The 568,799-nt window shown below is 37.8% G+C and overlaps 10 protein-coding genes and 1 non-coding gene across 16 annotated transcripts; 4 read left to right on the plus strand and 7 right to left on the minus strand.

Annotated features, from left to right (window-relative positions):
* Window positions 1-59,306: 59,306 nt before the first annotated feature.
* Window positions 59,307-137,579, minus strand: LOC127454122 (inactive phospholipase C-like protein 2). Its single transcript, XM_051721097.1, has 6 exons — window positions 136,994-137,579; window positions 106,734-109,220; window positions 96,438-96,641; window positions 78,156-78,231; window positions 64,305-64,414; window positions 59,307-60,969 (listed from the first exon to the last, which is right to left on the minus strand). The coding sequence occupies exons 1-6, from the start codon at window positions 137,213-137,215 to the stop codon at window positions 60,766-60,768; spliced, it is 3,303 nt and encodes a 1,100-aa protein (XP_051577057.1). The 5' UTR covers window positions 137,216-137,579; the 3' UTR covers window positions 59,307-60,765.
* A 1,003-nt stretch (window positions 137,580-138,582) lies between these two features.
* Window positions 138,583-146,905, minus strand: LOC127454142 (cysteine-rich venom protein ENH1-like). The gene is made up of 7 exons (XM_051721129.1): window positions 146,818-146,905; window positions 146,035-146,135; window positions 145,061-145,151; window positions 141,556-141,698; window positions 141,143-141,228; window positions 140,926-141,008; window positions 138,583-140,764 (listed from the first exon to the last, which is right to left on the minus strand). The coding sequence occupies exons 1-7, from the start codon at window positions 146,879-146,881 to the stop codon at window positions 140,622-140,624; spliced, it is 711 nt and encodes a 236-aa protein (XP_051577089.1). The 5' UTR covers window positions 146,882-146,905; the 3' UTR covers window positions 138,583-140,621.
* A 6,043-nt stretch (window positions 146,906-152,948) lies between these two features.
* Window positions 152,949-336,104, plus strand: LOC127454132 (raftlin-like). 3 transcript variants are annotated; one of them, XM_051721113.1, is made up of 10 exons: window positions 152,949-153,280; window positions 177,213-177,384; window positions 225,742-225,919; window positions 248,469-248,577; window positions 252,845-253,268; window positions 265,361-265,564; window positions 298,689-298,804; window positions 315,517-315,620; window positions 322,644-322,719; window positions 325,126-336,104. In XM_051721113.1, the coding sequence occupies exons 2-10, from the start codon at window positions 177,240-177,242 to the stop codon at window positions 325,663-325,665; spliced, it is 1,896 nt and encodes a 631-aa protein (XP_051577073.1). In that variant the 5' UTR covers window positions 152,949-153,280; window positions 177,213-177,239; the 3' UTR covers window positions 325,666-336,104. The 3 variants fall into 3 exon arrangements, with proteins under 3 accessions (XP_051577073.1, XP_051577072.1, XP_051577074.1); XM_051721112.1 differs by having other exon boundaries at window positions 152,950-153,280; window positions 252,842-253,268; XM_051721114.1 differs by lacking the exons at window positions 152,949-153,280; window positions 225,742-225,919 and having other exon boundaries at window positions 177,258-177,384; window positions 252,842-253,268.
* Window positions 336,105-341,335: 5,231 nt separating this feature from the next.
* On the minus strand, window positions 341,336-354,334 carry LOC127454140 (RLA class II histocompatibility antigen, DP alpha-1 chain-like). Its single transcript, XM_051721127.1, has 4 exons — window positions 353,972-354,334; window positions 351,378-351,635; window positions 349,020-349,307; window positions 341,336-341,608 (listed from the first exon to the last, which is right to left on the minus strand). Exons 2-4 carry the CDS (start codon window positions 351,619-351,621, stop codon window positions 341,478-341,480), a joined length of 663 nt encoding a protein of 220 aa, XP_051577087.1. The 5' UTR covers window positions 351,622-351,635; window positions 353,972-354,334; the 3' UTR covers window positions 341,336-341,477.
* On the plus strand, window positions 345,021-345,207 carry LOC127454670 (U2 spliceosomal RNA). Its single transcript, XR_007899587.1, has one exon. It is a non-coding gene; the product is annotated as a U2 spliceosomal RNA (small nuclear RNA).
* Window positions 354,335-356,372: 2,038 nt separating the features above from the next.
* LOC127454123 (bromodomain-containing protein 2-like) lies at window positions 356,373-382,302 on the minus strand. 2 transcript variants are annotated; one of them, XM_051721098.1, is made up of 12 exons: window positions 382,170-382,302; window positions 378,702-378,990; window positions 378,313-378,519; window positions 377,306-377,453; window positions 375,646-375,821; window positions 369,939-370,397; window positions 368,344-368,472; window positions 365,104-365,361; window positions 364,617-364,861; window positions 364,178-364,494; window positions 362,861-362,989; window positions 356,373-357,660 (listed from the first exon to the last, which is right to left on the minus strand). In XM_051721098.1, exons 1-12 carry the CDS (start codon window positions 382,199-382,201, stop codon window positions 357,530-357,532), a joined length of 2,520 nt encoding a protein of 839 aa, XP_051577058.1. In that variant the 5' UTR covers window positions 382,202-382,302; the 3' UTR covers window positions 356,373-357,529. The 2 variants fall into 2 exon arrangements, with proteins under 2 accessions (XP_051577058.1, XP_051577059.1); XM_051721099.1 differs by having other exon boundaries at window positions 356,375-357,660; window positions 378,382-378,519.
* A 3,376-nt stretch (window positions 382,303-385,678) lies between these two features.
* Window positions 385,679-402,482, minus strand: tap1 (transporter 1, ATP-binding cassette, sub-family B (MDR/TAP)). Its single transcript, XM_051721108.1, has 13 exons — window positions 402,323-402,482; window positions 401,190-401,524; window positions 400,513-400,708; window positions 398,241-398,355; window positions 397,965-398,095; window positions 394,997-395,202; window positions 394,551-394,748; window positions 393,278-393,406; window positions 392,998-393,186; window positions 392,068-392,241; window positions 386,370-386,532; window positions 386,042-386,178; window positions 385,679-385,922 (listed from the first exon to the last, which is right to left on the minus strand). The coding sequence occupies exons 2-13, from the start codon at window positions 401,514-401,516 to the stop codon at window positions 385,689-385,691; spliced, it is 2,199 nt and encodes a 732-aa protein (XP_051577068.1). The 5' UTR covers window positions 401,517-401,524; window positions 402,323-402,482; the 3' UTR covers window positions 385,679-385,688.
* Window positions 402,483-403,823: 1,341 nt separating this feature from the next.
* On the plus strand, window positions 403,824-431,928 carry LOC127454127 (neurogenic locus notch homolog protein 1-like). Its single transcript, XM_051721106.1, has 11 exons — window positions 403,824-404,060; window positions 407,784-407,928; window positions 413,447-413,779; window positions 414,072-414,298; window positions 415,139-415,448; window positions 418,066-418,208; window positions 418,691-418,749; window positions 418,919-419,048; window positions 420,872-420,969; window positions 423,233-423,567; window positions 428,244-431,928. The coding sequence occupies exons 1-11, from the start codon at window positions 404,003-404,005 to the stop codon at window positions 428,752-428,754; spliced, it is 2,349 nt and encodes a 782-aa protein (XP_051577066.1). The 5' UTR covers window positions 403,824-404,002; the 3' UTR covers window positions 428,755-431,928.
* Window positions 431,929-432,342: 414 nt separating this feature from the next.
* LOC127454134 (pre-B-cell leukemia transcription factor 1-like) lies at window positions 432,343-442,251 on the minus strand. Its single transcript, XM_051721115.1, has 8 exons — window positions 441,757-442,251; window positions 441,086-441,159; window positions 436,541-436,785; window positions 436,020-436,210; window positions 435,599-435,734; window positions 435,310-435,451; window positions 434,033-434,127; window positions 432,343-433,138 (listed from the first exon to the last, which is right to left on the minus strand). The coding sequence occupies exons 1-8, from the start codon at window positions 442,020-442,022 to the stop codon at window positions 433,058-433,060; spliced, it is 1,230 nt and encodes a 409-aa protein (XP_051577075.1). The 5' UTR covers window positions 442,023-442,251; the 3' UTR covers window positions 432,343-433,057.
* A 1,003-nt stretch (window positions 442,252-443,254) lies between these two features.
* On the plus strand, window positions 443,255-455,461 carry LOC127454136 (G-protein-signaling modulator 1-like). Of its 3 annotated transcripts, none has more exons than XM_051721118.1 (5): window positions 443,255-443,592; window positions 444,470-445,027; window positions 450,171-450,327; window positions 450,800-451,038; window positions 454,181-455,461. In XM_051721118.1, exons 1-5 carry the CDS (start codon window positions 443,533-443,535, stop codon window positions 454,316-454,318), a joined length of 1,152 nt encoding a protein of 383 aa, XP_051577078.1. In that variant the 5' UTR covers window positions 443,255-443,532; the 3' UTR covers window positions 454,319-455,461. The 3 variants fall into 3 exon arrangements, with proteins under 3 accessions (XP_051577078.1, XP_051577080.1, XP_051577081.1); XM_051721120.1 differs by having other exon boundaries at window positions 443,257-443,592; window positions 444,500-445,027; XM_051721121.1 differs by having other exon boundaries at window positions 443,258-443,592; window positions 444,507-445,027.
* Window positions 455,462-470,073: 14,612 nt separating this feature from the next.
* Window positions 470,074-554,729, minus strand: ext1a (exostosin glycosyltransferase 1a). The gene is made up of 11 exons (XM_051721109.1): window positions 553,132-554,729; window positions 501,725-501,818; window positions 491,602-491,709; window positions 488,101-488,220; window positions 482,783-482,915; window positions 482,169-482,287; window positions 479,490-479,585; window positions 479,148-479,237; window positions 478,846-479,006; window positions 477,903-478,074; window positions 470,074-477,224 (listed from the first exon to the last, which is right to left on the minus strand). Exons 1-11 carry the CDS (start codon window positions 554,043-554,045, stop codon window positions 477,039-477,041), a joined length of 2,193 nt encoding a protein of 730 aa, XP_051577069.1. The 5' UTR covers window positions 554,046-554,729; the 3' UTR covers window positions 470,074-477,038.
* Between the last annotated feature and the right edge of the window lie 14,070 nt (window positions 554,730-568,799).

Raw genomic sequence — 568,799 nt, forward strand, 5'->3', positions numbered from 1 at the left:
TCTTGGACAAAAGCATCTGCCACAATTTCAATGTCAGAACACGGAAAACCAAGCCAAAATATATTATATCTTTCAAAAGATATCTTATGGTATGTTTTTGTATAAATGTTAGCATCAAATAAAGTTTATATTACATTTTAGTATCTTTAATCAATTTACTTTAGTAGCTGGAAAATATGATTCATTTAACATAAATAAGATGAGTTTTAGTCATAGCAGATGTATTGTATAATCAGTTTTAACACAGGTGCGCAGCTAACCTTGAGTACTAGACCTTGTTAAAATAAAATTAATATAAGGGTAAAATATATCATAGAAATATAATATAATGTAATACATAACAAAAAATTGTAAATTGTATTTCAAGTCAAAGGGGAATTAAACCGAGCTAAGACTTTAAATATAGCACAAGCAAGTTTTAATATACATTAAATTAGCAAACTTTTATTAATTTTACATTTTTGTATTATTTAATGTTTATTTATTATTACTTTACCCTAACTTTAATTAAAAAATATTGTAAGCTAGTTAACATTGCTGCTGTTGGAGTTTCAAGTACAGCTGATGAGGGAGTGACAGTAAATTTGGCATCTTTCTCTTTTTCTGATTGTCGTAATTCATCTCTCTCTCTCTCTCTCTTTTTCCTCCTTTGGAAAGTCATGGAAACCCAATAGCGGTTTTTCAAAGTGGTTTAAAAGTGGTGTTCCATTCACCACTATTGAATGGAAGCCCCCATAGGTTACTTTAAATTTGGAAAGCATGATACTCTAAATGTGCTTTTTGTCATTTATGGAGCTTGACAGTACAAATCACCATCCACTTCCTTTGTATGGAAAAGAGCAACTCAGATATTCTGCCTAACATTTTCTTTTGTGTCTTACAATACAGGAAATAATACAGGTTTGGAACGAAATGGCAGTGAGTAAATGATGGCAGAATTTTTATTTTGTATCATGTAGTGTGGCGTGTCATGGCTGCTGATGTGGACCGACTCAACTTTTTTGTCTGGCTACTGATTTTGATTTCACTCATCCTTCTTTCTGGATCCTCCATCATTAGACGTTGAAGACGAGTATAAGTGGATTGTCATCTCACGTATTCACATATTTGACAGCATCTCTGATTCCAAGGCTGAGGGTTTTATTGTTGTGTCGGATTCTCATTGAAATAATTTATGTGGATTGCACAGATGTTGTTCAGATCCTTGTTTTTTCCCCTCAATTACGGAATCCATCTTGCTTTTTTAATTATCCTATAAAAGCCCATCTTTCTCTCCCACTCCTCTTTTTAAGCTCATATTAAGACCCACTGTATGGTCTGGAATTATTTCAATGTGCCATCTCCGTCTTTGCACCTTGTATTCAGTAGCATTGTTCATTTTCTGTGTTGGCACATCAGGTTTGTCGAGGGGTTTGATGAAAAAGCTTTGTCGGCGCTTGTTACATGATGCACAACTTAACCGAAAGCAAATCCATCATGTTTTTTTGTTGTTGTTTTTTACATTAAAGTCAACATGAATTCAAATTGACCATATTTACTTTCTTATTGTGAGCAATTAATTGTTACATGCTTTACAAAAGAAAAAAAAAGTCTTTCTTTAGCTATGTTTTCATCCAAGTTGCGAATTTAATATATATAAAAAAAACTATAATATCTCAAAAACATTTCAGATGCCATGATTGGTCCTCTGGTTAGACGAGTTATGAACGAATTATTCAGTCACGTGACTTTTTCTATGCGCATCTTGTATTCCTAATAAATTCAATAGGAGTCTATTCGGTAAATGTGTTTCCATTATAGTTTATTTGCATTTCTTCATATCAAATAAAAAAATGTATCCACCTCAAGTGAGAGTATACGTTTTTTTTTATTCACATTTTGGAGATTTTATTTGCATCTTGGTGTTTCCATCCAGCGGAATATGCAATATCCCAAAATGTAAATAAAATACTTTGATGGAAACCCAGCTATTTTAACATCATCTTAATCTGTCACATAGAAACCACTTTTCAAGATCCAATCCTGTTATTTGTTTTTCTCATTAAATATCCTGTTTCACATACGTTACGTTACTGAATGCATTGTGAATGGCGTTTCACTTTGAATTTAAACATGTTTTGTGGCTTTTAATCCATTTGTGTTAGCTTTGCAGTCATCTGTATGCTAATGTACTCTTAAGTGATAAAAAATGACTTTTAGCACATATATACAATTAAATTTAAAGTCTCTTTCTCTTTCTCTCAAAATATTGATGACTCATCCTGCACTGATTTTGTCCAATCAAATGCTCTCTAGAATGAGGTATCCCTCCCCCTAATGCTGCATGCTTCTGACTAGCAATAGAAAGTAGCAAATCATGGTTAATGGACCTTATTCACAGCAGAGCCATCTTTGATTTTTTTATGAGAATGCCAATGAGGCTGTGAGGAATAGACGTACAGTCTCTTCAATGGGTTGTACTGCAGTTTTAAGTGTTTTTGAATCATTCCGCGGACAAAACATTGAAAAAACATATTTTCAAAAGCATTCAGTATACAAAGAACTCCAGACTACATGAGTTGTGGAAAATCAGATGTGATCTAGGAGCTTTTTACAGCTTTATACTGTGCATGCCACTGAAGAGATGGTAAGTCTTTCCCTCACAGCCTCTTTGTCATTCCCATTAAAAATCAAAGATGGTGCTACCATGAATAAGGTTTATGGCTGTGATGTAAACTAAAGCATATTGTTTTTTGTTTGTTTTGTTTTTTTAAACGGACAAACCCTTTGATATGTCCCGCCCCAACTTCCTGTTTCAATAGGAAATAGGTCAACACAGGAAAAAACATTGCGCTTGTCAGCCATTTCTTGGTGTCTTTAATATATGACTTTAGATTTGTTAACACATTTTTAACAACTGCTTCTGCTAACTTTTCTTTTTAAACCTTATTTATCCCTTGAAAAGGAAATGTGGCCTTCATGCATTGCTTCAGTCTCATTCCTACATTCCCAACATTCCTGTTTTCATCTGGATGTTAGCTTGAGAAAACGTAATGTTCTCTTTCTTCTGTTTTTGTTTTTGTTTTCCACAGTCATTTCTCTCAATTAGAGGAGAGCTGGTGTATTTCCATAACTGTCTTGAAGACTCCATCGGGTCAAAACATGAAGATGTCTCTGCAGGAGATGTTCCCTTCAAACCAGACGCTAATGCTCTTGTCGCTGGCCAAGTTGCATCGTGGATAAAACACTCTGTGGCGTACATTCAAGCCCACAGCTAAACATTGCGGTTTGATGGGTCGTTGCAGACAGTACCTGACATTTGTCCCCAGTCCAACCGGATGCTGCATAGTGCATGAAAAATACACTTCGACTTGGAGCTCGAAGAAATCAACATTTCTCCCGCGACTTTCACTTAGGGGAGCGCAAGGTGAGCAGAACTCACGCTTGTCATGGATGTGTGCTCCTGACAAACATAAGTAGATGCTAATGGCGAATTCGTGACAGAGCAGTCCCACCACCATATGGCTAATTGCCACAACAATATCTTCAGTGTTATTCATCACATTTTCATAACGTACCATGATAATTGGAATAATTAGAGCGAGAGCAGGCGCAGGCCTTGCTCTCTCTTTTAACATCTCAGTGAGATCAGCAGAAGCTAATATTTCACCTCCACCCCCTCCTTTGTTTATACGTTCTTTATGTATTTTCTCCTACATCCATATGTTATCCTTTTTTCTGAACCTACTGTATATACTCTCTGTATTTTTCTTCTTGTGTTGTGTACAGTTGTCCTCTGGAAAAAAATAATACATTTTCTACCTTGTCTGGCAGCTCAGGGTGGGGTCGGGCTCAAAGGTTGCTAAATAAGGACATTGCTCGGCCCACTGCTGATTATCAGTGGCAAAGAAGCTCTTTACCAAACCTGTTCACTAAATTAATGCTTATCTTGAATGTATGACTTTATGTGCATTATGGGCAAAGTTTGGCTGTTTTTTTTTTGTGTGTGTGTGTGTGTGTGTGTGTGTGTGTGTGTGTGTGTCTTTATGTTTTTAGTTGCAGGTTGAGGAAATATGAATTATGCTTTTTCTATTTTTTCAAATTTGTCATGGTATTTTATTTTCCAACAATAATAATAATAATAATAATAATAGTACATTCTCTGCAAATTAAGTGGCGCTCGCCATGGCAAAACTCATCAACACAAAGTCAAAAGAGCACACCCCTTGTCTCTTTGATGGTATTGTTGCTATACAGTTGCTAAGGTGTTCTGGATGGTTGCTAGGGCATGGCTAAGCAAATGCCAGGCTGATTAAAGGCTACTTGCTATCCTAAGTCAAAGGAGCCCACCTCCATGTCTCTACAATGTTCTTGTGCCGAGATATAGCTGGGTCATGTTGCTAGATGGTTGCTAGGGTGTGGCAAGACAGTTGCCAGGTTGATACATAAAGGCTGCTTGCTATCCCGAATCAAAGGGGCCCACCTCCATGTCTCTACATTGTGCTGGTGCAGAGATATGACTGGGTCATGTTGCTATATGGCTGCTAGGATGCTCTGTATTGTTTCTAGGGTGTAGCTAGTTAGTTTCCAAGGTGATACTTAAAGGCTACTTGTTATCCCGAGTCAAAGGAGCCCACCTTCATGTCTCAACAGTGTTCTGGTGACGAGATATGGCTGGGTCAATTTGCTATATGGTTGGTAGTGTGCTCTGAATGGTTGATAAGGTGTGGCTAGGTAGTTTGCATGTTGATGCTTAAAAAGGCTGCTTGCTATCCTGGGTCAAAGGAGCCCACCTCATGTCTATACGATGTTCTGGTGATGAGATATGACCGGATCATGTTGCTATATGGCTGCTAGGATGCTCTGGATGGTTGCTTGGGTGTGGCTAGGCATTTTCCCAGGGTGATACTTAAAGGCTGCTTGCTAGCTCAAGTCAAAAGAGCCCATCACTATGTCTCTATGACATTCAGATCCAGAGATGTGATCCCACTGATCCCTTGTCAATGTTAAGTCTATGGGATTTTTGTCCTGATGTTTCACCCACCAGCCGCACATCGTTCGCCCAATCACTTATAAAAGTCATAGCACACTTTTCTTCACTAAGTTGGTCAATTTGACATCTCATTCATGAAGGTAACCTCAAGTTAGATGCAGAAATTTGTATGTTAGGAGAATAGTTTTGTAAAATCTTGAAACAAAGGTCAATGTAAAAGCAGCCTACTAGGGGTGCCTTGCTAAAGCAAGTACCACTAATAATGTAAACTCAGCATTGCGCTACACCACTTAAAAGCTAGTTCTTCCTCATCTTGACTTGTCTCGAACATCCTGCTCTGTATATTCATGTTACTCCATGTTTCTTTGTTGTTCTGACGTGTAAAAAGTGTTAAGTAGTCTTGGTAGCAAAACCTCTTTTGACACATTTCTACCATTGCTCGGTATATCCCATCATACTGTACCACCCGGTCCTAGTAGGCATTGTTAAATTCCAAATTTTTTAACTTGATTTATCTCAATAGTACTGAAAGCATAAGACTCATCAGTTTTTAAATGCTATTGTATGCAATAATTTAGACTGTTATCATCATTCCATAGTCCTTATGTACCACATCACACACAATCCAGCCAGGTCTTTTGGTTTCATAGATGGATGTTTGACATGACAGTTTATGTCTGGAGTTGAGTAAGTGGGCACTTGTGTGGCATAAGCAGAAATCGGCACAGCGTAAACAGCTGGTGGCATGCGCTCGGCCTCTCCACTCCTTGACACTTCCTCCGACAGTAATGTACCCGGAAACAGAGAAAAGCAGCTGCTTGTCTGACCATAAAGGAGAGAGCAGGGGCGTTAATTGTTTCTCCACTGAGAAGGAATTAGTTCAGACCAACCAACACTCGATCAAACTCTAGGGAGGCACAAGAAGGGTGGTGGGCTGCTTTGGCAGAGCTAAAGTGGATAGTGGGGGCAGGCCCAGCCGTAACTCAATTACACCGTGTAGGGAAGGGATGGAGGTTCCGTTCCAGGATGTCCGCACGCTTGCCCAATGAAATCTCAGGTTACTCTGAAAACAACAAAGACAGAAAGCTAGAAAGATAAATAACCAACCAAGACAAAGATTAAGAGACAGAAAATAAATAATACATATGGAATCCATCACAGATTACAGACATATTCAGTACAACAGCATGATTTTGAATCAGTTCTAAAAACAAGAAGTACATATTGGGTAACTTTCATTTTAGACACAATATGGCCAGTTATTTTGCCTATTTTTGCTCCACTAATGAAAATAGTTTCAAATGAAGCTTAAGCATGATCAACCTGCAACTGCAATTATACACCAATCAGCCACAACATTAAAACCACATGCCTAATATTGTGTAAGTCCCCCTTGATCTGCCAAAACAGCACCAACCCACATCTAATAGCATTCTGAGATGATATTCTTCTCACCACAATTGTACAGAATGGTTATCTGAGTTACTTTGTCAGTTCGAACCAGTCTGGCCATTCTCTGTTGACCTTTCTCATCAACAAGGCATTTCCGTCCACAGAACTGCCACTCACTGGATATATTTTTGTTTTTGGCACCATTCTGAGTAAATTCTAGAGACTGTTGTGTGTGAAAATCCCAGGAGATCAGCAGTTTACAGAAATACTCAAACCAGTCCATCTGGCACCAACAACACACTAGTACGTTTCCGTTTGAAAACACATCGATTTTGCTGCGTTTACACCTCTTTTATGCCCCATTACTTCATTATGTTATAAAAGTGAAAACAGTGGTTTCAGGCCCAAGTCTGTGGACGTGGCCCAAGTCACCATGTTGCTTGGCAAACATAAGAAGTCTACAGTAAGTAAATATCTATTTATAATTAATCATTACATATTGCATTATTGTTATTTGAGGGCCTTTCTCAGCAAATATTCACATATGCAATAATAATAAATTTGTTTAATTAATTGGCATATCATGCCTGGATGCACATTTTACAAATTCTTTTAACCGACTAACCACCAATATTAACCAGGTATTAACTGGTTAACTGATAACCCATGAGTCTTGTCGGAAGTATGTCATGTGGAGAGTTGTGACATGCAACAGGAGCGTAGACCGTCTTGATGGTTGATGTACACTACCGTCGCCATGTTGTCTGTCTGGACCAACATGTGCTTGCCCTGGATCAATGGCCAAACCTCCGCAGGTCGAGCAGTACTGCCAACAACTCGAGGCAGTTGATGTGCTAACGCAGCGGGCCAGTCCAGGAGCCGGCAGCTGTGTGCCCGTTGCATACGGCGCCCCAGCCCATCTTGGAGGCATCTGTCATAACCACAACGCGCCTGGAGACCTGCTCTAGGGGAACCCCTGCCCATAGAAATGCAAGGTCTGTCCAAGGGCTGAAGAGGTGGTGACAGATTGGCGTGATGACCACGCGATGTGTCCCACAGTGCCATGCCCATCTCGGGACTCGAGTCTGAAGCCAGTGCTGAAGCAGTCTCATATGCATCAACCCGAGTGGTGTGGCCACCGCTGAGGATGCCATATGACCCAGGAGCCTCTGAAAAAGTTTCTGTGGAACCGCTGTCTTCTGTCTGAACACCTTCAGACAGTTCAGCACCAACTGTGCGCACTCGTTCGTGAGGCGCGCCGTCATCGAGACTGAGTCCAACTCCAAGCCGAGAAAAGAGATGCTCTGAACTTGGGAGAGCTTGCTCTTTTCCCAGTTGACCCGAAGCCCCAGTCAGCTGAGGTGCGTGAGCACCAGGTCCCTGTGCGCACACAACAAATCTCAAGAGTGAGCTAGGATTTGCCAGTTGTTGAGATAATTGAGGATGTGGAGGCCCACTTCCCTAAGCGGGGCAAGGGCTGCCGCTGCGAACTTCGTGAAGACGCGATGGGACAAGGACAGGCCGAAGGGGAGGACCTTGTACTGGTACACCCGGCCCTCGAAAGCAAACCGAAGGAAGGGTCTGTGTCGAGGTAAAACTGAGACGTGGAAGTACGCTTCCTTCAGGTCTACCGGCGTGAACCAATCTTGATGCCGGATGCTCGCTAAAATGCGTTTTTGCATCAGCATCTTGAACAGGAGTCTGTGCAAGGCCCGGTTCAGTACTCGCAGGTCCAAGATTGGCCGCAATCCACCGCCTTTCTTCGGTATGATGAAGTAGGGGCTGTAAAACCCCTTCTTCATCTCAGCCATAGGGACAGGCTCTATCGCATCCTTCCGTAGAAGGGTAGTGATCTCCGCACGCAAGGTAGCACCATTCTCGCCCTTCACCGAGGTGAAGCAGATGCCGCTGAACCTGGGCGGGCACCTGGCGAACTGAATCACGTAGCCGAGTTGGACGGTCCGGGTCAGCCATCGTGACGGGTTGGAAAGCACGAACCACGTGTCCAAACTCCGGGTGAGGGGAACCAAGGGGACAATCATGTCGGACTTACCGGCAGGTGGGGCCTCGCGGCAGGGCGGAGCCTGAGGCACCACATCAAGGAGGCTCGAACCCCATGGCCATGCTGAGTCCAGAGACATCGAAGCACTTACCTGGCTCCTGACGCCCACCATAAGATTGTTCGAGGAGGAGGTAGGAGGAATATCGTCCCCGCAGTCCGTTGGAACCAACCCGGTGTGGGCATGTTTGGGCCACTGGAGCGCCAAACCTGCCAAAATGGGACGGTGGACAGTGGTTGTGACGACGGCCGTGCGCACCTGACATGTGACCCAGGGAACAAGAAAACCACTCTTTTGTTTAAGTTTTGGGTACCACAGCCTCTTGGGCATGCAGCGAAAAATGAAACAAAAGATTCTCCTCCCGGCCCTCCACTGGGGGATGGAGTGGTGTGTCCACCAGCTCCATAGAAGCGGGTCTCCTCGTCCCTGGGTCGCCCATCTCAGGGGTGCTTCGAAGCCTTCCTTGGGTTCTTGGCGGCTGACCGTGAGACGGGTGGTGTCTGCTTCCTGCGGTGGGCTCCACGCCATGGCCGGGCCGCAGGGGCGGGCTATGGCGGAGCTGGTGCTGTTGCTGCAGGAGGACGCCCTTGGCAACGAGCAGATGGGGTGCGGGGTCTTGAGCCGTGCCGGGGCAGGATGTGCTGTATGGCCTCTGTCTGCTTCTTCACCGCCGAGAACTGCTGGGCAAAGTCATTGACAGTGTCGCCGAACAGGTTGACCTGGGAAATGGGGGCGTCAAGGAACCGTGCCTTGTCAGCCTCTCATCTTGACCAGGTTGAGCCATAGATGGCACTCCTGGACCACCAGGGTGGACATCGCCTGCCCGAGAGACCGCGCCGTGACCTTCGTCACCCAGAGAGCGAGGTCGGTCGCCGAACACAGCTCCTGCATCAATCCTGGGTCAGAACTACCCTCTTGCAGTTCTCTTAACGCCTTGGCTTGGTGCACTTGCAGGAGAGCCATGGCGTGCAGGGCGGAGGTGGCCTGTCCAGCGGCACCACAGGCCTTAGTCGCCAGAGAGGACATAACCCTACAGGCGCTGGACAGGAGTCTCAGGCGGCCCCGCCAGGTAGCAGCGTTTTGCAGGCACAGGTGCACCGCAACCGCCTTATCCACCTGGGGAATCGCCGAGTACCACCTGTCAGCCCCACCATCGAGGGTAGTGAGAGCGGAGGAGCTCAGAGACCGGGTCCAGGCAGTGAAAGGTGCCCGCCATGACCTCGTGAGCTCCTCATGCACCTCCGGGAAGAAAGGGACCGGGACGGGGCACGGCCGTGAGTGGCGCTCCGGGCCCAGGAACCACTCTTCAGGCTGTGAGGGTCCAGGGGGGGTGGAGGGTTCCACTCCAGGCTGCCAGCTGTGTCAGGCTGCGACTGGGCGACCACACCCGAAGGTGGGAGCCCAGTCGAGTCCTCAGCATCAGACTGGACAGCCCACTCTCTGATGCTGCAATCAAGAGCTCATCCACTTCGTGAGCGCCGAAACAAGATCGCGAACTCATCCTGAGACAAGCCAGCGGTCTCATCCCAGTGGGGCAAACGAGCGTACTGGGGAATGGGAGGTCCGTGGGGAGTTACCCGGTGGAGTGGCTCCCATTAGTGTCCCCAAATTGCCCCCAGTGCTAACCAACATGGCCTCAAACCCGTAGGTAGAAGGACCGAGGCTGGGAGACGCTGGGGTGGTCTTTCCCTCTAATGAAGTAAAAACCGCAATCGCAACGTTACAATGGTCAGGCTCTCGCAGTGAGAACATGACCCATCCACGAACGCTGTCTCCGCGTGGGCAGCACCCCAGCACGTAAGTCCGCGATCGTGGCCATCGGAAGCGGAGAGGTAATGACTGCAACCAGGAAATACACACAAACTGAGAGGCTTCTTTAAAAATACACTCTCCGTTAATGCCACTCTTTTAAGAAGGGAAAATATAATTTAGTTGGAAGAATATACTCTTTTAGCTGCTGAAGCGGCCAGGGGCGTTCTCTGCACTTCACCAGTGCAAGAGGGGGAGAACCACTGAATGAGTGGTTGCATACCAGCTCCTTTTATACCCATATGTCAGGGGGAGTGGCATGCAAATTCCACTCGCCAATTTCCATTGGCCTTTTTTCAAAAAGCAGAGGTGTTTGGGGCTCTCAAGAGTGACCCCTAGTGTCACTACATCGACACAACTTCGAGTGAGTGACAGATGGGGAATATTAAATACCATAGATCAATATTTACTGAGAAATCCATAATGGTGTAGAGGGGGTCAAAACGAACATTTTCGCCTATGATTTTGGAGCAAAACTACCTTAGAAAGGTTGTCAGTATCATATTTTGTTTTAACACAGAGATAGGTAGGTCTATTACTAAAATCAGTTGACATCACCTCTTGTTGAATTATATGCCAGTGGTGTCCAAAAATGGGTTGTTTTTCCAAAGTTGGAGTGCCTACAACTCATAATATCTTAAGAATATTAAGAAGAATCCTTAATATCCTTTTATATTCTGGTTCAGAAGAAACTCTTCTTTTTATATACATTTTGAAGGCCCTATGTGGTTTAATCCCAGAGATATAAGCGCTCTCAATGTGGCCCCAACCGAAAATGGATAAATTTTTACCAATTTTCAATTACTTAAGACAAAATGTTAGTGACATGGTAGGAAACTATGACAAATCAAGCCTGAATTACTCATTAGCGGATTGGTCTAAATCAAAATTATTTAAAAAAAAAAACCTGTATCTAGTAATCACAAACACCTGGAAATGTCATGTAAAAGTCATGGAAGTTCATGGTCAAAAAGGGTGGGAACCCTGTATATTGCTGTTGTTGTCATTTGTCCAGCGGATAGAGCGAAATACCTCTCAAGTAAAAGCAGAGGTGGTGGTGTATGTTTTATGATCAACGAATCCTGGTGTGATCAGAGGAACGTACATTCTATCAAGTCTGCTCTCCTGATCTGGAATTTCTCATGCTTCTGTGTCGACCATTCTGGCTACCAACGGAATTCACAGCAGTCGTTATCACTGCTGTGTACATCCCGCCACAAGCCGCCACAGACCGGGCACTCAAGGAACTGTACCCTGAGGCCTGAGGCTGCGTTCATTGTGACCGGGGACTTTAATAAAGCCAACTTCAAGTCAATAGCACCGAAATACTACCAACACATCAGTTTCAACATACGAGGGGACCGGGTTTTGGACCATTGCTACTCTCCCTTCCGGGATGGCTACAAATCCTTCCCCCACTCACCATTTGGCAAATCGGACCACTCTTCCATTCTGCTTCAGCCCGCTTACAGGCAGAAACTGAAACAGGAAGCACCCGCCCTCAAAACGATCCAGTGCTGGTCGGACCAATCAGATTCTATGCTACAAGACTGCTTTGATCACGCAGACTGGGAGATGTTCCAGTCCACCTCTGATGACGACATCGAGGTCTATGCTGATAGCGTAACGTGTTTCATCAGAAAGTGCATAGAGGATGTTGTACTGCCCAAAACAATACGGATCTATCCTTACCAGAAACCATGGGTTAATAGCGATGTTCGCGTGGCACTTAATGCACGGACCTCCACTTTTAATTCTGGGAATGTAGAGGAGCATAAACAAGCCAGTTATGCCCTCCGCAAAACTATCAGAGCAGCCAAACGCCAGTACAGGGACAAGATTGAAGGACAGTTCAACACTACTGACTCTAGAAGCATGTGGCAGGGAATTAATATCATCATGGACTTCAAAGGGAATAAAAACTCCGCCGTGAACACCGCTGCCTCTCTCCCGGATGAGCTAAATACTTTTATGCTCGTTTTGAGGGAAATAACACCACCCTTGTGGAGAGAGCTCTCGCGGCCGAAGCTACAGAGGTTAGTTCACTCTCCGTCTCTGTAGCGGATGCAACCCGATCCTTCCGACAGGTCAATCTCCTTAAAGCCGCGGGCCTAGACGGCATTCAGACGGTCATCAGAGCATGCACGAACCAACTGGCTGGTGATTTTACGGACATTTTCAACATTTCCCTCTCTTTATCTGTAGTCCCCACATGCTTTAAAATGTCCACCACAGTGCCTGTACCAAAGCAATCCAAAATCACTTGCTTAAATGACTGGCGTCCTGTTGCTCTGACCCCCATCATCAGCAAATGCTTTGAGAGATTAATCAGAGATTACATCTGCTCTGTGCTGCCCACCTCACTGGACTCACTGTAGTTTGCATACCGCAACAATCGCTCCACTGATGATGCCATTGCATCTACACTACACACTGCTCTCTCCCACATGGAAAAAAGGAACACATATGTGAGAATGCTGTTTGTAGACTACAGCTCAGCATTCAACACCATAGTGCCCTCCAAGCTTGATGAGAAACTCTGGGCTCTGGGCTTAAACAGCTCGCTGTGCAGCTGGATCCTGGACTTCCTGTCAAGCAGACGCCAGGTGGTTAGAATGGGCAGCAACATCTCATCATCACAGACCCTCAACACTGGAGCCCCATAGGACTGTGTTCTCAGCCCACTCCTGTATTCACTGTACACACATGACTGTGTGGCAACACATAGCTCCAATGCCATCATTAAGTTTGCTGATGATACGACGGTGGTAGGTCTGATCACTGACAATGATGAAACAGCCTGCAGAGAGGAGGTGCACACTCTGACACGCTGGTGTCAGGAGCACAATCTCTCCCTCAACATCAGCAAGGTGTCCACATCACTGAGGAACTTGAAGCTGCTGACTCTCTCCTCCGGTGCTCCATTGATGGTGATGGGGCTGTGTTCTCTGTCTTTTCTCCTGAAGTCTACCACAAGTTCCTTGGTCTTGCTTCAAGTTCCTCGGTGTCCACATCACTGAGGAACTCACATGGTCCGTCCACACTGAGGCCATTGTGAAGAAGGCTCACCAGCGCCTCCTCTTCCTGAGACAGCTGAGGAAGTTTGGAATGAACCACCACATCCTCACACGGTTCTACACCAGCACTGTAGAGAGCATCCTGACTGACTGCATCTCCGCCTGGTATGGCAACAGTACCGCCCTCAACCACAAACCCTGCAAACGGTGGTGCGAACTGCCAGACACATCATTGGAGGTGAGCTTCCCTCCCTCCAGGGCATATATACCAGGTGGTGTGTGAAAAAACCTCAGAGGATCATCAGAGACTCCAGCCACCTGAGCCATGGGCTGCTCTCACTGCTACCATCAGGCAGGTAATGTCGCAGCATCAGGACCCGCACTGGACTGTCATAATTATATTCTCTCTTAACAACACACTGGCAACTGACTATCAACCGACAGCCTGAATGTCAATACAGTACAATACAACCTACTGTATATTTTTATATATACTATTTTTATTGTATACTGTGTATTCTATATTGTGTGTATTGTATACTGTACATTGTATATTATTATTTGTATATTGTGTTGTGTGTAATTATGTGTATATTAGATATGTAAATTGTGTTGTGTAAAACAGATGTTTATTGTAAACTGGTATGTGTCTCATCACTGTCATGACTGCTGTGTTGCTCGGAACTGCACCCAAGACATTCACCCACTGTTGCACTTGTGTATTTGGTTGAGTGACAATAAAGGGATTTGATTTTGATTTGATTTTATAAAAGTGCCATGCTTAACAGTTATTTTACTGCGGTTAAGGGTGTTTCTGCACTCGGCTCCCTGTGTGTCCTCTTGTTGCTTTATTAAAAACCATCTTACCAGTACATTATCACATGCATATTTTGTGTATGTATATAAATCATTTCCTTCACTTTTCAAAGCACAGCCAGTATTCTGTAAAAACACACTCTCCCTGACTGGGGTCTCGGTGGGTGGCCAGTGAAAATGAGTGATGATAAAAATGTGTGTGCTCTTCAGAGACGCGTGAATGGCTCGCTCTCAGGAGGTGATGGTGAGGTGGCTCTTCAGATGAGTTTGCTTTGCACTTAATGAGGCAGCGGGCCATAAAGGTCCAAGCACTCATAAATGATGTATTCATTAAATCAATGGTGCTTAATGATGACTGTAAAGACACAAGTGACCTGAGCACTCCTGTTGGGCGGCCATTACCGTGGAGACAGCCATCTGGGTGACATGGACGTTTCCACCATTTAGACTGTCATTGAGATGCTTAAGTTTAATAAATGAGTCCACTTCAGCACTGTGGAGTTTTTACGGGGTGTGGTGAAGGGCTTTAACCGTCGGCAGGTGGAATACATGCATATTTTTACTGGAAATGTATGGGTTTAAAGAGTTTTGATCTATCTACTGTGTCTATCTGTCTGTCTGCATATCTGTCTGTCTGTCTTTCTGTCTGTAAGTAATCCTAGCTGATTGTCTTTCTATTTGTCTAGTCTTAGTTTTTTACGGTGGAATACATGCATATTTTACTGGAAATGTATAGGTTTAAACAGTTTTGATCTATCAACTGTATCTATCTATCTGTCTGTCTGCCTATCTGTCTGTCTGTAATTAATCTTAGTTGTCTGTTTATAGTCTTAGTTATCTATCTGTCTGTCATCTTATCTATCCGTCTGTCTGTCTGTCATCTTAGTTCTCTGTCTTTCTATTTGTCTATAGTCTTGTCTATCTATCTATCTATCTATCTATCTATCTATCTATCTATCTATCTATCTATCTATCTGTCTGTCTGTCTGTCTGTCTGTCTGTCTGTCTGTCTGTCATCCTATCTACAGAGCTGTGGAAAAGTATTTGCCCCCATCCTGATTTGCTCTGATTTGTGTATATCTCAAACTAAATTGTTTCAAATATTCAAACAAAATCTAACATAAAACAAAGGCAATCTGAGTAAACACAAAATATAGTTTTTAAATGATAATGTTTTTTATTTAAGCGAAAAAGTTGTCCAATACCAACTGGGCCTGTGTCTGTCTGTCTGTCTGTCTGTCCTTCCAGCCGTCTGTCTTTCTATCTGTCTGTCTATAGACTTAGTTATCTGTCTGCCTGCCTGTCTGTTGTCCTATCTATCTATCTATCTATCTATCTATCTATCTATCTATCTATCTATCTATCTATCTATCTATCAATTCAATTCAATTCAATTCAATTCAATTCAATTCAAAATGGCTTTATTGGCATGATTGTGAATAATACAATATTGCCAAAGCAGAGGTTGTATGTAAAAAAAATAAAACATTAATCAATAATTTAATGAAAGTTAAACAACATAAAAAATTACAATATTCCTGAACGGCAGAAGATCACAGTGTTGACATAAAACTGAAGATCACAAACATGTTTACATACTATATACACATACAGTATATTCACACACATACATGTACTGAGGATCACTGTGGTGAACAATTGGGTGACATACTGGGGTAATATACATAAAACATATTCACTTACTGTCTCTCAGGTTGTGGCACGTTAAAACGTATCTTGCAGCCAGTGCTGCTGTGTGTCCCTCTCCAAGTATTGTTTTGATTTTTTTCTTGTTCTGTCCTGGTTGTAAAGTTGTTTATGCTGTTTGTAAATGTATCCATATAAATGTCCTTTGTTTCTTTACATTTTGGGCAGTGAAGGAGAAAGTGCACCTCTGTCTCGACCTCACCTGTCGTACAGTGAGCACACACTCTTTCTTCTCTGGGTAACCATGTTTTTCTGTGTCTGCCTCTCTCAATGGCTAGACTGTGCTCACTGAGCCTGTACTTGGTCAGGATCTGTCTCTGCTTTGTATCTCTGATAGTCAGGAGATACTCTTCCAATTCATAGTTTGAGTCCTATAGAATTGTAATTTGCTTTGTGTTTTAGTTTCTTGATCCCAATGTTCCAGATAGTTGATTTTAGATTGTATGATGATCTGATTTATTCTGATGTTTGGTTGAAAAGCAGTGCTGGTCTGAGTCTGGTTAATGTCTGTCTGTCTGTCTGTCTGTCTGTCTATAGTCTTAGTTATTCATCAGTCTGCCTCTCTGTCTGTCTGTCTATCTATCTATCTGTGGGTCTGTCTGTCTGTCTGTAACCTTAGTTGTCTGTCTGTCTGTCTATCTATCTGTCTGTCTGTCTTTCTTTCTATATGTCTAGAGTCTTAGTTATATATCTGTCTGTCTGTCTGTCTGTCTGTCTCTAATCTTTGTTGCTGTCTTTCTATAGTCTTAGTTATATATCTGCCTGTCATCTTATCTATCTATCTATCTATCTGTCTGTCTGTCTGTCTGTCTATCATCTGTCTGTCTGTCTGTCTATCTATCTATCTGTCTCTGTCTTTCTGTCTGTCTGTCTGTCTGTCTGTGTGTCTGTCTCTCTATTTTTCCAATGTGACACAGCTCCTTCAGACACCCTTAAATCTTCCTTTTATTGTATCAGTTTTAGTGCATTCTGATATTTTGCATATTTCAAACAGATATTGGAGGTCAAGGAAACAGACTGGATCTTTATGTCATACAAATGTATTCAGTTGGCCTGTTTCCAGATCTGGGACTGTTGAGAAAATGATGCCTGCTCTTAACTGAAAGTCTTTAATATAGACATTTTGAGACTCCATAATTCATACGGTTTAAATAATTTACGCTTAGTTATTTTAAGGCATTTTCTTGTTCTTCTCCCCATCTTGAAGAGGAATTTTGCTAGGTGTTACCTTTCCTTTATCTCCAGAGTCTTCGCTCCCTGTGGATCTCAGCACATTAGTGGTAAAATAATGCCTCTTCCACTCTCTCGGCTCATAAGCATTATAGAGCAGGTTTGCAGGCATAATATCTTAGTTGTCATGAGCGGTAAATAACCAGACTGATGTGTGTTATCTCAGTAATGGCTCCAGGACTGCATTTCAGTGGTCTGATGCTGTCGTTAATCGTCAAGCATTTCGATTTGGTTCAAATCCCAAAGGTGACACTAATGTATCCAAATATATTTGCAACAGATGTTAGTTTTTATTTTTAATGATGGAACAAGAGTTTAAGATTTTCATTATCGTCAAATAAGAAGTTTTTAAATGAAGCCTTTGCCTGCTCTACAGTGTGAGAAGTGTACCACCTACTGGTCATAAATTGCTTTTCATCACAGTCATTAGGCTTCACTAGTATGTAAACATTAGTACAGTACACAAACAAGAGGAATTCATAACTGAAAGGAGAAAACTATTGAAATCATGTAATTTGTGTATAACCTGAAGTGTTTTCATTGTGGAAAGAAACTCACTTAAAACATGAAGTATTATTACACTAATTGTAACTTAATGTTTTTCTTATGATGATCTTTCCGTGATGCAGACCAATATACAAAATGTAAGAATCCAAACCAACCCTAAATAAAGGCAAAGTGTATTTTTAAGCAGATTTAAGCATGTGTGCTTTAATGTACAATATACATTACATCGAGAGGCTGCTCAGATGTTTGAAGTCATGTGAGAGTTATATCCTCTCTCTCTCTCTCTCTCTCTCTCTCTCTCTCTCTCTCTCTCTCTCTCTCTCTCTCTCTCTATATATATATATATATATATAATGTAATTGATATCAGCCCTCCTACAGTAAAGATGTAAACTGCATTTCATTTTGCATACTTCTAAAGCATGGGGAAAATATATGTATTTTTATTGAATATTTGAGAAACACAATTTGTGTGAAAAGAAATGATTAAAGACTAAAAATAGTACAGATTTACTACAGATAGTGGGCAAATTGGGTTGCACTCTTTTAGTTGTGTTTGAATGTAAAAAAAAAAAAAAAAAAAGCAGAGGGTGCAACTACCAATTTTAACCAATGTTACCAATGTGTAATACAATTGGCACCCTTTTGAGATCTAGACAGAGCCTAAAAAGACAGGCCCCTTCCTACAATGAACTTTTTTGGGCACAAAGAAGGCTTGTTCACTTTATTCGTTGCCCAATGCATTGAAGTGTTAGCTGTAAGTGTTGTAATGTGTCACTCAAAGTTCAAGCTATTTTTACTTGAATTTGGACAATTAGCATGACTTTATACTGAGAGGTTCAACCTAGCACCTCAGTTTGTGATTTTTGCACATGATTTGCCTGATTTACAATGTCTTTTAGAACTTTCTGGTGCCAAGGACCCCCAAATATGATGATCCACTTGCAGGGACCCCTAAAATACAAAGGCAGCTATATACAGTATATTCAGGTATAAAGACTCATTTTTACTGAGTGAGAAAAATAGTAACCGATATTGCAAAACATTAAATGAAATTGTTTCCTTTGTATTAAATTGACAGTGTATCTTTTGTAGAACGAAGTAATCACAATTAATCTCATGATTTTCATCTTTACAAAGAAGAATAAAATGCTAATAATGTCAAATTTGGTAAAACCGTGTTTAAAAAGTAACATTATAACCATAATTAATTCATATCTTAAATGGATAGTTCACCCAAAAATGAAAATTCTCTCATCGTTTACTCATTCTCATGACATCCCAGATGTGTTTGACTTTCTTTCTTCTACTGAACACAAAAAAAGCTCTGAAGGTCCATACAATGAAAGTGAATGGTGGCCAGAACTTTGAAGCTCCAAAGAGCACATTAAGGCAGCATAAAAGTTTTTGATATTTATATTTAAGTGGATCGCTTCAGGAGACATGGATTAAACCACTGGAGTCATATGGATTACTTTTATGCTGCCTTTATTTGCTTTTTAGAGCTTAAAATCTTCAGAAGTGATATGACTTTCATTTTTAAGTCCTTTTTTACCATAAATTCTCCCTGCTTAGTAGTTGGTGATTTGCACAAAGATTGTGAATCGCCAAAACAAAAGAAGAAAGTGAAAGTGGAGATTTATAGTAAAAAAGGACTTAAAAATGAAAGTCATATCACTTCTGAAGATTTCAAGCTGTAAAAAGCACATAAAGGCAGCATAAAAGTAATCCATATGACTTCAGTGGTTTAATCCATGTCCCCTGAAGCAATCCAGTCGATTTTGGGTGAGAACAGACCAAAATGTAACAAATGTTTCACTGTACATCTTGCCATTGCAATCTCTAGGCACGATCATGATTTCAAGCTCAATGACACTTCCTAGTGCTTGACACATCCGCAAAGCTCTAGATGATGCTAGGAAGTTTAATCGAGCTTGAAATCATCACCGGCAAGTAGACTGCACATGTCAAGATTTATAGTGAAAATTGAGTTACATTTTGGTCTGTTCTCACCCAAAACTGATTGGATCGCTACAGAAAACATGGATTAAACCACTGAAGTCGTATGGATTACTTTTGTGCTGCCTTTATGTGCTTTTTGGACCTTCAAAATCTTGGTCACTATTCACTTGTATTGTGCTACAGAGCTGAGATATTTTTTTTAAAATCTCAGTTTGTGTTCTGCAGAAGAAAGAAAATCATACACATCTGGGATAGTTTTTTGGGTGAACTATCCCTTTAAGTTAACAAGTCAACTTTGACTTAAAATTTTTCGCAGACCCCCAAGCACCCCCAAGACCCCCAACAGGGTTCACACATCTGTTTAAATGATTCATTAGCAAATCAATGTGAATCAAAATTGTTTTTTAAAAATGTGTATTCAGGATTCATGAAAAACCTTGAGAGGTCATGGAAAAGTCATGGAAATATGTCAGAAAGAATGGGAACCCAGTTTCAAAACGCCTGTTTTAGAGTAACTAATAAAAAAAGACCATCTCAAGACCTTAAAATTTTGTGAACCCACATTCTATTTTTCTTTGTTTCTATCTGTGATGTATCAAAGCAATTGCCAATTGTTTTCACTGTTTACTTTATTATTTTTCTTGCTTGCTAGAAACCTGATGACCTGGTACACAATGCTTGCGCTGAGTGCTGTGTTAAAGTAAGTGACACAAAAGGGCCTTAAATGTCTAGTATTTCAGAGTTGGGCAGCATTAAAGGTATAGTTAAACCAAAACTGTCTTGGTGTTCGATTCCCATTTGACGTACTATTTCAGTCACCAGTCTCCACAATGAATGTGAATGGAGGCAAACATTCTGCCTAACATCTCCTTTCATGTTCCACAGAAGAAAGAAAGTTGTGCAGGTTTAGAACAACGAGGGTGAAAAAATGATAACAGAATTTTCATATTTAGGTGAACTATCTCTTTAACTTTGACTCTCATCCAGTGAACCTCTGGTAGATACAGAGGGGAGTGCAGAGAGACATGTAAGAATAAGTGATCACTTAATAAATGAAAGCAGATGCCTAGAATTATGAACTGTCGTTTTGCAGATGGAGGACGTCGGTGATGAAGCGTTTCCCAACCCCGCTCATGATCACTCACTTCTGATGCTTGCATGTGTGTTCCCGTCATGCGTGGATCGCAAATCCAACTTGCAGGGTAAACCTCCTCCCAGACACATGATTAAGGGCTTCTGACTGCTTTCTTCTCCCTTCCTTCAGCGTTTTGTGATATTTCTTATTTTTTGCCCAAGCATCACATTTGACTGATCTGATTGTAATGTTGTAGCATCTGTGATTGATAGCGGTTGTGGCAGAGCGCAAGCCCGCCAGCGTTTCTCAGAGAGCGCGAGAAGAGAAGGCCCTGTCAGCGCAATTGATCTTCATATAAATGAAATCTTCCGTTTCCCACTGCATTTTATTGTTAAATGCAGTTCATTAGCGACAGAGAGATTTATCACCAGTGCTCTCTGTCGAGCGAAGAACTGCACGACAACAGCAGGTGCCACGCTGACTGGTAGGCCGAGCCAACCTGAGGGCAGCATCATCCATCTCATTTGTGATCCGTCACGGAGAGTAAGATGCTGACCAAAAATATGCCGTAGATATGTAGACATTCTTAAAAGCAGATAATAAATGAGTTGTGACTTTTCCTTAGGATCTTCCTCTGAAATCTATGTCCGTTTTATGTGTATTAACTCTAACTCCATAGACATCGACCATCTTTATCATTAAAGGTATCGTTCACCCAAAAATGTTAATTATGACATCATTCGCTCACCCTCATGTTGTTCCAAACCAATATGACTTATGCTGCCTTCAAGTGGAGTTGGAAATGTCGTAATTCCGAGTTACGAGCACATGGATGACCAAGCGAAGGCTTTTGCAAGTGGGAAACTCAGAGTTCTAGATGATGTCCCAGTTGCCAAGTGGGGCTTGTCGACATGGAAGATGTTTAAAGCAATGATTTTGCAAAGTCATTTCAGTTTCAGTGCTTTATTTCAATAATAGTAATTCCCTCACGGGTTGTTTTATGCAAATTAATACATTTTGCTAGTTACCATGCATTAATAAATCATAAGGTCTTGTAAAAGTGATGCAGGTGCATTAATATACTGTATCTGGTACAACAGAGAAAAGAGCTTTTGCCGTTGTTTATTATGTAGTTGTTTATTGTTTTATACTGTTTCCAACTTGAATGCATGACAAGTCGTAAAAACTAATTCTGGCAGTGTGAACGCCCCTTTAGGAGGCAGCTGCCTGTGTAGGCGGTAGACAGCAAGGCAACTCACTAGATTTTGGAACAGAGCCATAGTGTGCAAGATTGTTTCTCGTATCTGAAAGTTTTTAGCCATACGCACCAGACTTGTCTACGGAGCCCCTCAGTGGACAGGGCAGGATGTTTTTACTATAGTAACCATATTTTAATCTTGATATTCATAGTAAAATCATAATAATAATACAGTAAAACTATGGTAATAAAAATCATAATTTTGTGGTTATTATGGTTTTACTACAAATACCATGGTAAAGCCATAGTAACCACAAGATTAACCATGGTTAATCCATAGTAAAACCATGGTTACTATATGGATACAGTATACTGTTTTAAAACATGGTTTCCTCCCCAAAAACATGGTTACTTTTCATAGTTACTACAATATTATTACAGTAAAACCATGATTTTTGCCAAAAAAAAAAAAAAAACAACAACAACAAAAAACATGGATAGCCTACAACAGTTATGGTTAATATAATATTACTAAAGTAAAACCATGATTTCTGCAAAAAACGATTGTTTCTACATTCTACAATATTACTATAGTAAAACCATGGTTTCCGCAAATAAAACAACAACACAAAAACTGTTTCTACAATCATGGTTACATATAGTAAAGGTTTTACTACAGTAACCATAATTAAACTATGGTATTTGTATAGTAAAACCATAATAACCTCCAAATTATGATTTTTATTACCATAGTTTTTGTTTCCCTGTATTATCACTATGGTTTTACTACGAATACAGTATCATGATTAAAATACTTACAGTACTTACTGTAGTTAAACCATGGTAAGTTTATTGTGAGGGCATGCAAAACTATTTCAGAAAAAAAAAAAAAAATACCACCCTGTCCTCTAAGGGGTTCTTGTTTGTTGCAAACGTAACATACTACCATGGTATATATAATAGTAATAGCAGTGCCAATGCACATGCCCTAGAACTTTTTAGTAAGGGTAACCTACTCAGTTTCCTGTCTTGTGCGATGTTGTACTGCACCTGCAGGCTACTATGTTCATCTTTTCTGAAATAAAAGGCTTCCTGTTATGCGATTACATTTTCATATGTGATTTTTCCACTAATGCAATAATGCAATATTTCCACTCTCCCTCAGACAAACCAGCTGATGCACAAACAATGCAGCCCATCGAGGACAAAAGCTGCACCTTTGTTTGCTGGAGTCAAACATCTATTGTGTCTGAGCGATTAGAGGGCAAACTTTATTGCGTGAGATGTCACGGCTCACGCGAATGCATAACAAAGGCAAGATGAATGAATCGCTGACCACAGCACAGGACTGCTCTGCTGTTTACTTGAAATGAACTGCAGACTTATGACTACATATATGGGTTGGTGACACCTACACAAGTGATATTTCAGTTCATACAGTTGCAGTATTTTTTCACAGCATCTAATTGGTCAGAACTGCTGTGTGCAATGAACAGGCCTACATGGAATCTTCAGAATTTGTTTGCATTTTCTGCATTATTTTGGGGGTATAATCTGCAGAATTCTTCAAAGTAAATTGCTTAAGAAGTACAGCTGAGAGTACTGTACTTTTATTGGAAGTTTCACTGCTAAACAAAAATTATCTTAATTAGTTTATTTGTGTTGTTTTTCAGTAAAAAAAAAAAAAAAAAAATATTGAAACATCTTTTAAACAAGAGAAATTTACTAGATTTGGGAACAAATCTTAAATTAATAGTAAATTTTGAATTACATTTTTCTTACTCGTTTGCAATTTGTTTTTAAGAATAAATCTAAAAATAAAGGATTTATTTATTAATAGATATTTTTACTGTAAAACAAGACAAAAAAAAAAGACCAGCCTAAGCTTAAGGAAATTACATGACTGTGGCGATATTTTTTGCAAAAATTGAACAGGTGGTTCATTACACGTATCGGGCATTTCTTTGGTGAAATGTCCACTGAGTGGCACTAAAAGCGAGTTAAATGTTCTCCCATACAGATGTTCTCACTAAACCTTCAACCAAAACCTAACCAATAAAAAGCAAATGAGAGATTAAAAACACAACTGCTGAAGCAACCATGTCATTTTGTGGTGCTTCTATGACACTTTCGGCTCACATGTCGACTTGTGTGCTCTTCAGGACTTGTACCCCGGTGGCTTTGCATCACAAGTGCAGCGCTCTATTAGTTGAGCTACCATGCAATTTGATCACATTTGAACAAGCTTGTAAATGTAGTTGTTTATGTAATGCAAATGTTAAAATGTATCGCTTTACAAGTCATGTACTAAAGTAAAAGTTTTTAGATGTCGTAAGATAGCATTGTGTGAGGAACAGGGCGAAAAGTAAGTATTTAATCAAACACAAGTCAAATATTTGTTGAACCATGACAATCCTGAAGTTAAGTGTTCCAATTCTTCGTGCACAGATTCTGTGTGGGCCTGGAAATAAGCCATCCTTGGACAAGTGATTGGATTTACAGTATTTTGCCATGTGCAGCCCATCATGAGCCAGTTAAACATTCTTCTGAACAGTTCTGTAGCTTTAACAATGGCATTCTGTTGAGAATGTCTGTTAAGAACAACTCTAATCTGCCTGTCAGCCAGTTTCATTTAATAAGTCTCTTACTACAGTGCAAGATACCCTTAATTGACATGGAGTGAGCTATTGTACACAGTGGATTTAAAATCTGTATTCCCGAACACTTCACTGTGAACTGTAAAAAAAGGGCTAAGGGTTATTCCCAGTCCTACAGGTAGATTTGGCTTCCGTTTTGAGATGTGAGAGCAGCTCTGCTCTCATCCATATTCATCGCGTGAAATCGGGCACTGTGGCATATGGTTGGTACTCCTGTACGCCCCGCAGAACGAGAGAGACAAGTTCAAAATTGGATTTAACACTCCAATTCCCCACTGACCTCATGGGCTGACACAATTACTATCCTGGAGTTGTATCAGGCAGGTCTAATCTTATTACAATAGTTGCAATCTACACGTGATTCTGCAGCAGATCTGTCCCAGTCTGCACTTTTTTTAGCCTAAAGATATAGCAGCTCTGTTTGGAATCGAGCGCAATGGTTCCCCCTAATGCTGAAATGTTTAACAAGAACAGGTGATTTTTGTTGGTGTCTCTTGAGTAAAGCCTTATTTAAACATAACCTTTTATGAAAACTTGATCTTGTTGGGTGACAGTGGTGACACTACGTCTCCGTGACAACGTGCTCAACAAGCCACATGATAAGATGCGCGGGTTGACAGTCTCAGACGCGGAGGCAACTGAGATTCATCCTCCGCCACCCGGATCGAGGTGAGTCACTACACCACCAAGAGGACTTACAGTGCATTGGGAATTGGGCATTCCAAATTGGGGAGAAAAAGGGGAGAAAATAAAAAAAAGAGCTATTTTTCTAAATGTATGCAAATGGGCATTTGTGGGTGCTTGGAACAACATTTCGTACTGTTTTTTTTTTTTTTTTTAGTTCTCTGCCACAAGTGTTGCTCTTTTAAGATATGTGTCAACTTAAAAATAGTTAAACTTTTAAAAACCTGTCTCAAGATCCCTGGATTCTCTTCAATTCCCGTTTTTTTAATTAGTCAACTAGTCAACCCTCTGACTAGTCAATATGTTGAAAAAATTTTATATCACTAGTTGGTCAGTGTTTTAAAATACTACATGTTCTTATTGTTTTCTCAAAGTTGTTGCAAGGGGTGTTTTTGTGGACATTAGTGTAAACAAGGGCTGTTTTGATAATCGATTAATCTTTGATTGTTTCATCGATTAATCAAATTTCCTATATTAAAATGTATTAAAATAGATATATATAAATAATTGTATGCATGTTTTCAAAAAAAATGAAAAAAGTTTGTCCACAGTTTGAAAGTATCAGGACAATTGAAATAACTCAGTTATAATGATAGTAAAGGAAAACAAAACCAAAAAAGTGTTTAGGCAGAGTGTTCTGCAGCAATACAAATTTCCTCTAAACATAGTAACCCATTTCTGTGATGTCTTTCAATAAATACTTTATAAATATAAGGGAGTTACTGTTCTTAGGAAATATTACTTCTTGCATTACATCAGTAGGATTTCAATTTTGGTTACATTCAAACCTAAATTTGTTATCCAAAAACAAATGTTTATAGTTAAATCAAAATGATTGCGTTCAGTAATATGCGTGTGCATGCTCATTTGCTCAGTGAAGTTTTTGAAGTGTAGTGAAGATGCGGTTTTGCAAATTGGAAATACGCTCATAACTTTAAATTCAAAACATTTATACCACATAAAATCTAGAAAATATCTGTAATCAATGGGCAGTAAGTGATGCGCTGGAGAGAGAAAAAACTCTCAAGTGCATCATACAGCAAAACACAAAAAATATATATATATTTATATCTAAAGTGTTTAATATAAAATGTTCCCATACTTTGGACAACTTGGGTCATGCTTTTTTCAGTTCAACTCATGTTTATGCTAAGTTTATGCATGCAAATGCATTTATGCTTGAGGTCACTGATGAAGCTTCTCTGTGCATGGTGCACATATCCAACTAATCGATAATCGATATTATCTATTAGTTGTTGCTGCACTAGTGTAAACTAGTCAGTTGTCTCTATCAGGTCAACTACTGTCATGGCGGAGAGAATCTTGCTGAGCAAGTTGTTAAACGGTCGCCTAGCTACCTGAACAATAACATCCAGTTTAAGGGCCCCATCTTTTTCTCTTTTAGTATCAGGGGGAAAGTTACAAAAAGTTTCACTGTTTGAAATCATTTTAATATTAAATGTTGCTCAAACTATAGTAAATCATCAGTCTGTACCTCTTAGGGGTGTGCAGCAAAGCCATTATCTGTATTTGTATCTGTATCTGTTCATATGACAAAATTATCTGTATCTGTCTCTATATTCGGATAGAACCAGGTGTGGGCGGGGCTTAAACCGGAAGTGTGACAAAACTAAATGAAACACCCATTTTTAAGTGTTACTCTTACATTTGTAGTTTCTATTAATAAAACATGCCTTGTATATGCCTTTTCATAAAAAATAGCCTAATAATAATAATAATAATAAATATAGCTGCAAGCAGCAATACCAGGGTCAAGCCAATTATCGGCAGCATGAGCAGCGAAAAAAGCATCGTGACACATTTTAAGTTAGAATTCTGATGAATGCTGTAGGAGTTATAGATAAAAAATAAAAATAAAAACATCTATGGCTATGTTTCTCAAGATACACTACTGTTCTATTTGCTTGTACTAGTTGCACATTCAAATCTCTATCATCATCAGAACAAAAGTGCTTGCTATTTTGGCTATTAGTACATTGATAAAGAGTGTTTACTCAAGGTTGTGCAGAGGGTGTTAAGTGCAACATTGCACACTATACATTGTTTTGTGTATTCTCAAGCACTTTGTAGGATTTTTTTGGAAAAAATTGGAAAAGTCAGTTTTTACATGCATAGTTATATGTTATATGCTGTACATTTATAGACATCTATGCAATATTTTGTTTAATCCAATCTAAACTAAAAAAAAAAGTTTAAAGTTTAATCCAATATTTAAAAGTTGTAGGAGCCTAGATGTTATGATAGTAATGAGACCTAATGGAAGAACAAGTGCAATCACTAAAATATGATATTACAATATATTATAATCATTTAAATATATTATGCAATATTTTATTGATAATTTGTTTAGTTATTCCAAACAAAGTGTAATTTAAAAACATTTTCTGCTTTGGTTTTTAGTTGAGTGCATCCAGAATTTTTGGTTTAGGCCAAGAATTTTCATTTCGGTTCATCACTAGGTGCCTTGGCACCTTCATTGCTCAGCCCCTAATTAAAACACTGCAGTTATTGTAAAAAGGCAATAAAGGAATTAGTGAATTTAGCTGCACCATGTTTATTGAAATAAAACAGGAGACAGTTGGTACAGTTAGTACCTTGTCATATTCTTTAAGGAAAACGATGTCCTTTCTGTTTAACAATTTGTTTTACTACAGCTAATTTTTTTTTTTTGCCTTTGAACACAATTGTTTTTGTCTCTTCTCATTATTTTTTGTATTTTGTGACAGTGATGCTGATTTCAATACATAATTTAAACAAAAATATATGTTTTGATTATTTCCATGACACTAACTTAATTGAAAAAAAATGGATTGAAATATTTCAAGCAAGCACATTTAGCCACTGTTTACTACAGGGCATCCAGAATTCACAATGACCCCCCAGGGCAAGGTCCTAAAATATTTTCAATTTACTAAGCAAATGCAACAGCCTTAATTCCTCTTTGGTATTTTTTTTTTTATTTTTTATTTATTTTATTTTTTTTTTATAAATTTGGTACTTTCAAATTTGTTTGAGAAACAATTCTAAACAACAAAAATCTATTTGCTAATATTATCAGGCATGGTCTGCAAATAGTCAGCAGATTTCAATTTCACGTTGATTGGACAAATAATATAGGAGTAATAGCAACAACAAAATGTTTACATAACATCAAATCATGGCCAACCATAGTATCATTGTTCTCTGCATGACCCACACAATCTAGCAAGACCAGTCTCACAAAAATGCAAACATACAGCCTCAAGTCCATTTTGGTGTGCTCAATGTCAAGTTTGTTGATGATTGGCCAATGGCTGGCATGTTTCTAAATATATGCAACTGTTCTCATGATCAATGTTGGCAACTCCCACAAAGACACTGAATGCAAAGACACTGCATGCAAATTTTGAAATTAATTGGACCAATGTTTCTATATTTAGAGCCACTTTCATATTGTTCCCTGTTATAGTGCCACCAAATGGCCAAACCCCGCAACTTTTCTGTGTGTTTTCAGGTTGAGCCCTTATATAAATGTGTCAAGTTTGGTGAAAATATCTAATTTCACTTAAGAGTTATATCAATTTACGTAAAAGCAGAGACCACTTTTAAAATTCATCTGCCTGTTTTTTGGCATTTACGAGCAAAATTTTGCCATGTTCTCTTTTATCTTAAGAAATTTACTAATGACACTTCTTATTTTGGTGGTTTCGTTCCGATTGGACAAACGTCTTTGAAGCAATTCGCTAAAGTAGTTTCGGAACTATTTTCGAAGTGGCAACAAGCCATAAGTTGAACTATAGCAAATATGATATTGTTGCGCTCAGCAAGTCCTCCTGAACTTAATGAGACCAGTCCTGTGAAAATAGACCAACACCACTAAAAGTTATAAGCTCACAAAGTAAAAAAAAAATAATAATTTTTCCACCACTAGGTGGCGCCATACCCAAACTTCTCAGGCACCTTCAGGGCATGGTCCTGATGACACATACAAAGTTTCATAACGATACACCAATGCGTTAATAAAATACAGCATTTTGTGACAAAATTCAAAATGGCCGACACCCAAAATGGCCGAAATGGGAACATTGGGTATCGTTTGACTCAGAATGTTTCACTGAATCTAAAGAGACCAGTTTTATAATTTTTGGCCAAAGCGTTTAAGAGTTATAAGCCAAAATAGCCGTTTTTGCTATCTCCTGACCAGTAGGGGGTTTTGTCACAATCTGTCACAAGTGTTGCGGAGATACTGTATGAAGTCCATTTTGGCGTGCTCGCCTTCAATTCATGAAGCCATTTCTGAGGAACGATTTCAAAAAGTGATACATTTTGTGTAGCTCTATCTCTCCATCGCTTTAAAACAATTTGGTGGAAATCGGACAAAAAATTGTAGGAGGATTAGCGAAAAAACATGTTTCCTTAAATTTAAAATGCTGGAAAATCTAGTTGGCGGAAATCGAAACCAAGGTATGCATTCAACTCGGTGTGAATTTTGTCTCTAGGACTTACAGTTCAAAAGTTATTTGCGTAAACACGAGTGAAATTCTGACCTGTTGGTGGTGCTAAAGTGTTTGAGTTACAGACTCCGAATTTGCTGTGGTATCAGTTCAGACTGTCCTCTAGTTGTGTGCAAAATTACTTACTCTTAACTTTCCTGCAAAAGGTTCTATGGGCTTCCATAATTTCCCATGGCAGAAAAAAAAAGAAAAAGAATAATAAGAATACTAACGAGGGTTTGACCCCTAATTGTTATTATACAATTATTATTTTAAAATCATTATTTTGTTCTTTTTTTTTTTCTTACCAGATGAAGCTGAATTTGTAGGCTACATTAACTGTGGAATATGTTGTGGTTTCTCCTGGTATTTCAGATATTAATATCTACATGAAACAGAATTTTAATTTTTCTGTGCATGTATAACAACATTATTCTGTAGACAATCCGTTATTCATTTTGAAGTCATTATTTGTGCCTTTCCGAATAAGGTATTCGGCTTCGGGCACATCCCTAACCCCCAATGTAATTTTATTCTGAACCGACAAGTATTTTGTTTTGGCTGCAGGCTAAAATGTTTCTTATATTATAGAATAATTGTTTTAATAATTTGCAGTTTTTTAATTTACTCTCATACATTAGCACTGTAATCAAATTTTAAAGCACCACAAGCTCACAATTAGTAAATTAGGCCAGTTGCCAGAGATATGTAACTCCCTTTAGTTTTTGATAAGGAGTGAGCAGTGAGAATAATTCTTTGGGTGTGTTCCTGTGCTGATTAAGAGCTCTCGATTTTTCCCCGTCTGTCCCAGCTGGGCCGGGGTGAGCACAGGGAGGCAGGTATCCGTGCTGACAGATCGCACTGTTAATTGCTAATTGTGTCTCTCATTAGGCGCTGGGGTGACAGGTGTTGTTAGTGTGTTGTGAGTTTTTGTGCACTCTCTCATGGCTTGTGTGGGTTCCCCTGTGCTTTACCACAGATCGACGCTCTAATGGCTCCCCAGAGATATCCCATCAGCCCCTTGGCACATTGCACCAAGAGTTCAGCGTTTGATACTGTGTTTTGCACTCAGTTGGGAATTCCCAACGGAACAGGATTTGCTGTCTATCTTGGCCTACCAGTCTCTCAGGTATATGGAAAAGTAAATCTGAAATACAGTTTATTTAGTTAGTTAGAGTGAGTTTAATATTTAATATTAGGTCTTTGTGGATGAAATGTAGTTCTCAAAAGGTCTGAGAAGTAGAGAGGGATGAATTGCATGCTTTTGTTCTGATAGTAACGCTGGCTAAGGTTTACTCTTTTCTAGTATTTTAGTGGTCTGGTCTGACAAACTGAGTGAGGTCTTTTGGATACAACAAATTAAACAAAAATTCACTTCACTTCAGCCATCTCCATGTCATCAGTTTGATGCCGACTCTATGCACTCTCTGAGGGGTCTGGATACCATATGAAAGATCAGGTTGAGGATGGATGTGCTGATTCCTGAAAGTATGTTAAACATTTAATAGACCTGCTGTCATTATGCAGAGTAATTAAAAACAAAGAAATTGTATCTCTCTGAATTACATCTTAAAACTTGCATGAATAGGAGTTTTGTGTTTTATCTGTATGAAGATGGTCAAACTTGTAATGCTGCACTCCAGAGCCATTGCAAACAGAAATTAACCATTATTTAGCATCATACACCTTACAGAAATAACAGAACATTTTTTACCTTTTATGACATTGTGTATGTCATCATTTTGAAGTCAAATGTCCCCTTTGACTTTCACTTCTCATGACTCTGATGATGTTGGTTGTCAGAATTTCAGAAGTGCTCTGAGTAGGTGAAGGCCTTTGCTAAAACCCATGTTAAATTATTATGGCATCTTCAATAAAATAAATACAAATAAGCATATTTTTGTTGGCTACATGACAATAACATGACAAACACCAAATACTCACAAGCTGAGAAATTAAAACATTTCTATCATTTTCTCTCTTTGACTTATTCACACTCTTGAACAGAGCTTGATTCATCACTTTATATCAGTGCAGTTGGATTAATGCAATACTGTGATGTGCTCCTGGAAGCTTGTTTCATTTTTCCCCATGTTTTCTAGATGCAAAGACAATTATAACATAACCTGGTATCAGGATTACTAGTCAATCCACAACAGAGATTTTAGTGATTCAAGTTTGAAATTATAACCTCCTGCCGGAGAATATCGCAGGCCTGGACGAAACAGTTTTGTAGACATTTATTCTTTGTGCTTGCTAAAATAAATGTGTAGGTCATAAATAACAGAGTTAGGTCAAAATAAATAAAAATAACATATAATTAATCAACAAATGAATTGATATCTCTTACCAGGGTAACGTCGCCCTGAAGCTTTCAGCTCCACCGACTTTCCATGACCACTAAAATTTGAAATAGGATTGATCCTACACACTCTCACTTTGAAATTGTAAGGATTCATACGACTTTTCTTAATTTGGCTAATTCGTATGAATTCCTACGACTTTCACTACAGCCAATGACGTCGCTGGACATCGTTTCCATCTAATACGCAACAATTACTTGCTTCTGTCACACACAACAGCTTCCTATCATGTTTACACACTCTACTGATCGGTTAGGTTTAGGTAAGGGGTTTGGGTAAGGGCATAATATTAATAAGCATGTCCTTAACACCTCATGTACAAAGAACGTGCTTACTTCCGCATTAGACATCCTGACATTTGCACGTGATGAAATTGTACAAATTTATACGAAGGAACTTGAACGAAATCATACGAAATAGCCAACTTGTACAATATAACGAATTTTCATGAGACTGGGTTGGATGGATTGGTCATTTATTCTAATCAAACCCAAAGCTGTAGTTGAATTACATTGTAAAAGTTTTATTTTTCTGGAGTATGAAATACAAAAATATAAATGTAAATATTTATACCATAATCAATGGAAACATGTAAATTCCCCATTGCACTCATTGGCCCTCACTCATTGGTCACCCTGTAATAGAAAGTAAATATTCGTAAATATGAGGTATGATATCAAATTTTGTTATTCTTTGTAAAAAAAACAAAAAACAAAAAAAAAAACATTCTTATACCTGATTTGAGATGCAAAGTCTCGTCATGTATGTTTTTGTCCTTCAAATTTGAACTTAGTGTGACCAGGCCTTAAAATCAGTGACACTTGTGGGCCCTCTGGTCACTCAGTTTCCTCTGTAATAGAAAAGTAAATGCTCTGATGATTGTTTTTGTGATTGATAATTATTGTTGTGTCTCAAGTCCCTGTTTACCTTGCTGAAAATCTCTCTCTAGTGAGCCGTGTTTTCACTGGCTACTAATTACAGCCTGAAGCGCTTCGGTTCAGCATCTCTCCAGACCGTCTCGACCCCGTGGCCCTGTTCTCTGATATTACTCCCCTCTCATTCCCTGTTTCCAGTCTCTCATGCTCACTCTCTGTGGACATTAGCTCATCTCGCTGCTGAATATTAACAGCGGTATTAACAGGCTAGCCCACCTGGCGTCTAATGCGATATTAGCGGCGACTGTGAGACTTTGGGCCTCAGTGGTGCTGTCGAGGGGCGACCGCTGATAATCGCTCCCCTGTCGCCGGCTCACTAATGAAGCTGTCCCGTTCGGGGACCCATGCGCTGGCGGGGATCCACACCTTCTTGCCGGAGTTGTTTGAGTGAGAGCTCGAAATTTCCCTCAGGGACAAACTCTCTCTCCGTCTTTGAGGTTTTGTTTCAAGAAAGGAGAAAAGAAACAGAAATTTATTTTTATTAGCAATCTTTATTTTTAGAACTTATTTCTTTTCATTTTACTTAATTAGTGAGGTTTATATTTAAAGCAAGAAGAAAAAAAAATTGCCAATGGGTTAGAAAAAGGAAACTTAAAGGGAAAGTCCATTAAAAAATGGAAATTCTGTCTTCATTGACTCCCTTCTTAAGTCATTCCAAACCTGACTTTTTTCTTTCGTTTAACACTAAAGGAGATGTTTTGCAAAATGTTAACTTCAGTCACCATTTATTTTCATTGTATGTGAATGGTGACTGAGGTTAAATTCCTTTTGTGTTCCAAGGAAGACAGAAACTCATATTTGAAACAACACAATGGAGGGTGAGTACAAAGAAAATTCAGATATATTTTTTGGAAACTCTAAATAATTAAAAATCATAAAGCTAAATCATATGATCTAACTAACACAAGTTAAAAAAAAAAAAAACATGTTTTTTTGTGTTAAAGCATGTTTACATATTTTTTTCTGCTGAACAAGACAAAAATAATGATCAAGATTTTTTACATTTTATTTTTGTGGTGTAATAGTTTTACTATATTAACATTAAAGGAATATTCTGGGTTCAATAAAAGTTAAGCTTTATCGACAGCTTTTGTGGCAAAATGTTGATTATGAAAAAACATTTATAATAATAATTTCAACTTGTCCCTCCTTTTCTTAAAAAATAAATAAATGCATACATTTCTGGACTGATGACAAATTGTGTTTTGGTACATGTTTATTGTTTGTAATTTTTCAATATCGGTTTTTCTACTGTATGAGGCTTCAAGCATGTTCCTTCTATAGAAATGGAGATCTCGTTGCTCATGGATTTAAAGTTGTCATAACTTCCAGTTATTCAACTCTACATTCCCAAATTATTCTGCTCTTTAGTACTTTGTTTTTCATACAATTAACTGACCACAAGATGAATGTGAATGTGAAATATCTGAAAAACCACAACAATGCTTCATGAGAGATAGTGCAATTAGTTTATTAAAGTAGTGGTTTTGGGAATCTTTGCCCAGATTTCTTAAACAAACACCGGAAGTGTGTTTAACATGTTAAGTGCTGAAATCAAGTATGGCGGCTAAATCGATAACTTCAAACCTTATTTGTTTTCATTGCATCTTGATACCAATGATGTCATGTCACAAGAACCAATTAAGTTTAACGTTATCGACGTATCCACCATATTTGATTTCAGCACTTTGTTAGTGATTTGATTTGATAAATAATGACTTAAATTTAATTTTGTTTATGACACAAAGTGATGTGATTGTATCACTTCAGAAGACTTTGAATGCAGTGCATGAGTTGCAAAGATTACTTTTACTGTGGTTTTATGTTTTGGTTTTTTTGGTGCTTGACAGACTGGAGTCACTATTACATTTTATTATATGGCAAATAAACAATTTAAAGACTTTTTTCAAATTTGTTCTTTTGTGTTCTATGGAATAAAAGAACTGATCTTTTTGGAGGAGCATTAGGGAGAGTAAATAATGAAAATAATGAAACTATCCCTTTAAGCTTTATCAGCACCATCTGTTCATTTACAAGAGAAGATCATTTCAATTTGTTGCTCAGTTTGTAAAAAAGTGCACAAAACATGTGTACGGTAATGCACTTACAATGGCAGTCTATGGTGCAAGATAGATAGATGGATAGATGGATGGATGGGTATTTGGAATGATAGATAGATAGACAGACAGACAGACAGACAGATATATAGATTTTGTGGATATATTGAAGCAACGTCTCAAGACATCAGCCAGGAAGTTAAAGCTTGGTCGCAAATGGGTCTTCAAATGGACAATGACCCCAGCATTCCTCCAAAGTTGTGGCAAAAAGACTTAAGGACAACAAAGTCAAGGTATTGGTGTGGCCATCACAAAGCCCTGACCTCAATCAGATAGAAAATTTGTGGGCAGAACTGAAAAAGCATGTGCGAGCAAGGAGGCCTACAAACCTGACTCAATTACACCAGTTCTGTCTGGAGGAATGGGCCACAATTCCTGCAACTTATTGTGAGAAGCTTGTGGAAGGCTACCCAAAACATTTGACCCAAGTTAAACAATTTAATGGCAATGCTACCAAATACTAACAAAGTGTATGTAAACTTCTGACCCACTGGGAATGTAATGACAGAAATAAAAGCTGAAAGAAATAATTCTCTCTACTATTATTCTGACATTTCACATTCTTAAAATAAAGTAGTGATCCTAACTGACCTGAGACAGGGAATGTTTTCTACAATTAAATGTCAGAAATTGTGAAAAACGAGTTGAAATGTATTTGGCTAAGGTGTATTTAATCTTCTGACTTAGATACTCGATACCGCGCCTGCCTCCCATGCTGGAGATGCCGGTTCGAGTCCCTTTCGGAGTGGGTCGAGCAGGACCAGTTACAGATAGATAGATGGATGGATGGATGGGTATTTGGATAGATAGATGGATGGATGAATGGATGGATGGATGGATGGATGGGTATTTTTGATACTCAGTTTTTCACAGTTCCTGACATTTAATCGTAGTAAAACATTCCCTGTCTCAGGTCAGTTAGGATCACTACTTTCTTTTACAAATGTGAAATGTCAGAATAATAGTAGAGAGAATGATTTATTTCAGCTTTTATTTCTTTCATCACATTCCCAGTGCGTCAGAAGTTTACATACACTTTGTTAGTATTTTGTAGCGTTGCCTTTAAATTGTTTAACTTGGGTCGATCATTTTGGGTAGCCTTCCACAAGCTTCTCACAATAAGCTGCAGGAATTTTTGGCTCATTCCTCCAGACAGAACTGGTGTAACTGAGTCAGGTTTGTGGGCCTCCTTGCTCGTACATGCTTTTTCAGTTCTGTCCACAAATTTTCTATCTGATTGAGGTCAAGGCTTCGTGATGGCCACTCCAATACCTTGACTTTGTTGTCCTTAAGCCATTTTTCAACAAATTTGGAGGTATGCTTGTGGTCATTGTCCATTTCGAAGATCCATTTGCGACTGAGCTTTAACTTCCTGGCTGATGTCTTGAGATTCTGCTTCAATATATCCACATAATTTTCCTTCCTAATGATGCCATCTATTTTGTGAAGTGCACCAGTCCCTCCTGCAGCAAAGCACTCCCAAAACATGATGCTGCCACCCCCATGCTTCACGGTTGGGATGGTGTTCTTCGGCTTGCAAGCCTCACCCTTTTTCCTCCAAACATAACAATGATCATTATAGCCAAACAGTTACATTTTTGTTTCATCAGACCAGATGACATTTCTCCAAAAAGTAAGATCTTTGTCCCCATGTGCACTTGCAAACTGTAGTCTGGCTTTTTAATGGCGGTTTTGGAGCAGTGGCATCTTCCTTGCTGAGCAGCCATTCAGGTTATGTGGATATAGGACCCATTTTACTGTGGATATAGATACTTGTCTACCTGTTTCCTCCAGCATCTTCACAAGATCCTTTTCTGTTGTTCTGGGATTGATTTGCACTTTTCACACAAAACTACGTTTATCTCTAGGAGACAGAATGCGTCTCGTTCCTGAGCGGTATGATGGTTGCGTGGTCCCATGGTGTTTATTCTTGCGTACTATTGTTTGTACAGATGAACTTGGTACCTTCAGGCATTTGGAAATTGCTTCCAATGATGAACCAGACTTGTGGAGGTCCACAATTCTTTTTCAGGTCTTGGCTGATTTCTTTTGACTTTCCCATGATGACAAGCAAAGAGTCACTGAGTTTGAAGGTAGGCATTAAAATACACCCACAGGTACACCTCCAATTCAGTACACCTCCTATCAGAAGCTAATTGGCTAATTGGCTAAAGGCTTGACATAATTTTCTGGAATTTTCCAAGCTGCTTAAAGGCACAGTTAACTTAGTGTACGTAAACTTCTGACCCACTGGAATTGTGATATATTCAATTAAAAGTTAAACAATCTATAAACAATTTTTGGAAAAATTACCCGTGTCATGCACAAAGTAGATGTCCTAAATGACTTGCCAAAACTATAGTTTGCTAATATGAAATCTGTGGAGTGGTTAAAAAATGAGTTTTAATGACTTCAACCTAAGTGTATGTAAACTTCTGGCTTCAACTAATATAGATAGATAGATGGATGGATGGATGGATTAATTGACTGATAAACAGATTGACAGATAAACCCCTCCTCCATTGAAACATCAGTCCAGCCTATTGAAACGCACTATTATGACATCATAAAGCATCTATATATTTGATTGTTTTCCACAAGGCCTCAGATATTGATGCGGCGTGACTAGATTTTTGATGTAAACATTGCATGGCAGAAATATTTCTGTAGCTGACAGCTCCATGTCTATTAATGGTCACTGTGGGTAAAATAAGAGGTAGGCGTTCGACTGTGTTTAACAGCCATATGATTTATTTAAACCTGTCCTCTCTGTTTTCACCACCATGCTTGGTTTTGCTCGCGTCAGTCATAATAAGCATCAGCTCGTGTCTCCGCTGAGGCAAACACTCCCATCGCCAGCAGGTTTTTGTTCTGGCAAACTCTATTTAAACAACCTGGTAAACATGCCTGTCTTCATTCATTATTTCATCCCTCATCATGATCAAGCCTCTCAATTTAATGAGGCAAATAGATATTTCTGCAGTGATTGTCTCTCTCCCTCCAAGTATTAAGAATATTAAATGGACACATCTGTTTTTAATTAGCCGTTAAAGTCACCTCGACGCTGCCTTCCATTTTAATGTACTTCGTGAACTTTTTTTAAAAATCATGCCCGCTCTGAGTAAACAGACCAGCTTCAGCAGCTAAACAATGGAAAATCAAGAAATCGAATGTCCCTGTCCCTCCATGTCATCGCTCTGGTTTGTCCTGAAGTGGCCCCAAGGAGTGTTTGGACACTATTAGGGACAGTTCACCAAAAAATAAAAATTGTGTCATAATTTACTCACTTTCAGCTTGTTCCAAAAACCCGTTATGATGTGTTTTCTTCCATGGAACACATTAGAAGAGATTTTGAAGGATGTTGACACTACTCTTTTCCTTACAGCAAAAGTGAATTATTTGTCAAAATGTATATATATATATAATTTTAAACCTAACTATTGTTGTGAAATATTTGACTCAAAGAGTGTGCTTGTGCTACAGTATATTTCTTTAAAACTTTTCTGTTTTCTGAAAAATTAGTGAAAAATCCCTTAGACTTCCAATGAAATGGTCCTCACCCTGACAGGATGTCATAGAGACTTGAGGGTGGTCTCTTTTGAGTTGGGCCAGTAAGCAACCATTTACAATAGCAACCATTTAGTAATGCTCAGGCCCAGATGGAATCTGCACACAAAGAACTCGGCAGAAAACTTCTCCAATTTTTGCAGAACTGTGACATCCGTTGTTTATAAAAGTTCTGTGCATTCCCCATCACTTTCATTTTTGTTTTATTAAATATTTTTACTAATTCCATGATGCTTTCAGCTACTAAAAATAGTATAGTACTTTCCATTTAATACATTTTACTGGTTTAAATCCCTTCCACAGAATTCCACAGATTTACCCTTAAAAATAAATACAGAATATGCAAAACACACACACACACACACACACACACACACACACACATATATATATATATATACAGCAGATGTTTTCTGGGCCTGGTAATGCCCTGGCAACCACCTAGCAATGCCCTAGTAACCACTCAAGACACCGTGACATTGCATACTGTAAATATAAACAACTATCATTAAAATGTACAGCAATAAAACATTTTACTTATTAATTTATTCATAGTTGTGGAGAATCCAAAAGCATTTTGACCAAATACCAGATTAAGATTTTTTAACTCTTAAACAGGTCAAAAATGACCACAAAATAAGAGGAGGGTTTTGAAATGAATCCCACTTGATTTGATATTTTGTTACAAAGGCTTTTGATTTAACACATTAATTCAGTGCGATTCATTCTTTTTTTTAAATGTATGCAATTAACCATGTCCCTGGACCGTAATCTAAAATATCCAACTGTTTTCAGCAGGGGGCAGTAAGTGAAACTCCAGCAGTATAGGCAATGTGCAGCTATACAGAGAACAAACTAAACTCAGGCTTGCTTGACACTCGTGACAGCACAAGATGTTTTTCTAAGTTTCAAACTACATTTAACTTGTCACAGCTACCTAAAAACGCTGTGTTTATGACACGATGCAACCATAGTGAGACGCTCTAAAAGTATGGAGTTAGAATTGTTTCTAATTCAGAGACAAATGGAAAGAGATTCATAAATAGAAAGTTGGTTCACAAATAAATTGAATGAGATCTACAAATAAATGTATCACAAAAATGAAATGAATTCACAAATAAAAAGATTGAGATTTACAAATATATATTAGGAGTTTCACAGAAATAAAGTGAATTCACAAATAAATAAAACGAGATTTGCAAATAAAAAAATTAAAAAATTTAAAATATATATTTTTAACTCACAAACACAACTCTATCCAGCATTCATTTGTGAATCACACACATTTATTTGTGGATCGCTTGCTGTGCATTTGTGGATGGCAGCTCACATTTGTGAAGTCTGAAACATTTCTGGACTCCACCAATTGTCTAATCAAGCCAATTAGATAATGGCCACATTATCTGGACCAATGACGCTTTGTTTTACTATTAGGGCGGGACCAGAGTCACACAGCTCTCATGAGCATGGAATCAAGCACTTGCAGATAAACTCCAATGCCGCAAACTTTTAATGAAACGAACGTCATCAGAGGAATACTGTGACTTAAGGTTCGTATAATTTTCTCTGTTATAAACATGTGTATTGTCTTGTTAAATGTCGACAGCTGAAAATTGCCCATTTGTAGAGTGTCCTGATCATTAGTTTTATAGCTAAACTGGCTGACTGTATGAGTCTGCTAGTTTAATTTTAACCAAGTTTTTTGACTGAAACTCCTAGCTACATAATGGAAAATGTATGTATGTGTCGTCAAAACCTTTACTCTTAATGTTACATGGCAGGTCCAGACAGACACACTACTAGACACTACAAAAGATCAGTAGTACTGATAGTGCCTTTATTAAACATGAATCATTAGATGATCTTAGGAGCACAAATCATAAATTAATACCCTATATTACACAGTGTACAAGATCTGCTATGCCAATAATTTGGTTTCACATTATGTTAATGTATTTAATAATAGCAGTTGTAAGGAAATATTTATTAGAATTTAGATTTTTAGCAATTTTGTGTGAATGTTTTAGGAGGTACTATTACGGGGTCCCTTTCTAAAATACAGCATCATGTTCTGACAGTGATAATTGACTCATTAGTTATTGCCATCTTTTTCAGATGTTCCCCCTGTGTACTGCCCATCAACTTTGAGCTCTTGACTCACCTGCTCCAAAACTCAGTGGTTCCAGCTCCAATACAGGACACCTTTTAAAATGTGTAATATGAGATTCTTTATTTTTCTGTTATGTCAGATTTCTTTTAAGTTACAATGTCATGTCCTGAAATGAAAGTGCAATACAACATTTAAATAAACCGTAACATTGTCTTTGGGTTGACTTACTTAAAAATGAAAATTCTGTCATTTATTCACCCACATGTTTTTTTAAAACCTGTACTATTTAGTTTCTTCTGTGGAATATGAGAATACATTGTAAAATGTAGATGCTGCTAATGAGGCTGAAATGAAAGCATCATTATTCCTGACATCTCCTTTTGAGTTCCTCCCACAGAAGTCAGTCGTTTGGGTTTGGAACAACATGAATGTGAGTATAAATGATGACTCATCTCATTTGACAAAATATTTGAGTTCTATCAAGGCATTTTGAGGTTAGTAGGTTTTAAAGAGTATCTGTTTTTTGTTTTTTTAAGCAAGCCTGTTGGCTAAAAGGTATGATTTTTGGATACAAATTACAGGTTGTCATGCATGTAACTTTGAGTACATTGTATTTACACACACAAACACTGGAATTGAACATTACAACTGGAGTGCATGCATTTTGCTCAAGTTTGTTGACATGAACATCCTCATTGCCACGTCATGGTTTGTATCAGTTGTCTGGGACGGATACTCCTGGTCAGGGTAAGAGCATTCTGCACAAATGATGGAAAAAATAATAGTAACATGTTAAAAACAAGTCCATTACTGTATACAAAAGAACATGTTACACAAACAAGATTGGGCCATGGAGCTTTGTGATGTCTTACCACCAGTAGCACAAAATTCCCACAACTGTTTCCATCTTTTTGTGATGTGGAGCAGAGAGCACCAGTTCTCCAGTATCCTCACAACTCTTTTATTATTATTATTATTATTATTATTATTATTATTATTGTCCTCCTGTATCTCACAGCCCATATATTTCCTGAGTAAATAAGTAAAACACGCATTGTTTTACAGGGTTAACATAATTATTTCTTGTGAGTAACATCGGACTGGTCTGCCATAACACTAAGTGCTAAAAATATAAAAATCCATTTAAATATTACTTCAATAATTTTTTTAAATTTTTTTTATATACATTAACATAATGTGAAACCAAATTCTATTTATTTAAAAGTTTGTGGCCTTGGAGCATATCTGTAAGTGCTTGATTCCATGCTCATGAGAGCTGTGGCTCTGGTCCTGCCCTGATAGTAAAACGAAGCATGATTATTTGAAGATAGAACATGCTACGATTGGTCCGTGTAATGTGGCCATTATCTGATTGGCTTGAGTAGACGATGGGTGGAGTCCACCTATTTGTGGATTGCCTGCAGCTCTCGCGCAAGAAATGTTTCAGAATTCACAAATATGAGCTGCCATCCACAAATGCACAGCAAGTGATCAACAAATAAATGCTGGCCAGAGTTGTGTTTGTGAGTTAAAAATATATTTGTAATTTTTTTATTTGCAAATCTCATTAAATTTTTTTGTGAATTCAGTTTATTTTTGTGAAACTCGTAACATATATTTGTAAATCTCATTATTTTTATTTGTGAATTCATTTCATTTTTTGCAAAAATCCTCACATTTATTTGTGGATCTCATTCAATTTATTTGTGGACCAATTTTCTATTTGTGAATCTCTTTCCATTTGTCTCTGAATTAGAAACAATCCTAACTCCATACAAAAGCATCCTTCTGATGCATGTGTGCATTAGCGTCCTTAGAAAAGCCCTTATAATAAATCTCGAACAGATTGACGAATTGATTGCAAAATGGATTGCTGTGAACTGTAGGCCAATTATAGGCTTATGTACAATAATAATTTTGAAATAAACTATATATTGCCTTTTAAAGACACTTTAAAAATATTGTCTTATCAATGCTTTATTAATTTATTTAATCATTAGATATTAAATTATTGTTATTTGGGGGCCTTTCTCAGGAAGCATTTATATGTGGTTAATTGTGATTATTTAAATTAATTAATTGGCATTTTATGTAATTAATTTGATTTAAAAAAATTGATTTAATCGTTTGACAGCCCTATTTGCTATATAATGCATAGACATTTGTTGATTTTTATTCAGTATAAAACTTAAAGTCTCATATCTATTTTCTGTGGCAGCCTGGCCCTAGAGCAGTCATGACAGTATTGGGGGCTATAAACCAAGACTTATAACACCCTAAGCAAGAATCAACATTTAAAGGTGAAAGGTCACCATGTGTGACTGATTACACCTTTAAAGAGAGTTGTTTGTCCTCGGAAGATGCCAAAGGCTGTTAAACGCTCAGTTGAGCACTACACACACCCTCTGCCTATGCCATGCAATATTCTGAGGGAATTATGAGAAAGGTTACTCCATGAGGGATGCTCTTAATTTTGTAGACGTTGCATGTTTAGGGTGCAGGTGAGCGGCAGTCCACGCAGAGCACAGTAGTACAGACAGGTGTCAGGCCTCTCTCTCAGGATCCCTCTGATGGCCCTCAGGGGACCCAAGCCATAATTAGATACACATAAACATGCACACACAAAAAACACACAGTCTGAGCTCCACCTGCCCTCTAGTGGAGCTCTGTGTCCTCTTCTAGTTCATTATCAAGTGTTCAATCGAGAAAAAAGCCAATTTTAAGTGTAATTATACAGATTTTATTCTAAAATTGATAAAGTAGAATAACTGATAGAAGAAAATGTAATTGCTCAGGCTGATTTTCATAGCTTAGCCCAGCATTGTTTCTACTAAAACTAAAGGTAAGTGAGGTAACCGGGATCTTTTTTTAGGAGGAAACACTTAAGCTAATTTTCTTTCTTTTCAATGTCATTTCTGTCAAGGAGAAACAATTGTGTTATTAAAGAGCTCTTATCTGTGATACATTTAAAATTTAAATGTATGCATATTTAGTAAATGTAATATACACCGATAAGCCAAAGCATTATGACCACCTGCCTAATATGCTGTTAGTCCTCTGTGTGCCACCAAAACAGCACCGACCCACCGAGGCATGGACTCTACAAGACCTCTGAAGATGTCCTGTGGTATCTGGTACCAAGACATTAGCAGCAGATCCTTCAAGTCCTGTAAATTGCGATGTGGAGCCGCCATGGATCAGACTTGTTGGTACAGTACATCCCACAGATGCTCATTCGGATTGAGATCTGGGGAATTTGAAGGCCAGGGCAACACCTTGAACTCTTCATCATGTTCCCCAAACCATTCCCGAACAATGTGTGCAGCGTGGCAGGGCGCATTATCCTGCTGAAAGAGGCCATTGCCATCAGGGAATACCATTGCCATGAAGGGGTGTACCTGGTCTGCAACAATGTTTAGGTAGGTGGCACATGTCAAATTGATGTCCACATGAATGGCAAGACCCAGGGTTTCCCAGCAGAACATTGCCCAGAGCATCACAGTCCGTCCACCAGCTTGTAGTCTCAGTGCATCCTGGTGCCATCACTTCCCCAGGTAAATGGTGCACACATACACAGCCGTCCACGTGATGTAAAAGAAAACAGGTTATCGGACCAGACGACCTACTTCCACTGATCAAAAGTCCAGCTCCGATGCTCACGTGCCCATTGTAGGTGCTTTTGAGGGTGGACATGGGTCATCATGGGCACTCTGACCGGTCTGCGGCTATGCAGCCCCATACGCAGCAGGGTCCAATGCACTGTGTGTTGTGACACATTCCTCCCGTAACCATCATTAAAAATTTCTGTGACTTGTGTCACAGTAGACGTTCTGTTGGTTCGGACCAGACAGGATAGCCTTTGTTGCCCTCGTGCATTGATGAGCCTTGGGTGTCCAACACCCTGTTGCCGGTTTGTGGTTTGTCCCTCCTCGGACCACTGTCGGTAGGTACTCACCACTGCTGACCGGGAGCACCACACAAGCCTTGCCCTTTCAGAGATGCTCTGACCCAGTCGTCTGGCCATAATAATTCTGCCCTCGTCAAAGTCGCTCAGGACTTTACTCCTTTACAGCTTACCATCTAATCTACACAGACCTTGACATGTGGCCTTGTTAAGAGATGATCAACATTATTCGCTTCACCTGTGAGTGGTCATAATGTTTTGTCTCATCAGTGTATGCAGAACCATTTTAATCATATTTATAATATATGTCATATTGGAAATGTAAATATCAAGTGAACATACTGTATCTTAATGGCCCATTTATTGTCAATATTCATATATACTGAGCATCTGAATATAGATAGGGCCTATATTATTCAGATGTATTCAGATGAGGTGTAAAATTACCTGTCCAATCTATCAGAACTGCTTCATAACCATCTTAAAGCCATTTTGATTTTATGCTCTTTAATAGGGGTGCTCAATATCGCTGCTTTTTCAGTGTTGCAGTGCCCTCAATCACCACCAGAGTGCAGTGTTAGCTCAGGTGAGCAGTGAGAACTGGAACAGTATGTGGCTGATCACCACTCACAGTGCACCTATGGCTATATTTGAAATAGCATACAAGCATATTATTACTATTTCTGCAATATATAGTATGTATACTGAGGACATAATGCACATATACTGTATCCCACAATATAATGCAAAAGCCATTTTTACACCAACTTGGATTAAATATGCTAAATAACATTTTTTTTATTATTATTATTTCAGATACATAAAGGGATGCCACTCTTTAAATTAAACATGCATGCAAAGAGGTTATGTGATAACATTATAATATGGTTTGGCATGTTTATAATTGCATGCTGTTTCTCATATTATTGTTTAAACATAGTAAGCAGTGATATAGGCCTACAGTATTGCACAGTATTCATTAAGTAGTAAGCTAGTAGTCCATTCCAAACATGCCCTAAGTGCCTGTTTTTGTCTTTTTTTAAAAGCTTGGCAGACTTTTTCACTATAAAGTTTTCACACAGGAAGGTGTTCTGTCACCACTGACCAGTCCAGTTGACAAAAGCAGTTAAATGGATGGAACTGCCTGTGCACTTCCTGTCTTCAAACATTGAGTTAAATCTCATTTGAGCAGGAGAAATGAGTCAGGCGGTATTTCTCTTCATCATAAAAGGGGTGAACAGGCAACTGATCAAGTGAAATGAAAGAAGCTTACTTAAGGAGAATTATGGTTTCTGGATAAAAAGGATTAATATTGGGGTTTTTATGTTTAGTCATTAATAGACGATCCGAAACTAATTGGCTAATCTAACTAATGGCAGGTTTTTTAAAGGCGTCTGCAATTATCATGAAGAGAACCACTGAGGTCCGTGATTGAAAAACCTTGAAATGTGAAGATGTGGAATTAATTGGGGTGACCATGAACACTGTGGTGTTTATTAGACTAGTTTAGGTTGACTAATGTATTGATTAGAACTCCTAATTTTTTACTTTTTCTAAGACAATGTGTATTTTCTTTGCTTCGTAATAACATACTTTCATACTACTCTTACTGTTTCAGTAGCATATAATATGCATACTATGCACAGTATGCAAATTTTCAGTATGCATAGAATTTACAAATGAAATACTGTGTCTCATGCACAATGCAACAATCTCGACTTGACCTTCTATTTCTAGTGTGATGAATCAACCCTATGCGATATCAACTGTTTGTGTAAAGGTTTTTTACAGACAGAATTTGCTAGAAAAAATAGCAAAGTAAGCATTATCAAGATAATTATATGCCACTGAATTGAACTTGCAGTAGTGAGGCCATGTGACAAAAATTTTGAAATATTTAGTTAGTTAATGCCATTGTATTTTTTTAAATAGTAGACAGTTGGCCTATATAGTGTATACTGCACATGATTCATTAAGAAGTAAACGTATAGGGTTGGGAACTGAAAACCTGTTCTTATTTGGAAAAACAGTGCATTTCGATTCCAGAACAAATGACTTGTATGAGCCGCTTCTTTTTAATCTACAGTGCGACCAGTGTAGTCCAATACCCCCCCACAAAAAAGACTCTTAAAAACCCGTTCATTTGAATCTACAGCACTAAACGTACCATGCGATAAGTGTAGTCCAAATCGCAAACAAATGATTCTTACGTGTCGGTTCTTTTGAATCTACAGAACTAAACGTACCAGGCGATAAGTGTAGTCCGAATCGCAAACAAATGGTTCTTATGTGTTGGTTCTTTTGAATCTACAGCACTAAACGTACCACGTGATGAGTGTAGTCAGAATCGCAAACAAGTGATTCTTATGTGTCGGTTCTTTTGAATCTACAGCACTAAACGTACCACGCGATGAGTGTAGTCAGAATCGCAAACAAGTGATTCTTATGTGTCGGTTCTTTTGAATCTACAGCACTAAACGTACCACGCGATGAGTGTAGTCAGAATCGCAAACAAGTGATTCTTATGTGTCGGTTCTTTTGAATCTACAGCACTAAACGTACCACGCGATGAGTGTAGTCAGAATCGCAAACAAATGATTCTTATGTGTCGGTTCTTTTGAATCTACAGCAATAAACGTACCACGACGATAAGTGTAGACCGAATCGCAAACAAATGGTTCTTATAAATCTACAACATGAAACATAAAGCTTGCAACCAGTTTAGTCTGTTTCGCAAAGGAATGATTCTTATGTTTTTTTTTTTATTTATTTATTTTTTTATCTACAGCACTAAATGTACCATGCAACAAGTGTAGTCCGAAACGCAAACAAATGATTCTAATGAGTCGGTTCTTTTAAATCTACAGCACAAAACCTGCAGCATGACTAGATTAGTCTGATTCCTGAACAAATGACTCTTATTAGCCTTTTTTTTTTTTTTTTAACTAAAGCATGAAACAGATTTCATGCTTTGTTTGCCAATGGCAAACAAATTATTCTTATGAGTCGGTTCTTTTGAATTTACAGCGCGAAACATAGAGCGCAACCAGTGTAGTCCAAATCGCAAACAAATGATTCGAATGAGTCAGTTCTTTTGAATCTAAAGCATAAAACCTGAAGCGTGACCAGTGTAATCTGATTTCTGAACAAATTACTCTTGAGTCAGTTCTTTTGAAACATCTGGACAGTGTTGGCCAAATCACAAACAAATTATTCTAATGAGTTGGTTCTTTTATATCTATAGCACAAAGCCAGCAGCGTGACCAGTGTAGTCCGAATCTCAAACAAATGACTCTAATGAGCCAGTTCTTTTTAATGTACATCATGATCAATGTAGTCCGATTCGCAAACAAATTATTCAAATGAGTCGGTTCTTTTAAATCAAAAGCGCAAAACATACAACGCGATCAGTGTAATGTGATTCAAAAACAAATGAATCTTATGAGCAGGTTCTTTTTAGTGAATCAAAAACACTTCAGTTAAAGATAGTCCTTCAAACTGTACCCACTGTAATCGGTGGAATTGCATTTAAAAACAAATAAATGGAATACATTAGCAGATGTTTTTGTTTAATATGTAATTACAGTAGGACTGCATATTGGATTGTATTTATGCCACATACAAAAATATTTTGCAAGAGTTGTATTAGATTTATCTCAAGTTTTGTTCTATCTTCTTTGTTGAAATCTGAAATTATATCATCATTTAGCAACAGACTGCTTAATGCAATAAAAATTGCATTTAATTTAAAATATTTCTTCCTCAAAAATAAGAATTGTTAAATGACTTACGATTCCCATCCCTATGAATTAGGATTCTATTTCGAACATGGTCAGAGTGATGGTTAGACTAGCAGCTTGCGCGGTTACTGTAAAATCCCTTCATATTGCAAACACTCAAGGGTTATTATAATAGATTAAGAGGATAATGCACAATTCATCACATGACCTGCATTATAAACACTTTCTCTCCATCAAGTGAGTTCTAGTAAAGCCATTCAGACACAAGCCCTTTGAGCTCCCGTTTAGCATTCCGCATGCACAATAGCCGAGCATCTTGAGAGGCAAATTAAATGACTAATTATGTAGTCTTGCTCTGTAAATGTTCAAAACACTGGGTGCTGTGGGGTCAAACGTTTCTATTGTTGTCTCGGTTTTGGAGATTGAAGAACACATCATTACCAACACAAACTCGTGCACACACACTCAGACTAAAGCTCATTCGAGAAGAAAGAGCCTCACTGTTGGTTGACCAAAACAAGCAGTCATTGTGTTGGTGAATGAGAAATGCTGTTAGTTTTGTTAAGGTCTTGTGACTTTGTTAATGGGTGACCTTAAGAGGCCTCAACCCTCTCTGGACCTTTGGGAAAACATGCTTATCGTGGAATCGGCTGGGCAAGACCGCTCAATGAATGAGTAGAAAAGCGTCTTTCATAGCTCAGAAGAAATAAAGGAGTTTTCATTGATGTAACTTTTTTTTTTTTTTTTGTGCATTTGGAGAGTAGTTTAAAGTTCCTCCTTCACTTCACTTTAACTCCAAGTTCCTTAATAAAGTTAATTGTATACACCAAAGAGTTTAAACTAAAAGCACTCTCAGTGACCGTGTATTTATTTTGGCCCATCTCACTGCCGAGCAGTTAACGTAGTGCCAGGTGATGTTTTAATCTGGGAGGTATGCTTTTAAATAAACATTTCTTCATGATTAAGCAGAGAATAAATCACAACAGCCGGGGTTACAGTATGTTTAATTCTGGAACTAAAAACATTAATCTGTATGCCATCAGGTTATGGTCCACATCTTGTGAAATCCTTCGAACAAAACCAAAATTAAGGGACAGGATGTTCTGTACTTCCATTTTTCCTTTTTTGCTAGAATACACACCATCTATGTTACACTGAAGGAAGGCAGAGTGTTTCTAATAAATTGTCACTTAAAAAGTCTTCAGGCTGTATCTCAGGGGAGAGCATATTTATTCTCGATTGGATTTATGTGAGGAAACTGAAGAGAAATAGGCCACCATTAGCACTGTAAGCAGCTCCTATGTGTGTTTATGGAAGCTATTTACAGGCTTGTTTTGGTCTCGCCTCAGGCTCCATGTGCCGGTCATGATCTCAGTGCTAGTTCTGCAAGGACACAATCGGCCTCCAAAGTGCACAGGGTGCCATGCTTGACCACAACAAAGCAGCCCATCACAGGACAGAGTGACTCGGAGGGGTTCTTTTAGTGGTAAGCCAAGCATTAAATACAGACTGCTCAAATCAACTTATAAAAAGAGAAGGAAAACATGTCTAACCCCTCTGGCTATCATTTATTCTGAAAAGAAAAGGGATGAAAAACAGGCCACTAAAACATAATGTTTGAAGCACTTTACAACCAGTCCTGTTAGTGTAAATCGTTTTATTTTTCAGAGGACGATGCAACAGTTTTAAAATGACAGGACCCATAGGACCAAAAAAATAACTTTTTAAAAGAATATTTGCGCTGTGTGTTTCACGCTGTAGATTCAAAAGAAGCGTCTCGAGAGTCATTGTTTTGGGAATCGGATTACACTGGTCAAGCTGTGTGTTTCACGCTGTAGATTCAAAAGATCCGGCTCTTGAGAGTCATTTGTTCAGGAATCGGAGTACACAAGTTGCACCATATGTTTTGCGCTATAGATTCAAAAGAAGCCTCTCATGAGAGTCATTTGTTCAGGAATCAGACTACAGTTTTCACGCTGTGTTTCACGCTGTAGATTCAAAGAGCCGCCTCATAAGAGTCATTTGTTCAGGAATCAGACTACAGTTTTCACGCTGTGTTTCACGCTGTAGATTCAAAAGAACCGCCTCATAAGAGTCATTTGTTCAGGAATCAGACTACAGTTTTCACGCTGTGTTTCACGCTGTAGATTCAAAAGAGCCGCCTCATAAGAGTCATTTGTTCAGGAATCAGACTACAGTTTTCACGTTGTGTTTCACGCTGTAGATTCAAAAGAACCGCCTCATAAGAGTCATTTGTTCAGGAATCAGACTACAGTTTTCATACTGTGTTTCACGCTGTAGATTCAAAAGAACCGCCTCATAAGAGTCATTTGTTCAGGAATCAGACTACAGTTTTCACGCTGTGTTTCACGCTGTAGATTCAAAAGAACCGCCTCATAAGAGTCATTTGTTCAGGAATCAGACTACAGTTTTCACGTTGTGTTTCACGCTGTAGATTCAAAAGAACCGCCTCATAAGAGTCATTTGTTCAGGAATCAGACTACAGTTTTCACGCTGTGTTTCACGCTGTAGATTCAAAAGAACCGCCTCATAAGAGTCATTTGTTCAGGAATCAGACTACAGTTTTCACGTTGTGTTTCACGCTGTAGATTCAAAAGAACCGCCTCATAAGAGTCATTTGTTCAGGAATCAGACTACAGTTTTCACGTTGTGTTTCAAGCTGTAGATTCAAAAGAACCGCCTCATAAGAGTCATTTGTTTGGGAATCGGATCACACAAGTTGCGCCTTATGTTTCACGCTGTAGATTCAAAAGAACCGTCTCATAAAGTAATTTGTTCGGGGATCGTATTACACTGGTCAAGCTGTATATTTTACACTCTAGTTTCAAAAGAACCGGCTCATAAGAGTCATTTGTTCAGGAATAAGATTACAGAAATTGCGCCGTATGTTTCATTCTGTAGATTCAAAAGAACCAGCTGATAAAGAGTCATTTGTTCAGGAATAGGATTACACTGTTCAAGCTCTATGTTTTGCACTGTAGATTAAAAAGAACCCGCTCATAAGAGACATGAACTCATGAATCGGACTACACTGGTCTCGCTGTATGTTTCATGCTGCTGATTTGATTTAATATCAGTGTTGCAATGGCGCTGAATGGTAACACAGAAAGCACTGTCAGAGTATTTTAGTACAGTGTTGCATCCGCATCGGTGGAAGAATGCACATTCGAGAACCGTTAAAGGAACCTAAAGTCATGAACATCATTTGGTTCCAGTATTTTTTTAAAAAAATGGAACCAGTTCTGAATAAGAAGCAGTTCTCAGATCCCAAACCTATTCTTACTGTATGTCAACAACTGTCTTTCATTTTTATTACCCCTAAGGAGTTTTAGAAGACATCAAATGAAAAATAACTGTTAACTCCATTATTTCTAGAGCTATGAAAGAGCTACCCCTGAGCATCATAATTTTCATCTGGGTTCATCGAAACAGCTTCAGCTTCAGGGCACTCTGTGGTCAGATCCTGAGTATAGATCAAAGCCAGCGGCTGTGGAATTAGAAGTCAGCCAATACAGCCTTCAACTTCACTATAAATGGAACTTGCCATGAAAATGTTATTGTATCAGTCGTGAACACGGACCCACTGAACTCTACTGTTGGTTTGTGAAGAACAGATTGATTAGTTTGCAGAAAACACTCTATTGTGTGCATTTGAGAGGATGCATCTAGCATGGCCTTCATTTCACGGCCTCATTTGTGCTTTATTGTTTTGTTTTGCTTCACTGTAACAGCCCATAGAGAGCAATATAACAATATAGAAACAAAAACTGCTCTGTTTATTGTGTTTTGAAGAGGATATGGAACAACCAAATGCTTTGCGCCAACTCCTTGACTCTTTGGCTTTGTTTACACGGCACACAATTCTTTTTTCAAATGTGATCTTTAGGACTTACTATGCATTGTCATTTTGCAGATGAGGAAATCTGAGCCTTGGCATGTTCAAGAGAGAACAGCATTGTCCGATTTGTGAATGAATCGTTCTTTTGAGTACATTTTGGTTTTTTTCCAATGAATTGGTTGATCCAGTTTACAAAACATGATTCATACACAATTTGAACTAATTTGACTCAATGATTCTGTCTTTTCACTGACAAATCTTAAATTTCATTTGTTTTCTCATAGAAAGCTCATGTATGACTTCAGAAGACTTGGAATATAGAACATATTTCATATGGACTACTTTTATAATACTTTTATTGTGCTTTTGTGTCCTTTTTGTGTATAACGTTATTCGTGTTCCAATCAATGAACATTTTTTTCAATCCCATATATAGTACTATCAAGACAATCATGAAACCTCAGTTAAATAGATTTTTTTTAATGCAATTTCTTAGGATAAAATGTGTAATTTTAGCCAATTAACATAATACACAGCCATCAGTTTTAAATGTATAGGTCTAAACTGCATATTCAGACATCGATTTAAAAAAATAAATAAAATTTTATCATTTATTAACATTAATCAGTTCACATTTATTAATTATTAAGTTTAATTTTGTCACTTTGAATCTTATGAAATGTAAGCATTTGAATTGAAAATAAATTATTTAATTACTAGCTTAGTAAAAACCTTTAGTGTTGATATTTTTATGTGATTGTTGATCCTCTCAATACAACATCAGTATTGGTAGAATCAATAATTTAGGATAGACTGAAAATGTCCCAAAAAACTGATTTTAATTGGATTTTAAACATATAGATGTGGTTTAGATTAGGTTTGTTAAAAAAATAAAATAAATAAATAAATTATTTTTTCTTTTGGCTGTTTAACGTATTTCAGTATAAAAAAATCTAAATGTTCCTGCCTCTCTGAACAAAGCCTTTGTAAGCACACACTTAGACTGGTATTTGGCATGGTCATGGGTTAATGACCATGCCAAACCCCCCTATGCTGTGAACAGGGTGATTCCCCCACACCCCCCCAATCATGCATCTGTCTTTGTTTATATATTTTTATAAACACTGAAAATAATTTAGTATGAGATACCTTGAAATTGTGTGACTGTGTTTGTCATAATCAGACAAAAAAACTGAAGTCCCCCCTCCGTTGTATGAGTTGATATCTGCCAGCTAGTGTCATGCAACCCCCCTCTAGCATAGACGGCAGTGTCATGTGGTACCTGTTACTTTTCTCAGCGCTGGCCAGGATGAGCCAATCACAGTCGTTAATTATTACTGGATGAGGATTTTTAAAATGCTTTTATAGATAAGGCTGAGGCGGATTTACATTCACAGGTATTATCCTTGCAATTATCAGTTTTTATTAAAAATAACTATCCAAAGTCAAATGTCATCAAAGGGGTATAAAATGTTCTGAGATTTAAATGCTTATTTATGGAGGATTCGGTTTTCAGAGCGTCAAGCGCCCCCTGCAGGTATAAAACTTTGTGTCTCACAAGACACAGTCAGTGGCTGACAACATGTGCAATTTCAGTATGTAGGCCTGTTACCCACACTAAACCTTCGTATGGATTTAGAAAACATTAAATATATCACATAAGTCATACATGGAGTCAGTGAAGATGTTAAAGGTGTCCATAGAAATGATCAGTTGTTTTTTTTTTAGGGTGAGGAAAACAGACAGACATTTCAGATGAGCAGGTAAGAATTTTAATTTTCTAATGTTTTTTTCTGATTGTTTGATATGATACACAGTGTATACATATTTAAGAGTATTCAGTGAATACAATTTTCTATTTATCTGTGCATTAATATGAACTGTTATTATGCACTGTGTAATATGTTGTAATGAAACATTTCGTTTTGTAAGAATGATATTGATGCTCGCTGATGATGTAAGAGACATGAGCAAATCAAATGACAAACTATCAACTAAGAACATCTTTTGCAACTCATGTCTTACAAATTTCACCTCAGTGGAAAACTTAGCTGCACAAGTTTATCTAGGACACTTAAAGATTTTCCAGAACACATGTGGCATATGTAGAAAATCCTAAAATATGTGGAACAAAATCACGATATGTCCATTATTACACCATGAGTTCAACGTGATAACGGGTCGATGTGTCTTGATGTGTTTGTGACAGCTGCAGTTTCACATAGAGACTGAGACTGGCTCAGGTGATGCTAGTTTATCACAAATATAGGCTAAAAAGAGTTAAGTAAGCCCAACGTCACAAGGACAAACATGTATTTTTAATAAAATAATGCAAAATACGGTTTCATTTAATTAATAGAAAGCTGGTATCTGGTAAGAAAGCTAATTAAGTTATTATATTAAAACATGTTTGAGTCAAAAGTGTAGAGTCTCTAGTTTCATCCAATATGCAATTTTAAAAATTTCATCGATTTATCGGGAAATGGCATGCTGTTAAACACAATGACCCCGTACGTGGACTATAGGCTCATTTCCCTTAAAATATCCTATATTCACTGTGCATTTTCACATTGAGAATCAGTGGATGCATCCAAAAGCTGGAAAATGTTGCTTTCAGAGGCTTTATATGGAGTTACGATAAAAATAAGGTGCATTTCAAACTGTTCTGAGACCAGTGCAGACAGACAGCACACTGGAGCTTAAGTCATTTACTAATTAGGGAGTATCCTATAGCATTCCCATGCAGGCAACTGCATTCACTTCTAACATCTGGTCAAAAGTTCAATTTCAGACTGCAGATGATGTTTGGATCACTCAACATGTTTGGCAGACATGGGAAAATGGTAACCAGGACTTAGATGCAGAATTTTTCATGCTAAATTTTATTTGAACATGGTTGGCAGTGATTGGATGTTGCTGGCCATTACTTTGAATCAGAATTAATTATGCTAATTTCTGATGTAATGTCTGTAACATCTCAAAAGCAAGAATAACCAACACTCCTGGAAACATAATAAACAATCTGATTAAAAAATCTGACTTTCTATAGCTTGGTATTTTTTTAAATTTCACAACTTAGTCATGCTGTCCACATATGTGGACATCAATATTTAGGAAATCTATTGGGTCTTAAAAAAAAAGAAGTTATTTTAATTTTTTGCATGTTTCTTAGGTGCTACTAGTTACAAATCAAAAAGGGGAATGGAAAATGCGCACAGCAGTCACGCTCGGGTCTCAGGAGGTTAATTAGTCACTCTTTTCATATTCATTAATTTTAATCAGTTTTACTCTGAGTAAAATGGCATATGATTTTAGTCAACAAAATAACATTTTTTAGTTGACGATAATGTGCAAAATTGCAAAAATGCATCAAACTGTAAAAGACAAAACTTTAACCAAATTTTAAATAATTTAAAAAATGTATAAACTACTTATGCTAATTAAACAGATTAAAAATTAATAGTTCTCAACAACATAAGAAAACCTGAGCTCCTGATTTAATAGCATATAGTGAATATACTGAAATAATAGCTGCTTTTAGAAGTTACTCTGTTGTAAATTCCTCACATTTAGACAATTAAGGAAATTGCATTATGTGTTGTGCATTTTAAGGAAACAACGCAAGTTCACGTGTTCATTGGCTTGATTGTCTGTGCACATGTAAGTTGAAATATTACGTTTATGTTGTGTAAATAGCTGATTAATGTCACAGATGCGTTTGAGTCTGTAATTAACCTGTTAATAAAGTTCATTGTAAGGGTGTGCAGCTCTTTCAGCTCAAGTGGTGAAATCCCAAACATACTATAACTGGATTATTTCAATCAATTATTTCTAGATTTTTCTTTCTTCAAATAAATAAACAGTGATTGTGCATTGATAATGTACTGCAGTGTTCTTTTTCCTCATCATATTTTCGTCAACAGTATGTTTTAACCTCGTGCGATCCCGCATCCACATGCGTGGACATTGTATTTTGGCTTCGCTATATGCAACGTATAATTTAAATTAATAAAAACCAACTGAATACTGTTCACAAGACTCTAAACTGTCATTTAAGGGTTAAACTTCTGGCGCACCGAGTCACGTGACACAACAGCATTCTGAGGCCTCTGTTCTGAGAGCAGTGCAGACAGACTGCACACTGGAGGTTAAGTCATTCATTAAATAGGGAGTAAGGGAGCATCCTATAGCTTTCTATGCAGCTAAGTGCATTCAATCCTAAAATCCAACCAAAAGTTCAGTTTCAGGCTGCAGATGAAGTTTGGATCACTCAACATGTTTGACAGACATGAGACAATGATAATCAGTACATAGATTCAGAATTTATAATGTATCATTTTATTTTAACATGGTTGGCAGTGATTGGATGATGCTTGACATAATTTGAATAAGAATTATTTATTCAGCTTTACATAAAATCAGCAGTAATGTCTGTAACGTCTCAAAACATGAATAACCAACACTCCTGGAAACAAACAATTTGATGAAAAAAATTAAAAAACAATTTCTATAGCTTGGTGTTGTTTAAAATGTCACAATGTAGTCTCACTGTCCACATATGTGGATATCAATTTTTAGGAAAACTATTTGCTCTAGAAATGTATTTTATTTTATTTTGCTTGTTTATTAGGTGCTACCTACTAGTTACAAATCAAAAAGGGAAATCTCAGGAGGTTAAGTAAAAGGATTTGATTATTGCCATGATGCATCTGCTGTCATTTTTCAGGTAAGACCAACAAAAACTGTTCGTCTGTTGCATACGTGAAAAGTGTGTGGCTTTCACAACACGTTCAGCTCTTTAAAGTACACAGTAATGACACCCAAAACAGATGATATATACACTGTACCTCTGTTTACTTTTCTGTCATTAGATGAATCACGCTTGGCTCTCGCTCATGAGCTTGCGTAACAGAAATCATAATAATGCATGCGATGAGACTCTATGCTGTTATTACCCAATAGATCTCTCTCCGACGGGTGAGTTTAATACACAACCTATTCAGAGAGATCTATAGCCGCCCCAGAGAGCCAGTAGAGATTTTTCACTCAATGGCATGATGCTCACAGACTGAAGGCATTACTATTGATTACACTACAGTTCATGGAAAGTAATGGAAAAGCCCCGGGGACAGATCTAGGTTTGTTGCTGGGGACACCTGGGAAGGTTTGACACGAAATGGGACACTGATACACGTGCCTTGAGTTTGTGTAATTAATCAGTCTGTTGTCTCTCAGCTGTGATGAGCCTTAATGCTGAAGTTGTTAGTTTAAAGCCGTTTAAAGCTATTTCCTAGCTTTAGTAGTGTAGTAGTAATACGAGTGATCATGTAGTGGTGATGAATGTAAACACTGACTGACGCTGACTCACCTGGCTAATATTACACTCAAAAATTTTCTTTTGCCGCCACCTGCTGGCTAAAATATGTAATGTCACAAAATTAAATGTAAAGAGACACATAGAGCTCTTAACACATCTGCACTGCTCTTACACTTTAGTTTAGAATGGCACGAATACAAGTGGAGTGATACAAACAGTGAAGCGTCGGAGTGCTGATGGTGTGAGACCATCAGTACTCATGGAACGTCTCTTGTCCAATCAGATTCGAAAACCGGAACTAACTGTTGTGTATATTGCATAAAGGAAATTAAGGATATTGTAAAGATTAAGACAACTAAGCACATTTCTCCAACAAATTATGAAAAATATATAATTACATTTATAATTATATATAGAGTATATATATATATATATTACATTATAAACTGCTTTTTATTGATTTTAATAAAAATAATTGTATTTTATTAAATATAACAATTTCATAATATACATTTTAAGATTATTATCATTAAACAGTATATTATAGTGTATTGCAGAAATGAAAATTACCATTGAGAATAATGGAAATGTCAACAAAAAATATATACTATTTTAATATATTTATTTTATATATTTCAATTGGAATATCAACTGAATTTCAATTGTAAATAAATGTATGCTGCTTTTAATAAAAATCATTGTATTTTATAAAACAATTTTATATTATACAATTATTATTAATATATATAATATATATTATTCTGTATTACAGAAATGAGAATTACTACTAAGAATAATGGGACAACAAAACTATTACAAATGTATACATATATTTTATATTATATATCGATTGCACAAGAAAATTATTACCCTTAATTAGGGATCATTTATATATATATATATATATATATATATATATATATATATATATATATATATATATATATATATATATATATACACACAATACTGGTTTTAAGTTTTAAAACACTTAAAATGTTTCTCATGATCTTAAAAATCTTTTGATCTGAAGGCATATGCTTAAATGTTTGAAATTAGTTTTGTAGACAAAAATATAATTGTGCCACCATATTAATTTATTTCATTATAAAACTAAAATGATAAAAAAAATTTTTTTTTTGAAATTGATGACTTGGACCAAATAATAAAGAAAAGCAGCCAATAAGTGCCCAACATAGATGGGAACTCCTTCAATACTGTTTAAAAAGCATCTCAGGGTGATACCTCAAGAAGTTGGTTGAGAAAATGTCAAGAGTTCATGTCTGCAAATTCTAGGCAAAGGGTGACTACTTTGAAGATGCTAAAATATAACACAGTTTTGATTTATTTTGGATTTTGTTTAGTCACAACATAATTCCCATAGTTCCATTTATGTTATTCCATAGTTTTGATGACTTTACTATTATTCTAAAATGTGAAGAAAAAAAATATATATATATATAATAAAGAATGAGTAATGTTTCAAAACTTTTGACCGGTAGTGTATATATATAAAGATCCCTTATTAAGGGTACTAATTTGCTTGTGCAGTCTAACAACTTAAGTGCACGTATAGGCATAATGTGTTTGATTTAGTAAGAATAATTGTGCAAATAGCCACCAATACTGTATTTTTTAAGGAGACTTTTGAGTGTATTAACACCAAATGCTAGCCACGCAGCATTTGCAGTTCACACTAAATATCACAGGTTTTGAGTATACCGTTTTAAATGATTTATAATACAGCACATGATTATTTTTGTGTGCAATATTCATCAGACATCCCAAGACTTGAAAGAAACTCGACAAGAAACAGTTCAAGAATTTAATTAATGGTTTATTTCAGAGCATGGGGTCTAAACAGAGTCTTGGAAACCATCATCCACTCCTCACTGGTATAAATGGTTAACTATAGTTATAAATACACAATAACAGCACTGAAATGTATAAACAAACTGTTTCTTTTTTCATGTCCAGTTAATTCTCTGGTCACAACTTGTAAAATCCTATGAAAGTAGTTCACAAGATCCAACAGTAGCTTGGCACAATGAGAAGACCAACGGAATGAGCCAAAAAAAACAAATACTGACAAACTATAAGCGACTTGTCGGATTAAAGGCAATGTAAGACAGATCTTTAGCAACATGGTAGAATCATATTTTAACAGTATTCATAAACTACTTTGTTTCCAGGAATGGTTGATAAGCTTAACCGCAACACTCAACATATAGTATTCGGTCTGCTCTCAAGGGCCACGTTCACAATGCAGCAAAATTCAACTGCATGCCACTTGAGTGTTCAGTCCTGTTCTGTACTGAAAAATGTAGGTAGTGACAACAGCATTTACATTAAATTGTAACTTGTAAATCGTGACATTTTAAATGCAGCTTTAAATGCAATTGTCACTCCTGAAACGTTGCAGTGTGTGCATGTCCGAAGACACTTAACAATCGGCCTTTAGACACTTACCTATTCACATGTACAGTAGCTGCTGGTAATATCTAAAACTAGACTCTCTCTTGAATCACAAAGTGGCATACGCCCTCAAATTCCTCCTAAATCTATACAAATAATAATAATAAAAATAAAAAACGGAAAGGGTCTGATCTTGTAAGATCCTTTCTGGACATATTTGTACAAGCAAATAATATATGAAATCTTTTAAAACATCCATTTCTTTAACAAAATAATCTCCATTAAAAGTTCACATAGCGAAAAAAGGTAACATCTCCATATATATATATATATATATATATATATATATATATATATATATATATATATATATATATATATATATTACTGTATATATACACACAACACACATACTATTTTGCAGACAGAACATGAATTAGTTCTTATTGTAAACAGCTTTCCTCTTTCCATTCACACTCGACATCCAGAATCTGGATTCAAATCTGAATTCTATTACATTCATGGCTCCAGTTCGAATTCCTCTTAATACTCTTAAAGTTTGTGCTTGTAGAAATGCCCTTAAGCGAGGTTTGGAACGGCCACCTGACCCTAGAGACCTGTGGCGTTAAGAAGAGACATGGGCGGGGGGCAGGACACAGGAAGTAGATTGGGCGGAGACGGAAACAGACCTTTGCTCCTCTCCTAAAGCACCCCTTTTCTGCGGATTTCTTTCGGAGGCATCCAGTGGGTGATGTGCTGAGCTTGTTCAGAATGTTCACAGATGCCTCTGCTTCTGGCCCTGGGATCGAGAAGCAGAATTTGTGTGATTTTTTTTTTTTGGGCGGAAGGGATCAGCACCCTCAGTTCTCCTCATCCGTGATGTCCTCCTCGCCGACAGCTTTTTCGGGAATGGCCTCTAGACTGTGCCGGCCCTTGGAGTCAGACCCTGATGATGGCCCAGGCCCTCCTCCCTTCACCAGATTACAGGTGAGCGCAGCATAGTGGATCTGTTTCAGGTTTTCGAGCACTTCAGCTCGGGCATGTTTCAACAGATCAGCCTGGCCCTGAGAAGACAGTAAGGCAGACATCAAAACAAGACAGCCACAAATGTCACCATATTCAAAAAGACCCTGTGAAATCTAAATGAACGTTTTGCTGCTTTTAGTCCATCTATATTAGCTTTAAGGTCATCTATATGCTAGTGAACACTCCTGGGGGGAAAAAAATGGGCCAAGCCCAAAATGGCAAAACATGAAGCTTTTAATGGTCTTAACCACAAATCACTGGTAAGGAAATTAGCAAGAACTGAACAAATAGATAAAGTAACTTAGCATGGGATAGTTTTTCCCTTTGATTTATTTAAATGTTTCAGCCTTGTTGGTAAACTTGTGGACAGCTTTTTACAGAAAGAAGAGTCAATGTTGTTCCACTCAATGTTGATGGCTTCAAACAGTTGATGAGTAGAAAAACATCTCCCATTCAAATCTGGATTCTGACCAGGACTTGTTCTCAAGCCACTTCTTGGTGGTCTTTACAGTGTGGACAGGAGCATTGTCTTGTTGAAAAATAGCATGTGATCTTTCCTCTTTAGAAAACAACTTTTCAGTTGTGGGAAGCAAGCCTTTCTGCAATATTCTCCTGTACTCCAAAGCATTAATTGACTTTTCACAGTGAAGCAGCTCACCAGTACTAGCAGCTGAAAAGGCTCCCCACATCATGACACCTCTTCCTCCATGCTTCACTGTGGTAGAGATGCATTCACCAGATCTTCGAAGACACTTCTCTGGAGCATCATCATGCAACTCAAAATCGTGATTCATCACTCCACACAACTCTGATGAACCACTCTGAATCAAACTTTCCATATTCTGCCAAAAACTTTATTCTGTCTTTGATGTTTTTTCTGAGACAGAAATGGCTTTTTAACACATCTTCTATACACAAAACCTGCATTAGATAACCTTCTGGTTATTGTTCTTCTCGAAAGTGTCTTGTTTTCTGAGGTCATGAATCCTTCTGACAGTTTTTGTAGGCTTTTTGTCCTGTCTTGAGAACTGTACATTTCATCAGGTGGTCATCCCTGCATGAAGAGGCTTTCGGCCTGTTGTTTCAAAGCGTTGACCTATTCTTTTAATAGCTGTTAGAGAAATAGGGATTTTCTCTGCCTTTAGGCTCTTGTAAAATTTAGAATAGCTACAGTTGGCCTGACGCAGACCAGCTATGTGGTTTCTAACAGCAACCCCTGCATGATATCTTTTTTTAAGCAGATTTTCTCACTCTACTTTGGGACTCACAACACTGCATATTGTAGCTCTCTACCTGCTGTATCACTCCTGGTTCCATTTATGAGCTTGTTATCAGGCCTTTGATGGGCTGCATCACATATGGCAGATCACCAACTAATGACTAATCTTTAAGAAAAAAAAAAAACATCCCAAATGATATTTTTAGAAAATTATGTAAACCCAGACATGTGTTAGTTTGAATTTCATATCAAACATTTGAATCATTATCTAAATAAATGAATTCCCCTGTTTACAGCTTTTTCCCAAACAGTTCACTGCAGTAAAAGTTAATGAGCAAATGGTGGCACAGAAGTGCACCAGGAGTGCATTTGATTAATTCTTGCTAATTTCCTGACCAATGATTTGTTGTGGAGACCATAAAAAGCTTAATGTTTTGCCATTTTGGGCTTGGCCCATTTTGATTTTTTTGATTTTTATATCTGCAGTTTCTCTTTTCTTGGCTAAAAAGACTCAGGAACATCTATGACGTCACATAGAAGTTGAGAAACCTTGTCCAATCACGTGCTTTCTAGAACAAGAATGCACATTCTTCCTACAACTGTTCAGCACGTCTGGCTGTGTTCTAACTGGCGCTGATTATGCCTTCGCAGGGCACTTAAAAGGGAGCACAATCCATAGGGTCATTCCAAACAGAATTTCCAATAAGAATTGCTTAAAAGGTGAGTTCTTACTGACTCACCTTTGGTCGATCTGAAGCTCTTACAGTGGAGGGTAACTGTCTTTGAAGAGAGTAGGGTATAGGGTTGATCACTTCTGAATGGGGCGCGCCAACAAAGTTGCTGGAGTTTACTTATATTTTTGTGCAGCCGGAGGTTTCTTGTGATATACAGCTCGAGTAAGTTCTTTATTCTTATTATTCTTTATTCTTAGTGTATTGTGATTCAAAACATGGATATAGTATCTTTTACTCACTTGTTTCTCAATCATCTGCATTGCACTTGCACATCGGCTCCAGCCTCATCGAAAGCAAAGACCGTGATGTGTTGTGTGTGTTTGTGGGCTGGTTATGTATTAATGTTGTCAGTTAGATCATTGTTCGGTTCTCAAGTCTTTGGAAAAGTAGGCAAGTATTGAGACCGCTTCTCAAGTTTCTCCGGTAAGCAGCTCTGACATAAGCAGCATGGTGGAAAGGGTATATGTGTGTGTGGCTGTAAACTAAAGCCTATTGCTATTAGTAAAAATGAGACTCAGTCACTATTCACTGTCATTGTATGGAAAAACGATGTGGTGGAAGTGAATGGTGACTGAGTCTAACAATCTGCCTAACAACTCCTTTTATGTTCCATAGAAGAATGTCATACAATTTTCGATAAACATGATGTTGAGTCAATGATGACAGAATTTTCATATTTTGGCTGAACTGTCCTTTTAATTCTTAGGATTAAGGATTTTTTTTTTTTTTTTTAAACCCTAATCTAAGTACGAGCAATAATAATATTGTTGCTTGCCTTAGCAAACACCAGTAATGAAACAAAACAAAAACATTGCTGAACTACAGCGAATCCAATGTCATTTGTGTTCTATAATATATGTGAGAGAATTTAGAATAATTGCTCTATGATGTACCCCATTTCCACTAGTAATTTTCAACACAATGGCTGTTTTCAATAACAGTGATGTGTAATCACACATTCACCATTTAATTATCACTGATGCTCTTAAACTAAAGCAAATCGCCACCCTAGTGCTATCTAATGGTGTGATGTCACTCAAATCGATTCTGTCCAGCTGACTGGGTTTCCCTGACAACGTCCATTCACAACATGGGGCAGTGCGTTCAATTTTAAATGACCTCTGTTTCTACATCTCTGTTTCTAAATTCCATTACAGGCTTTTTGTCCTTGTTTTGTTTTTTTTTTATTCTCAAAGAGGCTGCACATCCATGTATTTAATAGTCAGTGTCCCCTACCAAAACTGGCAAATAGGCTGGGAGACCATTAATGTTCAGTCATCAAAGCACCATAAATTGAAGAATAAAATAAAAATACATCTGAATTCTTTCTGAAATGGTTCTTTTGTCAAGATATATGCAAGTCGCCATTTCAAATGTTAACATCATTTTTCACCAGTGATAACTGGCTGTCTGAAATCACCTTCAGAATTGTGATGTTCCAGGTGAAGCTCTCCACAGATTTATGGAGTTTTCTTCCTTTGAGTCCCTCCTTCACCGCCATGACATGTAGATTCTCATGAAACTCCATCGCTGAAATGAAACATTCAGAGGTACAAATCAGGACTGGGCAATATATATTATATAACAAATAATAATAATAATAATATATATATATATATATATATATATATATATATATATATATATATATATATATATATATATATATATACACTGTATATAAAATATTTTGCTGTCTTATTTATAATTATATTTAGCGATTTATATCTTTGCATATATATATATATATGATATAAAGTGAAATATTTAGTTAGTTGTTGCTCAGTTATTTAAAATATTAAAAAAAGTTTTTCATTAGTATTTAGTATTTATTTATATTCAATTTAGTATAATTTGTATTTTATATGCATTTTTCTTACATTGTATTTATGTTCACTTTAATGTTGCTAGCCTTATTTATTTATACGCCATATAAATTCTGTTCTGATTGATTTATTTGGATAAAATGCTTTGGATAAAAAAAGCATCTGCCAAATGCATAAATTTCATTTTGTTCTGTTATATTATCAAAAATATTGTTTTACTTTAATATTTTGTTTACACTTTACAATAAGGTTATATTAATTAACATTAGTTAACTACATTAGTTAAGATGAACTAACAATAAACAATACTTTTAATATTAAAAAATTATATTTTACAAATAATGTACTTTTTCAAATTAAAAGTTGTATATGTTATGTAATGCATTATCAACTAACATGAACTAACAATGAACAGTTGTATTTTTTATAAATGAACAATAACCAAGACTAATAAATGCTATTAAAAATATTGATTGTTGTTAGTTCATGATATCTTTTTTTTAATCCCCTTTTCTCCCAATTTGGAATGCCCAATTCCCACTACTTAGTAGGTCCTCGTGGTGGCGCGGTTACTCACCTCAATCCGGGTGACAGAGGACAAGTCTCAATTGCCTCCACTTCTGAGACTGTCAATCCGCGCATTTTATCATGTGGCTCATTGTGCATGACACCGCGGAGACTCACAGCATGTGAAGGCTCGTGCTACTCTCCGCGATCCACTCACAACTTACCACACGCCCCACTGTGACTCTACCCTCCCTAGCAACCGGGCCAATTTGGTTGCTTAGGAGACCTGGCTGGAGTCACTGAGCACACCCTGGATTATCGTGACTCCAGGGGTGGTAGTCAGCGTCTTTACTCGCTGAGCTACCCAGGCCCCCCAGTTCATGATATCTAATACATTTACTAATGTTTAATCAATATTTTTAATGCAGCTAGCTACTTTTTAAAATGAGATATCTATACACTGTGTATATATATATATATATATACACACACATACACAGTATACCTGTATATATAAAAATAATATAATGATGCAGTATTTAAGAAACATAACGGATTAATTAAAAAGCATTAAAAATATTGCTAATTTAAAGTGAATATTTCATAGATCACTCAGCCCTGGTTTAAATTCAATGGTTAGATTTGCAGAAACTAGTTGTGCCTTTAATGTATTTATAAAGTGCTTTGTTTTTTTTGGTGACTTAAATTACTAGGATCAAAGAAACGATGGGATGTGGGTGCATGGTTCAAACAAACGCATTAACTTCCTGTTATCTCAGTACGCATTAACACGATTTGTTTTACACTGCTGACTGGGATTAAAGCCTTGCAGAGATCAGGGCATGGTTTATTGTGCCATACACCGCTGATCTTCCTTATTGTGTTTGTTGTTGAATGTCCACACCAGCGGCTCTTACGGAAGTTGTGGTAAATCGAGGGTCAACTTTCTCCTCGAGCATTGCTGCGAAAACGAGGACGGTAAACCCTAATGACATGATGAATACTGAACAAAGGTGGCTAATATACATTTAAAACAATGAGGAAGAGAGAGAGAAAATAGAGAAGATGCAAGATGTGTGGGCGCAGCAGACAAACATTCAGTCCTTTCTGAATGCATTAGCATCAAGGCAAAGAACAAGAGAAGAGATCTGTCAAGAACCTCACTGTTGCATTTTTTTTTTTTTTTTTCCATTGATCTGAAAAATGCATGCAGAGTAGGGATGGGTCATGATGATTGATTAGTCGTCCAACAACCTACTAGTCAGTTAGGGAGGTCGACAATTTTCTTTTTTAGCGATGCTTTGCATGGAAAACCCTCTCAGAGAATTTATTAAATTCGTTACAGCCATACACATGCAGACAGACTCGCGTTGTTTATTTGAGCATCTTACACTTATGACTGTATCTGACCAGTGTCAGGTGGTTTCCTAAATAATAATTAGTTAACTGATCATTTAGGCATTAGATGTGCATATACTATTTTTTGTTCAATCATTTAGACAACCCACCGACCAGTCGATTCTGAAAATATTTAGTTTTGCACATCCCTAATAATAAGTGTCATTAACATCCTGTTAAATCTTTCTGAAAAGTTTCTGAAAATACTTTGTTTTTTTGATTGTCTTGCACCATGAGTGTCATATTTTTAAGATGAAGTGACAAGTTAAAAAGGTTCAACTTTTAAAAACGCACTTCGAGACCCCTACATTCAGTCCCATTCTGTCGTGCTCCATTCAGCTTTATTTAACCTAAATATGCCATGTGAACACCCACTAGCTAACATATCTGATCAGGGTCAGGTGAACCTGAAACCAGTATAATTATTCAGTTTTTTTTTTTTTTTAATACCAATTAGTTGATTTTGAAAATATGTATTTTTGCACATTACTAATACAAAGCAAAAAAAAAACGTCGAGTTGTGTGTTGACAACAGTGTTGGGTGTAATTCAATTACTAAGTAATTAGTTACTGTAATCTAATTACTTTTATTCAAAAGGTAGTGTAATGCATTGCATTTTAAATTACTGTAATCAAATTACAGTTACTGACTTTCAATTAACTGTATTACTTTTAAGTATATTATAGGGTTATGCTTCTTTCTAACATATTCGTTATACATGAATTATTGCCCCGTAACAAGTCAGTATTTGGGAGAAATGTGAGGTTATGGCTTGTGTGTAACAATGAACAAGGAAGAAATATAGACATTATTTTGAATTTGTTGAGCAGAAAGGTGTTTTATAAAGTACTTATTCCAATTAATTAGTATTGTGATTACTTTTCCAATTAGTAAAGTAATCTGATTGCAATTTTAGAGAAATAATTAGTCATTTGTAGTAAATTACTATGTTTAAATAACTTACTCAATACTGGTTGACAAGTTGTTATTATCATGAACAAACTATTATGAAAACAAAAACAAGCAGTGAAAAATATATTTTCGATATGTAAAATAAAATGTGAATTTGCAAAAGAACGAAAACAAAACTGTAACTATAAATGTGCACTACAACACAACCTAAAACGAAACAGAACTACAGAGAAACTGACATATTGTTTTCGTAAATTTCAGGGCCTCTTGACTCAGTAATTCTGTCAAATACAGCCAATTAGAAAAAAAGGGAAAATCTGATTATCATGTAAAACAACCAACTGTAGTTTGCTTTTTGATGTGGCGTTTAGGGGCATGTAAATCTGAAAAGAAAAAAGTTCCCATGAAGCAAAAATTGCAAAATCCATGTCACATACTTCCTTGGCTGCATGTGCCAGCCGAACAACTGTCATTGAGATGAATATTAATGCTAACAGACCTCTCTCTCCAGGTGTATTACAACTTCTTGACTGAGTGTGTATATTAGCAACAGTGTATTGGAATAAATGCGCCTATAAATGCGCCTTCTGTTTAATTCCGTTGCGCTCTGTTCAGCTGTTTTTATGCAAGAATTCATCCTGTTGAGGGAAATAAGTTCTTAGTGGTGACATCCTTCCAGAGATGTGCAAACTCAGGAGACAGAGTGATCTCGCCACTGCCTAGCAACCCTGTAAACCTTCGCCGGTATTCCGTAGCGATATCTCACAAAAAGGACATCACCGATGTAAACACTGGTCTCTAGATGTAGATCGCTGGCCAATGAGGCGGCACAGAAGCTTGGGGAGACCGTGTTTGACTTCATACAAATAGAGCAATATTACTCAAGAGAGGAAAGCCAGTACCGGAAATAGCGCAAGCATATTTCAAGATGATTTGTATTCATTCTTGATGTTACTTTCACACTCTGTTAACCTCAGTGGTGGTGGGCTCTCGTGTTAGTAAGCTCCTCGGATTTGACAGGCGGTAAGCAAGGAGAGGTGCTGTCGGTTTAATGATGCGTTATTGTGCCGAGGAAGGCGGCCAACAGCAGGGGTTGCCTAGCAACATACTGTAGGCAGAGTGGGAAAACCCAGGCTGTCATTCTATATACACAGTTCCCAAGAGGCTTGTCTGTGAATGCGCTGTGACACAGTGCAGGCACCATGAAAAGAGGCCGCGGCCCTTGACTGCACATAAGGCGGCAGTGTGCTTCCGAGGCACCTGAGCATCACTTTGTAGCCATTTATGTACTATAAATGACTTTTTTTCAGGAGGAAAAAAAGTGATACTTGGAGTTTGATGCACTGCATAGCCATGCATTGCGGGCTGACGCTTGTGTTATCTGTCAACTGCAAAGACAAGAGTGACTGCAATGACAATAATGCAGTTAGCTATTTCCCGGTGCATCCCTGCAGAAAAGACTCCACCAGTTTTCTTAACAACTAACCCATTAGCCCTGAGCTTTAACTACTACCCCAAATCACCCAACCAGCTAGACCAGCATCAAACCAGTACAAACCAGCACAGATATACCCTGTGGGCTGACGCTTACATCATCTGTCATCTGCAACGTAGGGGTGGGGAAAAATAGATTCTGTTACAAATCGCGATTCTTGAGAAAAACTATTTTAAAATCATGTCTCTGATGTAAAATCTATTTTTAATTTAATTAAAAAAAAGAACACGTTTTGCTAAATATGCTATTCTAATGACAGACAGATATAGGAAGCTGTATTTGTGCAGAGTTCCACATGAAAAGGAGAAGTTTCACCTCTCTAATTATTTACGTTTAGTCCTTTAATGCGCCGCTGCAACCGCCAAAGCGCCATTTGTTCACTGTCAGACGTCAAATCCTCTGCTGTGATCAATGTTCCTGTTTTTATGCATAATCCATAGGTTTATTTGTGAGGTGTTGTGTATCTTATTTTTCACAAGTCATTCTGCAGATTCTGTCTGACAATGCCTTAATAAATAGTTTAGCAGAACAAAAAGCAAACTCATTAAACTGTCGGATGCCATGAACTACATGTTGCGCCCCCCACAATATTTAGAATCTAACAGTGGTTTTGTGCTGCTATGTATAGAAGCTTTTCTTGTTTTTTTCCTTTACTTTGATAGTTTTGTGCGATAAGACTTTAAAGATATTTAGCCTATTTATTTGTTAAATATCTATTAGTTATCCTCTTAAAAGCCTGTGCTTAGCATCCATATATCCCCATGAAAGGCATCTCATTGAGTCACATGGACATAATACAGCCAATGGAACAACAACAAAACTTCTTAGTAAGTATTTGAATTGTTTTCCAATAAAAATATCAAGACTACATGACTTAAAACAAGATATATTTACTTGACAAGCACAATGTCATAAGATATTAAGTATTGATTTGAGAGAAATCTAACTAAATTAGGAAGGTGTATGCTTAAAACAAGAAAAACTACAATGGGTTAAGAAAAATACACTTAATTCAAAGGGAAAACATACTTATTTTTTTTTATCCCATTAGCACATTTCTTTCAAGTATAAAGTTCACTTAATTGACCCTTTGCTAAGCTCGCTAAGGTCGCTCGCACTGACAAGCTCTGCAGAATTTTCAATTGGAATGAATGGGAGATTGACGCCAACGGAGCTGTTTTTGGCAAAATATTCTCATAAATGGAAAGCATAATATTCTCAAGTGGGCTGGAATGAAGGGTGACATTGTAAGGCATATTTATCTGATGTTTTTTGTAAAAGAAATTGTTAAATTACACAGTAATGTGATTGAAAACTGTCGAGACTGTGAATCAGAATAAAGGCAAATGAACGAAGCGTCATTTAATAGCGATTACAAACCTCATAACATTAGTGTAAGTGAACAGAACTGCTTATAACGCCTCATAACACACTCATTTTGATCTGTGAACTCTCTTTACTAATCGCCTTTACTAAGACCTTAAACAATACATAAATGAATTAATATTAAGTTATTAGCTTTGATTTACCTCGGAGCAAATGTAGGTGTCCTCGCTGATGTTATTCATGTCCATTTGGGAATGAGGGATATTACAGTTCAGTCCATAGCATGCTCTTCTCGACATTTTTTTAAAAGAAAGAATAAACACTGTGTGCATCCTCTCTGGATACCTTGTGTGACTACTGGCCCGGCAACAAAGTGTTTTACATTTCTTTGGATCATTTGATAAAATCCCACTTGAAACTGCTCAAACACACATTACTCCTGTAGACACTCAGTGGAAAATAGCAAACGCCTGTCAGAGTAATGGTGGCCCGGCAACAGCTGCTAAGACAGAATTGGTCAATTTTGTCACATTTCTCTCAAAACAAGACTTAATATCTTATGCCATTTTCCTTTTCAAGTCAAGTCAATTCAATTTTGTTTTAAGAATGTTTTGATGTTTTTACTGGAAAGCAAGACAAAAATATCAAATAAGAAAAATATTCTTTTGCAGTGCAATTATACATGGGTTCCTTTAGTCGACGCATTGACTAATCAATTATGAAAACTGGTAGTTTTGCACATCCTTACCTTTGCAAAATGCTACATCAGAATAGCAATTTATATTGAATCGGCAACTAAATAATCGGGAGGTCTGTGGCAATTCCTACCCCTACTATTATGAATAGTGACTGCAAGGGCAACATGCAATTAGCTATTTACCAGTACACCAAAACTTTTCGTGCAAACTAATTTTCCGCAAGCACATACATAAATTGCAGAACTGCCATAATAAAGTAGATGTAGATGGGTGTTAGTGTGTTTGATACCAACGTCCTTTGAACTTATTAATACATTTACAAATATTTACCTAATGTATTTCCAATATAGGTCTTTAAGATGCTTGCATACATACAAAATGGGCATTGAAATGTGTGTATGCAATTTCCAACTAACACATCGGAATATAGGAAAAATAAACTTGGTGTAAATATGTGCAAACTCTACACAGTGCCTTTGCAGAATATAATATAGGCTGAGTCGAATATAAAACAAAATGTAAGATTGCATGTTTTAGTTTAAAAAGTAATTTGATGATGTCAGACAAAAGTGTTTTACACTGCAAAAATAACTGAATTAATCTTTTTGTTCCTAGTAAAAAATCTAACTTGGCCCAAAACACACTACATGAGATGCAAAATTACATTACAAGTTAGGATAGATTTATGCTAACAACAATCAAATAAGTTTGTCAATGGGGTGCAAAAATGCTCTTTCATAGAATATTACGAATTTTCAAGAAAAAAAAAAACGTCTTAATATCTTAATAAAATAATGTTTCTCAGGTATATTGATCTTGTTTAAAGGATGTCTAAGACATAATCTAAGAAATGACTTAGAACAGCATCATCTAACTTATAGGCGCGTGCATTTACAGTCTGTAACGTGCTACTATAACATGTCTGGATGGCAATATGCATATGGAAATTATATGCAGATGAGGTTATGTGAAGTTATAAAGGGGTCGTAAGCTCTATTTCGGCGAGGAGACGGGGTGGGGAATAAAGCTTTTTTTTTTTTTTTTAACGATTGTTGCTTATCAGATTGTACTGGTAAAAGCCAAGACAGACTACGTGACAACAGCTATCTTTTATGTCAGACTGTACAATATGCGTCTTAAGATTTTGGTCACGACTGACAGTGTTGTGTCACTTTCTGGCATCTTCATTGACATGCAAAATTGAAATGGAACCGTATAAACCCAAGCAAGCCCTTGTGCAATATAGTCGGAGTGTCTTAAGTCTGTTGTGGCTGGTTTAAAGAGTTTGTGGATTGCTCATTCTTCAGAGCGAAATCAAGGTAATTTTATCACAGTATGATCGTAACGAGAAGGGAACGCTAAATAAAATATTGATGTTGCATATTACTGCCAAACTATTAAAATTTTTACTAAACATGTCTCTCTCTGTCTCTTTCTGTCATATAAACACACCATCAATTGCTGTGCTTTTATTTGTTCTTTATCAAATGGTTGTCATAGGAGCAGCCGAACTGTCCGAATTTTGTCCAAGGCTTCCAGATTCAAGATTCATCAGCCGTCTGTAAGTATACCACACTAATGCGATAAAAGACTAAGACAAAATAAATATTTTATGCGTTTTGTCAGATGACAAAATCAAGGCCAAACTCATAGTGTGCCCACTTGCAGTGGCCAGTTTTGACAGATTATTTAGGATTGTCAATGCCAGAGTTTTCCACTGGATTCTATGGGGGGATGGCAAAGTATTGACCCACTTTTCCAATTATGTTAGCTTGATCTCATACAACTCCCATTGGAATAGCGTTAGACTACAGACCAGCAGTACATTTTCTACCTCCGATCTACTGCACATAGCACAAGTAATGTCCGTGGGCTGTTCGTTTGAAATTAACTCTTTATTTTGCGGATGTGTAACACTTCTAACCCAGTTTAATGTGCAGAAACAGCTACAATTAAGCCATTTGTGGGTTCATTTCACCTAAAGTGACTTTAGTGCTTTCAAAACATTCCTGTTTGTTTGAAACATTGGCTCAACCACTGGCATGAATTTGGGGCTGGACCTTTTGTTTGGCTGAACTATAGCAGGTTAAAGCTAATGGCTCAGAAATTACACACTTCACCTCTTAGGGAGGCAAGAAACCTCAGAGACTGATTTATAGTGTTTGCTTCAAATTAGACAAAGCCACTCTCTGTTAGCTTGTGCTTGGACACAAGATGATGAATATTTTATGTGGCCACAGAGTCTGGAAATCAATAAAAGGCATTGTGGTTTTGTCTCACTTCTAATGAAAGATATTAAGCAGTATTAAAAGTGGTGAAAACAACAAAGTGTTGCACAAGCATCATAAAAGTGAAATGTGAAATGTTTGAGTGATAAGTTGAACGGATGATGTGAGTGGTGCTTGCCCTTGTAAAAGTCACAGCCACAATAGTAGGAGGCCAGGGTAATGCTATGCAGAATGTGTTCTCATCTTGTGTTCAGGATGGTACTCCAAACTTAAATTGCTCCATTGGTAGGAATATTCCTTATTACAGTCCGGGGACATGATTAATTGCAAAAGTATAGACCCAAGACATAATATGCATGTTAACATGATTTTAATATGATAAAATCACTTACTAACCGCATCTGTGTAAAGTTATAGCCAATTTAAACAACTTTACAGCTCAAATAAAACACGTGTTTTAAAGAAGAATTAATGGAAGTATAAGCTTCACATTTCAGCCTTTAAACCCTCCAAAATTTGGCCTCGTTCACTTCCATTGTAACAATATAAAGTTGTTTTGGCTTCATGAGTGTGGCCATAAAACATCTTTAATTTCGCAGGTCAGGGGACATGAACTGATCTGAATCTCTGAGTTGCCATCTCGTTATTACAATATTCCAACATGACGTGAACGCATCAAAAGGTCACATCCATCCACGTTTTCAGTTTCTTCCTCACTGTTTGCCAAAGTATGCAGTAATGGAGAGCATTTTGAAACTGCGGTTCAAATGTGTATTAGAGATGTAAACGTAACAAAATAAATGCTTTTCAAATGTGTTTTTTTTGTTGTTGTTTTTTTGTTTTTGTTTTGAGTGGATGCTTAGACCATACCCTACCAGAACACGTATTTACCATAGTATAATCATTGTAATCCACAGCCTTGAGTGGTTTACTGAGAGACAGTGATTGGCAGGTGATCGATGCTGTGGGCTGGCGGTGTTTTTTTATTGATCTCGGCTGATGGAATCTTGGCACAGGAAGCTGTTAGAGTTCATTATGTGTTCTCTCGATTAACAATTATCACTGGCGTGCACAAATGCAAACACTACCGCTTGTTTTGTGTGCCAATCACTTCAATATCACACGTGTCATTTCCGGTCATTGATTTCCTAAATTAGCAAATAAAACTTGATGCACTGGAGTCAGAAGTGTTTAGTTTGTTAATTTATTGTTGTTAACAGCAAAATATTTATCACAACATTCATTAATATTCATATTCCCCTTTATATGTACTTGTACATAAATGTGTTATTACCTTCAACTAGGCTGCTGGCATTTTGGTTCTTTTTAGATGATGCCACGACTGTCAAGTTTAAGAATGAATACAATTACGAGTTCTACGAAGATGTGAATGCTTTTACAAGTCAGAATCTCATAATTACAGTAATTCCAACATTACTGTAGGTTGACCATGAACGCACCAACAAATCCACACTAATATGTTTTTTTGTTTTTTTTTTAAAGCACGATTTAGCTACATTTATGGAGGTTTTTAAAACACTCTCCATTACCACATACTTTGGAAAATGATGTTACGATACACACACACACACACAAAAAAAGGAGTTTTAAAAAAAGTTTTAAAGGAAAATGGATTACCGTGGATGTGCCTTAAAGGAATATTCCGGGTACAATACATGTAAAGCTCAACTGACAGCATTTATTGCATCATGTTGATTACCACAAAAAGTTATTTCAACCTGTCCCTTCTTTACTTTAAAAAAAGCAATAATCTGGGTTACAGTGAAGGACTTATAATGGAAGTAAATGGGGCCAATTTTCACAAGGTTTAAAGATAAATGTGAAACTTATAACTTTATAAAAGCACTTACATTAATTCTTCTGTTAAAACTCATGTATTAATTGAGCTGTAAAGTTGTTTATATTGTCGTTTTTTTTTTTTTGGTTGAATTAGGGTTTTAGGATTTACAGTGTTATGTCGTCATGACAGCGAAGTTCTAAAACTGGATATACAGTGGCAAGAAATAGTATGTGAACCCTTTGTAATTACCTGCATTTATGTATAAATTTGTCTTAAAATCTGGTCTGATCTTCATCTGTTACAATAATGAACAAACACAATCTGTTTTAACCAATAACACACAAATGGTTGCATTGTTCTTATACTGAATACATCATTCAAACATTCACAGTGTAGGTTGGAAAAAGTATGTGAACCCCTTGGCTAATGACGTCAACAAAAGCTAATTAGAGTAAAGAGTTGGCAAACTTGGCATTAGGGCTGAAACAATTAGTCGACATTATCGAATTTTCGTTGTCGAATAGTCATTTGATATCATTTAACGTAACATGAGATCAGATTAAACTCTAATGATGGTGCGCGAGAGGAGCACCGCAGCTCACGCCTGACTGATAAGGGGAAGAAAACACATGTCCAGATGCACTCTAAACTTTCCAAACAGCTTCAGGTGATGTAGATGCAGTATGAGGGAATTATAATGCAAAAATACAAAATAAGTAAATACAGAAGCACTGTCATCGTGAAATAAAGCAGAGCTGGATCTGGCATTCCACTTATGCAAAACTTGCATGTCAGAGTGTCTAAAAAGCAAACAACATGGCATTATATCTTTAATGCATCATTTATTAAAGATCAAATATTAAGAAAGTGGGTCATAAACAAACTCCAAATATGGCATTTCTCTGTGTGGTCAGCGCCGCTTCTATGAGTCATGTGAAGAGGGAGAGATTGAAACTGCACCCAGCTGATGTACACTCTGGCGTGGGGAAGAAGCCTTTATTTTTGTCACACATTATACATTTGCACATATATGTACAGGGAAATTCTTTTTTTTTTGGCATATCCCAGCTAAGCTTGAGTCAGAGTGCTGGAGCAGATAGGGTCAAGGGCCTTGCTCAAGGCATCCTGGCAGTGCTGGGGCTTGAACCCCTGTCCTTCTGGTCAGTAACCCAGAGCCTTAACCGCAATGTTGCTCCTCGAGTAAATGTATCATGTTTTAAGGATTTTTAGATCATTTAAATGGAAAACAAGACAGAAACTCTTGATTACAATAGGATTTTTTTGCAGTGATTTTTTTTACTGAATTAAACATAAAAAATTTAGTTTTTTTCCTTATAATTCAGTGAATGTCATTTAGAGGTATTTTTAAAAGATGATTTTGTCCTCTTTATTGTTAGTAATTTAATACAACCTATTAAGTTGAGGAAAAGCTGAATAGTCAGTTAAGAGCTAATGATTAATCGTTGCAATAATCGACCGAATAGAAGAATAATCATTCTAATAATCGTTAGATTATTAGATTATCAAAATAATCATTAGTTACAGCTCTACCTGACATCCAATTAATGAAACGAGATTGAAGGTGTGGGTTAGAGCTACTTTGACTTATAAAAAGCACTCAAATATTTTGAGTTTGCTATTCACAAGAAGCATCTGCTGACGTGGACCATGCCTCGCAAAATAAGAGATCTCAGAAGACCTACAATCAAGAATTGTTGCTTTACATAAAGCTTAAAAAGGTTATAAAGTTATCTTGAAGAGCTTAGATACTCATCTGTCCACAGTTAGACAAATTGTCTATAAAATGGAAATGATTTATTACTGTGGCTACTCTCCCTAGAAGTGGCCATCCAGCCAAGATGACTCAAAGGGCACCCCGCAGAATGCTCAATGATGTAAAAGAGAACCCTAGAGAGACAGCTAAAGACTTGAAGGAATCATTGGAACTGATTAACATCTCTGTTCATGGGTCTACTATACGGAAAACATTAAAAAGGCATGGTGTCCATGGCAGGACACCACGAAGGAAGCCAATGCTTGCCTGTTACTTTTTATTGCCGGTCTAACTTTCCACAAAAGGTTAGTAAGCGAATTTATCACATGAAAATCATGTTCACATGTATATTGTCTTGATGCTATGCTTTGTATTTTAACGTTTACGGATTGGCCCAATTCACTTCCATTGTAAGTGTCTCACTGGAACCCGATTTTTGCTGGGACGAGTCAAAATTACTTTTTGTGGTAATCAACATTGTGCCACAAATTCTATTGATTGATCTCAATTTAACTTTTATAGAACCCAGAATATTCCTTTAATTAGCCTAACTGTAGGCTGGCTGTTTGTGCTTGCTAAGCAACATAGCAACTTACCACATCAATATAGAATGTGTGCCCACATGCTTTATAATTTTGCAAGGGTATATTTAAATCTGTCTATTTTCTAGATAAAATATTTAGTCAGATCAGAAGCGAAGCTATATATGAGGCCTCTTTACTTCAAAAAACCAAATCAATGCAATTTCAAAAGGGCACAGATGCACCTTAAATTTACACAAACGCTTGATAAAACAGACCGCCACCTTTCTTCTGCATTTAGCGCTTCTCTTTCATTTCAAATCGAATGCAATCAAGGCTGATCTTCAGCAATTGCATCGTGCAGCTGCTGGAGTCACCATTGATTGTGGGGCTTTGAGAGGCCGTAGATGTTTACCATTTTACTGCCCTGTTAATTAAGACAACAGAGAACCACTGACACTATTGAGAGTCAAAAAAACACTTGAATGGCGTTTGAAAAGCAGGACATCACACAGGTTAAGAGAAAAGCTTGTACAATTAGCTTTACATAATAAAACACGGCATTATTCATTTATTCTCTTTGAGCTGTTTTAGTATGAACACACTCATGTTTTTGATGCTCTACTTTAGAGGGAACTGTGATCGAAGGGACGTGTCGATCGGATGTGTTCCAGGAAACATCTCTCCCTGGTGGAACACAGTCTCTTTTCTCTCTCTCTCTCTCTCTCGCTTTTAATCACCATCCTGATCCATACATACTCCCTTACAGTGTTTTGTCTCTTACCTGCTTTCTGGACTTGCAGTATTCTGTCGTACACACTATCAGAGTTCTCAAGCAGTGTTTGACTTGTCTGGATCATCTGGGAAACACAAGATAAAGAGACACATAATGAACATCCATGCAGTTACTGTAGTAACTTGAAGACTGTTGGAACAGATGCTGTCTGGCCTCATTTAAAATGTGCTACAATGTTCATACACCTGTATGTAACCTGTACGTCAAAGATACTTGTGTAAACTCAGTGGCCATATACTGTACAGTGGGTACAAAAGTATTTGGACACTTAAGCCACACTAAAAAATGTATGAATGTCATTGTATTAAAGAAAATCAACAGATGTCATGGCCCCCACAAAGCCCCCAACTGAGATTACATGAAGAGACAGAAGCAACCGAGACAGCCTAAATAGATAGAAGAACTGTGGCGAACTCTCCAAGAAGCTTGGAACATCCTATCTGTCAACAACCAAGAAAAACTGTGTCCAGGTGTACCTAGGAGAATTGGTGCTGTTTTAAAGGCAAGGGTGGTCACACCGAATACTGATTTAGCTTTTTTTATGTTTACTGGACTTTGTATGACATTAAGTGATAAATGAAAACTATTTATGTCATTATTTTTGAAGACATCTTCACTATGCAACATTTTTCACAACTGCCTAAAACATTTGCACAGTACTGTATATATTTAAGTAATTAAATTAATATCATAAACGTGCGACTAGTCGACTAATCGCTTAAATTAACGTTGACTAGGAAAATCTTTGGTCGGGGGCAGCCCTACTGATTTCTTTTGATTTTCCCATGATGTCAAGCAAATAGGTACTGAGTTTGAAGGTAGGCCTTAAAATACATTTACAGGTACACCTCCGATTGACTCTAATTAGCCAATTAGCCTATCAGAAGCTAACTGGCTAATTGCCTAAAGGATTGACATCATTTTCTGGAATTTTCCAAGCCGCTTAAAGGCACAGTTAACTTAGTGTATGTAAACTTCTGACCCACTGGAATTGTAATATAGTCAATTAAAAGTGAAACAATCTGTCTGTAAACAATTGTTGGAAAAATTACTCATGTCATGCACAAAGTAGATGTCCTAAACGACTTGCCAAATCTATAGTTTGCTAATATGAAATTTGTGGAGTGGTTAAAAAATGAGTTTTAATGACTTCAACCTAAGTGTATGTAAACTTCTGACTTCAACTGTATTTAGGAGCGAAAACACGTCACACAGTTCTAGGAGGTAGTAGTAGCCAATCACTTTGATGACAGGCTTTGTTTCCGTCATTTCCGAATAAACAGATTAACATTTCAGATACTATGTAATGATACTGATGATATTCTCTGAGTGAATTATGTATTCACATGCCATGTTGAGACAAAGTCACATTACTTTTTTACATCCTCATCTACAGTATATACCTATATAAATTCTAACATAATACATTCGGCAAACATATTTCCATCGTAGTTTATGCACATGTACTCTTTTCGAATAAAAAATGCATCCACCTCAAGCGAGTGTATATGTTTTTTATGCACATTCTGGAGATTTTTCACATCTTGGTATTTCTATGCAGCATTTCTATGCAATATCCCAAAATTTGCATACAACTATGTGGATGGAAACCTAGCTATTTTCATTCACAGCTGCTTTCTATTTAAATTATGCTTATTGTAGATTGTTTTATTCACAAAACTCTGTGGTATTTGCTTGCCACAATTAACGTTGCGCTATCATCGTCAAAGGAAAGCAAGTGATAAACGGAATTTTGTTAAAAAAAGATGTTTGTGTACATTTTCTTTTAATCACAGCAGCAGTAATTCATCAAATATGATCAAATGACAGACGAGAGTGATATAACTAGGAATATATCCACATGTGCTCTGCAGTCGTGCACACTTTGGGCTTTTTAAAGACTCAAAAATGGCTCAGAATAGACAAGTTAGTTCTGAGAAAAAGCATCAATTGTGTGCAGATGTCACTTGCTTTGATATTTTGTTATCAAATGTAATGACATTTACACATGTTTTAAAAGGATAGTTCACCAAAAAAATGAAAATGTACTTGCATTGTATGACTTACATTTTCCGTGGAACACAAAAGTAGATGTTAGGTAATATGTTAGTCTCAGTCACCATTCACTAACATTGCATCTTTTTTCCCGTACAATGAAAGTGAACGGTGACTGACGCTTTCATTTTGTCAAACATCTTATGTCTTCCAAAGAAAAAAAGGGTTTGTAATGACATGAGTGTGAGTATTTGACAAAATTTCATTTTTGGTTACAAAAGTGTGTGACAGAACGTGTCCAAATACTTTTGGGGGCCACTGTATAACATAATGTTCACCACGTGGTTAGAAGCAGAAGACAATACAAAAGAGGAACTACAAAAAAGGAAGTATTGGGCTACTGCATGTACATTCACCGCTCGATTAATGAGTAAAGTCACACCAGGACAGAAAGTGGGTCAGATTGGGTAATATATTTGCCCTATTGTTGAGCGTGGACCCACACCCTTCTAATGAGGTGAGCTGAATCCTAATTTCATTATGGGAGACCATTAAAAAACACTAAAACTAATTCAGACCGACATCTCAGCACATGGCCAATGGCTATATATTCTCCACTGCCACTCTGCACCCATAATGACATCAAAACCACAAAATAAATACAAAGTCTAGAATAGATCAACAAACTTTTCTTTAGCTTAGAGTTCCCAAACCTTTTGACCAATGAATTTCCTTCACTTTATCACTTGTAAGTGATTGGATAAAGAATAAATATCACATGATCGTTAAAAATAATTTTATAGAGACTGCACTCACAAACAGAAATTAATACAAGCTAGGTCTCTCTTGTGCATTTGGCATATTTATGATATTATTTATTATTAAATATGTAATATTATATGTATTATATTTATATTTTACATAATTAAATTGCACTGCAGTGGATTTAAATGTGACATGCTATATGTATTGTGATGTGCATCATACCCCGATGTCCACTTTTAATGTTAGTCAATGTTTCACACTGTAATTTAACTATTTTCCACCCTCTCTATGACCCTTAGAATTAAACAAGCTGTTCGTTATTGTATCATTAAAACTTCTATATCTATTTTCTATATGCGAAGGAAATTAGACGATTGGAAATGACATGGAGGTGATGAACCTTTGTTTACCGGCTTAGTTCACACTGTCATTCATCACAATGAGCAAAGTTGCTGTATCATTAGTACGTGTTGAAATGGGTGGTCATACTGTATGCTTATGTCCTTTATGGTTGAGACATCATAACCATGATGCTTTTTAGAAGAACTGTTTCTGCAGCTAATTTTCAATAAATGCTGTGGGTGGGCCCAGGAGGGAGCTTTGCATTGGCAATGTTACCTACATAGTACATCAAACTCTTATTATAAAAGAGGAAATACTCTTCATCCCCTTTACAACATTGATAATAACCTCACAGATTTATGAGGCAGACCTGAGATCTTTGGTTGTTGTTGTGTTTAGTGGCAAACTCATCTCACAGGATCTTGTTCTGCTTTATTCAACTGCACACTCTTGAAATGCTGGCCCTTATCATAAAAACAAAGACCTCCGCGAAGACTTTAACCACTTTAAAAGGTGAAGCGTGAAAATTCAGTCCCGCTAGCATCACCAGAAATGCAAATATAATGAGGGGGGAATTCACTAAGAATTAATTACATCCATTACAAGTGTTGTTTATTTGCATGTGCTGTCTATGCTGGTTTAGCACCGATTCACTAAAGGAATCATGCAGATCAGACAACGGCACTCGCAGTAATGCAATTTGCACAGTGCAATTCCGATCTTGTGGGCCGGTTCTGTGTGCTTTACAGTGGAGAATGTGGACTGTACTACCAGAGCCCGTCTGAAGAGGGAGTCTACAAGGTTAGCATAGAATAGCATTATGTTGTGGTCCAATAGACATTCTATGGGTGGTACACTGGTGAGGAAACAAGAGGTCGTTCTTTTGAATGGATGTCTATGAAGGAGATGCTTTCCGACGCTGAATAAATGTTTTTTGTACAGCACAACGGACCAGGAAATTATGTCATGCGGGAGGACTTCTAATGTAAGTAAATAATATATCACAAATAACAAATAATATTATATTAAAAATGTGTAAATATGGGGACCTGCGTAGCTCAGTGAGTATTGACACTGACTACCACCCCTGGAATCGCAAGTTCGAATCCAGGGTGTGCTGAGTGACTCCAGCCAGATCTCCTTATAATGCTTATAATGTATTCCTGATTTGCTTTTAATATATTCCTCTTTTGTAAGTCGTTTTGGATAAAAGCGTCTGCCAAATTAATAAATGTATATGTAAATGTCTCCTAAGCAACCAAATTGGCCTGGCTGCTAGGGAGGGTAGAGTCACATGAGGTAACCACCTCGTGGTCGCAATGAGTTGTTCTCGCTCTCAATGGGGCGCGTGGTAAGTTGTGCGTGGATCGTGGAGAGTAGCATGGGCCTCCACGTGTTGTGAGTCTCCGCGGTGTCATGCACAACGAGCCACGTGATAAGATGCACCGATTGACTGTCTCAGAAGTGGAGGCAACTGAGACTTGTCCTCTGCCACCCAGATTGAGGTGAGTAACCATGCCACCACGAGGACCTACTAAGTAGCAGGAATTGGGCATTCCAAATTGGGAGAAAAGGGGATTTAAAAAAAATAAAAAAATAAAAAAAGTGTAAATATATTGTCTACTCACTTTCCTGCTATAATAAAACTGGCAGCTTTGATATATGTATCCTTTGAATTGAGCCAAGAGGTCTTCTATTGGTCACAGATCCTCCTGTGGTACGAATTCACGGTTCAGAGTTCTCCAAGCTTGAACTTTGGTACGCAGCATAGAACTAAATTTCTTCAAATGAGCTTGCGTTTCCGGTCTGCTGCATTCGGATGTGTTTGAATGGGAGTGAATGGAGTGTGACCACCCCTTATTAACGAAAGTATTGATGAAAACTTTTATATAGTAGTATAACAGCACTATTGCTTGTAACATATTGCTTAAATATAATGTAATTATTATTGATATACTGTATATTATTACTATATTGAATATTACATTTTACTTTAAAGCAGTAGTATATTTCTGTTGCAATTTCTTCAATTTAACATGTTTAGTAAAATTGAGCTTTTATTTTGGTGGAAAAACTAATGAAGAACTTTGAGTTTGTATGTCTTTGATGACAGCTTCACACCTCTGGAAATGCAGTTCATTATATGGCTTAAATGTGCATATTAAACCGCAAAAGGCTGCAATTTATTTAGTTTATATAAATATAAAGTCTGCATGTGCTGTACGGTTCAAGCTTAATTCATGCTCTGCTGTTTGTAATCTTATAACAAACACAGGGTGCACGTGATGCTTATGATAAGGTGTTATCAGTGTATGACAGTTTATTAATTCCATTTTCATTATTTCAGCATTAATACGTTTATTTTATAGAAAATATGTCAAATTCCGTGACATTCCACATTTTACAGTTAATTGTTTTTATGATTGGACTCTGGACTGTGTCTGTGTTTTCCGCATTGCGGAAATCACGGGGCCCTATAAAGAAAGTCAAGTCATTTTTATTTGTATAGCGCCTTTGACAACACACATCGTTTGAAAACAGCTTTACAGAAAATCATCATGTGAAGGTCTCCACAGGGCATTTTTCATGTATTAATAAGTTTCATTTAATATAAACAGAGAGAAAAAGTGCTGCCTATTACACAGTGGCAGGCCGTGCATTTAAAATCTAGACCTTCAGTGTGATTCATGCCATTACGAAAACACAGTTTCACAATAAATAAGTCACCCTATGCCTTTGGGCACCATACATTATGTCGCAGCTAACTAATAATACCAATTTACATTTTAAAAACACATCCACGCACGAAAGCCAGAACTTGAAACTACACTTAATGCTCAAGCAAGCCTAAATTGAACTGCAGCATGACTGTTCTGTGACATGAACGTCTCCCGAACAGACATTCAAAAAATCATAATTATTCATATTAATCTACCAAGGAGGTCTATAATACCTGGAAAAATCTATCTAATAATATTTGTGATTTAAATGTTGCTTGCAATAAGTTTCGTTTCGTCAGGGTACACGGTTCTGCTGCGTTCCATTCAAGTTGGATGAGGGATATTCCTATCTGATATCTCTGACCATTAATGCATTCCATTCCCCGATATTCGGAAGATGACATTTAAGGAAACAAAACTGCAATGCTCCCGTTAGCTTAGCAGGGGTTTGACTCTCATTAGAGATGTCTCCTAGCAATCCAACTGATAAACATGTCTGCAGCGCTAGCATTTGAGCTGCAGGTGTACGATTATCAAAAGAGGTTATAATGTTTTTGTAAGGCGGAGGAGGGTGAGGCCGGGCCGGAATGACGCTCGCTCAGACCCCAATCAGTCTGATGAGGCGAGTGAGGGATAAAGGCGAGCGGAGATGGCAGTTCGAGAGAGAGAGAGAGAGAGAACTATGGGCAGCTGCCCTGTATGTGTTTATGTTTGTGTGTTTTTGTTTAAGTTTATCATTAAACTTTATTTATATTGTTCTCGCCTCCTCCTTTCCCTTATAACACCTTTATATTAGTACTGCAACCTGGGAGGGAGGAGGGATGCCCGTCATAGAGTCCTCGACACTGCCGTCCACTCAGAGGAGTGCTGCTCCCATCCACCGGGGGACGGAGTAGCCCGACCGCCCGGACGCAGGGAACGGCCGCCGTCCCTGAGGCGAGGAGGGACTGGACTCCCCAACCGCCTGGAGCCGCTGCCAGGTGCGGAGGAGTGCCCTGTCGGCCGCCAGAAAACACGGAGGGGTCGAGGGAAGACCGCCGTCCGCGAGGAGAGGAGGGAATCGACTCCCCGACTGCCTGGAGCGGTAGGGCCGCTGCCAGGGGCGGAGGAGTGTCCCCACGGGCCGTCAGAATCGCGGAGGACGTTCTGTCCATTGGGGGTCGGAGGTTTGACTCCGGTCTGCCCGGGGAGGAGCGGCTGTTGTCCACCTGAGAGGGTGGAGGAGTGATCGAGGACCACGCGACGGCGCATCAGAGAACCGGTGAGTGAGTTTCTTTTTTCTCTCTCTCCTCGCAGGGAGGAGTGTAGCGCGGAGGATGGCGGGGCCGGAATGACTCACGCCCGGACGGCAATCAGCATGATGAGGCGAGCAAGGGATAAAGGTGACCGGAGACGGCAGTTCGAGAGAGAGAGAGAACTATGAGCAGCTGCCCTGTATGTGTTTATGTTTGTGTGTTTTTGTTTAAGTTTACCATTAAACTTTATTTATATTGTCAAGCCGATTCTCGCCTCCTTTCCCTTATAACCCCTTTACAGTTTTATACACCTGTTTCTGCAGGCATTTGTTAAACAAGCTTTAATTTCATGTAATGTGGAAACGAACTTATTTATCTATATTATTTAATAAAGTGAATGTTTATCACTTACTTTGTAGATCTCCCTGAGTGTCGACATGTTGTAATTCTGACTTCAAGATGCATTCCGAGTTGAATGGAACGCAGCACTACTTTTCAAAACTTGATCCGACACTGAATGCTCAAGCAGCCTAATTTACACTTAGAAAACTCCTGATGTTGCTGTAACAATGCAAAAAGCACTTACCAATTTACTTGAAGTGAAAATCAGTCCTCCTTTCCTGTTTAATAAACTAAGCAATTACACGGTCATGCAGAACATCTCGTGTTTGTAAATCCATAAGGATCTCGCACTCTTCGCTTTGATTTTTTTTTTCCGCTTTCAAATTATGTACATCACTTAAAGCGTAATTGCGTCACTCAAGGCCAGCTAGAAGGCCTCAACCGGGACATATCCTAAAGATCACACCCATAAAGAACAAATAAATCAATCTGATTGGCTGATGAATCTGACAATCTGACATTAGATGCATATTCACTTGCACTGTTGAGGGATTCTGTGGAAATTATGAAGGCATGAGGGGGTGGAGCTCAGACTCACGCGCTGCTTCAGGCATGCGATTTGTGAAACACTTTGCACCAAGGAATAAATTCTGACTGGAAAAACTTTTCATTTTTCTCTATTTGTTTGTAGATTATTTAAGAGTGGAAAGCGATTAAAAATACATAGGCGATGATTGAGAATTAAAGGATGAAATATATTTATTTATTTGGCATGTTAGGCCAGCAGAGAAGGCTTTGCTGGCCCTGAGAATTCGCCACTGCTATTACGATGTATTGTTATGTTTATTCATATGAATGAAAATTATTAAATATCATCTTTCCTTGTGTTCAACAGGGTGGAAATCATGTCATGATAATTTTTAAATTAGATTTTCGCTATATTTCATTTCTTTCAATGACTGAAATGGTTCCTGATCAGGTAGAAAAAAAATCACCAATTTTAAACCATTTTAGAGATACACATTATATCTAATACTGACAACAGGCAAAAGAAATATTGATTTTTTTTTTTAGCTATATTGTCAAGCCCTATGTGGCGGTAGTGCATGTATGCCTGTAAAGTTAGTTATAAAAAGGTAATTTTCACAACCTCATTTCATGACTGTCTTGAGCAATTTCTTGCTCTTGTGATGAAGAAACAATGCATTAGCATTAGCTAAAACTGGTGCAGGCTTATAATTGAATGAAGTCAGGGAGTTTCTTCAAATAATGCAAAGGGCATCGGTCTTTATGTACCTCAGGTTTGCCCAATTAAATTGTACATCCCTATAGTAGTGTAGCACATGGCAAGGTCAAATATCAGTGGCAGATTATCTTTCCATGCCAACAAAAAGAAAAAACAGCTGCCTTAATTTTGCGTCAGGACTTGATAGACGCAAGCAGGAAAAGCTGACAGAACACCAGCTTCTAAACTATTTCCTCACAAAATTCTATTTGGAAACCCATGTAGAGTCTGCAGTCATTAGCAAATAAAAGTGTAACCAAGATATTAGTTGGAAATCTCACCTTCATGATGTTCCAAACATGAATGACTTTCTTGGAACATCATAGAGGTGAGTAAATGATGACAGAATTACTAAAAGTACTCCTTTATGAGCCCCACCACCCCATTTGATTGTAAATGTAACACAAAGAGAGACGTGGTCCGTTCAGTACAGGGGTCTGTATCCTCATGCACGCACAGCGGTAGCAGCTGTCTCAATTCTGACTTGCCTACTGTCATTACATTACTAATTGCTGAAGAAATTGCAGCCTTGGTTGCAGATCCACCACTATAAGTGGGTATTTATAGAGCAGAAGACCAGAGGGAGGACAGCAGCACCTCTTTTCCAACTGAACTGATACACAAACAGTGCTGCTTCTACTCAAAGATACATGAGCATATCGTTCAGCTCATTCATATCTGCAAGACAGCTATTAGGACTGGGTGGTATGAAAATATAAACCACCGTGCAGCAGTAGAAATGTGTCAACTAGTACAGATTTAGCTATATTGTTTATACCATGGTAGATATATTTGCATGATTATCAGTGGGCATGACTGCATTACGTTATTGACACATGAAAGCGACAAAGAAACATGGAGTTATGTGAAAATACAGAGGAAGAACTTGTTATTATGGGGTATTTGTTAGGAACAAAGTGGAGTTTTGTTTATTTAAGTTTGCCAAGCATTGTCACAAATTGCTGCATTAACCTCCTGAGACCGGAGCATGACTGCTGCGTGCATTTTCCATTTCCCTTTTTGATTGTAACTAGTAGCACCTAATAAAAAAACAATAAAAAATAAATAAAATAAAAAACTATATATATATATATATATATATACATATATATATATACATACACCCACACACACCCACACAGTTGCAATCGAAATTATTCAACCCCCCCCCCCCAAGCTTTTCTGATGACCCAGAATTTTTAAACTTTACATCTATATCAGTTGAGTGACACATTCAAAGTCATAGTGTGAATATATAACCTAATATTTGTATATAGCAGGATTTATTTTTAAATACAGCCATGTCATAATTATTCAACCCCTATTGCATGTAGCTGTTTCTTAAATATGTAAGGCTACACAAGTAATTGTTTTAAAACAAAATTAAGTCATCAATTTGCAATGGCACTTATTTAAGTTTTAAAATTTACGTTTTAAAATGTATTTCTATGCCAAAAATGCAATTAAATATAAGCTGTCTCAAACGCTAATAGAGGAGATTATTTCATTACACAAGAAAGGTCATGGCTAAAAGTACATTTCCAAGGCACTTCAATTTCCAATAGACAATGTTGGCAGCACCATTCATGAATATTTTAAATATGGTACAACAGCAACCTTCTTGGGGTGTGGAAGAAAGCAAAACCCAAAAGGGAAATGTTGACTCATGATGACTGAATATTCAAGAAATAATTAGGAAAGACCTTTGGAGTCCTGGAAGAAGGTTTTATAGACATATGACACTAAACTGAAAATGAGTTTTAGACCCATGACAAGAACGACACCATCCCCACAGTCAAGCATGGAGGTGGGTCAGTCCTGTTATGGGGGTGTTTTGCGGCTGCAGGAAACGGCTATCCTCACTATGTGACTGATACCATGGATTCTTTCAGGTATCAGGCCATTTTGGCATGAAAAATGTGATGCCTTCAGTGTGTAAATTGAAGCTCGGTGATCACTGGATTTTCCAGCAAGACAATAACACCAAGGATACAACCAAGTTGTCCAAAATCTGGTTCAGGGATAGGTCATGGAACGTCCTTAAATGGCCCTTTCAGTCCATCATTAAAATCCCATTGGAAACCTTTGTTGGGATTTCAAAGAAGCAGTGGCAGCACAGAAACCAAAGAATGTCAATGAGCTGGAAGTTTTGCTCATGAAAAATGTGTAAAAATTCTAATAGAGAGGTGTCCGAAGCCTGAGAACCCTGAAACATTTATTTGCTGTTATTAAGGATAAAGGATGCTCCACAAATGATTGACTTTGGGGGTTGAATATTTTTGACATGACATACAGTATGTGGAGAGAACTCTTTGTTCTCAAAATCACTCAAATGTGTATTAAAAACGTTGACTGTTTATTGAGGTTTTAGTTGATGTGTTTAATTCACATCACCAGAATGTATTGCTGGTCGGGGGGTTGAATAATTTTCAGTACTTATTGACCCCTCTCCAAACATATCGTTTATGGTTGTGACCATAAAGCTCTATTTTTGGTCTCATCACTCCAAATTACAGTGTGCCAGAAGCTGTGAGGTGTGTCAAGGTGTTGTCTGGCATATTGTAACCGGGCTTTTTTTGTGGCATTGGTGCAGTAAAGGCTTCTTTCTGGCAACTTGACCATGCAGCTCATTTTTGTTCAACCACACTGTCTTTTTCCAGAGCAGCCTGTATTTCTCCTGAGGTTACCTGTGGGTTTTTCTTTGTATCCAGAACAATTCTTCTGGCAGTTGTGGCTGAAATCTTTCTTGGTCTACCTGACCTTGGCTTGGTATCAAGAGATCACCGAATTTTCCACTTCTTAATAAGTGATTGAACAGTACCGACTTTTCCATCTTTATAAAGTTCCATTACCTTGTTACGCAGGTCTTTTGACAGTTCTTTTCTGCTCCCCATGGCTCAGTATCTAGCCTGCTCTGTGCATCCACGTGACAGCTAACAAACTCATTGACTATTTATACACAGACACTAATTGCAATTTAAAAAGCCACAGGTGTGGGAAATTAACCTTTAATTGCCATTTAAACCTGTGTGTGACACCTTGTGTGTCTGTAACAAGGCCAAACATTCAAGGGTATGTAAACTTTTGATCAAGGCCATTTGGGTGATTTCTGTTATCATTATGATTTAAAAAGAAGCCAAACAACTATGTGATAATAAATGGCTTCATATGATCACTATCCTTAAATAAAAGACAGTTTTTTTGCATGATCAGTCATATTTTCAAAATCAATGTCAAAATTTCACAATTTCTGCCAGGGTCTGCAAACTTTTGAGCACAAATGTATATATATATATATATATATATATATATATATATATATATATATATATATATATATATATATTCTAGACCAAATAGTTTTCCTAAAATTTTATGTCAACTTAGCAGGACTAAGTTGTGAAATTTTAAATAATACCAAGCTATAGAAAGATACCAAGCTATAAAAACAATTTTATCAAATTGTTTATGTTTCCAGGAGTGTTGGTTATTAATATTTTTGAGCCGTTACAGACATTAAATCGGAAATTAGCATAATTAATTTAGATTTAAAATAATGGCCAGCGTCATTCAATCACTGCCATCCATGTTAAAATGATACATTATAAATTCTGAATCTATGCACTGATTATCATTGTCCCATGTCTGCCAAACATGTTGAGTGATCCAAACATCATCTGCAGCATGAAACTGAACTTTTGGTCAGATTTAAGGAATGAATACACTTAGCTGCATAGAGAGCTATAGGATGCTCCCTTGCTCCCTATTTAGTGAATGACTTAACCTCCAGTGCGCTGTCTGTCTGCACTGGTCTCAGAACAGTTCAAAATGCACCTTATTTTCATCCTAACATGTAAAGCCTCTGAAAGCAAAATTTTTCAGCTTTAGGATGAACCCATTGATTCTCAATGTGATACTGCACAGTAAAAACAGGATTTTCTAAGGAAAAAATGTGCTAAAGTACACATTAGTGTACAATGTGTTTATCAGTGTGGCGTTTCACGATAAATTGCTCAAATTTTAAGAATGGCACATCGGATGAAACTAGAGACTCAAATAGATATTATATAGTCATATTTTGACTCAAATAGATTTCAATGTAAAAACGTAATTAGGTTTCTAACTAGTTTTGTTGGCGTTTCTCCCAAAGACAAACTCTGCTGTGGTCGGTGCCATGTTGTTTTGTCACGAAAGTTGAACCCTTCACTGACAGCACAGATTCTTCTGAACTGAGATCAGACAGTTTAAATAAATGTAAATCATGCGCCGCGTATAGCGAAGACAAAATACAACGTCCACGCGTGTGTACGCCGGGTCGCAAAAGTCACAGGTGTGTGTATATCGACTATTTTACAATGGTTTTTATGTGGCTCATCCAATCAGAATTTAGAGTCATAAATATCTACTTTATCATATTAGCTTTACTGATTTTTAGTCTTTTGTTACATAATGTGAAGCTGTTTTTGCAATGAGGCCAGACATATCATTAATTTGTTATGAATAATCTTATCTTTTCAGAAGTTTCAAATAAAAAGAGAAAATAATCAAAAGAGATTAAGTACCTTTCAATTGTAAAGTATTTTTATTTATTTTTTTACATAATTATCCAAAAATAGACATTACCAAGTGGTATATATATATATATATATATATATATATTCCAGTTGAAATTCCAGAAAACTAACTATAATGTGATATTTGGGTGTATCTTTAACTTCGAAAAATCTTTATCAGTGGCAAAAATTTTGGGTGTGGTGGAAATGATGCCACAACTCTGAGATGGTTGTAATTTTGGAAAAAAGTTATAGAATATTATTTTCACACAATACATATTCAAATGTTTATGTGTATTTCACTCCTTGTTTACAACTCCATAGTATTAAAAATGTAATTATTTGTATTCTTTTAATGGTTTTCCATAGCTTAATTGAAAGTCTGGGACAAGGCTAACAATCAAATCTGTACATAATAGGCATTTGAAAGGTACAAAAAAATCAATGATACAGGCATGGTGCAAACTTTCTAAGTTAGTTTTAATGTGACCTTCATATAACAAAAGGTGAAAACTGATAGTTGTAATAAAAATCAATCCCTGAGATTGCCAGAAATTGAAGAAACATCCATAAACTTTTACTCTGATATAAAATTACTTATGCCGTTATATTTAGATTTAGTTAGATTTTTGTCATATAGTTTGGCTACTAAGGCTGTGAATCCATTTAAAAAATTTAAGTAATTAATCACTCAGTTTTCTGTTAATTTAATGCCTTAAAAAGTCAACTATTAATCACAGAAATGCATTAAATTTCCCAGCCTTATTGGCTAACGTAAACAGCCTTTAATTAGGCTAATATACTATATAAATTGGCGGAAGAATGGGTTATTGTAATTATTTTTAAAAAATGTTGCTACTGTAAGCTACGTGAAGATCCAGTTACAATGAGGCATTCTGCTTCATGCTGTGCCTTACCCTTTCCAACAAACAATTTCACATTGTTGGAATAACTGTTTTTGTTTTGTCTCGTATGGATCTGCTGCAGTCCTCTGCTCAAATTTTGGAATAAATAATTCAGTTCCTGCTAATCAAACTGCTTAACATGGCTATTCTCTATGCCATTTTCCCAGAAGTTTGAGTTTACAGTTTGCGATGGTGAATTATTCTAACACAAAAAAAGACATATCATCATGACCTTTGCTGCATCCTTATAACACATCAAATTTGAGTCAACATCCAGTAAAGCTTTTTACATGAGTTCCTGTGGTTCAACTGGTAGAAAACATGACACTAGTAATGCCAAGGTCATGGCTTTGATTCCCTGGGACTACACAAACATAAAATGCACTATGAGTCACTTTGGATAAAACTGGCAAAAGCATAAATATAAATGTAAAAGCATGCATACTTTCAAACACACTCAGACATTTTTAGAGCCATAACTTTCTAGGACTGTAAATGATGTTATGTAAAACAGGTTCATGCAGGTGATAATTGGTTGCTAATTTAGTCATTTATGTTAATTTACACTCACCCTCATGTTGTTCCAAACCCATATGGTTTTTTTTTCTTCCGTGGAATACAAAAGGAGATGTTAGGCAGTGTTAGTCCCCATTCAGTTTCATTGCCTCTTTTATCCATACAATGAAAGTCAATAGTGACTAAGGCTGTCATTCCCCAACATTCTCTAAATGATAGAGTGAACTATATCTTTAAGCCTCATTTTATTCAGGTCAATTGTAAATGTATAAATATTACAAGAAACTGTTTTTTGTATTTTTTATATAAACTATAGCCTATTAGTGCCATGTAAGAGAATTTGAGATCTAATCTATACTTTTGTACTTACAGTTAATGTATGGAAGAGAGCTGTGTGACTATTCTTCAAAAATTCTCCTTTTGTGTTCCACAAAAAAACAAATAATAGCACACAGATTTGTGGGTAAGGAGCCCCTTAGAGGACAGGGAGGGAATTTATTTTCTAAAATTGGTTTGAGCTCCCTAACAAAAATTTTGCGTTATCTCACAAAATGTTTGGGTTTCCTCGCAATAGTTTGCATTCATTCACAATAAGTTTTGCTTTCCCTCGCATTTTTGGGGGGTTTTCTCGCAGTAGTTTTATCCACCCCTTATGAAAATTAACCAGTTGAACTATGGTATTTGTAGTTAAACTATAGAAACCACAAAATGTACCATAGTTTTACTACACTAACTATAGTTCAACTATGGTATCTGTTGTAAAACCATAACTACAACATTTACTATAGTTGTACTACAATAACCATATTTGAACAGTGATATTCATAGTAAAACCATATTAATAATACAGGAAAACCAAAACTATGGTAATAAAAATTGGTGGTCGACCGATATATTGCAGAGGCCGATAAATCAGCCGATATTCAGAATTTTTAAATGATCGGCATTGATCCATTTTCCCGTTTGGCCGATTCGTTCCTCAAGCTGCAAGGATGCCGAGAATCGCCTGCTTGCATGTGAAGAAGCCACATGAGACATATACATACGACCAATCAGAGTTCGTTTTGTCGCTGCGTGCCGTCGTGTTACAACAATAATAGACCGGCATATAACAACGTCTCATTTAAACTATCCTGTCATATCAGACAGACACGTATGTGCTCATGATGTTTAAAGTGCTCGTGCGTTTCATTTTCTTTCTCTCTCTTCTCAACAGTTTCCTGTAACTTTGTGTATTGATACAAAAGCAAATATCAATAAAGTGTGATTTCTAATGTGCACATGCCATCCGTGGTTGCTGGACTACTGTGTATGCTGTTGTTATTTCCTTCTTCCTAATATATTAACAATTTCTTTATGTGCAATTAAATTACTAAAATTGGGATGACTAAACAGTAACCAGATAAAATGGCTATCTGCCATTTAAAACACAAAAAAAAATATTTTTCTTATTGTTTTTACAAAGCTGAAGTTTTGTGTGAAATTATGAGTAAATATAATGCTAAATAAAAGTTTTGCAATTTTATGTATATGTTATTTACTATATTAAATTGTGTGATTATATTGGCATTGCATAGGCCTATCGGCAACCCTTCTCTCTGAATATTGGCATCAGTCATTAAAAAAACCCACTAATAAAAATCATTATCATTCTGCCAAAAAACATATGGTTACTACAGTTTTTCCCACCCAAAAAAAAAAAAAAAAAATGCTAATGAAAATTAACCCTTTAATTATTTACATGGCGCCATCTCCTGGAGGCCATATGTAACATTGTGCTTCGTGTGGATTATCTAATGATTTATGCATCTGGGTAGGGTTGCACCAGCTTTCCATAAGCTCTCACTTAAGTTGGGAAGTAAAGTTCAAACTAAGGGCTTAGTAACTACTAGTTAGTTTGTAACTAAGTCAGTGCCTAATTTGGTTGACCCACCTGTCCTTAAGGCAAGACTTAGCTAGTAGGTCGTAAGCTCTCCATAAAGTAATGCGTAGTCACAAAATGACATTTCCCTTTATTGATCCAATAAGCAGCCTTCACTTTTTACACAGAAGTGTTAAAAAGCCATGCATTTTAGTTTTATCTTGTTACGGTTAATGTTCAAACCTTGTTTTCTCACATAGTCAGCTGTAATAAATTATATTCCCAATGAAATACGACAAGTAATAAAAGTATATTTAATAAATAGTATATTTAGCATATGTAAATTAAAAATTTTCAGGAACTATGTCTAAAATTAATAAGTGCAATAAATAAATAATACATTTACAATTTTTTTTTTACATTTATTCATTTTAATATCATATACATTTTGTATGTGATAAAACTTAACCCCAGGCGATGCACCCCGTGCATCGTTATTAATTTTATGCTGAAGAGCTGCTAAGAAGCAAGATTTTTTTATTATTTTTTTTACATAAATAAATGTAAACGAGCGTAAATATCAACATCATCATATGTCTAAAGGATTATAGTCTGTCACACAAAACATGAGTTCATTGATGTCATAAAATATCAGTCTGCTTTTTTATTCCGACCATTATTCCTGGTCACAGTCTTCCATAAATATTTAGTTCATATGTAGGGTTACGTCCTACCTAAGTTTAATGGTGCAATGCTAAAATATTTTATAGTGCGCAAATTGGGACTTAGTGCCCATTTACGCCACAACTAGGCTAAGTTGTAACTTACATATGGCTGGTGAAACCGGCCCCTGATTACCTTGAGTGTGGGCTCATTTAAAGCATATTAACATCCTCTATGTAATGGTATGTGATATTTTACGTTCCATTTATTTTTTGTGAATTAACAAGCAAAAACGCAGCACATAAAATGCCAACATAATTGTCAAAGACATATACTTAGCTATTACTCGCTATATTTTTGTCTTCGAGTAAAACAGTTAGGCTGGTTGTATTCTACTCATTGAGAGCTTTCCAGCAACATTTGACACATGGCTATTTGATCAGTTTGATGTTTTTACTGTTTGAAATAATATGTACAGTGCAAAATTATTGATAAATTATCAAAATGGAACATTTCTGATTTGTCTGCAAATTTGAAGTACTTGTTCAGTTTTGGTCATAACGCCTACATGCATTGGAAAGTAGATGCACCGGCGAGCCCATCTAAGCTTACCATGGTTGCACTATAGTAAAACTAACCATGTTATTTTTGGCAGAATGATTATGATTTTAATTACTATAGTTTTGTTTTTCCTGTATTATTGCTATACTTTTATCATGAATATCACGGTTGAAATATGGTTACTGTAGTAAAACCAAGGAAAGTTTTTGGTTACTATGGTTTTAATACTACGAATACCACAGTTCAACTATTGTTACCATAGTAAAACCATGGTAATTTTTATAAGGGATGGATAAAGCTATTGCAAGGGAACGCAAAACAATTTGCGAGGGTACTCAAAGCTGTTTTGAGGGAATGCAAAACTTTCTGTAAGAGAACACAAACTATTCCGAATCAATGCAAAACTTTGCATGAGAAAATATATTACCTTCCTGTCCTCTATGTGGCTCCGCAGCAGGTGAGTAAATAATTACATAATTTGCATTCTTGGGTGAACCAAGAATATAATTTTATTCTGAAATGCTCACCATCTCATAAGTTGTGACCACTTTCTTCAGGACTTCAGGCAGCAGACCCTGGGCCTCCATGGTGGGATACTGATCCTTAAGGTTAAACAGCAGAACTGGGCTGTTGTCTGGCCCGATGAGGCGCGGAGAAAGTGCGAGAATACATTGCTTCAGGTTGGCCACCGCAGACAGACCGCACAGCTCTTTAAAGGGCACAATAGCATTCTGTGGAAGACAAACAGGTCAATGTTTGAGTTTGCGCATATAAATTTGTCAAAAAGTTTCTATGATTTGCAACAGAGTTCTTGTTTACATATGTAAACTGCAGATTGGTTTTATGATATCTGTCACTAACCAAATGTATTTCAAAAATGCTGTAAGAAAGTAGACCTGAGAAAATGGCAGCAATGTTTGAAATGGAATACTAGCGAACAGAACTGCATACTGCACAGTATACACTGTTGAATGCCTAATATCTTTAAAAAAAAAAAATGGTGTAAAACAGTATGCATTATGCAAGAGAAGTGTTTCAAACATCAGTTTGCTAAATTGTTGTCACATGACCTCATGCATCACCTTGCATGTTTATTTCAGCTAGTGTCCTATAGATATCATACTCCAAAACTATTACAACTGTCATAGTATTATGCTATTCGGAACATACTGTAGCCAGTGACCTAGTTGAGGGAGGAGACATGAAAACAGAAAACAAAGCAACGGCAGAAAGGTACCAGCTTTCTCATAGAGAGCATCTATGAACAAGAAATGCAACAGGAAGTGGTTTTATTGAGTGTCTTTTACAGAAGCACTGCTCTGAGTGTGGGCAGATGACATCATTCTTGTCATTAATACGCCACCACGAGGACTTAGAGTGCATTGGGAATTGGGCATTCCAAATTGGGCCAAAAAAAAAAAAAAAACCTACATTCAGTTACATTTAAGGGGAAAAAACCATATGTGTAAGTTTTGTCAATATGAGTGGATGACACTTATGGCAGAACATGTTAAAGTGGCCCCAAAAAGTAAAGGTCGACCGATTAATCGGCACCGATAGCTGCTTTTGGAACTATCGTTACCATCAAAAATTAAAGTCGATAGTTCACAGATTAATTAACCCAGCTCTCTGTTCCCACGTCTATCTGTCAGTGGATCACCAGCTTTCTGACAGACAGGCAGCAGATAGTGAGACTGGGGAAATTCACTTCCAGCACATGTAGAATCAGCACTGGTGCCCCCCAGCGATGTGTGCTCTCCCCACTACTCTTCTCCCTGTATACCAACGACTGCACTGCCAAGGACACCTCTGTCAAACTCCTGAAGTTTGCAGATGACACTACAGGTGCATCTCAATAAATTAGAATGTCGTGGAAAAGTTCATTTATTTCAGTAATTCAACTCAAATTGTGAAACTCGTGTATTAAATAAATTCATTGCACACAGACTGAAGTAGTTTAAGTCTTTGGTTCTTTTAATTGTGACGATTTTGGCTCACATTTAACAAAAACCCACCAATTCACTATCTCAAAAAATTAGAATACATCATAAGACCAATAAAAAAAACATTTTTAGTGAATTGTTGGCCTTCTGGAAAGTATGTTCATTTACTGTATATGTACTCAATACTTGGTAGGGGCTCCTTTTGCTTTAATTACTGCCTCAATTCGGCGTGGCATGGGGGTGATCAGTTTGTGGCACTGCTGAGGTGGTATGGAAGCCCAGGTTTCTTTGACAGTGGCCTTCAGCTCATCTGCATTTTTTGGTCTCTTGTTTCTCATTTTCCATAGATTCTCTATGGGGTTCAGGTCTGGTGAGTTTGCTGGCCAGTCAAGCACACCAACACCATGGTCATTTAACCAACTTTTGGTGCTTTTGGCAGTGTGGGCAGGTGCCAAATCCTGCTGGAAAATGAAATCAGCATCTTTAAAAAGCTGGTCAGCAGAAGGAAGCATGAAGTGCTCCAAAATTTCTTGGTAAACGGGTGCAGTGACTTTGGTTTTCAAAAAACACAATGGACCAACACCAGCAGATGACATTGCACCCCAAATCATCACAGACTGTGGAAACTTAACACTGGACTTCAAGCAACTTGGGCTATGAGCTTCTCCACCCTTCCTCCAGACTCTAGGACCTTGCTTTCCAAATGAAATACATAACTTGCTCTCATCTGAAAAGAGGACTTTGGAACACTGGGCAACAGTCCAGTTCTTCTCCTTTGCCCAGGTAAGACGCCTCTGACATTGTCTGTGGTTCAGGAGTGGCTTAACAAGAGGAATACGACAACTGTAGCCAAATTCCTTGACATTTAAAAGATTTAATCACAATTAAAAGAACCAAAGACTTAAACTACTTCAGTCTGTGTGCATTGAATTTATTTAATACACGAGTTTCACAATTTTGAATTACTGAAATAAATTAACTTTTCCACGACATTCTAATTTATTGAGATGCACCTGTACTGTCATCGGCCTCATCCAAGATGACGATGAGTCTGTATACAGAAGGGAGGTTGAATGGCTGGCTCACTGGTGCAGTCAAAACAACCAGGAGCTGAACACGCTCAAAACAGTGGAGATGATTGTGGACTTTAGGACACCCCAACACTGACCCCCCTCACCATTCTAAACAGCACTGTGGCAGCAGTGGAGTCATTCAGGTTCCTGGGCACTACCATCTCACAGGACCTGAAATGGGAGACCCATATTGACTCCATTGTGAAAAAGGCCCAGCAGAGGTTGTACTTCCTTCGCCGTTCAACCTGCCACAGGCGCTGTTGCTACAGTTCTACTCAGCAGTCATTGAGTCTGTCCTCCGCACTTCAGTAACTGTCTGGTTTGGTTCAGCTACAAAATAATCGGACATCAGAAGACTACAAAGGACAGTTCGGACAGCTGAGAGGATTAATGGTTGCCCCCTGTCCTCCCTTCAAGAACTGTACACTTCCAGAGTGAGGAAACGGGCTGTAAAAATCACTCTGGACCCCACTCACCCTGCCCACTACCTTTTTGAACTGTTGCCTTCTGGTCGACACTACAGAGCACTGAGCACCAGAACCGTCAGGCACAAGAACAGTTTTTTCCCTCAGGCTATCCAACTCATGAACAGTTAAAACTGCCCCATTGTGCAATAATTATGTGCAATACACAGCTTAGTCAGTTTTATTTGTTTAACATATCCTACCTCTTCTGCCGTGTGTGTATATATATATATATATTTGTTTTGTTTTTTTCCCCCATGAGTTGAAGGCTCCGGAGGAGAAATAAGCAATCACTGACACATTGAGGGAATTGCTGTGTCTATATCTGTCGTATTTGACAATATACATCCATATTTTAAACTCAAATTTAATGAATTTTTTTATTTTTACTATATAATCAAGTGTATAGTGTTTATATTGTAGGCAAATACGTTGTAGATGACTGTAAGTGCATATTTTATTATCTCTCAGTGTGAGCAAAGACATTTCAAAATACCCCGGTCTAGTTTACAGTTAAAAGTCCCTCGATATGCACCAAATGGTAACACTTTACAATAAGGTTTCATTTGTTATCATCAGTTAACTACATTAGTTAACATGAACTAACAATGAACAACACTTTACAGCAATTTTTAATCTTAGTTCATGTTAATTTTAACATATACTGACAAATAAATGTATCAGTATATGTAATTCTAAATAAATTGTAATTGTTAACATCAGTTAATGCACTATGAACTAACACGAACTAACAATGAATAATTGTTTTAACAAAGATTTATAAATGATGCAAACAATATATTGTTAATTGTTTGTTCGTGATACCTATTGCATTAACTACTGTTAACGAATAGAACCTTATTGTAAAGTGTTACCCACCAAATCTTCTGGTTATTATAAAGAATGTGCATGAGTAATCGAATAATTGAGTAATCGTTCTGCATCAACTAGTCCACTATTAAAAACACTACTCGAATATTGCATATTGATTTTCTTTCGCGCATTTGCCTGCCGTGAGCAATGCTGAATTATACTGTACTTCCACTCTGGATCTCTCACTAAATCTCGCTGTTACAAATTAGTCCATTGGGTGGAGCTGTGGATGTGTGTCGTTGAAGTGTTGGATGAGAGAAGACATGACACTGCTTTGTGTGCTTTCAAGCAAAGCCAAGTTTGGCAATACTTGTAACAGGGGTTACAATTACACTATAATTGAATTAATTAATTAATACTTGGGAGACCTCAGACATCTTAATGGTATGGGTGGAATTTGCTGACGATCCCTTACAAGCGCTAGTTAATGAAAGCCCATCGGAGCATTTTTAGGCATAATTCTCCAGCTACAACAAGCGTTAAACTTTTGAGTTCAATGTTTTATGCCTGTATGACATCTTTGTAAAATTGTCGGCTCCAGAGAATGGAAGGATATACAGGACTAGAGAGCGTGGGTAGGTGAAACCGAATGTCAAATGAATAACGAGCCAACAACTTCTGGAGATAAGGTAGAAGTTCTGCGTTAGTTTCGTGTCTTCAGACCTGCCAGCTCCAGTTTCAGTTCTACTTAATGTGGATTATACGTGCTGGTGTAAATGTAAGTGTAAGTTACTCTTATAGCACAATTTCACATGTTATTATCACGACAATCTGGATCTGATTTTCTGCCTTACTGAATGCACCTGAGCCCAACTCGTTAGAGATTGCTCTTATTTGGCAAGCATTCATTATAATTTTTTTTTTTTTTTTTTTTGTATGTGTATCTGTCAGGTTTTCATTTCTGGAACAACATACAATACACACTTATGTTATTTATAATGAGGTATTGCTTCCACTGTCTTTAATTTAATATTTTGCACTGTACAATGCAGAAGCAAGACAAATGTAGTGCAACAGCTTTGGCAAAACAAACAATGAAGCGACTCTGATGAAACAGCATGCAGGAACAGATGTAAAGAAACAGGTATGAAGAAACAGCAGCTAATGTTATACAGGGCTACACCGCACCTGCAATGGCTAATTTATTATGAATACATTTAAAACATAAAACTGGAACCCTTTATAAACCACCCCACTAAAGCCTAAATAAATGCCTTACCTTCAGTGAGAAAAGGCTCTTACCATACACTAAGCTCACCACATCAACACACATCAACCTTATAATATATATAGATTAATAATATTGGACCTGTTGGGTACACGCGTAAGAATAAATAGCAAATGTGCAACTAACCAGTAGAGAGAGAACAAAGCTGCAGAGTTGAACCTGCTGCTTCTTTTGCAAACGAAAAGCAAGAGAAGCACTAAATAGTTTACAGGGAAGATAACAAACACAACGTCCTCTTTATGAATACCATTTATCTTAAGCACATATCTTAAGTTGGTAACGGACAAGGATGTGTTTTTATGGTAGAAAGGAAATGTAAAGCGGTACGAGAAACTCGTAAGCTTATCAGAATTAAGATGTGCATTAAATATCTGAACATGGGCAGAGCGAATTTTTTAAAAGCCACTTGTTTTTTCTGAATAATAATATGTGAAATTATAAAAAGGTGATGGCCTTTATGCAGACTCAAGAGTTTAAAATATGTGAATTAGCCTAATGCCATCAGCAGTGGTTTCAATGTAAGTTCCATGTGAGTGCAATTTTTTTTACTGTTATTTTTGAATTGTTTTTATTAATACATATTGTTCATTTTATGAACCCCAAAATGGTCTAGAAACGCCCCTGACTTGTAATATTTTGATTTGTATTGAATTCCATTCTATTGGTACTGATAACGGACAAGGATATGTTTTTATGTTAGAAAGGAAATTTTGACAAAGAAAATTATTTTGTTCTTGGTGACATTTGTGAACGAAACTGACATTTTAATTTATGAGTAATCGATTACTCATTTTTTACAAATTACTCCAAAATGCCCATCCCTAGTTTTATTGGGATTTTGTTTGCACAATAAACAGTATCTGGGATTCTTGTAGCCTCTATGTCTGTGCCTGTCACATTAAGGAAGACTAAGAACATTTTAACACAATAAACACATTTAATAAACTGATTTTTAAAAAAAGGTTATCGGCTTTTCCACCAGCTTAGTTAACGGAAAAATCCAATTTCGGTTGACCTTTACCAAAAAGTTTTGGGACGCTTAAAGAATGTTCATGGTTTAATTACAAATTAAGCTTAATAGACAGCATTTGTTGCATATTGTTGATTATCACAAAAGATAATTTCGACTCATCCCTCTTTATTTCAAAGAAAGAAAGAAATCAGTGTTAGAGTAAGGCACTTACAACAGAAGTTAACAGTGCCAGTTTTTGAAGGGTTTAAAAGATAATTATTTATTTTTAATTTTTGTTAAAGCACTTTTATAGATTATTCAGTCACAATGTGTATTATTTGATCTGTTAAGTTTAAACTGTCATTTGGTTGGACTACAGTTTTAAGAGGATGAACTTCTTGATAATGGATGCAATTTGATTTGATGGTTTCTTATCAAATATAAAGATATTTCAACATTATTAAGTGCGACTAAAGTATCCAAATACTGTTTTGGGCCATTGCATATAAAGACTCCATACAGAGGTAGATTCATGCAACAGTGTTCTTTACTCGTCTCACAATATAATGCTCTTTCAAAGTTACATCCCATCAAATGTCTCAGCCAATCAAACCAATATTAAACTAAATGCAGCTATTAAATTCACATCCTGCTTCAATTTGGGAGGAAACTTCTTAGTAAGTCTGTTTTTCATCCATAGTATAAAGTAGTTTAAAAAGTGAATCATTGAAATAATGGCCATTTTAATCATATAAATGGTTTCTGGTACTGGTTGTGGTGGTACATAAGACTAAAAAGATTGGTAAACATTGTTATAAATAACTGTGAAGTAGTGCCACTGAACACACAAGAAGTGTTAGTCTCTGAGCCTGAAATTGTTTCCACGGGAAGAATGCAATGTAAACAGAACTATTAAAATAAACTGTAATATGCAGCATGTTATGAGAAACCATAACAGAATAGCTCATGTCAAAATAAGACAAAGCCCAGAGCAGGAGAACTTGTACTTTTACATTATCTAATTTAAAGACTTAAAATGTACAAATACTGGTATCTCAGGCTGGGCAATATATTATATACTCACAATATATTTGTGGAGATATTAAATCAATAAATTCAATTCACGAGTTTTGAATTCAATAATCAAAAACTGATTCTCGATTCAAAACTCATGAAAAGTAAGCTCTGAAATATCCCACGATCTATACCATGAAGTTTTAATGATACTGAATCTGCATCTTCTATATAAGTTATTATTAACAGTAATACATTAAATGTTATTTAAACAATTCACAAATTCATACTAAACACAACCTGAATGTATTAAAATACACTGAACTGAAAATATATTTAGTGGACTACATGCACGTCCTTACTTTAGTGGTTGTTTCATGTTTTCATTTTCCCTTGTACAGTAAGGAATTTTTCTCCGATACTGACGTTTTCAAGTTTGCATTAAAACAGATGGTCAGTCAAAAAAAATCAAACATTGTATAAATAATATAGATATATATGTGTCTCGTATTGTGTTTTTTTTTTTTTTTTTTTTTTTTATTTAAGCTGTATGCCACTTAAAGTTTATTATTGTCATTGTTAATGATTAATTGATTTTCATTCAAGTTAATGATTGTCAATTAAGGACATTTCTAAACATGTGCAGCCCTAATTAGCACTTCTTTTTTTTAATTTATTTTTTACAGATGTCCCTATGTGACATTTATCCTGTATTAAGTTTAAGTAGAAAATGTATGGAGGTAAAAATGGCTGCGTATGAGTATGTATCGTTATATTATGCTTATAAAGGGAAATTATTAAATGTAATACCTTCTTCATTTAGAGAAAAACAATGTGAAAAAACATCCAGAGTGAAATTTGTTATGATCCTCATTTGTAAGTCACTTTGGATAAAAACATCTGCTAAATGACACTGTAAATACTGTAAATATATATATATATAGCTCTGGAAAACAATGAAGAGACCACTGCAAAATTATCAGTTTCTCTGGATTTACTATTTATAAGTATGTGTTTGAGATTTTTGTTTTATTCTATAAAGTACTGACAACATTTCTCCCAGATTCCAAATAAGAATATTGTCATTTAGAGCATTTATTTGCAGAAAATGACAACTGGTTAAAACAACAAAAATGATGCAGTGTTTTCAGACCTCTAATAATGCAAAGCAAATATGTTCATATTCATTTTTAAACAACACAATACTAATGTTTTAACTTAGGAAGAATTCAATATTTGGTGGAATAACCATGCCACACAGCCAGGTCAATCAAGGTGTGGATGGAGGACAACCGAATCAAGACCCTGTCATGGCCAGCCCAATCTCCAGTCCTGAACCCCATTGAAAACCTCTGGAATGTGATCAAGAGGAAGATTGATGGCACAAGCCATCAAACAAGCCGAGCTGCTTGAATTTTTGCGCCAGGAGTGGCATAAATTCACCCAACAGCAATGTGAAAGACTGGTAGAGAGCATGCCAAGATGCATGAAAGTTGTGATTGAAAATCAGGGTTATTCCACCAAATATTGATTTCTGAACTCTTCCTAAGTTAAAACATTAGTATTGTGTTGTTTAAAAATGAATATGAACTTATTTTCTTTGCATTACTCGAGATCTGAAAACACTGCATATTTTTTGTTATTTTGACCAGTTGTCATTTTCTGCAAATAAATGCTTTAAATGACAATATTTTTATTTGGAATCAGTACTTTGTAGAATAAAACAAAAATGTTAATTTTACTCAAACACATACTTATAAAAATAGTAAATCCAGAGAAACTGATAATTTATCTTAATCTTTTCCAGAGCTGTATATATATATATATATATATATATATATATATATACACACACACACACACACACACACACACACACACACACACACACACACTGAGCACTTTATTAGGAACACCTGTTTGAGTATTTCTGTAACAGCTGATCTCCAGCGATTTTCACACACAACAGACTCTAGAGTTTACTCAGAATGGTGCCAAAAACAAAAAACTGAGCAGCAGTTCTGTGGACAGAAACACCTTGTTTAACACTTGGTGCTAAATAGCATAAATATAAAGAAGCTGCACTCAAATTTTGTGTTTTGATTATCACAGATCTGTAATAAGAATTAAATTATCCCTAGAGTTTGCATGTGTGTGTGCATTAAAACAATTTAAACACAACCTGCGGTATTATCTTTTAGAAAAAAACACATATTTCCTGACTTCAAAATCTTCTCAGTGCTTTCTTTTTAAAGCAACGGTGCCCCTTTAACCCATAAGACAACCTAATCTCTTCTTAAAGGGGGTATAACTGACACATGCCTTTGGGCATACTAATCCTGCGTTATGTGACACATTTTCCACATCAAATATTAAACAGGAATTTGGCTGATCTTCTACCTGTAGCCTATATATATATATGAATATATTTTCAGTTTTCATGGCTAAATAAGGGAGCTTACTAGTCTGCAGCTAATCTTTGAAGTGTACTTATGCCAGTCCAACAAGTTGTGCAACACCGAGGAATTACAGCTGAATTAAAATCAACGCTTTTGGATTTTGTTTATCTGTGCGAGAAAGTCTTCAGTTGGAATGCTGCTGGCCTTGCAAAGAGATACTTTCTGTAATTTGTGGTATCCTCTCAAGGTCATCTTTGTGATGTGTTTGACATTTAAGAAAACATTCTCACGCTATTGAAAAGAAGATACTTGCCACGAAAAATGTAGGTTTGAAGAGGCTTGGCATGCTGCAAATTATACATTTGCTGAGTCATATGCATAACTTTAATGGATTATTCTGTGTTCAGTACGAGTTAAGCCCAATAGACAACATTTGTGGCATAATGCTGATTACCACAAAAAATAATATTGGCTCGTCCCTCCTTTTCCTTAAAAAAAAAAATCTAAAATTGAGGTGCTTCCAAGGCAAGTGAATGGGGCCCATTTTGAATTTAAATGCAGAAATGCGAAGCTTATAATTTTATAAAAGCACTTATATTAATTCTTCTGTTGAAACACATGTATTACTTGAGATGTAAACTTGTTAAAATCATAGTTTTTACAATCATTTTAGGGTTTACAGTGTTACATTGTCATGGCAACAAAGTTGTAAAATTGTATATAACTTTACACAGAAAAGGTTAGCAAGCAGTTTTATCACACTAAAATAATGTTAACACTCATATTGTTTACATCTTGTGGCTATACTTTTGAAACAGAGTATTTTAACATTTATGGATTGGCCCCATTAATTTGAAAACAACTAATGTTATCTCACCTGCATGTTCTCTCTGAGGTCCGTGGCTTCCCGTAGTGGCTGTGCAGCAGTTTTGAAGACTTCATCTACAGACTTGATGAGAAGTATCCTCATGGTGGCGTATTCCCGACCCCGTTTACTCTTGCGGACCGAAAGCCCCCTTTTGTGAGGCTTACCGCCTCCACGCCGATTCGTAATAGCCACATGGACGAAGAGCCAGGCGTGTGGTAACACTTCACCTGTTAGAGACTGAAGGGGAATGTGGCGGAAACCAGGCTGAATGCACTCGAACGGAATGGTGTACTGACCAATAAACTCATCCCCAATGTAGTCATCGTCCAAAACGACAAAGCGCACCATTGCCAGTTCCGGAAGATTAATCTGAAACTCAAAACTCTCATCAAAGATGGGATTGTCGCCATTCTGATGGACCGTTTTAGTCCTTTGCTCTGCGCAATCTGCAGGGATGCCGTGAATTTCAACGTAAACATAGGGATCTACGACATCACCTTTGGCACCTGAGCCTTTGGGTTTGGGAAAGTTTTGTCCACTAATAATCTTTATGTGAAGAAGCTGTGGAGACACACCAGGAACTGAGTCCTTAGTATTGGCACTGAAATAAGACACCTGCTCCCTCATGATGGCTGGGCGTAGTACGTAACCACAGTTGCCGTTTTGTCGAAACCAACCGATATTGAGGTCCATCATGAGACCCGGTGTTTGGTAGTTCATTGCTACTAATTGACAGCCACATTTCCAAAAGTCCTGAGGGTTCATGTTGCTGGAATCAATCCGCATTGGACTGGGATAAACCCTTGCCAGAAACTTCTTGTTGTAGTTAACAAAGTCCCCAGGGAAGTCTGTGGCACACCGACAAGCAAAGACCTCGTTGAAGGAGCAAAGCTCCCAGTGCTTCTGGTTCTGGAAAGCTGTCTGAAAGTCCTTAAACCGGACGGATTTACACAAGGTTACCAAGTCAGACAAGTCCTTGGAGAGCTGAAACCGTTTGGGTTGAGCAACTGTTTGCTGTTCGCCTCCCTCATTGTTCATTCGTTGAGACATTTCCGCGCCTTCATCCTCATCTGTCACCTCACCTTCGGAGCCTGTAAAGTTGCTCGCTAGTTTCTTTCCCTTCAAAAGAATCTTGCCCTTCAATTCCGAGGGGGACGGAAGGTAGTTGTCCTCAATGTTGGGAGGATCTGAGTGAATTTTGTCCCCAAGTATCTTTTTAAGGTGTTGAAACACTACCTTTTGTTGCTGTAAAGAGCAGTGGTTCTCCAAGCACAAGATCAAAGGAAATTCTGATGCCACGAAACCATATTTATTGATGATGTCAATGACACTGCGGAAGACGATCTGTGAGGTCTGTGTATGGCCAGTGTAAATGACTGGTTCATTATCTGGCCCATCCCACACATCAAGTTCCACACTTCTGCAGCCCATCTTTAGGGCACGGATGTACCCGGTTATATCTGATGGACCCCGGAACTGGTCCTCAATCAGATAGGTATTATGGGAAGAGTTGATGTAGTAGTGAGAAAGGGGTTGGTTCATATCTTGGCATACTGTTTTTTGTTCAGGATCAAATATGTGGCAGTCCGGTGACATGAGGTAATTGGTAAATCCATCCAAGGAAAGCCATCCCTTGAGTTGCCCCTCTTTTGAGGGTTCATATTTCTGAATAACTTCTATGCTGATGTCTTCACTCACTTTGGCCATACCTTGTTCTGCCTCCAAAAAAATCATCAAGTCCTTGGTATCGAGAAATTCCTTGTTGCTTGAGAACTGAACCAACAAAAAATAAATCTCTGGTCTTGTGCAGAGGTCATGAAAGACTTCAATGAACTTCTCTTTGGTCACGTTGCAACCTGTTTTATCTTTTGCTTTGTGCAACTCCTTAAACTTGAGCTCTATCTTGACATTTTTCACTCCGGGACTTAACTTTTTGATCAGCTGTATGGCTGAACAAAGACTGATGCATTTTCCGCCAATCACATCGGCTTCGTCGAAGAGGTCGCCCAGCCAGGAGGCACGCATGCTGTCCTGGCTACTCTGAATCATGTTAAGGGTGTGCTTTCCATAAGATATAAGGTACCTGAGTCCCGTCACCCATATATTAGCTACATCCGCTGAATTTGCCACTAAATCGAGTGACTCGTAGTTCTCCCCATAAATAACGGAGAATGCACAATCCTCTGAAATTTGATCCGAAATTCCGTTGGTCCTAAAGGTGTCTGTGTTTTTACCAGTTCGCACCTCTTTAATAGATTTGACATCAATCTTGGCCTTGTCGGATTCTTTTTTGGATGGCTCCCACCGCAAAGACTGCATGTCAGCATCTAGGAGGAAGTAGCGATGGTAGACTCTTGAGTTGGAGCGTACTTTTCTCAGTTCCGAGCCGTCCACCATTGAATTAATGCAGTCGCTTGCACTGCTGATTTTCTTCTCTGTTGGCATGCTACTGAACGACACTGTCTTTTTCCTTTCCTTGCATCGCCTGGAGCCATCCTGGAAAATGAAATAATTAACCATAAGTACTGAACTACTTGACAATTATAACGTGATAAAAATATAAAAGTAAATAAGTAAAAAGTAAAAAAAAAAAAAAAAAAACTTTCTGCAATATGCAATCAAATTTTCAGAAAATTGCAAAATAAAAGGCTAAATTCATGAGCATTTCTTTAGTCAGGATTTTTTATCAACTTTGATGAGTAGAAAAGTGTTTTGGAGAAAAAAAGGTAAAAAGTATGTTTATTTACATGCACAAAGACTTTTTATTAAATATATAAAATTCTATAAAAAAAACATTTGAATTATTTGAAAATAATTATTGATCAGATTTAATAAAAAATGTGACATTTTCTGTGGAGTCTATATAACTTTTGTTACAATTAATAAGATAATGCATAGTTTGTTAATTTTAAAACTTAAAGGGTAAAATGATTAAAAACAACACTGGGCAAGAAAGGCACACGTTTCAGGAAATTGCAAGTCTGATCGCTTAGAAAAGTAATCTCTCTTATACAAATCTATATGATTTCTTGTTAATCGCCAAAAGTTTAAAAATTAGGGTTAAGAGTCAGTTCAAAAACAGACTATGAGAGAAAAAAGAATGAGAATGTACCACTAAAAATCGATATTTTAATAAAGAAAAGTTGTACTGCTCTGATAAAAGAAAAATACATTTTGAGCTATTAACCTATAGTACCACCCCTTGAAAAGCATCAGATTTTAAGAGAATTAAATAAGTTATTTTGATGAGTCTCTGGGTTTCATCATCTGTTCTGGTATGTGCTGTAATGACTAAGCATCAATGTGTCCTTTAATAACACTACAAGCCCAGAGGCAAGACGATATTGAACTAAACTGGGCTTAATTAAGAAAATAATTACAACCGTTTCACAAAGAATGAGCAGTTAAAGTCTTGACTGGAGTAACTATGGCCTAAGAAAAAATAATATAATTTGAAATGTCCCTGGAACTATGACAGATTATCAGTGTTTTTCCTGTTTATTAAATAATACAAAGAGTCTAAATTGCATTATGCACTTTGAGCTAAGAGTTGATTAGTTTAAATGTAACATTGCTGACATATATACCTCGCTGTATCTGTATTTTGTGAACATGTCACTTCTAAATCAGATTACTGCATTCTAAATAAGTGTAGGAGTATCTCGAATGAGCAAGATTTAAGTAAACAATCAAGGTGCCAATTAACTGGAAAAAGAGATTTAAAGAATCAAAGGTATATGCACCTGTAAAAGAAAACCTGCATATTCAACAGAATGAGCTGAACCGAAAGTAATGTAATGGCTCATTTTGTTCAGTGTAAACTTAACCACGACTCAATCTAATGAGATCATAATGGCTTGACAACATGTCAGGTAGTCATTGGGATTTTAACATTGTGAAATAGGGCTTGGCGTTATGATGATCTGCGAAATAGTTGAAATACGTCAATCTGTAGAAATGTTTCTACACTGTTTATACCAAGGTAGGCAAATTTAACTGCTTCCAATGTGGCTCATCCAATCAGAATTTAGAGTCGGAACTATTGATTTTACAATATTAGTTAAATCAACTGTTACATAATGTGAAGCTGTTTTTGCCAGAAAACCTTACTAACCAAATAGGCAAATTAATTGAATACTGTTTGGCCATTTTGAGTCAGTAAGGGTGCTTTTACATTTGCTTCGACTGCTTGGACCAAACGAGTTTGTTTCCTCCCCCCTCCCACTGCATCATATTATGTCTATGTGGTCTGAACCATGCACCAATTTTGTCCTTAATGTGAGTACAAGAGGCAGCTGTTTACCCCTGTAACTAGGTAACAACTAAAGAAGACATCAGCTTTGCTGTGTTATTGAAGTATTTATCTCTTTGCATTTACCTCCAAAACTTTACACGCACAGAGTGACACGTGTTTGTCTGCTACTGATGCATTGAAAGTGCAATGATGTGAAGAATGCTCACGTTTGTCTGCCGTGAGCCCACGATGCATTGCAAGAGATGTGAAGAATGTGAGCTGCTCTATGAAGAGGATTTATTTGGAGACAAGCAGGTATAAGAAATACATTATACCACAATAATTGCGACCGGGAGTCTGCAAAGGTGCAAATTATATGTCATCACAAGCGATTCACTTTCGTGATTTGTTATGATTGCGTTCACATCAGCACACAGTACTGGAGTTCACATTAACTGTACCCCAGACCACCTTTTCAAGTGGACTTGGTTGCAGTTCGCAGGTGCACACCTAACTCTGACGTCATTCGAACCCGGCACCCTAAGTTACATTTCTCTTATATCAGTTACTAAATCTACAGACAGAGTTGTCAATTACAGTTTTTGTTTTCAGATATTTTTAGGGACTTTTGTGTAAGTATGGTGTAAAATAAGTGCTCATTTCATTTGAGCAATTTTGTGTGCATCTCTTTGGCTGTTATTAAATTGTATTATTCTATAATGTCATTAAATTTGCTATCCTGCTCTGATATTACAGCTGAGTGGAATGTGTCTCCCATTCTCCCAACATTTCCTGAACATCTCTGTCATTGAAGCGCTCCACCTGCTCAGGTTATAGGAAGTCCCGCTGTCCCATGGTAACCCTGTGTCCCCTAAGAGTTCAGGCCAGAGTCTGGCCGGCACCCATGGGCCTGTCTCTCAGTATGATGTGGAGCAGGCGCTGCAGCACTTACTGAGAGTAATGGCCAATGTAAATGTCCACTGGAAATTTATTCTAGCCGGGTCAAAGGAAATTTGCCTTCCTGTATAAAAGAACTAAGCTTTAGAGGTGAACCCAATGTACTTGTAGGGAATAAGCCCTCAGTAAGCATAAAATGTCAATGTAATTTCTGAAAAATGAAACCTTTTTCAAACATTGCATTTCCCAAAGCCATCTTCAATATAGATCATTTGGTAACATTTTACATAAAGTTCTATTTGTTAACATTTGTAAATGCATAGGTATCAGGAACTAACAATGAACAATATTTGTTTTTTCTGCATATATTAAACTTTGTTAATGTTCATTTATAAAGATACAATTGTTCATTGTTAATTTGTGTTAGTTCAAAATGCATTAACTAATGTTAACATATACGTGCAACTTTTAATTGTAAAAATGTATTAGAATATGTTACAATTAACATTAACCCTGAAAGATTAATAAGTGCTGAAAATGTATTATTAATGTTTAGTTAATTTCAACTAATTTAGTTAACTAATGTTAAAGAATACAACCTTATTGTAAAGTGTTATAATAATTCTGATCATTTATCAACAGTTGTCCCACACCTTATTGCTTAAGTTATGGAAAATATCAAAATATTAAATTTAGTCTGAAAATCTGTATACAGGAAATGTTAGCCTCCGTCACTTATTGCATCTTTTTTCCATGCAGTGAAAGTGAATGGTGACTGAGGCTAACATTTTTGCCTAACTCCTATGCTCCATAGAAGAAAGAAACTTATACGGTTTATAACAACATGAGGGTGAGTAAATAATGACAGAATTTAATTCTGTGGGTGAGTGATGTCCCTTAATTTTGGACACTATATCCACTACATGCATCTAATTATGCCCAAAAAAGTTTTCTTTTGGACGCAAGGAAGTATTTATTCAAAGACAAGAAGCCTGGAGGCCTGGAAAACTGGTCAGCTGTTACATAATACACATTCCTTAAATCTTATGAAAAACCTTGAAGACCTTTGAGGAATTAGTTGAAATATTATCTTAAGCTTTAAGCTTCTCTCCTCACTGCTTATTGACTGAATAGACGAAGGGTTTTCAAACGTTTTCATGCCAAGGACCCACAAAGTATGCTGATCCACATACATTGGACCCACATTCGTATGTGAATTTTGTGATCCATCACAAAACATTTTAGACCCCATTTAGACCTGTATTTAGGGCTGACCAAATGTGATCGGATCACCTGAAACGCATCTTAATACCAGGTGGAAACGGGGTCATAGATGTGCAAACCTGAAGAGAAACTTTTTAAACTCAATTAAAATGTATTTGTAAAGCATTTTTCACAAAAAATATTGTTCCAAAGCAGCTTTACAAAGAATAGTTGCTTTCAACCCTCTAAAGGCAACAGTGGCGAGGAGAAACTATGATTGTCAACAAGATTTTTTTTCATAATAATACTGACTTCAAACTAGGGATGCATATGAAAACATATGAAAATGTTTGGCCGATACCGATTTTAACAAAAAATATAAGCCGATAACAATACCAATATTTACCTTATTTTGCCATCAGATCACTGTTTTACTTTGAAGTTAAGCTTTAAAAATGTACAAAAAGGTACAAAAGCTTTTTCACTGTTCTTACAATAAATATTTTTTTTTGATTGTTGGATCTGTTGAACACATGTCAGGCCAAAATTTTAAAGAGAGCTGCAGTGAAAGATACATAAAAAGATAAAATTAAAACATACCAAAATTTACTAAATATTTTAACATGGTGATTGATATAAAAAAAGTTTCTTTTGTACTTCTAAAAAAAATTTGCACTTCTGTTTTTGCAGTTTAAAACGCAGCCTTTAAAGGTTTAGAGTTCACACAAAGCCATATTGCAATTTCAATCTTAATTCAATCAATCATGCAGCATTAACGGATTTCAAAGTCAAAGTCCACTGGTTTCAAAGCATTTTGGATGGTTTCTCTCATCATGTAGCCTATGGGTAAGTGCCTCTTTCAGAACTTTCTCATCCATTAATGGATTTTTTCCACATTAACGTGAGAACGAGAAAAATGTAAAAAATAAATATAACATATTCTTATGAAGCCAACCCTTCTACATATTGTGGCTATTATTATTTCTGGACTGTGCATTTGAGTTTTTCCAAAGTGTGTTAGTAATTATTTATAAATCAACCATCAGTTTTTTATATCGGCGTTTTCATGCTTATTACTGATATGCCGATGGTTTTAATTTGGTCAATAATTGGCCGATAAATATCGGCAGCCGATACATCGGTGCATCCCTATTTATAACCTTTATTTTGAAAACAGAATGAAACAGTAATAATGTCAAATTCTGTAAATGTTGGCTTTCTAATTTTGTCTAACACATTTTTTGCACTTTCGCTTTTCTCTGAAATTGTTCACAGACCCCCTCGCACCTCCTTGTGTCTCTCTGGGGGGTCCCAGCACCAAAGTTTGCACCAAATGTCTGAACTTGACAAATACACATTTTTAGACAATGATAAAAAATAATGTCACAATTGACAAAGCATCCGCTCACATCTACAACCGATAGAAGCCTTTGACAAGATCAATCAGGAGATTACAAACTATTATCTGGGGCTGAAATTGCTAAAAGTCTCGTCAAACAGCACTCAAAACAGATAAAGGAAGATCTTGCCCAATTTTTATGAATAGAATAGTTCATCATTTACTTGGAGGCTATTCTGCTTAACATCTCCTTTTGTGTTTCATGGAAGGACAGTCGTACAGGTTTGTGACGAAATGAGGGTGAGTAAATGATGACAGAATTTTCCTTTCTGGGTGTACTATCCCTTTAAATTTCAGGCTGTTTCTCTCACAAAGCTATTGAATGACTTTAGAAGACTTAAAATATGCCACATGAGTGATAGACTACTTTCATGGTGCTTTGTGGTGCTTTTTTAAAGCTTGGCCATATAAATCATCATCCACTTTCATTGTATGGAAAAGAGCACCTAAGACATTCTGCCCAATATCTCCTTTTGTTTTTCACAGAAGTATTAAAATAATATGGGTTTGAAACTGCATGAAGTAAATGATGACAGAATTTTCAATTTTGGGTAAAATATCCCTTTAAATTTCATACTGTTCCTTGCACACAGCTATAAAATGACTTTGTAAGACTTGGAATATACCAATACACCATGTTATTCCCGGCATAATTTAGAAAAGACTACAGGACTTTGAACTTGAAGGAAACTCCTACACTATTTGCCTAGTCTTTCCAAAAGAAAATAAGAAAGAAAAATCCAGAAGCTCTTAGGAAAAGCCGGACCACATGATAAATATAATCCGTTTGATCTGGGGAACAATGCAGAAAGTCCCGTCTGTCTGAGAAGTGGTTTAAGAAGTGTTGACTTTTAGGTGTGGCCACACGTCGTCATGTCTTCTAGGCAATGCATCCTTCCCCAGGATATCCTTACGGCATGTCGGGGAAGCCCTTCTGTCCCCCGGCTACAAAAACAATACTGTAAAACCCCCTCAGTGTCTAAACAGCAGTTTTATTGTTTTCATAAAAGTCTATTTCAGGCAAGTTACATAATGGCCTCTTTTCAATCCCTGCTGGGGTCAGGTCAGACATTTCACTCAGTTTTAATGCACACGATTTGATTAATGCTCATATGAACAGCGACGTTAAATATTCTGAAGTAGAGCCCGACTGATATGGGATTTTTGAGACCGATACTGAGAAAATAAAGAATAAATAAAAATACAATAAATAGCTAAATAAACATCAGTACTGTATGTTTAGTATCAGTCAATGGCTGACCATTTAAATAAAAAATAAATTAAAATTATAGCTAAATAAAAATCAGTACTGTATGTTTAGTATCAGTCAATGGCTGACCATTTAAATAAAAAATAAATTAAAATGATAGCTAAATAAAAATCAGTACTGTATGTTTAGTATCAGTCAATGGCTGACCATTTAAATAAAGAATAAGTCAAGTCATTTTTATTTGTTTAGCGCCTTTCACAACACACATAGTTTCAAAGTGGCTTTACAGAAACTCATGCATTAACAGAAAATAAAACTGTAATATCTATGTCTTAAGAGTCATCATTGTGTAGTTTGATAAAATGCGATTGTGAATTCTGTTTAAAAATAAGTAATTAAATAATAATTGTATTTAGAAACCCAGTGAGCAAGCCGAACAAATAAATTCAAATAAAATAAATAGCTAAATAAACATCAGTAGTACTGTTTAATATCAGTCAAATGCTGACCATTGTAATACTGCCAGTCAGTTAGGGGCAGGTTGTAAAACAAGAAGCACTTACACCTGCCGAGTCAAGAGATAAACAGTGGCAGCGGTGTTACACCGTATTCTGCTATACAAGTTCAGGGGAAACTTTCTGTTAAAAAAAGTTAGTTCTGTTACTTTAACGAAAATATAAAAAAATGAAAGCGACTCCATGGGAATTCGCCTCAAGTGCAATTTTATTCAATAAAGTGTTTCAAATCACGTTACTAATAAAGCTGTTTGCCACTCATTTTGTGGTCGGTTCCCCGAAACACATACGGAGATAAATGCGCACACATGTTATTTGAGGGATTAGAGCAAATGAGGGACAAAGTTTGTCACGGTCCTGTCACTCTGTCAGTTTGGGTTTTTGTCTGACAGGACCGTGGCATCATCGTCCCATGTCTGTCTTGTGTTTCATTGTCTGTCTTTGTGTGAGATCTGTCTTTGTCCGGATCCCAACACAGATCAAATCCGAACCAGACAGGAAGTCAGGATCCAGACACCATGCTCCTGACATGAAACAAGACCGAAGAGCGCACAGCAGGGAATTCAACCGAAACCGTGCGCTCTTCGGTCTGTCTTGTTTCATTTCCGGAGCATGGTGTCTGGATCCTGACTTGCTGTCTGGTTCGGTTTCGGTCTGTGTCGGTATCTGGACACTCCATGTTCCATGTTCTGTCTGTTACTGATGTGAATGTATCGTGCTTATTTCATTTAGGCAGCATGCACTTACATCAATAGTTTACGTCTGTCTCTCGTTAACACAGGTGCGCCTCGCGTTGCGCTGTGCGCCCAGGTCGCGGGCTGTCTTGTGCTTTATGTCTGGAGCATGGTGTCTGGATTCTGACTTCCCTGTCTGGTTTAGTTTCGGTCTGTGTCACTATCCACACACTCATGCTCCATGTTCTGTGTCTGTCTCTCGTGACCATGGACGCGTGTTGCGCTCGCATTGTGCTTGCCGGTGTCTTCACGTTGTGCTGAGGTTTGGTCACTTCGGTCTGAGATTTCGGGTTTGTGTGTGGCCGAACTCTCGCACAGGTGTTCTGTCTTGTTTTTGTCACCTGTTGCATGCATCGCATGGCATTTGCCTCGCAATGTACGCTCAGGTTTCGTTTAGTGTAAGAATGCGTAACATCGCTTTGTTTGGCGTTGCTACGCATTCTCTTGTCTTGTTTGACAGTTGGCATGAGCGTATATTGCCTTATTGTCTTGGCGATGAGCGCTCATGACATTTGGGTGTTTTGTTGTCTTGTAAGAGCACGTGGCTTTGTTTTGTTTCTGTATCGCAGCGTGTCTCTCTGTCTTACGTCATACCCCTCCTACTTGTTTGCTTATTATTAGTTCATTTGCCTCACCTGCCCCTGTTAACCCGTCTAATTTCTCTCCCTATTTTAGCCTCCTCATGTGTGCTGTCCAGTGCCAGTTTGTCTTGTTTGTTCCCTTATGTCGTTCCTGTTTGTTGGTCCTGTTTCATCCCAGCTCGGTCTGGTCGGTCCTGTGCCCCGTTCTCCTCTGCCCCATCCTGGATTGTCTGTTTCCCCTACTGGGTAGTTTATGTTTGTTTTTCCCCCCTTGTGGCAGTTTATGTTGGATTTTGCCTTTGTTTTTGTTTAAATAAATCCCCTTATTTTCTACTCTGCGTTTGGGTCCTGTTCTTCTCTGCTGATTCGTGACAAAAGTTATTAAGATAATCCAACAGAGGGATTTGGGGATTTTTGCCCACAAAATTTGCTCTGTGTTGGTCTGATAAGGGACTGTTCTCCACTCTCACCTGATTATAAGTCCCTAATGGATTGAAATGCATTTTTTCTGGCTAACTGCACTGTTCCGAACTGTGTGTCCCTCGGAGATATCCACTGGGGAGACACTATTCATCCACTACTCTTCAATATGTCACTTTTTATGATTACACTGCAGTACAGATTGTATTGCTTTACTGAGAAAAAGAATGACATCGGCTGGCTTTTAATATACTCAACACATTACTCAGAAAAACATGACAACATCCCGGTAATAACGTTTTAAAAGCCTCTTCGCAAACTCCGCCATGATAAATATAGTGGTCCCAGATTTGGAGAAGATAAAGCCAGAAACACTTGTTAAAGGGAGAAATTTACTTCAATAAACTGGTGTGCTATGGCCCACAGGCCTTCACCAGGGTTAACAGGGTTAAAACAGAACCAATTCAGAGCAGTTATTAAAATACAAGAGTAAGATCCAGCCAATGAAATAGACAAGACAACATCATACACCAATCAGGACACACCAATCTCAATTGCACCAATCACAGAATGCATTGCGACGACCTCAATTGATGGCTGTGAAATGTCAATTATAAATCAATTTTTCATTCATTCAATACCTAAAACTGTGCAAGAAAACGGCGCAAGATACTTAAAAATTGACTGTTTTACCAGTACTTTGATGTGCTATGTATACGCTTATTATAGTATCATGTTGTTAGCTCAACAACATACTATTGATAAACTCTACTGGGATAAATTGCGAGTCGAATATCCTGTGCACTTCACGTGAGTAAAGTTACAAATTAGTCACTTATGGGGTTCAATTTCAGTTATGATGCTGCTTTAGGGACTGTATGAACATACACCTGTATTAATGTCCCCTAAGAAGGCAGTTGTCTATGTACAGGATTTGGGGAGTAACGGAATACATGTAATGGGATTACGTATTTAAAATAAAAAATATTAGTAACTGTATTCCAATACAGTAACAATTGAAATAGTTGGTAATCAGAATACAGTAACATTCCAAAAGTATTTTGATTACTGAAGAGATTACTCTGCGTTTTTTTGTTATTTGTTTCATTTAATATTAGGTCTATTCAGTTGGAAAACATTTATCCATATGCTGAAAATGATGCGATCCCAGAAGCGTTTGAACAGCGGTGAAACACTTTCTCATAATGTATTCATATGTGCAGATTATGAGGGTGCTTTCACACTGTTATGAATGCAAAGGTGGATATGACGCCATTGAGGATAGAGACAATCCACATACAATCAGAAATTTTTGTTGTTGTGTAACCTCTGTGGGGATGATTTTCTCCCCCGAGACACGGGCAGAGACCGAGGAATCCTCCTCCACAGGAATTGGGCAACAGTACAGGCGAAGGCGATTACGTGCGAAGCAGAAGGTAACCACACTTCTGAAAACAAAACAGCAGCAAGCTCCAACTTCACAAGAGAGCACAGTTAACACTTGACAGCAAACTTTCACATTGACACTCACAGTAACAATAACTATGATCCGACATCAGACATAACACACGAGGGGATTTAAATAAGCAGGGAATCAAACAAGGGTCAGGTGCCACTCGCAGCTGAAGGTTGTACCATCAGAGTTCCCATGGAAACAATCAGGGTTCCCATGGAAATGCTGATTCAGCATGCCAGCAGCACCTGAAATAGTTGAGGGCAAAATGTAAACACACTTTGACAAAAACAGACAAGGGAGGATGATGCCACGGCAACCCACACAAAAGCATGAACACAAAACACAAGACAGACAGGGGACGATGATGTCATGGACCTCGTCAGACAAAACCCATCCTGACAGGTTGACAGGACCATAACATCACCAGAGAGCGCACGGTGGTAACACGCGCACGGTGGTCCCAAACAACCAGACCCATGCACTCACACAAAAGGGGTACACAAAACACTGAGGCAGGCCGATACTCTCACGGTCCCATCAGGCAGAACCCCCAGAACCCCAGACCGTGACAATTCCATAAACAATTTGATTTTTAGCAGTCTCTGATAATTTTTTTCATCAAAATGGTGTCTAAATAAATAAATTCATTAAAACTTTGATCAAATGAAAAACACACATTTGAGTTATTTTTGTAAAATAAAGTGCTGTATAACACAGCATTTCAGATGTGATATATTGCTTAAATATAATACAAATACTATTGATTTATTATTATTAGTAGTAGTAGTAGTAGTAGTAGTAGTAGTATTACAGTGAATATTACTTAACTATACAGTAGTGATATATTTCTGTTGTACTTTTTTCCATTTAAATTGCGCTTTTATTTTGGCGGAAGATTTTATTTTGGATGTGAAGCCCTTTTTTTGTGTGTGTGCAGAGCTTCTCACCTCTGCAGGTCACTATGTGAAACAATGTGATTATTAAACAGCAAAAGGCCGCTTTTTTATCAAATAAATATGTCATTTCTGTGCCTCGCTCTACAAAGTAAATTAGCGCTCTGCTCGCTGTCATCTGCTACAAACAGAACGCTCAACACTCATGATGGTGTTTTCCATGTATGAGCCAAGGAACTCTAAAAGGTATGAGCAACCAGTTTCAGCACAACATTCACTTTGAAGTGTGCAGCACACACAAACTATATATTGATCTCATTAAATCTCAGCTTTTGAAGTTTAATAATCACACTAGGATCACTAATGTCAAGTCATTTTTATTTGAATAGCGCTTTTCACAACACACATCATTTAAAAGCAGCTTTACAGAAAATCATGCTTTAACAAAAACAAAACAAAAAATGAAACCGTAATATCTATAATGTCTTACAGTGATCTCTGTGTAGTTTGATTAAATAGGATTGTAAAATGTGTATAGAAAATAAATAATTAAATAATAATTGTATTTAGAACACCAGTGAGCAAGCTGAAGGCGACTGTGGCAAGGAACACAAAACTCCATAAGATGTTTGTTAATGGAGAAAAATAACCTTAGGAGAAACCAGACTCACTGTGGGGGCCAGTTCCCCTCTGGCTAACCAGCATGAATATAATGCCAATATTAGTTATTTATGTGCAGTGCAAGTCATGGTTTAAAATGAGTAAACTAAGTAAGTGTTAAGGGCCAGTGTTTAAACAAAGATTTATATGAACTGTAGGATTAATGACTAATGTCTTTGAAGTTCATCCTGGATAAACTGCTGAACTTCACATAGATGCATTGTCCTTTGTTAGTTGGTTGATGAAGGCTTTTGTTGGCAATTAAATGATAGTCTATGTATTCCATTATAAGAGTGTAGTCCATCAACAGACAAAGGTGATGCAGGCAGAGATAAATTATGCACTGGATGTTTACCTTGAACTCATCTCGCATTAACTATGTTTCAGGACATAAAGTTTTCAAAGTTGTGCATTCTAAAGCAAACTGAAGTTTTCTATAAAAATTCTTCAGTTGGTCACTGTGGGAAATGTCCACAGCATCATAATCCAACCTCAACCTCCCACGCACATTTGCAAAGCAGCGGGGCACTTCTCAAGACACTCATAAAGCATGTGAAGTGTTCGTCTCGCCTCCATAATGGTGGCATGGATTGCTTATTACATCCTGCATTACAGAGTAAAGAATCGACAGGGTGGCTATTGCACTTCAATCACGGCTGTCCCCTTTAACATACAAGCTTTTCCCGATGAAGAAAAAGTCCAATTAAAGTCCACCCTGATGAATATGAAAATCAAATCTGAGCGGAGCATGCTGGGTGGCTCTTCTTTAACCACAGAATTGAAAGCTTTGAAGATGCATGTGTTTTAATAGATGAATAAATACCCTTCTGTTTGATCACAGAACAGAAACGTTTAAGGCTGAATCTCACAAAAACCTAAAATACAGGAACATGTTTTCACCCTAAAATCAAAAGAAAAGAATAAATTACAATTTTCATTAAGATAAAAAAAATTACGATTTTTTTGCCATTTTCGTGACTGTTAAGCACAATTAATTTCAAATCTCTACTGTAATGCAAAATATTTTATTTAAAATGTATTGTAAACTTTTTATTCATCATGGTAGTATTTGTTGTACTGCCTTTAATATATGCTGATGTTAATAAAATAAAAATAAAAATTACAGTTATTTTACTATAATACAATAAAAATGACTATTAAAATAATAAGTAATGTGTGGGGTACTTAATTGTCATAGAAATTATGTCACAATTCAAAATCCTAAAAGTATTTTTTGAGAAAAGACAAAACTACAGTACTTAGAACTTTTTTTAGCACATATATATGTTTTATTTAAATGTTGCAGGTGCATTCACAAAAATGTGTCAAATATACTGTATAAATGGTGTAGTTCAAGCTACTGATTCATTCAAATATAGCCAGACATATTATTTCACACTACTGAATATGTGACCTCGGTTCACACCAGTAAAATTCTCTGCTACACAGAGAAATGAAAGTGTAAATGTCTAATCCAACAGTTATCTGTCTGTGTAATGCCTATTAGGCCTGTTTTCTATCTAATTCATATCAAGTGGCTTTCATAAAGATCGGAGACTGAATGACGCCACAACCAATGAATACACCATGAACAACGTGGCAGACCTAGAACCGAGTTCACAAGTGTCTAAACTGTCAAACACAAAGTGCACATTGACCTTTTTAACGGCGCACCACACCTATTAACAGACACAGCGGTATTTTGATCAACAAAACACTACTAGCTATTGATGCCAACTTGTGCTATTACAAAGAGGTGGGCACTATGACTAAAATCTTTTATCACGGTATGACTGATTGTATATCACAGTCACAAAAAATATATATATATTTAACAATATAGTTATTGTTGTGCAACAAAAAATCATTAGCCTCAGTCACCATTTGCTTTCATTGCATCTTACAGGGTTCTCACCCTTTTTGAAAATTGTGCATATAAATGTAAATGATTAAATATCATTCTTCCTTGTGTTCTACGGTGTCGAAACACATGCCTTGATTAATTTTAACTAGATTTTTACCATGTTTTAGCTCTTACATTAAACATTTCAAATCTAATTGGAAACAATGGCTGTTTGGTTGAAATTATTCTTTCCGCTGATTTAAAAAAACATCTTTTAAGCTAGTTCAGAGCAAATATGTAAATATCGAAATGTATATTCCACAATCGAAAGTGTCCCATTATATGGGGATTACCAGGATAAAGTTAGTATAGTAGCTGGTCATGTGATCTTAACATGGCGGCCAACAAGAGGGGCTCCATGTAAAATTAAATAGATTTTCGTAGGCCAATGATTTGACTGACATGTGTCAAACACATTTTTCAAAAGTACTTTTAATAAGTGTATTACACAAACATCAACACTAGGCTTATCGGTTATTACTAATGTTTGTAAAATAGTTTGTAAAAGTTTGAAATCGTAATGCTAAATATGACGGCATTAGGATGGGAAGTCCCACTTTTCCATACTGATTTTACTGTGTATCCGGCAACAGCAGGTCAAAGGTTTTGCTGCTAAAATCGTTCTTTGCTTACCGTAATTCTAATTACTGCCCCCAGTGGCCAAAGCTGAAAGTGTAAATCCCATTCCAAACATAAACGTCAATTGTGTAAAAATGTAATTTTAGAGTGGAAATGCAACCTCCGAATCGCACTCACCATTGTTTATGTGAACACGATTACTTAACGGCCCCCATGGGACCAGAACTTGAGTCTCGAAAGCGCTAGAAGTAGGAATGGGACAATATATCAAATTTCGAAATATCACAAACCAAAATAAATGACGAACCATACTGAGGCAAAATTCGATCTTTCGAAATTTGCAACACGTTTTTCTGTCTAGGTGATCATAAATGTCAAAATCAAAATCTCTCTGTCGCTTTTTTCTACACTATTTACAGGGTTCGCACAAGGAAGTACTTGAATTTAGCTGGAATACCTGAAAAATCAACTTGTTTTGTTGAAAAGTACTTAAACGTTTTTAAATTAAAATGGATCATTTCTTCCATGTAATGTGTGTCCATCAAAGATAAGATCCATGTACTCCACTTTCATTGAATAATGCACTTTTTAATATCCTTTCTGTTCTTTACAGTCAGTTGTTGATTAAAAAATAAAAAGGAGCATTCATTTTAATGTTTGGAAGTAACAAAACCTGTTCTATATTTTTTGCATTATCTCTTTTATATATGAAAAATAAAACATCCAAATTTATCAGAATATATTCTATTCTATTATTTTATAATTGTCTTGAAAATGTTGTGAAAATTTGAACAAATTTGTGATAGATGTGCGTCTTTAAAGACCCGAGTATTTAATAATGGCGAAACACCCACGCATTTAAGGATTAAAAGAGACTATTTTTTGATAGAGAACACATGCATGTACATTAGCTAGACTAACCTGACAAATACTTTTATTTATTTATTTGCATGATTTGAGGTAAGGAAGCAATATTTATGACACCATTGTTGTCTGACTTTATTGCTGATTTAAAATATGTTACTGAAGTTAAATCTTATCTTGACAAACAGTTTTACTGATTTCAGAGTTTTCCCATTCAAGTGCATATAAGTTTTGCCTTGAAAATAGCTGCCCTGAAAGTTGACTGACTTTTATTAAAGGGACTTTGGTAACAGCACACTGTGGCATATAATGCAATTTATAAACACGACTGACAGCTTAATTTTAACTCGTTCATTCATGTCATATGCCTCTTAAGGTTGCATGTAATTAATATTTTCATGTGTGTGATGCTGATGCTGTTGCATCACTGATATCAACTGCTGATTGGTCTATATTTTCATGACACGATTGTGCTGAACACATGAGAAAAAGGCTGACAGTCAGTTTTTTAAGGGCACAGAATGGTCTGTATTGTCTGTCACAGTCCAGACGTCAACAATAACAGCCTTTAAAACTGCTGTTTTAGTCTACCAAATGGAGGCAATGATGGGTTTATGAAACAAAACAGAGATATTGTGTAACTAACAAATGTCTGCAATCAGTCAGCATGAAAAGTGTGGTTTAACTAAGGCTGGAGTTAAGTGAATTGTTAAAAAACTGTAATTTTACTTGAACATGAGAATGTTTATTCCCAAATGTCCAAAATATAAAAATAGCAACTAATTATAGTAGCAGGCGATTTACTGTCAGGCGATTGTTTACATCTCAAATAAGCCATCTGCATATTAGCATGACTGGGCAATGTAGCTAAAAATATTGTTAAGCTTGTTTTTGGATGATATTTGATATACAGTATAATATACAGTTTATTGATCATAAAGTATTTGCTCTGAAATGGCTTATTTTTATTTATTATTTTTATTTATTTTTTCAATCAAAGGAACAATCAATTAATCCAAATATTTCTTTGCCAAGGAGATTCAAAATGTTTAATGTATGGCCGAAATTGTTTTTTACTAAATAAACACAGATGAATATTTTAATAATTTTGATTTATGCACATTTACGTCTTTACTAAAACATTTCAATATACTGTATGAAAAGACTTACACAAAATGTTTGGAGCTGCTGTGCGCTACGTTCAGGTGCGGGTTTGGTTATTAGCAATAATGAATAAATATCAAAGATAACTATTAATTATTAAAATCAACTGAACGTTGATTAGAGTTAACACTAGCTTATTGATCCTTCAACTCAACAATCATCAAAGATAATTATCAATTATCAAAATCAATAGAATATTAATAAGGATTAATATCGCCGGGGCACCACCCTGGAATCAGGGACTAATAACCAGACAGTATAAAAGTCTCAATATAGGATTGTTCTCTTAGGAAGAGACACGGATTGCTCGGCGGTCTCCTTCGGATCCGTTAGCGTGTTCGGTGGAACACGGAGAAATCTCGACTCATCCGGCGAGATGGAGATTGTATGGCCACAGTTTCAAGTCATACGTTACTTCCTTGTGCAATGAGGCTACACCTGAGAGCAGCAATGAGCTGCGTCTAGACACGGCACACAATGTTGCTGGAAGCAACGCCCAGAAGGATCTCAGAGGTTTTTCTAATCCCGATGACGCCATGGTTGAGGGCGCGTTCTGTCATGCGCCTCATCCAATAGGAGTTGAGAGTTCGATCCTTTGGAATTTCACACATAGGTGTAAAGTGAGCGAGGCTTCATGGGATTTGTAGTCTGTTTTGGACTCCCTTTGTTTGATTTTGGGGCGGTTGTTACCAGTAAGGTTTTATGACTGGGTGTAGGCCTCAGTCAGGCTTTACGACTGTGTAGACCTGCCTTTGTCTTACATCTGAATACATGAGGCCCAACAGAGCGATTTTGCAAAAAAAATTATTGAATCAGAAATTTTGAATTGAAATTTTGAGCTTGAACTGACTCATGGAAATCAATTAAACTTACATACTTTAAAGAAAAGTTAATCTCAATCGACAGTATTTGTGGCATTATGTTGATTACCACAAAAAAAAATTGACTTGTCCCTCCTTTTCCTTAAAAAAAAGCACAATTTGAGGTTACAGTAAGGCACTTACAATGGTTGTGAATGGGGCCCATTTTTGGATGGTTTAAAGGTGGAAATGTAAATCTAATCATTTTTTACCTTTGTATGTAAATGTAAGTTTCTAAAACAAAACAGTTTCTAAATTTAAACTCTAGTCCCAGCGAAATGTAACAGATGCCCCCTAGAGACCTTTAAAAGACTGAAGTGAACATGTCCGTTAATGTTGAAACCACATACTCTGACAGCAATGAAGAACTGTTTCATACCAAACCACAGATTAGGACATCAACAATACTTCTAGAGCTCATTGGTACTACTACCTTTATCTGCAACCTGCTACACAGCATGCCTGCAGTTGGCCATTTCGAATTGCTTTTTTGCCTTGCTGAAAATTAGGTTACACTTTAATTTTTACTCTTTGCTCAAAGTGATTCAGGCAGAAAATGGTTGTTTTATGCTTTTAAAAGCAACTGGCTTCTGTAGTGTCCCATTTGGCCAATTGTGTTCCTGAGAGTTCAAAATGCTTCTTGAAAGGTAAAACTGCAATTTATACAGAGGCAAAATTATCATAAAAACACTGTCTCGGCAGCATTTGTGTAAACTACCATTACTATCAATTAACTTGATGGATCTTCTTGGAGACATGGCTTTGTGGTTAATGCACACTTTCCAACATGTTGTGTAGCTACGTTCCCTGTAATATGTGTGTTTGTGGCACGAGCTTGTTGCTTCATGCAGACAGAAAAAATGTCTCAAATATATGGAAGAAAAAAAGAGATTTAATGAATCAGAGTTAAATGTATTCCATGAATTTATTCAGTATTTTACTGAGCCCCAATGGCAGCAGAGAGGGAATTTAATTTCTGAAATAGCTTTGCTTTCCCTCGTGAATATTTTGGGTTCCCTCGCAATAGCTTTACGACAATTAACCATAATTTATACAGTAACCATAGTTCAACTATGGTTTTTGTAATAAAACCACAGTAGCCAATACATTTTTAAAACCATGGTTTCTATTAAATGGTTATTGCAGTTTTACTATAGTGAAACCATGGTTAATTTTAGTAAGACATGGATAAAGCTATTGCGAAATAATCCAAAATAACTAGAGCTGGATTAACGCGTTAATTTTTCTTAATTGTGGTTAATGCATTTACCAATAGTACAGCATAAACTAGCATAAACGCTTGTTGGGAGGACAGAACCTTTGCAATGTGTCCTTCCAGAGTCATTACACTGACACACACACCACAACAGCGCTTCCCAGTCAGTGATAAAATGATGGAGAAAGGAGCTCTTAGCGCTATTGTTTGATGTCAAAATCAAACAAAGCCTAGATGGGACTTCATCGAGATAGAAATAAAGTATTTGCAGCGCATTTTAATTACCACTGAAGCACGGCAAGTCTTCACTATCACTCCACTTTTCCTGTGGAGTTCAAAGCGCTGTTGGACGCTGACGTTGGCGCTCTGACGCTAATCATGAACGCAGCTTCAGGATTGCTGTAGGAAAGCGGAAAGTCAGTCTACCAGCAGATTAATATTGTGAAGCAGGGTCCAAAATAAAAAATTTTGCCCACCAGTAGATGAAAAAATTAACCAGCCAGAATTCTTACCAGCCAATTTGTTATTTTTTTAAATTTTTAATTGCATTTTACAAGTGGATTTTAAGACATGAGAGACATTTCGTTTTATTGTTACGTGCCATTGTGTTACTAAAATAATAGATACTAATACTAAAATAATAGGTTTGCAACAGAGTCTCATTTAAACAGTCCGCATATCAGAGCCGCGGCAGACGCGTATATTAACATAATGTTAAAGTGCTCACTTTAACTCTCCTCAACAGTTCCCTGTTACATTTAACTGTCTTGTCTAATGATAAAAATGCAAATATCAATAAAACATATATCATATCTGTCTGCAAATATGCACATATCTTATTTAAACAGATGTAATAAACCAACCTCACACAACTTCAGCAGATCCAGCATCCTGTGGAGCGCTCATTTATTTACCTCTAAAGCACGTATTCTAACAGTCACTCCTCAACAGTTCCCTGTCACCTTAATCTTTAAAATAAAACTTTGCAAATATGCAGATATCTCATTTAAACCGATGTAATTAAAGAACCTCACGAAAATCCAGCATTTTCTTCCCGTCGAGCGCTCATCTAATATCTTCCTCTGAAGTGCGTATTGTATCAGCTAGAATCAAAAACAACAGGATCAGGATCAAAAGTTGATCTGATTCACAAATCATAACGGTCAGTCCATCAATCCAAGCAAGTGATTCAACCCGTTTAAACTGTCAGGAGGTTGGTGGATCCGCACGAGCACGAGTGCAACTTCAAGGCTGCGTCCAAAACCAGGAAAATGCTGCCTCCGGAGGCTGTATACGGAGGTAGGATGAAAATAAGGTGCTTTTCTAACTGTTCGAAGATCAGTTTCCTTAAGAGATCCATTCATTCAAAACAGATGTCAGTTCAGCCATTAACTGATAAGGCGGCAAGGTAACAAGTCAGCTGCCTATGTTTTTGGGTGCAGCCCAAGGTAAAAGCGCTTCTTCACCAGTGCAATAAGTAAATGTCTTATTCACTATACACTGTATGTACAATTGGTTTGATTCAGTATTTTTTGAGAAAATGTGATTGCTAACGTGGACATGCCATCCATGGTTGCTGGACTACTGTGTGTACTGTTATTTCCTTCTTCCTAATATATTAACCATTTCTTCATGTGCAAATAAATCTGATGACTAAACAGATACCTGAAGAAACTGCTATCTACCATTTAAAATACAACATAAGTTTTTAGTTTTGTGTGAAATTGAGTAAATATAGTGCTAATGTATATATATATATATATATATATATATATATATATATATATATATATATATATAAAAATACACAAATATTGTGAGGAAACGCAAAACATATTGATGGAATGCAAACTATTGTGAGGCAATGCACAATTTATTGTGAGAGAACAAAAAAATATTGCGATGGAACGCAAAACCTATTGCGAGGAAACACAAAACTACTGTGAAGGAATGCAAAACTTATTGCAAGGGTACGCAAACTATTGCGAGGGAGCGCAAAACATATTTTGATGCAACGCAAACTATTGTGAGGGAAGGGAACACTAAAACTATTGCAAGGAAATGTAAAACTATTGCGAGGAAATGCAAAAGTACTGCGAAGGAACGCAAAACTTATTGCAAGTGTACGCAAACTATTGTGAGGGAACACAAAACTTAATATTAGGGAAAGCAAAACTACTGCGAAGGGAATGCAAAACTTGTTAAGAGGGAACGCAAAACTTATTGTGAGAGAACGAAAAAATATTGTGATGGAACGCAAAACCTATTGCGAGGAAACGCAAACCTATTGTGAGGAAACGCAAACCTATTGTGAAGAAACAAAACTACTGCGAAGGAACACAAAACTTATTGCAAGTGTACGCAAACTATTGTGAGGGAACACAAAACTTGTTAAGAGGGAAAGCAAAACTACTGCGAAGGGAATGCAAAACTTGTTAAGAGGGAATGCAAAACCTATTGTGAGGAAATGCAAACCTATTGCGAGGAAACGCAAAACTGTTGCGAAGGAGCGCAAAACTTATTGCGAGAGAACACAGACTATTGCGAGGGAGTGCAGACTACTGCAAGGGAACGTAAAACATATTTTGACGCAACAAACTATTGTGAAGGAAGGGAACGCAAAAACTATTGCAATGAAATACAAAACATATTGATGGAACGCAAACTATTGTGAGGGAACACAAAACTTATTGTGAGAGAATGAAAACATTTTGCGATGGAACACAAAACATATTGCGAGGAAAAACTATTGCGAGGAAACACAAAACTATTGTGAAGGAACGCAAAACTTATTGCAAGTGTACACAAACTATTGTGAGGGAACACAAAACGTACTATTAGGGAAAGCAAAACTACTGCGAAGGAAACGCAAAACTTGTTAAGAGGGAACGCAAAACTATTGTGAGGGAATGTTAACTATTGCGAGGAAATGAAAACTATTGCGAGAGAACACAAACTACTGTGAGGTAGAGCAAACTATTGCGATGGAATTGAAAACATATTTTGACACAATGCAAACTATTGTGAGGAAACCGAAACGTATTGCGAGGGAGTGCAAAACGTATTGCAAGGAAGCGCAACACGTATTGCGAGGGAACAAATTTTTTTGCGTGGGAACAATTGTGAGGAAATGCAAAGCTGTTTCAGAAATTAAATTCAGTCCCTGTCCACAAAGGGGCTCTGTAGAATTCAGAAATGTAAGTTGTTATTCAATGATATTCTTCCCCTCCATCGAGTTTGGAACAACACGAGGATGAGTGAATGACATCATTTTTATTTTGAAGTGAACTGTCCCTTAAAGAAAAGCAGGAAATGTCCTTGAAGGGTTTACAGAAATAGGAACTACAGAGGAACTTGCAGAATAATTATACAGGCTATACTTTGTTCTTTTCATCACAAAAGGCTTTTGTGAGGCCAAAGATCATTCAGAGCTTTCATGAACTCGACAAAACACAAATGTCAATGCCAATTTCTGCATAGACACATACACAACTTGAAGTATTGGCTACAAAACTACAAAGTTATTGCACCTTTACAACATGCCCCACTAAAGCTGTCACAATGTAATCTGCCATTAAACAGCCTATTATAGGCTTTTCAGCCAAATCTAAACGTACATTTATATTATTTAGCACACCCTTTTATCCAAAGCGACTTACAAATGAGGAGAACAATAGAAGCAATTCATCCTAAAGGAGACAGTAGGAAGCAACGTGCTGTATTACAAGTTTCCTTAATTTGACTTAGAATTTGGAGTCAGAAGACACTGCTAAATTGTAGTGTTTTACTATATATAAAAAGCAGCATTCACTTTCATAGCATCTTTTTTTTTAATACAATGAATGTGAACGGTGGCTGAGGCTCTCATTCTGCCTAATATCTCCTTCTGTGTTCCACCGAATAAAGACAGTGTATGTTTGAAACAACATGAGGATGAGCAAATGATGACAGAATATACTTTTTGGGGTGAACTACCCATGTTATTTCAGGTAAAATCACAATATTTATCAAAATAATAAAAAAAAAAAATCTGTCTGAAAATATCTAATTAGAGAGGAATATCTTTAGGCCAACACGGGTTGTTTTTGACCCGAATTGACTGCAGGGTTTGCAGTCTGCACTGAAGCAGTTGCAGGAGTCTGATGCTGCTTATGGGCAATCAAAACGTTTTCGTGACAGTCTATGATGGTTCTTCTAACCACATGGTTTGACTGATCTGAGAAGCAAATTATAAATCTTTCCACAGGAAACACTAGTTCTACAAGAACTCGAGGCAACGCAAGTGAAACAAATTCAGCTGAGAGAAAGCATTTCCTCTTTGACGTCTAACCTCTCTCCTAAACAAGTTCTCCAACATTTGTAACATTCCCAATTTGTGTTCGCGTCAACAAAGATCTTTGACCACAGATTTCAACAAAAAAATACAAGCGATGAAACATCAAAACTGAATGGGACAGTTCGCCCAAAAATGAGATCTCTGTAATGATTTACTCACTCACATGATGTTCCAGACCTGAATTATTTCCTTTTTCCATGGAATACAAAATGAGTTGTTAACCTGCATGTTGGCCTCAGTCACTTTCACTGTATCTTTTTTTCTCCATACAATGAAAGTGAATGGTGACTGAGGCTGTTATTCTGCTAAACTTCTCTTTTTTGTGTTTGTGCAGTGTATGTGAGCAGAGCGGAGTGGAAGCCGAGCGGCATGATTTTGCCTGGAGCGAGGAGCGTGCTTTTTTGGATATCGGAGCATCGTTTTTCTTTGCATAATCATCCACTAACACTCCATCACAAGCACAACACATGTTAACGGCCCATAATGCAGCAAGAATTCACCATGTTTTAAGCAGTGTTAAACACTACTGACATGAAAGAAAGATGGAATTTCTGATATTATCAGAAAGACTGTGATAAAATAATACAAATGTATATTAAAAATTTATGACAGCGAAGAATAACACAAGTGGGGAGGTAATTGCCAAGAGGAAATGTTTGTGTAGAATCTTAAAAGGAACGTGTCCAGAAAAAAACAATAATGTTCGTTCACATGTGAAAAGGAAATGTAAAGTTCAGCAATACATATCTCTCTAATCCCTATTAAATATTTTAAATAATCATATCATTATTCTAATCTAATGCATCACCATCTGAAATGGATTATGTCCCGCATTAAACAGAATTGAACTTTTACTACCTAATACGCTAATTGAACTTATCAATTTGTTAATATTGTGTAGTTTGACTTTAATTGGTTGATTAATTTATTTTAGTGCCATAATGTATGCAATTTACATTTGCAGATGAAGAAGCTCAGCATACATCAGTCAAGGTAGAGAGGGGTAGATTTCAATTTTTTAAAATTTATGAGCTGTAGTATTTCTGAAAGTGAACTTGGTATTAGACATACAGTTTTAATAGTAGTATCTAGTCTTGATAAAAAATGTTGAACATTTCTGAGAATGTCATACAACCATACTTTTTTTTTGTTCATAGAATTATAGGGTAAGGTTAAGGGTAAATTAAATAAAGGACAATAATACATAGACAGAATTTAATATTTTATTACCAATTTTTTAAATATTTAATTACCAATATTTAGTTTTGTAATGTATTTATTTGATTTAATTATTTATTTATTTTTTGTCATTTATTTATTTAATTTAATGGGGCTTTTTTTTTTTTTTTTATTTATTTATTTTATTTATTTCATTTATTTAATCCAGAGAATGCTGCCATCATGTTTCAAAAATAAGCTAAACAGTAATTTAATACATTTGGGCTAATGTTAATGTTCCAATAATTTAAGCACATTAAAGCATTTAATACATCTTCTGCACAGAGGTTTGTAATATTTAAAAGCTTACTGAAAAGTAAATCATGACAGAATTGTATTTTTGAGTGAACTACACTCAAAAAAATAGCTCTTTGGCTGAACTTGATTCAGTCGTGGACAGTGGTTCCATGTGTTTGAAATAGGGCTGCAACTAACAAATACTTTGATAATCGATTAATCTAACGATTATTAGAACGATTATCCGACTATTCTGAGATTATTGCAACGATTAATCATTAGCTCTTAACCGACTACTCAGCTTGTTTCTCGACTTAAAAGGTTGTATTAAACATGCTTACTAACAATAAAGAGAACAAAATCGTCTTTTAAAAATACCTCTAAATTCATTGAATTAAAGGGAAAAATACTTTTTATTAAGTTTAATCCAGTAAATAAATTCACTGCAAAAAATCCTATTGTTATCAAGTGCTTTTGTCTTGTTTTCCATTTAAATGGACTTGCTTTAAGAGAATGTATCTTTAATATAAGTGTATTTTGTATATAAGTGTATTTTTTCACTTGGTTATACTTCTGCAAGAGCAGTAAAGACAAAATATACTTATATTCAAGATCTCTTCTTTAAAAGCAAGTCTAAATACCTTATATGCTGCTTCTCAGGTGAATGCATCTTTTTTAAAAGGATTTTTAGATATTTTAAAATATTTTTAATATTATATTCAACATTCTCAGATAAAAAATTTTTTTCTTCTGCAGTATAGCTGCTAAAGTAAATGTACATTGTTTTAAAGAAGTTTTATATATATATATATATATTTTGGAAAACAAGCCAAAACAAAAACAAATCAAAACATATTTTGTTGCAGTGTATAATGGGGCGAAGACCTCTCTCAAAAGCTGCGTACTGCCAATTTTCTTCACGATAGTAAATGCACAGTGACGCATATATTATGATTCAATAAGTCACAAGCCATCACATTATAATCTAGCTGCAGCAAGCGTGTGCTTGGGGGATATGCATCCCCGTGACAGAGCGTGCATCAGTCAGGTGCAGTTTCAATCTCTCCCCTTTAGATCCGGACACTTCGTGCAACTCATAGAAGAGGCGCTGGCCGCACAGATAAATGCCAGTTTCGGAGTTTGTAGTTATTTACATGATCTGCTTCCTTATTACTTGAACTGTAATAAAGCTATAACGCATTAAATATAACTGCATTTAAGATGTAACACTGGGGTGTTTCCTTTAAAAAGCTCCGGCTCCGCTTAATCCACAACGAGAGTGCTTCTGTATTTACTTATTTTGTATTTTTTTATAATTCCCTCATATTTTGTGATCTACATCACCTGAAGCTGTTTGGAAAGTTTAGAGTGCATCTGGACTGTGAGCTGTGTAATTCTTCCTCTTCTCAGTCAGGCGCGAACTGCAGTGCTGCTCTCTCGCTTCATCATTAGAGTTTAATCTGATCTCATGTTACGTTAAATTACATCAGACTAATCGTTTCAGCCCTAGTTTGAAACAAATTTTCTTTACTTAAGTTTACCATGTAATCTCAACACAAACACTTTGTGTAGAAAGAACCTAGTTGAATTGGGTAAACCCCCCCCTCCCCCCCAAAAAATTATGTGTCCATGTAACTCAATTAATGTACTAACTAGAAAAGGTTCATGTTAGCATGCTAAACACGTGCTAGTTGGAAGCACTACAGACTGTAGTTTAGTAACTATGCTACAGTTAGCACAGTTAGTATTTGCTCCAAAGAAGTGTGCAATCAATTTCATGTGCAACATCTAACTGTCCTCATTGTTAGCTCAAGCTCCACTCCTCACCATAATGGTAACCCCCAAAACTCCAACATAACAGAAACTCTAACAAGTATTCCCCTTTATATTCATCTTGCACAAAAACAAATAAAATAACACTTAATTTTAGCATTTCTCTCCCAGTCGAGTCCCATGCAAAGCATGCAGGAAAATGGAAATCCCCTGCCCAGTTTCATCAATGCTACATTAACACCACAGAAAGTAGTCATGTAGTCCCAACTCAAATGGATTAAGTAAACATCCATTTTACAAATTTAAATGGATAGAATGCAATGAAATCAAGTTTTGACCAAACGTCTAGAATTGTGTTGATTTAATTTGAATTATGTTAATTTAACAAGCAGCAAAAATCCATTTTTGAGTGTATCCCCTTAATCAGACTACAAGAAGAGGTTGTTTACAAGTTGCGAAATGTACTTTAGCACAACAGACTGCTTCTGGTTTGCAAAAACATGACCTACATCTAGGCCTAAATGTCATCTGACTGTCTGTTTGGGTAAACTTTTTCTCAGACCACTTAAAATCTGTCTTTACAGATCGGGCTGACAAAATGGCTTTAAATGTGTGCCACAACAGTCAACAAGGGGAAGTAGTGCAATACTTCCTGTCACATCTTTGTACAGCAAAACGGTAAGAATTTCCCATCAATGTAGTAAATAACCACTAAATCAAGAACATAATACATATAGTAAGAGATGTAGAATATAATGTTAAAGTCACCATCTTGTAAGCATTGAAAGATTCATTGGGATGACCAAATTCCACCATTCATATGCATGATTATTAATGCTAATATCTGTAAAACACACTTATAAGTGGCCTTGCAGAAGAAGCTGCACTATGAGAAGTGTGCATGTGCTGGAACCACAACAACCTATTTCTACCATATCTGACCCATAAAAAATGACTTCTGTTGGTGTAACCTTTTTTTAATGTATGTGGATTCAGTCATTTTAAAAAGGTATAGTTTACTCACATAAATTATGTCATCATTTACTCACCGTCATGTATTTCCAAACATTTCCAGCAATTGTATAGTTTGAGAAGAACTACTGTGTGGACTACTTTTATGATACTTTAACGGTACTTTTTCTGTTTTAGGAGCTTGATAACCTCAGTTACCATTCACTTTCATTATATGGAAAAGAGCGGCCAAGATATTCTTCAAAAATTCATATTTTGTGTTCCATGGAAAAAAGAAAAGTCATTCAGGTTTAAGATGAAATAAGGGTGAGTAGCTAAATTATAACCCTATTAGCTAACCCTATTTTTAAATATACTTGTGAACATTGCATTGAGATGTAACCACAGGAAATACATGTTTGCCTGACTTAACACTTGTACACTGTGTAACTGCTAAGAAGTAAAAATATTACACATTCAGCTGACCTCAATATGAACTTATGCTTTACAAATGCATGCAATTGCAGCCCTAAATAGCTGGGGGGTTTTTCTCATGGTATATGCACACTAAATATATGTGAAGCAACAATTAGCTCATGTTACCCATCATCACTGAATGGGTGTGTGCAATATCACTCAAGTTATCAGAACTGAACATGTTTGGAATTGCACATTGTCGTCGTTATCAACAAAAGTCTATGTATTCCACTTGATTTGACTGATGAGTGCGTCATGAAATCATATAAACTCTGACAGAAAAAAACAAAAAACAAAAACACACACAATCTGGATGGAAATGCAACGACATGTCCACGGTGGGCTTTGAATTCTATGCATTCTGAAACCCTCCAAACATGTGGATGCAGGCTACTCAATAATACTGATTATGTCAGGGCGAGGTTTGACACAGAAATGTTTGAAATGTCACATTAAGCCTTTAAATAGTCTGTTGAATTGGTCATTTACCTTTATAATACTGGTCTTCCGTGGTAGTCCAGGTTTACCGTCCGACACGACAGATGTGGCATTCTCGAGCCCTTGCTTCTCGGGTTCGCCCAGTCCACAGTCCCCGTTCGAGACCGACACCTCGCACGGAGCTCTGCCCTCCGCCTCATCGTCGGGCTGGGCAGATTTCCCGCCGCCGTTTTGCGATGATACCACGCAGTTCTCGGCGACAAACTCCGCCATGAGCCAGCGTACGCGAACACAGCAGCCTGTGCCTGGCAGTATTAGCTGTCGGTTCGAGGATTGAGCGATTGGAGCTTTCGAATGGACGTTAGAGAGAAATTATAAGCCATTCCGCAGGTTTAATTCGCATCCGTGTTGCCGCGCGGCAGCATCTGTCGGGCTCAATACATTGTATCTCCGCGCGCGCGGTGTTCGAACGTTCGAATGTTACAATGTTCCAAGTCTCATTGTTGAGCTGCTCTGATAGACACTGCCACCTGCTGAACTCACTTCACATCAAAATAATTCACTGCCATCGCTCAAAAACACAACATAGGCACACTGTCCCATCAATACACCCATACTAACAGCTTCGTGTACTGTAGTGTGCATCAGATTTTTGTTGGCTAAACGTGGAAGTGCATGCATGTCAAGGCAGATATGCTCACAACTTGCAGCTGCTGCTCAGTATGTCAGATATTTGCTGAAATATCCCTTCTTGGTGTATGCAATCTACCCCAACAACTATTAAAAGTGTATATATATTTTTTTATTTTAATACGAACTGCCATGACAACTTTCCTAAGACATTCCTAGGTGTTATAAAGGGTTTCTAAGGCATTGCTATGGTGTTCTGGGTGGTTGCCAGGGCGTTGCTATACAGTTGCTAAGGTGTTCTGAGTGGTTTTTAATGTATTGCTGCTACTGTATGTGGTTGTTATGCTGTTCTAGGTGATTTCTTACTGGTCCTATGATATTCTGGTCCCTAGTCTAGATATGGCTTGGCGTCCCTTCTTCAGTGTAAATATATTGGATTTTTTTCACCTGTTTATCATCTGCAAGGCAAAAATCTCAGTCCAGGTGGTTAGAAATGTATCATTTTTTTTTTTTTTGTCCATAGCACAAACAGTGCAGGAAGAGGAATGTGCCTATGCTTAATACTTAAAAGCAACATCAATAGCACCATTAATTAGGCAAGCTTAAGTCTAATAGTTAATATAAGGCAACCAGAATGCAAAAGAGCATTTCTCCACTACACTTCATAATGCATCAAAGCCACAGTTTTAATAATTATACAATAAATAATAACAATAACCGCAGGTCCCATTAAATAAAACAAAACTAATTTTTGGTGACAGAATTTTTTAAGGAAGATGCATGCAAGTTCAGACAGATCTGTTGCACAACATGTCAAAAATGTGCTGGAAAATCATTTCTTAATGTATTGAATCTGTGCCAACAACTATGAAAAGATTAAGCAAGCTGATGGCTTATAGAGCATTACTTTCCTACCATTAATAACTCATCAAAGTCACAGTACATTCAGTTAACACAGATTATACATAGATAATAATAATAATAATAATAATAATAATAATAGTAATAATAAAAGCTGGTGAGTAAATGCATTCATGCCCTCTCTACGATTTTACTATTGCAGACTCTTTTGGATTGTAAGCAGACTAGCTTTCCCTAGTTTGGCCTGTAACAATTAACTTTGTTGTAAAAACATATTGCAGGCTAAATATAGGCACAATAAGCCTATTTATAAGGCATCATTTATATTCTAAAACAATAGCTTTCTACTGACCTTTGTCCCTTCAGTCCAAATAAATAAGTCAATACTGACATTAAAATTAGCATTTATTGATTATATAATGTACTGAGCTATAAACACTCAAGTGTACTAATAATTAATAAACATGTATCAGGAAATCCAATTAATTCAATTAAAAAGTTGCAATATTATTTAAGATGGCCTTTTAAACATTGATTATTAATATAATCTAATGTTAAGTGTATCACGAAACATGCATTATTAAAAACTACATTTACAGCAGTAATATGAATTTCGATGAATTTCATTCCATTTTAATTGTACTTCCTTAAATTCAAACTGTACATCATGTTTGTTACCTCAATTAAAATTCAGCTAAATAAAATGGATTTTAAAAGACATTCTCAATTCAGATCTGAATGGTACACACCTCCAAATCCATTTTCCCATCAAATACAGTCGTGTGTGGCACATGAAAGCTGTATTTGTTATATGACTGCCTTAAAATATTAAGACCGCCTCATCGCTTTGTGTTTCAGTACACATGACATGTACATTTCAACAAGTAGATTACAAACTGGTGAAAGTTGCACACAAGCTCATAGGACACAGAGCAGACACTGATGTGCAATCAAATATTTGAATATTCTAAGCACATTTAAGCTGTATTATTATGTGAAAGGACAAGACAAGTATTCAAATACTCACAGACAGGAAGTGCAACACATTTGTGCTGTTTCATTTCATATTGTGTACAACATATCCACCTACTGGAAATTCAGTGTATTACAAAAATGTTCATGAATTAGGAAACATTTGTGCTATTGCACTTAAACAACCAAAAAATGTGCCTATATCTATTATTTGCTGGATATGCATGTTCTTCCTTAAATAATGGAAGAAAGTTAGTTATCTAAACATAACATAACATAAAACTATATGGGTATGATTAATGATAAGAAAAATAAAAGTGCTATATATATATATATATATATATATATATATATATATACAGTTGAAGTCAGAAGTTTACATACACCTTAGCCAAATACATTTAAACTCAGTTTAAATGGAGTATATTTATTTTTCCATTCGGTTGTTGTTTGCATGTCAGGGGGGAGTATATTTTCTAGTGTAAGGATATAATGCATTTTCTTAATAAAGGAACATTTTGATGAAAGTTTGTTTCCTTAATATTATTAATATGAAGTAACCTTTTAATAAAATTAGACTCTTTTCGCAATATAGCTGGCCTCTCATACCTTATTGCTTTATTGTGGGTACACACGGATCTCTGGTTCCTTATGATTTGGTGTAAAATCACTTTACAGGATAAAGGTTCAAATGCACTGCAGAAATGTGCATAACATGAATATTTTGGCAAGAGATCTACAGTAAAGGATCTATACTATAAATACAGTCTCTGAGTAGGAGTAGTCCATATTTTGTGTTTTAATTTGTGCTTTTTCCTGCTTTTGCATTCAGTAAAAGGCTTATAAATCACAAATGTTTTTTATTTGAATTTGATTATGTAAGTTTTACTGAAAAAGTGCCTCAGGTAATATAAATGCAAAACAGTAATGACGGTAAATGACACTGGCTTTTTTCTATAGTCTTGTCAAATCACTGTTTCCTTGTTCATTTTGCATTGTCGTGGCATGAAATGTACTTAAACATCATGAAATGTAGTCATGAAATGCTGCAGGAAATGTAGTCATATTTGAGGTTATCCACATAGAAAGGAATGCATGATTTGTGTGCTAAAGAATGTACAGATTTCACATTATTGGAAAGAGACACTACAGGTAAGCAATCAGATTGAAAACTGAAAAACATGGCAGTGTTTCATGGATTATGGCCATAAAACACTTATTTTCTCGCGACAGGGACAATTTTGTCGTCACATTGACAGCTAGCAGGACACCATTTGCTCACAAAGTAGTTGTTGCATGTGGCCTTTTCTTTTAAGGCGGCGCAATTGATGAATTTGTTGATATATGGACAAGGATTAGCTAGAAGAAAAAGAGAGAATTGAAAGTCAGTGAAGCAATACATCTTTCCTTTTTATTACAAAGTAAAAACATTTAGCAAGGCAAACTGTGATCATGAGTCACCACAAGTCACATTTCATGATAGTTGTGCAACGTTGTACTTAGAACTGAAATGCACTTACTGCAAAGGTTGTCTTCGCAATTGTTTGGACAGGCAGCGCAAGGACTGCCCAGTGAGTATGGTGGTACTTTTCTGAAATTTCCTCTGAAATGAACGAATAAACAAACCTTTGAGAAATTTGTTGTGAAGTGGCAGTGTTATGTTCAGAAACAAAACATTATGACATCACAAAGGGAAATCAACATTTCAATATTGAGAGAAAGGGGGGAGCAACTTACGCACGGTAATAATGGCATCCGTAGAAGTAGTAGCTTCCACATTGAGCCACAGCACACCCGACCTCATACGAGCTGTACCAAACCACCTTTGAAGATTCACATGAAGAGAAGCGCTACTTTAGTGTGAGACACCAGCATTCAGCACTTTTAAATCATAAACTCAATAGAAAAGTGACTGAAATCTAATGTAATTGCTGCTCCATTAGTGGCACCAAACGGATTTGCAAAAATAATCACTGTTTTCAAACAGTTTTCCCAAACATTCCATAGACACAAACTGGTTGTCCCACCCCAAACTCACGCCATCCGTTGAGAAGTTGGCTGCTCATATAAAACCATTGCACTCCTGTTTAGTGCTGCAGAAATTACACACTTCACCTTTAAAGCATTTCTGCACTCTTTTTTAACATCACCTGTGTGTAATGTCCAGTGGGTTGATCATTGATGGATCCATAGGCATATTCATAATTGTTGACTTCGCTGTGCCATGCAGTTACTACATCAGTCCACTGATAGACAGAGGAGGCCTTGAACAGATTTTCACCCAATTCGTATCCTGTTCATTATAGAGAGATATTTAAAGGGAAAGTTCACCCAAAAGAGGAAATTCTTTCATAATTTTCTCACCCTTGTGTTGTTGCAAACCCTTAGGACTGTCTTTCTACCGTGGAGCACAAAAGGAGATAATTATAGCAGAAATATAAAGCTGCTCTTTTATATACAATGATAGTGAATGGTGACACTGGCTGTCAAGCTAGATATTCAGTGAATAACTACATACATTTCTGTTCATCACACAAAGCTATTGTGTAGCTTAAGAAGACTTGGAATACATCACACAAGTCATGTGGACTACTTGGATTTATGGTGCAAAATTATCATGAGTGGTGACTTGTGTTGACTCATGATCGCAGTATGGATAGCTAATTGTTCTTTGTTTTTTTGTAGGTGTTGGAGCTTGACAGCCCCTGGTCAATATCCACTTTCATTATATTAAAAGAAAGCAGCTTGGACTTTCTTGTCACTTCTCCTTTGGCGTTCCACAGAAGAAAGTAAGTCGTACCAGTTTGGAACAACGTGAAGTTGAGCAAATTATTAAATTATTTTTATCTTAAACTACATAAACTTTGAGCATTGATGGGGTAAGACCAGCATCCAGCCACTCTTGAAGGAATGTCAAAATCTCAGCTATGAGGCAATTCAATTCACCAATTTGCAAACATGCACCATTTAAGTGCATAGAGGCATCTCGTGGATGGTGCTCTAGCCTGTAAAATGGTATTCATCAGCCAATTCTGGCTCGTCTGATCCCCATGGAGGGCCGTCTAGTATTGCTATTATCTCCGGAAACCAGGACTGATTGGGCCATTTCGGCGCAACTAACAGAACTGTTTCCATGTCCTCTCGGACTTTGCTAATGACAGAATGAAGGAGGCATACCGGGGGAAATGCATAATTGCATTTCACTGGCCATTTGTGAGCCAACGCGTCCACACCCAGCAGGGCTTGGGACATGGTGTACCAGAGGGGACAGTGGGCGTTCTCTACATTGGCAAATAGGTCGACTTCCGCTTTGCCAAATATTTCCCAAATCCTCATCAGTGTCTGAATTCCCCTGGTAATACTCCCTGGCATGACAACAGATCTGCTCCGAAATTCAGACAGCCAACATGTCGCATGCAATGAGTGGAGATAATGCCCGCTCCTTTGGAGAAGGCACTGCGTCATGCTCATTAACTGTGGCGATCGGAGTCTGCCCTGGCGATTTATGTATGCCAATACTGTTGTGTTGTATGAACGAATCAGAATGTGGTGATTCGCAATGTCGGAATGAAAAGATCTCAAAGCTTGAAAGACAGCCAGTAGTTCTAGGCGGTTGATATGCCACGCCCGTTTCGCACCTGTCCAGGTGCCGAAAGTCGGGCGTCCATCTCTCACCGCGCCCCAACATGTGTTGGATGCATCTGTGGTCACCACTTTTCTTCTGAAAATTTGACCCAGCATAACACCCTGTTGGTAGAAGGCCAGCACTGTCCATGGTGCTAGAGCAGCCAGACAGCGGCGAGTCACTGTGATGTGCATGTGCCCGAGGCTCCAGGCGTGATGTGGAACGTGTCGTTTGTGGCAGTACTGGAGAGGTCTCATGTGTAAAAGACCTAACGGTACGCACTCGTTTGTGAGGTGAACACGCATGCTCACGGAGTTGAGATGAACCCCTAATAAAGGAGATTTGCTGGTTGGGGAAAAGTGTGCTTTTCGCCCAGCTGACATTCAGACCCAGATTTGTCAGATGGCAAAGCAGCAAGTCTATGTGTTCGCTCAGTAGTGCCTCTGATTGGGCTAGTAATAACCAATCGTCGAGGTAATTCAAAACATGCACATCGTTAATTTTCAATGGAGCGAACGCTGCATCAATATATTTCATGAACATGAGGGGAGACAGAGACAGACCGAAAGGAAGGACTTTGTATTGTTACGCAGTTCCCTTGTATGCAAATCTCAAAAACTGCCTGTTACGCGGTGCAGTTGGTACATGAAAGTACACATCCTTCAGATTTATTGATGCAAACCAGTTCTGAGGATGGATGTGCGATAAGATCTCTTTCTGAGTTAACATTTTGAATGGGTGCTTCGTGAGCATGCAATTCAAGCATCTCAGACCTAGAATGGGCCGAAGCCTGGCGTCTTTCTTTGGAACGAGAAAATAACGGCTGTAAACCCCGCTGTGTGTGTCGCAACCTGGGACAGTCTCTTTCGCATTTTTTGCGAGCAGATTGTGAATCTCTGCGCGCAGCAAGGTGGCCGGCGTACAAACTGAATCGTACAAACATGCTTGAACCATATAACCATTCCCGATGAACAGTATTGGGGAAGGGGGAGAAACACTATGTGTCTTGAATCGAGACTTTTTCGGCTCTGGGCCATGAATAACAGCGAGCACTGGGCTCCTTTTCATAGGGCTGGGCATGTCAGGAACGTTTCTGCTACCCAGCAAGGGCTTTTCCGTCGATGCATTTTTTGCACTGAGACAGTGGGTGCTTACACTTGGGCCACGGTTTGCGTGGCTTCACTGATGGCTCAGTAGTAGCTTTTGGCTGCGCTGGGGCAGCGAGAGATGGATTCTTTGCTGGCCGCTGCCTGGAATAGATCAGGAGCATGCCGGAAAAGGGGAAGTGCTACTTCTCTTTCGCAGAAAGTGTTTCATCACTTGAGACTGCTTTTGCGCTGCGAAGAAGCACTCTGAAAAGCCTTCCATGGCGTTCCAAAAGAGACTGTCGGGCGACACCGGGGTGTCGCGGAGGGTGGCCTTCCCTGCATCACACATCTCCGTGAGAGTTAGCCAAATATGCCGAACCAGAACCACCAGGTATATCGACGGCGAAGCAGAAGGGTTCCAAGATGAAGACGAAGTTCATAGTCTTGAAGGAAGAAAATTCTGAAGAATGGTGAACATTGTGACTGAGCGCCGCTTATATAGGCCAACTGCGTGCCCGAAGGGGTGGGGCTCACAGGATTGGTGTGATTGAATAAGGGTTTCAACAAGGTCATCTAAGAAGGACTCCCCACAGTGCTTACAGCAATGTTGAGTGAACTGAATTGAAAGGGAACTATGAGCTTCTCAATTCTGCTTTTAAATCCTTGAGAAAGCTGGCCCCATAGGCTTAGACATAGACCACTTTTTTTCTCTCTTTTTCCCTTTTCTTTTCTTTTTTTTTTAAATTATAGACGAATCATTATCAAAGCATTTTTCTGTGATAATCGACACTGTCACAAATGCTTTTGACAAAGCTTGAACCTGGAACATTCCTACACATTCACAGTTGCGCAGTACTATGTAAATATTACGACTATGGAGAATTGTATGAAAGAAAAGTTCTGTTTTCTTATTACTGTATTGCTTGATTGCAGGTAACATACCGTTAATCATGAGGGTGCTTGCTGGACCGTGTGTCATAATGCACTGATCAATCCAACCCTGAGCAGAATCTGCCGCTGCCTGACTCCAGCTCTGAAAACACACAAATTTTCAGGTGAAACTTGCATTTTAGTGAATTATTGCATGCTGTAAACAGCAGTTATGCGACTGAGCAAATCTCACAAAACCTGTCAAGAACATGCCCAGGTCACATTTCACACCAAAATCAAAGAAAACAGTGAGACATTTTGAAAATTAAGCTTACAGTAGGGCCATTAGCATATTTTGCATTGTGATATTGTGGTCATGACACTTAAGCACACCCCACCCACCCCAATTTCTCATTACTGTAATGTGTAGCATGTTCTACTGTATAATACGTTTTTTTTTATATCTGAAAATAAACAAAACAAAAAAGCTTGCACACCGAATTGTTTACCACGCTTAGGAAAATTTCCCACACACTGCTATTGCTTGCAAAGAATACACAAAATGTATTATTACAGTAACATTTTGTACATATGACCTTCATCAGGCTTTTTTGTTTGTTAGTTTAATTTTTATTGATTTTTTGATAGTTGTTTTTTGTTTGATTGTTTTTTGTTGTTGTTTATTTAATTTAAATCTGCAAAAAAGCAGTACAACAAATATTACCATGATGTATAAACTTTACATTATAGATATACATATTTAAATGAGAATGAGGGGGTTAAAAGATAAAACTTAAATTGTTTTTAAAATGATGCCACAAAAATCATATTGGTCCTAAAATATTCTTGATTTTCTTAAAGCACAATATAATTATTATTATTATTATTATTATTTATTTATTTATTTATTTTATAAACATGACCAAGACATATTCTTGACAGGTTTCAGAGATTCAACCTGTCTCTTAACTTTACATCATATGACACAAAAGCATTAATTCACTTAAATGCATTAAAACGTAAATATCAATTATATGAGATTTCACCATTTTCAGCATGTTGCTGGACGTTGGCGTCACAGCCCTTCTGAAGGCATTGTGTACATCCACAATCTCCTGCTGAACTGAAGTCTGGTCCGTACAGACACCTGTGCAGTTATAAAGCAAAATAATCAGTTTGAGGTTGTGTCAGATGATGCATTATTATGTCTGAGCAGTATTCTAGGCAATATGGTAATATATTAATTGCTTACCTGGCTATAAACACAGCAGCAGGAATGACACAAACATGCATGCATTAGATGTTAGATGTTAGATGCATTGTTTATTGGAGAATTTCATAATTATTCCGAACATAATATTTTAAGTTCTTTATTTATTCATATACACTACCAGTCAAAAGTTTGGACACACCTACTCATTCTTTACTTTGACTATTTTCCCCATTTTAGAATATTAGCAAAGTCATCAAAACTATTAAATAATACATGAAAGTGAGGGAGTTATGTAGTGACCAAAATCAAAACAAAGATCTTTAGCTTCTGGGATGCCTTTTAAACGGTATTGAAGGAGTTCCCATGTATGCTTGGCACTTTTCCCACACTATAAATTTCATCCATATAAAATTAATACAATTAGTAATTAAAATTTGGGGTTTGTAATGGAATTCATACATTGGCAAAAATATATTTGTCAACAAAACTAATTCAAGCATTTAAGCCAAAGTCTTTAGACCACTGTTTTAAAAGCCAATGTACTATAATGTATAGAAATTATGTCGTATAAAATAACATCATGCTCATCATAATATTGCAAATATTGAAATCAAACTCACCAAACTGCAGGCAGTGCTCATATGGAGCAAGCCCAGGATACACAGCGTCACCACAAACATTTTGCGCCAGGTCCAGCTCTTAGATCTATCAATTTAAAATATGCACTGAAATTCATGTAAAATGTTGAAATATTTTATTTAAAAAGCTCTTTTCGTAGGATTGTGCATTCCCTTGCCTTTATCCCGATTATACTTTATTGCAAGAAAAGTTGCATTTGTAACTCTGATTCTCACCTTTCCAGACGATTAGAGTCATCAAAGCTGTTGTGGCCCTTACGAAGTGACTCATTATTGTTTTTATACCTTCAGCATCTTATTGGACCCAAGGAACCTGATCCTATTTCACCATTGACATTCATGTGACACCACTTGAGCAATGTGGTTGCAAAACAATACAGACCTCTGAGGTTAATAGTGGAGGCAAACATGAGATTGTAAATGCAAGGGTGTATGTTTAGGTAAAAGCATGCTATGAATTAATAGAAAAGAATTGAGAGAGCCATCTAAAGAATTAGCAAACAGTGCAACAATGATAAATGGAACGTCCAACGTGGCACTGGATTAGAGCTTTAAGTTAAATAATAATAATTAAATTTCCTATTGTTCACAGCTATGAGTCAGAGTGGGGTTTTCTCTATAAAATAAAAAGTGTAGACTTTACTTTCTCTAAATCACTCGCATATTGTTTTATTCAGACTATTATGGTGTGACGTTTGCTATTGTGTTTTGTTAATTCATCAAGCAAACAAGATTTGTAAAATATCTGACACTATAAAAAACAGTATAAGTGTGCTGTGACTAAAATGACCTACTATACAGTTAAAAGATGACTCAGCTCATTAACAAAAAGCAACACGGATTTACCCACTGGAGTCTTATGGATTACTTTTATGTGGCCTTTATGTGCTTTTTGGAGCTTCAAAAGTCTGGTCACCATTCACTTGCATTGTATGGACCTACAGAGCTGAGATATTCTTCTAAAAATCTTCCTTTGTGTTCTGCAGAAGAAAGAAAGCCAGACATATCTTGGATGATGGCGAGTAAATGATGAATTTTACATTTTGGGTGACCTATCCCTTTAAGACAAATGCTTTTGTAAAATATCAAATGTGCCTAAACGTTTTGCATAGTAATGTATGTGAGGAAAATATCTGAGATGTGTATGTTTTAGATGCAGTAATGGTTCAAATTGTAAGTTTTTCACCATTTGAATCACTTTAAAGCTTTTTTACAGTTCACTTCAATAGTTCTGCAGTGCATACTGTAAGTACACTCATATAGTATAGTTTTAAAACAGTGTTTCCAAAATGCCTTACAGATGACTTGAGTGTGACGATACAAGAGTTAAATGTTTTTATTATTTTTTATTATTTATTTTTTTTATATATATAAATGGTGTTAGATAGGGTATGGTATGCCAGGTCATATATTATTCTAAAAAGATGTCAATAAAAACAACTGTAAACTATTGTGAAATTAAACAATGTCTACATATACAGGTGCATCTCAATAAATTAGAATGTCGTGGAAAAGTTCATTTATTTCAGTAATTCAACTCAAATTGTGAAACTCGTGTATTAAATAAATTCAATGCACACAGACTGAAGTAGTTTAAGTCTTTGGTTCTTTTAATTGTGATGATTTTGGCTCACATTTAACAAAAACCCACCAATTCACTATCTCAACAAATTAGAATACATCATAAGACCAATAAAAAAAACATTTTTAGTGAATTGTTGGCCTTCTGGAAAGTATGTTCATTTACTGTATATGTACTCAATACTTGGTAGGGGCTCCTTTTGCTTTAATTACTGCCTCAATTCGGCGTGGCATGGAGGTGATCAGTTTGTGGCACTGCTGAGGTGGTATGGAAGCCCAGGTTTCTTTGACAGTGGCCTTCAGCTCATCTGCATTTTTTGGTCTCTTGTTTCTCATTTTCCTCTTGACAATACCCCATAGATTCTCTATGGGGTTCAGGTCTGGTGAGTTTGCTGGCCAGTCAAGCACACCAACACCATGGTCATTTAACCAACTTTTGGTGCTTTTGGCAGTGTGGGCAGGTGCCAAATCCTGCTGGAAAATGAAATCAGCATCTTTAAAAAGCTGGTCAGCAGAAGGAAGCATGAAGTGCTCCAAAATTTCTTGGTAAATGGGTGCAGTGACTTTGGTTTTCAAAAAACACAATGGACCAACATCAGCAGATGACATTGAACCCCAAATCATCACAGACTGTGGAAACTTAACACTGGACTTCAAGCAACTTGGGCTGTGAGCTTCTCCACCCTTCCTCCAGACTCTAGGACCTTGCTTTCCAAATGAAATACATAACTTGCTCTCATCTGAAAAGAGGACTTTGGACCACTGGGCAACAGTCTAGCTCTTCTTCTCCTTAGCCCAGGTAAGACGCCTCTGATGTTGTCTGTGGTTCAGGAGTGGCTTAACAAGAGGAATACGACAACTGTAGCCAAATTCCTTGACACGTCTGTGTGTGGTGGCTCTTGATGCCTTGACCCCAGCCTCAGTCCATTCCTTGTGAAGTTCACCCAAATTCTTGAATCGATTTTGCTTGACAGTCACAAGGCTGCGGTTCTCTTGGTTGGTTGTGCATCTTTTTCTTCCACACTTTTTCCTTCCACTCAACTTTCTGTTAACATGCTTGGATACAGCACTCTGTGAACAGCCAGCTTCTTTGGCAATGAATGTTTGTGGCTTACCCTCCTTGTGAAGGGTGTCAATGATTGTCTTCTGGACAACTGTCAGATCAGCAGTCTTCCCCATGATTGTGTAGCCTAGTGAACCAAACTGAGAGACCATTTTGAAGGCTCAGGAAACCTTTGCAGGTGTTTTGAGTTCATTAGCTGATTGGCATGTCACCATATTCTAATTTGTTGAGATAGTGAATTGGTGGGTTTTTGTTAAATGTGAGCCAAAATCATCACAATTAAAAGAACCAAAGACTTAAACTACTTCAGTCTGTGTGCATTGAATTTATTTAATACACGAGTTTCACAATTTGAGTTGAATTACTGAAATAAATGAACTTTTCCACGACATTCTAATTTATTGAGATGCACCTGTAGTTTCTTAAAAGCAACACAGAGTATGCTTGCACTTATATTAGCTCTAATGCTACATAGCACAAGGTTAGTTTGAACAGTAGATGGCAGAGTGGCATCAACATTATGATTGCATAGACAAACATTCTAAAGGTGGTCTTTAAGAGCTGTGCATGTTTTGATTCTGTTTAGATACTGTAGATAGACAGACAGATTGACAAGTATTATATAATTCTATGTCCAACAAAAGATGGCATCACTATCAGAAAAAAGGGCATACAGGGGACATAAAACTGCATTTCTTGTGTGTCTAAAGGTTGTTCTGGCCCAGTAAGAGCAGTAGTGCTTATTGTAATCGTTTGCTTTAGAGGGGAGATGTGAGTTTAACTGTCTTCTGCTGCTTTGTACACTTTATGTTTTCCTCCTACAATGTGGTAGGTGAAGTGTAGAGTGCTGCTGTACAGCTCTTTATTTTCACAGGGATTATAGTGATTAGTTCGGAATAAACACATCATGAATTACACAGCGGTAGGTCTCATTTTCCAACATCTTTTTTTTTTATTTCTCTTCAAGCTTAAGTAAAAGATACATGTTTGGTTGGCACATGGACCAATCTCGCTGCTGTTTTTAATCGTCAAGTGGGGTCCAAAAGTCTGAGACCACTCTTTTCTAAATTCTAAATGTTTTTTATTTTTAATTTTATTTATTTTTTTATGTTTAATTATTGAATTTCAGAATGTCTTGGTATATAGTATGTCACTCACACAAACACAAAACACCATCAGGGTAACACATGTGACACTAAAATAATGTGATTTGAAAACATTCACTGAACAACAAAAAATGTAACAAAACATCGCAATAACTGATATTAAAAATAAGAAGAAACATACTATATTTCAATAAAATATAAGCAAATGTGAGGGGTCATGCAGGGATGGGGAATGCCTACTGTAATTACTGTTTTTCAGCATAATTTTAACAATAGTTTACCGTAAGAGTACATGTCTTTTCTTGTTAAACATGATATAAATGTAACTGTTAACTATACACCGATCAGCCACAACATTAAAACCACCTGCCTAATATTGTGTAGGTCCCCCTCGTGCTGCCAAAACAGTGCCAACCCACATCTCAGAATAGCATTCTGAGATGACATTCTGCTCACTACAATTGTACAGAGCGGTTATCTGAGTTACCGTATACTTTGTCAGTTCGAAGCAGTCTGGCCATTCTCTGCTGACCTCTCTCATCTACACTGTCCCTCACTGGATTTTTTTTGTTTTTGGCATCATTCGGAGTAAATTCTAGAGATTGTTGTGCATGAAAATCCCAGGAGATCAGCAGTTACAGAAATACTCAAACCAGCCCATCTGGCACCAACAATCATGCCACGGTCCAAATCACTGAGATCACATTTTTCCCCATTCTGATGGTTGATGTGAACATTAACTGAAGCTACTGACCCGTATGTGCATGATTTTATGCACTGCACTGCTGCCACATGATTGGCTGATTGGATAATCACATGGATGTTTGTTGGTGCCAGATGGGCTGGTTTGAGTATTTCTGTAACTGCTGATCTCCTGGGATTTTCACACACAACAGTCTCTAGAATTTACTCCGAATGGTGTCAAAAACAAAAAGCATCCAGTGAGCGGCAGTTCTGTGGACGGAAACGGCTTGTTAATGATAGAGGTCAGAGGAGAAAAGCCAGACTGGTCCAAGCTGACAGGAAGGTGACAGTAACCCAAATAATCACATGTTACAACAGTTCTATGCAGAAAAGCATTGTCTGAACATACAACATGTTGAACATTGAGGCAGATGGGCTACAGCAGTAGAAGACCCCTCTGGGTACCACTACTGTCAGCTTAGAACAGGAAACTGAGGCTTTAGTGGGCACAGGCTCGCCAAAACTGGACAGTGGAGGATTGGAAAAACATCGCCTGGTCTGACAAATCTGGATTTCTGCTGAGCTGCACAGATGGTAGGCCCACTGCAGTCTCAGTTTTCTGTTCTTGGCTGACAGAAGTGGAACCCAACGTGGTCTTCTGCTGTTGTAGCCCATGCGCCTCAAGTTTCGATATGTTGTGCATTCTGAGATGCTATTCTGCTCACTACAATTGTACAGAGTGGTTATCCGAGTTACCGTAGCTTTCTGTCAGCTCGAACCAGTCTGGCCATTTCCCGTTGACCTCCCTCATCAACAAGGCGTTTTCGTCCACAGAACTGCCGCTCACGGGTTGTTTTTGTTTTTCGCACCATTCTCTTTACACTCCAGAGACTGTTGCATGTGAAAATCGAGGAGATCAGCAGTTAAAGAAATATTCAAACCAGCCCGTCTGGCACCAACAATCATGCCACGGTCGAAATCACTAAGATTAAAATTTTAATCGCACAAAATTCAGCCACAAGATTGGCTGATCAGATAATCACATGAACAAGTAGATGTAAAGGTGTACCTAATAAAGTGGCCAGTTAGTGTAAGTTATTTTTATGTTGTCACACAAAAACCTCCCTGCTATGTTTTGGTAACATTACTTTAGGGTTATTAATTATAATAATAATAATAATAATAATAATAATAATAATAATAATAATAACCATTAGAGAACGCTCTGAATAAGTTATTTTTAGGGTTGTCATGCAAAAACCTCCCTGCAAGGTTCTGGGAACGTTAGTTTATGGTTACAATAAAAATTGAACCTAAAGAGAACGTTCCTAAAACGTTAGGAATTGCAGTTCCCGAGACAATAACCAAAAGTGAACCATATGCTAACATTAGGAGAACATGGGTGCATCTCTAGTGTTTCCTTTTTCTTTTCTTTTTTTTTTCTAAAACAACTGCTCCTCTCCAAAATTTTCTCCCTGCCTCTCCCTTTATCTGCCTTCTCTCCTTTCCCCGCTCGCTCATTCTCAGTTTCACCACCTCCTCAGTTGGATTCTTTAGTTGGTGGGCAGGAACTGTGTCGGTTGCTGAAGGAGTCGAGAGAGAGCGAGAGAGAGAGAGAGAGAGAGAGAGAGAACTGTGTCTGGGTCAGCTTGGACTGTCATCTCAGAGAGAGAAAGAGAGAGAGAGAGAGAGAGAGAGAGAGAGGAGGAGGTATGTCAGAGGATGTGGTTTTCCTGAGCTTGCAGAACATCGCACAGGCATACTTTGAGCATGACCTAAACAGCTGCACGCGAAGTGTGTTCTCTGCGCTTCGTTAGCTGCCTGCCGCAGGAGGACTGATCTGCTTGGCATCTGGGGAGAATCGGATCTTCGCTTATTGTTATTGTTGTCCCGGCACGTCAAACGGGAATCGCAAGGGTTATTTGTGGACAGTAACTGTCACCATCTTGATTGACTTCTGATCAGTGACTGAAGTGCAGCGACTGCGTGTCAACACCTTCCCAACAGGTAACCAGACCATCTCCATTGACTTGTTCAGTCTTAAAATGTAATTGTTTAGAGGTTGCTCTTTAAAATATCAGAAGACTTCATGGATTTCTCAGTTTGGTTTTTCCTCAGCTATTTCCTTAGAAAAAAAAAAAAAAAAAAAAAGACACAACTGAGGCAATTGTTGACTTACAGAAAGCTATCAAATGGATATAACACTTTTTACAACAAGGTTCTATACAAAAAAGAACCTTGTTGTAAAGTGTTACCATAAATGTTAGCAATAGTAAATGCATTCGGTCTCATCACTATGAACAACATTTAATTCCAGTGTTTTTTAATCTTGGTTAGTGTTATTGTTTATTGTTAGTTCATAATGCATTAACTTGGCTAATGTTAAGGCATACAACTTTTCATTTTAAAAATACATTATCTTGAAATTAACATTAACCAAGATTAATAAGTGTTGTATTTATCATTGTTGACTAGCCTAATGTAGTTAAATAATGTTAATGGATACTACCGTATTGTACTGTGTTATTAAACTGATGTGAATAGCAAACATATAGATCATTTGGTTTTGGAAGAATTTGAGGAGAAACGTTTGAATTCATGTTGAAATCTCTGACTTGTGTTTGCAGACATTTGTGACATTCTTGTGATCTTCTCTGAAACTCTTGGGGTTTTTTTCTCAGGAGACAAATCTGCTAATTTGCTCTTCATTTGATCTTATTGGTGCAATGAAAAAAAATGGTTGTTTTAACTTAATTCAATTGTAGACATTGGCTCTACACAATGAAAATGAGTTTCTTTGATATGAAATTAAAACGTAGGCTCTACTTAAATTCTTTGTCTAGCGGAAACCTAAATGAACTGAGTTAACCTAACTTAAATTTAATCTGCTCAAATAACTCTGCAGTTTGTTCAACACTAATTGCACTTACTATTGAACTTAACTTGCACTTACTGTACACTATATATATATATACACACACACACGCAGTACTATGCAAAAGTTTTAGGCACTTGTGAAAAATGTTGCGTAGTCACAATTTCTTCAAAAGTAATGCAATAAATAGTTTTCATTGATCAATTAATGCCATACAAAGTCCAGTAAACATAAAAAAAGCTAAATCAATATTCGGTGTGACCACCTTAGCATTCAAAACAGCACCAATTCTCCTACGTACACCTGGACACAGTGGTGGGCACTGTGGGGGCCATACCATATGTTGCAGGGCTCCCTGTTCTTCTATTTCATTCTAATCTATTTGCAAAAGGAACGTTTGTCTAAAATGTATATTTCCCATTGACACACTAAAACTGAAGATATAAATAACCATCTTAAGACAAATGTTGTGAAAACATTGTGAAACATATTATGTGCCTAAGACTTTTGCACAGTACTATATATATATATATATATATATATATATATATATATATATATATATATATATATATATATATATATATACCTCTGTCTCTTTTTGTCTCTTTCTTCTGTGCTATCACCTATACTACTCCAGCGTCACCTTGAGAGCTTGGCAGTACAACACTGTAGATGTTGTTGAACTTTGTATGACAAATTGCTTGCTATGTTCCTCATTTGTAAGTCGCTTTGGATTAAAGCATCTGCTAAATGACTAAATGTAAATGTTGCTAGCTAGCAACAAACACATTAGCATACTATATAGGGTATATGTTTTTGTTCTGTATAACATGTATGGTGCTGCTGAGAGGTTACAGATCCCTGATAAGTCATTATACTGATAATCGCTCAGTATTTGCTTCATTAAAAATGCAATACACACTGATTTATCAGTAGTAATGTACACAACCTCAACCTAACCATTAGCTCCACTCTTCTCCACAATGGTAACCTCCAAAAAACTTAAACATGCAATAAATTCCTCTAAATCCCAACAGAACATTAAACACTAACAAGTCTCCTACTTGTCTCATTTTGCGTGGAAATACATTAAAATAATACTTAATTTTAAAATGTACTCTCTCAGTCCAGTCCCATGGGAATTGGAAATCCCCTGCCCGGTTTCAACAATACATTAATTCAACAAATATTACTCACATAGTCCCAACACAATTAGATTAAGTGACCATAGATAGATGGATTGTTCACAGTGAAATTAAGTTGAGACCAAATGCTGAAGAATTGTGTTGCATTAGCTCATTTTAAATAAGTTAACTGAGAAAGCATTAAAAATCACATTGAGTGAACATCATCCGTTAGAAGTCTGAATCCATTTGAACATTTCATAGCAATATGATCAAATCACTTTTTGATGACTGTGTTGAATATCACTTGGACTTTATGCAATATAATCATGTTCTCATCTCAAAACATAAATGTATTAAGTTGATTTCAAGTGTACTGGTTTAGCATTTTCAATAGAGCTACTTAACCTTTTTTTGGTGTGTCTTGGAGGAAAAAAAATAGATATTAAAAAGAGATATACTTTGTGATTTTTCTGTTCTATGTGAGGAGCTCGTGAACAGCCCCGTGTTATACATGTGCGCTGTCTGTCTAGGAGGAAAGTAAACACTATAACAGTATGGCGATAAAGAATCAGTTATGGGCAAGCCACAAGCCACAAGCCACATGTGTGCCACTGTTAGATGTTCTTCAGGAAAAGTCTTGATACAATCACACACACGTGCTCTCTGTAAAGTCTATCACACAGATCAATGGTTATGTTTGCCCTGAGTCACATGAGTAAAGTGTGATCCCGACAGGAAAGGAGACTGCAAAACAAATGCATACCTGCCCAACTTTTTTAAGTATGTTTTTAGAGGTTTTGGTAAATTATAAATATGAAACATGGGACGCGAGTGGCGTGTCAAAGTTAAATTGCTCAAATAATAATCAACAAAGCATTCTAGTGACTCCAGCCAGGTCTCCTAAGCAACCAAATTGGCCCGGTTGCTAGGGAGGGTAGAGTCACATAGGGTAACCTCCTCGTGGTCGTGATTAGTGGTTCTCGCTCTCAATGGGGCATGTGGTAAGTTGTGCGTGGATCACGGAGAGTATCATGAGCCTCCACATGCAGTCTCCGCGGTGTCATGCACAAAGAGCCACGTGATAAGATGCACGGATTGACTGTCTCAGAAGTGGAGGCAACTGAGACTTGTCCTCCATCACCCGGATTGAGGTGAGTAACCGCGCCACCACGAGGACCTACTAAGTAGTGGGAATTGGGCATTCCAAATTGGGAGAAAAGGGGATAAAAACAAAACAAAGCTTTTTACACAGGATGCAGACTGATCTCACAGTGAAATCGGAAAACAGTAGGTTAACTTTTCTTTAGCTAAAAATCGGTCTTGCTTGCCGAAATTCGAAACACTGCACCCAGTGGCCAAAGCTGTAAGTGTTTTTGGGGTATGGGCATGTATGAGCTCCATTTTCCTGGTGTAATGTCTGCAGAGGGGTGCCAAAAGCGAGTTATTTTCAGCTGTACAGACTGGAACCGATGCAAACATGTCTGATAAGAAATGGCACTTGTCAATTGTTTTGTATAATGTGGCCGATCCTACAGAACTGGAAGTATCGAAAACAACATGCTGACTTCCCGTGTGATCATGTGGCTGGATGCACCAAATGCAATGTGTCACGGGAAGTATCGGAAACAACATGCCGACTTCCCGTGTGATCACGTTACTGAATGCGCCTGTTCAGTTGATGAACGGCTTGTTTCTATTTTTGTTGTCTTTCACAGCTACTTCAGCACTTTATTTCCACTGTCTGGCTGAAATAAAATGATTTTACGCCGTGTTCTAACTAGAAATATCCCGATACCGATACTGGTATCAGAATACGGTCAGATACTATGCTCATGTACTTGTACTCGTGCTCGTAAAAATGCTACCAAAAAAACGATACCATCTGACGTACGAATGTCATTGTGGAAACATTCAATGCACAAATTAAAATCACGTCATGTCCTAGTGAGATTATTTAACAGCAAAAGTTACGATTTAATGAGATAAATATATAGTTTGCATGTGCAGTGCTTTAAATGTGAGTACTTATGAATGTGTGGAGCTGGTGATGTGCAAACATAAAGACATAAAATGCTCGTACCTTTTAGAGATCCTTGGCTCTTTCACGGAAAACACCATCATGAGCATTGTGTGCACTGTTTGTAGCAGATAACAGCAGGCAGAGCACTAATTCACTTTGTAGCGTGAGGCACATACAGATTACATATTTATTTAATTTAATAGCAGCATTTTGCGGTTTAATAATAACGTTGAAAAAAGTTATCTATAGAAAGCTAATGACTTCCGGCTGCTTTGTCATTGCAAATTGCTGTCACTGTGAACAGCCCCTTAAGAAAGCAATGTAAGTAGGAAAGAAGGCAAAGTGTGATTAATCAGTTACAGACACTGGTTCGGAGGCTGCGAGGACTCAGTCGTGCTGCACCGGGTGCCTCGGGAGTCGACATACAGAGCTGCAGTTGTCATTGAGGAATCTGGAGCATCACATCTCGAGCTAGTCACCTCTGACCCCAGCGCATAGTTTCTGTTAGAGAGTTCACTGTTGCTCTTACAGTCAAGAGGAATTTTGACTGCCATATGTTTATCAGCAGAAGAATTTTATTACAGCTTAGAGACCTCTTTCAGTTTTCAGTTATGTTTCATTTAAAGTGATAGTTCACCCATAAAATGAGAATTCTGTCATAAATTACTCACCCTCATGTTTTTCGAAACCCGTATTAGGTATCGGTAATGATTTCCCGGTTTGATTCAATTCTGATTCACAAGTTTTGATTCAATTTCAAATCGATTTGATTCCAGTGAATGTGTGTATATTTCAGTTATAATGTCCATTTTGCTTAAATATGAAAGCAATTGACTATTCAACGTTCATTGCCACCCTTGATTTGGCAATGAACCCCCCCCCAGTCCAATTAAGAGACAACCACTTGCCCACCCTAAATATCAAAATAATCAAGGTTGGTTAGGACCAACCTTGTCTACAACTTTTTATTCTACCTGTATCATTGTTAGCAGCTTGGCTGGTGTGTTAGTGACATGATTAATACACGTCGAGCTCCAATATTTTGGTAACCTAATTAGGACAGAGAATCCTCTCTTGTGCTCAATTAAATCTAATTTAGATAATTGGAATGCCTTAGTGCATCTGAAACTTAATTATGACGTTCTTTGGAGATGTGACGTGCTAAAGACCGCATTATTTGTCTCTGTCTCTCATACTGTACCTTACCGCCAAAAGCTTTTCTGCAGTCTTTGAAAGGCTCCTCCTCTCCTTCAATTAGGACAGGCGCGCCTCGGATCTCGCTTGTGAACAGAGCTGTGCTCTACGGGAAAATGTGCACCCTCTCTTGTGATTAGACAGCCTACAAATCAGATGTCACATTCGCTGTTTTCGGCTCAGCTGAGTCAGTTGCGAGGATGAAACGCAGCATGCCTTGATGGAAGATGAATAGTAATTTTTGTTCTGCTCCTGTGCGAGGTGCCACTTTGAATAGATTACGCTTCCTGGATGTATGCAAAGATTAGGTTCTCCCTCCTTGCCACAAATATCCAGGCTGTTGGCAATGCATCGGCATAACAGAGATTAATCAAAGCAAGAAATATGCAAACACTGCTGGAAGACATGCGCTTTCAGTATTAAACAGGCGAGCGAATAAAGCACCTTTAATATTTCTTGAAGACACATCGACTCACTGTGTAATAAGTGGCCGAGAAAATTGCAGCGATATTGATTGAGGATTGCTGAAGAAGGACATGTCGATACTTTACTTGAGCGCCAAAGAACTTGGGCTTTGTTTGGTGTAATACAGGCATGGCCAGAGGCAAATGTAGATCATGCAGTGATTATTCTATTGGAATGTGCACATGTTGTTTTAAGAAATGAGACAAAATGTTTTCTGTCTCACATTTCATTTTTACATTTCCCCCCCACTGAAAACAGTCTCTTGTTTTCAACTAACATACTATCTCACTTATCAATGAATTGGAGGATGTGTATGACCAAAATCTCATGTAATTTTATATTACGGTAATGGTAATTTCACAATATAGTTGCTGGAAATTCAGTTAAAAGTGGTTTAGATATTAAATAATGTATAATGTGATTATACACTGTAAAAAAATGTTGACTCAACTTACTGTTTTGCTTTGACTTAAGAAGTCTTTGTTGAGACAACAACATATTGTCAAAATGTTTAATTTAAGTAATATGTACTTAACAAGTTTTGTTTAGCTAACTTTGGGACAGCATTTGAGGGGATATTGTTGGTCTAACGTGTGTTTTTATGTAGATTTAAAGGAAGTTACATTTCTGAGTACAGAAGTTCAATAAACGAGGCGGAGTTACCTGACACCAAACGAAGTTGAATCAACATATTTTTTTGAGTTGAGGAGTGTAATGAGGAGGAGGGCGGGGCCAGGCCGTCAAGGCAAACGGCCGGCCCTGAATCGGCTAATCAGCCGGGAGGGGGATAAAGACGAGCCGGAGGCGCCAGTTTGAGAGAGAGAGACGCACGCAGCCACGCTGCATGTTTGTTTATGTTTGTTTTATCATTAAACCTTACGTTAACTGTTCAGCCGGTTCCCGCCTCCTCCTTGCCCATTGTTACAGTGGTGTCGAAACCCGGGAAGGAGGAGGGATGCGCTGTCGCGGAGTCCTCACCGCTTCCGTCCGCCAAAGGAGGACCGCTGCGGCCGTCTGACTGGGGACAGATGGGTCGCTGCAGGCCACCAAGAGCTAGAGGAGCCGCGGCCATCCGCCGAAGAAGGGGAGGAGCAGTTCTGTCCGCCAGGGGCCGGATTACTCACTACCATCTGCCGGGGGAGGAGCGAGCTGGCATCCACCAGAGGGCAGAGGAGCGGTTGAGGACTGAGCAGCAGTGCGTCCGGGAGCTAACGAGCAAGTTTCTCTCTCTCTCTCTCTCTCTCTCTCTCTCTCTCTCTCTCTCTCTTTCTCCGTTTATGTTGAGTTTTATCATTAAACCTTACGTTGACTGTTCAGCCAGTTCCCACCTCCTCCTTGCCCATCCTTATATTGTTACAAGGTGGCAAATGCACTTGTTAATTCAACTTGAGTACTAGTTGACACAATCACAACTTAATCTGTTAAATTGACTAGAAAATTGTTAAGTTTAGTACAAATCATTTTTTTTTTTTTTTACTGTGTACCTAATCCAGTGAATTAAATACTTTACAAATGAAAGTTACTTCAGTTCATTGGATTATAATTTTTTTTTATTTAAAACTTGATTGACACTGACATCAGTGCAAAAACAGCTTCACATTATCACACTTGAGATCAAAACAAAAGACTCAAAACTGTACATCTAATATTATAAAACTGAGCATTCTGACTCTACATTTTGATTGGATGAGCCACATTCAAAGTCATTTTAATGTCATCAATATGCACACCTGGGACCGCACACTTGTTGAATTCTATATTCAAATTTATGATATCACTTTACAATAAGGTTCCATTTGTTAACATTAGTTAATGCATTAGGTATCATGAACTAACAATGAACAATATCTTTTTTACTGCATTTATTAATCTTTGTTAATGTTAGTTAATAAAAATACAATTGTTCATTGTTTGTGTAAGTTCATAGCACATTAACTAATTTTCACATATACAACTTTTGATTTTAAAAATGTTTTAGTATATGGTGAAATTAACATTAACCAAGATTAATAAATGCTGTAAAGGATTGTTTATTGTTACTTTGTGTTAACTGATTGTGTTAACTAATGTTAACAAATAGAACCTTATTGTAAAGTGTTACCAAATATATTTTATTTTAGTTGTTCGGAAAATGTAAACAACTAAACTTCGTATTACCCCGCTTAATAATAAGTTCTTCCTCATGTTGACCTGTTTGGGACATATCCCACTCTGTATTTTCATGTTACTCCATGTTTCTTTGTTGCTCTCATGTGTAAGTAACGTAAAACAGTCCTGTCCAATGATAGCCATGCAAATATATCTTCTGCGGTATAAATGGTATAGCAAAATCTCTGTTGAGACATTTTAACCATTGCACATTACATACGGTCATACTGCTCAGGCCTATATAGATGTGTGGGTCATTTAATAAAGGAAATTAGATTTGTCTTGGGAAATGAAATGGCATGTAATCCAAATTAGAATCAGAGGGAGAGAATAAAAGAACGAGAGAAAGAATAAGAGAATATGAGAGTCTCAAAGAAGGCGGATAAAGGGAGAGAGAGAGACACAGACTGGAAAGATACTGCTCTCTTTTCTTCTCTTGACTATGAAATCGTTGTCAAGGGGTCCGTTCCCATGGCAATTCCATCCGCTGTGTCTGGGTTTCCAGCGTGGCCATGGCCAGACCTTGGACGCTGAGGCTTTTCTAGGTTCATTCTGAACAAAAGCGGAAGTACATCCCCCTCCTGTCCAAGGACTCCAGCAGAATGGGGTTTTAAAATGACAATCTGTCAAAGGAGTTCCAGTGTATGATATGCTGTGACTGCATTCATTCTATAATCATGACTTTATTGTACCTGGGTTCTTATCTTTTCTAATTATCCATAAACAAGCAGTAAAGCTGTGACAGGAAACCGAAGGGGGTTTGGAGGGAGTAAGGACATAAAGTAGGAACACTTTCCCAAGACACCAATTAACCTCGGTCTTTGCCTAAATTATACTGTGACATCTTGTTTAGACTTGTTTAGACTTTATCTTTATTCAGGAAATTCGTCCACAGAGAAAAACATTGTGTTTGTATGTCTAGCTCTTGTTCAAATATGTCAAGATAGCAGTCAGACTCATAAGAAAGACAAAATTACCAATAAAATGGAGAGCAAATTAGTTTAAATGTTAAACCAAAAATGAAAATTTTGTCATTATTTACATGTCACTGTTATTTGTCCTGTGGAACAAAAAAGGATACATTTTGAAGAATCTTCAGGCAGCTCTTTTCTTCTTAAAGGGAAAGATCACCCAAAAATGAAAATTTTTGGTGCCAGACGGGCTGGTTTGAGTGTTTCTGTAACTGCTGATCTCTTGGGATTTTCACGCACAACAGTCTCTAGAATTTACTCCTAATGGTGCCAAAAACAAAAAACATCCAGTGAGCGGCAGTTCGATGGACAAAAACGTGTTGTTGATGAGAGAGGTCAACGGAGAACGGCCAGACTGGTTCAAACTGACAAAGTCTACAGTAACTCAGATAACCACTCTGTACAATTGTAGTGAGAAGAATATAATCTCAGAATGCTATTCTGAGATGCGAGTTGGCATTGTTTTGGTGGCACGAGGGGGACCTACACAATATTAGGCAGGTGGTTCTAATGTTGTGGCTGATCGGTGTATATCATTTTAACCGGTCCTGTATCAATGGATGCACTAAATCCCAGAACAGCACACAGACATTCTGACCAATAAAGGGACAGTTTGCTTACATGTGACTTTTATTGACACAGTTTTGGTCTGTTTTGAAATGTTGCCTTGTGAAAGCGAACCGAAACAAGAGGAAATGCAACATTGTGACAATTTTAGCCCCTGTTTCGGAACAAATCAAACGAGCTACATGTCTGAAATGCCATAAATCTCCACTGATAGTGGAGATTTAGTATAAAAAAGGGACTTAAATTTTGGTCTGTTTCTCACCCACACATATCTTATTGCTTCTGAAGATATAGATTTAACCACTGGACTCATATTAATTACTTTTGTTTCCTTTATGTGATTTTTGGAGCAACAAAGGTCTGATCACCATTCACTTGCATTGTATGGACCAAAAGAACTGAGGTATTCTTCTAAAAATCATTGTTGGTGTTCTGTTGAAGAAACAAAGTCATACACATCTGGGATGGCATGAGTGTGAGTAAATAATGAGAGAACTTTCATTTTTGGGTGAACAATCCCCGTCGTCGTCTTCTTTCGCTGCTCCCGTTGGGGGTCGCCACAGCAGACCATCCATGATCCGCATATTTGACTTGGCTCATAGTAACCATGAATGTCAAGTACCAAAAAATAAAAAAAAATTTAAACAAACAAAAAAAACCCCACCAAAAATAATCTATTGGTCAAAGTTCAAAATAGTCTTTTTGAAAAGTCTATATTGACTTGTGCACAATATTTAAAGTCTACTGATGCGAAACGACATATTAGCCTTTTTTTGTTGGAAATCTTACATTCAAATTTCATACTTGCTTGTGTTCAATTTAAAACATTTAGGCGCATTGCAATTGGTTACAAGACATGAGAACCAATTGTGTTTGACGTTGTTGATGTAAAATCTTGCATGCCATATCTTAAGGTGACAAGTTTGAATGTGCAAGAGAGATTTGAGAGCTAAAGCAAGAGGAGATTTCCAACAAACAATGACTTAAATTTTGTCTTACGCATGTTGAATGGGCTACTTTTATGATACTTTAGTCTTGCTTTTCAGTACTGACAGAGACGGGTCACCATCTACTTTCACTGTATGGAAAAGAGCAGCCAGGACATCCTATAAATATCACTTTTTGTGTTCCAGAGAAGAGAGGAAGCCATTCAGGTTTGGGACAACATGAGTGTTATTAAATGGTGATGGAATTCTCTTGTTCTTTTTTAGGGTGAACTATTCCCTTAATTCTCATAATTGCAAACTCACGTTTATCTCTTTATCTTCACGGACACTATTTCTAGCCATAATGATTGTCCTTAGTTAAACATTATCACTGAAAAAGGCCTCCTCCTAACATTTCTCCACCAGTCCCTCACAATGTCTTGCTCAGGTGAGGGTCTTTGTTGGGTCCAGGATGTCCAGGAAGGAAGGAGGAAGTCCAAACAGGGGGACAGCCTCATTCCTACACCAGGAGAGCATTTTCCCTGCTGAACGGACAAAAACACAAGGCAGGAAACGGCGCCTTGTGGCGCTTCGCATTATTTGCCACATAAAAGAACACGGGACAGAGAGAGAGAGAGAGTTGTGTTTTTGAGTCACTCTTTCAGAGTCTTTGATGTGCCGCTCATCGGAATGTACTGAATCTGTAAACATGCACTGAAGAGAAGCCTTGTGTGCAGTCGCAACCGTGACATTGAAATTTTGTCCTTTCCACTTACAGAGTTATTAAATTAGCCCCTCTGTGCTGTGGCGAATGTTGAAATCAGCCACTGTCATCATACTCTGTCGGCTCATCGCTTCCACGCAATGAGTCGTTGCTTTGAAAATGGTCATCTTTACAAAAATTTCCTGTGGCACATGATATTAGAAGCTGGGAGACGGGCTTGCTAAGCACAAAGATGTAGTGGAACAAATATATGCTCAACAGCAGGTTTGACATTCTTTCTTAAAAGTCATTCTAACACAGAAAGAGATCTCATATAGATGAGTGTTTCTTCAACTATAGGCACTTTTATATCTCTGGTTGATTTACACTCACTGACCACTTTATTAGGAACACCTGTACACCAGTGGCGGCCCGTGCATTTTAAGTCTAGGCCATGCCATTAAGATTCATGCCATTAAGAAAACACAGTTTCACAATGAATACGACTTGAATGAAAGCCAAAACTTGAAACAACACTGAATGCTCAAGCAAGCCTAATTTTAACTGCAGCATGATTGCTTTGTGAAATTAACGTCTCCTGAACTAATTTACACTTAGAAATTAATACTCCTGATGTTTCTATAACAATACAAAAAGCACTTACCAATTTACTTGGAGTGAAAATAAGCCCTCCTTTTCTGTTTAATAAATTAAGCAATCACACGGTCATGTAGAACATCTTGGGTTTTTAAATTCATAAGAATATCTTTCTCAATGGCGATAGCAGCAGTGATGACAGCATGCTCTTCATTTTCGAATTACGTACATCTCTTAAAGGGTGATTGTGTCACACAAGGCCAGCTAGAAGTCCTCGACTGGAACATATCCTAAAGACCACACCAAACAAGAACAAATAATCAATCTGATTGGCTGATGAATCTGACAATCTAACTTTAATGCCTATTTACTTGCACTGTTGAGGGATGCTGGCCCTGAGAATTTGCCACTGCTGTACACCTACTTTTTCATGCGATTATCTAATCAGCCAATCATGTGGCAGCAGTGCAATGCATAAAATCATCCAGATACGGGTTAGGAGGTTCAGTTAATGTTCATATGTATATATAACTTCCAGCATGACTTATAATGTCTTATAAGTACTTAAAAATATCTTATGTATGTTTATAAGAAGACATTGCTTTTGTCACTTTTGTCACCATATATATATATATATATATATATACAACTTCTGCAGATAAAATTGGATGTTGCTTGTGTTATAATGCATTATACTCTAAGGTATAACTATGAATAAGTAATTATTGTAATGTATTATAATTGTGGATACAATTATATATATATATATATATATATATATATATATATATATATATATATATATAAAGTAATTTCAACCACAGGATGTTATCAAATAAAATATATAATTTGAGATATGGTGGAAATGACATTTGTTGGTTCAGAAAAAAATGACAGTGATGCATATATACAGTTTTAACTAGGTCATTGCTAATAGACAGATTAGAACGTGTTTTGAGGGAGTTTTGTTCTTGTCTACAGATCAAAAAGTGCCCAAAGTTGAAGAAACACCCAGCTATGTTCTGAAACGTCACAGGAGAACCCCGCTTCTCGTGCTGAAAGCCACAGAGGATTTTCTTCTGTTTTCCACTACTGAGTGTGCACAACCGTATACAGGAAGTGAACTCTTTTCTTGTCAGTTTCCACAGTGCATGGGGAGCTGTTGCCAGGTTGACTTGGGAGACAGTTGCTGCCAAATGCTCGTAGCGTGAAGCAGAACTTCAGGGAGGGAGTAGTGCTCTGAAATCATAAACATCTCCCACTTCCTCTGTCGGCCCTAAAAATACCTCATCGCTTCGTTTCATGGCTCCCCTCCCCTTCTCTATCAGCTATGCAAATATCAGCCCCTCCAAGCAACTTTGTTTTGCATGGTTTCTCTCGCCGTCAGAGTAAATGCTTAGCCTGTTGCCTCTTGAGAGATGCTGTCTGAGCTCAAAACATTAAGTGATTTCTCAGGAAAACACTTTGTGCTACTTGTTATGTCAAAGACGGCTATTTTAGGGGCAGTGTTTTGTCCTTCTGTCTGATGAATAAACGATTTTGAAGGTTCTTTTGGAAAGGGGATGTTATTTTTAAGTGAGCTGTCCTGCAGTTTAGGATAAATTACTGTTTACTGAAAGGACTTTTAATTTTTCTCACACTAAAAATCTCTTTTAGAAGCCAAAAAACAAGAGGACGGGAATATTCGCTAAGAATAAAGTGTATCCACTGATAACGTTGTTTGTTTGCATACAGTATCTGCATATAAAGAATTAGAAAATCAGTAATAATGCAATTTGCACAGCACAATTCCCTATCTTGTAGTAGTTTCAACATTATCTTGAAGAAAATGTACACAAATGTCTAAAAGAAATTCTGTGTACCGCCTGCCTTTAATTAAAAAGCATGTTTTGTAAAAGAAAGTTTTGCATTCTGTCAGGCAAAGGGGTGTGACCTAATTTGTTTAGAAGTCAAATGAAATGGAAAAATTATCTGATTATTGCAGAAAAAATTAACATTAATAACTGATATAAATGAGTAATAAGCAGTGTTCTTTTTTGTTTGTTTTAAACATTTTATTTGTTGGATATTCAGATTTTAATCCCAATTTGTGTGATTCTTATGAAACCTGTCAAGAAAATGTCCTGGTCATATTTAACTAAAATCAGTCTTTTTTACTGTAATGCAGTACAAAAATTACTGTGTTACATTAATAAGATTCATAATTGAAAACAGTAGGAATATAATAAAGGGAAAATGATCAGACATTTTATGATAATGGGAACTGGGGTGTAAAATGTGCTCAAGTGTCCTAAAAACTTAATCGTTCTAACTATAGACCTCATTTTCTTTATGTAAAATATAAATGCATTTTTTTTTGTGTTGATTGACAGGTTTCCTTTGCTCATATACATACTAAAGTTTAATGAATGAAGCCCACACTGAAAAAAATTTACTTATAAGATTTACAAAATAATAATAATAATAATAATGTTTTCACAAGTTTTTCAACAGTTTTTCAAAGTAAATTTTAATGGTAAAATTTTAAGTAAAAGCTACGTAACTTCATGACATAAAATTTATTAAAGTGAATTCAAAATTATGACCTTTTTTTTTCTTTTGATTTTCTCTCCAATTTGGAATGCCCAATTCCCAATGCGCTCTAAGTCCTCGCGGAGGCATAGTGACTCGCCTCAATCTGGGTGGCGGAGGACGAATCTCAGTTGCCTCCGCATCTGAGACCATCAACCCACGCATATTATCACGTGGCTTTTTGAGCGTGTTACCGCGGAGACATAGCACATGTGGAGGCTTCACGCGTCAAAGTATCCGTATACATATGTCAGGCATATGAGGTATCATTTGAAAGCTTAAAATCAGAACTTTTTCAGAAATAACCTTCACTTCTGCATTTATGTTTGATAAAATAACAAAATAAGGCCTCAAAACATTTGCATTGAATGAGACCCCCCCCCCCCCCCCCCCATCAATATTTATATAAAAAGTCCTTCACATAGCACATAAATAGACAGGTCATATATCAAATGAAAGCTCTTATTCTCAGGAATGTGACTGTACAGCTATTTTGTTGCCCATATATCACAGTTCGAAAGATATCCAAAAGAATCACAAAGTGAAATATGATTTGTGTAATACATCAAATACAATAATCTTGTTTATGCTCCAATAACTGCTGCTGTAAGCCCCAAATAGCCAAAATATATCTGCTTTTACCTTAGGATGTTTTCTAAAAATGAGCTATTTTTCACTTGTCTATTAGCTTGCTGGGCTGAATAATCCAATGTTATATCAGAATCAGAATCAGCTTTATTGCCAAGTATGCTTACACATACAAGGAATTTGTCTTGGTGACAGGAGCTTCCAGTGTACAACAATACAAAAACAATAAAAATAAATAAATTTAAAAAAAAAAAAACAGCAAGACATAGATAATAATAATAAAAAAATAAATAAAAACAAATGTCCTGGTTACTTGCGTAACCTCCGTTCCTTGATGGAGGGAACGAGACGTTGTATCGATGTAGTGACACTAGGGGTCACTCTTGGGAGCCCCAAACACCTCTGGTCTTTGATAAAAGGCCAATAAAAATTGGCGAGTGGTATTTGCGTACCACTCCCCCGAACATACGGGTATAAAAGGAGCTGGTATGCAACCACTCATTCAGGTTTTGTGCTGAGGAGCTGAGACAAGGTCCCGGCCATTTCAGCAGGTAGTACAGCGTTGTGGCAGGAGGGACACAATGTCTCATTCCCTCCATCAGGGAACGGAGGTTACACAAGTAACCAGGACGTTCCCTATCTGTCACTCACTCGACGTTGTGTCGATGTAGTGACACTAGGGGTCCCTATACGAAACGCCACAACTGGCTGAACTGTGTTACGTGAACTGGCGGAGTGTGACGGGCAGACCAGTGTGTGCCTCATAGCCAGCGCACCAGGCCGTCACGTAACCTCCCCCAATGCTGTTATGAGTGTCGAACGGCCCTTCGGGGACAAGTCGACTGCCCAAAAGATAGAGACAGGCTAGCCCAGTCGTGGCCTCTTATCCTCCTTTTTTCCTCTCCCCCAAAAAAAGGAATTAACTGACTGGGGCCACCAGGTCTACATCGGGGGGGGGGGGGGGGGGTATTTTGAGTGGAAATACATCACATGGTTTTGCCGAGCTTTGTCGGAAGTATGTCATGTGGAGAAGTCCCATGGTAGGTCCTACCTTATGGGGGAGGAGTTTCTACAAACATGGTAACTGGGGCAGAGGGGCCTCTGCCCAAGGAAGATGCAGTTTACCAACAGGGGAAACGAATTAGTGGAAGATATATTTTGCATGGGGTTACCTATGGGGAACCAACACATGCGGAGCACCTACCCCAGTACAGGGCTTAGTTAGCACATGTACTGAGCCGTCAGCGAGTTTCTCCGCAAACTCGTCTGCCACAGGGCTCGGAGGAAATCATCCAGGGAACACAGTTTGTGAACACTACTGGCAGTCAACAGCGCACATCTTCAGCTCAGGGGAGGTGAAAAGCGCTATGCGCGAGCGATACACCCAGCCAACTGTCCCGGACTTACCTGCTTGTGCCTGCCACTACACGGGACAAAACCAGTTCCACCTGGAGATTGTAGAACCTCGCAAAGGTGTTGGGTGTTGCCCAGCCCGCTGCTCTGCAAATATCTGTTAGAGAGGCGCCACTGGTCAAGGCCCAGGAGGCCGCTACATTCCTGGTAGAATGGGCTCATAGCCATACCGGGGGCGGCACGTCCTGGGCGTGATATGCCATTGTTATGGTGTCAATGAGCCAGTGGGCGATCCTCTGCTTGGAGACAGCGCTTCCTTTCCGCTGTCCACCAAAGCAGACAAAGAGCTGCTCAGAGACTCTAAAGCTCTGCATGCGATCCAAATAGATGCGTAAAGCAACGTCAGGGCTGGGTCTGCCTCCTCCTGGGGCAGCGCTTGCAGGTTCACCACCTGGTCCCTAAAAGGGGTCGTGGGAACTTTGGGCACATAGCCCGGTCGGGGTCTCAGGATCTTGTGAGAGTAGCCCGGACCAAACTCCAGGCACGTTTCTCTGACAGAGAACACTTGCAGGTCTCCTACCCTCTTGATGGAAGTGAGTGCAGTCAGGAGGGCAGTCTTCAAAGAGAGTGTCTTAAGCTCAGCTGACTGCAGGGGCTCAAAGGGGCTCTCCGTAGACCCTGAAGAACTACAGAGAGGTCCCATGAGGGAACAAGGCGCGGTCTGAAGGGATTCAACCTCCTTGCGCCTATCAGGAACCTGATGATCAGGTCGTGCTTCCCTAAGGACTTACCGTTCACTGTGGTGTGGTGTGCTGCTATAGCGGCTACATACACCTTCAAGGTGGAGGGGGACAGCCGCCCTTCCAACCTCTCCTGCAGGAAGGAAAGCACCGATTGACTGCGCATCTCTGGGGGTCTTCATGTCGGGAAGAACACCACTTAGCGAACAGATGCCACTTCAAGGCATACAGGCGCCTCATAGAGGGGGCTCTAGCCTGAGTGATCGTGTCTACCGCCGCGGGTGGTAGGCTGCTTAAGTCTTCCGTGTCCCGTCCAGAGGCCAGACATGGAGATTCCAGAGGTCTGGTCGTGGGTGCCAGCTGGTGCCCCGTCCCTGAGAAAGAAGGTCCTTCCTGAGGGGAATTCACCGGGGGAGGTTGTCGTGAGGAGCGTGAGGTCCAAGAACCATGTCTGGGTGGGCCAGTAGGGTGCTACCGGGACGACCTGCTCCTTGTCCTCCCTGACCTTGCACAGGGTCTGTGCAAGTAAGCTCACTGGGTGAAATGCATATTTGCAAAGTCCAGGGGGCCAGCTGTGTGCCAGCGCATCTATACCGAGAGGTGCCTCGGTCAGGGCGTACCAGAGCGGGCAGTGGGAGGATTCTTGGGAAGTGAACAGGTCTACCTGTGCCTGCCTGAATCGACTCCAAATCAGCTGGACCACCTGAGGGTGGAGTCTCCACTCTCCCCTGAGGGTAACCTGCTGTGACAGCACGTCCGCTGCTGTGTTGAGGTCGCCCAGGATGTGAGGTGCTGCTGACTCCAGAGGTGCTGCTGACTCCAGAGGAGGAGACGGCGGGTGCCTTGATGGTTGATATATGCTACCGTTGCCGTGTTGTCTGTCCGAACTAACACATGCTTGCCCTGGATCAACGGCTGAAACATCCACAGGGTCAGCAGATTTGCCAGCAACTCGAGGCAGTTGATGTGCCAACGCAGCCGTGGGCCCGTCCAGGAGCCGGCGGCTGAGTGCCCATTGCATACAGCACCCCAGCCCATTTTGGAGGCCTCTGTTGTAACCACGACGCACCTGGAGACCTGCTCTAGGGGAATGCCTGCCTGTAGAAATATGATGTCGGTCCAAGGGCTGAAGAGGCGGTGACAGACCGGCGTGATAGCCACGCGATGTATCCCGCGGCGCCATGCCCATCTTGGGAATCGAGTTTGGAGCCAGTGCTGAAGCGGTCTCATATGCATCAACCCGAGCGGAGTGGCCACTTCCCACTTCCCTTAACGGGGCAAGGGCTGCCTCTGCAACCTTTGTGAAGACGCGAGGGGACAAGGACAGGCCAAAAGGGAGGAACTTGTACTGATACGCCCGACCCTCAAATGTAAACCGCAGGAAGCGTCTGTGTCGAGGTAGAATCGAGACGTGGAAGTACGCGTCCTTCAGGTCTACCGCTGCGAACCAATCTTGATGCCAGACGCTCACTAGAATGCGTTTTTGCATCAGCATCTTGAACGGTAGTCTGTGTAAAGCCCGGTTCAGTACTCGCAGGTCCAAGATTGGCCGCAACCCACTGCCTTTCTTCGGTACAATGAAGTAGGGGCTGTAAAACCCCTTCTTCATCTCAGCCGGAGGGACAGGCTCTATTGCACCCTTCCATAGGAGGGTAGCGATCTCTGCACGCAAGGTAGCGGCATACTCGCCCTTCACTGAGGTGAAGTGGACACCGCTGAACCTGGGCGGACGCCTAGCATACTGAATCGCGTAGCCGAGTCAGACGGTCCGGACCAGCCATCTCGATGGGTTGGAAAGCACACGCCACGTGTCCAAGCTCTGGGTGAGGGGGACCAGGGGGACAATCTCGTCGGATGTACCGGTGGGTGGGGCCTCGCGGCGGGGCGGAGCCTGAGGTGTCACGCTGTGTCGTGGCCGTGCTGAGTTCAGGGACATCGAAGCACTTACCTGGCTCCTTGTGACCACCCCCGGATCAGCCTGGGATGGAAGGGGAGGAAGAGGCCTGTCCTCGTGACCCGTGGAGACTGTCACATCGGGGGCAGATTTGTGCCACAGCTGGGCGCACAGGGGCGGGGAGACCACCGCTGGAGTGCCAAACCTGCCAAAATGGAATGGTGGATGGTGGTCGTGATGACGGCCGTGCACACCGGGTATGTGACCCAGGGAACAAGGAAACCGCTCTTTTGCTGAACTGTTGGGTACCACAGCCACTTGGGCATGCGGAGAAATTAAATGAAAAGGCAACAAAAGATTCTCCTCCCGGCCCTCCACCGGGGGATGGAGTGGTCTGCTTACCAGCTCCAGAGCAGTGGGTTTCGTCGTCCCTGGGTCACCCGTCTCAGGGGCACTTCGAAGGCTTTTGCGGGTTTTTGGCGGCCGGCCATGAGACGGGTGGCATCTGTTTGGGCGTGCCCTTGGCGATGAGTAGGCGGGGTGCAGGATCTTGATTCGCGCTGGGGCAGGATGTGCCGGATAGCCTCCGTCTACTGCTTCACCACCGAGAACTGCTGGGCAAAGTCCTCGACGGTGTCGCCGAACAGGCCAACCTAGGAAATGGGAGCACCAAGGAGAGGCCTTGTTGGCCTCTCCCATCTCGACCAGGTTGAGCCAAAGGTGGCGCTCCTGGACCACCGTGGTGAGACCGCGCTGTGACCTTCGTCGCCCGGAGAGCGAGGTCGGTCGCCGAGCGCAGCTCCTGCATCAATCCCGGGGCAGAACTACCCTCGTGCAGTTCCTTTAGCACCTTGGCTTGGTGGACTTGCAGGAGAGCCATGTCGTTCAGGGCGGAGGCGGCTTGTCCAGCCGCACTGTAGGCTTTGGCCGTCAGGGACAACGTAAACCTAAAGGCCTTGGATGGGAGCTTTGGGCGCCCACGCCAGGTGGCGGCGCTCTGCGTGCATAGGTGCACCTTGAGCGCCTTATCCACCAGGGGAATCGCGGAATAGCCCCTGGCTGCCCCACCATCGAGGGTAGTGAGGGCGGGGGAGCTGAAAGATCGGGACCGGGCAGTAAAAGGTGCCTCCCATGACCTTGTCAGCTCCTCGTGCACTTCTGGGAAGAAAGGAACTGGGGCGGGGCGTGGCTGTGAGCGGCACCGCGAGCCCAGGAACCAATCATCGAGCCACGAGGGTTCAGGGGAGAGCAGAGGGTTCCACTCTAGCTTGACACTCGCGGCTGCCTGGGAAAGCATGTCTGTCATCTCCGCGTCAGCCTGTGACTGAGGCTTCCGCGTCTGACTGGACAAGCCCGCTTCGCGGGCTCCGAACAAGAGGTCGAACTCGCTGTGTGACGAGCCAGTGGACTCATCCGGAAGCCCGATCAGGGCAGACGAGCGTGCTGGGGAATGGGATATACCCGGCGGAGGTGGTCCCATTGGGGTCCCCAAATCGCCCCCAGTGCTAGCCGCGCTGGCCTCATACCCGTAGGTAGGAGGACCGAGGCGGGGAGCCGCTGGGGTGGCTTACTTTCTTACGAAGGCAAGCTGCGACCGAAACATTGCCATGGTCATGTTCTCGCAATGAGTACATGATCCATCCACGAACGCTGTCTCTGCGTGGGTAGCGCCCAGACACGAAAGACAGCGATCGTGACCATCAGAAGGTGAGAGATAACGACCGCAACCATGAATAACACACAAACAGAAAGGCATCTTTAAAAAAAACACGTCTTTAAAAAGAGCGTGTGTGCCGCTCTTTTAAAGAAATATACTCTTTTATTTCTGCTGAAGCGCCCAGGGACGTTCTCTGCAGCGCACCGGTGCAGAGGAGGGAGAAGCCGCTGAAATGCACCATCAAATCCAGCAGAGGTGAATGAACAGTCGTGGAATTCAGCTCAGTGAACATCGACCATTCGGCTCCGAAGAGAAAATCTGAATGAGTTGTTGCATACCAGCTCCTTTTATACCCGTATGTTCGGGGGAGTGGTATGCAAATACCACTTGCCAATTTTCATTGGCCTTTTATCAAAGACCAGAAGTGTTTCGGGGCTCCCAAGAGTGACCCCTAGTGTCACTACATCGACACAACGTCGAGTGAGTGACAGATAGAGAACTAATTATACACGTACGTACAGACACACATATACATAAAGGTAGTGCAAATCTAATACAATCTGTTATGTACAGTGCAAATACAAATCTGTTATGTACAGTGCAAATGTATTTATTTTTATTTATTTTTTCAGTGGAATGAAATGGCAGAAGAGATTGGATGTGTTGGATAAATATAAGAAAGACTAAACTGTGTATTGCACCTAGTTATTGCTCAGTGGGGCAATTTAACTGTTCATGAGATGGATAGCCTGAGGGAAAAAACTGTTCCTGTGACTTCACAAAATAAAAAGCCACCAAACATAACAACAAAATCAACAATAAAAATGGTGTAAATAAACTTGCAAACAGTGAAACCAAGCTCATTAATTATTCAGATCTGGTGCATGCTGTGAACACCAGCTTCGAAGAGTTAAGTAAAATTTAAAATACCTGTGAAATTTACTCAAATTATTAAATAAATATGACTTCTTTATGATTGATACTTGATGATGCATTAAGATAACAAACAGTCATAAATAATATTTACTTGTAAGCTAGAGCATTAATTAAATATATATGTATATATATATATATATATATATATATATATATATATATATATATATATGTATACAACTGTTTTCAATGAAGGTACGCACACTGCTGTCAGCAGCGCCGAGCTACGAATCTGGAGGCTGCTCAAATTTCTGCCGCGCCATGGAGTGCAGCTCACATATTTTCCATTAAATTCAACCCAAATCATTATCAAAGTACATTATTTACTTTAGTATTCTTCATTCTTGAAGAAGGGAAAAACCTTGGTAACTTTTGTATGTACTGTCTGCAACCTAAACTGCATTGACGTGCCCTGTGTTTGATACCTGTGCCATACCCTAGCTGCGACGCGGCGTGGCACTTCTTGTCCGGTGTGCGACCGCCTATAAATGAACTCATTCAATGTAGAAAGTATTTCAACTTTTACGCTGTTTAAAATTAAAAACCAGAAATAAAATTTAGTAAATGCGCATTTTAATGTTTATAAATTATTGTTTCTGAATACACTCCGAAAATACATCAACATAATTTGCGCAAAAACACATTCATTCAAAAACAAAAACATTCATTCAATCGATCAAATGGAACAAACCCGATTCTTGAGACATGATTGTTGTATCTGAGATGCAATTTTCCCGATTGGATTGAATGCAGCCATGGATATCCAAACACATTCATTCACGTCCATGTCGCAGGAAACAATGACTCTTATGACAGCGTTCATAAATCTGCTTGGTCTCTCGTCCTGGCCCTAATTAAAGTCACACTGCAGCTTGAGTTGCCGGCACGCTGTGCATTATCCCGACTCCTAATGAACAATCTGCTCGTTGATTTTCCATTATTGATTCTCACCTTTTCATTCGAGCAGTTCACCTCATTAACCGTGCATTCTCTAGAACCCTCGGCCGTCGCCGCCTCTCAGATTATTTGCCTGCCGCATGCCTGGGTGCTGTAATTAGACAGGTACATAATAGAGAGTGTTCTTCATGAATGGCCCACCCCAGGTTTAATCAGCTTGCCACAATGGGATATTACCTGCTGCCTTCTGATCGGCTTGCGACTGTCGCCGGCTGTCACTTTACATTTGGAGGAGGGGGGCATTTTGGATTCTCTCCGTAGCTGGATGCGTTAATTCCCTGCCTGCCAGTGGAGAGATTGGGCTTCCATGTTGAGATGAAGCCCATTTATGCCTTTTTATTTATTTATTTTGTAGCATTAGTAATCTAGTGTGCCCTTAATTGGGTCTTTTTCTACTTTCTTTCCAAACAACCACAGGATGAGGCAGTTCATGGGTGAAAGCGAGTGGAAAACAGCATTTGCTGTTTCTAAAAGCAGTGTACTATATGGTGTTTTTTAGCAAATGGACAGATCCCAGATATACACATTTAACTTTTGAAGTCTTTCTCTTCCAGAAAAATGGATAAAAAATATTGATGACTCACTTTTTTAGATTTCTATCCAGTTAAATGATTTCTAGGATGAGAATGTTCCTTCCCCTAATACCACCTGACACTGATGGCTACTTCTGAATGGGCATCAATGGTGAAAGATGCTTTTTCGCATCATAATGGTGTTGCAACCTGGTCTAATAGAAACACATCACTATACCTACACTTGTGCAAAATTTTTACCTGGCTTGTTGTACGTATCATGGCAGTTTCCAGGTGAAATGAACACTAGAGGTGCTACAACAACAATGACTTTTATTTCCTTTCACACAAATCACGAGTAAAATGGCAGATTATCAGTTAATAAACACTTACTTTTTGCACTCTTCCTCACACAATGCCATCTTATGACATCAATACACTTTTACTATAGCGCATGATTTGTTAGGCAATACATTTGAACATTTTCAGTACATAACCAACTACATTTATAAGCTTTTTCAAATGCAATCAAACTGTACTGTAGCTCAACTGGTAGAGCGTTGCACTTGTGATGTCAAGGACCGAGTCCTGAAGAGCACACAAGTCGACATGTGAGCCAAAAGTGTCATAGAAGCACAACCAAAATGACGTGGTTGCTTCAGCAATTGCGTTTTTTCAGCTCACATTTGCTTTTTATGACACTATCGGTTAGGTTTAGGTTTAAGGTAAGGAAGTCGGTTTTGTTGATTTAAAACTCGATAGAACATGAACCTTAAAAGGCTCATATGTTTGTGAGAAAATGTTATCTCTTTTAGCACCACAAAGTGGACATGTCACTTCAGAACTGCCACGGTACCTGTAAGGAACCAAATTATACCATTTTGCGAAACTGTCGCCACAGCCAAGTAATTTAAAATAACATCAGGCTCTGGTGTTGTTATGGCATCTGGGTCAATGATGTGGCTATTTTTTTGTCCGGTTCTGTTAAATTATTCAAAAATACACGAATAATGCATTCAAACAACTTGACTTCGACTATAGGTTATTGGCTATTTAAAAAAATAAATAAAAAAAAACAAGGACTAGCTCTTCAGTTGGTTCAACCCCAAATCTGACAATGTTTATTTTATCCTAGGTTTAAGTGTGCACTCGTTTGGCAGAAATGGGTTGTGGGTTAAGGAAGATTCGTCAGATGGAAGACAACAGTCCAGGAAAGATCTACTCCACCCTCAAGAGACCGCAGGTGGAGACCAAGATTGGGGTCGCGTACACATACCAGCACTTGGACTTCCTGGTGGGGAAAGACGGTAAGACACCTGTAGTTCCCATATCTATAGAAAATATGAATTTATTCTTAAAAGAAATGCCACTGTAAATGAATAGGGTACAAAATAGGGTGTGGAACTAGGGTGTGTGCTTTACCTTCAGAATTATGTGATTGTCAACCTCAGGAGATCAAACTAAATGAGCTGAGATATTATTTTCTATTAACTGTATACAAGGTTTGCAAATTTGGGACGTGTCTAGATACAGTATAAAAACCCTGATATATATATAAAATAACATCATATATACACATATATATACACACACACACACACACACACACATATATATATATATATATAATCCATAATATTATTATTCTTTCTAGCAATAAGCATGCAGCAACACTTTAATAGACTATATATGTAGTCTATTAAAGTTTTGATGTGTTGCATTCTTATATATATATATATATATATATATATATATATATATATATATATATATATATATATATATATATATATATATATATATATAATTACAATTATTTTGTTAATTAAATGAGGTATATTTAAATGAGTTACTAAATTAACAACTGTACAATATATATATATATATATATTATTTTATATAAACACATCAAAACTTTAATAGATATATTACATTTTCTATATAATTTCTTTTTATATTTTGCATTATTTTTAGAATTTCTATTTTTATAATTATTTTTTGAATTTTGATTATCATTTCAACAGATTATTTTTGTAGTTTGTTTTTAATATTGTTGAAGTTTGTTCATTTTTGTTGGATTCCAGAAGGTCAAGAAGTGTTTTAAATGTTGATGTGTTTGCTACTAGCTATTTTCATGCATGGCTATTTTGGTGTTAAAAACATATCTTATAGTTCTCATAACAAAAAACATGGGATTTGTAGCTATTGCTTTAACAAAGTAATGGGGCACAAAATTATACCTTATTCATGGAAAGTATAACAAATAAGCAAATAATTTGTTGAGGTAAGTATAATCTGTGTGGAACTTTTGAAACGGAAATGCAAAAACGTTCCAGATATACAGCATTCTTTCAAATCCTGAAAGTGATGACACTTGCAAATGACAAACCTAAATCCTCGCAGAATTCTCTCTGTGAGTCTCAGCTGCCTGGTAACACTGTAGCACACATTCTCAGACAGACTGTACCTGCATTTCTGGCAGCCGTGTTCCTGTGAGGCCGTTCTCAGGTGCTCGCTGAGGTGTTTGTGATCTATGAGGTGGGTGACTATGAGATACTGGGACCTGCAGGCTGTGAGGTGGCTAATGGGGGAAGCTCCAGAGGGCTTTGGCTAAATTTAGCTGTCAGTGTTGTTATTTCTCACAAACTGAGCTGGGTTGGGTCGACTTCCCGGGTGTTGAGATGGAGTGTGAGCCAGAACTCTTGCTGACACCTCAACACACAGATCAGAATAATCCTGTAAAAAGGACTGAAACGAATGCTTGAGGTCTAACTCTCTGTATAAACCCAAATCTTTATCTTCGCTATCTTTGTCTATTCTCTCTTATTATTATGCTTGCAGAACTGTATTAATATTTGCCAATCATTCTGATGGGCCCATTCAGATGGGCACGCCCCAATGGTCAAAGACATCCATCTAGCGCATGATTACATAGATATCTATTTTAGTTCAGTGTAACCTTTATCCTTTATAAGAATTTTTAAAATCTTATTTTAACATTGCTTAACAGTGTTAACATTGTTAATAGCCGTTCAAACAGAATACTTTCTTGCCCTAAAAAAGCTATTCCATTATATTCCTGCTATTCCATTTCATAAATGTTTTATAAATAATTTTAATTATCTAGATGCTGAAAAAATGGCAAGACTCTGCAACGATCAAATACAGTATGTCTGTCTAGTGCATGTTTACATAGAAAAACTATGGATTAAAAAGAGCGCAGACAGACACAAAAACGTGTTCGGTGTGAACGGCCCTTTAGAATGTTTGGCATTCAAAATCTAACGACCAGTGATAGCGCCATCATAATAGTTGCAAACTGATTTGTGATTGGTCTTCTTTCTGCATTTTGTGATTCGTGTGCATCTGTTTTACTATCTATAGCTGCCTTTACACTGCAGAGACAGTGTTGCTTTGGCAAAAAAAATCAGATTTTTTGGACGCTGTCACTCAAATCCGTTTAGGTTTTTGTAGTCACATTAAATCCGATTTTTACAAGCCTCATCCAAACCACATTCGTAGGTGGTTTGGAATCCAATTAAAATCAGATTTTTCTTAATGCATCTCAGTCTGAATGGTCAGATCGGATTTCTTGTTTTTTTTTCTCGCCATTTTCTGTGTGCGACGGTTGTTATACGTCAGGTTTTGTGACGAGAAAACATATTGCGCTCTGAATGGCATAATTAATGCCTTCACAGGGCACTTCGAATTTAGTACAATAATGATAGCCACACAGTAGGATCATTACAAACAGAATTCTTTTTATAAAAATGACTTCAAAAATGAGTTCAGCCTGTTTTATTACACATTTCAGCCCCATAAAACTCTCACAATGAAAGGTAAACAGGGCATAGAGATCATCATTTCTGAATGAAGCACACCCATATGTCATTTATATGTTACTGGGCACACAAAGCACTGCAAACCTCTTATAATAATAGAGACATTGGCTTAACTTACCCAAAGAGATGCGCTAAGGTGCTGTAACCCATATCACAACGCGATAAAGTATTGAATGTCACTTGAATACGCCTGAGCATTTTGAGCTTTTTATCACAGGACGCGGGTCCTCGTCTCACCATCTGACTTTTTATGCTTTAATACAGGACACAAAGCCTTCAGTACAGATGTTTTGCTCTCTGCTAAAATACAGGACCCCAAGATTAATGGTGTCCCGTATGAGATGTTGTAATTTCATACAGGACGTCCCCGCTAAAACGGGCAGCAACAACACTAGCAGCAACAAACACTGCATATGCCACCTCTCCCATTTTTAAGCCGTTATCTGTGAAGAATGTTCTTATTTGGATACTGCCCTCATGAAAAGCATGATCAATGGTAAAACATCCATCGCTAAAATCTCATGGATGGTGAATATATGCAAGTTTGCTGCATTACCATGACAGCTAATGTGGACGTGATAGCTAAAGCGACTGTAGTCTGAACAGAAAAAATATGATCTGGCTACATATAACTTGCAGTTTGAACAGTCAATCAAAAAAAATTGAGGATTTGAGGAAAAATCGGATTTTTCCTGCAGTGTGAATAACGCCTTTGTGTGTTTATTCTTGCACACAGCTGCCAGAATACAAGACACATACTGAATATAATAGAACACATGAGGAGATACTTTTCAGCTTTTCCCTACAGCTCTTTTCTATACAACAACTGGCCATAATGACCAGCAGTGTTAAGCTTAAAAAAAGGTTGCTTAAACAAAAACCAATAGGAAAACAATCCTCAAATTGTTCATCTTGCATTGTTCGGTAAACAGCACATTTTAACTGGTGCCTCCAGTGCCAAATGAATACTCTAAATGTACAAATACACACCTTTTAGATTATCAAAATTATCAAGGTGTTATGACCCTAATACACCAGGTTGGGTTTAGGATTTTTTTATACTGTATTCCCTTTGAATTCTACAAGAAGGGGTGTGTGAAAACTCTGTTATGATCAGCAGTATTGGTTCATATCTCAGGGTACCTCCACTATGCATCATTTATCTGCACTGCCTCGGCTCTATTATTCCAAATATATTGCTATTCATAAAGGAGGTGTTGTGAAGCACTTTAGAAGAGGGGGAGGAACGAACAGCAAATGTCTTATCTACATGGCGAAGACAATAAACTTCCACACGCAAGACTGCCTCTGCTAGCTTAATGTTCCCTGACGCCACGCGAGTAGAAACATTAGACTGCACATTTGTTAATCGCTTTAATCAAACGTCTGCATCTATAGAGAAAAAAATGTACCATTCCTTTCTTTTGTCATGAATGAAAGAGCGAAGCTTTGTGTTGAACCACTGTTGCGAGCCATTACTATAATGCTATTGCTCAGATGTTGCTCTTTCATAGTTCAGGAGACTTAATAGTGTTCTTGATTATGTTTCGTTTAAGCATCATCTTTGTCTCAGATCTTTCTCCTGAAATTGCTATCTATCTATCTATCTATCTATCTATCCATCTGTCTGTCTGTCTGTCCGACTATGTATCTATGTGACAGTCTACAGAATCCATCCATCTAGTGGTTTAACTATCGATGTAACAGTCTACAGTATCCATCCATCCATCCATCCATCCATTCATCTGACAGTTTAACTGTCTATGTGACAGTCTACAGTATCCATCCATCCATCCATCCACCTGACGATTTAACTGTCTTTGTGACATTCTACAGTATCCGTCCGTTCATCCATTCCTCCATCCATCCATCCATCCATCCATCCATCCATCTGACGGTTTAACCGTCTATGTGACATTCTACAGTATCCGTCCGTCCATCCATTCATTCATCCATCCATCCATCCATCCATCCATCCATGATTGGAATTTTAGGAGAAACATCCAAGACCAAGTTGTCAACTTAATGAAATATAACTGAGAACTAAATTATGTCTCATGAGATGTGAAAGAGCAATCTCTCACCAATTACGTTTTCCTCTGGGATGCAACACCAAGTTTTAGCTGAATTAGATCGAATTAATACTCTGTTTAAATTGTGATTTTTGCCTCAGTAGAGCCATCTTAGTTTTACTTTTTTCAATGCCAGAGAGCAAAGAAACCCTCCACCCTGGGAGGCAAGCAAATGGGCCTCATATTAAGTTATGTGGTGAAAAACCCATCACACAAAACATGCCAGTGAGGTGCTTAAGATGCCCAGCACGTTCTTTATTTCCATCAAATGTGATTTCAAATGTTTAAAATGTCAAGAGCAAGAGAAATAGAAAACACACTTAAGGCACACCGCCGTTGATATCCAAACCTTATAGGCATACATGCTCACATCCATTATATAATCAGCATGCAGGGCAGAATATTAAAATGCAACGACACCTAATACCTTTATTCAACCTGCCAGCCAATAATTCAAGAGGTTTGTGCACAGAGCCGAAGAGCGGTGGAGCAGAACTGTTCAAAGGAAAGGTGAGGACGGTTTGTATGCGTTGTTAACCCTCTCACAGTTTTAGTCTTTATGAAAATGTCCTCTACATTTAGTTGTTTCATATTCATTAATTTTAGTAATTTTAGTACGATAAATAGATTAAATGAAAGTGAAATGGTGATTGAGCCTGGTCATTGTGCCCAAACTCTCCTTTTGTGTTCCACTGAAAAAGTCACACTGGTTAAGAAGAACATGAGGGTGTGTACCGTAAACACTGATGGAGTTTTAATTTTTGGGTGAACTATCCTTTTAAGCCACACTCTCACTACATGATTTTTGGTCTGATTTTGATGTAGCAGACAGATTTCAGAGGTCTGCAACAAATTCTTCAGATCGCCACCAAATCGGTGCTTGCTACGGTCGGCAATGCTCGTTAAGTATGAGCAGGTCAGTGTCATGATCTGAGCCAGTCTTGAGCAGTCACAGACGCTGGGATATTTTCACACCATGCTTGATATTATCTCTCAGAATCTTGTAGTGTGAGCGATGCAACAACAAGGTCAAACTGCTCCAGCCAATCACATCTTATCATGCATCTTTATGTACAAGAATGGAAAGCCACAGTTTGATCATAATTAAGTAAGAATTTTTTACAAATAAATATATAGTCTGCACACTCATTGTGCTGTTTTATTTACCTCCCAATTTTTTTTTCTAAAACGTCATGGTTACTGGTGTAACCTCCGTTCCCTGATGGAGGGAACGAGACGTTGGTGTCGATGTAGTGACACTAGGGGTCACTCTTGGGAGCCCGAGACACCTCTGGTCTTTGATAAAAGGCCAATGAAAATTGGCGAGTGGTATTTGCATGCCACTCCCCCGAACATACGGGTATAAAAGGAGCTGGTATGCAACCACTCATTCAGGTTTTACGCTGAGGAGCCGATATAAGGTCCGGCCATTTCAGCGGGTAGTTCAGCGTTGTGGCAGGAGGGACCAACGTCTCGTTCCCTCCATCAGGGAACGGAGGTTACACCAGTAACCATGACGTTCCCTATCTGTCACTCACTCGACGTTGGTGTCGATGTAGTGACACTAGGGGTCCCTATACAAAACGCCACAAGGCTGAACTGTGTTACGTGAACTGGCGGTGTGTGGTGGGCAGACTTGCTGTGTGCCTCATAGCCAGCACACCAGGTCGACACGTAACCTCCCCCAACACAGTTATGAGTGTCAAACGGCCCTTTTTGGGGACAAGTCGACTACCCAGAGATAGAGACAGGCTTAACCCAGTCATGGCCTCTTTCCCCTTCTCTTTTTCCACTCCCTAAAAAAGAAGGGGGATTATCCGACTGGGCCGCCAGGTCTAGTCGGGGGGTGTCCCTCCCAAGGGGAGGACACCGCGGAGACCACACCTCGCCCCAAGAGAGGGGGGATATTTAAGTGGAAGAATACATCACATGGTCTTTCCAACCATGTGGAGAGCCTTCAAGGTAGATCCTACCCAATGGGGGAGGAGTTACTACAACATGGAGACTGAGGGGCTCTGCCCAAGGAAGACGCAGTTTGCCAGTAGGGAAACGAACTAGCGGAAGATATAGATCGCATGGGGTTAGCCTTACAGGGAACCGCCACATGCGGAGCACCTACCCCAGAACCGGGCTCTTAGTTAGCGCGTGTACTGGGCCGGCAGCGAGTCTCTCCGAAAACTCGACTGCCACAGGGCTCGGAGGAAGTCAACCAGGGAACAACCTTTGTGAACACTACTGGGAATTAACAGCGCACGTCTTCAGCTCAAAAGGAGGTGGAAGGCGCTATGTGCAAGCGATACACCCGGCCGGCTATCCCGGGCTTATCCGCTTGTGTTGCGTGCCACTACCTGGGACGAAACCGGTTCCACCCGGAGGTTGTAAAACCTTGCAAAGGTGTTGGGTGTTGCCCAGCCCGCTGCTCTGCAATGTCTGTTAGAGAGGCACCTCTGGCCAGGGCCCAAGAAGCCGCTACACCACGAGTAGAATGGGCTCGTAGCCCCACCGGGGGCGGCATGTTTTGGGCGAGACATGCCATAGTTATGGCGTCAATGAGCCAGTGGGCGATCCTCTGCTTGGAGACAGCACTTCCTTTCCGCTGTGCACCGAAGCAGACAAAGAGCTGCTCAGAGAGTCTAAAGCTCTGCGTGCGATCCAAATAGATGCGCAAAGCGCGCACCGGACACAGCAACGCCAGGGCTGGGTCTGCCTCCTCCTGGGGCAGCGCTTGCAGGTTCACCACCTGGTCTCTAAAAGGAGTGGTGGGAACCTTGGGCACATAGCCCGGTCGGGGGTCTCAGGATCACGTGAGAATAGCCCAGACCGAACTCCAGGCACATTTCGCTGACAGAGAACGCTTGCAGGTCACCTACCCTCTTGATGGAAGTGAGCGCAGTCAGGAGGGCAGTCTTCAAGGAGAGTGCCTTAAGCCCGGCTGACTGCAAAACTCAAAGGGGGCTCTCTGTAGACCCTGAAAAACTACAGAGGTCCGATGAGGGAACAAGGCGTGGCCTGGAGGGATTCAGCCTCCTGGCGCCTCTTAGGAACCTGATGATCAGATCATGCTTCCCTAAGGACTCACCGTCGACTGCGTCATGGCGTGCTGCTATGGCAGCAACGTACACCTTCAAGGTGGAAGGGGACAGCCTCCCTTCCAACCTCTCTTGCAGGAAGGAAAGCACTGATCTGACTGCGCACCTCTGGGGGTCTTCCTGATGGGAAGAACACCACTTAGCGAACAGACACCACTTAAAGGCATACAGGCGCCTCGTAGAGGGAGCCCTAGCCTGAGTGAATGTGTCTACCACCGCAGGTGGGAGACGGCTTAGGTCTTCCGCGTCCCGTCCAGGGGCCAGACATGGAGATTCCAGAGGTCTGGGCGCGGGTGCCGAATGGTGCCCCTTCCCTGAGAAAGAAGGGCCTTTCTCAGGGGAATTTGCCCGGGGGAGCTGTCACGAGGAGCGTGAGGTCCGAGCACCACGTCTGGGCGGGCCAGTAGGGTGCTTACCAGGACGACCTTCTCCTCGTCCTCCCTGACCTTGCACAGGGTCTGTGCGAGCAGGCTCACTGGGGAAAACGCATATTTGCGAATGCCAGGGGCCCAGCTGTGCCAGCGCATCTATGCCGAGGAAGGCCTCGGTGAGGGCGTACCAGAGCGGGCAGTGGGAGGATTCTTGGGAGGCGAACAGGTGCACCTGTGCCTGACTGAATTGACTCCAAATCAGCTGGACCACCTGAAGGTGGAGTCTCCACTCTCCCCTGCGGGGAACCTGCCGTGACAGCGCGTCCGCTGTAACGTTGAGGTTGCCCGGGATATGAGTGGCTCGCAGCGACTTGAGGTGCTGCTGACTCCGGAGGAGGAGACGGCGGGCGAGTTGTGACATACAGCGGGAGCGCAGACCGCCTTGGCGGTTGACATATGCTACTGCTGCCGTGCTGTCTGTCCGAACTAGCACGTGCTTGCCCTGGATCAACGGCCGGAACCTCCGCAGGGCGAGCAGAATTGCCAGTAACTCGAGGCAGTTGATGTGCCAACGCAGCCGCGGACCCGTCCAGAGGCCGGTGGCTGCGTGCCCGTTGCAAACAGCGCCCCAGCCCGTCTTGGAGGCGTCTGTCGTGACCACGATGCGCCTGGAGACCAGTTCTAGAGGAACACCTGCTCGTAGAAACGAGAGGTCGGTCCAAGGGCTGAAAAGACGGTGACAGACCAGTGTAATGGCCACGCGGTGTGTCCCGTGGCGCCATGCCCGTCTCGGGACTCGAGTCTGGAGCCAGTGCTGAAGCGGCCTCATATGCATCAACCCGAGCGGGGTGGCCACCGCCGAGGACGCCATATGCCCCAGGAGCCTCTGAAAATGTTTCAGTGGAACCGCTGTTTTCTGTTTGAACGCCTTCAAACAGGCCAGCACCGACTGGGCGCGCTCGTTCATAAGGTGCGCCGTCAAGGAGACTGAGTCCAACTCCAAACCGAGAAAAGAGATGCTCTGAACCGGGAGGAGCTTGCTCTTTTCCCAGCTGACCCGAAGCCCTAGTCGGCTGAGGTGTGAGAGCACCAGGTCCCTGTGTGCGCATAACCCGTCTCGAGAGTGAGCTAGGATTAGCCAGTCGTCGAGATAGTTGAGAATGCGAATGCCCACCTCCCTTAACGGGGCAAGGGCAGCCTCTGCGATCTTCGTAGACGCGAGGAGACAGGGACAGGCCGAAAGGGAGGACTTGTACCGATACGCCTGACCCTCAAACGCAAACCGCAGGAAGGGTCTGTGTCGAGGAAGGATCGAGACGTGAAAGTACGCATCCTTCGGGTCTACCGCCGCGAACCAATCTTGATGCCGGACGCTCGCTAGAATGCGTCTTTGCGTCAGCATCTTGAACGGGAGTCTGTGTAAGGCCCGGTTCAGTACTCGCAGGTCCAAGATTGGCCGCAACCCACCGCCTTTTTTCGGTACAATGAAGTAGGGGCTGTAAAACCCCCTCTTCATCTCGGCTGGAGGGCTTTCTTTTTTTTTCTACAGGTTCTATCGCGTCCTTCCGTAGGAGGGTAGCGATCTCCGCGCAAGGTAGCAGCGTTTCCATCTTTCACCAAGGTGAAGTGGACACCGCTGGACCTGGGCGGATGCCCAGCGAAGTGAATCGTGCAGCCGAGTCGGACGGTCCGGACCAGCCCTCGCGACGGACTGGAAAGCGCAAGCCATGCACCCGAGTTCCGCGCAAGGGGGACCAAAGGGACAACGTCATCGGATGTACCGGCGGGTGGGGCCTCGCGGCGGGGCGGAGCCTGAGGTGCCACACCCCATCGTGGCCGTGCTGAGTCAGAGGACATCGAAGCACTTACCTGGCTCCTTGTGACCACCCCCGAAACAGCCTGGGACGGGGGAGGAAGAGGCCTGTCCTCATGACCCGTGGAGACTGTCACATCGGGGGCAGATTTGTGCCACAGCTGGGCGCTCAGGGCGGGAGACCGCCGCTGGAGCGCCAACCTGCCAAATGGAGTGGTGGACGGTGGTCGTGATGCCAGCCGTACACACCGAATATGTGACCCAGGGAACAAGGAAACCACTCTTGCGGAGCTCTTGAGTACTGCAGCCACTTGGGCATGCAGCGCAATTAAATGCAAGAGGTAACAAAAAGAAGATCTGCTTACCAGCTCCAGAGCAGCGGGTTTCGTTGTCCCTGGGTCGCCCGTCTCAGGGGCGCTTCGAAGACCTCCGTGGGTTCTTCGGTGCCGGCTGTGAGACGGGTGGCGTCGGCTTCCTGCGGTGGGCTCCACGCCGGGGCCGGGCCGGAGGGGCGGGCTGCGGCGGAGCCGGTGCAGTCACCGCAGGGGGACGCCCTCGGCGATGAGTAGATGGGGGGATCTTGAGCCACGCCGGGGCAGGACAAGCCGGCTAGCACCCATCTACTGCTCTACCATTGAGAACTGCTGGGCAAAGTCCTCGACAGTGTCGCCGAATAGGCCCGCCTGGAAAATGGGGGCAGCAAGGGATCATGTCCTGTTGGCCTCACCCATCTTGACCAGGTTGAGCCAAAGGTGGCGCTCCTGGACCACTAGTGTGGCCATCGTCCGCCCGGGAGACCGTGCCGTGACCTCCGTCGCTCGGAGAGCGAGGTCGGTCGTCGAGCGCAGTTCCTGCATCAATCCCGGGGCGGAACTACCCTCGTGCAGTTCCTTTAGCGCCTTGGCAGACTTGCAGGAGAGCCATGGCGTGCAGGGCGGAGGCGGCTTGTCCAGCAGCGCCGTAGGCTTCGACCGTCAGAGACGACGTAAACCTACAGGCCTTGGACGGGGCTTTGGGCACCCACGCCAGGTGGCGGCGCTCTGCGGGCATAGGTGCACCGCGAGCGCCTTTATCCACCGGGGGATTGCCGAATAACCCTTGGCCGCCCCACCATCGAGGGTAGTGAGAGCGGGGAAGCTGAAAAGATCGGGACCGGGCAGTAAAAGGTGCCTCCCGCGATCTTGTCAGCTCTTCATGCACTTCCGGGAAGAAAGGAACGGGGCGGGGCGTGGCTTTGAGCGGCGCCGCGAGCCCAGGAACCAATCACAGAGCCGCGAGGGTTCAGGGAAGAGCGGTGAAATCCACTCTAACCGACGCTCGCGGCTGTCCGGGAAAGCATGTCGTCATCTCCGCGTCAGCCTGTGACTGGGCGATCGACCCCGAAGGGAGGAGCCCAGCCGAGGCTTCCGACTGGACGAGCCCGCTCTCCGATGCTGCGCTCGAGAGCTCATCACTTTCGCGGGCTCCGAATAAGAGGTCGAACTCGCCGTGAGACGAGCCGGCGGACTCACCCGGAAGCCCGATCGGGGCAGACGAGCGTGCTGGGGGATGGGAGTTCCGCGGGGGGATACCCGGCGGAGGCGGTCCCATTGGGGTCCCCAAATCGCTCCCAGTGCTAGCCGCGCTGGCCTCAAACCCGTGGGTAAAAGGACCGAGGCGGGAGCCTCTGGGGTGGCTCGCTTCCTTACGAAGGCGAGCCGCGACCGCAACGTTGCCATGGACACATTCTCGCAATGAGAATGTGACCATCCACGAACGCTGTCTCCGCGTGAGCAGTGCCCAGACACGAAAGACAGTGATCGTGACCGTTAGAAGGCGAGAGATAACGAGCACAACCAGGAATAACACACAATCGGAAAAGCATCTTTAAAAAGACGCGTCTTTAAAAAGACGTTCCGTGTGTGCGCTCTTTTAGAGAAATATATACTCTTTTAGAGGGGAAAAATGCTCTTTCAGAAAATATACTCTCTAGTTTTTCTGCCGAAGCGCCCAGGGGCGTTCTCTGCAGTGCACCAGTGCAGAGGAGGGAGAAGCCGCTGAAAATGCGCCGTCAGATCCAGCAGGTGAATGAACAGTAGTATTCAGCTCAATGAGCATGACCGTTCGGCTCCGAAGAGAAAATCTGAATGAGTGGTTGCATACCAGCTCCTTTTATACCCGTATGTTCGGGGGAGTGGCATGCAAATACCACTCGCCAATTTTCATTGGCCTTTTATCAAAGACCAGAGGTGTCTCGGGCTCCCAAGAGTGACCCCTAGTGTCACTACATCGACACCAACGTCGAGTGAGTGACAGATAGGGAACAGACACAGACAGCCTGCCTGCGTTTTTCCAAACATTGTTGCTGCCATATTTTATTTTTTCATCTCTTCTTTTGTTTGTTGACAAAATCAGTCAGCACAGCTTTTGGAAAGCGAGCTGATCTTAACTACAGTGGTGTGAAAAAGTGTTTGCCCCCTTCCTGATTTCTTATTTTTTTGCATGTTTGTCACTTAAAAGTTTCAGATCATCAAACAAGTTTAAATATTAGTCAAAGATAACACAAGTAAACACAAAATGCAGTTTTTAAATGAAGGTTGTTATTAGTAAGGGAAAACAAAATCCAAACCTACATGGCCCTGTGTGAAAAAGTGTTTGCCCCACCTGTTAAAACATAACTTAACTGTGGTTTATCACACCTGAGTTCAATTTCTCTAGCCACACCCAGGCCTGATTACTGCCACACCTGTTCTCAATCAAGAAATCACTTAAATAGGACCTGCCTGACAAAGTGAAGTAGACCAAAAGATCTTCAAAAGCTAGACATCATGCCGAGATCCAAAGAAATTCAGGAACAAATGAGAAAGAAAGTAATTGAGATCTATCAGTCTGGAAAAGGTTATAAAGCCATTTCTTAAGCTTTGGGACTCCAGAGAACCACAGTGAGAGCCATTATCCACAAATGGCGAAAACATGGAACAGTGGTGAACCTTCCCAGGAGTGGCCGGCCGACCAAAATTACCCCAAGAGCGCAGCGACGACTCATCCAAGAGGTCACAAAAGACCCCACAACAACATCCAAAGAACTGCAGGCCTCACTTGCCTCAGTTAAGGTCAGTGTTCATGACTCCACCATAAGAAAGAAACTGGGCAAAAATGGACGAAAATCACTGCTGAGCAAAAAGAACATTAAGGCTCGTCTCATTTTTGCCAGAAAACATCTTGATGATCCCCAAGACTTTTGGGAAAATACTCTGTGGACTGACGAGACAAAAGTTGAACTTTTTGGAAGTTGTGTGTCCCATTACATCTGGCGTAAAAGTAACACCGCATTTCAGAAAAAGAACATAATACCAACAGTCAAATATGGTGGTGGTAGTGTGATGGTCTGGCGCTGTTTTGCTGCTTCAGGACCTGGAAGACTTGCTGTGATAAATGGAACCATGAATTCTGCTGTCTACCAAAAAATCCTGAAGGAGAATGTCCGGCCATCTGTTCGTGACCTCAAGCTGAAGCGAACTTGGGTTCTGCAGCAGGACAATGATCCAAAACACACCAGCAAGTCCACCTCTGAATGGCTGAAGAAAAACAAAATGAAGACTTTGGAGTGGCCTAGTCAAAGTACTGATCTGAATCCTACTGAGATGCTGTGGCATGACCTTAAAAAGGCAGTTCATGCTCGAAAACCCTCCAATGTAGCTGAATTACAACAATTCTGCAAAGATGAGTGGGCCAAAATTCCTCCACAGCGCTGTAAAAGACTCATTGCAAGTTATCGCAAACGCTTGATTGCAGTTGTTGCTGCTAAGGGTGGCCCAACCAGTTATTAGGTTCAGGGGGCAATCACTTTTTCACACAGGGCCATGTAGGTTTGGATTTTGTTTTCCCTTAATAATAACAACCTTCGTTTAAAAACTGCATTTTGTGTTTACTTGTGTTATCTTTGACTAATATTTAAACTTGTTTGATGATCTGAAACATTTAAGTGTGACAAACATGCAAAAAAAATAAGAAATCAGGAAGGGGTAAACACTTTTTCACACCACTGTATTTATTTCTGGTAAAATCTCCTGTTCACTCTCATTTCTCACGTGATTTATTTGAGAAAAAGTTTTTTCTTCTGTTGGCCAGGGATGCCTCTTGGCCAAAGATCTTGTAGTTTGTGCACATCGTCTGAATTCTGTTGTGTAGTATGAGTGCTGCTAAGACAAGAAGATGACAGATGACAAGAAATATTGTTGTGTAATGTGAGCATAACAGCAATTCAGGTAGTCTGACAGTCCTGAAGTGGGAGTGCGGCTTTAAATGCATCAAACAAAACTCTGTCTTTTAAAGAATAATGGCACTAATGATTACTTCCTCAAAACTTCTCATTTGTAATTGCGACTTTTTAGGCAGACTAAAAAAACAACCTGTGTCTCCTTACTATTAGAAGCTGCATAAATCAAGCCAATCAGAATGAAACTGTCAATTTCTATGTTGTTTAGGATGTGCCATTCAGGGGTGCCATCACATGTGTCAAAGTAGTACTGCCAAATTTTCACGGCAAGGCATATAATGCTAAAATAAGGGGGCTACCTCCTACAAAAGCATGTTTTATTTTTTTTATCTTGTGTTGTTTAGTTTACTTTACATAAGCATATCATCACTGCATACTTATATATAATAATATTTTTATGAATTTACTGTCTGTTACTTACATCTCTTACTTTGCAGTTACATGTTATCGGGGCACTTGCAGGATTTCAATTCAGGGCACACACCTTATCAAGTAAAGAAGTGTACCCTTACTTTCCAGGGGGTCCAGCGGCATGCATCCCCGGGAGAAATATTTGCAAAAACAACACCAAAGCGTTCAATTATGGTGACTTTGAGAGAAACATTTTATATCTTCTTCAGTATGTGTATTGACATTTATGTAACTATTTGCTAAAAAGCATTTCTAAAAGACTTGTTCACATTACACAGCACTAGTTGAAGTTTCTCAAAGTTACCTCTCAACTGATTGTAGATTAATATCCACTTCATCCGGCGCTCTGTTTGATCTCTGTATTCTAAATGATCCAGAAACTGTTGAGAATCAATCTCACCTACTGTAAACCTCACAGGGGGCTACTTTTCTCAATTCTTACCTCTAGTTTTTTTCAGATGGAATTATTTTTTAAGTATGTAGTGTACATTATAGCCCTTCTTAATTCACTTGTTTCCCAGGAAGACTTAATGAAGTCATGTGCTGACTTACATTTATATTGTGGTTCTTGGCAGATACCTTTAAAAAAAAAAAAAAGGGCTGTTGATTTAACACATTAATTCAGTGCGATTAATGATATAAAAAATAACGCGTTAAAAAAATTAATGCAATTAATCACATCCACGGACTGTAATAAGGAATATTCCTTCCATCTCAGCAATTCAAGCTTGGAGTACCACCTGTTTTCTCCAGGGGCCAGTAAGCGAAACTCCCTGTATAGGCAACGTGCAGCTTATACAGAGAACAAACCACACTTACGGAGAGCAGACAAAACAAGATGAGAACACGTTATTGCATTCAAACAGCTTGATGGAGTGCAAATCCGAAGGCAGGGATGTCAAGATGTATTTTTCTAAGTTTCAAACTTTGTTTAACTTGACACAGCATGTTTATGATGCAGCGCAATTGAGACCCTCCAAAAGCGTCTGTCTGACGCGGGTGTACATTAAACAAATACTTGTAATAAATCTCGGACTGACTGACGAATTCAATTACAAAATGGATTTCTGTGAACTGTAGGCCAATGATAGGCTTATGTTCAATAATATGCTCGAAGCAACATTTACATAAATGTCTGAATTAAACACTCTGGACACTTTTGTCCATACCGCGTGCAAATGCGAGATAACGGGGTGAAACTTCTCCGGTTAGTTTGATAGAAAGGCTTTGCAATGGCGAAATAGGGGCAAGAACTTCCTGTTCAATACAAAGCCAGGGAGGGGCTCTTTCAGGTGGAAGAGACCAATGAGCCAAATGTCTGAGACTGAACGCATAATAATAAAACAAAATCTTGGGTAGGCCTAGCCCACCTTTGTCAATCGGCCTATGCAATTTACTGAAATGTAATCTGGGGCGTTTACCTTTCCAAATGAAGGACTTCGCTATGCTATCAAATTGCTTGAAATAAGAGAGGGGGACATCTATAGGGAGAAATTGTAGCAGGTAGTTGAATTTTGGAATACAATTCATTTTAATAACATTAACCTTCCCAATCATAGATAAATGTAACTAAGCCCACCTGCCCACATCGCTCGAAAACCTTTTTATTAAAAGGTCAAAATTAACTCTAACTAAATCACACAAATTTGCTGGGAATAAAATACCCAAATACTTAATGCCCTGTTTGGACCACTGGAAGGGACCCGGCTGAAAAGCTGTTACCGGGCAGTATGCTGTCAAAGGCAAAGCTTCGGATTTAGACCAATTAACTCTCTATCCTGAGAACTTAGAAAAGGAATTAATAATTCTGTGGAGGCAAGGCACAGAGCTAGTAGGGTTGGAGACAAATAATAAAATATCATCTGCGTAAAGCAGAAGCTTATGCGCCACACCTCCCGCCATCACCCCCAGAAAATCATCCTCCTTTCTTATCGCAGCTGCTAATGTTTCCAGGACAAGCTAGAACAATAATGGGTAAATATTTTACAGGGTAAAATAATCAGAAATTAATCCATTTGTTTGTACCGCTGCTACCGGGTGTCTAAAAAGTAACTTAATTCATCCAATAAAAGTATTCCCTAACCTGTACATTTCCAAAATCTTAAAAAGATAATCCAATTCTACCATATCAAACGCCTTTCCGGCATCAAGTGAGATGGCAGCGACCAGAGTCTGATCATTCGCCACTGACCACGTGATGTTGATGAAACACCTAATGTTATCAGAAGAGCTACAGCCATAACTTTGATGTCATAACTTTACTTAATCAGTTAGCCAGAATTTTTGACAATATTTTAATGTCTAGCTGGATAAGGGAAATTGGACAGTAACTCTTACACTCGCTTGGATCTTTACTTAATCATACTGATCCGGGCTTGTGTCATGGTTGGCTTTCCATTCTTTAATGATTCTGTATAAACCTCTAGCAAAAGAGGAGCCAGTTCTGTAGCATAAGATCTAAAAAATTCAGTGACAAAGCCGTCTGGCCCCGGAGCCTTGCCTGTAGGCAAGGCTTAATTACCTCACCAAGCTTATCCAAAGTTATCTCAGAATCAAGAGAATTTTTTGCTCAGTCATCAGTTTAGGAAGTTCTAATGGTTACACAAAGTTTCTAATATACTCATCTAATATCCTCATCAGTAGACAAAGATGTGGAACTATGGAGATTAACATAGAATTCTTTAGAAGCATTATTAATATCAATGGCCGAGGTAAACATTTCACCACCTGCAGATTTCACTGAGGGAATGGTAGAAGAAGACTCTCTCTGTTTTATATATCTAGCAAGATGTTTCCCTGCCTTGTCCCCTGACTCAAAGTATGATTGTTTTGCCCTGAATAGCCAAAACTCCACTTTCCGCGACAAAATAGTGTTATATCTGTATTTCAATTGGGTCAGTTCCCTGAGGCCATTAGATGACACTCGGCGCTTCAGCTCTGCCTCAGCACATTTAATATTCCCTTCCAATTCCACGAGATCTTGTGCTTTGGATTTTTGGGTGAATGAGGCATACTGTATGATACGGCCCCTAAGAACCCCCTTAATTGCCTCCCAAGCCACGCCCACAGAGGATACTGAGGACCAGTTGATCTCCATATAGACATTGATTTCAGCCTTTAGCATTTGTTAGAATTCAGGATTTTGCAAAAGGGATACATTAAAGCGCCAACTATATGATTTCCAACTGAGCAATAAACAACAGATGAAATGAGGGACATAGATATAAAAAATAAAAAAAAATCTATTCTAGATGAAATCTTATGGACTGATGAAAAAAATGTATAGTCCCTAATAGATGGGTTCAAAAGTCTCCAAATATCTATAAGACCAAGATTTTTACACATCCTTTGAAGCGTCAATGTTGCTCTAGGAGGCTTGCACACTTTTGCTTCACTATGATCAAGGACTGAGTCCATCAAAAGATTAAAGTCTCCTCCAAATATTATATGATGAGGGGTGCCAGCGGCTTGTAACATCCCTTCAAGATCTATAAAAAAATCCCTGATCATCAACGTTAGGTGCATAAACATTAGCCAAAATAAGACTTTGTCCCTGAATTTCAGCTAAAACAATAATGGCTCTTCCTAATTTATCTTCACTCTGTTTGAGACATTTGAATTGTAGATGTTTACTTATCAGCGTAATGACTCCCCTGCTCTTACTCGAGCCAGCACTATAAAAAAAATGCGTTTCAAAAAAATGACAAAGGAACAAAGGTTTCTTGAAGAAACACTATATCATATTTCTTATGCTTAAGAAAGAAATAACCTTCCTTCTTTTTATGGGGTGCCCCAACCCATTCACATTTCAGATTGAGGGAGATGTGGTCTGATTGTCCTAGATGTGCAGATGGGGTTGCTTTGAATGCTCCAGGGATAGATGTGTAGACTTGGTCTAGGACGTTGTTCTCTCTTGTGGGGAAATTCTCATTTTTCAAATTTAGACATGACCATTTTTGGATCTGTATGACTGAAGTCGGCTGCTACAATGATCACACCATCTGGGTGCGCCATCAGCTGTTTGTTGGTGCTCATGTAGCTTTTCCAATGCTAACTTAGCCTTATCTTGTGGGGGGTTGTAAACTGCCATGATTATTATTGTTGTGAATTCCCTCAGAAGAAAGAACTGTCTACACCTTACCGTTAGGAGCTCCAAATCTGGGCAGCAGTGTTTGTTCACCATGTCCGTGGCTGTGCACCATTTGTTGTTTACATAGATACACAGTCCTCCTCCCCTGCTCTTCCCGGAGTCCTTCGTTTGGTCCACTCTGTAAAAAGAGCAGCTGGCCAGCTCGATAGCTGCGTCTGGTACATTTTGGTTCAGCCAGGTGTTAGACACACAGTGAGGCATGGTTCTCGCTCTAATTTCATCCATCTTGTTGGTGAGAGACCTGGAGTTGGCAAGGAATAGGCTCGGTAGCGCTGGTCTGTAAGGGTTAGCTTTTAGCCTAGCCCGTAGCCTGGCTCACTTTCCTCACTTCTGTTTCCTCTCCCTCCACCGCCTGTGCCATTTCGCTGGTGGGATGGCAATTCCGATGAGCTTTGGGGTGTGTAGAATCTCCGGGGGGGAAAAAGGTGGGCCAACTCCGGGATCTAAATAGTGCTCTCCGATGAACATTAACTGGGATCGATCATATATGGGAAGAGCTACTGCTTTACTTAATAGACTAACTAACAGAACTAGGTAATAAAAAGAACGAGAAAGAGAAACGAGAGAGAGCCGAGCCGCTGCTGCTTCTGCACGCGCTGCTATTTGATGTCTTTTCATGCTGTGACCAGCTAAAATAAAATATAAAACTATTTTCAGAATAAATTTTTTCATCTTGTTTTCAACAACAAACATATTTAACAATAATTTAATTGACGACAACACAATTTCGAACAAGGGTTAAAGGACTCGGAACATATTCAAAGAGCTGTATTTGTGTTAGAGATTAGAGCAGGTGGATGCAGGAACGTGTGCTTTTATCCTGCAGTCAAGCGGCGTGAAAATTGAGTCAGAGGGGCACCGCGGGGGTCACATTCAGAGGAGAATTCACAGACATTTGGTTCCCCACATTACCTTTCTTCATTTCATCCTCGCTGCGTGGACAACTGCCATGGTGTTGATGAGTTCGGGCCTGGCCCCCTGCACCCTGCCAAAGAGCCACAGTTCAAAGCTCAGCCTGTGAAATAAGGCTCTCTGCTGTTGTTAGGTTAAGGGTTTTAGCACAAAGGCAGCTGAACCTCTATTACATTCTGTCTGATGGCAGACGCATCAACTCCTTCAACTGTTCAGCGAGATGGTCCTGAAATAAATATCGAATGGGCTATTTTCTTGAAGTCGATAGAGACAGACAATGCAAGGTGTATTTTTTACTTGTAAACACATGAGCAGACACATCACTTTATTGCATTTTTCGATGCACATTATTATGTTCTAACGTGAAAGATAATATAAATGAAGTATTTATTTATATATGATATTATGTATCTTATGAAATACAGTATGTTATGGTGCTAACAACAGCTAACAGATGTGATTTCTCTGGGAACGAGTGTACTTATAAAATGTAAAGCTAGATAGAAACATTTGCCAAATGTAAATGATTCAGGCATAGACTTTCTTACAAATAAAATGTTAACATCTAAGCTTTGATACAGTTTAAAATGAAATAAAAACTGACCCAATTTATTTTCTTACTAGATGTTCCTGGTCTTGTTGTTTGAATCTTTCATTTAAATGTAATAATTTGCTCCGCATCTGAAATAACTTTCCTTTTCGTCTATTAGTACGTCACAAATCCCTGTTTTTCTGGCTACTTCTCTCGATCCAATTCATTTCTGATGGATAAAATCAAGTTCCACTCTATTTTTCTCACTGAATATCCTGTTTCACTCTGAAATATGTCAGATTACGTAAGTAGTATAGTGAACATCGTTTCATGTTGACTTCAAAGATTAGTTCTGATAATTTGTTATGATATGATAGGAGAGATTTCAGATTAAAGACTCTTTTAGAATTTCTAAAGGAAATATTATATTACTTTGATAAATCTAAAGCAAAAAAAAAAAAAAAAAGACACCTTTGCCCCTTTATACTATAGTTATAAAGCTGGATTGAGGTACATGTGTTATATTAGTGTGTTCTTTGTATGGATGTCAAAAGCAGTGAGCGTGTGCTGACAACGTCCTCGTCAACAGGAAGTGCAGATCTCTGCAAAGTTCCTTCCTCTCTGTTGACAGAGTCAGGGTGAAAGCTCTGCTCGCTGCAATGTGTTTCAGATTTGTAGATTGCTTGTAGGGGAAGAAATTTATCTTACTCTGCTCAATGTCTTTCTGTGTCAGGGCACTGGCTTCTAAATGGCAATTGCTCAAGTAAAATCTCAAAGTAAAGCACATTTAACAGCATTGGAGTGACTAACTAAAAGTACCAATGATACTTAGCTACAGTAATTTGCAGGAATGTGACAATAGCTCAGCTGTTTACAAAACAGTTTACAAAAATCTGTTTCTAGCGATTAGCAGCATAGTATCACAAAACGCAATATCAATATTTTTTTATATTGTACTGCACACTCTTTACAGCCGAGTAAATCGAGGTAATTATCAAATTGATTCATAATGATTCAGATAAGTGAATCAATTTATTTGGATGGTTCATCTAGATCAGGGGTGTCCAAACTAAGGTTTGTGGGCCATCTGCGGCTAGTCTCCACTAGTGCGTTCTCTTTGCAGTCTCCACCAGCTTCATCCATTGGAAGAGTTCAACAGGAGTTTGGAATCCTCCAGATTTCCACGGATAAAGTGCCACTCAGAGAGAATGATGCATTTGTGAAAGGATTGCTATTGGGTTAGATACTTTGCACATGTACTCATTCTCGATAAAATGTCCCGATACCTCGCATAATACAACTGCATAGAGCTGCCGTTGTATATCGCCAAGTTTATTGAGCGAACACAGAGATGTGCTCAAAACGCTCGCGCATTTCTTCCTGCACTGCGCACGCTCAGCTCGCACTTGTGTATCCACCAAATAAAAGGGAGCGCAATCATTTTGATCAAAATAAAATAGTAGGGGCAAGGGGTGTATATATATATATATATATATATATATATATATATATATATATATATATATATATATATATATATACATGGTTGGGAGGGTTACTTTTGAAATGTATTCCACTACAGATTACAGAATACATGCTGTAAAATGTAATTTGTAATGTATTCCGTTAGATTACTCGAGGTCAGTAATGTATTGTAAATACTTTGGATTACTTCTTCAGCACTGGTAGATTTTTTTCACTTGTTTTGACTATAAAAACTCTGCCAGTACAGTAAGACAAAATACACGTTAAAAATACATTCTCTGAAAAACCTAAATATCTTATGCAGTGTTGTTTCTAAAACAAGATTAATCAAATTGATCATGTTTCAAGGATTTTTAGATATTTTTACGGGAAAACAATACAAAAATTATTATCAAGAATACGATTTTTGCCCTAATATCAAAAGTCTTACTAGAAAAAAAGAAATTATGATCCAACGTGAATTTTCTTGATAAAAAAATAAGATCGTGCCTGGTAACATGTGCATGAAAAATGGCTAGAAATAGCATTTTAGCTTAGCATAAAGCTGACAATTTACACAAGGTTTATTTCTATTTCTTCTGCTCCAAACTTACTTCAAACATACTTCTCTGTCTGCTCGTATGAATGTAACACGTCATAAGAAAGTGTTTCACCGCTGTTCAAATGCACTTTGGATCGCATCATTTATATGTATAAATGTTTTCCATCTGAAAGGACTAAATATTAAATGAAACAAATGACAATAAAATGCAAAGTAATCTCTTCAGTAATCAAAATACATTTTGAATGTAACTGTATTCTAATTATCAATGATTTAAATTGTAACTGTAGTGGAATACAGTTACTTATATATTGTATTTTAAATACGTAATCCCGTTACATGTATTCCGTTACTCCCCAACCCTGTATATATATATATATATACAGATAGATAGATAGATAGATAGATAGATATGAAAGACAGATACAGATCTATATGTTAGTAGCTTATAATGTAGCTAACTTGTTTTAATTTGAAATTTAAATCATGAGTAGCTTGTAGTTTAACAACAGTGTCAAAGCAGCTTCCTCAACAATAACTGGTGAATATCTCCACTGTTTCACTTTGAATTGAATTGGTCATCTCTGTATTGATCTACCTGGTGTTGTCTTGATAAAGCTGATTTACTTCATAGTGCTAGTGTGGAGATGTTTCCCCTCAGCTCTGCCTGTCATTATCAGTCTGTTTTACAAAACAGCATCTGTTCTTGCCTGCGCGTTAAAGAAGCACTTTGAACTTTCACAGGCCAGTTGTTTCGCATCAGCATCTCTGTTTTCTTGAAACCGTCTGTATTGATTTTGCTGAAATGCAATTACAACGTTTTCAGGGATGGGGTAAACAACACAGATTTAAAAAAGGATCTCTTTCTCGCTGATCTTGATTTCAAAGAGAGACCAAAAAAAAAAAAAAAAAAGGTGAATGTACAGTTTACAAAGAATAGTTCACCCAAAAATGAAAATTCTGTTATGTTCTTATTTACCCTCATGTTGTTCCAAACCACTATTGAGCACAAAAGGAGATGTTAGGCAGAATGTTAGGGACTGATAGCTTCAGTCACTATTCACTTTCATTGCATCTTTTTTTCCATACAGTGAAAATGAATGGTGACTAAGCCTGAACATTCTGCCTAACATCTCCTTTTGTGTTCGATACGGGTTTGGAATGACATTAGGCTTAGTAAATGATGACAGAATTTTCATATTCAAGTTTCACTTCTGAGTTTTTCTCTCTCGCCTTTTGTATTGTGTACCAGCAGTGGTTGAAAATACATTCTTATATTTTAAAACGAGGTGCTGATACAAGCTAAAAGTGAAGATATGATACTTCCGAAAGGCATCTGGTTCTTTGAACTGACGAGCTCAGTTTTTAAACGCTGATGCCGATTTATTGCATTTACAGGACTCATAAGACTCCCTTCATTTGCCTGATTGAACTCTAATTGGACATTTTATGTGCCAGTGTGGACAAAGTGGATATTTTTGGCTCTGATTTCAGCTCGACTACTATTCACCAATTTTATCTTGCACCTGTTTCTGTTTGATGAGTTTCTGCTTGATGAAAATCTTTCTCTGATATTTCAGCATGTTGCTATTTGATTACATTTACAGTCGAAGATTTTTCATGGCATTTCTCAGTGCCAAATATAGCAATTTCTAATTTTTCTACGCCTAACTTGTGTTAGTTTTTGGTCTTGTAAGTGTTTCCATGGAATCAGTCTCCATGCTGAAATCATGGAGCTGTTTCCATGACGATCCACCACCTGTTGTTCCGTTCCTTTCACACGTCTGTCATGATATGATTAGCAATTGGGAATAACAAATTATTCAGATTAATTTCTTTGTGACAAGGTGTTGGGTCCATTGTATCTCATTTTCAGGTCTATACTGTAGCTATACCAAAAATTTCAGATGTGTTAAAGGGATAGTTCGTCCCTCGTTGTTCCAAACCTGTATGACTTTCATTTTGGAACTTATAACTCTATATATTCAGCATAAATATTTCAAAAATGAACTTGGTGCTTGTTTTCAGGAGGACTCAAGTGAAATGGATCCAATGCGGGTCAGTTCTGACCTATTCAGTCTCACTGATGTGAAGAAAGTGTTAAAAAAATGTACATAAAATTTCACAAATGGTTTTACTGACAATTAAAACATCTCAACATTTTCGCACAGGCTAAGGCCAGTTTCATCATTTCTTTTGCAGAATTGAACAAGCTTTCATAAGAATGAGAAGTTATGGAATGAAAAATAAGAACTTCCTGTAAGTTGTTGGTTATGTCAAGGATGCGCCGTCTTTAACTCTTTCTCATAAATATTTGCAGTAATCATACAGGAGCCTTGTCATGTGGGGAGGACATGCAGATGTGTAATTGCATTTTAAATACCCTGTGTTTTGTTGTATTCAGCTCTATTGCATTCTGGTTGTAATTACATGCATGCTCATTTTTAAATGTTTAAAGTACAGATTCCGGAGGAATGTTGAGGGTCCTGAGGCTGTTTATTTGACATAAGGAGCAAGGGGGTCTTCATGTGTTTCAGTAGCAGGTGAAAGAGAGTCCGACACAAGTATCTAAAGCAATGGAAACATTTATAAGACCGGCGTAACATTAAATATTCACGATATTTTGGCAATCATTTTTCTGGGAATATAAACTTGAGTAAGAATTTTAATAAAGTTTAATTAAAAAGCATATCATTAGACTATTTTCATGATGTACGTGTGTTTATTTATTTTTTTTTAAACAAAATATAAAATAATTGTTTTTTTTTTTTTTTTTGCTTTTTATTTAAGAAGAATTCCGATTTTTTTTTTTTTACATGGGTAGAAAATGAGTTAACGGCTTGAATATGTGATTCACACATGTGGTTGGTCATGAAACGGCCCTTTCTTTTGATTGGTCAACCCACACTATCATCTGTCCTATCTTAACACCTGATGAATTCTCCTCCGATGATATTAAATTCATTTGTATTTTTGACTGCTACATGATTATTGCAACTTTGCTATCTCTCTCATCAAGGAACCAGATTTTTCTGACAGATTTAAACCCAGGGCTGTACAGTGCAACAATTTTGGTTGCATTGTGATTAAAAAATTACGATATGTGACAACCATTCACACGTGACCATTTTGCGATTCAGAGTTTCTGCAGTTCAGATAAACAACATAGTGGGATGTGTACCTCTCATGGCTATTCAGATTAATTATCGATTGATATAGGTATTTATTTATTTATATTATATATATATGTTTTCTTTTTTTATTATTACATTGCAAGAGAATAGGCAATGCACATTCTGTGGACAAATGTCCAGTCATGGAACTGCAACTTTCTGACACTCCAAAAGCATCCGTCTGATGCAGGTGTACATTGATGAGTCCTTAGACAAACCCTTATATTAAATCTCAGACTGACTGACGAATTCAATGACAAAATGGATTGCTGTGAACTGTGGCAAATGATAGGCTTATGTTCATGAATATGGAAATAAACAATATACTGCATTCTAAAGCCACTTTTTGTATTATCTTTTTAATGCTTCACTTGTGTGCCCAAAAATTTTATGCATTTTAATTATCTGTATTATTATTTTTTTAAATATATATATATATATATATATATATATATATATATATATATATATATATATATATATATATATATATTATTTATAATTATTTAAATACACAGTAACTATTTATAATTATTTAATTATGATATATTGAATTATTGTTATTTGATGGGCTTTCTCAGCAATTATTTATGTATGCGATTAATTGCGATTAATTGATTTCCCTAATTAAAACATAATCATGAAACAATTTTGACCTCTTCTATGTGCCAACACATTTTAATTTGTGGTAATGATTTTTTTAGTTCACTAGCATCAGTGCTAACACCTAAAAAAGTAAAATGTACAAACAGTCTGGTGTAATAGCATTGGGAGACCACAAGAGGGCGATATACCATTTACTGCAGCTGGTTGCGGTCACAATCACACACACAGACACACACACAGGACGAGCTGATGAGGCACAGGAGATTGCAGTCCAAAGTTACGAAGGTTTTTGTATTTCAAGAATGAACAAAGTGACGTTGATTTTGCAGGTTAGTGAAACTGGTGTAACTGTGCAAACTGAATAATTATAAATAGCAACATTTATTATGCAATTTCTCTGTATATAGCCTTAAATATGTCTTTCATTCAAGCTGTCAAACCACAAAACGATATACTTGGTATATAAAAATGCATTGTGTAGGCTATATGAAAGATACATGTTCACAATAGATCTATAGTAAATAATCTTTGTCCTTTGATTATGATTTGGGACAAATTCAATGGAAAACAATGCGAGTTGAGCTCCTTGGCACTGCAGAATGTTGATGCTGAGCATTGGCGGTGTATTCGTACCTTTGTAGAAAATAAATAATTGTTCTGAATTTTAAAACGCACCATGTCATCCGCCTGATGCGTCCGGTGTGCGACCCCCTTTAATTTACACTGCCGCTCACACTTTACCAAAGTTGTGTAGAGAAATATGTCTGAAGAGACAAAGATTATTGTGCAATGAGCAGCCCTATTTATATCTGGGGAAAAACCCCCGATATATATCGATAATCATCTGGAAAATCTTCTGATTATCGATGTGTAAAAAAGGCATCGATCCCAAGCTTATTTATTATTGTCTGTATTTTCATGAAAAAACATGAGTAGGTATGCAAACATGATGAAAAATCATCAAGGGACCTGTTTGTGGTTTAGTTAGACTGATCACACTGTGAATTCAGTGATAGTAGGTCTAAAGTTCTTCAGCTAAAATCAACCTGCTTACTGAAATTCAAACCACTGCCCCTAGTGGCTGAAACTGGAAGTATGGGGTTATGTTTGTTTCATATTAATATATAAATGGAAAGAGATTTACAAGTAAAAAGTTGGTTCACAAATAAATTGAATGAGATCCACAAATAAATGAAAGGGTTTTTGCAAAAATGAAATTAATTCACAAATAAATAGAATGAGATCCACAAATATATGTTAGGTGTTTCACAAAAATAAAGTGAATTCACAAATAAATAAAATGAGATTTGCAAATAAAATATTATTTACAATTATTTTTTAACTCACAAACACAACACTTCCCAGCATTCATTTGTGAAATGTGTGCATTTATTTGTGGATTGCTTACTGTGCATTCGTGGATCGCAGCACACATTTCTGGATTCTGAAACACTTCTAGCTGCAAGATGTTCACACAATCCACAAATAGGTGGACTCCACCCACTGTCTACTTAAGCCAGTCAGATAACGAATAACAATCAGCGAATTAAGATTTGTATCATTTCTCTCATTTCTAAACATGTTCAGTGTGGAAAGTTGCAAATAGCTCATTTTTATTGTGAACGTCCTGATAATTAGCTTTCTAGCTAGGTGTGTTGTTTGTTGTTCCAGGGATCAATTATCAGATTCTGCTATTTTAATCATAACTAAGTTTCTAGATTGAAACTCCTGGCTACATGATGGGAAATACAGGTGCATCTCAATAAATTAGAATGTCGTGGAAAAGTTCATTTATTTCAGTAATTCAACTCAAATTGTGAAACTCGTGTACCAAATAAATTCAATGCACACAGACTGAAGTAGTTTAAGTCTTTGATTCTTTTAATTGTGATGATTTTGGCTTACATTTAACAAAAACCCACCAATTCACTATCTCAAAAAATTAGAATACATCATAAGACCAATAAAAAAAACATTTTTAGTGAATTGTTGGCCTTCTAGAAAGTATGTTAATTTACTGTATATGTACTCAATACTTGGTAGGGGCTCCTTTTGCTTTAATTACTGCCTCAATTCGGCGTGGCATGGAGGTGATCAGTTTGTGGCACTGCTGAGGTGGTATGGAAGCCCAGGTTTCTTTGACAGTGGCCTTCAGCTCATCTGCATTTTTTGGTCTCATGTTTCTCATTTTCCTCTTGACAATACCCCATAGATTCTCTATGGGGTTCAGGTCTGGTGAGTTTGCTGGCCAGTCAAGCACACCAACACCATGGTCATTTAACCAACTTTTGGTGCTTTTGGCAGTGTGGGCAGGTGCCAAATCCTGCTGGAAAATGAAATCAGCATCTTTAAAAAGCTGGTCAGCAGAAGGAAGTGTGAAGTGCTCCAAAATTTCTTGGTAAACAGGTGCAGTGACTTTGGTTTTCAAAAAACACAATGGACCAACACCAGCAGATGACATTGCACCCCAAATCATCACAGACTGTGGAAACTTAACACTGGACTTCAAGCAACTTGGGCTATGAGCTTCTCCACCCTTCCTCCAGACTCTAGGACCTTGGTTTCCAAATGAAATACAAAACTTGCTCTCATCTGAAAAGAGGACTTTGGACCACTGGGCAACAGTCCAGTTCTTCTTCTCCTTAGCCCAGGTAAGACGCCTCTGACGTTGTCTGTGGTTCAGGAGTGGCTTAACAAGAGGAATACGACAACTGTAGCCAAATCCCTTGACACGTCTGTGTGTGGTGGCTCTTGATGCCTTGACCCAAGTCTCAGTCCATTCCTTGTGAAGTTCACCCAAATTCTTGAATCGATTTTGCTTGACAATCCTCATAAGGCTGCGGTTCTCTCGGTTGGTTGTGCATCTTTTTCTTCCACACTTTTTCCTTCCACTCAACTTTCTGTTAACGTGCTTGGATACAGCACTCTGTGAACAGCCAGCTTCTTTGGCAATGAATGTTTGTGGCTTACCCTCCTTGTGAAGGGTGTCAGTGATTGTCTTCTGGACAACTTTCAGATCAGCAGTCTTACCCATGATTGTGTAGCCTAGTGAACCATACTGAGAGACCATTTTGAAGGCTCAGGAAACCTTTGCAGGTGTTTTGAGTTGATTAGCTGATTGGCATGTCACCATATTCTAATTTGTTGAGATAGTGAATTGGTGGGTTTTTGTTAAATGTGAGCCAAAATCATCACAATTAAAAGAACCAAAGACTTGAACTACTTCAGTCTGTGTGCATTGAATTTATTTAACACACAAGTTTCACAATTTGAGTTGAATTACTGAAATAAATGAACTTTTCCACGACATTCTAATTTATTGAGATGCACCTGTATATGTTTGTGTCTTCAAAACCTTGATTCTTACACATTATTTATGTTAATGTATTTAATAAAGCACATTTTGTTCAATATGGTAATATTTATTTTAAAGGCATTATATTTAGTATTTTTAGCACTTTTTTGTGTTATGGCAGACCAGTCCAATGTTACTCACAATGAATACTTTGGTTAACTCTGTAAACAATGTGTATTCCACTTATTTACTCAGGAAGTATATGGGGCTGTAAGGTACAGGAGGACCAAATAATTGCGAGGATACTGGATACTTGCCATGACTAGAAGTATCTGTCCCAGACAACTGACACGACACCATACAGTGGCAAAGAGAAGGTTTATGCACAACAAACTCAAGCAAAATGACAAAGAGATCTCATTCAATTTATTTGTGAACAAACTTTTTTTTGTAAATCTCTTTCCATTTATATGTTAATATGAAACAAAAATAACCCCATATGGAAGTGTTGTACCAGGTGATATGTCCACAGAGTGGCGCCGAAAGCGAGTTGTATGTTTAGTTGTAAATGATGTACTGTAATACAGTCAACAGGAATGCATATTTTATTAACCCTACCCCCCAACCCTAAATCTAACCATCAGTGGAGTAAAAATGTAATCTTAGAGGCAAAATGCAACCTTCGTTTTGCAATATGTGTTGTTTTGTCGTGTTGGACTTGATGTAAACAGGGTTTACGTCACTTTGAATGTGTCGGATAAATGACATTTACAGTACCGCATTGCACAGAAGAGAACGCATCAACAAAGTTTCATCAATCCATAAGTCACCAGCACGATGGCAACACATTATATATCATTCTTTTTTTTCTTTTTTTTCACACCAGCTTCATGCGTTAATGCCTTTGCAGACTGTTGTCTGTTCAGTGGTTAAATAATCCGGGATTAGTGACAGCAACATATAACACAGCAGCATAAAACAGCTGTGCCGAATCATGAATTAACAGCCCAGCAGTGCCTATATCATGTCAAAAGTGCCACAATCACAGACCACATCAAATTGATTTCTTCACTTTAGCTGTGATGACTGTAGCATTTGCTGAATAGCACTTGATTGTTCGATTGACTATGGCTGCTGCACTGGGCCCATTAAAGCTTTCTGACAATGGCGGAGTAATATTCTTAGCTTTTCCAGACGCTCATCAATGGATACAGAAATAACGCTGATGAACAAGCCTCCTCTATTTAACGGAGCTTGTTTCCTGAGAGCTGTCACTTAGCAACAGGGCCGTCCGTGGACTCCTGGGCAAAACCAGCATTCGAGATGTCCTGTCAAGCAAATGTGAGATTGAATTCCACTAAAAGCCTATTAATAAAACCCTTTTACCTGGAAAACAATTCACCTTTAATGCATCCCATCATGCTACCTCTATAGTGTCTGTTTATACCTATATAGAAAAATTCAGTCCTCTTCGGCTTACTAGAATAGTTCAAAGATGAAAATCCTGTTATTATTTACTTGCCCACATGTTGCTTCAAACCGGTATGCAGTTATTTTTTGCTATCGAACACAAAAAGGAGAAGTTTTAAAGTATGTTCACACAGCTATTGTCCATACAACAACCTATAGTAGTGAGAACATCTGTCGAGCTCCAAAAAGGAAAAAACAAAACAAAAAAGCACCATAAAAGTAATCCATAGGACTCCTGCGTTATATTCCAAGTCTTAAGGGGACAAAAAACAAAACAAAATGTAAGTTGTTGTTCTTTGAAAATACGGTAGTTCTTAAATGGCATTTTCATGAAGATTCTTCAAAATTCTCATGTTCCACTTAAAAAATAACAGCATACACTTTTAGAACAAATAAATTATGACATAATGTGCATATTTGTTTGAATTATTCCTTTAACTGTTTCATTTTTAGTGTTGGATTGTTAGTGTCCATGTGCCATGACTGTTTGGTGTATTTCTTTTGCCCCCTTTTTTGGTTTTACATCAAGAGATACAATTTCAACAACCAATAACAACACATATATGGGTCTATAATCTCTTACTATGATTTTTATTATCAATAAAATGATTTATACTTTGGTTTATACATGAAATACTTTGCATCAACATTTTCTTTCATCTGCCCCGTTACAGTACCTTTGAGTTTCACAGTTTCATTTTCCAGGTAGTTTGCGTGCACAGAGAGAAAATATGTCTGTCTATCTATTGATCTGTCTATGAGGGAATAGCTAGTTGTTCCCACTAGAGTTGTGCAGTGTTTATAAAGATGTGAATGTGGTTAAACAAGGCATTACCACTCAATCTGGCCTAAGGCTGATTATATTTCTGCGGAGCTGTAAATGCCACCCCCTGTTTGTGTCATAGTTCTTCAGAACTAATAGTCCTTAGAAGATTATTTAGTCTGCCTATAGGCTGCAAAAGAACAGCCGTATTCACATGAAAAGGTGAAGAGTGGAGGAGAGGAGAATAGTTAACAGTATGTTGTGTCATGTTTGTAGTTTCAACTAGAGTAACTTCTTGGCAATGGAATCATGCTATAGACCAGAAAAGACTATCAAAAAGAAATGGATTCTGGAGTGTATTGTGGAGAGGAAACACAGAGTGAACTACTAGAAGATTCTGTGTTTGATAGAATGGAAACTTTGAGGTGAAATGAGTTTAAATTATTTGATTTGGTGCACTGAGAGGTAAAGGGAGGTAAAGGAAAGATCCAAAGAAAAGATCAGATTAGATTTTGGAGTCTGATTCATTTTGATGGTTCAGTTCATTTGGAAAGATCATGTCAATGATTCACTGAATTGTTTGAGTTACTCAAAAGTGTTGAGTGTTTGCATGTGGCATTTTTGCTCTCTGTTTTTGTAATTAAATAAGTAACACTATCATTATTCGTATTCATATCACTGCCAAATTATCACTATTGAAAATATTTGTATTTTTTATTGTACTCCCAAACAAGCTTCTCACATACATTCCAATGCTTTACAAATGGTTTGTGAACCAGTAACAAGAATGATTTGTTTGTGAATCTGTCATCATTAGATCTGATTACTAAGAAGAAAGAGGAAAGAATGAAAGGGACAAGAGAGAACAGGAGTAATTGAATAGAACAGAAAAAAAGAAAGAAAGAAAGAAAGAAAGAAATTAGAGAAGGAAAAAGGAAAAGAGAGAAGGAAAAGAAAAAGGAAAAGGAAATGAGAGAAGGAAAAGAACAGGAAATGAAAAAGGAAATGAGAACAGGAAAGGAAAGGAAAAAGTAAGTAAGAGATGGAAAGGAAAATGAAAGGAAAGGAAAGGAAAAATGAAAGGTGGGGAAAATGAAAGGAAAAGGGAAAAGAGAGAAAGAATGGGAAAGGTAAGGAAATGAGAGAATGAAGGGAAAAGGAAGGGACAAAGGTAAAGTGAGAAGAAAAGCAAGAAAGGAAAGGAAAAAGGAAATGAGAGAAGGAAAAGAAGAAGGAAATGAGCGATGGAAAGTAAAAGGAAATGACAGAAGGAAAGGAAATGAGTGAAGGAAAGGAAATGAAAGGAAAGAAAAAGGAAATGAGAAAAGGAAAGAGGGAAAGAAAGAAGAAAAGAAAGGGAAAAGAGAGAAGGAAAGGAAAGGAAAGGGGAAAGAGATAAGGCAATTGAAGAAAGGGAAAGGGAAAAGGAAATGAGGAAGATAAAGACAGAAGGAAAGGAAAGGAAATCAGAGAATAAAAGAAAAGGACACCAGGAAAGGAAAAGGGAAATGGAAAGAGAGGAGAAAAAGAAAGAGAAAGGGAAAGGAAAAATAAAACAAAACAATGAAAGGAAAAAGGTAAAGCAAAAAGGAAAGGAAAAAAGAAATGGGACAAGTAAAGGAAATGAGAGAAGGAAAGGAAAGGGAAAAGGAAATGGGTGAAGGTAAGGAAAGAAAAAGGAAATGAGAGAAGGTAAAGAAAGAAAAGGAAAAAGGAAATGAGAGAAGGAAAGGAAAGGAAAGAAAAGGAAAAAGGAAATGAGAAAAGAAGAGTAAAGAGAGAAAGAAAGAAAGAAGAAAGGGAAAAGGAAAAGAGAGAAAGAAAGGGGAAAGAGAGTAGGAAATAAGAAAAGGAAAGGAAAAGGAAATGAAAAGGTAAAGAGAGAAGGAAAGGAAATAAGAGAATAAAGGAAAAGGACACCAGGAAAGGAAAGGGGAAATGAAAAGAGAGGAGAAAAAGAAAGGGAAAGGAAAAAGGAAAAGAGATAAGGAAAGGAAAGGAAAAAAGTAAGAGAAGGAAAGAGAAAGGGCATGAGAGAAGGAAAGGAAAGGGAAGAGGAAAAGAAAGAGGTAAAAAGTGAAGAAAAGCAGAGGAAAAGGTAAATCAGAGAAGGAACGGAAAGGAAAGGAAAAAGGAATGGAGTGGAGAGGAGGAGATGGGAGCGTCAGCGTGAGGGGAGGAGTGAGATTTGGGAACAGCTCCACATCCACAGCTTGATTCTCTCACAAAGGGTCATTACTGAAGTAATTAACGCGTGCCGCTGTGCCCTCGGGCCCATGTGCCGACTGTGAGCAATGACTACTAATGACAGGAAGCAGTCTTCCACGTGGTCTAGCCTGAAGAGAATCTTCCACACACTTTTCCAAATAATCCTCCTTCATTAAGGACACAGACAAACGTCTCGGTTACTGTTGTAACCTCCGTTCCCTGATGGAGGGAACGAGACGTTGTGTTGATGTAGTGACAATAGGGGTCGCTCTTGAGAGCCCCGAACACCTCTGATCTTTGAGAAAAGGCCAATGAGAATTGGCGAGTGGAATTTGCATGCCACTCCCCGGACATATGGGTACAAAAGGAGCTGGCTCGCAACCACTCATTCAGGTTTTTGGCTGAGGAGCCGAGACAGGGTCCCGGCCATTTCAGCGGGTAGTACAGCGTTGTGGCAGGGGGGACACAACGTCTCGTTCCCTCCATCAGGGAACGGAGGTTACGACAGTAACCGAGACATTCCCCTTCTGTCACTCACTCGACGTTGTGTAGATGTAGTGACACTAGGGGTCCCTATTCGAAATGCCACAACTAGCTGAACCGTGTTATGTGGACTGCCAGTGCAGGTGCAAGCAAGCTGTTGCGTGCATAGTAGCAGGTGCACCGGTCTGCACGTAGCCTCCCCCAACACCCCAAAAAAACGTTGTATAGTTCCCCACATCCCTGGGGGGGGAAGAGACATATCTAGTATGGAAGCAGGCTGTGCCAGCCGCGGCCTTTTCTCTCTGTTTTCTCTCCACAGAGTATTCAGTTTTTCGGCTGGGACCATTTTAACGCTCAATATATGCACTGGGGAAGGAGTTCTTTTCCTATCCTATTCTTTCAGGGGGAAAAGACCCCACGGAGACCACATCCTGCCCAGAGGGGAGGTAACATGTGGCAAGCACATCATGTGGGCTCAGAGCCACACATGGAAGAGGTGCAGTGGTAGGTCTTGCCTGAAAGGGGAGGAGCTCTACAAACATGGCGACCGGGACAGAGAGGGCTCTGTCGAAGGGAAACGCAGGTCTGCCGACAGGGAGACCGTACTGCGGAAAATACATCACAGGGGGTCACCGGAGTAACCGGCACCTGTGGAGCACCTACCTCAGTAAGGGCATTTTAGCATACATACTGGTTCCGGCTGTGAATTCCTCCGCTGAATTCGTGAGCCACAGGGACATCCAGGGTTCACGGGTTCGTGAACTCGCATGGGAAAAGAAGCGCACATCTTCACCTCTTTGGAGGGGAAAGGCGCTATACGCAAGCGATACACCCGGCCAGCTGTCCGTATTCCCGAACTTACCTGTTCGTACCTGACAGAACACGGGACGAAACTGGCTCAAACTGGTATTGAGTGTCACCCAGCCCGCTGCCCTGCAGATGTCTACTAGAGAGGTGCCATGGGCCAGTGCCCACGGGGATGCCAGACTCCTTGCGGTGTGCTCGTATTTCCAAAGGGGCGGGCACAGCCTGGGCCTGTCCGAAGCGGACGACGCTGAACCGGGGCGGGCGCCTGGCGAACCGAATTGCGTAGTCTGATTCGGATGGTCCTGGCCAACCACTGCGACGGGTTGGAAAGCGCTACCCACGCGTCCAAGCTCCGGGTGAGGAGCACTAAGTGGATGATCGCGTTTAACGTACCTGTGGGTGGGGCTTTGCGGTGGGAGGAGCCACATCGAGGAGCCTCGCTTCGTCTCGAACTCAAGGCTGCGCTGACCAGATTCAGTCACATGTGGCGTTCCTGGACCATGAGGGTGGACATCGCCTGCCCGAGTGCTAGCACCATGACCTTCGTCGCCCGGAGGGCGAGGTCGGTTGCCGAGCGCAGCTCCTGCATCACATTGGGATCAGGACTACCCACGTGCAGTTCCTTTAGTGCCTTGGCCTGGTGTACTTGCAGGAGGGCCATGGCATGCAGGGCAGAGGCGGCCTGACCAGCGGTGCTGTAGGCTTTGGCCGTCAGAGATGACATCGTCCTACAGGCCTTGGAAGGGAGTGCCGGGCGATCCTGCCAGGTGGCTGTACTTTGTGGGCACAGGTGCACCGCAGCCGCCTTATCTATCTGAGGGACCTCCGTATACCTGTGGGCTGCCCCGCCATCGAGGGTAGTGAGAGCGGACGAGCTGGGAGGTCGGTTTCGGGCAGAAAAAGGTGCCCTCCACCACCTTGTCAGCTCGTCGTGCACTTCCGGGAAGAAACGGACCGGGGGGTGTGGCTGTGAGCACCCCGAACCCAGGAACCAATCATCTAGCCGCGAGGGCTCAGGGGAGGGTAGAAGGTTCCACTCCAACCCGACACACGCGGCGGCCCGGGCAAGCATGGCGGTTATCTCGCCGTCAGCCTCAGACTGGGTGGGCCGACCCGAAGGTGGCAGCCCAGTCGAGTCCTCGGCATCTGACATTGCCAGTACGCTCTCTGATGCAGTGATCGAGCACTCATCCCGCTCCGGAGCTCAGAAAGGGACACTAAGCTGGCCCTGGGGCAAGCTGGCCTCCTCTCGGAACTCGCCGGGGACAAACGAGCGTGCTGGGGAATGGGAGGTCTGCGGGGATTTACCCGGCGGAGCCGCACCCATTGAAGCCCCCAAATCGCCTCCAGCGCCAGCCGGGCTGGCCTCGTACCCGGAGGTAAAAAGCGTGGTGCGGGGGGCGGCTAGAGTGGCTTTCCCCCAGAAGAAGGAAAGCCGCGACCGCAATGTTGCCATGGTCATATTCTCACAATGAGAACATGAACCATCCACAAACGCTGCCTCAGTGTGATCGCTGCACAGACACATGAGGCAGCGCCCGTGGCCACCGGAAGTGGAGAGATAGCGACCGCATCCAGGAATCACACAAAGATGGAAAGGCATCTTTATAAAGATGCATCTTTAAAAAGACATTCAACATCAATGTGTGTGCTCTAATAGAGAAAATGTACTCTTTAGCAGAAATATACACTGTTTTAGCGCTGTCGAAGCGCCCATGGGCGAAATCTGCACTCGTCGTACAGAAGGAGAGAAAGCTGCTGGAAATGCGCCATATATCCAACAGCATACGCTTCTTAAGAGGTGAAAGGAACAGCAGTAGTATTCAGCTCGCTGATAGTACAACCGATCGGCTCCGAAGAAAAAATCTGAATGAGTGGTTGCGAGCCAGCTCCTTTTATACCCATACGTCCGGGGGAGTGGCATGCAAATTCCACTCGCCAATTCTCATTGGCCTTTTCTCAAAGATCTGAGGTGTTCGGGGCTCTCAAGAGTGCCCCTTAGTGTCACTACATCGACACAACGTTGAGTGAGTGACAGAAGGGGAACATATTTCACAGTTACTTCACATTAAAGAGCTGGTATTGGCATTAGAGCTAAAATATACGTGTGTGCTGTTTATAGTAGCAAGTACCCACATTTAATTTTCATTTGCGTCACACCGGTTCCAGACACAAAACTTTCCCGTTGATTAAAATGTAGTTATTAATATGCTTTGAATACATGCATTTTTAAATCATTATGAGATAAAATGGCGACTCGTACAAGTCCTCTGAAGTCATATAATAGTTTTGTGTGAGGCAAAATACCGTTGCACCAAGTTTAACATCATTGACACCAAACGGCATTGGTTCTCATATGTGTTGTAACTGAATGCGGCGTGCCAATTTGAATATGTGGAATTGTGAATGAGATTTGAGAGCTACAGCACTGAAAATAATGGCTTAACATTTCAGACTGTTCCACACAAAAATTGAACATATATCTTCAGAAGACTTGTAATATAACACTTTTTAAATGCATTGGCTCATGAATGCAGGCACTCCACTGCTCTGTAATACCAATGCTGGGTCAAAGGGCACAGAGACCGGATCACGGTGTAGAACAGAACGTGTTTATCTAAACTTGATGAAATTAAAGAGACGCCTGTCAGCTGCTGGAAACGCTGAGCTGAGTCATAAATGATTGACAGTTTCTAGAAACAGGGATGCTCATGAGAACAAGAAGATACAGAAAAGAAATCTTTTAAAATATTACATGAAAACAAAAAGCTTTCTTGAGTAATCGTTCATTCCTTGATAGGTAGCATGTTAGTGTTAATGTAAAAATAAATATAATAATAACAGTCTTAATATTAATGTAAAATAAAGGAAAAGAGAGGTAAAGAGAAAAAGGAAAGGAAAGAACAGGAAAAGATGAAAGGAAAGGAAAGGAAAGGAAAGGAAAGGAAAGGAAAGGTGAGAATTAAAAGCAATGAGAAAGGAAAGGAAAAGAAAGAGAGAGTGAAAGAATATGAAAAGATAGATGGAAAGAAAAGGAAAGGAAAGGAAAGGAAAGGGGAGAAGAACGGAAAAAGGAAAGGAAAAGAGAGAATGATAGGAAATGAGAGAAGAGAAGGGAAGCAAAGGAAAGGAATGAAAGGAAAGGGAACAGGAAAGAGAGAAGGGAAGGAAAAGAAAAGAGAAGGAAAGGAAAAGATAGAAGTAAAGGAGAGGAAAAGAGAATGAAAGGATATGAAAAGATAGATGGAAAGGGAGGAGAAGAAAAAGGGAAAGGAAAGGGAAAAGAGATAAGAAAAGGAGTGGAAAAAGGAAGGGAAAGGGAAAAATTATGAAATGATAGGACAAGATAGAAGGAAAGGAAAGGAAAAGTGGGAAGGAAAAGAAAATGAGAAAAGAAAGGGAAGGGAAGGAAAAGTAGATGAAAGGAAAGGAAAGGAAAAGAGAGTAAAAGGTATGAAAAGACAGATGGAAAGGAAAGGAAAGGAAAAGAAAGGAAAAGAGAGAGTAAAAGGTATGAAAAGACAGATGGAAAGGAAAAGAAAGGAAAGGAATGGAATGGAAAGGAAAGGAAAGGAAAGGAAAGGAAAGGAAAGGAAAATAGAGAGTAAAAGGTATGAAAAGACAGATGGAAAGGAAAAGAAAGGAAAGGAAAGGGTAGGAGAAGAGAAAATGATATTGGGAAAGGAAAAGAAAGGAAAAGAGAGAAGGAGAACAAATGAGAGAAGGAAAGGGAAACAAAAGAAAAGGAAAGGGAACATGAAAGAAAGAAGGGAAGGGAAGGAAAAGATAGATGAAAGGAAAGGAGAGGATAGAAGGAAAGTAGAGGAAAAGGGAAGGTAACGACAGAATGAAAGGATACGAAATGATAGATGGAAAGGAAAGGAAATAGGAGGAGAAGAGAAGAAAAGAAAAGAGGAAAGGGAACAGGAAAGAGAGATGGGAAGGAAAAGAGAGAAGAAAAGGAGTGGAAAAGGGAAGGGAAAAGGAAATTTAATGAAAGGATAAGAAAAAAATAGATGGAAAGGAAAGGAAAGAAAAGGAAAGGAAAAGATAGATTGAATGGAAAGGAAAGTAGAGGAGAAGAGAAAATGAAAGTAAATGGGAAAATGAAAAGATAGAAGGAAAGGAAAGGAAATTAAAGTTTTGAATTATTAACCGTTTCTAGAAGTCAGGGATGCTCAAGGGGGCAGAAAGAAACTGTAGAAGAAATCTTTTTTAAAAAATGACTCGAGAACACAAGCTTATGTGTTTTCTTGAGTAATCGTTCCCTCTTCGATGGGTAGCATGTTAGAGTTAATGTAAAAATAATCACATTTCTTATTAATAGTCTCATGGGCATTAGCCAGAGCCTGCTGCTGTAATTTAGTTTTTTTTTTAGTTTTTTTTTTTTGTCTAATGTCTTTGGGCAAGGTTTACCGTTATTACTGTTACCATTATTAATCAGACGAAATAAAATTTTACGGAGGCATATGGCAACGAATCTGAAAAAAAAAAAAAAAAAAAAAAATATGTTTTTCAGGTGAACTAATGTCATTAAAACTGTAAATGCCACATTTCCCCCCAAACACTTTGTTATTTGCAAATAAATGATATAATAATTTTTCAACCTGGAATGTCTTGACATTAATGAATTTTACCCAAAGCTGTGAGTTTGTGTGCTGAGACAGCATACAAAACCTGAAAATGTTATTGGCTCAGAGGTTGCTCTTTCGTAGCTCTGAAGACTTAATGGAGTTATGTTTCATTGTTTCATTGACATATCAAATTTATCTTAATGTTTCTCCTAAAACTCATACAAACAGACACAAATGAGTCAATTATTGACATACAGTAAGAGTAAAGCGCTATAAAATGAATGTGGATAGCATAACTCAGATAATTTGGTCATGGAAGAATTAAAGTGATTTAGGCCAGCTTAAGCAAGATCCTAATATCTGTTTTCCCAACGGCATGTGATAAAATCCTTTGCATTTTTATGCCTATGAGAAACAAAAAGTGCACAAACTGGAGCAGACTGAGAAAGCTAATATCATCGGTTCAGGGAGGACAAACCCAGCATGCTTTTGCCACTGGGGAGCTCCACTGTTTACACACAGAAACAGCAAAAATCAAATCAAACAAACCCAGATTAATTATATACTTAAACACATCCGAGCATGCATGTATGATTTGGCAGACGTCTGTATCTGCGGACCATTTTCCAGTCATTTGTTTTATCTTTACAGCTTGTGAAGAATATGATTGAGAAATCCAGGGTTATTTTTAGCTGGCCAGTGAATTGCCTGAAGGGCCCTTTGCTTTTTTTGTGCAATTGTACAATGTGCCTTTGAAATTACACCTAAGAAAAGATGAGCATATATCTTCTCTTTGTACTCTACAGGACAACAAAAAATACATTTTGCACAATTTTGTGAATACACAAGAAACCATGAGGAATCTAAAGGTGAAACTGGATCTGAAATTGTTATTTGTAAATTTGATGAGAGGCAATGTTTGGATTGCATGCTACCATACTACTCGTACTCGTACAGTACTGCGCATAGTATTACAATTTTTTGTATCCATGGAATACCCAGACAACTTACTACACAATACTGTATCCCACAATGCAATGCGCCTTACTTAACCTTTCATTTCCATTGTAATGAATGAACCGGAAGTAAAATCAGTCACTATTTGATCTTAATGCCAAATGGACTGTAAAAAATAAATAAATAGATTTTTACACAAAATTGGATTTAAGATGCAAATGTTTTAATTTCGAAGATGATAACTGGATGCCGCACTATGATTTAAAGATTCATCTTGATGAGTTCATGTGACAATGTTGCATACTACTGAAACATCTGAAATGTTTAGTGTTGCATAATGCATTCTTCTTCACCTAATATTTAGGCAATGGCATAGTGTGCAGTAAACAGCAGTTTTGGGGACGCTACTTGTAACTGTAACTTCTCAAGCTACAAGCTACTCATAACTTAAAAGTATTTAAACTAAAGTCAAGCTATTCTTTTGAAAGAGTAGCTAGCTACACTACAATCAAGTTACTAATAAAAAGTAACTAACAATATAATTTTTTTTAAATATACTATATCAATCAGATGATATTATTTCATTCTGCAATCAGAAGGTCTATAAATACATATATATCTTATGGTCCATATTAACAAGTTATATTAATGATAAATTTAGTTTTAATTATAATATCATCCTAAATATAGTTATATATTTAAAAGATCATATTGCTTTTATGCCACATTGTGGCAGGGCGGAGGGCGGAGGGCGGAGGGCGGAGGGCGGAGGGCGGGGCCGGGTCGTGATTCTGCACACCCGGCCCCTAATTAGGCTGATTAAGCCCGAGAGGGATAAGGCCGACTGGAGATGGCAGTGCGACAGAGAAAGAGTTATGGATAGCTGTGTGTGTTTGTCTTTTTGGTTACGTTTATCATTAAACTATTATTTATATTGTAAAGCCGGTTCTCACCTCCTCCTTTCCCTTTTACCTGTTACACACATAAATACTGTTTTAGATAAATGTATAGGTAAATAACAGCATTGTGTGGCACTAAAACAAAGTATATCAAAATAAGGGTGACACCATTAAATTGAACTAGAAATGAAACTAGGAACCACTATATTTTTAGTACCCAAGTTAAAAATATAGTGATAAACAGCAGCAATTAACTAAATATATCGTACAAAGAAACAAACAGGTTTCTGTGAATCAAGGAATCATTTATTTAAACTAGTTTATTTACATGAACCATCCGAATGAATTGATTCACTAAAATGAATTGACTTGCCAATGCGAGGCGAATCAGTAAATCGTTTTCCAACCAAGTCATGTACATGAACTGTCTGAACAAACTGATTAACTTAAATGATTTGGACTTTCCAACACTACAAGAGAGGACGGTTTAGGTAAGCATGTTTGATTACTCCCTCGGCTACAGAACTACTCATTGGAAAATGTTTGTTACTGGAAAAGCTTCACTATTGTTATAATTGCGGAGCTACTGTCACACTACTGAAAAATGTAATTATGTTAGTAGTGTTGCTACCTTTAGTTAGTTACTCCCCAACACTGGTAAACAGTATATAATATATACAGTACATAGTATACCATTTTGAACACAGCCATTGTTTTTAACGTTTGTTTTCTTGAAAATTAGATTTTTTTTGTGGCTTTGTCTCTGTAAGAAGACATTTTTAGCTAGGCAGCAGCACAGTAACGCTTTCCAAGATTGCTAAATCGAGTCACACAAATATCTGTCATTGTCTACGTGTAAAATTAGAGTTATTTTAACTTTAAAAAGCAGAACAAGGAGTCTCGAGCTTGACTCTGCGCCTCATACGACTTCCTGTTGGTCTTTGTTGTGGCAGGCAGGTTGAGTTCAGTACTCATTTCATGTTCTTTCAGCATATTGTGCACACGTGACATACAGAATGAGTGGGACAGACAGATGACTGTTCGACTGTGTTTATCTTGGAATGAACTCACTCCGAACAGCTGTTTGGATTGGTTTAAATGACAGTGTTGTGGGCACGGTGCCCTTATGCAAGCAGACGGCCAAACTCTGGTTGTCTTTCTCAGAGGCAAGTTCACAGTTGCGCTTGTTTAGCATGTGGTATTTCAGCACAAAACTAGCATCTTATTCACATACCACCCACAATGTACACTGGTATGCCTACCTGGTCTCATACAATCACGTTACTACACCTACATTTTTGCAAAATTATTTTTATGTGGCTTGTTGTTGGGGCTGAAAAAATTGGATAAAAAAATCTAACTGAACTGTGATATGATAAACAAAGTGATATTTTAAAAAAAAGAAACCTGTAAATGATTCCTTTTAATCAAAATTAAAGCATGTTATGCCCATGCTCTACTGCCGACCGGAAATACTGTTATAGAAAGGGTATTCACACTTAAGTCCTCTCAAAGGGATAGTTCACCCAAAAATGAAAATTCTCTCATTTACTCAGTCATGCCATCCCAGATGTGTATGACTTTCTTTCTTCTGCTGAACACAAAGATTTTAGAAGAATATCTCAGCTCTGTAGGTCCATACAATGCAAGTAAATGGTGGCCATAACTTTGAAGCTCCAAAAAGGCAGCATAAAAAATATTCCATTCGACTCCAGCGGTTAAATCCATATCTTCAGAAGCAATATGAGAGGTGTGGCTGAGAATCCCTGCCCAGTAGGTGGCAATGTGCACAAAGAATGCAAATCGCCAAAAACAAAAGAAGAAGAATGTGAAAGTGAAAGTGGAGGATTTATAGTAAAAAAAGACTTATATATTGATCTGTTTCTCACCCACACCTTTCATATCTCTTCTGAAGACATGGATTTAACCACTGGGGTCTTATGGATTACTTTTATGCTGCCTTTATGTGCTTTTGGAGCTTAAAAATCTTGGTACCCATTCACTTGCATTGTTTGGACCTACAGAGCTGAGATATCCTTCTACAAATCTTTGTTTGTGTTCAGCAGAAGAAAGAAAGTCATACACATCTGGGATGGCATGAGGGTGAGTAAATGATGAGAGAATGTTAATTTTTAGGTGAACTATCCCTTTAAAAAGAGCCAAACTAAATAAATATATAAAACAGTGAAACACAGAGGAAAACAACATCATAACCACATTTATTTTTTCAAGGGTCAGCTCACTTTTCATCATTTTTTTTTAACCCAGTCAAGTTAAATATAATATTATTGTAATATAATAATAATAATAATAATAATAATAATAATAATAATAATAATGTTAAAAAATTATTATAGAAATATCTTATTATTGGATAATAATAATAATAATAATAATAATTATTATAATAATTATTATTATTATTATTATTATTATTATTTTTGCTATTATTCAATAGTAATTTATTTCTTGAATCATTTCTTAACTTGCTCGTGGCACTGATTTGCAGTCCAGTTAAACTCTCAAGCTTTTATTTTGGTGGAAGCTTTTATTTTGGCGGAAAATTTAAGGAACTGCATTTTCTGTTGTTCAAGGTTGAGTTGACAAAAGCATTTTAATGCAGTAAAATGCTCTCATCTCCTTTTCTGTCCACTAAAACCTGGTGTCATGGGGTATTTTAAATTTGTTAAATAAATTGTAGCGGCCAAACAAATGTGAAATTGCGCAAATGTGCAATTAAAGTAATTCTGGAGTGCTTTAAATATAATGCTAAACACTTTCACTATAGTGCATGACTTGTAAGGCAAAGCATTTTATAACCCACTGCATTTACAGGTCGACACGTGAGCCAGAAGTGTCATTGAAGCACCACAAAATGACGTGGATGCTACAGTGATTATGTTTTTTATCTCACATTTGCTTTCTATGACACTATCGGTTAGGTTTAGGTTTCAGGTTTAGGGTAGGGAGGTAGGTAGGTTTTGTTGATTTTAAAACTCAATAGAGCATTAATCTTAACCTGTTTGGCAGAACATTTAAATTGCTTTTAGCACCACTCAGTGCACACTTCACCTCTGAACTGCTGCAATACGTGTGAGTCGCCACAGTCATGTAATTTTTACAGCAGTATAACATTGCACAATCATTATTTATAATAAGCCATGTTTACCCTCACTGCAAGTGAGCCTGTATGTACAATAATGTAATATGGGTTGTATTTTATTTTACCTAGCATACTGTTCATTGTTTTCAATGATGAGGGCACGTTACACAGCTGGTCCATCTGTCTAATTTGGCTACTAGTTTCTACCAAGTGACATTTATTTTTTTTATTTTTTTTTTTTTTTTTTGCTGTACTGAAATACTGTAGAGTTTGATTAGATGCACAGTCTTTTGATGTCAACAGCTAAATATATGGGATGCATTTTCTCCTCCTTTTTAAAAGTTGATGAGCCTGTTGCTATCCTAACTACGCATGATTATATGGTGAGTTGCATTTTATTATTTGCATTCAGAATTGTTTTTCCCTGCTATCCGTGACCCTATCAGAACTAGCCTGAGACTCATTTTTGTGGTGCAACCCACCAGTTGTTTCTGCCCCCTTAGTCTCTTTGTCTTCACTCTCTCATTAACATATGGCTGTCTTGGAGTCTCTGTTGTTGCACAGCTGGCTGATTCTGAGGGGTTCCTGACACTTTTTGTCTGCTGTGTTGCACTCTCTCTCTCTCGCTCTCTCTCTATCTCTATCTCTATCTCTATCTTTTTTTTTTAATTATTATTATTATTATTATGCCCAGGCAAGACTTTAGATTAAAAAGGGAAAGATGTTTCTCCTCCTTCCAAATGTCTGGTCACTCACTACACTAAGTGTATTGCATTCCCACCAGAGCTGGGTGTGTGACAGGGCTGTCAGAAAGATATCAAGGCTCTTGTGTAAAATGCTCTCATCTCATGTCGAGCTAAACAAACACATTTAATTGGATTTTGCACCAGGCCCATTAAATCAAATACAAGGCTAGTGAGCCACCAATCACTAAAACAATGCCTGATTTTTATTTTTGTTTTTATTTTTTTTGTCTCTCATATCACAAGCAAACTAGCAAATCCTTCTGGACAGCGTGCATTTGAAAAATAACAAACAGTGTTTCACTGTCCACTGGGGCTGGGCGAAAAATGTAATATTCATAATATATTTGCAATGATTTTGCTGGCAATATAAATTTAGATGAATATCACAATGATTTTAAATCTCTTTTTTGGCCATTAAGTTTCCTAAAGGCTGTGTCATTAGGTTAGTTCTGCGATCCTTCCTTGTCTCACTACTTGAAAGCATGAAAGCTTCAAGGAGTGTTAAGAGATGTTTTAAAGACCTCGTGAAATCACAATTGGAGTCCATGTGTGTTAACTTGGAGGCCATCTATATGCTGGTGTCCTCCAAAAACTTCATTTATAAGTTCAGTTCATTTTTGTGAATCATTTCAAAGTGACAATTATAATGAATTCATTAAAAACTCTGACAATTCAACATTTCTTGTGTGTCTTACTCAAAAATGGTCATAGAAATTCCAGCGTGACATTTTATATAAAGCATTAAAGGAATATTCCGGGTTCAATGCAATATAAGCTAAATCAGCAGCATTTGTGACATAGTGTTGATGACAGCAATTTAGGGTTGGGTGATATGACGATATATATCGTGGCAATGATATAAAGTGTCCATCGACAGAGTTTTTGCTATATAGTGTACAGTATATTGCGATATGTAAATATCCATGTGCGCAGCGTGACCGTATATATCAGTGGGCACGCTTCATGTGAAACTGAAACCAGGCTTGAGCCGGGAATTAATTTGCCGGTTATTTGCACGCACTGGTTTAATGCCAGATTCACTAAAAGAATTATGCAGATCAGGCAATGCCACAAACACACCCACAAACTCGTGGCTGATTCTTTGCAATTCTGATTTTGCCGGCTAGTTCTGAGAGCTCTACAGCGAAGGATGCAGAAGTCCACCGTGATCTGACTGACACACTCTGCCGGGACAGCATCACTGTGATCCAGACACCTGCACCGCACATCTGTACGTCTCCATCATTTGATGAATTTTTGCTGATGTGATCAAAAGAAAAGTTAAGAAAATGAAAGGGAGCTTGTTATTAAAACAGGTGCCACATCTGGTTCACTAAAGCTGACACAGATTTTGAAATATTTTAATCTGCAAACTGTGGCGCGACAATAATCACTTGTGGTAATACAAACAATCTGTTTTAACACCTTAAAATGATGCACACTAAAGAATATTATGAAAGCCAAAAGATGCGCTCCTCGTTAATTCTGTCTTTTTTTTTTATCTTATTTTTATTTAATTTTTTGCAAGAAGTGTTTATAAATATATTTTCAATTTATTTTCTGCAAGACGTGTTCTTTTTGTGTGTATTTTTTACTAAAATGATGTAATATTTTCTTTGTTACTTTGAAAAGATCTTGAGTTTCTTGAGGAAAGTTTATAATACTGTTGGTCAACAACATATCAGAGTGAAATGTGGCATAATGTGAAATTGAGTATTATGGTAAGATTGATTTAAATCTGAGTGTTTATTTTATTTTTAACTTTGTCAAGTTCTAAATAAAGAGAATATTATATAAGAGGAAGTAGTTTTTATTTAAAAAGTATTTATTTCACTGACTAGATTTTCCAAAAAATAGGCATTTCAATATTGTTATTTATTATGTTAACCGATTTTTATTGGTTTTCCAGAAAAACAAATGACTATATCATGATATATATATTGTTATCGTGATATAAAATTACTCATATCATGATATAAGATTTTGGTCATTTCACCCACCTCTACAACAATTCCGTCTTTATATCTTGTACTTGTGACTTTAATTCTTGAAATTATGACTTTATATCTTGCATTTGCAACTTTATTTCTCCGAATTGCGATTTTATATCTCACAGTTGGGACTTTATTTCTCCGAATTGCGACTTAATATCTTACAATTGCGACTTTATTTCTCTGAATTGCAACTTTATATTTCGTAATTGTGACTTTATATTTCACAGTTGCAACTTTATATGTCACAATTGCAACTATTTCTTGGAAATGTGACTTTATATCTCAATTGCAACTTAATATTTAAAAACTGTCATTTTATTTCTTTATAAATTGCGACTTCATATCTCACAATTGCAACTTACAGAATTGAGATTTCATATCTCAGTTATGACTTTATATCATAATTGCAACTATTTCTTGCAATTGAAACTTCATATCTCATAATTGCAACTTTATTTTTTGTAATTGCGACTTTATTTCATGGAAATGCGACTTTATATCTCACAATTGCGACTTTATATCTCACAATTGCGACTTTATATCTTGCAGTTGCAACTATATTTCACAATTGCGACTTTATATCTTGCAATTGTGACTTTATTTCTTGAAATTGCGACTTTATTTCTTGAAATTGCGACTTTATATCGCACATTTGCGACTATATCTTGCAGTTGCGACTTTATAGTCGCAATTTCAAGAAATAAAGTCGCAATTGGAAGATATAAAGTCGCAATTGTGAGATATAAAGTCACAGTTGCAACATATAAAGTCGCAATTGTGAGATATAAAGTCAGAATTACCTCTTTTTTTTAATTCCATGGTGGGATCCGACTTCCATACGAATGGCTGTTACATTTTTAAGCCATTTCAGAGCTCATACATAAATATTGAAGTACTGTATATACAGTATCAGATATCCTCAAAATAATGAAAAATATCTAGTTATAATTGTTTTAGCTCCATTGCCCCATCCTAACAGCACATAATAGATTGCCGTGTGTCTCTCTACAGCCGTCCTCCAGGCACTCGGTCCATCTGAGCGCCTGCTGTTTTCCAGTGTGTGGTTTTCTCACCCTCTGGATGTCTCTCTGTCTTTATGTCTTCTGGCAGATGGGGCGTCCACGCTGTGTCTGTCCTCAGTGAGGGAGCTGCCATCACAGCTGCAGGATCTGTACCAGCAGGGCTTCATTCTTACAGCTGTGCACCCGTTTGTCCACCCTTGTGGCCCCGAGCCTGCCAGTGTCCAGCGCCAGCTCTATCGGGCAGTGCTCATCAAAGTCTCTGACAGGTGGGGTCACAACACGCTGAAAACATGATGGCCGCTTTGAACTCCACAGGTGGCACTGACATTTATTTAAGGGGACATATCCTACACTGTTTAAAAAATTATCAGAAGTCAAGGTTTGTCGCACCCAATACTGTTTCTAACCATTTGTTACCCTCTCTCTGACCCTTAGAAATAAACAGGCTGTTTTGCTGCACTTTTAAGACATTCACGTTTGCATTAAAGCAATAAGCCACTTAAGACCATGCATTACAGTGATTTTACCACAGGCAAGGGGTGTACTTAGCACAACGTGAGGAAGAGTTAGGTCAAATAAGCGCTGGGAGTCGATTCCAAAAAGAAGTGATTCTTTTTATTCCAAAGCTTTGGGAATTAAGAGTATATTCGAAAGCTTGGACATTTATTTAATTTTATTTATTTATTCCATTGTATAAAATAAACTAGAGTTGGACAAAAACCTGGATTTTTGCATAAAATAATCAAACCTCTCGGTTACTATCATAACCTCCGTTCCCTGATGGAGGGAACGAGATGTTGTGTCAATGTAGTGACACTAGGGGTCACCCTTGGGAGCCTCAAACACCTCAGATCTTTGAGAAAAGGCCAATGAGAATTGGCAAGTGGAATTTGCATGCCACTCCCCCGGACATACAGGTATAAAAGGAGCTGGCTCGCAACCACTCATTCAGATTTTGTGCTGACAGGGTCCCGGCCATTTCAGCGGGTAGTACAGCGTTGTGGCAGGGGGGACACAATGTCTCGTTCCCTCCATCAGGGAACGGAGGTTACGACAGTAACCAAGACATTCCCCTTCTGTCACTCACTCGACGTTGTGTCGATGTAGTGACACTAGGGGTCCCTATATGAAAGGCCACAACTAGCTGAACCGCACCAGCTGCAGCCTTTTCTCTCTATGTTTTCTCTCCACAGAGTTTTCAGTTATTTGGCTGGGGCCATTTTAACGCTCAATATATGCGCCGGGGAAGGTGTTCTTTTCCTGTCCTATTATTTCAGGGGGAGAAGACCCCACGGAGACCACATCCTACCCGGAGGGGAGGTAACATGTGGCAAGCACGTCATGTGGGCTCAGAGCCGCACATGGAAGAGGTGCGATGGTAGGTCCTGCCTGATGGGGAGGAGCTCTACAAACACTGCGACTGGGACAGAGAGAGCTCTGTCGAAGGGAGATGCAGACCGTACTGCAGAAAATACATCACAGGGGGTTACCGGAGTAACCGGCACCTGTAGAGCACCTACCTCGGTAAGGGCATATTAGCACATGTACTGGTTCCAGCTGTGAATTCCTCCGCTGAATTCATGAGCCACAGGGCTAGGGAGGAAGGACATCCAGGGTTCATGGGTTTGTGAACTCGCATGGGAAAAGAAGCACACATCTTCGCCTCTTTGGAGGGGAAAGGTGCTATACGCAAGCGATACACCCGGCCAGCTGTCCGTATTCCCGAACTTACCTGTTCGTACCTGACAGAACATGAGACGAAACCACCTCAACCCGGAGATTGTAAAATCTCGCAAAGGTATTGGGTTTCCCCCAGCCCGCTGCCCTGCAAATGTCTGCTAGAGAGGTGCCATGGGCCAGTGCCCATGAGGATGCCAGACTCCTTGTGGAGTGTGCTCGTTTTCCCAAAGGGGCGGGCACAGTCTGGGCCTGGTATGCCATAGCGATGGCATCCACGATCCAGTGGGCAAGCCTCTGTTTGGAGACAGCGTTCCCTTTCCACTGTCCGCCAAAGCAGACGAAGAGCTGCTCAGAGCGTCTAAAGCTCTGCTTGCGATCCAAGTAGATGTGCAAAGTACGCACCGGACACAGCAACAACAGGGCTGGGTCTACCTCCTCCTGGGGCAGCGCTTGCAGGTCACCATCTGATCCCTTAAGTGGGTTGTGGGAACCTTGGGCACATAGCCCGGCCGGGGTCTCAGGATTACTTGAGAGTCACCCGGACCGAACTCCAGGCAGGTATCGCTGACAGAGAACGCTTGCAGGTTCCCGACCCTCTTGATGGAGTTGAGCGCAATCAGGAGGGCCATCTTCAAGGAGAGGGCTTTCAACTTGACTGACTCTAGCGGCTCAAAGGGGGCTCTGCGAAGGCCCAGGAGGACCACAGAGAGACGAGCGTCCGCTGTGGCATTGAGGTTGCCTGGGATGTGACTGGCCCGCAGCGACCTCAGATGCCGCTGACTCCATAGGAGGAGATGGCGGGCGAGTTGCCACATGCGACGTGAGTGTAAGTCACCTTGGCGATTTATATACGCTACTGTCGCTGTGTTGTCCGTCCGGACCAACACATTCTTGCATCGGAACACTGACAAAAGCCTCTGCAGGGTGAGCAATACTGCCAGCAACTCGGCAGTTGATGTGCCAACACAGTCACAGTTCTGTCCAGGAGCCAGTGGCAAATGGCACACCAGCCTCGCTTGGTGGCGTCTGTCGTAATGACGATGCGCCTGGACACTTGCTGTAGGGGAACTCCTGCCCATAGAAATGCAAGGTCTGTCCAAGGGCTCAACAAGTGGCAGCACATCGGTGTGATGGCCACGCGATATGTGCCGTGGAGACATGCCCATCTTGGGACTCGAGTCTGAAGCCAGTGCTGAAGCGGTCTCATATGCATCAAACCTAGTGGCGTGACCGGTGCCGAGGATGCCATATGCCCCAGGAGTCTCTGAAAGTGTTTCAGTGGAACCGCTGTTCTCTGCTTGAACGACTTAAGGCAGTTCAGCACCGACCGTGTGCTCTTGCTCGTGAGGCATGCTATCATCGAGACTGAGTCTAACTCAATGCTGAGAAAAGAGACGAAGCGAACATATTGAGCCGTGCCGGGGCAAGATGTGTTGTATAGCCTCTGTCTGCTTCCTCACCGCCGAGAACTGCTGGGCGAAGTCCTCGATGGTGTTGCCGAATAGGCCGATCTGGGAGATGGGGGCATTGAGAAAGCGAACCTTGTCCGTGTCCCTCATCTCGACCAGATTCAGCCACAGGTGGCGTTCCTGGACCACGAGGGTGGACATCACCTGCCCGAGTGCTCGTGCCGTGACCTTCGTCGCCCGGAGGGCGAGGTCGGTCGCCAAGCGCATTTCCTGCATCACATCGGGATCAGGACTACCCACGTGCAGTTCCTTTAATGCCCTGGCCTGGTGTACTTGCAGGAGAGCCATGGCATGCAGGGCAGAGGCAGCCTGATCAGCGGCACTGTAGGCTTTGGCCGTCAGAGACAACGTCGTCCTACAGGCCTTGGAAGGGAGTGCCGGGCGATCCCGCCAGGTGGCTGTGCTTTGTGGGCACAGGTGCACCGCAACCGCCTTATCCACCTGAGGGACCTCTGTATACCCGTGGGCCACCCCGCCATCGAGGGTAGTGAGTGCGGACGAGCTGGGAGGTCAGTTTCAGGCAGAAAAAGGTGCCCTCCACGACCTCGTCAGCTCGTCGTGCACTTCCGGGAAGAAAGGACGGGGGAGGATGGAAGGTTCCACTCCAACCCGACATGCGTGGCAGCCCAGGCAAGCATGGCGGTCATCTTGCTGTCAGCCTCAGACTGGGTGGGCCGACCCGAAGGTGGCAGCCCAGTCGATTCCTCGGCGTCTGACATCGCCAGTACGCTCTCCAATGCAGCGATCGAGCACTCATCCCACTCCGTAGCTCAGAAAGCAACACTAAGATGGCCCTGGGGCAAGCTGGTCTCCTCTTGGAACTCGCCAGGGGCAAACCAGCGTGCTTGGGAATGGGAGGTCCGCAGGGATTTACCTGGCGGGCCCATTGAAGCCCCCAAATCGCCTCCAGTGCCAGCCGGGAGGTAGAAGGCAAGGTGTGGGGGGCAGCTAGAGTGGCTTTCCCCCGGAAAAAGGAAAGCCGCGACCGCAACGTTGCCATGGTCATATTCTCGTAATGAGAACATGAACCATCCACGAACGCTGCCTCAGTGTGATTATGACCCAGACACGTGAGGCATGCCCGTGGCCATCGGAAGAGAGATAGCGACTGCATCCAGGAATCACACAAAGACAGAAAGGCATCTTGAAAAAGACGCGTCTTTAAAAAGACATTCACGTCAATGTGTTTGCTCTAATAGAGAAAATATACTCTTTGCAGGAATATAAACTTTCTTAGCGCTGTCGAAGCACCCAGTGGCGTAATCTGAACAGATCTGTGCAGAAGGAGAGAAAAGCCACTGGAATGTGCCGTATATCCAACAGCAAACGCTTCTTGGGAGGTGAATGGACTGGTAGTAGAAGACAGCTTGCTGACACACAAACGCTCGGCTCTGAAGAAAAAATCTGAATGAGTGGTTGCGAGCCAGATCCTTTTATACCCGTATGTCCGGGGGAGTGGCATGCAAATTCCACTTGCCAATTCTCATTGGCCTTTTCTCAAAGATCTGAGGTGTTTGGGGCAAGGGCGACCCCTAGTGTCACTACATCGACACAACGTCGAGTGAGTGATAGAAGGGGAACTAAAGTTTCGTCTTCAGTGTGCAAAATTACATAGTAATATAAATATTATTTTTAAACAACAACAACTGATTAGCGTTAGCAGTCAATTTCATTTAGTTGGCGAAATGGTGCTTTTAACATTATTTGCGGCAGTTTTCCGAAATACAGGCACATCAGCCAACTTTCTCTCAAATTCATCCTGTAGAGTTGAACTGTCACACGTTGGGATGTGCATATAGCCCCATATTTATTATTGAAATATACATTACTACATAGAAATTGTCAGGATCTTACTATGAGTCATAAGTAAAGAATGCTTATATTGCACTGTTTGTTACAAAATTTCACTTTGTTTATTGTTAAGAATCGAGAAAATGATTACAAAATTTCTGGAATCAAACAGCACTAAGTTAAATCACTGTAATGAATGACCTCAAATGGCTTTTATAAAATGTATACAATAAATATGATAATAAATAGTTAGATGTATTATCAATGTTAATTGAAATAAACAATTTTGCCACCATAGTTTGTATTCTATTTGTAAATAGGCTATTTATGATTGCCAAGCAATATAGAATGTGTCATCACAGATGTGCGTTTATTTATTATTGACAATGGATTTGAATACGGCTAATTTAGAGCAAAAGTGTTCAAAGTTAATGGCATCAGATCTTTTTAAAAGATATTCAGTGTTTTGTTCGAAACACTTAAAAGCAAATAAAATAGATATTCAAAGAGCATATAATGCATATTCCACTTTGTTTTCTGACATATTTGTGCAATAATCAGTATTTATGACTTTTGAACGGACAGAAATTCTAATTGCAAAGTCTATACACATTTCCACTCATTTCTTTTGTGTTGTCCGTACACTACTGTGTGTTTATTTGAGTTTTTCCAATGGCTGTTTATTATTGTGATATAAACTATTTTAGATAAACCCATTCCTGAACGACACATAACAAAGGTAATTGTGATTCAAGCGAACTGTGGCTTTACATGCATCTTTCGTGTTTAAGTGGGCAGAATAAGCTGCATATTAGACTAGACTTTATGACTATGGTCAAAAGTCTGGTTTTGCAAGATCCAGCCGCTTTTCAGTCCGTCGCACAAAGAGTTGGTGAAGGTTGAAGAGCCGCTCAATAATCCTAATGCAAAAAACAGTGGCAGGGACTGAAAGTCACATCCACTCCCTGCCTGCAGCACGGCTGGACCGCTGTCACAGAGTCCAGACCAGCTTGGCTGCAGTGACAGCGTAAAGGGCACAGAACAAGAGAGGGCCGGTGGACATCGAGCTATCGTCCACCCACACACACACACACTCCACGGGCAGCTGCCACTTGCCAATTCGCCTGAATCTGTGTGTTAAGTGTCAGGCTTCAGGCATGTATCTGGCCCCATTGACCTCTCAGAGGAGATCCACTCTCCCCGGAGCAAGGAAAAGGGAGGTGATGGTGGAGTCATGGTCTAGTTTATGGCCTCTCTTACCTCCTTTTCCACGCATTTGTGCAGGTGCCTGGTGTTCTGCTGGGGGATCTACAAACCTCTTTCAGATCACATAGAAAAAGGCAACGTCCACACTCATATGTTTTAATTACGTTTACGCCTCTCATCCACACTAGAACAGTGTTTTACTCCAACAAAAACATTACATTACTGCATACATTGGAAAAGGATGACGTTTGGAAACTGAAACCGGAGTTTTCTGATGAAAATGGATTTATACGTATTTTTGTCTTTCTTTCCAGTAAAATATCTAAACATCATTTGAACATGATTCGTTTACTTGACAAGCAAATTGACATAAGATTAAGTCATGTTTTGAGACAAATCTAACATTATTTAGTGAGGTGTACGCTTAGAAAACGATAAAAACGATTTGTCAAATGAGTAAGAAAAATAAACTTCTTTTACCTTTTTTGTTTTTTTTTAGCACAAACCTCACAAAACTTGGTTACATTTCTTGAAAAACAAATATTAATATCTTATGTCATTTTACTTCTTTAATAAATTATTTTTATAGTTGTCTTTCAGTGTTAACATTCAAAATAATTTTATTTAGCATCCTTGTGTGAACACAAACTGATTTTAATGGTCAGGAGGTATTTAAATACTGTATTTGGGTCATTGACAAATACGGTTGTCTGAGGTGATAGAAATATATATATATATATATATATATATATATATATATATTTTAAATCTAGTTTAAAACATATTTCAAGTTTGTATACATGTAATCATTGAGTTCATGTTGTTTTTGCAAATTTATGAAAAACAAAATTTTCTACAAACAAAATAACAATTTAATGACTTTAAAAATGTCATGTGGTGTAACCAACAAGTAATAGGTATTCAATAGTTGCCTTGCACCTTGAAAACATGAGTGTATGCAACTCAATCCTTAATTTAAAAGAAAATTTCAAACATGTTTTATGGTGATTTATTTATTTATTTTACAAATATCATGAATTTTTAAGTGAGGAATATCAAGTTTTCTCAGGGTTACACCAAATGTCCTAAACCAAATGTGCCTTTTCATACAAATGTCAAATTATTGATATTTAATGATATGACAAAATAATGATTTGTTTTTAAAACTTCACACACAGAGGTCTTTATTATTAGGTGTTTTACTATTTTTGTCACATTACAACAAAATTGCTACCTACATGTTGGTTATACCACATGACATTGAAATGGCTGACTCCAGATATATATAAAATTTTAAATAAAATTGTTTCACTGCTTATTTTCTTAAGAAATGATAATAAAGATTATTCAGCACAACTCATGCCAACATTTCTTTTTTTCCAGAATTTCAGCTTTTAATGAGACTTTTTTTTTTTTTACTGTCTCCAGACAGTTACACCACATGACGTTTGTGACTTAAAACCCCAGAAACAAATATCAAAATGACTTTGAACTTATTAATAAAAACATGAGAGCATGTTTATCACAGAAGAGGTGTGTTCAAGTAATGGTTTTGTGTGAACTGCATTTGTAATGTATTTTTTAATTATTTACTAGACATGGACAAAAAATGAGCATGATCTCATTGACCCATATATTTTATTTTTCAGTCTGTTTTAAGATTTGCACATTTCAATTGTACAGTTGGACAGATTTCCATCAAGCTGAATTGAGTAATCATTAAATGGTTTACAAATTAGAAATTAAAAATAAACGACAAATGTTTGATTCAAATTTATGAGTATGAGCTTTTTAAAACTTTTTTGCAACATTTGCTTTTGCATTAATTGATCTAATTTTATACTTAGAAAAGTTAAGCTTATCTAAATAAATCTAATTTAAACCATTTGTTTAAATCTTAATTTGTCAGGAATATTATTATTATTATTATTTTGAGCGTTTATTGAATAAAACTCACACATATGCTATTTATGAATAAAATTATGTAATTTTTTAGACAGACAGGGAAAATAAATTAGCTTTTTTTATTATAATGAACGTGATTTAAAAAAGAAATAAAATTATATTACTCGGTGCAGCTACTATCCCGCCCCCTGTTCTCTGATGTTAACAACTCCTGGTTCAAGACCAGAAGGTTTTATCGGCCAGTGCAGCACTGATATTTCTCGCCCTGAACCGTCTTTTTTTTAATGCAAATGCACATATCAGTTCTGGCTCTGATCTGTCCAATCTGTCCTCTTGCACCAGGACTCCTCAAGTACATTCCTGGCAAATGAAGGTTTAATGCAAAACATTAAGAAGGCAGGATTTCTCTCTATATTGCTGTTGATCTTTGATGGCTCTTCTCTTTCATGACAGAGTTATTTTCCACTTGGACGCAGCCCTCTGTGAGGGACAGAATGAGGTTGAGCTGTAAACTGTACTCTATTTCTCAAAGATTATACAGTTCAATGCATGTCAAGATGAACTCTTGGCATAAACTCCCCTCATGTTAACGTGTCATGCACTGACTGGCACGAACACCCCAGCTCAAGCAAATACTCATTATTAAAGACATATACACACTCAAGCACTCATCTTGAAGGAATAGTTCACCAAAATAATGAAAATTCTTTCAATATTTACACACTATCATGTCATTCCAAAACTGCATGCTATTGTTTTTTCTGTGGAACACAAAAGCAGAATTTGGGAAAATTTTCACACAGCACTTTTCCATGATAATTCATAGTGACTGACCATGTCTGTCGAGGACAAAAAACAAACAATAGTTTTGTCCAGATCTATTAAGTTATTCAAAAATACATTAAAAATGCAATTCACACAGAACATTTACTTGAAAACACATCTAATATGAACATAGTAGAGGTGTTCAAAGTCATTTTTATATTTTTTTTTCTGGAGCTAAAAGTAAAAAATGTCCTGTTGATGAAAAAAAATACAATAAAAGTCTCATTAAAATCTGAAATTCTTGAAAAAATAAATTTTGGCATAAATAATTTGGAATAATCCTTTATTATTATTTCTTACAAAATAAGCAGTAAAACTATTTTCTTTTAAACCATCAATATTTTTTAACAATATATTTTATAAAAAAAAAAAAAAAATGTAAAAAAAAAAAAAACAAGAGCCAAAACAGAGCAGACCCCTGTAGTTTTTTAGAAAGTATCAGATATTTTGACATTTTTATGAAAAATCACATTTTGTTCAGACTAGAGGCAGTAAACCTAAGAAAACTTCTTGATATTCTTGATTCAAAAATCGAAGCACATAATGTACTATCTGGCTAAAAACATGTTAGCTTTCCTTAATCAGATGACTTTATTGGAAATTATGTAGTATGTTGTCCAGCATCATGGAACGCTAAACCGATTGTATTAGGATTCAGATTGCTGCAACCAGAGGAGGAAGTCATCCAAATATGGGCAGAGAGGATTGTTCACTCTAATTACATATGGACACCAGATGGCCCCAAGTGCATGACGCAAACTCAATGATGGCTCAAATGACACAGAATGGAACTGAATGAGACCTTGTTACTCATGCCTGCATGCTTTAGAGAGAGAGAGAGCATACCTTTAGTCATTGTTGTATTTGCATGTGTAATTAGTTCTTCTGTACAATTATTGTTTTATTTGTTTGGAAAGGCTTTTGGACATTTGGAGACATTTTTGGACACTAGGATATCATTTATAATTATCATTTTGTAATGCTATAACTTTTGATTGCTTTGTCGTATCAACACAAAATTTTACTCAGTTACAGGTGACATTATTGGGAACAAAACAAAAGCAGCCTTATCTGCACCCTGAGATGTACAGTATGATGTCAAATCAGAAAAATAAGGAAAAAAGTTAATTTTTGGCTCAAGTTTTTGTGATTTTTCAGCAGTGAGAGTCTCATAATTTATCATAATCTATATAATTAAAAATGTGAAAAAGTTATCTTCAAAATGATACCAAACACTTGACCCTGCTTGTTTTTTTGTTTGTTTGTTTGTTTTTTTGTAGAGTTATAAGCCTTTAATTTTTGTTATGCCACTGAAACAGGAAATCTTTAAAAACACCTTCAGAGCTGAAAGGGTTAAAAACGTTTTTTGAAATCAATAATTAAGTTTAGTACACTCTAATTTATTCAAGGTGCAGGGAAAGTATTTTAATACCTTTTACTTGATGGTTACACCACTTGACATTTTTAACCCTAAAATGCATATGTAAGTCAAAATGAGCCAGCCGTCTAATTTTAAAGACATAATATTTACATGAATTGGTCTTTTCATCTAAAAATCCAGTTATTCTTCAATTAAGGTGTCTTTGACTATATGAACTGACTATTTTAACATTTATTTTAACATTTGGGTTTTTTTTCATTCTATGGGCGAGGAGACAAGAGGCCGTTCTTTTTGAATGGATGTCAATGGAGGAGATGCTTCATTATGCTGAATAAACTGCTTTTGTGAGGAAACAGCTCATCATTTAATAAATTGACCACCTGTCCACTAATCTTCAGCATGTATTGCACTAAACAATCCTTTTAGTGTGAACTATGTGTGGAGTTTACTATGATAAAATTACAGTTTTGTAAGAGAAGACACGGACAATTTTGCGACAGGTTCAGTAGGTGTCAGATTACTGCTCTCCCCATTCATTTGTATGGTATCTGCATACTGTGACTTACTTTCATAACACGTTAGTTGACCGTTACTCTCTCTCCTATGATAAAAACGTGGAGGTTTTTATTTCAGTGTAGAAGATCTCTGCTTATGATGTGCTTCCCACTCCGGAAAAGCTGGTCGCGCCACCGAAGAAGATCCTACCGAGAAGCCGGTCGCTACATGACTCAAAGTGATTATTAAACCGCAAAGGCTGCTATTTAATTAAATAAGTGTGTATTATGTTTGTGCCTCGTCCCACTGTTCACTGTCATCTGGTTCAAACAAAACGCTCGATACAACACTCTCTCCACACATTCACAAGTGCTCACATTTGCAGCGCGCCACTCATGCAAACTATAGATTTATCTCATTAAATCACAGCTTTTGTGGTAAAGTAATCTCACTAGGACATAATGTGATTCTAATTTAAGTGCTGAACGTTTATGTAATGACATTCGTATGCCAGATGGTATCGGTTTTTGGTATCGAAGCATTTTTTACGAGTATGAGTACCAGTACATGAGCATGGTATTGGATATCCCTCATTTTTTGTAAAAAATAAAAATGCTATAAATGTTTTTCAAAAATGTGTGAAACCAACATGGACACAAAGATTACATTTCTACAATCTTGACACATCTTTTAAACTTAATAATTTTTTTTAAGTGGTCATGACATAAGGAATCAAATTTCCCTTGATCTTTTGACATATAAGAGGTCATTGTACTATAAAAACATACTGCAAGTTTCAGAACTCAAAACTTCCTCCTTAATAGAAAAAGAGCATTTATTTAGATCAAGCTGCAAAATCGGCTCGTTTGGAATTCATGGAACTTGTGACGTCACAAGGACCGAATACATCTGCATATGCAATGCCTATTTTTTCCGTCATTGCACCATTGGCCCCGCCCACTGGTTTTCAGTCAGTCACACAGTTGAAGTGGAGAGAGATGGGGCCTGTCATGGGAGATTCATCTTAAATGTACTTACACAGGACACCTTCATGTGCCTGTCTGAATTTAAATGATTTTCTACATAAACATGCACAGACAGACGTCTTTGACCGCTTGATACATATCTCGGTCCACTTTTAAAAGATGCGGTGTCAAGTTATAACTGGACGCGTCATGGACGCGTTCTTTTGCTCATCTGCGCTATTTTTAGTTGTTGGTGTATGAAAGCATGAATGATACTGGAAACAGGATGTGGATGTGTCTTTAGCGTATTTTAGAGTGGATTGTATGTTTGGCTCATAACATACCAGTCAATTCAAGCTTTGAAAAAGTAACTGTTTTTGAAAGATGGGGCAGTTAAAAACACTTGGACGCGATCGCAAAAAACATGAGTAAATAGTTTAATTCATGAATATTTCATATGTCATGACTGTGTGATAGTTTATGGTGCTGACATCCTGTTTACACCGGGTGCATCTGTTGACACGACGCAACGGCTTGAGGCTGCCTACACCGGGCGCGTCGACATGAACTTTCTAAACCATTTAATTGTGGTGTTGGCAGTAGTAGCACCAGTGCGTGCAGCACAAAATGGAAAGGGACATCTGCGATGCACCGCAACGGATGCATCCATGGTAGACAGCATCATTGATTATAATGGGTTCTATTGCTTTTGACGTGACTCTCGCGTCTGGTGTAGACAGAATGTGAGGGTTAACAGTAGTGCTTGAGATGAACAATTTAATATATTCGGATACAATGTGTTGGATGTGCGTTATGTGTAAACCCTGACATTTAGTTTTATAATGTTGTTGAGCTGGTTCATTCTGATTGATTCAAAAATGGCTGAATTTGAGGGGCTGCCTGATGTTAGCCAATCAGAACAGTGGGCAGTTGAAAATGGGCATTTACGTTGAAGTTTTAAGGAGGCGCTTGTGCCAAAACACCTCCTTAAAATGCGATTTTTAGAGAACTTAAATTTTGACCTGTTTCTAACCTAAAGCTATCTTGTGGCTTTAAAAGACTTGCAGTTTACCGAACGAGTTGTATGCACTCATTTTATGATGCTTTAATGGTGTTTTTGCCCTTTTTGGTTTGTGTACATTCTTAAACGTTTTTTCCTGTTGTGTTGCATGAAAGAAAGTCGTTTGGCTTTTGAACAACCCAATTTGTATTTTTAGGTGAACGATTCCTTTCAGTCATGTTTTGTGCATCGAGTAGGCATGATTTAAGACTGATGGGGAAGTTTTGTTCATACTGAAGGCTTCTATTCCTCTTCAAGGGACAGAGAGTAATGGAAGGCCAAGAGCAAAACGTAAAAAGAAAGAAGATCAGAGTTGCACTATGTGTATGTGGATGTGTGTGCGTGTTGGGAGAGATCATAGTATCGAGACTACTGCCAACCTTTGATGGCTTTGGCAGAGCTGCCTTGCTTTATCTCTGGCGTCTGTCACCGTGGAGACAGTTGCTTGCATCAGCAGCAGCCCTGAGTGATAAACCTGCAAAAAGAAGAACGTGAGAGGAGAGATATCAAACAGGGCACAGCTCTACTCCTTCCTTGCCAATCCTGGGAATCAAGAGACGAGAGGGAGGAAAGTGTGGATAAAAGAAACACCTTAATGTAGCCATTCCTCACTCTCTGTAACAAACAGACCCGGAAACATTCAGGTGTGAAGACAAGAGACCACAAGAGAGGAAGAGGACAAGAAAGAGGAGGAACAGGAATGAAAGAAAGAGATAAAAGATAACCTGATCTTGATCAAGCTGAAATGGTAGAAGACATCCCTGAGGAAATGCTCAGAGGTAGCTCTTTCATATTTCATGAGTGTTGGATTTTTTTTATGAAATCTGAGAAGCAGGAGGCCAGCAAAACTCTCCATTTGATTTAAGTTTCACAAACCTAACAATTTAACATTGCTTTCAAAAAGGCTACACATCACACGCAATCTAATTAAGTGAAGAAGCGAGTTGATCATATACAATATATACTGCATATATAATATTACGTTATTGCTCATTTTTTAATTACATTATTAATTTTTTACACATCTTGATAGTAAAGTCATTTAAAATAAACATGCTTGTTTCCTTAACGTTTGGCCATTTCATCCCAGGGGTCTATTTTCATAAAAACTAACGATTTTAAACTTTTTTTTCATTTTGGTATCTGAAGGTATTATTGAGTCAAAATTAGAAACTTTTTTACATGCCTTAATCATCTATTTTTGGTACATGTAAAAGGCTTTTTATCTGCAAATTTGACTGTTTTAGCCTTGTCCCAGACCCAGACTTTCAATATTAACCCTCCTATTGCGTTCAGAATCTGCATACACCTTTTGCATTTGCCGGTCAATTTTGACCCGGTGGAATTCAAGCTTATAAATCATTCATAACCCGATGGTTTCCATCTAAAACTATATTGTATGTCATTAATAAGTTCTTAACTGTTCATACATGTAAAAAGATTGATATTGTTGGCATGTTAACTGACAAATATAAAAGCTATTAATTAATATGCCATTTTTAGAAATAATAAATTAAAAAATGTAGAAATTCTTTGATATTTCAAAATATTCATTAGCTACAGAAAAACCAGTGTGATACATGTGAAGACATATTTTTTTTTATCAACATTTTTGTCAAATGTTATCTAAATATAACATAATAAACAATGTATATTTACATCTAATGTGAGAATTACTAGTAATTTGAATGAATTTCCTATTACTTCTAAATGTTCAATCCAACTTGGTGGTCAAAAGTTATGAAACCAACATATTTGTTTTCAAATAAACATCATCGAAACAACTTTTTAAGCAAAATCGATTCTATATACTTACATGAATTGCCGCAAGCTGGTTGTGCATCAGATGGCTGCAGAGTAAAATGTGAACAGTTTCCTCTTTCAAGCCATATTTAGACTAATGTGTGCTTGAACAAAATCTCACCACACCCCCTTTAGACAGTAGTACCTTTGATTTAGTTTATTTGTTATGTTTGTTACATCTGTCACGTATGTTTTGTACAGGAATGTGTGTGTGTCTGTGTGTGACTGGATGTGTTTGTGTGTGTGAAGTCCCAGTGAGAGACAAAAAAATGTGTAAGAGAGTTTGGGAAAGAGGCAAAATGTAAGTGAAGTGTTTATAAGAAAAAACATAATTTATAGATGTACAAAACAATCTACGTAATATCATGTTTAAAGCCACAATTCATGAAAAAGATGTAACTATTCTTTTAAATGGTTATAAATAGTACTTTGGGGTATTTAAATAGGAGGGTTAAAATATGAAAATCCATTATAAAAGTACAAATTATTATATATGTTTAAAACTATGATCATCTTAACACAGAGTATAATAAACATAAGCCATTTCAATATTTCATGTGTATTTAATATTTCATCAGTTTACACAAAATTACAACTATCACCCATTTGTGGCGTCATTTCCACCACACCAAACAATTTTGCACCTAGAAAGTTTTTTCAAACGTTAGTGTACTTGTTAAACAAGTGGACAGAAGTGTCGAGAACATGCTTAGGATGAAATATGAGACAAGAGATATTTGAGGAAAACAAAGAAAAATCAAGGTAAATGTCACTTGTGAGCAGAATATTTTTACTGTGTGTCATTTCCAATCAAGCTGTAATTTTCCAAATTACGCCAAAACTGTGAAAGTATAATTTATGTTTTTAGGATGCATAAAATGTTAGCTATGAAATTAAACATATGAAACATTAAAAATGTCATTTCCATCAGTTTTGATTTCAGTCATTTTCAAAGTTGAAGAATCACCCATAAACATTCATCTCTAAATCTTATAGAGATTTGTAGTAGGGATGGAGCAGTGTTTAATATTCACTCAGAGTCTCTGGATCCAGTCCCAGTTCTCCCACATCAGGATTAGCTTCGCTCTAAAGATGCTGTGCGTGGGGCCGTGCTGGAGAACCAATGTGACATTGCTACAATTTTCCCTCCAAAACCCACCCTAACTACAGTGCCAATACAGGAGCTCTACCTGACCTTTGGCACATGCAGATGTGAACAGCGTGACTGTGAATGAGTACTGTGGTCATACGGATTAGTGCTGGCAGTGAGGGCTCATTTTAACATGATTTGCTGGGCATTACTCATAACCTAGCGGCGAATGTGCGAATCTCACAGAATAGCTGACTCCCTTTATAATTCCAAATGTCAACTGTCAAGCCCCCCATGTTCAATTTTTAGTTACAGTTCCACTTCGGTGACGAGGGTGGATGATTTATGCATCATTTTTTGATAATTGCGAAGCACCTCGTAGGGATGCTGGTACAGACCAAAAGCCATTAAGGCCGATATGCTTCAGTAACATTATTTATGGCTCTGTAAATAAGCTGACATCAAGAGTGATACATTATTAATGCAGTGATTTAAGATAGGTTTGATGGATAGAAACGCAGGTTGTTGTCATGGCAATGCCACCTTAGGTGGGGCATGCAGTCGCACACACACAGCTGGATATGGCCTCGGGACCTGGAAATGTTTTCCGTGATGCCTATCTGACAACATTAGTGATGGTGGCACTCCTGTGGGCAAACTCGTGAAAACACACACACAGACTAAGATCATCTGCAGGCCATTTGCCAACAGTGCAACCCAGCTGTGTTTAAGATCCGTGTCTTGGAAAAAACCTTTGAGCAAATGAAATCTAAAGTACTTTTAAATGTGTGTTGCTTTAAGATTTTATTCCCAGAGGCAGGACTCCTGCATGGAAGCATCTGGATCTTTTTTGTAGGAGTTACTGCAGTTTAACTAGCTAAAGAATTCCTACAAATACGTTGGATTGCTGTTTTGTAGGTACAATACAGCCGTAGGAAAGACAGAAATCACAAATGAGAGCCCTTTAATATCTCAGTTGTTTCACATAGACAGCAATGAGATTAATTGGAGATCAAATGCTTATCTGCTTCTTATATATTTCTTCTTAGAAAACAACCCCAGTAATCTAACATGTGTCTCCTCTAGAGATCTTAACTATGTCTTAAACTGTGCATAGATTTAGCAAAATCCCAAAGTCTGAAATCTGAATTTGAACTCAAACATTTCTCATCAACTTTCCAAAAACCAAATGATCTGAGGTATGCTATCCACATACATTTTATAGCTTTATACTCTTACTTTATGTCAGCAGTTGTGTCTCAATCGTGCCTCTTTCTATTTTCTCCAAAGGAATTTTAGGAGAAACATCTGAGACAAAGTTGCTACTTTAGTGAAACATTACTGAGAACTCCATTAAGTCTCCCGAACTATGGAAGAGCAACCTTTCTCTGCTAAAAAAAAACACAAAAAAAAAAACAGTTTAACCAGCCTAAGCTGGTTTAAGTACTCACATATTGTCATATCACGTCTCAAGCTTTAAGTACAAATAACACAGAAACAGTTCTTGGTTCATTTCGCGTCGGACTTGGTGAAATGAATGACTTGCGTTTCAGTTAGTTTCTCATTCACTCAGAACCAGCTGATATGAGTCATTTGTTCATGTGGCAGCAATGTATGTTTTGCTGTGTAGATTCAAAAGAACTGGCTCATAAGAGTTGTTTATTGGGGAGTCGGACCACACTTGTTGCGTTGTATGTTTTGCGCTGTAGATTCAAAAGAACTGAATCAAAAGAGTTGTTCAGTCGGGAATAGGGCAACACTGGCGGCAGTGTTAATTCAAAAGGACTGACTCATAAGAGTCATTTGGTTGGGATCGGACCACACTGGTCGCACTGTATGTTTCACGCTGTAGATTCAAAAGAACCGTCTTATAAGAGTTATTCGTTAGGGAATCGGAACACACTGGTCGCGCTCTAGCTTTTGCGCAACAGATTCAAAGGAACCGGCTCATAAGAGCCATTTTTTGAAGGAATTGGACCACACTGGTTGCGCGGTATGTTTCGTGCTGTAGATTCAATAGAACTGGGTTATAAGGATCTTTCATTTGGGTATCGGGCTACACTTGTCACTCTGTAGATTCAAAAGAACCGGCTCATAAGAGCCATTCGTTGGGGAATCGCACCACACCTGTCGCACTGTATGTTTCGCACTGTAGATTCAAAAGAACTCATAAGAGTCATTTGGTGGGTAATCGGACCACACTGATCGCACTGTATGTTTTGCACTGTAGATTCAAAAGAACTCATAAGAGTCATTTGTTGGGTAATCGGACCACACTGATTGCACTGTATGTTTCGCACTGTAGATTTAAAAGAACTCATAAGAGTCATTTGTTGGGTAATCGGACCACACTGATCGCACTGTATGTTTCGCGCTGTAGATTTAAAAGAACCTCTCATATGAGCCATTCGTTGAGGAATCGGACCACACCTGTCGTAGAGTATGTTTCATGCTGTAGATTCAAAAGAATCGTTTCATAAGGCTTATTCGTTAGGAAATCAGACCATAATGCTCTGTTTCGCATTGTAGCTTCAAAGGATTAGCTCATAAGAGTCATTTGTTGGGGAATCTGTCCACACTGGTTGCACTCTATGTTTCGCACAGTAGATTAAAAGGAACTGGCTCATAAGAGTCATTTGTTGGGGAATCGGACCACGCTGGTCACGCTGTATGTTTCACGCTGTAGATTTAAAAGAACTGTTTATAAGAGTTATTCATTGAGGAATTGGTCCACAATGGTCACGCTCAATGTTTTGCATTGTAAATTCAAAAGAACCATATTATAAGAGTTATTCGTTAGGGAATCAGAACACACTGGTTGTGCTGTATGTTTTGCGCTGTAGATTCAAAACAACCGGGCCCGTATTAACAAAGACTTTTATCTTACCACAAGGAGTTCTCCAAAGAGTTCCTAGTTAGGAGTTTTTGCTTAAAACCTATTCACAAAACTGCTAAGAGCAAGTCTTACTAAAGAAATATTAATATAAGTGTAAGGTGGAGTTGACCTCGTTGCTATGGATGATGTCACGTTTTATGAGCGTGCTCTTTTAAATCGCCCAGGGAACCGCTTTTTGTCAGTAAAGACAGATACATATGATATATACAGTATATATATATATATATATATATATATATATATATATATATATATATATATATATATATATATACTGTGTGTGTGTATATTCAAAAGAACCGTCTTATAAGAGCCATTCGTTGGGGAATTGGACCACACCTGTCACACTGTATATTTCACGCTGTAGATTCAAAAGAACTGACTCATAAGAGTCATTAATGCGGGAATGAGGCTACACTGGTCACAGTGTAGATTCAAAAGAACCATCTTATAAAAGTTCATCATTGTGGAATCGGACCACACTGGTCATGCTATATGTTTCGCACTGTAGATTCAAAAGAACCATCTCTTGAGATTCAATAATTCAGGAATCAGACTACACTGGTCGCTGCTCATTCAATAGCGGTGTTAACAGGAATAACTGACAGAGTTTTACGAGGACATTTTTTTAGGTTACAAACTGGTAATTACAAGGGTATTATGCTATAAATGTGGTTTATGAGGACATTTCTAGTGTCCCCATAATTCACATCGCTTAAAAAACATACTAAATGATGTTATTTTGAAAATGTAAAAATGCAGAAAGTTTTTTGTGAGGGTTAGGTTTAGGGGTAGGGTTAGGGTTAGGGGATTGTATCTATAGTTTGTACAGTATAAAACTCATAATGTCTGTGGAGAGTCCTCATAAGGATAGCTGCACCAACGTGTGTGTGTGTGTGTGTGTGTGTATTTGTGTGTGTGTACCAGAGGTGAGTCAGGCCCTGCTGCGCTGTGACTTTGGCTGGATTGAGTTCTGGGTTGGTGGGTTTAATCTTTGTCCCAAATGCCATAAACATCACAGAGGATGGGGGGATAATACGCTAGAATGGGCATCGCTAGGATCAACAGTAAGACCTGCTCACGTGTATCTTTGTGGTTTTCTTCCATAGAGAAACAAACAGCCTGTCTGTACTGATTATTCATAAGTACACAGTCAAACCACACTACCACTGTTCCCTTGAGTTTATGTAGAAGTTTTGTTCACTATTTTATCTATATTCAGCATAATATGTTTTTATTTATTATTATTCGTTTCTGTCGTAGCATTGGAAAGTCCCAAAAATTCTAGTGAATAACAGATAAAAAATAATCAAATATTGCTGTTTAATTATGTATTGATATATTGATACATATAAATAAATGCAATTAAATAAATATAATTATTTCATGAAGCCATTGAAAAATTGTAAGTGGTACTAATTTAACGAAATTGTTTTAAATCCAACGATTGATGTTTGGTCTGAATTATGATTATGCAGAGTATACTGAATATCATCAATCAGGATTTTTTTTTTTTTCTCACTGAGCCCTACCAGCATTCATACAGTTTATTTCACATATTTAATGACTAAAATAATTTTCTTTGTTTTGTTACAGACAGTAAATGGCCTTAAATTGTCTTTTTAAAATTTTCATTAAAAAGTCTTCAAATGTCATAAGGAATCAACATTCTTGTCATCAAACAATTCATCCCCCAAGAAATATAGTTCCTTTGCCTAATAGTAGGCTGTTTATGGTTGCCAAGCAACATCAACTTGGTGAATTATGCTGCTTTCGTATCGTGTTAAAATTACGATAATTGCGAGATGACGATGCTGAGATTCATCTTGGAGAACACTGCAAAAATTCAAACTTCCATTTTGTCAGACAAACTATATTTTAAAAGTTGATTGAACTTTCTAATGTAGAAGATAGTTTATCATTGCTTATCATTGCCACTAATATGCTATCACAGCTTGATACTTTGACAAGAAATATTTTCTTATTTAATGTATTTATGTATTATATGTAAATATTGTTAAGGAATATTTTCGTCAGGATGTTGGATTGCTCTATTGACCTTACTAATTGACAACATAATGCACAATAACTGCACAGGATTGTCCATTTAGTGGATTTTCTGTGGAAACTCTGTGAACTTCTGGGAAGTGGAAACTAAGTCTGATAACGCCAGGGCTCACGTCCTCTGACCTCAGAAATAATTTGTTTCTGTTGTAACATAACATAACGGCAAAACAGATCCATGTGTGGCTTTGTTGCTGATTACTGCAAAATATTTAATCACTACATTAATTCACCTCTATATGTTCTAGTAAAATGTTTAAGAACAAAGAAAGCGCTCCAGGTAACAGTGGCTATAATAAAATGTTAATATCAAACAAAGGTGTATGTAAATAACATGAACACGAAAAGTTGGAGTTTTCATAGAATTCCAATTTTACAATGTTTAATTACGAATTCTACGCAGACGTTAACCCTTTATTATACAGGTTTCTGAAATACATGATTCTGATTGGTCAATGGCACCATCTAGTGGTCTGATATTTCTAAGTAACAACTGCACATCCGGGGTTTAAGACATATCAGACCGGTCATCCGGGTATTGCAAGTCTTCTTTCCTACTTGTATCACTTTGAGATCTCTACAAGTAAGCTAATAAAATAATTTAAACTCTTATTAATGCTTTATGTACATTTTGTTTAATTATTTGGCAAGTAGTCTAGTAATAAGCGGGATAATGAGCAGTCAGATTGTCATTTTCGCAAAATAAACACCAACAGAACTCTGACGCAAACCGGAGGTGGAATTCAGCTCTTCAGCGATTTCTTTCTTCTCACATAATAACATAATTCAACACAAATCAATATTTCTTGTCCATTTACTTATTTATTTAGCAAGTAGTTTAGTAATAAGCGGGATAATGAGCAGTCAGATGGTCATTTTCACAAAATAAACACTAACAGAACTCTGACGCAAACCGGAGGTGGAATTTCATAATTACGGTAATTCTGACATGGCGTGAACACACCATTAAGGCAGGGTGCACGGTCACAGGTGTGCTTTAATTTTACAGCAGCTTCCATTGCAGCTCATCCAAACAGAAGTTAGAGTTGGAATTATCAGTTTTATAATAAAGCAATAAGCAATATACAGTACTGTGCAAAAGATTTAGGCACTTGTGAAAAATGTTGCATAGTGAGGATGTCTTCAAAAATAATAACATAAATAGTTTTCATTGATCAATTAGTGTCATACAAAGTCCAGTAAACATAAAAAAGCTAAATCAGTATGTGGTGTGATCACCTTTGGCTTTAAAACAGCCCCAATTATCCAAGGTACACCTGGACACAGTTTTTCTTGGTTGTTGTCAGATAGGATGTTCCAAGCTTCTTGGAGAATTCACCACAGTTCTTCTATCTATTTAGGCTGTCTCAGTTGCTTCTGTCTCTTTATGTAATCTCAGACTGACACAATGTACAGTGGGGGGCTTTGTGGGGGCCATGACATCTGTTGCAGGGCTCCCTGTTCTTCTATTCTAATCATTTCTATTTGCAAAAGTAATGTTTGGGAGTCTAACATTTATATTTCCTATTGACACACTAAAGCTGAAGATATAAATAACCATCTTAAGACAAATGTTTTTGTGAAACATCTTATGTGCCTAAGACTTTTGCACAGTACTGTATGTTCTGAAAATGGTTATAAAACGGAAAAAAAATGGATAGTTCCGAGTCTTCCGACTCTGATTGGATGTGTGACCACATATTCTGCGAACAGTCTCGCCCTAAACTCCCAACATTGGTCGAGCCATTTTTGCTGTGTGGGGCTGGTCAGAATGCTCCAACAAATAGAGCCATGTTTTGATAGCGCCCACAGTATTACTTTTTGGAGGGAATCAATAATACGAATCACTTATAGTTGACATATTAAGCTAGGATAGGAGAAATAAATTTAACATAGAAATAATGACCATTTACAAATGCCCAAGAAAATCACCATACACTGAAAAAGCAACATTAGTGTATTAAAGTTGCTCATTTAGTGAAGATGTGTTTCCTTAGCACTCTTAGCCACTTCCAAGTCAAAATGTTTCCAGTAATGAGCCACATAAACAGATGTTTTATGTCTCATAAATGATTCCTTCCTTACAGTATAATCAGGTCGCTTTTTGGTGATATATCACTGCTCTGCACCTGTTTAACAGTCGTAATTTCTTTATTAAAACCCATATTCCCATCTTTCTCCTCAGTTGGGAGAAGAATCCAGCAGACTTTGAGCCGTACCATCTGAAACTGGAGGAATGTATGTCTGCAGAGCAGATTCCCAGCACGGAACACATCCAAGGCTATGTGAAAAAAGTAAGAATCCCCTTTATAGCTTCTCTCACACACCTGGAACACATAACTGATGCTGTGTTCCAAAATATAGTAAGCTGTCTAAAGAAGGAGCATAAATCTCAGTAAAGGTGGAACTTAGTATTGTATGTCATTTTGCTTCTCAAGTAAATGTATCTTGTTTTAAGAATGTTTAGATGTGTTTACTTTAAAACAAGACTGAGGAACAAAGTGTTATTTGGAGTGTAAGGAATTGGGAAACAGAGGGATATTCCTGTTTCTTCGCATATAGATCACATACTTGCTGAGGTTTGTCTGCGCCTCACATCCTAGCGTGATTAATCGCAATGAGCTGTCATGACTACGATCCTTCCCCCCAATGCATCAAACTCGGAAATTATTCAGTGCCCTCTCACCGAAGGAGGAGCCGGGTGAGAAAATGGTTTCTTATCTATGCAATTTCATTTGCATCATTGTTGCAAATATAATGACAGGACTCCCGGCATCAACGTTCAATATGAATTAAACAATGATACTGGAAAGGACGAGCCTGTTCCCGGTTTAATTTTCGAGAAAATAACCTGCACACCTCGCCGAAACTGATCCCGGTCGTGTGGGTGAAAGCTCGGAACCCGGCCCTCAGGCTGGCCTTTATTAAAGCGACATAATGGAAAATGGCATCATTAGCATTCCTTGACAGATAACGATTCAATTCAGTTTGATGAGAATTCAAATATTGTAAATGCAAACTGACAATAAAGTGGTAGATGCCTCAATGATTTGGGATGCAGAGGGCGGTCAGTTGTGGACCGCTGCCATTGTAATCAGTGCTTGCTAATTTCAAATAGATGATGGTGAGCAGAGAGGGTGCTGGTGTTGCAATATATTGCCTTGAACTGCGTTTTATTGTTAGGGTAATGTGGCATAATGTTCCTAAAATGAGGAAACTTGAAATGAAAGTACTTTCTCAGACAAAACTTCTTATCTTGTTCAACAACACAATGTGATACAATATAAGTTTGTGCAATATAAACCACATGGCAAGGTCACAGGTTTACAACAACAACATAATCGTGCTGAAAAGACAAAATTCGATCATTATTTTGTCACCCTTATGTCATTCTAAACATCTGTTATCGCAAGACCTTTCAACATAATCGTGTGCAGGATATGAATTTAAGATATCTATAATTACATTTTCACTAGTAAAAATGCTCATATTTAACATCAGTAATTGGGTTTGCACTAGGAAAAGCATTAATTCTTGATTTCAAATGACGTCATCAACCATTATTGTTATCAAAAGTACTTTTTGATATCTTTAACTGCATTTTACTAGTAGAATTTCACATTTAATCCTAATATTAATAAATCAATTAATGTCCCTTGTGTTTCATATCAGGACTAGTTTGCACCTATTTTCATTTTAGCATTAAATGCTAAAGTTGATTTCTCATTCGTGCTTTTTATTGTTATTTTCAGGGTTATGTTTATTGGCACGTTGCTCAACAACGAATGGAGACAAACTAGTGCAAAAATGAAATACAAGGGGCATTTATTGATTTATTTAGTGCTTCAATTATTATTTTCATTGTATATTTAATGATAGATTTAAATATTTATTTAAAGTATTTATATTTGAGTAATTTAGCCTTCTATAGTAAATATGCAACAAAAAATAAATAAATCTGGAACTTGGTTTTCACTAGTGGCAATATTCATTTCAGATAGCTGTAATGTGTTTATAATTAGTAAGATATCCTTTTATTTTTCTTCAATGTAACGATATCTAAAATTAATTTCCAGATACAGTATATGGAAAATAACATTTTTGCTAGTTGTAAATTGATTCTTGATATCAGGAATGGACATTTTAACCGTTTCAGCTCTGAAGGTGTTTTTTAAGATTTCCTGTTTTGGTGGCATACTCAAAATTAAAGGCTTATAACAAAAAAAAAACAAAAACAAAAAAAAAACAGAAGGGTCAAGTGTTTGATCAAAAAATCTTTCTAACTTTTCTTATTTGGCATTATATGTATCTGGGTGTAAATAATGTGGCTCAGAAAAAATGCTTTCGTTTTGTTCCCAATTATGTCAACTGTAACTGTGAAAAATGTTGTGTCGATATGACAAAGCAATCAAAGTTATAGCATTACAAATATAATTTATCATAGTGCCCATAAACGTGTCCATGTGTCCAAAAGCCTCGCCAAACACATTAATCATTATAATTGTACATAGGAACTAATTACACATGCAAACACAAGAATGACTAAAGGTTTGCATAGCATGGAGACATGATTTTAGTAATGAGATTTCACGGAATGAGTGCCTTTTGACTCAATGAGTCTGCATCGAGTTTGTGTCATTTACATGGCGCCATCTCCTGGTGGCCATATGTAACACTGTGCTTCATGTGGATTATCTAATGATCTATGCGTCCGATTATCTTATGTGTGGGCTAGTTTGAAAGATAATCACTTCCTCTAAGTAATGGTATGTGATATTTAATTTTTTGTGGCATATAAGCAACACCAACATAATTGTCAAAGACATACTTAGCTATTACTTGCTATATTTCTTTCTGTGAGTAAAATAGGCTGGTTTTATTCTACTCTTTGAGAGCTTTCCAACAACATATGACACATGGCTATTTGATGAGTTTGATGTTTTTACCGATTACAATAATTGTTTTTTTATAAATGATCAAAACAGAACATTTCTGATTTGTCCGCAAATTTCAAAGCACTTGTTCAGTTTTGGTCATAATGCCTGCATGCATCGGAAAACAGAGCTTCTAAGCTTTCAAACGATACCTATTTTGTGTTGGTCAAGACTAATAATATTTTGATGATTTATTTTGCCCATCCGAGCATAAAGGGTTAACTAGTAACAATGTTATTAGTGTGCAAATTATTTATAAAATAAATTAAAACAATTCCAGGTGATATGTCAACTTAGAGTTTCAACTAGTATCAAATTAATTATAGATATCTGTAATTGCGTATTCAACAGGAGTGTATCACAGAATTACTGTGAAATTCTACTAGTGAAAATACAGTTACAGATAGCAGTATTTATGTTTTATTTATGAAGGGCCAAATTGCTCAAAACTAAATAATTAAATATTTTAATATTTAAATAAATAATTAAATACATAATGAAATCATTCAAATAAACTAAAAATAATTAAATTAATGATTAGATCACTAAATAAATCAATAAATGCCCCTTGTATATCATTTTAGCACTAGTTTTCATCCATTTTCATTTTAGCTATTTCTCTGGTAACCCTGAAAAATGGGAAGACACAAAGCTTGTGCTTATGAAAGATCAACCATTTTTCATTTAAGCACAAGCTTTGTGTCTTTCCATTTTCATGCTTACGGTTATCGGCACGTCACTCAACGAAAGTGGCCGTCACCTTTCAAAATCGATTTCTTTGGACTTTTGTGAGTTTTGGCATGTTTTTCTTCCACACTGCAACTATAGCTGAGCTTGGTACAATAAGAGTTTTTTTTTTTTTTTTTTTTTTTTTGTGAAGTGCCGATAGCCGTAACCCTGAATTTTTCTTTCTTTTTGTTTTTTTTATCTAAGCTAATGCTTAAATCAAAAATCAAACCAAAGATAATGCTAAAATGAAAATGGACCCAAAATAGTCCTAAAATGAAATAAAAACAGACATTTATTGATTTATTTAGTAATTTAATGATTCGTTTATTTATTTTTATTTTATTATCCATTTAATGATTTTTACAAATATTAATTTAATGATTTAATTTAAAGTAATTTGGCCCTCCATACTTCCACGAGTAATGATGTCATTTTTTGGTATCAAAAATTAATGTTTTTACTAGTGTAAAACTAATTATTGATATAAAAAAATAAGCATTTTTTCCAGTAGTAAGTCTTTTGCTGATATCAAGAATTAGCATTTTAACTAGGGAAAATGTCATTATAGATATCTATAATTCATATCCAGCACATGATTCAATGTCGAAAGGGTGATAATATGCTGATATTTATTTCGTTGAACACTAGTACTGATATTATGTGACTCATCATTACACGTGTCACGGCAGTCCCAAGGTGACATGTCTATTGTGTGGCGCTAAAAGCGAGTAAAATGTACTCCCAATCGTATGAGGATTTTAAGGTGTAATGCTCTATTGAGGTTATAAATTTCAGTCAGTTCGTCACACAAAGCTATTGTATGACTTGGAATATAGTCATATTCAGGTCCAGCATGAAAGCTATATTTAGTCATATTCTGTCTCTCTCTCCTCAGCAGATCCAGGATGCTGCGGATCAGGGCATCATGTTTGTGGGCTTCATCCAGGAGCCAGCTGGCCTACGCCCACATGTGCTGCGGCACGGAGAACCAGAGGAACCTTCGCTCTCCCTGCACTCCAGTCCCAGCTCGCTGCATGGCTATGGGCTAACGCCCAGCCCAAGTCCCCTGGAGGAGCCGGAGCTGAGAGACGAGCCTGGAGCGGAGAACCAAGCGAAGAACGGGGGAGGTGAGGATCACACGGAGGACGTGAGAGCTTCTGAAGGTGGAGATGGAAATGAGCTCTTTGATGAGACACCGGGCATGTTGAAATCAGGATCTGGCGAAACACAGCAAGGAGATGCACTGACACACAACAACAATGACATGGCCAAAATCACAGACACAACCGAGAAACCAAGCAGGTTGACCCTGGCTAAGAGTGGTGGGTTGATTTGTATGTATGTTTAGATCAAACTAAATCATAGATCAAAACATAACTAATTTTGAACAAGAAGATTCAGATGTACAGTAGTTTCAATATATCATGTTGCCCAAGGCGAGATTAACTCAATAATTTACCAAATACAATTTACTGAATATCTCAATATTTTTGTATTTGCTATGAAATGGCTTTATAGAGATGGTTATTTATTTTATTTAGAGGAGCAATAATGCAAACAAAAGAGGCTTTGGTGCCAAGTAGATTCAAAATGTTACAGTAAACATACAGTAAAAATCTAGTAAAAATTATATATTTTCGTATCTCACAAATAAAACACAAGGAATGATGATATTTAATCACTTTAATCTTTATGCATTAATATAACAATGCATAGTAATGCACAGCGATATTTACCTACATAGATTTAAAAAATAAATAAATTAAGTGCTTAAAAAAATCACAATAACATTTCTGGGTGATGTAAAAAGGAAAACGTTAAAGGGTGATTCTTATGAAACCTAACATGAAATACCCTGGTCATATTTAACCCGAAATAAAAAAGAAAAAAATAATAATAAAAAAATACATTATATTTAGGATATAAAGCATGTATATGAGCACATTTTACCCCCCAATTCTCATTACAGTAATGCATATGGACGTTTTACCTTAACTATTTCCATTGTGTTTAATGATGATTCTCATTACGTTACATAGTCATTTATTTTTTTTTACTGTATTATGCAGTTGTACAATGTTTTTTTTTTTTTTTTTTTTTGTATATATTAAACTCAGCTCAAATGAAAGGCAGTACCAAGGGAGTACAACTATGATGTATAGTACATCTGGAGTGGTGGTGGTGTAGTGGACTAAAGCACTGAACTGGTAAGTGGAAGGTTGTTGGTTCAATCCCCACAGCCACCACCATTGTGTCCTTGAGCAAGGCACTTAACTCTAGGTTGCTCCAGGGGGATTGTAAGTCGCTTTGGATAAAAGCGTCAGCCAAATGCATAAATATAAATCTTTACAACTTTTTTTTTTTTCACATTGCGGTAATAATATCATAATGACCATCTTTTTTCATGTTGCTCTAATTAGGATTGGGGAGTAAATTTGCACAACTGTCTAGACAATAATGTCACAATGTAAAAAATTTTAATGGTCCTGAAAATAAGCTTCATTTCCTATATGCAAAATATAGTTTATTGTTTGTTTCTTTTGATTTTGGAGTAAAATACGTGCAGGACATTTATTTGACAGGTTATGTGTGAATCAACCTAAATCGTTGTTTTGAAATTATTACATATTGCGATGGACATACTAACATTTATTTCAACCAATTCACAGAAATTACAGACTCTAACAGCATTTTTGCTACTGAGGTTTAAAGGAATATTCCAGGTTCAATACAAGTTAAGCTCAATCGACAGCATTTGTGGCATAATATTTATTACCACAAAAAAATCATTTAGATTCATCCCTCCTTTTCTTTAAAAAAAAAAGTAAATCTGGGTTACAGTGAGGAACTTACAATGGAAGTGAATGGGGCCAATCCATTAACGTTAAAATACTCACTGTTTCAAAAGTATATATATGGGGAGTATATATATATATGTATATATATATATATATATATATATATATATATATATATAGGGTAAATTGTACATGGATTGCGGAGAGTAGCGTGAGCCTCCACATGCTGTGAGTCTCCGTGGTGTCATGCACAGCGAGCCACGTGATAAGATGCGCGGATTGACTGTTTCAGAAGCAGAGGCAACTGAGACTTGTCCTCCACCACCCGGATTGAGGTGAGTAACCGCACCACCACGAGGACCTACTAAGTAGTGGGAATTGGGCATTCCAAATTGTGAGAAAAGGGGATTAACAAAATAAAGATAAATAAAAAAGTATATATATATATATATATATATATATATATATATATGTATGTATGTATGTAATATAATGTAAAGACGACGTAACGGAGTAAGCCACCCTAAAAAGCCTGTAAAAATGATGATTTAAATAACTTTACAGCTCAAATAATGCACAAGTTTTAGTAGAAGAATTAATGTAAGTGCTTTTATAAAATTATAAGCTTCACATTTCTGCATTTAAACTATCCAATAATTGGCCCCATTCACTTCCATTATAAGTGTCTCACTGTAACCTCGATTTTAGCTTTTTTAGAAAAGGAGGGACAAGTCAAAATTTGAAATGCAAAATTTGCATTGTGGAAATCCAAGTAATCCAAGTACAAGTAAGTATTGCCAAACTAGTCTAATGACACATTCTGGCTAAACATGACTCTTTTAAATGAAGTGATTACAGCACTAAATCATTTGTCTTCTGGATGACATGCACTGTGACAGCATCTCACAGGCCTGTATTTGTCTATTCATTTCTCAGAAAAGTATTGTCACAGAGTCTTCAAGTAATGCTTTGACATATGGGATTGGGTAGACTTGGCATTTACAGAAACACACACAGCGGGTGCGAGATTAGGCTATGTTCACCCTTTTGTTTTTTTCTCGCCAGTAACCAGATGGCAAACCTCATTCTCAACATTAGCTAGGGAGCCATTTTTTGCTAAAACCGTGGCATTGTGCACAGTGCTCACCGCGCCATGTGAATGATGCATGCTGGTAGTCCTGTGCCGGCAGCCCAAGTGTCCATCTGGATGAAGAAGTGACATCGTCAGCAGTGAAATTATCGTACGGTCTCCACTGGTGGCCTCACGCCATGCCGGTTTCTCTCATTCAAACAGCAAAATGATGGCTGCCTGGAGTCCATTCGAACAGTACTGTGTCATTAAGACTTACCACCATCACTAATAAATATAGTCATTTCCTCACACAAATCGCTTGAATGCTCTTGGTGAACATCTATAAAACATTATGGTGCTGGTCAGTGTGAAATTCTCACAGCTCAGATGAGGTGCAGGTTTGTCAAAAGGTTTTTTTCACCCCGCAGTGTACGTAGCTGTGAAACTATATTTGAAAAAGCATTGCATGCTTATTTTGAGTTGTCAATTGTAAATGACAGTGCAGACTTTTTTGCATGAGTGGTGCAAATAGTCACATGACCAGAGCTTTTTAATTTCACTGTGCTCGTGGATAGATTATGTGTGTCAAAACTCCATAAAAAGAAGCAAATAAATCCTGTCATAATACACTTACAACTACCATATTTTGTACACAATTTGAATTGAGTTGTGTTGTATTCATTTTCTGTTGGTGGGGTAGGTTTTGTGTGGATGACTGAAAAATGCATGTGGATGAAGCACATTTTGTCCGCTAATGTTTATAAATATATTGCGATTAATCGTGATTAACAAAAAAAAAATTATGCGATTAATCATGATTAAATATTTATATTTACGTTTGACAGCCCTAGTATACATATATTGCATTAAAATAATTAAGCCTCTTTTAATAACATTTTTGCATTTGGACTATTTTTATTATAATCAAGCACATTTCCCCATGCAAATCTCATTATCGTAGCACAAAAAAAAAAAAAAAAAAAATGATCTCATTCTTATTATGTTACATATTGTATTATATACTCATTACTCACATTACAATCATCTCATATTGTAATGTGAAAAAATTATATATTATTTAAATAGTTTGGTAGTCATGGTAGTATTTGCTGTACAGCCTTGAATGTATTCTGTATTTAATTTGACACAAAAAAAAAAAAAAATTGTGTGACAGTAATGAGAATTTTGTTTCAATTGCCATTGAAAGTTATTTAAATTACAGAAAAATAAATCCATGTATAATGTTGGTCAAGGTAGGGCTGGGCGGTCTTTCAGATTTTTCCGGTTCATTCAAATTTACGTTTTGATAAAAAATGTAAAAAAAAAAATGTAATCAAGAAATCAAGATTTTGCATAAAAATATTGAAAACGCTAAAGTTAGATACGTTGTAAATCCACCAAAGGCTGAAGAAGGAAGAGAACAAGAATTCATAGCGCTTGTCTTTATGCCGCTCCCGATCTGATCAACTACACATGTGTGGCGCACTCCAAATGAACGTGACAGGTTAACAACACAGAGACTGACATAAAAGTCAGTGGTAATATTTCCAGTATGATTGTACACAGTGTGATTGTAGCTCAACTTCGTCCATCATGCAGGAATACACCGGATTAAGACCATAACTGGCCTCGGCGTGCACATGAACGGTCTCCTTTCTTTTCTTTTTACCCGTAAAAAAGCGTTAGTTATATGAGAGTTACGGTTGCTTAATTTCAAATCATGGAGAGGCTAACATCAAACAGCAACCAACCGCTCCTGTAACCACGATGATTCAGATAGATCGCTAATTATTGCTTTGTTCTGTGACATGTTTCAAGTGTACTGCATCTATAGCCAACATTTGGCAAGCGATCATTTTGACAAAACTTTGCTAGTTGAATTGTAATGATAAATCATTTTATATTGCTGCACTGCTCAGCATGAACCGCTAGAGGATGCGTCTCTATCTGCAGGGGTTTATGAATATACGCACAAATTGTTTGATATAAGAGTACTTTCTAGATAAACTTGATAAGTTACAGATATTGATTTCTAGATAACTTTTTAGATAGACTTGTTTTAGATAAAATGAATATCTACACTGGCTAAGAATTATTTTGCATTTTTTATTCTATTATTTCTGAAAATCTGGGTTAATTAGATTTTAACTTATTTTACATTTACACTCTGTTGACAACTTCCCCCTGTGGTGCATTTGTAAATTTTTCTTGCACACCTTTGTTTCCTATAATGAAAAAAACTTGGATTTCTCTAACCAGGTTGCCTTGCGTTCTAATGAAGAACATACCATTTGAATCAAGTTGGAGTACATTTAAAAGTTGAAAAAATCGAATCGTGAATTGTGAATCATCCATAAGTTTGATAAAAATCGAGATGTAATTTTTTTGCCATATCGCCCAGCCCTATGTCAAGGTTTCTTGAACCAACAATGCTGTCATATAATTTTTCATGACCATTTTCCACCCTCTCTCTGACCCATAGAATTGAACTGGCTGTTGCTACTGTACCTTTAAGACTTATATATGTTAATGACCTTTGTTATGATTGGCTAACCTCTGCGTACCTGAGTAGTTCACACTGTCGTTCATCAATGTGGGCAAAGGTGGACGGTCATATGTTAATGAGCACATGTTGCGATGTTAGACATTTAAAGTTTTCTGAAAACTGCGTTTTTTGCAGTTTAGTTTGAATAATTAATTAATTTAATACTTTTGAACTTTGGAGGACAGTATATATGCATAGTACATCAAACCCTTTTATTTTAAAGCATCAAGAAAAATCTGGTTTTCCATGATACGTCCGTTATAGGCAAAAGCAAAGAACTTAGAGCGAAATTACCCTTTTTGAATGTGGTGCAATATAAAAGTAGGAGTAAAATGGAAGTTTTGTGATTAAAGTAATGTGTTTAACAAGAAAAGGGAACGAAAGGGTACAAGTGACACATTTTGAGTTTAAAAATATCTATTTATATCTCAAAGTAATGACTGTTTCAAAAGGAGCTGGTGGGAAGCAATCCACGTCCAAATATTTCCATAGTTATCAGCTCCTCTGAAGACGGAGGTCAGTACATTGGGGGGATTTATTTAGAAATGTGTTCGTGTTGATGTGATGCAGTGCAAATGCAGAGGATTAAGCAAGCACAGCATTGATGTTGATGACACATCATGTTCTTTGGCAGTGCTAAATGCAGATATACAAAGTGTTTGACCTTGTCAAAAGGGTCAGGAATGATCACACAGAGTTTGGAGGAATGTAAGGGGTTGTAACTCTACTCGTTTGCTTGTTTCTTACTCATTGTCAAATACATCAAGCCCCTTTGGAAGTTAGAAAACATAGATATGGGGGGCCTGGGTAGCTCAGCGAGTATTGACGCTGACTACCACCCCTGGAGTCGCGAGTTCGAATCCAGGGTGTGCTGAGTGACTCCATCCAGGTCTCCTAAGCAACCAAATTGGCCCGGTTGCTAGGGAGGGTAGAGTCACATGGGGTAACCTCCTTGTGGTCACAATTAGTTGTTCTCGCTTTCAATGGGGCACTTGGTAAGTTGTGCGTGGATCGCGGAGAGTAGCATGAGCCTCCACATGCGGAGTCTCCGTGGTGTCATGCACAACGAGCCACGTGATAAGATGCGTGGATTGACTGTCTCGGAAGCGGAGGCAACTGAGACTTGTCCTCCGCCACCCAGATTGAGGTGAGTAACCGCACCACCACGAGAACCTACTATGTAGTGGGAATTGGGCAATCCAAATTGGAGAGAAAAGGAGATAAAAAAAGAAAAAAAGAAAACGTGTTTGTCGTAAAATGCCGTCACTTTCATTGCACTTTTGACATTTGTGTCATCTGCTGTAACTGACTGTATTTAGACCTTTATGGCAGCTAGAACTATGTTTGAATAAATAAAATTTAAAATTAATATTCTGGAATCAATACAAGTTAAGCTCAATTGACAGCATTTGTGGCATGATACTGATTACCACAAAAATGCATTTCCTTTTCTTTAAAAAAAAACTGCAAAAATCTTATAATGGAAGTGAATGGGGCCAATTGGTACATTTTAAAATACTCACCGTTTCAAAAGTATAGCCAAAAGACGTAAACAATATGCATGATAACATGATTTTAGTGTGATACAATCACTTACTACTTTTCTGTGTAAAGTTATGTCATATTACTATGTTGTTGCCATGACGACATAAAGGCATAAACCCTAAAACAACTATTTAAAAAACTTTACAGCTCAAATAATACAAAAGTTTTAACAGAAGATTTAATGTAAGTGTTTTTATAAAACTATAAGCTTCAGATTTCTGTCTTTAAACCCTCAGAAAAATTGGCCCCATTCACTTCCATTGAAAGTGCCTCACTGTAACCTTGATTTTTTCTTTTTTGGTTTGGACGAGTCAAAATCTCTTTTTGTGGTAATCAACATTATGCCACAAATGCTGTCGATTGAGCTTAACATATATTGAACCCGGAATATGCCTTTCATTTTTGGGTGAATCTCATGATATTTCCACATGACATTTCACCCGAGAAAAAAAAAGAAAAATAAATCCTATTTTTACGATCATTTTTTTTTTTTTTTTTTTGCATTGTGACATTATTATCATGACAGTTAAGCATATGTCCTGTCAAAGTGTCGTTCTCATTACTGTAATGCAAAAATGTATGCTGATTTTGATTTTTATAAAAAGATTCTATTACAGTGTTTATTTACTGTAATATATTATTATAGTAATGAGAATCATCATTGTAGAATTGTCATAAAAATAATGTCATAATGCAAAAAATCTTAATGGTCCAAAAAATAGGTTTCAATGAGCACGTTTACATTCATAATCTTACATCGATTATGCTTAAAAAGCCGACAACGTGTGTGGTCATCTAAATGATTTACATTTTTTTTTTTTTTTTTTTTTTTTATGGGGGTAAGGTCATAAACGGTTTAAGCTAAAACTGATCGACATGTGTAGATTTTTTTTAACTTTCCCCCGATTTCACGTTGCATGTAAACATCTTTACCGCCGTTCTTACCAGCTTATTCAATATGTGCAAGTGTTGCGTGCATGACATTACATTTTGGAATCAAAAGCAGAGATCAATCTTATGATTTAAAATCTCATTTTTTTTTTAAAAGCTGATTTTAATTGTTATCAGCGTATTGCTGTGCATGTAAGCACGCTTATTTTCTTCCAGCAAAATATAATGTCTTATTTATTTCCTTTGATTTTGAAGTTAAACTATGACCGGAACATGTACTTGACTGGTTTATTCTCAAAAATATCCTCAAAAGTCAGTCCTACCTTGGTGCTGTAGCCATGCGGTTAGTGCGGGTGCTCCAAAACATTGAGCTGCGGCGCTCATTTGGGCAATGCAAGTTTAAATCTGGCTTGCATTATTTCCTGTCCTTTCCATAAAAGTAGCAACAAGGCAAAAAATGAAATAAAAACAATTCAGTACTACAGTGCGCAACATTTTGAGAATAATGGTTTAAAATTAAAAATTGGTTTAAGGGAAGTGTAATAGATTCACCTGTGTGCCCATCAGATGTACTGCTACTTTATTCAAACTAAGCTGCAATAAAATAACAGTTAATGATTCATTCTTGCTGTGATTTGAGTTGTGAGTGCATTTGGCTTAGAAACCCGTTCAACTTTCTCATTTACTTTGCCTGGTTCTGTCAGAGGAAGTTAATGACTCAATGCAGTCACCAGCAATCTAAATGTTCGCTGCCAGAACTAAAGTGCATCCGTATTTATCTTTCCGGTCAATTTCCCATTAGTTCTAATATAGATCTTAAAATAGGGCAGTTTACGGTGCACACAAAGCCGGGCACCCAAACAAATTCATCTTACACTATCGTAATCCATTAGGTGAACTCTCTTTCTCTTTGTGTCAGATGTAAATTGTATTTTGTTTTCCAGTGAAACATAATCTCGTTTAGGGGAATGGGTGGTCAGTTCTTCCAAGAACGATGGTCCCAAATACTCTCTCAAGATTGCCACTACATCACCTAATTTCCCTAATTACTCACCTCCACTAGACCAGGACACAAGCTAATTAGTTGTTAAGCCAAGCTACAAGCTAATTAATTAAGTGTGAAGGACCACAGTGAACGAGCACGCACTTCTCAGAGCAACAAGCAGTTTCATTTACGCAACTCTGCTGAAAAGACCCATCTATAATGGTTTGCTGGTTTTCCAGACTGTTAGCTGATTTTAGAGGTATTTTGGGCACTTTGAGACCATCTTAAACCATCTTAATCTAACACCATCTTAAACCAGCTGCTAGTCTTAGCTAGTCTCCCAGCTGGTTTTAGAGTGGTTTTGAGCCCTTTCTCCTGGCCAGGCTGGGAGACCATCTTAAACCAGCTGCTAGTCTTAGCTGGTCTCCCAGCTGGTTATAAAGGGGGTTTTGAGCCCTTTTCTCCTGGCCAGGCTGGGGAACCAGCTAAGACCAGAAGACCATCCTAAACCAGCTAAGACCATCTTAAACCAGCTGCTGCTCTACGCTAGATCCCCAGCTGGTTTTTTGCACTTTTAAGCCAGCCAGGCTGGGAGACCATCCTAAACCAGCTATGACTATCTTAAATGAGCTGCTGCTCTTCGCTAGACTCTCATCTGGCTTTAGATGGGGTTTTGGCATTTTTAGGCCAACCAGGCTGGGAGACCATCTTAAGCCAGCTACTTGTCATAGCAGGTCTGTCAACTTGTTTTAGAGGGGGTTTAAGCCCTCTTCTGGCCAGGCTGGGAGACCATCTTAAACCAGCTAAGACCATCTTAAACCAGCTGCTGTTCTTAGCTAGTCTCCCAGGTATTTTTAGATGGATTTTGAGCACTTTTCAGCTGGCCATGCTGGGGGACCATCCTAAACCATCGAAGACCATCTTAAATCAGCTAAGACCAGCAAACCAGCTTTGGCTGGTTTAAGACATTTTTTAACAGGGTAGATCAGGCTTTATGTTGGTTTGTGCTGGTTTGGTCCTTGTCTTTCTTGAAGGACTGCTTAGCCCAGCTGTTTATTGGCAAAATCTCACTAGTGAAGCTGGTTGACAGCATATCTTTCCAGGGGCATTGCTAGACTTCAGTGACATCTGGGGCTTATAAAAATAAGAAGAATCCTTCCTTCCATGACTTAAACAATGACCACCCTACCTGTCAAATAACAATTAGGGCCTATATTAAGTGCACAACACTGACACCGGTTCAGAACTTTATATGAGCAAACATCAGGAGCACAATAAATGGATCAAACACGTTTTTAATTTAAATTGCGGATCAAAGTGAAAATTACAATTTGTCGGCTCATTTGTTCATTGTGCAGAAACTAACGCTAACAATAAAATCTAAGTAATTTAACAATTTAAATTTGCAATTGTCATTTATTATAATATTTTGAGAATAAAGTAAAAATTACGAGAAGAAATTTGAAGCAGTATGAGATTAAAATCGTAATATATTGAGAATAAATCGAAAGGAAAGTGATGTGGTGGACAACAGCGAAGTGGAGCATCTGGGTCTTTACAACTTGGCTATATAACCGAGCTGAATTTGTGGGACGTTTTTGTGAGCACTCTGTTCATGAATGAGGTGTGCATTAGTACAGGAGTTTTCAACATGTGGGTGCCTGTTAAGGGAGGCACGAGATATAGGCTCACACTCAAGTGAAGTGAAAAATAATTGGAACTGCTGTGAAGTCCATATCAAGATATTGTATATGGGAACATCCCTTCTGTTACATTATTGATTAGAGAGGAAAACCCAATAACAATGCTGATCAGGACTGCTCGAATCTGTCTGGTTCTTTCTCCTGAATAAATGTAATTTCCTACATAACCGCTGCAGAGCCGGATCCTAATAACACTGCTGATGCGCCAAAAGACCAAGGATTTCTTTACTGCATAAATCTTATCCTTAAGTATGATTTAACTACGTCCTCCACATCCATCCCTTGCATTAATGAAGCTGCTGGCTCAGCATCCGTTCTATCGTTGTGATAATGACGCTCTGTTTAGCCTAAGATTGAGATTTTTTTTCTCTAATATTTTTACTTTATTCACACAACATACAACTTTATTCTCACAATGCTACGACTTTATTCTAATAATTTGTACTTTATTCTCATATGAAATTTAATATCATAATGCTACGACTTTATTAAGTATTACAAATTTGATCTCATAATGCTGCTTATCTTAATTCTCATAATTGTTACTTTATTCGCAATATTACGACTTTATTATTGAAATCTTTTTTTTTTTTTTATGTGGCAATAAAATGCCATCGTGGAATCACAGTGTAAAGTTAAAAATAACTTTAATTTATATAAACACATCTCGAAACACCTGTGTTGTGTTTCATGACTGTTATTAAACAGTGATTTTTCCTTTTGCTCTGTTGTGCAGATTAAGTAAAATAATTAGACAATTTAATTTAAATTAGACTATTTAAGCGCAGCATTTTAACTCCTCGCACATGACATGGAAATGTGAACCAGCACAAGCAGAGCGCATAATAACTTTATAATAACTTAATAATAACTTTTTTAATTAATTGACTTTAATGTGAGATTTTATAATTTTAAGACCTATGTATTGTGCTATTTAGGCTTATAGCTCACTGTGCTGCTATTTTGAGATGCATTTGAGGAAATTGCATTGCAATAAACACTCTTTATTCACGCGCACGTCTCCCGACTAAACCCGAATAACCAAACAAAATGACTGACGCATGCATTAAAATCTACTTGGTGTGTGGATTGTAAAAAAAAAAAAATGAAGATTAGAAATGAGGCTTATAGATTATATATTTTGAAATAAGGCTTGCATAATAAAACCTCAGTGTCTCTGATACAGAAAAGCTGCACCCCTCTGAGAGATAACAGAAAGCTCCCACACGAGGCGTTCGTAATGACTCGTCTGATGAAATTGAGCACAAACAGCAGGTAAAAGTCAAAGTGCGAACTGTCAATTAATGCAAGTTGGGCTCACTGATCAGAATTAAGTTACATTTGAATCCAGAATTGCAGCCTGCCTTGTTGCTTTTGTACCCTGATGTAATGAACATTAAGCCTTACTTTTTTTTTCCATCACAAAAAAAACATTTGGGGCTGTTAACAAAAGATCCAGGGATTCAGCCCTATCAGCCAGGGTCTAGCTAGGCCGCTGGGTCTTTCTAAGGAAGCTGGTTGATCAAGTTGGTTAATCTAGTTTAGAGGCCTGATAGGGATACCAACACACCAGTATCCAATACTTTGGACCAACATAAGTGCTGTCTTTTAAGGCAGCATCTTAACTGAAATGGAATCTCATGACTAATTTGGAATGCTCTATATTCAAATACCACTCCTTAAGCAAAACACACAGGAGACTCGAGTCACAATTGTCTTAAAATGCTGCCTACTTAGACTGCTCACTACAGTGCCAACATATTCAGGTTACCAGGGAACATTAGGTTTTAATACAAATTTCAGTAAGTTAAAGAAATTGTTCATCCAAAAATGTAACTATTTTCATTTAAATGAATGTTTCTGTTGTGTCCACAGGAGCCGAGCTCTTCGGGTTGTTTAACTACCCCGGTCATCGTGAGGGTCAGCTGAAGTACTACACAGTTAAAGTGCCTCTACGAGTGCAGCCACAGGGGCAAGGAATCTGCACTTTAGAGGCAAACTGGCTAGATCACATGACTCAACATTTCAACAACGGAGCTTCACTGGTGGACGGATACTTTCATCTGGCCACTGACAATGGTGAGAGTTTTCACACTCAAGCTTCTGCCTCTTAATACACTGGTTAATTTCTTTAAAGAAGCAGACATTTCCTTTAGTTCATACTTGATTTTGTGCCATTTCTGTTAGCTAAACATATAACAGTGCTACCATGGTTCAGTGAATGATGGTATGAAATGCTCATAAATATAAGGGAGACGATATACCAGTTAAAATGATATTCCGGTAGAAATGTGTCAACCAGTACAAATTTTCTAGTATCATTTATATTGCGGTTATACAAAAGGCGCCACATGGTACAGAATAGGGATGTGCAAAAGTAATAGATTAATCAAGTACTCGTTCCACTTTAAATATTCGACTAGTAAAAAGACCACTCGAATATTGCAGTTTGATTTTTCTATGTGCCTTTGCTGCTGTGGGCAGCAATAAAACCACTTCTGTCACCTAAATCTTGTTTTTAAAACTCGATGCGTGACGTTGTTAAAGGAATAATTCACCCAAACAGAAAATTCTTTCATTATTTAAAGTGATTGTATCGCTTTAGAAAACTTGGAATGTATGTGTGTAAGTGCGTGTTGCACCGCAATTTTTAAATAAGAAAAACAAGTTAAAAGGCTGAAGTTGAATTCTAAAATTCAAGTAATTGATTTCTCGTTTTTGTGTGTTAGAGTGCTCAAATAAAAAATTACTCGAAATGCCCATCCAGTATACCAGTGTTCATCTCTTCTAAACTGTCTATCTATATAGGTATATACAGAAAAAGTCCTGCAATGTAATTAACTAAATCTTGCCTTTATTTAGTTATTTTGTGTTTGTTTGTAGGCAGACCTAAACATTTTAGTGAATAGTAGGCTCGATTTAAATATTGTTTATTTGTTTTTGCGTCTTTTCTATAATCTCCTGAATCCTGATTATTTTATTTTTCTCAGAGCCGCTGGGTTCAGTGTGAGCCATGCGGCAAAAATAGGCTCTGTGCCGAAACTATCCGCTCACTGCCTTGTCTGGGACGCTTTAGGACGCGTCACGATGTGACTCATGCTTGCAATGTGAAGGGTGTAATCTGTTAACATGAGCGCCGAAATGAAAATGCGCTGCTCACGGAGGATATGTGGAACCAGCCCAAGGTACCTAAAATGATTCCATGGTTGTCCAAAAGTAAACACTATATTACCATGTTTTTTCCATGGTATACTTTTATAGTTATACCATGTTAGTTTTAGTAAGGGTTATATATTAAAAAGTAGTGATAGACTGAGATATCAGTTATGCACATTAATCAATATTTGGCCATTTTGAGATATTAAATATTATAAATTAGTGCTGTCAGTCGATTAAATTTTTTTTTTAATCGCAATTAATTGCATACGGTTTTTAGTTAATCTCGATTAATCACAGATTTAAAAAATCTTATGTGGTGAAATTCGACACTATATACACTCACTGGCCACTTTATTAGATACACCTGTACATCTACTTACTCATGCGATTATCTAATCATCCAATTGTGTGGCAGCAGTGTTATATATAAAATCATGCAGATATGGGTCAGGAGCTTCAGTTAATGTTCACATCAACCATCAGAATGGGGAAATATTTGATCTCAGTGATTTCGACCGTGGCATGATTGTTGGTGCCAGATGGGCTGGTTTGAGTATTTCTGTAATTGCTGATCTCCTGGGATTTTCACACACAACAGTCTCTAGAGTGTAAAGAGAATGGTGCCAAAAACAAAAAAACATCCAGTGAACGGCAGTTCTGCTGACAAAAACACCTTGTTGATGAGAGAGGTCAACGGAGAATGGCCAGATTGGTTCGAGCTAACAGAAAGGCTAAGGTAACTCAGATAACCCCTCTGTACAACTGTAGTGAGCAGAATAGCATCTCAGAATGCACAACATGTCGAACCTTGAGGCGGATGGGCTACAACAGCTGAAGACCACGTTGGGTTCCACTTCTGTCAGCCAAGAACAGAAAACTGAGCCTGCAGTGGGCCTACCATCTGTGTAGCTCAGCAGAAATCCAGATTTGTCAGACCAGGCGATGTTTTTCCAATCATCTACTGTCCAGTTTTGGCGAGCCTGTGCCCACTGCAGTCTCAGTTTCCTGTTCTAAGCTGACAGTAGTGTTACCCAGAAGGGTCTTCTACTGCTGTAGCCCATCTGCCTCAATGTTCAACACGTTGTACGTTCAGAAATGCTTTTCTGCATAGAACTGTTGTAACGTGTGATTATTTGGGTTACTGTCACCTTCCTGTCAGCTTGGACCAGTCTGGCCATTCTCCTCTGACCTCTGTCATTAACAAGCCGTTTTTGCCACAGAACTGACACTCACTGGCAGTTACAGAAATACCCAAACCAGCCCATCTGGCACCAACAATAATGCCAATAATCGAAATCACTCAGATAAAAATGTTTCCCCATTCTGATGGTTGATGTAAACATTAACTGGAGCTCCTGACCCATATCTGCATGATTTTATACATTACACTGCTGCCACACAATTGGCTGTTTAGATAATCACATGAATAAGTAGATGTACAAGTGTACCTAATAAAGTGGCCAGTGAGTGTATACTTCTTTTCTTGTCAAAATTCATTTATTTCCATCTTAGGAAATAAAACAAAACAATAGGTAGCAATATAATGCTTTATTAACATTTTCTAAACAATATAAAGACAATGCACTAAATGTGCCTTACATAGGCTGAAAAATGTGTGCTTGTTTTGTATATAGGAGAAAGTGTAACAGTCAACTAGCGTGTTACGACAGTACAGCCCATAAAATGTCTGTGGGACTGCCGCGTTATGCTATTTTTTTTTTAGCTTAGCTTGTAGGTTCTCCTTGGTAGAAGGGCTCTGGTTCTGTGGCGTATGCGTCAGTGTAATGACACCGGATGGACACATTACAAAGGTTCCGCCATTCACTCCAGTGTTTATGCTCTATCAACAGTAAATGCGTTAATCGCAATAAAGAAAAATGTATGCATTGAACTTTTTTAATTAATTGCATGTGTTAATATGTTAATTCTGACAGCTCTATTATAAATATAAAATGTAATACATAAATATGTCAATAAGTAAATAAATGAATAAATATTTAGATATTATAAATATAAATAAATACGGTTCGGTTTGTATCACGGTTTTAGGGTCACGGTAAACACGTACAGTATATATATATATATATATATATATATATATATATATATATATATATATATATATATATATATATACAGGTGCTGGTCATATAATTAGAATATCATCAAAAAGTTGATTTATTTCACTAATTCCATTCAAAAAGTGAAACTTGTATATTATATTCATTCATTACACACAGACTGATATATTTCAAATGTTTATTTCTTTTAATTTTGATGATTATAACTGACAACTAAGGAAAATCCCAAATTCAGTATCTCAGAAAATTAGAATATTACTTAAGACCAATACAAAGAAAGGATTTTTAGAAATCTTGGCCAACTGAAAAGTATGAACATGAAAAGTATGAGCATGTACAGCACTCAATACTTAGTTGGGGCTCTTTTTGCCTGAATTACTGCAGCAATGCGGCGTGGCATGGAGTCGATCAGTCTGTGGCACTGCTCAGGTGTTATGAGAGCCCAGGTTGCTCTGATAGTGGCCTTCAGCTCTTCTGCATTGTTGGGTCTGGCATATCGCATCTTCCTCTTCACAATACCCCATAGATTTTCTATGGGGTTAAGGTCAGGCGAGTTTGCTGGCCAATTAAGAACAGGGATACCATGGTCCTTAAACCAGATACTGGTTGCTTTGGCACTGTGTGCAGGTGCCAAGTCCTGTTGGAAAATGAAATCTGCATCTCCATAAAGTTGGTCAGCAGCAGGAAGCATGAAGTGCTCTAAAACTTCCTGGTATACGGCTGCGTTGACCTTGGACCTCAGAAAACACAGTGGACCAACACCAGCAGATGACATGGCACCCCAAACCATCACTGACTGTGGAAACTTTACACTGGACCTCAAGCAACGTGGATTGTGTGCCTCTCCTCTCTTCCTCCAGACTCTGGGACCCTGATTTCCAAAGGAAATGCAAAATTTACTTTCATCAGAGAACATAACTTTGGACCACTCAGCAGCAGTCCAGTCCTTTCTGTCTTTAGCCCAGGCGAGACGCTTCTGACGCTGTCTGTTGTTCAAGAGTGGCTTGACACAAGGAATGCGACAGCTGAAACCCATGTCTTGCATACGTCTGTGCGTAGTGGTTCTCCCCCACATTTTTGAATGGGTTTTGTTTCACAATCCTCTCCAGGGTGCGGTTATCCCTATTGCTTGTACACTTTTTTCTACCACATCTTTTCCTTCCCTTCGCCTCTCTATTAATGTGCTTGGACACAGAGCTCTGTGAACAGCCAGCCTCTTTTGCAATGACCTTTTGTGTCTTGCCCTCCTTGTGCAACATGTCAATGGTCGTCTTTTGGACAACTGTCAAGTCAGCAGTCTTCCCCATGATTGTGTAGCGTACAGAACTAGACTGAGAGACCATTTAAAGGCCTTTGCAGGTGTTTTGAGTTAATTAGCTGATTAGAGTGTGGCACCAGGTATCTTCAATATTGAACCTTTTCACAATGTTCTAATTTTCTGAGATACTGAATTTGGGATTTTCCTTAGTTGTCAGTTATAATCATCAAAATTAAAAGAAATAAACATTTGAAATATATCAGTCTGTGTGTAATGAATGAATATAATATACAAGTTTCACTTTTTGAATGGAATTAATGAAATAAATCAACATTTTGATGATATTCTAATTATATGACCAGCACCTGTATAATAGGGGTATAAAGGTTCTCTGTAAAAAATAAAATGAACCGTACGGTTCTCCACCAACGGTTCGCTAAGCATCGGCGCCGCTGTTCAACTCAAGTTTAATGATGCATCTGGGGCACAAGGTTTGGCAAAGAAAATAAAGCATCAAATAGACATGCACATTTACAACCTCTGCTATTGCACCTGAATGCATGGACATGCTCCGCCTGTGTGTCACGTGAGTCAACTTGATGACATCACAGTTCTGCATGCGTTGTGTGTAGTTGAAAATGGCAAGTGCTTAGCGGAGAAAACGAGCCATTGATAGAGAAGCCCCCTGCGTTATTCAAGTCTCCTGTCTGGGAACATTTTATTTTTTGCAGTCAATTACAACAGCAATGTTCAAAAAACGTTTACAAAACAGGCACTGTTTGCAGACATCGTTCGATGCGAGTCCCATATACTGGTAATACATCAACATATTGTATGATTAATCATTTACACCGACATCACCTGGGGAAAGATAGCACGCGGCGTGCACAGAGCCGCAGGTGAAGCCTGGTTTATACTCGATGCAGCCACTTGTTCGCGAGGTTGCGTGCAACAAAAATAACGCCATCGCGGCACTGCCAGAAGTGCGTGTTGGCATGGCAAGCCCTCATTTTGCGTGGTTGTGCACACTAAAATTTTTCTGACTTGGACGAACAGTGGGCGCAGTGCCGCTTTCAACATCTAGTACGGATACTTCAAGGCAACATTGGCTGAACAGATTGTAAAATACAAGTAGCCTAATAATAGTAATAAAATAAATAAAAAGAGGTGTTTCAAAAGACAAGATCATTAATCTGTTAAGTTAGATAAATCAAATATTTTAACAAATCTTTTTGCTTTATTATTTTTACATAGCTTTACTATCTTATGATAACATTGCAGTTCTGTCAGAAATACATTAAAATTAGGCTTATTTCTGACCATTTCATCTTATGGATAAATAATCTTACATAAATAGAAATAGAAGCTTGTTGCTTTTTATTAAGACTTTTACATTGCCAAAAAAAATTAAGGGCACAAAAAACTAACACAGATTAATGAAAATGAAGTACATTTGCCTTATTCTGAAAACAAGGGCAGAACAAATTTGTGTGCAGATCGTTAGTAAAACAATTATTGTGGAAATTGTCCCATTCATTTCAATTTACAAGCATGTATTTACACACACATTTGTTTAGCTCATGTTTCATGAATATGTCTCAATGAGTTTGTTCAGTCACTGCATGTTAGCATTTCTATAAGAGTTTATATGAATGTAGCATTTCAATGTAAATTTTATAAGCATAAAATATAGGAACGGTGCCTTCAATGTCTTGAGCATTGCTCTTTAGGTTTAAATTATTTTGTATAGTTTGTTTAGAAAACTTTATAAGAATATAAGTTTAAGAAATATTCTATACATTTATTTTAAAAGTGTTTTGAGGCATAAATACAAGTATTTGTCTAGTGCCTTTTATTGAATACTGAATAAAAACAACTAGATTGAAGTTTGACACTTTTATTACAAAAAAATATATAAATAAATAAAATAACACGGGTCAATGAAAATTTAGTCAACACTTTTGAGTGTAAATCTATAGTAAAACCATTCTTGCATAAATTGCCCCATTTAGTTCAGTGGGACAATTTACATAAGAATGCATTCACACACACATTTTTTTATACTCATGTTTCATGAATAAGGCTCAGTGAGTCACTACACTGCATGTATTAGTTTGCATATCTATAAGAGTATATACTGTATGGGTGCAAGCATTTCAATGCATATTTTATAAGTATAAAATATAGTAGAGGTGCCTGCTACACCTTGAATGTTGCAGAAACTGTTGCTCTTTAGATTTAAATTGTTTTGTATAGTTTGTGTGAAAAATGTTTAATACCATAGCATATCTATATGCTTGTATACATTTATAGGAATAAGGTCAATAAATATACTATTAGCGTTTTAAGGCATGATACAAGTATTTGTCCGGTGTCTTAATATAGAATAAAAACAAAACCAGATTGAAGTTTGATGCTTTTATTACAAAGATCCTTGTAAATGTTTTTAAGTCGTTGTGATCTGACATTGTTCTGGCAAACAACTTCTTCTCACTACTGCTTTCTGCTGATTCAAATTATATTTTCTCTGGGCTGCCCCCTGTCATTACACAGAATAGTACAACGGCGGGTATGTCAAGTATAAACGGCTCTAGAATTTGTGGGGGTGCGTGTTGTTGGGCCTCATGTATTCAGATAGAAGACAAAGGCAGGCCTAACAGTCAAAAACATTCCTCAAGCCCCCTCCTTCTAAGTCGTAAATTTTACTGACAAAAATCACGCCAAAATCAAACAAAGGGAGTCTAAAACAGACTACAGATCCATGAAGCCTTGCCCACTAAAGGATCGAGCACTCAACTCCTATTGGATGAGGCACACAACAGAACGTCCCTCAAACATGACATCATCAGGACTTCAAATAATTCTGAAATGCTTCCAAAGTGGCTTCCAGCGACTTCGTTCACCGAATACGGACGTAGCTTTTTGCTGCTCTCCGGTGCAACCTCGTGGCTTAAGGAAGTAATGTCCGACTTGAAACTGTAGCCATACAATCTCCATCTCGCTGGACGAGTTGAGATTACTCTGTGTTCAACCGAACACTCTAACGGATCCGAAGGAGACCGCCGAGCAATTCGCATCTTCATCCGTTGGCCTACAGAAGTGAAGAGATTAAAGATTTCTCTTCCATCTTCAATCAAGTTGACATTTCTGAGTTCTCCGCCAGCCTGCCGAGAATCAACAGCCGTACCGCCCGCCGATAGCGCGAGCCTCAAGGAACCGGGTCAAAGTTAAAGGACGGAGGAAAACACATTCTACCTGTGTCCTCATGCGATTCAAGTAAGAGGTTACGTCTGGGCAGAGATAGAATATTATAGCGTGTTATTCTTGTGTTTCAAGGTTTTTGCTTGTACAGTTTACGGACCGCCATGTCCGCTCATTATTAATACACAGGGTATTAATTATCACGAATTTGTTTTGCTGTATTGTGGTCCAACCAAATTGGACTGTTGTGCATTTTGGCCATCGCGGGTGAGACAGCAACTGAGTTCATCCATTAAAGAGTCAAATAACAAGGGACTTTTACGAGCCCCGCTCGTAAAACCGCGTCTCTGAGTGATGAACACGGCTGCTTTATCTCCAGCTATCGCGAAATCAGCTTTCAAGCTGTCACTTAATCATCTCTCTCTCTCTCTCTCACTAACCACACTGACACACACACACACACACACTGTCACACACACACCTTATGTGTTATAGGATTATTTTAGTTTCCATATCTAATCATATCACTGTTTAGTTTGTAGTTGTAAGTCGGAAGTTTATTGACTGCATTGTATTAATTATTAATTGATATTACTGCATAAATAAACTTCGTTTATATTACAAAGAGAAGTGTTTTGGTTTGTTTTGCATACGCCTGTGTCATGCTGACGGGATGTCAGTGCTCGGATTCAAACCTTCATTCATTGTTTTTTTCCCGAAAATCGATATTCTTCGGATGTCGATTTTCCTAAGAAAACAATCTAACATTGAGACTGTTTTAATATTCGGTTATTAGTCCCTGATTTCAGGGTGGTGCCCTGTCAATGTTATTAATATTCTATTGATTTTTGATAATTGATAATTATCTTTGATTGAATTTGAATGATCAATAAGCTAGTGTTAACTTTAATGTCTCATCGACGTTAACAATTAACGATTATCTTTGTTAACTGTTGATTTAAAGGATTAAAAAAAGCTAACATTGATTCTCATCAATGTTCTATTGATTTTAATAATTAATAATTATCTTTGATAATTATTAATTATTGCTAATAACCAAACTTGCTCCTAAACGTAGCACACTACATTTGCTGGAGTCCCATATGAGGTTTTAATGAGTTAGATACAATTAATTAATTTAAATATTGATTAATAACTACAGAAATAATTATTAATTATTTCTGATAGTAACACTGATCTAAACAACCAGTAAAGCCCTACAGTGTGCAATCTGCGGCACAGCGCTGCGGTGCCAGGCGAAAGTATAAACAAGGCTTGAGCTTGAAACTGCACACAATCCCTTATGTTTTTAAGCAGGCACACAGTGCTAATTCAGCATAAAACAATAACTAAAGCGATTGGGGTGTTCATTGCCATGAAGTTATGTTGCCCTTCTCCGTTGATGAAGATGTGGAATTTCAGCGTATGATTAAAACACTTGATCCGTGACATCCCGGACCTTTCTCCTATCCAATTTAATAGCAAGGTTATTCCTTCTATAATGATGTACAGCTTCGAATGTAAATATATCTTGAGTTGAGTTTGAAATGTCACTTGCGTGATACACGTCTTTTTAAAGATGTCATTCCGCAAGTGTTCGCGATGCGACCGACACGTTCCGCCACCTGATGAGCACGAGAGCTGTGTTCACTGCCTGGACCGCAACCATGCACAACCAGCTCTCATGGAGACAGACTGCCCTCACTGCAAGGGCATGAATCTCCAGATGTTGCGCTCTAGGACTGACCTCGTTCTGAGGGAAGATCCAGCCTCTCACGCCCTCCCACCCGCCTCTTCTGTGTTAAGTCCCAAGGGACCACATGAGGAGGCACGGCAGGGCAGTGAGGTTGAGCTGGAAGATTTAGAGGAGGATCTCGTGCCAGCGCAAGCCCTGTGAGCCCCCCAAACTTCCAATCTAACGTCATTGCCTTGCAATATGGTCATAATGAATTCCAGCACTCTTTTGGAGCACACGGCCAAATTGCATTTGGTGGCTCTGATGATGGGGATGATGGGCGAGTGGTCCACGGAGGATGTTGCCACCCCTTCCCCCAGCGAGGGTGAGGAACGTGCACACACCACAGACAAGGAGCTTCTTTGCCTCCTCACGAGTTCAGTTGAAGAGCTCAGTGATGAGCAACCTGGTGGTTCTGGACTGGATTATTTGGCTAACTCTCACTGAGTGACACAGAAAAAGCCGCCCTCCTCAGCACCCTGGTGTCACCTGATGGTCTCTTTGGCAACTCTGTGGAAGGCTTTTTAGGGCCTAGCACTTCCCGGCATGCTCCCGATTTAATTCCGGTCAGCACCCGGCAAAGAATCCATCTCGCTTCACCAGCGCAGCTGAAAGCTACTACTGAACCATATGTGAAGCCACTCAAACCATGGCCCAAGCGTAAGCACCTGCTGTCTCAGGGCGAAAAAATGCGCCGATGGAAAAACCCCGGCCGGGCAGCAAAAATTTTCCTGACATTCCCAGCCCCGTAAAGAGGAGCCCAGAGCTCACCTTTATTCATGGCCCAGAGCCGAAGATGGCTCGATTCAAGGCACACAGTGTTTCCCCCTCTTACCCAATACTGTTTATCGGGAATGGGACATTGTTCAAAATGTTGTTTTGTGTGTATTACTCAAATAAAGATTGTTCTCACATAAGAGAAAAAAGCACCCATTGTACAAACACAGGATGCTCACACATTCTCAGAAAAAGGGCCATTTCCTCTTCATGTATCATATACCCTACACGTTATGCTCAACCGCTTCCCTATGGTGAGTGGTGTTCTATCTCCTATAGCAAGCAAATCAATAAGCCTGCTGTCCCACTGCGCGAACGCACCGGCCACCTTGCTTCACCAGCGTTTTGCAATCTGTGGTCCGACCATAGGATGCGCCGGTGTTGCGTACAAAGATTCACAGTCTCCTCACAAAAAACGTGATAGAGACTGTCCCAGACTGCGGGGTTTACAGCCATTATTTTCTTGTTCCGAAGAAAGACGGCGGGCTTCGGCCCATTCTAGATCTGAGATGCTTGTATCACGTGCTCTCAAAATGCCCATTCAAAATGTTAACTCAGAAACATATCTTATCGCACATCCGTCCTCAGGACTGTTTGCATCAATAGATCTGAAGAACGCGTACTTTCATGTACCAACTGCACTGCATCACAGGCATTTTTTGTGAGATTCGCATTTGAGGGAACTGCATATCAATTCAAAGTCCTTCCTTTCGGTCTATCTCTGGCTCCCCGCACGTTCATGAAATGTATCGATGCAACGCTCACCCCATTGAAAATGAACAGTGTGCGTGTTTTGAATTACCTCGACGACTGGTTATTGTTAGCCCATTCAGAGGCACTACTGCACGGACACAGAGACTTGCTGCTTTGCCATCTTAAAAATCTGGGTCTGAATGTCAACTGGGCGTAAACCACACATTTCCCCAGCCAGCAAATTTTCTTTTAGGAGTTCGTCTCAACTCCATGAGCATGCGCGCACACCTCACGAACGATCACATATAGACCATTCTTCGGTGTCTGTCTCAGTTCAAACTGGGGAAAATATTGCCACTGAAGTCATTTCAGAGAATGCTGGGTTTTATGGCGGCAGCATCCACTGTCATACCATTAGGTCTTCTACACATGAGACCTCTCCAGTACTGGCTCAAGTGACACGTTCCACATCGCACCTGGAGCCATGGGCACATGCGCATCACGGTGACTCACCGCTGCCTGGCTGCTCTAGCACCATGGACAGCGTCGGCCTTCTACTAACAGGGTGTTATGCTGGGTCAAATTTTCAGAAGAAAAGTGGTGACCACAGATGCATCCAACACAGGTTAGGGTGTGTGATGGACGCCCCACTTTCGGCACCTGGACAGGTGTGAAACGGCCGTGGCACATCGACCTGTCCATCAACCACAGCAAACTGTCTTTCTAGCTTTGAGAGCTTTTTATTCCGACATTGTGAATCACCACATTCGTATTCGTTTGGACAACACAACAGTAGTGGCGTACATAAATCACCAGGGTGGACTACGGCGGACACCGCAATTAATGAGCATGACACAATGCTTCCTCCAATGGAGCGGGCGTCATCTCCTCTCATTGCGTGCAACACATGTCTCGGTCCATCTGAATTTTGGAGCGGATCTGTTGTCACGCCAGGGAGGATTAATAGGGGAATGAGACTTCATCTTCAGACAGTGATGATTTGGGAAATATTCGGCAAAGCGGAAGTCGACCTTATTGCCTCCGCGGAAATCCATGTCCCAAGCCCTGCTGGGCGTGGATGCGCTGGCTCACAAATGGCCGGCGAAGTGCACGTCCTTCATTCTGTCATCAGCAAAGTCAGAGTGGACATGGAAACAGTTCTGTTAATTGCGCCGAAATGACCCAATCAGTCCTGGTTTCCGGAGATGATATAAGTACTAGACAGCCTCCATGTGAAATACAGCTGAGCCCTATTGGTGTCAAAGCGCAGTCATGGTCTCGTCATGGGCGTGGACAAATGGTGTGTCCTTACAGGACATATGTTTTGCAGCAGGATGGTCCTCACAAAACATGTTCACAAGATTTTATAACCTGGACGTGGCAACCATCTCCTGTCAAGTCCTCTCTGTATAGAGCATTTCTTACATTCAAACGGGTGAGCCCAAGCCCTTATTACGGGTGGGCTACTAACTATAATCAACACAGCCACCTAATTATATGCTGTTGAACTGCCCCTTTAAAAGTCATAAGCACTCCCATAAGGAATAAAACCTACTTTTCCAACCATGTTGTGAGAGGGTTAATAAACCATACTGTGTATATCTATATGGTTCATATAAATCTCAGACTACATTAATTTCCATCTGGCGTCCGCCACGTGGGGCTATTCATATACACTTAAATATGACTTATAAGTCATCAACCTGTGGTCTGTGACTCTTTATGAATATCTTTATTTAGTGTTATAACTCTGGGAGTGTGATGTCACGTAGTGCTGCGTGATTGGATATCATTCCCCATAGTGCTTACAGCAATGTCGCATGAACTGAATCTAAAGGGAACATCTCCAGTTACACATGTAACCTCGGTTCCCTGAGATGAAGACATTGCGAAAGCTGGCCGCACTACTACTTCAGAGTTTCATAATATAATTGACTCGCTCTCGTCCCTCAGTCAGAAAATTCTGTAGAAATGGTGACTGAGCGCCTGCTTATGTATGCCAACTGTGCGCCTGAAGGGGCAGGGCTGAGATACCATTGCCAATCAGAGGATTGGCGTAATTGTATAAGGGTTTCAGCAGGTCATGTTGAAGGACACTCCCTACAGTGCTTACAGCATGTCTCGTTCCCTTCATCTTAGGGAACCGAGGTTACATGTGTAACCGGAGATGTTTTTAGTTAAGGTCCCTAAAACTAATCATGGATTTACTATAGTAATAATGTAGTAATCATGACTGAAATAACCATGACTGTTGTCACCATGGTTTTCCTAGCAAAAATCATGATTTTGCTATAATTATCCATGGTTTTACAACAGTAATACTGTTTCCATATAGTAACAATGATTTTACAATATATTGCAACCATGACAGTAACCATGTTGATTTTGTGGTTACTATGATTTTACTACAAATACCATGATTAAACTATGGGTACTGTAGTAAAACCTTGATTTTTATTAGGGGCAAACCTGTTGAAGCGTTTGTTACAAAATATAGTGCTCTTACTTTGGATTTTTCAGTTATACTGTTTTTCTGAACATAGCAAATACCGAACTGTACCGAAACCATGACCCTAAAACCGTGATACAAACCGAACCATGAGAAATTTGTATCCTTACACCCCTAGTACAATATATAATCAGCATTATATCAGCCATGAGCCCCCATTGTCATAGATATTAGCATTGGCCATTAAAAAAGCCATATCTGTTGACTACTATTTATATATACATATAAATATAATGTGTGTGTGTATATATATATATATATATATATATATATATATATATATATATATATATATATATATATATATACGCACTGGTGGCCAAAAGTTTGGAATAATGTACAGATTTTGCTCTTATGGAAAGAAATTGGTACTTTTATTTACCAAAGTGTCATCAGCTGATCACAATGTATAGTCAAGACATTAATAACTTGAACAATTACTATTACAATATGAAAATAATGTTCAGAACTTCTTAAACTACTTCAAAGAGTTCTCATCAAAAAATCCTCCATGTGCAGCAATGACAGCTTTGCAGATCCTTGACATTCTAGCTGTCAAGTTTGTCCAGATACTCAGGTGACATTTCACCCCACGCTTCCTGTAACACTTGCCATAGATGTGGCTGTCTTGTCGGGCACTTCTCACACACCTTACAGTCTAGCTGATCCCACAAAAGCTCAATGAGGTTAAGATCCAGAACACTCTTTTCCAATTATCTGTTGTCCAATGTCTGTGTTTCTTTGCCCACTCTAACCTTTTCTTTTTGTTTTTCTGTTTCAAAAGTGTCTTTTCTTTGCAATTCTTCCCATAAGGCCTGCACCCCTGAGTCTTCTCTTTACTGTTGTACATGAAACTGGTGTTGAGTGGGTAGAATTCAATGAAGCTGTCAGCTGAGGACATGTGAGGTGTCTATTTCTCAAGCTAGAGACTCTGATGTACTTATCCTCTTGTTTAGTTGTACATCTGGCCTTCCACATCTCTTTCTGTCCTTGTTAGAGTCAGTTGTCCTTTGTTTTTGAAGACTGTAGTGTACACCTTTGTAAGAAATCTTCCATTTTTTGGCAATTTCAAGCATTGTATAGCCTTCATTCCCCAAAACAATGATTGACTGACGAGTTTCTAGAGAAAGCTGTTACTTTTTTGCCATTTTTTACCTAATATTGACCTTAAGACATGCCAGTCTATTGCATACTGTGGCAACACAAAGACAATGTAAAGCATTTAACAAACCAAATAGCTTTCAGCAGTGTTTGATATAATGGCAAGTGATTTTCTAGTACCAAATTAGCAATTTAGCATGATTACTCAAGGATAAGGTGTTGGAGTGATGGTGCTGTTTTTTACATCAGTAATGTCCTGACTATACTTTGTGATCAGTTGAATGCCACTTTGGTGAATTAATGTACCAATTTCCTTCCGAAACAGCAAAATCTGTACATTATTCCAAACTTTTGGCCACCAGAGTGTGTGTATATATATATATATATATATAAACTAAGTATTATTTATCAAGTCATTATTAATTATTTTTGGCTTCCTTTCTATAAGTGATAAAGATTCAGTAGCTCGTGTATCTCCTCCAATAAATGAAGCACATTTTTAAAAATGTAATTAGCTTGTTATCATGTTTTTGTGTCTAACTTTGATTTCTGTTTCAGTAAATAAGCATCCCATTAAAATCCCTTGTGGGGTTTCGCTCGCTCAAGTGCATGGAAAGTATTTACAGAGTACAATTCAGTGTGCAGTGGAGATAGTCATCTCTGCTGTGGATCTTATTGCACTGTGGGAAAAGCACTGGTGGTTAGCATTGTGTTTTTGATGGCTAACCCAATATAGGTTGTTTTGTGGCTGGGTTATAACATTGGGGACGTTGGGGAAAGGAGGATATTTGTCATCATTGAAGAGCTTTCTGGATCTTCATGTTGCAAGAGAAAGTGTTGTAATGGTAGTGTGGAAATGACGCAAAACCCAAGCCTCTTGTTAGTTAATTAATTTGCTTAAATGACTCCCCTGTAAACTCAGTAAACTCCTACCAAGTTCTGTGCAATTCTTAAAGCTGCACTATGTAAGATTTTTTGGTTAAAAATGAACAAATTGCCATTATTGATTTAGTACATCAACAATTAGTGTTCAAAACAATGTCCTTACCTTACTTTGATTTACTACGTTAAGCCTATAAAAATGGTTTGTATTTTAAGCCGTCGGTTTTGATTTGGCGCGAAATCGCTGGTTTATGATGTTCATTCTTGCGTCATTACATCATGTCCACACACACAGGAAAGAAGTGCCGCCTGTCTCATGTTCCTGCTGGAGAAACTACGCTGTTCAACTCAGTTCAGTTCAGTTATCCGTTTGACGAAGTTGTTTACCTGCTATAATGCTTGGATATGTTTTCTGGTAGGGTTGTTGAAGCTAATATTGCTTGTCATGCTCTTATGAATCGAACATTACTTGTGTTAACCGATCGTGATGTATCTATATTGTCCGGTGATGTTACTGTGACTTGTTTAATATGTATGACTTCTGAAACTGACTTCTTGTAATTCTTATATTGCACATTTAAGCATATTATTTTTTACATTTAATAAAGTATATTTTATCCCCATCATTATTGAATCCTCATTTTATGTTTTAGTTTATGGTGTTATTATGTGCATTGCATAGACATGCTATTGTAATAACTGAAGCTGGACAATATAGTATAAAAATAATAAAGCCTTCTATTGAACTCGTATCAGCCATTTCACAAGTTTTAACCTCTTAAATTGAAAATTGTTGTACAATTCAAACATTCATAGTAGATAAAACCCTTGAATAATCATATTAAGATCTACTGGTGGTGGCTGAGGATAGTCCCCTGTTCTCTTTTTAAAAGTGCTTTGAGTGTAGTGTCAGAAAAGCGATTTAAGTGTAAAATTCAATCAAATATGTAAATATGAGTGTTGTTTATCTTCATCTAAGCAAGTAATTTTTCCATTTCAAATGTTTAATTGTATAACATAATATCAACATGAAAATAGCACGTTATGACTCTGGCTCCAGTCATGATCACACACAGGCGATGTCAAGGTAAGCTCAAACTGGGAGATTCATCCGCCAGAAGAGCAGTGCCAGAACACAACTGAAGCAATATATTCTTCTACAAATTGCTTGCAATTTAAGTTTCAACCAGAGATGGCACTAGAGAGCACAAAGTTACGTAGTGCAGCTTTAAGAGGAATGTTGCCCTAAGGTAGCCCAAAAATAGTCACTGTGCAAAAATCAGAAATGAACTAGATTTTGACATTTTCTAAAGCAAATGTGAGTGCTTGCCTGCAAAAGTCAACACCACAATGCTAGAGTGTTTTGGGAGGTTGCCAGGGATTTGCTAAGGCACATTGTTATGTGGTTGCTAGGGCTTTGTTAGGTGGTTGCAAGGGTGTTCTGGGTAGTTGCAAGGGTTTCCTGGCTGGTTTTAGGTTGTTGCTTACTGGCCAAAGTTTGTAAGCAAAGTCTCTATGATATTCTGGTCTGGATATGGCCCGGGTCCCTGCTTCAGTGTAAGTCTATGGAATTTTTTCACCTGTTTTGTCATCCACCAAGCAAATATCCATAAATCTGATCATTCATAGAAGAAATTGCACACCTCTCCTTAACCAGCTGCATGATTTGAAGTTAGTCATTGTGTGTGGACTCAACCAGAGATCCCTGGCTCAAAATTATTTTTTATAGATTTTATTTTACCGGGGAAAGATAAATATGAAATGCCATGGATTAATATTTGCCAAGTAATTCGTTATTTTGTACAGGGGGGTCAAAATGACAATTTTCACCTATGATTTTGGAGCAAAACTACAAGTCAAAAAATAATCTTAGAAAGGTGGTATCATCGTTATTTTATTTTTACATAGAGATATGTAGGTCTGTTACTAAAATCAGTTGACTTCAGCAAAGAATCTGAAGAGGCAGGACCCAAACGCAGAGTGAAACAAAGGATTTTATTAATACCAAAAATAAACAGAGCCAAAAACGAAAAAGTACCCCATAGGGGAAAAACAAAGTCCAGGGCAGTAAGCACACAGATGGGCTGGGCTGGATCAAAACGGAGCAGAACACTGAACCGACAGGATGAGAGAACAAGACGAACTGGCACAGGACAGTGCACACGAAGAGAATAAAACAGGGAGAGAAATCAACAAGTTAATAGCCACAAAACAAAATGAAGCCACGTGCTCGCACAAAAAAAACACCCGAATGGCACGAGCATATATCGCCAAGACAATAAGGCAACTTGCGCTCATGCCAACAAACAGACAGGAGGAGTGAATGCATGGCAACGCAACAAAGCAATGGCATGCACTCTCACACTAGACAAAGCCTGAGTGTACATCGCAAGGCAAACACCACGCAATGCATGCAACAGGCGAGAGAAGACACCTGTGCAAGTGTTCGGCCACAAGTAAAACCGACATCTAAGACAGAAGTGACCAAACCCCAGCACAACGTGAAGACGGCTCGCGACTCAGACGCACAGCACAAAGCGAGCGCAACGCGAAGTGCACCCGCGGTCACGTAAGACAAACACAATCAATTGACATGAGTGCATGTCGCCAAGATGACATAAGAGCAATGCGTTCATGCCAATAAAAGACCAGACATGGAGCATGAGTGTCCAGATCCCGACACCAGAACCAAAACCAAACCAGACAGGAGAGTCAGGATCCAGACACCATGCTCCGAACATGAAACACAAGACCGACCACAGAGCGCACGGCAGGAAACCACAACCTGAAACCGTGCGCTCACACAGAGACAGAAAACAAAACACAACACAGACACAAGAGTGTCAGGATTCTGTTGCAACAAAAACCCAGACTGTCAAAGTGACAGGATCCTGACACCTTGTTGCATTATGTACCAATTGCGTGAGTTGGAATGCCTATAACTCCAGAAGTATTAAAGTATTAGAAGTATTACCTTAACATCCTTTTAGGTTTTGATTCAGAACAAATGCTTGTTGTTATATCTTAATTTTTAAGGTGCTATATGGTTAAATCCCAGCGATATGGGGCTCTCAATGTGGCTCCATCCAAAAAAATTAACATTTTTACCCTTTATTAATGGTTGTGCTTCAGATATGAATGATACCTCAAATTGTGCAGCTTGTTGTGCTAGTACAGGCTTTTTGCCTTATATAAAATATAGTTTCTTACTTATTTCCTTTTCATTTTGGGTTGAAATGTGGTCTGGGCATGTTTTGCTGAGATTCACCCATTGAATCTAGCTCTAGTTGGGTTTTGTTTGAAGTGAGTGCGTCCTTTCTTCACATATTACGGATGTGTTGATGTTTACAGTGAGAAGACACTGTGGGAGTTCATCACCATGGAGTTCTCATTATACATTCACAGAGCAGACTCAAAGAGAAGCTAAATTTGGAGAGATGTGGACCATGTGCTGCTCACAGGCCTGATAATGAATGCGACTGCTGCCTTCATGTAATCAGACACTTATGAAATGTGTACATGCTGGCAGGGCTTTGATAGCACATTGTTCCTAGACTCCGCGGGGTTGCCAGCACCTCACCTTCCTCCTCCTTTAACATGCCGGTCAGGAAGTTATTTTTCTTGGCACGTGTCATTGACATTAACAGCATAATTTATTTTCTACAGTTCTAGAGACATGAAACATGTTGGTGTTTTACTTTTCATCTTTAGGTGGTGGTCTGGTTCCGGAAGTAAAAAGAATCTCCCATTCATGTTCTCCAAAGGGGAATTGATTATTAACGATAACTTATAAACCTTTATTTTATATATATATATATATATATATATATATATATATATATATATATATATATAGACACACACACACACACACACACACACATATAACATATCATTTTTAGGTCACTGTGTCAAGTTAAACGTAGTTTAATACTTGGGGATCTCAAGATGTGTTTTTCTAAGTTCGGATTTGCACTCCATCAAGCTGTTTTTTTGAATGCAAGAAAGCGTCCTCATGTTGTGCTGTCTGCTGAAGGGTTGTTTGTTCTCTGTATAAGCTGTGCATTGCCTATACAGCTGAAGTTTCACTTACTGCCCGCTGGAGAAAACAGGTGGTACTTTAAGCTTAAATTGTTTAGGAATCTTTCTTATTACGATCCGGGGACATGATTAATTGCGTTCATTTGTTAATGTGTTATTTTTATATAATTAATTACACTGAATCAACGTTAAATCAACAGCCCTAATATACAGCTCTGGAAAAAAATTAAGAGACCACTGCAAAATTATCAGTTTCTCTGGATTTACTATTTACAGGTATGTGTTTGAGTAAAATGAACATTTTTGTTTTATTGTATAAAGAATTGACAACATTTCTCCCAAATTCCAAATAAAAATATTGTCATTTAAAGCATTTATTTGCAGAAAATGACAACTGGTCAAAATAACAAAAAATATGCAGTGTTTTCAGACCTCTAATAATGCAAAGAAAATAAGTTCATATTCATTTGTAAACAACATAATACTAATGTTTTAACTTAGGAAGAGTTCAGAAATCAATATTTGGTGGAATAACCCTGATTTTCAATCACAACTTTCATGCATCTTGGCATGCTCTCTACCAGTCTTTCGCATTGCTGTTGGGTGACTTTATGCCACTCCTGGCGCAAAAATTCAAGCAGCTCGGCTTGTTTGATGGCTTGTGCCATCAATCTTCCTCTTGATCACATTCCAGAGGTTTTCAATGGGGTTCAGGTCTGGAGATTGGGCTGGCCATGACAGGGTCTTGATCCGGTGGTCATCCATCACACCTTGATTGACCTGGCTGTGTGGCATGGAAAAAACAATCCTCAGCTTTGGGGAACATTGTCAGAGCAGAAGGAAGCAAGTTGTCTTCCAGGATAACCTTGTATGTGGCTTGATTAATGTGTCCTTCACAAAGACGAATCTGCCCGATTCCAGCCTTGCTGAAACACCCCCAGATCATCACCGATCCTCCACCTGGTCGTCTAATGGTTAGACGGAGACCTGGATAGGCCTTCAAGCCACAGTGTCTCGCACCCACTGTGAAATTTGGTGGAGGATCGGTGATTATCTGGGGCATAAAGTCACCCAACAGCAATGCGAAAGACTGGTAGAGAGCATGCCAAGATGCATGAAAGCTGTGACTGAAAGAGGGTTATTCCACCAAATATTGATTTCTGAACTCTTCCTAAGTTAAAACATTAGAATTGTGTTGTTTAAAAATGAATATGAACTTATTTTCTTTGCATTATTCGAGGTCTGAAAACACAGCATCATTTTTGTTGTTTTGACCAGTTGTCATTTTCTGCAAATAAATGCTTTAAATGACAATATTGTTATTTGGAATTTGGGAGAAATGTTGTCAGTACTTTATAGAATAAAACAAAAATGTTCATTTTACTCAAACACATACCTATAAATAGTAAATCCAGAGAAACTGATAACTTTGCAGTGGTCTCCAGATATATATATATATAATTTGAATAGCACATTTCATACATAAAATGAAGCTCAAATTGCTTCACAGGTGAATATATAAAATCAATATCTTAGCATCATCTAGCAAAACAAAGGGTTGAATTCATGCAATATTTCTAAAAGCAGGTCTTAGTAACATAATTTATGTGAGATTTAAAGCTCAGTTCACTATCTAGTATGACACCAAGGTTCCTCACTTGTGTCTTTGACAGTAGAGCCAGTGTATGTAGTGCAGTTTAAATTTTCTCTCTCTCATTTTTTTTGCCAACAATAAAAATAAAAACAATGAAAAAAGTTTTATCCTCTTTCAGTTTCAGAAAGCTTGTGTTCATCCATAGTAGGATGCTGTATATAGTATATTAGACATTATAAATATAGGATTAAGATGGAAAATTATTATTTATTTTTTTAGGCCCTAAAAATAGTCTACATTTTCTGAAGCAAAATGTAATTTCTTATTTATTTCTTTTGATTTCGGGGTGAAATATGACCTAGACGTGTTCTTGACAGGTTTTGTGAGATTTGCCCTTCTGTTTGATATAAGATCATAATGATAGTCTCGGGAGATCAGTGATGGCACGGCCTACACCACCTCCTCCTCATCTTCATCAGAATCTGCCCTCCAGGTGGCTTTGATATGAGTTTATCCGCCGGTCCAGAGGTGGATTGGGGTTTTGTGGCAGCTTAAAGTCTCCTGATGGATTCTGCTCTTTGTCGATGCTGTTGGTACGGCGTTCTGCTTCACCAATTTACTTTTTCACCTCATCTGTGCCCTCCGTCTACCTCGGTTTTGGTGACATTGAAATTGTCCAGGAGAATGTCCTTTAAAAAAAGATGCTTTCCTTTACCTTCTCTCCTCTTTAAAGGGATTGTTCACCCCAAAAACAATGTCTGTTCACTTCAAACCTGTATGACTTTCTTTCTTCTGTGGAACACAAAAGGGGAGTTTTTGAAGAATGTCCTCACCGCTCTTTTCTATATAATGAACGTGAATGTGGACTGAGGCTGTCAAGATACAAAATGACATAAAAGCACCAGCAAAAGTGGTCTAAACTACTTGTTCGCTATATATTCCAGTTCGATAGCTTTGGATGAGAAACAGACAAAATGTAAGACGTTATTCACTGAAAAATTTCAAAACTCGTCCTTGCTCACCTTTGCACGTTAATGAGAAAAGTAGCAATGCCCATTTCATGAACAAATCTTTCTTTTGAGTCAGACCTTTTCAGATCTTTTTGGTCTAAAAACACAATATTTGATTGGAGAACTACTGTGAAGGGACAGATTTTCAGTGACTAACAACTTCAATTTCATTCATTTCCTCACACAAAACTATACAATGAAAAAAAAAGATTTGTTGGCTCAACAACCATAATCATATAGCATTAGAAAATAAATAGCTTCTACTCAGAAACGTACATATTTATAACATTTGTAGCTTTATTTAATTTGCATCAATATGTACAACACAAAATATTAATTATAAGGTGAACTTAGAGTTATACATAAAGTAAAAGAATAATTGTTAGTTACTTGAACTTCTTTGGCTTAAAAATACATAAGATTACGATTTTAAGTACTACTAACTCAAACGATGAAGTACAGAACTGAGGGAAGTTTTGGGGAAATACTTAAAAGTCCTTGCGCATTAAAAAAAATGTAAGCACATTTGTTTGGTCAAAAGGAACTTATTTGGGGCATTTATTTAGTTGTTATTAAAAATGTATAGAGATTGTAGCTCTTTTTAGTATTATTTATGTTGTTTTACTGTAATTTACTGGGGGGGTAAAGTCACCATGCCATTTTTTCTTGCACATGTGCATTGCTGAAGTGCATCTTTATCTTAGCTTAATTCTTTAATGACTGACCTCAGTTAATATTTCCTTTTGAGCCAGTTAAATTAGGAAAAACAATAATATTAGAGTAAATTGAAACAACATGCCATTAGTTGTTAAATCTTATTTATGTGACATACCTTTTTTTTTCTTCCCAATTTGGAATGCCCAATTCCCAATGCGCTCTAAGTCCTCGTGGTGGCGTAGTGTCTCGCCTCAATCCGGGTGGTGGAGGATGAATCTCAGTTGCCTCCGCATCTGAGAACGTCAATCACGTGACTTGTTGAGCGCGTTACAGCGGAGACATAGCACGTGTGGGACTTCACACTATTCTCCGCGGCATCCACGCACAACTCACCATGTCCCCCACCGAGAGCGATAGCAACACATTATTGCGACCACGAGGAGGTTACCCCATGTGACTCTACCCTCCCTAGCAACCGGGCCAATTTGGTTGCTTAGGAGACATGGCTGAAGTCACTCAGCACGCCCTGGATTCGAACACATGACTCCAGGGGTGGTAGTCAGCGTCAATACTCGCTGAACTACCCAGGCTCCCCTCTGACATACCTTTTTAAGGATATCTAACAAAGGTTTTCTAGTTATTCTGACATAATAATGCACATAAGTTGAATTTACTGAAAAAGTGTGATGCAAAAATGCTACTTATATATTTTAAGTAAATCCAACACATAATTTTTTTCAGTGTACTCTATGTCGTCAGAAGACTTGTAATAAAGCATAAAAGTCCATCCATCCATCCAACTTCTAAAGCCGCTTGTTCTATTTAGGGTCGCAGGTAGTGCTGGAGCCTATCCCAGCTGTCTTGGGTCGAAGGCAGGGAAACCTCCTGGACAGGTGGCCAGTCCATCACAGGGCAAACACACACAGACATACACACTCTCACCTACGGGCAATTTAGAATTTCTAATTCACTTAACCTGCATGTTTTTGGACTGTGGGGGAAACTGGAGCACACAGAGGAAACCCACACAAACACGGGAAGAATATGCAAACTCCACACAGAAAGGCCCTGGGTGAGCCGGGACTCAAACCGGGGACCTTCTTGCTGTGAGGCGACAGTGCTACCCACTGAAACACTGTGCCTACAAGTCATATGGACTATTTGTATGGTACATTTATGCTAAGATTTTGGAGCTTGACAGCCCCAGTCCTTATTGACTTTCATTATTTGGAAAAGAGTTGCCAAGATATTATTCAAAAATTCACCTTTTGTGTTCCATTGAAGAAACAAAGTCATAAGGGTTTGGAATGACATGAGAGTGAGTAAATGATGACAGAATATTCATTGTTGGGTGAACTGTTCCTTTAAAGACATGTTTCCATGGTGAGAAAAAGCTAGAGGCAGGAGTAATTTTTCAGTGCGATGGGTGTGGCGTCAATGAAAGCCTGTGTGAGTGTCACCTATATTGAATTTGCAAATCTTGATGCTCTCAGCTCAGTGTAGGCGTCATGAGTTTGAAATTAAAGATTCATATGCTCCACAGGAGAGCAACATGGTAAGCCATGTGCTCATCACATTTCCAGGTTTAGCTTCTGCTGAAAAGATGCAAGCAATGTTGACTAAAAGGTTTCTTTTGTGAGCATTTTACACCGGCGCAAAATCCCCCCCTCCCCTCCTCAGAAAAGAATACGCCCCCTCAGCTGTGCCACAATCATGCATCTGACTATTCTTGCTGTTCTGCCTATATGCAGATACAGTGAAAGTGGAGATATTCAGTTTATGAATTTCCAATAAGGTATTATCTTGCTATGAAAGGAATATTGGAGATACTTCCACTGTCATTTTCCCGATCCACAAAAGGATTGCCGTATAAATGGAACCATTTTGGCAGGTCCAAGAGAAAGAGACAAACAGACACCAGTCAATGACATGTACACACATACAGTACACACCTAATCATGAGTGTTGATTATTCTGTAATCAATGAGTGTTGATTATTCATGTTTTTGAGACGTTACAGACATTACAGCTGATTTTCTGTAAAGCTGAATAAATCATTCTTATTCAAAGTATGTCCAGCATCATCCAATCAGTGCCAACCATGTTAAAATTAGGGGTGTGCAGCGAAGCCATTATCTGTATCTGTTCATATGACAAAATTATGTATCCATTATGTATCTGTATCCGCCTCTGTATTCGGATAGAACCGGGTGTGGGCGGGGCTTAAACCGGAAGTGCTTCAAAACTAAATGAAATGCCCATTTGTATTACTCTTACATTTATAGTTTCTATTATAAAATATGCCTTGTATATGCCTTTTCATAATAATAGCCTAATAATAATAATTATTATTATTATTATTATTAATATACAATTATTATTTACTAAAATATTATTATTATTTTTTTCTTAACAGATGAAGCTGAATTTGTAGGCTACATTAACTGTAGAATATGTTGTGGTTTCTCCTGGTATTTCAGATATTAATATCCGCATGAATTTTCAATTGTCGGTGCATGTATAACAACATTATTCTGAAGGCAAGAGGTGTCAAGCAAAATGTGAAATGTCAAGTACACATTTTGCAGTGAATAATAAATACAAATCAAACATTAAAAAAATTAAAATAAAATCAATAGCCTACAAACAGGTTAAAGTCCCATAAATCTATCAGGAATTATTACGATAGAACATCATTATTTAGTTAAATAATAATAATAATAATGTTAAATTTATATAGTGTCTTACCAGAGTTCAAGAACACTTAACATTTTCAAATTTAGCACAGTTTAATGAAGAAGAAGAAGAAGAAGAAGAAGAAGAAAAGCATGTTTCCGTTTCTTCATTTTACGTAAGGAGGAATATTCCAAATAGATGAATACTCTTTGGAGCATTTAAACCTTTATGGAGTATTTTAACTTTTGTTTCAGAATAAAGTCTTAACCAGTTAATAACCTTAATCGCTGATGTGGATATAAATGTGGTCAACTTTAAGAGACAGATAGATGGGGGCCTGGCTAGCTCAGCGAATAAAGATGCTGACTACCACCCCTGGAGTTCGCAAGTTCGAATCCAGGTCATGCTGAGTGACTCCAGCCAGGTCTCCTAAGCAGCCAAATTGGCCCAGTTGCTAGGGAGGGTAGAGACACATAGGGTAACCTCCTCGTGGTCGCTATAATGTGGTTTGCTTTCGGTGGGGCACGTGGTGAGTTGTGAGTGGATGCCTCCACACGCACTATGTCTCTGCGGTAACACGCTCGACAAGCCACGTGATAAGATGCGCAGATTGACGGTCTCAGATGTGGAGGCAACTGAGATTCATCCTCCGCCACCCAGATTGAGGTGAGTCACTACGCCACCACAAGGACTTAGAGTGCATTGGGAATTGGGCATTCCAAATTGGGGAGAAAAAGGGGAGACAGGTAGATGGGCTCTGGCATAAAATCATCACTGTAGGTCAGGAATTTAACATCGCGCTCAGGTTTAGGCTATAAATAAATACGTGTGAATCGTGTATATGATGTCTTATCTTAGTTAATGTTACACTTGACAATCTCCAGACACGCACAATTAACAGAGACCACAAACGGTGTCGAGACCGCCCCCATCCGATCTGAAATCAAAACGTGCGCATTTTCATTCATAAGGTTTACACTTTAGAAATATTGGCTGTACAGATTCATAAATTCGTTGTTATTTTGGATGTTTATTTAAAATGCTTTATCCTTGTGCTTTTTGGATAATCAGTCATACAAATATTTTTTATATTATTCAGATGAATCCATTATTCCTGCCTTGTCTTACCAGAGGCACTTTTGTTGGTGCTGCATCCGTAGGAGTGCTTCAAGGAAATCAACATCATGTTGTTGTGTCGCGTGACTCGGTGCGACAGAAGTTAACCCTTTAAATGACAGTCTAGATTCTTGTGAACATTATTCAGTCAGTTTTTATTCATTTAAATGATGCATTGCTTATAGCGAAGTCAAAATACAACATCCATGCATGTGGATACAGGGTCGCACGAGGTTAAAGTAGGAAGTATTTATTATAGTATTTATTTGCTTAGTCTTATTGGCCGCATACAAAGTGCAACTAAATATGTATTACAATCATTAAAAGCAAAAAATAATAATAATAATAATTTCAGTATTTGTGTCTTGTTTTGCAGCAAAAATAGCTAAACATCCTTAAAGCAACATAAGTCTACCTGAGAAACAAAACTGTGTAAGATAAAACTTTTTTTCAGAGAACATATATATATATATATATATATATTATTTTCAATCCACACATCTTATCACATGGTTTGTTGAGCATGTTACCATGGAGACATAGCACGTGTGGAGGCTTCACACCATCCACCGCGGCATCCACGCACAACTCACCACGAGCCCCACTGAGAGCAAGAACCACATTATAGGGACCATGAGGAGGTTACCCCATGTGACTCTACCCTCCCTAGCAACCATGCCAATTTGGTTGCTTAGGAGACCTGGCTGGAGTCACTCAGCACGCCTTGGGATTTGAACTTGCGAACTCCAGGGGTGGTAGTCAGCGTCTTTACTCACTGAGCTACCCAGGCCCCACTTCAGAGAATATATTTTGAATAAAATTAATTTTTTTAATTACATTTTTTTTTAAAGCATAAACCTCACTAAATTTGAGGCTTTCATACTTCAGTAGACCACAAAAGATTATTTTATTTTTTTTAATCTTCAGGTGTGGTGCAACATTAGGGAGGGAATTTTCATTTTTGGGGGGAACTGTCCTTTAAAACAAAAACAAGCTATTTGCCACTTGGTTAGAAAAATAAAATAGTACTGGGCGAGTTAGCGTTGGGTGATATGGCTAAAACTATATCTCAATATTTTTCAGGCCATTGTCGATATTTGATATATATCTCAATAATTACGTATTTGCTCAAAAGTGATTTTTTTTTTTTTTTTTTTTTATCAATTTCATCCAAACAGGCATATTGTAGCCAAATAGATTCAATATTTTAAAGGCACTGAATAAAAATCTATTTAAAAATAATGAAGGCATGTTTCCCACAGTTTTTCACTAAATGAACACAAGGGAAAATGAGATTTAATCATTTTTATTGATATGCACTTTTATATTTATATTTTATCTTCAGTGACACATATTAGCATAATAAAAAGCATTATTTACCTTCATATATACACTCACTCAGAACTTTATTAGGAACACCTGTAAATTCAGGGGATAATCTAATCAGCCAATCGTGTGGCAGCAGTGCAATGCATAAAATCAATCAGATACGGGTCAGGAGCTTCAGTTAATGTTCACATCAACCATCAGAATAGGGGAAAAATGTGACCTCAGTGATTTCGAGCGTGGCATGACTGTTGGTGCCAGATGGGCTGGTTTGAGTATTTCTGTAACTGCTGATCTCCTGGGATTTTCATGCACAACAGTCTCTAGAATTTACTCAGAATGGTGCAAAAAACAAAAAACATCCAGTGAGCGGCAGTTCTGCGGATGGAAACGCCTTGTTGATGTGAGAGGTCAAAGGAGAATGGCCAGACTGGTTCAAGATAACAGAAAGGCTGCGGTAACTCAGATATCCGCTCTGTACAATTGTAGTGAGCAGAATAGCATCTCAGAATGTACAACATGTCGAACCTTGAGGTGGATGGGCTACAACAGCTGAAGATAATGTCTGGCACTTTATTAGGACCATAGTGTTCCTAATAAAGTGCTCAGTGAGTGTATTTTCCAAAACATTTTTTAAATGAACAAGGTGTGCAAAAGCTACTAGTTTTTGGAACCCTGTTGAATATTGCATAATACTAAAATATTACTGTGGGACCCAGTCAAGTTTATTATTATAATATTATACTGAATTATCATTATTATTTTGAGGATTAGATTTGTTTTATATGAAAGTAATATATTTCTGTCCAAATTAGTTTACCTTCACCTAGAGCTTTTATTTTGACACTGAAAGTGCAGTGTGTATTTGAAAGTTGAAAATGTTATACAATCTGGTGAAATGCTGTCATCTCCTCCTTTTCTGTGTCGATTTTGTAGATTTGTATAATAACTCTTAACGGTTTGACATTTTGCGAATACTTGAACCTGCAGTACTTTTCTTTTACAATGCATTTGAACTGCTCTAAAAGCCATTAAAACCCAAGCCTATGCACAGAACTGACCATTTATTAACCCATTTATTCTGAATCGCACACAAGCCATGTTTATCTTTGTATGTCTTTAATCACAGCCTTTTGCAGTTTAATAATCACATATGACCATATCAGTATGTTGGTGTTATTTTGATTAAGCCCTGAAGGATCGTGAAATTAGTCTACTGATGCTCTTTATGAAACTTAAAGGCTAAATAAATAGCAATACATTAAAATAATTGTGATATTCACAATATTGCTTAATTTTATATCATCAGCAAAGTCATCTTGACTATATCCTGATTATTTCATATATCGCCTAGCCCTAAAGCCAGATCATCCATTGAGCCACATTCAAATCTTGTTTTATGCCTTATTGGAACTATTTGCACACTTAGGATTATAATTGAATGGAAATCCACCCCCAAACGGTAGGAAAGGTCATAGCTCATAGATTTTTGCTCTGTTTGTTTGCGACACAACATGTCGACTTATTATGTCCCAACCAATGGCGTGAGTTTGGGGGCAGTCTATCTGTTTGATCGACTAATGGAAGATGAAGGACTATTTGGGAAACCTGTTTGGAAACAATCATTAATTTTGTCATTCCATTTGGTGCCATAGAGACACAGAATTGACACACTTCACCTTCACAGAGGCTAAGAGTGTAAGTAGTTTGTCTGCTCAGATGATCGACATTTAATGTGCAAATCCAGCTAACCCCACTCTATCTGTTTCTGTCCCACGTTGTAAAATATACATGAGCTGTCTCGAGCATTAGCAACTCTCTCTGACACTTTGAAACGCTATCAGTCACGATTGACCCGACCAGACACTCCACATATTTCAACAGCTTCACTCCATCAAATGGACAATCCCTCACTCTCTCCCTTCAATCTCCATAAACACCCCCCCTCAAATGACTGACAACTTATTAAGCTGACATTTGGCGTGTCTGTAGAAAAGACAGCTCTCGGACTCTCTCACCTGAGACGTCAGTGTCTATTCAGAAAAGCTGTACAGCTGAGGCAGTCTCCCATGTAGACTTTTCCAATTATGTTCCCAAGTGGGAACATCTGATGTAGGGGGGCCAGAACAATGCCCCCGTATAAAAGGCCTGTGAGATGTCTTCAGCTGAGTAAGTGCAGCCTTAAATGGGTTATTTTGATGGAAGAACCAAGGTGATGGCCACCCTTCCCCTCCCTTTCCCCAGAAAACCCCCTTTGAAGGGCCCTGCCAGGGTCCAACCCACAGTTGCCCATCCTTCAGACCCCTGTAATGTAATCTGGAGTGTCTCCCATTGCAGACAGGGACAGCACAAACCATATTAGTGTGTAAATGCAGGGAGGGGTAATAAGGAAGCTCTCAACCCAAGAGAGGGTGCAGAAAAAACACTGGATGTGAGCCAGTTCCCAGACACCCTTGCTCTCGTCTTCAAAACTCAACAGAGTTTATTATCTGCCCATATATGAAGATGACTCTAAAACAGGGCCAAGCGAAGGAGCCACATGGGGCGACAAGCGACACCAGACCATTAAAATGTTCAGCTTTTACGTTTGGACTAGGTTTAAAAGGGCTTGCTTATTTCATTGGGTATGTTCCAGATTCCAATATGGACATCTTGGCTAATTAGGCTAGTCATTCATTATTCTCTGACTGTCTTGTTTCTGTCATTCTTTCTTTTCTTTGATATATTTTAAACGACTCCCCATGTCTCTTCCAGCATCTCTTCTTTCTCTTCTTACAGTTTTATGACCTAGAATTCCCCCTACAGCTATTCTCTCTTGCTGTGCTTTAGTGCAATACGTTTTGCTGGGCATCAAGAACAAAAAAGTTAAATCATGAAGAAAAAACAAATTCACACGGAGCATTTAGGTTCCACTAGTTTCAGCCTCAGACAACATGAAACAAAGTCATGTACCGAGTTGATATAGTGAGGGCATTTGATGATAAAATAATTACTGGATTTGCTGTAGATTTTCAGGTAAGTTGCACTGATGTTTGAGGCGCTTGGTAGCAAGTTTAACTAGAACAACCAGAACTGGATAATCTGCTTTGTTTTCTGAGTTATGTCAGTGAATAATTATATTAGCTTGACAAAGCCAACATACTGATATTCTAGATCTTTGAAGCTACATCCACCAAAGTTGGCACAGACCTTCAGACTGTTCTGTCTCGGCTTGCTATGACTTTTCTAACTGATCAGATTTATGGTTTTTGAACAGATGCCATTCAAAATCCTATCCACAGTTTTCCTGAGCAACCACTGGGCGGCACCATGATTTAAAAAAAAATAAATTATCGCCTTTTCTCCCAATTTGGAATGCCCAATTCCCACTACTTAGTTGGTCCTCATGGTGGCGTGGTTACTCACCTCAATCCAGGTGGTGGAGGACAAGTCCCAGATGCCTCCGCTTCTGAGACCATCAATCTTATCACGTGGCTCGCTGTGCATGACACCGCGGAGGCTCATGCTACTCTCCGCGATCCACGCACAACTTACCATGTGCCCCATTGAGAGCGAGAACCCCTAATCATGACCACGAGGAGGTTACCCCATGTGACTCTACCCTACCTAGCAACTGGGCCAATTTGGTTGCTTAGGAGACCTGGCTGGAGTCACTCAGCATGCCCTGGATTCAAATTCATGACTCCAGGGGTGGTAGTCAGCGACAATACTCGCTGAGCTAACCATGCCCCGGGCGGCGCCATGATTATTCTAATTGCCTATTTTCTATTTCTGGTCTTGAGACGCCAAGAGAAAACTGCCAAAACGAGTGATCCAGAGGAGAACAACAACCATTTAAGTGTTACTTGGAGTAAAAATGAATTTCAGGCTCAACTTTGGCAGTTGTTGGCTGTCATAATAACTCAGATTAATTCATGATATCAGCGTAACTAAACTCGGATCATTGCTTCATATCATACACACTTAGGTGAGACACTGTCTTTAAAAAAAAAGGTCATCTAGACTCTGTGAAGTATAGGTATGTTTTTTGACCATTTTTACAAATGTAATACCCTAAACATTACACAACCTGCTAAGAATTTACGCCGATACAAGTGAGACCGGAAATTGAAAACAGTCGAATCGTGGAGCACTTCTGCGCTCAGGAAAAAGGTGGATATACTTGTATTAACGGAATGTTCATATGGGCCAAGAATGTTCAAACTCCAACTGTCAAAAAATTCAAATGTAAACAAGGCCTTTAATCTGCTTTAGGCCACTTCCACATGAATATATTATTATTATTATTATTATTTCAAAAGCATAAATTTTGCTACGTTTTGGCCTTCCGTCCGTCATTTTAGTCCAGCGAAAACGCCTCCCAAGTGGATTCATTTGAAAATGGCATCTTCACATTGTAATGTGGACAGGGAAACTGAGATATTTGAAAACTATGACGTATTTGTTGTCATGTGATGCAGTCATGTGATCCATTCAAACCAAAGCAATCAAGATGGTGGCCCATGTTGTAGCAGCGCCACAGACTATTTAGTAGAGATGGGCCACATCTATTAAAATTAATGAGAGAAACTGGAACACCCAACGTTCAGCAGATGTAGAAAGGAAGTCCTACCTTACAGGTAAAAGAGCCAATCACCTTTTAGATACAGACATCGCTGTCAATCAACTCCACAACGCGTATGCGCATTAGCTAACCTTCAAACTTATTTTATACAAGGCTTTGTCAAGCCAACATCAAAGCCTGTCTTGACCAACTTTACCTATCTAAACTATATTTAGAATCTAGTATCTATTACTTTATTTCAGACAGAAAATCTGATCTGATCACAGAGTCTATTTTCCACTATTTTTTTCAGTGTTTTATGTACAACTGTTTGCATAATTATTTGAGTAAATCTTTTTCCATGTTGGTCTATTTTCGAGGTACCAATTATTTCAGATGAACATGTCTCAAAATGTCACGTAAAACAAAGCTAATTGTGATTGTTCGCTTTAAATGTCAGTCAGACAGTCACCTTCCAGTTTAAATGCCAAAGTATACTTCAGTTTTCCACGTGACGCAAATTTCGTCATCAGCACAGTACACGTGTACAGTCCGCATCTTGGCAGGTCGTCGGTGCATGCGCCTGCCGTTGACTGTATTAAAAGAGTATCGCAAAGCAATCGTAATGTGCAGGCATCAAACACATCCCTATTGGCTCGCGGTCAAAAGAGTATGCTTAAAAAGGCTGAGCGCTCTTGACTTTGTGCGAGACAGAGTGGCACATGGGGAAAAAAAGGAAGAGTACCCTAGCCGTAGGTGGGCAGTTGCAATGGAGACCAGACTTTATGCTGATAGTCAAAGGTCTGGCTAGAGATTTTTCTGACTCATCCTCTCTTCCCAACAGATCTGCTCTCCTCAACTGTGGACAGCGTGTTTGTGTTCCAGGAAGGGGTGGAAGGCGACACTAACGCAGCTACTGCGTACGACGCTATAGTAGTGGAACAGTGGACAATCATCGATGTGAGTGTCACTCAAATGCACTTCCATTCTGTTTTTAGAGCAGCTATTGTCCTATTTTCATGTACAGAACAACATGACCCAATATGCCTTTAATATAAATGGCTCAATTTGAATAACGTGAAGTAGTGTTTTGATCATGATTGACTCGCATATTTGAACGAATCATTCTTTTTCACTTCCATGCAGTCCCCTCTTTTTAAAGTCCTGCTTTCTAAGACTGACTGTAGCACGAGCATGGTCCTATCCTCTTTAAGTGGGCGGTTCTTGAACAGAACAAGCTGCAAAGTAGACCAGACTTTATGTCGATAGTCAAAAGACTGGCTATGTGAGACTACCAGCACTGAGTGCGTGAAATTACTTGACATACTCCTAACAAACATTCAATTAAGTGAAGCTACTAAAACATTGTCTTGAAGGTCACTACAAATTACACAAAAAAAAAGCTGAAAATCCCATTTCACATTAGAACTTCCTGTCTAAGTGACAGTAATAGGCCCTGCTGCTCAGAGTGACTAAGCCTTGCTTGTTTAAATCAGATATCTTGCCAGTTCGCCATTGATTACTCTCAAGTTGGTCTCGCTTGCGTTTATTTGTGTGTGTGTGAGTGTGTGTGAGGAGTGAATGAACTGGGCAGTGTTTCTTTAGTTAGCGCTGTATACTATCAGCGTAATCCAGCTTTGAGCTTTATTTTATAATCCTACAGCCCTCCTGTCTTTCTCTCTGCCTGTCTCTCTCTTTTCTACTGAAGCATGGAGTTTTTTAATGTAGCTGAGGGTAAGGACACACCGCCTCTGGCCAGCATTATTCAGAGCAGATCGACTGACGCGCAGCATTCAAATCTAACTTTGCTTCACATTTCCCTGTGTGCAGTGCGATTGTAATTGAAAAGAAATAGTTCACCCAAAAATTTAAATTCAGTCATTATTTACTCAACCTCATGTTGTTTCATGTGGCCAGGATACTCTTAAAAAAAAAGTACCTTTTGTGTTCCACGGAAGAAAGTCATACAGGATTGGAATGACATGAGGGTGATAATTAGTTATTCAATTTTAAATAAAAACTCAGCAAAAAAAGAAACGTCCTCTCACTTTCAATTGCTTTTATTTTCAGAAAATTTAACATGTGTAAATATTTGTATGAACATAAAAAGATTCAACAACTGAGACATAAACTGAACAAGTTTCACAGACCTGTGACTAACAGAAATGGAATAATGTGTCCCTGAACAAAGAGGGGGTCAAAATCAAAAGTAACAGTCAGTATCTGGTGTGGCCACCAGCTGCATTAAGTACTGCAGTGCATCTCCTCTTCATGGACTGCACCAGATTTGGCAGTTCTTGCTGTGAGATGTTACCCCACTCTTCCACCAAGGCACTTGCAAATTCCCGGACATTTCTGGGGGGAATGGCCCTAGCCCTCACCTTCCGATCCAACAGGTCCCAGACGTGCTCAATGAGATTGAGATCCGGGTCCAATGATGCTGTGACACACCGCCCCAGACCATGACAGACCCTCCACCTCCAAATCGATCCTGCTCCAGAGTACAGGCCTCGGTGTAACGCTCATTCCTTCGTTGATAAACACGAGTCTGACCATCAACCCTGGTGAGACAAAACTGCGACTCGTCAGTGAAGAGCACTTTTTGCCAGTCCTGTCTGGTCCAGCGAAGGTGGGTTTGTGCCCATAGGCGACATTGTTGCCGGTGATGTCTGATAAGGACCTGCCTTACAACAGGCCTACAAGCCCTGAGTCCAGCCCCTCTCAGCCTATTGCGGACAGTCTGAGCACTGATGGAGGGATTGTGCATTCCTGGTGTAACTCGGGCAGTTGTTGTTGCCATCCTGTACCTGTCCCGCAGGTGTGATATTCGGATGTACCGATCCTGTGCAGGTGGTGTTACACGTGGTCTACCACTGCGAGGACGATCAGCTGTCCTTCCTGTCTCCCTGTAGCGCTGTCTTAGGCGTCTCACAGTACGGACATTGCAATTTATTGCCCTGGCCACATCTGCAGTCCTCATGCCTCCATGCAGCATACCTAAGGCACGTTCACACAGATGAGAAGGGACCCTGGGCATCTTTCTTTTGGAGTTTTTCAGAATTAGTAGAAAGGTCTCTTTAGTGTCCTAAGTTTTTAGAACTGTGACCTTAATTGCCTACCGTCTGTAAGCTGTTAGTGTCTTAATGACCGTTCCACAGGTGCATGTTCATTAATTGTTTATGCTTCATTGAACAAGCATGGAAAACATTGTTTAAACCCTTTACAATAAAGATCTGTAAAGTTGTTTGGATTTTTACAAAATTATCTTTAAATACAGTGTCCTGAAAAAGTGATGTTTCTTTTTTTGCTGAGTTTATTTAGCTAGTTATCTGTTCCATTGTGTTAATGTATTTATTAATGTATTTTAAGTTAGTGTATCTATCTATCTATCTATACAGTGTGTGTGTGTGTGTGTATATATATATATGTCTGTCTGTCCCATATTTAATTTAGTCTTGAGTCTTGAGACATAATATATATATTTTGAAATGTTTAATTGTATGCACAAATCTCCAAAGCACTTACTGAATGACTGAGCCTTGTTTGTTCAATACAAGTCAAATTGAGCGAGGACTCTATTCTTGTCATAAAGGAAAATCAATAGACAGTGTAACCTTGGACATGTACTGCAGTGAGCACTCTCTGTCACCAGAGCTCATGCCCCTGACCCATAACAACAAAACTGTTTTCCATTTTACATTTCCTTGAGGAATAATCTTTGAAGATTTACTCCCTGGCAACACTTATTAGTTTTGATCCACAGAGGAGGAAATTGCCTTAACTGCCTTTTATTACACTGGCAGTGAACTCTCGCTGTATATAAGGGTGCATTATTAAGAGGAGGGTAGATATTTCAAAAAGCTTCTGCGTACTGGAACTTACGTTCAGTGGAGTCCAAAGAACAGGCTTAATTCTGTGTAGCTGTGTTCAGGAAGTCATATGTGTTATGGTCCAAAATACCCTTTAAATTAACCCTCATAGGCCCGGTGTAGCATAATTGCAACATGTGTTTAAAGCAATTAAAAATGCATATTTTGTTTATTAAAAATTTTACAAAAAAACTACACATTTCAGTAGCTTATACTCCAAACTATCACAAAAGCTGTTTGGTGGGGGAAAATGCAAATTGAATGTCAGCTTGCTAAAGTCAAACAAAATTCACCCAAAACAAAATATGCTGAGATCAAGATTTTTAAAATCAGTGGCTTCCTAAAAAACACTTTTAAGAAGGAACAATTTTATTTATTTATTTTATTTTTTTTTTAATTATTGGGTCTCTGGTTAATATAAATTGACCTGCCAAAATATTTCTTAGTCAATGAAACTGTATTTAGCTTTTTTTATATTACAAAATATACTCTAATTCATCCCTATGACAGTGGAATTATTCAGCTGTTGTTTTCATATGCAAGACAGTCTCCATATCTCATGAAACTGCACCTGTCACAAAAACATGAAGACAAACAGTTTTGTTCCTCATATTTTCATTTGTGTGGCTTAATGCGTTTAATATTCCACGTATGCATTGCTGCATGTAGTTCTGTAGAAAAAAACAAATTAGGCATCCACTTAGGTAAAAGTTCTAAGACATAATAATAAGTTATTAGTTATAAAGTTCAAGTTATTTACTTGCCAAAGTCAACATTTACTCGCACTTAGCGCTTGACGATTGTTCATTTTGGACGTTGTTTTCATGCTGTCATTGTATTGACCTAGCAACCACGGGCGGTGACAAAGTTGGGATGTTATTGTAAACACCACTTTACCTGCATAAGAAGTCTGGCACATTTTCCCCTCACTGAGAAATTAGGAGGAAATTGCCATGATTAACATGAATATAAAAACATTTACCACAATGTATTATCCCTGCATCATATTTCAGGAACATTCTGTAATTGAGTAAACACAGACAGATCAAGGACTGGAGAGGTCTGCAAGAAATCCGCCAGGGCATCTAAAGACTCGATGTGAAATTTAGTCCGATCTTGTTATATTTTTCCTGTCTAGCTCCTGGGATATCTTTCTCCTCCAAAATGATTCATGTTTATCTAACAGTTTGTCACTACGGCCGGCTAAAATTATTTCTATATGTTTTAAAGCATGCCAGTGTCTGTAGAGTCTGAACTCTAATCACTTTTGCTCTGATCCGTTTTTTAAAGCTATTTTTCAGCTATTTGGATTAGATTTCTTGAACTATGAAAGACGTGAATAGGGTGAACTGAGGTAGAAAAAGACTTCAGACTTTCTCTCTGGATGACGATGAAAGAGATTTAACTAAGTTGACCAGGTTAACATGTTAATGCAACACAAGCAACTATATGGAGTTTACTCTTTGAAGCACATGGCATATTTCCTGTTAACAGTTTCAAGAAATCCAATTATAGTTCAAATACAATTACCTTAATGTGGTCTCCTTAGGATACGAATGACAAATCTTTTAACAAAGTTTTCAAAGAAGATGAATGTGAGAAAAAGACTGCAGTAGTCTCACAGAAGTGATCTCAGCAGTGTCTCAAACTGTGCTCAGATGTGATAACAATATGATAACAAATTTATTTGAAAACTTCTCGTCTAATTTTGTTCCATGACTAAATTATCTGAGCTATGCTATTCACACAAATTATACAGCTGTATACTCTTAGCTTTAAGGGCCATTTACACGACAATGTTTTCAACTAAAAACAGAAAACTTTTTATGCGTTTTGGCTGTTCGTTTACATGACAACGGCGTTTTGGGGCCTGAAAACGCAAACTTTTGAAAGCAGGGTTCAAGGTGCAAGTTTTTGAAAACGATGCCCTTATCGTCTCCATGTAAACATACAAAAACGATGACGTTATGCTCACGCATATTACATATTTAGTCTATAGGCATGTGCGCAAGTACTTCAAAACAACATGCGAGGCATTCAAAACTACAATGGAGGACTACAGGACTGTGTTTGTGCTGCTCAAGATTTTGAGTTTATTGATGCTTCTCCAGCAAAGTGTAGATCTTCATTGTTTGTATTCACCGCTCTGTGGAAGAATGCTTGTGTGTGCAGGCACATAGTGTTTCTTTACAAAGTGACATCGCCAACTACTGGCCTGGCATGCATAATACAGCATTTTAGTAGTTTTTGTGGATCCGTTGAACAGGGATCTTTTTGACAACGTTGTTGTCTGTACGTGAAACTTTTCAAAAATGCAAAGGAAAAACTTTTCACCTTTTAGTACATCGTTGTCATGTAAACGTACCCTTAGATGACTTGGAATATAGCACATCGATCGTATACAATATCTCTTGATACTGTAGCTGTGGTCACTATAAACCATTGTTGTATGGAAAAGAGTTGCATAAAGATTCTTCAACATGTCGTCTTTTGTGTTTCATGGAAAAATAGCACGATGGTGAGTATATTTAAATTTTTGTGTGAACTATTCTGTGAATTAGCCTGAGCTATAAAAGAGCAAAAACATTTTCTTTGGGCATAATAAATTAAGTATGTAGTTGGAGAAGACAGTAAAGTTTGAAGGTCAGTGCAGTCATTGGAGCAGTGTGATATCTAGACTAGACCATGAAAACACGTCCTTTGGCAATGTAACCTTTATGGCTCCTGCAGAGGTGAGAAAAACATGCGACTTGCGGTTCCAAAGAACTCTTTTCTGTGGCACACAGTCCGTGTGAATGTGGCTAGATGAACTTGCAGTGAACGGCTCAGTTACTAAAATTGATGTGTTTAGCTCGTTAGCTTGTTAGGCAGTTATTTAGATATGTATTCCATTTAAAAGTATTTTAGTTAGTTTTTTTTAGCTAGATATATATTCCATTTAAAATGTTTTATTTAGTTAGTTGTATATTCCATTTTTTAAATGTTTTATTTAGTTAGTGTTTTGTTAGTTGTGTATTCCATTTCAAATGTTTAGTTAGTTAATCAGTTAGTTTATTAGTAAGTTAGTTTGATTTTTGTTAGTTATGTATTCCATTTCAAATGGTTAGTTAATTAGTCAGTTAGTTTGTTAGTAGGTTAGACTGATTTTTTTAGTAATGTATCCCATTTCAAATGTTTAGTTAGTTAGTTAGTTAGTCAGTTAGTTAATCAGTTAGTTTTGTAGTAAATTGTTTTTTTGTTAGTTATGTATTCCATTTTTAAATGTTTAGTTAGTTAATCAGTTAATTTATTAGTAAGTTATATTTTTGTTAGTTATGTATTCCATATTAAATGTTTAGTTAGTTAGTGTTTTGTTAGTTATGTATTCCATTTCAAATGTTTAGTTAGTTAATCAGTTAGTTTATTAGTAAGTTAGTTTGATTTTTGTTAGTTATGTATTCCATTTCAAATGGTTAGTTAATTAGTCAGTTAGTTTGTTAGTAGGTTAGACTGATTTTTTTAGTAATGTATCCCATTTCAAATGTTTAGTTAGTTAGTTAGTTAGTCAGTTAGTTAATCAGTTAGTTTTGTAGTAAATTGTTTTTTTGTTAGTTATGTATTCCATTTTTAAATGTTTAGTTAGTTAATCAGTTAATTTATTAGTAAGTTATATTTTTGTTAGTTATGTATTCCATATTAAATGTTTAGTTAGTTAGTTAGTTAGTTAATCAGTTAGTTTATTAGTAAGTTATTTTTTTGTTAGTTATGTATTCCATTTCAAATGGTTAGTTAATTAGTCAGTTAGTTTGTTAGTAGGTTAGACTGATTTTTGTTAGTAATGTATCCCATTTCAAATGTTTAGTTAGTTAGTTAGTTAATCAGTTAGTTTATTAGTAAAAAAATTTTTTGTTAGTTATGTATTCCATATTAAATGTTTAGTTAGTTAGTTAGTTAATCAGTTAATTTATTAGTAAGTTAGATTGTTTTTTTGTTATTTATGTATTCCATTTCAAATGTTTAGTTAGTTAATTAATCAGTTAACTGGTTGGTTTGTTTTATTTCTTATTTATTTATTTATTTATTGTTAGTTATGTATTCCATTTTTAAATGTTTGGTTAGTTAGTCAGTTACTTTGTTAGTAAGTTAGATTATTTTTTTTGTTTTGATTTTTTTTTTCTTTTTTTTTTTTGTTAGTTATGTATTCCATTTCAAATGTTTGGTTAGTTAATTAGTCAGTTAGTTTGTAAGTTAGATTGACCTTTGTTAGTTATGTATTCCATTTTTAAATATTTAGTTAGTTAGTTAGTTAATTAGTTAATTAATCAGTTAGTTTGTTAGTAAGTTAGATAGATTTTTGTTCAAGTTATGTATTCCATTTTTAAATGTTTAGTTAGTTCATTAATCAGTTAGTTTGTTAGTAAGTTAGATTGTTTTTTGTTAGTTATGTATTCCATATTAAATGTTTAGTTAGTTAGTTAATCAGTTACTGTATCAGTAATTTAGATTGTTTTCTTTTTGTTAGTTATGTATTCCCTTTTTAAATATTTAGTTAGTTAGTTAGTTAGTTAGTAAGTTAGATTTTTGTTAGTTATGTATTCCATTTCAAATGTTCAGTTAGTTTGTTTGTTTTTTGTCTTTTGTTTGTTTTTTGTTAGTTACTGTATGTATTTATGGTCGGATAGGGAGACAAAATTTTACCGGGTATTTCAGGATTCTTGCGGCCACTAAACATAGGTTTCACCATAGATATGTAATATAACTATTATTATTATTATTATTGATTGATTTATACATGGGTTTAATAGGCTATGTTGCACACAGATAGAACAGATCGATCCATGCGCTATGACACACTGACTGTTGTCACTGATTAGGCACTGAGGCATTGAAATTGTTATATATCTTTATGCAGCTGGATTGTAAATAGTCTAACAGCAATAATGAAAATGTGTTTAATTATTTAGTAAACAGTTTATGATTGGAAACATTTGAAATAATTTTTTCCACACATTTTCCTAGAGAAAATAAACTTCATTAATCATTCATTTCAGTAAAGACAGAAAAATCTCTGATGCATGTTTTGAAGTATTTTCCATTGAATGACACACAACTGCTACTGAGGTCCTATGGCACCATGCAATTTCAAATCCACCAATACATAATAAGATCACACACAACTAATGCCACGGCTTACCTTTTAGTTTTACATAGTTCGTCGTAGGAGATCACTATTTGTGATACTGTTGAAAAAGTGTTTTTTAAGGAACTTAAGTGCAAACGTCCTCTCAAATGCCACTTAGGCAATGCCAGAGTAAGAAACTTAGTAACTTGTAGACAAGCCCAATAACATTATATGTGTTTGCATCCATCCATGCTGTTTTTCAATTGTTTTCATATGTAAACATGTGCTAGATCGACGTCATTTACCATTGTGCCTCATCTCGTTGTTGTTCAGTGTCTCTTGCACAAGCCCCATGTTTTTTACACTGTGACTATTTGTTACGCTGCGTCTATCTTTTTTGTAGCTTTTTTTTATTGATCCTCTTTGATCCGATGACAAAGGTGAAACATGCAGGAATGAAGCATAATGGTGATTGCTTTTTATCTTCAAAATTAAATATGTTGTACAGCAATAATATAATATTTTAAAGGAGATTTATTTGGCAATTTTGTATTTATTTTTATATCATAATGTGTATCTGCCTGCTAGCGGGCATGTACATGTCATGTATTCCATTTTCAATTATTTAGTTAGTTAGTTATCAGTGTTGGGTAGATTACATCTGGATTGTAATTTGGTACTGATTACAAATTACATGATTATAATTGTAGTCAGCAACATTATATCTTGGATTATATTTTAAAGTATTCTAATCTGATTACTTTTAGATTACTTCTGACGTAATTCTTTTTTTTTTTCACCCAATTCCCAGTGCGCTTTTAAGTCCTCGTGGTCACAGTGATTCGCCTCAATCCAGGTGGCGGAGGATGAATCCCAGTTGCCTCCGCGTCTGAGACCATCAACCCGCACATCTTATCATGTGGTTTGTTGAGCGCGTTGCCACGGAGACATAGCGTGTGTGGAGGCTTCACGCCATCCACCGCGGCATCTGCACTCAACTCACTACACGCCCCACCGAGAACGAACCACATTATGGTGACCACGAGGAGGTTACCCCATGTGACTCTACCCTCCCTAGCAACCAGGCCAATTTGGTTGCTTAGGAGACCTGGCTGGAGTCTCTCAGCACGCCCTGGGATTCGAACTAGCGAACTCCAGGGGTGGTAGTCAGCGTCTTTTACCACTGAGCTACACAGGCCCCACTTCTGACCTAATTCTTGCTTATTTGATGTCACATGCATTTGAGTAGGATAACCTTGTACAATTTTGACATAATGTTGCTTAAATGCATAACTTTTTTTTTTTACTTTTTGATCATAATATGAGAATGGATCAAAATATGGAATACAAAAGGCACTTAAAATGTTATTACTCCAGCAATTTTGGCATTACAAACACCATCCATGTGTTGTAACATATTTGGGCAGTTATATTTGTGAATCAATGGCACAAAAAATAATAGTCTCAAAAGTTGTCACAAAAGCAAAAGCACATTCATGTACATTTTTGTAGCAGGGAACAAAAGCAATTTGCGAAACTAAAACTAACAGTACCAAACTAATACAATTGGTTCAGTGTTTATATGTGGATTACCACTCCATCTTTAGTGTAATTATGGCTGGTGGCTAGTATCAGGTTTGTGTGTGCAAATCCACTCCCCTCCAAACATATATCAGATGTAAATTTATTTAAAATGAAAAATGTTAAATATTTAAAAAGAAGAAATAGAGGGATCAATAAATTATGAAAAATGTACTGCCTTTGCCTGATTCATATGTAATCATGTTATCCATGAAAGGTAGCTGTAATCTGAGTATTTAAAAATGTAATTTAACCTAATTACAAGAACTTGATATTTGTAATCTAATTACAAATTACATATTACATGTAATCCATTACAACCAGCACTTTTTGTCAGTTAGTTTTACTGTTTAACCCCTCCCCTCCAGCCACCTGGCTCCATTCTGCTATGTAACAACAACCTTTTATGTTCAAATCAAATCCAGTCCAACATATTTTTTTCTTGCTGAATAATCTTGTTCCACTCAATATTCAATATTTAACAATACAGAAGTAAAACTGGCTGCAAACGCTCTTTCATATTGACTTTTTTTTTTCTTGGGTTCTTCTTTATTTCACTTACCAACATGGTAAAAGAGTGCAGCACTTCAACAACGTGTAGATGTTCACACAATCCGGCAGCAATGGAAAGCCATTAAACAGACCATATTTTTCAATTCTTCTTTTAAGTCTGGGGTGATGGTTATGGGGTCCACTTCTGGGACTGCTTCCAACAAAAACCTCTTCTCACATATCTGGATTATCTCAAGGCTGCTCCAGGGTTCTTGGCCAATGCAAATATCCAAAAACCATTTCAACAGAACAGGACCTCTGTGGTCTGAACACACGACCCACAACAATGCCGCCAATCTGGGCAAAAAAGGACTCAATAACTAGGAAGGGTGTCAAAAGACGTCCTCCACAGAGAGGACTAAACTAAGACTGTGGCTCTGTTCCAAAATCTAGTGAGCTCCCTAAAGCATCATAGGCGCAATCTAGATGTAAAGACTGTTCCAAAACATACTGTAGGTAGTATGATTATGCTGCCTTTTAAGATACCTACTTTTTGCCAAATTCAAAGGCAGCATTACATGTATCCTTTGCAGAGAAGGCAATCCCATAATGCTTTGTGATGCATGAAAAAAAAATAGATAATGGGGTTGCACCAGCTAGTCGCCTACTCAGTTAGTCGTTTAGTTCCCTATCTGTCACTCACTCGACGTTGTGTCGATGTAGTGACACTAGGGGTCACTCTTGGGAGCCCGAGACACCTCTGGTCTTTGATAAAGGGCCAATGAAAATTGGTGTGTGGTATTTGCATGCCAGTGCGGCTAGCACTGGGGGCGATTTGGGGACCCCAATGGGACCGCCTCTGCCGGGTATCCCCCCGCGGACCTCCCATTACCCAGCACACTCGTCTGCCCCAATCGGGCTTCCGGATGAGTCCGCCGGCTCGTCTCACGGTGAGTTCGATGTCTTATTCGGAGCACGCAAAAGTGATGAGCTCTCGAGCGCAGCATCGGAGAGCGGGCTCGTCCACTCTGACGTGGAAGCCTCAGCTGGGCTTCTCCCTTCGGGGACGATTGCCCAGTCACAGGCTGACGCGGAGATGATGACATGCTTTCCCGGGCAGCCGCGAGCGTCGGCTAGAGTGGAACCCTCCGCTCTTCCCTGAACCCTCACGGCTCGATGATTGGTTCCTGGGCTCGCGGCGCCGCTCAACGCCACGCCCTGCCCCCGTTCCTTTCTTCCCAGAAGTGTATTAAGAGTTGACAAGGTCGTGGGAGGCACTTTTTACTGCCCGGTCCCGATCTTTTCAGCTTCCCCGCCCTCACTACCCTCGATGGTGGGGTGGCCAAGGGCTATTCGGCAATCCCCGGTGGATAAAGGCGCTCGTGGTGCACCTATGCCCGCAGAGCGCCACCACCTGGTGCGGGTGCCCAAAGACCCGTCCAAGGCCTGTGGGCTTACGTCGTCTCTGACGGCCAAGGCCTACGGTGCCGCTGGACAAGCTGCCTCCACCCTGCACACCATGGCTCTCCTGCAAATCCGCCAAGGTGCTAAAGGAACTGCACGAGGGTAGTTCCGCCCCGGGATTGATGCAGGAACTGCGCTTTGTGACCGACCTCGCTCTCCGAGCGACGAAGGTCACGGCGGTCTCTTGGGTGGATGATGTCCACATTAGTGGTCCAGGAGCGCCACCTTTGGCTCAACCTGGTTCAAGCAGTACCCAAGAGTTCAGCAAGAGAAGTTTCCTTGTTCCCTGGGTCACGTATCCGGTGTGCACGGCCATCATCACGACCACCGTCCATCACCCTATTTAGCAGGTTTGGCGCTCCAGCAGCGGTCTTCCACCCCTGAGCACCCAGCTTTGGCACAAATCCGCCCCTGATGTGACGGGCTCCATGGGTCACGAGGACAGGCCTCTTCCTCCCCCATCCCAGGCTGCTCCAGGGGTGGTCACAAGGAGCCAGGTAAGTACTTCGATATCCCTGAACTCAGCACGGCCACGACATGGTGTGGCACCTCGAGCTCCGCCCTGCCGCGAGGCCCCACCCGCCGGTACGTCCGACGAGATTGTCCCTTTGGTCCCCCTCATGTGGAGCTTGGATGCGTGGCTTGCGCTTTCAAATCCATCGCGATGGCTGGTCCGGACCGTCCGACTCGGCTATGCGATTCAGTTCTCCAGGCGTCCGCCCAGGTTCAGCGGTATCCACTTCACCTTGGTGAAGGACGAAAATGCTGCTACCTTGCGCGCAGAGATCGCCACCCTCCTACGGAAGGGTGCGATAGAGCCTGTCCCTCCGGCCGAGATGAAGAAGGGGTTTTACAGCCCCTACTTCATCGTACCGAAAAAAGGCGGTGGGTACGCTCTGGTACGCCCTGACCATGGCCCCCCTTGGTATAGATGTGCTGGCACACAGCTGGCCCCCTGGACTACGCAAATACGCATCTCCCCCAGTCATCCTAGTAGCACCCTACTGGCCCACCCAGACGTGGTTCTCGGATCTCACGCTCCTCGCGACAGCCCCCCCCCCCGGTGAATTCCCCTGAGGAAGGACCTTCTTTCTCAGGGATGGGCCACCATATGGCACCCATGACCAGACCTCTGGAATCTCCATGTCTGGCCCTTGGACGGGACACAGAAGACCTAAGTGGCCTATCACCCGCGGTGGTAGACACGATCACTCAGGCTAGGGCCCCCTCTACGAGGTGCCTGTATGCCTTTAAGTGGCGTTTGTTCGCTAAGTGGTGTTCTTCCCGATGGGAAGACCCCCAGAGATGCGCAGACAGATCAGTGCTTTCCTTCCTGCAGGAGAGGTTGGAAGGGCGGCTGTCCCCTTCCACCTTGAAGGTGTACGTTGCCGCCATAGCAGCACACCACGACGCAGTCGACAGTAAGTCCTTAGGGAAGCACAACCTGATCATCAGGTTTCTGAGAGGTGCCAGGAGGATGAATCCCTCCAGACCGCGCCTCGTTCCCTCATGGGACCTCTCTGTAGTTCTTCAGGGTCTACAGAGAGCCCCCTTTGAGCCTTTGCAGTCAGCTGAGCTTAAGGCACTCTCCTTGAAGATTGCCCTCCTGACTGCGCTCACTTCCATCAAGAGGGTAGGAGACCTGCAAGCATTCTCTGTCAGCAAAACGTGCCTGGAGTTCGGTCCGGGCTACTCTCATTTGATCCTGAGACCCCGACTGGGCTATGTGCCCAAGGTTCCCATGACCTCTTTTAGTAACCAGGTGGTGAACCTGCAAGCGCTGCCCCAGGAGGAGGCAGACCCAGCCCTGTCATTGCTGTGTCCGGTGCGTGCTTTACGCATCTATTTGGATTGCATGCAGAGCTTTAGGATCTCTGAGCAGCTCTTTGTCTGCTTTGGTGCACAGCGGAAAGGAAGCGCTGTCTCCAAGCAGAGGATCGCCCACTGGCTCATTGACGCCAAACACACCCAGGACATGCCACCCCCGGTAGGGCTACGAGCCCATTCTACCAGGGGTGTAGTGGCCTCCTGGGCCCTGGCCAGGGGTGCCTCTCTAACAGACATTTGCAGAGCAGCAGGCTGGGAAACACCCAACACTTTTGTAAGGTTCTACAACCTCCGGGTGGAACCGGTTTCATCCCAGGTAGTGGCACGCAATACAAGCGGATAAGCCCGGGATAGCCGGCCAGGTGTATCACTTGCACATAGCGCCTTCCACCTATTTTGAGCTGAAGACGTGCGCCATTAATTCCCAGTAGCGTTCACAAACTATGTTCCCTGGTTGACTTCCTCCGAGCCCTGTGGCAGTCGAGTTTTCGGAGAGATTCGCTGCCGGCCCAGTACACATGCTAACTAAGAGTCCTGTTCTGGGGTAGGTGCTCCGCATGTGGCGGTTCCCTGTAAGGCAAACCCCATGCGATGTATATCTTCCGCTAATTCGTTTCCCTGTTGGCAAACAGCATCTTCCTTGGGCAGAGCCCCTCTGCCCCAGTCTCCATGTATGTAGTAACTCCTCCCCGTTGGGCAGGATCTACCTTGAAGACTCTCCACATGGTCAGCAAGACCATGTGACGTATTTTTCCACTTAAATATCCCCCCCTCTCTTTGGGCGAGGTGTGGTCTCCCTTGGGAGGGACACCCCCCGACTAGACCTGATGGCCCAGTCGGATAATCCCCCTTCTTTTTTAGAGAGTGAAAAAAAGAAGGGGAAAAGAGGCCACGACTGGGTTAGATCTTTTGGGTAGTCGACTTGTCCCCAAAGGGCCGTTCGACACTCATAACTATGTTGGGGGAGGTTACGTGTCGGCCTTGTGTGCTGGCTACGAGGCACACAGTGGTCTGCCCGTCACACACTGCCAGTTCACGTAACACAGTTCAGCCAGTTGTGGCATTTCGTATAGGGACCCCTAGTGTCACTACATCGACACAACGTCGAGTGAGTGACAGATAGGGAACGTCATGGTTACTTGCATAACCTCCATTCCCTGATGGAGGGAATGAGACGTTGTGTCCCTCCTGCCACAACACTGAACTACCCGCTGAAATGGCCGGACCTTGTCTCAGCTCCTCAGCATAAAACCTGAATGAGTGGTTGCATACCAGCTCCTTTTATACCCATATGTCCGGGGGAGTGGCATGCAAATACCACTCGCCAATTTTCATTGGCCTTTATCAAAGACCAGAGGTGTCTCGGGCTCCCAAGAGTGACCCCTAGTATCACTACATCGACACAACATCTCGTTCCCTCCATCAGGGAACGGAGGTTACGCAAGTAACCATGACGTTCTGTTACTAGTTAACATGTTGTATCCGTGCCAACTACTTGTGGATCACATGATTTTCAGTTGTTCCATATGGTGTTCCATATTGTCCTCAAACTGCGTCCTTTGTATTTGTGTGCAAATAAATATTGAAATATATTTGGAATTACACTAAAGTGTAAATAAAGTGAACACAAAGTAGTTTGCTTTTACATGTATAGTACAGTACACGTACTGTAAAGATGGATAAAATGACTTTTGGCGCAGTATGGTTTAAATGGTTATCTTTCTTGTGTTTTATGTCAAAATGATGGATGTCATTTTTAATTATCTGTCAGCATTTATTAAATGTGGAAAATAGTGGAAAAACTTAACACAGAGGTTAACACAACCTCTGTCATTTACATGAGGTAAACATTGACTAGTCAGTTAATTTTCAATACAGTTAATCGATTAGTAATAATGAGTAGTCGAGTGATTCTCACGAAACCTCTCAAGAAAATGGCCTGGTCATATTTAACCCCAAATCAATACAAAAAATATGCAATTATATTTTTCTATAAAGAAAAGGAAGCCTGCATTTAGGGCTATTAAGATTTTTTGCATTGTGACAATATTTTCAAGACACTTTAGGAAATTTTAGCCCCCAATTCTCATTAATGTAACATGTCCGGACGTTTTACTTTTAGTATTTCCATTGTTTTCAGTGATGTTTTTACTGTATTACTTTAAAAAAGATGCTGCTGTATAATAATTTTTTTATTTAAAATCAGCAGAAATAAAAGGCAGTAATGAAAATATTATAATGACCATCTTTTTTTTGCATTGCGGTAATAAGAATTGGGGGTAAAATGTGCATAACTGTCATGAAAATAATGCCACATTTTAAAAACCCTAAAAATATATAAAGAATCTATTTTTTATTTTTTATTTTTTTAGTTTCTTTTGTTTTGTAAGTAAAATAGGACCAGGACATTTTCTTGACAGGTTTAGTGAGAATCACTCAGTCGTGCAAGTCCTTATAGATAAAAAAAAATAATAATAATAATTTTATTTACTGTACATAATTAAAAATTGACTATTTTAACTAAAATGTGTTTGTCCTATGTATTTGTTTTGCTTATTAGAGTGTCGCATAGCTAGCTTAGCAACAGGTTAATGCCAACCAGTAGAGTGTTTCTTATGATCAGGGTTGGGGAGTAATGGAATACATGTAACGGGATTACGTATTTAAAATGCAAAATACTAGTAACTGTATTCAACTACAGTTACAGTTTGGTAATCAGAATACAGTCACTTTAAAAAATTATTTTGATTACTGAAGAGATTACTTTGCATTTTATTTTAATTCATTTCATTTCATATTTAATCTATTCAGTTAGAAAAAATGTATCCATTTTTTTTTCCAGAGCATCTCACGTCTAAATTTATAGTGTGTACATGCAAAGCTGTTGTCAGTAGTCTTGTGTTATCATTGAGTGTGTGCGTGTTTTCGCGTGGGTGTTTGCCCATGGCTGACATACGACATGGTTTCCTTTGAGAGGACATGTGCCGTTAAACCGCACTGACTTCCTGTACGCTACTACTGAAATTAGGCTACAAGTGTTCTCTTTGAAATCACAATTCAACCGCTATCTGTTCAAAACAACCCAGTCACATTAACGCTGCTCTCTAAATTACACATAGTTGCATTCATGATCTCTTCATACAATACATCTTTTACATCAACAGCTGTAATAAACAGCACATTGGAAATTAAACTGTGATCTTTATCAATCTGAATTCACCCGCACTGAATTTGTTCTCTTTTCTCTCTTTGTAGAATTTTGATGCAGTACATTTTATGTGTGAAGTGCAGAGTTTCAAAATGTTTTGTAAAAGTGTGTTTTTGTGTATATTTTTCAGGATTTACAGATAAAGACAGACTATATTCCTTTACTGCAGTCACTGGCTTCATTCGGATGGAGACTCACTTGTGTGCTGCCTACACCTATTATTAAGACTAACAGGTATTGTACTCCCGAATAAACAAAAAAATGATAATTAGTAGAGAAAAAATATACAGTATGCTTCTGTAAAAGCCACAAGCCATTTTTTATTGTTTGATTGCTGATTTCCCAGTAAAAAAAAAAACTACACATCTTTAAAGTCCTGAAAGAGATCAACCAATCAGAGAAGTCACTGTAACCATTGAAACAGGAATCTTAACTGCCTAAAAGCATTGGGTCTTCCTATTCTAAAAACAAAGCATGCACAAATGCGTACTTTGAAAATTAGAGCATTATTCAGGCACCTTTGGCATACTGTTTTCAACGTGCTATGATTTGGGATGCAGTCATAGTCCCGAAACATACTCTATGCAAGTATGTGAGCGCAAAAGCTTCTAGCAACAGCAAGCTTGATTTTGTGTTGTTGCGCTCCGAAATGTGTCCGAACGTAATGCATAACGCAACGCAAGTTCACATTGCGTTCTCAGTGTTGCCACAAGGGGTGCTATAATAGACATTAGCATAAACAGCTAACACAAAATGTTTGCACAGACATTTGAAGGTAGCAGGGTTTTGCGAGTGTACATGTCCAAAAACCATAGTATTGTCTGAAAACTCCATAGTATTAAAATTATACAGACATTTGAAGGCAACTCTATTGCCTCCTTGAATACTGAGGTTTGTTACTGTCAAAGCAATTCTTAGTTTTAGGTGAACTATCCCTTTTAAGCTAGACTTCTACAGGCTAGATCAGTTGGATATGTAAACCATCAAATTATCAATTTATTTTGTCTAAGCACCTCATAGTGGGACGTCAATTCCAACCTGAAGCCCCCCCGCCAAGAAAAATGGAAAGCCCCACAAGGAATAATGGCACATCCCAAATTCCAACTGTGACAAAGTGCTTGGGGTATAAAGAACTCTCCAGATCTCAATGAGTCACAGGAATGGTAGGCACAGCCAGTAAGGGCTTGAAACACATGACTGTTTGCTCGCCGTAATGGAATGTCACTACGAGCTAACTGATGATTCCTGTAACGGCGAGTGGAAGCTTACGGCGATTCCGAACAGAAGTTCACCATGTAATCTCCATCTGTCATATCTGATGTCTGCGTTGGGCCAATCCCTCAGTGGCCTCTTTCACACATCAGCTTTCTATCCATCCTGCAGTCTCTCCTGATTAATTACAGGCCTATTTTAAAACTTTTATGCAATGCCAAAACACAACATCAGTGATGTGGCTAATTAATCAACATGCTGTCCTAGATACAACAAAACTTTAACTTTTCAATGTCTTGGAGACAGCTTCCCTTGTTTTCCTGGGTATAATGGTGGTACCATGGTATCAGATGGTAAATTTACATATGTACTTAGTACTCCAAGGTACTTCAAACAGGGCTTCCACAGCTTCCCAATATAATCATGAACTAATAAACATACAACATTATAAAACATGATAATATCAGATAATTTTTAAATTATGATTTCCAGGCCTGAACAAAGACATAAATGTAATGTGTTCTAGTTATGCTGAGCAATAAAATATTTAATTAGCAAGAAACTGCTCTTTGCGAGTGCAATCTCTCAAATATTGTTCTATAAATCCCTATTCAGCAATCACAAATGACTTGAAAAGTCATGGTCATTGTGTCAAAGTCATTGATCAAAATGTGTGGGAACCCTGTTCAAAGAATACCATAGTATTACCATGGTCCATGTCCATAAATCATAGTATTAACATGGTCCATGTCCAAAAAGCATTATATTGCACACAATATGTGTCCAAAAGTTACATTATTACCATGGTATATGTCCACAAACCATTATATTACCATAGTATATGTCCAAAAACCATAGTATTACCATAGTATATGGTCAAAAACCATATTATTACCATAGTATGTCCAGAAAACATAGTACTACCATTGTATATGTCTACAAACCACAGTATTACCATAGTATGTCCACAAACCATAGTATTACCATAGTGTATGTCCAAAAACCACAGTATTACCATAGTATGTCTACAAACCATAGTATTGCCATAGTATATGTCCACAAATCACAGTATTACCATAGTATGTCCACAAACCATAGTATTGCCATATTATATGTCCACAAACCACAGTATTACCATAGTATGTCCACAAACCATAGTATTACCAATGTATATGTCCACAAACCATAGTATATGTCCACAAACCATAGTATTACCATAGTATATGTCCAAAAACCATAGTATAAACATACTATGTCCACAAACCAAAGTATTACCAAAGTATATGTCAACAAACCATAGTATTACCATAGTATGTCCACAAACCACAGTTTTACCATAGTATATCCACAAACCACAGTATTACCATAGTATATGTCCACAAATCACAGTATTAACATAGTATATGTCCACAAACCACAGTTTTACCATAGTATGTCCACAAACCATGGTATTGCAATGGTACATGTCTAAAAGGCATGATATTGTCAAATGTGTCCAAAAACTATAGTATTACCATGGTATATTTCCAAAAAACATGATATTACAAAATGTGTCCAAAAACGTCCTGGTTACTTTCGTAACCTTCATTCCCTGATGGAGGGAACGAGACGTTGTGTCAATGTAGTGACACTAGGGGTCACTCTTGGGAGCCCCAAACACCTCTGCTTTTTGAAAAAAGGCCAATGGGAATTGGCGAGTGGAATTTGCATGCCACTCCCCCAGACATACAGGTATAAAAGGAGCTGGTATGCAACCACTCATTCAGGTTTTGTGCTGAGGAGCCGAGACAAGGTCCTGGCCATTTCAGCGAGTAGTTCAACGTTGTGGCAAGAGGGACACGACGTCTCATTCCCTCCATCAGGGAACGGAGGTTACTAAATTAACCAGGACGGTCCCTATCTGTCACTTACTCGACGTTGTATCGATGTAGTGACACTAGGGGCCCCTTTACAAAATGCCACAACTAGCTGAACTGTGTTACGTGGACTGGCGGTGCGAGACGGGCAGACCGCTGTGTGCCCTCTGCCCAAGGAAGATGCAGTTTGCCAACAGGGAAACGATTTTGCAGAAGATATCACATGGGGTTGCCTTCGGGGAACCAGCACATGTGGAGCACCTATCTCAGTATAGGGGCTCATTAGTGCATGTACTGGGCCGGCAGCGAGTTTCTCCGCAAACTCAACTGCCACAGGGCTAAGGAGGAAAGTTATCCAGGGATCACAGTCTGTGAACAAGACTGGAAGTCAAGAGTGCACGTCTTCACCTCAAAGGAGGGGAAAGGTGCTATGCGCAAGCGGTACACCCGGCCAGCTGTCCCGGAACTTACCTGCTCGTGCATGCCAATACACGGGACGAGACCGGCTCAACCCCGAGATTGTAGAACCTCGCAAAGGTGTTGGTGCTGCCCAGCCCGCTGCTCTGCAGATGTCTGCCAAAGAGGCGCCACTGGCCAGGGACCAGGAGGCCGCCACACTCCTGGTAGAGTGGGCTTGTAACCCTGCAGGGGGTGGCACGTCCTGAGCCTGATATGCCATCGCGATGGCGTCAATGATCCAGTGGGCGATCCTCTGTTTGGAGACAGCGCTTCCTTTCTGCTCTCCACCAAAGCAGACAAAGAGCTGCTCAAAGCTTCTAAAGCTCTGCGTGCAATCCAAATAGATGCATAAAGCTCGCACCAGACACAGCAATGCCAAGGCTGGGTCTGCCTCCTCCTGGGGCAGCGCTTGCAGGTTCACCACCTGATCCCTAAAAGGGGTCGTGGGAACCTTGGGCACATAGCCCGGTCAGGGTCTCAGGATCATGTGAGAGTAACCCGGACCGAACTCAAGGCAAGATTCGCTAACAGAGAACGCTTGCAGGTCCCCTACCCTCTTGATGGAAGTGAGCGCAGTCAGGAGGGCAGTCTTCAAAGAGAGTGCCTTAAGCTCAGCTGACTCCAAGGGGTCAAAGGGAGCTCCACATAGACCCTGAAGGATTACAGAGAGGTCCCACAAGGGGACGAGGTGCGGTCTGGAGGGATTCAACCTCCTAGCTCCTCTCAGGAACCTAATGATCAAGTTGTGCTTCCCCAAGTACTTACCATCTACTGCATTGTGATGAGCCAAAATAGTGGCTACATACACCTTCAAGGTGGAGGGGGACAGCCGCCCCTCCAGCCTCTCCTGCAGGAAGGAAAGCACTGATCCAACTGTGCATCTCTGGGGTCTTCGTGTCAGGAAGAACACCACTTAACGAACAGATGCCACTTCAAGGCATACAGGCGCCTCGTAGAGGGAGCCCTAGCCTGAGTGATCGTGTCTACCACCGTGGGTGGTAGGCCACTTAGGTCTTCTGCGTCCCGTCCAAGGGCCAGACGTGGAGATTCCAGCAGTCTGGTCACGGGTGCCAGATGCTGCCCCGTCCCTGAGAAAGAAGGGGGGGGGGGCTGTCGCGAGGAGCGTGAGATCCGAGAACCACGTCTGTGTGGGCCAGTAGGGTGCTACTAGGATGATCTGCTCCTCGTCCTCCCTGACCTTGCACAGTGACTGTGCAAGTAGGCTCACTGGGGGAAACACGTATTTGCGTAGTCCAGGGGGCCAGCTGTGTGCCAGCGCATCTATACTGAGGGGTGCCTCGGTCAGGGCGTACCGAAGCAGGCAGTGGGAGGATTCCCGGGAAGCAAACAGGTCTACCTGTGCTTGACCGAATCGACTCCAAATCAGCTGGACCACCTGGGGGTGGAGTCTCCACTCTCCCCTGAGGATAACTGACGCGGCGTAAACCCAGCAGTTTTACGAGGTGAATTGGAGGAATTGTATTCAGTGCACTGAATGCAACCGCTCGGCTCCGAAGAGAAAATCTGAATGAGTGGTTGCATACCAGCTCCTTTTATACCCGTATGTCCGGGGGAGTGGCATGCAAATTCCATTCGCCAATTCCCATTGGCCTTTTTTCAAAAAGCAGAAGTGTTTGGGGCTCCCAAGAGTGACCCCTAGTGTCACTACATCGCCACAACGTCGAGTGAGTGACAGATAGAGAACTATTGTATTACCATGGCACATGTCCAAAAAGCATGACATTGCAATATTTGTCCAAAAATTATAGTATTACCATGGAAAATGTCCAAAAAACATATTGGCATATTGGTGATTGGCAGTTTTTCACATTTGTAATATTTTTACACACAGGGTGGCTTCTCATTGCTATGCATTGCACCATACAGTACGCTTGTATATTCATTACATTCAAAATTGATAAAGTTAACATTCAATTAAGTCCTTAATGATGGAGATTGTATAAGCGACGTGTGTCATCCTCTATAAAGCCAAGACGCAGACTAGTTTGGATACTGGCGAGACTGAGGACAGAGCTGTAATTTTACAGTCCAGCCACTCGTTTACATTTTAATGGGCTGAGGCTTGCAGAAATCCAGTTTTTCAACTTTGATTTAAGCAGGACGCACTCGAATAAATATCTAGTTTTCTGACAAGCAAGGAAATAGGCAGCAGGAGAAAAAAGGCAGCTCAAATTAGCACACATTTGCTATTGATTGCAAGCTTATGCCAGAGATGTAGAGGCCCATTTGATGTAAGAGACTTGTAGCAGAATTGTGCGTTGTGTTATGGGCCATAGTTGAAGTAAAGGAGGGAGATTACTTGTAAACTCGATAGAAGCTCGGTTTGGGTTTCGGGGAGCAGAAATAGCGGGGGCGTGCGAGAGAGAGATAGTGCTAAAGAAATCGGCAAGAGAGCAAAAACAGGGAGTGTGAGTGAGATAGAGAATGTTTATATACTCCGTCTCTGAGGATTAAACGGCTTGTTGGAAGTATCTGTATTATCAACTTTTAAACACGGTTTTGACGCGAGTCTTAAGAATCTCGCTTTCAAATAAGATGGATAAGATACGGCAAACATCTAAAACTCAGTGCACACAGAGCGCAGGTCCGTATTGATGGTTAATCTGTTACTTCCTTCTTTACACACATACAGTGACCCCCCAAAAAAGTATTTGAACACTTTAGACTCTCTTAATAATGTATTAATGTCAGTGCACTAGATATCAAAATATCAAATCATCTGACATTTATTTTAAAGATTGATTTTTGGGGGTGTATTTGTGATAGAGTCAAAAAAAAATGCAGCAAAAAAGTGAGATTTAGTCATAACTTTGAACATTTCACAAATAAGATATTTTGTTTGTTCCTCTGTATACTGAAATGTTTCCTTTACTCTCATAGCTAAAACATTTAAAGAGAGCTTCAGGGTATTTGCCCTATCCTGCATTATTGAAACAAGTGAATATAACTATTAGTGAATACAAGAAAAGATACGGAATGACTCAACTTTTTCTTTCTTTCTCCTTCTTTCTTCTTTCTTTCTCTTTCTTTCTTTTTCCTTTCTTTCTTCCTCTTTTGTTTTTCCTGTCTTCTTCCTTCCGTCCTACCTGCCTTCTTCATTCCTTCCTTTCTACCTCCTTCCTTCTTTCTTTCTTTCTTTTTCTTTATTCTTTCCTTTTTCTTCCTTCCTTCATTCCTACCCTCTTCTTTCCTGCCTGCCTTCATTCCTTCCTTCTTCCTTACTACTTTCTTTCATTCTTCCTTCATGCCTTTCTTCTTTCTTTCTTCCTCCCTTCTTTCCTCCCTTCCTTCCTTCATTCCTACCTTCTTCCTTCCTGCTTGCCTTCTTCATTCCTTCCTTCTTCCTTTCTTCTTTCTCTATCTTTTCTTTCATTCAATCTTTCTTTATTTCTGTCTTCTTCTTTCCTTCTTCCTTCCTTCCTTCCTACCTACCCTCCTCCTTCCTGCCCGCCTTCTTCCTTACTACTTTCTTTCCTTCTTTCTTCGTGCCTTTTTTCTTCCTTCCTTCCTTACTCATCCTTCTCATCCTTACTTCTTGCTTTCTTTTTTCTTTCTTTTTTCATATCTTCCTTCCTTCCTTTTCATTCCTTCCTTCCTTTATTCTTCCTTAATTCCTTCTTTCCATTCATGCCATTCCTTCCCTCTATTTTTATGTATATATTTTCCTTTTCCTTTCTTTCTTTCTTTCTTTCTTTCTTTCTGTCTTCAGTGATGGAAGTTTGGCTACCAAACAGATTGTTTTCCTCCAGAGACCAATGCTGCCACGCAAGAAGAAAGAATCTAAGGTGCGTGACCTCATATTCCATATTGCACACACACATACCGCTGTCAAACATTCCCAGACTTAATATGATATTCCTCACACATACATTAATATTTTGCTTACTGCCTGGCTGAAAAAAAAAGATATGTACTCTTTATTAAGTTTATCGGAGCAGGCACAGTCACACACCAAGAGTTTTTGTAGGGTTTTGTGCTGACATTAGGCATTTCCTTCGAATGCCACACAAAATAGGGCAGAAAACAGAAGACACTGTCAATATCCCATTAGGACACTGAAGAAAACAATGCATAATTTGTCCCATCAAAGAAAATAAGAGAGTGTGCATACTTAGTGTGTGTTGTTTCTTGTTTGGTTTTCCCGAAGATATGTTTTTGCATTGTGAATTCTACAATGCAAAAAAACTGTGCTAAGCAGTTGTCATTTGTGTGTTTAATTCAATGCTTTGTGTATTTTTGTGTACAGCTAAAAAATACACTACCAGTCAAAGGTTTGGACACACATCAATGATTTTGTTTCTTCTTCCATGAACTTAAAACCCTTATGCTTAAATGCGTAAAATTAGTTTAGACACAATGTTTTAATGTTAAAATCAATCATATAAGTAGAAAGAGCTTTGGTCAAGTTTTAAACCAATTATAAATGGCTTATTTGGTGTCATATGATTTGTTATTACTAAATGATTCTTGACAAAGTAAGCCCTGACCATTAAATTTCAGGAGTAAATAATGCTTGTGAAATAGAAAAAAAAACAAAAAAAAACATTTGCAGACCATCCAACAAACAGTGTTTACACTTTCTCCACTGTTCAGAACTGTTTTTACAAATTGATCAAAATTATTTGGATGAAGCCTTTCTGAATTTAGGCAGAAGAGATTTGGTAGTGCATCAAAGGTTTGAGTTTTTAATAACTTTTAAAATATACATTTCTCATGTTGTGTGTCCAGTCTTTATTGGAGCTCATTCAAAGGTGGCATTTTGGTATGAAGGTACTTTTTAATTAAACTCATTTTCCAAGATACCATTACTTCATGTTTAATGATCTAGAATGCCTCCTAAATTAGGCTTATTATAGATTGCATCATATTCACAAAAGTCAGTAATGTTTGTGCTATCATCCCAAATGGAAAAGAGGCAGTAAAGGTAATTTGGTTTAAAAGAGTCATTTGTGTACATCATGGCAGCAGTTATTAATCAGATGATGATCAAATGATGGAGAAGCATTATAATTGAGCATAAATCCAAATGTGCGGTGTAGTCGAGCACAATTTCTGCATTTTAAAGAGCTGTTTTAGGTATCTAGATCGCAGTGGTGGAGTGATACTGTTCCAGTAAAGCATGCCAGATTGCGGTTGTCTAAAGGGTTCTCCGTAATCTAAGGCCACATACACACTAATACATTTACATTTTCCTAATGTTATCTTTTTCCAAAGTATGTGGTACTAGAGAGCGTTTTCAGAAGTTTCTTTTTCGGTGGAGGAAATTGCCATTCCGGTGTTGCAAAATCAATGCGTTTTCAACAGAAAAAGTAATAGTGTGGCCTAACACTCCGATCAGGAATTTTGCCATACAAATTGCATTCAGCACAAATATTAGGTGTGTTTGCGCCATTACCTGATTTAACCCTTAAATGCATACCTCGGGTCTTAAATGACCTGGAATCTCATTCCACCCCCTGTACCTCATATACACTATATGGCCAAAACTTTGTGGACACCCCCTTCTAATGAATGAATTTGGTTACTCCATTAAATCCAGTAAAGAAAAATCTTAATGTTTCTTTATGTAATGGCTTGGGCTTTGTGTGCTTCCAAATTTGTGGCAACTGTTTGGGGATAGCCCTTTTCTGTTCCAGCATGACAATGCCCCTGTGAACAAAGTGAGGTCCATAAAGAAATGGTTTACTGTGTCTGGCGTGGAAGAAATTGACTGGCCTGCACAAAGCCCAGACCTGAACCCCACTGATCACTTTTGGGGTGAACTGGAACAGCAACAGTAAGTCAGGCCCCATCGACCAACATCAGTTCCTGACCTCACTGATAGCCTTGTGTCTGAATGAGAGCAAATCGCTGCAGCCATGTTACTACATACAGTATAGTGGAAAGCCTTCCCAAAAGAGTGGAAGCTGTTATAGAAAATGCTTGTTTAACTTATGTGTATCTTATGTGTAGATTATGTGTTATGTGTAGCTCTCAATATGTGTTTGACAGCCAGTTGAATCTCTTGAAATTTCAGTGTGAAAGTAATGAGTCCTGTTCTAGATTTTTCCTGATTTGTTGCATTTTCTCTTTGATATATGAAAAATAAAACATCAAAATATATTTTATTTTAGTATTTTCTAATTGTCAAACTCTCACTATTTTTCAATGAATTCTCAAGTCTCAAATATCTTTGTAATTTTCTGTTTTAGAAAGTCATCTTTAAAACACGGAATAAGTCCAACAAGAATTCTGTCAAAGACGCCCCAAAGAACAAGAAGAAGAAAGAGTCCATGGCCACCGTAGAGAAAGAGATCAGTGATCAAAAGATCTGTGACGGAGCAGAGAAGATTGCTGAGGAGAGAAATACAAGTGTGAATGAACGACAGGAGAGAAAACAGCATAATGGCACTGATTCTAAAGTGGAAAACACAGAGGAAGTGAATGAGACAGCAACAGGAAGTGAGGTAGAAGCTGGCAAGGAAAAGCAGGAAGTAATGGGTGGTAATAGAGATGGAAATGCTGAGAAGGAAAATAAGGATGTGGAAGAGTCTAACGTAAAAACAGAGGCTGAAATGGGTCCATGTCAAGACAAGGCCTCACCTGTAGACCAGCGGACAGCACAAGAGACAGGACAGAGGGACAGTGAGGTGGACAACCAGGAAGACAGGTCAGCCAATCAGAACCATGGCAATGTGCAGGCAGGTGAATTGTCAGCGCCACATGATGATGTCTCGGCCAATCAGGATTGAAGATGTGCTCACACACAACAGGCCTAAAGTCATGGACCTTAATGAATGTTCAAAATGCTATACTGCAAAACAAAAGTATTTATTAATCAAAATGTTGGTCTCTTTTTCGAATAAAGTATCTAAAAAATCCTGAAAACAAGATAAATATATTTGAGAAGCTAAATTGCATAAAATGTTTTGACTTGTTTTCAGAGAACATATCTTGAAATAAGTTCATTTTTTCTTACCTAATTGGTAAATAGTTATTTTTTATATATATTTTTTAAGTATAAAACTGTGTCCTAACAAATGACAAGAAGTTTGGCTGTTTGCCAATCAGAACATATTTGATACTTAATGTACAGTTACGTGGAGCTGGATTTTGGACCAATAAGACTTCACTCATTGAGTGCAACAACTCACTCACGTTTTCTGCCGTGTTGGTTCCGGAAGTATTTTTCCCATTCATTATTTCCATAGGGATTTCATAAAATTGTTCATTAAGCAGTTCCGAGGTGAATCACAACATTATAAACTATGAATATGAAGCAAAAAAAAAAGTCAAGAAAGTCGGACAGAAAGACAAATGTACAAGATTGTGTACTTAACACCTTTAATGAGAGAAAGAACTCCAAAAACCCTAAAATGACTGTAAAATATTACAATTTAAAGAACTTTACAGCTCAAATAATACATGAGTTTTAACAGAAGATTTAATGTAAGTGCATTTCTGTCTTTAAACCCTCCAAAAATTTGCCCCATTCACTTCCATAGTAAGTGACTCACTGTAACCTCGATTTTTGCTTCTTTTTTTTTTCAAGAAAAGGAGGGACGAGTCGAAATTAATGTTTGTGATAATAAACATTATGCCACAAGTGCTGTCGATTAAGCTTAATTTATATTGAACCCGGAATATTCCTTTAAGGTTTATTACAAAATATTCAGATATGTACACTGATGAGCCAAAACATAATGACCACTAACAGGTGAAGCGAATAACGTTGATCATCTCCTAACACGACCACATGTCAAGGTCTGAGTAGATTAGATGGTAAGTGAACAATCAGTTCTCGTCGCCAGCGTGTTGAATGCAGGAGAAATGGGCAGGAGTAAAGACCTGAGCGACTTTGACAAGAGCCAAATTGTTATGGCCAGAAGACTGGGTCAGAGCATTTCTGAAACGGCAAGGCATGTGGGGTGCTCGCGGTCAGCAGTGGTGAGTACCTACCGACAGTGGTCCGAGGAGGGACAAACCACAAACTGGCGGCAGGGTGTTGGGTGCCCAAGGCTCATCGATGTGCAAGGGCAACAAAGGCTATCCCATCTGGTCCAAACTGACAGAAGGTCTACTGTGGCACAGGACACAGAAAATTTTAATGATGGTTACAGGAGAAATGTGTCACAACACACAATGCATCGCACCCTGCTGTGTATGGGGCTGCATAGCCACAATGATGACCCCTGTCCACTGTCAAAAGCACCTACAATGGGCACGCGAGCGTCGGAACTGGACCTTGGAGCAGTGGAAGAAGGTCACCTGGTCCGACGAGTCCCGTTTTCTTTTACATCACGTGAATGGCTGTGAAATTGTGCGCCGTTTGCCTGGGGAAGTGATGGCACCGGGATGCACAGTGGGAAGACGACAAGCCGGTGGAGGGAGTGTGATTCGCTGGGCAATGTTCTGCTGGGAAATTGACGTCCATTCATGTGGACGTCAATTTGATACGTGCCACCTACCTAAACATCGTTGCACCCCTTAATGGCAATGGTATTCCCTGATGGCAGTGGCCTCTTTCAGCAGGATAATGCGCCCTGCCACACTCCACACATTTTTCAGGAATGGTTTGAGAAACATAATGAAGAGTTCAAGGTGTTGCCCTAGCCTCCAAATTCCCCAGGTTTCAATCCGATTGTGCATCTGTGGGATAAACAGGACCAACAAGTCCGATCCACGGCTACTCCACCTCGCAACTTACAGGACTTGAAAGATCTGCTGCTAATGTCTTGGTGCCAGATACCACAGGACACCTTCAGGGGTCTTGTAGAGTCCATGCCTTGGTGGGTCGGTGCTGTTTTAGCGGCACGTGGAGGACCATCAGCATATTAGGGAAGTTTTGGCTCATCAGCGTATATACAAATATAAAGGTAGAGAGGTTTGAGTGTTGCTGCAGAGCTCTTTTGACACACTTTGTTTGCTGCGATTTTCTGATTGGTGGATCTTTCTCTTCAGGATCATGGGTAGTGTAGTTCTTCACCAGAAATTTTCCTATTTAATGCGATTTTTTTTTTTATTAAGTTGAAATAATGCAGACTGATGGCTTTAACAGAAGCATACACCATCGATTAGCAACCTCAGAGCTCACAGTAGGTTTGACTTTAAAGGTTTATAAGTTATCATTAGTAATAAATTAAACTATGGAAAAATTAATGGAATTTTTACTTCCGGGAACAGACTGTTGTGCTTTACAGAAACCACAAGATCATTACAATAGCTTTCATTGCTTGTCACTTTATTGCGGCTGTTTAGAAAATGCTGTAAATAGAATAAAAAAATTTAAAAAATTGAAAAAACAATTCTACTTAATTTAAAATATATTTTCTGAAAAGAAGTCTTCAGATCTTAGGCAGTTTTGCTTCTCAAGTAAATGTATCTTGTTTAAAGGATGTTTAGATATATTTACTAAAAAAACAAAAATACTGATGAAGAAAATGATTTTCGCAGTGTAGCTTACTGTTGCAGACAGGTACACTGTCACACAAACACCTCAACTGACATTGTGACCTCTTGTGCCAAATGCTGAATGTTTCAACTTGCTGGTGAGCAAATGATAGCATCCCTTCCCCGTCGAGATCTTTAAATGAAATTAGGGGACTCCAGGAACAGGGAGGAGATATGGGGAGAGATTGTTATCAGCAAATGCACTGGATAGGAAAACCACATTAATATTTACTCTATGAGCCCAGAGGGCTGGGGACTAATTTAAAGACTGCATCTCTACCATACTGCATACTGAAGACAGCAGACGCACTGGAAGGAGATGGTTACAGTTGCGAGAAGCAATCGATTGTGATGTAAGGTGCATATGTTTGTGAATGTTTTTGTTTATGTTTATATGAATATTTCATGTCATCATCCCAAATGAAAGGGTCACCTTCTCAGAATTTAAGAGAAGAAATTAGTGCTAGATGCGTACTGGGAATATTTCTGTTTAAATTTGCTATGCAGTTGATGCAGCTTTTTTATTTGTTGATTTCTCAACTCACAAATCAAATCCCACACTATTTTATAAGAATCGCTCACCCAAAAATGAAAATTCTGAACTAAGGCCACGTTCACAACAATACGTTTTCATTTGAAAATGCATTAATTTCGCTACGTTTTGGCCTTCTGTACGCACTGAGACGGCGTTTCTGTCCAGCGAAAATTTAGCTTTTCGAAAAAGCTCTCCCAAGTGCGCATTTTAAAACGGCGTCTTTGCATTGTAGTGTGTAAAGGGAAAACGGATATATTCGAAAACAGTGACATATTTGTCATCATGTGAAGTAGTCATGTGATCCATTCAACCCAAAACAGTCAAGATGGCGGCCCATGTTGTAGCGGCGTTGTTGTGCCTGCTATTCACTTTGATAGCTTTGTTAAAGATAAATGTTACTTTGTACAACCTTCACATTGCCTTACTTCAAAGGCAATGGGACGTTTACTCTGGAACACGAGGACAATTGCGTTTCATACTGTACATGGAAATGACGCTTGCACAGGAAGGTGATTTAAGTGTTTTCAGATGTTTCAGTGTGGATGAGCAACTTTTGGAAAACGGCATTGTGGACGAGAGCATTTTGAAAATGAAAACACTGTATTGAAATTTATCCAGATTAATGTGGACGTAGTCTAAACCTTTCAAAGGAGACAAATGGTATTATCAGTGTAATATTCAGTAGAGTTGGGTTTCAGTTTACTTTTACATTGAGACAATCTGCCCTAGCTCTAAAACAAATCGTAATAAAGCTTCACAAATCTCAGATTTGGTTTTAGAAACAGACACTAGAAAGTAGATTTTCTACTAATTTGATCTGACTTATTCTTGCGCTAGAAACGGATAGATGTAGCGCAACAGAATTGAAAATAAGGCAGTTTCATTGATGAATAAACAACCACACTCTATTGTTAATGTATATTCTAATTCATCTAATTGGCCTAATATTTTAAAACTGATATTGATAGTTCAAAAGTTATTTATAACTATTTTAAGTCAATGTGCAATCAAAATAGACCCAATTTGCTTTCATAATGCACTGTTCTGGTCCATGTAGTCCAAGTTTTAAAAAAAATGGTCCTTGTAATCTTTATATCTAAATGTAAAAACTCTCTGAAAATACTTTCCTTTTCAGCTGTCATAACCAAGCCCTCTTACTTTTCAATTGTTCCCCACCAACCACCTGACTCTATTCTTGAATGTAACGTCCACTTTTCACAATTAATTCCCAATAGATGAAGTCAAAACACTTTTCTCATTGAATATCCTGTTTCACTTGGAAATGCATCAGATTACAGAAGTAAAATGGGTTACAAACAGTATTTCATGTTGACTTTGAGACAGCATCTTTAAAAATGCAGCGTCCGTGAATGTACAAAGACCAATTAAAACGTACCGGTAACACTTTACAATAAGGCTGCATTTGAACAATAGATCTTTACGTAATTTATTAATCTTTGTTAATGTTAGTTAACAAAAATACAATTGTTTATTGTTAGTTCATGTTAGTTCATAGTCCATTAACTAATGTTAACAAATGCAACTTTTGATTTTAACTATGTTTCAGTAGTTCGTAAATTAATGTAATCCTGCATTGAGGATAGTGTAAACGTGTTTGGCTCGGTGTCCTAGGTGAAGGGCTCGAGGCTCGATACTTGACCCGAGCTCAAATACCACCCCCCCGACTTAGATTAGTTATTGATTAAATAGATATGTGGAGATTGGGAGGTGGAAGGATGTCAGAAGTCTCGATGCCACGTAGAGGTATGCAGCTTGCTCTGGCAGTGTGATTGGTCGGATTAAAAGAACTTTCTCCTCCCGAACATTGTTAATGAAACTCCATTTCAGTAGTTTGCAAGTTAATGTAATCCTGCATTGAGGATAGTGTAAACGTGTTTGGCTCACTGTCCTGGGTGAAGGGCTCGAGGCTCGAGGCTCATGACTTGACCTGAGCTCGAATACCCCCCCAAAAAGAAGCCAGGAAATGAGACAGCGAACCGTTGGCTACAGAGCCTTGTAGTACGAAGTGGTGTTTACGATGCCTGTTCCCCCTAAAAGAAACGAGACTGAAACTATGAATATAGGGAGGGGGGGAGCGCATGCTAAGCCCTGTGTGAGATGGGCAGAGGTGCCAAAGATGATAGAATGAGCGGAGCGGCTAGCAGAGGCAGCATCACGCTAGGGTCCACTCAGGGGATAGGAAACTGGGAGGTGCTGGATAGGTAGAAAATGAAGAATGAAAATAGGCTGAAGCACTGAAGAGACAGTTGTGGATATGGCCGTGTGGAAATGAGCTCTTGCGGAAGCTGTTATGCACTGGAGGGAACATGGGGGCCACCCCCGAGTGGAGGCATGAATCCCAAGCCGCTCGGACCTGACCTAAGTCCCACTCCAGACACAAATGATTCGACAGGATGGGCCCGTGCAGTGAGCGGGCAAACTTGCGGTACGTGAACGGCGCATTTGCGCTGTTTGCAGTGTACTGGGAGGTTTAGTCGCACAGCCCGAAAGATGCCGCAGTTGCGGCACCTGGACAGCATATTACGCTGTTTGCAGTGTAGTGGGAGGTTTAGTCGCACGGCCCGAAAGACACCTGGACAGCACATTTGTGCTGCTTAGGGATGTATTGAGCCAACAGCAGGGGCGCCGTGGTTGCGGTGTCACCAAGTTTGAGTGCACTTCCTGAGGAGAGGGTTTGCTGTGAGGTACCAGGGTGGTATGTTTGAGTTAGAGGAGAAAGGGACTTGCAGTTGCAAAGTCGAGGCTTGTTACAGCAGCAGTGAGGCATAGACGAAAGGGGCTTCAGCGGAAGCATGGTAAAAATGCTGAGGCTGCGGTGGGTTGGTGTTAGCCATTAGTGAATGTGGCTACCGCTGCTTGCTGCTTCCTTGAGGGATGGGTTTGTGTATAACATAAAATGTATGGATAATGTAAACATGCATTTGCAGAAACGCCTAGCATTAAATGGCATGTGCATATGTACAAAGTCATTTAAGTTGTGGTTTGGCATGAAATTAGAAGGCATTTGAAAACAAGTGCCAAATGAAGGTATTGAAAGTGAACACGGAAGTGGAGATTTATAGTAAAAAATGACTTAAATATTGATCTGTTTCTCACCCAAAGTGACTGCATTGCTTTAGAAGACATGGATTTCATCACTAGAGTCCTATGGATTAATTGTATGCTACATTTATGTGATTTTTGTACCTTCAAAGATCTGGACACCATTCACTTGCTTTGTATGGACCTACAGAGCTGAGATATTCTCTAAAAATCTTTGTGTTCTGCAGAAGAAAGAAAGTCATACACATCTGGGATGGCATGATGGTGAGTAAATGGTGAGAATCTTTGGTTAAACTAACCTTTTTATGGAACATGTAGTTAATGTGATTAACTACACCTGTGGTGAACTTGAGGGGGACTGACCTCATACATTGACTAAAAATCACCTTTTTGGCACCTGAAGTAGTTGCAATTGGTGCAAGAAAAGTTAAGTTAGATCTGAGAAAAGCTATATTTGCATTGGTATTTTTGATCTTTAATTCAATAAAATTCATCCATTTTTAAATGTGGCTTAAAGTCAACTTGAAACATGGTTCACAACCCATTTTATTTCCATAATCTGATGTATTTTCAAGTGAAACACGATATTAAAGCGTAGGACAAGATTTTATTCATCTGGAACTGATTCAGTTGTAAAAAAATAAGTGGGTTTAACATGCAAGAATGGACCCAGATGGTTGGAGGGGAGGAGTTGGCAAAAGTAAGAGGACTTGATGACATCAGCCCAAAAGGAAAGTCATTTCAGAGGCGGAGCAAGTTAATACTTTGGGGGTTTTTTTACATTTGGAACAACATGCACCCATAAATCGTGCACAATAAGACCAGGAGCATGCCTTAAGAAAGTAAATGGTGTACATTTTTATGTTACTTTTTGGGGTCGCTGTGTTTACAATCTGGGTTCGCAGCGTCAGGGGTTTTACCAGCATGAGGTCTTCAGGGAGGGTACGTGTGCTTGGTGAGAGCTTGCATTAGCTCTAATGGCCGGAGAGGTCACATTTAAAACCATAATGGCTTTTCCACTCTCCGATCCTGCTGGGAAAAATGTCTCAAGCACTTGGCCTCTTCATAAAGGACGTCATCCGCTCAACTCCTCAATAAAAGACAACTTCAATCTGTCTGCATATGCTTTGAAGAAACTCACTTTGCACTGCCCTAGTATGTCTAATTCCTTCCCTTTTACATGACGAAGGTTCTCGGTTCTTTTCTGAGACATTTCTGACACGCTGTCATTATTATTGTGCATTTGTCACAGTGCTGTGTGTTAGACTGTAGCTAGAGGGGGAAATTGTGTGTTTGTTGTTTGACGACGACTGAACCAGAGGCGAAAAGACACTCTGATCGTCTGAACGGCTGTGTTCCACTTCCATTGTAAGTGCCTAACTGTAACCCAGATTTGTGCTTTTTTTTTTTTTTTTTTTAAAGAAAATGAGGGATGAGTCGAAAGTAATTGTACTGAACTTGGAATATTCATTTAACTAATTGTGATAAAAGGTCTGCTCCCATGCCCAAAATGTTCTATTTACAAGGTTTTTTGTTGTTGTTGTTTTCTTTTTCTTTTTTGTCCATTGTTTACTTCTATGTTCAAATTTTTCTAAATAAGAATAGGGTTTTCATGCTGCTAACCGGGTCAGTGTGAAGTTGACCAGTTAGACATTGCCTTGATTTATGTATAAAACGGCTATGAAGTATTTATCATTTTGTACAGTATGTGTAGCGTACATAAAGCATATGGCACGCAATTGCACTACACAAAATGAGTATTTTACTGTAAATTCTATTAACTGAAATTAATCGCAATTACACGATCAATCAACAATTTTGATTTTTGTCATAATCACGCAGGCCTAATGCATAGACATTGTAAAAAATCATTAGTATTTCAACTCAATTAGTATTTTTGTTTTGTTTTCCAGTAAAAATATCTTAATATTCTTAACCTCCTGAGACCGGAGCATGACTGCTGTGTGCATTTCCCTTTTTGATTTGTAACTAGTAGAACCTAATAAAAATGCAAAAATCTAGACCAAATAGTTTTCCTTAAAATTGATGTCCACATATGTGGACAGCGGGACTAAGTTGTGAAATTTTAAATAATACCAAGCCATAGAAAGTAAGATTTTTATTTATTTTATTTTTTTATCTAATTGTTTATTTTGTTTCCAGGAGTGTTGGTTATTTATGTTTGTGAGATGTTACAGACATTACATCAGAAATTAGCATAAATAATTATGATTCAAAGTAACGAGCAGCATCATCCAGTCACTCCCAACCATGTTAAAATAAAATGATACATTATAAATTCTGAATCTATGTACTGATTATCATTGTCCCATTTCTGCAAAACATGTTGAGTGATCCAAACATCATCTGCAGCCTGAAACTGAACTTTTGGTCAGATTTTAGGAGTGAATGCACTTAGCTGCATAGAGAGCTATAGGATGCTCCCTTACTCCCTATTTAGTGAATGACTTAACCTCCAGTGTGCAGTCTGTCTGCACTGGTCTCAGAACAGTGCAAAAAGTACCTTATTTTCATCCTAACTCTGTATGAAGCCTATGAAAGCAACACATTTTTCCCAATGTGATAATGGACAGTAAATAATGGATTTCTAAAGAAAAAATACGCTAAAGTACCCATTAGTGTACATTGTGTTTAGCAGCGTGGCATTTCATGATTACTCACATTTTTAAAATGGAATATCGGACGAAAATAGAGACTACTCTTTCAACTCAAACATGTTTCAATGTAAAAACTTAATTAGGTTTCTTACCAGAGTTAGTTTTGTTGGTGTTTCTACCAAAGACAAACTCTGCTGTTATTGGCGCCACGTTGTTTTGTCACATGACTCTGTACATGGAAAGTTTAACCTTTAATGGACAGCCTAGAGTCTCCTGAACTGATCAGTCGGTTTAATTTAAATAATGCCAAAATACGACATCCACGCATGTGGACGAGGGGTCGCATGAGGTTAAAACAAGATATATTTACTTGACAAGCAATATGGCATTAAGAAAAACAAACTTGTTTTTCCTTTGAATTAAGTTTATTTTTCTTAGCCCATTGGCAAAATTTGTCCTTGTTTCAAGCATTAACCTCACTCAATTTAGTTAGATTTCTCTGAAAACAAGACAAAATATATTTTACCATTTTGCTTATCCAGTAAATGTATCTTGTTGTAAGAATGCTTAGATATTTTTTACTGGAAAACAAGACAAAAATACTAATTAAGAAAATGTTTTTTTTGCAGTGAAGAAAATTTGCGTACTGTGCATGGTATATATACTGCATTATATGAGTAGTATGGTATTCCGAATACAAACTCCTGTGGAAATTCAAGCCTCTCTAGAGAATACACTGGATGTCAAACAGCCGTGTGCGGTTTAAATAGCTGACAGTGACGAATGCTTTGTGTGTAAAAGTTACATATGTGATCTGTATCGCCCCCAGTTTTTTCCATGCAGACACAAATGTGCACAATAGCAGGCATGACATCAGTGAGTTTATGATTTGGTAAGTCCGGTTTGGGCCTTCGGGGTCAGCCAAGTCAGTCCGTGAAATGGTACAGCCACATCCACGGGTGATTTCAGACAAGCTATTAGGGAAAAACAAGGATGTGGAAGAGAATACGAGACAGGATCTGCCAGTCCATCAACAAAATGATGCTGAGCAACATTTACTCGCCTCTTGAGTATCGGCAGCATGACCTGTGACTCATATAGCAGTTAGCCCGTCTCCTGTAGTTTCTCTTGTCATAAACGAAGAAATGTGCTTGTTCATCGGTTATATAACGGATTCAATATCTGCAAGTATCCTGCAGTGGTAGAGGAGATCGCTGTAGCTAATACCATGCATTTACGTACATGCTCCATGGCCCATTTCCTGTCTGTTTTTGCTTTTCAGAAGTCGTTAACTGATAAAAAAAAAAAAAAAAGTGTGGAACATGCTGGTGTAAAAGTGTGCTTGTATATCTGAAAACATTTAGCCATTTCTGCCTCCATATTCGCAGGTTGCTTCATTGATTGTCAGACACTGTTGTGCCATTGTGAAACTTTTGATCAAAGTTTTCTTTGTTTGTAAAGACAAGCAACATGATACTATCATCTGTACAATTTGTATATTATAATAAATATGATTTATATTTGATTTGTGGTTGAGTTTTTCTTTGGAGTTATATCTGTCAGCTACTTTACTGCCAGTGATGGGCAGTAGCTACAAATAGTGAAGCTATTGGCTTAACTACATTTATGAGTAGCGAGGTGGTAGCTTCGCTAGCTTTTAATCAAGTAGCTTTTCAGTAACGAAGCTATAGTTTTGATTAGGTAGCGGCACAGCTTTGACAAAAGCTACACCGCAACATAATGCATGCACCTGGTGTTTACTATCGCCAGGTTTGAATCAGAACTAAAGATGTTAGATTCAAATTAATTGCTCATCTGACTCATTTCTTTACAATGAATGGGTCAAATGTGATGGCAAAGTGGTCTGAATCGGTTTGCGATTCAATCTGAATCACTCAGAATGCTCACACGCTCACTGCTGAATCATTTGGTGCACGTTTTCACTTGGCAACACACTCACTGAATATTTTAAAATAAGGAAAATAAAGATAATGCTTGTTGCAGTGGATCTACATTCAACGGATACCAAACCTGCAACTGCGTCCTGTCGTTTGCCAGTGATGAAGAAGGTCTTTACTAAGTTAAACACATGTGCAGCTTGTGAGCGACTACTGCAGGTAAAGACATTTTACCACCAAAAGTCTATCAAAACATTCAACAGCCTACACAAAATCACATTAAAAAAAGTACCATGGCATTACCATGTGTTTTCAACACGTAGCATTACCTGGGAGCACCATGTTAAGGCAATGGTATATGAATAAGTTAATCAGATAGTGACGTTCCATAGTAGTACCATGGTATTCTTTGAATTACCTTGAAGCACCATGAAAATTCAATTGAATATGAATATGGTAAACATATATCAAATTACAATGGTAGTACCAAGGTATTCTTTGAAGCACCATGGTACATAAATATGGTAATTGTATCTCAGAGTACCATGATATTACCATCTGATACCATCCGATATCATATTGTTATTGCCCAGATGTGCTCACACACACACACACACACAAGAAATCTGGCCTCTGATCAGAAGCTTCTAGCACAGAAATACAACAGCTAGATACAGAATTACAGAATAAGATGATTCATGAAACTTCCTGTCATGAAAGTGCAGCTTTGAGCTACTTGAATGGGGAAAGACCGAAATCCCCAAAAAGGTTGGTCAAGATTACGATCGAAGAAAATATTTAAAATCAGCAGTGAAATCATAAACTGTTCTTCTTTACCTCAGATTACGCTAAAAATGTAATTTATCAGGCTTGTATAGCTAATGCGCATGCGCGTTGTCGAGTTGATTGACAGGCGATGTCTGTATCTAAAAGGTGATTGGCTCTTTTAACTGTAAGGTGGGACTTCCTTTCTACATCCGTTGACCGTTGGGCGCGTCACTTCTAAATAGTCTCTGGGTGGAAATGATACTGAGGTGGGAATTTTCATGAATTTGAGAAAAAATGACTAAAATAACATCAATGTGACGCATGTAGGACATTGTTAGCAAACATATATAAAAAATTGTGAGTATGTGGAAAAACGAGACTTTACTTTCCACAGTGTTAAAAGTGCCCGAAGTTGAAGAAACACAGGCCGGAGATCTCCAAATGGGGGCGAAATCTCTCAAAGAGGGCGTGGCTGCGGTGGGAGTATTCCAGATGGGGGTGGGGTTACTCCAAAAGGGGGCGTCACTTCACCTGTTCTGGTAGGTTAGGCTCCCACCCCTTTTTGGAGCTCTGCCTGCAGCCATATCCTTATCAATAAACACCCAAATGTAGACTATATAATTATAGTATGACCTCAAAAGTTCACATGCACATGAAATCAATGCTGTGTCTATTACCAGAAAACGCTAATGACACTTCAATGATGCAGGGAGACGGGAACACTGAATAATGTATGGACGTTATTTCATCATTAACATTAGATAGCATAAACTTCTCATAAACTTACAGCACTGTCTTAAAATGACCCACATTTTCGATTTTTAGATTTTGGTTTATAACAAAAAAAAAAAAAAAAAAAAAAACTAAAATTGACTGTACCCTTGGGATTTTGAATCTGAAGTAATATATTACGCTTACTAGTGTCAAATCAGGTACATACTGTGAAACAAGTATGCAAATATGGTTAAAGGACCACAGTGCCATCTAGTGGCTCGCACATGTTAGTGCATGAAACGTGTGTCAGGGTCATTCATGTTATGCAATGTTTTCAGTAGTAGGCCTAATTGGCAAGCATTACTACTGCTATTGCAAATTTAGGGTTGGGTATTACAACAGACCCCTAACCTTATGTATAATGTCATCTGATCTTTAGTTTGCCTCTGAATGCTTTTTTGCAAGGGTAAAATGAAGATACACAAGTTCAAGCCCATTAATCTCCATTGAGTCCCTCTTCCACTTGAATGTCTTGTTTAATGAGGGGTTTTACGCTGAAAGAGTGCAGCACTTAAAGTCAGGAATCATTACATTTACATTTATGCATTTGACAGACACTTTTATACAAAGCGACTAACAGTGAACTTATTACAGTGACAATTCCCCTGGAGCAACCTGGAGTTAAGTGCCTTGCTCATGGACACAATGGTGATGGCTGTAGGGATCAAACCAACAACCTTCTGATTACCAGTTATGTGCTTTAGCCCACTAGGTGGATTATTAACGCAATTAAGTACTGCTCTCCCCACGTGCATGCTTATCTGGTGCTGTCAGAGCCCGAGCTGTAAATTAATTCATTAGCTTTATCTGCTTACTACATAATGAGAAAATGAAGTGAAGGCTGCTGAACGCATGCATCAGCATAATCGTAATGCACTAACTGGGTTTGTTTTGATGTGGCGCATTATATCTCTCTATAAAAGAAAGCTGTTGCCACACCTCTGATAAAATGATATTAGAGGTGTGTTTTAAATGTCTTTACTCAAAGGAACAGTTCAGCCAAAAAGGAAAGTTGTGTCCCTACTTACCCTCATTTTGTTTTAAACCCATTTGACTTTTTTCTGTAAATAAAATAAATAAATTAAAAAAAATGTTTTTAGTTGCTTTAAACATTTTTTTATTTTTTATTTTGCTGACTGTGGCTGTGAAGCTCCAGAAATAAATAAATAAATAAACGCCGTAAAAGTAGTCCATAAATTGAAAAAAATATATATAATAACTAGTAAGATTTACTTAATTTTTACTGTGCAAGTTTTTACACAGTTTTTCTAAGTAAATCTTAATTGTATAAAGTCAGATCTAAGCTACTTCACGATATACATTTCTGTATTTTTTTCCTCTCCATTTTCTCCCCAATTCCCAATGCGCTGTAAGTCCTCATGGTGGTGTAGTGACTCGCCTCAATCCGGGTGGCGGAGGATGAATCTCAGTTGCCTCCGCGTCTGAGACCATCAATCCGCGCATCTTATCACGTGGCTTGTTGAGCGCGTTACTGCGGAGACCTAGCGCGTGTGGAGGCTTCACGCTATTCTCCGCGGCATCCACGCACAACTTGCCACGCGCCCCACCGAGAGTGAGAACCACATTATAGAGACCACAAGGAGGTTACCCCATGTGACTCTACACTCCCTAGCAACCGGGCCAATTTGGTTGCTTAGGAAACCTGGCTGAAGTCACTCAGCACGCCCTGGATTCAAACTCGCGACTCCAGGAGCGGTAGTAGCGTCAATACTCGCTGAGCTACCCATGCCCCCATGATATAATATTGATTAAAGTGAGTGAGTACATTTTACTTTAATATTTTATTAAATAAAGTACCTTTTGCTTACAAAAATGTTTTACATGGTACTTAAACTTAATAAAATGTGGTCACATTTTGATTGTTCTTACAGACACGTTTGATCATGTACCACATGACTTCTTGAATGCACAAAACAAGAAGTTACCAAACTTAACAACAAAATTAACAATAAAATGGTGTGAATAAACTTGCAAACAGTGAAACCATGCAAGCTCATTAATTGTTCAAGCCCAGGGAATACTGGGAACACCAGCATGAAAAAGTTAAGTAAAATTTACTTATTTTATTTACCAGTGAAATTTACTTAAATTAGCAAATAAATATGACAAGGTTTTCTACTTTAGGATTGATACAATCCTAACAATCATAAATAATATTTATTTAGAAGCTAGAACATTCATTTGTACATGCTTGAATGTTTAATTTACTTAATATTTTCAAGTTCACACTTCAATTAACTTATTTGATGTAGAAAGTACTTAATCTTTTCTGCTATATTTACTTCACCACAAAATATGTTTTTCTTCAGTGTATGACTCGTGTGCTGTATTACAAGTTTTCTGATGCATTATGACCTTTCAGATCAAAATGTAGGTTTTCACTTATACATTTCCCCTATAGTGAGCCGTTTACTCTAGAACCACTGCATCCGAAACATCAATTTATTATTAATAAATCATTTTAGTTCAAAAATGACTTGAACTCGAGAACCGAATCAGTTTGATTAGTTAATCAATCGTTCTGTCCGCTTTGTGAACCGGATCATCCGGTTGATAGAAAGAGTCAGACCAGTCCGGTTCTCGAGTTGAGTTCAACTCCCTGACTGTATGATTTTTGGAAAAACTCAACTTTTCATGTGAGACATCACTATCTAATCGTATCACTCTCTTATTATTAATAATTTATCTATAATTTAAACCCGGAACAAACAGCAATCATAGTAAAACTGTGGAAATAACACAGGGGGATCAGGAAAATACAATGGTGTGCAAAGAGAATACATCACTACGCCCAAACTACTTTTTAGGAATGTATTTTATTCACATTATGTTTTTTACAAAAGATAAATATGAACAAATTTGCATAACAGGTAATGCAATAATATACAATTGCAAAATAATTTAATATATATAATCAAATAATACAAATAATCAAATTATAAACATCTGCAACACCTAAATTTCCTCTTATTAATGTCATACATTTGAATCCTTGCAGTAAATCTGTAGTTTATTCATACATGTGACATATATACATATACACATAGCACAAACAGTACCAATTAAATGTTGACTGAATTTCTTTTAATGATCTTTAACAAAACACCTTGGTCTGAAGGCTTATGCCTAAATGTTTGAAGAAAGATTTATACACAATTTTAAATTGTATTGCAATAATATATTTTTGTGCAAAGGCTGGGCATTTTGAAGAAGGTAAACATAAGATAGTTTTTACTTTTTCATTATTACACAATTCCCCATACTTTCATTTGTGTTATTTAATAGTTTTGGTGTATTTATTGTTATTAAAAAAAAAAAAAAAAAATGGATGTGAATTATATCTATCTCTGAGGACCAAAAGCAGTATTCAACAGTATTTCTAACAGGATAAGCAGTTTCTCATACAGAATGAAGCCGCAGAGGACAGTTGTGAATGGTCATACAGCTGGTAGCTCCATCTTACTCATTACAATCACAAAAATTCCAGCCACCAGTCCCAGAAACCCCACAACAATCCCGGCCACCAGCACTGCTGTCTCAACCTCTCGAGGGTCTTCCTGCTTCACCTCTGTGTGAACACACATAATCGAGTGTTATGTGCAGAATCAATAAAGCAAGTTTTGTGTACTAAAAGAAGCTTGTACCTGAAATCAGCCATTACACATGTTCATATGTAAATGTGTAAAAATACAAATTTGTAGATTTGTACATTTTATTATAAATGATATTGTAATTGTAATAAAAATACAACATTGAAATGCTACCACAATAATTTTGCATTGTATATACAGATACTGTACATACATAGATTCATACAAAATCGATTCATTCAACAAAAAGATTCATTTAGTGACCGTTCTCTCAATATATATATATATATATTAACATATTTTTCAGATTTATAAATTTCAATTTCATAACAAATATCCATCAGATCGAATTGAGTAATAGTTAACTAAATTATATTAAATATTAAGTACACTGGCGGCCAAAAGTTTGGAATAATGTACAGATTTTGCTCTTATGGAAAGAAATTGGTACTTTTATTCACCAAAGTGGCATTCAACTGATCACAATGTATAGTCAGGACATTAATAACGTGAAAAATGACTATTACAATTTGAAAAAGAAAAAATGTTCAGAACTTCTTAAACTACTTCAGTTCTCATCAAAAAATCCTCCATTGTGCAGCAATGACAGCTTTGCAGATCCTTGACATTCTAGCTGTCAGTTTGTCCAGATACTCAGGTGACATTTCACCCCACACTTCCTGTAGCACTTGCCATAGATGTGGCTGTCTTGTCGGGCACTTCTCACACACCTTACAGTCTAGCTGATCCCACAAAAGCTCAATGGGGTTAAGATCCATAACACTCTTTTCTAATTATCTGTTGTCCAATGTCTGTGTTTCTTTGCCCACTCTAAACTTTTCTTTTTGTTTTTTTGTTTCAAAAGTGGCTTTTTCTTTGCAATTCTTCCCATAAGGCCTGCACCCCTGAGTCTTCTCTTTACTGTTGTACATGAAACTGGTGTTGAGCGGGTAGAATTCAATGAAGCTGTCAGCTGAGGACATGTGAGGCATCTATTTCTCAAACTAGAGACTCTGATGTACTTATCCTCTTGTTTAGTTGTACATCTGGCCTTCCACATCTCTTTCTGTCCTTGTTAGAGACAGTTGTCCTTTGTCTTTGAAGACTGCAGTGTACACCTTTGAAATCTTCAGTTTTTTGGCAATTTCAAGCATTGTATAGCCTTCATTCCTCAAAACAATGATTGACTGATGAGTTTCTAGAGAAAGCTGTTTCTTTTTTTGCCATTTTTGACCTAATATTGACCTTAAAACATGCCAGTCTATTGCATACTGTGGCAACACAAAGACAATGTTATGCTTCATTTAAAGAACCAAATAGCTTTCAGCTGTGTTTGATATAATGACAAGTGATTTTCTAGTACCAAATTAGCAATTTAGCATGATTACTCAAGGATAATGTGTTGGAGTGATGGCTGCTGTCTAGATTTGATCAAAAATGACTTTTTTCAAATAGTGTTGGTGCTGTTTTTCACATCAGTAATGTCCTGACTATACTTTGTGATCAGTTGAATGCCACTTTGGTGATTAAAAGTACCAATTTTCTTCTGAAACAGCAAAATCTGTACATTATTCCAAACTTTTGGCCACCAGTGTAAATCTAAGTTTTATCTTTCGTTTAATTTAGTTAAAGATTACTCAATTTAATGGAATTTTGCTATGAAATTTAAATGTATATATCTTTAAAATCGTATATACAGTATATACATATATATATATGGAGTGTTTTTGCAAACCTGTAATGCCAGTAGATGGCAACAAATGAGCATATTTAATGTGTTATGAGTGAGTCATTGAATCTTTGATTCAACCAATTTTTCACAAGCACCGAGTCAATCAGTCATATTACACTTAATTAAAATTTGCGCATCTACAAATCTACCAAGGGACTTCAGAATGCATCCGGTGTCATAATCAAATGAGTCCACCTGTGAAATAGAGTCCTGAGGGGGTGACTGTTTGTTATCATGACGGCTTTGAAACAGTGAAAAGCACTATAGATATGGCAGTAACTTGACTGGCTTCACATAATTAATGAACATGTTTACTTAAAAAATCATGAGGGGGCCTGGGTAGCTCAGTGGTAAAATACATTGACTACCACCCCTGGAGTTCGCTAGTTCGTTAGTTCGAATCCCAGGGTGTGCTGAGTGACTCCAGCCAGGCTTCCTAAGCAACCAAATTGGCCTGGTTGTTAGGGAGGGTAGAGTCACATGGGGTAACCTCCTCGTGGTCACTATAATGTGGTTCATTCTCAGTGGGTTGCATGGTGAGTTGAGCGTGGATGCCGTGGTGGATGGCGTGAAGCCTCCACACGCGTTATGTCTCTGTGGTAATGCGCTCAACAAGCCACGTAATAAGATGTGCAGGTTGGTGGTCTCAGATGTGGAGGCAACTCCACCACCCGCCACCCGGATTGAGGCAAATCACTATGCGACCACAAGGACTTAAAAGCACATTGGAAATCCAAATTAGGGAGAAAAGGGAAGAAAAAAAAAAATGCTAAAGTGTAATAATGCAACTTTAGGAAAGTTGGTTTTAGCTAATTGTCCTTAAATATACTCAGAATTGCTCAGGACACAATTATTTATCCATCATAATTGCTGGTGTGCATATACGATTGTAAGTTTTGTAAATATGTAAAATATTACACCACCAGAACATCTGAATTCTCGTGTGAACGCACCAACGTCATGACATCACGCGATAGCGACGAGAGGCACTGAATGTTTACAGGAAGCAATTTTTTTAAGTTAATACAGTTTTAATTAGCAATTAGTTTTTCACCCAAACGTATAGCTAATTAACATTTTATTAGCTTTAAAAAATTGCTTCCTGTAAACATAAATATGCTTTTTGGACCATCAAAAATTGGTGCCCATTCACTTGCATTGGATGAAGCTATAAACCTGGGATACTTTCCTAAATGTTAAATCCTGTTCTGATGAACACAGAAGGTCATATACATATTGGATGGCCTGAGGGTGAGAAATTATTTTTGGGTGAACTATTCCTTTAAATTCCTGAATTTGAATTGAGGTAGCAAAAAGGATGTAGAACTGCAATTCGAATTTGAATTTAAGGAAGTAGAATTAAAATGGAATAAAATTCAAATAAATTCATATTGTTTTTTCAGGCTGTTGTTAAGTTTATTTTATTTTAAATTGGCATACACAAAATGTTTATGTGGTGCAGTCCCATTTACCTTCTTACCAGCCTGGGGGCATGAATAAACTGGTGGCATTTTGCATGGTTTTATTTACATTGTTGTTGTTGATTTTGTCACGTTAGGTAACTTGTTTTTTTTTGTTTTTGTTTTTTTTTGTTTGTTTGTTTCTCTAATTCCCAACGCCTCGGAATTGATTCTTTTTGGAATCGATTCCCAGCCCTAACTGCTTCTCGGCCTTTTGGCTAAGATCAAGTGTAGTATCTGTTCTGATCGGTTTAATATCTGATACGTCCCTTATCTGGGATTCATAACATTAAAAATGTTTTGGGATCAGGGAGCTGGAATAGGGGCTTGCTCCGTCCATGCATCGACCTGGTATTGCAGTATTTCCAAGAACGGTGCATCTCTTAAAGCGGTTATAAATTGAACTAATAGTAGTTTAAGTGGCGTTGTGTCATCTTTGTAAAGAAGTTATAAATTTGGATGTAACTTAACACAAAATAATTTAGTTAGCAATTTTTTCACGTGTTAACTAGAGGTCGACCGATATATCGGTTTTACCGATTAATCAGCACTGCTAACAGATTTCTGGAACTATCGGTTATCTGCAAAAATCCACACCGATAGTTTTTCCCTGTTGCATCCGGTGCTGGAGCGGCTGGGAAAGGTCCGCTGTCGTTATACAGTATGAGAGCGGTCTCTAGAGGCGAAATAAAAACTATCACTTCACTGATGCCTTGTGGTGTTTGTTTTGACACGTGAGACTGCACTCTGCATGGAGCGGAACACTTCAGATGCAGATTTAAAACATCAACAATGAAAAGGTATGTATACAGTACACTACAGTACACGCTGTCATATCATTATAAAGTAAAAACAAAAATGCACGCATGTCCTACCCAAATGTTTAAATGTCACGATTGTTACCATCTATTATCATCTGTTTGCATTAGTTTATATCCAGCTGGTTACGTTTATGCATTCGTTAGCCAGCTAAGTTGCATATTTAAAGCTAGTGACGTGAGAAAGCAAATTAAAATCTTCATGCAGCCGAGAGAAACGTATAAACAAATCAGAAACGCATCTGATTTCAATTCAAATTTTTTTATCCTCACTGTAATACGATGACATCAGATCGATCACATTCTTGTGCTAAAAAAGGCTAGACACAGCGCAACAAATACAGCTGAACAGAAAGCAGGTGTCTCAAGATGTTTTTTAAAGTTCTTTTTATTTAGACACTTAATATAAAAAACAGCGCTCCTGCACGAGATGCTGAATAAACAAAAACAAAGGGAAACAAAGACGTTCGTCTAGCGCGCATTTACATAGAAATATAAATGGATGGTTGCAAAAGTGTTCGGTGTGAACAGCCCCTTACAGTTGGTGGAGGTCTTTGGCCGTTGCATACTGCTCTCTTATACACATTTCTCAGATTAAGCAATGAGTTGTTTAAATGCTTTCTCTGGATAGAAGTTCAATTTGGAAATGTGTGTCTCAAGATCCTCACGTTCGGATCCAGTCTGTTGTGTTCTGTCTGTTTGAACAGCCCCTGGCCTGGGCTCATATTCTGAGCCGCTTCACCACCAATTTCAGCCGAATACCACTGCTATCTGGAAATATTGCTACTCTACATTCAACTGTACTGATTAAAATACAATGTGGTATTTCATTGTTGTTATGAAGCTTGAGTCTTTAGTAGTAGGAATCAGTGCAAGTGTAACACCATGTGAACTGTCTATTGAAACGTTTACCCCCTCATTTTACTTTTGACTTAACATTTGAGAATATGGACCGACTAAAACTTTGTATTTATTTATTTATTTTATGCACATTAGTTGAAAATGAAATGCTCTTTTTTAACAGCCAGGATAGGAATGTTCTATGCAATAATATAACGGTGCTGAATGGTTTATGTATTTATTGCGCCCTCTTGTGGACTAAGGAAACAACGTCAATTTAAAAATCAGCTGACTTTAAAATTTGAATATTAGTTCATATATATTAATATTTATATATTTATTTCATTTAAAAATGTACAATACATTTTCATGGTTCAGTCAGTACTGTTTATTTTTGTAATAAAGTTCAGCGTTATTTTACTTTGTGTGTTATTTTTTCATTCAGTATCAATTTTAAAAACTATCGGTTGATTAATCGGTTATCGGCAGGTACAGCCCAACTTAGTTATCATATCGGTAAAATCCACTATCGATTGACCTCTAGTTTTAACTCACACATTGTTTACATCTTGCGGCTAAACTTTTGAAACTCAACAGTGAGTATTGTAACGTTTATGGATTGGCCCCATTGACTTCCATTATAAGTGCCTCACTGTAACCCAGATTTTGGCTTTTTTTTTTTTAAGAAAAGATGGAGTCAAAATTTATTTTTGTAGTAATCAGTATTATGCCACAAATTCTGTCAACTGAGCTTAACTTGTATAGAACCCGGAATATTCCTTTAAGCTTCTGTATTTTAAAATTATGACCTTATAGGACAACAAATTTCCAAGTATTATCATTAGATATAATACAAACAACTATCATAAAGCAAATTTTTCATACAATCTACTTCAAAAATACAAATAAACAAATAAGTAATTAACATTTTAGGGCTATTTGTCTATGTTATTAGGAAAACTGAGAAATTACATTTAAAAGATCTTCAAAAGCCCATCATTTTTACTGAAACTATAAATTTAACCCTTCCATGGTCTTAACGATCAAGTCCATACTTTGTACCACAGGGTCAAATATACCCATTTTTTATCTTCAATTTCAAAAGCTTGTAATAAAGGCTCTGTTTGCTCCATCTCCCTACTTTTAGTCTTAGATACTTAGATTTTCCACATTAGGTAGCTGCACCAACGTGTGTGTGTGTGTGTGTGTGTGTGTGTGTGTGTGAGTGGAAGGTTGTGTTTGTAAATTATGAGTATGAGTGTACTTATAATAACATTTTGAACTTTTCTAACATTTTATGGTGAGGCTTCTCAAAAAAGACTGGATGTTGCAAACCACATTGGTCTGTCTCTTGCCTTTCAGATCTTTATATTGTGATAGAAGGTTATAGAGAAAAAAACAATTCTAGTGTTTGCTTCCACCTAGAGGAATGGTTTAAGACAAAAAGTAGAGGGATAGAGCAAACAGAGCCTTTATTACAAGCTTTTGAAACTAAAGATAAAAAAGGGTCAATTTGACACTGAGGTGCAAAGTAGGACTTTTTTGTAGCTTTGTATATAAATACATGACATTTTTAAAAATGACATTGCCAGGTGCAGATCATCTCTGTGGAGGATGTCATGAAGTTTCAGGCCGAAAACCTAAAGTTAAGTTTATGTAAATCAGTGTTAAATATTCAAAAAGGTCAGATTGACCAATAAGACCATGGAAGGGTTAAATGAGCACTACAGACTCCAAACAAAGAAGTATATACTATACTATACTATAAGTACTATATAAATATGTAGTTAATTAGGTTGAGTATTTCAGAAAATAACTTTAAATATTTCCCAATGAAGTAAATTACAAGTACTTATAAAGTTACACATGGATATAATGAATTAGTAAAATTTTTTAAAACGTGTTCTTGTTTGTTCGTGTTAAGTGCAGTTTTGGGAAACACATAAAAAATTACGAACATTAGGAAAATCGCTCGGATAGGGGTCACTGACAAACAAGTTTGTCTGAAGTGATAAAAATGAGAAATCTTTTAAAGATCTAGTTTAAAACACGTGTCAAGTTTGTAGAAATGTACTCTTTGTGTCCAATTTAATTTCATACATTTTTGAAAAACATATACAGCATTTTCTGAATATATATATATATATATGTATATAATGTCTTTATAAATGTCATGTGGTGTAACCATCAAGTAAAAGGTTAAAATAACTTTCTTTGCACCTTGAATACATGAGTGTGCACACCTTAATTGTTCATTTCCAAAAAGTTTTCGAACAAATTTTTCCAAGTAAAAACAAATCATGAATTCAATCATCCAAATGATCAAACAAAATGTGTCTTTTTCACACAAAAAAAGACACATTTTTACTGTTTAGGACGGTTACACCTAACATGACATTCGTCCCATAGAACAGATCTATCATTAATAGGAAACGAGAATGAGTTCATGAACACTCTTTACTTAGCTGGGAAAATTGGCATTCTCGGGCACACTAAAGTCATTTTAGAGTTTGACCAACCCCAGCTAGGACAAACTCACCCAAAAAGCGTGTGATTTCTCGCTCCTGCCCCCTGTGTCGTACAGTGCAGGTGTAGATGTCGCCCTGCTCAGGATAGAAGTCTAGGTAGGAGAAAATGCGAAAGCTGAAGTCATTCGGATTTGAGTAATACTGAGTCTCCGTGACGTCCAGTTCATTTACCGGTTCCCCGTTCCTGGTCCACGAGATATTCACGGGTGGCGGGTGGAAGTCGGTCACAAAACAGATTAGGGTGTTTTGAACACCGATCTCCACATCTCTCTTAGTATACAACAGTGAGGTCAGAGGAACTGTTGACAGACATGAAGTTGAAGACATCATATGTGATTAAAGCCAGTAGACATTAAGCAGACAAATACACATATTACAGGGGTAAACGCCCTGGGGTTACTGCCCAAATCAGTAAATGTGATGTGTGTAATTGCTTCGATGTTAGTAATGACTGAATTTTCATTTTTGAACTATCCCTTTAATTATTTTAACCCTCCTATGGTATTGAAAAATGACACCTCCCTTTGGTTTTCATGGTCATTTTTGACCGGAAGGGTCAGATGTCTAACTCCTTTTATCATTTTCTTGATGATGATAATGATATCATTTCTTCTTCCCTGAAGTAAGAACAATAACATTTTGCATTACTTTTGGGATTTTATGCTATTTTGATCTTATTTACATGTACATTTCTAAATTTTTACATTAATTTGCATATACAAATAAGACAATTGCTGACATCTGTTGAACAAAATATAAATAACATGACTTGAAAACCATGTCATCCCAGTAACAGCCAGTAGATGACTGTAGCCACTTACTGTGTTGTCTGATGGTTTGTTGTAACCCAGTTTTATATTTTACCACAAGATATGCATTTGGATATATATTTAGACATGATCAAACTATTATTTGTCAAAGTTTAGCATTTTAAAATTGATTTGAAGAGTCAGTTTTTGCAGTTAATGTAATCGTGCTTGCAATCAAACCTGACCATGGTGTTACAAAGTGAAGACACAGAATAACCATTTTTCTAACGCTAAATTATTTCAAACATAAAAATGTAATAACTCAAAGTAAATGCATAATAATGTCAAGAAAATGATCATCAAGAAACCGAATTGGCCTGCAAATTCAGAAAATTCGATTAAACTATAAAACAGAAGAATCAGAGTAAACATTTAAAAGTTTCTATAGTAAAAATTTACTATTTGCAAACGCGTGCATGTGTGTGTGTGTGTGTGTGTGTATACAGGTTTTGCTATACTTGTGAGGACCAAGTATTGAGAATCAACCTGTTCTGTGAGGACATTTCTGGTTGTGAGGACCTTTTGGGTGGTCCTCACAAGGGAAATGGCATATTAAATGGTGTTTTTTTTGAAAATGTAAAAATGCAAAAAGGTTTCTGTGAGGGTTAGGTTTAGGGGTAGGGTTAGAATCTATAGTTTATACAGTATAAAAATAATTATGTCTATGGAGGGTCCTCACAAGTATAGCAAAACCAACATGAGTGTGTGTGTGTGTGTGTGTGTGTGTGTGTGTTTGTGCTATCATCAGCTGGAAAACAACAGATGACTTGTAATGACAACAATGACCAAAAGATGGCTGTAGTGCTCCACTTATTGATGCCCTGTGTGTGTGTGTGTGTGTGTGTGTGTGTGTGTGTGTGTGTGTTTGTGTGTTGGTGGGTGTGGGTGTGTGTGTGCGTGTTGGTGGGTGTGTGTGTGTGTGTGTGTGGGGTGTGTGTGTGTGTGTGTGTGTGTGTGTGTGTTGGTGGGTGTGGGTGTGTGGGTGGGGGTGGGGGTGGGTGGGTAGGTGGGTGTGTTCTGAATTGTGAATGTGTTATTGTTTCACCCCTTCATTTCAGAGTGTTTGTGTTTAGCATTGTGACTGATTTATTGTTTAATTATATATATATATATATATATATATATATATATATATATATATATATATATATATATATATATATATATAATGTTGTACTCATCTCACCAGTTCATGTTTTGCATTGAGGGTGTTTTGGAGTCACCCTGTAATTTCTGTCTGTTTTTTTCTGCATTGTGGCTAATTTTATTGATTGTATTTGACAGATAAAAAAAAAAAATGTTCTGTTTTTTGGTCTTTCCCATTCATTTTCAATGATCGGTCGCGTTTTTATTTTTTTATTTTTTTTTTTTTTTTTATGTTCAAATGGCAAATGGAGGAAAGGTCACCAAGTCTTGTACTGCTCCAATAAAGGAAACCATTTTTATTAAATGAGGAAAAAGTTTTTGGTCAAAAATGGCCGAATACCATAGGAAGGTTAACTATTGAAAAATTATTCAAGTGGCTTTATGAGGTTTTCTACTCTCATTTAGAGGTCTTACCAATGGATTCTGGTGGATCATTTTCTCCTGCAATACAGCGAGGAATATTGTAGAAGCAAGTGCCAATGGAGTGGTGTGCTTGAGAGGGCAGATCGCTGGCAAGGGTCCAGTCTGCTGCAAACTCTGGTAAGCGTTGCCTCACTCTGTAGTCTGCAGGATCCACGTGCCAGATTTCCTCACCGTCAAACTCCAACTCAAAGCCAGCATCTTCCATCACCAAATGGCAGTATGTCAGTTGACGCATTAAATGCTTGGCCCCTAAGAGAAAGGTCACATTCAGTTTAACTACCCACATACCAAGGTCAGAAATTAAAAGTGGCTTGGGCCACTTAAACAAAAGTAACGCACCCTGAAATGTAAAATGTGAAGGTAAATAAAAAAAATCCTGATTTTTTCTTCTTCCTGTTTTTATTTTATTATTAATTTTTAATAATAATAGTAATTTTATAAAATTTGTTAAAATGTATAAACTGTATTTAGACAAATCCCTTTTTTTTTATTTATTTATTAAATTATTGAATAGAATGTTAATAACTATTTCAAAAGTTGTTAATATTCTATTCCAGGCCTAGTTATAAATTAATAATATTGATTTTATGGGTAAGATGGAATGAATTCCAATTTATAATCAGATATAATTAGAGAACTGATGTTACTGAATTGATTTAATTGAAAGTTTTATCATAAAAGATAAAAAAAATTGTTAATCTGGTTTAAAAAAATAAATAAAAATATGCCCTCATAAAAGTGAAAAAATACCCCAAAAAATCAGATACATTGTGCAAATGTTATTGAACTACAACTTAAAAGGGTCAGGTCTTGGGGCACTGAAAGCAACAAAAATACCCACTGCAATTTAAACATTTATATTTGTAACATCTGATTATGATTATTATTTCAACAAAATTATTTACACATTATTAACTGTATTTAGACAAGTTGTAGCAACTCATAATGTAATAAAGCATAATGTAATAACTGCACAAAATGTGATAAATTTAATTTAACAAATGTTAATAATGTTTAATTATTATGTAATTATGTAAGAGTGCATGCTAATAGGTTATTACAATATGAAAAATGTATTAAATTGTTAGATGTTTTTAAAAATGTAATAATTTTCAAAACAATATAAGGCATAAAAAACAGGTATTCCTTTACAATAGTACATTTTTATCTAAATCTAGTCTTTACCTACGAAATACAATGGATTGAAATGTTCATGCATTATTATTATTACTACTACTACTACTACCTTGCATTACTACTAATATATTGCCTATATACTAACATAAAGTATACCACTACTAATTATAATAACTAATAAATGTCACCTAATCTTATGTTTACCTCTGGAAAGATAGTCCCATAATGTCCTTAGCTTGTTAGTTAGCTAGAGGAGGAGCATATTGCTAAAATGATAAAAACATTAATAATATATGCAGAATATAATAGAGTACATATACAGTATATGCATTATATTTTTACTTACCTATGATTGATGTCTGTAAATTATTTAATGTAGCCTGTGTTTGAATAAATCTGCTAATTCTGTCAAATGTCAAAAAATTGTTGGGAGTCTTTTTCCACAAAAAAGTGTTTTATGACAGTCACTATTTAAGTTATTAAATCTAGACAATGATTAGAAATTGTATAATTATATAACCAGAAAGCTGAGGCTTTATTTTTTAATTCAATGCATAAAGCACAAAATGTGTTTTTGGGTCAAACCGACTCAAAATGATGGAGCAGATCACAATCACAAAATGATTACATTTTTATGAAAATATTTGAGTTCAAAATGTAACTAATAAGCATAAATTTATCTTAAAGTAATAACCTATTAAATTTTGCACTATATATATATGTATGTATATATATATATATATATATATATATATATATATATATATGTTTTTGTGCTCATAACGTTGAGAGAAAATTATTGTTATAAACATTGCTTCACTTATCATTGTGTGCTTTTACATTAACTGTTACGTATTGTGATTACAATGAGTTGCTACAGAGAGTTCATAATGTAACAATTTACATTATGCGCTCAGATTTTGATTACGTTTTAAGAAAAATATTACATTTTGGACATTAATTACATTTAACTTCTTACATTATGTGCAGTTGTTACATTAATCTTTATTAAATTGAGTTGCAACACATCCCATTTTTTGTAATACATCATTATTATTTTTATAAATATTAATTTCAATAGTTCTTAATTCTATTCTAGGCCTAATTATTTATATCATTGCATAAAATGAGTTATTCTATGGGTAAAATGTAATATTCCAAATCAGTAATTAAGATTTATTAAAAGTAATTGAAGTATTAATGTAAAAGGGTGACATTTTCATAAAAATCTGGTTAGTAAAATCATGCACTTATAAACATAAAAAATGCCCCTGAAAATTATATCCAGGGGGCAAATATTGCCCTTCAATAGAGAAGTTACTGACACTGCCACATAGACGTACATGATTACAATCAACTAAAAACATCAACAGGAACAAACTCTACAAAAGTCAAATATGCAGATCTGTCAATTTCAACAACAGTTTTTAAAAAGAGAAAAGTGTTACCTTGAACTCTTAAAAATCTTCAATTAACAGCAAGAGTGCAAAACAGAAATAACCTGCACAACATTTCAAGGCCAGCAGCTGAATGTCAGGAGTCAGCAGGGTATTTACGGATATATTTACTTCCTCAACTATCATTGTGCTAATAAAGTTTCCTCATACCTGAATGAAACTAGAGCGCTAAATTACACTAGCCAATCAGGTTTCAGTTCTCTTAAAATAAAAGTCATTTTATAAATTCTACAAAAGCCATTGTTTATTGAACAATAGGATCTACTGTATCTTAGGCTAATTAGAAATTACTTTCTGAATGTGCTGGAGTGACCAATACCTAAAATGGACAGGACAATAATCTTACAAAACACTTTGTGAATATACATTTACATGATGCACTTAAAGTGCATCCGTAAAGTATTCACAGCGCTTCACTTTTTCCACATTTTGTTATGTTACAGCCTTATTCCAAAATGGATTAAATTCATTATTTTCCTCAATTCTACAAACAATTCCCCATAATGACAACATGAAAGAAGTTTGTTTGAAATCTTTGCAAATTTATAAAAAAAATAAAATCCAAAAAAAAAAAAAAAAAAAATCACATGTACATAAGTATTCACAGCCTTTGCTCAATACTTTGTTGAAGCACCTTTGCCACCAATTACAGCCTCAAGTCTTTTTGAGTATGATGCTACAAGCTTGGCACACCTATTTTTGGGCAGTTTCTCCCATTCCTCTTTGCAGGACCTCTCAAGCTCCATCAGGTTGGATGGGGAGCGTCGGTGCACAGCCATTTTCAGATCTCTCCAGAGATGTTCAATCGGGTTCAAGTCTGGGCTCTAGCTGGGCCACTCAAGGACATTCACAGAGTTGTCCCGTAGCCACTCCTTTGTTATCTTGGCTGTGTGCTTAGGGTCGTTGTCCTGATGGAAGATGAACCTTCACCCCAGTCTGAGGTCCAGAGCGCTCTGGAGCAGGTTTTCATCAAGGATGTCTCTGTACATTGCTGCATTCATCTTTCCCTCGATCCTGACTAGTCCCCCAGTCCCTGCCGCTGAAAAACATCCCCACAGCATGATGCTGCCACCACCATGTTTCACTGTAGGGATGGTATTGGCCAGGTGATGAGCGGTGCCTGGTTTCCTCCAGGCACCGCTGAAATGACGCTTGCCATTCAGGCCAAAGAGTTCAATCTTTGTTTCTCATGGTCTGAGAGTCCTTCAGGTGCCTTTTGGCAAACTCCAGGTGGGCTGTCATTTGCCTTTTACTGAGGAGTGGCTTCCGTCTGGCCACTCTACCATACAGGCCTGATTGGTGGAGTGCTGCAGAGATGGTTGTTCTTCTGGAAGGTTCTCCTCTCTCCACAGAGAAACGCTGGAGCTCTGTCAGAGTGACCATCGGGTTCTTGGTCACCTCCCTGACTAAGGCCCTTCTCCCCCGATTGCTCAGTTTGGCCAGGCGGCCGGTTCTAGGAAGAGTCCTGGTGGTTCCAAACTTCTTCCATTTATTTTATGATGGAGGCCACTGTGCTCATTGGGACCTTCAATGCTGCAGAAACTTTTCTGTACCCTTCCCCAGATCTGTGCCTCAATAGAATCCTGTCTCGGAGGTCTACAGACAATTCCTTGGACTTCATGGCTTGGTTTGTGCTCTGACATGCACTGTTAACTGTGGGACCTTATATAGACAGGTGTGTGCCTTTCCAAATCATGTTCAATCAACTGAATTTACCACAGGTGGACTCCAATCAAGTTGTAGAAACATCTCAAGGATGATCAGTGGAAACAGGATGCACCTGAGCTCAATTTTGAGTATCATGGCAAAGGCTGTGAATACTTATGTACATGTGATTTTTTTCATTATTTTTTATAAATTTGCAAAGATTTCAAACAAACTTCTTTCACGTTGTCATTATGGGGTATTGTTTGTAGAATTTTGAGGAAAATAATGAATTTAATCAATTTTGGAATAACGTTGTAACAACAAAATGTGGAAAAAGTGAAGCGCTATGAATCCTTTCCGGATGCACTGTTTAAACACATATAATTCACAAAAAAGCTCGACGGCTTCCTACACTATTCGACTAATGAAATTTCATGACTTGGAGACGTTGGATTCATTTTATATTACTATACAAGGAGTTTTAAAAATAATTTCATATAGATGTTCAGGCCTGGAAGTCCTCATTTCAAAATTCCCTTACTGAACCTACAAAGTTCCAGTACTCAAACCTTGTTTCACTGTATTAAATCGAAAGCAGTACTTAACATGTATGGTAAACACCACATTCTGCCAACAGTAGCAGATCTAGTATTTCTTGTTCTGCATAGTTGCAAAACAGTACTAAGAAAAAAAGACAATTTCACGCGATTCACTTGTATTTGTATTTTCAACCAAATAAAAACCAATGTATAATCCAAGGTGCATGAACTCTTAATTATACCACAGATATGGAATATATCACAGAAAATCTGCCACTTGTCATACATTCAAAAATAATATTTTAGAAAAGCAATGCAAATAAATACAAAACAAGAGAGAAGCAGAAGGAAAAGTAGCATCATGGCATTATGGAAACTATATACAGGAAATATGTAACATTGTTTAATAAATGATCACTCTATTGCTTAAATGCGATGCCTCTACAGTTCTCCTAAAACCCATAAGTCTTAAGTTAACATTCAACTTGATACCTTTTCAAATACCTAATGTATAACACAACTGAATCTAGTCGTGTTTCTCTAGTGCTCGACAAATGCAGTCCATCTTCAGAAAGCCAACGAGGCATTATGGCTGTTATTTTCAATGCTTCACTTTATAAGAGATAAATGTCTTGTCACTAATATTTCACAAATGCCTAATATGACTGATTTATGTTTGGAGTGTCTGAGTATGTGATTTCATTTGACCATGTAAAGAAATATAAAGTAATTAAAAGAACTCTTATATATCAAGTTGACACTTGACAGCATTCACTCGTACATCACAACAAACTATGCGGTACTCATTATGCTTCCAAAACAAATTCTGAAACCGTACAGTGCATTGTAGCACAAAAATAAAAACTCTTTAAAACCCAACAAAAAGTAATTAATATTTTCGGTTTGGCTTTAAATCGTGCAGTCCGATATTTAAGAGGTGTGTACCTTCATGTAAGTTTTGGTTACACAATATGAGATATAAACACTGGGATCGGTCTTTAAAATGATACAGAGATAAACCACAAATGTTGTTTGGAGAGAAAAGGAAGCAAAAACAAAACAACAAGCTATTTCGTCAACTTAGAAAAGTAGTTATGGTTTTAGTATACTCCCATTGGAGTTTCCCATTATGGGCATTTTGGTAAAATTCTTCTTTATAAAAGAAACAAAAATCATCCTACACAATATATACATTTTTTTCCTTTTTTTTTTTTTTTTTTACACAGAAATAAACAGCAAGCAAGGGATTAGGAGGCACGGACGTGTCCTCGTGTACGGTGGGCTACAGCTCCCAGATGTGTGTGTGCTGGGAGAGCCCACTTCTTATGCCATCCAGCATGTCTCGCTCTAGAGGAAGATCTCTTCACCTTGAGTCAGAGTCACTGGTGTCTGATGAAGAGGAGGAAGAAGATGATGAGGAAGAGTCTGAACTGGAGCTGCTGGCACTGAGACGAGATGCTATGGTGTGAGGTTCCATGACGCTGGGTTTCTCCACTGTGAGATCAAAAAAAAAAAAGAAAGGCAGGTTTTTACAACAAAAAAAACTAGGAAAGTAAGGATTTTTTTCTGCTGGCTTGGCCTTTTCTTAATTGCCCTGGTGACATTTTCACTGGCCCTATAAGGCAAATTTTTTTAAAACTAACATTTTCGTCAAGATATTTTTAAAAGCAAGCATCAGATGCAAAGTATCTATTATTAATCATTATTACAGGTGCACCGTGTACTATTGTTTTTGCTTAATGCTAAACTTTTAAACATGTTTAATGTAATAGTATTTTTAGGGATGCACCGATATGAATATTTTTGGCTGATACCGATAACAATATTTTGCAACTTACATTATTTTGTCATCAGATCACAAAATAGTCATCAGTTTTAAAACTTACAGCGAGGTACAAAAGCTTTTTCACTGTTCTAACAATAAATTATTTCCATTGAACATTGGATCTGTTCAACACATCCGTTGACAGGCCAAAATTTTAAAAGAAAGCCACAGTGAAAGATAAATACATAAGATAAAAAAAAAAAAATTTTAAAAAAGAAGAAGCTAAATATGATAAAATGATTGATATGAATAAAGGTTATGTTTAACTCCTAAAATATTTTGCACTTTGGTTTTTGGTTAATTCAATCAGTCATGCAGCATTAATGGATATCATACAATATCTCAGAAGTCAAAGTCTGCGGGTTTCAAAGCATTTTGGATGGTTTCTCATGTAGTTTATAGGTTAGTGCCACTTTCACAACCGTCACGTCCATTTATGGCATTTTGTACTCGTTAACGTGAGAGCGAGACAGAAAAAATTTAAATGAAAAGTTACATGTTCTTAGCAGTGCCAACCCTTCAACATTAGCCACATTTGGGGCCTGGGTAGCTCAGCGAGTAAAGACGCTGACTACCACCCCTGGAGTCGCGAGCTCGAATCCAGGTCATGCTGAGTGACTCCAGCCAGGTCTCCTAAGCAAACAAATTGGCCCGGTTGCTAGGGAGGGTAGAGTCACATGGGGTAACCTCCTCGTGGTCGCTATAATGTGGTTCTCGCTCTCGTTGTAGCCTGTGGTGAGTTGTGCGTGAATGTGTGGAGAATAGCGCGTGTGGAGGCTTCACGCTATGTCTCCGCGGTAACGCGCTCAACAAGCCACGTGATAAGATGCGCGGATTGACGGCCTCAGACGCGGAGGCAACTGAGATTCATCCTCCGCCACAAGGATTGAGGCGATTCACTATGCCACTACGAGGACCAAGAGTGCATTGGGAATTGGGCATTCCAAATTGGAAAAAAAAAATAAAAAAAACATTGGCCACATTCACACAGCAGCAGAATACGGTTTTCTGACCTGTTTTGAGTGCTTAATATGGTTGCATTCACACACTGGACGGTTATTTACAAGCATGACAACCGCATTCTATATCCAAACTGACACCCGCAAATTTTCAGGACTCTCAACCGCATTCCCAGCAAACCTGTGCTGTGTAAACGGAACAACTAGTTGTTAATCACATCATATAATGTGACGGGTTTTCCACCAGCTGCTCATGGGCACGAGCCACATGACAAAAGCTGCACTCTGCGTGCGGTTAAAAACCATTCAAAGCCGCTGTCGTTTAATTATGATCTGATGGATGAACTTGCGCCTCATTTGGACTTGTTTATTTAATAACGCAGAGTCAACTGTGAAAAGACATGCCAGTGTTATGGACATCGCCATCTTTAATATTTACTTCAGTCACTGTCACTATGGATACAGCTGTTAGACTACGGTTGTGACTTCGGCTGTTCGCTCATACAGACATTATTCAAGCCTCTACTATATGATATTGTATAAAAAGGGCATTTCAAGACTCACACCTGTAAGTAATGCGTTTGTCAATCCCAAACACTGACTGTGTGAACGTAGCCATAGTGTGGCTATTATTATTTCTGGATTGTGCTTAGATTCGTTTTTACAAAGTTTGCTACTAATTAATTATAATTATTACATGGTGGTCTGGAATACTTGATTCTGATTGGTCAGTGGCGCCATCTAGTGGTCTGTTATTGCTCTGTAACCACCGTAGCTCAACATATCAGGCCGCTCATCCGGGTCTTTCTGGTTCTTTGATCACTGTGCAATCTCTTCAAGTAAGGTAATAAAAATATTTTCAACTCAAATCCATGTTTCATGTCCATTTATTTGTTTATTTGGCAAGTAGTCTTGTAATAGCCTGGATAATGAGGTGGCAGACGGCCATTTTCGCAAAATATACACAACAGAAAACTCCGACGCAAACCGAAGGTTGATTTCAGCTGTTCAGTGATTTATTTCTTCTCACATAATTACACAATTTCAATGCAAATCAAAATGTCATGTCCATTTATTTTTATTTGGCATAACTGATGAAAAAGTGATTGATGGTCAACGCCTACAGCCAGACATTGCACTCATATATCTGTATTTTTCAATTATCAATGATTGGTTGTATCGAGTGACACAGGATGCTCAGACAAAGGAAGATACAACCCAATTGTTAATGCCGAAGAGCAGTCGGGAAATGTTATTCCAGGCGGCTTATTATAATCCAATGATGGGTCACTTAGGGCAGAAAAAACACTGAGCCGTCTAATGGCCCATTTCTATTGGCCGAGAATTCACGGGGATGTCCGCAGGTGGTGTGCGGCGTGCCGTGAATGTCAGCTAGTGAATCCGCCTGCCACCCCAAGAGCGCCATTGTGCACGTTTTTGTTATTCGAGGTCCACTTCAAAAGAATTGCCATGGTCGGGCCATTAGAGCAGACGGCACGCGGGCATCGCTTTGTGTTGGGTCTGGTGGACTACGCAACGCGATATCCAGAAGAAGTGCCTCGGTGCAACACCTCAGCACGTAGTGTTGCGGAGGCACTCTTCAGAATAATCTCCTGAGTGGAGATTCTGAAAGAAATCCTCACTGATCAGGGCACAACATTTATGTCACGTACACTACACGAACCGTATGAAGTACTGAGGATTAAATCAATTCGGACCAGCGTTTATCATCCCCAAACGGATGGCTTGGTTGAACGATTTAATCAGACACTAAAGAATATGATTCGTAAGTTTGTGCACGAAGATGCTCAAAATTGGGATAAGTGGCTCGAGCCCTTATTGTTTGCAGTACGAGAGGTCCCGCAAGTCTCCACGGGGTTATCCCCATTTGAATTATTGTACGGGCGTCGTCCACGTGGCGTGCTCGACGTCCTACTGGAAAATTGGGAGGTACCTTCAAACAGCAAAAAAGAAATACAATATGTTCTTGACCTGAGAGCAAAACTCCACACAGTGGGGCGATTAATGCAGGAGAATTTGCTATGGGCTCAAGAACATCAAAGCAGGCTGTATAATAGGGGTACTCAGCTACGGGAATTTACACCGGGAGATAAAATCCTTGTATTGCTCCCCACAGAGCTCTAAATTACTCGCCAAGCGGCAAGGGCCCTTTGAGGTCACACGGCAAGTCGGGGAAATGGATGAGGTTTAACGAACAGATAGGAGGCGAAGCACGTCAGATTTACCAACTCAGTCTCCTAAAACCATGGAGAGAGGCGGTCCCTGTTACTTTGGCGATGGTGGTTCCGGAGGAGGAGGAGCTTGGACCAGAGGTGAACTTAAAAGCCATCGATCGAGTCACCCACGGAGACCACCTCTCACCGTCACAAGTCACAGAGGTTGCCAGGTAGCAAGGAGAATTCTCTGACGTGTTCTCGCCTCTTCCCGGTCGTACGAATCTCATAGAGCACCATATCAAAACAACCCATGGGGGAGTGGTACAGTCGTCCCTACTGGTTACCCGAGCACAAAAAAGAAGTGGTTCAGAAAGAATTAAAAGCAATGCTAGATATGGGATTAATAGAGGAATACCACAGTGACTGGGCCAGCCCGGTGGAGCTGGTTCCAAAGAGTGACGGTGAGGTCCGTTTCTGTGTGGATTATAGGAAAGTCGATGCGGTGTCTAATTTTGATGCGTACCAGATTCCTCAGCTTGATGAACTGCTTGATCGGTTAGGTATGGCTCGTTTTTATGGGCAGGCCGGACGGCTCCCTGGCCTGAGTCAGGAGATGGGGGTATGTGGTGGATGGGGCAAGGTCGAGCGCCGGTTTGTGAACAGAGAGTGAGAGATGAGAATGGCGAGAATGATCACCTGTCAATGAATATCTCTAACACCTGTTTTTCATTGCAGTGAGGGCGTGAGAGGGATTTAAGAGAGCCCTACACCAGAGAAAAGAGAGAGAGTGTAAACGCTGAGCATTTTGCTTAAGGTTGAAAAGCAGTGTTTTTGGTTACGGTTTACGCTGGAAAGCGATTTCTGTGTGATTTTAAATAAAGCTCACGTGGATTGTTGATCCAGTCCCTGCTTCCTCCTCCTTACACCCAACAAACTGTTACAGTTACATTCAAGGTAATACAAAACTTGGCTTGGTCTCGTTTCTAAAGTCGAGTAAACACTCTCAGTCATTGTATAGCAGCAGGTATCAGCAAAGACAGAGCTATAAAACTATGAATAAAGAGACCCTTCTTGATTTATAAGTATGATATGCTATGAATGCTTAAAATGACAATGAATATAAAAGTAAAAATTACACCAGAAGCCCGTTTAACCGCTTTTTATTTCTCATATTATCTGATGCAGTCGTCTTGATTGTTCTTTCCCAACAATAAACATTTAATGTCCATCAACCACCCACAGACAAAATAATGTATGATTTTAGAGACTTCAATATCTTTCCAGACTCGTGTAAGCACTAACAGTGTGCATTAAGTATTGAGATCACAGCACGTGGATAATATCAGAACCTGAAGCGTTTTTCTTAAAAGTTGAAAGGATCCAATCCACCAGTTAAGTTCATCTTCATATATATCTTCTCGTAACACCTTCGTGAAATATTATTCAGCATTTCTCTATATAAACTTAAATGTTTCTCGTGGGCATGACATAATCGAATACTATCAATACTGTATCTGAATATTTTGCATTAAACTTCAAATATATTCTTTCTAGAAAACAACCAACTTGTATTTTTTCCATCATTTCCAATTTGATTACGTCATTCGCAATGCTTCATCGGACTGTAGTTCATTTCTTCATGAAAGAAGTACAAAGTCATGTACCTTTGTCTTTTTCTCTGATTTTCAAATATTTCTTATTTGAAATTTTAACTACTTTTAACTTGACTGTACCTTTGGGTTTCTGTGGTTTCTTCCCAGAGTTCAGCTGTCCGCTCACATCCTGTAGTCTTCTCTCCAGCTCTCTCTTCTTCTCCAGAGCCAGCTCCTCTCGGCTCTTCCCACCTCCTTCTTTCTTTATTACTACACAGAGAAGAAAAAAAAAAAGGAACTGGTTAGTTAACAACTATACTAGGATCTGTCCTGACCAGACATGGTGACAAATTAATCAAAATAACATCAAAATGGCGATATGGTCATGTGTGATTATTGGTGAAGGTGAAGTTAATAGGACAGAAATATATTTATTTTATATAAAACAAATCTAATCCTCAAAATAATCATTATAATTCAGTATAATATTATAATAAAATGTACTTGGTCACACAGTAATAATATATTATTATTCAATATCCAACAGGGTTCCAAAAAATAAACCTTGTTCATTCAAAATTTGTTTTTAGTAAAAACATATGAAGGTAAATAAATTAGGCTACTATGTATCATTGCATATAAAATAAATACAAATATAAAAGTGCATATCAATGAAAATGAATAATTCTCATTTTCCCTTGTGAAAAACTGTGGGAAACATGCCATCATTATTATTAAATAGATTTTTATTTGATGCCTTTAAAATATATAATTTATTTGGCTACAATAGATGTTTGGACAAAATGATGGTTCCTCTAATTTAAAAAAAAAAACAAAAAAAAAACAAAAACACTTTTGAGCAATTTCAGAGCAAATACGTAGTTATTGAGATATATACTGAACATCATCAATAGGCTGAAAAATATAGAATATATTTTTTGTAGCCATATCACCCAGCATTAATGTACGCGATATATGATTGTGTGCAGAAATGGTTTAAAATAAAGATTACAATATAAGTGCAGATAGAAAATGACAGTGTGGAAAAACAACCGAAGTATATGTTTGTAAATATGATTAATTTCCATGAATCAGTTGCAACTGTCAGTTTCTATGAACTGATTCATTACTCTGATTCATCAATTAATTCAAACTCAAAACATCTCCGTGTGGGATTTTTCATATTAAAACGTTTTAGTAAATATATATGTGGGAAAATATTGCCGCTTATTACCACGTATTGTTATACTGGTGCATATACATTAAATCATTCAATCGAAATTAGTGAAAAACACTGTAAAAAAAAAACATGCCTTGATTTTTGGAAACTAGATAACGTATTGAATCTACATGACAACAATGCCTGTTTGTTCAAAAGCAATATACTTTTAGCTATATCGTCAAGCCCTTGTTAGAATGAGATCTTAGTTTCACCGTGAGTTTTACATCTCTGCTCACCATAAGGTTTGCAGGGCTTCTTGCGGAGACAGGTCATTACATATCGTTCTAATTCACGCAGCGTGGACGGCTTGAGCATCTCAAAGTCGATTTCGATCTCCTCTGGATTGGTGTCACGCAGGGAGGGCTCACGCGACTGAATGATGTGTACCACACGGCCTAGTTTCTCCCCGGGTAGCTTGTTGATATCCAGGCTTAGCTGACGTTTATCATCGTAACTCATGGGAAGACCGTCCTCTTCCTCCTCAGAGTCGTAGTGAGGGATGGAGACAGCTGCTGCCGCAAAATGAGATGACGAGGATGATTTCCTTGTGTTCCTGACAAACAAAACACACAAGTAGTATGGAGTTGAAACGACAGGAGGGTGAGTAAATTACAGAATTTTCATTTAGGGTGCACTATCCCTTTAATAAGAGCTAGTCAAATAAAAACTACACACTTGCTCTTGTTGCTTTTTTTAGCAGGCCCTTTCTTGCTTTGTGCAGATGAGAGTGACAGTCGGCTCAATTTGCTCTTAGAAATGTTGGTGGGTTTCTCGCGCTCATCACTCATCAAACCTGCACTTCCTTTGCGCTTCTCCGGCTTCTTTTTCTTCTTCTTGTCCTTCTTTTTCTCTCGTTTCCTCTTGGGTTTGACGATGGGGCCAGAGGAGAGAGCAGCCAGCTGCTCATGCACCGCTCTCAGCTAAAATACATAAGATACACAGCGTTAAATCATGCATGCTACTGATCCAATTATAAATGACTACTAGTCTTTTATCAATAGCATTGATAAAATAAGGATTCTCCTTTTGATTTCAAGAGAAAAAAAATAGCATACAGGTTTAGAAGGAGTGGAGGGCAAGTAATGACAGAATTTTTATTTTTGGGTGAACTATTTCTTTAAACTTCTGTGTGGATATGTGAAGAGAGAAAGGTTTTGTGTACCTGAGTACACACCTGGTCCTGCAGTTGGGCCAGGCGTTGCGCTCGCTCCTCCTCGCTGTCAGAACTCGGGCTGCTGTCCTCACTGTCGCTGCTTGGTTCGCTCTCTGATGAGGAGGAAGAGGATGAAGAAGAGGATGAGGAGGAAGAGGAGTGGTGCATGCCCAGCATGCCCATGTTTCGCCCTAGTGGCATGGGAGACAATTCCTCCTCCTCCGAAACCTCATCGGGCATCTTTGCGAAGCGGAACTCAAACACGTCCTGAAGGAGAACAGAGTCCAGAAAATTTTCAATATTATAGGTAATAACTGTTGGAGCTGTTCGGGCATCTTTGCGAAGTGGAACTCAAACACGTCCTGAAGGAGAAGAGAGTCCAGAAAATGTTTAATATTATAGGTAATAACTGTTGGAGCTGTGACGTAGCAGTAGCCTTGCAACACACCGGAGCAATGCTTTTGTAAAAATGTACTGATACTGACCACTACTATCCAAACAATAAAAAAAAAGAAATTTAAAAAAAAAGAAAGAAAACTGGCAAAAATGGTAAATGAGATAAACCTGTTTAATAATAATCTGTAGAAGGATGATCATATCAAGAACAATTAAAAAAAATATATAAAAATGTAAGTTAGAAGTTTACATACACTTAGGTTGAAGTCATTAAAACTAATTTTTAACCACTCCACAGATTTCATATTAGCAAACTATAGTTTTGTCAAGCATCTACTTTGTGCATGAAATGAGTAATTTTTCCAACAACTGTTTACAGACAGATTGTTTCACTTTTAATTGACTACATCACAATTCCAGTGGGTCAGAAGTTACATACACTAAGTTAACTGTGCCTTTAAGCAGCTTGGAAAATTCCAGAAAATTATTTCAAGCCTTTAGGTAATTAGCCAATTCGCTTCTGATAGGCTAATTGGAGTCAATTGGAGGTGTACCTGTGGATGTATTTTAAGTCCTAACTTGAAACTCAGTGCCTCTTTGCTTGACATCATGGGAAAATCAAACGAAATCAGCCAAGACCTCAGAAAAAAAAAATTGTGGACCTCCACAAGTCTGGTTCATCCTTGGTAGCAATTTCCAAATGTCTGAAGGTACCAAGTTCATCTGTACAAACAATAGTACGCAAGTATAAACACCATGGGACCACGCAGCCATCATACCGTTCAGGAAGGAGACGCATTCTGTCTCCTAGAGATGAACGTAGTTTGGTGTGAAAAGTGCAAATCAATCCCAGAACAACAGCAAAGGACCTTGTGAAGATGCTGGAGGAAACAGGTAGACAAGTATCTATATCCACAGTAAAATGGGTCCTATATCCACATAACCTGAAAGGCTGCTAGGCAAGGAAGAAGCCACTGCTCCAAAACCGCCATAAAAAAGCCAGACTACAGTTTGCAAGTGCACATGGGGACAAATATTTTACTTTTTGGAGAAATGTCCTCTGGTCTGATGAAACAAATTTTATTGTTTGCTATAATGACTATCGTTTGGAGGAAAAAGGGTAAGGCTTGCAAGCCGAAGAACACCATCCCAACCGTGAAGCATGGGGGTGGCAGCATCATGTTGTGGGGGTGATTTGCTGCAGGAGGGACTGGTGCACTTCACAAAATAGATGGCATCATGAGGAAGGAAAATTATGTGGATACTGAAGCAACATCTCAAGAAATCAACCAAGAAGTTAAGGCTTGGTCACAAATGGGTCTTCCAAATGGACAATGACCCCAAGCATACCTCCAAAGTTGCAGCAAAATGGCTTAAGGACAACAAAGTCAAGGTTTTGGAGTGGCCATCACAAAGCCTTGACCTCAATCCGATAGAAAATTTGTGGGCAGAACTGAAAAAGCCTGTACGAGCAAGGAGGCCCACAAACCTGACTCACTTACACCAGTTCTGTCTGGAGGAATGAGCCACAATTCCTGCAACATACTGTAAGAAGCTTGTGGAAGGCTACCCAAAACATTGAGTCAAGTTAAACAATTTAAAGGCAATGCTACAAAATACTAACAAAGTGTATGTAAACTTCTGACCCACTGGGAATGTGATGAAAGTAATAAAAGCAGAAATAAATCATTCTCTCTACTATTATCCTGACATTTCACATTCTTAAAATAAAGTAGTGATCCTAACTGACCTAAGACAGAGAATGTTTTCTACATTTAAATGTCAGGAATTGTGAAAAACTGAGTTTAAATGTATTTGGCTAAGGTGTATGTAAACTTCTGACTTCAATTGTACACACACACACACACACACACAAAAGTTTGGAATAATGTACATTCAACTGATCACAAAGTATAGTCAGGACATTACTGATGTAAAAACAGCACCATCACTATTTGAAAAAAGTCATTTTTGATCAAATCTAGACAGGCCCCATTTCCAGCAGCCATCACTCCAACACCTTATCCTTGAGTAATCATGCTAAATCGCTAATTGGTACTAGAAAATCACTTGCCATATCAAACACAGCTGAAAGCTATTTGGTTCATTAAATTAAGCTTAACATTGTTTTTGAGTTGCCACAATATGTAATAGAATGGCATGTCTTAAGGTCAATATTATCCCCATTGATCTTAACCCCATTGAGCTTTTGTGGGATCAGCTAGACTGTAAGGTGTGTGAGAAGTGCCCGACAAGACAGTCACATCTATGGCAAGTGCTACAGGAAGTGTGGGGTGAAATGTCACCTGAGTATCTGGACAAACTGACAGCTAGAATGTCAAGGATCTACAAAGCTGTCATTGCTGCACATGGAGGATTTTTTGATGAGAACATTTTGAAGGAGTTCATTTGTTTTCAAATTGTAATAGTAATTTTTCATGTTATTAATGTCCTGACTATACATTGTGATCAGTTGAATGCCACTTTGGTGAATAAAAGTACCAATTTCTTTCCATAAGAGCAAAATCTGTACATTATTCCAAATTTTGGTGCCAGTGTATACACATACATAAACCGTATATTTTTTGTAAAAAATAAAAAAAAAATCCCACAAACCATCTTAGCTTGCAAAGAGTATTACAAAATGTATTTATGGCAACGTTTCGGTCGCATGACCTTCGTCAGGCATTTACTAACACAGAGTGCAATAGCACCAAATTTAAAATACGTCACCTATCAATTTGACCCATAACGGTCCATGTTCTTAACAGGTTTTATAAGATTCATTGGCTTAAAATTTCAAAATTGCACCATCTCTAAATTCTAAATACTAAGGTACTGTAGTTTATCTACCTGTAGTTTTCGTGCCATGGTGACAACATCATGATCGGGTGGGTTGTACTTGTAGCAGTTGGAGAACATGAGTCTGACATCAGCGCTGAACTGCTGAGCGTCTCTGTACTCACGCTCGTCCATCTTCCTCTGAAACAAACAAACAAGATGAGGAGTTACACATCACTGCATTATGATTCAGAATAAGAAAAAAAAAAACTGACTTGGAAACTTTGTCAATTGTATTAATTTTCAAAGGCCTTTTATGTATAGATTTTACCTCTTTAGCCTCATTCCAGACACAGACTTTAATATTAAACTATGAAAACCCATAATTATATTACAAATTATTACATTATTACAACTATGAGAATCTTAACAAATGGTAAATTAAACCATTTCAATATTTATTGTGTGAATATTATTTCTATCACTTAAAAATGGATGTCTGTTTCACATGGTTTCAAAAGCTATTGTACTTGTTTACATCAGTGAAGAGCATGCTTGAGGTGAAATATGAGACAAGAGATCTTTTGGAGAAAAAAAAAAAAAAAAGTAAATATTACTTGTGAACAGAATATTTTAATGGCCATCATCTCAAGACATCAGCCAAGAAGTTAAAGCTCGGTTGCAAATGGGTCTTCCAAATGGACAATGACCCCAAGCATACCTCCAAAGTTGTGGCAAAATGGCTTAAGGACAGCAAAGTCAAGGTATTGGAGTGGCCATCACAAAGCCCTGACCTCAATCCGATAGAAAATATGTGGGCAGAACTGAAAAAGCGTGTGCGAGCAAGGAGGCCCACAAACCTGACTCACTTACACCAGTTCTGTCTGGAGGAATGGGCCACAATTCCAGCAACTTATTGTGAGAAGCTTGTGGAAGGATACCCAAAACGTTTGACCCAAGTTAAACAATTTAAAAGCAATGCTACCAAATACTAACAAAGTGTATGCAAACTTCTGACCCACTGGGAAAATTCTCTCTACTATTATTCTGACTGATCAGCCACAACATTAAAACCACCTGCCTAATATTGTGTAGGTCCCCCTCGTGCTGCCAAAACAGCACCAACCTGCATCTCAGAATAGCATTATGAGATGCTATTCTTCTAACCACAATTGTAAAGAGCGGTTATCTGAGTTACCATAGACTTTGTCAGTTTGAACCAGTCTGGCCATTCTCTGTTGACCTCTCTCATCAACAAGGCATTTCCGTCCACAGAACTGCCGCTCACTGGATGTTTTTAGTTTTTGGCACCATTCGGAGTAAATTCTAGAGACTGTTGTGTGTGAAAATCCCAGGAGATCAGCAGTTACAGAAACACTCAAACCAGCCCGTCTGGCACCAACAATCATCCATGCAATTATCTAATCAGCCAATCGTGTGGCAGCAGTGCAGTGCAGTGCAGTGCATACAATCACGCAGATACGGATCAGGCGCTTCAGTTAATGTTCACATCAACCATCAGAATGGGTAACTAAAAATAACTATTCCAAGATGATGTTAATCATTACATGTAATCTGTTTTACATACCATTTAATAAAATAGTAAGCAATATACATTATATTCTGTACGTGTGTTTGTTCATGCAGATGCAGTGCATGCAAGTCACCTTGATAGTGCTGAGGTCCATGGGGTGTTTGATGATGTCATGGTAGTCATGGAGACCCAGCGTTGATGCATCCACGGGTTTATAAAATGGCCATGCATATCCTGCATGTTTTTTTGACAGCAGCTCTTTAAGGACGCCACTACAGTAGCGCAACTGCTTGCTCAGTTTCCCCCTTCGTGAGGGCTGATGGGGTCGCACAGAGTCGGGCAGGTCCTTACATGGAGGTTTGATTGGCCGTCGAGACAGCGGTCGCCCTAAGACGGGCTGCAGGTGGGCGGGCTCATTCACGCCCCTGACCACACCCATGCTGGGAGCGCAGTCAACAGGTATGGAGGAGAGGGAAAAAGGCATCTCTCCACCCGATCCGTGACCTTTGCCCATTCCTCCCATGTGGCCGGGAACAGGGAAGCCAAGTGTAGTGGGTGTGGTGGTGTCAGCTTTACGCTTCACGCCCTTCTTCTGTGGAGAGAAAATGGACATAGCGCTTTCATTTACAGCTTAATTTGACAAATGTACTTGTGCTGAACCTACTACGAACTAAAAAGTGCTTTAAAGTAGTCCATACAACTTGAGCACTATATTCAAAGTCTTCTGCAGCCATATGAAAGCTTTGTGTGAGGAACAGTTTAACAATCCAATTCTTAACTTGCACACGTTTAAATCTGGCATGTTTATGGAGCAAACAGCAGACGGCATGATTTTTCAACCATCAAAATATATCTGCATAGCTATTAGTGGGATTGCTTTGTTATTTATACACGAGAGCAACAAAGAAACATGGAGTAATGTGTTTGGGATGTTTCCTAACCAGGTAAAGAGGAGGAAGAACTTAAGTTTTTAAAGGTATAGTTCACCCAAAAAAGAAAATTCTCTCATCATTTACTCACCCTCATGCCATCCCAGATGTTTATGACTTTGTTTGTTTTGCAGAACACAAACAAAGGTTTTTAGAAGAATATCTCAGCGTTGTAGGTCCATACAATGCAAGTGAATGGTGACCAGAACTTTGAAGCTCCAAAAAGCACATACAGGCAGCATAAAAGTAATCCATAATACTCCAGTGGTTTAATCCATGTCTTCTGAAGTGATCTAATCAGTTTTGGGTGAGAACAGACCAAAATATAACTCCTTTTTCACTGTACATCTTGCCAGTGATCATGATCTTGAGCTTGATCATGGTTTAAAGCTCGATCACACTTCCTAGTGCTGGACACATGTGCAGAGTGCAAGATGGCGCTAGGAAGTGTAAACATGCTTGAAATCATTAATGCTGAAGGAGACTGCTGATGTCTATTTTGGTCTGTTCTCATCCCATACCAGTGTATTGCTTCAGAAGACATGGATTAAACCACTGAATTCTTATGGATTTCTTTTATGCTGCCTTTGTGCCTTCTGGAGCTTCAAAGTTTTGGTCACCATTCACTTGCATTGTTTGGACCAAGAGAGCTAACATTTTCTTCTAAAAATCTTGGTTTGTGGTTCTACAGCAGATGAAAGTCATACACATCTGGATGGCATGAGGGTAAATAATGAGAGAATCTTCAATTTTGGGTGAACTAATTCTAAGTTTGCTGTGTTTGTTGTTGCGTGCAGTGAGCTCTTTCTTCCTAGCATGTTTCCCGCATTGTTGCAAGGTTTGCTTTCTTGCATTCCGCTCTCCACTAGGTCCAGTCAAGGGCGTCTTTTAATGCTATGTTGACTTGTTGCATATCTTCAACTTATTGAGCCAGCATTTCTTCAGTCGTCCATGGGTCCAGAGGCCTTCTGGGTGGAGTCGTAGGGCCATATTTGCCACAGTTTGGTCATCACTACAGAGTACATGGCCTACCATCTGAGGCGTATTTTGCACATTTTCTCTGTGCTTGGCATTATATCTAATGTCTTGCATATGTTCTGGTTTGGGATGTGGTCCATTTTAGTTATTCAGAGCAACCACCAGTGCATCTTCATTTCCACAACAAGGAGCATTTGTTTGTGTTGCATTGCCAGCAGTCAGATCTATACAGCTCTACTGGTTGTATAACAGTTTTGTAAATCTTCACCTTTAGATGGATGGGTATCTTGCAGTCACAGAGGACTGCAAGACACTTTAAGGTTGATTCACGCTCTGGCATCCGGAAGAGTGTCGCCATCATACTTGATGAGTGAGCCAAGTTATTTGAATTGGACAATTTTATTAAGGTATTTCTCGTTGATGCGGATGGTGCCATTTATCGGTGGTCTGAATTCTAGGTATTCCATGTTTTTGATGTTGAGTCGCAACCCATTCTCCTGCAACCAAGTTTTCCACTGCTGCACTTGGTCTTTGAGGTCTTGCAGTGTTTCTTTAGCAAGCATTACATCATCAACGTAGTTTTCAGGGGTGTGGTGCTTGGATGTCTTTGGTCATGGTAACCATGTATAGACTGAACAGCCGGGGCAAGAGGACCGATCTTTGGTGGACACCAACACAGATGGCGAATGGTGGTGAAATCCCAAAAGGACAGCGCACAGAGCTTGTGACGTCACAGTTCAAGAGTTGCGTCCAATGCACGTAGGGTTCGGGGACACTGTGGGATCGACGCACATGCCAAATGAGCTTATGTGGTATGCTGTTAAATGCCCTTTTCAGGTCCAGGAATGCAGCATGGATGGCATCTGTCCTTTGCATCACTTTACGAAACCACACTGGTTGGGGGTAATGCTGACGATTTTGCAGATGCAGGTGTTGCATGCAGCGAGCTCATCGTAACAGAAAGCGTGAAAATTGGCCATAAAACAAATAGGTCTGCAAGTTTATTCAATAACTCACAAGATGATATGATGAAACTGTATATGAACCACTGATATACATTTGTGCTCAGAAGTTTGCATACCCTTGGAGAATTGGTAATATATGTACCATTTTTAAAGAAAACATGAAAGAGTAGGCAAAACACATTTATTTCTTATGGGATTCATATTCAACTGTAGGTTATAACAGAATGGCACAATCATAAACTAAAACATGGCAACAAAGAAAAAAATGAAATGACCCCTGTTCAAATGTCTGCATACCCTTAGTTCTTAATGCTGTGTATTGCCCCCTTTAGCATCAATGACAGCGTGCAGTCTTTTGTAATAGTTGTCTAAGAGGCCCCAAATTCTTGCAGGTGGTATAGCTGCCCATTCATCTTGGCAAAATGCCTCCAGGTCATGCAAAGTCTTTGGTCGTTTTGCATGAACCGCACGTTTGAGATCTCCCCAGAGTGGCTCGATGATATTAAATGTCAGGAGACTGTGATGGCCACTCCAGAACCTTCACCTTTTTCTGCTGTAACCACTGGAGGGTCAACTTGGCCTTGTGCTTAGGGTCATTGTCATGCTGGAAAGTCCAAGAGCGTCCCATGCGCAGCTTTCGTGCAGAAGAATGCAAATTGTCTGCCAGTATTTTCTGATAACATGCTGCATTCATATTGCTATCAATTTTCACAAGATTCCCTGTGCCTTTAGAGCTCACACACCCCCAAAACATCAGTGAGCCACCACCATGCTTCACAGTGGGGATGGTACTCTTTTCACTATAGGCCTTGTTGACCCCTCTCCAAACATAGCGCTTATGGTTGTGACCATAAAGCTCTATTTTGGTCTCGTCAATCCAAATTACAGTGTGCCAGAAGCTGTGAGGCGTGTCAAGGTGTTGTCAAGCATATTGTAACCAGGCTTTTTTGTGGCATTGGTGCAGTAAAGGCTTCTTTCTGGCAACTCGACCATGCAGCTCATTTTTGTTCAAGTATTTGTTTCATTTTTATGGTCGTATTGTGTTCTTTAAAACAACCACACCATTTTTTCCAGAGCAGCCTGTATTTCTCCTGAGGTTACTGTGGGTTTTTCTTTGTATCCCGAACCATTTGGGTGTTTTCTGTTATCATTATGATTAAAAAGGAGCCAAACAACTATGTGATAATAAATGGCTTCATATGATCACTATCCTTAAATAAAAGACTTTATTTTTAAAAGACTTAAGTTTTTTTTTGCATTATCAGTCATATTTTCAAAATCAATGCCAAAATGTAACAATTTCTGCCAGGGTATGCAAACTTTTGAGCACAGCTGTATATAGAGAACTGGATTGCTCATGACAATCTCAGTGAAGTCACTGCGCTGCCATATTGCTATGAACAAATATACCAATGTCATCAATCATCTCATTTCAATGAGTAAACAGTCACATAATCACCAATTTTATATCTGAAATCTGCATGTACACCCCTATAACGCAAACGTCCTACACATGTAATTATTTAAAGTCTGGAATTTTTCTTGTTTCTTGAAAGCCTGAGCGAGTTATGTGTATCTATGTCAAACAGTATCCACCTCTAACAAACTTCATCAGCGAGCAGATCGACTGAATGTAAACAAGTTCACTGAAACTGAGGTAAGATACAAACAGACATTTTCAGACTTATTTATTGTGAACATCAAAGTGTTTGTTCAGAGTTACTTGTTTTGTGTTTTCATCAAAAAGTGCCTTTTTCTCACAGTCACAAATAAGAGCGTGTGCTCTCTCTCCCTCTATCACACGCTCAGAGGATGCACAAAAAGGGAGACACGCAAAGTTGGTTCAAATTAAACTGATCCGCTAGGTTTAAATGGCAACAAAACACGTATTAATGACATGTATCCATGTATGACTACAGAGAGCACTTCAATATGAAAACAAGGAAATCCCGGGCATATACGGCGATTTAGAAATCCCAGTCTGACTTTTTTTTAAGTCACTTTTGGGGGTTAAAGACGTACTGTCACCCTAAACAAGCAGATATTACAGCTTTTCCTACTTACATTACATCTTGTGGACAGTTGTCCCGCTTCCTTTGGTGATCAGTGTGCTGCACTGATAGGCTGAACACCGGGGCAGGTGAATGCTCTGACATCGCAATCCGCTTGTATCTTCTCCCTCGTACGAGTATTATCCATAACGAGCACATTAAACATGATAGTCATTATAGGGCGAAATGCAACTGTCATATCCGCAGGTCGGAGATGTTGCAATGGGGGTGTTTTCAATCAATGTCAGTCAATGATGATCTATGAGAGTTTGGGCATACCAAGATGGCCGCTCGAACAGTTCCGGTGGCTTCACCTCCTGCAGGCAGTTTACCATTGCGTCAGCGATCCAGTTCTATATATACATATATCAGTGATATGAACACGCACAGAGTGTACCCAATTTTGTCGCAACATTTTGTGACTCAGATAATTTTGGTTGCATTTGTGAGAATTTTAGTCGCTGTCTGGAGCCCTGCAATGACTGCAAATGTGGCACATCCAATCAGAATTTACAGTGAAAACTATCCATTTAGAATACTAATGCCAGACTTATCATTGCGGCCATGATCAGATCATTTGTTTATCCAATCAGAAGACTTTCTGCCTGTCAGTCATTGTGCGCATTCACAGGGCAGCCCACACCTGCTTGTACAAGTGCCATTGTCCTGCTCCTGTGAAACGCTCAGGGGGGACCAAGAGCTCAGTGATGTGGAAGTTCCAGAATGGCTAAAATCGCTTAGAGCACCTTAAAGTATCTTTAAAGCTGCAGTGTAATTTCTGAGTCACCGATCATTATTGCAAAAATAAACATTGTTTTCAAACAGCCTTCCAAATACGTCTTCCCCATCTGCTATTGATAGAAAAAACAGATTTCCTCGTTGAACATACAGAAAAAAGAAGTTTAATGTGTACGTACCTTTGCAGTGGGCTGAGTGGGAGGTGTGCTCATCAGTGATGGAGGTGGGCCAGTGTTGCTCAGCAGGGTCTGTGGAGAGGTGAAAAACCGAGAATCTGGTATATCAGGAGATGAAGGAGAATAAGCCGACTGAGATACTGCAGGCACCTGGTGAGCGCTGGTAACACTTCCTCCACCTGATGGAAATAAAGTACAATATCAAAGCCAAACTATTTGCATCAGTAAGGCAGTAAAGACTGAACATCAAACAATGTATTTTGCCAGTGTATGGGTCATACTAGGCCTTGGCAGTATGGCGATATATTGCGGTGACGGAATAAAGTGTCAACTGGTAGAGATTTTGCTATACCGAGAATTTCCCGGTATGTAAATATCCATGTGCGTGGCACTCTACTGTCCCTGTACATGACACTAAGCGTGAAAGAGACAAAAAAGAAACAAGTAAAAAATTAACATGCACAATGGTACGACTCCCAAACGAGCAAATGTATGCGACATCTGGTTTGGGTTTACAAAGGCCGACACAGAGTAAAATTTAAAACTGTGTCGCGTGAAGGTAAATCACAAGCAGTCTGTTTTACCACCTCAAAATCAAGCACGCAAAAGAATAATACATGAGCCAAAAGATGCGTTCCACATCAAGCGGTCCATCAACCACTGGTGCTAAAAGCAAAAAATCACCTCAGATACAAACTAATTTGGCAGAATCTTTCACCACTGGCACTTCATATAAGAAAAACTCAAGGAGATGAAAAGATTTACTATTGCATTGATCGCATTGTGTTAATTAACTGAGGAATAATTAAATAAAGCCTTTATTAATTGTGCATCTTATATAGTATATAGCCACGCAAAAGGATGATTGAGGGTTTTGTTTTAGAATCAAAACAAATGCTTATGGCACATCAAAAAGAGAGAAGCCTCGCTTTTATTGTTATTATTGAAAAAGAATACAGAGAAGAAAAAAATATCTATTTATTATAATGTATATTATTTATAACCCTAACCTCTTTTTTTTGTTTTCCCCAATTTGGAATGCCCAATTCCCAATGCGCTCTAAGTCCTCGTGGTGGTGTGGTGACTCGCCTCAATCTGGGTGGCAGAGGATGAATCTCATTTGCCTCTGCGTCTGAGACCGTCAATCCGTGAATTGTGCTTTTTAAAAAGTTTTATTTAAATCCATATCCATAAGGAGACACGGCAAATTAACATGCTGGGATTCAGACGTGTGTGTTTGAAGCATGGGAAAACAATGCATTGAAAAATAATTCCATGTAAGGGGCAAATTCTAAACAGCATTTTGCACTCTTAAAGGGCACTACGTGTAGGGGACGCCACTCAAAAAGACTACTTTAAAGGTCTGATTCAAATGAAAGTTTTAGCGAAAAAAATTTACTACCGCACATACAACTTACGGTACTACCATATTAACAATACTACAGTTTAAAAAAATATTGTGGCACCGCTAGTATTTTGAAGCTTTATTATCGTGATACTACCGTAGCACTGGAATACCATGCAACCCTTCTATGCATGACTATATATAGAGTTAATTGCATTTAACATTGTTCATTCCCTGCTGTCCATGACCCTATCAGAAGAGACATGTGACCCGCGACCCCCCCAGTTTCTCCTCCAGCTCCATCACTCTGTAACTCACCTCTCCCTCTGCGTCCTTTCACAGTCTTGGCTCCTCTGCCCCTCGGAGCTGGAGGGGCCAACTCAATCTCGTCCTGGGGCATTTGGGCGACTTTCTGTAAGAAGACCTTCTCCAGAGATTGTGCCATTAGCACTATATCATCTGTAGGCTGTAAGAAAACATTCTCTTAATGGGCCATATTCTACACTTGTCATAATTTTTTTTTCATGACTTTTTTTACTATCTCTCTCTCTGAGAATTAAACAGGCTGTTAAGAATTAAACAGGCTACTGTACCTTTAAGACTTCTTTAAGTCAGTAACTGTTATAATTGGCTAACCTCTTTGTTAACATGTGAAATGAATAACAGCTAGTGCCGGGTGACATATCGAATATTCACATTACTTGTCTTTGCAATGTAAAATCAAGCAGCATTGTTGATATTTCGATAATTTTAAATTGCCGATAGCGGATTAATCGGTCGATAGTTTTTAAAATTGATTTATAGAATGTTAAAAAATATCAAATATTCACATTAATTGTCTTTGCAATGCAACATTAAGGACCATTGTTGATATTTCTATCATTTAAATTACGGATAGCGGATTAATCAATCGATAGTTTTTTAGAATGTTAAGAAGTATTCTTAGACTTTCCTTACTATGACCGGCACAGACATAGACGTGACAAGTGTCCAAAATGAATAAAATTCCAGATGCAGTTAATTGTTCAACCAAAATCCTAATAATATACAGAAAAAATCCAAATTTGGTGCATAACACAGGACCTAACGCTAGTCGCATTTTTCTTTGCATTCCCTCGATTCAAGTTAGAACACTAAATTAATTCAAAATAACAAAATATGCATTGAAGTGAGGATAAAAGTATGGAAGAGTAGTGTCAATGATGATAGATTAAGATACTGCAAATCCCAAACAAGTACACTTTGTTCTTATGATAAAACCACAAATAAAGCTACAGCAATTACATGAAATAACCATGTTCAAGGCTGTATATTCCTGTTCTAACCTTTAGGTAATGAACAACCACTGCAGAATGTTTCCATGGCAACTTGTTTGTGTCTGCACACACGCACACCTTATTGTAGATGTAACAGTTGGTGAACATTGTGTTGAAGTCCTGCAAGCATTCGCTAGCACTGCGGTAATAGTCATTCTCCAGTCGTATCTTGATGGTACCCATATCCATCGGCTGTTTTATGATCTTATGGTAGTCCTGAAAGCAAAACAGGAAACTGTATAACTGGATGGCCCATCAGATTATTTTGTATATGCATTCTCTTCTTTAGCATATTAGTGTGTATATATATATATATATATATATATATATATATATCTCTTCATTAGCATATTAATGCAAGGTGAGTAATTAATGACAGAAAGTGAGCATTTACTCACAGGTAAATTGAGTCGGACCGCATCCACCGGTTCATGAAAAGGCCACGCGAAATGATGCCGCCACAATGCCTTCACCAACACCTTATAAAGGAACTGTAGTTGGTTGGTTGCTCGTCCCTGTCGACTGGGGTCCTTCACCGGGGGCAGTTGGGGTCGAGGAGGGCCGGGCAGAGGCGCATGGGGTAGAGACGGACTCTCAAAGCCCTCATACAGCAGCGAAGGTTTCCGAATACGCTTGCCGGAACTCTGTTCCATCCCACTCATGACAGACAGCCCCACTCCCACAGAGCTGCAGTGGACAAAACAAGAGAAACATGGACAAACAATACAATCTGAATATGGAGAAGTAGAGGTTATACATGCCGTTACATCCACAACAATTCAGTCTGGTGGAAAAACTGCATCCTTTAGTGTTACTGCAGTGGCGTGGGGTGTTACGACGGGGTTGGGAATTCTTTTTTTTTTTTTTTTTTTGTGCGGACAACCCAGGTTCGATTCTGCCTTTTGACCAACTTTTTTTCCATCCTGTTTCTACTCTTAATATTTCCTTTAATACTACTTATAATAAAAAATAAAAATTTATATAAAGGTTTATTGCCTCGCAGTGATTTGGTCATGCTGAAGATTAGGGAGTTGAAAGGTTTGATTCGGGTAAAATTAACCATGGTTTTACTCTAGTAATATAGTAATAACTATGTTTTTTGGCGGAAGCAATAGTTTTAATTCACTTTACCATGGTGCTACAACAGTAATATAGCGTTAATATAGTAACTATGTTTAATGTTGTGGTTACTGTTATTTTACTACAAAATGCCATGGTGATACTATGGTTACTGTAGTAAAACAATGGTTATTTTTTGTAAGGTAAGGATAGGGTTAGGTTTAGGGGTTGGTGTAGGGTTTCTGTGGGCCTCTAAACAATAAACATACAGCAGTGATGCCACTATACTGTTCGTTATTTCATTAGGGGTGCAAACAGCATACTTTTGTTAATACTTTTTCTGAAGACAGACACAAATGATGATAAATGCCAAACTATTGAGTAATCCATTATTTTGTAGAAGGGGTCAAAATGACTATTTTCGCCTATGATTTTGGAGAATTTTGATTCTAGCCCGTGTGTGTGTGTGTGTGTGTGTTCGTGTTTGGAGTAGTGGGGGGGATTTGGGACCATCCCACCAATTTTGGGATCTCAACAATTTTAATTCTCTGACACTTTAAGGGCAGAAAAAGAATACAAAAATCAGTACAAATACATGAGTGTTTCAGCACCTTCGGTGTGTGGACCCCAAATGATGCATTCCAGAACTTTCCAGATGTACATTTCTGAAATCCAAAAACTACATATCGGTATGTACTTTCTGAAGAGCCACATGTGTCCCTTATTCTTAATAATAGTGCATTTGTAGACAGTATTTTCTGTTGGACAAGAAAAAGTAGCCTCATGCCATGTGCCCAACATTTGGTTTTCCACCATTGAAAATGAGAAAATGTAACAAATTTACACACAGAGCCAATTTGAGAGCCCCATATCTCTAGGATTTAACCATACAGGGCCTTAAAAATTAAGATACAAAAAGAGAAGTTTGTTCTGAACCAGAATCTAAAAGGATATTAAGATATATGTAATACTTCTTGAGTTATTGGCACCCAAACTTTGGAAAAACACCACACACAAAGTGTTTTTGTCCAATTTTTTGACTAACACCATTGGCATATAATGCAACAAGGGGTGATAGTCAACTTATTTTATTAACAGACCTACTTATCTCTGTGTAAAAATAAAATAATGATGCTGCCATCTTTCTAAGGTTATTTTTTTACCTGTAGTTTTGCTCCAAAATCATAGGCAAAAATTATAATTTTTACCCCCCTCTAAAAAATAATGGATTACTATTTAATATTTTAGCTTTCATCATCATTTGTTTAACTTTCACCAGTAAATCAGTTATCAAAACCACAATTTTGAGCCATGAACCTCTGTTTGAATTGACACAGAATTACTCTATTGACTTTATTGCATATTGAATCGTTTAGATTTTACTGTACCTATAAGAAATTTCCAGCTGTGTGGTAAAAATCTATTCTTTTATTTTTGCATTTAAAAATACATTTCCAAAGCTAGCTAGATAGACAGATTGGTCAAATTGGTCAATTTTACAAAAACATGTCCAGGTCACATTTTAGCATTAAGATTTTTTGCATTGTGACATGTTCATGACAATTATCATGCAAAAATCGAGCAATATTCATTACAGTAATACAATCTTTTTTCTAATCTAAATCAGTGTAATGGTGGTACAACAAATACTACCATGATGTTCAAATACCTTACAATGTATATACTAATTTTAATCTTTTTTTTTCTGTTTTGCATTTCTGTAATAGGAATACGTTTTTGTGTGCATTTCAGAAATTAGAGTAAGGGAGAAAGAGAAAGTGCTTAATTATCATGAAAATAATGATACAAGCAAAATTGGATTTTTGTGGTGTAATATGACCAGACATGTTCTTGTCTGAGATAAATATACAGTCAGACAGATGGTTATGGAATAACTAATGACACTTCAGACAAAATTCTACACTGTACAGTACAACATAATTTAACATCCTTTATTGTGAGTGTCATCCGGTCTGTTACTCTATCTACCCCACCTATTCTGTTTGTAAACAAGCTTGTTTTGATACACCATGCCACACTATACAGCCTACTTTAGTGATCACTTTACTGCATGCACAGAACAGACTTTGCATAGATAAAACAGCTTAAATATGGTACATCCGGCTCAGTACATGCATACACTTCAATTGTGCAATTACCTTCAAGCACAAACAGGCAAACTAATCTAATGCACAGGGAAGTTATTTCAAAACCTAAGAGCTTAAAATGACCACATTGAATGCAGGTTTGTGCAAAACCATGCATAAAATGTGTTAAAATTTCCCTTACAAAAATGCACCACTGCAACTATAGTTTTTAATAAAATACCATATTTACTACTATGAAATATCCTTTCAAAAATTTAGCATAAGTAGCATTAAAAAAAAAAAATCTTTTTATAGACAGTAGTTCTTTATACTCCAAGTTACCAGAGTTTTGCAGCTGTATTTAACAAGAACTGATATTTTACACCAGTAACTATGGTATTTTGACGTGAACTGTGGTAACCATGGTGAATATGTGTAAGTGTTACAGTGCAGTAGCCCTTTAAATGCTGAAGATGGCGGAGAGAACTGATGCAGTTTCGACCTCACAACACAGGGATGCTCGGTGCATGCTGCTGTTCAAATGGCTGAAACTCATTTAAAAGGATACAAAATCCAGTTTTAATCGAGATTTTAAATTCCACACCCTATTAAAAGGAAATACGCAATGTAAACAAACGCTTCATTCCTTTTTCCTCATCCTTTGTGATCAGAGATACACATAGGATTCGTTTATAGACTCCGAAAGCTCGCCAATACTACCTGTCAAAAGACGGGTTGATGGCCGCCTCCATACGGATGGATCGCGATTGTTTTACGGTGCGGTATCCTGCGGTTTCGCCTCCGCTTTATCTCACTCTGCTCGAGCTTGCCCGCGCCGTCCAACGAGCAAATGGCGCCTTTCAATTTCCGCTCCCGGGATTATATATTACCTCACGACTGGCCAATCAAAAATCGGCCCGCCTTTGAGTCCGGTTTCTTATTGGCTTAGTTTGAAGCCCCTCAAGCGAAGGATACGCCCATATACGGCAGAGCGGAAGTGAGGAGTTTGTGCATGACTCACGATACCATCTGGTGAGGATTTTATAATGATGAAACTGGAATATTTAGCGATTTAAGTATTTGGCACAGTGAATTTAAATGAGACTTTACTCAGAAAGACATTATTTAATTTAGGAAAGCAAAGATATATGAGGAATTTTTTCTGCTTTATTTTTGTGTCTGAATTTCGTATTCATATAAGCAAAAATTGTGCCTGCAAGTTCAAGAGTTTAAAAACGTTTTTAATCTACCAGACTTTTAAATTATATTGAATAAATTAAATTAATAATGTTGAATTGGATAATATAAAATAATTAGGTCGAAAAATGTTGTAACAACAATAATTTGGTACTACAATAATTTTCCTATTTTATTTTTTATGGATGTATGCTGCAATTCTTTTTATTATATTCTGTACAGTATACATGTGTTATTATAGGTAAATAAAGGTAAAACACATTTTTTTTTTTACATTTTGCTGTTATTTTATATATTGTTTAGAGGCCAGCTGATGCTTGGGATAGACCATAGAAATAAAATAAATGTATACATTTTTTTTGTTTGTTTGTTTAAAATTGACTTAAATAATGAAGATAAAGGCACCCAAATGTATCAGTAGTATGTAAAGCAAACATTTGCAAAATTATGGAAAAGGTTTCTTGTTAACACATTATTATTACCCTTTATAAGTCATTAACAAACAATATATACACAATTATAGATAATATTTAACAGATCACTAGTTAATACAATTAAACATATAGAAATATCATGAAACTTTGATTCATATATTTTCATACATATTAATCTGTAATTGCATTTAATAATATGCGTACAATGCAAAAGCATTTTATAATGTTTGCTAATGAAAGTAATAAGCAATAAAATGTTCTATAAAACACGAAACAAATGGCACCCAATTAAAAAAGTTCTTTCATTTTTGCTTTGCATAACTTTACATCTATGACACACACAAAAAAGGTCAAAACAGCCATAAGAAATAAACAAAAATAAAGCTCCCTGCATTAGAAAGTCATTTTGCTTGCTCCTTTTACTAAGCAACTTGTCCTTCTGTCTAACAGTATATGGGAGAATCTCACAAAACCAAGAAAATGTCTGTTATATTTCATTGCAAAATCAAAAGAGAGAATTTATATTTTTCTTAAAGGAAATTAAGCTTATTTTTAGGACCATTAAGATACCAGTTTACTACCAGTAGATTACTAATGGTGATGTTTTTTTTAAATGTTTTGGACAAGGCTACTGTATGTATTACATAATACACATGCAATGTAATCCATGTCCAATGGACACCTTTGTATACACTGTGTAATATCATGTGTCAAATACGTGCAGTAGTTACTTTTTGGCACACTATACATAATTGGTAGTCAATTTATTGTGTAATGTGTACTCTTGGCTTCTAATTCTTCAAATTATGTCTATTTATTGTAATGTATACAGTTAATAGTGTGTAAAACATGTATCTTGTTTGTAATGTTGACTTTTTCTATTAAACAACAGTTAGTTTGGGTCTTGGAATCTGATTGGACGAGAGGCGGTCCAAGAGTTCTGATAGCTCACAACATCAGCCCTGGGATGCTTCACTTCTTGTATCACTCCGCTTGTGTTGGCTTTCCAAACTAAAGCGTAAGAGCAGATAGATGTGTGAATGTTTAATTGACCTTGTGACATTAAAGATTTGAGCCAACAGGTGGCGACACAAGATGGTTTTGTGTGTGCTATGAGTGAGTTGAGCTGAAGTTTGACAAACTGCGTGTCGTCGGTCTGCAAATTTCTTCAAAGTAATCCGGAATTGTCTCTCACTCCATGATCGCTTGGATTACTACTACACTATAGATGAGAAATAGAGTTAAACTAGTAGCTTCAGCATTACTGCCGATCACAGCTGAGAGTCGCAACAGAGTATTTACACGCTCTCAGGGTCGGGAGAAGACATAAACTGTCAACCTGGCGAAGAAGAGAACGCTTTCTACGTCGGAGTCAAAATAAGAGTCCCCCAAGAAATATACAACAATGAAACTGTTGGCTTGGCGGTTAAGGCTCTGGGTTAATGACTAGATGGTCAGGGGTTCAAGTCCCAACACCGCCACGATGCCACCGTTGGGCCCTTGAGCAAGGCCCTTGACCCTATCTGCTCCAGGGGTGCTGTATCATGGCTGACCCTGCACTCTGACCCCAGCTTAGCTGGGATATGTGAAAAAAATAATTTCACTGTATACGTGCAAATGTATAATGTGTGATAAATAAATATAATAAAAAAAAAAATAAAAAATAAAAAAAAACTGGCATCCTCCATGATCACACACTCAGTCACATTCTCTTTTTCTCTCACACACACACATCCTTGTTCCTCAAATAAGTTGTTAGAAACAGCTAAAGCTGTCATTACTAGTTCTATAGTGTAGTTTTCGAATTAATCGTGGAGGCTTGGTCGCATCTTTTGAACTAGCAATGGCAAATCCTGAATCAGTGGTGCAAGTAAGTAGTTCCACACACAAGAGCACTTCTAAAAGCAATATTAAAGATATTGCTTTAAAGCTGAAGTATGTAACTTTTTCAGTGTTAATATACTTTCTACTATCCCAGATTAATATGCAGAGACAACTATATATAAGCCATTCATATGCTGTAAACACTGTGTCTCTTTAGGGCTATAAAAATTACTTTTGAGTGACCCACTTAGACACGTTACTCAACCAACTGCGTGTGTTGGGGGCGGGACTATCTGACTGTTTGAACAACAGTAGACGAGGGACGTATTCAGAAAGCTGTTTTATAAACATTGCTAATTTTTGCAATTCCGTTCGGGGTGCTAGTGTCACAGAAATGGCATTCTTCAGCTTTAATATATATACCTAAAAACATTGTATTTCAGCATTCAGAAACACCACTGAGAACAATGGAAATGAGATCAACTGGAAAATATTGGGGAAATTATTTCAAAATAATTTCTTAACGCAAAATGTATTTATCTTTTTTTTTCCATTGATTTTGGGGTGAAATGTAACCTGGACATGATTTTGTGAGATTCTACCATATTCTTTTTGCGTTTTTTGATATTTACACCTAATTAAAAAAGACTAGCATTTACATGATTGAGCAGATTATGTATTGATGTATTAATGGAAATAATAGAATGATTCGACTATCCCTGCTTCATGGCCACTGCTGATATCACATGGTAGCCGAGACTAAATGTAGAGCTGGAGACGTTCATCAGGGGTCGGTGTTTGTGGCATCCTTTGTTTTGCGTTGGATAGAAGCATTCTGTTGTTTCACAAACTCTGCGTACAATCCATTCTTTGCCAGAAGTTCGCTGTGGTTGCCCTGCTCGACCACTTCCCCTTCTCGCAGGAAGACAATGTGATCTGCGCTCTCGACCCCGCTCAGCCCGTTACTGATGAGCAGCACCGTGCATTTCCTCATGTCCTTTCTCAGAGCGCTGTACACCTGAAAATGATGTTATTCATGGGTAAAAATGTTATAATGCAACTTCCTAACAAATACAGTGCATAAGGGCTGAAAATATTGCGATATATTTTTCCATCTATACGGTCCAGCTCTCTTACCCTGTGTTCACTCTCTGTGTCCAATGAGCTTGTTGCATTATCGAGCACTAGAACCTGCGGTTGTCGAATCAGAGCTCTAGCGATGGCGATACGCTGCTTCTGACCTCCGGAGACTTGACCGCCCTTCTCTCCTGCATCTGAACAACACAAAACACATGTTACTTTCTCAACCAACTTTTAATCAGTGAATCTGAACGGAAATAATCTGGATAAATATTATCCGATGAGTACTATTAGCGCTCTTAGTCTAGCTGTGCACAATAAAATATTAGAACATCAGATGTGCTTTTTATTTAAATTTAGAATGGTAAAATACTTTGCGACTCACCCGTATCATATCCTTTAGGAAATGTATTCAAAATGAATTCATGTGCATTGGCGAGTTTGGCAGCTGCGTACATCTCTTCATCAGAGGCATTTTCTTTACCGTATTTGATGTTTTCTCGCACTGTTCGAGCAAACAGAACTGGCTCCTGTGACACCACACTAATCTGAAAAGGGTGCGAATTGAACTACATAAGCAAATCAAGAATAACCAGTCAACTTCATTTATATTCACTTAGATATATTGGGTGAATCTCACACATGTTTCAAGCAAAAATCTAAAGAAAGAAATAAGAAGTTATATTTTGCATAAAAAATTAAGCCTTTTTGTAGGACTTTTAAAATATGCAGCATTATGACATTATTTTCATCATAATATAGGCCTCTCACTTTTTAGTTGAACATGTTAATTAAGCATGTGCCTTCATTGTGAAGGAAACTGCTGCATCATAAATTTCTTTGCCTAACTGCACGCTTTAGATGTAGCCTTCTGTGACATCAGCCCTCTACATTGCGAGTAAATCTCTTGCATATGCGACCAAATTTCACGCTATGCGACTAAACTATGTCTGTTATTAGCCACTGGCCATTTCACTCGCCAGTGATTAAGTTGTGTAATGGCGAAAAAGAGCTCAAGCACAGCAATCTTTTTACTGAATAAGCTAGCGAATAAGAAGCTGGATTCAGCCTCGTCCTTATTGCCGGTTGTGTCTCAAGAGCGCGCACCCTGAAGGAAATTGACCTTATCTGGATTAAGTGGGTCCTGAGGTGTCACGGTTTACAGTGTCACCATTGCTTTAGTTGAGCTGTGACATTCCAGAATTACATTTACACTGCATTTAACGACATCAACTCTGGTTTGGATGAACTTTTCCATGGACTACTTTCACAACATTCTCTGTTTTACAGCATGGCCCCAGACTGTTGGATGTCTGTTTGAAGGTAAAAGTGCAAAACTCGAGAGCCTGTTGATTTGAATTTGAAATCTTGTACAGTAAATATTTGCACACGCAAGTCAATACACATTATGCGGGTAAAGTTTGCTTTGATTCGTTACGTGTAATGTGTGTCCAAAGATGAGATCCCTGCACTCCATTTTCATTTCATGTCTCTTTGAATAGCCAATCCTTTCTGTTATTTACAGTCAGTTGGTGATCAAAAAGGTCAAAATAAACATGAATTCTAATCATACATTGTGCGGATGAGGGACAAACCATCATGCAACTTCTATCTCGTTAATGTGTGCTGCGCTCATTCAAACGTAAACATTGCTGGTGGAGCTCCTGGTTCTCTTAAAGAGACAGTACCATTTTAGTGCTTGTTATACATATCAGTGTAAACTCAATGTAAATCGTACAAGTGCATATAAACCAGTGGTTCTCAAAGTGTGGGGCGCGCCCCGTGGGGGGGGCGCGGAGGTATTGCAAGAGGGGCGCGGAAGACTGACCCGTCCTCAAATCTCGTTCACTTTCACACATTCAACAAAATGAGTGAATATACACGTAAGAACCGATTTGCTCAATTTCTTTTCCTCTGCCTTTTCTCCTGACTTGTTTAAACTTTCGCCTGGCACCACAGCGCATCCTGCATGCGCAGCTCGCCAGTTTCAAATGAGTGACGAGGTGAATTAACACTTAAATTTCAGTCTGTTCCTCACACAGCACTATCATATGGCTTCAGAAGAATTGAAATCTGAGGCACGAGTGTTATGGATGACTTTAATGGTGCTTTTATGTGTGCTTTCGGAGCTTGGACACAAACACGATCCTCTCTTCCCTGAATCTTGTGTTTCACGGATGAATAAAGTAATACTGATTTTGAACGACGAGCGTAAGTAAATTATGGCGGAAAGGTCAATTTTTCATTAATCATTAATTATTAATCAGGTGCAAATTATTGTCCAGAGGTCCGAAACAGCACTGTCACGTGATACTTGTTACTTTTCTCAGCGCTGGCTAAGATGCGACAATCACAGTCAGTTATTATTACTGGATGAGGATTTTTTTAAACTTTTATAGAGACTGCTGAAGCTTATTTGCATTCATAGATATGAATCCTTGCAATTATCAGTTTTTTATTAAAAAATAACTATTCTAGAGTAAAACTGTCTCCAATGAGATGTAAAACCTTCTGGTAGTTAAATGCGAATGAATGGAGGATTCGGTTTTCTGAGCAGCCTAGCGCCCCCTGGAGTGAAGTGTAACTTTTCATTAAGTTTTCATTGCATTTTTAAATGAAATAATTTTTGTCAAATGAAGATGAAAGAAAATTTTGTTGAATCTTTTTCAAAAGCAGAAGTTTTTATTGTTTCAAAGGGGGGCGTGACCAAAAAAATTGAGAACCACGGATATTAACAAAATGTAGTAATGTAGTAAGTGTAATAAATGTTAAAATATAAATATTTAAAGGGACAGTCATACATTATGAAACAATGTAAATATTGAAGAATTTGAAAAATAGGCTCTTTGCAGCATCTTTGCAGGGGTTTGGTAAAAACCCTTGTCCCATAAACCTTATGTTCTTACATGGTACTTTTGAGAAAGAAGCACTTAAATTGTTATTTTTATAATACAATTATTAAATTATTGTTATATGTGGAATTCTATTTTCATTATTAGGTTCCAACTTTGTGATTTTGTTTTTGAATTTGATATGAAATTTCCAACAGTGATAAGAGCTCGTATCTTTATTATAAATGCAATTTCATGACATCACATAAATTGATAGAATGTGAAATTTGTACTTTTTTAAAAACCTCAAATGTACACTCTTGCATACTATATTTCGTTAAGTCATATATATGAATACTATATGCAGTATATGTGAAGATTCCCCCTTCTGTTTGCATGTCAAAAGTCTGGCGAGTAAAAACTAAAATTTACTAGCAAATGGCGAGTCCATAGAGGGTTGGACATGCTGATGACCTTTTTAACAACTATATATAATTACTACATGCCTTTTATTCTATTCAGATACAAGGATCATTTCTTAGTTTTTACCAAGTCTTCACTGAATTGTTAGATTTGATGCATTAATAATACAGATTTGATACTGCCAGGTCTTGACTGAGAAGCAGATCTGAATTTGAAATGAAATTATCCATACAGTTAATTTTTTTATTTAAGCCTTGTTTGGTTTCATCTGGCTTATTACAGCTAAATGAGAGTTCAGCTCTTTTGTTTTACCCCAATGTTGGTTATTAAATCAGTATAAAGTTGATTCAGAACTGTGGGTACATCAAGGTTTAAAAAAATACAAATAACTTGGCCCGCATAAGGTGACGTTGAGTCCAAACACACCCATGCAGTGCAGAGAGAGATTTAGGCTATTAATTGATTTTAGATAGCCAGATGTACAGTACAGTATATCTGAAATATATATATATATATATATTTGAGGGATATATTTAATATGAAGAATGCATTATTGAATTCAGATGTGCTCTAACAGTAGCCACATTCAAATCCATGCTGAAAACACATCTGTTTAGCTGTGCATTACTGAATGAACACTGTGCTGCACTGATTGCACTATATCATTTTCTTTCTTTCTTTTTATTCATTTTAATACATTTTTAAATCAAATTTGTATTTATTTTATTACTTTTTATTCTTATTTGTATTCCTTGTTCTTAACTGATTTTAAAATATCTTGTATTTTCTTTATCATTTCAATGTAAATCACTTTGAATTACCATTGTGTATGAAATGTGCTATATAAATAAATTTGCTTTGCCAATTGAAAAGACATTATTTAATATAGGCTATTGTATACTATGCTTGTTATGATTTCTATGGTGAAAAAAAAAATTGAATAAATTATTTTCGCTTATTTTGAGTGAGTCAAGTCCCTTATTTTAAGCTTGTTTTTCCAGACCAGTTCACTTGTTTCTTTTGCGAGATCTGCCAACACTGCAATTGGTATATCACTCACCCTTAGCACAGAGTACTGCCATTTAAACAAGAACGTTGGGGCCTGGGTAGCTCAGTGGTAAAAGATGCTGACTACCACCCCTGGAGTTCGCTATTTCGAATCCCAGGGTGCGCTGAGTGACTCCAGCCAGCTCTCCTAAGCAACCAAATTGACCCGGTTGCTAGGGAGGGTAGAGTCACATGGGGTAACCTCCTCGTGGTCACCATAATGTGGTTCGTTCTCGGTGGGGCGCGTGGTGAGTTGAGCGTGATTGTCACGGTGGATGGCGTGAAGCCTCCACACGCGCTATGTCTCCGTGGCAACGCGCTCAACAAGCCACGTGATAAGATGTGCAGGTTGACGGTCTCAGACGCGGAGGCAACTGGGATTCATCCTCCGCCACCCGGACTGAGGCGAATCACTACGCCACCACGAGGACTTAAAAGCGCACTTTTGGGCATTCCAAATTGGGAGAAAAAGGGGAAAAATCCCCCCCCCCCAAAAAATGTTATACACCGTTCTTTTATTTAGTTCTAACCAGTTGAAGTCTGGAATGGATGCTGCATAACGCCGGAACCAGAGCAAAAAATTACTGTTCCTTCTCAGAACCGAAAGGAAAACAAACCCTCCCTGAATTGTTAGGTGAAAAAAAAATCCAATTCTCATTATTGTAAAAGCGGTAAAAATTTATTATTTAAATTGTAAATTAATTTCGTAAAGTGCAATTGTAAATATAAAACATGGTAGCATTTGTTATACTTCAATTAACTGACTTAATTAGGGCTGTCGATTTAATGTGTTAATTTAGTGTGATTAATTAGATAAAAAATAACAAGTTTTTTATGTCGTTGATGCAATTAATCATACCCCTTGTCGTGTACATAAATTCCGTAATAAAAGTACAGATTTTCCTACCATATGAGCCGCAAGTGGGCGGAGAAATCTTCCAATGTTCATCACGTACATCAAGCAGTTGTAGAGGTGCAAACAAAATCACTGACTTTTTCAAGTTTGAAATACATCTGTTTTTACGAGCCGTGTGAATAGGTGGCAGCGCGCTTCAACAAACCTCACACAAGCAGTGCAGCCAAAGAATGAGATTCGCTCACTCTGAGGAAGCAGAAGCACAAAAGGTAGGCGAAACACAACGGAATACAGGAATCCACTACTTATAACTTGACAGAGCGTCCTATAAATGGCGTTTATGATGATGTATACCAGTGAGATGGTCCAAATGCATCCGTCTCAGGCACGCACATGTTAATAGAGCGACAATTAAAAATAGCACAGACGGAACGAAAGAACGCATACTGTGAGAACAAAACAGATTGCTGTCAGCTGCAGGCTTGTTCAATGATATGAGAAAAAACAAACAATATATTGAGTTATCAAGCCACTTTTTTATTGTCTAATCAATGCATTATTCATCTGCCACAATAATGCAATTTATTTCAAACTGAATTTCAATCTGTATTATATATTTATTATAGATATCATAGATATTATATTTATAATTATTTGAATTAATATGCATTATTTATATAAATTATCTTTATGTGGGGGCCTTTCTCAGCAAATAATGAAGTATGCGATTAATTCAATTAATTAATCAGCACGTCATGTAATTATTTCAATTTAAATTTGTAATCGATTGACAGCTCTAATTTTAATATAACAATTATTATGTCCCGATTTGTTTTCAAACTTTATTTTTTAATTTTTTGCATTACGGTTATGACCAAAAATATGTGTTTTTTTTTTTCCTGGTAACTAACATAAAGTAAGATTACCTTCTCATGCAGATATTGGTCTTTGTAGGTTAGCAGTGGTTTTTGGTCCAGTAAGATCTCTCCATTTTGAGGCTGGTAAAATCTCTCCAATAAACACACAAAAGTGCTTTTCCCAGCACCTGATGGTCCCACTAGAGCAGTGATCTGACCTGCCTTTAGCTCGAGAGAAACATTCTGAAAAAGACCAGCAACAAACATAGAACCAATATAAACACTTACTAGCAACTTTCTATATTTTCTGAATACAAATACAGATGTTTTGAGTGGTTTTATAGCTGTGCTATGCAGTTAGTAGTAGGGTGTTCTGGGTGGTTGCCAGGGTGTTGCATTCATCCATGTATGAAGTACAAACAGTGCAGGATGAGTTACACTGCAAAGTTTAATACTAAGGGTTTGTGGTTTATAAAAAGCCTTCAACTCTAAGTTTGAACAATAGTAATAGTGATACCAAACACCACTAACTGGGTAAATCTCAGAAAAACATGTCCAGGTCACATTTCTCCCCAAAATCAAACGAAAACAACAAGTAGTAAACAAGTACTAAATAGGGGGAAAAAACATATATCAGTATTTCTTTGCATTACAGCAAAATGAATGAGAATGCATTACAATATATATATATATATATATATATATATATATATATATATATATATATATACAGATCTTTTAATGCTAAAAGAATCCTAATGGTCCTTAAAATATGCTTTATTTTCTACAAAAATATAACAAAAATATTATATATTAAATATCATGATATTGTTACATATTAAATGATAAAATATTATATTACAAAATATTATCTCTTATTTATTTCTATTGACTTTAGAGTTCAATATGACTGACATGTTCTTGACACTTTTCGTGAGATTCACCTAACTAGCAAATATACAGACAGGACATTATTTGCTGGGCATTATCAATACAAACCTTCAGTACGTTTGTATCAGGTCTCTTTGGATAGGCAAAGGTGATATTTTTGAAGTGCACGTGTCCCTTTAGAGCTTGAGGTGCGAGTGATCCATCAGGAGGAATATCAGGCTTACGGTCAACATACTCGAAGATCTTCTCTGATGCACCAACAGCCTTCTTTACATGTGGCCAGCATGACATCAGAGCCTGCCACAGTAGTATGTGTTTAGAGGCATAATAGCAAACTAGATTGTTTATATTGTTTATATTGATAACAACAGACTTTGTGAAATATTACCTCCACAGCAGTCGTGAACTGCAGCTCATATAGCACAAAGGCCACCAGATCACCACTACTGACATCACTTCCTGTCACAAGCCGCCCTCCATAATACAGTATACTGACTTTTAAAGCCAGACTGGACATCTAAAAAAAGCATATTTGATTAGAAATGCAAAATGTGCATATCCATTAATACTGTGCTAAAATGCTAAGTAATTTTTCTTAAAGCTATAGTTCACCCAAAATGGAAATTCAGTAATTATTTGCTCACCCTTGTGTTGTTCCAAGGTTTGCATTCCACTGTTTAGAACAACACGAGGGTGAGTAAATAATGACAGAATTTCCATTTTTGGGTGAACTATCCCTTTAAGTTAGACTATGTTCAGAATGGAATCCTAGGGTACGTTTACACAACAACGATGTACTAAAAACGGAAAAGTTTTTGAAAAGTTTTGCGTACAGACGACAACGTTGTCAAAACGATTCCCGTTCACACGGATCCACAAAAACGACTAAAAGCGCTGTATTATGCGTGCCAGGCCAGTAGTTGGCGATGTCACTTTGTAAACAAACACTACGCATCTGCACACATAAGCATTCTTTCACAGAGCGGTGAATACAAACAATGAAGATGGCGAAAGCATCGAGCAATTTTGTCTGGACAAAATCTTGAGCAGCACAAACACAGTCCTGTAGTCTGCCATTGTAGTTTTGAATGTCTCACGCATTGTTTTGAAGTACTCGCGCGCATGCCTATAGACTGAACACGTAATACGCGTGCGCATGACGTCATTATTTTCACAAATTCGCGTTTTTGTATTTTTACACGGAGATGATAACGGCATCGTTTTCAAAAACTTGCACTTTGAAACCCGTTTTCAAAAGTTTGTGTTTTCAGGCCCCAAAACAGCACTGTTGTGTAAACGCACAGCCAAAATGCATAAAAAGTTTTCCGTTTTTAGTTGAAAACACTGTCGTGTAAACGGCCCCCTACAGTAATGCTTTTCGCATACTACGCAGTACATACTGTACACTGCACACTGCTTTTGAATACACAGTAAGTACTTCTGGTTTCTTCATTATGCTGGAAATGGAAGGTCAAGTTTAGCACATTGCATTGTGGGATATATTATCTCATGCAGTGTTCTCTGCTGTATACTTTGGCAAATGTCGAAGATCAAATGGATATTCCATGCATACTGAAAATTTGCATGCACACTGCATAGTGCAAAAATAGTGTGAGTAGTATGGTATTCCAAACATACCCTTAGTGCCAGTACTAACTTACACTATTGGTCCATGTAGAGGCAGCATAAGCCGCGGCTTCCACTTTGTTCAGTGCATACGTCTCCTCTAAGCGCTTCCTGTATCGCTCAGTTTCTCCGTCCTCGTTAGCAAAGCTCCTGACTGTCTTAATGGAAGAGAATGTTTCCGTGGCAACATCGTTGGCCTTGGCGAGAGACTCTTGCACTTGTACAGAAAGTTTCTGTAGGAAAAACACATTCGCACGTGAGCACAACAGCTTTCAATGCAGTCAGTCACCATTAACTTTCATTGTATGGAAAAACGATGTGATGAAAGTAAATGGTGACTAAGGCTAACATAATCTCCTTTTGTGTTCCACAGAAGAAAAAAAGTAATACAGGTTTGGAACAACATGAGGATGCGTAAATGATGACAGAATTTTCATTTATGGGTGAACTATCCCTCTAAATCAATCTGGATGTGATTTACCTGGTAGAACTGGCCAGAGAATTCTGGAATGATCCAGATGACGGGGAGGCCGAGAGCGGTGAAAATGGACAGTCTGGTGGACAGCAGCAGCATGGAGCCGAACAGGAAGATGACACGCATGAAGTACCACATGAGAAGACTCAACTTCTCACTGAGAGACTCACTCATGGTGTTGGTGTCCGTTGTGATACGAGACACAATGTCCCCTGAAGAAGAGGACAGTAAAAGATTTGTATTCAAACAATAGAGCACAAAAGTCTGGTTCCGGAAGTAAAAATCCCATTAATTTTCTCCATAAGGGAATTGATTATTAATAATGGCTTATAAACCTTAAAGACAGACCCATCGTGAGCTCTGAGGTTGTTAATCGATGGTATATGCTTCTGTTGAAGCTATCAGTGCACGTTATTTCAACTTCATTTATAAAGTAAATTTAATATTGCAATTTGTGCTGAATAACTACACTACCCATAATCCTGAAGGGAAACAATTCAATCAGAGAATCACAGCTAACAATGCGCGCCAAAAGAGCTCTGCAGCGACCGCCCACTTCCATGACGCAATTGAGTTATTCTCCTTACACTCTCAACTACTTGTATATTTGTATATATCTGAATATTTTGCAATTACCTTAGCATATACTGTTTTTTGTACTTAAAATCAACAACTACAAATCAATAGTTTTATATTTTTCTATCATTTTTAAATTGATGTGTTGTTCAAAGTGCTTCATGGGATTATAGTTCATTCCCTCATTAAAGATGTCAAGCACACAGTCTTGTACCTTTGTCTTTTAGTCCAATTTTCAAATACTTTTTTGTAATGTTATGATTCACCTCGGAGCTGGTTGGTTTGGTTAATGGCTTACAACTCTTTTATGAAGGATTTTATGAAATCCCTATTAACAGCCTACAGATTGTTTATTTGGGTTTATAGTAGGGATGGGCATTTTGGTCATTTTGTCTACTCGAGTATTCGGACTAATTACTCGAGTACTTGTTGAGTACTCGAGGGGCGATTACATGTTCATAACTGTATATAGAATAACATGTGTGACAAACGTCTATAGCTGCTGTATTGTGTCTTGTTGTTCTAGTGTATCGTCTATTCATCATTATAGGCTGTTATAAAATAAAATGTTACAAAATGTACAAAAGATTGCATAATCAAAATATAATGCATCATATTTTATCATTATGTGAAGATTTGCTGTCCAACTCTGAAAGAATGTGCACAATGCGTGTCTGTCTGTTCTTCCTTCAGGTTGCCATAGTAATCTTAGTAAGCGTGCACCAGTTTTTTTAGTGACTGTCTAAACCATCTATTTTCAAATAACAGGAGACGCCATAACCATTGCGTTTTTAATATGCGTGTTAAGTTGAAGTTCAGTTTAAAGACGCTGCATTGTGTTCCATTTAGCTGCACTCTGTCAAAGTGTTTGAAACACTCGCCTGCTGTATATGCATTGCTTCAGCGCGTTGAGTCCACTGCCACATGCGCCTGGTGTGTGTGTGTGTGTGTGTGTCCCCAAATGTTCACTCTTGTGAGGAAAGCCGCGATGCTCTGTATTGTTGTTGCTGTGATTCATGAAGCTTTCCATTCAACTCGGAGAGTCGGAATTTCCACCTTTCAACTGGGGAAAGTGCAACGGAATGACACTTTATATCGGACATCTAACTTAGAAACTCGTGCAGAAATCTTCAACTCCCATTTCGTCGAGATGCAGCTGCATGTTACTTCACGCAGGGCAGGGAGGTTTACGGTCAGTGACAAGCATTTACTTTTATTACAAAAATATCCATTACAAAAATATCCATTAACAAGTCAAAATTCTTACATGAAATGATAATAAAACATGTTTAGCAAACTTTTCGCAGAGACAGGCGTTCAAAACACGGTTAATTACACTCTCTTTTGATTATTGTAACGATAGCATTGCAGCGTCAGTTTGTTTGCTATGAGACGTCTCTGATAATCAATGTACCCCTCAAAATCACAACGTAATCAATCTCAAAATTAAAAATAAGCTCCCTCTTTGTTTGTGTGTTTAGTTGTCAGGTAATTGTCACTGGATTTCGAATTAAGTGAAAAGTCACATCATGCATGATCACTATCGATCATCACTCAAGGGCATTTGTTACAGTGATTTTGCCACGGAAAATGGTGTTTCAGGCACTCCGCTCACTCCGCTTACTCCGCTCAGTAGAAAGTACCACAGATTACCGCAGAATTGGAATGCCCGGAATTTTTCAAGATCATGTGTACATCTCCCCTTGTGTTTTTGCTATATATTTATATAAGCTACCAATACAAGTGCATTACTCTTAGCTCCTTTAAATACATTTAAGCATGTTTAAATCCACTGAGCAGAATTTAGCGGATTTTGCTAAAAAACTAATTAGAGCAGAAAATGTAGAAAAGTCTGCATAGAATCATGCATCTAGGCCTGAATATTTATTTATTTATTTATTTTTATATATAGGGACAGTACAAAAACATGATTTCAGGAAGAAATAACTGAAAAAAAAATTATTGTACATGGAGAATATAACACTTGCTAATTTGCATCTCATGCTTTTTCTAAAAAAGACTAAAAACAAAAAAATATTCGTAATTATAAACTGAACTTAATTAGATAGAAAAATAAATAATAAGAATAACATTAATAAGAATAAAAAATAACTACACAATTTATTTAAACTGCTCCCAAGCCTGGCAAAATATAATAAAATGAATTAAGCCATGGATTTATTAAACATGAGTACAGCTCTGGTTTCTTTAAAGCCAACGCTTAACCATTATTGTAAAGGATTTTATATCTTGTATTGATTTGATTTCAGTTGGTAACATGTTCCAGAGCCATGATGACTGTGACAAAAATGGGATTAATATCTATCTCTGAATATGACTAGATTAAAATCTATCTAAAGCTAGCGGCACTAATGTAATTCATTTACAGAAGTTTTACCTGTTGAAGCTTTATCGAAGAATGTGATATCCTGTTTGAGCACCGACTGGAAGACGAGACCTTGGATGGACGTGTGTATTCGGCTCATGGTGATGTTGTAGATGAGGTCGCACACAAACTCACAAACAGCACTACAGAAAACAGGTACATTTATCTTTGAAGCATTTGAGGAACTGTTTATCCTACAGATTTCTTGACTAACCTTTCAAACAAACACTACATACTATTCAAGCCTTTAAAAACATGTGAGGATGTGTTGTTTGGTCCTGGTCTCACCTCATAACGGTCATCAGTGTCATGACAGTGATAGCGTGATTAAAGGCCTCAGGTTCATCTTCATTCATGATCCAGTCTGTCATTTTACCAGTGTAATGAGGAATCGCCATTTCACCTGCGAGGCAACCAGAGAGACCATTCACAAACATTACCAGTATAAACAATTTTATGTCATTAAATATATAAATATAAATATTAGGGATGAGACAATATGGTTATCTCACAATTTGATTCGGTATACGATATGAGGTTCACGATTCGATATAATCTCAATTTGATATAAAACACTTAAATGACAAAATAATCCAGATTTAAGCAAAATGCTCATTTTAATTTCTCATCAAAATAAAGTTCTTTAATACACGACCTATACATGAAAGACTCTAATATACAGAAAAACAAGTATGTTAGCATTTACAGTATATGTGCTAGTTCATGTGTAATTTCCGTTCAGAAAAAAAAATAGTTCTATCATCATTGACACATATTATTCTGCAATTAAAACATCAATCCAACTTGTCCGTTAGGAACATCCATTATCGGTGGTAAATTCACTTTAATGCACAGCCTCGAACAGCTTATTGCTTTAATGCGTGTGTTTGCAAATTTGGACATGACTTTAAGCCTTGAGCAACTGACAGAGCAAACTTCACCAAAGTGAAAACGCAAGTAACATTATGTAACGGTAGATGACATTTCAGTTTCTTTCAGTTTTGAGACTGCATGAGTTGTAAATGACACTGGAGACCGACTGTAAATCATTCACTGATCATAAAGTTGGCACAGACATCGCCATGAGATGAACTTAGTGGCATTTATTCATTAGTGTGGCATAACACACCAGCACAGTGTTTAAGAGTTCCTACACCATTTGATTAATGAATTTCCTTGACTTTTCCAGTCGTTCTTGTTCTTGTTCAATATCTAAATAAAAGCATAACTATGAACTAGGGCTGAAACGATTAGTCGACGTTATCGACAACGTCGACAATAAAATAGAAAAAGAAATTCGTTGTCGAATAGTCGTTTGATCTCATTTAACACAACATGAGATCATACGAAACTCTAGAGCAGCACTGCAGTTCGCGCCTGATGTCTGAGGAGAGGAAGAATTACACAGCTCACAGTCAGCAAACAGCTTCAGGTGATGTAGATCACAAAGTATGAGGGAATTATACAAAAATAAAAAATAAGTAAATACAGAAGCACTCTCGTTGTGGAATAGACCTTATTCATGTTGCGCCATCTTTGATTTTTAATGAGAATGACAACGAGGCTGTGAGGGATTGACGTACAGTCTCTTCAATGGGCTGTACTGCAGTTTAAAGTGTTTTTGGATCGTTCCACTGACAAAACATTGATAAATATCTGTCCAAGAGCATTTAGTATACAAAGAACTCCAGACATCATGAGTTGTGGAAAATCAGATGTGATCTAGGAGCTTTATACAGCTTTATACCGTTCGTTCCATTGAAGAGATGGTAAGTCTATTCCTCACAGCCTCGTTGTCATTCCCATTAAAAGGAGTTCACTAGTTCGAATCCCAGGGTGTGCTGAGTGACTCCAGCCAGGTCTCCTAAGCAACCAAATTGGCCCGGTTGCTAAGGAGGGTAGAGTCACATGGGGTAACCTCCTCGTGATTGCTATAATGTGGTTCGTTCTCGGTGGGGCGTGTGGTGAGTTGAGCGTGGTTGCCGCGGTGGATGGCGTGAAGCTGCGGTGGCAACGCGCTCAGCAAGCCACGTGATAAGATGCGCGGGTTGACTGTCTCAGACACGGAGGCAACTGGGATTCGTCCTCTGCCACCCGGACTGAGGCGAATCACTATGCGACCACGAGGACTTAGAGCGCATTGGGAATTCCAAATTGGGAGAAAAAGATCAAAAAAAAAAAAAGATGCCGCTAAATGTATCTTGTTTGAAGGATTTTTAGATAACTGTAAATGGAAAACAAGACAAAAACACTTGATAACAATAGGATTTTTTTGCAGTGATTTTTTTACTGAATTAAACTTAAAAAAAAATAAATAATTAAATTCAGTGAATGTCATTTAGAGGTATTTTTAAAAGATGATTTTGTCCTCTTTATTGTTAGTAAGCATGTTTAATACAACCTTTTAAGTCGGGGCACAAGCTGAATAGTTGGTTAAGAGCTAATGATTAATCGTTGCAATAATCACCCGAATAGTCAAATAATCATTCTAATAATCGTTAGATTAGTCGATTATCAAAATAATCGTTAGTTGCAGCCCTACTATGAACCCTGGTATTACCTAATGAAGACACAACCACAAAGAAGAAGACGGCTGCAAAGCGTCCTGTGAAAGGCTTCATGTATCCAAGCAGTCTTTGCAGCGAGGCCTTGCCCTTCGGCTGGGTCTTTTGCTTTTTGGTTGTCGGGAGGATGTTGGGCACATAGCGTTTCCACAGCAACAGAGACAAAGCCAACACCACATACCCCTGCAGAAGCTGAAATATAATCACATTTCAATACAAATTTAATACATTTGCCTACAATGTCACTGTCTTTTTACACCTATTAAGACATTAAAGGAATAATTCAATAGACAAAATTAAAATGTTGTCATAATTTACACCCCTAATTTCGTTCCGACTCCATATCATTTTTTTTTCTGCTGTGAGATACATTTGCTCTCAAAACTCATTTGCAGTCACCTTTTCAAACTTTCTGTGTCACAACTGGTCACATGACACGCAAGAACCAATGGCGTTTGGTGTCAATGACTAAGGCTGGGTACTGATCAAGGCAGGGTGGTGAAATTGGATATATTATATTGCATTTACATATATTTTGTTACGACACGGGGGTAAGTAAAGAATAACATCATTTTAATTTGGGGTGGACTATTACTTTAAAAAACACTCTCTAGTTCTAGTTTTTTGTATGCCATTTAAAGGTGTCAAAACACATGGATGTCACACATCTTACCCCTTGCCAGGTGTGCCAACCCCATACCAGCTCCACAGTAGACCTGCCACAAGCCCAGAGAAGGGTGATGTACACTGGGTAGAGAAGACCATGAACTCCAGCGGTCTGCACACCCTCGAACCCTTTCATCCACTTCGGGCTGCCGGAGAAGGTGAAGGCAAGGAAGAGGAGGAGGCAAGTTCTGATCAGTCCTCCAGCCCACAGCGTGATAAAGGAGTTATTAATGAAGGACGGGGACAGCTGGATGGCACCTACGCACATCACCGCACACGTGTCTACGCACAACACCAACACAGTGAATAGAGGGACGGCCATCTTATCCTTCATCTCAAACACTGTAAATGAGAAAACAGCAAATATTTTAATGAACACCCCTAAAACAAATGAAATCACAGATTAAATCAACTTTGCAATGACAATCGGCAAGGAAATATAAAGAAAAGTTAAATAAAGCAAACAGAAGAGCCTTGGCAGTTCAGTGATGGTATTAGATGGTAATACTGTGGTACTCTGATATATACCTTGGACCATGGTACCAATTATCATATACCATGGTATTTAAATGGCACTCCAATACCATGGTATCGCCCAATGTCCAAGAAACCATGGGAACAGCATGGTACCATACACAAAAAACATGGTAATGCCATGGTAAAATTTAGCAAGTGACATAATATAGAAATAGTTTAAAAACACCATGGTTTTACCATGATAACATGTATTTTAAAAAAATGGTTCCATGTCCAAAAGCATGGTGTTAACATGATTCAAGTCCAAAAATCATGGTATCATGATGGTCCCATGTCCAAAAAAGTAATATCATGGTACTTTTTTTTTTTTCTTTTTTTTTTTTTATAAGGAAGAATGCCATGCTATTAAAGAAGCAATACAAAGGTACTTTTTTGTAAGTGGACCCTAAACCACTTTCACTTTCATTCTCAAGTATATTTTCATTTATGTTCAGTGCTTAATCCTTTCTAATCAATGCATTTTATAAGGAAGTAATTCTCTTTTAAAGGGAAAGCTGTAAATATATGGACTGTACAGAATAATGTAAAAACTGAGTAAATACAAAGACTTCCCAGCAATTCAATCAGGCAACAATATGGCATTTAAAGGACAACAACACGTACCTTGTGTAATATGCACCTACTGAACATGTGTTGTAAAATGATACGTCGTCGATACGTCGATTTAATACATTCTGTCTTTAAAAAAAAATCAATAAATTATAAAAACAAATAGTAGATGGACAAAAGCAATGCGATTTTTCCGCACTCCACGCAGCACATCAACTCCCGAATCTGAAACCGAAAGTAAATTCTGCAAGTAAAATCCAGTGAAGCCTAACTAATGAATATTAATTACGTAACTTGACGTTTGGTAAATAAGCCTACCCCATTGGCTGAAAGGCAGTCGTTGGTAGGAGGGCTCGGTTTATTAATATTAACTATGTTCTTTGACTAAAAAGCTACCAAGCAACGTCACAAAAGCCTAATAACTATACATGAGATATACATTTTGTGTCCCGCCTCTCTACAGCCGAACAACGCACTAGATTTTGACGGTTTTATTAAAAAAATCAAGCGGTTTTTGTACAGGTCTATCTTATTTTAAACAATGTACAAATAAATGCATTTTTCATTACATGTTTTTAAATATAATTTCATTTCATAAAACGATATTAAACGTAAAAGTGGCTCTAAAACGTAAAGTGTAAATGAAGAGATACACACTCAGTCTGCATAGTGGTTTTAATGTGTTTTGTTGTTTTGCCCACTCTTGTACATAAAGTACCTCTATCTGGGTAGTATAAATGTAAAATTTGACGACAACTTTTTCTCACTATAAAGTTTAATCGGACATGCTTGCATTGTCGTCTGAAAATGAAGAAATCAGGAAAGAAATGTAAAATAAAATATTATATAATATTATAATATTATCTTAAATATGTATAGTAAAATACTAATATGTATAATATACAGTATATAATAATTTACTGACTTCAAATATAATACTGTATTCTGCTAATAATAATACAACTAGTAATAATAAAAAATATTATAATAATATTATATTCAAATGAGCTGGATTTAAGAAAACTGATTGTGAAGTGAAGCAGTTTCAAGTATTTTAATTCTGCAAATTCTGTTTGGCAAAATACTTCATGCTTTTTGATTAATTGAGGGTAATTCTGCCACTCTAATGAGTATAATAAAGTCTATCTATCTACAAAAGACAACCTGCTACAAAAAAAAAAAAAAAAAAAAAAACTGATTTTTAACATGGTCATTAAAGTTTGATACTATGTCTAAATTGCACACAAGGAAAGGAAGGTATTTTTGTGTGGCATTGTTCAAATGTCCTGTCAAATTTCCTTCAACACAATTCATGCAGCAGTATAATTCATAAACATTCTTGAATAGGTCAAACTCCTGCAATAATAGTGACCTTTCAGATTCACACACACACATTCGTACACACTCATTCCTATTCTTCTCCACACAGTAGCAGGAAGTCGTCCAGATATCCGTAGCGCTTCTGAAAAAGAATGAGGGACAAATTTTGGGAGGGAACAGTTGAGGGTGTAGACATGAACGTTCACACGGTTTACAGAGTATTTCTGAACTGATAACACATGCATACATCAGAGGAAACATACCAAGAAGACATTAGATTAGATTAGACCAGGACTCAACTTAGAAGACACCAGGTCCTGGTCTTGGTGATTCATATTTAAGAGGGCCGTGGTGTGGTGTAATATCAAGAAAGGAGGAACTTTTCAAAGTCTTGATTATTCTGAGTATTGTGCCATGCACCTGACTGTGACATTAACCTTCCTAGTATGGTCGATGAGCATATTATCCCAAGGTGAGTCAAATTCAGTTTCCTGTCCTTTAAGGAAACCACTCAGATGGGTAAATGAATGTAATTGGATGATGTGATGACTACATTCCAAACGGCATAAATGATGCCATCGGAGGGCACTTTGAAGGGAGAACAATTTTGATGGTCGTTCCAAATATAATTTTGACTAACAATAACTTAAAAAGTGAGTTCCGAATGACCGTTATTGTTTAGCCAAATACTTTGAAGCCCTCCAAAGCTCTTTAAATGGGTGGTAAAGTCTTCGAATGGACTAGGGTTAGAAGGGATGATCACTTCTAAATGGAATGCACCCGGAATGTTCTAAAGACCTTAAATGAGCTTAGATAGGAATTGCTTAGAATATTGAGTAACTGAAGTTATCATTTGAATTTGAAATGCTGGAGGGCAAAATTATTTGGGAACTTTGTAAAAGTTACATTATATTTCAAGTTTTTCATCTTTAATTCTATTAAATTAAATACAACCCCAATTCCAAAAAAGTTGGGACAGTATGAATAATGCTGATAAAAACAAAAAGGAGTGATTTTATAAATTATAATAATCCTTTGCTATATTGAAAGCACTACAACTACACATTATATTATGTTTTATCTTGTGAATTTCATTGTTTGTGTGTGTGTGTGTGTGTGTGTGTGTGTGTGTGTGTGTGTGTGTGTGTGTGTTTGAAAATCTACAGTAATTTCAAATCAGATGATTGCCACACGCTCCACAAAATTTGGGACAGTCGAGTGTTTACCGATGTGAAACATCACCATTTCTTCTAATAACACTTATTAAGCATTTGGGCACTGAAGACACAAGTTTGTTAAGTTTAGAAAATAGATTTTCTTCCCCCATTCATCCATTATGTAAGTCTTTAGTTGCACAATTGTACGGGGTCTTCGTTGCCGTATGGTGTGTTTCATAATGCACCACACATTCTCAATTGGAGACAGGTCAGGACTACAAACAGGCCAATCTGGCACCCACACTCTCTGCTTACACAGCCATGCACTTGTAATCTGGGCAGTATGTGGTTTGAAGTTGTCCTGCTGGAAAATGCAGGGACGTCCCTGGAAAAGATGGTGCTGTAAGGCAGTATATGTTGCTCTAAAATTTTTACGTATCTGTCTGCATTCATGGTGTTCTCACAGATGTGCGAGTTACCCATGCCATGGGCACTGACACACCCCTGGCCCATACAGACACTGACTTTTGGACCTGAAGCTGATAACAGCTTGGATGGTCCTTTTCCTCTTAGGCCCGAATAACACGATGGCTTTGTTTTTCAAAAACTATTTGAAATGTGGATTCATCGGACCAAAAAACACAGTTACACTGTTCAACTTTCCATCTAAGATGAGACTGAGCCCAGAGAAGTCAGCAGCGCTTCTGGACAGTGTTGATGTATGGCTTCTCCTTTGCCCATGTTCATGATATCCATTACAGATGAATGATGTTTTTTAAGACAGTGACGTCTGAGGGATCAGAGATCACACGCATTCAGAAGTGGTTTTCGTCTTGCCCTTTACGCACCAAAATTTTACCAGATTCCTTGAATCTTTTAACTATATTGTGCACTGTAGAGGGTGAAATGACCCAAATCCTTCTAATTTGTCTTTGGGGAACATTGTTCTCAAAGTGCTGGATTATTTGCTGAAGCATCTGTTGGCAAATTGACAAGTCTTGAACGATCCTTGCTCTTGAAGGACTAGGCTGTTTTTGGAGGCACCTTATATACTATGACATGATTGCCTCACCTGTTTAACATCTCTTTTTCACATTATCTATTTCAACTCGTAAAATTTATATTAGTCTTAAACTGCCCCCGTCTCAACTTTTTTGGAGTGTGTTGCAATCATCTGATTTGAAATTACTGTATATTAAAAAACAAAAACAATGAAATTCACAAGGTAAAACATCATATAATGTGTAGTTGTAGTGCTTTCAATATAGCAAAGGGTGAATATAATTTACAAATCACTCCTTTTTGTTTTTATTAGCATTTTTCATACTATCACAACTTTTTTGGAACTGGGGTTGTAGTATATTTTCATTTGCATTTCTAATGAAGTATAACATTATTAAATATAAATAAATACATGAATATGTTCCAAAAGTAGAATTATATACATGAGGTCCAAAAGTCTGAGACCACATTGAAAATCTGGGACTTTTAAAGCTGGAAATAAACAAGGATTCTTTTAAAGGATTTTGATCAACTTAAAGCTAAGAAAGGTTATGATATAAAATGAAAAAGATATTTAAGATTCTGCACTTCTAAGTCACTAATCAAATGCAAAAAAAAAAAAAAAAAAATGTCATACTATTCCGGATTCAAAACACGTTAAACTCAATTGATGCATTTTTGACAATGTTGATTACCACAAAAATTAATTTCAACTCATCCCTCATCCAAAAATCGAGTTTACAGTGAGGCACCTACAATGAAAGTGAATGGGGCCAAATTTTTAATGGTTTAAAGGCAGAAATATCAAGCTTATTATTTTATAAAAGCACTTACATGAATTCTTCTGTTAAAACTTGTGTTTTATTTGAGTTGTAAAGTGGTTTAAATTGTTCTTTTTACAGTCATTTTAGGGTTTTGGGGTTTATGGCGTTACGTCTTCATGGCAACAGAGTTGTAAAATTGGATATAACTTTAAACAGAAAAGGTTAGCAAGTGATTTTATCACACTTAAATCATGTTAGCACGCATATCTTGTGGCTATACTTTTAAAATAGTGAGTATTTTAATGTTTACAGATTGGCCCCATTCACTTTCATTGTAAGTCCCTCACTGTAAACCAGATTTTTCTTTTTTTTTCTTTTTTTTTTTTTTTAAGAAAAAGTCACAAACCATGTCAATTGAGCTTAACTTGTATTGAATTTCCCTGAAATTTTATGATGATTTAATTTGTAATGAAAATGTTTGCAAAATTCAAAATAGAATCATTTTGACTTATAGTCTATGAGTTTTGGAACTCACTGTATATTTTTAATGTTATAAAGTTAATGCATATCCATACATAAGATAATATTACGTTTTCCAAGTATAGAAAAAAATGGTTCCGTTTTAGACCGTGTTTATTTATTTTTTATTGTTCATTTGTGGCCATTACTGGTTGTTTTACTCATTTTGTTTCACACACCTGCAAAACCCTATTGTCTCTCTCCATTACATCCATCGTCGCTATGGTAATGACCTTAAACCTTTATCCACAACTATTCTACCCCATTTCCTGTTGCTGTTCGTCTCTTCTGGAAACATCCTGTTTGTGTCATGCCCCTAGCTTCCTGTTTCTCCTGGATTTTAGGTCAAGGATCCGCCCCCTCAATCCTGGATGATGCTCAACAGCCTTTGAACTGCTTTTTTTACTACTTTAAGCTAGTTATAAAGGGAAAGTCACCCAAAAAAATTAACATTCTGTCATCATTTACTCACCTTTATGTTGTTACAAACCCGTATGAACACAAAATGACAGGTTAGTCAGAATGTTAATCTCAGTCTCCAATCACTTTCATTGCATCTTTTGTCTGTACCCTTTTACGTGTATGTCCAAGTGAATGGTGACTGAGGCTAACATGCCTAACTTAAAAAATAAAGTCACATGGGTTTGGATGAACCGAACATTTTCTTGACAGGTTTCGAGAGATTCACCTATTTAAAAATTGCCACATTTATTGAGTGTGCTAATAACTATCTCCTTGCTTTCCCTCAAAAAGCCTCTCTGAGTGATCCCTACAGCAGCTGCAAGGCAGGCAAAACATGCCAGGCCAAGTTTGCAAATGGACTTTGTGACCAGGAGTGCTCAAGTTCTGCCTGTCTGAGAGATGGATTTGACTGTCTGAAAGACAGAGGCACCTGCACGTGAGAAATCATCACAGCAGACATTAATAACTCATATTAAAAGCTGGAAAAAAGCATCTTTACTTGAAACCTGTATATAGTGGAGACTTGGGGTTGTTCTTACACTTTCTTCTGGGTTGGGTTTATTTTTTAAAGTCAATTTCTGCACAGCCACATCCCTTAAAGTCTTGGCTATATAAAAGCAATTGAACATTTTCACCATTCTTGCTCAGGAAAAAAGATACAGTTCATTAAAAACACAGTGACACGTTTAAAACATGTGTGACAACCTGCCCCAATAAAATGTGACAGTCATGAAAAACACCTTCGTACTCAGAACACATCTAAACCTTTTGGTTAAAAACTGCCTTCATAATATAGCTGGCCCTTGTCTTAATATGCCAGTATGGTTTGATTAAGTTCGCTTGTCTTCCCGAGAGCTAAAACAAAAATACGATGATGGTGAAAATTTACTTTGGTGGACAGAATTCACAATAATTATTAGACTTTAAAGGAATATTCCAGGTTCACTACAAGTTTAGCTTAATTGATAGAATTTGTGGTGATTACCATCAAAATTAATTTCGACATGCCCAACATTATTTCTTAAAAAAAGAAAAGAAAAATCAAGATTACAGTGAGGCATTTACAATGGAAGTCAATGGGGCCAATCCGTAAATGTTAAAACACTTAATGTTTCAAAAGTATAGCTACAAGACATAATATACGTGTTAACATGAGTTTAGTGATAAAATAGCTTACTAAACTTTTCTGTGTAAAGTTAAAACAAATTTTACAACTTCGTTGCCATGACGATGTAATGTCAAACCCTAAAATGACTGTAAAAATGAAGATTTAAACAACTTTACAGCCACATAATACAAAAGTTTTAAAAGAAGAATTAATATAAGTGCTTTTATAAAATTATAAGCTTCAAATTTCTGCCTTTAAACCCTCCAAAAAATGGCCTCATTCACTTCCATTGTAAGTGCCACACTGTAACCTCGATTTATGCTTTTTTTAAAGAAAAGGAGGGACGAGTCGAAATTATTTTTTGTGGTAATCAACATTATGTCACAAATGCTGTCGACTGAGCTGAACAGAATATTCCTTTAAAAGAATTTTGAGCTATATGTGTTTCAAACCAAAATACAAAACCTCTACTAGAGAAAATACACATTGTTACTGAGATACAGCCCTTGTGACAACTTCCCCGTGTGACAACTACACTGTAAAATAATCTTGTTGTTTCAACATTTTGTATTCGTGCTGCCTTAAAATTTTAAGTTGTGTTGACTTAAGAGGGACAGTTGTTTAACGGAACATTAAAGGTGCTTTAAGCCGTTCTAGAATTTCCCCAAGCTGAGTGCTGGATTAGCCACACCCCCTTTTATCCAAAACTTTGCACACCAACAATACCAAATGAGTTTTATTGAGACAGATATCGAGCAGAAACTGTTGTCAAAAATAGCAGCAAAATAGCGCCCTCAACTGACAACTGTTATAAGCAACATGGCATAAAAATGGCATTAAGCCTCAATAATTTACTGCAACTGCAATACTATGAGAATGTGCAAAATGATTGACAGGCAGAAAGCATTCTTGACCGTGGACACATTTTTGTTTGCTGTTTACAGAGTCTAGAGCTGTCACAGAGACATGTGAAATATCTCACAACACTTATTTTATTAATATCTTTCAGGGAGTGTGACATTGTGTACCTTTCCATGACAAAAATAGCTTACAGCACCTTTAAGTTGACTTAAATCAGTATAACTTGTTAAATTAGCTTAATTCATTTTGAAAGTAAACTTAACTTTCTTAGATCAACTTAATTCTAATTCAATTTAAAGTGAATATAAAAGTTAAATTACCTTATCATTTAATTTTATTGATAACCATAAAAGAAGATAGGGTTATTCCATTGTCAGAAGTTAAATAAACTACCATTTGATGCAGTTTAAGCCTTCTTTGACAAGGAGACACACATGGTGTTCAACACTTTACACAGGAATCACAATGATGGTAACAATCATTAAACACATCATTGAGTAAAAGATGAGCTTTGAACTATTGCTACATGACAAATAACTGAAAGTGACAACAAACAACCAATAGCATATATAAAATCGGCACACAGTAAAAACAGAAAAGACAGTAACACTGCAATTTGCATAATTTATTCATGCCGGCCATAAATGCAGGGAATCCGAGCATGTGAGCATGTTGTATGTAGTTCTCTTGACTAATATTTTTGATTTTAGCTGAATAGTTTTTCTAAGTTCAGTTACTAATCACAAGTTCAGCCAACAAAAAACTTGGATAACCGAGTTATCTCAAAAAGATTAAACCAGGGCAGTTCTACGTTATGATAACTAAAAGGCAAAATCATTTTTATTTTTTTATTTTTATTTTTTACAATGTACGGCCTCCCCGATAATGCAGTAAAAAAACAAAACATATATTCTAATTGACTTGTAATGCATTCTCATAAATGCATTTTTTTTCTCATAAATAATAATAATTATTACTATTATAGTATATATACTATAATAATATACTATATATATAGTATAATAATAATTATACTTTATACTGTATATATAAATATATGACGCTTAATTAATAGTAAGCTTTAATACTTGATTCTGATTGGTCAGTAGCATATTTTATTTTTGCATTATTTATTTTAGTTTTTATTTGTATAATAACCTCTGAACTATAACTGTTCATTTTCCCAGGCTTCACATTTCCCAAATACATGGCCTCTTTCTTATCACATTGTAAAATCATTTAAACTCAGATTAATATTTCATTGACCACAGAATGCTACTATTGATCAATCAGACTCAAGTGTTCTAGTATAATAATAAACGTAACACTCCTAAAGCGTTCAGAATCTGCATACACATTTTGCATTCGTGGCATCATTAATAACCTATAAAACTATATTGTATGTCATTAATAAGTTCTTAACTGTTCATACATGTAAAAAGATTGATATTTTTGGCATGTTAACTGACAAATATAAAAGTTATTAATTAATATGCCTATATATATATATATACACACTATATTGCCAAAAGTATTCGCTCACCCATCCAAATAATTGAATTCAGGTGTTCCAATCACTTCCATGGCCACAGGTGTATAAAATGAAGCACCTAGGCATGCAGACTGCTTCTACAAACATTTGTGAAAGAATGGGCCGCTCTCAGGAGCTCAGTGAATTCCAGCGTGGTACTGTGATAGGATGCCACCTGTGCAACAAGTCCAGTCGTGAAATTTCCTCGCTACTAAATATTCCACAGTCAACTGTCAGTGGTATTATAACAGAGTGGAAGCGATTGGGAATGACAGCAACTCAGCCACGAAGTGGTAGGCCACGTAAAATGACAGAGCGGGGTCAGTGGATGCTGAGGTGCATAGTGCGCAGAGGTTGCCAACTTTCTGCAGAGTCAATCGCTACAGACCTCCAAAGTTCATGTGGCCTTCAGATTAGCTCAAGAACAGTGCGTAGAGAGCTTCGTGGAATGGGTTTCCATGGCCGAGCAGCTGCATCCAAGCCATACATCACTAAGTGCAATGCAAAGCGTCGGATGCAGTGGTGTAAAGCACGCCGCCACTGGACTCTAGAGCAGTGGAGACGCGTTCTCTGGAGTGACGAATCACACTTCTCCATCTGGCAATCTGATGGACGAGTCTGGGTTTGGTGGTTGCCAGGAGAACGGTACTTGTCTGACTGCATTGTGCCAACTGTGAAGTTTGGTGGAGGGGGGATTATGGTGTGGGGTTGTTTTTCAGGAGCTGGGCTTGGCCCCTTAGTTCCAGTGAAAAGAACTCTGAATGCTTCAGCATACCAAGAGATTTTGGACAATTCCATGCTCCCAACTTTGTGGGAACAGTTTGGGGATGGCCCCTTCCTGTTCCAACATGACTGCGCACCAGTGCACTAAGCAAGGTCCATAAAGACATGGATGAGCGAGTTTGGTGTGGAAGAACTTGACTGGCCTGCACAGAGTCCTGACCTCAACCCGATAGAGCACCTTTGGGATGAATTAGAGCAAAGACTGTGAGCCAGGCCTTCTCGTCCAACATCAGTGTCTGACCTCACAAATGCGCTTCTGGAAGAATGGTCAAAAAGTCCCATAAACACACTCCTAAACCTTGTGGAAAGCCTTCCCAGAAGAGTTGAAGCTGTTATAGCTGCAAAGGGTGGGCCGACGTCATATTAAACCCTATGGATTAAGAATGGGATGTCACTTAAGTTCATATGCGTCTAAAGGCAGATGAGCGAATACTTTTGGCAATATAGTGTATATATATACATAATAAAATGTAGAAATTCTTATAGAAATTCTTCAAAATATACATTAACTACAGCAAAACCAGTGTGATACATGTGAAGACATCTTTTTTTTTATCAACATTTCTGTGAAATTTATCTAAATATAACATAAACAATTTATTTTAACATCTAATGTGAGAATTATTAGTAATTTGAATGAATGTCTTATCACTCATAACTGCTCAAAACAACATGGTGGTCAAAAGTTATGAAACCAACATATTTGTTTTCAATTAAATATCATCAAAACAACTCAAGTATTCAACATTAATACTTATTTACTATGTTTTTATGCAAAATCTTTTTACTTGCATGAATTGCCACAAGCTGGTTGTGCATCAGATGGCTGCAGAGTAAAATGTGAACAATTTCCTCTTTCAAGCCCTATTTAGACTAATGTGTGCTTGAACAAAATCTCGCCACACCCCCTTTAGACAGTAGTACCTTTGATTTAGTGTATTTGTTACATCTGTCATGCATGTTTTGTATAGGAATGTGTGTGTGTCTGTGTGTGACTGTATGTGCGTGTGCGTAAACAAGATGCAGTCCCAGTGAGAGACAAAAAAGTGTGTAAGAGTGTATGGGAAAGAGGCCAAATGTAAGTGAAGTGTTAAAAAGTAAAAATCTAATTCATAAATGTACAAAGAAATCTACATAACATAATGTGTAAAGCCACAATTGATGCCCGGGTCAAAATTGACCCATGAATGCAAAATGGTTTTAAATGGTTATACCTCTAAAACAATTTTATTAAAAAAATCTTTAAAAAAAATCATTATGTGTATTTTAATAGTCTTTACAAAGTCCCAAAGTTTGGTTCCCATACTAAAAAATATGTGGTATTTAAAAATTATTATCAACCTCTTCCGGGTCAAAAATGACCCGAACACAATTGGAGGGTTCATGTATAATTATGAATAGCTTGAGAATTAATAGATTTGAAACATAATACTGTATATTATAAATGTGATTACAACTATATCAAAAGAGCATACAACTGATTTTAAGGTGCATTATGTGATGCACTGTGAATTCATTGCAATATAAAAAGAACCTTTGTAATGCATTACATGTACAGGCAGCATAGTAAAATGTACCGTATAATCTTTTGCTAACCAAAAATGAAAATTGTCATCATTTACTTACCCTCATGTTATTCCAATCCCACATAACCATGTTTTTCTCTCTCAGTGCAGGATATATTCAGTACTGCCGGGATCATTATGACAACAGTCACTGCGAGCAGGGCTGCAACACTGCCCCCTGTGGATGGGATGGCTCGGATTGCTACTGGAACCAGTATCCCATCTGGGCCAAAGGAACACTCATATTACACACTAGAATTCAATTCCAGAGAGGTCCTGTCCAGAACAGCTCTCTCTTATGGGCTTTAAGCACTGTCCTTCAGACGAGCATTAAACTCAGAGGCCTGACACCTTTCCAGACCAGTAAAGACCTTCATACACTAGACACTCGACAGCTCACTGACCTGTACACTCAAACACCACCCTACGACAGTGATGGGCAAGTGATATTGTCATATCTTGTTATTTTAAAAGGGGAACAATTATACCCTTTTGTAGCTTTTATTGATTAGTTTCGCCATTAATCAAGGTTTCAAGACATTTTTGCATTAAGCTTTAAAAAAATGTCTTGGGTTGTGAGTATGCCTATGTAATATCATCAGTCTAATCTAATAGTACCTATTATATGTTGTGACTAATAGTAGGTATAATGCCTGCATCACCTGTTTCTTCAACATTCAATGGTCTATTTTTCCATTTTTTGCTGACTTCACCTCATTTCTATACTACAGATCGGTGTTATTCCTGCAGTTGGATAACAGACCGTGCTCCCGTCTTCCCTCCACCTGTTTCCAGAATGCCACTGAAGCTGCACACTTCCTGCATGCCATGCTGGCACAGAATCATGCCACATTTCCCATGATCACAGAAGTCCAGGCAGCTGTAATCAGTGTGCGGGGAGTTGATGAGGAAATAGGAGTCAGAGAGGAGGTGAAACTTCCAAACGAGAAACACAACGGTACGTTTTCATTGTATTTCGGCCAAACATATGTACAGGGTTTCCAGAAACTACCTGGACCTTAAAGGAATACACACACACACACACACACACACACACACACACACACACAAAGCCTATTTTTAAGATTTACGCATTTTTATTTCATTACAAAATGTAATTTTGTAATGCTTAGCCAAATTAAATTAATACAAATGTAACTATTTAGTTCAAAAACATTTTTTTATTAAAGATTATTCAATTAGATGGAATTATGTTACATTTAAATGCGTAAATCTTAAATATATATATATATATATATATATATATATATATATATATATATATATATATATATATATATATATGTAGTTCAGCCAAAGATTAAATTTCTGTCACTATTTGCTCACTCTAATGTCATTTCAACCCCGTATGCTATTAATTTTTTTCCGTGAAACGCTAAAGGAGACATTTTGTTAAATCTTCACACAGCTATTTTCCATTTGACGATAAATAATAATAATAATAAAAAAATAATAATAATAAACAAAATAAAAGTTGTTCATATGACATGTGCTATTTTCCAAGTTTTGTGAAGTCAGATGATAGCTTTGTGTAAAAAACAGGTCAAATTTAGATCTCAAATCACCAATAATTCCTTATTCACATCTTTTAAATCTCATTTGCATCTGTTTTCACATTCAAAAATGGTGCGTTATTGTGTTGCGTCATTGACGGTGAACAGTTGCTTGATGTAAGTTCTGAGAAAAGCATTAGCATTTAAAACAGTAAAAGATGTTTCTTTTTCTCCAATTTAAGAGCATTATTAAGATTCTAAATGTAATCGTTTTGTTTACAAAGCCTACCCTACCTGGATGTGGCCTGTGGTTGGTGTTGCGACTGGACTCGCAGTGGCGGTGGCTGTGATTATTCTAGTGCTGTTCCTGTGGTTAAAAAAAAGACGACAGCGGCGAGAGGGTGGAGAGCGAGTTCGTCACAGGTCAATGGTAACAGACAGCAATAATGGCAGCAAGGCCTGGACGCGGCGTGCTGACCACCATGAGAAAAGAGGAAGAGAGAAAGACAAAAATGGGATAAAGAAAAAGAAGAAAGTAAAAGAGTCAGGAAAAAGACGTAAAGAACCCGTTGGCGAGGATGCAGTTTGTATGCGGTGAGTGAGACTGTTCAGAAACAAAAACAAAAAACATTTTTGTGAACTGAAATAAAAATGATCGTAAAGCTGAAACTAAACTTAAATATATTTGTTGCATAAATACATGCTAAGATACCTTGTTTTGGCCAAAATCTAACACAGCATCTGCAACTCCATGATGCTTTACGACATTATCAGATTAAAACTAAATCCAAGATGCACGATGTAGCGAGAGGAATGTATTAATGGGTGTTTCTTCAACTTTTATTACAACAAACAGATTTCAACTTTTTTCTTAATGTTACACCAAAAATGAATTGTGCAGTAAAAGCAGTGTTTTTGTAGTTTTTTTTTTGCACGTGCTGTCTGCGCGGGTTTAGCGCACAATTCACAAAAGGAATTATTCAGATAAGGCAACAGCGCAAACGCACCTACAAAATCGCTGCTGAACGCAATTTGCACGTGCAATTCTGATCATCTGAATCATCTCTTTAACATACCGAAAGTGCGTTAATTGACTACACCGTTATATAGGTTATATATAGGTGATAACGCTCTTATTTGTCATTTAACAATTATTAGATGAATTTCTGCTAATATGATCGATATAAAATACATAAAAATCTCTTATAGATCAAATCCATTTTACCGCCTGCATTCATTTGGCGGAAATAGCGTGATGTAAATTGCATTGGGGATTTTTTGTGAATGAAGCGCAATCAATAATAAGCCTAATTTACATATAAAGGAGGCATGTGTGCATCTAAAGTAATGACAATGACTTAATTTAAATACTCAAGACGCAGCGCAATTTCAGTGCTGAAATGCCACGGGCAAAAGCACTAGCGGCTCATGACCACAGATATAGGTGGGGCAGATTTTTTTTTTTTTTTTACAATATTCAACTTGTCCGACACAAACGCGCTGACACAATATGTGGTGTCCTTGCATCATTCCACCACAAGGCGAAAACCTTAGAACATAATGTTGATTCTAATATTCTAAATTACAACGATTTATCTTAAAATGTTGACAGATCAAAATCTAAATCAAAATGATATTTTTTAATGTTAAGTGTTGTTGAAGAATACCACGGAGAGGGAGAGAAACAGAACTATCCACACACCATTTACACGTTTCCACAGTACTAAAAAACTAAATGCTTTCTATGAAAATAATGTTTTAAATCACAGTAAATTTAAAACAGAAAGTTTCAAGAGCCAAAGCTTTTTGACATAAAATTTGTAATCACACAAAACGTACAATGTCTTATCAACTACCTTTATCTTTTGATTGCCAGACTATTTATTTTTTTATATCTGGCTCCTCAGGACCAAGTTGTTTGATTGTCAATTTGTCTTGAATTTGCAGTAAACGACAAGCTGTTACACACAAGTTAATTGATAGTGCTCAACATGTTCACAATCTGTCACACTGCTGGTGCGCACTAATACTAAAATTACCTTTGGTTTGGCACTATGTTTATGGGCAGATTTATTTCAATGGGTCTCAATAAGGGTTTGTTGCAGTATCATATTTGACCACAGATTTCCATTGGAAAACTGAGTGGCGCTGTGGAGTTCGGAAGGGCAACAGACTCTCTGCCCCACATGCTTGAATATGCAGTATAATGTATATCAAACACTGTGTAACAGAGCTTTCAGCTATTTTACGACTTAAAAAAAGGATACAAACTTTTACTAGGCCTGCTTTTAAATACATATGTCAGATTTTTGAACATATTTACGTTCAAACAAATTACATCATTGGCAGTTTATAGTATGGATCCGTGTTTTCAAGTGTATGAATATTTAGGAGGGGCTCTGCCCTACCTATCCATATAGACAAGCCGTGCCTGGGCAAAAGTGGTGCACAGACTTTCAGTATTTAACTATTAATATCCATTATAAAAGTACCAATTATAACATGTTTAAAACTATGATAATCTAAACAAACAGTGAAATAAACATAACCCATTTCAATATTTATTCTGTGAAAAAAAAATGTATCAACATTTTTTTTTTTTAAAGTGTCTTAAAGTTGTGCCGTCATTTCCACCACACCAAACAATTTTGCCCCTAAACAACATTTTTCAAAAGTTAGTGTTCTTGTTAACCAAGTCGACAAAAGTGTCAGTGAAGAGCATGCTTGAGATGAAATATGAGTGATGTTTAAAGAAAATACAGACAATTCAAGGTAAATCTCACTTGTGAGCAGAATATCGTCATTTCAAATTAAGGTGTAATTTTGCCAAATTATGCAAAAAGTGTGAAAATATTATTTAATTGTGTTATTCAGGATACATAAAATGCTAGGTATGAAACGCGTGTGTCTTGAGATGTAATTTTCTTTTCAACAAAACATCAGCATCGTAAAACTGCTGCAATCCTGCGTAAGACGCTAAACAGCGACGTCCATCTAGCACATATTAGAAAAACAATTAAAAGTAGCATAGACTAACGTAAAAACCCATTTGGTGTAAACTGCCCCTTAGAAGGCAGCTGCCTATGCAGGCAGTAGTGAGGCAGTTCACTTTTGGTACAGAGCCCCTGAGCTGCTAAAATGCTTTTGAAGAGTGTGGAAACAGCACTTACAGTAGGTAAAGAATTTCCTGCTTCCTCTACACTAATGATAGGCCCCTCAGGAAGGAACTGGACATCGGAAGTGACACAGATGTGACCCAGAGTTCCATGGAGGACATCAACAGGACGATCCGTGACCACAGATCACCAGACCAAAAATACTTCCAGACCAACCACCAACAACCTCGCATGCTAGGTGAGATCTCTACCTTCTCCAGTGAGGAGGAATACTAGCTTACTACTTACTTGTGTCTACTAATTTGTAAAAAAAAATATATATATATAAACAGTATGCTAGATTGTTGCCTCATGACCTCATCACATTGCATGTGAGTGACATCCAGTTATCATCTTTGAAATACTGTAAATATGGTTGCTTTGTATTATTAATTAAATTTTATGTAAGAATGTCTTAACGTTTGGCAGTCCGATCAAATAATGAGTCAAGAAAGAGTGTCTGATATAACTTCCAGGTCATTCGTAAAATTGGAAATGGAAGTGTGCAAGCATGCTGTTCGGAAACATAGCCTTTGAAAATCCTCCAGAATAGTATACTTTGGCATACTAATGTCAATGCCATATGATATGAGATGCATTCATTCTAATATTGCATATAATTTAGAAGGGATTGTCAGAGAATTGGGCCACTGTATTTTAATTTTCTATTCTCACCTCTAGCTCCCCCTAGAGGATGGGAGAGAAATGCTGTTCCTATACCTCAAAGACCACCAAGAAATGTGAGTCAATTTTAACTTTAAACATTCAGCCTATGTATAAAAAATATATATATTACACCTTCAAGTTTAATATGTTCTCAGAAAAATATTGCGTGTAATCATTGCTACATGCTGATTTGATCTGATATTTGGCTCTGTAGAACTAATCATATGTTCTGTTATGCCTTAGACTGCTCCAGTGCAGTGGTGTGGTCCAGATGGCTCAGTTGTGCTTATCCGAGCTGTCAGGAGTGGCCTTGACCGAGTGGTTCTGGAGCTCTTGAGAGCTGGAGTGCCAGTTAATAACACCGACCATACTGGTAAGAGTTGCATTAATAGTCCCTAATCTGTTCTGATGCATGTGGACTGTGTTCCTCCGATCAATGTGGTCTTCAAGAATACATTGAAAGAATGGTTCACAAAAAAATAAAATAAAATAAAAAAATAAAAATCAAAGTCATTATTTACTCACCATCATGTCGCCTCCCCCTCATGGAACACAAAAGGAGAATTTTTGAAGAATCTTTATGCAGCTCTTTTCCATAAAACAACAGTTTATAGTGAGCATGACAACCAGCATAAAAGTTTAATCATTGGTTACTGATAATCTTCCCCTAAACTGAAGCTCTGAAACCTCATCTGGGTTTGTGTTCGCATTAAAAATCAGCTTGTTGACACACTGCGCACTGAGTTTTGCTTACTGCCCCCTGCTGAAAACAGGTGGTACTTTAAGTTTAAATTGCTCCGATGGTAGGAATATTCAAGCGTATCTGTCTGCATCCCGCAAGACTACAAGGAACACCCACTTCACGACATGCCCACTACACGTAACGCCCCCCTTGGATCAAGCAATTCTATTGGCTACAAGAACTTTTAAAATCCTATGCAATCACTGTATGATACATTTTCTCATAACTCTTTAAATATGACAAAGAATAACTTTTAGATTATATGTCACACCATATATTATTAAACAGAAGATATAAATGGTAAACTGTACTTGTTTAATGTGAAATTTTGTGGAAGTGCTCTTTATTCCTGATGAAGGTATACTTTCTGCTTATTCAATCATTTAAATAAAAGATATAAATTGTAAGATAAACATTTATCAGTTCTGTTTTTATCCAGTTAGTTTACAAGCTAATCGGTTAGCCTATTAGCTTAGCATACCACTAGCTTGGATAGGTGTATGTTTGCTGCAGTACTCCAAATAAATACAACAAACAGTGTATGAATGTGGCATCCAACTGTTGCAAGACTTCAGGATTTCGCTGGTTATTTGGAGGGGACGTAATTTGTAGTAGTCATGCAGCACGCAGACAGACCCCTCTCGGAATATTACTTATTACGGTCAGAGGGCATGATTGATTATGTTAATTATTTTTATATAATGAATCGCACTGAATGAACTCGTTAAATCGACAGCACTAATATATATATTTTATTTTTGGAGCTTGGCAGATGTAGTCACTATGAACTGTCGTTTTATAAAGCTTTGTAAAGATTCTACAAAAATTCTCCTATTGTGGAAAAATATCAGTATATGGGTTTGGAATGACATGAGGGTGAGTAAATAATGCCCGAATTTTCTTTTTTGGGAGAACTATTACTTCAAGCATGATCACCCTTCTGTTCCTCCAGAAAACACATATTAGCTACTCATTTTGAGTAGTGTACAGTAATAATATGCTCGTTATTTGTGAGTGCCGAGGATCGAATCAGTTTTTGGCTGATTTTGTTTCCTGTGCAGTTGGGGAGTAATGTGTTTTGCCCTTTCTCGTTGTCCCTCTGTCACCTCCTCTGTCCTCCTCTACTATACTCCCCACTGCCACCTGACCTCACTCCAGCTCCCCTCATCAACACATCTTATTCAGAACAGAGTTAATGTGCTGTAGCGCCCAGTCAATGTGGAAATAATGTATTAACCTTCCATGCTTCTGTTTCTATCTCATACATTTCTCTCTTTCATGGTCACAAGTGTCTTCTTTCTGTTTTCCATTCTCGTAACACATTCACTTCATTTTGTAACTTCATCCACTATTTTGTGTCCCCCACAACACCCCATTTCCTGGCCACCCTTTCTCTGATCAATTGCTTCTTGCATCTATTTTCTTTCTCTCTATCTCTCATTCTCTTGATCCAGGGAGATCTGCCCTCCACTGGGCATGCTCGGTAAATCACCTGCCATTGACACAGACTCTCATTCGCTACAGTGCTGCAGTGGACTTGCAGGACCATAAGGTGAGATAATCTTACATATAAAATCAAAACATCCTGGGCTGGGTGGTATGACCAAAACGGTTTATATGATGATATAGTTAATTTTGCTGGAAGTTCAACTACAAAAGGGTATTTTTGGATAATCTAGTGAATTAAATACTTCATCTCATTTGAATTTTTGGGAACACTTTCTATGAAGCCCATATATATAATGCACTGTAAAGGCATTATAAATGCATTATACTGAATTTATGATGTCTAATAATACATCTTATAATAAGTTATAACTTCTCATAAATAATTATAACTACAGTTATAATGCATTATAAGACTTCCCCTATTCATAGTTATACATTCGAGTATAATGCATTATAATATCCAATTTTATAAGTGCTGTATAGTGTAAACAGTCGAAAGGCTTTATGACATGATCATATTATAAGTGGTCTTTGCCTGCTTTAATAAAGTTACACAAGCAAATCTTATAAACAGTCATAACATAAACTTGTAACATACAATACATTACAAGTCAAACTTATATAATGGAAGTTATTTATAAAATAAGTCTCCAAATAAGATGTGCAATCATTAAAGTTTATTGAATAGAGTCCAGTATAGAATATTTTTTTTTTTTATTCTTGTGTTTACACACAAAAAGATTGGCTACATGTGTGATTAACATTACATATGTAGAGTTTCTGATATATTTTAACCTTGTAGCTTTACAAGTGTTTTTCATAATATCTCAACATTGAATGTGTGTTATTTTGTAGTTGTGCATGTGTAATGTATGTAACTTCCAGCATGACTTATAATGTCTTATAACTGCTTAAAAATATATTATGGATGCTTATAAGAAGACATTTCTTTTGTCACTATACTTAAAGCATACATATTATATATAATATATTTAATACATAACTTCTGCAGATAAAATTGGATGTTGCTTGTGTTATAATGCGTTATACTCTAAGGTATAACTATGAATATATAAGAATTAAAACGTATTATAATTGTGGTTACAATTATTTATGAGAATTTATAACATATTATAAGGTGTATTATGAGACATTACTAATGCATTATAATGCCTTTAAAATGCATAAATAAATATGGGCTTCATAGAAAGTATTCCCGAATATTTTTTAAATTATATATCTTTTATATGGAACTTTATCGACATAAAACAAAAGATAAGATTATTCATAATAAATGATAAGATAAAAACGATAAGTTGGATAAGTTGCATCCGTGCAAAAACAGCTTCACATTATGTCACACTTTAGTTAAAAACAAAAGACTCAAAAAAGCAATAAAACTAATATTATAAAGCACAGAGTTCCGACTGTAGATTCTGACTGGATGAGTCACATTCAAGGCTGTTGTAAAGTAGTCTATAAACAGACACCTCTGAACACCAAATAGCTATAGCTGCAACCCAGAGATCTCTAAATTGGGTCGGAATCATCAAAAGAGGACGGGGCAACTCCAGAAAGGGGGCTGGGCCAGCTCCCAAAAGGGGGCAACACTTCCACACGTGGTTAGTGTTAGGGAAAGGGTTAGGTTAGGGGCTTTGTATATCGTTGCTAGCGGTTTGGAGTTTGCGGCAATTTCCCCACTTTTTTGACTTTTTTGTTCCCTTGAATACATGGGATGGAAACGCTGCTTTATTCGCAATTATTTTTTGCTTTTACTTTTCACATAAATGCAATTTGGATGGAAACTTGGATGAAAACATAGATGTCTGTCTAGCGCATGTTTACACATTTGTTTTTATTGAAAAACAATAAAACAAACAGTGCAGACCAAGATAACGCAGTACGTTCCCCTAATGTTGGTTAGCATATGGTTCCCTTTTGGTTCTTTTGATGGGAACCAATTCCTAATGTTCTTTTTAGATTATATTTATTAAAACCATAAACTAACTTTCCCAGAATGTCACATGGAGGTTTTTGTTTGACAACCTTAAAATAACTTCTCCAAAGGTTATTTTTAGGTTGTATTTTTATAACCATAAACTAACCTTCTGGGAACCAAAAAATTTTTAGTTGGGGATAGAAACAAATACGTGTTTTGTGTGAACGGCTCCTTACTTGGCTTTGTGTTGTGACAAACAACACTACTCAATAAGGTCATCCTCATCGAAAGCTCTACCAGTTGACACATTTTTACGATTTCACGGTAAATTCCATAAAACAGCCAGCCCTACAATAAATGAATCATTGTAATTCACCATTGATTAATTATAGTCACGTTAATTAAAAAAAACTATGTTTTCCTATAGGGTGAAACAGCTTTGTTTCTCTCTGCACTCCACGGTTGCTATGATACCGCAAGATACCTCCTCCTTAATGGGGCCAATCAAGAGCTGCCTGACTGCAAAGGGCGGCGGCCACTGGATGTGGCTCGGGAGGGATTACATCACCAAGTCCTTGAACTCTTATTGGTTCACAGAGTTCAGAGGGGGCCGGTTCCTCTAGATCCAGCCACTGAGGTGCTTTGGGATGATCGTGCTTACGTGTATTCACCTTGGGTTGCCTCGCCTCCATCTCTACCTGGAAGAAGTGCCTCTTTTTCAGGGGTCAGAGGTCAAAGAGGGATGGCAACACCTCCACCTAGGTAAGTGAATACTGCATCATATAATATCATTTGAATATAATATTTTACTTTACATTATATATTATAAATATTATGCTTAGATTTTGAATTTGTATGCTTGGCTATGTTCGGAATGCTAATGTAATGTTAACTGCATAGTGCGCAGTATATACTGCTTACTAATTTTTAAAGGTAGAATGTGAAACAGCACGCAGTATGCAAAAAGCACATACAGATACACACAGTAGCTATGGACATAGGGTTGGGAGGGTTACTTTTAAAATGTACAGAATAACTGCTGTAAAATGTAATTTGTAATGTATTCCATTAGATTACTCAAGGCCAGTAATGTAATCCAAGTACTTTGGATTACTCCTTCAGCACTGGCAGATGTTGTCACTTGTTTTGACTCTAACCAAGTTACAAGTAAAAAAAATCTGCCAGTACAATAACAGAAAATACACTTTTATTGAAATACATTCTCTGAAAAAAAAAGCCAAAATATAAGCACTGTTGCATCTGAAGTAAATGTATCTCTATTTCTGATGCTCCAAACTTACTTCAGAAACCCACAGCATGTACACAATGACATCTTTTTCTGATCGTATGTGGATTCTGATTATAGAATGAGGCAGAAAATATATTATTTGTAGCTTTCTATACAATGCTAAAGGCTACATTGGTTAGCATTTCTCATAAACATCCTTTATACTTGTAAAAATACCTAAACCGCATAAAAAACATTGACAAATCAAATATCATTGTAATTGTGTATTTATTGTGTTTCATCTATCAAAGCATTTCTAAATGTTTTCTGTTAAGCTGAAGAAATGTGCTGTAGTCCCTCTATTAAAGGGATAGTTCACCCAAAAATGTAAATTAATTCATTGTTTACTCACAGCTGTGTTGTTATTACCTCATATTGTCAACAATATTCTTTCTTTTTTCTTAACACAAAGGGAGAAATTGTGAAAAAATGTTGTGCTCAGTGATGTCATACAGTGGCAGTTTATGGTGACAACCTCTTCAAGCTTCAAAAGAATGCAAAAGTATAATTCAGAAGTCTAATAAATTATTCCATGAAACTCATGATTGTTATGAAAGCATATGATATGGTTTGGTGAGAAACAAATAGAAATCTAATGTATTATTTAGTGAAAATATTCACTGACCGTTGATCTCCTGTGCGCGTTAATGATAGGGCATGAAAGCAAAAGTTCACGCAGCCCCCTTGTGGCGAAAACTCATTTGTTTATCTAAAAACAGGTCCTCCATAGCAATTGCGACAACAGAACACAACACAGCTGCACAAAAACCAGAGAACAGAACTTACTAAACATGTCTGAAGAGTTTGTAGTCAAAGAATTGATGCATTTCTATGCCCAGCCTTATTTTCTTGACGGAGTACTCTGAAATCAAACAGAAACATAGAGGAGTCTACAGACAGCCACAGTCACACCGTGTCCTAACCTGATGGCAAACGACATGCAATAAAAGGTATATTTTCTATGGTAATCAGAGTTTTTGTCATAATCAGCAGTGACGAGCACCGGTACATTCTATCGATCGCTTCTTTTCTATTTTCGGCATCGCATGGGAAACTCCATCCGCTGTGAACTGGTACCGGTCCAAAAACTTTTTAAAAAATGAGGCTGGGCATAGAAATCAATTCTTCGACTACAAACTCTTCAGACATGTTTGAATTATACTTTTGCATTCAAAGAAATCTGCTCTTACGTTGTTTCTATACAGAAATGTGTGTATATCACTAATTCTGTGCCTTTCGCCTCCCAGATGTCCCTAATTCCACCCCCCCGAAGTTTTGGTAAAATGGGGAGAGTATTGAGACAATTCATTGAAATTAGCCAGCTTACGGTCAATTTTATTTCTCAAATAAATGCAATCAGAAGAGGAGGAATTGCAATCAAAAGGGAGCTGTTGCCCTTCTGATAGGACTGTAATATTGGTCCTGATGTTGCGCCTATCTCAGGTTGCCACCGGTTCCGACCAGAAAGTGAATCGTCATGGCCCTGTTCAAGCTGGCAACCCCCACCAGTAGTGGGGGAAACTTTCGGTCTTAGTATAAGGACCATCCATCAATGTGTATATGCTGTGTGCACAGCTATTAAAGCAAATTGATGCGGTGTAATATCAGGGTTTACATACACCGATCAGCCACAACATTGAAACCACCTGCCTAATATTGTGTAGGTCCCCCTTGTGCCACCAAAACAGCGCCAACCCGCACTATTCTTCTCACCACAATTGCACAGAGCGGTTACCTGAGTTGCCGTACACTTTGTCAGTTCGAACCAGTCTGGCCATTCTCTGTTGAACTCTCTCATCAAGGCATTTCTGTCCACAGAACTGCCGCCATCCCATCTAGCACCAACAATCATCCATGCGATTATCTAATCAGCCAATCATGTGGCAGCAGTGCAGTGTATAAAATCATGCAGATACGGGTCAGGAGCTTCAGTTAATGTTCGCATCATCCATCAGAACGGGGAAAAAATATCTACTGAATAGATTTCAGTGATTTGGACCGTGGCATGATTGTTGGTGCCAGATGGGCTGGTTTGAGTATTTCTGTAACTGCTGATCTCCCGGGATTTTCACGCACAACAGTCTCTAGAATTTACTCAGAATGATGACAAAAACAAAAAACATCCAGTGAGCGGCAGTTCTGTGGACGGAAATGCCTTGTTGATGAGAGAGGTCAACAGAGAATGGCCAGACTGGTTCGAACTGACAAAGTCTACGGTAACTCAGATAACTGCTCTGTACAATTGTGGTGAGAAGAACAGCATCTCAGAATGCTATTCTGAGATGCAGGTTGCCGCTGTTTTGTTGGCACAAGGGGGACCTACACAATATTAGGGAGATGGTTTTAATGTTGTGGCTGATCGGTGTATGATACATTCCTGATATTTAATAGGCTATTTTGAACAATCATCTAATCTAAAGCATTGCCATCACAACTGCATTATGTCCCGCATATTTGTCCAGCAACTTTTAACGATCAACTGAACTCGATTATCATCTAAAATTAATTTTAGCATCATAACGCAATTGACATTTTCTGAAGAAGCTCAGCAAATGTGATCCGAAGTAAAGAGGGTTAGATTTAAAATATTTAAACGTTTTAAAATGTTCAAAAGTTCATTTTCTGAAGGTGAACTCAGCATTGGACAAATAGTTCTGATAGTTTGTAGTCTTGAAAAAATTTTAGAACATTCTGAGAATGTCATTCAGCCGACTTTTTTCATCTACAGAACAGGGTATGGCTAATTTAAGTTTGTGTAAAGAAAAGGCCTACAAATATTACTTTTTTCATTTGGTAATTAATATTTTATTTAATGCTTTATTCATTTTGTAATGTATTTAATTTAATACAGGGAATTTTGCCGGCATTTTTTTGAAAAGTAAGCTAAATGATAATTTTATAGAATTGGGCTGTTAGTGTTCCAAAAGGTACACTGATGCTTTTCTCCTAGTATTGTGGAAAAGCAGCTTTAATAACTTAACGGATGGCTACCGTGATTAAATTAATCGCAGAGTGGCCATTCATTTGTTCTCCGTGCACTTGTCGATGACAGGTGCATGATACGAGATATTTGTGTTGGCACTGCTGGAAGTGTCATGACGCAGATGTGTTTGCAAAATCGGATCTGTGCAGGTATGCCGTTAAGACCAATCCATAGCAGTGCGAGTAATGCTTCACATACAATAAATTGGCTTTCAAGGATGGATACCTTGTTGTCATGATTAACACAGGCTAAAGATTGGGGTAAATTCTGTCATGTGACACTATATTTGTGCGTTAATGCAAATTGTTTTGACAAAAAGTATTTTCAAACCTGTTCTTCACGACATTTGAAGTATCGACACGGCTAGAGTTAAACGGAAAAATATTATGTAGACACTTGTGAAATTTTAGCGATAATTTGCATTTCCATCAGCTATATCGGTAAACATTTTGATGCGCTACACCTTTTGTTGCAAAAAACCATTGGATGGAAATGTAGTTTATGATTGAATTTTCATTTTTGGGTGAACTTCCTTTTAAGCTCCCAAGAGGACGTTTCTCAGTGATGTCAGTGATGTCCATTTTTAGTCATAATGATGTTAAAGCACCCTCTGTCTGTTTGTATGAATGAAACACATCCTAAGAAAGTGTTTCAAACACTGTGCTCAGATCGCATCATTTTAACAACTGAATAGCCTAAATATAACATGAAACAAATGACGATAAAATACAAAGTAATATCTTCAGTAATCAAAATACTTTTTGAATGTAACTGTATTCTGATGACCAACTATTTAAACTGTAATCTGTAGTGGAAATACAGTTACTCATATTTTGTATTTTAAATGCGTAATCCCGTTACATGTATTCAGTTACTCCCCAACCCAGCTTGCACACTGCCTGCTATTTTTAAGCTCTTTTTTTGCATGTTAATTTAAACAATTGGCATTCAACTATCCTCTTTGAAATAAAAATGGTTGTTGGTTATTTTCATTATTAATCCAATTTTGTGTAAAAAATAACCAATACTGCACATTTTTATCAATGTAGTAGACAACAGAAAATATCCACTACTTAAAAAGTAGTATGCTTAGTATAGTAATATGCTATTTCAAACTTAGCCTTTGTAGTGAAACATGACCAACATATCACATTTTGTTCTCAACAGTGATTGGCAGATGGGCAGTGCACAATGCTCCTTCCCCCAGAACTGGCGTCCAGCACCCAACCAATCAGCGACAGCATTGGTTAGCCCCAGGATTCTTGGCCACCCCTCTCAGCCTATCAGTACTCTTCAGGAAGTGACATCAGAGGCAGAGGATGAGGAAAGGGAGATGACCCAGAACATTACTCGAGCAGCAACACCTCACTTCCTGTCTCCTCAACCAGCACCTCGACAGCGCTCGTTCTCTTGTACTCAACATGCACTGAACCGCCGCTCCTGTGGCAACCAACCGGAGCTGTCATTTGCCACGGCAGCAGCCAATGAGCATGTTGAAATAGTGATTGTGCCCCACCCTAAAGAAATGCCCAACCAATCAGAGAGGAAAACCACAGTGACTGGGCCGAACGCAGCTCAGACTGACTCTGAGAGAGAGAATACAAGGAACTGCAATTCCAAAATCCAGAATGAGAGAATAAATAATGAGCCCAGGATCTCTATCCAAACCAGCATGTGAGAGAAGACAAAGAGAGATTAAAGGAATAGTTCATCTAAAAATGAAAGATCTGTCGTCATGTACTCACTCCACATAACCCAAGTGCTTGGAGAAATTTGAAGAAACTTTTCGCAGTTACTTTCCATACAACAGTAGTTAATAGTGACCACGGCAGAGTTTCCCAAAAGCATCCAAGCGTAAGTAGATCGTAGAAACCATTGCCGTCAATGGTCTCTACGATCAACTTTTGGGAAATGCAGCCATCTGTTTAGCTCAAAAAACATAATAAAAGCAAAATAAAAAATTACTCCATACAACCTGTGCCCTATATTTCAAGTCTTCTGAAGCCATACGGTAGCTTTATGTGAGGGAGAGACAATGCAAATAACGCATTTAATTTTTGGGTGAACAATGCCTTTAAGTTATATTCAACCTCATATAAACATGTTTCAATTGCTGAAACAAATGCATAACTGTCGTTTACAATTTTTATAAATGTGTACATTTATGTTTTTTAACAATTGAAATAATCTCCTTATTGCATAAAGCAAATTAAACCTATTGATGAGACATTTTCCCCTTAAAGCTCCCTATAAAATGTCCAGCCGTTTTTTCTTTCTACTTTACTGTTATACAATTATTTTTCTGTAACACGTTATAAGATTGTATTTTCCAACTTTAGATAATGCATTAGTTATCATGAACTGAACAATATATTTTTACAGTATGTATTAGTCTTAATTTAAGCATTTATAAGTGTAAATTTATCAAAATACTATTGTACATTGTTAGTTCATAATGCACTGTTAACATACACAACTTTCAAATTTAAAAATGTATATATGTTGAAATTAACATTAACCGAAACTAATAAATGCACTTACTGTTCATTGTTAGTTCATGTTAACTAATGTAGTTAACTATTGTTAATAAATACAACCACATTGTAAAGCTTTACTGATTTTTGTTTTGTTTTTTGTATCAGCATAAAGGCAGGACAACAAATACTACCATGATGTATAAATACTATACAACTCGAATCATGTTTGTTGCTGTAATAACAATGCTTTTGCATGCAAACAGCGTATTTCAAGAATGGCATCAAATAATCAAAAACATTTGCCTCATGTTGCATTCAAAACCACTGTTGCATCGGCCAGCAATACTCATTTAAGCAGAAATGATGAATGTGTACACAGACAGTCTTTATTGTAAAAGAGGTAGAGAATACAGGTGTTTCACTGTACAGAGAAAAAGACAGCACTGTTGATATACTCATTCAAACAGTAAATAAAGACAGTAAACACACCTCATTCATATAACTGGTATATACACAAACCCAGTAAAAAAAAAAAAAAGAAGCACGCGCACGCACACACACACGCACGCGCACACACGCACACACACACACACACACAAAAAACACAATCTTTGGATTTTCTCTATTGACCCCTTCACCCAAGCCAATTCTATCTGAGATTTTAATAAACAATATAGAGCAGTGATGATAATAATAATAATAATAATAATATAGATATAATGAAAGCAATCTTAAAGCATTTTTTAAAAAAAGCTCCCTCTTTCAACACCCAGATATTGCAGTAACAAATAGTGGAAGTTGTGATGTAGTGGAAAAGTGAAAAATAAAACAAATAAAATATATGCCAACTAAAAAACATTTTCTCATTCAGCCCTTCTCTCTTGCACAAATACACTCAAACTCACTCCAAACAGACAATGGGTCACAATTCATGCAACATGAGCAGAACAAATTTAGGTAATTTTTCGCAAAACCATACTTCCATATAAAAAAAAAAAAAAAAATAAAATAATAAAAAAAAAAAAAAACATTCTTAATGATTTACTTAAGAAGGCTTTAACTAAGGATCTATACAGAAATTCACTCTGCTAGAATTGAATTTCATGCGAAAATATATGTGAGAAGGGTTTTAAGAACGATTTACACAAATTCGCTCTTCTTGCACTGAATTCAATGCGAAAATTTACGCAAGAATGGTTTTATGAACGATTTACACAGAAAATATACGTAATAATGGTTTTACGAAAATTTACAAAGAAAATCGCTCTGCTCGCATTTAATTAAATGTGAAAATGTCTGACAAAATGGTTTTGAACGATTTACATAGAAATTCGCTCTGCTCGCTTTAAATACGAAAATTTACGCAAGAATGGTTTTATGAACCGTTTACACAAATTCGCTCTTCTCGCACTGAATTCAATGCGAAAATTTACGCAAGAATGGTTTTATGAACGATTTACACAGAAAATATACATAATAATGGTTTTAAGAAAATTTACACAGAAAAATCGCTCTGCTCGCATTTAATTAAATGTGAAAATGTCTGAAAAAATGGTTTTGAACGATTTATCAATGTCTGACAAAATGGTTTTGAACGATTTACATAGAAATTCGCTCTGCTCACTTTAAATACGAAAATGTACGCAAGCATGGTTTTACGAACCATTTACGGAAAGTCGCTCTGCTCGCATTGAGTTCCAAGCAAATACACAAGAATGGTTTTATGAACGATTTTCACAAATTCGCTCTTCTCGCACTGAATTCAATGCGAAAATTTACGCAAGAATGGTTTTATGAACGATTTACACAGAAAATATACATAATAATGGTTTTAAGAAAATTTACACAGAAGAATCGCTCTGCTCGCATTTAATTAAATGTGAAAATGTCTGAAAAAATGGTTTTGAACGATTTATCAATGTCTGACAAAATGGTTTTGAACGATTTACATAGAAATTCGCTCTGCTCACTTTAAATACGAAAATGTACACAAGCATGGTTTTACGAACCATTTACGGAAATTCGCTCTGCTCGCATTGAGTTCCAAGCAAATACACAAGAATGGTTTTATGAACGATTTTCACAAATTCGCTCTTCTCGCACTGAATTCAATGCGAAAATTTACGCAAGAATGGTTTTATGAACGATTTACACAGAAAATATACGTAATAATGGTTTTACCAAAATGTACAAAGAAAATCGCTCTGCTCGCATTTAATTAAATGTGAAAATGTCTGACAAAATGATTTTGAACGATTTACACAAATTCGCTCTGCTCGCATTGAGTTCCAAGCAAATATCTACACAAGAATGGTTTTATGAACGATTCACACAGAAATTCGCTCTGCTTGCACTCAACTAAATGCGAAAACGTATGTACTAATGGTCTCACAATTGATTTACAAAGAAATCCGCTCCGTTCGTATTTAATTAAATGCGAAAATGTACGCAAGAATGGTTTAATGAACAATTTACACAAATTTGCACTGCTCGCATTAAATTAAATGCAAAAATTTGCATAAGAATGGTGTTATGAATAAATGGTGAGAATGGTTTTATGAACGATTTACATAGAAATTCACTGCGCTTGCATTTATCTAAATGCAAAAATGTTTGAATGGCTTTACGAATGATTTACAAAGAAATTCATGCTGCTTGCAAGAATTGAATGCAGAAAATTACGTAATATTGTTTTTATGAGCAATTTACACACACATTCGCCCTGCTCACATTAAATAAAATGTGAAAATGTACGCAAGATAGTTATATGAATGATTTATACAGAAATTCGTGCTGCTCGCAAGAATTAAACGTAGAAAATTACGTACTATTGGTTATTTGAGCGATTTACACAGAAATTTGCTCTGCTTGCACTGAAATGTGTAAATTTACGTAAGAAGGGATGTAAGAACGATTTACACAGAATTCACTCTGCTTGCATTTAACCTGATGTTAAAATTTACATAATGTTTTTCTGATTCACACAAGAAATACATTATGCTCACACTGAATTGAAAGCAAAAATGTACGCAAGTATGGTTTTATGAACAATTTACACAAATTTGCTCTGTACTAAATTGTGAAAAAATGTGCATGGTGTTACGATTTGATTCACACAAGAAATACATTCTGCTCGCACTAAATTGAAAGCAAAAATGTATGCAAGTATGGTTTTATGAAAGATTTACACAAATTTGTTCTGTACTAAATTAATTGTGAAAAAATGTGAATGGTGTTACGATTTAGACAAATTTGTTATATTCACCAAGAACTGAAGGTGAAAATTTGTAAGAATGGTTTTACAAACCATTAATCCAAATTCATCTTGCTTGTGTTTTGTGAATGAGGTCCAATGTAAAGTACAATAACAAGCTTTAAAAAAAAAAGGCAAACAAATAAAACAAAAATAATGCTGCAGTTGGGTAACAGAGTGACCACCATTATTTTGTCATTACTTTAGTCCACCAAATGTGAGCCAGTTGTCAGTGGATAGAGTCGAGTTCATCAGTCAGAGTTGTCAGAGTGATTGCTTCCGGGTGAAGTGGCAGAGGGTGGTGTGTTTTGATCTTGCCAATTACCATTAGTCTGCAGAAAGAGAGATTGGAGTGAAAACCATAAATATCATACTCATCCTCAACAAAAATTATTTTCACCACACTACAGCTACCAACTTTACCCAGCTGCGACTAAACATCGTAATAACATCCTATGTTGATGCACATACATGAAATGCATGCAACTTTAATTGCAAATTACTCTCTTGGTGTCAATAAATAGTCAATAGTACATGTGAATCTATGGAAACAACATTGACAAATAAGGTTGTCCGAGGTGATAAAAAGGAAAAATCGTTTAAAAATCTAGTTTAAAACACACGTCAAGTTCATTTAAATTTGATCTTTGTGTCCAATATGGTTTCATATGTTTTTTTAAAACATTAACAATTTCTAAATAACAAAATGCATTTGATGACTTTAATAATGTCAACTGGTGTAACAATTAAGTAAAAGGTATTAAAGTAATTTACTTTAGTGTACACAACTTAGTTTTCAAACACACTTTTCAAGGTAAATTTTTTTTTACAAATATCGTCGAGTCAAATATATCAAAACGTTTTCTCAGGGTTACACCACATGACCAAAGATCACAGTTCTGTCACAGTGATGTGCATATAATCCCCTCAATAAAAAGTAGTTTAAAGCGAGACTGACATAAGCATGCATGTAATGAGCTTCTCACCCGGCTCTCTCTGGTACTATAGAGTCTTTCTGAAAAAACTGACTGAAAGTCCTACCAGAGAGAGAGAGAGAAGAAGGACATTTAGCAGAGCTGCACGGCAATGCAAACACCAACACATACAATAAACCCAATCTTTCCCTCTAATGTTACCAAACCAGTGAAGTCCTAACACACAACACATGCAAAGATTTGATAACATGCAGCAGGGGCCCAGTGATGCCGTTGACATATTCTTCATACCTGAGCGCCCATGTGATAGGGAGGCTGCTCGCCATTCATTGGAGGAACTTCTAAGAAGCAGTCAGCTGACCCCGAGAGCGAGAACGACCCTGATCCTGTTACAATGAGAGGTATGAAACACAGTCAGCTATGACAATACTCATCCCAATGCTTTTAATGCCATATACAGACCACTCTATGACGTTGAGCAAAGCCTAGTGAGCTGCCTACCTAGTAGGACTGGACGATATATCGAATATTCAAAATATATTCACAGTGATTATGCTGTCGATTAAAGATTTAAATGAAAAAAATTCACTTTCATTGTATGGGGAAAAAGATGAAATAACAATGAAAGGTGAGTAAAGGCTAAGGTGCTGCAACTAATGATTATTTTAATTAATCTGTAGATTATTTTTTCAAATAATCGGATAAAAAAAGCCTACGTTTATTTTCTGTATTTTATCAAAACATATATTTTTATTTTTTTTAAACAGAAGTTTATGATTGTTTGCCATACATTTGTGTATACAGAATGTTTAAAATATGTCATCCCCAGTCCATTCAAATGAACTTGTGTTTTCTCCGGGTCTCTCCCCACTCCTCAACTATCGACTCATCTACCACATCCAGGCTGCATCCGAAAACATAGGCAGCTGACTTGCTGCCTAATCAGTTAATGGTTTTGAATGAATGGAACTCTTAAGGAAACTGGTCTCCGAACAGTTTGAAAATCACCTTATTTTCAGCAACCGAAGGCAGCATTTTCCTGGTTTCAGACGCAGCACCGGTTTGTGGTCATGCCTATATAATCTATTGCCCTCTTGTGGTCTGAGATTTGTAACCACCAGAGCAATGCATGAGCGCATGTAAATGTATGTCTAATGGGACCACACGTTATACAAATAAAAGTGCACCAAAAATGTTAATATAACCAGCAAAATCACCTCAAATATATTATAAATATTTGAAATATTGTCCAGTCCTATTTCAAATGGACAAATTTAATATGTAAACACACTTAGGGGCCGTTCACACCGAACATGTATTGTGACCGTCTGTGCAGTTTTGGAATTATTTTTCTACGTAAACATGCAGACATATTTGACCGTTGTGCTCTGTATCGCTGTTTAGTTTTTCTTCAAAATCACACGCAGGGGCAACACATTTTTAAGACACTGTCAAGTTCAAACGAGCCTTGAGAAAACTGAATTCTATTCCATTCGCTGAGCTGAGTGTAACATTTTTAACACAAAAATGCATTCGGTCTGAGCAGCCCCTAATAGACTCAAACAAACCAGTAGAGTTTGGAGTGTGGGGCGATTCCTCGCTCTGTGTCGCTCCTAATGCCGTCTTCATGGCGTACAGATTGGCCTCTTCCTGGAACTTCCCGATGTTCTTCTTATAGCGAATCCTCTTGTTGCCAAACCAATTGGACACCTGTTCCGATTTCAGAGCCAACATGAAACTGATATCTCTCTCTGAGGAATGCACACTCACATAGTGCAGTGAGAGCCAAGCACTTCTACACAGCTGAAGGAAACCAGTCTGTTAGACTAAATGTAGGTCCAACAGAGGAGTTCTTACCTGAGAAATGGTGATGCCACAGCTCTTGGCAAGCTCTTCTTTGGCTTCCTCACTCGGGTACGGGTTCGAGAGATGTGAATAGAAGTATTCGTTCAGTACTTCTGTGGCCTGTTTACTAAAATTACGCCGTTTGCGCCTGCCAACACAAGAAAAGAAAATAACACTTTTCTAATAATGTTTGCCTTCATAATCATTCATCAGAATGTAATAACTTGCTATGCTTCTAAGGCGACTTCCCTTTTCGACTAACGTCACCAATCCCTCTTACTTTTCATCCCCTCTCCTCCAGTTATCTGGCTCCATTCACTTTTCACAATGCAATCGATTCCTGAATTATAAAATCAAGCCCTGTCCTACTGTTTCACTTGGAAATATGTCAGATGAGGCAAGAAAAATGGGTTGCAAATGGCGTTTCACCCACCTGGCGTCCAGAAACCGTGAGCGCAGTATCATAACAGCTTCACAGGTGCTTTGTTTGAGCTGCGTCTGAATGGAGCTGAACTTTCGATGGATGATAGCCACCATGCGCTCGATCTCACGGGGAGACACAGGCCGGGTGCGAGACTGCTCTCTCAGCAGGTTCATAACATGTGTGGTGAACTCACTGCAGGCCTGTAAGCAGCAATGAGATTCTCCTTTGTATATTCAAAACGTCTTCCCATGACAAAGTGCATCAGACTTCCACAATTTTTGTTCTTAAGAATACATTGAGCATTTTACACCAATGATAACTGGATTTGCTTTAGGACCCATATTTTATATTGTACCTAAATTCTGCATCATACAAAAATAAACAGAAATGTCACTAAGACGCAATGTGATACATTAAGAGCATCAAGTAATTTTTCTGTTTTCTGATGCTTAATACACAGCTATGTGAAGCAGGATTTTGGACCAATGAGATGACACTGTGGGCGGGGTTAAACAGCACAATGGCAGTACCTGCTCGTATTTTTCCAGCTCTGTGTGGTAAATGTTCCGAATTTGGCTCAATTTGCTTTTATAGTCGGAGTGCTCCAAAGAGCTGTCAGGTGACATCCCGCCAGAGCTGGTTGCGGCAGAGACCGCTGCAGCGGCTCCGCCCCCTTTTTCTGGACCGGCTACACCTTCAGCTAGCAGCATATTGTCCAATCGCACAAGCTGTGGGTCTGGAGGTTCCTCTTCCTGTGCGTTTCTCATTGAAAGACCTGAAACAAGAATTGATTGCAAAATATATAATTACAGAAATATATTATTACAGCATCTGTTCCTCAATGCTGATTGGCCAAATCAGCATCCAGCCATTATTAAATTCAAGATATAGCTCAATTCTAAAAAATCTCTCACTGCGCAGCACCAATAGAATAAGGTTCTGTTTTTGTATTCATGTCAGGAAATATATCTAACTGTACTCTAGTATTCACAATGACTTACATGGACACCAGAAAGCAGCTTATTGCTAGAAAGTGGCATTTCCATTTACATGCACTGTATAATCGGCGTACTCTTTACTCCCGTATACATGCGGCTCGGCTCAGCAGCTTTCTCCACAGCAACGTAATTTATCCGCAACTCGTGTAAATAACAAACATGGTATCCAAGGAAGACTTCCCTATTTTGTTCCCCGTTGCTTCTCGTTATTTACAGATATTCCAGAGTTGTTACTGTGTTTATTTCCTTGATTTTCTATCACAACCTGCAGCAGAATTGTGCTGCAATAGTGGGGTTTCCCTCTTATTTAAAACCCATTATTCGAGCGCATATACGCAAACGTGAAGGACAGTTGATATTTTACATTGGTGTGTATAAATGGGTTTACGGTGTATGTGCTTTTCCCACTGTACTCCCAGAAAAGCTGAATGCTTTCCGCTGTGTTGACTTGTTGTTTGACTCCATCCTATGTTATTTATCTGGTCTGCTCACGCACATGCGCACAGAATCTCTACTGGGTTAAGGTCTGGGCTCTGATTGGGCCACTCCAAAAGGTAGATGTTCTTTTTTTGAGGCCATTCTGTAGTTGATTTACTTCAATGTTTAGGGTCACTGTCCTGCTGCATCACCAAACTTCTACTGAGCATCAGCTGGCGCACAGTCACCCTGACATTATCCTGTAGGATAAACTTGGGAATTCATTTTACCATCGCCGATGGCAAGCGGTCCAAGCCCCGTAGCAGCCCCAAATCATGATGCTCCATTCATCAAATTTCACTTTTGGGATGATGTTTTCATGTTGGTATGCGGTACCCTTTTTATGCCATACGTAGTGGTCCTTGTTCTTCCCAAACAATTCGACCTTAGCTTCATCAGTCAACAAAACATTTTCCCAGTAGCATTGTGGAGTGTCAAGTTGGTCTTTGGCAAACTTCAGGCATTCAGCAATACAATAATTTGTGTGTTATTAGTTAAAACAGATTGTGTCTGTTCATTATTGTAACTTAGATGAAGATCAATCCAGATTTTAAGACAAATTTAAACAGAAATGCAGGTAATTCCAATTAAATTAGCAAGTGCAATTTTTGGATTAAAAGCAAGTATGGAACAGACATATGCCGGTATTCGTAATACAATATACCGGGTTAATTAACATGCACGTTTATGTTATCATAGACACTTGTTTAGATTTTCCTGAAAGCACCGTAGCTTCCATCCACGAGTTAAGATTCACAACCAGGAACCGAAATGAACACTCACCAAGTGACCCATTAATCATAATTTTTGTTATGATTAAATATTTCTGGAAATTGAGAATGCAAAAAAAAAAAAAAAAAAAAACATGGCTGAAGGAGGAAAGCAGGAAAGATCCCAATCCAAATATTGATTTTTTTTTTTTCAAATATTTATTTAATGTACTTTTAAGTACAACACTTGCACATCAATACAACATATTAATCTAAAAGGCATCTTAAAAAGGGCAAATATAATTTCAAGTGATATGATGGCTGTGAGTGACCTACAACATACATTTTTGTTATTTTCCATTTAGCTAGGGCCATGTCTTTCAAGCAAGCTCTAATTACAAGTACAATCTCCCTGGAGGAACCTGGGTTGAATGCCCTGCTTAAGGCCAAAACACTGAGCAGGATCAGTTATTTTAAAGTTCTTGTGTCATCCCGGCTTGAGACCTTTGTGGTAGCACTCAAGATACCAAACCATCAGGCTAATACCACTCGTAACCAATGCATTTTGTCATAATATGTAACTGTTTACCAGCATAAACTGAAATTAAATCTATGGTTAGACTTGTTTCAAAACAGCACAATGCATTAACAGCACAGAGTGCATTAGCAATATGGTATGCCTAATGACACATCATGCAAGCCCACAGGCTGTAAGAGAACATGCCAAACCAGGATAATTAAAAGGTTCCATTAGGAAAAAAGCCATTTAATTACTAACAATCACAGTAAACATTTCCTCTAATGGCATTTCCTTATGATTTCCCTAAAACTTCATTCTTCATTCAAACCAATGGACATTATGCCATTGTTGTGCAAATAGTGCTATTCTAACATGCAAATACTGGGATGCCGCAAACAAATAGAAGGGTTTAGGATTGTGTTGATATGCTGGAGGTAATTCAGGTCAAAACTGAGGACAAATTCTGAATTAATTTGGTGTTTAGTTGCTGTAAACTCAATCCTCATTCAAACCATTAACCATTTTTAAATGTTAAACTGCTACCTTAACATGTATATAATGAGTTATGGCATGCATACAATAGACTATTGCTATGCATGAGTTGACAAAGGTGAATATTTGGGATAATATTGTATTTATTTGGCTTTTAAGAGCTGCAAACTTTGTCTTTAGACAAGCCAGTTCACATTTGTTATTTTTGTTCAAACAGTCATGTTCTAACAATTCTATCTAAAAATAGGTATAACATGCATATGATGGGAATTGAAATGGTTTTGATAGACTGAGGTTACTATAAATTATATTTTCCTATTTTTGGGGGGATATGTACACTGGCGGCCAAAAGTTTGGAATAATGTACAGATTTTGCTCTTATGGAAAGAAATTGGTACTTTTATTCACCAAAGTGGCATTCAACTGATCACAATGTATAGTCAGGACATTAATAACGTGAAAAATTACTATTACAATTTGAAAAAAATGTTCAGAACTTCTTAAACAACTTCAAAGAATTCTCATCAGAAAATCCTCATTGTGCAGCAATGACAGCTTTGCAGATCCTTGACATTCTAGCGGTCAGTTTGTCCAGATACTCAGGTGACATTTCACCCCACACTTCCTGTAGCACTTGCCATAGATGTGACTGTCTTGTCGGGCACTTCTCACACACCTTACAGTCTAGCTGATCCCACAAAAGCTCAATGGGGTTAAGATCCATAACACTCTTTTCCAATTATCTGTTGTCCAATGTCTGTGTTTCTTTGCCCACTCTAACCTTTTCTTTTTGTTTTTCTGTTTCAAATGTGGCTTTTTCTTTGCAATTCTTCCCATAAGGCCTGCACCCCTGAGTCTTCTCTTTACTGTTGTACATGAAACTGGTGTTGAGCGGGTAGAATTCAATGAAGCTGTCAGCTGAGGACATGTGAGGCGTCTATTTCTCAAACTAGAGACTCTGATGTACTTATCCTCTTGTTTAGTTGTACATCTGGCCTTCCACATCTCTTTCTGTCCTTGTTAGAGCAGGTTGTCCTTTGTCTTTGAAGACTGTAGTGTAAAACTTTGTATGAAATCTTCAGTTCTTTTGGCAATTTCAAGCATTGTATAGCCTTCATTGCTCAAAACAATTATTGACTGACGAGTTTCTAGAGAAAGCTGTTTCTTTTTTTTTGCCATTTTTGACCTAATATTGACCTTAAGGCATGCCAGTCTATTGCATACTGTGGCAACTCAAAAACAAACACAAAGACAATGTTAAGCTTCATTTAATGAACCAAATAGCTTTCAACTGTGTTTGATAAAATAGCAAGTGATTTTCTAGTACCAAATTAGTAATTTACCATGATTACTCAAGGATAAGGTGTTGGAGTGATGGCTGCTGTCTAGATTTGATCAAAAATGACTTTTTTCAAATAGTGATGGTGCTGTTTTTTTTACATCAGTAATGTCCTGACTATACTTTGTGATCAGTTAAATGCCATTTTGGTGAATTACAGTACCAATTTCCTACCGAAACAGCTAAATCTGTACATTCTTCCAAACTTTTGGCCGCCAGTGTAAGTGCTGTGAACTTGGCCTTCAGAGAAACCCATAACAATTATGCTATTGTTGTGCAAATAGTGCTATTCTAACACATGCAAATAATGGGGTAGAGCATGCAAATGATAAGGTTTGAGAATATATTTCTATACTAGGGTTCATATAGGGGATTATTTTGGAAAAATATGGGATTGTTTTGTATTTGTATGAGGTGTACACTCTTTTGCTTTGTTCTAGCAAAACATGGCGTCCTGTGCTAAACCACTGGCAACTTTTAAATCAACTATAAAGTTAACAGTTACCACATTCAGAACACCATGCATGCCTGTTACTCACCAGTTTTCTCTTTTATTTCGCACAGCACACTGAATAAAGCCGGTTTCATCCGATGACAGTTTAAAGCGTGTTTTCTGTCACAAAACAACAAACAAAAAGTCAGTACGCTAACTACAGGCTAGTGCGTTGTCAATAAGAGGCTGGTTACAAGACTATAAACACTGCAATTGTGTTATAACTGAAAATAAATACATAATTCATAACATTGCTAATGTAAATAGACTTTTTTACATTTTAATTGAAATCCCGCTGAACTGCCATACTCATTTATTTTGCAACTTATTAGCATGTATTTTCGTGGAATGAATAACAATAAAACTAAAAGTGCAATGAAACAAACACAAATATGTAGATTATATTATACTTTTATTTTGGGATGTTTATATCGCACCATAACTGAATATAATGAGTTTGTTTAAAGTCACGAGACACGTAAACAATAGCAGCTACCTCGCTAACTTCAGCATGGAGGCTAATAATCATCTGAAAAATAATAACATATTTTACCGCATTATTGATCAAATAAAAGTGCATTTGTGTGGAATGCAGGTGATATTAGTGTTACAGTTTAATTATTCGGTTTTCAGCAGATGCCTCACGCGACCCTTAGCTCCGATGCTAAACGTGCAAGTTTTAAAAAGCAACAATTTCAAATAACTTCAAAACCTCACTTTGCTTGAGCTTCGTCTAAACTTTGGTCTGTGATGGTCATGATCTGTTGCAGGATATCACCGATGTCCCGGCGGCTGTCGTGTCCGTTTTCGGTGCCTTCAAGGCCCCCGGAGTCTCCTCCGTCGGGGCGGTGTTGCGAGGACGGGTGTACCGGGTTGAGGGAATGCATTCCCGGGTGGGCGCTCAACCCGAGGCCGCGGCTTGCGCTGGGACCTTTGCCTGTGATGGGCTGTTGCGGCTGCAACATCCTGAGCGGTACATTCATCTAGTTGACTCAGTGTGAGTGAGTGTGTGTCCATGCATCACCGCGCTGGAGTCCCCATAACGATTTACAGACAAAAAACCTGCCCTTGCGTGGAAATAAACATTTTGCACATGCAAAAGTCAAAATCAGAGTGCATTGTGACCTATGCAGTAGCTGCAGTCCTACTGCATGGGCCATTTACAGTATGAGAGAATACACAGAGAGGTCAAATTAAATCATATCTAATCTAATCTAGTGTCTGGTCATGCGCTTGTGCATTTTTGCGCCCTAGAGAACTGCATCATATGATGAAAGTTCATTTCAGGTTGTTTTGAGTGAATCACATAAAACCTTCCAAGAACATCTTCCCTAAACACCCACATAAAATAAAATACATACGAACTATATTTTGCATAAAGAAAATTAATCTTATTAATTTGAAGACCATTAAGATTTATGCATTGTGACAGTATTTTCATGACAACAGTAGTGCAAATACCATTGCTAATAATGTAAAAAATAAAAAATAAATAAATAAATAAATAAATAAATAATAATAATAATAATATTTTTTTAGAGTATTTATGCATGGTAGTATTTGTTTTACTGCCTTTATGCTGATTTAAATAATAAAATATATAATATTACTGTAATGAGAATCCCCACTGTAATGGGAATTACACAAAAAATTGTTGTGAATATAATGGCACAATGCAATAAAGCATGATTTTTTTTTACCCTTTTGATTTTGGTGTGAAATGTGACCTGGACATGTTCTTGTTTCGTGAGATTCACACTTGCCAATTAAAACACCACTTTAAATTGCAGTGAGTTACACAACATACTACAGTAGATTCAATTTTTGCATAGTTTACATGTCAGCATGTTGATGCCTGACGTTTTTAAGCTTTGATCAATGGGAGAAAAAGCAGGAATCGTTTCTTGGTACTAAATGGAATGTGAATGTTAAGCATCTTATTTTAAATATATCGTGTTGTGCTTTATTTTCAGATACTCAGTTTGTTTCTCCTTTAAGCTTATGCCTTACTCTGTGTCACAGAATGAAACTTCTCTATTTTGCTGGCAGTCAACAGGAAATCTGCAAAACCACAGACTGTGTTAAACAAACAGCCCGCCGGTTTCAACATGCAAGAATTTCACCCAACTCAAAAGCTGTCGATTGTCAGCAAACATTGCCCATACCTTTGCTTATAAAAAAGATTATCAGTCAAGCAAAGTTTGTTTGAGCCAAGTACAAACTAGCAATGATTTTATCATCCTTTTTTTATATTGTATTTTTATGCATCAAGATATTCCACTTGTTAAAGTAATATGGGCCAAATAAATAGGGGGTGGACCAGGGCCAAATTAGTCGAACAGGAAGAGACAGAGCAGACTTTGAGGTAGTGAAGTTGTCGATATAGCGTGCCAGCGTTTATCTCTTTTATAAATTCCTTTTGTGAGAAACACTCATATAGTTTGACTAGGATATGTGGGAGTTATTACATGTTCGTACAAGGAGGTGAGATGTATGTGGTGTATACTTGACATTCCGCTGTGGGGACCTCATTTTAACTCTAAGTTTGAGAAGGTAAGCAGGGCCATAAAATAAAATTTGCCTTGTTGGGCCGATTGAACAGCTAGGTATAGTGATCTAATTCTGGGTTAACTGATTGGTGTAAGTACAGTTATTATTGTCTGTGCATTGATAACATGTTTGATCTCAATAAGCTGTGTTGTCATATGACACATTCTCATACACTATGCTTTTATGGGTTGGTAAAAAAAAAAAAAAAAAAAATATATATATATATATATATATATATATATATATATATATATATATATATATATATATATATTTATGAAGTTATTAGGGTTTCCTCAACTACGGTCACTTTTCCTGTAGGTCTAAGGGGTTGATTTTTATTCAAACTAGCTGATTATTTATATAAAATCAAATTTACTACTCACCACGCCTTTATCATTTATTTTTGCTACTTTTCAAATTAATTTCATGGATATATTTACTGTTTTACACTTGTCCAAAACCCAGAGTTTTAATCTTAATATATGAAAATCCAAAATGATTAAAACTGTGATGCTTCAAACAAAGAGTGAAATAAACATAAACCATATTTCAATATTTAATATGTTGAAATGGCTTACTGCTACACAAATGGACAGAATTCTCTTGTGATTCATTTATATCCACTAAATGTCATTGTTAGAGGAGAAATAAACTAGTGAGAGTGTGAAAAGAGTGTTTTAAGGTAGTTCATTTTCTACCAAAGTACCAAAAGTGCCAGTAGTTGAAGAAACATACATAAAGTCTTTGTAAACAATGAATACTTTAGGTTCTGTATATATACGCTAATGCACACCAACTGTTCATAACCAAGTCCCTTAAGTGTCTTGACTTGTTTAATATATGGAAATAAGGATTCTCTACATTCTTATTTTTATAGCCTCTCATATTTTCTACATTATTTATGGAGATTTCAGTAGAACCGACGATGGACTCCACAGAGGTCACAGCTGAAACCTCAGAGGACAAGCAACTGGAACCCCTTCTCATTTTCGAAGAGGGGGATGAACCGTCAGATATGATAAACAGCAGAGAAAGAGGAAGGACGGTACTGAGAGTTAGAAAGGCTGAGAAAAACAGAAAAGATGAGACTGGTGACATTACAGAAGTCACAGAGGGAAGTCAGCAAGATGAAAACAATGTCCATGTAGGAAAAAGTGAGAGTGGAGCAATAGAAGGAGAAATTAATGAGGAGGGGACTGTAAATTTAGAACATCGACAAGAGGAAAGGTTGGAAGATCACAAAGGGTGTGAAAATATGACGAAAGTGGACGAGAGATTGTCAGACGGGACACAGGAGATAGCTGAGAATATGCTACAAGAGGAGACACAGGAACCAGTGGAGAAAATGAGAGACATGTTGACTCAAGATAAACCGAAAGCTCAAGTTAAACTACGTCCCAAAGACAGACTGAGTCCTGATGATGCAAAACAAACGGTAAAGATTCCAAATGATATTGTGTTAAAAATGTTGTAAAGATCCAATGAAATGGCTTGACATATGTTCAACATTTTTAAAAACACCCAAATAGGCTTTAGTTTACATCACATGGGACCCATGATTTAATACTTGCTAGTCGTTTGCATTTGGTATTGGGGGAGGGGCATTCTCATACACAGCATTTTATTGGATGAAAATCTGGATATGCCCAAGAGTACAGGATGATGTCATCAATATTTTTGGTCCATTTTCCTGAAAGAGAGTGTAAAATTAATCTGGTAAAAGTTTATTTAAAAATTGTTTTGGAGTACAGCACATGCACGGTTGATTACAAGTAAATGTCAGTTTTTCCGCATGCCACAAATTTGTCTTTAACACAGTACCATCAACTTAATGAGCGCAGCTTAGTTTTTCTAGACACTCGAACAGTATGCATCTTTGCGCCAAACTCATAGAATCATGATACAATAACTACATTTTTTGTGGCTCGTTATGCATATCATGTCAGTTTACTGGTAAAATGAACACTAGAGGCGCTAAAACAACAATGATTTTTATTCACTTTTACAAATCACACAATGCTATCTTAAGACATCTTAACACTTTTACTACAGAGCATGATTTGAAATGCAATACATTTTAACATTTGCTTTACATAACCAGCTACATTTAAAAGTTTACTTATTCCAGTGTGATTAGGTTGTGCTGTAGCTCAACTGAGAGAACTGGGAACGAGTTGTGACGAATGCACCATGCATTAACGTGGTTGCTTCAGCAATTGCATTTATTCAACTCACATTTGCTTTTGTGACATTATAGGTTAGATTTAAGGTTTAGGGTAGGGTGGACGAGTCACGTGATACTATGTGAGGATCAGACGTCTGAACGGTGAGCTCTGCGCACTTAGCTAGTTTTAATATTTTTTATGACATAAACTGGTGAGATTCGATACACTCTGTTCCATAACTGTTCTAGGAGGACAATATGTCAAAGAATTCAAATCCTTGGGCTCTGGAGACATAAAAAACACTACATGCTCAAGCTGACACCCCCGAGGAGGCCGCGGGCCTGGGAGTCGATATGGTCGGAGAGGTGCGGGAAATGCAGCGGGAGATGCTGAACATGTCGGCAATGCTGACGAAGGTCGTCGCTGACTTGGAGGATCTTGCTGTGATATGTCGATCGATCACTGCCATGGAGGCGAAGTTTACTGATGTGGTTACAAGAGTGGGGGATGTCGAAAAACAGATTGATTACTTTGAGTCATCGGAGAGGGAATTATCTGCTAATTCGCTAGCAACCAATGTGTATTTGGAGCGTGTCTGGGAGAAGTTGGAGGACATGGAAAACTGTAGCTGGCAGAATAGTCTGTTTCATGGGAGTCCCGGATGGAGTGGAGGGACAGGATATGGTGGAATTCCTGGGTGGGCTCTTTCCAAGTCTGCTCGACATGGCAGGCCATAAGCTGGAAATCGAGCAAGCTCACAGGGTTCCAGCTCATCAATTCGCAGAGGGAGACAGGCCCCGATCAATTCTGGCCAAATTTCTGAGATCATCCAATAAAGATCTTGTGTTACATGAGGTGAGAAGTAAAGGAAGGCTTTCTTGGAAGAACCACAGCATTTTCTTGTTCCCAGACTTTGCGAACTCGACAAGAGAGAAGCGTGATCGATTCAAGGAATGCAAGAACCTTTTTCATCAACGGAAGGTCGCTTTTGCACTGATATTCCTGGCCAAACTGAGAATAGATGCTAAGGATGGCCGTAAAACACATGCCCACAGCAAGCGATGTCCTTCATAAAGTCAGTGGAGTGAGTGGGTCGTCTTGTTGCAGCTGAGTGGACTGGTTCACTGAACATTCGCTTGACTGTTTGAAGAATCTGCGCACTCTTTTTGTGCTGGCTCCGCCTAGCGGCTGGAGTTTATTTTGTAGAATAACACACCTTCAGGACAGTATTATGGATGAATCTACATGCTCTTTGTGCTTGGTCCGCCTATCGGCTGGAGTTTATCATGTAGAGCAACACACCTTCAGGACAGTTTTATGGATGAATCTACACACTCCTTGTGCTTATTCCGCCTATTGGCTGGAGTTCGTTTTGTGGAGTATTTCTTGCAAAGTCATTGGAGTGAGTAAGTCATTTGCTTGCACCCATCTTGCAGCCGAGTGGACCGGCTCACTGAACATTCGCTTGACTGTTTGAGAAATCTGCGTGTCTTTTTTTTTTTTTTTTTGCTGGTTCCGCCTAGCGGCTGGAGTTTATTTTGTGGAGTGTCACACCTTCAGGACAGTTTTATGGATGAATCTACATGCTCTTTGTGTTTATTCCACCTATTGGCTGGAGTTTGTTTTATAGATTATCTTTTGCTGTGTAATTCTGTCTCACAAAATTTGTATAGAAACACCGGACTTGTGCAAAATGACAGCAGAGTTGTTGCGAGGGTTCTCATAGGCGTGCATGGACTGTTTGAGTTTGAAGGGATGGACGCCAGTTGGCGCTATCGTGCACGGGGTTAATGCGCAGATTTTTCTTTTTTCTGTTTGTTTTGTTCCGGGGATGTTCGGGTTTTGTGGGTTGCACTAATGTTGGAATGTGGTCTTTATAATCTTGTTTTTGACACACAATCTATTTTTTCTTATATGTCAAAATGCCAAATGTTAATATGAGTGGATTGTCTCTCTCCTCGTGGAATGTGAATGGATTGGGGCACCCATAAAAAGAAGGAAGATTATTTATCTTCTTAAGTGTAAGAAATATGATATAGTGTTTCTTCAAGAAATGCACCTTTCTCCGCAGGAAGCTGAAAAATTTGGGAAGATATGGGGTGGGCATTTTTTTTATAGTGCTGGCTTGAGTAAGAGCAGGGGAGTCATTACACTGATAAGTAAACATCTACAATTCAAATGTCTCAAACAGAGTAAAGATAAATTAGGAAGATGAATTGTTGTTTTAGCTGAAATTCAGGTACAAAGTCTTATTTTGGCTAATATTTATGCACCTAACACTGATGATCAGGGCTTTTTTATAGATCTTGAAAGGATGTTGCAAGCCGCTGGCACCCCTCATGATGTAATATTGGGAGGAGACTTTAATCTTTTGATGGACTCATTCCTTGATCGTAGTGAAGCAAAAATGTGCAAGCCCCCTACAGCAACATTGATGCTTCACAGGATGTGTAAAAATCTTGGTCTTACAGATATTTGGAGACTTTTGAAACCATCTGGTAGTGACTATAAAAATTTGTTCATCAGTCCATAAGATTTTCTCTCTCTCTCTCTCTCTCTCTCTCTCTCTCTCTCTCTCTCTCTCTCTCTCTCTCTATTTTTATATTTAAGTCCCTTATTTCATCTGTTGTTGATTGCTCAATTGTAAACATTTTAGTCTCAGATCACACCCTGGTGTGTTTAGAGGTGTTGCCACATACAAAGAAAAATAAATCATATAGTTGCCGCTTTAATGTATCCCTTTTGCAAAATCCTGAATTCCAACAAATGCTAAAGGCTGAAATCAGTGTCTATATGGAGACCAACTGGTCCTCAGTGTCCTCTGTGTGCGTGGCTTGTGAGGCACTTAAGGCGGTTCTTAGAGTATGCCTCATTCACCAAAAACTTGTAGAATTGGAAGGGAAGATTAAAAGTGCCGAGGCAGAGCCAAAGCGCCGAATGTCGTCTAATGGCCTCAGGGAATTGACCCGATTGAAATACAGATATAATACTAGTTTGTCACAGAAGGTGGAGTTTTGGCTATTCAGGGCAAAACAGTCATACTTTGAGATGGGGGACAAGGCAGGGAAACTCTGGCTAGATATATAAAACAGAGATAGTCTTTTTCTACCATTACCTCAGTGAAATCTGCTGGTGGTGAAATATTGACCTCGGCCATTGATATAAATAATGCTTTTAAAGAATTCTATCTTGATCTTTATAGTTCCACGTCTTCGTCCACTGATGAAGATATTGGAAACTTTGTGGAACCATTAGAACTTCCTAAACTGACGACTGGGCAAAAAAATTCTCTTGATTCTGAGATAAACTTGGAGGAACTTGGTGAGTTAATTAAAACCTTGCCTAAAGGCAAGGCCTTTGAATACAAATTCAAATTATTCGGGTCCGTAGCTCTTCTGATAACAATAGGCGTTTCATCAATATCATGTGGTCAGTGGCGAATGATCAGACTCCGGTCGCTGCCATCTCACTTGATGCCGAAAAGGCGTTTGATATGGTAGATTGGGATTATCTTTTTAAGATTTTGGAAATATATGGGATCGGGAATACTTTTATTGGATAGATTAAGTTACTTTATAGACACCCTGTAGCAGCGATACAAACAAATGGATTAATTTCAGATTATTTTACTCTGGATAGGGGCACTCGACAGGGTTGCCCTCTTTCCCCACTGTTGTTCTGTCTTGCCCTGGAAACATTAGCAGCCGCGATAAGAAAGGAGGATGATTTTCCAGGGGTGGTGGCGGGAGGTATGGCGCATAAGCTTTTGCTTTACGCAGATGATATTTTATTATTCGTCTCCGACCCTACTAGATCTATGCCTTGCCTCCACAGAATTCTTAATTCCTTTTCTAATTCTCAGGATACAGAGATAATTGGTCTAAATCCGAAGCTTTGGCTCTTACAGCATTCTGCCCAGTAACTGCTTTTCAGCAGGGTGCCTTCCAGTGGCCCAAACAGGGCATTAAGTATTTGGGTATTTTATTCCCAGCAAATCTGTGTGATTTAGTTAGAGTTAATTTTGACCATTTAATAAAACGGTTTACATAATGGGCAGGTGGGCTTCATTACATTTATCGATGATTGGGAAGGCTAATATTATTAAATTGAATTGAATTCCAAAATTCAACTACCTGCCACAATCTCTCCCTCTAGATGTCAGATCTCTCCCACAAAGTTTATTCTAAGGACTTGAAAATCCCTCATATCATTGATCAAATTTCTTGTCTTATGAAACACAATCCACAGAAATATAACAGTGTTTAATTTGTTTATAATATTTATTTACTATTTGTGTAACTGGCACATTAAAATCAATTGTTCTTAGTCAATTGACTTTACATAAATAAGTCAGTTCAACTGAGCTGAAGGAAGCAATCTGATGTAATGATCATTTGTTGCTCGTGTCATTAGGTTTGCCGGTTATCGCCAGACTTTCCTGATGCTCTGTGTGAGCTGCTGTACACGTTACAAGAGGGCCGACGACTCAATGACCAGCGTTGTTCATTCAGACTGGAGGGCCGGAGAAGGTGTTACTCTGAACCCAGCACCCCACGCCAGAGTCATAAAGGTGAAGAACATACACCTTAAAAAAAGTTCTGTGGCAATACCATGGTAAAGACATTGCTTAACAGGGATTTTACCAGGGGTAAGGAGTGTTCATAGGCATGATAGGAAGTGGATAAAAGACACTAATGTTTAGAAAAGAGTTACATTCACACATGTAACCATTTTGTTAATTGTATTTATTACATGCGTGGTAAAAGTTGTGTGGTAAAAGTTGCATGTTTGTATTCCACAATCAACTTGGCCTCTTTGGCTTTATTTGATTGGCTTATGTCTCTGTAGCTCAAGTGGTAGAGCATGGTACTTTTAATGCCAAGGTCATGAGTTCGGTAGTTCGAACACATACTAGAAAGGTGTACAGTATATCTTGGATTTAACCGTCTGCCAAATGAATAAATCCAAATTGTTGTGTGTCTTTTGTAAATTGTTTGTTGCGTATGTTCAGTGAAGCTTACAATTTGTATTGTTCCCAACAGTGGTCTTCTCCTCCATGACGTCACTGCAGAAGGAGGAGTTCTTCGATTTTCTGGTTACCTCGCAGGGTCGTCGACTTGATGACCAGCGAGCAGAGCTCCAGAACATTCCTTCAGTGCCCCCACCACCCCAACCCAAAGCCAAACAGAGGAAGAGCAGCTGTAAGGTCACAGAAGTCACCCCAAAAGTTCCCTCACAAACACCCAAGGAAGATTTATATAACATGATTGTGATTTCACAAGTAAGTGCTCTAATCATGTTTCAGAGATAATAATGGTAATTAATAAGTCATTGAATTTTGTTTATACATAATTTGGTTCAATATCAGTAGTACAGACTTGTCTAATTAAAGTTGCTCAAGGTTTCTCGCACCAAAAACTGGTGCTCGACAGTTATGGGTTTTTTAATTGCCATTATCGAAATCTAGAGAGTAGGGTGGCCAGTGGCCAATGCATTAAATTGTTAAAAGATTTACACAAAATTGCTGAATGTAAATAATCCCCTATTTTACACAAAAAATAAATAAATAATTAAATAAATCGCTAAAAATAGAACAGAAAACAGAATGACCACATCTGTTAATCGGCCATAAGGGCATAGTCAATGATCTCAAAATGCTCAAATATTGGTTGATTAATTGGCTATCACAACCAAAAACAATAATTTTAATAATCTTTTGAATAATTTTAAACTATAATAATTGTAAAATAGTTTTACATTACCATTTTCCACCCTCCCTCTGACATTTTGAATTAAATTGGATGTTTTTGCCACTAGGTTTGGGAACTGAAAACGAGAACTGTTTCTCGTTTTTAGAGATACTGTTTCTCGTATTTTTAAAAATACCGGAGTGGTATGACTTTCAGTTCCGTTAATGTTTCTTGAATGTGTATTTTTTTCAATGATGTGGAGAGAACAATGCACTAAAATACTCAAATCTATAGCTCTAATGAGCCGATTCTTTTACATCTATAGTGCGAAACAGCACAAACAGTATAGACCGATTCCTGAACAAATCACTGTGTTTACATGCACTTTAGAAGTTCGATTTAAGTTGGACTAAAGCAATAATTTGCCTTTGTAAAATGTCATGTAAACGTCACCGCAGTAAAGATAGTTTGCGGTTAGCAATTTCGTCAGGTTTATTTAAGCATCGCTTATGCTCTTGAAATGCATATATATCGTACCAGTCCAGTTTTTGTGAAATAACAGATTAACAGACCTAGATAATGAGATTGTAGCTCGATTCTGTCCAGCATGTATACACGTTAATCGTACCGCAAGAGAACTGTGACCGGCATATTTTTCAGCCGTCTGGGTTCTGGAAGTATTTTCCCCATTCATTTCTTCCATAGACTTTTTATAAAATCCTTCATAACAGAATAGTAAGTCATGAACCAAACCAGCCACCTCCGAGGTGAATCACAACATCACAAACTTTGTTTTGAGGCAAAAAAGCATTTGAAAATCAGACATAAAGACAAAGGGACAAGACTGTGTACTTACCGTCTTTCATGAGGGCACAAACTACAATCCCATGAAGCATTGCGAATGATGTCATTGAATAAAAAATGATGGGAATATAAAAAACTATTGATTTTAGGTTGTTCATTATAAGAAGCTGTTATAGAAGCAATATATTTTACGTTTATTGCAAAATATTCTGATATGTAAAAATATATAAGAAGTTTAAGGGTGAAGGGAGACCTATTCGATTATGTAATTCACAGTGCGGGAGTGGGCGGTCGCTCCGAGGCACGTTTAGCGGGTCTCGTTGGCAGTGGTTCTCTGATTGGTGGATCTTTCTCAGCTGTACCAATGGTACTGTAGTTGTTTACCATGAATTCCGCCATCAAACACAATTTAAACAATGAAGTTGAAATAACGTAGACAAACGGCTTCAATGGAAGCATATACCATCGATGAACAACCTCGTAGCTCAAGGTAGGTCTGTCTTTAAAGGTTTACAAGTTATCGTTGAAAATCAGTTAGTCTATGGGATAAATTAATGGGATTTTTACTTCCGGAACCAGATTGTTGCGCTCTACTCGCTCGTTATGCGAGTGCTCCAAAAAACAGAGGTGCCTTTCGATGTTAATTTAACCCAGAAATCGAACGCAACACAAAGCAGAGAACAAGAAGCAACAACAACACAAAGGTCTCATGGTGAACACTAGAAAGGTTAATTTTTGGATAGATCAGCAGTCTGTACATTGATGTGCCTCTAATTATTATTCTTTTGTCTGTATTCTACCCATTGACTAATCCTCTTATTTGTTCGCCATTGTAACACCCATATCACCCAACACACAAGTAGCAGTGGCATCATATTTCTTTTTCATGATCTTAGGTGGACTATTTTTACAAATTACATCATAAAATACAATAAAGCCATGAATTAGCACTATGAATGCAGAATGTAAACATAACAAATTACACATTATCTACTCTGCAGACTGTATATCTTACTTTCAATTATCATAGAGTGGTTATAACAGCTTTTTTTTACTTATCTCATGTTGATTCCATGTAAAAAGCATGATATTTATTGAATATGCAGCCTGAAGCAAATCGCAGTTTCAGTGACAGATGCAGAACTGTTTAAGTATACAGACAACAAACCTATAAAAATAACAACGACTGCTAGGAAAGTATAGACACACCATATATTTTCTTAAAAGGATAGTTCACCCAAAAATGAGAATTCTCTCATCATCTCATCAAGAGAGACTTTCTCTCTTCTGATGAACACAAACAAAGACTTTTAGAAAAATGTAAACACTCATTGTAGTTAAATCCATGTCTTCAGAAGCGATATGCTAGATGTGGTTGAGAAACAGATCAATATTTTTACTGTAAATCTCTACTATAACTTTTACTTTCTTCTTCATTTTTGGCGATTCGCAGTCTTTGTGCATATCGCCACCTACCTGGCAGGGAGGAAAATTTATAGTTAGATCTTAAATATTGATCTGTTTCTCACTCACACCTATCATATTACTTTTGAGGACATGGATTAAACCACGTGAGTCGTATGGATTACTTTTATGCTGCCTTTATGTGCTTTTTGAACCTTCAAAGTTCTGGCCACCATTCACTTGCATTGTATGGACTAACAAATCTTCGTTTGTCAAGACTGTAGCTCGACTACGCAAAAACCTGTGGTAGCTTGATTATTATGTACTGAATGACTCTTATGAGCCGGTTATTTTAAGTGTATCAAAAACATACACCGCAACCAGTGTAGTCCAATTCCCGAACAAATTACCGTTATGAGTCGGTTCTTTTAAATCTACAAAGCCACAAAAATATCCTGTTTCCCAACATATGTCCCTGTGAAATTCATATTTTTCTTTATATCCTTAATTTCTTCTCGCTTTTAGGCCCAGGGGCGTTTGGAAGAGCAGCGCAGTTCAGCTCCAGGACCGATGGACGATGAAGATTTCTTCTCTTTGTTGTTAAAGGTCCAGGGGGGAAGATTGGATGAACAGAGAACCGAACTCAAACCTGTTAGTTTATAAATGCTATCAAGCTAAGAAACAAACATGAAGTTCCTGCTTTAACGGGCCTGTGTCAATGTTATGCAATGTGTGAGTTTATGATGTCAGACTCTTTCCTGTCCGAATCTGAATAACTATAAAGATTAGACTACCACTGTAAGAATACTTGCACTACTTTTCAATGTTTCTGCATTTATTGCGCTTAAAACCAAAGCTCCATACAGATAAATGATGGGAGATTATAGTATGTCTCTTGCTTTTGAATATTAAATACAAATGTCAAGGATCTCTGTCTTTTTCTAATACTGCACATGTGTCTTTACAGTCTCTAAATGAAAATAAATGTTTAATTGTAAATTATGATGTTTACTGTTATAAGGAGAAAGATACATAAGCGAATGATACAAAGGCTTTTTACAGTAAGCCCACAAAGAGGTTTATATAGATGTTGTAATTACAACAACTCCTTTTATGAAATGCAAATTAAACATTGTCAATTGCAACAGAAAATAATTTTAATTTGTCCCTAAATGTATTAAACAAGCCAGAATTGGTTTTATAGTAATGCACTTACAATTCAAGTCAACGGAACAAGCCATTGCACTTGGATAAATGTTAAAATATACACTTTTTTATTTTGAGAGGATAGCTACAAGACTAGTTTACATAAGACTATTGTGATAGAATTACTCACTAACCTTGTCAGTGTAAAAACTTTGTAAATTTAGACAATATAGGAGCCAGTCTTATGCATAGACATGATAATGCATCGCCAGAAGTACATCTGCCTACTGCTAAAAGAAAAATTAAAACAGCTCACTTTTCTGCTTTTAAACCCTCCAGAACATCTTGCCCCATAGTAAGTGCCTTAATATAAACACCATTCTTGCTTGTTTTAACAAACTGAGGAACAAATCAAAATGATTGTCTGTGGTATTATTATTATTATTACTATCATGCATCACAGTAGAATAAAATGTGAGTGAAAACACCAGTTTTTCCATATTCTGTAGCAAGCAAAAGCAATAAAAAGAGACAGTTATTTCAGTGTCAATTTACACAGATTTCCATGCACATTTGTGTTTTTTTAACCACTGCTGATGTTTGTTTGAGTGTCCTGTATTTTCACTATTGACATTAAAGAGATCACTGAACATGTCAGAACTGATTGCATGCTTATGACAGTAACGGTTCATTCTTGTTTATTCGGTTCTTCTATTGCACACAGACACACACACACTAAGAGATGACCCCTAGCTAATAAGATTATTTCAGAGGAACATTTGATGAGCTTTGGTGCCTTAGTCTTTAAGGTGTCAGACCCAATTAAAATTAAGCCCAAACATTGTTTGTCACATTGCAATAAAATTCCACATTTTTGCAAATTTGCTAAGTCGCATTTACAGCATGTCATGTTGCAACTTCTGCATTATACTTAAATTAATTGGCATCTACAGCAAGGAGATGGTGTAGGAATCAAATGCTGCATGTGATTTTTCACCCTTTAAATAAAAATAAATAAATAATAAACTATATATTGGATTAAATAATAATAATAATTATTATTATTATTATTATTATTATTTTGAATTTGTCATTAATTTGCTAAATAAATAATAATATATTATTATGATGACGATAGCAGGCTATTTGTTGTACTGTCTTTAATTTATGTTGATTTAAATAAAAACTCATTATTCTACTACAGCAATTGTACACTGAATATAATGAGAATCACCACTGAAAACAATGGAAATTACAAAATAACTCAAAAGTAAAACTAAAAGTGTATACAGTATATTTTTTCTTTTGATTTGAGGAGATTCTCGAGATTCTTCCAATGAGATTCACTGGGTTACTTCCTCAATTTACCCACTAGATGGCAGCAGACACTAATGACTTTATGAGACTATGCTGAAGAGGTCCTGTCTTTAATATTGATCACTAGTTATGGTTTTCACTTATTATATAATACAGTGGTTCCAAAAGGTACTTGGACACTAAAAGTGTTTCCGTGTCATTGCATTTGATAAAAGTAGTTTTTAGTGGCATTTATGTAAGGACAAGCACACTTTCAAAGCAAAACAATTCACAGTAAAAGTTTGTTAGTTTTTAAAAGACAAAAGAATAGATAAACTTTTCAAAATCAAAATAATTTGGACACTTTCTGTTTGTAAATAGGTTAGTGGAACAAGCCCATGGTTACGGGAATATTCGGGGTTCAATACAAGTTAAGCTCAATGGACAGCATTTGTGGCATCATGTTGATTACCACAAAAAAAAAAAAAAATCTTTTAAAATAGAGCAAAAATCTGGGTTACAGTGAGGCACTCACAATAAAAGTCAATGGGGCCAATTTTTGGAGGGTTTAAAAAGCAGAAATGTGAAGCTTACAATTTTATAAAAGCACTTACATTAATTCTTCTGTTAAAATATATGTATTATTTAAGCTGTAAAGTTGATTAAATTGTCATATTTATGGTTGATTTAGGCTTTTAGGGTTTATGCAGATATGTCGTCATGGCAACGAAGTTGTAAAATTAGATATAACTTTTGACAGAAAACGTTAGTAAGCAATTTTTATTCCACTAAAATCATATTTTGGCCCCATTTACTTCTATTGTAAGTGCCTCACTGTAAGCCAGATTTTTGCTTTATTTGAAAGAAACGGAGGGAATCTAAATACATTTGTTGTAATATAAGGATTATTCTGTGTTCAATACAAGTTAAGCTCTATCAACAACATTTGTGACATAAAGCTAATTACCACAGAAAACATTAATTTCAACCCATTTCTCTAAAAAAGTAAAAATTGAAGTTACAGTGAGGCATTTACAATGGAAGTCAATGGGGACAATTTTTGGAGGGTTTAAAGACAGAAATGTGAAGCTTATAGTTTTATAAAAGCACTTACATGAATTCTTCAGTTAAAACTCGTGTATTATTTGAGCTGTTGTGTAAATCATTGTTTTACGGTCATTTTAGTGTTTTAAGATTGGTTGACATTACACCGTTGAAGCAACAAAGTTGTAAAATTGGCTACAACTTTACACAAAAAGGTTAGTTAGCGATTTTATCACACTAAAATCATGTTAACACACTTGACATTGTTTACATCTTGTGGCTATACCTTTGAAACAGTGAGTATTTTAATGTTTACAGACTGGCCCCATTCACTTCCATTGTAAGTGCCTCACTGGAACAGTCACTGGATTTTTGCTTTTTTTAATTTTTTTCTTTTTTTTAAAGAAAAGTCAAAAAAAAAAAAAAGTCAAAAAAAAAAAAAAATATATATATATATATATATATATATATTTTTTTTTTTTTTTTTTAGGTAATCAATATTATGCCACAAATGCTGTTGATTGAGCTTAACTTGTAATGAACATGGAATATTCCTTTAACAATTCATATAGTGGAATGGTTTGCTTGAAAAGTGTGCTTGTGCTATCTTAGAGCTCCCGTTATGGTTTTTCAAATATTACCTTTCATGCAGTGTGTTATATAGCTGTTTGTGAACGTAAAAAAGTGTGCAATGTTTCAAAAATCAAAGTGCACGACAAATGGAGTTATTGACTCCCAAAAGAAAGAACCTATTCTGAACACCTGAAACGAGTCGTTAGTAATTCCAGACTTACTTCCTGTACTAATCTATGTAATTTGGTAACAAAATACCCACCTCTGGTCTTCATTGGCTGCTCGCGAACAGCTTTGACCCGCCCTCAAACACTACACTAAGCGGTAGACCAATCACAACAGACTGGGACATCTGACCAATCAGAGCAGAGTAGGCTCTCTGAAAGGAGGAGTTTAGAATGAATCCTTTAGAACGGATCACTGAACGAGTCGTTTTTGACACTGGGAAAAAAAAAAGGTAATGCTGCAATTTAAATTATGAGCAAATTAAAGTGTTTTTTGACCTTGGATGCATGTAAATCTATTGTATGAGACCTTTAAAACAAAATTAGGCACAATAGGTGCTCTTTAAAATAAAAATGCCACTTAGTTTGATATGTTAATGCAACAACAATACTTAATTATTAAGTGGCTTAAGTGTCCAAATACAGATTTGGAGCCACTGTATGCGTTATAATAAACGGCAGCCAATGGCAATAAATAAACAAGTTACAGTTCCATTGTTTTTACAGGTGAAAATGACAAACAAAATATGAAAAGATGCATCCACCACACTCACTGTTTTTTACACTTTCTCACTGTTGGTCAGGCACTCCTCTGTGAGTCACATCTCATTACATTCCTCTCTTCATTTCCTTCTCCTTGACTGGTGATGTAGGTGAGCAGACACATTGTTTAATGTGTGGACAAATGAGAGCACAGCATCTGTCTCGCCCCATTCTGACCCTAAACTAATGTTCAATGCACAGGACTCAGATTTAAAGGGGTAGCTCACCCAAAATGTAAATTCTGAATTTACTTACCCTCGTGTCGTTCCAAACCTGTATGATTTTCCTTCTTCCGTGAAAGAAACGCTTGTGTTCCACGGAAAAAAAATCATATGGATTTGGAACAGCCTATGGGTAAGTAATTGATGACAGAAATAAAATTCTTGGGTGAACTATCCGTTTAGGTCACAACCTTTGATTACAGAGACATTAAGAGAGCGTGCAACATGTTAGGTGCCTTTCTCAAATCACCTGCTATATTGTTAACACTGGTAATTAGTATTTTTATGCCTGGTTTACATGAGATCCCCTGGCAGGGGTAAGGTTTATGAACATGACATTGCATGCACTGTGTGTGATATCAGCGTGAGCAATTTATACTCAATTTCAAAATCACGAGGCAGAAAATGTTTGCATGCAGAAAACTGAAGCAACAAATAGCACGTCCTACTTATTATCCTTACAATTTAATCTGTATCCTTACTGTTTATCCCTTGTGTGTCAATAAAAAAAAGTTACTCAGAGGTCCTTAGAGGACAAAAATGTCTGCGTCAAAATACTGCCATTATAATATTATATATTAATATTATTTTCCACTTTCAATGAGTTATATTTTTTAACCAACATCAGTCTTGATCATAACTACCAAATATTAATTCATTTTCGGGATTTGAACCCTTTAAATGCCAGTTTGTTTACATAATACCACTGTTGTTTTTTACACATACACACAAATTTCTCAATACACACACATAAAACACACTCTGACATCCATACCAACACACCCACACAATTTTAGTTGCATCCTTTATTCAATTGACCTGCAGTGCTCTATAATACAGCAAACAGAAAATAGGAAAAAAGCATGTATTTGCTCCATAGGCTAAACATGAGGAAATATGGCACCACCTGGTGGAAAATATTAAAATGAACACATAATATCATAGCATTCATGATTTTATGCTTTAATGGCAATGGGATCAAATATTGCAGTTTTAATGGGTTTCTATGGGGACATTTTTGTCCTGAAGGTCATGAGTGTAACTATTTTGTGTACACAGTGTATTATAGATGTATTATAGGAACTGAGGTTGAAATTCCCCCCAAAATACACACTTTTGGCAAAATTTATGCCATTGGAATTAACACATACTTAATGATTGAAAAAACAATAATGAAAAAGACAAAAATGTCCCTAAGGTCACACAAGGGTTAAACACTGCCTTATTAAAACAATGAAAATAAATGTAAACATAACTAATATTATTACACATATTATATACAGTAACTACATTTTTGGCATATATACATTTACTGTAATACCAGATGAGGACTGGCTCTCATCTTATAACACTTTTTATCATCTTATGGAGTTTTTACCTAAAAAGCTGCTTTAAAAACCACATGTATCATGAAATAAAGTCAATTATATTTATTGTCAAATAAAGTAGACTTGACGTAAGTGGCCTATCTATTGGTTTTGCCTGTCTTTGCTCTATAGCTTTGTTGCTCTAGTCTACTTTTGACAGTTTGTGTTATTGATTTGTGGCACTGCTAATACTGGTCTTTATAGTCAAGGTAATGTTTCAGGTTCAATACAAGGTATTCCAGAGGGTTTAGAAGTAGAAATGTGAAGCTTATAGTTTTGTTAAAGCATTTATACTAATTCTTCCGTTCAGAAATGACAACCTTAACATGCACACCAATACGCAGATAACAACCAAAAAAAAAAAGAAAAAGAAAACGTATTCCAAAACAATCCGACAATACAAGAAAACCATCACTGAGATTTTGAAATCAAAGTATTTTTCTCTGCTTTTGATGTCAAAATGTAAACAGTCATGCGCACAACAACTGTGCAAGTTAGCCGGTAAGAATGAAGGTAAAGATGATTACATGCAGCACAAAATTGAGGTAATGGGCAAAAATCTACATGTGCCGGTTGTTTTTGGCTGAAAACGTATAGACCGTTTAACGCATTTACATGACCTTACATGTTGTCATTGGCCAGAGGCATCATGCCCATTCAGACCGAAGGGGCACGTGCCCCCTTTTTGACCCAAGAGGAATTTGAATGGATTATATGAAATTCCAAAAAACTTATTTGCATCTTCGATAATTAAATTAAACGACTATTGCATGTAAAAAAAAAAGATGTCGGTGGCACAAATCTTTAATAACATGTCTAAATTTTGTCAGTCCAACCGAGTCACTTCATTCGCTTTAGGTGCATCCTGTGGCTGCTTCGGAGATCACGCTCACGGGAAAGTTCCAGCACTAAAGAAAAATGCAGTGTTATGGTAATAAAAAATAATTCATTGCATCAACTTCAGTGCAGTTAACGTTTGTCAACAACATCTGATCTCTGTGGAAGTTAATCAGTTTTTAGTCTAATCTAGATTATGTTTATGTTTTTGTTTGATCGGTCACTGTTCATTTCCTTTGGTGCTGAAATGCATTTGACATGTTTTGCAGGTTTTTTTTCATGTTTAAAGAAAGCAGGGTATTATTTTATTTTAGTGTGAATCCTCTCCTTTCCAACCATTATAAAAACTTTAAGTAACGAAAGGTGTTTTTCTCATGTCATGTATGGGCACAAAAGAGGTGGCAAGATGGAAAAAGTGACGTAAAGCCACCTGAAGACGTCAGACATGCACACGAATTTAAAAAATGGAACCAAATGCAACTACTACTGATACACATTAATTAGCAAACAGCTGAACATTTATATATATATATGATGCCCCTGTCATCAGCTTATTAAGTTTAATTGGTGTAAATTTGTGCCTGTAAACATGCTCAATGTGTGTTATTTGAGCTGTGAAATTTAATGTCCAGCAAAATAATGAAAATATAAATGAAATAAAATATTTGACTTTTTCTTTTGAGAACAGAAGAAATATGTAATCTCAACTGCCCAAATGCAAATGAAAACATTAAACTTCAAAATAAATACTTATGCATCCTTAAAGCAAGACACACTTGGCCTACATGAGTAGCGAAATTAAGTTGAACAATGTAAAGCTAGACAAAATCTAGATTTAAAAAAGGAATTTAACTTAAATTGAGGTTTATATTAAAAATAAAGCTAAAGGAGCAAGACCAAATAACATTTTATTGAAAATACATTATCTGAAAACAAATCTTAAAGGGATAGTTCACCCAAAAAGGAAAATTCTTTCATCATTTCATTTAAATGACTTTCTTTTTTATGCTGAACACAAGACCAAGATTTTAAGAAGAATATTTCAGCTCTGTAGGTCCATACAATGCAAGTGAGTGGTGGCCAGATTTTTGAAGGTCCAAAAAGTGCAGTATAAAAGTAATCCACAAAACTCCAGTGTTTTAATCCATAGGTGTGGGTGAGAAACAGATACATATTTAAGTCCTTTTTTACTGTAAATCTCCACTTTCACTTTCACATTCTTCTTATGTTTTTGGCAATTTGCATTCTTCGTGCATATCACCACCTACTGGGCAGGGAGGAGAATATATCTTAAAAAAGGACTTAAACAGATCTGTTTCTCAACCACACCTATCATATCACTTCTGAAGGTATGGATTAAAACACTGGAGTTTTGTAGATTACTTTTATACTGCACTTTTTGGACCTTCAAAGGTCTGGCCACCTTCACTTGCATTGTATGGACCTACAGAGCTGATATATTCTTCTTAAAATCTTCGTTTGTGTTTTGCAGGAGAAATAAAGTCATAAACATTTGGGATGGCATAAGGGGGAGTAAATGATGGGAGAATTTTCATTTTTGGGTGAAATATCCCTTTAATGTCTTATGCAATTTTGTTCAAGATCTAAAGTCAAACCAGGCAAGTTATATCAGAAACGTCATTTACAATGATACAATGTAACATTTTCACAGAGATCAAATGCATTGTTTTGGATGGTAGTTGTTTCATGTTAGGACATGAAATAAAGGCCTTCCCAGAGTCCACTGAATGCTGAATGGCAGCGATCTATCTTCCCAGCTCCCCCGTTCAATACATGAATAGCTCCCAAAGCTCTGATTTAATTCAGCTGGCTATGAGGGGTAAACTGATATTCTTTATGAATTACAGCCTGTGGTAAATATCACAGACAGGCCTGGGGTCAGCTCCTTGACCGTTTATGACCTGTCTGCTCACCTGTGACCTCTTCTGTGTCCCTCTGGGGCCCAGATTTATTATGTCTCTAGAATCAGGGTCACTGTCTGTATGCAGTAGGGCTGTAGAGAAGAATCAATAGGGTGTAATAAAATATATTTTCCATTTCAGCGTGGACATTTTTATTTGTCCACTCAAAGCTAAATATCACTGCCTCTGCATTTTCTTGAAAGGAACATGGTGATATTACACTAGTAAAATGAGCTTGTTAATCAAACACAAGGGTTTGTGTCTTGTATATTTTTGTGAGATGTATGTAGGTCTTTAAATCTGATTACAAAGCAAACAGATCTGTTACTGAACACTCTTTCTTCTCAAATAATAAAACAATTTCAACTCATGCCCATTTATCATGCCTGTTTATTTCTTTATTTGGTAAGTGGCTGTGCTTTAAGTAGGTCATTGTCACAAAATAAACCCCTTCAGGATGATACAAGATCACACTGTCAGGGTTTATTTTGCATCTCTTACGATTTGTAAGAAATTAATATTGATATTACTCAGGACAACATGTTTCTATCTTGTCAGTTCTATACATATTCCTTCATTAGCCATTGATGTTGCTTTATAGAATCAGAATATTGTATCTTTTTAAGATATAAGTGCAATGTATAAGTTACAGTAATTTAGCTCAGCCCTTTGTTATACTTACCTGGAGCCTGTGGATTCAATCATGGCTTATGTGCATGTAACCTACCAGTGATTGTATGTGTATTTTCAGTTTCACACCATTCATACAATAAAGTTTTACTCTCAAACATCACCTCGTGGTTCTGGGAGTTATTGTGTGATGGTGTTTAACTTGCTGGATAATTTAATGAGGAATCAGTGAGGCCAGTAAAGTTAAAAAAGGAGGCTGCATTGTCCCTCATAGTGTCCAGGAAAACACAACAACTGCAGTAACGTGCCTGGATTGATGCTGGTACCTCATACATGCTAAGGCTTCAAGTTATCCACTTAATATGGAGTACACAGACTTAGAAGTTCGATCTATAGCCACATGTTCATCTAAGTCCTCCCACTCAGCTAGGTCCTCCAATTCGACCAAGTCTTCCATTTTGACTAAGTCATCCCATTCTTCAGCTGTTTCAAATGCTAGCATGGCAGCAACTAAGGCACGGGCTAAGGCTGCCCTGGCTCGAGCTTCATTCTCAAAGAAAGAGATTGAAATAAAAACAGAAAAGGCCCACCTAGAAGCCACCCTAGATGCTTTGGAGAGAGAAAGAGAAGCAAAGGCTGCTCTAGCTAAAGCTAAAATCAAAATCAAAAGTAACAGTCAGTATCAGGTGTGGACACCAGCTGCATTAAGTACTGCAGTGCATCTCCTCCTCGTGGACTGCACCAGATTTGCCAGTTCTTGCTGAGAGATGTTACCCCACTCTTCCACCAAGGCACTTGCAAGTTCCCGGACATTTCTGGGGGGAATGGCCCTAGCCCTCACCCTCTGATCCAACAGGTCCCAAGACATGCTTAATGGGATTGAGATCCGGGCTCTTCGCTGGCCATGGCAGAACACTGACAATCCTGTCTTGCAGGAAATCATTCACAGAACGAGCAGCATGGCTGGTGACATTGTCATGCTGGAGGGTCATGATGAGCCTGCAGGTAGGATACCACATGAGGGAGGAGGATGTCTTCCCTGTAACACACAGCGTTGAGATTGCCTGCAATGACAACAAGCTCAGTCCGATTATGCTGTAACACACCGTCCCAGACCATGACAGACCCTCCACCTCCAAATCGATCCCGCTCCAGAGTACAGGCCTCGGTGTAACGCTCATTCCTTCGACGATAAACGCAAGTCCGACCATCACCCCTGGTGAGACAAAACCGTGACTCATCAGTGAAGAGCACTTTTTGCCAGTCCTGTCTGGTCCAGCGAAGGTGGGTTTGTGCCCATAGGCAACGTTGTTGCCGGTGATGTCTGATAAGGACCTGCCTTACAACAGGCCTACAAGCCCTGAGTCCAGCCTCTCTCACCCTATTGCGGACAGTCTGAGCACTGATGGAGGGATTGTGCATTCCTGGTGTAACTCGGGCAGTTGTTGTTGCCAGTCCCGCAGGTGTGATCTTCGGATGTACCGATCCTGTGCAGGTGTTGTTACACGTTGTCTGCCACTGCGAGGACGATCAGCTGTCCTTCCTGTCTCCCTGTAGCGCTGTCCTAGGCATCTCACAGTATGGACATTGCAATTTATTGTCCTGGCCACATCTGCAGTCCTCATGCCTCCACGCAGCATGCCTAAGGCACGTTCACACAGATGAGAAGGGACCCTGGGCATCTTTCTTTTGGTGTTTTTCAGAGTCAGTAAAAAGGTCTCTTTAGTGTCCTAAGTTTTTAGAACTGTGACCTTAATTGCCTACCGTCTGTAAGCTGTTAGTGTCTTAACGACCGTTCCACAGGTGCATGTTCATTAATTGTTTATGGTTCATTGAACAAGCATGGAAATCATTGTTTAAACCCTTTACAATAAAGATCTGTAAAGTTATTTGGATTTTTACAAAATTATCTTTAAATACAGTGTCTTGAAAAGGGAAGTTTCTTTTTTTTTGCTGAGTTTACTTAAATATTTTCCAGGACAAATAATTATTTTCCAGGACATTAAGGTATTTTTCTATTTTTCCATGACAGAAAAACTGCACTGGAAAATTCCAGGTTTTCCAGGACACTTGAGAACCCTGCAGATTATAAGTGATCCCTTACTAAACCAGTGAAACATGAACAAAAATGGACTTGGTGCATCTTTATGCATGTATATTGACCCATAGCAATTTTGATTTTATTTATTATTCTCTGTATCAGACAGCAATCAGATTCCAGAGCTCTATTTGTTCTTGTTCTGGACAAATGGACTTGGATCTGTGACCTCAGATGAACCACTCAGCAGTTCGACTATTATAAACATTTCCTGCTGCTACAAAGAAAAAAAAAATATGTTGGAGGAACATAAGAGCTTTTCAACAGCAGCTGTGGTTTCCTGAGCCAAATGCGATTAAGATTTATTGCTGTATTTGTGTAAGATGAGGCGATATGGACTCTATATGCTTTCTTCTAAACAATGGCATTAGTTTATGCATAAGTATTATGAGATAACCAATGAAAGCCTGACTTGTTCTGAAGTTACTGTATATTTTAAGTGCAATCCGATATAATAACAGTGCTTGGGAATTTATGTTTTTTTAAAACAGCATCAAAGCGTTCAGTACTGGTGAAGTATATTGGGAGAAGCATTTTCTTGAGCTACTGTGTAGCATTAATGTAACTATGGGCTACAAAACACTTAAAGACTTATTTACATACTGACAGCATTAGTTGATGTTTCTCAAAACTACGATGCCTTTGAAAAAGTAGCCTACAGTGCCATGGTACAGTAATAGTATCAGATGGTAATAGCATAGTACTTTGATGTATGCCACAGTACTAAATTACAATAGCATATTCACCATAGTATTTACATGGTACACCAATATACATGGTAATGAAATGGTACTTTAAGTGCTTTCATGTACTGTTAAGCCCTAGGTATCCACATGATTCGAATTGCCTGTTTTGCATTTCTGGTCTCGAGACACAATGTAAAAACTACTGAAACGAGTGATTCAGACAGAGAACAACAACCATTTATGTGTTATTTGGAGTAAAAATGTATTTCAGGCTCAACATGTGCAGTTGTTGGCTTTCATAACAACTCAAAGTAATTAATGATATCAGCATAACTAACCTCGGACCATTGTTTCATGACGTCTACATACTCCGGTGAGGCACTGTCGAAATAACGGTCATCTCGACTCTAAGTATCGGCATTTTAAAGCCACGTTTTTGAAAATGTTTACAAATTAATACTTTAAACATCACATAACCCGCTAAGAATATACGCCGATGCGAGCGAAAACACTAGAGACAGGAAACTGAAAACAGACGAATCGTGGAACACTTCCGCGTTCAGGAAAAAGACGCATTTTGATGAGAACGCTCGGCGTCGGTGTAGCTGAACGTGAGCCTGTCAAAGTGTACTCCATATAACTGTGCGTTGGCGCATGCACGCTACGACTGCTATGAGATGCCGGACTTTCTGTTCAGGAGTTTAGACTCATAAATATGTCTTTATATTCCTTCAGACTCGAATTATACAAATGCAGGTATCTCCAGACCTCCTCACACACACACACACTCTTGACTTGCGTATCCATTGTTATTGTTTTTACCTTCATCTCCAGATGTTTAGCGCCGATTACATCTTCTTCTAGAGCTTCTTCGTGGCAGCAGTGGCTCAAAATGTAAGTGTTGCCACCTTGTGGACCCTCTAAATAGTGCAAATAACTCCTTGTGCATTCTGCGCGTTCAAAGATGCGGGGTTAGAAAAATCGGGCTGCGCGCGTTCGGTGCTCCAGCACTCTGCTGATGACGAGATTTGTGTCAAACGTAGCGTCCGCGTCTGACCAAAGTATACTTTCGGCTTTAGTGTTACTGCAGTACAGAGTCTGCACATGTAAATTAATAAAGTTCTTCTTCATTGCCGGCAAACCATGAATTTGGAGGTTTAGTTTAAATTGATTGTAGGTCAGTATCCACTTCATTCTGCACTGTTCTCTCTTTTCTAAAGCATTAGGATAATGTTTTACTAAAGCCATGTCAACACTCATGCGTTTTCATTTAAAAACGCATTATTTCGCTACGTGTAAATACGCCTCTCATCTACACTAGAACAGCGTTTTCCTCCACCGAAAGCACAGAGTTTTTTTTTTTAAATGCTCTCTATTACCGCATACTTTGGAAAACGATGACAATAGGAAACTGCAGAGTTTTCATACTTAAACGGTTTAGTGTGGAGAAACCTCTCCAATAACTGAGTGTGTGAGAGCTGACCGATTAATTCCAACTGAACTGTGAACCAATTCACTAAACTGATTGAATAATTTGTTGAAAAGAACTGACTCTTTCAGTGATTCTTTCGCTAATCGGGCATCGCTATTTCTGATTTTAAACAGCAAACAGAAATACGGCATAAATGCTGATATTGAGTGTATTTACATGCACTTTCTTACACGATTATGCTTAATAAGCTGACAACATGTGTGGTCATGTAAACGCATTAAACAGCTTTCCTTTATCGATGTATGGTCACAAAAGTTTAAGAATAAACCGATCAACACGGGTAGATTTTTTTTCCATTGCCCCGATTTCGTGTTGCATGTACCCATCCCCCCAGTCAATGCTGAAAATAATTTAGTATGCGTGACTGTGTCATAATGAAACAAAAGACTGAAGCATCCCCTCCATTGTACGAGTTGGTATCAGCCAACTAGTTTCACGCAATCCCCCCGCCACATGGTTCTTGTTACTTTTCTCAGTGCTGGCCAGGATGAGCCAATCACAGTTGTTTATTATTACTGGATGAGGATTTTTAAACATGCTTTTATAGATAATGCTGAGGCAGATTTCCATTCACAGATATGAATCCTTGCAATTATTCGTTTTTATAAAAAAAAAAAAAAAAACTATACAATGTAAAATGTCATCAAAGGAGTATAAAATGAGATTTAAATGTGGATTTATGGAGGTTTTTCAGAGCGTCAAGCGCCCCCTGTAGGTATAAAACTTTGTGTCTCACAAGACACCGTCAGTGGCTGACAACATGTGCAATTTCGGTCTGAAAGTCTGTTACCCACACAAAACCTTCGTATGAATTTAGGAAACATGAAATATATCACATGAGTCATATGTGGAGTCATGTTAAAGGCATCCATAAACAAATCTGTTGTTCTGGGCATTCCAGATGAACAGGTATTAATTGTAATTTTCTGAAAGGGTTAATGTTACCTGAAACATTAATCCTAAAGCTTTTTCTGAATGTTTGATATGATATACTGTATGTGTATAAAATTTAAGAACATAATTTTTTATTTATCTGTGCATTCATTTGAACTGTTATTATGCACTGTGTTGTAATGTTTTTTCTTCTTTCGAGTTTGTGAGATATTAGGATTCCTGCATTGTTAATCCTCCTGATTTCCTGTCCTACACCTCGACTCTTCATGCAGCTACAAGCATTAGCATGTTTTACATTAAAAGCTTCTCTCTGACTGATGTCTGGCCGATTACAGGTGGCCAGAGTTCAGAGTATTGTCGGCTCTGCAATGTCATTGACACACAGTAAATCTACAGAAATGAAAGGCAGGGGAGTGATGCCATCGCATCGACAGGATCAGCTCCTGACTGTTATTTACACATCTATAAACTGATCAGGGGAGATTTCTGTAAACACAGTAACTGATTAATTTCGGATTCAAATCAGCATGAATGCTGGAGGTATTTTGGTTTGGTTGTGTTTGAATAAAGTAACTCTGGTAAGGCAGAGTTGTGCAGCGCCATTTAACTGAATTAAATTTGAACTGACGTGGCAAGCAGGATGAAGAATTGTAATTTGAAAGTTAATTTACAGTGAAATTTAAATGGAAATGCTGCAAACATGGTTAAAATAATAAAAAAATATGGGAACAATTTACCATGAGGTTAAATTTCTTAACATTTCTTAATGCATAGCCATTATGAACTAAGAAATAACAATATTTTTACAGTAATTATTAATCTTTATTAATGTTAATTTATAAAAATACAATTGTGTTTTTTAAGGTTAGTTCATAACGCATTAACTAATCTAAATATAAAACATACATATATATATTTAAAAAAAAAAAATTAGTTTATATAAAAATTAACATCAACAAAGATTAATATGTGCTGTAAAATTGTTGTTCATTGTTAGTTCAACCTTATTGCAAAGTGTTACTAAAACTACATTGCCACATTCATACAACATGCAGGGTATGACTATTTCCAGAAATATTAGAAAAATAATATTTTATAATCATTATTTGTCACCTATAGAATGTTTGCGCATTTCAGATTGAGTAATCTTTCAATGATTTAGGCCTACATATTATGAATTCAGAGTAAATGTTTAAATATGTATAATATATTTAATAATAAATAAATGATATGAAATATTTAATTTCAACTGAGTATGAACTTAGTAAATAAAATTCATACATTTTTAACAATAGTTTGTTAAATGGCAAAACAACTACATTTGATTTAACTAATTTTATACTCAGAGAAGTTAAGCATATTTAAATGAACATAATTGAAACAATTTAAATAAATTGTTCTTTTGCCAAGAATAGTTTAGTTACAGAAAGAAACAAGACACAAACTTATCAAATATCATTTATTTTTTTAGAAAACATTTTTTTTATATCTTAAAAAATTTTAACTGTCAGTTTATTGTTCGTAATGACGTAAAAATAATGTCTTTACAAGGTTCAAAGCTGAAGCAGAGAAACTGAAATCAAAATACAAACAATAAAGTCCTCATGTCTGGTGAAGAGGTGTTCCTACTACACGGGCAGGAATGTCTGTAACCATTGTCATAAAAACTCCAGTGTTTGTTCAAGACAACTAAATCAATTATGTGTTAGTGCACAATAACAGATTGAAGATACCCACATATAATTGACGTTATAGAGGAAGAGATTGTGTTCAAGGATTATAAAATAACTCTGAAGTGTCTTGAGAAAGGCACATTCATTTAAGATGAAAAAAAGCTTTGTAACAGGACACATTTAAAGGTATAGTTCACTGAAAATGAAAATTCTCATTATTTACTCACCCTCATGCCATCCCAGATGTGTATGACTTTCTGTCTTCTGCTGAAACACAAATGAAGATTTTTAGAAGAATATCTCAGCTCTATTGGTCCTTTCAATGCTAGTGAATGGTGGCCAGAACTTTAAAGGTCCACAAATCACAAAGTCAGCATAAAAGTAATCCATATGACTCCAATAGTTAAATCCATATCTTCAGAAGTGATATGATAGTTCTGGGTGAGAAACAGATCAATATTTTCATATCTAGAAATTCTTCTCTCTGCCCAGTTAGGGGCGTATGCATGAAGAATGTGAATTACCAAAAACATAAGAAAAAGAATGTGAAAGTTAAAGTGGAGATTGACTGGACAGGGAGGAGTATTTATAGTAAAAATTGACTAAAATATTTATCTGTTTCTCACCATCATCAAATCGCTTCTGAAGACATGGATTTAACCACTGAAGACATATGGATTACTTTTATGCTGCCTTTATGTGCTTTTTGGAGCTTCAAAGTTCTGGTCACCATTCACTTGCATTGTATGGACCTACAGAGCTGAGATATTCTTCTAAAAATCTTCATTTGTGTTCTGCTGAAGTAAGAAAGTCATACACATCTGGGATGGCATAAGGGTGAGAAAATTAGAGAATTTTCATTTTTGGGTGAACTATCCTTTTAAGCTTGATTGAAGATATGGGTGATTCTTAAAGTACAGGAACTTTTTTGTCCCAGGGGTTGATTTCTACTAAAATGAACAGATTTTAATTTCTTTTTGTTATTAGACTGTCATTAAACTGTCTTGGACACTTTTTAATCATGCCTTCATCTTTTATGTTTGCTTTTTAAATGCCTTTTATTTGTAAAGGTTTCATTGTTTTCTTTGTTTTCAATCTTAAAATAGGAAAATCAATTAAAAAAAAATATTACATTATTATTACATTTAACCTAAAGAAACAGGTGAATAAATAAACCATTTTAATATTTGAAAATGATGTGAAAATGATTTAAATACATTTGTAAACAAATCACTGCTATTTTATTCCCAAAAATGTTTCAAATGCCATTTCCACCAAAAATTCTTTTTTGAGATGTGTTGAAAACGACAACTGAAATGTTTATTATTTTCAGAAATGGCATGTAAACACCTTTACCAGTGTTCTCACCGGCTTATCCACATTTAGCGCGTCTCTTCACGGTTTGACATCATGATTTTTTTAAATCAGCTGATTTTTGGGAGTAATCAGCGTATTGGTGTGCATGTAAACGTGCTTTTGTTAGTGAACAAATTAAATTAATTTGTGAGAGCAAACGTTTCCAAAGGGGTATAAAATGTTCTGAGATTTAAATGCGGATGCATGGAGAATTCAGTTTTCGTATCGTCAAGCGCCCCCTGCAGGTATAAAACTTTGTGTCTCACAAGACACAGTCAGTGGCTGACAACATGTGCAATTTCGGTCTGTAGGCCTGTTACCCACACAAAACCTTCGTATGGATTTAGAAAACATGAAATATATTACATGAGTCATATGTGGAGTCAGTGAAGGTGTTAAAGGCATCCATAATAAAAAATCTGTTGTTTTTTTCAGGGTGAGGAAAGCAGACAGGCATTCCAGATGAACAGGTATTAATTTTAATTTTCTGAAAGGGTTCTAATGTTTCCTGAATCATTAACCCTAAAGCTTTTTCTGCATGTTTGATATGATTCACATGTATAAATATTTAAGAGTATGCAATAAATATACAGTCATTTCTTATTTATGATTTTCCTAGTTTAAGAATGTAAACAAGGAAAACAATGAAATCTATAAAGCAAATTAAATTAATTTGTGAGTGTTAAAAGTATTTTACATTTATTTTCTAGAAGTCCACAGGATCAAAAGTGCCAATAGTTAAGAAACACCCATATACTGTACGTTCCCACGTTCCCACTGTATGCAATTTGCAAGCGTTATGATGTCAAGATAAGTCTCTTGAATCATTTCACAACTGATTTTACTTGGACGAGCGGTGCAACATCAAGCTACATGGAAACACGTCCAGTTAAATAACTCTATTAGACCTTTGCAACAGTAATGTTTCCTGCAACGGTTTCACCTTTGGTTCCAATAGAACCCTGTGCTTTCAATAATACTGAGACCAGACTGATTTCTCTTTGTTGTGCAGTCGGTTTCTAACTTTAGCAAGAAAGAAAATGGCAAAAGCCGTTAAGCCCCTCAAAGAGACACAGAATCCAGTTTCTTACTCCACGTTTTCCTAATATAGAAGTGTCTTGCACAATCAATTGAAAACTAATGTTTCAAAGTAAAGTAAATAAACCCCGCCCCCCCCCCAAAATACTTGCGCCCTGCTTCATCATTTTGAGTCACTTTGACCCAGAAACACATTTTGAGTTTTATGCACTCAAGTAAAAGGGAAAGTCTCACCCAACTTTCAAATGAATATATATCTGCAGCAGTTTTGAGTAGAAACATAATAATTAAATCATTAAAAGCTCAGACATTCCTTTTTATTTTAGTGCATAACACATGCTTAAAATGTGTTTTTGGGTCAAAGTGACTCAAACTGATGGAGCGGTACTCAAAGAAGTACAGTGGCGGTACCATGGTACTGATTGATTACCATATTTACAAACCACGATAGTGAATTTACAGAGTACTTCAATGATTAAATATCATTTATCACATTAAATATGGCATTTGCTCTGATTTGATGACATTCTTCACATGGATTGTGGACCACAGTACTTTTAAATCTGTCTCTGTTGGGTCAACCGGTTTTATCAATTAAAATCTAAATGAGAATATTTAAATTAATACTTAACTGGACCTGACACTCTGAATAAACAATGTCCCCTCCCATCTGCACAATCCAGTATTGTCCAAATATGTTTTTCCATTTGATTTGTTTCATTAGATTTGTTCCATCTTTACTGAGCGCAAAGGCAAAACTAGTGTTCAATTTGTCTTTTACAAATACATATCATGTATGCTTGAACATTGAGCGTGTTAAAACGTACTGGCCACGTACACACTGCAAAGTTTTGGGAGTGACAATCACATTTAAATGCAGGATTGGTTAACTTAATTATTGTGTGTTAATGGAATACTGAAATAACTCCTGAAATTGTGATGGTTGACAGTGATAATAATAGCGAATGTTTTGGCAACTCGTGGCTGTAAACAAGAAAAATGGATGGCAACAATTAAACCAGTTTAGAGTTCACTCTTTTCGACGAAAGAAATAGGGATCCGAGACATATTATCGTCCGGCAATTATTTATTTATTTTATTTTTTTCCCATTTTTCTCCCAATTTGGAATGCTCAATTCCCAGTGTGCTTTTAAGTCCTCGTGGTCGCGTAGTGATTCGCCTCAGTCTGGGTGGCGGAGGACGAATTTCGGTTGCTTCCGTGTCTGAGACCGTCAATCCTGCGCATCTTATCACGTGGCTTGTTGAGCGCGTTACCGCAGAGACATAGTGCGTGTGGAGACTCACGCTATTCTCCACGGTATCCACGCTCAACTCACCACGCGCCCCATCGAGAACGAACCACATTATAGCGACCACGAGGAGGTTACCCCATGTGACTCTACCCTCCCTAGCAACCGGGCCAATTTGGTTCCTTAGGAGACCTGGCTGGAGTCACTCAGCACACCCTGGGATTCGAACTAGTGAACTCCAGGGGTGGTAGCCAGCGTATTTACCACTGAGCAACCCAGGCCCCCATCGTCCGGCAATTATAATAAACTATCATCGATCAGATGTGTCATGTTTTCTTCTTTTAAAAAGCATTCTTGAAACGCAAGTTAAAAAAAAAAAAGTTTTGTTTTTTTTGGCATATCAACACAAGTTCTCCCGTGAATGCACAAGCCACAGCGAATGAGCACTTCATAACGATCATTAATGTGCAATGGATTTTCACTGAAAAATTACTTTTTAGGTTGTTTCTATTATGCATCTGAGCAGCATTGACTATTTTTATGGTCCTTATTAAATCTATTTAGTCATTTTTAATGTTCAGCATTTTATTTCATTTTAGAGAAAAAACATTGACAGATGCATCACTCTGTGTTTATGCTGTTTTTTGCTTTAAAACCATTTTTGAATGCAATTTTTTGTGTGTGTGTTTATTTTCAGTGCTAATCAATATATTTTATGGTGTTAATGCACAAGCTACTGTGAACAAGCTTCTCTCATAGCGCTAACGAGGTCAAGATTTTCACTGAAAAATTACGAACATCTTGGGTTTTTTCTATGAGCCGCATGCTACTTTTAAGTACTTTTTTAAAGCTTTTAAGATTTATTTTTTAAGCTTTATTTCTGCTTTTTTTTCCACTAATCAACACATTTTATTGCATTAACGCACAAGCCACTGTGAACGAGCTTCTTTTGCTCATGGACATGCAACAGACGTCAAGATTTTCACTGAAAATTTACTTTGATTTTGGCTTGTTTCTATGAGAGCCACATGCTACTTTGACTATTCTTTTGGCTACTTTTTTTTAAGCTTTTCATTTAATTTGTAACATCTGACAATTTATTTAATTTTAGTAAAACGACATCGACAGATGCGTCATGTTTTGTTTATGCTGTTTATGCTTTTAAAAATAATATTTTAAACAAGTTTACTAAACAAAATTGCATTGCCTTTTAAGCGCTAATCAACACATTTTATCGTGTTAACGCGTAAGCCACTTTGAACAAGCTTCTTTCATAGTGCTAATGAATGTGCAATGACGTCAACATTTTCTCTTAAAAATTACGTAAAGTTTGGGTTGTTTCTATGAGAGCCTTATGCTACATTTATTTAAGCTTTTAATTTCATTTGTTACGTCCGATATTTTATTTCATTTAAGTTAAATGACATTGACAGATGCATCATGCTTTGTCATGAGCATTTTTTTAAACACAAGTTTACGAAACAAAAGTATTTTTTATCTTTTATCACGTTATCGCACAAGCCACTGTGAACGAGCTTCTTTCATAGTGCTAATGAACGTTCACTGAAAATTACTTCTTTGAGAGCCACATGCTTCTTTTATGATACTTTTAAGTACTTTTTTTCATTAAATTTTTTATGTCTGAGATTTTATTTCATTTTAGTAAAACGACATTGACAGATGCGTCATGCTTTATGTTTATTCTGCGAATGCTTTTTTTATTGTTTTTTAGCGCTAATCAACATATTTTATCGCATTAAAGCACAAGCCACTATGAATGAGCTTCTCTCACTCATGAACGTGTAACATACGTCAAGATTTTCACTGAATCGGGTTGTTGCTATGACGCAGAACCACATGGACTACTTTTATGATACTTTTGGGTCTTTTTATTTGCTTTGAAGCGAGTTGCTCTTAACTGCTGTTGTACAAAGTAGACGGGCCGTGATAATCATTTATATTTTTTGTTTTGTGTTCTGCATAAGAAATGAAGTCATACAGGTTTGGAACTATAGTGAGTAAATGATCAAATAATTTGTATTTTTGGGTGAACTATTCCTTTAATGTAAATGTGGTTGTCATTTCATCAGTATTTTGAGAGATAATCAAGTTGTAGAATACGGTTATCACTCACAAGAGGAGTAACAACCGTATCAAGCTGCAGTGTGAACGTGGCCACTGATATGGCATTGCACTCGTGACAATTAGGCCATAAAATCCAGACAGATAACGAGAGATGTTTATGGCATTGGGTCTGAATCAACCAAAAAATACAAAAAAATATGTTATTTCAACAAAATACATAAAAAGGCTCATATAGAAAGGAAGAAAAAGAAACTTTGGGCAAATTTGAGAAACACCTCCCATTTCTATACACTGATCCAAATATAAGCAGCATGAACAAGGTGTTTTGCATTCATACAAAACCCCTTTGGACTCCCAGATACAATCCATCTGAAAGTTCAGGCACTGTGACTTAGTGTTCAGCGGTCTCGCACACCGGCTTTTCCACAGGCGTCCAACGTCTTTAATAGGGGAGCAGCGCTTGCCAGAATGGCGGAAGGCAAACAGAATAAATACGCATGAGCAGCTCACGGGTGACCTCCCCATAAACCTTCCAGCCAAAGGTATCGCACACAAAGGTCTCATGTCTGTTCCAGAAGCTAAAACCGGTGTGTTGTAGTCCCCTTTCTGACTGCGCATAGATTTATGTGCATGGCTACCCATCAAGGGCTAGGTTGCTGTCATCTTTGTCAAAGCATCACAAGAGGGGGCTTGGAAGACAGAACGCTACCAATTTTGGCATTTCTTTGTGTTTTGCTAAACTCATTCAAATTACATCAATGTAAAATCGAATTGGACTTCATTTATGATGTCGTAGCTTCAGAATTTCTTCTATTTTCATTTAGGATTTCATACATTTAATCTAAATTCAGTCATTTTAGTGACGTTCTGTGATGGACAGGTCTTTGTCAAATACAAAGTTCCCTCATCATGATTTCCTCCCTCACTGAGGGTCTCCATGGCCCCCCATTTTCACCCCATTTATGTCGTTTCCCATCCCCGTTTATAAGGGCGGTAGTTTCAGGTTCGTCAGAGTCTTTCGATGTCTCTGTATTTCTTGCGCAGTATCGATACCTGGTCCTTGAACAGAACAGGATCCAGTCTCATCTGTGAATGGACCAGGGGCATGGTGCCAAACCAGTTGGCAAATTTGTTCATGCATGTCTGCCGCTGGGCAAAGTGGTCGGGGTCTGCCCAACGAGAGGCCCGTGATGTCTGAAGAAAAAAGAAAGGGTTAGTTGAAGCAGACACTGTACATCCTCCTCTTTCCCAATCTTTTTGCTGCCATGCCAATTTGACCCTTATATACAACTGCATTTTCATGTGTTTCAGCAACTGATTATGGAACAGTTTGATTAATACTGATATATAAAGCTAAATATTACACGGCTCTCTAAAATACTCGATTTTGATTGGTCAATCACGCCATTTGGACTGTTGGTCCAAGAGGGCCAAAACTGGCACCAGGAATGACCAGATCCTACAAAATCTGTGTCCCAAATTTCATAGCTTTTACCAAAATGTTCTGTGGCTATCATAGATTCCAATGCAGAAAACACAGTATAATAAGAAATAAACAGGTACAAATTATGTGTATAAACACCCTTGGTGCTTGGCTCCTAATAAAGGTTCTCAGGTTTGCAGAAATTGCTCAGGTAATCCACTACACACAAAATAAAAATCTTATTATGAGAATAACAGAGCTGTTAGAAATTTTGAGTGGAATAAACAGTGACGCACTCGGCAGTGTGAATCATACTCTTCCACGGATTTCCAGGTTCAACTCTGTGGGAAATACTAGCACTCAAACAGCTTGAAAAGACAAATAGAAGACTAAATGATGAATTCTAAAGACTAAATAACAAAATGATGTTACATTTAATGATGTACCACCTGTCCCATCATTGTCTCCTTGTACTGTTTCTTTTGAGTGACCTTGATAGGGGGCATTTTAGTAACAGCAGACACTAGGAAGTTCATGAGGATGTCTTCACAGTTGGAAAGCTGGTCCACCATACTCTTCAAGCTGGCAGGCAGGTAGTGGGTGTACAAGTAGTTGTAATACCTACAGTGAGAAAATCCAATGTGTCAAATATGTTGACTATAACTGGCTCCAATTCCCATGACAACATGAAATGAGGCAATTCCAGAATGCATTGTGGCAGTCTTAGACAAAATTTGTATATAAGATGCAGAGAAAATTTCGATTGTAAGGGTGAATCTCACAAAACTTTTTGATCTAACAGAAGAAAAATACAAATTATTATATTATTATAAAAAATCTTTATGGCCCTAAAAAGGCAGGGTTCGCACAGTCAAAGAAAACCTGGATATATCAGGGAATTTCCAAACAGGGATTTAAAAGGCCTGGAAAGGTCATGGAAATTAGTTAAATCTTAAAAAGCCAAATACATTTTTAAAGTGAATATAATTTTTTAGTTAAGCGCTGCTCTAAAATTTTCTTGGGCTAGAAGTTGACTGCACTCAAAACTTTACTCTTTATCCAGTAATCCAAGTAATTGGTAAAATCATGGAAATTCATTGGTCATAAAGGGGAAAAAAACCTTTAAAAAAAAAGTTTCAGTGTCTTTTTATTTTGGGGTGAAATATGACTCAGATATTTCATCTGAGATTTATGTTATTTATTGCTGAAAATAAAAACAAATAAAAATTTTTACCCAATATTTCTGTGAGCTACTGTATGTATTTTTGAGCTTACAGAATTGCGTTATTAGCTTAGCAACATGCTAACGTCAGACAGCGAGGCAGCTCACTAGGGTTTGGAACAGTGCTAATGTGTTTACATGCTGTTAGTTTGAGAGTTTCTGTAATGTACCTGTGATAGAGAGCAGCTCCAGTGAGCACAATGGAGTAGTCATTGGTCCATTTGGAGGTGTAGCCCCAGCGCTCTTTGTTGGTGTCCCAGAAATGACTCCGAGCGGGGTATCCCACAATCCTTTCTGGGAAACTTTGCCAAACAGTAAAGGCAAAATCCACCTGTGGGAATGAGTATGCTACTATAAGTGCTACTTACTCAACCAAACCCAGAGATAATTTATTCTGTCAAAACAGATAAATAAATTCAAGTCAATGTGAAATCAATATAGTACATATATAGAATGATCTGTTATGGCTCACCTCAGTTGTAGAGAGCACAGTGTCTTCATCCAGACACAAGACTGCATCTGTTTTGATGGCATCATATGGCAGGAAACGGCTGCTCATCACCTGAACACGTAATCAACACATGAAAACACCTGAAAACTCTCAACTTCAAAACAGATCTGACTTCAGTAAGAACATGTAAACATCAACGGCAGAGAACAAAACGGCATCAGCAACAAACCAAGACACCGTTTGTCATTCTTTTTCATTTCCATTGCAAGTGAGAAACACCAGACCAAACTTAATTTGATATGATGAGAATATAAAGACTTTGTGAGCGAGCAGCTCAACTGAATGCACTGGATGGTGGTTTACATTGCTCTCGCCCTCAATAACGATGACCGGGACAGATGTGGTGGGCCAGCGGTATTTTGCGGGCAGGGGCTTGTCACAGTTCCACAGGATAATGATCTAACACAAGAACAAGGAGAGAATATCAGATGCTGAGAAAAATCGCTGGAGTCCACACAACACCTGCTGACTAAAAGAATAGACCAGTGGCCGGGGCCGAATAGGGGGCCTCTGAAGAGGTCTGCAACCCGACCTGTCAGGTTTTGGGCCAGTTTTTCAAGTATGACTTCGGGTTCAAGTCGGATTAGGGTTTGTAATTAATAGTGCTGCCGATTTAAATTGTTAATTTAGTGCGATAAAATATATACAAAATAATGCATAAAAAACATCCGCAATCAATCTGTATGTAAATTCCTTAAGAAATGTTATTATTTTCCTACCAGAGCAATTCAAGCTTAAAGTACATGTAACTTTGTGTTCTTACAATTTGCGATATATACGATATATATATATAATTATTTGAATCATGTGTTATTTATAATGAATTATCTTCATTTGGGGGCCTTTTCAGCAAATATTTATATATACGATTAATTGCGATTAATTTGATCAATTAAACAGCATGTCATGCAATTAATTTGATTACAATTTTTAATTGATTGACAGCCCTAGTAATTAATGAAAAAATAAATAGGTCTACCTAACTTGTTTCGCAGACACACACTTAAGGCCAAAAACATACTCTGCCCAAGTATGTGTACGCAGATGTGATCGCTTGGCCACCGCATTGCAATGCTTAACATGCGTTCTTGCATTACCATGGTGGAAACATACTCTACGCAAGTTTGAAAACACGCATGCTCTGCCATGACAGTTATTGACTTGAAAGAGAAAACACTGTAGAAACAGACAGTTACCACTAGTCTCGCTATAGTGTCTCTTGCGGCAATGCTGAGAATGCAACACGTACTAGGTTACGAATTGCTCTCCGACGCATTTCAAAACGCAACGAGACATGAAACCGAGCTTGCGTGTTTACAAAGTTGCATAGAGTATGTTTCGGCCTTTACTCACAGACATGTGCAAACGGACAAATTAGGGGATATTCAAACAGAACTTGTTAAGGTGCGTGACCTTATTCACAACAGCGCCATCTTTGATTTTTGACGGGAATGACAATGAGGCAGACAGTCTCTTCAATGGGCTGTACTGCAGTTTAAAGTGTTATTGGATCATTCCGCAGACAAAACATTGACATTTTTTTTCCAAGAACATTCAGTAGATAAAAAATCTAGACAACAAAAGTTGTGGAAATCAGATGAGATCTAGGAGCTTTATACAGCTTTATACCGTGGGTGCCATTGAAGAGATGGTAAGTCTCTCTCACAGCCTCGTAGCCATTCCCATTAAAAATCAAAGATGGTGCAACTGTGAATAAGGTCTTTGTAAATGTGCAGGACGGTCTTTCACCGCTGCACTGCATCTCACTGATTTTTCAGCATGTTGCGCAGGACTGCCACATTTTTTTATACACCATGTCAAGTTAAAAAGTGCTTCCATTTTTTTTGAATGCATCTCAAGACATTTTTGTTTCATTCAAGGTTTTTTTTTTTTTTTAGCGTAGGTGTCACAAATATATACCGTTCTAAAGGAGTTCTGGTTCCAAAGAGCACTTCATGTGAATGTTACATTGCTACACATGATTCCAAATTGTTCTGCACCAAGCCAAGTTTCAGCGCTTGATAAAATGTTAGCCAGTGTTTTTTCCTTCTGTTCTGGTGTGCTGAGGGGGCGTCGTACCTTGTTAAAACTGTGGATGTTTACTGTTACTATACTCTTACTAATGTCGTCTACAATGCTTACATCAAATACAGTCTATTGCAACAAATTTACTTTCTTGGAGAAGAAATTTTAAAGAGAGTGAGCAGTTTCATATCTGACTGTACCAAGTTGGGTCAGGTCACACGGTCTTGGGTAGAAGTTAGGTTCGGACTTAATTTTAAGGCAGAACTCTAGGCCTCAGTAAATTTCCAAAGGTGACCTAACATTATTTAAAATATATAAAAATAAATTACTTTATAAAAATGCTAAAAACAAAAACAAAATAAAATGCTAAAAATCAAGTTCTTGCATAGTCCTGCTTTATATAGGTCCCGTTACTGCAATCCTGCATTTTATTTCTTTTTATTTGTTTCATATGAATAATTTATAAAATGAAACTTTGTTTTGCAATTTTCAACGTGCTATACATCCCTTTAATCTACTGACCTTCCTCATTTTTGAGTCCCAAAGGCTGATAACCACTAGAGGCCCTTTTTAGGAACTATGTTGTTAGGAACTAAGGGGCTGTTCACAAATGACATACTGTTTTGTTGCATCTGAGTTGTTTAAGTTGATCTAAACAAATATGCTAGATAGACATATCTGGCCCTTACGACACGTCTCGGGGTATTTTTCAGCAGTATTTTTCAGCATCGTACGCCATGTTAGTTTCTAAAAGTACCAATCAGATGATTCTTGGGGCAGGATAAGCATACTGAGTGTTTGTATTAGTAGCGGTGTATTGGAATTAATTTGACTACAAAATGACTTCTGTTCAATTCTGTTACATCCCCTCTAACTGTTTAAAACGAAAAAATGCGTCCTGATGTTTTTTAAGACTGTAACATTTTTACAGATTTTATTATAGGTTGAGAGTCATACCTGAGCACAGTACTGCGATTTGGCCACAGCCACGAGCAGCTTGAAAATCGGTTGTGACTGAGATACGAGAGGCGTCACTGCATGAATGACGGCTGTAAATTTCTGCTGTGGTTTGACACCTGTGGAGAATAGAATCAATTCAATTAATCCAGATGGAAGGATTGCATGTTGTACAAGGAACACAATATTTAACAACCCATTCAGTTATCATGCTAGTCATAACATCCAACACCTAAATATCATGTTAAAAATACCTGTGCTATTAATTCTCTTTGTCTACATTTGTCTTCAGTTTAAAAATGGTAACCAACCCAGTTACAAACAATGAAACAAAATGAAATACAACTCTTTCCCTTTTTTCTGACAGGCTTTGTGAGAATCACCCACTAGCATGTTTCTTTGGACATGGCACCATGGTAATTCCTTGGTAATCTTGAGGTACCTTGGTGAACCATATAAACACCATGGTATATGAAGATGGTGATTATTCAGTACCACAGTATATATCAAGTTACCATGGTATTATTATCAGATAATAACAGTACCATGGCACTGCCACAGTACTTTGCAAGGTTAAACTGAACTTTGATAGTGTTAGAACGGAGGCCACTCACCGAGTTCGGCATAGAAGAAGGGGAAGTCACCCAGATAGGAGGAGTACTGCGGAAGGGTGAAGAGTCCACCCGGCAGCCGGTTCCACATCAATGTGCTGCGGGCGTTGTGCTGCAACACCCGATCCTGGATGATCTAAAGGGTAATTCCACAAATAACATCAAGCTTCACTGATCTGAAACATTTGGACATGTATCAAATCGAAATTTCTGCAAATAAAGAAACCGCCTTTCATTGTTCAAAGATGGAGTATACAGTTGGAGTCAGAAGTTTACATACAAATATATTTACACTCAGTTTTTCACAATTCCTGACATTTAATCGTAGAAAGCATTCTCTGTCTTAGGTCAGTTAGGATCACTACTTTATTTTACGAATGTGAAATGTCAGGATAATAGTAGAGAGAATGATTTCTTTCAGCTTTTATTTCTTTCATCACATTCCCAGTGGGTCAGAAGTTTACATACACTTTGTTAGTATTTGGTAGCATTGCCATTAAATTGTTTAACTTGGGTCGAACATTTTGGGTAGCCTTCCACAAGCTTCTCACAATAAGTTGCTGGAATTTTGGCCCATTCCTCCAGACAGAACTGGTGTAACTGATTCAGATGTGTAGGCCTTCTAGTTTGCACACACTTTTTCAGTTCTGCAAATGTTCTATCAAATTGAGGTCAGGGCTTTGTAATAGACACTTCAATACCTTGACTTTGTTGTCCTTAAGCCATTTTGCCACAACTTTGGAGGTATGCTTGTGGTCATAGTCCATTTGGAAGACCCATTTGCGACCGAGCTTTAACTTCCTGGCTGATGTCTTAAGATGTTGCTTCAATATAGCCACATTTTCCTTCCTCATGATGCCATCTATTTTGTGAAGTGCACCAGTCCCTCCTGCAGCAAATCACCCCCACAACATGATGCTGCCACCCCCATGCGTCACGGTTGCAGGCCTCACCTTTTTTCATCCAAACATAACAATGGACATTATAGCCAAACAGTTCAATTTTTGTTTCATCAGACCAGAGGACATTTCTCCAAAAAGTACAATCTTTGTCCCCATGTGCACTTGCAAACTTTAGTCTGGCTTTTTTTATGGCGGTTTCGGAGCAGTGGCTTCTTCCTTGCTGAACAGCCTTTCAGGTTATGTCAATATAGGACTAATTTTACTGTGGATATAGATACTTCTCTACCTGTTTCCTCCAGCATCTTCACAAAGGTCCTTCGCTGTTGTTCTGGGATTGATTTGCACTTTTCGCACCAAACTGTGTTCATCACTAGGAGATGAAATGTGTTTCCTTCCTGAGCAGTATGATGGCTGCATGCTCCCATGGTGTTTATACTTGCGTACTATTGTTTGTACAGATGAACGTGGTACCTTCAGGCATTTGGAAATTGCTCCCAAGAATGAACCAAACTTGTGGAAGTGCACAGTTTATTTTCTGAGGTCTTTTGATTTCCCCACAATGTCAAGCAAAGAGGCACTAGGTTTAATGGTAGGCCTTAAAATACATCCAAGGTTACACCTATCAGAAGCTAATTGGCTAATTGACTAAAGGCTTGACATCATTTTCTGGAATTTTCCAAGCTACTTAAAGGCACAGTTAGCTTAGTGTATGTAAATTTCTGACCCACTGGAGTTGTGATATAGACAATTAAAAGTGAAACAATCTGTCTGTAAATAACTGTTGGAAAAATTAGATTTCGTGTCATGCACAAAGTAGATGTCCTAAATGACTTGCAAAAACTATATTTTGCTAATATTAAATCTGTGGAGTGGTTAAAAAATGACTTGTTTTAATGACTTGTTCTATGTAAACTTCTTACTTCAACTGTATATATAGTGCAACTAGCTTATTTTTTAGCACAAGACAGTTCGGTGTAAACGACTGCTAACTGCCATAAACATATGGCCAGCTAGAATGGAACTATGTCACAGATCCACCCTTCAACACCTGACCTGGGTGTCCTCTTACACTCTAACAGCAATCCAGAACATCTCTAAGCTGCAACGCTTCCACAAGGTAAAATGGTATGAAATCAGAGCCCGAGACTGGCGGTGTAGCTCCACATTCACTCAGGAATAACTCTCGACATGATTGATTGGCCAGACAAAACTGTCCAATTCCAATCTATATGACTGGCCACTGTATACTCTGTCTTTTATTAGATTCAGTCTACTGGGAGACTCAAAAGGGTTTTTGTAACATTATTCAGAGGTAGGGAAGCATTGGAGCTATGAAATGGAATGGGTAAACAATATAAAGACTGTCAAGAATACTGTATGTCCAGGTCATATTTCAACCCAAAATCAAAAAGAAAGAAATAGGTTTATTTTGCACACAGAGAGTGAATCTTATTTTACAGACTATTACGATTTTAGTCAATGTGACATTATGTAAATAAAAAAAAAAATAAATCTCACTCCACTTTTAAGTAATGAGAATAAGTCATTTTAATCCAATACGCTGTCAAATTCCGTGAAAATCTCTTCAGAGTCCGCTAGCTGTCCGTTCTGTGCGCTGAAAAAAAAAATCTGGTGTTTGTACACAGCCCTGGCTCTGTAAATGGGAAAATAAACAAAGCTGATCGGACCGATTAACACAATACTATTGTGCGTGCAAGAATTTGGGGGGCGGAGCTTCTGAAGGAGCACTGAAGGGAGGGGTGTCTTTGTTTGGCTGTTGAGTTCAAATATCAACAGTCTCTCAGGAATCACTTACTCCACCTTTAAATTTGAAAAAATAAATAAACAAATAATTATAATTAATTTAATAATATTATAACAATAATAATTATTATTATATAATATAATTATATTATTAATTTATTATAAATATTTATGTATTATTATTAGGGCTGTCAATCGTTTACAATTTTTAATCAAATTAATTACATGACATACTGATTAATTAATCAAATTAATCACAATTAATCGCATCATTTTCTGTTGAGAGTGGCCCCAAATAATGATAATTCATATTAATAATGCATAATAATTCTAATATTTATATATATAATATGTATAATATCTATAATAAAAATATAACGCTGATTGAAATTCAGTTTTAAATAAATTGCATTATCGTCGCAGATGAATAAAGCATTGATTATACAATATAAAAAGTGGCTTAAGCACTCAATATATTGTTATATCTTTGAACAAGCCTACAGCTGACAGCAATCTGTTTTACACTGAGTTAGTCAATGCAACCATGATTAATTCTGTTAATTTTTTTAATGCGTTATTTTTTATATAATTAATTGCACTAAATTAATGCGTTAAATCGGCAGCCCTAATTATTACTTTTCAAATTAATAAATAAATAGGTATTAATATTATTATAATGATGATGACAAATTATTACAGTGCTTGCAAGGCAGAATATTGATATTCCTCAGTCATTCTGGGGTGCATTTCCCAGAAGCATCATTAGCCAACTATGGTCGCAAGCTCCATCGTTACCAAGATAGTTCAACGATTTGGTGTTTCCCGAAACCGCAGTTCCAACGAACATTCGCAAACAGCATCGCAAAGTGATGTGGTTGGAACTACAGCTCTTTACCTATGGTTAGAAGCATAGTTCCTTGTTGGTTTGCTGTGTGGACATCATTTGACATCGCTGAGGCTTCTATATTTTCATTCCATATATATCTTTCATTCTGTCAAGACTTTGGCCACATTTACATGCATTTATGTAAACGATTTTTCCCCTTTTTCCTCCCAATTTGGAATGCCCAATTCCCAATGTGCTTTTTTTTATTAAGTCCTTGTGGTCGCATAGTGATTCGCCTCAGTCTGGGTGGCGGAGGACGAATCACAGTTGCCTCCGTGTCTGAGACCGTCAACCCGCGCATCTTATCATGTGGCTTGTTGAGCGCGTTGCCACGGAGACATAGCATGTGTGGAGGCTTCACGCCATCCACCGCGGCAACCACACTCAACTCACCACGCGCCCCACCGAGAACGAACCACATTATAGCGACCACGAGGAGGTTACCCCATGTGACTCTACCCTCCCTAGCAACCGGGCCAATTTGGTTGCTTAGGAGACTTGGCTGGAGTCACTCAGCACTCCCTGGGATTCGAACTAGCGCACTCCAGGGGTGGTAGCCAGCGTATTTTACCACTGAGCTACCCAGGCCCTGCGAATGCAGCCTTTTAAGAGTTTAAAGCCTGTTAACAGAGTGCTTTATCACACACAGCTTTTATAAGTTTATGTTAACGTATAAATGCCGTTAATATGTTTGTTAACATGTCCAGTGCGCATGTGCGTATGCTCAAGTGCATCGGGGAACACCAAAGTTTATACTGTAGATGGAACCCAATCTATTGCAGTGCAAATCTGTCACATTACAAAGTGCATGCCACTTTTGTGTCTTCTGCAGCTTTCTCACATTAAACGGCTTTCTGGTGTACATGTAAATGAGCCACTATAATTTAATATTTGTGCCACCCCTTGTGTAACATCATTAATGACAGCTCAACCAACGTGGTTCGACCGATGGATGTGCAACATTATTTCTATGTTTCGGGAACTAGTTGTGACCAGCTAGTTCATTTCTACAATGATGCATCATACTATGGTGGTTACACAGTGAGTTATGCCGCTGTATGGGAAACACACCTCTAGTTAGGGTTTGTTCTAAGTATTAAAGGTCTACAATTAATTCAGCCCAAACCACTTAACATCTTTGGTTTAAGTTTGAAAAAAATTGACCTTATATTGATAGAAAGTTCACCATTAAAAACTGACATCATAGAAATAATCATAATATTTGCATACTGAATTGCAATTGGTCTTCTAACGTTATTTTTGATTACTTAATTTTGATTGAGTAACATAACAATGGCAAAGTGGGCATGTCATGCACACTTGAATTTTCAGGAAGCTAGTATTTGTCGTACAGCTGTTATTTTATGATGATTTTGATAAATCAGTGAGTTGGGAGAGGGTGATTGTCATTACTGTTTTAGAGTAATGAGAATCTAATGAAAATCCTCATTGAGAATAATGGCAATTACAAACAAACTCATAAGTAAAACATTCGGACACTTTCTCTTTACGGTAATGAGAAGGAAATTTTTTCGCATTACGATAATGAGAATTGAGAGGGAATATTGTCATGAAAATAAATGTAAAAAATTGGAATGGCCCTAAAAATAGATTTCTTTACGCAAAACATAATTTAGATTTTTTTCGTTTGATTCTGGAGTGAAATATGACCCAGGTTTTGGTAAGATTCGTCCGAACAGTCATTAGATCTTAATGGCTGCACGCCTTGATAATGGTGAGTGATGTTAATTGATCGAGAAATCGCTTACCTCCAATGTAGTGAGCACGATTTTCTCTACAGAAGAGAAGTAGGCCTCCCAAAGGAACTGTGTCTGCTGGCGGAGAGATAGTATGCGATCTTGATGGATGGAACGGACTGTAGATGGAATCTGTGAGAAGACAGCCTTGTGATATTGTGTTTTCAAATTGACAAGCCTTTTCAATCTGATATATACAGGTTAAAATAACATTTTACCATTCGATAGAGCATGCATTTATAGTCTCTGCATTTATAGTCATTGAAGGAACTATTCCAAGTTAAATACAAGTTTAAACTGAACTGAAAAACTCATGCCGGGTGTTGGGGAGTAATTAACTAAAAGTAGCGACTCTAAACTTTATGATATATAATCTTGTCACTCTATTTGTTGTAACCATGAATGTAGAACACATAGTTAATTTTGTGGTTACTATAGTTTTACAACAAACACCATGGTTAAACTGGTTATTGTAGTAAAACGATGATTGTGAAGGGAATGTCACCCACACAAACACAACTGTCAGCTGATATTATTGAATTCTTCAATTAAAACTTCTGAATGCAGAATTCAATAATATCATCCGATTGTTACATATCTAAAAATGTTTTCTTCTTTAAATAGCATCAATGAAGTTAGCTACTTTTTGTAAGTAGTTTGTAGTGTAGCTAACTAGTACTTTAACTACTTTAATGAGTTGCTTGTATCTTGGGAAGCTGCAGTTTCAAAGTAGCTTCCCCAACACTGATCATGTCATTCCAAACCTGTATACTATTATTTTTCCAGTAAAATACAAATAGAGAAATTTCGAGGAATGCTCACACTCCTCTTTTCCATGCAATGACAGTTTATGACTTAACTACATTAATTTTTAATGTAAACTAGTGGTCGACCAATATGGGTTTTTCAATGGCCGATATCTGAATTGCCGATGCCAAAATCGATATCTAGAGAGCAGGATGGCCGATATAAATACAGATAAACAAAATACAATTTAACAACAGCAAATCAAATGTACATAAAATTTCCAAAGTGAAACAAACACTTATTTTATGCAATATTTTCTCAAATTTGCATTAACTTGAAAAGAAAATACCTTGGATTGTCTAAGTGAACACGGTTATCGGACGATGCCGATAAATCACAAACGTGCCAAATATCGGCCGATTATTCGGCCTGGCCGATGTTTCGATCCATCACTAATGTAAACTAATTCTAATACTTAAACAAGTACTTGATTTTTGTAATCTGATTATGTAATCCAGATCACACGTAATCTATTACTACTCAACACGGAACTTCTGGAATATTTCTTTAATTAGGCAATAAGCAGGCAAGAGTAAATAAACAGAACTACTGCATACAGTACCACTGAAAATACCTTGGGCCTTGCTTAGTCTTTCAAGAGTACTGTTCCAGTATTTACACAACCAACTGAGAGCATAAGTCTCAACAGGTGTGTGCATTTATTAAAAAACTAATCATTTTTAAACACAAACACCCCTTGAGGTAGATTTCCATTATGAATATATCTGGATGATTCGCCTCAGACTTTTTTGAGAGAGTCAGAGCCATGGGCACGGGAGCATATTAAATGTAGAAATGTGCTACTGCGCACTGACAGAAGCTGTCACTCTCCTGGCCCCAAAGTGCCTTTGAGCCACGGCTGTTAAAAGGTGAGGGCAAGAGGTCCCATTTCAATTAATAGGCAACATGTTTTTGCTCTCAGTGTTAAAGTCTCTCGGGGTCTTTAGACCATCAGTGATCATCACAAGCTTGTGCCCGGGAAATTATCATGTGACATTAGACAGATTTAATTTGTGCACAATGAATAAACATGAAGACTAAACGAAAACATGGTTATGCTGCCTTGTTTTTACGTATTTGTACTTTATTGTTTTTCAATAGATTTTAAAAACAATAACTGACACCTACTTATAACACAATCATCGCAAAAAAGTAAATAACTAAATAACAATAAATAAAATAGGTATAATTCTCATGTACGTATATGCAAAATGACTCATACTTGTGCTTACCTCTATTTTCATATTATCCATACTTTTAAGTACTTTCAGGTAAGCCTACTTAATTTGTCTTCAGATAAACTTCAGAATTCCAATAACCTACAACTTAGAAGTTATTTGTCTAGTTAGAATGGACAAGTTAAAACAATTAAACTTGCATGCTTTAATAGTATTTATGTAGTTATAAATCAATAGTAAAAAGATAAATAGGGTAATAGGACAAATATATTAAATTCTGGAAAATGAACGTAAAAATTATATGCAAAAATCAATAATAAAACGGTAAAGTGAATTACAAATGTAAATAGAACAGGAAGTTTGGAAAGACACCCTATCAGATATTTGGAAGGAATGTTCTTGGAAAATACAACATCACTTTAAGACACCAGAGATTCAATCATAATATGATGCTCATAGTACAGCAGAATGTTGGTGTAACTGTGAAGAATGTCAGGCAAATCATACTCATATACTATATTTACGCCCAGCTCTAAAAGAATATTGGACTGTAAATATGGGCTGAAAAATATCATTTTGAGTAAACTGCCAAATAAAGGCAAATTTGCATAGTAATGCAATACAATTTATAAAATAATAAGATAAAATAATAAAATTTACTTAAAATTCCATAATGCATTTTTTTCATATAAAAATACAACAGAAATAAAAAGAAAAATGTAAAAAATAATACATTTTATATATATATATATATATATATATATATATATATATATATATATAAAAATTTATAAAATTATACAATTTATCCACACTGAATGCAAAACTGCTGCACAACAGGGCAAAAATCACAGCCAATCAGAAGGTATTTAATGTTTAATATACAGCTATGTGGAACCAGATTTTGAAACAATTAGGGCTGGGTATTGATACAGATTCGATTCTGATTCATAAGGTCTCGATTCGATTCATATGGGTATATTTCAGATATAATGTCCCTTTTGGTTACATTTGAAAGAAATTCTCTCCCAGCTAATCCTGTTAATTATACAAGGGACCTTCAAACTAGGTAAATTAAGAACATTTTAATTTGACTAATTATATTTTATTAGTTTTTCACCATTTTGGTCACATTTTAGCTTTTTAAAAATAAACAAATCCATGTATTCAATAAACCAATATGATAACATATTGCAAATATTATATTTTGTTGCATCTTTATTGTTTAATTGCATAAATGTACTATTTACAAATATTTACATTGATTTGTTGAACACATGCTAAAAATGGTTACTGTCTCTTTAAGAAATCCAGCATTTCTATAAAGGAGCGCATGTTAATGAGAGAAACTCGACTTTGGACACACATTACAGAGAACAACTTTTACGGTCAACACACAGTGAAAGGATCTCGTTGCTGAATACTTCACAACTATACAAAAAAATTACTGGTGAGTGAAATCTGAACATTTACTGAGGGGTTACTGTAGCATGTAGTCGTGATATAGAGTAGTGGGTGGCAGACATACCTGTAGCAGTAGTCTCTCATCTCCAATGACTGCAGCCGTACGCCAGTCAATAATCTCGGAGAAGGGCAGCTCCCAGCCATTACTGAGCATCACGGGTATGCAAGCGGCCTGCGCACACAAAGAGACACGTTAAAACAGTCTGAAGAAAAACATAAAGCAAGCGTCATTAATTGTTCTTCAGAGCATCTCGAGCACTGGGAATCTGGTAGAGACGGAAGGGAACACAAAGCTTAAGAACCAAAGCCTCACGGGTCATAACAACGGAAAGAGAATGAGAGATAACAATCAACGACGGAGACAAGAGACCAATTCACAATGTGATATAGCAGAAAATAAATAGGCTTGATATTTTAATGCTTTTTGACAATATTCAATATATACTGTATATATTCTACCAGAGAATCTATCATTTCAACCAAACAGCTGCTGTTGCCAAGTAGATTCTAAATGTTTGAGATGAGAAGTTACAGTAAAAATCAAGTATGTTTCAGGCATGTTTTCCACACAGTGTTCACTAAATGAACACAAAGTAGTATTGTATTTAATATCTTTTAATGATATGCTGCAATATAGCAATGCAGAGAAATAAAAAGCAATGCTTACCAACTTATATTTGACTTAAACATATTTTAGAGAGACTCCAGTGAGCATTATTTGAGTGAGCAAATAGCTGAATCAGAGTTTTGAATTGATTCATTGAAAGTGGGAGTTTCACAGACATGAATCTAATTTGCCTCTAACTTCCCTCAATGTTTGCTATTGGAGTTTAAATCAGAGACACTTTTAAAACAACTACAATTAACTTGACTTCCCAAAGATCCTTCATTGTACTAAGGCTTTGGTCTTATTAAAAGCCTCATTGTATAACTTTCATGATTGTTTCCACTATAATTCAGTGCTAAATCATGAATTGCACTGTGACATGTCTATAAAGAATGTTTAAGTCACACCTGTGGCTCAGTGATGTATAAACATGCCATAGAACAGCTGTCTCAGACCTATTTTACCATGATATTGTCCTAGTGAAGACAAAACCAGTAAAAGATGTTTCAAACTCTGCACTAATTACCACTAATACCAACCGATATGCAAATTAGAAAGCGGGCAGTCATTAGATAATATAAACAATAGGCCATCTGTGTATTGTTGTCTCTTGGTCTGGTACTACTTTAGGAACAACTGACAATGGACAATTTACAGCTGAATAGAGAACATATTTCACAATGGAAATACACAGCTGCTTTAATGTGCATTTTACTGCAGAATTCATAGCACTTATTTCATCATTTGACCAATAGCAGTCAGTATTCACTTAAGAAGAGTACCACAGTAATACCATGTTTTTTAGACACGGTACAATGGTAATACCATTTTTTTGGACATTTACTTTAGTAATGCCATGTTTTTATGTACAATAGTAATCCCATGTTTTCAACATAGTACTATAGTAATACCTTGTTATTATACACAATGGTAATAATACTGTGTTTTTTGGACATGCACCATAGTAATATAATTTATTTGGACATGTATAATGGTAATAAGTGGTCGACCGATATGCGTTTTTTTAATGGTCGATGCTGATGCCGGTATCCAGAGAGCAGGGTGGCTGATAGGCCGATACAATGCCGATATATCACACAATTTAATATAGTAAATAACAAACATAAAATTGCTAAAAAATAATCATAAACTCTTATTTAGCACTATATTTACTCAATTTCACACAAAACTAAAAAAATATTGTATTTTAGATGGTAGATAGCAGTTTCTTCAGATTTTCGTTTAGTCATCAAATTTTAGTAATTTATTTGCACATGAAGAAATTGTTAATATATTAGGAAGAAGGAAATAACAGTACACCCAGTAGTCTAGAAATCATGGATGGCATGTCCACATTAGCAATCGCATTTTCTAAAAAAATACAGAATCAAACCAATTGTACATACAGTGCATAGTGAATAAGACATTTACTTATAGCACATGTGAAACGCTTTTACCTTGTGCTGCATCCGAAAATGTAGACAGCTGACTTGCTACCTTGCCGCCTAATCAGTTAATGGCTTAACTGACATCTGTCTTGATTGATTGGAACTCTTAAGGAAACTGGTCTCCGAACAGTTTGAAAAGCACCTTATTTTCATCCTACCGCCATATACAGCCTCCAGAGGCAGCATTTTCCTGGTTTCGGACGCAGCTTTGAAGCTGCACTCACGCACTCGTGCGGATCCAGCTATCTCCTGACAGTTTACACAGCCTGGATCACCTGCTTGAACTGTCATCATGATTTGTGAATCAGTGGAACTTTTGATCCTGATTCTGAAGTTTTTGATTCTGGCTGATAGAATACACGCTTCAGAGGAAGATATTATGATGAGCGCTTGACAGGAAGAAAACGCTGTATTTTCGTGAGGTTTGTGAATGACATCTGTTTAAATGAGATATCTGTAAATTTGCAAATGGTATATAATACAAGTTTTATTGATATTTGCTTTTTATCATTAGAAAAGTTACAGGGAACTTTTGATGAGAGGCTTTTAGAATACGTGCTTTAGAGGTAAATAAATGAGCGCTCCACATGATGCTGGATCTGCTGAAATTGTGTGAGGTTGGTTTATTACATCTGTTTAAATGAGATTGCATATTTGCAGATGGTATATGATAATAGTGTGGGGATGGGGGTGTGGTTGTGTGTCTGTCTGCGGGAGAGAGGGAGTGGTGTGGCTCGTCAAGCTGGTTGGCATAATTTCTAACAGCTGTTTCTCATTACAGTGATGGTGGAGAGAGACCTTAAAAACAGCCAAACACGCCAGAGAAGGGAGAGAGAGAGAACCTAACCTGAGTCGAGTGTGCCGCGTTGGCATCTGTTATCCATTGAGTGTTTGATCTATGAGTGTTACTAAGAAGTTTACGTTTATTTTGAGTGTGTTAAATTGTTGAAGTGAGTGAAAGCACCAAAGGAGAGTACACACGCTGTACAGAGAGGCCCTTATCGCCATCCTGAGCGCACAAAAAAGGCAGTTCAGGAAGAATTAGAATCAATGCTCGAGATGGGCGTAATAGAAGCATCGCACAGTGATTGGGCCAGCCCGGTGGTTCTGGTACCTAAGAACGACTGTACAGAGAGGCCCTTATCGCCTTCCTGAGCACACAAAAAAAGGCCGTTCAGGAAGAATTAGAATCAATGCTCGAGATGGGCGTAATAGAAGCGTCACACAGCGATTGGGCCAGCCCGGTGGTTCTGGTACCTAAGAATGATGAAATGGTTCGATTCTGTGTGGACTATTGGAAAATGAACATTGTGTCCAAATTTGACGTGTACCCAATGCCCCAGACTGACAAACTGCTCGATCAGTTGGGCGCGGCTCAATTTTATTCAACACTGGATTCAACAAAGAGACCTTAAAAACAGCCAAACATGCCAGAGCAGGAAGAGAGAGAACGAGTCGAGTGTGCCGTGTTGGCATCTGTTATGCATGGAGTCTATTTGAGTGTTACTAAGAAGTTACTAAGAAGTTTACATTTATTTTGAGAGTATTCAATTGTTGAAGTGAGTGAAAGCACCAGAGAAGAGTGCACACGCAATACAGAGAGGCATAGAAATAAAGAGCCTTATCTGACTGGATCACTGCTCCCATCTCCTCCTCCTCATCCACAAACATTGAGTGTGTTACTCTGGTGCCAAAACCCAGGAGAAGATCAAGGAATGCAATCATAATGGAATCGTCACCACTGGACAAAGTGATAAAAACCCTTGCCAGCATCCAGCAGAACCAACACCAAGCCCTCGTTGAGCTACGGCTGGAGCAGGAACAGCATTTCCAACTTCTGCTCCAGGCCCAAACGGAGGACCAACAGGCGTTCCGGAGCCTGATCAGACAATAGAGAGTTGCTGCTGTGGCCCCGGAGCCCACCCTGGCTGTCCCACCAGTCACCCTAGCCAAAATGGGGCCAGCTGACAATCCTGAAGCCTATCTCGACCTCTTCGAGAAGACGGCCGAGATGTGGGGATGGCTGCCTAACCAGTGGGCCTGACTGGTACTTCTACTCTCCAGGGAAGCTCAGCTTGCGGCCCAACAGCTTCCCGCAGCCAATCTCCACGTCTATGCTGACTAAAATAAAACTATCATGCAGCGGGTCGGCCAGAGCCCCAAACAGAGCTGTTAGCATTTCTGCTCACTGAAGCTGGGAAAACATGGCCACCCGTTCACGCAGCAGCTCCGGGACACCTGCCGGAAGTGGTTGCTGACGGGTGAACCCACGGTGCCCAGGACATCGTGGACCAGGTGGTACCGGAACAGTTAGTCTCCAAGCTGCCCGTGGTATGTCCGAGTGGGTCCAGTGCCACCGTCCGGCGTTGCTGGAGGAAGCTTTCCAGCTGGCAGAAGATTTCATGACGGCGCTTCCAGGAGGCAGTGAACCGGAGTCTCTCTCTCTCTTCTCTCTCCTATTCCCAAACCCCACCCCACCCCTGCCCGTCCTCATTCCATCCCATCCCTGCCCTCAGGAGACTGGTCCTCTGCCCAGGTTTCTTCCCCAGTTAGGGGGGTCTTCCCCCCTGCCTGTGTCTCTTGCTAACCCTGTCGCTCTCTGCTAACCCTCCCAGATTGGTGAACTGATACCTGATCCGTATAAAAGCTTCAGTATCGGAGCCGATACCGATCCAGGTATCGGATCGGTGCATCCCTATTATGAATGTGGATTCATAGATTTGGGGATTTAGGAACTAAGGGGCAAATTCTTTTTCACACAGGCCCAGTTAGTACTGGATAACTTTTTTGCTTCAATAAATAACAGTATCATTTAAATACTGTATTGTATGTTTACTCAGATTGCCTTTTTTATATTAGATTTTGTTTGAATTTTTGAAAATGTAGTATGAGATATACACAAAAACAATACTTGCAAATACTTTTTCACAGCACTGTAAATACAGACCAACACAGCACAGCCGCTGAGAGCTAAGGCTGTGATGTGCTCTGAGAGAGAGATTTAAATGCACATATGCATCATAAAAGCCCAGAAAACCTTGGCCATTCAATCCTCAACACCCACACGATTCAAAACACAATACATAATGGCCTGTGGAGTTAAGCCTCACATCTGCTCAACATTAGACAACCTGAGAGAGCACAGTCGCACTCCCACACAATAGACAGCTATTGACATTATTATGACATAAGCATCGCAGAAAAGTGGCCTTTATGACTAAAGATAGATTTGGTGACGTGACTTAGAATTTTTTGTATTTGCCCATAGGAATTAAAAATCACGAATGTGATCTATTTAATATTTAAATTGCTTCTCCTAGACAGCAATGAGCTCAAATGGCAAGCAAATTAGCTTGAATTTAAAATGAAAAGCTTACTTTTGTAATTATATGTATTTTTCAAATAATATTTATAATAAGATGCTCCTTTGCTCCCTATTTAGTACTTAACCTCCAGTGTGCTGTCTGTCTGCACTGGTCTCAGAACAGTTAGAAATGCACTGTATGTACATCCTTACTCCATATAAAGCCCCTGAAAACTATTTTTTTCCTAATGTGATAATGAAAAGTAAATATAGGATTTCTAATGAAAACCTTGTGCTATTGTACACATTAGTGTACATTGTGTTTAGCAACGTGGTGTTTCACGATGTTTCACTCAAATTGTACAAATACTGTATTTAGGTTATGTCGGATGAAACTAGAAACTCTAATCTTTTGACTCAAACAGGTTTCAATGTAAAAAATGAATTGGGTTTCTTACCGAATGCTGGTTGTGACTGTTTTGTTGGCTGTGATCGGCGCCATGTTGTTTTGTCACATGACTCCGTGCATCGAAAGTTTAACCCTTTACTGACAGCACAGAGTTTTCTGAATTGAGATCAGTCAGTTAAAACCAAATGAAATTATGTGTTGCATATAGCGAAGCCAAAATACAACATACACGCATGTGTATGCAGGGGTTGCACAAGGATATGTATGTATATACACACACACACAGTTGAAGTCAGAAGTTTACATACACCTTAGCCAAATACATTAAAACTCATTTTTTCACAATTCCTGCCATTTAATCATAGAAAACATTCCCTGTCTTAGGTCAGTTAAGATCACTACTTTAAGAATGTGAAATGTCAGAATAGTAGAGAGAATGATTTATTTCAGCTTTTATTTCTTTCATTACATTCCCAATGGGTCAGAAGTTTACATACAATTTGTTAGTATTTGGTAGCATTGCCTTTAAATTGTTTAACTTGGGACAAACATTTTGGGTAGCCTTGCACAAGCTTCTCCCAATAAGTTGCAGGAATTGTGGCCCATTCCTCCAGACAGAACTGGTGTAAGTGAGTCAGGTTTGTGGGCCTCCTTGCTCGCATATGCTTTTTCAGTTCTGCCTACAAATTTTCTATCAGATTGAGGTCAGGGCTTTGTGATGGCCATACCAATACCTTGACTTTGTTGTCCTTAAGCCATTTTTCCACAACTTTGGAGGTATGCTTGAGGTCATTGTCCATTTGGAAGACCCATTTGCGACCAAGCTTTATTATTACGGCTGATGTCTTGAGATGTTGCTTCAATATATCCAAATAATTTGCCTTCCTCATGATGCCATCTATTCTGTGATGTGCACCAGTCCCTCCTGCAGCAAAGCACCCCCACACGATGCTGCCACCCCTATGCTTCACAGTTCGGATGGTGTTCTTCAGCTTGCAAGCCTTACCCTTTTTCCTCCAAACATAACGATGGTCATTATTGCCAAAATGTTCCATATTTGTTTCATCAGAACAGGGGAAATTTCTCCAAAAAGTAAGATTGTTGTCCCAATGTGCACTTGCAAACTGTAGTCTGGCTTTTTTTTTCGAGCATTGGCATCTTCCTTGCTGAGCAGCCTTTCAGGTTATGTTGATATAGGACTCGTTTTACTGTGGATATAGATACTTGTCTACCTGTTTCCTCCAGCATCTTCACAAGGTCATTTGCTGTTGTTCTGGGATTGATTTGCACTTTTCTCACCAAACTACGTTAATCTCTAGGAGACAGAATTCGTCTCCTTCCTGAGCGTTATGATGGCTGTGTGGTCCCATGGTGTTTATACTTGCATACTATTGTTTGTACAGATGAGCGTGGTACCTTCAGGCATTTGGAAATTGCTCCCAAGGATGAACCAGACTTGTGGAGGTTCACAATTTTTTTTCTGAGGTCTTAGCTGATTTCTTTTGATTTTCCCATGATGTCAAGCAAGTTTGAAGGTAGGCCTTAAAATACATCCACAGGTACACCTCCAATTCAGTAGACCTACTATCAGAAGCTAATTGGCTAACTGTCTAAAGGATTGAAATAATTTTCTGGAATTTTCCAAGCTGCTTAAAGGCACAGTTAACTTAGTGTATGTACACTTCTGACCCACTGGAATTGTGATGTTGTCAATTAAAAGTGAAACAATCGGTCTGTAAAACAATTGTTGGAAAAATTACTCGTGTCATGCACAAAGTAGATGTCCTAAACGACTTGCCAAATCTATAGTTTGCTAATATGAAATCTGTGGAGTTGTTAAAAATGAGTTTTAATGACTTCAACCTAAGTGTATGTTAACTTCTGACTTCAACTGTGTGTGTATATTATATATATATATATATATATATATATATATATATATATATATATATATATATATATATACACACACACACGCACTAAATTGAAAATGTCTCTTTGATGCTTGCATTTATTTCTTTAAAGGAATATAGTTTATTCCCAATGCTGCTACATACATTTTATATAGTTTTTCCAGCAGAAGTGCTTGGCAAGGGGTGAAAAGTTGGGAAGATGCAGTTTGTGATTGATTTTCTCAAAAAAACGAAAGCCCTCTATCGTAACTGGTTGGACAGTTTCTTCATTTGGTATGAGCTCTACAATTTAGGTTTCATAATTCAGTATACGCAATGATAAAATCACATTCAGTTGATAACATATAGTCAATGCCAATCTTGTTAAACCCATAAATAAATGCATTGCAGGCAGATGCATAGGCAAAACAATGGGAAAAAAAATAGTAAAGGCCTGCACTGTCAGCTTGCAAATATTTATTAGTTTACAGGGTTTCGGTCAAAGAACAGAAACAGAGAAGGTTAATGGTGGTTGACCTCTTCCTACCAGAGTAAACTGAACATCTTTTACATTAAAGCTTTAGTCTCAAGTCTCAAGTATTTATAAAGTACTTTCAAACTTCACTGTAGAACCACTGTGCTGAACATTAAAAGAATAAAGGAATAGAAACAACCATAAAATGACATCACACCATAGCAATAAAACAAGAAAACAATGAAGAAAAAAAACATAAAATCACAACACACAGTCTCCATCAAGCATTAAAAGCCAGTGAAAATAAAAACGTTTTTAAGTACACTTTAAAAATAGAGATAGTAGTGGAGGATCTAATATCAAGTGGTAGACCATTTCACAACCTCGGACCAGCAACAGAGAAAGCACAATCCCCTTTGAGCTTTAAGCGTGACCTGGGGACAGTAAGCACTAATTGATTGGCAGATCTTAACGATCTACATGAAGAATGGAAATTTATGAGCTAAGTGATTTAACCAGGGGCCATACCATGAACTGCTTTAAAAACAAATAGCAGGACCTTCCATTGAATCCTTGCTACCAATGTAGCAAGGCCAATATAAGAGAAATGTGGTCCCTCCTCTTAGCATTTGTGAGAAGCCTAGCAGCCGCATTTTGGACTAGCTGCTACCGTGACATAGATGCCTAACTAGTTCCCAGATAAAGGGCATTACAGTAGTCCAGGCAGAGAAGATAAAAGCATGTACAACTCACTCCAGATCACTAACAGATAAAATCGATTTCAGTTTGGCAATGGCTTGAAGTTGATAAAAACAGTTTTTCACAACAGCCTTAATCTGCTTGTCAAATTTAAGAGGTGAATCAAAAACTACTCCCAAATTTGTTACTTGGGTTTGCAAATTAGCAGCCCATGGACCTAAGCCATTTATAGTATCTACACAACATAAATTAGATCCAAACATAATCTCTGTCTTCTTATTTAATTGGAGAAGATTTCATCCCATCCAACTTTTAATCTCTTCAAAATAGATCCCTGAAGAACACCACAAGTAACGGGTACTGTGGAAGAAGGAAAATCTCCAACCCTAACCGAAAAAGATCTACCCTCAAGGTAGGATGGAAACCATCTTAAAACTGTACCTTGTAACCCGACAAGGCGACTAATGAGAATCGCATAGGTTATTGTGTCAAATGATGTACTGAGGTACAATAAAATTAAGCAGCATGATTACCTGAATCACCAATTAGTAACAGGTCATTAGCAAAGCTTTATGTAAAACAATTTTTATTGAACCTCCCATGACAGCAAAAACATGCAAGGACAGTAAGTTCCTCACGTTCTTTGAGACGCTATTGTGTTTGCTAAATCACACTTTTGCGATGTGAATTCATGTCATTCATAAAAACGATTTCATCACTGTTCTGCATAGATGTTAAAAGCATCTATAAAAGCCAGTCTGGTGCCTTCATTGTATGCCTTTTCATGGGCGTGGATTTTGATAATTGTGAATGAACATGCTCACGCCCCTATTTACGAATGTTTGGAATTCACTAACATACACACATTTAACGAACAAATCTGGGGTGCACGTAGCATGTGTGAATCCAGAGGAAAGGATTCAGGAAGATCCATTTATTGCGTAAATTACTCCCAATTTACTCATATATTTACGAAAGTTTCATTAATGAGGCCCATTGTCTGCAAAGAACATAAATACTCTGAATATAGGTAGCATCAATTTTGGAAAGACCTTTTCAGTGTCGAATTAGCTGAACGATCAACACCAATTTCAACAACAGTGCAACCCTTTGAAGAACCTATTCTGTATGTCTATCCCTCACAGCCTTGTTTTTATTTCTGCCACTACTCTGAATATGGTCTATAGTTGAGAAACTCTGAACTTGAACACAAAGTCAAGCTGTTTGATTCCTCAATGTGGGCACTGCAATGATGGGAGGGAGGCAGTGTGTGTGGAAGAACTGGATGTGACTGCTAAAGTGTCTTCCGTTGGCTTGCAGCACTGGCGATGGAAACAAACGGGGAAAATTTACCTGCAGAGCTTCCAGGAAACGAAAAGAGCCAAGGCGACGTCCTCTCGGCACTAGACAGAATGTGGAGTTGTGTAACATTTCTTTATAGTCATACCTGCAGAGAAAGCAGAGGAAGCACATATTACACTGTGGCAAGCAAACATCCTGGACCAGAAAAACAGTTGGCGCCAATTCCATTTGTACAGAAACAGAATTATTGCTCATCCTAAACTTGCACTGATCAAGACTAAAGTGCCTCAGTGACTCACAAGCAAAATGCATGAGTTGAGATGCTCAGATGTTTTGTTGTCTTTATAAATTCGGGTTCTTTAAATAAGGACTTGCAGGAGAACAGACAGTCAAAAATGGCAATTTCTGGCACCAACTGAAGTCTATTCAGCGCCTTTATTTAGTGGTCTTCAAACACTCTTAATTGCATGTTGACTACATATAATTTACGAGCATGAATATTTTTTGTTAAGGTTCATTGTGCTTTGAAAATACAAAATGTCTGATAGACCTTGATTGAACGACTGCAGATTTTTTTTTTTTTTATCTGCAATCAAACTGAAGCAAAACAAACAAACAAACAAACAAACATATTTCTATCAAACTTAATACAAACGTATTCCATTTAACATCACACTTAAAATACCATAACATTATGTACGCAATATAACAACGCTCTCACACATTTTAGGTAACTAATATATGATTTAATGTCTAGAAAGGCTCAAAAGCCACCCTTATGATAATGAAGTATGTTCAGAAAAGCTTACTGGTTTATTTCATGTCAAATTAATCAAAATACAGAATCTTCCCAGCTTCAATTTAATTAAATTTTTGTAATGCTTGTTCTAAAGAACAATACACGTAAATGGTGATGAAAGCCAAAATATTAAATGCCATGGGACAATATTTATGGAGTAATCCATTATTTTGTAGAGGGGGGTCAAAATGACAATTTTGTCTATGATTTTTTTGAGCAACTAAAGAAAAAAAAAACAAAAAAAAAAGCCTTAGAAAGGTGACAGTGTCAGTATTTTATTTTTTTCACAGAGACTGGTGGTTCTGTTACTAAAATCACTTCAGACTTCAGAACCCCTTGTTGCATTATACGCCAGTGGTGCAAGTTGTTTTTCCAAATTTGGAGTGCCTGTAACTCCAGAAGGATTAAATATATCCTAATGTCCTTGTAGATTCTGATTCAGAAAAACCTTTCCTTTTTGTATCTTCACTTTTAAGGCTTTGCATGATTAATTCCCAGAGATATGGGGCTCTCAGTGCGAGTCTATGCATAAATTACTACATTTTACTCATTTTCAATTGTTGAAATCCAAATGTGGGTCAAATGGTATGAAGCCATTTTTTCTTGTCCGACAACACAAAGGTATTTCTCTCGTGTACATTCTCCGCACCTCTCCCCGTTCTCCAACCCTCCTCGGTCTCTCTGTGATAAATCAATGATGCAATGATTACTTTATCCATGCTCTTTAGGGCTAATGAACGAGCAGGCCAAGATGCCTGAAGACACAGAGAGATGAACTGAGCTTTCAACTTGTGCCGTGTTTAAGTGAGCTGCTTATGTAGGCACCATTTTTAAGTATCACAGGTGTGCTCCCCATGCTAAGGCTGTTCCAAAAGGTAAGGGTCTTAGATAACACCTTTGGCAGCATCACATGTATCTTTTGCAAAAAGGGAAATCCCATTTTGTATTCTGAGCACCTATAATGCAACACGAGCTTAGGGTAAAAAATCCATCCAAAATGGTGGACAAAGCGAGAGAATTTTAGATTATAAATATAATTCAATACTAAAGTATTAATTAAAAAAAAAAAAAAAAAAAAAGATAAGTGGACTCAATATTAAATTAATATTTGGATGGAAAACCTGCCTTTATTATTTGAAACTAAATTTTACGGTGTTTTATTTGTCACATTAAGCATTTTAATCTGCTCAGTAACCATAAATGTTTAGCCAAAATTATTGTTCCTCCGATTGAAATCAAACACCATTTTAAGCCATTTCTGAGCAAATAAATTTGATCAATCAAACAGTTAGAAAGAACAACAGAACAAATGAAAAAAGAAACACAGACAGACAGACAGACAAAACAACAAAACAATAGACAGAAAGAATGAACGATATACGACAAATAGAAAGAACGAATGAATGACAAAGAAAGAATGAACAATAGATAGATAGAAATTACTAACAAACCAATGTTGGAAAGAACAAACAAACAAATGATAGAAAGACCAAATGATAGTTAATGAATTATAAAAAACAAAAACAAATGACAGAAATAACAAATGAACGAACAAACAATAAAGAATGACCAAACAGACGAATGAATAATAAATAGAAAGAACAAACAATAAAAAAAGAACAAATGAAAGAATGAATGAGCAAACAAACAATAGTAAGAACAAACAAATGACCAATATAGAAAGAACAAACAATATGATCTTTTGATATTAAGAACAAACAACAGAATAAACAGATAGAAAGAATAAACAACAGATAGAACAAACGACAGAACGACAGACAGAAAGGACAAACAAACAATAGAAAGAAAGAACAATAAATAGATAGAAATTACCAAACAAATGTTGGAAATAAACAAATGATAGAAAGAAGGAACAATAGAAAGAACGAACGATTGACAGAATATGGAATGAGTAAATGACAGAAAACAAATGAATGAACAAACAAACGAAAGGAGGAATGAATGATAGAAAAACAATCAAACGAGCAAATGATAGACAAAGAACGAACAAAAAAAACAACAAAGAACAAACTATAAATTAACAAACAAATTAACAATAAAGAACAATAGAATCTTTCGAACAAACGAATGATAAAAGAACAAAAGATAGATAGAAATTACATATGATAGAAAGAACAAACTAACAATAGATAGAAAGACTGAATGATGGAATGAATGATAGAAAATAATAACAAATAACAGAGAAAACAAATGAACGAACAAACAAGAGGAACGAATGAATGATAGAAAAACAAACAAATGAGTGAACGAGACAAAGAACAAATGATAGAAAGAATGAACAAACAATACAAAGAACGAATGACAGAATGAACAAACGAACAGATGCGCGAACAACATATAGAAAGAACAAACGATAGAAAGAAAAAACTAATTAACAATAAAGAACAAATAACAGAATCTTTAGATCAACCGAACGATAGAACGAACAGATAGATAGAAATTACTAGCAAACAAATGATAGAAATAAGGAACGATAGAAAAATGAACTAACGATAGATAGAAAGACTGAATGAAGGAATTAATGAATTATAGAAAATAAAATGACAGAAAACAAATGAACGATCAAACAAACGAAAGGAGGAATGAATGATAGAAAAACAAATGAGCAAATGATAGACAAAGAACGAATGATAGAAATAAAGAACAATAGAATGAACTAACGATAGATAGGAAGACTGAAGGAATTAATGAATTATAGAAAATGAAACGACAGAAAACAAATGAACGAACAAACAAACGAAAGAAAGGAGGAATGAATGAATGATAGAAAAAACAAGCGAACGATAGATAGAACAAATGAGCGAAAAACATATTGAAAGAAAGAACAAACGATAGATAGAAAGAACAACGATAAAAAATAAAGAACGATAGAATGAACGATATAACGAACAGACGAGTGAAAAATATATCGAACGAAAGAACAAACGATAGATAGAAATAACAAATGATAAAAGAACAGAGGAATATGATAGGAAGTATAGGGGAATGAATGAATGATAGAAAAAACAAGCGAACGATAGATAGAACAAATGAACAGATGAGCGAAAAATAGATAGAAAGAACAAACGATAGAACAAATAAAGGAATGACAGAAAGAAAGACCGAATGATAGACTTAATGAATGATAGAGAGTAAAAACAAATGACAGAAAACAAATGAACGAATGATACAAAAAACGAGCAAAAGATAGATACAAAGAACAACGATAAAAAATAAAGAACGATAGAATGAACAAACAATAGAAAGAATGAACGATATAACGAACAAACGAACACAGACGAGCGAAAAATATATCGAAAGAAAGAACAAACGATAGATAGATAGAAAGAACAAACAAACGATAAAAGAACAGAGGAATATGATAGGCAGTATAGAGGAATGAATGAATGATAGAAAAACAAAAAACAAGCTAACTATAGATATAAAGAGCGAACGATAGAAAGAACAAACGAACAGACGAGCGAACTATAGATAGAAAGAACGATTGATAGAAAGAGTAAACGAACATAAAAGAACAAATGATAAGGAAAGAATAAACGATAGAAAGAGCGAGCAATCTAACAAAAGATAGAAAACGAAGGAACAAACAAATAAATGATAGAAAGAATGATCGATAGATATTTTTTAGCTATATTGTCCACCCTAATGTCATGTGGGATGCGTGTTGTATACAGTTAGCCGCAGTAAGTCAGGGCCGTGAACCGTAAGCCCAGACTGTAGATAACGAGACACTTCTCCTTATATTATGATGATATTCACAGATGCAGGTCAGGCCTAACTGAACTCTACACTAACTGCTGCATCGTTACTCAGACAGAAGAAGCCATTGGAGCGTAGTGGAATCTACTCATAACACACTCAGACTATGGATGAAGTGCTGCTGTCTGCGTTCAGGAAGTGATTGAGAGGGGTATGGGAAAGAACATTCTGTTGGAGTAAGCACATCCATAATTCAGCTGCTCCTGGGGGGCGTTATCTCCATGAGAACTCACTCTGCAGGGTTACACGCTGATGACCACATGCAGCTCCACCACATTACCCAGAAAACAATCAGAGACTAGGGCTTGAAGCCATTTCAGGGAAACTGCATATGTAAAGAGATATATATTAAATATAGTCAAAAGGCTGAAAAATATCAAATATTTTCATTATGTCATATCGCCCAGTCCCATCAGCAACCATGTATCAGGCCTCAGTGTATCACTTTGTGAAGGGGGTCAGCTGCAGTAATGCAAGCATGACTTTAGCATTGATGGCGTGTCTTTTAACTGCAGCTGTGGGTCGGTGGATGGCACTCACCCAATGCAAATACCTCCATCATGCTGACAAACACGCAAGATACAGGACTGAACACAACGGGCAACCTGAGACATGCAAACAAAAAATAAGCACCAAAACAGTCTACATTTTTTGTTATGTTTATATTTGGCATTGTTGTCATAGTAACAGGGGGCATGGGTGGCATCTGTGCCTTAAATCAGATTAGTGGAAATGAGAAATCACAAGGCAACTGCTGGTTTTACCAACGCTGCCAACCTGCTTGTAATGACTGTGTAATTAGAACAAGATTAAACCCGTATAACTTCACAACACACACACAAATCTCACGAAATCTGGTCTAGATCATATTTATTTCACATCAAAATCAAAAGAAAAAATAAGAAATATTACTTTGCATTAGGTAAGTCATGCCTACTTTAGAGTTTTCAACATTATTTGAATTGTGAAATTATTTTCATGACAATTCATTTTCCTTCTAAATTCTCAATATATTAGTGTTTTTATAAGCTTTTTGTACTATTAGGTTTTCACTACTGTTAAATATAAATTTTCACTCACTATTTTAACTCATAACTTTGTGTATGATAATACAATGTTTTTTTTTTTTTTGTAAATTCAAATCTGCGTAAATTAAAAGCAGTTCAACAAATACCCAGATGCATTATTTTTAGCATTTGTTTGTGCATATTATTTTGCACATTTTCCTCCCAAATTTTGAATGCTGTAATATGATATATATATTTTTTTGTACTAATAGATTCTCATTACAGTTTAAATTAATATTCACTGTATTACTGTAAAAATTACTGTAAACAAAATGATTTAAAATTCAAATTAGAACAAATTTAAAGCACTTCAACAACTGCTACAATAAGGCATAAATATTTTAATATATATATATATATATATATATATATATACACACACACACACACACACACACACACACACACACACACACATATATGTATGTGTGTGTGTATATATATATATATATATACAGTACACACACACACACACACACACACACACACACACATACATATATACACACATATATATATATATACTGAATATACAGTATACACACACACACATATATATGTGTGTGTGTGTGTATATATATATATATATTATACATACTGTATATACAGTATATACACACACACACATTTATGTGTGTATGTGTGTGTGTGTGTGTGTATATATACAGTAAATATATATATATATATATATATATATATATATATTTACTGTATATACACACACACACACACACATACATATATACACACATATATATATATATATATATATATACTGAATATACAGTATATATATACACACTCAAATACACACATATATATATATATATATAATTTTACATTTTAAATATTATATCATCCCAAATTTTCAATGCTGTAATGTGTTATGTTTGAGATTGTTTGTATCATTAGATTCTCATGACTGTTAAAAATGTATATTAACTGTATTACAGTAAAAAACCCAAATAAGCACAAATTAAAAGCAGTTCTTCAAATACTACCATAATGCATAAATACTTTACAATTTAAATATTATATTATTCTTTCCCCATTACATTAATGAGAATGAAACTGAACCTAAAAATAGGCTTAATTGTCTTGCAAAAATATATGTTTTTTATTTCTTATTTTTGATTTTGGGGTGGAATATGACCTGATGTTCTTGACAGATTTTGCGAGATTCATCCACACAGAATGGAATAATTCTGGAAATGCTAAATATCTATAAAATAAAGCGTGCAGAATCTGGAAGGCAGTGTAAAGACATATGCTCTAATGATGCAGATTTATGATTCTGCATTCTGTGCTATTAAAGTGGTTTTGCACATAATATGGCAAAGTGACCCAACTCCTCGTGTGCAGTTGAATGAATAATTCCCACTGTTACAAATAGCCCAACACAAGGTATTTTGAGTATTATAGTACAATGTGTATTTGTTAAATCCCCCATTTGTCCATGCTGCAATACTATTGTCTTGTGATATGCTCTTTAATATTTAGTTGGTTCCACTCTGAATAATACATAAAGTGTAAAAACTGATTTTTAATCACATCATTGGTCAAGTTACCAAGTCATAAATGGCCAGGCAGTAATTAAATATGGCCAATTACTGTAGGCATTCAATACTTACAAAATGTACCATGTTATTACCAGGATTTTTTGGACATGATGATATGGTAAAACCATGTTTTTTTGGATATATACCATGGTAATTCCATTTCTTAGTACAAGATACCATTGTAATACAATGATTTTATTTACATGTCAAATAGCAATATGTTTTTCAGACATGGTACCATGGTAATACCAAGCTTTTGGTAGAAGATACCAGTGTATCACCATGTTTTAGTACAAACTATCATAGTAATCCCATGTTTTTTTTATTTATATTTACTATAGTAATACCTTGTTTTTGGACATGGAAACATAGTAATACCATGTTTTTATTAACAAGTACCATAGTACACCATGCTTTTTGCACAAGATAACATGGTAATATAGTAATACCATATTTTTTATTTACATGTACCATAGTAACACCATGTTTTGGACATGGTAATACAATGATTATCTGTACCTGTAGAATGGTAATATCATGCTTTTTCTTCACAAGATACTATGGTTATACCATGCTTTTATTTACATGTATCATAGAAACACCATGTTTTTGACATGGTACATAGTAATACCGTGTTTTCATTTACAAGTCCATAGTATACCATGCTTTTTGCAAAAGATACCATGGTAATATCATGTTTTTGACATGGTACAATAGTAATACCATGTTTTTTGGACATGGTACCATGGTAATTCTATGGTTATATACTTAGGTAGTACTTATGGTTATATATATTTTTTTGTAGATGATTCTACAGTAATGCCATAGTTTTTGGTACATCATGTTTTGTACAAGGTTTAGTGGACATATACCATGGGAATTTTATGGCACTCTTTAAAATACCTTGGAATACCATGTAAATAGCATGGTATTTAAATATGGTAACCATTCAGTATCGTGGTATATTTCATAGTACCATAATATTGCCATCTAATACCATAACTATACCATAGTACAACCACAGTAAATTTTTTATAAGGGAAATATTAACAGCAATTCACCTTTCCTGAGTTATTACCTCTAAATAAACCAAAAATAAAAGTTAAAAGGACATCATTTATGGCATACTCTGAAATGGTAGTTAACTATCTCATTTACTTCAAGAAACACTAAATTCAAGGCTTTAAGCAAAGGAAAATTGCAGACAGCATAACCCACAATAGAAATGATTTTAAAAAGAGGATAGAAGGCTCTTTTTGCCACAAAACCCTGTCTGTCATACTAAAGTGCCATTTACACAGGTTTTCTCTCTGGCTTTAACATTTTAAACAATAGTTGCCATTTGACTTTCAAAGACAACAATGCACGTCAAGAGCAAATGTGCTGGCGCTCGCTCTCTGCGCAATCAAGAAAATTAGACATTAATAGCTCAGGCAGAACTGGATTGCAGATGTCCACTTATCCAATAATCCTCCTCTGCTGACAGAGTAAAAAGCCATTTGTAAAGTCCTGAATAGCTACTGCAGCTAATTCAAAGTAGTCATGCTATTGCATTGAACAGTTTTAAAGGGATAGTTCACCCAAAAATGAAAATTCTCTCATTTACTCACCCTCATGTCATCCCAGATGTGTATGACTTTCATTCTTCTACTGAACACAAACGAAGATTTTTAGGAGAATATTTCAGCTCTGTTGGTCCATACAATGCAAGTCAATGGTAGCCAGAACATGAAGCTCAATAAAAGCAGATAAAGGCAGCATAAAAGTAATCCATAAGACTCCAGTGGTTAAATCCATATTTTCAGAAGTGATATGATAGGTGTGGGTGAGAAACAGATCAATATTTAAGTCCTTTTTTACTAGAAATGTTCCTCCCTGCCCAGTAGGTGGCGATATGCACAAAGAATGTGAATCGCCGAAAACAAAAGAAGAAGAATGTGGAAATGAAAGTGATTTATAGTAAAAAAAAAAAAAAATGGTTAACTTTCACCAATGGTTAAGCCAATGGTATTATGTCCGGTCCAGTCACGCAGCTGAAAAAAAAAAATCAAAAAAAAAAAAACATATTGCAGTTCCGTTCGGTACCACTAGTGTTGCAAAAATTACATACTTTACGTTAAACATTATTTCCAGTTGAAAAAAAACACCTGGCCTATTAACGGTCAACATAAACTAAACTCAAGAGAATTAAAAGCCTTCAAATGAACCAACTTTTTTTTTCTTTATTTATCACACATTATACATTTGCACATATACGGTGAAATTCTTCTTTTTCACATATCCCAGCTAGGCTGGGGTCAGAGTGCAGGGTCAGCCATGATACGGCGCCCCTGGAGCAGATAGGGTCAAGGGCCTTGCTCAAGGGCCCAACAGTGGCATCTTGGCGGTGCTGGGGCTTGAACCCCCGACCTTCTGATCAGTAACCCAGAGCCTTAACCGCTGAGCTACCACTGCCCTGCCAACTTTCATACACAAAGCACATTCGGTAAGAAACTAGGACACAAAGTCCACTCCACAAGAAGGTCTAGAGTCTCCCCAGAGTTAGAAAATCTTGCTTACAGCTGTAACTTTCACTGCACACTAACTTTTGTTTGGGTCAAAATGTTAAAGGCTACGGGAAGGTTTCGCCACAATGCCGAGGCAGATGGTACAAATAGATGTCTGCTCTCAAGAGCAAATACAGCCAATTAATTATCCACTGCAGAATGTGTCATAACGGACACAAGTTAATATAATCCATTGTTCTGAAAACGTGCGGGTTTCAGATTTATTCTCGGAGTTATATGCTTTTAACACAATTCTGCATTTATGAGGCACTTAAAAAAAAAAAAAAGGAATATTCCGGGTTCAGTGCAAGTTAAGCTCAATTGACAGCATTTGTGGCATAATGTTTATAAGCACAAAAAAATATTTCAAATATTCTTGACACGTCCCTCGTTTATTTTTTTTTAAAGAAATTTGAATGGGGCCAGTCCAATAACGTTAAAATATGCACCATTTCAAAAGTATAGTCACAGGACGTAAACATTGTACTTGTTAACATGATATTAGTGTGATAAAATAGCTAAATGTGTAAATTATCAAGTTATATCCAATTACAGCAACTTTGTTGTCACAATGATATAACAGAAGTAAACCTTGTACTCTGGTAAACACAATAATGCTAGTAAATTCCTGATTTTCTCGAAATAAAATCACGTTAGCACGTTAGCATCTTGTGGTTATACTTTTGAAACAGTGAGTATTTTAATGTTTATGGACTGACCCCATTCACTTCCATTGTAAGTGGCTCACTGTAACCCAGATTTTCTTTTTTCCTTAAACAAGGGTTCGATTCGAAATAATTTTTAGTAGTTTCCACAAATGTTGACGATTGAGCTTAACTTGTATTGAACCCTGAAGATTGCTTTAAGACATTTTTTTTATATACTTTTGAATCAAATCTTAGCATTATACTAGCAATATAAGAATGAGTTTCTTGTCAAGTTAAATTACAGTTGTTTGATTTATCAAAACTGGTGACTGTCTATTGACAAATCTATTCCACAAATCCACAGACCTGACGGCCAAGTGATTGGGTTACGTCACACTGTAAAAAATGTCTGTAATTTTAACGGAAAAAGACTACAGAAAACAAACGTTATTTTGTTAACGAGTATTAACTGTAAAATATACAGTAAATTATTTTTTTTATATATTTTAAAAGACAATACAGTCGTTTTTACAATAAAACGTTGTAAAAAAAAATTTAGATGTAAAAAGTATGATTTTCCTGTATAATTAATGGTAAATATTTACATTATGTTTAACAAGAGAGTATATGTACTTTTTACAGTAACTTATTGTAAAAATTACAGTAAAACAAATAATCAGGTGTTCCCACAATTCCCTTCATGACCCATCACATTTCATTATATATTATGGGAATAGTTATGTTTCTTCTTATTTTTAATATCAGTTACGTACATTGGGGTGATCTGTTTTATATTTAATGTACTTTAGTTAATGTTTATTGCATTATTTTAATGTCACATGTGTTACCCTGATAATGTTTAGTGTTTGTGTGAGTGACACTACATGTTTATTGGTCATTGATCCTGCAAGAGCCACTGTTGATGAACTTCATGTCATCATGTGCTCTTCTGTGATTTTTACGGTGATTAACAATGCCTTATAAAGTAAAAAGCAGATTTTGTCATAAAAAAGTTTTTTGTTTTTTTACTGTAAATGTAAAAGATCTTTTTATTTTATTTATTTTAACAGTGCCAGCGTGGTCATGTAAATTGCAACAGTTTTAAACTGTAAAATTTACAGGTAGTTCTGTAAAGTTGTTTTCATTTTTACTGTATTTTTTACATAATTATTCTGGCAACCACAGCTGCCAGATTTATTTATTATATTTTTTGTAAAAACAACAGGATTTTCTTTACAGTGCAGTTTTATGGCAAATTCACAGAGATTTTTTTTTCCCTTCAGGTTAAACGAGGACAAGCTTTGAAAAGAAACATGAGAACGCATCACTTTCCTTATTTCAAGCCAAGCTACAGTGGTATGCTCCAACGCTTTTCGTTATCTGCCAGGAACCTTGTGTCTCAAACCTGAGGGTAAAAGACACAGAACGGTTCTGTTTTTGAGTTTTTCCATCATTATTAAAGGCCCAGAGAGAGGGCAGAGCAAGAGAAGAGGAGGACAAGAAATCAGTGACCCCATCAGCAAGGGGGTCCGCAGAGCTGGAAAGAAGGGCAGTCACCGAGATACTCAAATGAGCTCACAAGCCCTACTGGACTAACCGTTGACGCCCGACCCCAGTGATGGTTCTATGAGAGCACTCACTGAGCCAGTCGCAATTAGGAGCGTGTCTGTGGCTCTGTTCCAAAATCTAGTGAGCTGCCTCACTGTGCTGTCTACTGCCTACATAGGCCTCCTAAGGGGCCATTTACACCGACTTTTTTGCATTGTTATTCTACGTAAACGTGTTTTACCAATGTCTTAGACCGTTGTGCCATGTCTCAATGCATTATCAACGTCATTTAACAACGTTTCATTTGTTTTTTCATGCATTTTTTTACCGCAGGAATGCGTTCGTTGTGAATGACCCCTAAGACAGCATCCTTACCTAAATATAACCTCATTTGTGATTGAATTTGGAATGATCTACATAGGCAGCGACTTTGTTGCGCTGCATCTAGATGCGTTATCAGTGTTTTGAGCAGGAGCGCAACATTTTTTTAAAGCTGTGTCAGGTTAAAAATAAAAAGTGGTCAACTTTTAAAAATGCGTCTTGAGACACCAGTGCCTCTATTTAATTTGTTGCACTCCATCTAGCTTATTTTTAGTGCAGGAACGCGTTTGGTCTGAACGGCCCCTAAGGCAGCATCCTAACCTTAAAATAGAACCTCATAAGTGGAACGTTCTACATAGGCAGCAACTCCGTACATCAAATAAATAGTGCTCCCCAAGCAAAGTGCACAGGAGATTCGACTCACAATTGATTTGACGTAATTCAAGTCGTTATTCACTCTCAAGTCAATTCATTTCCCCTTTAAGATCGGATTGGCCTGCCAGCGGAGAAAAAAAATAACTGTCAAAATATTAATAACTACAATCTTGACCAACACAAAATAGGTATCGTTTGAAAGCTTAGAAGCTCTACTTTACAATACATGTAGGCATTTTGACCAAAACTGAACAAGTGCTTTGAAATTTGCAGACAAATCAGAAGTGTTCCATTTTGATCATTCATTTAAAATTTTGCACTGTACATGTTATTGTAATCAGTAAAAACATCAATCTGATCAAATAGCCATGTGTCTTATGCTGTTGGAAAGCTCTCAAAGAGTAGAATACAACCAGCCTATTTGTTTTACTCACAGAAAAAAATATAGCAAGTAATAGCTAAGTATGTGTCTTTGACAATTATGTTTCATGTGAACAGGTGTTACTTATATGCTGCATTTTCGCTTCTAACATCACGAAAAATAAACAGAACATAAAATATCACATACCATTACTTAGAAGAGGCGATTATCTTTCAAACAAGCCCAAACACAAGGTAATCAGATGCATAAATCATTGGCTAATCTACATAAAGCTCAATGTGCACACAGCATCTGGCTATCTGGCATATTACATTCTGGCTGAAAACACGTTTGCTTTCCTGGATCGGATGACGTCATCGGAAATGATGTAGCATCATGGAATGCTAAACCAATTGGATTGGGCTCAGATGCCGATATCATCCATATTTGGGCAGAAAAACATGTGATTGTTGACTGTTACATTTGGCCACCAGGAGATGGCAACAAGGTACGTGACAAAGACTCAATGATGACACAAATGGCACAGAATGAAACTCATTCTGTGAAATCTCATTACTAAAATCATGTCTGCATGCTATGCAAACCTTCAGTCATTGTTGTGTTTGCATGTGTAATTAGTTCTTATGTACAATTATTATGTTTTATTTGTTTGGAGAGGCTTTTGGAGACTTGGAGAAGATTTTGTACAATAGGATAAATTATTTTTGTAATGCTACATCAAAATTGATTGCTTTGTCATATAAAAAAATTTTTTTTCTCTGTTAGAGATGTAATGATTGGGAACAAAACAAAAGCAGTTTTTAGGAGCCACCTTATTCACACCCAGAGATATAATGTCTCAAAGTTTTCTTTAAGTTGATACCAAACACTTGACTTTTTTTTTTTAATAAACTGCTTAATTCAAATGTCGTGGCTACGTCGATTACGTCAATCCTCAATTGTTTTCATTGCATTTCATGACCAAATATCATGACATCATGTCACAAGAACCAATAAGGTTTGACATTATCAACCAGGTTTGACTTTAGCTGCCACATTTGATTTAATTTTTGCTTTATTAATGATTTGATTTAAAAGTGAATTATGATTTTAATTTCTTTCTGTTCATCGAACAAAGTGATTGTATGTCTTCAGAAGACTTGGAATACAGTCGTATCGATCACTTTTACTAAGGTCTTACGGTGGGGTTTTCTGTCCTTTTTCGAGCTTGAAAGACTGGAGTCACTATTCAAAACTTCAAAAAAAAATTCCATTTGAGTTGCACGAAAGAAAAAAGTCGGGTTTGGAGTGACATGAGGGTGAATAATAACAGAACTTTCATTTTTTTAATGAACTACTCCTCTAAAATGCTAACTAGAAAGGCAGCACACTAGGTTTTGGAACAGAGCATGTGCACGCATGCACACATCTACGCTTCTGAGGTGTTTCTTCCTAAAATAGGTGTTTGTTTGTGGCAGGTTGGGACATGAGTTTCAGACAGTGTCATGTCCCATGATGACCCTAGCTATCTGGTTACCCTGTAGATGTTTTGCAGTGCATTCTGTAAATTTCTAAGGAGTATCATGTACTCACCCTCATGTTATTCCAAACCTATATGACTTCTACTGTGGAACAAAAAACGAGATGTTAGGCAAAATGACAGCCTCAGTCACCATTCACTTTCATTGTAGGTAAAAAAGATGCAATTAAAATCAATGGTGTCGGAGACTGTCATTCTGCCAAACATCTCCATTTGTGTTCCAAGGAAGAAAGTCAAAAAGGTTTGGAACAACATGAGGGTGAGCAAATGACGACAATATTCATTTTTGGGTTTCATTCTGAAATACTACTCGCGTATCTTTCGAAACCAGCTTTCTGTACTTAAAATGGCAATTTCATTAGAATATAATGAAAAGAGAAATCCAAGCCAAATCTTCTGCAATCCACCTCAAACCTCCCTAGAGAAAACATGGAGTCCATTTCAGAAAGGTAAACACATCATGGGCAGGAAACTGGATATAATATGCATCTTTTAGACAGGATAAATAAGAAATTGTTTCTTTGGAGTTTTGGCTTAAACAAGATGTCATTTTAAAAACTTTTAGTAGCTTGTCGGGAAGCTGACTTTGTGTTCTGTGGTGTATAACGAGACAATTGGGAGGCTAAAAATAAATGAAGCTAGAGTTGAAACACATTCTCATAAATAAAATAGCATGGAGATGAACTTGTGCTGTCTGTCGCTCTTGAAAAATTCGCTGTTGAGTCGCAATGGTTGCGTTAACTCACACTGTCTGTAAACCCTTGTGGAGTTTTGCATCGCTAAGCACAAGAGTACAAACTAAAGGAATGCCAGTCTATAAGGCACACACACCAACAATCACACTGCATGGCGCTCGCTTTCAGCACGTATTCGAGATCCAAACGACCCCTTCCACCCCGCTGGAAACAAGCAGGCTCATTTACTCACAGCTATGCGCTAGTTTTAGCTCGCAGGGCCAAACGCTGTCTGCTGGGAATATCAGCATTTCCAAAGGTCGTAAATAAAGCACATCAAGAAACATGACGTGCCTTGAAGATGTGCATTAACAGGCATCAGTCATCGTATCCGAAAAAATCTAGCAAGTGCTTGAGAAAGCCAAGACAGAGCCTGGGAAGTTTGTTGTTATGAAGAGATGTTCATTCTGCTAGGCATATATGAAAAAGGCTTTTAAAAGGAATATACCAGGTTCAATACAAGTTAAGCTTAATAGACAGCATTTCATGACTAGAAAACTGCATTGCAAAATTCCAGGTTTTCCAGAACGCATGGGAACCCTGAGCTATCCTTTTGAAACTGAGTGTATTTTCATGTTCATGGACTGGCCCCCTTCACTTCCAATTCCAAATCAACATTGTGCCACAAATGCTGTTGACTGAGCTTTACTTGTATTGAACCCAGAATATTCCTTTAAAACCTATTTAGTGTCATTAAAAAACAAATGTGGCCCAGAAAAGTATTGGTATAGTACATGTAATTGGCATATAAAATAATTTAGACAACATTTTTTGGGACATTTTTAGTGTGCTTACAAAGAATACAAAATATATATTAAAAGTGGCATAAACATAATGGAACCATATGGACTTTTAATGGCTGGTGCCAAGCGTTGTAGCCGATGACCAATAACATTCTGATATTTAAATAGTACAACGGAACCAAAGCAAATGAGATGTAGACTAAACTGCATTTTTACACAATTTTACACAACCTTTTTGTGTTCCACGGAAAAAATAACAGCATACAGATTTGGATGGACTGGCCAAATCAGACACGACAGCTCAGAATACAAATAATAAATAATTACAGAATTTTCAGGTTTTGAGTGAACTATTCGTTCAATTTCATGTATTCCTCCAGAAAATTACATTTAAAAAAATAAAATCCCACTATCAAAGAGTTCCCACCGCTCATATGGGAGTCCCAGATCTCTGGTTTGCCGGACGAGTTCAAAGGCAACTTCATTAAACATTTACAGTCGCTCAGATTGAAAGACCTCCATGTGCATCTGCTCTCTCTGACCCGGGGTTAATTTATCTAATTACTGCACAAATCATTCACATTCTCTTATCTTTCAAAGCCTGCTTCTTCCACACCGATTCATTACTCATTCATTCTTCTTTCATTGTTTCTATCTAATGAGAAACATATGTACGATGGCTTACGACCTCGAATTTAAGATCTAAAGCATGGATTTCAAACCATGAATTTGTTGTTAAGGATCTAGTTATTATATATAATATTCATCTGATCATGATAGGGCCTTGCAATAGTCTGCAAGCCCTAGATTTGTGTTACGCATGATGACAAGAGCCACCTTTTCTTCATTTGGATCACCCAAAAATGAACATTAAAACTGAATGTGCAATTTTTAGGTTAAAAATGAACAAACTGCCATTATTGATTGAGCACATAAACGACCATTACCTTACCCCAATTCACTTCTGTAAGCCTATAAAAATTATTTGTATTTTGAGCTGTCTTGTCCGATTTGGCGCAAAATCGCTTGCTTATGACTAGTGGCCGACCGATATATATCGCCGAGGCCGATAAATCGGACAATATTTGGAATTTTCCATTTGGCCCAATATCGGTCAATCACTATTTATGACGTGCATCCTTGCGTCATTACATCATGTCCGTGAACAAAAGGAAAGAAGAGTGGTAATGCACTGTTTTAGTTTGCGAGTAGCTGTTAAAAGAAGAAAGAAACTACAGTTCAGGACAGCATTGCTACAATCTGGATGGATTTTTTAAATTTTTATATTTTTATCCCCTTTTCTCCCAATTTGGATTGCCCAATTCCCACTTCTTAGTAGGTCCTCATGGTGGTGCGATTACTCAATCCGGGTGGTGGAGGCAAGTCTCAGCTGCCTCCGCTTCTGAGACGTCAATCAGTGCATCTTATCACGTGGCTCGTTGTGCATGACACTGTGGAGAATCCCAGCATGTGGAGGCTCATGCTACTCTCAGCGATCCGTGCACAAATTACCAAGTGCCCCATTGAGAGCGAGAACCACTAATTGCGACCACGAGGAGGTTACCCCATGTGACTCTACCCTCCCTAGCAACCGGGCCAATTTGGTTGCTTAGGAGACCTGGCTGGAGTCGCTCAGCACGCCCTGGATTCGAACTCACGACTCCAGGGGTGGTAGTCAGTGTCAAATCCGGATGGATTTTTATCTGTTATCCATTTGGCGAAGTTGTTTACCTGCTATAATTTTAGGATATGTTGTCTGGTAGGGTTGTTGACGTTAATATTGCTTGTCATGCTTGTGTGAATCAAACATTACTCGTGTGTTCACCGATCGTGATGTATCTATGTTGTCGGGGGAAGTTACGGTGACATTTACTAATATTTATGACTTCTGAAATGTACTTCTTGTAACTGTTATAGTGCATTTTAAGCATATTATTTTAATGTTTAATAAAGTATATTTTATCCACATCATTGAATCCTTGAAACAAATTTATGTTTAGTTTACAGTGTTTTTGTGAGCATTGCATAGACACACTATTGTAGTATTACAGTTCACTTGCATTTTCAACTGAGGCTGTACAATATAATATAAAAATAATAAAGTCTTCCATTGAGTCCCCTGTTCTCTATGTAAAAGTACATTGAGTGTAGTGTCAGAAAAGTGCTATAAGTGTAAAATTCATTCATTTAAAATGTGATTACGAGTGTTGTTTATCATCAAAGCAAGTAATATTTCAGTTTTAAATGTTTAATCGTATAACATTATATCAACATGAAAATAGCATGTTATGACTCTGGCTCTGAATATCTCCAGTCATGATCTCATACAGGCGATATTCAGGTAAGCTCAAATCATGAGATTCATCCGCCCGAAGAGCAGTGCCGAAACACGACTGACGTAAAGTGTTCTTCTGCAAATTTCTTGCAATTTTAAGTTTCAAACACAGATGTCGCTAGAGAGCACAAATTTACATATGCAGCTTTAAGTCACCATTTACAGAGAGATATTAAGTGAATAATGGGCAATTAGATGGCTCCAGAAGATATATAATTACAATAATTATATCATTATTATTATTATATACTGTACAATTGCACAAGGATATTCTGCCTAACATCTCATTTTAAGTTCCACGGAAGAATGAATGTCACACAGGTTTGGAACAACATAAGGGTGAGTAAATGAAATAGAATTCACATTTTTAAGTGAACTACCCCGTTAAGGACTACAACAGCATTAAGATGACTTTAAAACTAACAGACGTGGAGTAAAAGCCACAAAACTCACATTTTTGATATCATAATGAGCAAAATATTGCAAAATAAACCAGGGTTTCAAAACGGGTTAAAATAAACAATTCCCTTATATTTAGCATTGAGAACTCCGATTCATTTAAGTGAGTCAGTTCGTTTGGACAGTTCATTTAATTGAACTAGTTCACATAAATGATTCACTGGTTCACTTGAGCCCCACGTGGCCTTAAAGGGACTTTGACTTCTTTTTTTTTTGAGGGCAGTGGTAGCTCAGCGGTTAGGGCTCTGGGTTACTGATCAGAAGGTCGGGGGTTCAAGCCCCAGCACTGCCAAGATGCCACTGTTGGGCCCTTGAGCAAGGCCCTTGACCCTATCTGCTCCAGGGGCACCGTATCATGGCTGACCCTGCACTCTGACCCCAGCCTAGCTGGGATATGTGAAAAAAAGAAGAATTTCACTGTATATGTGCAAATGTATAATGTGACAAATAAAGAAAATTATTAATTATTAAAAAATTATTATTATAATTATTATTAATAAAGCAAAAAGTACATGTACTTTTCACAGCATTGCCAGAATTCCTTGCGTTACCCATCACATTTCATTACATTTTATAGGAATAGTGTTCTTCTTATTTTTAATATCATTCATGTACTTTGGGGTGTTCTGTGTTATATTTTATGTAGTTTAATGTTTATTGCATTATTTTAATTTCATATTTATGCAGATTTTTCCGCATTAACATGAGAGCGGGACAGAATAAAAATTAAATATTACGTGCTGTTAGAAGTGCCAACCCTTCTACATATTGTGGCTATTATTATTTGTGGATTGTGCATTTGAATACACAGTTTTTCCAAATTATGTTAGTAATTAATTATAAAATCAACCATCAGTTTTTCATATCGCCATTTTCATGCTTATTATCTGGTCAGTAATTGGCAAATAAATATCGGTGGCCGATACATCGGTGCATCCCTAATATTAAGTATAAATTCGTTCAATTTAATGTAGTCACCCTATTTGTTTAACCCTTAATGCAAATGAACCATGATAACTATAGTAATATCGTAGTAACCATGGATACTTTTGTGGTGGTTTTACTACCCATACCATGGTTAAACTATGGTTACTGTAGTGAAACCATGGTTACATTTCATTTCATAACATTTCATATTACTGAATTCTGCAATCAGAACTGTCAGAATATCAATTGCTATATATACAAAAATATTTTCTTCTTTAAATAGCTTCAGTGTGGTTAGCTACTTTTTGTTAGTAGTTTGTGGTGGAGTAAAGAGTAGTTTGACTGTAGTTTAACTACTTTAAGTAATAAGTAGCCAGTAGCTTGGGAACCTACAGTATCAAAGTAGCATCCTCAACACTGCATCAAGGTTCTGACCACCCTGTTGGGTTAATTTTACAATAACGACTGGCTGTGTACATTATCCCTTACTAAATTCTGTGATTTCATGGGATTTCATTTATCTTTAATACTCCATCAAAGAGAGAGGCCTTGGTGCGATCAATCCATCAGTATGAGTCACAGAGCGACAGAAACCCGAGAACAGCAGATTGTGTCGTCTCCACTCATCTCACATAACAGTAAGATGCCCAGGGGTCAGCTCTGAAGGGTGATGGAGTGATAAGAAAGGTCACTGCTGGGCTAAAGCTGGTTCTGCCCTCTCTAGTCACCACAACAACCGTAACAGCAGTCCCGGGATGAAGCATCAGCATGCATAATTCATCACAGAGGAAGTCGTAATGACAACGAGACAAGCCAAGACATCCAAATATTGATTTCACCATGCTCTCGCATACATACCACACTCACTCGACTGGTTAATGGAATAGTTCACCCAAAAAACAAAATTCTGTCATGATTTACTCCAAAACCCATTTGTTGTTCCAAACCCATATTACTTTATTTCTTCAGTGTAAACACAAAAGAGGTTAGATGGAATGTTTGCTTTTTCAAAAGACTATATAAAATATACAACAATCTTTTTTTCCGTCTATTGTAAGATAAAAGAGAACCAGCTGGTTTAACAGCACCTGCTCCCTCAGCGTGAGGTCTTGAACCTGTATGCAACATTGGCCATGATTCATGAAAACAACATGTTCTTTCTGCCAACCCCACTAGAGACTCCCTTTTGAGAGACAATAACCAAAGACCTCGACTGGAAGCCTGTATTTTAATCCCACCTGCTGTTAAACTAATTATCTGCCCACAGTCATAGCCAGAGAAAGTGTTAACCGGAATGACTTGGCATGATTTGTCTTCTAATTTCCACTCCAGAGTGATGGAAATTCAACATTACCACACAGGAAATCGACATCTTGCTTTCAAATGTACCCTGAAATAAACCCCATTCAGGTGAATTACTGACAAGCTCCGTCCGCCATCACACATTTTTGCATCAAATCAAGCGCCAACACATTTCCCTCTAGCTCTACCTGATGGGGGTTGTTCACACAACGCGCTGAGTTATTTATTTGAACGTGATTACTTCCTGGTTCCCATGGAACTAGAACCTTTGTGTTCTAGTTCCATGGGAACCAGGAAGTAATCACGTTCAAATAAATAATGAGCACAATTTGAAGCTTGCATTTTCGCTCTAAAATGACATTTTCCACTCTACTGACGGTTAGGTTTAGGATTGGGGTTTGGGTTGTAGAGTTAAGAGTTGACCGATAGTGGATTTTGCCAATACCGATAACTAAGATGTTGGAAAAAGGCAAATAACTGATTAGTCGGCCGATTGTTTTTAAAATCAATCTATAGAATATAAAAAATATATATATTTTCTTACTACGACAGGCACAGATAAAATTAATCCAGTTAGTCCAAAATTAGTCCAAAATGAATACAATTCTAGATTCAGTTTATTGTTCAACCAAAATCCAAATAATAACCAGAAAAATGTTTATTTGCCATATCACACGGGACTTAACTATAAACAAACCTGAAACACACTGGGGATTCTTATTTTGAAATGACGAAGATTTGGCTCTGTTACAATGCTTTATATTTAAGGATTTACCAAATTAAGATTTATAGCCAATATATTCACCAGAAAAAGGTTTTTGTATTTACAATACACTGGCGGCCAAAAGTTTGGAATAATGTACAGATTTTACTGTTTCGGAAGGACACTGGTACTTTAATTCACCAAAGTGGCATTCAACTGTTCACAAAGTATAGTCAGGACATTACTGATGTAAAAAACAGCACCATCACTATTTGAAAAAAGTCATTTGATCAAATCTAGACAGCAGCCATCACTCCAACACCTTATCCTTGAGTAATCATGCTAAATTACTAATTTGGTACTATAAAAGCACTTGCCATTACATCAAACACTGCTGAAAGCTATTTGGTTTGTTAAATGAAGCTTAACATTGTCTTTGTGTTTGTTTTTGTGTTGCTACAGTATGCAATAGACTGGCACGACTAGATAAAAAAAATGGCAAAAGAGAAACAGCTTTCTCTAGAAACTCATCAGTCAATCATTGTTTTGAGGAATGAAGGCTATACAATGCTTGAAATTGGCAAAAAAACTGAAGATTTCAAACAAAGATGTACACTACAGTCTTCAAAGACAAAGGACAACTGGCTCTAACAAGGACAGAAAGAGATGTGGAAGGCCAGATGTACAACTAAACAAGAGGATAAGTACATCAGAGTCTCTAGTTTGAGAAATAGACACCTCACATGTCCTCAGCTGACAGCTTCATTGAATTCTACCCGCTCAACACCAGTTTCATGTACAACAGTAAAGAGAAGACTCAGGGGTGCAGGCCTTATGGGAAGAATTGTAAAGAAAAAGCCACTTTTGAAACAGAAAAACAAAAAGAAAAGGTTAGAGTGGGCAAAGAAACACAGACATTGGACAACAGATAATTGGAAAAGAGTGTTCTGGATCTTAACCCCATTGAGCTTTTGTGGGATCAGCTAGACTGTAAGGTGTGTGAGAAGTGCCCGACAAGACAGCCACATCTATGGCAAGTGTTACAGGAAGTGTGGGGTGAAATGTCACCTGAGTATCTGGACAAACTGACAGTTAGAATGCCAAGGATCTGCAAAGCTGTCATTGCTGCACGTGGAGCATTTTTTGATGAGAACTCTTTGAAGTAGTTTAAGAAGTTCTGAACATTTTTGCAAATTGTAATTGTAATGTTTCACGTTACTAATGTTCTGATTATACATTGTGATCCACTGAATGCCGCTTTGGTGAATAAAAGTACCAGTTTCTTTCCATAAGAGCAAAATCTGTACATTATTCCAAACTTTTGGCCGCCAGTGTATATACATTTCACCAGATGAGGTTTAATGAGGAATTAGGTTTATTATTATTCACAAAATATGAAGTTGGAGACACGATGTATGTGCTGGCGGGGCATGCTTCCATATAGTCGCATTTCTCTTTGCATTCCCTCACTTCAATTTAGAACACTTGATTATCTAATCAAAATATCAAAATATGTTATACTATAGAATCAAGCCATTCTAATGGTAGAAACCTCCAGCGCCGGCCACAGAGCAACATGGAGGAATAATTTTACCAAAAACTTATCGCCAACTATCGACATAGATTTTTGCCTGATTACCGTTCCAAAAAGCACCGAAGTGATTTTCATTTCACCTCTAGAGGCTACTGTTATACTATAGAACCACTGCGTTCTAACTGTAAAATCATCCAGCGCCAGCCACAGAGGAACAATTATAAAAAATATTGCTGCAAGCAGCGATGATGGGCCCAAGCACCATGGGTCCATTTCCACCAGGTGGCTTTCGGAAAACAATGCAAGGTGGACACATGCATTTGGCATGACATTATTTTAAACAATTTTGAAGCAATTTAGATAAATATAAGAGGATTATTTTAAAGTGGCTCTTACAACAGACACTTCCTGCTGCCAGGTGGTGACACTATGAACATGACCCAAAATTGTCACATCCATATGATTAGCCCCCAAGACTAAACAGAAGGCATGTGACACTTCCTGTTTCCCATTTTCACCATTAATTTAATGCCTCGCCATAGCAACACCGTTCAATATATCAAAAATCTGTTCACAATTTAGCTTTGTCAATGTCTTGGCATAAATGTGGTGACAGTCTCAAGAATCCCCTAGGAGGAGTATTTAAAAGTTCAGAAACTTCCAAAAAATCCAAAATGGCCAACTTCCTGTTGGGCAGACCTAATGACTATAATTATGAATGTTTTCCTAATGGCTGACGACTCTGGATTGTGTGCAAAATTTCATGAAATTTTAAGCATTACAAGTGCCTCAAAAACACCCAAATATAGGAAGAAATAATAACAATTAATGCGTTGCCATGGCAACAGTATTTAAGACATCAAATATTCCTTTACAATTTTTACATCAGCAGGCTATTTTAAAGTCTGTTAAAAGTGCCATACTTCCTGCTGCCAGTTGGTGGCACTATGACTGTGACCCATAATAGCTGCATCAATGTGATCAGCCCTCATTACCAAACAAACAGCTGAATTTTCATCATAATCACACAATGCACACAGACTATATAATCACTTCCTGTTTCCCATTTTTTCACCATAAATGTATTGCTTCGCCATGGCGACACCATTCAAAATCCATTCGCAATTTAGCATCTACAATGTCTTGGCATTATTTTGCACAACTTTGGTGCCAGTCCCCTCTAGGGCTGTCGCAGAAACAATGTCACATATTAACTTTTGAAATACTTTGGCCCGGTTGAATAAAGCACCTTAAGTGTAATTTTCGCTTAAAAACGCACTAAAGTTTCCTTTAAAATTATTATTATTTTTTATTTATTTATTTATTTATTTATTTATTTTTGAGTATTCAAAAGTTCAGGGCCCGCAATTAAAAAAAAAAAAAAAAATGCACATTCAAAACAAAATGGCCAACTTCCTGTTGGGCAGAGCTAATGACTTAATGAGAACAATATATGTAGCAAGTTTGGTGACTGTAGAAGAAACTGACCCCACCACTTTTGTCAAAAGGTGGCGCTACAGAGCTCCCAGTCATGCCCATGTATGAACTTTTGCCAAGACTTAATGGCCAATGACTCTGACGCGTGTGCAAAATTTACTGAGCTTTTGAGCACATTAAGTGCCCCAAAAGCCCCCGAAACCTTTAAAAAAAAAAATCCAGAATCCTCCAGCGCCGGCCACAGAGGAACACGGAGGAATAATAATAATAAAAAATATCAGCAAATATTGGCATAGATTTTTGGCTTATAACAGATAGTTCCAAAAAGTACAAATGTGATTTTTTTTATTTCACCTCTAGAGGCCACTGCTATAATAAACCACTGCGTTCTAACTGTTCAATCCTCCAGTGCCGGCCACAGAGGAATAATAAAAAAACATTTATTGGCAATTATCAGCATAGATTTTTGAAGATTTTTAAAGCACAGATTATTGGGTGAAACCGTTATATCGGTCTACCTCAAATAGAGTTAATAAAATATGCATTTCTGTTGACTGTATTACATTATTTACAACTAAAAATACAACTCGCTTTTAGAGCTACACTGTGGACATTTCGTCCGGAAACTGGAGCGCAAATGCATCCATACGTTCTATTACACGTCCAGCTTTGGCCACTGGGGGAAGTGATTTGAATTTAGGCCACGTTCACACTAATCCGTTTAAGTCTAAATCCTCCTACAGGCTGCTTTAATGTGGATGAGGTGTAAACGTACCAAAATGAATGCCTTTGAATTTGTATTAGTGTGGATGTGGCCTCAGAATGATTTCAGTAGCAGAACTTTAGACTTCCTGACACCGAATTCACAGTGTGGTCAGCAGTGTTGAGGAGTAACGAAATACATGTAACGGGAATACGTATTTAAAATTCAAAATATAAGTAACTGTATTCCACTACAATTTAAATCATTAGTAATCAGAATACAGTTACATTCAAAAAGTATTTTAATTACTGAAGAGATTACTTTGCATTTTATTGTCATTTGTTTCATTTAATATTTAGTCCTTTCAGATGGAAAACATTTATTCATATAAATGATGCGATCCAAAGTGCATTTGAACAGCGGTGAAACACTTTCTTATGATGAGTTACATTCATACGAGCAGACAGAGAAGTAAGTTTGAAGTAAGTTTGGAGCAGAAGAAATAGAAATAAACAGTGTATAAATTGTCAGCATTATGCTAAGCTAAAATGCTATTTCTAACCATTTTACATGCACATGTTACCAGACACAATCATATTTTTTTATCAAGAAAATTCACATTGGATCATAATTTCTTTTTTTCTAGTAAGACCTTTGATATTAGGGGAAAAATCGTATTCTTGACAATAATTTTTTTATTGTTTTCCTGTAAAAATATCTAAAAATCCTTAAAACAAGATCAATTTGATTAATCTTGTTTTAGAAACAACACTGCATAAGATATTTAGGTTTTTCAGAGAATATATTTTTAACATGTATTTTGTCTTACTGTACTGGCAGAGTTTTTATAGTCAAAACAAGTGAAAAAAATCTACCAGTGCTGAAGAAGTAATCCAAAGTATTTACAATACATTACTGACCTCGAGTAATCTAACGGAATACATTACAAATTACATTTTACAGCATGTATTCTGTAATCTGTAGTGGAATACATTTCAAAAGTAACCCTCATAACCCTGGTGGTCAGTCTATGAAATTTCTGTTTACTTTGGGTTTTTCTAATTATTTTAGTTTCCTTTTTATTTCTGTACACAAAATGTTCATGTAGTTTTCAATTTAGTTCTCATAAAAGTGATAGTTCACCCAAAATCTGTCATCATTTACTCAACAAACCTGTATGACTTTCTTCTGTGAAGATCAAAAGGAGATGTTAGGCAGAAATTTTGCATCAAATCAACGTTCGCTTTAAATCTTTTTTTCCTATACAATGACTTTTAAGTGAATGATGACTAAGGCTGTCAGTCCCTAACATTCTGCTGTGAGTGTGAATACTTGACTATAGAATAAAACATTTTGGGTGATCTATCCCTTTAATGTGGAGTACAGGAAGTAAAGAAAATGGGCTTCCTTGAGCGTAGCTCATTAGGAGTCCAAATGAAATCGAGTGCAACTAGAAATCTAGTTCCATAACTAGGGCTTTGCCTCCTGCATCTCTGCTGGAGTTTTGCCCTCTGGATCTAAGAGCAGTTGGTTCTCCGTTGGAGCTGTTCCATCCGGAGAATTCACATGTGGGTTTGAGCGGGTGTGCTTTCTGTTCTTGAAAGTTGAGAACTTGTTATAATATTCCACTCAACAGAGCCCCTGTGTTACCATCATACCTCATTAATCCCAACAGCCTCTCCAGGACCCCGAAGGATTATGGCAGACCAGCGTGAATGCATTCCTTCAGATCTCTTTGGTCACTTCTAATGTGGTAATTTTGCACCACAGGTGGGTCAGAGACTTGGAATAACCTTTAGTAATTATAGATCTGTAATAACACAGGGGCATTAGGGGTGTAAAAATGCATTGATCTTACAATAAAAATTCAATGGATTGATTATGGGTTTTAAAAGGTGCTCTCAGTAATATTCATGTTTTATGTTGCGCTGTCACCAAGAGGTGAAGATGCAGCATCACGCAAAAACAGAAGTTTTCAGGGATGATGCCACTGTAAAAATGCGCGGTCCCACTTTATATTAGGTGTCTTTAACTACTATGTACAGCATTAAAATACGTACAGTACAATGCATTTATTCTGTAACTCGGGCTAGGCAAAAAAAATATATATTTTTAGATTTATTTATTTATTTTGGTCGATTCAATATCGATCTTTTACTCTATGCGCAACCCTCTACTACAATGAGAGGAAATCACTTGCATTTGCAACCAAATTTTGCAATATGCAACTATGTAAATATTTGGCAACTGGCTGGTAAATGTTTAGATTCCACCCACCAGTAATAGCGTAGTGTAGTGGTGGAGTATTCTGGTTAGAAGGGATATTATAACTGAAATATACCCATATGAATCAATATCGAATCGAAATTGAAAGCTTGTGAATCTGAATCGAATCTGGAAATCTGTATCAATACCCAGCCCTGTGTGTAACTACATGTTGTTCTAAAAATTCTCACAAGATTCACATTTGCTGATGAGATTGCAACTGAGGTTGAGGTACATGCAGGTTTAGGAGTAGTTTTAGGGTTAGGAGTAAGGGTTGGGTTAGGGTTAGGTTTAGGCGTAAGGTTAAACGTATAATTACAGATGTAATTAAATGCAGGTACTTTAAATTCCAGTACAAACCAACAACACGTACGAACATAAAAAAGTACATTGTAGCAAGTACATACTAGTTAAAGTGGGTTTAAAAGTGCTATTTGCTGTCAGTCATGATTAATATATTCTGCGAGTAAAAGCGTTCAATTACAAGGAATTAAGATACAGCAAGTAATATCTGGCTGGTCATGTGATCTCAACATTGCAGCGCTAGAGTCTTTATCTCATTATTTTAAACATATTCTGCAAAATACAATTCTACTGCTATTACTACTCATTTTCGTTTAAAAGTTTAACAATACGTTTAAAAAACTCACTAAGTGCACCTTAAATAAGTGGGATTATGTACCATGTACCATGCCTGTTGTCTCATATTTAAGTGGTGAGACATTCAACGTCCCTGGTTGTACGGCAAAACGCCCCGTATTAGAGATTTTTGTCCCGTATTGAATCGGAACCCCCATCCTACAAAAGCACTCAAAATGCTGAGGCAGTAATCCTGTATTTGCGAAAAGTTGGCAACCCTAATCGTGAACCATCTTTACTCAAACACTCTTATTCCATCTCAAAATATATAATCTGCAAAAGAACACAGGATGGGTTTTCTACTGTTTTTGTTGTTGTGCTAATGTTCCGACAGATTTGGGAGACACACTAAGTGGCAAAAGTGCCAGAAAAAACTCTGGAAAGGTGCCACCTGATCTCTGGCAAAATCATCAGCATTATCATCGAGTGAACAAAGGCCAAGACAAGTCTAGGCAAAGAGCAACAACACTTCAGCGGTGGGAGGCAGAACAGATTATCAGAGGCCTGGCAGACATCTTGATTGAAAAAAGAAATAAAGAGACAAGGCATGCCACCAAATGTCTAAATAATAACATTCTTAAAGGAACAGTTCACCCAGAAATGAAAATCATTTACTCATCCTCTTGTTGTTTCACAGCAATGAGGCTTTTTATTTGCAATTGAACACAAAATGAATTTTAAATGATCTTCAAGCTGCAAACAGTATAGTAACCACTGCTGTCAAGCTCCAAAAAGGACATACACAAAAACAATAAAAGTACCAAACATAACAACAAACTAAGCTATATAATAGCTTTGTGTGGGGATCAGACCGAAATTTAAATCCTTACCAAATTAAGTTTGAAGTTCAATGAGTTCCCTGTAAATCTTCAGTGATGCTTTTGCATATTCAAAAAGGTTTGACGTCAGTGTCTAATTCCACTGATTCTTTCACGTCTTAAGTTTTTTGCAGAAGCATGCATGAGATTTGAGAGGTAATACAGACAATAACATTTTAAGTAAATAGCGATGCTAATTATGATTAGAAATGACAAGAGGGTGAGTAAATTATGGCAGAAATGTACATTTTTGGGTGAGCTAATCCTTCAAATAGTCTCAGCTCTATTAAGCTGTAGTGCATTCAGACAAATTTATGATGCCTCCGGGCTCCATGTAGCCGATTTGTAATTAAACCATGTAATTGCCTTTGGAATTTAACTTCATTTAACTTCACAATAACCGACAGAAGACTATTCAGTGAAACAAATAATTTAGTACATGATTAAAATTCAAAACTATTTAATAACACAATGATATTAATTTCGAAATCTTAATACTGTTCTCAGCGGGAAGCAAGGAAGAGCTTGGGGCAATATCATTCAAAAATATATTTGGAACTAGTGCCAAAGCAGATTTTTATGTAGCTCTGTCTATGGGAATGACAATGTTATGAATGGAATACTAACTGAATACTGTACACTGTATACTGCGTACTACAGTTTAAAAATAGTATGTGAAACTATAGGTATTATTCCATGATACTTTGCATGTGAGTGGCATCCAGTTATCATCTTGGACATAAAAATGTTCATTTCCCATTTTAAATTGAATTTTGTGTAGCAATGTCTTAAAACTTGGCAGTATGATCAAGGAGGGTGACAAAAAAAGGAATATATAATTTATTAATTGAGGTTAAGTTGAATGTAAATATGGATATTCCATGCACACAGAACATTTGAATATAAATATGGAGAATAATGTGTACAGCAGTGTTATTCTCAAACATTCTATTATAAAATGCCCTGGTCATATTTAACCCCAAATCAATACAATAATAAAAAAAATGACCATTACGATTTTTTGAATTGTTACATTATTTTCAGGACACTTCAGCACATTTTACTCAGCAAATTGTCATTACCGTAACACATCCGGATGTTTTACTTTTACTAATCCCATTGTTTTCAATGATGATTCTCATTACAGTTACTGTATTACAGTAAAAAAAAAAAAAAGATGCCGTTACACAATGATTTTTTTAATTAAAACCAACTAAAATAAAAAGGCAGAGCCAAGGGAGTACTACTATGATATATACTTTCTAAATAATATAACATTTTCATAATAAGATTATTATAATGACCACTTTTTTCTCGTTGCGGTAATTCAATTTTGGGGGTAAATTGTGCGATAACTGTCATGTAAATAATGTAACAACATAAAACAATCTCAATGGCCCTAAAAAAAAAAAAATAAAAAATAAAAAAAAACCCTTTCATTTTCTAAATGTGAAATAATTTTTTTACTTGTTTCTTTTGATTTGGGAATAAAATAAGACCAGGACATTTTCTTGACAGGTTTCCTGAGAATCATCTCATTATCGCCCACAAAATCTAAATGAAAGAATTTTTGTTAACAGAATAAAAAACTAGCATAATTGAAAATGTATTTCAGTTTTCCTTGACTTTAAAACTAATTAAAACACAATACAAAATTAGATTAATTATTTCCATATTTGATACAAAATATCTTTCAAAATTTTAATTAATTTAAGAAAAACTAACAAACTAATAGTCAGAGCGAAAACAAAAACTAAATAAAAAGGACAAATTGAAAATAAAATGGAAAATAGGGGTTAGCGATGTAAGCAAAAATCGTGATTATATATTTTAGGGCTGTCAATTGGGCAGAGAAACTAAATTAGAATTTTTACCTTAATTTTCTAAATTCGAATTAAATTCGAATTTTAAAGTCAGCTGATTTTTTTCATTGAAGTTATTTCCTTAGTCCACAAGAGGGTGCATTGAATACATATAACCATACAACATTGTGTTATTTTATTGCAAAGAACATTCCTGGCTGTTAAAAAACATTCCATTTTAAACTAAAGTGTATAAAAAAACAAAAAGGTTTTAGTCGGTTCATATTCTCAAATTTTAAGTCAAAACAAAAAAAGAGGGGGGAAACGCTTCAATAGGCAGTTCTGTGTTAACATGGTATGTTACACTTGCACTGGTGCCACAGTATATACTAACACAAACTCAAACTTCATAATAACAGCGATATGCCACAGTGTTTTTCCATTCATTACAGCTGTATGTAGGGTAGAATTATTCCCAGATAGCAGTGCTATTTGGCAGAACTTGGTGGTAAAGCGGCTCATGATCCCTGGTCAGGGGCTGTTCAAACAGACGGACCACAACAGAAAGGAACAGAGAACGAGATTCGAGACACACATTTCCAACTTGAACTCCTTTACAGACAAACCCATTGCTTAATCTGAGAAATGCTGATAAGAAAGCAAGACGCAACGGCCAAAGACCTCCACCCTACTGTAAGGGGTTGTTCACACTGAACGCTTTTGCAACCATCCAGTTTACCATTTGTTTTTCCATGTAAACACGCTAGACGAACGCCTTTGTTTCGCTTTGGAAAAAATAACTTTTAAAAAGAACTTTAAAACGTGTCTCGAGACACCTGGTTTCTGTTAAACTGTATCTGCCTTCAGTGTGATTCATGCCATTAGGAAAACACAGTTTCACAATGAATAAGACACCCTATGCCTTTGGGCAACATATATTGTCACAGCTAACTAATAATACCAATTGACATTTTAAAAACACGTCCATCTACGAAAGCCAGAACTTGAAATGACACTTAATGCTCAAGCAAGTCTAATTTTAATTGCAGCATGACTGTTTTGTGAAATGTACGTCTCCCGAACAGACATTCAAAAATCATAATTTTTCATATGAATCTACCAAGGAGGTCTATAATACCTGGAAAACTCTAATAATATTTGTGATTTAAATGTTGCTTGCAATAAATTTCATTTCATCAGGGTACACGGTTACACTGCGTTCCATTCAAGTTGAATGTGGGATATTCCTATCTGATAGCTCCATAAATGCATTCCATTCCCCGATATTAGGAACTGCAACGCTCCCGTTAGCTTAGCAGGGGTTTGACTCTCATTAGAGATGTGTTATCAACCCAACTAATAAACAATGCTGCAGCGCTAGCATTTGTGCTTCAGGTGTACGATTATCAAAAGAGATTATAATGTTTTATACACCTGTTTCCGCAGCCGTTTGTTAAACAAGCTTTAATATCATGTAATGGGGAAACGAACTCATTTATCGATATTACTTAATAATGTTTATCACCCCCATGCTTCATGGTTGGGATGGTGTTCTTTGGCAGAGGACATTTCCTCCAGCACGGCCCGCCACTGCAAGTATCTATATCCAAAGTAAAACGAGTCCTATATCCACATAACCTGAAAGATTGCTCAGCAAGGAAGAAGCCACTGCTCCAAAACTGCCATAAAAAAGCCAGACTACAGTTTGCAAGTGCACATGGGGACAAAGAGCTTACTTTTGGAGAAATTTCCTCTGGTCTGATGAAACAAACTGAACTGTTTGGCCATAATGACCAACATTATGTTTGGAGGAAAAAGGGTGAGGCTTGCAAGCCAAAGAACACCATCCCAACCATGAAGCATGGGGGTGGCAGCATCATGTTGTGGGGGTGCTTTGCTGCAGGAGGGACTGGTGCACTTCACAAAATAGATGGCAAATGGGTTTTCAAATGGACAATGACCCCAAGCATACCTCCAAATTTGTGGCAAAATGGCTTAGGGACAACAAAGTCAAGGTATTGGAGTGGCCATCATAAAGCCCTGACCTCAATCTGATAGAAACTGTGTGGGCAGAACTGAAAAAGTGTGTGTGAGCAAGGAGGTCTACAAACTTGACTCGGTTACACCAGTTCTGTCTGGAGGAATGGGCCAAAATTCCAGCAACTTACTGTGAGAAGCTTGTGGAAGGCTACCAAAAACATTTGACCCAATTTACACAATATCAAGGCAATGCTACCAAATACTAACAATGTGTATGTACAATTCTGGGAATGTGATGAAAGAAATAAAAGCTGAAATAAATATTTCTCTGACATTTCACATTCGTAAAATAAAGTAGTGATCCTAACTGACCTGAGACAGGGAATGTTTTCTACGATTAAATGTCAGGACTTTGTATTTGGCTAAGGTGTATGTAAACTTCTGACTTCAACTGTACATATATACTGTTACACACTATTACAAATTATGGAAAGTGATTTAAAAACTTCTGAAGAAAAGTGTGTGTTAGAGAGAGAGAGACCTCTTATAAGGCCATGAGAAAAGGACACATTTTGATGCAAAAATAACGCAAAACTAACTAATGATAGATAAAAAAATAATTATAATAATATATTGATTCTTTTGTAGTGCAACCTCTGATAGGCACACCCATTCCCTTCCATGCATCACCATTTTGAATAAATGCAATAGAAACATTCCTCAAACATTTTTACCGGTTAACACCGTTGTCTACCGATTTTTCGATTTAACTGGTACACTGCCCACCCCTAAATAAAATAAGAAAATAAAAAATTCCAAACTATAATAAAACCTTTGCACAAGATAAATACAATATACTGTAGAAATCGAAAGAGCAGTATGGTAGTACATAGCCAAGTAATGTGCAGTAATCTTCAAACCACAATACATACATGCAGAACTGCAGCTGTGGCGCAGATTAAAGAAGCCGGATTTGTGTGTGATCGCAGCTCTGCGTAATTCTACTTGTACCTTTCAAAACATGTTTCATCGTACAAGTGGAAAAATTGCAAAAGCCCTGTCATACCAAGGAAGCAAGTCATCACTGGCAATGGAGCAGCAGCGTGGTCATGCACAGGAAAGGCCCAGTGCGCTGGAAATATCTGCTGCGCTCAGCATTCCTCATCAAATATATCACCTGCATAGTGCTGCCAAGGTCTACAAATATATCATTCTGTCAGAACACCTGGAACGCTTGGTAAACAAATGACAATGGCCTACAGCCCAAAGGAGTGGCGGCCAGAGGAAGAAAATACTCACTGATTTTGGGGAATGGTTGTAGGATGTACTGCAGCAGAAACATTTGATGGAAGTTGTTTTAATGGATGTTTGCATGATGAGTATACACCGATCAGCAACATTAAAACCACCTGTCTAATATTGTGTAGGTCCCCCTCGTGCCACCAAAACAGCGCCAGAAGAATACCATTCGGAGATTATATTCTTCTCACCACAATTGTACAGAGTGGTTATCGCAGTTTCCGTAGACTTTGTCAGTTCGAACCAGACTGGCCATTCTCTGTTGACCTCTCTCATCAACAAGGCATTTCCGTCCATGTCACTGCATGTTTCTTTATTTTGGCACCATTCGGAGTAAATTCTAGAGACTGTTGTGTGTGAAAATCCCAGGAGATCAGCAGTTACAGAAATACTCAAACCAGCCCATCTGGCACCAACAATCATGCCACGGTCCAAATCACTGAAATCTAATTTTTTCCCCATTCTGATGGTTGATGTGAACATTAACTGAAGCTCCTGACCCGCATCTGCATGATTTTATTAACTGCACTGCTGCCCCACGATTGGCTGATTAGATAATCACATGCATGATTGTTGGTGCCAGACGGGCTGGTTTGAGTATTTCTGTAACTGCTGATCTCCTGGGATTTTCACACACAACAGTCTCTAGAATTTACTCCGAATGGTGCCAAAAACAAAAAACATCCAGTGAGCGTCAGTTCTGTGGATGGAAATGCCTTGGTCAACGGAGAATGGCCAGACTGGTTCAAACTGACAAAGTCTATGGTAACTGTGATGGACAAGAAAATATAGATTTTTAAGCTTAATTTTCATCAAAAACATATGCTTTGATAAACAAATCAGGTAAAGCAGTATTTTATGAAACCAAGGTTATAAGAAAAGTTCATCCAAAAATTTAAAAATGGCAAATTAACCTCACAAATGTATATTTTATTTGCCATAACATTTATTCATAATGAAACTCTAATTCTAAAAAGATGTGAATAGAACAATATAATCTTAAAACATAATGTAAACAAAAAACGTAGACACAGAGCATGGTCTGAATTTGTTAAAAATATTTTCAAAAGTGTCAAAAAAAAAAAACAACACATGAATGCATGACCACCGAGTAGTGTTGCGCAGCTGACAAACACTTCATCCTGTTCTCTTCATTTATGTGCATGGATGGACACAATAGAAGCCCATTAGCCAGAGCCGAGAGTATGTTTTTTAAGGTTCTGCTTGTCCACCAATCATCCGTTTATCCACCCACGCATGCATAAAGAAAACGTTGATTCAGCTGACATTAAAACACGGTGCAAAGCTGTGAATATTCAAATGGATTTACTCTACTTCATAAGAAGAAAACTCATAAATAATGCATGAGGTTGATTGACATTAGTAAGGTCAGACATCTTACAGAAGTGTCACTTTATGGCCATAAGTATTTCAAAAGGCTTGTGATGCCACAGGTGAGTCTTGAGTTATGATTTGACCCCTCTCGATAGTTTCTCTGCATTCCTGAGTGTTTGGCTGCAGGGGAAATGTGATCAGACGTGGCCTCCTTCGCAATGAATCACAAACGTAGGAGCCCTATGCAAAAGAGATTGTGAATAGAGCTCTGGGCTTCAGAACCTTTGGCCGAAATATACTCTTATGCAACTATGTGAATGCAAACACTTGTGTTGATTTTGTGCATCATTGCATTCTGTATGTCAGACCGCACTTCACATTGCAATGCAACAGGCAAACCACTCACATTTTCTTGAGAAAACATACAAATCAAGGTTATTTTTGCAGTTCTGTTGGGTACCAACAGTGATACAGAAATTACACACTTCTGAATTACCTTTCATTATTTTTAATTTAGTAGTTTATCAATATTTAAAAGTGTACATCAAGATATTTTATCCTTATCAACAAAATATTAGAATATTATGATATACAATTTTGCTCTCAGAGACCGAGTGTTGCAGAATTGCAACATCTGTTGAAGGCAATAAAATATCAAATTTTTGAAAGTTACACAAAAAGATCACGGCTAGTTGACACAATTGCTAACACTTTAGGTACAAATTTAGCATTTTTCCAAGTAAGAATTTGACCTGTAATATTGTTTTCTTAATTCTTAACTTTACTGATTTAAAAAAAAAATTACGTCCCTCCAAAATATCAACTTTTATAAATTTGAGACAATTGTTCTAAGCGTAGCAAAAATGCAACACTAGGCATTGTGTTGTCAATGCAAAACTTCCACTTATTGGTGAAACTTTGCAACCCTAAATAAATGCCCAGAGCTTTGAAATTTTCGGTACCTCAAAACACTTCCAAGGAAGAGAGAAAAAAAATATATAATTGATATGAATGAAAAATAAGTTTTATTGGCAAACATCTGTATAACTTGTAATTAGACATGTTGACTAATATTACCCTTCAAAACACCATGTGAACACTTCACAAACTTAAAAGTATAACCACATCAATCACAACCCAAAACAAACATCATATTTCAAAAAACCAGGTGACAGGACAATGTTTTGCTGACTCTATGACCTTGTCAGGCTTCCTACGTAAAGTTTGAAATTAAAAAACAGCTGTGCCATCACTGGACACAAAAAGGAAAGAAGAAAGAAAGAAAGAAAGAAAGAAAGAAAGAAAGAAATGGACAGACAGACAGCTGGAATGAAAGAAAGAATGAACGAAAGAGAAAATAACTAAATAACTAAAGAAATAGAAAATGAAAGAGAATGAAAGAAATAGAAAAGAAAGAAAAATGCACAGACAGCTAGCTGTCTTGCAGAAAGAAAGAAAAGACAGAAAGAACTATAGAAAGAGAAAAGAATGAAAGCAAGATCTAATAATGAAAGAAATACAAGATGAAAGAACAAAAAGAAAAAAAAAATGGACAGACAGCTAGCTGGCTGGCAGAAAGAAAGAAAGAACTAAAGAAAGAAAATAACAAAAGAAAGGATGAAAGAACAAAAGAAAGCCAAAAAAAAAAAAAAAAAAAGTCTCATCAATAATGTAGATCTTGCTAACCAACGTAAACAGACTGCAGCCGAGAGGGAAAGGCCGCACAATTAATGTGGCAAGGAAAAATACGTTTTACTGGCAAACATCTATATAACCTATAATTAGACATGTTGACTAATATTACCCTTCAAAACACCATATGAACACTTCACAAACTTAAGAGTATAACCACATCAATCACAACCCAAAACAAACATCATATTTCAAAAAACCAGGTGACAGGACAAAATTTTGCTGACTCTATGACCTTGTCAGACTTCCTACGTAAAGTTTGAAATTAAAAAACAGCTGTGCATGAAAAGAAAGAAAGAGACAGACAGCTAGCTGGCTAGAAAGAAAGAAGAGAAAGACACCAAGAAAAAACTAAAGAAGGAGAAAAGGATGAAAGAACAAAAGAACGAAAGTGAAAACAATGAAAGCGAAAAGAATGAAATAGAGAAAAGAACAAAAGAAAGAACTAAAGAAAGAGAAAATGAAAGAATGAAAGAACGAAAGTCTCATCAATAATGTAGATGTTGTTAACCAACGTAAACAGACTGCAGCCGAGAGGGAAAGGCCGCACAATTAATGTGGCAAGGAAAAATAAGTTTTATTGGCAAACATCTGTATAATTTGTAATTAGACATGTTGACTAATATTACCCTTCAAAACACCATATGAACACTTCACAAACTTAAAAGTATAACCACATCAATCACAACCCAAAAGAAACATCATATTTCAAAAAACCAGGTGACAGGACAACGTTTTGCTGACTCTATGACCTTGTCAGGCTTCCTACGTAAAGTTTGAAATTAAAAAACAGCTGTGCCGTCACTGGACACAAAAAGGAAAGAAGGAAAGAAAGAAAGGAAGAGAAAAGAACAAAAGAAAGAACGAACAAAAGAGGAAAGAACAAAATAACTAAAGAAACAGAAAATGAAAAAAAGAAAAGAAAAAAATGTACAGACAGCTAGCTGTCTAGCAGAAAGAAAGACAGGCAGAAAAAAGAAGAACTAAAGAAAGAGAAGAGCGAATGGATGAAAGAACAAAAGAAAGCAAAAAGAACGGAAGAGAGAAAAGAACTAAAGAAAAAAAAAGAACAAACGAAAGAGAAAAGAATGCAAAAGAGAAAAGAATGAAAGAACTAAAGAAAGAGAAAATAACAAAAGGATGAAAGAACAAAAGGAGGAAAGAAAGCAAAAACACAAGAGAGAAAAGAACGAAATAAATCACGAATGAAAGAGAAAACAAAAGAAAGAGAAAAATGAGAGAATGAAATAGAGAAAAGAATGAAAAAGAAAAATGGACAGACAGACAGCTGGTTAGCAGAAAGACAAATAGAACTAAAGAAAGAGAAAAGAACGAAAGGATGAAAGAACAAAAGCAAGCAAGCAAAGAGCGAAAGAAAAAATGAACGAAAGAAAGAAGAGTTAGCAATCTAGCTAGCTAGCCAGATAGCTAGATAAATAGCTAGTTTGGGGGAAAAAAGGCAAGCTAGATAGCCATCTCGACATATAGCCACTTAGATAACGCCATCCAGCAAGAAATCAACATTTATATTTGACACCTGTTAACTGGCCCAAATTATTGCAAATAATACAATTAGGTAAATTCAAATACAAAAGCCTCCTTGGCTTTCAGAAGACCAATGTATTTCCACAATGTTTTGACTATGGTGCTAAATCTAGCGCAAAATCCCAAACACAAGCACCAGCCACCGCTCTCATTTCCCAGCTAGCGAGATGCGAGAGACTATCTGCTGTGGCCAGATGGGATCAAATGCTAACCGTAAAGCTCACGTTACACTTCTTATTAAGAAGCAGAGCCATATGATATGAGGAAAACACAAACTAGCTATATGATGTGCAGACAGCCTGACGTCGCTCTACGAGATGTATTTATAGAGCCGTTTAGTCTCTGGCTTAGCCACAGTGAGACGCAAAGCAACACGTTTGCTCTAGCCCACTCATTACAGAGACCGCTTACTGTAGGCAAAGGTATAAAGCAAATGACACGCAAAACAACATGAGGAACAAATAAGACACCAACTGGTTATTGTTGTTTTTCATTCATTAGATGTTTTCTTATCCAGAGCAAGCTACAGTATAGACCTTATTCACAGCAGCGCCACCTTTGATTTTTGACGGGAATGACAACGAGGCTGTGAGGGATAGACGGACACTCTCTTCAATGGGTTGTACTGCAGTTTAAAGTGTTTTTGGGTCATTCCACAGATAAAACATTGAACAAACATCATTCCAAGAGCATTCAGTATACAAAAAAACTCCATACAACATGAGTTGTGGAAAATCAGATGTGATCTAGGAGCTTTTTACAGCTTTATACTGTGCCATTGAAGAGAGTATGTATATCCTTCACAGCCTCGTTGTCATTCCCATTAAAAATCAAAAGATAGCACAACCATGAATAATGTCAACACTTACAATACTTGGATGTTACTCTTGGACCCAATTGCACAATGGTGTCAGGGTTTGAACCTACAACCTTTGAAATAATCTTTCAGTTAATGTTTACACTGAATTTACACAAACATCCACTGTAGTTTCCCATCATTTGTGTCATTAGCATTACGCTCTGCTGGCGCTCAAAAGTGACACTGTTTGTACACACAGATAACATTTCATCTATATAAATTTTGATGACATCAGCCATTTCAACATGTGCCTTGTTTGACCGTACAACATCCTAGAGTTTACCCGTTATCAATTCCATGGATGAACATCTGACTCTCGAAAGCCTTCCAATGTAAACATAAGGAGGCCTCAAAGAATCAGCAGTGGTGTTTGCTAAGGCAAGCGTCACTATAACTATTGCTCATACTTAAGACAAAGGATTTGAACAAACCCCTAACACTAAGTATGAAACATGGGCATGTAAAAGTGTTGCCTGATTTGCGAACAAATTGTTCTTTTGAACCGATTTTTTTTTTATGACTCAGGCCAACTGATTTTGTACAGTTTGTACAAGAGTAATACTGAGATGGGAACAATATAGTTTACATTATAATTAATATTGGGACATAATCATTAATATCTATGATTTGTTTACTGTCTTTGGCGTTTTGCTGTAACACAAATCACTAATCATTAAGCCAATGCGTGACAACGCGGTGCCGTTATGGTTAAAATGTAATTGCTGTGATTAATGGTAATATGACCAACATTAATCTGTTTTAAATTGGGATCCTCACAGAATAGTGCTGAGATGAGTGACTGATGAGATACTGAGAGCACACATGTTTGATTGACACCGCGAGTGAGCATATTAAAGGGAGTCAAGCTAAAAGTGCTCATGATCGCTCAACAGTCTATCGCTCAACCCAACGTCTGATTGTCACGACTCACGTTACATCACGTGTACTCAGATTTGTATATGCATGTTAATTTGTTTTTATACATGTTTGCAGTCTCTTTATCCTCTCTGTGCTCACAGTGCCGCAAGTCAGAATTACTACCGTTATGACTCCAGAAAATGGTCAACTATATATTCATACACGTGTAATTCTTACACATTTTTAAAAACCTGCATACTCATCTGAATAACAGCATGTCTGAAAGTTTAAATTCGTGAATACTTAGAATTGCCAACAATTCACCCTCCAAAGGCCACACTGTCATGTATCAAGGGCTGAGAAAGCGCTCATTCATTAGAGGAGCAGTGTATGTGTGATTCCCTGCATGCTGCAAAAAAGATTGGCCCTGATTCTAGGCATGATCGGCCGATCATAAACTGAAGATGAAGACTGGCCGATTTAGATCTGTGGCCAATGTGCACTCCTAGAGAGGCCCATACAACAATTTTTGGAGGGTTTAAACACATACATCTGAAACGTATAATTTTATAAAACACCTTGCATTAATTCTTCTGTTAAAACTTGTGTATTATTTTGCTGTAAAGTTGTTTAAATTGTAATTTTTACAGTCGTTTTAAGGGTTTGTTGACATTACATTGTCATGGTAATGAAGTTGTAAAATTGGCTATAACTTTAGACAGAAAAGGTTTTGTAGTGATTGTATCACACTGCACTCCTTCAAAGGTGACGGGAAGTTCACTCGGAATTGCAGTTAGACGGTGGAAGACGAGGACATTTGCGTTTTAGACCGTACATGGAAATGACACAGGGCCACGCCCTTACAAAAAATCTAGAGTACTGGCAAACTAGCAACAAACTTGCCCGTCATTATATTCACATGCAAATGAGTTTGTGATTCGCCACACGTTTCTCAGACGTTTGTAGCTCCTCACCGCTAACGGTGAACCTGCAGCAAACCTTTGGAAACAATGGACAATTTGCCGCAAGTTTGCAGCAAAATTAAATTGCATGTGAACAAATCAGTGACGAATTTGCAGCAAGTTTGCAGAAAATTAGCCATTTACTCTCGATTTTTGTAAGAGTGCTTCTTACACTTGTAAGTAGATTTAAGTGTTTTCAGACATTTCAGTGTGGACGAGCAACTTTTGGAAATGATTGAAAACGGCAGTGTGGATAGAGAGCATTCCAAAAACGAAAATGGCATTTTCAAATTCATCCGAATTAATGTGGACATAGCCTATATAACCAAATACATCAGACAAAGTAAAAACTATTTTACGTCAAAAATGAAACATAGGGGGGCCTGGGTAGCTCAGCGAGTATTGACGCTGACTACCACCCCTGGAGTCGTGAGTTCGAATCCAGGGCATGCTGAGTGACTCCAGCCAGGTCTCCTAAGCAACCAAATTGGCCCGGTTGCTATGGAGGGTAGAGTCACATGGGGTAACCTCCTCGTGGTCGCTATAATGTGGTTCTCGCTCTCGGTGGGGCGCGTGGAGAGTTGTGCGTGGATGCCGCGGAGAATAGCATGGGCCTCAACACGCGCTACGCCTCCGCGATAACGCGCTCAACAAGCCACGTGATAAGATGCGTGGACTGACGGTCTCAGATGCGGAGGCAACTGAGATTCGTCCTGCGCCACCCGGATTGAGGCGACTCACTACGCCACCAAGAAGACTATGGGAATTGGGCATTCCACATTGGGGAGAAAAATTAAACATAAATGAGGACTTTTGGCAACATTTTTGAGCGATGATTTGTTATTAATATTGGGAACAATATTGTTACTGAAGTCCTAAACAAAACTGTTATTTACAATAATTTTGGGACAATAACTTCACGGTACATGGTGCAAACTATATAACCAAATACTTTGAAAACAGTGAAAATGATTTTATGACAAAATGAAACGCAAATACCACACGATGAATTATGGCAACAATATTGAGCGATGATTTGGTTGTAAATCTGTTTGTTTAACTGGTTTACTCACATGAACCTTCAGAACGAACTGATTCGCTAAAATGCATCTGACCTCCATTTGTGCTACAGACTTAAACCTCAAATCTTGTGTCAAAAACAAGTTGTTTTTACAGAGGCATCTAAATTCGATATGTCCATCAGTGTCACTTCGAACAGCCTGGTTCATGCCTTTTTTTTTTTTTACTGGAAGTGTCTCAGTGTGTTTTCCCACACATCTAAATGGCTTTCCAATCTGGTTTCCACATACATGGTGCAAAGCACTTCTAAACTATCATTACTTCCGAATGAAACATTAGCTGCACACAAAATGTCACATCGCCCTGCGAATACTATGCTCATGTTACCGTGGAACCCTGTAACATCATTAGCTTTGCACGCAGTGCGAAACAAGACACAAATTGAGCCTCGTCTACAATATTAATCATTGACCAAGTCCTTCAACTGCAACTGAAAAACATAAATACAAAACTAATGCGTCTGAAGAAAATCTAAGAGGCACTTGCCCATGCATTACTCATCACCACAATGCTAGTGTGTTGTGGGTGGTTTACATTACATTTATGCATTTGGCACACACTTCTGTCCAAAGTGACTTATTCAAGGAATAGACCTACATTTTATCAGTATGTCCATTCCTGGAAAACGAATCGATAACCTTGGCGTTTCTAAAGCCATGCATCAATCAGCAATGGCTTTAGAAATAATAATAGTCAACAATAAGACTCAAGGCAACTTATAACCAGCATAAAAAAGTTCTAGTCATAGTTATTTACAGAATAAGTGATTTAATCAAACACAAAGTCCTATAGGCTTCAAAGATCAGCCTATCGTATGAAACAATCTGAAGCTGCTAATGAATGAAATAAATCAAAAGCTTCTTATGAGTAAAAAAGATCTTATGGGAATTTCTAAACACAAGGCTTTTGCTCATGCTTCAAACAGAAATCCAAATCAACTTCATCCATGACTGACAGCATAATATAAAAGCTGCTCACCTGCAAAACCGAAATGAGCTAAACAACGCGCTCCACTAATTGAGCGCATAGCCTAATTTGAGATTTCTCCACTATTTTGATAATCACGATATGAATATATGGCTGCTAGGTTTTGAAATTGCTAGGTAAAGTCGGCAACGTTATCAACAGTGTTTCTAATAATCACATGGAATGTTTTAGCATTATTATCAGAAGCTCAATGCTCGCACTCAAATTTATTCAAGTCCCATTATACTGCAATCTCCAGAGCTTGTGTGAAACTCCCACCGTAATTGAGCACTGAAGCAGGACTGGAACATTCGTTGATTTGTGAACAGTCTGCTGTCTTGCTGAAGTGTCTTATTAAATCTTTTGCAGAGCCCAAGTACATAATTACAACTGCAACTTTTAAAGAAGCAAAAGTCGTCAAATCTGATAAAATAATACAGGAAAAAGCTGGAAAAGCCAGAAATCCTCTGAGAGAAATTCTGAATGTGAATCAAATGTGAATAATTTGTCTGTTTATATTAAATCAAAGATGTTATATTCAACAGTTTTTAACCATTGAATATTCATAAGTCAATTGATAAATGCTCAATGTTGCAAGCTGAAATCTTAAAGGAATAGTTCATGGAATTCTTCAATAGTCTTACAATACAAAGAAAATAAATGAAATTTAATGTGCAGAATTTGCAATTGTTCAAGCCTGTGTAACCATGTCAAAACAAATTATTCAAATCTCAACAGCACCATGAGGGACAGACCTGTGGCATTTTGCACGGCTGCCATTTACAGTCACTGAATCCAGACAATCGCGACTTCCTTGTTTTTGGTGACAGAGAAAGGCTGGATTTGCCACATAATAGATAGTGGAAAAAAGGGCAGAGGATCATTTCCACCTTATTTAACCACAGACGGCACTGTCCGGTGCGATTCAGTACACACTGCGCTTCATTTACAAGGGCATGAGCTAACTGTTGAACATGGCAAACAATTAAAAATTACTATTTGGTTTGAATGAGTATTCACCAAAAAATGTACTATTGTTATAAATATTTAAATAAAAAAAATAAGTTGCACCATCCAACTAGACTTGCTAAAAACTAGTGGTACACTAATATGAGTGTTTAAATGCCTGATCTTGATACTGATATATTGAGAACATGTTTGCTTATGGCTGATATATTGCTGAATTGTACTGCTGTATATACATGCCAACAGTGGCATCTTGGCAGTGTTGGGGCTTGAACCCCCAACCTTTTGATCAGTAACACAGAGCTTTAACCGCTGAGCCACCACCTCAAGAAGCATTTTCAAGGCTTTGGATATGTTTTTATAACCTGTTCCATTACCTTGTTACGCAGGTCTTTTGACAGTTCTTTTCTGCTCCCCATGACTCAGTGCATCCTTGTGAGAGCAAACAAACTCATTGGCTATTTATACACAGACACTAATTTCAATTGAAAAAGCCACAGGTGTGGGAAATTAACCTTTAATTACCATTTAAACCTGTGTGTGTCACCTTGTGTGCCTGTAACAAGGCCAAACATTCAAGGGTATGTAAACTTTTGATCAGGGCCATTTGGGTGATTTCTGTTATCATTATGATTTAAAAAGGGGCCAAACAACTATGTGATAATAAATGGCTTCATATAATCACCATCCTGAAATAAAAGACAGTTTTTTTTTGCATGATCAGTCATATTTTCAAAATCAATGCCAAAATTTCACAATTTCTGCCAGGGTATGAAAACTTGGGAGGGTTACTTTTGAAATGTATTCCACTACAGATTACAGAATACATGCTGTAAAATGTAATTTGTAATGTATTCCGTTAGATTACTCGAGGTCAGTAATGTATTGTAAATACTTTGGATTACTTCTTCAGCACTGGTAGATTTTTTTCACTTGTTTTGACTATAAAAACTCTGCCAGTACGGTAAGACAAAATACACATGTTAAAAATACATTCTCTGAAAAACCTAAATATCTTATGCAGTGTTGTTTCTAAAACAAGATTAATCAAATTGATCTTGTTTTAAGGATTTTTAGATATTTTTACAGGAAAACAATACAAAACATTATTATCAAGAATACGATTTTTGCCCTAATATCAAAAGTCTTACTAGAAAAAAAGAAATTATGATCCAATGTAAATTTACTTGATAAAAAAATATGATCGTGCCTGGTACGTGCATGTAAAATGGCTAGAAATAGCATTTTAGCTTAGCATAAAGTTGACAATTTACACAAAGTTTATTTCTATTTCTTCTGCTCCAAACTTACTTCTCTGTCTGCTCGTATGAATGTAACACATCATAAGAAAGTGTTTCACCGCTGTTCAAATGCACTTTGGATCGCATCATTTATATGTATAAATGTTTTCCATCTGAAAGGACTAAATATTAAATGAAACAAATGACAATAAAATGCAAAGTAATCTCTTCAGTAATCAAAATACTTTTTGAATGTAACTGTATTCTAATTACCAATTATTTAAACTGTAGTGGAATACAGTTACTTATATTTTGTATTTTAAATACGTATTCCCGTTACATGTATTCCGTTACTCCCCAACTCCCCGAACTGTCCTTTGTAGTCTTCTGATGTCTGATTTCGAAGCTGAACCAAACCAGACAGTTACAGAAGTGCAGAGGACAGACTCAATGACTGCTGAGTAAAACTGTATCAGCAGTGCCTGTGGCAGGTTGAACTTCCTCAACTGGCGAAGGAAGTACAACCTCTGCTGGGCCTTTTTCGCAATGGAGTCAATGTGGGTCTCCCACTTCAGGTCCTGTGAAATGGTAGTGCCCAGGAAACAGAATGACTCCACTGCTGCCACAGTGCTGTTTAGAATGGTGAGGGGGGTCAGTGTTGGGGGATTCCTCCTAAAGTCCACAATCATTTCCACCGTTTTGAGCGTGTTCAGCTCAAGGTTGTTTTGACTGCACCAGACAGCCAGCTGTTTAACCTCCCTTCTGTACACAGACTCATCATCATCTTGGATGAGGCCGATACAGTGGTGTCGTCTGCAAACTTCAGGAGCTTGACAGAGGTGTCTTTGGCAGTGCAGTCATTTGTATACAGGGAGAAGAGTAGTGGGGAGAGCACACATCCCTGGGGGCCCCAGTGCTGATTGTACAGGTGCTGGAAGTGAATTTCCCCTGTCTCACAAGCTGCTGCCTGTCTGTCAGAAAACTGGTAATCCACTGACAGATAGACGTGGGAACAGAGAGTTGGTGTAATTTAGTCCAGAGTATAGCTGGGATGATGGTGTTGAAAGCCGAACTGAAGTCCACAAAAAGGATCCTTGCATATGTCCCTGGTCTGTCCAGATGTAGCGGATATGATGCAAAAATGATATGCCAAATTAATGAGTCTGGCCGATACACTGATCTATCATTAATAAAAACTGCAAGTGAGCTTCAGCTGTCTTGCCACTTCCTCAGTAGAAGCCGCTTCCTCAGAGCCCCAATTAAGAAGCATTCTAAAAAAGGACTGGGTTTCATTTAAGATGATTAGCTGTGTTAGCAGGGCACCAGTGTAAATCCAGGGTTATGTAAACAGGCATCGTTATCAACCAGTGTCTGACTTTGCTTAGTAAAGAAGAGCACTCACCAATTAGATTATAACAATCGGTCTAAACATACAAGACAGCCCATGGAAGACAACGTACTTATAGTTGACTGCATTTTAAGAAATAATTTCTTTTAAGTTTAAGAAAAACTTAAACACATCAGCTTTAAGCATAAGAGTTTGCAAGCCATAATTGAAAGAAAATACCTTTAAAAAAAAAAAAAAAAAAAAAAATCAACATTTTCCAACCATTTAAAGGGTTCATTTTAAGCTAATCACTTTGTTCCATAATCTTTCATGAGTAAATCTGGAATGCTGGAGTGAAATGATGTGGATGATATTCCTGCACGCATGAATAATACATGGGCACCGAGTAATTTCCAAGTAAAAAAACAAAAAAAAAAACATAACATGAATAAAACACATCTGATCAGTTATTCAGTGCCACAGCCATCAGCATTTCACATTCACAAGAACGGTGATGTTTAACAACTCTAGCGTCCATCCTTGCAGAGCGCAAGCAGGCGAGAAGGCCGATGGCTACCGTGGCAAATGAGAACAGAATGAACATCCGCCTCCAATGGAAAAATACCATGCATTTTTCAAAGTTGTCATACAGCACTTCAAGGAAAATGGCCCATACCGAGAGCTTCAATGCATGAAAGCATGAAAAACTGTCTAAAAATTGGGTTTTAAAATGTTTAAAAGGTCTAGGGATGTTAAGGGCCGTTTAAGTGTTGTGATCAAAGCTAATTAAGTCAATAGCCGCTTTTCCACTATCAGGCCAGTGCGAGCCAGGGCTATCAACTGGCCAGCCAGGGCCAATAGCCTCGGACCTCAAGCCGCAAGACCACAATCGATCTGTGTTTCCCACCATCGGGCCAAAAACTCCGCAGCATTGCCCAAAAACCCACCCTTAATAAGGCACTGCGGTGCCAACTTGACACACCCTGCCCATTTCACAAGCAAGAGGGAAGCTCATGCTGAAGTGTCATGTTATCTAGTTATCTAGAATATCAAGTTTATTTCAAATGTAAACAGCAAGATAAGTTAGCGTTGACAACTCACCGACTGTAACTGCCATGGTGTCCCGAGTGGTCTCTACACTAACAGCAGGACGAAGTCCCAGCACACCGTCTATGAAAGTTCACCGGACTATGGAAATAATTTCTTTGGGCACCACTTTGTCCATTGGACGTTTTAATGGATTTGTACTGTGCCTGCATTGTTTATTTTTATCTTGAACCTGTACCGCTGTGCGCTGGATACACAACCTGGGACGTTCACAAAAACTCCGCCTTTGACACTGAACCCGCCTCATTCCCCAGTTGGCCTTGTTTGGCCCAAGGGTAATCGGCGGGCCAAAGGCTATAGGCCCCGAGAAATGAAGCCCTGATGAAGCCCTGGATGTGACAATGCGAACGTAACTGGCACGCACTAGCACGTCCTCATTTGGCCCGATAGTGGAAACGCAGCTAATAAGGACTTCTGGGTGAAATGTGTCATTTTTCAATGTTAAAATACTTTTTTCTAAGCTAACTTTATATGGAAAGAAAACAAATAAGTAAGAAATGTATAGGTTGATTATCCCCAAAGTCATAAACACTGTGGCACTTTCAAATCGGAGCTCTGTTGGTTTAAGCAACCAAATAAGCCAGACACAGCAACTTTCACTCAACCAATGGCGTGAGTTTGGGGTGGGACTATGATCTGTCTCATTAACTGTGGTGAGTGGCATGTGAGCTTTTTCATAAGACACAGGCATTCACGGGTGATGGAGTGGGGCTCTGGGAAATCACTGTTCAAACAGAGGGAAGGCTGCTTTCCCCCCCACTGGCACCAGAGACATTGTTTCCACTAATCTGTCAGAGAGCCCCCCGGCACCGTCTCACTGAGAGCCGAGTCACCAGGAAAAAAAAAAAAACACAGCAGGAAAATGGGGCCCGAGGCCCCTGCAACACACATGGAGAGGACTGTTTATTCAACACTGTTAAAGGCAAAGTAATGAGGATGCAAACGTTTGATTTCTTAACACAGGTCTCTGATCAAAAGGCCAAAATGGACCCTAAAAAGTTTTTAAAGCTGAAGGGAAAATTAACCTAAAAATGAAAATTCTGTCATCATTTATTCACCCTCATGTTGTTCCTAACCTGTCCAGAAGTTTGTTTGAAAATCCATTTTGCAATTCTATTTGGTGCCACTTTATTTTAAAATTACACACCAGTTTTAAATACAACTGCACAAATTACTTTAAACAATTTTTATTGCGACCAAATTCAGAACAATATATGAAAATGATGACATCGATATTGAAAGTGAGACACAAAACCATAAACAAACACTTCTAGGCACTTGCAATATATTCTGATCATGTGCTATCGATATTCCAAGAGGGTTCAGTGTTGTCTTACACACACATAGAAAGCTTTTGCATCCTATTCACTGACCGTGCACCCCTAATACATTGAAGCCAAGCAGTATTTTCATCTGCACTCCACTCTGGATTTAAAATGATACTTAGATACTGATGTTATAATGTTAAGCATCAGCTTAGGGTTAAAAAAAAAAAAACACTGCATTAGGAACAACTAGTTTTGTTTCCATAATCTGAAAGCATCCCAACATGCAATTAACTGATATTTGCTGCAAATGTGCATTTAGAGTTATAGCACAAAAACAAATTTCAGTATCTATTTGTTGCCAACCAAGCTGTCAGCAAATACATTTTGGTAACACATTCTAACAACTCATTTTCATTAAAATAACATTATTACATTTGTTAGTTAATGCTTAACAGATTATTACAGTACATTCAAATAGTTAAAGATCTCTGATCTTGGATTCACATATTTTTACGTACTGTGGCCCCATAAAGTATTTGAACACTTAAGTCATAGTAAAAAAATAGTGATCGACTGATATGGGTTTTTTTAATGGCCGATGCAATACCAATATCTAGAGGGCCAATATATCGGTCTATCACTAGTAAAAAATGTGTAAGTGTCATTGCATTAGATAGAAAATATTAAACCAAGCAGCATTTATTGCGAGTAAAGACAGCAGAAACTAGCTAGAAGTAGACCGATATATCGGTTTTACCGATTAATCGTTGCCGATAGTTGCTTTTTGAAACTATCGGTTATCAGCCAAATCTATGCCGACAGTTGCCGATAGCTTTTTAATTATTATTCCTTCATGATCCTTGGTGGCCAGTGCTAGATGAGTCAACAGTTAGAAATGCTTGACTGTACAGTATGGCAGCAGATTTTAAATAAAATCAATCATGTGGGGGGATTTGCTATTTCTAAATCTGCCATCATTGACAATATTCATAAAAAAATTTATCCTCACGAAAATTGCGAATTTTCAGCACATCCATTGTGTCTCTAACTTCATATCTTGTAAATAATAATAAAACTTATTCCTCATCAAACTTCATCAGGTGAAATACATTTGTTAGTTTTGGGCTTGTTTATAGTTAAAAGTCCCATATTATGCACCAAATATTTATATTCTAGTTATAATTAGGATTTTGGTTGAACAATAAACTGCGTCTGGGATTTTATTCATTTTAGACTCTTGTCACCTCTATGTCTGTGCCTGTCAAGACTAAGAAATCTTGTAACATTCTAGAAATACATTTTTAAAACTATTGGCTGATTTATCGATTATCGGCCTTTTCCACCACCTTAGTTATCGTTATCAGCAAAATCCACTACCGTTCGACCTCTAGCAGAAACACACTTTTTCCGAGCATTACATTTCTCCAACAGAAGTTTGTTAGGTTTTAAATGCTAAAATTTTTTTTTTTTTTAAATCGATATACAGTTCAAAATTCACACTTAGACACTTGTCAAACTTTTTATGAAAATTTTATTAACTATTCATGTGGTTACTCTGCTTGGACATTTGTGTGAACATTCATCCACTAAAATCACCTTGAAACAAGTTGATTAAAAGTAATTGCAGAAAAGTGAAGCTAGTTTTGAGAAAAGCTCGAGTAGCATTTGTTTGCAGATGTTGTTATCTAATGCAAAGGCATTCACACATTTTTAAATGTAGCTTTCATTTTGTACAGTATATCTATTGTTTAATCATTCAAAACCTAAAAGGACGTTATTTTTGTGATTATATATATTGGTTGAAAAATGCCTTTTGTTCAAATAAATGCCACTTGGTTTGATATTGCGTTATCTAATGCAATGCCATTCATAGTTTTTAAGTGTCCAAAACTACTATTATATACTTTTACACGCTTATATGTACTACTGAACTGTTAAGCATTATATCGCTTAATATTTATTATAAAACTTTTTAACATGATTATGCAATATGACCTGACCAAAAAAGACCAATGTTTAGGCTACTTACCTGTCATATTCAGCATTGTCCTTGTCGCAGCGAGCATCTTTATGTCTCTGCCAGTCTTTGCCATGTTTGCATGTAGTGAGCAGCACCACATCTTCTGCATTATGGATATGGTAAAGTGCATTCCTAGTATCTGATCCAATTCCAGTCAAATAGCGCTTGCCTTTAAAAACCAGCATATATTTCCGAAAAGGAGGGATGGTGTTGTACTTTAAATACCCCCTTAACCCTCCAGTCCTGGGGTGATCTTTGGAGAACAAGGGGATGGAGATATCAAAGTTGGGTCTGAAGTTCTCAGTGCTAATGCTGGCTTTTGCCAACATGGCCTGACCAATGTCAAACCCCAAATCCTCAGTGTAATCCGGCCACGTTCCAGAGTAAAGGTTAAAGATGAGATGGTTTCTCCCGTTATTCCACAGACTCAGGTTCTGGATCTTAGTTCTGAGGTTGTGCATGTACTGTGGGGACAGCTGGTCACGATCCAGGGTGTCCAAGTTCAGAACAAAGAGACAAGCCTGTCCTGGGTCAGAAGTGTAGAACCTGGAGCTCTCGATGGAGGATATTATGTTCTGGTAGCTTTCTGAGATCTTCTCACCCTTTTGTTGAGGGTAGACGTAAACTTTGAAGCCATTCATCTTACATAAGGCAAAATCAAAGCAGGAGTCCATATCACACTTGATAACTCCAGGGTTATCTTCTCTCTTGTGTCTTGGAGATGTCCGAACATTATAGTCCTCGGTTGAGGTCTGATCCCAGGGTATGAAGGCTCGTAAAGGGTCTGAGAAGTCGGGCCAGTGTGGATGCGGGTCATCCCGTCGGTTTGGGCTCCTTCTGGAAGCTGGTCCATGCAGGTAGAAGAGCAGACTGAGACATAAACCAGCCGACAAGAGAATTAAATAGCGTTTTTTGGCCTGCATGTGTCCTTCGATCCAGATGGAGATGTTTGAATCCAAAGATCTTCTCAGCTCCAGCTGGGCAGCATCCTCCACCAACCTGCAAGGATCTGATGCTCGCAACGTCCACCTTGTGATTCCAATCCCAAATCCAGTGCATGTGGACGACTTCACCTAAACACCTTTTTTATGGATCTACCTACCTCTCTCCTTTCCAGTATGACTCCGGTTTCATATTAGACAAGCATCTGAACACTAACAGATGAGATCTGAACCCTAATGTCCATGAAAAAAATCAGAAACTACTTTAGAAGAAATCCAGCTTGGATAATTTACAATCACCAACATTTAGAGAGGTTAGGTAGATTATTAAACCAGTATTTCCAGTGATGGATTAGAGATAGATGTCATCCCATGAGCGTGGGTCATAAGGTCACTATTACAAACTTCCAAAACAGATAAATCCCGTCAAATCCACGTATTCTCGCATATTTTTGGATGACAATGCCACAATCTTGTCGCACGGAGCTTGACTGCCTTTGTACTCATGCAGAATTTTCTATCTAGAATAAAAACATAACAAACAGACGAGTCGTTCCATTCCTCGTATAACATTCAAAGCGCTTTTCCGACGCCAATGATACAATGTAACATTCCAGCGCTTTAATCTGCGAGCGGTCAGCCCGTTCCGATTGTTACACAGTAGCATTCCAATCCCCGCACAACGCCGGCTGACGTCAGCGCTGCCATCGTACACAGGGCGCTGCGATTGGCTCGCGTCATTTCCGGGAGGGGCGGTGCTACTTTAACCCGTTCACAACCACAGGCGACTCGAGTGTGAAGTTACTCTGAAGCAACAACTGAGTTGTGCACAAAGTATTTGCGCAAGCCATCCTTAAAAATGTATATGTTGTCTTTGCATTAGGCTAAGATACAAAATGCCAAACCAAGTGGTATTTATTTAACGAGGTACACTTCAAGCAAAATATTTAACATAAATAAGTTGGTGGTTTAAAATTGTAAAACAATAGATATGCTGTTCAAAATGAAGACAAAAAATGCCTTTAAACTCTTTCTGGTAGTAAAATATTAGTGGGACATTAAATAGTTCACAGTTAATGTGATAAACTTACACATGTGGTTATTCTGCTAGTACACTTCTGTGAACTTGAGGGGAACTGACTTCATACATCCACTTCTTAGCTGGTTTTGCTTAAGGATCCTTTTTTCTTTCTTTTTTTTTTTTTTTACTAAAACCAATAACATCTTACATGAAAGATTATTGCAGCAATTACAGAAAAACAAAATAAAAATAAAAGAACAAGAGCCAGAGAGAAACAATTAAATGAGATTGTACAAAGATAATAATTGTTGACATATCAGCATTATTATTATTTTGTGTGTGTGTGTGTGTGTGTGTGTGTGTGTGTGTGTGCCTGTATCAGTATAGATGTAACATAAGAATAAGAATCCACTTAAAAAAAAAAATAATAATAATAATTTAAAGTAGCGGCACCTTCGATAAAAACTTAAATTTATGCATTAAAAAAAAAAAGTAAATTAAAAATAGAGTTAATCTCCAAGTTTGTGTCATAATTGAAAAAGTGAATTGTGAGGTGAGTACACAACTCATTCCAAAAGATTTTAACATAAACACACTCACAAAAAAAGATGTTCAATCCTCTCTTCTTTGCCACAAAAAGTAAACTTTCAGTGTTTTGTGAAAGTATGCTTCTACAAAGGTAACATTTGTGTAATATTTTAAACGCAACTTCTTTTAACATATTTGTTAATAAATACTTGTGGGGTAGCAACTCGACCAACTTTCAGTTAACTTCAAACAATGTCATCCATTAAATGGAAAACATTGGAATAAACCTTCTATTGAAATGACTGCGAACAAAGTGGTTCAGACCTAATTTTTACATTGGACTTTTATTAGCGACCCAACAAACTGGCAACAAATGGTTATCATACAAAAGTAAACAAATATGTCCTTGAAGTCAAACATTTACTGACTTGTATACAAGGGCGTAGCAGCTGCAGGGAACATAGGGGCAGTGGCGGTTCTAGCTTGTATAGCGCCCTGTGCGAAACCCGCTTCAACACGCCCCCAAAGTTGTTGACGGATTTTTGTCCACTGCACTTTTCCAAAGCTAAACCCATACCGAGTACAAATGGTGGATTTTTATACAGCATTCTTTGCGTTTTGTTATTTATCAGCATTGATGTTGATCGAAATGAATAATCTTGAGATGAGGAACACACGAATGAGAGTTATTTATCGGCATATTGTTCTTGATTGGCAGCATTACGTGAAATGCACTGCGGAAAAAAAACAAAGGACAGTCATTCTTTTGAGCACACATTGTAAGTGGAGTTTATATCAGCGCATGAGTCTACATTAAGTTTTTACATTATGTTTGTGAGGTAATAGTTTGATCGCTTGTTTTTCCATTTAAGCAGATTACTAGATCTGTGTTAAATATGTAAAGCTATTTTTAATATCAGCTCCTGTTTTTTACCTCTATGCTGGTGTGCAGTTGACAAGCTGTAGGAAAAAAGATAGATCTGCTGTGATCTTAGAACACTTAAGCATTTTGCTGAATTGAACTGATATGTAGACACGCTTATTTATACATGAAAACGTACAGACGTTATTGAAACTCATTATAATTATTATAAGACTATTATTGTTGTCTTCTGATCAAAGTCCTTCTCAGCAGCTCACAAACAGTAGGGAAATGATAGATTTGCTTTGTTCTAAAAATGCTTAAAACCTCTACTAAAGTTTCTTTTTAGGTCTGTCGACACACATTTTAAAGGATTAACATTTTCTTTTGATTGTTGATTCAGTGACTAACTCATTTCCCACAAGACACTCATTTGTCACCACCCTCTGGCATCACTAGAAATGGTCAACGAATCATTAAATGGATCTGAACTAATTTTGGTGAACGTAGTCAAAACACTCGAGCCACTTGGATACATTTAAATCCCACAATGCACAGAGTAAAACATAAAATTGTGCACATGCACATTTGTCATTATTGTAGTTGATTAAATAATTTATTCAAGACCAGCTTGTGCTCAGTCTTTTATTGTCATGTGTGAAAAAGGAGCAAGTGCTCCACAAGATGCACTTTATTTAATTTTGCAATTATTTTGTAATACTTGAATCTTTAAAATACTACAAATATTAAAAGTAAATAATATGTATATATCAATATAATACTTATATCATACTTATATATTAATATATACTATAAACTATTAATGCTGCACTGTAAGTGTTGGGTCTGTGCGAGCCACCTACTGACAGCTGTGTCCCCCCACTTTTAAAATGTCTGCTACGCCCCTGCTTGTATATTACCCTCAATTGCATAGGTCCAACAATATGTGAATATATTTAACATGACATGGGCTAAATAGACGAATTTACTTTTTATTTCACTTGTCTTTGTAGTTTGAATGTTTGTTTTCTAAGTGTCTCTTGTATTTCAATGCTCTCGGTATAGCCAGTAATTCACAGCATCAAACACACTGTGTTCGGACTCGACACAAACCATGTTTAACCCACGTGTTATTTAGTTTGTGTCATATTTTCTTGCACTTTGCATAGTTATGATCATGATTTTCGAGCATGAAGACATGTCAAGCAAGCTATCAATGCAGGTATCTGCCTAATTTGGCTAGCTTCAAACAAGTGACAGATCAATTTAGAGTTTGATTGGATGCACGGCCTTTGACGTCTACAACAAAAGATATGGGAAACATTTTCTTTCTTTTAAAAGTCCATAAGCAAATGTATTTATTTTATCTTCATGATGCACAGTTAGGGCCTGGGTAGCTCAGCGAGTATTGATGCTTACTACCACCCCTGGAGTCGCGAGTTCGAATCCAAGGTGTGCTGAGTGACTCCAGTCAGGTCTCCTAAGCATCCAAATTGGCCCAGTTGCTAGGGAGAGTAGAATCACATGGGTTAACCTCCTCATGGTCACGATTAGTGGTTCTCGCTCTCAATGGGGCACGTGGTAAGTTGTGCGTGGATCACGGAGAGTAGCATGAGCCTCCACATGCTGTGAGTCTCCACGGTGTCATACACAGCGAGCCACGTGAAAAGATGCATGGATTGACTGTCTCAGAAGCGGAGACAACTGAGACTTGAGGTGAGTAACCGCGCCAGCACGAGGACCTACTAAGTAGTGGGAATTGGGCATTCCAAATTGGGGAGAAAAACGGGATAAAAAAGAAAAAAGAAAAAAAAGGAAAAGAAATGATGCACAATTAAATGGTAAATTGCATCTTATTATTTGTATTTAGCTTTGTTTTTCTTTGCTGTATGCAAGAATACAACAGACCTGAGACCCGTTTTTGAGTTGTTTTGTGTACATCTCTGAGATGTCTGTTCAAGAGAGTTTCATCAAAGCATCACATTCTAATTAACATCTGCTAAATATCTTAAAAATATCAGATTTATAAACATTCTTAATTGTCAACATCTCAAAGACATCTGCTGTATGTCTTATTGACATCCGAGAGGAAACGTCTTATAAACGTACTGCAGATGAGCAAACAACCTCAAAAATAAATCTTTTAGATGTTAACACACATCAAATAGATGTCTGGGTGATGTACATGCTATCAGGGAACAAACCGATTGAGAACCAATGCTGGGAACAATCCAAGACCAATTGCAATTGCAAAATGAACATTTCTTATGCTACCGTCTGAGTGCAACCCAGAATTATAAGTTTAAAGTAAAGGTCATGATATTGCATGGGTGCATTACACAACATTTTGATTTAATAGTTAATTTGATAGTTGCATTGCTCTGTGTGATTCGGTCCCTTAGATGATGCTTTATTTAAGTAAATATGTTGCTGAGTAGATTTGGTATATAGGGAGAAGGGAAGAAGAAATATAACTGTCTAGATGTTCATGCAATTCTTGTCAATTTCAGCGCACTAAGAGCACTGCATAGTGGATCACAGTGGATTAATTGGATGAAACAGGGCTTTAGAAATTAATGTACATTAGCTAAATTAAATATATCAGCAGGGAGCCATAGAATGTTCCTTTGAACTGTTTGGACAGCTGCAGGGGTCTGAAGAGACTCAAGAGAGAGAAGTGATTTTGCAGGAGAGGATCTGAGACAGCCAGAGAGCAAAGGAGGTATTTGAAACCGCATTCCTCGGAAGTTGTGGAGCCATATCCGTATTCGGGTGCTACTACGGGCCAGTGATCAAAGCGGAGGTCTTTCCTTCCAGCATTCCTTCCATCTTCTCATTCTTTCCTTTGCTGCTAATATTGCAAGTCACATTTACATTCGCAAGCTGTCCATTCAGATGCATGACTTGAATGTGTTTGATTATGTTCAGGTTGAGGGATTATTTTTTCTGCACCGCACTGAATTTATGGAATGGATTTAAACATGGTAAAATGTGTTTAACAGAACTGAAAGTACCATACTTATAGTTGAAAGCACTATCAAATTAGTCAGCATATTTAATAAAGATATAATTATTTTAAATATTTTTTATACATTTAGAAAAATATAATTTATGACATTTTGTAATTTAAAAATGTTTTTTTTACAATTTATCAAAGAAAAACATTTAAAAAAAATGTAAATTAATATTTTATCAAATTTAGAAAACATTATTTATGAAAAAATTCATAAGAAATAATTTTTTTAATGTATAAAAATGTAACAGATTTATCCATCACCCATCATGATTATTTCACAAAGTGATTGTTTTTGGTTGGTAGAGTGTTAAAGGTTCAGTTTATGTTTCTGAAACAGTAAATAGACTGGTGGTGACACTAATTAAATGAAGTCTTTTATAAACGATAAACATTAGAGGAGAAAACAAGCCCAAAATTAATCTCTGGCGGTTTGAGAGACCCATGGCAAATGCAGGGTCATTTACATTCCACAACAGCCACAGTAGAGTCTAAAAAGCTATTACATCCAGTGGGGCCGTCATCATTAAGCAATCATAAGCATTCCTTCGCCACGGTGTGCTGTTGACATGGCATATACATTTTAGTCAAGTCAAACAGACAGTTCACTGATCATATGATGCAAGAGCTGTAATATGGCAAGAGCTGGCTGAAATCGACTGGTTGGCTGCACTTTCGGAAGTCGAAGTGTGCAGCAGTCCATCTGGAAATGAAGTCATCACATTGATACAATGAGCGCTTCTGAGGGAGAACTAATCACTATATTTGCCCATGTGCAAATTTCCAGACTAATCTCACCATGAATTCGGCAACAGTAGGTCGAAAGTTCTTTAGCTGAAATCGGTCTGTGCTTATCAAAATTCGAACTGCTGCCCCCAGTGGCCGAAGTTGGATATGTTGTTGAATATAGGGGCACTTGTGAGCCCCAGTTTCCGGGTAAAATGTTTACAGAGTGGTGCCAATAGCAAGATGTATCGCAAGTTGTTTTAGTTGTCAGAAAATTCCAGTTTTTTGTACCATTAGACAAACTATATAAAGAAATCGTAAAAAAAAAAAAAAAAATTTGGGTGTCATATTTGATACATAAGGCTTTAAAGGTCATTATCCTCCTGAGGCACAGCAATTCATTTTTGTGCAGGACATTTTTTTTATTTAAGTTTTTCTTAGCCCATACATGCTACAGTGGTAACTCTTTGGGTATTATCAGAGGACTTCCTGGGCTTATCAGAGATACCAAATGTTTGAGAGGATGGCTATGACAACTTCCTCTCCTTCATCTTAAATATGGACTGAAATGTATCAAGGTTCAATTCAGCACATCAGATAAAATATGAATAAAATATTCTTTACTCAATAAACAATTTTTATCATATGTATTTTATGCACCAAACACTATATTGACATTTAAAATAGGGAAATTGTATAACTTTTTTTGCTGGATCTCAGGAACGTATGGTAAGATGACATCTGTTTTTTTTTTTTTGGTTTTTTTTTTTTAGATGGACATGAATTGAATGTAATGGTGATTGAGAGATATACCTCAAAAGACTGTTGTATCATATTTGATACATGTATTTTAAAGAGGGTTTTTCAATAAAATAATAAACAAAAAATTAATCTTGCACAAGTGTCTTATATTCAGCAAATACTCAATTGAAAATATCAATAACAATATAATAATTACTGTCACTTTTACTTTATTAAAATAAGCTGTCATTTATCCCAACATAACAGTCACTTTTCACGCAAGTCCGCCACTATTTTAAATAGATCGATAGAAACATTGAAACCACTTTTTTCACAAATAACCACTAGATGGTGCCATAAACATGTGAAACTTACATACTATAGGTTGTTTGGCTCATCAGCTTAAACAGAGAGTGAAACAGGAGTTGTCAAATGTTGTGTTTCATATTTGATGCACACAGCATTATAGGGTTAACCATACTTCCTAACCCAAATGTTAACCCAAAACCTAACTGTAAGTGCAGTAAAAATTTAATTTTAGAGTGAAAATGCAACCTTCAAATGGTGCTCATCATTGATTATGTGACCATGATTACTTTCTGGTTTCCATGGGACTAGAACCCATGTCTCTGAAGTTACTCGTACAATGTGCTGTTAGTAGTGCCACAGGAAAAGTAAACCATTTGAATTGATGCAAAAATGTCTGAAGGGGAATGGCATTTATCAGTAACTCAGCAGAATGGGGTCGGTGTCAGGGTACTAGAACATTCGGTAGAAACACGCGGAGTTTTATCAGGAAAGACTTGGGATAATTGGAATTAATACGAATGAAGAGATATTTGAAAATTTGGTGTAAGCCCCACCCTTTCAGTCAGTGCTCATTCAAAGAGGGAGCAGTGCTTTCCTGAGGTAATGACAGAAAAACAGCATCTGGAGTTATTCACACTAAGTAATGACAAACCTAGACGTGACGTATTATAATGGGCTGTCCTTTTCTGCATATCGCTGCCCCCTTCGGCATATCGCTGCGCCGTTTTGTGGCCCGTTCTGCATAATGCGGCGGCCCATTTCAGCTTATCGCTGCCCTTTCGGCCCTTCGGGAAAAGTCCCGGTTCTCCCGATGGCCAGTACGCCCCTGGGTATCGGTATTGGTATCAATATCGGTGATATTGTCCTATAAGTACTTGGTATCGGATCGAAAAGAAAATAAGTGGTATCGCCCATCCCTGTTCGATATACACAAATGTATCAGTTTAATAGCACGTTGTTTCAAATGAACTATTATATTATTGTTTTTACCTAATTTAATTGGCTCAAAAGAAAACATGCCTGAGGTTAGTCATTAAGCAATTGATTCCACAAAGTAGTGCAAATATAGCTGCACTTCATCTGCACACATTTACATGCACAAGGAAAAATGACATGGATTGAACAGGATCCAACTTCACCAAAGGGAACTCTAAACAACCTAATGGTGACTTTACACACACACACACACACACACACACACACAAACAAAAGAAAAAAAAAAAAAAAAAATATATATATATATATATATATATATATATATATATATATATATATATATATATATATATATATATATATAACAACAGTAAAACAACATCAATAATAAAAATGAAAAAAAAAGCTAAAATCTCTATACATTTTTAATAACAACTAAATAAATTCCCCAATATGTTCCTTTTGACCAAACAAACATTCTTAGTCACATGCAAGGGCTTATATTGCCCACAACCTCAGTTTTATACTTTTTTTGTGAGTTAGTAGTACCTAAAATCTTAATTTTATGAATTTTTAAGACAAAGAAATTCAAGGGACTCCCAATTATTCTTTTACTTTATGTATCACTCTAAGTTCACCTTATAATTAATATTTTGTGTTGTACATATTGATGCAGATTAAGTAAAGTTAAATGTTATAAATATGTACGTTTCTGTGTAGAAGCTGTTTATTTTCTTACGTTATGGTTGCCAAGCCAACGATTTTTCAGGGTTGGAACAACATGAGGGTAAGTAAATGATGACAGAATTTTAATTTCCAGGTGAACTATCCCTTTAAAGATATCTAATTTGTGAGTTTTCTTTTCTTTGTGTGCCACATCCCTCATCACCTAGGGTGTTTTTCATAAAGCAGATCCAAGCAAAGAATTAGGACACAGACAAGTCTGTTTACTGTATGTTATCATCAGGGTCAGTGCTGTATATAAATATAAACTTATTTCCTGTTGCAGTCTCTTATGAAATCATGTAGCTAGGCAATTCTCTGTTATCCATGCTCACATCAGGGATTTTAGATCGCTTTATTATGATATACGACTCTGAGCTGCTTGTCAAGCCAAATGAAAAATACAGGTGAAGTATAAGGTAACATGTATCTGAGTTTGAACCATAGCAACCATCCCATAAAAATTCTTTGTCAGGTTGACACTTATTTTTGTTCTGGCTCACTTGTTGCATTATTAATAACAGACTCTCTGCATGTCAACGAATATTTACTTGGGGCCCAGAATATGAAGGATCTGTCAGCTGCGTTCCTCCAGCGATATTATCAGACCTTAAAGGAATAGTTCATTCCAAAATTCTGTCATTATTTACTCACCCTCATGTTGTTTCAAACACATGTGACTTGGTTGGGGGTGGGGGTCATTTTTCATATCGCAATAAACCTTTTCAACATTTAATCTCATGCCAGATATGAATTAGACATCTGTAATTAAATTTTTACTAGTTAAAATGCTAATTCTTGATATCAGTAATGGAATAATTACTATTCAGCAAGTATTGACACTGACTACCACCCCTGGGGTCACGAGTTCGAATCCAGGGTGTGCTGAGTGACTCCAGCCAGGTCTCCTAAGCAACCAAATTTGCCCGGTTGCTAGGGAAGGTAGAGTCACATGGGGTAGAAGCATTACCACCTTTCACCCCATTAGCTACAGCCCTGGGTTGCAGACATGTGTTGAAACATCATTTTCTGTCACATATTTGTCATTTTACTTGATTATTCTTTTAATCCATTTTAAAATACCGGCAGAATATTTTGGTCTACAGAGCTGATTTACTGATGGCAGACGGACTACAAGAGAGCATTGATCAGTCGAGATATAATGATTGATTAGCTGCAGTCCTTTTAAAAAAACAGTCATTTTAATTAGTGCTGTTAATGCTTCTGGAATGTGTAGTAGATTCCCCTAGTGATGTCGACTGATATGTCGAAGAATAGATTCTTTTGGGAATCGACTCCCAGCCCTGGCTATTTTAAAAGACTTTCTTACTAGTTATACTCATATAACAGATATCTGAAATTAACATTCCAGTAGTGAAAATCAAATTACAGATATAAACAATGAGCATTTTTACTAGTCGTAGGCAAGGCAAGGCAAGTTTGTTTATATAGCACATTTCATACAAAATGGCACTTCAAAGTGCTTTACATAAAAAAAAAATAAAAATATATATATATATATATATATATATATATATATATATATATATATATATATATATATATATATATATATATATATATATATATATATATATATAGATATAGATATATATATTTAAAAAACATAAAATAAATGTTAAAACCAATTAAGAGCAAGAAATAAGAAAAAAAGAAATTAAAAAAGTAAAAAATTATTCAAATGAATATTTTTATTTTTTTAAATTGTAAATAAATTGTTGATATCGGAATAGGCATTTGCACTACTAACAATGTAATTATTGATACCAAAAATATCATTCACTTAGGGCCCCCATATGCTTAGAAACGGCCCTGATTGTGAAACTAGTAAAAATGCAGTTACATTGTTGAAATTAAGAATGAGTATTTCCACGAGTAATGCCATCATTTTTTACATAAAAAATGTTTTACTAGTGCAAATTTAACTACTGATATAAAGAAAATGGCATTTTTACTATAGTAATTCTATTCCTGATATCAAGAACTAGCATTTTTACTACTGAAAATTTTAATTATAGATATATAATTTATGTCCTGCATGAAAGGGCTTGGGGCATTTGTCATTTGTAGCTTCAATACGGGACATGATGCCTTATGGGATGTTTCAATTGATACCACTGTTTCGCCGTACGGGACGTTGTCATTTCGGCCAAAATACGGGTCAGTTGCCAACCCGAGAGCCTTGAAAGAGGTTGTATTGACAATGAGTCCAACTGCTATACAAAAAAAAGCAAGACTGAAGTAAAACTTTGCCAAAACATTTCGCTTGAGTTGAGATTTATACTCATAGGTTATTTTACTTGGAATGTTTACTCTACGGCATGTCACTCACTTTCAACTGCATGTTCATCCCTTTGCAAAACCGCATTACATGGTGCCATGGGCACATCAAAACATTGAAACAAGATACAATTAAAAAGCGACCACCTCTAATAAAATATAATGTGCTTTCTGTGCTAGATATGTCTACATAAGCATATAGACAGATGGAAAGACAACGTCCCTTTGTGTTATAATCCTCTGAGATTTGGCATGGACTAGATTTCCCACAGCCATCTGTCAATATGCATGTTTAATTGATGTAGAAATAATCTGACTGTCAAAGGCTGTTAATACCGTATTCCCTCGTTGCTTACTTATTACAGTATAAAGAGAATGGTAGCATATCAACAGTTCTAAATTCCTAAAGGCTTCGTTTAATCTCCCTTAACTGTTTGCTATCAGAGGTTAGGAATGAACAGGCCAATACACGTATAGTGACTCTAGTGACAAGATGAAGAAACAGATCTTGATTTGAATTCTGAGTGTGCTTGAAGCTGTAAAATCACTGGCGAGCCAAGAGTGCCCTGAGGAGAGGCAGGTCTGCATGAAAAGGGCCTATTTCTGACTCCATTTCATTGAGTCAGGTTTTTTTAATCTTCAAAATATGAACACGGTCATTTGAATAGTTCCGCTGGGTTCAGATTGAGATGTAACGTTTTGTGAACTTTCACATTACAGACAGTTTTTATGTGGTATTGCCGTGCAAAAGTCGCCGCCACGATGCTAGGGGTATTGTGGATGGTTACCATAGTGTTGCTATGCAGTCTTTTGTTCAAATCCCTCCTTCAGTAAAATGTAGTTGATTATTTTATTATACCTCTCCTCAACAAGCTGCATGATTTGTGCATTCATGTCCATAACAGAAATGGCTTGGGATGAGTTTAATAGGGTTATGAAAGTTAAATACGTAGGGTTAGGGGTTTGTTGAAATCTCTTAGCATAATGGTGATGCTTGCCTTGGAAAACACACTAATAAAATTTAGCATTTGCAGCGTCTTTAAATGTCTATAAAAGTCTGGGTTATAGTGAGGCACTTACAATGGAAGTAAATGGGGCCAATCCATAAACGTTAAAGGACTCAGCCACAAGACGTAAACAGTATGTGTGGTAATGTGATTTTTTGTGTTATAAAATCGCTTACTAACCTCTTCTGTGTAAAGTTATATCCAATTTTACAACTTCAATTGCCATGACGACGTGACACCATAAACGCAACAATTTAACAACTTTACAGCTCAAATAATACACAAGTGTAAATGGTGTAATTAATGTAAGTGGTTTTATAAAATTAAAAGCTTCATATTTCTGCCTTTACACCCTCCAAAAATTGGCCCCATTCACTTCCATTGTAAATGACTCACTGTTACCTCGATTTTTGAGTTTAAAATATTTTTGTGGTATGAACATTATGCCACAATTGGTGTGGATTAATATTAACTTGTATTGAACCCAGAATATTCCTTCAAAGGGATAGTTCACACAAAAATGAAAATTCCCTCATCATTTACTCACCTTCATGGCATTCCAGATGTATGACTTTCTTTCTTCTGCTGAACACAAAAGAAGATTTTAAGAAGAATTTATCAGCTCTTTAGGTCCATACAATGCAAGGGAATGGGGTCCAAAACTTTGAAGCTCAAAAAAACCATATAAAGGCAGCATAAAATAATCCATAAGACTCCAGTGGTTAAATCCATATCTACAGAAGTGATATGATAGGTGTGGGTGAGAAACAAATCAATATTTAATCCTTTTTTACTAGAAATCCTCCTACCTGCCCAGTAGGTAGCAATATGCACACAGAATGTGAATTTCCCAAAACAAAAGAAGAAGAATGTGGAAGTGAAAGTGAAAGTGGAGATTTATAAGAGAAAAGTACTTAAATAATGAGCTGTTTCTCACTCATGGATTAATTTTATGGTGCTTATATCTGATTTTTTGGACCTTCAAAGTTCTGGATTTGAATTGTATGGACCTGCACAGCTGAGATATTCTTCTAAAAATCTTTGTTTTTGTTCAGCAGAAGAATGAAAATCATACACATCTAGGATGGTATGAGGGCGAGTAAATGAAGAGAGCGTTTAATTTTCTGGGGGGGTGAAATATTCCTTTAATAACATTATTTTTTTAAATGACAGCACTAAGAGTGGGTGATATACCAGTCGCAGTGTTGTCAGACCTCGCAAGAGTGACCCCGACTGGAAAAACAAGCTCAAAATAAGTGACTTGCATCACCAAATTAAGCGAGAAAAAAAAACTATCCAATATTTGTGTAATATTATCTATGATTTTAGCATAGAAATCACCACAAGCAGCTTATATAAAAGAATGTATTTTCAATAAATGTATCCTTATGATTAATTACATTCAAAAATATGTTTACAAATACTTACAAATATATTCACTCTGGCCATCTAAAATAAATAAATTAATCTCTATGCATTTAAATTTAGTAATTATAACCTATGTAGTCACAGAACGCTACATCCATAATGTGCAATTAAGCAAAAAATGTGAGATGCAGCAATTTCCATCAGGATCCAGCACATGCACATCATGTTCAATTGTAAATAGAGAGAGGCCTCATTTATATGGGCAACAGGTAGTGGTGTAATTCAGAAAAATGTATTGTGATAAACCCTTTGTTCTTTGGTTTCATAAAAAATACCTCATTACGAAATAATGTTTTCACTGACAGTTAAAAAGGACATTGTTCCCGTTTTCAATTTCTTTCTGCAAAAAGCTTCGTTCTTCTCGGTTTTCGTTCCTTGAACCGTTTCTAGTCCCTGGCTAAAAAGAAAAAAGAAAAGAAAAGTTGTTTTCAAGCTTTAAACAGCACAACAGTGTCCTTGGCAAATCAGGCCCGCTATAACCCTGTGGTCTCGCAGGCCGTGGAGACCATTTATATGCAAATGCAGCTGACAGTTTCAGTGTGTTCACATAATAAAAGACAGATGTTTGATCGAGACTAATTTTACTTCAGAGTGTATAGGTCTCCAGCTGTGCCTTTTTTGTCTTGGTTCTCGACCTCTTTGAATCGAGCTATATTTTGATCGTACACACATATAGCCTTGAATGGCTTATTGCAGCAATAATATAAAATCACCAATGTTTAAAGAACAATTGCATTTATTTATATCAATAATCAGAATAAACATCTGCTTAGTCATATAGTTCATTATTCGAACTGTTAATGGTTGCCAAGCAGTGTAACAATTTAGCACTTTAAAGGAATACTCAAGGATCGACATAATTTGTGGCATAATGTTGATTACCAACAAAATGTATTTCAACTTGTCCCTCCTTTTCTTTCTATAAAAGCTCAAATCTGGAATATAGTGAGTCACTTACAATGGAAGTGAATGGGCCAATCCGTGTAAACAATTCATCCATTAACATGATTTTTGTGCGATAAAATCACTTACTAACCTTTTCTGTATAAAGTTATATTCAATTTTTCCAATTTTACATCTTTGTAATGCCGCAACCCCACCCCCAATATTTATACCATGATCAATGGAAACATGGAGATGC

This window comes from Myxocyprinus asiaticus, chromosome 16, assembly GCF_019703515.2.
Source record: "Myxocyprinus asiaticus isolate MX2 ecotype Aquarium Trade chromosome 16, UBuf_Myxa_2, whole genome shotgun sequence".
Classification (NCBI taxonomy): domain Eukaryota; kingdom Metazoa; phylum Chordata; class Actinopteri; order Cypriniformes; family Catostomidae; genus Myxocyprinus; species Myxocyprinus asiaticus.

Excerpts from the sequence above, each read along its gene's own strand:
- LOC127454122 (XM_051721097.1), bottom strand. The coding sequence starts at position 137,215 with ATGGCGGAGTTTGTCGCCGAGAACTGCGTGGTATCATCGCAAAACGGC. Across the intron at positions 109,221-136,993 it reads GGAAGACCAGTATTATAAAG|GATGGCTCCAGGCGATGCAA; the intron begins GTAAATGACCAA and ends TTCATTTTCCAG. Across the intron at positions 96,642-106,733 it reads ACCTCAGAGAGAACATGCAG|AATGCTATTGTGCCCTTTAA; the intron begins GTGAGATAACAT and ends TGTCTTCCACAG.
- LOC127454134 (XM_051721115.1), bottom strand. The coding sequence starts at position 442,022 with ATGAATGTACCGCTCAGGATGTTGCAGCCGCAACAGCCCATCACAGGC. Across the intron at positions 436,211-436,540 it reads AGCTGGAAAAATACGAGCAG|GCCTGCAGTGAGTTCACCAC; the intron begins GTACTGCCATTG and ends TGCTGCTTACAG. Across the intron at positions 434,128-435,309 it reads CCACACTCCAAACTCTACTG|GATCAGGGTCGTTCTCGCTC; the intron begins GTTTGTTTGAGT and ends TCATTGTAACAG.
- ext1a (XM_051721109.1), bottom strand. The coding sequence starts at position 554,045 with ATGCAGGCCAAAAAACGCTATTTAATTCTCTTGTCGGCTGGTTTATGT. Across the intron at positions 501,819-553,131 it reads GACAATGCTGAATATGACAG|GTATGACTATAAAGAAATGT; the intron begins GTAAGTAGCCTA and ends CTTTCTCTGCAG. Across the intron at positions 479,586-482,168 it reads AATCGCAGTACTGTGCTCAG|ATCATTATCCTGTGGAACTG; the intron begins GTATGACTCTCA and ends TTCTTGTGTTAG.
- tap1 (XM_051721108.1), bottom strand. The coding sequence starts at position 401,516 with ATGAAGGATAAGATGGCCGTCCCTCTATTCACTGTGTTGGTGTTGTGC. Across the intron at positions 398,096-398,240 it reads ACACTGATGACCGTTATGAG|TGCTGTTTGTGAGTTTGTGT; the intron begins GTGAGACCAGGA and ends TGTTTTCTGTAG. Across the intron at positions 395,203-397,964 it reads CTTCGATAAAGCTTCAACAG|GGGACATTGTGTCTCGTATC; the intron begins GTAAAACTTCTG and ends CCTCTTCTTCAG.
- LOC127454127 (XM_051721106.1), top strand. The coding sequence starts at position 404,003 with ATGCACCTGACTGTGACATTAACCTTCCTAGTATGGTCGATGAGCATA. Across the intron at positions 413,780-414,071 it reads CCACCCTACGACAGTGATGG|ATCGGTGTTATTCCTGCAGT; the intron begins GCAAGTGATATT and ends TCTATACTACAG. Across the intron at positions 414,299-415,138 it reads TCCAAACGAGAAACACAACG|CCTACCCTACCTGGATGTGG; the intron begins GTACGTTTTCAT and ends TTGTTTACAAAG.
- LOC127454136 (XM_051721118.1), top strand. The coding sequence starts at position 443,533 with ATGTGGTGTATACTTGACATTCCGCTGTGGGGACCTCATTTTAACTCT. Across the intron at positions 450,328-450,799 it reads CCCACGCCAGAGTCATAAAG|TGGTCTTCTCCTCCATGACG; the intron begins GTGAAGAACATA and ends TGTTCCCAACAG. Across the intron at positions 451,039-454,180 it reads ACATGATTGTGATTTCACAA|GCCCAGGGGCGTTTGGAAGA; the intron begins GTAAGTGCTCTA and ends TCTCGCTTTTAG.
- LOC127454142 (XM_051721129.1), bottom strand. The coding sequence starts at position 146,881 with ATGTTTGTGGTGACGCTGTGTATCCTGGGCTTGCTCCATATGAGCACT. Across the intron at positions 141,699-145,060 it reads AAGCACCCTCATGATTAACG|GATACGAATTGGGTGAAAAT; the intron begins GTATGTTACCTG and ends TATAATGAACAG. Across the intron at positions 140,765-140,925 it reads TTGCGAAGACAACCTTTGCA|CTAATCCTTGTCCATATATC; the intron begins GTAAGTGCATTT and ends TTTTTCTTCTAG.
- LOC127454123 (XM_051721098.1), bottom strand. The coding sequence starts at position 382,201 with ATGGAGGCGGCCATCAACCCGTCTTTTGACAG. Across the intron at positions 378,991-382,169 it reads ATCAACCCGTCTTTTGACAG|CTCTGTGGGAGTGGGGCTGT; the intron begins GTAGTATTGGCG and ends TGTCCACTGCAG. Across the intron at positions 368,473-369,938 it reads TGGACCTCAGCACTATCAAG|AGGAAGATGGACGAGCGTGA; the intron begins GTGACTTGCATG and ends TGTTTGTTTCAG.
- LOC127454140 (XM_051721127.1), bottom strand. The coding sequence starts at position 351,621 with ATGCGTCAACTGACATACTGCCATTTGGTGATGGAAGATGCTGGCTTT. Across the intron at positions 349,308-351,377 it reads TGATCCACCAGAATCCATTG|TTCCTCTGACCTCACTGTTG; the intron begins GTAAGACCTCTA and ends GTCTGTCAACAG. Across the intron at positions 341,609-349,019 it reads AGAAATCACACGCTTTTTGG|AGGTGAAGCAGGAAGACCCT; the intron begins GTGAGTTTGTCC and ends GTGTTCACACAG.
- LOC127454132 (XM_051721112.1), top strand. The coding sequence starts at position 177,240 with ATGGGTTGTGGGTTAAGGAAGATTCGTCAGATGGAAGACAACAGTCCA. Across the intron at positions 265,565-298,688 it reads TCATCTGGCCACTGACAATG|ATCTGCTCTCCTCAACTGTG; the intron begins GTGAGAGTTTTC and ends TCTTCCCAACAG. Across the intron at positions 315,621-322,643 it reads CCTATTATTAAGACTAACAG|TGATGGAAGTTTGGCTACCA; the intron begins GTATTGTACTCC and ends TTCTGTCTTCAG.